Raw genomic sequence first — 452,500 nt, 5'->3', positions numbered from 1 at the left:
ACAAAAAATTCAGATACTTAATTTCAGTGCAAAAAAAATTCAGCACAAGAAATTCAACGGCTTTTTTAATTCAGAATCTGATGAGACAGATTTACTTCCATAAGTTCTTCACATCCTGGTTCTCTGTTCAGTTTGCATCAGGGAGGAGTTTAACTGCAAGTATGAACAAGAGGAAACAAGTACAACAAACAAAGCCTGTTAACTTGAACAGAGTGATATCCTTTAAGATCAGTGGTAGAGAACATACAGTATGCAAAATCATAGGTATTGTTAATAATCTAAACAGAGGTAGTACATGAACAGGTTAAGGTGCTTTACATTTTTATTTTCACTCAAGTAAGCCCTCACTGTTTGCAACCACACAGCTCTTTGTGTTTCTACTGCCAAAGAATGAGCTCTTGGCCACGAAAACTGGTTCCAGAGTAACACCAACACTCTATGACATAAAACCAAGAACAGCTTATGTCAGGAGCTGAAAGTGGGATTACTGGGACCAGTAAAACCTGAAGAATACCACTTAAAAAACAAAACAAAAGATAGAGCAAGAGAACGGTGTTGTCTTAATTCAAACAAGTAAAAAAATGGAGCTTCAGTATGGATGTACAGAGAAGCAGCAGTTGTCCACGGAGGAGACAAACCGTCTCCTTGAACTATAACATCACATCAGTCAGGAACAGACTTGACAAGATAAGTCTGTCCTCACCATGATTCCATAAGCACTGACCACCTGGTCATGTTGAGAGTTGGCAAGACGTGCTGGCTGTCTCACTGGCTGCTAGCTCACTGCTGTTGGAAGCATTTAGTGGGACTACCCATCCTTCAAAACATCAGAGGAAACGTTTGAGTAGACTCCGTCTTGATAAAGTTTACATCTTGCTGAAAAAATACATTCCATGACGCCATTAGCTGTAGTATTTCAAAATGTGTAACTTATGCTAACCAGCTTACAGTTTGTCCAGGACTGGAGATGCTAGGATGCTGACAGACAGACGGACGGACAGATGGACAGGCAAACAGACAGACAGAACCTTACATGTCCACTGGCAGGGACTGAATGTTGGCACCAAGAAAGCCTGAGATGAAATATTTCTATAAATTTTTTTTGTCATTATATCCTCATTTGTTTTATTTGGACCATCTAAGTCACAGGTGTCAAACATGTGGCCCGGGGGCCAAATCCGGCAATATATATATATATATATATATATATATATATATATATATATATATATATATATATATATATATATATATATATATATATATATATATATATATATATGTATCAGGTTTATCCTGTGTCTCCCTTTTTTCTTCTGCTGTTCGTACCAGCTCCTCACATTGGTGTGGCTCTGTTGTCTGCCCACAGATGCCTATCCTAAAACTGAGATGATCTATACTTGGACCAAAGGGCCTCAGCATTCAGTGGAGGTCCCTCCTGAGTCCTCCAGCCTCGTTCAGTATGACCTCATCGGCCAGACGGTCTCCAGTGAAACCATCAAATCCATCACAGGTAAGCCTGTTGGTTCCTCCAGCTCTTTGGAGTTGCATTAAACAGAAGTGGCATTAACGGTCATGGAGTGGAATAATTAGGTGCACACTTTGCTATTCCTCTTAAAGTGAGTAAAGTGAAATAATACCTCATCTCTTAAAACAAAATAAAACAGAGTTCAAAAATGAACTTTTTGTACCTACATTATATATTCATGAATTACAAGACATCTTACAGCTGCAAGCAGCTATGATTGGGCCCTCATACCTTTACGTGTGCTGGGTTAGGCTGCAAGGTTATTATCGTTAATGAAAACTAACGAAATGACGAAAATTAGAATTGTAAAAACATTTTCGTTAACTGAAATAAATAAAAACTGCAATTAAAAGAAAAAAATGATAACTAACTGAAACTGTATTGTGTGCTTACAAAACTAACTAAAACGGATAAAAATTATGGATAAAATTCCCTTAGTTTTTGTCTTTGTCAATGTCAGATTGATATGAAATCAATTTATTTCCCTCAAGCAATTTTAGCTGCTGGCACCATATGATATTTAACGGTCCGTCACTCCTCATCACTTGTGGTTTACAGTCGTCTTTTCATCCCACTCTACCTGGAAACATGGAGACTAAAGATGGGAGAAAGCAGCAGAGTCCTGTCTGGGATTTATTTGAATACAACGGAGAGGAAGAGAAAAGATATAAGAAAACTAAAACTAAACTAAAACTAAGCATTTAGAAAATAACAAAAACTGATAAAAACTAATAAAAACTAGCAAACCAGCTCTAAAAACTAATCAAAACTAACTGAAATTGAGGACAAAAAGTCAAAACTAAATAAAACTGAAGTATAATGAAAAATCCAAAACTATTATAACCTTACTTGGCTGCATTTACAGAAACATGTAGATATCTAAAGGCTGATCATGTGAATGACTGTAAGACAATATTAACACAAAACTGTGTTCATACCTGGATTTCTCCTGAGTACGAGAAACATAGGAAAGACCTGACAATGAGGAATCAAGTTACAAAAGCTTCTCTGTCCATGGAAAAGGTCCGAATTCACTGAACCATCACAGCAATAATGCTGCAGAAAATGGTACAATTTTATCTAATGATGACAATGGCCAAATTTCAATTTTGTGGTGCTCATGATTCATTCTCAAGGAGAAATAAAATGTTGGAGCTACAATAGCACAAAAAGTGTTTAAAGTTCAAAGTGACTTCCTGTTGGATTTAAGGCATGGGCGTAAGAGGCTTTTCTGTGCATCTGGGCCTGATACATGTGCTTACCAAATTTGGTAAATCTATGTGACACCTCATCTGGGGCTTAGTTTTTGAAATTTCATATGTGGAGTCATCTCTGTGACAGTGGCATTTTCCATGTTGATACAGAAAAACAGTTTATGTCAACGTTTTGATTACTTTTATGGGGCCCACAGTTGGTTACGGCGCCCCTGACTATATATGTCTTAAGTTGAAGAGTTTCAGATGGTCCTGCAGTTCACAGAAATTCGGAAGGATCCAGGAGAGGGTTTTGGCAGCAGAAAGTTTGAATGGGTAAAACAGATGAGTACAACCTAAATGAAAATGTGACGTGTCTAAAGCTGTATTAACTGAAATCTGTCAGCCAGTGACTTAAAACACTTTTGTTAATCAAACTAATTCATTTCTGTCGATCCTCCAGGTGAATATGTGGTGATGACGGTCTACTTCCACTTGAAACGTAAAATGGGCTACTTCATGATCCAGACGTATATCCCCTGCATAATGACAGTAATCCTCTCCCAAGTGTCCTTCTGGATAAATAAAGAATCGGTCCCAGCACGCACAGTTTTCGGTATGTAGCCCTCACATCTCTCATCCTGGAAAGTCTTTTCTGCTCCTTGTTTATTTATTTATTCAACGCTTGGATGCCAACAGAGCAATAAGAGCTCCACTCTCCACAGCAGGATGAAGTTACAGTGTATGTGTTTATGTAAAATTTGGAGAAATACGTTGTTTTTTTTCTTTCGCTATTAATGCACATCCATCGCTATGTTGAAGTGTAAAATTGGTCTGAAATGCGCAAAAAGAACTGTTGACAGTATTTTTATTCATCTTCTAAGAAGTGCTAGTTGAAGCCAAGTGTGAAACAGTAAATCTGGTTCTTCCAACATTTTTTCTGGCTCATATCATGAAGTAGAAACTGTTGGATGATAAAATACTCTTAAAATGAGCCAAACTTCTACAGTTGCTTTCAGTGTTTGGCCTGTGACCCACTTGTGCTCTTGCTCCCCTCGTATACAAAAGTTTGAGTGTCTGTCTGAAAATAATCAGATGAATGTCTGTTACTTCAGATGCAGGACACAGACAGTCAGGCTTTGTTGTATTAAAGGTCATCTCACTTGTGATGTCATTTGTCCGCAACATTTTTGCTGATGGAAAGTCATTCAGTGATAATGGCATTGTTACATGTCCTTAATAGAGGGTATGCACGTGACGTCAGTGCTAGCGGAAGTCACCGCGGTTCTGCCCACTGAGTGTCAGAAAGAGGGAGATGAGTGAAAGCGTTGGCTTCTATCCTGTCTAAACTGAAGAACAATATTGAATAAAAAATGGGGCAGAGCTGTTGTGTGATTGATTGTATGAACAGGTTCTTAAAGCAGTGGGAGCTATCGTTTTACAGACACCGAAAGACAAAGAAAAGAGAAGGAGATGGATCCACAAATCCAGGAAACCAAACCTAGATCTGTGGATCCTGTTTGGTGTCAGCTAACATTCATTTCTGCTGGATTTTTGGGTCCAATCAGACCTGAAATGACCTATTGTTTTGGCTAACGTTCCTTCTTAGTGCAGCTCTTGGTTTCATGATCAGATCTTTCCTGGTTTTTGTCTTCATTTTGTGATTCTGAACCTTGTGCTCCTACATGATTAGTAAACTAACTGAAACTGAGGACAACCTAGTTTTTCAAATACGGGGGAACTGGAGAATAAAGCTACGATGGAGTATTAGGGCCACATAAGAACATAAAAACACTTGTCACTACGAGTATAAAGTCATAAAATATCAATATAAAACCTGTAATTTTATGAGAATAAAGTCGAATACAAAAAGAATCACAATGTTATGAGAATAAAGTCGTCGTTATAAAAAAAAACCTCATAGTTTAACAAAAATGTCATTCGTTTATGAGATTAAAGTCGTCATATTCCGACAATAAAGCCATAATATTACAAGAATAATGTTGTAATTTAAAAACAGGTGGTATAAATCTGCTAATTTCCCAGAATGCAGTGGTGCCCTGCTGGTCCACAGCAGTAGTATTTGTGTTGGATAAAGGACTGGATCTGAACTAGACTCAGTAAATCTGCTCAGTCCCAGTAGATCATGCATATATTCACTGGGGTCAGTCCACGCTGGACTGGAAATGACCTTTGGATCAGCTGGTTCTGGGCCCTAGTTTTGGAGCCTTTGGATCAGCTGGTTCTGGGCCCTAGTTTTGGAGCCTTTGGATCAGCTGGTTCTGGGCCCTAGTTTTGGAGCCTTTGGATCAGCTGGTTCTGGGCCCTAGTTTTGGAGCCTTTGGATCAGCTGGTTCTGGGCCCTAGTTTTGGAGCCTTTGGATCAGCTGGTTCTGGTCCTAGTTTTGGACCCTGGTTGTCAGTCCTGATGAAACCATGTATATTTGTTTCAGGTCCAAATAGCGCTGATCCCCTCCCCCCTGGATCAGGTCTGGATCCTCCATGTGTGTCCACATGTCAGTGTTCATGGACCACTTGTTCTTTGGTAGCTCGTACAGATCCATGTCCAGTCCAACTGTCCTTCATTTAATTTCAGATTTCACATTTTCCCTTTTCTCTGGCTGTGTTTACTGCTATACTCCGTCATGTTGAGCAGGTTGGTTTAAGACACTCAGTCTGACTGAGAGGGGCGTGGCCTGGGGGGGAAGTGACGTATGTGCATACCCTCTATTTGAAAGTAGGTCTCATAGATAACATTTTGAGGATCAGTTACAAGCAGTGGTGTTTTTGGTGCCCTACACTTTGTCTTGTGCACCTTGTTAATCACAGAACAGTGACTTAAGGTTTCAGGTTTCAGGTTGCAAACATCCGGGGCTTAAAAAACAAATTTATGATGGGAGGTTTGTGTGACTAGTTCGTAACATGTGGTGGTGGTGGTGGTGGGGTTCCGTGACATACCTTACTTCGTAACACCGGGGGGAGGAGGTTGGGGGGTGTATGTACGATGGGAGGCTTCTGTGACACTAACCGCTTTAATAATAATGATAATGGATTAGATCTATATAATGTTTTTCAAGGCACCCAAAGCACTTTACATTACTGGTCCATTATTCATTCACTCTCACATTCACACTCTGGTGGTGGGAAACTGTGTTTGTAGCCACAGCTGCCCTGGGGAAGACTGGCGGAAGCGTGGCTGCCAATTTGTGGCAAACGGCCCCTCCGACCACCATCAAACATTCATAGGCATTCATACACCAGTGTGAGTGACACTGGAGGCAAGGAGGGTGAAGTGTCTTATACTCAAGGACACAACGGCACATGACTGGGACAGAGCGGGATTTGAACCCTTCGGCTATTGGACAACCTGCTCTACCTGCCTACCTCCAGAGCCATGGCTGCCCTTTTAGGATGATGGAGATCAGTTACAGTACCAAGGCTGTTATCGTTAACAAAATGATGAAAACTAGAGTTGTAAAAACATTTTTGTTAACTGAAATAAATAAAAACTATAATTAAAAGAAAAAAAACATAACTAACTGAAACTGTATTGTGTGCTTACAAAACTAACCAAAACGTATAAAAATTATGGATAAAATTCCCTTAGTTTTCATCTTTGTCAATGTCAGACTGATACGAAATCGATTAATTTCCCTCAAGCAATTTTAGCTGCTGGCACCATATGATATTTCACGGTCCGTCACTTCTCGTCACTTGTTATTTAGTCGTCTTCTGGTCCCCACTCTAACTGGAAACAAGGAGACTAAAGTTGGGAGAAAGCAGCAGAGTCCTGTCTGGGATTTATGTGAATTTGATGGTGAAGAAGATAAAAGATACGACAAAACTAAAATTAATACTAAAACTAAACTAAAACTAAGCATTTAGAAAAAAATTTAAACTAATAAAAACTAGTAAACCTGCTCTAAAGACGAATTAAACCTAACTGAATTAGAGAAAAAAAAAGTCAAAACTGAATAAAACTAAACTATAATGAAAAATCCAAAACTATTGTAACCTTGTACAGTCCATCACAGTCTCCAAAACACCATAAAATTCACCAGTAGCACCAGAAAGTCACTAGTCGCTCGTCGCTCTCTCTCTCTCTCGCTCTCTCTCTCCCTCTCTCATTTCACTCAGCACTCACAGGCTGTACAGATGTATGGCTGCAGGCACCAGTGATGAAGGGGACATTATTTACTCATATGCTTATTTGGTGTTCTCAGAGATCCAGGGCTACGGCCAGAACATCTGGGGCTCAAGCCCCGAATGCCCGGGTCTAACAATGACCATGCATGAAGTGACAGTGACAATGACAGATGACAGATGAAGTAAGTGGGTAATCATTGTAATCATTGCACCAGGTCAGAGTTGATTCCTGATGTGTATAAATAGGAGGATAGAAACAAGGGATATATCTGAAAACAAAATTATTCCAACTTTATGAGAAACAGTGTTTATAACTTCTTTATATCAAAGCCCTAAAATGTAACATTTATAGATTAAAACCCTTTAAAATGACTGGTTAAAATGAACAGAAATCTGTCATTTCAGTCAATGTTTGTGGCCAGTTTTGTGTGGGCTCCACTTGGTGAAACATGCCTCTGAGCCAGAATGTTTGGTAATATAATGTTAATAGCTAACTTAATGTTGGATAAGTCGACTCACCAAATGTTAAAAAGCACAAAATGTAACATGTATGAATGACTGTGTTCTTATCTAAAGCTTGTCTAGGGCTGGTTGTTTCTTAATGTAATTCCAAAGCTGACAGTGACTAATGTTGCACACTGTTGCTGCATTGTTGTTGCATTTTCATGGACATTTTAACCTGAGTATATCTCTGCTATCATAGACATAAACAACCAAGACAGTCAGGGGAGGGAGGAGCTTATTTTTCAGTGTATCTTTCAATTCATTCACAGATAAAGTTATTAATACATGCGCTGCAAGAATTAAACCATATAATGCAAATAAATGTATCATGTTATTAAACTATATCATTTGTTACTGTTACTGAATCTTTAATTGTTAATAATGGATTATTAATAGGAATGGGAATTGAACGATTCTTGTTCTATTATTGATAGCACTTATCGATTCGATTACCTATCGATTCACTTCTTGGTTGTCATTAGGGAATATACCATAGTACAAATGGCTTTGTTGGCATTAACTCTTTAATGTCTAATATGCACTAACATTTTGCATTGACTCAGAAATGGTTATGGAAGGGTTAGTTAAAGGAGTACAGGAGCTACCTGCTGCAGCTGCAGAACCTCATCTTCATCTTAAATGTAAGTTCATTCATAAAGGATAGTGAATGCAGGCTGACACGGTGAAATGGCGCTAACGTTCACAGTATTGATAGAACCCAGAGGAGTTCAATGTCACCACCACCTTTGCTAAGCAGAGAATCAAAGCCGTCACATTTATGCAGTTTAATTCAACGCTGTGTGGTTAAATGTTTCTATATGTCGGAGGTATTTCCCCTCTTTATCGTAGTGCAGTGTTTTTCAACCTTAGGGTCGGGACCGCACATGGGGTCGCCTGGAATTCAAATGAGGTCGCCTGAAATTTCTAGTAATTGATTAGAAAAAAGAAACAAAAAGCAAACAAAAAAATTCACTAATAAATAACATATGATGAGTTGACAGAGACAATCCCAGTCTATAACAGGCAAACTATGAGTGTGAAACTGCAGCACTGTGGTTCTGTTTATCTGTCAAATGTTCATTGTGGTCAGTTTCAGATGCTGCAGCTCTTTCATAATTCATAGTTTCAGTTCTTGTTTGTTCAGTATTAATTGTCCTCCTTGTAAATCACAGCTGGACTGACTGGACAGATCCTGACCAAGGAAAATCCCATTCTCACTTTGTGCAGTAATCTACACCTGGATTTACTGCCTCTGTCCACAATAATATACATTATATAGACTAAATGTCATCCAAAATTAATGTTTATTTGTAACATAGTATAGCAAACTATTACATAATCAAAAACAAATTCATTTTAACAAAAAAATGTCTCCGTTTTACATGTCTGGGGTCACCAGAAATTTGTGATGTTAAAATGGGGTCACGAGCCAAAAAGTTTGGAAACCACCGTCGTAATGGAAGCTCTGCAACTGTTGCAAATGGCCCTAGTGTCGTCTTTACTGGTGAAATACAACATACTAGAGTGCCTCTGAACCAAAATACAGAAAATACAGAAGTGACGCTTTTGACATGATGATGTGGTAGATGAGGATGTCTACAAGAAGTGGCGCTTAATTCCCATCTATAATCATTAATAAACATAAATATAACAGCAGCTTTTCAATTCACACATTTAACAATGTGCATTGCTGCAGGGCTTTTCTGTTGTTTGTGTTGAAGCTTGTGTTGTACCAGGAGTTGGTTGTTCACTGATGTTTGCTAACATGTATGAGCCAGTGGTGGATAGTGTTGTACAGTGAGCCTACAAGTACATACTGATTTACTGCATAAGTATTTAGGAGCAAATTCCTATGTTCTTCAGCGAATGAAAAGAAGGAAAACTAAATCTAATCCAACAAATCAGTGAAATTTTTTTGTTTTTACTAAATATTCAACCTCTGTTCAGTTTAGTCTCCACCAAACAGTCTGGTAACAGCGGCGGTGGAGGATCCTCTGCAGCGTTCGTCACTGAAGAACTGGGGAGAAAATGACCTTTACACAGAAATCAGCGTACAAGCTGTAGTCATATATGTATAAGACTGAAACATTAGTGGTAGTAAAGTGTGAAAACCACGGTGGCCCAGACGTGCAACAGCCCAAAAAATTATCCACTATAAGAAAAAAAAGAGAACAGCCCAAAAAAATATCCACTTTAAGAAAAAAGGGAACAGCCCAAAAAAATTATCCACTATAAGAAAAAAAGAGACAACAGCCCAAAAAAATTATCCACTATATATTTGTAGAATAACTTTATTTCTAGCGCACCAACCTCCACTTCTGGTGGGTTACTTCATTAGCATTAGCCGCATTAGCTGAAGGCCTTAAAAATTTTCAGCCTCTGCTTTTATTTTTGTGGTGGCCTTAATTTTAAAGCAAGCGACCTTTTGGGTAAACAGCACCCCCGTCACTGAAAAGGTGGATGATGTGGATAATTTTTTGGGCTGTTCTCTTTTTTTTCTTATAGTGGATAATTTTTTGGGCTGTTCTCTTTTTTTTCTTATAGTGGATAATTTTTTGGGCTGTTCTCTTTTTTTTCTTATAGTGGATAATTTTTTGGGGCTGTTCTCTTTTTTTTTCTTATAGTGGATAATTTTTTTGGGCTGTTCTCTTTTTTTTCGTATAGTGGATAATTTTTGGGGCTGTTCTCTTTTTTTTCTTATAGTGGATAATTTTTTTGGGAGTTGCACCTCTGGGCCACCACAGGAAACAGTGGTTACATGAATAATTTGAACATATTTCCTTTGTGTTAACTACTTACATATGGCTGGCAGCAAACAGTTTTCAGTCAAACAGTAACAGCCGACTAAATCGTATGACATACTGGTAACTGGTCTGAGGTCACGGTTCAGCTGGTGGTGACACAAACTCCTGTACTGATTCAGTCCGTTTGCTGGTGTGTATGGCTGAGCACAAACATAATGGAAGCCTGTGCGGTGCAGCAGGACCGGCTCTCCTGCGGTGCCTGGTGCATCCCACAGTCCAGTCCAACCAACACCCCCACCTCCACCTGTCTGGTGTGACAGCGGCGTCACAGCAGCACAACTATTGTTGTGTCCCTTGAGCCTCTGAGGCAGCAGATTTATGCTGTTATCTGTGTTTGGATTTTTTTTCTCCCCTGCAGCCACAAACTGTTCTGACTTCCTGCCCCAGTGACTCAACCACAGCATCTTATTTATGAGTGTGGAAGAGGCAGATTGTCAGGAGCACAAACAGAGGTGTAGAGAGGATTACAGTTGGAGTTCCTTGGCATCAGACAGAGGGGTCAAAAGCACACTTTGAAAGAGCTGTTACTATATATGTCTGGTACCTCTGATAGCAGGAAGTTGGACTACAAATGGTAGAAGAGATCATCTGGGATCCACTGAGGAATTCATGGAATAGACAGCGGATCATGTGGCATTTTAAAGCAGTTCTCTTGTCCTCTATTGTGTTCGTTTACACTTGTCATCAAACACATCTTCCTTTTTCTTAGAAGAGGGAGATGAAATTTAAATGCAGGCCCTTTTTTTCATCTCAGTTTTACAGGCATTTGGGACCAAAGGATGGACAGATTAAAATAAAGACTGAAAGCAGCAGGAAAGTCAAGTTAGCTGACTGATCAACTGTCAACTCTGTGGTTTCTGGGTCTGAAGGATTTAAAGATGGACTGGAATTTGTGGAGGACAGGAGGCCATTGATTTGATCTGATGAGCAAATTCCTATTATTGTAGAAGTTCATTAAATCTTTGCTCTGGAGGGTAGCAGGAATACTAGACTCATATGCACTGTGGTTCGGTGTCAGTCTGGATCCAGAACTGAACAGGAACCTGTGATTGTTCTTATTTTCCTCTATTAATGATGAATTATAATAATAATGCTCTAGCTGAAAAAGTGCCTTCCTGTATTTATTTAGATCACAGGTGTCAAACATGCGGCTCGGGGGCCAAAACCGGCCCACCAAAGGTTCCAATCTGGCCCGCCGGATGAATTTCCAAAGTGCAGAAGATATTAACAGTCAAGGGTGTCAGACTGGAAAATAATAACATAATAACCTAGAAATAATGACTCCAAATTTTCTTCTTGGTTTAATGTGAAAAGAAAAAAAAATGACATCATGCCTATAAATAATGGCAACATCATTTTTTTTTTCTCTTTGATTTACCGTAAAGAACATTAAATTCTGATATTCTTTAATAATAAAATGTCAATAACCTGAACTAATGCGAACAACCTGAAATGTCTAAAGAAAAATAAGTGCAATTTTAACAATATTCTGCCTTTTTTGTGCCTTGGTAGATCTGATCTGTAATGCACATGTACAAATCATAAGTTGAGGCAGAATATTGATAAAATTTTTCTTATTATTATTTGTTCTTATTTTTCTTCAGAAATTTCTGTTTTTTCAGGTTATTCACATCTTCTTTGGGCAGTTTGTAAAATGTAAATGTTATCATAATTTAATGTTATTTTTTGCATATAAAAAATTTGGAGTTGTCATTATTTATAGGTTATTATGTTATTATTTTTACTGGTTCGGCCCACTGGAGATCAAATTGGGCTGAATGTGGAACCTGAAAGAACATGTGTTTGAGAGCCCTGGTTTAGACTGTCCTGCCAGGCTGAATGGTGTTCTATCAGTTTAGTAGAACGCCAGTTTCTCTCAAGTCTTCAGGTGTGGCGAGTTTGAGAACTGAACTGGGGAGCACACTTCCCTTGTTTTCTAATCTTATTTTTTAGTGGAGCGATTAGATCTAAGGTTTTTTGCAGAGTCTGCTGTATTATCAACAAACTCATCAACTTAAGATGAACTAAAATTGACTGAGTTGGGGAAAAGTCATGTGCTGTTGTGCTGTGTCACTCACACTGGTGTGTGGATGTGTATGAATGTTTGGTGGTGGTCAGAGAGGCTGTTGGTGTGGATTGACACCCACGTTACCCAGTGTGCCCCGGGGCAGCTGTGGTTCTTCACCAGTGTGTGAATATGAGAGTGAATGAATAATGGATTCACTGTACGCTCTTTGAATTCAGACAGAAGAATAGTGCTATATAAATCCAATCTATTGTTATTATTATTACTGGAAAACAAAGAAACAAAAGAATAGGACATTGACAGGACAGTACCGTAAAAAAAAATGTCAAGTTGTCAAGTTGTGTGTGCATTTGTATGCGACTGCCTCCATCCCACAAGCCCATCACTCATTTAAAAAACACACAACACTACACGTACCCAAAGCAAGGTTACAATAGTTTTGGATTTTTCATTCTAGTTTAGTTTTATTTAGTTTTGACTTTTTTTCTAATTCAGTTAGTTTTGATTAGTTTTTAGAGCAGGTTTGCTAGTTTTTATTAGTTTTTGCTATTTTTTAAATGCTTGGTTTTAGTTTAGTTTTAGTTTAGTTTTTTTTTTTATATCTTTTCTCTTCTTCACCATCGAATTCAAATAAATCCCAGACAGGACTCTGCTGCTTTCTCCCATCTTTAGTCTCCATGTTTCCAGGTAAAGTGGGGACAAAAAGACGACTCTAAACGACAAGTGATGAGAAGTGACGGACCATTAAGTATCATATGGCGCCAGCAGCTAAAATTGCTTGAGGGAAATAAATCGATTACGTACCAATCCAGCACTTACAAAGACGAAACCTAAGGGAATTTTATCCAGAATTTTTATACGTTTTAGTTAGTTTTGTAAGCACACAATACAGTTTCAGATAGTTATCGTTTTTTTCTTTTAATTATAGTTTTTATTTATTTCAATTAATGAAAATTTTTTACAATTCTAGTTTTTGTCATTTCATTAGTTTTCGTTAACCATAACAACTTTGATCCAAAGCCTGCTTAAGAAGATATACACTGTAAAAAAAAAAAAAAACTGTAAAAAAAAAGGGTATTATTTCAGCAGCAGGGGTGCCAAAAAATACTGTAAAATAATGGAAAATAATCATGTCATAAAAATACAGCCATTTTCAATAATTAAAATACAGTTTTTTGCCCTAGCTTTACATGAGATTTTGCATTTTTTTGACGTTTTAATGTTTAATAAGGAATGTTTTCATGTATTAAAACAATCAAATTACCTATAAATATATATATATATATGTATATAAATAATTTTCAATCAGACTCAGTTGTCCAATCCACTGATAAAAACTGTATTTGGACAGTTTATCAGTGCTTATACATGTTATACATTCACAAAAATACATTTATTCAACATTTTTGTTGTGAAACCTCCTGTAATTACACAAGATATTTGTCAATTAACAAACAAGTCTGGTTAAACTGACAGAACAAATATTTCTTTTACGGTTAATTGTCAGTAATTTTATCTGGTTTTATTTATTTATTTATTTATTTATGTTTACAGTATTGAACTTTAAATTAACAGTTTAATCTCATAAATAGAAAAGAAATATTTGTAAAATTATGATACATTTGCAAATGTATTTTAACTGTATTTTTCTGTGAAAAAAAGAAAAAAATTATTTTAAAAAATGGAAATTTTTTGGTTATTCAGTTACAGTTTGTTCACATTATTTTCCATTTGACATGTAAAATCAGTCTGTTTTTGTCATTTCATTGATATTTTCCTGTATCTTAAAAATACAGGAAAAATCTGTAAAATAAACAGTGATAATTCTGTTAAATTACAGATTTTTTTTTTTTTACAGTGTAACACATACGATGAATAGTTTAGACCAGCGACACCAAAAACCAGCTTTGTTATATATGCTCTCTCAGTATATCCACCTACTATTTCACTTTGTGCTTATGTTGGGTGCAGCTTTATATCAGAGGTTAATATCCTCCGTCTGTGGCCTCGAGCTGCACTTCACCTATCAATGTCATCGGGCTGCCTTTGATTGACAGGTAATTATATGACGGTCACATCCGAGCACAAGGGGATGAATTTATGTTGGGCAAGGACTCTGCAGCACAGATTGTTCCAGATCTGCAACATGAAGGGGATTTTCTCCAAATCACATTATTGCTATTGATTAATAATACCAAGGACGAGCAATGAGCTGCAGGCTTATGCTGTAACCTTGTGTTATTGTAGGAGCTGCACATGACCTTGGGCGTGTGCCAGATGGGTATTTGTTTTATTTTCATTTGTACCTCTTAGTAACACTGAAGGAGGAGGATGTGACATTTAGCACAGCGATGAGGTCATCCAGCTTTTATATAAACACTGTACATAGCCTTTACTTTCCCTCAACTGGTATCTAGGAATCCACTGCTCAAGAGTTTAGCAACATGTTTTGTAGGTGAATTGTTGGCACACTCTCTTTGATACGCATCATAATTCACTTACACGGGCAGTTTTTGGAGGCAGAGCTTTTGTAAAGGCTGAAATAATCCTGCTGGTTGAGCTCAAGCCCAATAGATGGAACCGATGTTTTTTCCTCCTGAACTATGACGGAATTTCAGCGATAAAGGACAAAGAAGAAGAAGATTACTATAAATAAAATCATCATCATCAATCATCATTTATCATCATTTATTTATTCATTCCAATCTAAATGATTGGAAAGGAGCAGGATGAAGAAAACTTCTAATACCTGCCCCTTTCTTCAAACATCTGCTTCCATCAGATATGTTGTCGTTACAGTTATTACAGTAAACAGTTTACATGATAGTCAATGCAAATAAAGCAAATCCAACATCCATAAGTTAAATGATTTCATTCCATGCTTTTGTAAAGCTTCTCTATTCTTTCCTTATACAACCTCTTAAACTGAAAAATATTTCTACAGCTCTTCTCTTCCATCGCCAAAGAATTCCACATTCTGACACCCACAACACAAATACACATTTCCTTTACATTAGTTCGAACCCTTTGCTGTTTCAAATTAAACCTGCTTCTGTGTTCTTCATCCTGTGACACTAAAACAAATGATCTCTGCAAATTTGCAGCAAAAGTCCGTTTCTCACTCTAAACACGATCAGCAATGTCTTTAATTCAGCGAACTCTGTAAACTGAAACAATCCTGATTTACTAAACAACTCATTTGTATGTTCTCTGAAATTAACATTACACATGATTCTTCTTGCTCTTTTTTGTCATAAAAACAATGGCTTGGTGTTCCTCATATGTGTTGCCCCACACTTCAATACAAGAACTCAAATATGGCAGAATAAGTGAACAGCATCACATTCTCATTGCTTTATAATCCAACACATATTTTGCTTTACTCAATACAGAAATATTTTTAGACACTTTTTTTTTTTTACATAAGAAATATGTGACTTCCATGTTAATTTATTGTCCACTATCACACCCAAAAAATGAATTTCTGAAACCTTCTCGATCGTAACACCATTAATAGACAATGAAACATGTTCTTTTTTACTGTTTGTGAACACCATAAACTTAGTTTTATTCCAATTCACAGATAATGCTTTTAAGATGATTAACTCAAGAGTTCAGTGTGTAAGATTTGCATTTGCACTGTGCCGACATGAAGTTGGTGTTGGGAGCCCGTGATTTTTTTGACGTCGTCTTCTGTGTTAGCAGCTGATTTTTTTAACATTATGCAGTGTGACAAACAGCCGTGTGTCACTTAAGTACCAAATACAGACACCTTGGTTCACTTAAGCACTTTAACTTGCACGTGTAGTTTACAGCACAGCACTTTAAACAAACATATTGGCACAAACAGAGTAATTGCACACAATTGGTTTTTAAAGTAGTTTATTGATTTTAATGTCTTTCCTTTTCAGTTTTTACATCCAGTGGTACTTGTATTTTAACTGATTGATTGCTTGGCCCTGGAGAAAAGGAGACACAAATTAGACACAAAAAGATAAAGTGCAATGTAAATGTGCAGTATTTAAGTTTAGTTTGTTTAGTGTCTGTGGGAGTGGATTTTCAAGTGTTTTTAGTGAATGGTGTTTTAGTGTTTGTGCTTACCCTGTCCTTGTGTCCAGGTCCGTCAGCAAAAAGAGTCCCAGTGTGAACAACAGCCTTAAGAAGGTTCCAGCCTGGACCAAGCCAGGGAAATGTGTGGGGGAGTCTGGAGATGTATTTTATTGGTTTATGGGTTTTTATTTAACTTTGGTGTTTAGATTTAGAGTTTTAGATATTTAGCTTGGGTTTTAGATAGGTTATGGTTGTGGGTTTTAGTTATGGAGGTTTTAGATTAGTTTTAGCAATTTATGTTGATTTGTAACTTCTCTATGGAGTTGTAGTGGTTTTAGCCAGTTAAGTTGAACAATATAAAAGGCGCCCATTTTCATCAGTTGTGGTTCGACTGCTGGAGAAGACACTGCAGCTCCATCCTCTGCATGCACTTGAACTTTTTTTGGCATTTGCACTTTTTTTTTAGCCTTTGCACTTTCAGCACTTGCACTTTGTGTGAGATAGATATTATTGAAAATATTTTTAAAAATTGTGGACCACACCATCTCCTGCCTCTGCCTCATCTCCTTCCTCATTTCATGGACCTCCACCCGCTAAACGGCCAACCAACGTCACATGCAGTAACGTGCATCCTTAGCTAACACCGACAATCACTTGTGTGCTTATATAAAGTTTATTTTAAAGTCTTCATCTTCTGGAGGCTGTTTGTTGATGTTACCCAACTCCATTACTAAGCTAATAACTTGGCTTAGCAACGTGATAACAGCCAGTTTCAGAACAAATCCTATGACACTCACTCCTGGCTTCTTCTATACCCCCCTTCTACTCTGCCAACAGTGTGCAAACCTTAGATAATATGAACTCAGAAAGGAGCTCAGCTAATGTTGACAAATCAGTGGGTCTCAGAGCAAAACAGACTCCAACATAAACATCACATTAGCATAAAAGTATGCATGACCAGCAGTGCAATATGTACACCCATGTGTAAAGTCACATGCATCTGTTTGTTTGGTTGAAGATTGTATTGGAGTCACTTGGAGATGTTGATCTTTTAAAATATCAGCTAACTGCATTTATAAACTAATATTAACAAGTGTTGCACTCAATTACCACTGAATCAAAGAAATTCAGTGAAGAACTCAGGAGAGAGAATGAGGAACAACTGAAACAATAATTTTAACTGAGATTATTTAGCTTCCCAAATTACATTTGACTGAGTTTCAGTGAAAAAGGACAAAGAAAATGGAATGCAATAGTGATACAATGTGTTAAACATGCGGCCTGGGGGCCAAATCAGGCCCGCCAAAGGTTCCATTCCGGCCCTGCAGGATGAAAGTGCAAAAATGAACCTGAACAGTCCAGGTTGTAAAAATCCTTTTGGTTCAGGTTCCACATACAGACCAATGTGATCTACAGTCAAAATAACAACACAATAACCCATAAATAATGACAATGACAAATTTTCTTTGTGAAAAATTATGTGGAAAAAATTTAAGTGAAAAAATAACATTACACTGGGAAAATATTTACATCTACAAACCTATTCTTTCACAATAAAATACAAATAAATACATAAATAAAAACAAAGATGAACAACCTGAAATGGGCAGTTTGAACAATATTCTGCCTGTTACTAAATGTCTGGTGCATTTATGGATCCACTGTGATCTGGAGTTGTGTTCATAATAAGAGATGGAATATTGGAGAAACCGTTCAAATTTTAGTTCCAAACTCCAAAATTTGAACAATATTCTGCCTGTTACCAAATGTTTATGGAACATTGTGTGTAAATGTACATGTATAAATAATAAGTCGAGGCATAATATTGTTAAAATTGCACTAATTTTTCAAATGAAATTTCTGTTTTTTCAGGTTATTCACAAATTTTTTGTAAAATGTAAATATTTTCATAATTTAATTGGGGGGGGGGGGGGGTGTACTAAAACAAAAAGAAAAACTTGGATTTGTCATTATTTATATTATGTATAGTCATTATTTTACTGGTCTGGCCCGCTTGAGATCAAATTGAGCTAAATATGGAACTGAACCAAAATGAGTTTGACAGCCCTGCAATAGAGACACAGCAATCCAGTCATTACCATTTAATTTAGACAAAGCTCCTTATTTTCCCCTTAAATTCAGTCTAATCACATGATTTCTCCCAGCCATAGTGGACAGTTATTTAAACTCTAAGCTGCCTTTTAGTACATGTCTGCATCACCAGAAAGAGCCACATTCATTTAGTCCTTCATCCATCTAGATTCAGTTAATTAAATATCCTGACGGGGAACAACATAACATACATGGGTTATTGAGTGCTGTGCAGATGAGCTTCATCACCATTTATTTGGAAATGGCTTTTTTTTCTCTTTTTTTTTTTGGGGTGTTTCATTTAATGCCTTTTTCTAAATATTTCATTCGCATCTTCATTTAATGTGGTCCATTTAGCCAAGAAATGATGACTGACCCTTAATTGCTTCAGTTACTACGTTTACATGCACAAAATATTCAGTTTTTTTGCTGTTACTCCAAAAGAGAAATACAATGTTCCAACCAAGCCGTTTATATGGTTGATGAATATTATTATTCCATTAACAGTTAGCTCAGAATAATGATGATATCCTTTATCATGTTGAAATATGGAACTGTGGAAGTGTTGGAGCTGCTTCTGCGTCAACTCCATCAAACGTACAATGGCCAAAAAATGTCATTGTACAATTAAGGCAGTGTTTTTCAACCTTGGGGTCGGGAGCCCACGTGGGGTCACCTGGAATTTCTAGTAACTGATAAAAATAAAAAATATATAGTGAGTTGAGAGAGACAATCCCAATACATAAAAGACATGACAAACTGTGGTTGTGAAACTGCAGCACTGTGGTTCTGTTTATCTGTCAAATATTCACTGTGGTCAGTTTCAGATGCTGCAGCTCTTTCATAATTCATAGTTTCAGTTCTTGTTTGTTCAGTATTAATTGTCCTCCTTGTAAATCACAGCTGGACTGACTGGACAGATCCTGACCAAGGAAAATCCCATTCTCCCTTTGTGCAGTAATCTACACCTGGATTTACTGCCTCTGTCCACAATAATATAAGTTATATAGACTAAATGTTTAATAAAATTAACATTTATTTGTAACATAGTACAGCAAACTATTACATGATCAAAAACTAATTAATTTTAGCAAAAACATTTGTGATTTAAGGTCTGATTGGACCCAAAAATTCAGCATAAATGAATGATGAATGAATGAATGAATGAATGAATGTTTATTTCAGTTAAATACAAAATACAAAACACATACATATTAAAAAAAACAACAAAACAAAACACCTACATATTAAAAACAAACAAACAAACATAAAATTAACACATTTTGTAACTGAAAAAGGAAGAAGCTGAAGCCGGAGGCTTATTTCTGCTTCTCCTATTTACATCCTTAGTCCATGTCCACACCTTAAATTGCAGCAGATAAATACTTAAACTTAAATTATACTACATTCAGTGTAATAAGTTATTTTGTAATCATATTACTTTCATAGCCCTTCATAATTTGACCAATTAAATTCTTTTTGAAACTCAACAGTGAGCTACACAATTTCACTTCATCCTTCAGTTCGTTCCATAGCTTGACACCAATAACTGAAACACTGTGATATTTAACGTTTGTTCTTACTTTACATTTTTCAAACACAAACATCCCTCTTAAATTATAATGTCCTTCTCTTAACTTAAAAATTTTCTGAATACAAAAAGGAAGGTTTTTACTTTTAACGCGAAACATAAATTCCATTGTTTTTAAATATACAATGCCAAGAAATTTTAGTAAACCAGATTCTACAAAAAGTGGATTACTTGATTGGAGATAACCAGCTTTGTTTATGACTCTAATAGCTTTTTTTTGGAGTTTAATTATTGGGTCTAAATTAGTTTTATACACATTGCCCCATATTTCCACACAGTATGACATATATGGCATTACAAGTGAACAGTACAACATATGCAAACATTTTTTGCTTAACAAGTCTCGAGTTTTATGAAGAATCGCAACAACTTTGGACATTTTGTGTTTGATATATTCTATTTGTGGTTTGTGGTAAATGAATGTTAGCTGACACCAAACAGGATCCACAGATCTAGGTTTGGTTTCCTGGATTTGTGGATCCATCTCCTTCTCTTTTCTTTGTCTTTCGGTGTCTGTAAATCGATAGCTCCCACTGCTTTAAGAACCTGTTCATACAATCAGTCTCACAACAGCTCTGCCCCATTTTGTATTAAATATTGTTCTTCAGTTTAGACAGTATTGAAGCCAACGCTGTCACTCATCTCCCTCTTTCTGCCACTCAGTGGGCGGAACCGTGGTGATGTCACGTGCATACCCTCTATTTTAACTCCTTACCTGTCTCTTTTTTGTAAATAGTTTTTCCTGTGCTTGGTGAGAACAAATAAAGAACACTATGCTCTGCACCTGGACATGTTGCCTCAGCTCTGCTCTGTTCCTCTGTGCCGCTGAGCAATAGGCCTACCGACGACAGCGTCATACTCTGAATAATAGCATAACAACAGTGTGCATGTGTATGTAATTACAGTCTGAGGTGTTGTTCTGTTTTTTTTAACCCTTGCAGGCATCACCACTGTTCTGACCATGACAACGCTCAGCATCAGTGCTCGCCACTCCCTTCCTAAGGTCTCCTACGCCACAGCCATGGACTGGTTCATTGCTGTGTGCTTTGCCTTTGTTTTCTCTGCCCTCATCGAGTTTGCTGCTGTTAACTACTTTACCAACACGGAGACTGAGCGGGCCAAGAAGAAGCCGGCCAAATGTCCCCCGGTGCCCCAGAGCACACCTGTCAAGGTCAAGGACACAGAGGAAGTGCTGCAGGTGATTTCTGTCTCCCTCAACACGGTCGCAGAAAACAATGTGATAGCACTTAACTTGAAGGAGCACTTACACAGCAAGACCCTCATTATGTGATTATTGTATGTAGCCTTTAACCGAGTCCTTTAAGTGGTCCTGCCTGAGGATTGTCAGCCAAGCTACTGCTCCTGAGAAAGAATCTGAAATAATTAAAAGTAAAAAACAGTGACCCCACACACACACACACACACACACACACACACACACACACGTACACACACACACAAATGAGTACACAGTCTGCTTGTGTTTGAATTAACAAAACATATTTAGGTTTTAGCACACTGGATCTTTTGGAAACATTCTGTATATTGTTCTCCCAGACTCCACAGCCCAGAAGTGGGTCAGTTTGTTTGGCCATTATTTATTTCAGTCATTGTTTTAAGGCCATGAGCCAAGGCTCTAATAGTTTTGGATTTTTCATTATAGTTTAGTTTTATTTAGTTTTGACTTTTTTTTTTTCCCTCAAATTCAGTTAGTTTTAATTTGTTTTTGGAGCAGGTTTGCTAGTTTTTATTAGCTTTTGTTATTTTCTAAATGCTTAGTTTTCGTTTAGTTTCAGTTTTTTTTATATTTTTTATCTTCCTCACCGTTGTATTCAAATAAATCCCAGACAGGACTCCCAACTTTAGTCTCCATGTTTCCAGGTAGAGTGGGGACCAGAAGACGACTGGAAACCACAAGTGAACACAAGTGACGGACCCTTAAATATCATATGGTGCCAGCAGCTAAAATTGCTAGAGTGAAATAAATTGATTTCGTATCAATCTGACACTGACAAAGACAAAAATGAAGGGAATTTTATCCATAATTTTTATATGTTTTAATTAGTTTTGTAAGCACACAATACAGTTTCAGTTAGTTATCGTTTTTGCTTTTAATTGTAGTTTTTATTTATTTTAGTTAATGAAAATGTTTTTACAATTCTAGTTTTCATCATTTCGTTAGTTTTCATTAATGATAATAACCTTGCCATGAGCAGAACCTTGAGTAACAGATTTATATGTTTAAGTTGCACACTGCAGACTAGTATTTGCCCAGCTGTTACCATTAAAATACAGAACAAATAATTCAGGTATTTTCCACCCAACTGAAAAGGTGACACTTCACTGATTATTAACTGGCATAAAAGAGTAGAGTTGGGCATTGTGGAATGATATGAGGGTTGTTAATCAGTATTTATTCATATGTATACTGTTTACATGTAAGAAAGGTGGTACATAATCTCACTGGGACTCAGGTCTAAGCAGTCAACAGTGGAAGAACCAGTATGCTTGGTTGGTGTAAGTGCTTTCAGTTGACAATTCACAAGGGGTTAAATTTATTTATTTAACTCAAATCCAAAGATTAGAGCAAGTTTACATAGTTTCAAATTTCAGTCCTCAGGGATACATTTAAGTAACGAACACATAAAATTAAGGTTCAAGGTTACTTTATTTATATCCATGGGTAGATTTGTTTTGCAGGCATAGTGATTGCTGTTGGCATTACAACAAAACATACGTATGTGTATACACTGAACCTGTTCAGCAGGTACTTGATTGAGTTTCAAGACAAAAAAGTGCTCGGTGTTCCACCATTCAACAGTATAGCAGCATGGATAAGTAAAAGAATAAAATAAATAAACTAGAAAAGCACTCAGAGAGCGCAGACCTCTGCCAAGGCAGATCAGCCCCCCCATCACCACCAAAATGTAATCATTTGTTCCTTGTGCCAGTATCAACATTTCCTGAAAATTTCATCCAAATCCATCCATAACTTTTTTAGTTATCTTGCTAACTAACCAACAAACAAACCCTGGCAAAAACATAACCTCCTTGGCAGAGGTAATAAGATTAAAAAAAAAAATAATAATAATAATAATAAGATGCAATAAAACATAATAAAAAACCTCAAGAAGATAAAAACAGCCTCTGGGATAAAAAACCAGGATAAGAACATAAAAATTTAAAATTAGAAGTCACAATAATAATAAATAGAGCAAAGAAATAGGATAAATAACTAAAATAATTTAATTAATAAAACAATGCATTTGATCAGAGTATGCATACAATTGCTGATAAGGCTCATGTCATTTCTTTTCCGTGTCCTAAATACTGTTTCAGCTCCTGGTCACAGGAGCAGAGCTTCATTTCCTGCTCAGATGTGTCCATCCCCTGGATGGAGCTGTGTTGGCATAAACCTTATTTACCTTCCTCTGAAGGGAACAGCACACATAAAGAGCTGACAAATGACAAAAGTCTGAATATGTGAAGCGCCTCATAAAACACTAACTCCAGGGCTGTCAAACTCATTTTAGTTCAGGGGCCACATACAGCCTGGTATGACCTAAAGTGGGCCGGACCAGTAAAATAATATAAATAATAGGATAATCATAACTTTTGAGGGAAAAAATTTTAATTCCGTAATGAAAATGTTTACATCTATGAATTGTACTCGAATATAACATGAACAAATATTGAACAACCTGAAAATTCTTTAGTAAAATAAGTGCAATGTTAAGAATATTACACCTTTGTTTATCATTTATACATGTACATCACAACTTCACAGTGGATCCACAAATACACAAAATGTTAAATAACAAGGAGAATATTATTAAAATTCCACATACTTTTCTTAAGACATTTTAGATATTCACATTTTCTGTAAAAGGCTAGTCTGTAAATGTAAATATTCTTGTGTAATGTAACTTTTTTTTTTTACATAGAAACAAAGAGAAAAAATTACAGTTTTCATTATTTATAGGTTATTATGATAATATTTTACTGGTCTGATCATTTTTAGATTGAAATGACCTAAAATGATTTTAATATCCTTTATTGTTAATATCTTCAGTGTAATTTTTGCATTTCACAAATTCATCCCAAGGGCCGGATTGAACCATTTGGCGGGCCAGATTTGGCCCCCGGGCCGCATGTTTGACACCTGTGGCTTATTCTGTTCCAGGGGAATTCATCAAGCTCTAGTTTAGCAGATATGGTGGGGGCTTTTTGTCATTTGTTTAACAGCTGTAACTTTACTTATCAGCATCATCTGCCTCCTCTGCTCTTTATCAGCACATGGAAAGTGACAGACACAAATCTGCAGGTAAATTATTAATTAAGAAAAGTGTTTAGTTACAAGTGGGCCAAAGCTGCTACTTTTTATGTGTGACTGTGATCTATTTTTATTCAAGATCCAGGGCTGTTATATGTCTAGTGTTTCCTCAATATCATATTTGAAGTCATATGACTTTTACATTAGCCTAGGTTGACATATGTCTTAATCCCGCACTGTCAGGAGTCATTCTGAATAGAAACATGGAAGAACACTGTGGTGAAGGTAGTCAGTGGTGTGACCATGAACGTGTTTGGGGCGACACTTAACACTGTAAAAGCAAAAGTTGAGGGGGGACATTGTATTGTGCTTGAAAGTGTATTGAAAGAATGGAAAAACTGGGCTTGCACTTCAATTCATCAATGTATAAATTAATGTAAAATTACTGACTTCCATTTGACCATATTGATATTGTACAAATTTATAAATAAATAGATAGATAGATAGATAGATAGATAGATAGATAGATAGATAGATAGATAGATAGATAGATAGATAGATAGATAGATAGAGCATAGTTTTGGATTTTTCATTATAGTTTAATTTTAGTTAGTTTTGGCTTTTTTTTCTCTATTCAGTTAGTTATGATTGGTTTTTAGAGCAGGTTTGCTAGGTTTTTATTAGTTTTTGTTATTTTCTGAATGCTTAGTTTTAGTTTAGCTTTAGTTTAGTTTTTTTTTTTTTTTTTTTTTAATCTTTTCTCTTCTTCTCCATCGTATTCAAATAAATCCCAGACAGGACTCTGCTGCTTTCTCCCAACTTTAGTCTCCATGTTTCCAGGTAGAGTGGGGACCAGAAGACGACTGGAAACCACAAGTGAACACAAGTGACGGACCCTTAAATATCATATGGTGCCACTAGCTAAAATTGCTTGAGGGAAATAAATCAATTTCATATCAATCCGACATTGACAAAGATGAAAACGAGGGGAATTTTATCCATAATTTTTAAACATTTAGTTAGTTTTATAAGCACACAATACCATTTCAGTTAGTTATCATTTTCTTTCTTTTAATTATAGTTTTTATTTATTTCAGTTAACGAAAATGTTTTTACAATTCTAGTTTTCGTAATTTCATTAACAATAATAACCTTGGTCTACACCCCTATAAATTTATAACTGAAGTAATAAAAAGTAATAAATATGTGTGTTTTAGGTCATTTCACATAGAGAGTAAAAGTAAAAAAAAAAACAACAACCGTCCCAGAAGGTTCGTTCTACAAGCTGAAAGAAATCCCTTTGACATATGATTGAATCGGTCTTCAAGAACATGCCATGCAAGTCTTTTAGAGCTTTTAAACAGACATGATAAAGGTATCAATCACCGTTCATTTGATGGGTTTCGTCAGTGTTTCTCAACCTTTTTTGGCTCGTGACCCCTTTTTAACATCACAAATTTCTGGCGACCCCAGACATTCAAAAAAGACATTTTTTTGCTAAAATTAATTTGTTTTTGAACATGTAATAGTTTGCTGTAATATGTTGCAAATAAACATTAATTTTAGAGGACATTTAGTCTATATAATGTATATTATTGTGGACAGAGGAAGTAAATCCAGGTGTAGATTACTGCACAAAGGGAGAATTTGATTTTCCTTGGTCAGGATATGTCCAGTCAGTCCAGCTGTGATTTACAAGGAGGACAATTAATACTGAACAAACAAGAACTGAAACTATGAATTATGAAAGAGCTGCAGCATCTGAAACTGACCACAATGAACATGTGACAGATAAACAGAACCACAGTGCTGCAGTTTCAGCTTCACAGTTTGTCATGTCTTTTATGGATTGGGACTGTCTCTGTCAACTCACCATATATTTTTTATTAGTAAGTTGTTGTTTTTTTTTAATCAATTACTAGAAATTTCAAGCGACCTCATTTCAATTCCAGGTGACCCCATGTGGAGTCCCGACCCCAAGGTTGAAAAACACTGGGTTAGGTTATATTTATGGTGCTTTCACAGAAAAGTGAAAGCTCCAAAAAGAGAGTGTTTTTATCGTTTACAAGATCCAATATGTTCCTTTAATAAGATCAGATAAAACACATGGGCCTTATGTTAACTGATCTCTGAGGCTGACATAACCCAGCAATACATATGACAGTTTTACACTAACTACTTTAAGTTGCCCCCTCCGGTCCAAATCCCAGTGTGGTGTAATCATGCCTGAATGCAGTATAGTGACAACAGCACTTCACTGGATTAGCAGGTTGCCAAGGCAACGCAGCCTGGGTACATCTGTATAGGTTTCAGAACGGCTCTGGCACTCGGGTAAAAAAATTAATACTCTTTTCCTTGAGAGTGGGTACTGTAGCGTACTCCTGGGCTCGGCAGGAGGGTCAGGGGGTGTTCCAGCTCCAGAGACGCCATAAAATAAAGTAAAAACAAACAAACAAACAAAAACTATACGCACACACACTCCCTGCACTTGGGGCGCAATAACACTGGGTCTTTTCAGTTTGAAGGGGGTGGATTACTCCTGCAAATGCCTCAGTACCAGCATCGTACTCACCCCGCTTGAAAACATCAACTCTCAAAGGATAAGCTCCTTTGACGCTACACTGCATTACCGCCCCAATGCACTGCTACCTACTTACTGTCTTAAGCTTGTGTGAAATGAGTGAAATCCTTGGTAAGTGACATCTGTATTGCACACACTCCAGATGAAGGCCATCTGTGTCGGAAGGGGATGTAATCAGATCAATATGACGAGGTTTATCTTTCATAGCCTGCGTTTCAAAAGGCTACAGCTAGTCGGACTTACCTTGAATAGAATAGAATAGAATAGAATAGAATAGAATAGAATAGAATAGAATAGAATAGAATAGAATAGAATAGACCAGTGTTTTTCAACCTTGGGGTCGGGACCCCACGTGGTGTCGCCTGAAATTCAAATGGGGTCACCTGAAATTTCTAGTAATTGATGAAAATAAAAAATAAAATAAAAATTAGCTACTAATAAGAAATATATCTTGAAATGAGAGAGACAATCCCAATCCATAAAAGACATGACAAACTCTGAAACTGAAACTGCAGCACTGTGGTTCTGTTTATCTGTCAAATGTTCATTGTGGTCAGTTTCAGATGCTGCAGCTCTTTCATAATTCATAGTTTGAGTTCTTGTTTGTTCAGTAATAATTGTCAGCCTTGTAAATCCAAGATGGACTGACTGTACATATCCTGACCAAGGAAAATAAATTCTCCCTTTGTGCAGTAATCTACACCTGGATTTACTGCCTCCATCCATAATAATATACATTATATAGACTAAATGTTGACTGAAATTAACATTTATTTGTAACATAATATAACAAACTATTACATGATCAAAAACTAATTAATTTTATCAAAAAAATGTCTCCGTTTTGAATGTCTAGAGTCACCAGAAATTTGTGATGTTAAAATGGGGTCACAAGCCAAAAAACGTTGGAAACTGCTGGAAACTGCTGGAATAGACTTTATTTGCCATTTGTACAGATACATAGCAGTATAGGAACAGTGGAATTCTTGTGCATTTCCCTGAGTCACGGAGTTAGAAAAAGATTAAGATATGAATAAAAAACAGAAACAAACAAGACTCAGATCGCAGACCTCCACCAAGACTGATCCCCCCCCCGATCACCACCAAAATTTAGTAATTTCTTCCTTGTGCCAGTATCAACATTTCCTGAAAATTTCATGAAAATCCATCCATAACTTTTTGAGTTATCTTGCTAACAAACAAACACGCAAACACGCACACACGCACACACGCACACAAACACACAAAGCAAAGTGATCACAATACCTCCTGGCGGAGGTAAACATAAACACAGCTAAAATATATAAAAACAGTTATTATAGAGAAAAGCACAAATACACATTTGTAAAATAGAGTACTGATCAGGAAAAAAAAAGTAATAATAATAATGATAAGAGTACTGAGAGGTAAAAACAAGTTATTGCACATTTGAATTAAAAGTACTAGAACGTAGAGCAGGTGGAACCATGTTAAATCAAAACACCCAAAAATCCTCCAAATTCTCATATTGTTAGTCATATTGTTTTCTGTACGATGTAAACTCTAAATCACCTACAGTTAAAGAAAGCAGCTAAACCATGTCTGTAACTTCTGTTCATGAAAGAGAAGGTACTGACTTTCATCGGTCAACTGGACTAAACGTCATCAGACATTTTAACAGTATCTTTTACTGAAGTAATAGAGTTACTTAAATATCAGATAACAGCATTTGAGGCTAGTATTAGTATTGATCTGTGACAAACACAATCTGATAAAAACTATAAATCACTACTACTGAGTTAACAAATAACCACAAAACTAAAACACAAAAGTGATCTCAGTGTCAAGATGATTATCATTAACGAAAACTAACGAAATGACAAAAACTAGAATCGAAAAAGAAATCTTGTTAACTGAAATAAACAAAAACTATAATTGAAAGAAAAAAACAATAACTAACTGAAACTGTATTGGTTGTTTACAAAACTAACTAAAACGTATAAAAATTATGGATAAAATTCCCCTCGTTTTCGTCTTTGTCAATGTCGGATTGATACGAAAGGAATTTATTTCACTCTAGCAATTTTAGCTGGAGGCACCATACGACACTGGACAGTCCGGATGGAAACATGGAGACTAAAGTTGGGAGGAAGCAGAGTCCTGTCTGGGATTTATCTGAATATGACGGCGAAGAAGATAAAAGATACGACAAAACTAAAATTAATACTAAAACTAAACTAAAAGTAAGCATTTAGAAAAATAAAGAAAACTAATAAAGATGAGCAAACCTGCTCTAAAAACGAATTGAAACTAACTGAATTAGAGGGAAAAAAAAGTCAAAACTAAATAAAACTAAACTAGAATGAAAAATCCCAAACTCTTAAAACCTTGGTCAGTGTGTCTGTCTGTTATGTATAGACAGTAAAGCACTCCTTTGAGCTAAATGTTAATACCTGATAACATTCTCACAATGAAAGCGCTTGATGTTTTGGGTATGGAATGGTTTGTTTCCAGCGTGACTTTAGAGGTCAGTTGTATAAATTCTTTAAAATAATGAATACGATTGTTTGTCTGGTAAAATCTCTGTCTGTTAATGTTGGTGAATGTGAACCAGAGGATGAGCTCATAATGCATTTCAAGCTGAAAGTACAGTAAATGCACACTTAAATCCGAATCTTTTCTCAACAATGTATGATCCTTTTTGTCCTACTGACTGCTATTTGGGTTTTTTAGTTTTGGCATGCGAGCATTTAGCTGTTATCACTCAAAATCCATTTCATCTAAAGCCTGCTACATACTCTGTGGGAACACAAGATTTTCTGCTCGCTCCCAGAGCTGCAGAATTATCTTCTAATGCGGTGTGTCAGAACTAGTGTGTAATAGGTCAGGTATGCAAAGTGGGTGTGGTTAATGCGGAAAAGCCCCCCCCCCACCACAAGTTTGGCTCATGAAGAATGAAATGTCCTGGATGGAACAAACTTTATTCTTGTTCTTGCCACAGTGAGGAAACTAGCAAATTTCTCTATGGAGGGTCTGCACATACGTCACTTCCCCCCAGGCCACGCCCCTCTAAGTCAGACTGAGTGTCTTAAACCAACCTGCTCAACATGACGGTGTCACCAGCTCAAATTGCTGGAGCGAAATAAATCAAGTTGATATCATTCCGACATTGACAAAGACGAAAACGAAGGGAATTTTATCCATAATTTTTATACGTTTTAGTTAGTTTTCTAAGCTCACAATACAGTTTCAGTTAGTTATCATTTTTTTCTTTTAATTAGAGTTTTTATTTATTTCAGTTAACGAAAATGTTTTTTCAATTTTAGCTTTCATCATTTCGTTCATTTTTGTCAGTGATAATAACCTTGATTTGAATATGACGGCGAAGAAGAGAAAAGATATAAAAAAAACTAAAACTAAACTAAAACTAAGCATATAGAAAATAACAAAAACTAATAAAAACTAGCAAACCTGCTCTAAAAACTAATTAAAACTAACTGAATTAGAGAAAAAAAAAGTCAAAACTAAATAAAACTAAACTAGAATGAAAAATCCAAAACTATTTGAACGTTGTACTGTATCAGTTCAATATTTCCGTTCATAAACCGCCTCTTTTGTCTTCACAGCAAAACCCAGATTCGAACGGCAACTTGAGGAAGCGGATGAATTACATTACCCACCAAGACGTAGGCGCTCACCAGAGGGCCCAGTCCACCACCAACATTTCAGGAGTGGGAAGGTCGAGACCGCTGCGACCATTCGCCGGCGGAGCCAACGGCAGCTCGTCCACGCTCTCTCGTTCCAGCCCCAAGTCCGAGAGCCTGCTGAGCGTGGCCTCGTCCTCGGCCCAGCTGGTGAAGAGTACGCCTCAGGCCGCTGCCTCCACACCGGACGTGATGGCGGCGACGCCGTGCAAGCAGAACGCCAGCTCCTCCTCGTCTCTGCAGCATCTGCTAGGGCCAAAGCTGGAGCACATCCAGATGATGGGCAATAAACTGGAGATAAAGCAGACCCCGTGCTCGCAGCCCACCACTGCTGGGATGGGTGGAACCAGCAAAATAGACAAGTACGCACGGATCCTGTTCCCAGTTTCCTTTGGGGCTTTTAATATGGTCTACTGGGTAGTTTACCTATCAAAGGACACCATGGTGGCTAAAGGTGGCTAAAATCTGATTGCAAAAAATGCAGAAGAATCATTTTCTTTGATTGATGGATGGAAATAAGGATTATGGGTATTTGCAAACAGTAACAGGAAACTGCGGTTCTTGCCAAACTTTTGACAAAATGTGCTTGCCGAGCAAATCCACAACCTGGAGAAGACATTCAGAATGTGTTTATTTTTTCCTTCTTAGGGTCCTCGTACAGCAAGCATGGGAACAAATCAACCAAATTAGAAATATCTGACTCAACATAAGAAAGAACACCTGCACAATACGGAATATGCTACTGTCCTCTTTTTATCACGCTACGTTGGACTGTAAAAGGTCTTCATCGGCTTCAACTGCCTGCTGATCCCTTTTGGCCTGCAGTCGAGATGAAACATGGGATTTTTTTCATTTTCCTATTTTTGTACCCTGCACTTGGTGAGATGTTTGGATGTGTGTACCACAGTCCTAAACAAACTGCATTACTGCTATGTAAATACATATCGTAAATATATATATTTATTAGGAAAACTGATTTATATTTCATGATTACAGTGTACTAACAATTGAATTCTTGTTGCTATGGTACCTGTGCAAGCAGGCAAGACAATGCCAAGGTAAATGATCATCAAGTACTAAAAGATTCTGGTGGTATTCACTTATTTTAATAACCTCTTTACAGTCACCAGGTTGAGATGTATCTAAGGGTTAGGATAAGGGTTACACCTGAGCTAAGCTAACTCATGCAGTTTAGACTGTGTTTTAGCCACATGCTAAACACGGAATGTAGATTTTATCTTTCAAATTACGTCGAATCCAGGTATTTTGTGCTTACAGTTCCTCTATTAGCCCTAATCCTAAACCTAGGGGTTAGGGCTGTGTATTGGCAAGAATCTGGTGATATGATACAAATCACAATACTAGGATCACGATATGATATATCATGATACTGTTAAAATGGCAGTTTTTTGTTTGTTTCTTTTTTTAAATGATTATTTCCTGGAAAAATTGAATTACACCAGAAGTATGCACAAATACTAAACACATTTTTATTTTATCATAACAGGATCTAATGTTATATCACAAAATGTTCCTGTGTTCAAACTGAAATTCTGTCTTACAGACATCACAGTTTAAGATCCTGTTCAAATGTTCAGATTCTATTAGTTCAGAACTTAGACCCCTTGCCTCACCGTACCCTACGGTGTTGGAAAGGTTCTCCCTAGAGCCAGTGTCTGCATGGAAGTGACCCACTTTCTCTCTAGACAGAAAGAACTCATTCTAATTTAATTAATACAAAATGATTCACAATAAACATAGACATAGGAGTACATCATTATGAATAGGGCTGTGTATCAGAAAGAATCTGGCGATTTGATACAAATCACAATACTAGGATCATGATACGATATATCACAATATATCACGATATATCACGATATTGTTAAAAAAGGCATTTTTTTTGTTTGTTTCTTTTTTTAAATGATTATTTCCTGGAAGAATTGAATTACACCAGAAATCTGCACAAATACTAAACACATTTTTATTTGATCACAACAGGATCTAATGTTATATCGCAAAATGTTCCTGTGTTCAAACTGAAATTCTGTTTTACAGACATCACAGTTTAAGATCCTGTTCAAATGTTCAGATTCTATTAGTTCAGAACTTAGACCCCTTGCCTCACCGTACCCTACGGTGTTGGAAAGGTTCTCCCTAGATCCAGCGTTTGCATGGAAGTGACCCACTTTCTACACACAGGAGTACATCATTATGAACAGGGATGTGTATTGGCAAGAATCTTCCGATATGATACAAATCACAATACTAGGATCACGATACGATATATCACGATATATCACGGTGTATCATGATACTGTTAAAAAGGGAATTTTTTTGTTTCTTTCTTTTTTTAAAGGATTATTTCTTTGAAGAATTGAATTATGCCAGAAATCTGCACAAATACTAAACACTTTTTTATTTGATCAGAACAGGATCTAATGCTATATCACAAAATGTTCCTGTGTTCAAACTGAAATTCTGTTTTACAGACATTACAGTTTAAGATCCTGTTCAAATGTTCATATTTTATTAGTTCAGAACTAACATCAGAACAGTATTTTAGTTCAATCCCAACAAATGAACTAACATTATTTAATAAAAGAGTGTTAAAGAATAATAAATAAAATATAAACAATAAAGAAAACCAAAAAACCAAAAATGAACCTCCGCCATATCTGCATTTGAATAAATACTTCAAAATATCGATAGAGTACTGTTTAATATCGATACCGTATTGTGAAATGAAATATCGCGATATACTGCAAGCCGATATTTTCTAACAGCCCTAGTTTGGGTCAGGGCTAACAGCCGGTGTTCAAAGCACAATAAGGCTTACTGGCAGATCCACAAGAATCACAGCAAATACTGGTTTGGTTTACAGTCCAACTCCTCACACCAGCAGGCTGAGTGGAGCTTTCTGCCTGTCTTGCACAGACCCTAGACTTGTAAAATGTGTTTCTTATACAAGATGATTAAGAAGTTTGAACCAATCTGGAAATACTGGAATACTGAAGATGAAATGTGAGGATGAGTCGTGCATAATGTAGTAAGGACAAGTTATTCATTCATTCTTGTAACAGTAGGATTTCAGCTCCTTCCTGCTATGAAGGACTAACCAACTAGTAGACAAAGACTGTGCAAATGATTCAAATACAGTCAGTGAATAGATACCAAGGCATTTGCCAGTAGATCACCAGTCACAAGTGTCTGCTCCTGGAGGGTTCTGTTGGGTTTCTGTAAATTGGCTTAGAGTCTGGTTTTGACCAACTCTATATGTAAAGTGTCATGAGATAACTTTTGTCATGATTTGGCGCTACATAAATAAAATTTGATTTGATTTGATTTGATCACTGAAGCAATACGGTGAGTAATGTTGAGGTAGCAGTTTGATTTGGGATATTTTGGACATTTGAAAATCTGAAGTTAAAAGTCATCCAAGGAAGAGACACATCCACCCTTTTATACTGTATCTATGAGATTAAATGTATTTAAGCTCCTGCTCTTAGTATATACATAATATTTAATTATGTTTTGTGCCATCAGAATTTTTCTTTATCCTCCAATAAAAACATTGCCATCATGGTGGAGTTACAGTTACAGAAATGTGCAAAATTGACTTTGCACAAAATATGATACACTCGACTAAATTCTCTTCCGCATTGTCGTGATCAATGTGTTTTTCCACCGGAGCACTAAATCATCCCATTACATCACTTAAAAGAGTATCATCGTTAACGAAAACTAACAAAATGACGAAAACTAGAAATTAAAAAACATTTTTCGTTAACTGAAATAAATAAAAACTATAATTAAAAGAAAAAAATGATAACTAACTGAAACTGTATTGTGTGCTTACAAAACTAACTAATGCCGCGTTTCCACTATGTGGAATCAGCTGGACTGGACTGGACTGGACTCTGGTACCAGGTCCTATTCCTGGAGACCATTTCCATTACAGGATACTACCGACTTTACAGTACCTGGACGTCATAGCGATGGGGCGTGTTACTTCCGTGTCGTCTGCTCAGAGAGTCGCTGATAAACTTGCTCGTTGCGTGTTGTCTCGTCAAGTTCATGCTGAATTTTTTTTTTTTTTTTTTTTTAATGGGCTCAGCTGGCTGACAGGCAGCTGTCTGTACCGATAAGGCAGCAGCCGACACCAACTGTACTCCCAGTCATCATTGCCCATTTTTCTGACACCTTTGCTTGTGTATCCTCTTTTATTTGGACATTTTACCAGGGAGTATCTCACACTACTTTTTTTTTTTTTTTTTTCTACTTGTCTTGTCCAGCGTCCTAACAGCAGAATGGTAGTCTGGTTCTTCCTGGTGCTGAACAAATTTGCTTTGCCAAGGGTAACTTCATAAAGTATATGAAGCCCCCTTGGATATTCTACTGTGTTTATTATGAGTTTTGTTGAATTGCTCATGCTGAATTTTTACGTCTGAACCTCCTCGACAAACCATGGTGTAGTTTTACAGGCTGTCATCATGTGGATTAACCTACTGCTATATTTACTGTCAACTTCTGCATCTGTTTTTTGTAAAACGGTGGGTCACAGAGACGACTCTCTGACCAGTCAGTGGTCTGCAGTGTGTACACATCACGTTTTAGTATCTGGTCCCCAGTCCTGGAACCTCGGCAGAGGGGATACCAAAAAAGTAGTACCGGGTACCAGATTCCAGGTCCTTTTTTGTAATGGAAAAGGCAGAGTCGAGTCAAGTTGAGTCGAGCCAGTACCACATAGTGGAAACGCAGCATAAAATATATAAAAATTTTGGATAAAATTCCCTTCGTTTTCGTCTTTGTCAGTGTCGGATTGATATGAAATCGATTTATTTCACTTGAGCAATTTTATCTGGTGGCACCACACGGTACGTCATGGTCCATCACTTGTGTTCACTTGTGGTTTCCAGTCGTCTTCTGGTCCCCACTCTACCTGGAAACATGGAGACTAAATTTGGGGGAAAGCCGCAGAGTCCTGTCTGGGATTCATTTGAATTCGATGGCAAGGAAGAGCAAAGTTATAAAAAAAACCTAAAACTAATACTAGAACTAAACTAAAATTAAGCATTTAGAAAAAAATGAAAACTAATTAAAACTATCAAACCTGCTCTAAAAACTAATTAAAACTAACTGAATTAGAGGGGAAAAAAGTCAAAACTAAATAAAACTAAACTATAATGAAAAATCCAAAAGTATTCTATCCTTGATCACTTACTGTATTCACTTAATGCAAAACTACTCATCACCATCACTCTCAGTCTTTTCAGTTATGTTTGCAGAGGTGAAGTTGTCTCATAAAGCAAAGTGTAAAGAGGTCTGAACTGAAAGCCATCAATAAAATTGCACATTTTGTAAATAATTGCACTCAACAGATGTATTTTTTATGTAGAAGTCATCTGTAATGATAGATTCAGGGTATGATGAATGCGTCAGGGTGGAATACTCTTGGAAATGCTGACATGTTAAAAGTGCATTGTGTGAGATTTAGAAGCATCTAGTGGTCAAGTTACAGACTGCAGAAGGGATTATCCTTTGCTGTGGGAGAAGCTATGGTGGCAGCTAAAAATGTAAACATCAGGAAAGGCCACCAGTAAAAACCATTAGCTGTGTTCCTTAAAATTTAACGAACAAATGAGAAGAAGTAGAGCGTTCTGTCGCTGTCTTACATCTAAAATGTATCAGTCATGGAGGAGACAGAGGAATAACCATTGTTTCTGTCATATTTTTACATTTAATGGGAAGCAGTGGATTAGTTAAACGTTCACTACATCACAGTTTAGTCATTAAAGCAGGGCTCGCAAACTCATTTTCTTTCAGAGGCCACATTCAGCCTGATTTGATCTCCAGTGGGCCGGACCAGGAAAATAACAGCATAATAATGTATAAATAACGACAACTTTAAATTTCTGTCTTTGTTTTAGTGCAAACAAAATCCATTAAATTATGAAAATACTTCCTTTTATAAACTATCCAAACAAAAAACATGTGAATAGCCTAAAAAAAATTAGATTTCTTAAGAAAAATAAGTGCAATTTTAACAATATTATACCTCAACTTACCATTTCTACATGTGCATTATGGATCAGATCTACAAAGACACTGTTTGATCCATCAGTCTCGATGATGACCTTAACTTCAGTTTTTGTGGGTCCTGGAGTGGGTTATCAGCCCTATTTTTGCCCTGAAGTATCTGCCACAAAGACACTAAACACTGAGGAACAGGCAGAAAAGAGTTCAAATTGGGCTGAATTTTCTTTAGACATTTCAGGTTGTTCATATTTATTCAGGTTATTCACATTTTATTGTTACAGGATAGTTTGTAAATGTAAATATTTTCAAAATTTAATGTTATTTTTTTCTCTAAAACAAAGACACACATTTGAAGTTGTCGTTGTTTATAGGCATAGTGTAATATTTTTTTCACATCAAACCGAGAAGAAAATCTGGAGTCATTCTTTTTTGTAGGTTATTCTGCTGTTATTACGTTACTGTAGATCAGGGCTCTCAAACTCATTTTCTTTCAGGGGCCACATTCAGCCTGATTTGATCTACGGTGGGCTGGACCAGTAAAATAATAGCATGATAACCTTCTGCAAATTTGTGTCTTTGTTTAAGTGCAAAAAACTCCCATGAAATTATGAAAATACGTAGGAGTTTGCAGATTGTAAAGGTTCTGTCACGTGCTGCCTTCAGTATAACATGAAAAGGGCACCACTGGATCAGTTTTATTTCTGAAATATAAGTGATCAGACAAATCTTTGTGTCAAATGAAATTCTGCAGTGGACATAACAATAAAATGTGAATAACATGAACAAATATGAACAACCTGAAATGTCTAAAGAAAATAAAGCACAATATGAACTATTTTCTGCCTGTTCCTCAGTGTTTAGTGTCTTTGTAGATCTGATCCATAATGCACATGTTGAAATGATAAGTTGAGGCAGAATATTGTTAATATTGTGCTTATTTTTCTTAAGAAATTTAGTTTTTTCAGGTTATTCACATCTTTTTTGTTTGAATAGTTTACAAAAGTAAGTATTTTCATAATTTAATGGGGTTTTTTTGCACTAAAACAAAGACAAAAATTTGGAGTTGCCATTATTTATAGGTTATTATGCCATTATTTTACTGGTTCGGCCCACTGCAGATCAAATTGGGCTGAATGTGGAACCTGAAAGAAAATGAGTTTGAGAGCCCTGCTGTAGATCTTATTGGTCTGTATGTGGAACCTGAACAAAAATGAGTTCCACAGCCTTGACTGTGGAATTTTTGCACTTAGTAAACTCATCCCACGGGCTGGATTGGAACCTTTTGGCGGGACACATTTGGCCCCTGGGCCGCATATTTGAGACCCCTGCATTAAAGGTTTTGTTCATCTTCCACAAAATGCATCAGCGCTAGTTGACAAAGGCAATCAAGTAAAATGTGTTTGATAAATTCATTAAGTTTTTCACCCATGTTGCACAGACACAGATGTACTGAATGGAAGTAGATCTGAAACTGCTGCTCAGAACTGAACTGACCAGGACACTTGCAGAACGTCAGTCCACATTAAGAGCCTTGGACACAGCGAAGCCAATGGTCAGATATCTGAAAAAGTGCAACACCGCTGCTGTCCACACGCACTGGCATCCCCAGACTTCCACTGAAGATTTTAAACAGTTGATTTATTTTTGTGTTTTCAGGAGTCATTCTGGTCTCATTTGTTTTATCTATTAATCTGGATTTTGTAAAAAAAAAAAAAAAAAATTACTTTTTATTTTGTAACTTATCACCTGATTGTCTGCTGTGTTGGCTTTGATTGGCAGGTGTGAATGACAGCTAGCCTATGAAGTTGGACTTTCTGAGCTTCTGTTTATTGAATAAAACATATTTTATTCCCGACAGACAGCGTTACTGTAGTTGTTCTTATTACTCTAACAAGACCATCCCTTTATTTTATGGAAATGCTTCATGAAGTTTATTGCTCACATGTTATCTCTTGCTCTTCCTCAGCTCCAGCCTTTTGTCCAAATGTGGTCAACTTTGCTATTTTGCTACAATACCAAAAGTGGCCACTAGGGGAATTAGCAACAACTTTCAGTCACAGCAGCATATACGGCAGGGCTCTCAAACTCATTTTCTTCCAGGTTCCACGTTCAGCCCAATTTGATCTGCAGTGGGCCAGACCAGGAAAATAATAACAGAATAACATATAAATAATGACAACTCCAAATTTTTGTCTTAGTTTTAGTGCAAAAAAACCCCCTTTAAATTATGAAAATACTTACTTTTATAAACTACCCCCCCCCAAAAAAAACCCCTGAAAAAATAAAAATTTAAATTTAAATTTCAAAAAGTAAGAAAATTTAGTGTAATTTTAACAATATTCTGCCTCAACTTATCATTTCTCCATGTGCATTATGGATCAGATCTACAAAGACACTAAACACTGAGGAACAGGCAGAAAAGAGTTCAAATTGTGCTTCTTTTTCTTTAGACATTTCAGGTTGTTCATATTTGTTTAGGTTATTCACATTTTATTGTTACAGGATAGTTTGAAAATGTAAATATTTCCATAATTTAATGTTATTTTTGCACTAAAACAAAGACAAAAAAATTGAAGTTTGTATTATTTATAGGCATAATGTAATATTATTTTTCTCACATCTAAGCAAGAAAAAAAATCTGGAGTCATTATTTTCTGTCAGTTCTTCTGCTGTTATTATTTGACTGTAGATCAGATTGGTCTGTATGTGGAACCACAACTAAAAGGAGTTCCACAGCCTTGACTGTGGAATTTTTGCACTTTGCAAATTCATCCCACGGGCCGGATTGGAACCTTTGGCGGGCCGCATTTGGCCCCCGGGACGCCTGATATGTAGTTATTTTATTATAACCAAGCGGCAAAGACCTCCATTTTCAAAAAGACGCTGGTGCAGAGGTGTCTTAAAGATGTAATACAGATGACAGCCACTGGAGTTGGCTCCAAAAACCAAAAGCCAGTATTTCTTCTCCAGCACTCATTCCACTCTCATTTGTTCTGGTACATTTTTAGATTTTTGCTCTATAAATAAGATCTCAGGTCCAGTCAAAGGCTTTTTCTGGGCTTTGATTGACAAATCTACATCAGCTCACTCAGTCAGTCAGATTTTTGGGGTTTCAATTTATTTAATAAAACTTTTTTTTTTTTTTGTCCAGACACCTCCATTGTAGTTGGGGTTAACAGATTCCATTAGCAAGACCTTAAGATGATTTTATCACACAGTTCTTGATGACCTTCACCAGTTCAAAAAGTCAGTGAGCTAATGTTTAGCATTAGCTCAGCCTTAACCCAGCTGCAGATTGTACAGTCCTGCCCCTTTGTCCAAATATTGTCATTTCTGGCTCCAAAAAGCCAACATATCAACAGACAAATCACAAAGTACTTTGTTCAAAATGCAAGAAAAAAGTAACCACCGGGTTATTTATGTCAAGTGGCCTCTGTCCACTAATTACACACAGTTGATAGTTAAAGGTTACATCATATTCTAAGGCAGGGCTGTCAAACTCATTTTAGTTCAGTTCCACATTCAGCTAAATTTGATCTGCAGTGGGCCGAACCAGTAAAATAATAACAGAATAATAAAGAAATAATGTCAACTCCAAAATTTTCTCATGTTTTAGAGCGAAAAAAGTAAAATTAAACAATGAAAATGTTTACATCTACAAACTATCCTTTCAAACAATGTGAATAACATGAACAAACTGAAAAAAATAAGTGAAAGTTTAACAATATTATGCTTCAGTTTATCATTTACACATGTACATTATAACTTACAGATCACAGTGGATCTACAAATACAAAAAAAAAAACAAACATTTAATAACAGGCAGAATATTGTTCAAATTGTACTTCTCTTAAAACATTTCAGGTTGTTCATATTTGTTCAGGTTATTCACATTTTTGGTGAAATTATACTTTGTTTTAGTGTAAATACATGAAAATATTTACATTTACAAAAAGAGAAATTTGGAGTTGTAAGTATTTCTAGATTACTGTGATAGTATTTGACTGGTCTGACCCATTTGAAAGTGAATTGGTCTGAATGTGGAACCTGAACTAAAATGTTTGTTGATATCTTCGGCGTAATTTTTGCATTTCATAACTTCAGCCCAAGGGCCGGACTGGACCCTTTGATGGCCTGGATTTGGCCCCCAGGTCACATGTTTGACACCTGTGTTCTAAGGCAATGAAAAAGAAACAGTTCTTAATTTCAAGGGATGATACAGTAATATTATATTCCTTTTATGTAAATAGATCAGTGGTGGCTGCTTGTCTTTCAGACAGGGAAAGCTCATTGTTGGCTTACATCAAAAAAAATTGTCAAGTTATTTAACCCTTTCATGCGTAGTGGTCACTCCAGTGGACAGCTATTCTACAGCTGTTTTCTTGTATATTCATGGGTTTAGTTGTTTTAGTTCCATATCAGCCAACACAGTGGACACTTATGCATCATCTCATAAACTGCAATTCATACCATTACTGTAAGTTTGCTGTTCTTGATTGGTTCTTGAGTGGAAATCAGTTGTTAATTGTTATTTTTTGCATATTATCTCCATGAAATGAGTAATAACTAGTATTAGAATATGTTAAAATGTGAGAAAACATCAGATTAGCTGCATTAAACATGGTTTCATTTCACTGTTTTCATATCACTTTAAGATATTGGGTTTTAAATACATGTTTCTGTGCTTCAAGAATAAAATTCATGGTGTAGCTGAGTGGACATTTTTGTAAATCTACGAAAAAAAACCCTCAATCTCATTGTTTTTTTCATGGCTAAGGAGGAATAAAAACACTCAAAAAAACAAAAACAAACAACCCCCCCTCAGCTAAGGTTCTCATAATTCATGCATGAAAGGGTTAAACATAAATTCGGCCCTCCGTTCCATTAGCACTGTCTGCCATCATGTGCACCTTGCTAGATAGCTAGTTCACTCCGACCTAGCCAACAGTATGATTGATTTAACGATCTACAACACCATATTAAACTCGAACAAGAAATGATTAAATTATGGAACTGAAACAAGAAAACGTTGAAATTATGTTAAATTGAAACAAGGAAGTCCAATGAGTGTGTTTTATTTACAGTGCAAGAAATGAACAAGTAACTTGGTAGTGGTTCCTCTGATTTCACAGCAGAATGTGTGACGGTATTAAACTGAACTGTGTCAGTGAAGGAGCAGATCTGAAAACAGCTGTCAATCAAACAGGATTCAGCATTTCGACCGATCCTCCAATCAGCATGTGGAAGCTCACCGTCCAGTCCAGCTGAGCTCCGCCCACAGCTCCATTCACCCCAAGAGAGGCCAAGCGTCCGGGGGCGGGACAACATCGTGGCATTTATCCAATTAGCGTCCAGTTTAGAGTCGATGAAAAAACCAGTTCCACTCAGTCCCATTGAAGTGCATGGACGCTGAGCGTCTACGACAAATGCACTGAGCAGAGATGGAATGAGAAAACACAGACACAGGAATGGAGGAGAAGTGAACAACATCCAGTCCACTGATCTGGGCTCAAACTGATTCTGAACACACTTGTCTGTGAGATGAACGTGTTCTAACACATTTGGAGTCAATGAAATGTCAACACAACTGAACAGATTTGAGCATTTAATTGGAGTCATTTTAGGGGAAGCTGAGCTTCCACTGCAGTCTGACAGAAAACACCTCTGAAATAGACCCCCTGATATTAACCATTGCACCTTAAAAACACGTGTTTTTCCAACATATACTCTCCTCATGCTTCCATTCAAATCATACATGACTAACATGGCCTCATTTTCTTCTGTGTTATCCACTGGAGACCGTTTGTGAAAGCTGTGGGTTAATGTTGGTGGATGAGCTTTGGCTTTTCTGTGCAGCTCCACAGAGAGATGGCATGGAGATATAAGGTGTGTTGGAATTCCTGATGTAGCAGGTGCCTCGTTTCTTGCTCTAACAGCCGTATCATCAGTGTAGTCATGCTTGTTGGCCCTCTTCGATCAGTTAGTCCAACAGGAGTTATGATGCTGCCACAGCGGTGAGAAAACACACAGACTGATGGACAGACCAGGACGCCCGGCACCGCTCACCTCTCCTGAACGCACTCATGTGTGAAATGGATTTTGCTGTTACTACCTCCCTGTTGGTCTGTGTCTCAGTCTCCCTAACAATGTACAAAATACATCTTATTAAAAAAAAGGAATAATAAGGACACCAGTGTACTAATAAAGGTCTTGTCAACCACAGAGTGATGGTTAGTGTTTCTGCGCTGCTGCCGCTGCTGCTGCTTTTTCCGGTCCTAAATGTGTGCTTGACTGATGGATCTGCCAATGCCAAGTTGTGGGTTTTCTTTTCTTCTGTTATTTTTGTGTCACATGTTGTCTCTAGTGACTGACAGTCTGTTAAAGATGCTCCACACATTCACAAAGCAACTCCATCAAGCTCTCAGTTAATGATTGTCTTTTCAGCTTCTATTTAAATGGTTCAAGAGAATCAAAATAGCTCTTTCAAAAACCCAAAGAGCTCTGATTGCTTGGTAAAAATGGGCCACTCTTCATAGATTTGGAACACTATTAACGTCAATGTTGGTTTGCTGCTCCCTCTAGTGGCCAAATTGATTCTTTTCATTTTCTTTTATTTTGAAAAATGCTTCATTACAGCTGAATACAACACTGCTGCTTATGGCTACTCACATGATTTATTTCACCTGGTGATGTGTTTTTTTATTGTTTTTATTTTCTTGAAACAGAATGATTTAATAGTTACTGTCCTCAAGTACTTCTTATGGACAAAACTGCTGCAATGGCAACACTTACATGTATTTAATATGTATTTATGTTTTTCATCCTGTTTAAATTCTCTGTTTTCTGCAAATACAGCACAGTTCTCTCTGTGCTGTCTTCATAAAGAGTTCATGGACACAAAAGTGGATGCAATGTAAAGATATTCTGACTGACCTTGTTCTTACTGTTGGAAAATAGATCAGTTCACCTGAAAATAGACTTGGGTATTTTTATATACGGTGGCAGCGGAGCATTTAAAAAATCCTGAAAACCAGTGCATTAAGAAACAGACGCACAAAAATATATTGTCACAGGCTTTACACTATGTGTGTGTGTATATATATATATATATATATATATATATATATATATATATATATATATATATATATATATATATATATATACACACAATTACTAAGTGTGGTTATATTGTTATATGTACTATCTACAAATGGTGGAAGATTACATTACAAAACAATATGTCTACATTGTTTTAGGACAATAATGAAAGCTGCAGGTAGTGAAGACCCACTACTGAGGCAGGGCACAATCAGTGCTTTTTATTATTTAAATGTCTTATCAGGCGCTGCTAAAAAAATATCCACTTTGTTTACACGATGTGATGCTTAAATACATCCCGTAATTACAAGTCACACTGTTGTCATTGCATCACCTACTGACCAAACTAAAGTTGAACTGAAGTTACTCAGGAGTTCAGCTACTTGAAATGGCAAAACTGCGGTGAAAATTGTGTATTAAAAGAATAATTATGAACTGTTTGATGTAAGTACGTTCAGATGAAAGCCCAGATGGGGGCGTAGTTTGTAAAATTTTATTATGTTATTTATTATTTTACTATGTGTGTATCTCATACATTCAATGAGACTTAGACAAAAACACTGGCTTAGTTTGGACTATGGACTATGACAGTACCAAATACTGAGTAAATTAAGACGTAAGACATTAATTTTTGCTTTTACACAGTTGGATTCTCTGATCAGGTCTAATAATGTTCAAAGAGGTGCACCAGATTTCCATTAGTCCATCTAGACCAGGGGTCTCAAACATGCGTCCTAGGAGCCAAATGCATCCCACCAAAGGTTCCAATCCGGCCCGTGGGATGAATTTACAAAGTGCAAAAATTCCACAGTCCAGGCTGTGGAACTCATTTTAGTTCAGGTTCCACATACAGACCAATATGATCTATGGTCAAATAACAACAGCAGAAGAACCCACATAAAGAATCACTCCATATTTTCTTCTCAGTTTGATGTGAAAAAAATAATATTACACTATGGCTATAAATAATGACAACTTCAAATTTTTGTCTTTGTTTTAGTGCAAAAAATAACATTAAATTACGAAAATACTGACATTTACAAATTATCCTGTAACAATAAAATATGAATAACCTGAACAAATATGAACAACCTGACATGTCTAAAGAAAATTAAGCACAGTTTGAACTATTTTCTGCCTGTTCGTCAGTGTTTAGTGTCTTTGTAGATCTGATCCATAATGCACATGGAGAAATGATAAGTTGAGGCAGAATATTGTTAAAACTGCACTTATTTTTCTACAGAAATTTCATTGTTTTTCAGGTTTTACATCTTTTTTTGTTTGGATAGTTTATAAAAATAACTATTTTCATAATTTAATGGGGGGTTTTTTGTACTAAAACAAAGACAAAAATTTGGAGTTGTCATTACTGATAGGTTATTATGCTATTATTTTACTGGTCCGGTCCACTGGAGATTAAATGGGGCTGAATGTGGCCCCTGAAAGTAAATGACTTTGAGACCCCTGATCTAGACTTTGATTCTTTCAACAACAAAAAAAAAAAAAAGAAAAAAGAAAAACCAAACAAATAAGAAAACCAAACAAAAACGAACCAAACTAAAAGCAAAAACATGTCTTAGTGCAGTGCTCAGTGTTTTGACACTGACAGAAACTCCTGTAGCCTCATAAAAGTAACAGTTAGGAGCCAACAGTAAAGACTATGAACCAAAGTTTGGTTTTGATAAATTATATACCACTACACATCACTTACTGACAAATTCAAGTAAATGCAATTATCAAAGATTTATAAATAGCTTATATATTTTATATAGTAAAAGTATTAGATTTAACTTTGAAAGTGCCTCAGTTTTTCCTCAGGTTTGTGTTTTTGTTCACAAAATAAATATTCAAACAGAAAAATTACCTGAGGACAAATGACTGGAGCCTGTTCGAAGCCAAGCCTTCTGCGCCACCTAGCGGTTATATGGAGTAATGCATCCCATCCTATCCTTTAACCCTTTCATGCATAGTGGTCACTACAGTAGACAGCTATTCTCCAGCTGTTCCCTTGTATATTCATGGATTTTGTTGTTTCAGTTCCATACCAGCCAACACAGTGGACGCCTATGCATCATCCCATACACTGCAATTCATACCATTACGGTAACTTTGCTGTTCTTGAAAAATCGGATCTGCAGTAGCATGTTTGAGTGTAAATCAATTGCTTGTTATTGTTAATAGACTGTAATTAACCACTTTTCTTCAACAAAATGTTTTTTTTTTTTTTGCATATTATCTCCATAAAGTGAGTAATAACTAATATTAGATTATGTTAAAATATGACAAAACATCAGATTAGCAGCGTTAAAAAAAAATATTTCATCCTTTCCACACAGTGTATCAGTAAATACATGTTTCTTTGCTTCAAAAATTAAATGCATGATGTCCAGCTGAGTGGACATTTTTGCAACTCCATGAAAAATAGATTCATAAAAAAAAATTCAATTCCATTGTTTTTTTTATGCCTAAAGAGGAGTAAAAACACTCAGGAAAAATATCTTGATTAGGGTCAAAAAACGGTATTCAAAATCTCTCTGAAGGGACATTTTAGAGACAATTTGATCCACATTTTTACTTTTAAATTAATTTTTGCTTTAGTTGGACTATAAGGGATTATCCAAAACAAGGAGCTACTTTATATTGAAATAAATGTTGAAATGGTATCAATTCAAGTTTGCTCTCTGGCAGGACATTACTGCGCTTTGACCCATTAAGGTTCTCATAATTCATGCATGAAAGGGTTAAAACACACAAACAGACTCTGGTGTCTGCTAGGCTGACATAAGGAGCATCCCTAAATACTCCAAACAGAGCAGGACACTCATTATGACAGTCCTACCAAAGTGTTCTTTCCCTTTAGATATTGTTTTCTTTGTAGTATTTTTAAAGGCGATAAAATACTGTGACCAAGAATGAAAGAAAGAATGAATGAAATGAAAAACCACAACATACCAGCAGAGGTGAATGTTTTAGATGAGTCCACAGCTCGGCTCTACAAGTAGGACCCCACCTTAAAAGTTACGTTTAAAACACAAAATCGCAAGAATGTTTTAACAGAATGTCACAAAAGGTGGCACGAACATTTCTGTAACGTCCTTGACACACAAAATGGTGGACTCAAAAGCACGACTCACCGAAAACTGAAGATTTTAACCAAAGTATTTTAATATTGAAAAAGTGATTACACAAAAGGCGCTCCCGAGGAGGATATATCAAACTACTCAAAAGAATCTCTATGATTGAGGGGGGGGCTTAATATCAAATACCACATTAGCCCTGATTTTCTGATGCAACAGGATGTTCTAAGCAGTCCTGTGTAATTTTTTTGAAATTTTTGTCCAAACCCCCCCCCCACCCCAAAAATTACTTTTTTAACTCTGAAAATCCATGTTTTTCACAACTTTCACAGCTTCTCCACTCTTTTGTCCAGTGCAATGTATAAATATGTTCATAATGGGCCATTTAATGATCTTGTCAGTGTCCTATTGTATCGTAAGAGTACTTTGTACTATGAACAGTCTAATGTCAAGGTCATGTTGTAGGTTAAAGGTCACTAAAATGCCTAGTTTTTTCAAAAATTCATCCCATTCCGACATTTGATCACATATGTCCTACGTTCTCTTCCCTCTGGTTTCCTGGTGGGATCCCCCAAGGCCTTTGGTCCTTTCAGAGCCACATTAGAGACAGAATAGTGCAACACATATATTCCATTTGAATTTGCCGCCATTAGTGTGGCAGGAAACACTAGCACACATTTAGGAGGGAATCACCAACACTTCATTCATTCATTCATTTTCTGACCCCACTTTATCCTCACTAGGGTCATGGGGGTCTCTTGGAGCCTATCCCAGCTACTTAGGGGTGAAGGCAGGGTACACCCTGGACATGTGACCAGTTCATCTCAGGGCTGAACATATAGAGACAAACAATCACTGTCACATTCACACCTATGGGCAATTTAGATTAACCAATTAACCTATCAGTGCATGTGTTTGGATGGTGGGAGGAGCCAGAGTACCCAGAGAGAACCCACACAGACACGAGGAGAACATACAAACTCCACACAGAAAGGTCCCACCCCCATCGACTGGTGTTGGAATGGAACCCAGGACCTTCTGTCTGTGAGGCACCAGGTCTATCCACTGCACCACTGTGTCGCCCACAACGGGACATATTCATGTAAATGTCAAAGTCATGTGAAACTACCGTTAGTTCTTTTTGACATGTCTGTATGGAGAATACATGAGTAAACAGTTGTGTTGAATGTGTCTTATTGAATGGAAGTTGTTTGTGGTCAGTAGATGTGTTCTGAGGAGAGAACCTGAGCCCAACATTTGGAAGAACCCACATTAACAGCTGAATTCCATCAAATATGCATTTGGACCATTTGGGTGACCTTTGACCTATAATTGGACCTTGACTCCACACCTTTTGCAGTGCAAAGCACTCTGAAGACATGACATGTCTCACAAAAAAACATTGAAGGGCCCAGCATGAGCAGATTGCTGCATTATACTTTATCAAAAGTGAAGAAGGTTTGAAGGTTGCCAAAAACCCCATGTTTTTAGGGTTGAAAAAGTAATTTTCAGGGTGGTGGTGGTGGTGGTGGTGGGGGGGTTGGGTTTGATTTGAAATTTTTCCACATTTTTGTATACCCCAAGACACAGGAGCATTAGAAAATCTGGGCTAAAGTTGAATCTGAAAATTTTCCTGAAATAACCCCCCCCCACTATGATAAACAAAAACCCTCACAGAAAAACTGAAGCAAAAACTGACAAACATGAAAAAACCTGGTTTGGACGTTTGACATGAACATGCTGACAGAATACGACGAACTGGCACAAGACAAAGGGAGACAGGACCATAGGGGAACACAGGTGACACCAGTCAGGGGTGGGGCTAACAATCACAGTGGCGGGAATATACACAAAGGGAGGAAGTCAGGATCTGAAACGAGAGGGAGGAGATGTGTACGAAATAAAGCAGGAAGTGCAAGACAGGACCAAATGTGAACGACTAACTGAACATAAAGTGACAAATCAAACAAGGACAACACACTGAAAACCAAAGACAAGACATGAAACAGTACACATGACTAACACACCTGACAAGACATGACAGTTTCCCAATGTCCTCAGGTACAAGGATGAACTGACGTGATTCTGGTGACTAAAGGTTCATTCATTCATTCATTCATTCATTCATTTATTTCGTTCATGGATGTGCATTTCATCAGCAGACATTCAATAATCATCAGGTGAACAAACATGTACACACCCATGATCGAAAAGGAGCAGGATGAAGAAAATCTTATATGTCCTGCCCCCTTCTGAACAGTAATAGCCTAAATGGTAACTGATACACAACTAGCCCAAAATCTGAATATTATAGTGAACTAAATTATCAAAAATAACTGTTATGGTTCATGGGTTCCATTCAACTCACAGCCAAAACTATCTCTGATTCCATGAGCAAACGTAAAATGCTAAAACCATACCCCAGTACTGGATGTATATGACTAAAGGAGTGTGATGCAGAAGACCGTATGCAACGTACAGGTTTCCACTCAACACTGTGTGCATTTTGTGTCCCTGTTATGTTCCTGTGACAGACTCTGAGTTGTTTTTCAGCGTGGCAGTGCGGCGTACAGACAAGGTGCCCACGGTTTAGGTCTGTTTGTACACAAGCTCAGCAGTTAAATTTAGCCGTGGATAAAGAGGGAATTATTGTCGAAACTCTGGAGCCGAACATGGCAGATGCAATATGACTGGCAAAACACACAGGACTGTCGAACTGCACTCTGTTTAGTTTCCTTGGTAACCTGGAGGGGGGGTGGAGGGGTGGTGGGGGGGATTAGCAACAGTGAGTGCAGAAAACTCCTGCTACATAAATAGCATTGCAGAGGCCATGAAACTGACCTTTTAATTTTTATAAGCTGTGATTCATCTATTGAGTTATATAAGACACAAGAGGAGGCCAAAATAGGATGCAGAGGTATAGTCTAAACACTTTGTAGCAGTGAGATCATGTGCCTGTCTATAACATGAACCCTGTTTGAACTTTGGTTTGTCTCCATCTGTGGTGCCAGAGGTGTTAGTGCGCTGCACCTGCCAGTCAAACACCGAAGTGCCGCCAGCCTTTGGATTTCTTTGTATGAATCTGGAGTTTCTGTTGGTGATGCTTTTGGTCATTTTTGTCTATTCTGTGGCATTTTAACAATCCATGTTACAAATGACAGAGGGAGCATATAAACCAGTGTTTTTCAACCTTGGGGTCGGGACCCCACGTGGGGTCACCTGGAATTCAAATGGGGTCACCTGAAATTTCTAGTAATTGATAAAAATAAAATCTTATTAATAAAAAAATATATGTTAAGTTGACGGAGACAATCCCAATCCATAAAAGACAAACTGTGAAGCTGAAACTGCAGCACTGTGGTTCTGTTTATCTGTCAAATGTTCATTGTGGTCAGTTTCAGATGCTGCAGCTCTTTCATAATTCATAGTTTGAGTTCTTGTTTGTTCAGTATTAATTGTCAGCCTTATAAATCACAGCTGGACTGACTGGACAGATCCTGACCAAGGAAAATCCAATTCTCACTTTGTGTAGTAATCTACACCTGGATTTACTGCCTCCGTCCACAATAATATACCTTATATAGACTAAATGTCCTCTAAAATTAACGCTTATTTGCAACATAGTATAGCAAACTATTACAAGATCAAAACAAATTAATTTTAGCAACAAAAAAAAAAGTCTCAGTTTTGAATGTCTGGGGTCGCAAGAAATTTGTGATGTTAAAATGGGGTCAGGAGAGAAAAAAGGTTTGTGAACATGTGCACATGTCACAAATGGAATCATGTATAAGGTATATACAATAATCTAGGCTGATTTACGTAGCTAGAGTAATTGCATTATTTTCCCTATTAAAATCATTAAACAGTCTAAAATGTCATTCCATTTGTGATAAAAGTGTGCAGACACCCTGAGGGTTATCAGAACTAGAGGACATTTTTACAGTTTATTATAATTTAATTTAGAATTCGAAGAAGATCAGTTCATGGGAAATGACTTCTTAGCAAGTGGCATTTACCATTTAAACCCCTCTGGCATCTTCACAGATACACCTCTCACACACTTACACCCATACATCACCACTTTAGGACTTTATTCAGGTGTTCTTTTTTGTTGCACTCCTGTTTTGATGCACTTAAACAAGCAAGAAATTTGAAGCTCTTGCCACTTTTACTACCCCAGTCCTTAAGAACTATTATCATAGTTTTATTTTTTTTTTTCTTACCTTAAACTAAAACTTTGAGGGTTTAGAAACAGTAATAAATGTCACACTGACATGCCAATTGGAGAGACTTTTAAAGAATTTCATTATGGATTTCTCAATGTCTTTAAGATACTTTCACTGATCACCTGAAGAAACTCTGGTCCATTCTTCAGCATCACTGTGCAAGCAGAGAGAATAAAACAGCAATACTACACAATAGAGGGTCTGTACGTGACGTCAGCGCTAGTGGAAGTCACCACAGTTCCGCCCACTGAGTGGCAGAAAGAGGGAGATGAGCGACAGCGTTGGCTTCAATCCTGTCTAAACTGAAGAACAATATTTAATAAAAAAATGGGGCAGAGCTGTTGTGAGATTGATTGTATGAACAGGTTCTTAAAGCAGTGGGAGCTATCGTTTTACAGACACCGAAAGACAAAGAAAAGAGAAGGAGATGGATCCACAAATCCAGGAAACCAAACCTAGATCTGTGGATCCTGTTTGGTGTCAGCTAACATTCATTTATGCTGAATTTTTGGGTCCAATCAGACCTGAAATGACCTGTTGTTTTGGCTAACGTTCCTTAGTGCAGCTCTTGGTTTCATGATCAGATCTTTCATGGTTTTTGTCTTCATTTTGTGATTCTGAACCTTGTGCTCCTACATGATTAGTAAACTAACTGAAACTGAGGCTAACCTAGTTTTACAAATACGGGGGAACTGGCGAATAAAGCTACGATGGAGTATTAGGGCCACATAAGAACATAAAAACACTTGTCACTACGAGTATAAAGTCATAAAATATTGATATAAAACCTGTAATTTTATGAGAATAAAGTCGAATACAAAAAGAATCACAATGTTATGAGAATAAAGTCGTAGTTATTAAAAAAACCTCATAATTTAATAAAAATGTCATTCGTTTATGAGATTAAAGTCGTCATATTCCGACAATAAAGCCATAATATTACAAGAATAATGTTGTAATTTAAAAACAGGTGGTATAAATCTGCTAATTTCCCAGAATGCAGTGGTGCCCTGCTGGTCCACAGCAGTAGTATCTGTGTTGGATAAAGGACTGGATCTGAACTAGACTCAGTAAATCTGCTCAGTCCCAGTAGATCATGCATATATTCACTGGGGTCAGTCCACGGTCTACTGGAAATGACCTTTGGATCAGCTGGTTCTGGGCCCTAGTTTTGGACCCTTTGGATCAGCTGGTTCTGGGCCCTAGTTTTGGACCCTTTGGATCAGCTGGTTCTGGACCCTAGTTTTGGACCCTTTGGATCAGCTGGTTCTGGGCCCTAGTTTTGGACCCTGGTTGTCAGTCCTGATGAAACCATGTATATTTGTTTCAGGTCCAAATAGCGCTGATCCCCTCCCCCCTGGATCCGGTCTGGATCCTCCATGTGTGTCCACATGTCAGTGTTCATGGACCACTTGTTCTTTGGTAGCTCGTACAGATCCATGTCCAGTCCACCTGTCCTTCATTTAATTTCCTATTTCCCATTTTCCCTTTTCTCTGGCTGTGTTTACTGCTATACTCCGTCATGTTGAGCAGGTTGGTTTAAGACACTCAGTCTGACTTAGAGGGGCGTGGCCTGGGGGGGAAGTGACGTATGTGCATACACTCTATACAGAAGCACTGGAATATTCCAAAATTCAGTGTTGTGAAGAACTTACTTTTGGTCTATACTGACACCCCTGCTAAAAACAATATAGAAAAATATACAAGACGATACATCATGTGAAAATATCAAAATTATTTAGAATTTGCTAATAATTCAGCCTAAACTAATATTTAGTTAGGGGCTAACAAAGGCTAACAAAGGCACTTTGGTTTACATCCCACCAGTTTGAGTCTTTTGCCGTTACTTTACTCTTTTCCGATGACCTTTCTTTTAAAATATTCATATTAGGCTTGATAAGCTGTATTTAGGTCACTCTGAAAGCAGCACAGCATTGACCTATTGCTTGTTTAAGTCAATTTTCTATCACAAAAGATGACTTTGAAGACTAATAAAGCTGTGTGAATGCAGTGATTAATGTCCAGCACAGAGAACAGTGTCAGCTCATTCCATACAGTAGCTGTGAGTGTGTGCAGTTTTGGAAGATTTTCGAGGGTGACCTATCACTTTAAGAGTGTCAGAGCCCCTCGACGGGCTCCTCATCTTTTTTCTCTCACAACATCTTTCTTCTGCCATGCATGGCTTGTTGCCGAGGTAACAGGCCTGAGAGTGGTTTAGCGTTTCCAGTTTTGCCTGGTGAATCAACTCATGCTGACATGCAACTGACAACAACACGCTGAATGACTGGCTCAGGTATTTTCCCCTTAAAATGTCAGAGGAGTCAACAACCACCTGGTGATGGTCCTCTGTGGGAAACGTAACAAATGATGCACCACACTTCATATTGTGTTTGGCTGCTCTACCTGATGATGAGCAGCACACACCTTTGTTATCAAAGCCCAGCATTAACCCTGATGGTGATTTCACTGACACTTTTCTCATCTCACACTGAACATGTTTGTATGTGGAACACTACTTTATTCCTCCAACAGAGGGCAGTATGAGTGTGAGTGTGTATATGTGTGTTTGTGTGAGTGTGTGCATGGACAATTTGGCACGCATGTGAGTCATTGCCCACTTGACTAACAAGCATTATTCTATTCTATTCTATTCTATTCTATTCTATTCTATTCTCTCTTTTTTAAATTTTCTTTTGTACTACTACTCCACTGTAAGACTGGACAAGTTGAGCTTACTTAAAAAATTTGAGTAAACCGGTTGTCTTAAAAAATGTAAGTAATGAGTAATGAAAACTTGAGTGTATTAAACTTAAATGTTTGATTTGAATGGGATTGCTATTTTAAATACAACAAACTAAATACCATGTTAATTTAACTCAGAATTTGTTGCAATGTCAGTTGCTTTGTATAATCATTAGACTTAATATCATCAGTTCATTGTACAAATTTTCATGTTGATTCAAATTAAACCTTCTGCAATATAAATTACTCAGTGAAATTAATCAGTTTAATATATTGTAGCGTAGATGGAAGTTAGGCAGGAAGATAGCTCAGTGTAATTTGCCAGTACAGGAAGTGCTTTGAATTTGGCAAGGCATAAAGATTCACATTAAATAAAAATAATCAGAGATGAACAGTAAAGCCATAGTTCTTCCTCTGGCTCTGACTCATGATGCAGCTCTACAAAAATACAAAAACAAACACAAAAAGGCCAATAAACACTGACAAACACACATTAACTCCAAATTAACTCTAACTCTATCTCTAACTCTGCTCAGTCAGAGCCGCCCTAACCCCACCCCCAAATAAAGTGTCCAGGGTAACCTCACTTATTTCTTTGAATAGGATGGTGAGGAAGATAAAATATATGAAAAAACTGAATCTAATACTAAAACTAAACTAAACTAAACTAAACTAAACTAAACTAAACTAAACTAAACTAAACTAAAACTAAGCATTCAGAAAAAACAACAACTAATAAAAACTAACAAACCCGCTCTAAAAGCTAATTAAAACTAACTGAATTAGGAAAAAAAAGCAAAACTAAATAAAACTAAACTATAATTAAAAATCCAAAACTACTATAACCTTGATCTGAGGTTCAACTACTGGTCAAACTCTCCTTTCCAGTACTGAGGCACAGGCCTTCCCAGGGAGGTGGAGGAGTGTCATCCCCCTGTAGTTGGAACACACCCTCCCACCACCCCCATCGGCCAACCCAGTGGTGCTGTCCCTGTCCTCCACACAGCGTTGAAGAGGTGTGTCAGCCAAGAAAGCCCAACAGCATCCAGAGTTTTAAGGAAGGAAGGATGGACTTCATCCACCCCCAGGGCCCGGCCACCAAGGAGGTGGAGACCTCAGCCCAGGTGATGTCCCCCGTCCCCGGAGTCCCAGGTGTGCTTCTGCCACAGAAGGCATTGCGGCAGGCTTTAGCAGATCCTCCTTCCACCGTCGGATGATGGGCCCAGCTGAGGTTAGGAGAACTCCACCTCCACTGTAAACAGTGTCTGTGGAGACCAGCCCCCCCACCCACCTGAGTCACCAGACAGTTTAGCAGAACTTCTGAGGTCGACCAAAAGTCAGGCTTCATGGCCACATCGAACTGTGAGTGTTTTTCCTTTAACTGTCAACTAGTTTTGTAAACCTTGGGATTAAGTCATCAAATTTCTTAAAGGCCTCCACCCTACTATTCTATTCTATTCTATTCTATTCTATTCTATTCTATTCTATTCTATTCGATTCTATTCGATTCTATTTTGTTCTATTCCATTCTATTCTATTCTATTTTGTTCTATTCTATTCTATTCTATTCTATTTTGTTCTATTCTATTCTATTCTGTTTTGTTCTATTCTATTCTATTCTATTCTGTTTTGCTCTATTCTATTCTATTCTATTCTATTCTATTCTATTCTATTCTATTCTATTCTATTCCATTCTATTCTATTCTATTCTATTCTATTCTATTCTATTCTATTCTGTTTTGCTCTATTCTATTCTATTCTATTCTATTTTGTTCTATTCCATTCTATTCTATTCTATTTTGTTCTATTCTATTCTATTCTATTCTGTTTTGCTCTATTCTATTCTATTCTATTCTATTCTATTCCATTCTATTCTATTCTATTCTATTCTATTCTATGAAGTGACCACATCATACCTGAGCTCCGCCCCCTCACTCTTAAACCCATCTGTCAGTTGTTGTCTGTGAACCTGCCTCTGCTTCTGTCTTTGGTTTTTGTGTCTTTTCCACTAAAAACAAAACCAAACAAACCAACAGAGGGTTCATAGATGGCTGGAGGCCACCAGCAAAAGGACAGATTAGAGCTGCTCAGCCTCGCATTAATCATCCTAATGATGAGTTCCTTTGCATATGTGGACGTGACTCCAATCCCAGTGCCATCCACATCCACCAGTGGACTGGACCTGCTTCACACTGAGGCCTCTACCTCCTGATCAGGTCCAAATGTGGATGACAGCTGGAAATGGGTGAAATGACTGTTCTAATGAAACAAGCCGGACATCTTTTCTACCTTCTTCTACGTGGACTTGATCAATATGCATTGTCACTCATAGCGCCCAACTGGGACACACTCTGGCCATGCAGGAGGATGAGTGTGATGCAACAACCCGCAATAAACAATGTGCTGTAAGAGTGTGTAACCCAGAGGCTAGCAGCCAGAGAGCAGCCCAGTTTAGAGAAAAAAGGAACACCAGCACCAACACAAAATCACACTTCAACGGACTCACAAGACGTCAAAATAGCATTTTGTTTGTGTTGTCTTTGATGGCCTTGCCTTTGCCTCAGCATTTTTTCTTCTTCTTCTTCTTTTTGCATGTTGGACCTGGTGACAGACCTGAGGGTCATGGTTATAGAGACGACCTACACTGTAAAAAAAAGCAAAAAAACCCAAAACAAAACATAAAAAAACGGTTTTATTCCAGCAGCAGGGGGGCTGAAAAAATGCTGTTAAATAACGGAAAATAACCATCTCATAAAAATACGGTAATTTTCCATAATTAAAATGCAGTTTTTTGCCCTAACTTTACATGAGATTTTGCATATTTTTTTTTTACATTTTAATGTTTAATAAAGAATATTTTCATGTATTAAAACAATCAAATTACCTATAAATATATATATAAATAATTTTCAGTCAGACTCAGTTTTCCAGTCCACTGATAAAAACTGTATTTGGACAGTTTATCAGCACTTATACATGTTATACATTACAAAAATACATTTATTCAACATTTTTGTTGTGAAACCTCCTGTAATTACACAAGATATTTGTCAATTAACAAACAAGTCTGGTTCAACTGACAGAACAAATACTTCTGTTACCGTTAATTATCAGTAATTTTATCTTGTTTTATTATTTTCTTTTACAGTATTACACTTTAAATTAACAGTTTAATCTCATGAACAGAAAATAAATATTTGGGAGATTATGATACATTTGCAAATCTATTTTAACTGTATTTTTCTGTGAAAAAAGAAAAAATTTCTTTTAAAAAAATGGAAATTTTATGGTTATTCACAGTTACAGTTTTTTCAAGTTATTTTACATTTGACATGTAAAATCAGTCTGTTTTTGTCATTTCATTGATATTTTCCCGTATCTTAAAAATACAGGAAAAATCTGTAAAATAAACAGTGAAAATTCTGTTAAATCACAGATTTTTTTTTCCAGTGGACCTCATTGATCACTTGTCACTGCTGTGGAATACAGCAGGGATCAGTGGAGCAGTGGAGCCTGAAGTCAAGCAAAAGGAAAGAGGAGGCAGGAACTTGGCTTGATAATGGACTGACCCAGTGGTTTCCAACCTTTTTTGGCTCGTGTAACAAGAATTGGATACCAAATTATTTATTAATTGAGTGTTGATTTATTGATTAATTTAATTATAGATTTATAACCAAACTTAAACTTAAATCAACTCAAAACAATAATTTGGAAATCTTGCATAGGTTGATAGTTCGTGGACTGCACAGTGAACCCATGTGTGACTAATAGTACACAAAGCACAACTGAGGCAATGGATTTATATACATATAAATACTTTATTAACTAAACTAAGACACACAAATAACATAAAGACAAGAGACAAATACAACAAAAGGAGCAGGAGATTATGGACAGGAGAATATGTAAATTAAGTTGGCAGATAGCTATATTCAAGAGATTATAATGTTAGTGAGGTTACGTTGAGGTAAACCTACTTAACTTGGAATAACACCAACTCAGATAAATCAGGAGCAAGTTTTCTTACAAGTTGTTGTGGTGCGGATGCAGCAATTGGCACGGCCTTGACGGCGGATGGATGAAGTCTTCTGACGTAGTTCGAAGCAGGAACAGGCTGTGAAGCGACGTGCTTGCGCTGGAGGCCTGAAGGTCTGAAGCTCTGAAGTTCTGAAGTTCTGCTGGCTGGAGGAGGTTCACAGCTGGCTCTGGCGGCTGGTTCTGGAAAGCTCGCCAGGAGAAGATGGAACAGCTCTGAGAGCCAAGGAGATGGTCAAGACTCCTTGGAGAAAGCTCTTTGCTCTTAGGTGAGAGCACAGAAGAGGTGGAGAAAGCTCTTCTCTGTGAGAGCCTGGGAGAGGTGGAAAAGACTCCCGAGATGGAAAAGACTCCCGAGATGGAAAAGACTCCCTGCTTAGGTGAGAGCAGCGAGGGTGGAAAAAGCTCTTTGGAGAGCTTAGAGGATAGAACAGCTCTGGAGAAAAGTTGGTTTCATTCACTTTTATAGTTTGTCCAAAAACCAGCTTGCCACGCCTTCCTCGTGCATATAGATGAGTTATCGATGCCTTGGGGCGTTGCCTTCTTTGTCTGTTTTCGGCGGGAAAACGCCTCCTTTTGCCGGTCATTAACATATTTCAGAGTATCATCTCTCTCTCCCCCCCTTAGGAGAGGGAGAGAGGACCTCATGCAGACTTGTAAGAAAACTTCTCCCAACCTTAAATAAGATCCTGAAATAAGATCCTCTTAAACTTTGTACATCACCTGTAACCTCACTTAAGCATCAGTAAAATAATAGCATGATTATTCAGACATGCTATAAGCGGTGATACTCTTACTTTCACATAATTCACCGTGAACATGATCAGGACACACACATATGTGAAACCACAGGTCAGGCAAATGGCTTAAGTATTACATGCATAAAAGAGTTAACGTGCTGAGTTAATCAACATTAACACATAATGTAATACATTATTAACATGGCACATATAGGGATTTTATCATTCAGTCCTTTGTCCGTTTCTGGGTTCATCTTCACCTCTGGATAAGCAAGAATAATGGGACACAGATGTTGAGAGGCAAAAGGTCAGCTTAGTGTCAAAACCGAGTCCATTAGGCTCATTCTTTAAGATCATCTGTCTTTGTAAATGTCATTTGCAAAGGATGTCCCAGTACTGACCTGGTGACGGACCAATCAGCATGGTTGTTCAGGAATTTGGTTTGACACGGAGAGGAAGATAATATAATTTATACTTCTGTTTTTGAGTCTGTTCACTCACTCCACCGTCATCCGGCTACACTCGTGACCCCATTTTAACATCATAAATTTCAGGCGACCCCAGACATTTAAAATGGAGACATTTTTTTTGGCTAAAGTTAATTTGTTTTTGATCGTGTAATAGTTTGCTCTAATATGTTGCAAATAAACATTAATTTTAGGCAACATTTAGGCTATATATTGTAATTTTTTATTAGTAAGTTGTAATTTTTTATCAATTACTTGAATTTCAGACGACCCCATTTGAATTCCAGGTGACCCCACGTGGGGTCCCGAACCCCAGGTTGAAAAACACTGGACTGACCCCTGAGTTCCACCGCTCTGCTTTGATCTGTCCATGTGTAAATGTGAATGTTGAGTATGTGGGGCGACTGGTCACCAGGTTTTCTCAGTGCTGTGCTTCCTCTTTTTAACACTGTAAACACGTACAGCTGACATAAACTAATACCACATGAACATATGCTTTCATTTGGTTCTTTGACATCCTTTGCCTTAAGTTGCTTTACAACTGAATCTTTATTTAAACATTTGTAAACACAAGGAACTCATGAACTTTCAGATATTTACTGTATATACACTGTGTGTATATATGTATATATATATATATATATATATATATGTGTGTGTGTGTGTGTGTGTGTGTGTGTGTGTGTGTGTGTGTATATACATACACACACATATACACACATATATGTATATATACATATAAACATATACATATATATATATTATTATATTATATTATATTATATTATATTATATTATATGTGCAGTAGTCTATGTACACAATGTAACACATGTAGCACTACACTCTATATGTAAAGTATCATGAGCTAATTTTTGTTATCATTAGAATGCATTAGAGACACAAAGTATTCAAAAACAATCTGAATATGGATCTAACGACATGGTCTTGCAACAAACAAATCTGAACTACAAACATTGTCTTTGGTTTTGTGGAAAACTCAGGAAAACACTGTTGTCACACTTAGGCCTATATCGAACTGGTGTTTGTAGATACATTTTGTTGTGATTTAGTGATTTATTCTGAACATGCAATGAAATTTAACATATATGCAAACTAGCAAAACATACATAATGATACAAATATCAAGATTCATAACAATCTTAGACAGAAGAACAGCACGATTGTTCCATTTACATTTACCCAAAAATGGGTGAGAAGAAGTGCAACTGGTTTAATCCCACCCCCTCTCCCTAAAATATTATCAATAATATATATGTCCCTCTTCCTTTTATATTACTCTTATATATCTATTCACACACACACACACACACACACACACACACACACACACACTCATTCATCCATATACACAACATACAAGTACACATATAATCTTTTCTTAGTTGTGCATTGGACTGCATTTACTGTGTTGGACATGTGTCGGCCTCTAGTGAATTGTTCCAGTGTTTTTCTTGATCGATTGTCAAGTATTCAACATGCACATGCACACGCATATTTTCAAGTATGAACTACTAGTAGGCCTACTACAACGTAGAACAAACTTATTCTACTACTACATCCAAGCCTCACACTGTAAAAAAAAAAATCTGTAGTTTAACAGAATTTTCAGTGTTTATTTTACAGATTTTTCCTGTATTTTTAAGATACAGGAAAATATCAGTGAAATTACAAAAAGACTGTGTTTTTACATGTCAAACGTAAAATAACATGAAAAAACTGTAACTGTGAATAACCATAAAATTTAACTTTTTTAAAAGATTTTTTTTCTTTTTTCACAGAAAAATACAGTTAAAATACATTTGCAAATGTATTGTAATTTCCCAAATATTTCTTCTCTATTTATGAAATTAAACTGTTAACTTAAAGTTTAATACTGTAAAAAAAAAAAAAGAAAAAAAAAAAAAGATAAAATTACTGACAATTAACTGTAACAGAAGTATTTGTTCTTTAAGTTTAACAAGACTTGTTTGTTAATTGACAAATATCTTGTGTAATTACAGGAGGTTTCACAACAAAAATGTTGAATAAATGTATTTTTGTGAATGTAGAACATGTATAAGCACTGATAAACTGTCCAAATACAGTTTTTATCAGTGGATTGGACAACTGAGTCTGACTGAAAATTATATATATATATATATATATATATATATATATATACATACACACATATAGATAGATAGATAGATAGATAGATAGATAGATAGATAGATAGATAGATAGATAGATAGATAGATAGATAGATAGATAGATAGATATAGATAATTTGATTGTTTTAATACATGTACAGGGTGTGGAAGTAAAATGTACAATATTTTGAGGCAGGGATTGAAAGACAGTGTTTGACCAATTAGTTTATTGAAAGTCATGAGAATTTATTTGCCACAAGAAAATGTCCATAATAGAAAATGTTTTTATTCTATGTGTCCTCCTTCTTTCTCAATAACTGCCTTCACACGCTTCCTGAAACTTGCACAAGTGTTCCTCAAATATTGGGGTGACAACTTCTCCCATTCTTCTTTAATAGTATCTTCCAGACTTTCTGGTAATAGTTTTGCTCATAGTCATTCTCTTCTTTCCATTATAAACAGTCTTTATGGACACTCCAACTATTTTTGAAATCTCCTTTTGTGTGACGAGTGCATTCAGCAAATCACACACTCTTTGACGTTTGCTTTCCTGATTACTCATATGGGCAAAAGTTTCTGAAAAGGTATGGATAATAGTGTTAGGTATGATTATGACATCAGTATATGTTTGGTTTCAAAACAACTGACGTAGTGTCTGCTGAGAAAAAACAACTAAATGTTCATTGTACATTTTGCTTCCCCACCCTGTATACACTGCCTTTTCTGCTACATTTTTGATTTATTTACAAGGCAACAAAATGTTCTCCTAAGGAACTATAAATTCATATATTCACAGTTTTTATTTATTTATAAAGTGAATATTACTTTATTCACATTTTTTTCTGACTTGAAAATAAAAGAACAAAGGAAAACACAGTTTTTACCTTTTTTGCGTTTACACTGTTACATGCTATAATGATGTAACACAGTGTGGACGTTTAAAAAAAATATGTCGCCTTCTTTGAGACATCTGACAGAATATATTGTAATTACATTTAAGAGCATGTATTCTGTATTCTTTGACTGAGCATATTTTAAAAAGAAGAAGAGCACACTGCATGTAGATTATTTCATGAAGGCAAATGTGCGTCTCCAGATTGGTGCACTGTCCTCTTGTAGCAGTCACACAGAGAACACTTAGTAACATGTTAGAAACACTTGGTCTAATAAAAGGGCTTTCCTTCTGTCTGCCTATGCAGCACTAAAAGGAACAGGTTCCATTTGGATGACTAGTACAAATCTAGTGTCTGTTTTTACATAATGGGCTTTCATGGACTTATTTTCCATGGGTTTGTGATCAGAGGAGCCACAGAGACAAAGACTTCCAGCGCTGTAAACACTACAATAGATGTTTGAAAAGGTTGGCTATTTCTAACTCAGCGTGCAGTCCTGGCAACGGCAAAGTGTCAAGAGGGCCATCCATTCTCTATCTCCTACACATACAAACAAAACATTTAGTCTTTCATTTTGTGGTACCGCACCTTAATTCTCATTACTGACCATTTAAAGTTTTGAAACAGTTTTGTCTGCTGTGACCTGATGATACAGTAAATGAACCAGACCAACCGTTCACTGAACCGACAAGCATAGTAGGATAAAAGGATCCTAATTTACAAAGAGATCACATATGGGCAATTGTTTGACTTTTTTTTTTTAATTCAGTGTGCCAATTTAGTGTAATCTGGTGGTAAAGTGACAGATTTCAATCACATGAGTACCCCACAGCTCATCCTCTTCCACAGATGGAAGCTAAAACATAAGAACATTGTTTTCTGAAAGCCCTTAATACTGCAGAGGAAAAAGTGCAAAAATATGACACAACATGCAACCAAGGCTGAAATTCAAATTAAATGGATATATATGTAGAGGGTCTGCATGTGATGTCACCATAGCCAAAGTCACTACGGTTCTGCCCACTGAGTGTCAGACAGAGGGAGATGAGCGACAGCGTTGGCTTCAGTACTGTCTAAACTGAAGAACAATATTGAATAAAAAATGGGGCAGAGCTGTTGTGTGATTGATTGTATGAACAGGTTCTTAAAGCAGTGGGAGCTATCGTTTTACAGACACCGAAAGACAAAGAAAAGAGAAGGAGATGGATCCACAAATCCAGGAAACCAAACCTAGATCTGTGGATCCTGTTTGGTGTCAGCTAACATTCATTTATGCTGAATTTTTGGGTCCAATCAGACCTGAAATGACCTATTGTTTTGGCTAACGTTCCTTCTTAGTGCAGCTCTTGGTTTCATGATCAGATCTTTCCTGGTTTTTGTCTTCATTTTGTGATTCTGAACCTTGTGCTCCTACATGATTAGTAAACTAACTGAAACTGAGGCTAACCTAGTTTTACAAATACGGAGGAACTGGAGAATAAAGCTACGACGGAGTATTAGGGCCACATAAGAACATAAAAACACTTGTCACTACGAGTATAAAGTCAGAAAAGATCGATATAAAACCTGTAATTTTATGAGAATAAAGTTGAATACAAAAAGAATCACAATGGTATGAGAATAAAGTCATAGATATAAAAAAAACTCATAATTTAACAAAAATGTCATTCGTTTATGAGATTGAAGTCGTCTGACAATAAAGCCATAAAATTACTAGAATAATGTCGTAATTTAAAAACAGGTGGAAAAATCTGCTAATTTCCCAGAATGCAGTGGTACCCTGCTGGTCCACAGCAGTAGTATCTGTGCTGGATAAAGGACTGGATCTGAACTAGACTCAGTAAATCTGCTCAGTCCCAGTAGATCATGCATATATTCACTGGGGTCAGTCCACGGTCTACTGGAAATGACCTTTGGATCAGCTGGTTCTGGGCCCTAGTTTTGGACCCTTTGGATCAGCTGGTTCTGGGCCCTAGTTTTGGACCCTTTGGATCAGCTGGTTCTGGGCCCTAGTTTTGGAGCCTTTGGATCAGCTGGTTCTGGTCCTAGTTTTGGACCCTGGTTGTCAGTCCTGATGAAACCATGTATATTAGTTTCAGGTCCAAATAGCGCTGATCCCCTCCCCCCTGGATCAGGTCTGGATCCTCCATGTGTGTCCACATGTCAGTGTTCATGGACCACTTGTTCTTTGGTAGCTCGTACAGATCCATGTCCAGTCCAACTGTCCTTCATGTAATTTCAGATTTCCCATGTTCCCTTTGCTCTGGCTGTGTTTACTGCTATACTCCGTCATGTTGAGCAGGTTGGTTTAAGACACTCAGTCTGACTTAGAGGGGCGTGGCCTGGGGGGGAAGTGACGTATGTGCAGACCCTCTATACCCTCTTCTAAATCCCCCTCATGTGCACCATTCAGTCGTATCTGCAGCTAAATTGCTCTTGTTTTCTCCCAGGATGGTGAAGCCATGACCCACCTTAATAATTCTGAGATAAGTTTTAAGGTGGTTTCCAAATGAGTCACTGTTTTAAACTCCTGACCATATGACTGCACATTTACTGAAGAGATTTTGTCATCAATAGTTCAACTATGTGAGTAGGTTAACTTTATGAAAGGCTTAGGGGAGAGCTACATTTTAAAAAACATAAAGTAAGAACAACAATGAAAAGTAAGTGCATAACAAGCTGTGGAGTGACTTTGTGGAACAATCTAGAACAGGAGATAAAGGAAAGTACAAAAAAAAAATATTTAAAACGAAGTATAAAGAATTGTTTCTAAACAGGTATATGGAACATGAAGGATAAAAATGGAATTGTCTCAAATACTAGTTGTGGTTCATGGAATTAAGAGAGAGTAATCTGAATTCCAGAGATTTTCATATGTGTGAGTGGGTTAAAGTGAGGACAAATGTGAAGTCTAGATGGACTGGGACTGTGGGTGTGAAATTATGGGATGGACCTTATGATGCATTTAAGTTATTCACTACTTTGGTGAAGTTTAAAAAAAAAAAAAAAAGTGCCTTAAGCATAAAATTACTCAGAAATGTTGAATTGAGATTGTAGATATGTTTTTTGTTGTTGATTTTTTTTTTTTTAATTATTATTATGGTGTGAATGCTCGATGCTGTACACATTTAAGTTGATGTATGTAGTGTATTAGGTGAGAAGGATAGGCAAAAAAAATGAGCTTTTCCTTCTAGCCTATTCCTTTTTTGTTTTTTATGTTTATTACAATTAATGGACTGAGCACAATGATTGATGTAAAACCAAAAGTAAATTCTTTCATTCATTCTAACGCTATGAAAGGCTAACGTTATGAAAGGCTAACGTTATGAAAGGCTAACGTTATGAAAGGCTAACGTTATGTTTGCCTCATATTGAATCCATTTCCATTCATGCAGCTGCTTGTGTGTCCAGTAAAACCTACAAACTGCTCCTGATCAAGTCATGATCATTTTATAATAGAGAGCAAATACTACTAACAGATTTTTGGGTAAACTAAATAGAGTAGTCTTACATGTCACTGTTTCTGAGACGGTGTTCTTCTGGACTTAAAAAAAAAAAAAAAAAAGTAAAAAAATTGGAGTATTGCCACTTCTCCAAGGACCACTGCACCACTGTCTGTCTGTACATTAAAGGGGGGGTCGGTACAGCACCTGTAAGTGGGCTGTGGTGGGCCGGTCTGGACCAAAAAGTCCAGGGCTGAATTTTGGTCCAGGTCCAGACCTGTTAAAAAGCAGCAGATTCGGACTCAGTGGAAGTGGATCTTCTGCCGCTGTAGATACAAACAGCTGTGGGGTCTTATTTTCAGGTCATTACACACTAGTATAAATGCTTTTAAATACAGGCTAATTCATGAGTCCAGTGAGGAGCTTCAGTGCTCATGCTCTAAGTCAGGGCTCTCAAACATGCGTCCAAATGCGGCCCGCCAAAGGTTCCGATCCGACCCCTGGGATGAATTTACAAAGTGCAAAAATTCTACAGATTCATTTTAGTTCAGGTTCCACATACAGACCAATATGATCTAAAGTACACTGTAAAAAAATCTGTAATTTAAGAGAATTTTCACTGTTTATTTTACAGATTTTTCCTGTATTTTTAAGATACGGGAAAATACCAATGAAATGACAAAAACAGACTGTGATTTTACATGTCAAATGTCAAATAACACGAAAAAACTGGAACTGTGAATGACCATAAAATTTCCATTTTTTAAAAGAAATGTTTTATTTTTTCACAGAAAAATGCAGTTAAAATACATTTGCAAATGTATTGTAATTTCCCAAATATTTCTTTTCTATTTATGAGATTAAACTGTTCATTTAAAGTTTAATACTGGAAAAAAAAAAAAAAAAAAAAACTAGATAAAATTACTGACAATTAACGGTAACAGAAGTATTTGTTCTGTCAGTTGAACCAGACTTGTTTGTTAATTGACAAATATCTTGTGTAATTACAGGAGGTTTCACAACAAAAATGTTGAATAAATGTGTTTTTGTGAATGTAGAACATTTATAAGCACTGATAAACTGTCCAGTTTTTATCAGTGGATTGGACAACTTATTGAAAATTATTTATATATATATTTATAGGTAATTTGGTAGTTTTAATACATGTAAATATTCTTTATTAAACATTAAAAAGTAAAAAAAAAAAATCTCATGTAAAGTTAGGGCAAAAGACTGTATTTTAATTATGGAAAATTACCGTATTTTTATGAGATGGTTATTTTCTGTTATTTTACAGTATGTTTTTTTGGCACCCCTGCTGCTAGAATAATACTGTTTTTTTTTTACAGGGTTTTTTTAATTACAGTGTAAAATAACCTACTAAAAATAATGACTCATATTTTCTTCTGGGTTTGATGTGAAAAAAAGTTACATTATGTCTATAAATAATGACAACTTCAAATTTTTGTCTTTGTTTTAGTGAAAAACAATAACATTAAATTATGAAAATATTTACAAACTATCCTGTAACAATAAAATGTGAATAACCTGAACAAATATGAACAACGTGAAATGTCTAAAGAAATTCAGCCCAGTTTGAACTCTTTTCTTCCTGTTCCTCAGTGTTTAGTGTCTTTGTAGATCTGATCCAGAATGCACATGGACTAATGAGAAGTTGAGGCCGAATATTTTTAATGTTGCACTTATTTTTCTTAAGAAATTTCAGTTTTTTCAGGTTATTCACATCTTTTTGGTTTGGATAATTTATAAACGTAAGTATTTTCATAATTTAATGGGAGTTTTTTTGCACTAAAACAGACAAACATTTGCTTTTGTCATTATTTATAGCTTATTATTTGACTGGTCTGGCCACTGCAGATCCAACTGGGCTGAACATGGCCCCTGAACCAAAATGAGTTTGACACCTCTGCTCTAAGTACTGAGTTGAGGAATCTAAATAATAAATGTACTCTGTGATTGGCCACATTTTTTTTTAGTGTCAAGCTGAGAATTAAAGGCAAGTTCAGAGTCTCCCACAAATCTGTCAAACACCTCCTAATGGAACCCAGACGATCACTTTCCAAACCATTGCCTTTCCATAAATCAATACGTCACCTTGGATTATTGACTGCACCTTCATGATAATGATGAGCGCATTTGCACGCGCTGCAGCGGAAAGAAGGAGCTCTGTGAATACCAAGCTGCCTCTAGGACCCAGTGACCCCCCCCCCCCCCTCTTCTTCTTCTTCCTCTTCCTCAGCCTTTGTAGTTTTTCTGTGGAGATGAGGGAGACTGAGATGTGCTTCTTGCTTATCACGATTCACATCGAGCTCGTACGGAGCTGAGGAGGATGCAGAGCACAGCAGCACGGTAGAGCCGCGCTCCGCTCCACTACTGCGCCTCTCCAGTTGCGTTTTTTTTTTTTTATTATCTCATTTCTACCCGCTCTTCCATTTTTTCCTCATTTTCGTTATTATACGTTCCATTTTTTTTAATTTAATTTTTTTTTTTTTATTTGAAGGGGGACACATGATGAATCGAGTGCATTTCTCCTAGCTGCTGCGACCATGATTTTTGGTCAATGCTCGCATCTTTGTTCTCATGACAGACTTGCGCTCGTTCAGTGTAATCCAACCAAAAGGAAAGAGCGGTGAATCGCCTTTAACTTTGTTGCATCTTCGACGATTCCAGCTGCAGCAGGTAGCCTACTTTCTCCACTTGAGGTGAGTGGGATTTTTATTTATTTATTTATTTATTTATTTATTTATTTATTTATTTATTATTATTTTTTTCCTTCTGTCATATAGACAAAGGGTAGATTTATTTTCCCTCCTTATTAACGTGGATGCTTGAGCAGCGTGGGAGAACAGAGCAGCTCCATCTCTCATTCCAATCCATCTAATATTATTATTATTTGATGACATGTTTTTTTTTTCATGGATGCTTCAGATCGGTGCATTCAATTATTGGCTCGGTTTTAGTATTTTTTTTGGGAGCACAAACGTTCAGTGAGTGGAGGCGTGGGACGTGTCACTGAATACTAATTACTGTCAGTGTTGTTTTTCCTGCTCTTCTTCTTCGCCTTCATTTGTGTTTTTTATTTATTTATTTATTTATTTATTTTATGCCCCAGTTCTGTGCTTCCTAAAGGGGGATCCCCCAGAATGACTGATGTGATGCTCTAATGTGTGCAGTAGGTCACATGCATGAACTGAAGCCTCTTGCATGTCAGCTGTGTTCTCATGAGCCTCCGTTGGTGTGTAGGTGTTAAAGCAGCCATGTGGAGCAGGGACAGCGCGTCTTTAATTCTCATCTTCCTGGCGCTCACAGATCTGGGGAAAATCAGGTGAGTCTCTTTTTTTTGACTTGGAGGAGCGATTATATGAGCTGTCTGTCCGGGGGGGGGGGGGGGGGGGGGGGGATGGAAGGAAATCTGTCTCATCAGATTTTGAATGATAAAAGCTATTGAATTTCTAGCACTGATTTTTTTTTTTTTTTTGCACTGAAATTAAGAATTGGAATGTTTTTTTGCACTGAAATTAAGTATCTGATTTTTTTTTTTACACTAAAATGAAGTATCTGAATTTTTTTTGCACTGAGATTAACTAGCTGAATTTTTTTATTTTTTTTTTGCACTGGAGTTAAGTATCTGATTTTTTTTTTGCACTAAAACTAAGTAGCTGAATTTTTTTTTGCACTGAAATTAAGTATCTGATTTTTTTTTTTTTTTTTTGTACTGAAATTAAGTATCGGATTTTTTTGGCACTGAGAGTAAGTATCAGAATTTTTTTTTTTTTTTTTTTTTTTGCACTGAAATTAAGTAGCAACATTTTTTTTGCACTGAAATTAAGTATCTGATTTTTTTTTTTTTTTTGCACCGGAATTAAATATCTGATTTTTTTTTTTTATGCACTGAAATTAAGTATCTGATTTTTTTTTTTTTTTGCACTGAAATTAAATATCAGAATTTTTTTTGCACTGAAATTAAGTATCTGATTTTTTTTTTTTTTGCACCGAAATTAAATATCTGATTTGTTTTTTGTTTTTTTTGTACTGAAATTAAGTATCTGATTTTTTTTTTTTTTTTTGCACTGAAATTAAATATCAGAATTTTTTTTGCACTGAAATTAAGTATCTGATTTTTTTGCACTGAAATTAAGTATCTGATTTTTTTTTTTTTTTTTTTTTTTTGCACTGAAATTAAGTATCTGATTTTTTTTTTTTTTGCACTGAAATTAAGTATCTGAATATTTTTTTGCACTGGAATTAATTATCTGAATTTTTTTTGCACTGGAATTAAGTATCTGAATATTTTTTTTGCACTGAAATTAAGTATCTAAAATTTTTTGGTGCTGAAATTAAGTATCTGAATTTTTTTTTTTTTTTTTTTGCACTGAAATTAAGTATCTGAATATTTTTATTGCACTGGAATTAATTATCTGATTATTTTTTTTTGCACTGGAATTAAGAATCTGATTTTTTTTTTTTTTGCACTGAAATTAAGTATCTGAATTTTTTTTGCACTGGAATTAAATATCACAATTTTTTTGTCTCTGAATTCAACTATGTTCATAAATTTAGAATAAAAAAAAATTCAGATACAAAAAATTTCAGATCACACATCCGTGCTGAGTGTCTTCCTGCATTGGTGTCACATGACCAACCTAACATAACTTAATTGGCTGGCTGTTGGTTCGCCTTGAGATAGAATCAGTTGCTTATCCTTGGTGACCCGGATGTGTGATCAGAATTTTTTGTGTCTGAACTTTTTGCGTCTGAATTTTTTGCTTCAGAATTTTTTGTATCTGAATTTTTTTAATTCTAAATTTACAAATGTAGTTGAATTGACATAAAAATTCAGATACTTAATTTCAGTGCAAAAAAACATCAGTGCTAGAAATTCAATGGCTCTTTATAATTCAGAATCTGATGAGACAGATTTACTTCCATAAGGGAGGGTTCCCTATCTTACCATGTCTTATTATTATTACATTTATTTTATTATAAACAATTATATAATTTTCTGGCTACCCTAGACCAGTGTTTTTCAAACTGGGGTCGGGACCCCACGTGGGGTCGCCTGAAATTTCTAGTAATTGATAAAAATAAAAAATTAAAACTTACTTATAAAAAATTTATGGTGAGTTTACAGAGACGATCTCAGTCTATAACAGACCAACTGTGAAGCTGAAACTGCAGCACTGTGGTTCTGTTTATCTGTCAAATGTTCACTGTGGTCAGTTTCAGATGCTGCAGCTCTTTCATAATTCATAGTTTCAGTTCTTGTTTGTTCAGTATTAATTATCAGCCTTGAAAATCCCAGCTGGACTGACTGGACATATCCTGACCAAGGAAAATCACATTCTCACTTTGTGCAGTAATCTACACCTGGATTTACTGCCTCCGACCATGACAATAGAATAGAATAGAATAGAATAGAATAGAATAGAATAGAATGTCTTTATTGTCATTGTACAGGTACAACGAAATTAAAAAGTGCAATCGTCCTAGGTGCCATAAAAAAGTATAAATAATGTATATAAAAGAGTATACAAACTAAAATGTAAAAGAAAAACACTGATGGCATAAATATCTAAAAAAAAAAAAAAAAAAAGCATAAAAAAGAGTGTTACTAGAAGAATAAAGGACACATAATATACATTATATAGACTAAATGTCCTCTAAAATTAATGTTTATTTACAACAGTATAGTAAACATGAACAAAAACAAACAAATTTTAGCCAAAAAGAAAAGAAAAAAAAAGCCTCCATTTTGAATGTCTAGGGTCTCCAGAAATTTATGATGTTAAAATGGGGTCACAAGACAAAAAAGGTTGGAAACCACTGCGTTAACAGCAGCGGGAAAAATTATTAGACCATCAAAAGTCATCAGAAACAATGGTTCTGTAATCCAGTCCTAACTCCTGTGTGTGTCATGTGACTAAAACAGACAGAAAAGAAAACATGGAATGTCTGAAAGCACTGTTTTTGTCAGTACAATGACTGAGATACTGATGGAAGAACTGAAGGGATTTTGGTTTTTATCAAGAAAACATGTTAAATGGATAAATATCAGCTCTGAAATTAAACTACTATGAGCTGTTTTTGTTGGTATCATTATATTTGTCCAAACAAACGGACCTTTAGTTGGACCAGGCATTAAAATGAACAAGAAACTGAAGAAAACAAGGGATGGTCCAATCATTTTTTCTGTGACCGTATGTCGTCCCTTTGATTCACTGCAGCCCTATCACATGAGAGAGACAATCACCATACATAAATTGTGATAATAAAATAATCATTGTGGTCAGTTTCAGATGCTGCAGCTCTTTCATAATTCATAGTTTCTGTTCTTGTTTGTTCAGTATTAATTGTCCTCCTTGTAAATCACAGCTGGACTGACTGGACAGATCCTGACCAAGGAAAATCAAATTCTCCCTTTGTGCAGTAATCTACACCTGGATTTACTGCCTCCGACCATAATAATTACATTATATAGACTAAACCTCCTCTAAAATTAATGTTTATTTGCAACATAGTATAGCAAACTATTACATGATCAAAAACAAATAAATTTTCGCAAAAAAAAAAAAAAAAAAGTCTCTGTTTTGAATGTCTGGAGTCGCCAGAAATTTGGGACGTTAAAGTGGGGTCATGAGCCAAAAAAGGTTGGAAACCACTGGTCTAAAGATTCAAAATGGAGACTTGTTTTTTTTGCTAAAATTAATGTTTTTGTTCATGTAATACACTGTAAAAAAAAAAAAAAAAATCTATAATTTAACGGAATTTTCAATGTTTATTTAACAGATTTTTCCTGTATTTTTAAGATACAGGAAAATATTAATGAAATGACAAAAACAGACTGTGATTTTACATGTAATGTAAAGTAACATGAAAAAAACTGGAACTGTGAATAGCCATAAAATTTCCATTTGTTTAAAAGAATTTTTTTTTTTTTTTTATTTTCACAGAAAAATACAGTTAAAATACATTTGCAGTAATTCAGTGTCCACATTTTGGAAAAGGTCATGTGATAGGGCTGCAGTGAATCAAAGGGACGACATACGGTCACAGAAAAAATGATTGGACCATCCCTTGTTTTCTTCAGTTTCTTGTTCATTTTAATGCCTGGTCCAACTAAAGGTCCGTTTGTTTGGACAAATATAATGATACCAACAAAAACAGCTCATAGTAGTTTAATTTCAGAGCTGATATTTATCCATTTAACATGTTTTCTTGATAAAAACCAAAATCCCTTCAGTTCTTCCATCAGTATCTCAGTCATTGTACTGACAAAAACAGTGCTTTCAGACATTCCATGTTTTCTTTTCTGTCTGTTTTAGTCACATGACACACACAGGAGTTAGGACTGGATTACAGAACCATTGTTTCTGATGACTTTTGATGGTCTAATAATTTTTCCCGCTGCTGTTAACACAGTGGTTTCCAACCTTTTTTGTCTTGTGACCCCATTTTAACATCATGAATTTCTGGCGACCCTAGACATTCAAAATGGAGGCTTTTTTTTTTTTTTTTTTTGTTCATGTAATACACTGTAAAAAAAAATCTGTAATTTAACAGGATTTTCACTGCATATTTTACAGATTTTTCCTGTATTTGTAAGATACAGGAAAATATCAATGAAATGACAAAAACAGACTGATTTTACATGTCAAATGTAAAATAACATGAAAAAACTGGAACTGTGAATAACCGTAAAATTTCCATTTTTTAAAAAGAATTTTGTTTCTTTTTTCACAGAAAAATACAGTTAAAATACATTCGCAAATGCATTGTAATTTCACAAATATTTCTTTTCTATTTATGAGATTAAACTGTTAATTTAAAGTTTAATACTGAAAAAGCAAAAAAAAACAAAAACGAGATAAAATTACTGACAATTAACCGTAACAGAAGTATTTGTTCTGTCAGTTGAACCAGACTTGTTTGTTAATTGACAAATATCTTGTGTAATTACAGGAGGTTTCACAACAAAAATGTTGAATAAATGTATTTTTGTGAATGTATAACATGTATAAGCACTGATAAACTGTCCAAATACAGTTTTTATCAGTGGATTGGACAACTGAGTCTCACTGAAAATTATATATATATATATATATATATGTGTGTGTGTGTGTGTGTGTGTGTGTATATGTATTTGTGGGTAGTTTAATTGTTTGAATACATGAAAATATTCTTTATTAAACGTTAAAAAGTCCCAAAAACATGTGCAAAATCTCATGTAAAGTTAGGGCAAAAAACTGTATTTTAATTATGAAACATTACTGTATTTTTATAAGATGGTTATTTTCTGTTATTTTACAGTATTTTTTTGGCACCCCTGCTGCCGAAATATTACCGTTTTTTATTTTACAAGTTTTTTTTGTACAGTGAACTAATAGCCAACTCATTCCTACTTTTTTTCCTTTGTGATTTGTACTGTATATCCAGCATATCAATGTCACGATGATGACTAAAATTGACCAATTAATTAATTAGAGTTTTACTAAAGCATTCAATCATTTTAGGCACTAGGTTGAACCACAGGCACATTTTGTGCTGGTTTGATCATATATTTTATTTTGTCCAGATGGAAGTTAATGAATGTTTTCCACAGCAGACATGTGGCCTGTGTCAATGGAGTCCAAGAAGGGATGTGAGGGGGTAAAAAAAAAAAAATCAATGGTAGCAAGGGAAGAAATATCAAAGAGACACAGTGAGGGGGAATATTTTAGTTCCAGGTCAGATGAGCAACAGCAATGGAGCGCACACATGCACGAGAGCGCCTCATAGAATTAGATTTTCAGCTTTGGCTCAAATTTAAAGCCTTTAACTCAGTGCTCGGAAAATGGCACATGAGCCATATCTTTAAAGAATCCTCTCTTTGCAGAACTACCTTTTCATGTAGAAACCACCGTTAAAATCCCCATCCACCATTTAAAGCGTGGGCTCTCCTGCTGTGAATATAGTCACTAGCATCTTGGTTAAAAAAAACAAAAAACACACTCTACCTGCAAAATAACTGTCAACAGGGACAACAGACATCACATCAGCAGTAATTCAGTGTCCACATTTTGGAAAAGGTCATGTGATAGGGCTGCAGTGAATCAAAGGGACGACATACGGTCACGGAAAAAATGATTGGACCATCCCTTGTTTTCTTCAGTTTCTTGTTCATTTTAATGCCTGGTCCAACTAAAGGTCCGTTTGTTTGGACAAATATAATGAAAACAACAAAAACAGCTCATAGTAGTTTAATTTCAGAGCTGATATTTATCCATTTAACATGTTTTCTTGATAAAAACCAAAATCCCTTCAGTTCTTCCATCAGTATCTCTGTCATTGTACTGACAAAAACAGTGCTTTCAGACATTCCATGTTTTCTTTTCTGTCTGTTTTAGTCACATGACACACACAGGAGTTAGGACTGGATTGCATAACCATTGTTTCTGATGACTTTTGATGGTCTAATAATTTTTTCCGCTGCTGTTAACGCAGTGGTTTCCAACCTTTTTTGTCTTGTGACCCCATTTTAACATCACAAATTTCTGGCGACCCTAGACATTCAAAATGGAGGCTTTTTTTTTTTTTTTTTGCTGAAATTTATTTGTTTTTGTTTATGTAATAGTTTGAGGTACAACAGCCCAAAAAATTATCCACTATTCATTTTTTAAATAACTTGATTTTTAGCGCACTGACCTCCACTTCCGGTGGAGGTCCTTAGCATTAGCCACATTAGCTGAAGGTCTTAAAAATTTTCAGCCTATGCTTTTATTTCTCTGATGGCCTTAATTTTAAAGCAAGAGACCTTTTGGGTAAACAGCGCCACGTTAATTGAAAAGGTGGATGATGTTTTGTTTTTTTTTTCTTATAGTGGATAATGTTTTAGGCTGTTCTCTTTTTTTCTAATAGTGGATAATGTTTTAGGCTGTTCTCTTTTTTTCTAATAGTGGATAATGTTTTAGGCTGTTCTCTTTTTTTCTTATAGTGGATAATTTTTTGGCCTGTTCTTTTTTCATATAGTGGATACTTTTTTGGACTGCTATCTTTTGTTCTTATAGTGGATAATTTTTTGGACTGCTCTCTTTTTTTCTTATAGTGGATAATTTTTTGGGCTGTTGCACCTCTGGGCCACTGCAGTTTGCTATAGTGTTGCAAATAAACATTAATTTTAGAGGACATTTAGTCTATATAATGTATATTATGTGTCTTTTATACTTTTAGTAACACTCTTTTTTTTATGCAGCTTTTTTTATTTGTTTGTTTTTTTTAAAATATTTTTGCCATCAGGGTTTTTCTGTTATATTTTAGTTTTTTATACTCTTTTATATGCATTATTTAGACTTTTTTATGGCATCTAGGACGATTGCACTTTTTAAAATTTCGTTGTACCTGTACAATGACAATAAAGACATTCTATTCTATTCTATTCTATTCTATTCTATTCTATTCTATTCTATTCTATTCTATTCTATTCTACTGTCATGGTCGGAGGCAGTAAATCCAGGTGTAGATTACTGCACAAAGGGAGAATGTGATTTTCCTTGGTCAGGATCTGTCCAGTCAGTCCAGCTGTCATTTACAAGGAGGACAATTAATACTGAACAAACAAGAACTGAAACTATGAATTATGAAAGAGCTGCAGCATCTGAAACTGACCACAATGAACATTTGACAGATAAACAGAACCACAGTGCTGCAGTTTCACACTCACAGTTGGTCTGTTATAGACTGGGATTGTTTCTGTCAACTCACCATATATTTTTATTAGTAAGTTTTTTTTTTTTGTTTGTTTGTTTTTTTTTTTTTTTTTTAATTTTTATCCATTACTAGAAATTTCAGGCGAACCCATTTGAATTCCAGGTGACCCCACATGGGGTCCCGACCCCAAGGTTGAAAAACAGTGGTGTAGTAACACACAGGGAACGTGGATGGCATCGTTTCTAGACTTCTCCGTTTCTGTCCCATTATAACTCCTGGGGACTTTACAAAAACAGGGTCTGCAGCATTTCAAGAAGACCTCAAATGTCAGAATACTGAGGATGCTAGGTGGAAATGGTGCAGAGTGTAACCATTATAATACAAAATGCACAACTTCAATTGAACATTCTGCTCAAAAGATTACATATTCTTTATTATTTATAACCGTTTAAATTAAATATCTTGTCAATAGTTTCCACATCAGGTCAGTTGTCCTACACCTTGTACTGCATATATTTAGAGGGCTTAGCCTTATTTCTTCAAGACTTTGTTTTTTGATGGTAAATTTTCTTTCCTAGCCAATGTTAGCAATAAATTGAACTAATAATAATAGATAACAAGCAGAAAATATAGGAACTGCAGAAGATACCTTCTCCACAGTGACGTATCCACAGTTATTTTAACCCCGTTAGCTAAATTTGGATACAGTTAAGATATGTGCTCTTCATTGGTATTCTTAGTTTTCCTTCCATTGCTTTCCCTCAAAAGTTCTTGCACCATGTCTCTGTTTTTGCTTTTTTTTCTTACTTTATCAATATCATGAATTCACATCTCCATATCTGCAGTTTGGAAGTATGCATTAGCATTCTGATTCTTATAGCAGGCTGCACGGTGAATTTAAAATATATGTGAGATTTTTTTTATCTCTGGTATTCTGTAAAATGTATATAACATTGTTTTTATACTTTAGAGAATGTAGCAGCGCATACCAAGTCGTTTTGTCTCGTTACCTTGCTGCCCTCTGGATTGAACCAGTCAGGTAGCACTGTCAGGCTGATGCTAACGTGAAACTATACAAATTAGCTTGTGAAATTAATAGGTGATGAATCTGAAAATAAATGTCATTTATTGTTTGTTGACTAAGTATTCTCTTTATATTTTTAAGGAAAGGAAATATTGAAGGTGTTTAAAAGTGTGATTTAACCTTCTAAGACCCAGGAAAGTTCAAGTTTAGGCTGTTTTGGCTTTTTGTTTTAATTAAATAATGGCCTGTTTTGAAAACATCATGACGCAACAGTTTTTTTCAGATGCATTTTTAAAAATTTTAATAGAACGTCCTTTGGGGTGGACAGTTCATATATATATATATATATTAGTGCTGGGCAGTGATTAAATTTTTAAATCGCAATTAATTGCATGGATTTTGGGGGGGGGGGGGGGGGGGGGGGTTGCCGGCATCAACAGCATGTTTTGCTTTTCAGTGATATTTCAGACTGGAAGTACTCCGGTGATAAAAATAATTCCACATGTCAGTGCTTCCAAACACCTGTGTCCTCCCCCCCCCCACCATCTGAAGACATTTAAAATGAAAATGTCCATGGAACAGACCGCTACTTTTACACATGTTTATGTCCACACGTTTATTTCCGCTTGTGAATGATTGACAGGAGTCTTAGTTCCACTAATCAGTACTAATACTAATAAGCCCAATAATATGTGATGTTCAGTTGTTCAAAGCAAGCAAAGGGGGCCCTCTAGTGGTCGGAATAAGTTCCACTAACGTATGTTTTGTCCTTTCAGTGTTACCGTAGTCAGTTCAGACATAAGAAAGAACTAACAGAAACGTTTCTTTCACTCTGTTTGTATGGCCTGTGAGTATTTTATGTTCAGTTGTTTTAAGAATGAATAGGATAAAATATATATAGGCTGGCATATTATACCTAAACACAACCAATGAATTTACATAAACTTAGCATGAGCCTGCATAAAGAATTAGCAACCCATCTGCGACTGCTAGCATAAACGAATTGGCTTAAACATGTTAATAACACATTGTAATAAACACATCCAAAATGACGTCATAAACATGTTTCTAACAGCACGTTTACATGTGAAATTATTTAGCAAACAACAGAATGATTGATGCATACAGGCGTTGAACTGCAGGAGTTACACAAAGTTTGATTCAGCATTACTCGGAAAAAAAAAAAATAAATAAATAAATAAAAAATATATATATATATGTCCTGCAATGAACTGGCGACTTGTCCAGGGTGTACCCCGCCTTCGCCCCTATGTAGATGGGATAGGCTCCAAGCGACCCCCATGATCCTGGTGAGGATGAAGTGGGTTCAGAAAATGAATGAATGAATATATATGTATGTATATATATGTATATATATATATATATATATATATATATATATATATATATATATAGAGAGAGAGAGAGAGAGAGAGAGAGAGAGAGAGAGAGAGAGAGAGAGAGAGAGAGAGAGAGAGAGAGAGCTGTGAAACTTTTGTCCAAACGTGGACAGAAAACTCGTAGCTGGGTCTTAGGAGGTTAAAATGTGATAAAGTTGGGAAAATTTCCCCCACGCCATCAGACAACACTAAACCAAGTACATGGGAGTACTAACTAAATAAGGAGTATTCAGAGGAATGTGATCAAACAAGGAAATACTCAGATGTAGAAAATAATCAGTTGTGGTATTGTCGTATTATTGTGAACATTCCTTGTGTTGAAGTAAGATCTGCCTTTCACTTGAGGCTGTAACTCCAAAGCTGTCAACAGTAACTGATGGCACATATTCCAATGCAGCTGTCATAAATAATGAGAATTTCATGTGTTTGTTTTCAGCCATCAGTTGACAAAATGTTTGTGGAAGAAGGGTATACTGTAGACGGTGGCTTTGATGCTAACCCTAACTCTTAATGTGTTAACTGATCAATCTAAAACAGGGCTGTCACACTCATTTTAGTTCAGTTCCACATTCAGCCCAATATGATCTTCAGTGGGTCGGACCAATAAAATAATAACAGTGAAAAAAGTTAAATTATATTATGATAATGTTTACATCTACAAAGTTTCCTTAAAAATCTGAATAACATGAACAATTTGAATTGTCTTAAGAAAAACAAGTGCAATTTTAACAATATTCTGCCTTGGTTTATCAGTTTATCATTTACACATGAGCGTTACAATCGCACACAACATTTAGTAACAGGCAGAAAATTGGTAAAATTAAATTTACTTTTCTTAACACATTTCCATTTGTTCATATTTGTTTAAGGTTATTCACATTTTCTATGAAAGTATAGTTTAGTAATGTAAACATTTTCATGTATTTTACTTTTTTACACCAAAAAAAACAAAAACAAAGAGAGAATTTGGGGTTGTTGTAATTTATAGGTTATAATGATAATATTTTACTGGTTCTGACCCACTTGAAATCTAATTGGACTGTATGTGTCTGTATGTGGAACCTGAATTTTAATGATTTTGACACCATTGATTTCCATTTCACAAATTCATTCCGTGGCCAGACTGGACCCTTTGGTGGGGCGGCTTTGGTCCCCGGGTCGCATGTTTGACACCTGTGACCTAAAACATCTGTAGATGTGAATGTGAGATTGAATGGTTTTCTGGATATGTTCATTTGTAATGAACTGGTGACATGTCCAGGGTGTACCCCATCTTCACCCAGTGGTATCTGGGATAGACTCCGGCACCCCGACAACCCTCACAAGGATTAAGCAGTTTGGAAAATGAATGAATGAATGAATAACATTATTGTTCCTATCCACTGTTAGCGGGCTAATCGTAACAATAAACCAGCAAATTAATTAATAAACAAATGGTTCCAGGCACAACAAACCCCGCCCCTCACAGGTATTGTAGCTTATTTTGCTATGGATCCTGCTGATGTCATCATGTCTATGCATGTGCTGATGTCATATCAATTGCTTCTATACGTGTGCGAAGTTTGAAGTAAATTTAAACAAAATTGGCAAAGTTGGCATTTGCTGATTTGATTTTTGTCTCCAAGTAAAACAATGAAAAGTAGTTGGTTACTCGGTTATGGATATGAAATTTAACATTAAGATGGTAAAAAAAAAAAAAATTGGCTAAAAATGTCAATGGTTTGGATGTGTTTTTTTCACCCTACAACTATGAAAATACTAAATACGGTAATTCCTGTGTAGTTTATAAAATCCACACATATTGGTGCCTTAAGGTAATTAGAGGAATGTGGTCCAAATAGAAAATAACCAGATACGGGAAATAATTAATGGTAGGCTAGGCTATATTCATTAGCATCCCTTTCTTAAAGTAAAATACGCTTTTAACCTGAGGCTGTTGCAACAAAGCTGTCAACAGCAGTGATTATGTTGGGCTTTAATGTAGGGCCTCATCTGAATGTATTTACCATGAATCTGCAGCTTTGATTACATTTGCATACTCAGTTGTGTTTTGGCTCCAAGATCAGATGGCTCACAAACGCTGGGGCTTGAACTGGGTCATCCATGTGGCTGAAAAACAATGTTTGTACGTTTGGGCATATATAGAATCTATGCCAGAAAAATAACAACCCCTTTTTCCATAAATCAGGCTTGTGAAGGAAACAGAATTGTGAGTCTAAATTCAATTAATATGTAGTAAAACCCTAGTAGTGAGTCATATTGTGGTTGTGTTTGAATCTCCCAGGTCAGTGAGTGCTGATGCTTCCGATGCCAACATCAACATCACCCAGTTCACGTTGATCCTGGACAGACTTTTGGATGGATATGACAACCGTCTACGGCCTGGTCTTGGAGGTAAGGAAGAAATTCAAGCTACTTCAAAGACAACATGTTGTCTTTACATCAGGGGTCTCAAACATGCGGCCCGTGGGATGAATTTGCAAAGTGCAAAAATTCCACAGATTCATTTTAGTTCAGGTTCCACATACAGACCAATATGATCTCCAGTAAAATATCCTACAAAAAATAATGACTCCATATTTTCTCCTGGGTTTGATATGAAAAAAAAAAAATTACATAATGTCTGTAAATAATGACAACTTCAAATTTTTGTCTTTGTTTTAGAACAAAAACTAACATTAAATTATGAAAATATTTACATTTACAAACTATTCTGTAACAATAAAATGTGAATAACCTGAACAAATATGAACAACCTGAAATGTCTAAAGAAGATTAAGCACAATTTTAACTCTTTTCTGCCTGTTCCTCAGTGTTTAGTGTCTTTGTAGATTCAGTCCATAATGCACATGGAGAAATGATAAGTTGAGGCAGAATATTTTTAATGTTGCACTTATATTTCATAAGAAATTTCATTTTTTTCAGGTTGTTAATATCTTTTTTGTTTGGATAGTTTATAAATGTAAGCAGGGATGTGACGATTTTCGGTATAATGATAAACAACAGTAAAATTGTAGACGGTTAGTATTCCCGTTTAAATTCTTTTAAACGATTACTGCACGTTTAAGGGGAAAAACCCCTATGTAAAGATATGCTTTTATGTCAAATATTTGAGTATAGTTTTAATTTATTACACTTTAGATTTTATATACCTAATATTTGGAACCAATATTCACTTTTAAAGTCTTTGAAATGGTTCATTAAGCATCTGTGTGTTATTTATGCAATAAATTAGATACATTTTTCAAATTGGATTTTATATTTTTTTGTGTGTTTTTGTCCTTTTATGTTGATGTAGTCGGTTAAAGTGAAAAAATAATAGACAGATGATATAAATGAAGTTGTGCTGAAAAAACAGATCCCAAACATGGGTATAGTAAACATTTGTTTCTATAGTATATAAAGGCAAAATCAAAAGTACTGAAAAACGGCCAAAATAGGCTCAGACCACTAAGGGTTAATATTTGAATGTTTCTGCCACAGAAGGTACATTGTGCCAATTATTTTATTTATTTATTTTTTAAATACAACTTGGTTAAATTATTTCAGTGTGTGTATAAGCACTTTTTGAACATTTTGAGCACAATTTCAATAATACCGTGATAATAATGATAACGGTGATCATTTTGGTCACAATAACCACAATATGAAATTTTCATATTGTTACATCCCTAAATGTAAGTATTTTCATAATTTAATGTTTTTTTTTTTACTTTAAAACAAAGACAAAAATTTGGAGTTGTCATTATTTATAGGTTCTTATGCTATCATTTTACTGGTCCGACCCACTGGAGATCAAATCAGGTTGAATGTGGCCCCTGAAAGAAAATGAGTTTAAGAGCCCTGCTTTACATGGATATCTGTTTAATATCTGAGCAATTTAGATTATATATTACTTCTCAATTTTTGCATTGTGCTTCCATTTATGATCAAATAGTGAGTTTCCTTTTTTTTCTAAACAGTTGACGGCTCATTTAGAGTGAGAACACTTCATTTAACATCCACTCTTGTAGTACTGATAACCTTTGGCGGCAATCCCCTCAAGAATAAACTGACAAACACACTCTGTGCACAAAACATTTAGGTTATATAACACTCCACTTCCTGGAAAGTGACAGCAGCCAAAATTGCCACATTTAACCCGACAGAGGGCTATGTTCTCCCTTGAGATTTTTCTGCAAAATGCTGGCTGAGTCTGTCAGATATTCACAAGAAAAGTTGTAATTACATGTAATGACACTACATTTATGATTTATATGCCGCTTCAAGTTGTGCTGTATTGATATAATGGTTTGACTGTAGGGATATGATTTACTCAAGTGATGTCAAATAACATGAAATGTATTGTTATTTTATTTGTATTTTGTTTGTGTGTATTCGGGCTAAAATGTTTAAAGGAATAGTCTAAGCAAACCTGGTCAAAGTTCCAACTGAAACTATTACTGACTGTTGTTCATTGAGTTCCAGTGCACAAGATAAAAGCAGATGTATATTGTAGATGATGTCGTGAAGTAGTGTAGGAGTTGCTGCTCATGAAAATTTGTCAGAACTGACTTAGGCCTTGTCCACACAGAGATGAAAATGATCTATTTCTTTTTTTTCTTTGAAAAATTGTTGTTTGGTTCAGAGAAGCTGGTTTGTTTTTCACTGAAACACTTGTTTTTACTGCTGTTCATACTTTACTGCAGTAAAACGTCTCCAAACCAAAGTGGTCCTATTTAGTGTGACCTTCCTTTTACACTTAACATGTCTGTAATCCTTTTGTTCACATTCAGATTTTTGATTCCAGTTTCATTCAACACATGCCAGATGTTTCCAACAGTTTTTGCTGCTTCTTGTCATGGGGTCAGAGGTCACACTAAATACTAGGCCTGTAACGGTACATGTACCGAACCGAACCGTTTCGGTACACACCTGTTCGGTTCAGTACACAGCTGTACTGAAACGGCACAGTATGTTGAGAAAAAGAAAAAGGAACAAAAGACATCGTTCGATGCGGAACTTTAAATCCGCGCAAGTTTCACACGGACATATTGAAGGAGTGCACATTGACCCAAAATATGAAATAGCAGCTGATATAAGGTTAAAAAAACCCAAAAAACAAAAAAACAAATGTGATGTGAACCTGGAAGGAAGAGACTGAAGACCCTCCACCATCAGTCCAGTCCAGTTTGGATCAGTTCAGGTTCAGGTGAAAGACAACAACCAGGAAAGAGACGTTAATAAGACGGACGTTGTTTGGCCCCTAGGAACTACGGTAGTTCTAAAACACTGACACTAGCTCTCTCTCTCTCTCTCTCTCTCTCTCTCTCTCTCACGCACACTGTATAACAGAGGAATAGAACCCGTAGTTGGACGTTGAAACTCTATAAAGTTCCAATTTCGTTTCACGCCAGCGTTAGTTCCGTTAGTTATGGACCCCCCACCCCCCTGGCTCTGACGGAAAAAAAAATCCCGCTGACAAATCGCACCCTGCATGCGCATGCGCACGTGCACAAAGTGGCCTAAACAGTTTGTTCTCTGTCCTAAAATAAATAATTTGGTTAATTTTTTGTTGTCGAAGTTGCTCTTCAGTTTGTTTCAACAGAATACCATACTGTGATTAGATTTTTCTTGTTTGTTCAAAACTACCTGTCAGGGAAAAGTGCAATACTAATGTTTAACATACATTTTGTAATATTAATAATTTATTTTATTTTCTATTTGATTTATAGCAGCAGAATTATGTTCCTGTTTTTCTATATTCCAATTTTTCAAAAAATTGGGGGAAAATTTTTCAAAAATTCAGAAATGTATTAAAACCATTTTGAGGGGTTTTCTTTCTTCCCGTACCGAACCGAAAAAAAACAAGCCGTGGCTTTCAAAACCGAAAACGTACCGAACCGAAAATTTTGTGTACCGTTACAGCCCTACTAAATACTGACTTTAACCTTTAGAACCCATTTAGTTCTGTTTGTGTGTCTTCTAAGGCTGTGCACACATTTCCTGTATTTTCTTGTTGCATTAGAAGAAAAAAGACTGAGAAATAAATATGTGTGTTCATTTCAATGCTGCAAAAACAACTAATCTAAAGGCCGCCTAAACCGTTTGCACAGTAGTGTGTAGCATACCCTCCTAAATGAAGGATGACATTTTACTGGTGATTTTCAGATTTAATGGCACTAAATCCTTAAGTCAACCATAAGAGCTAAAGAACACACAAATAAAAAATGTGTAATTACAAAGCACTTACATTTCACATTAGCAAAATAACTATGAGGATTAGCTTGACTGAAACCTAACAATAAACGTTAGCTTAGCTCGCTAGCGTAAATGACAAATTAATAAATCAGTGAGAGACACAAAATATTCAGTAACATCTCTACATTTAACACAAACGTAGCTTGTGCCTCTTACAATACAAAACAATGAATTGACTCTGTGTCGAACCTTCTTTGCCGTTTTTTTTTAACCGTTTTTTTCTCCTTCTTATGTTAAGATAGAAAGTTACTCTTCAAAATAAAAGTCTGCTACGTCCAAACCGGAAGTTACCCATTACGTAGCCAAATTAAAAACAATACGCCAAGACACAATTATAGAAGTGAATTTAGCAGTTATACTTAGGGTTATTTACAAGTAGTGTTTATAGATATGAGAAATAACTAACAAATGCCAGGAAAATACACCTGACGTTACTCAGATAAAAACCAGACAAGATAATGTAGAATAGCCACAGGTAATAATGTAGAATTATTAATAAAGGGGAAACAATGCAATTGACAGGTAACACAAAAAAAACAGGTGTTACAATGAATACAAAATATTTGACTCTTTTATTTAAATTTGCGGTAAAGTAAGTGCTCAGGGTCTAGTCTTTCATAGATGTTTTAATGCAGACAATGTGGGAACTGTATAGAGGGTCTGCACATACGTCACTTCCCCCCCAGGCCACGCCCCTCTAAGTCAGACTGAGTGTCTTAAACCAACCTGCTCAACATGACGGAGTATAGCAGTAAACACAGCCAGAGAAAAGGAACATGTGAAATAGGAAATTAAATGAAGGACAGTTGGACTGGACATGGATCTGTACGAGCTACCAAAGAACAAGTGGTCCATGAACACTGACATGTGGACACACATGGAGGATCCAGACCTGATCCAGGGTGGAGGGGATCAGCGCTATTTGGACCTGAAACTAATATACATGGTTTCATCAGGACTGACAACCAGGGTCCAAAACTAGGACCCAGAACCAGCTGATCCAAAGGCTCCAAAACTAGGGCCCAGAACCAGCTGATCCAAAGGGTCCAAAACTAGGGCCCAGAACCAGCTGATCCAAAGGCTCCAAAACTAGGGCCCAGAACCAGCTGATCCAAAGGCTCCAAAACTAGGGCCCAGAACCAGCTGATCCAAAGGGTCCAAAACTAGGGCCCAGAACCAGCTGATCCAAAGGCTCCAAAACTAGGGCCCAGAACCAGCTGATCCAAAGGCTCCAAAACTAGGGCCCAGAACCAGCTGATCCAAAGGCTCCAAAACTAGGGCCCAGAACCAGCTGATCCAAAGGTCATTTCCAGTAGACCGTGGACTGACCCCAGTGAATATATGCATGATCTACTGGGACTGAGCAGATTTACTGAGTCTAGTTCAGATCCAGTCCTTTATCCAACACAGATACTACTGCTGTGGACCAGCAGGGCACCACTGCATTCTGGGAAATTAGCAGATTTACATCACCTGTTTTTAAATTATGACATTATTCTTGTAATATTATGGCTTTATTGTCACAATATGACGACTTTAATCTCATAAACGAATGACATTTTTGTTAAAGTTTTTTTAAAGTGTTTTTCTTTTCTTCTGTGGTCCTAATTCTCCGTCGTAGCTTTATTCTCCAGTTCCCCCGTATTTGTAAAACTAGGTTAGCCTCAGTTTCAGTTAGTTTACTAATCATGTAGGAGCACAAGGTTCAGAATCACAAAATGAAGACAAAAATCAGGAAAGATCTGATCATGAAAACAAGAGCTGCACTAAGAAGTAACACTAGCCCAAACAATACTTAATTTAAGGTCTGATTGGACCCAAAAATTCAGCATAAATGAATGTTAGCTGACACCAAACAGGATCCACAGATCTAGGTTTGGTTTCCTGGATTTGTGGATCCATCTCCTTCTCTTTTCTTTGTCTTTCAGTGTCTGTAAAACGATAGCTCCCACTGCTTTAAGAACCTGAAAATACAATCAATCTCACAACAGCTCTTCTCCATATTTTTTTATTCGGTATTGTTCTTCAGTTTAGACAGGATTGAAGCCAACGCTGTCACTCATCTCCCTCTTTCTGCCACTCAGTGGGCAGAACCGTAGTGACTTCCACCAGTGGTGACGTCATGTGCAGACCCTCTATTATAGCTTTAAAACACCAATAATAAAATCTCTAATGTTAGTCTGTTATATTTAATCATATCTGTTACTATGAAAAATAATCAGACCCATACTGGTGTGTGTCCTGGTGATTTAGTGTGTTTCGTTGAATTCCCTCTCTGTCATTATTGCCACTATATAGCAATAAGCCACCACTCTACTTTAAATGGATGTTAAATTTTGTGGTATATCCCGAGGCCACTCCACCGGCTGTGCAGCCTGGACGTTTTAAAAGTGTCTCTGAAGAAAAAAAAAAAGTACCAAACTGTCAAGTGCACTGGCCGTCCTTGAACCTCCTTCTCCAGCCCCAAATGGCAGTACAGCTTCATGCTTCATTTGTGCATTCCGGTCACTGAAGTTACAGCACTATAGTGTCTAGGGCTGTGTATCAGCAAGAATCTAGCAATACAATACAAATCACAACACTAGGATCACGATACGTTATATCACGATATATCATGATACTGTTAAAAAGGCAAATTTTAGTTTGTTTCTTTTCTTTTTAATGATTATTTCCTTGAAGAATTGAATTACACCAGAAATCTGCACAAATACTAAGCACATTTTTATTTGATCACAACAGGATCTAATGTTATATCACAAAATGTTCCTGTGTTCAAACTGAAATTATATTTTACAGACATGACAGTTTAAGATCCTGTTCAAATGTTCAGATTCTATTAGTTCAGAACTAACATCAGAACATTATTTCTGTACAATCCCAACAAAGGAAATAACATTATTTAATAAAAGAGTGTTAAATAATAATAAATAAAATATAAATAAAAAAACAAAATGAACCTCCACAATGTCTGCATTTGAATAAATACCTAAAAATATCGATACAGCAATTTTTAATGTCGATACAGTATTGTGAAATGAAATATCACGATATATTGCAGAACCAATATTTTCTTACACCCCTGGTAGTGTCTGCTCCAACCACATTAAATATATTAATAGGATTTTTCTTTTTAATACATTTAAAAAGGGGTTTTTACTGTGGATCGAAGAGGGCCCATAAATGTAATGACTAAGGTTCTAATAGTTTTGGATTTTTCATTCTAGTTTAATTTTATTTAGTTTTGACATGTTTTTTTCTCTAATTCAGTTAGTTTTAATTCATTTTTAGAGCAGTTTGGTAGTTTTTATTAGTTTTCTTTTTTTTTTTTTTTTTCTAAATGCTTAGTTTTAGTTTAGTTTTACAATTAATTTTAGCTTTGTCGTCTCTTTTCTCTTCTCTGTCGTATTCAAATAAATCCCAGACAGGACTCTGCTGCTTTCTCCCAACTTTAGTCTCCATGTTTCCAGGTAGAGTGGGGACCAGAAGACGAATGGAAACCACAAGTGACGGACCAAAAAGTGTCATACGGTGCCGCTAGATAAAATTGCTAGAGCAAAATAAATTGATTTTGTATCAATCTGACATTGACAAAGACAAAAAGAAAGGGAATTTTATCCATAATTTTTATCCATTTTAGTTAGTTTTATTAGCACACAATACAGTTTCAGTTAGTTATCGTTTTTTTCTTTTAATTACAGTTTTTATTTATTTCATTTAACGGAAATGTTTTTACAATTCTAGTTTTCGTCATTTCGTTAGTTTTCGTTAACAATAATAACCTTGACCTCCACAATATCTGCATTTGAAAAAGTACCTAAAAATATCGATACAGTATTGTGAAATGAAATATTGCGATGTATTGCAGAACCGATATTTTCTTATACCCTTAGTAGTGTCTGTTCCAACCACATTAAATATATTAATAGGATTTTTCTTTTTGATACATTTAAAAAGGGGTTTTACTGCGAGTCGAAGAGGGCCCATAAATGTAATGACCTGAGTATTTTCCACCTTGAAGGCAGAAAAAGCAGAGCGCCTCCTGAGGTCCATGTTGAGTAGCCTGGCGCTGTGCTTCGTCCCCTCCCTCAACCCTCACTTCTCCCATCAGCCTCAGTGTTTGCCATCTCATTTCCAGCTGGCCCCTCACCCCAAAGCTGAGCTCCTCCCTCAGGATTTGGTGCCATTTGAAATTCAAATTCCTGGGGCCATCAGCCGAGACCGGAGCTGCCATATGGGATATAGAGACCTCCTTTAGCTTGGCAGCGCTCAGCATGCACAACTGGACCTCCAGTGACAGCGCTGCTAGTGATTTTTACTATCATAATCTCACATGAAGGTCAGGCGAATCCTTCTTAAAAAGCCTCTTTTTTGTCAGTTTAGAAATAAATAAATGTCAAAGTATATTCCTGAAATTTCCTCTAATGTTACATATTCTCTCATTAAAACACTACGAATATAAATCATTGCATCTTGCCAAAACATCAGCCGTACCAATCCTCAGATAGACTGTTTTCAGTTTTCACTCGCTCAAAGTCCAGTTCATTCGTGAAAATTTCTGAAAGTAAAAAAAACTGCATTGTTTTGTAAATGAAAAATGTCACTACCAAATAATTCTTTATGAAATTATTAGACATAAGTGCAAAACAACCGGCTCTATAATGTAGAAAGATGAGGTAATGTATTAAAGTTTTCTTTACACTGATGTATACCCAACATGTGTCAATTAAATCAAATAAAATAGACACAAGTGCTATTAAAGATAAATGTTAAATGTAGGCTTTTTGTAAAGGTGACATGAGCAGGAGCCCAAAACTGCAGGGAGTTTCTTTGTTTTAAATTCAGGTTTTTTATTTGAACATTTTCAGAGATATTTGATCATACAAATAAACAAGTTAACAAAATACCTGATACTGACCTAGTAACAGAAAGAAAGAAAGAAAGAAAGAAAGAAAGAAAGAAAGAAAGAAAGAAAGAAAGAAAGAAAGAAAGCATAATTACTCAGTTAAAAGCACAAAGAAAATGACATCATCCAATGACTGTTGAAGAAAAACAAGCTCAGACATCAGATATACCATGTGATGTATGATATGATGTAATAGGATACAGTGACGTCTGCTCTTCTGCTGGATTTGAACTGGTACAGATATTTAATCATGTAAGAAAACAAAGAAAAAGTAAAAATCACAGTCTAGTGTCAGCCTCCATCTGAAAAATATATAGAAATGCTCAGTTCAAAGTTGAATTACATAGTTTTATAAATTAAAAAAATGTTGTTCATGAAAATTTTTAGAGGTAAATAAAACCAAATATTGTGTAAAAGATGCGATGTGATGCGATGCGATGTGATGAGATGCGATGCGATGCGATGTGATGAGATGAGATATGACATGCGATGAGATGACATGAGATGAGATGCGATGAGATGAAATGAGATGACATGTGATGTGATGAGATGAGATGCGATGAAATGAGATGACATGTGATGTGATGAGATGATATGCAATGAGATGAAATGACATGACATGCGATCCGATGAGAAGAGATGACATGCGATGAGAAGAGATACGATGCGGTGCGATGCAATGAGATGACATGCAATGAGATGAAATTAGATGACATGAGATGCGATACCATGAGATGCGACGTGACGAGATGCAATGCGATTAGATGCAATGAGATATGTAACGATTCTTTGTGAAAAAGCTCGGACATAAGAGCACAGAAACCATCTTCTTAGTCTCAGTGTGTTCAGGACAGACCAAGGAGACGTGCAGTTGGCAGGAAAACATTTAAATTTTAAAAAAGAACATGAATGACATGCTTTTATCCACAGTGTCTTCCAGTAGCACATACATTTTTATCAGACTGGGGAGCAGTGGGAGTCAAACCCCCACCGCTCCGTGCGTGCTCTCGTCCCCTCCCCATTAACGTACACTGGGCTGCACCGCAGCGCCGGACTCCCTCTGCAATGGAAAAAAAAAATGACATCAAATGTAATTTTCCACATTGTACACACGTTAGATCTGTATGTCTCATCTGTGGTAAAAACATGCTAACGCTTCACTGGGCTTTTGTTTGTAACGCATTTGTAATGGCAGAAAAAGAGCCTCATCACAGCTGCACCAGTGTGTTCAATCATACATACAGTAGAGAAAGGGCCGTTGGAGTCAGTCCCTTTGACAGTTTTCACGGTTCAGATCGCATGTCACCGCAAAATATAAGGCTGACTCTTCTGCTGTAGATGTGTACATACTTTCTGTGTATGGATCATCAAACATTCAGTCATTTATTTATAGCCTCATTACACATTACATACCACATATACCTACAAAGAACATTACATCTATCAAGGAAGTCGGACTGAATTTACTAGTATTCCTTCCCTAAGTGTCTTTTTTTTTTTTTTTATTATTAACATGTTTTTTTAAAAGTGCTTCCAGCTGTTAAAGGTACAGCGTAAGATTACAGGGAACTTTATTGCAGAAATGGAATATAGTATTCATAACTGAAATAAATGAAATATCGCGTTATTTCATTTCATAATACTGTATCGATATTAAAAAGTACTGTACCGATATTTTTAGGTATTTATTCAAATGCAGATATTGTGGAGGTTCATTTTTCTTTTTTGTTTATATTTTATTTATTATTATTTTACACTCTTTTATTAAATAATGTTATTTCCTTTTTTGGGATTGAACTAAAATGATGTTATTATGTATGAACACTTGAACAGGAGCTGAAACTGTAATGTCTGTAAAACAGAATTTCAGTTTGAACACAGGAACATTTTGTGATATAACATTAGATCCTGTTGTGATCAAATAATAACGTGTTTAGTATTTGTGCAGATTTCTGGTGTAATTCAATTCTTCAAGGAAATAATCATTAAAAAGAAAAGAAACAAAAAAATTGCCTTTTTACCAGTATCATGATATATCGTGATATATCGTATTGTGATCCTAGTATTGCGATCTGTAGCATATCGCCAGATTCTTGCCAATACACAGCCCTATTTATAATGATGTACTCCTATGTGTATTTTTATTGTGAATCATTTTGTATTGATTACATTACAATGAGCTGTTTCTGTCTAAAACAGATAGTGGGTCACTTCCATGCAGACACTGGCTCTAGGGGGAACCTTTCCAACACCGTAGGGTACGGTGAGGCAAAGGGTCTGCTACTTCATTGATAAACTGAAATACAAGCCGTTAATATTACAAGGCACAGACTTTAAACTGGGATCTGAATCAACCCCTCTTCAAATGGAGATATTCATGCCTTTTATCCATGCGATCACATGCACAACAATTTGTCTTCATCTGGGCGCTAACTGTTCACATTCTGGCCTTTTTACACTGTGGTGCTGGAGGATTTCTATAGAAGGCACCAAGGCTATGTATAGTTATGGATTTTTCATTATAGTATACTTTTAGTTAGTTTTGACTTTTTTTTTTCTCTAATTCAGTTAGTTTTAATTCATTTTTAGAGCAGGTTTGCTAGTTTTTATTAGTTTTCATTTTATGGTAAATGCTTAGTTTTAATTTTATTCTAGTATTAGTTTTAGTTTTTTCATAACTTTTCCCTTCTTCACCATGGTATTCACATAAATCCCGTACACGACTCTGCTGCTTTCTATCAACTTTAGTCTCCATGTTTCCAGGTAGAGTGGGGACCAGAAGACGACTGGAAACCACAAGTGAACACAAGTGACGGACCGTTAAATATCATATGGCGCCAGCAGCTAAAATTGCTCGAGGGAAATAAATTGATTTCATATCAATCTGACATTGACAAAGACGAAAAGGAAGGGAATTTTATCCATAATTTTTATCCGTTTTATTTTTGTAAGCACACGATACAGTTTCAGTTTGTTATCATTTTTTCTTTTAATTATAGTTTTTATTTATTTCAGTTAACGAAAATGTTTTTTCAATTCTAGTTTTCGTCATTTCGTTAGTTTTCGTTAACGATAATAACTTTGGAAGGCGCATGAGAAAAATACAGTCTATAGAGGCATGATACCAGTGACAGACCGTGCATTTGGTACCTGGGCCTTCAGTGGGGAATTATAGAAGCCATCAATACTATACAAAAAAATACAAAATAACAAGGCATGGCATTACAGAGACAGACATTTGGCGTATTGAGTGTGAATCCCATTATTACTAACTCTGTAAACCCAGTTAAGACAATGCCAAACCTCTACATTACAACCACAACTGGACCATGGACATCATCTGGAGCAGTTCACAATCACTATTTATCTAACAACATTACATTTCTGACCCCAGACATGACCAACTGAAGCAACCTCAGATCATAACACTTCCCCCAGCAAGTTCTTTTTAAATGTATTTTACTTTTTGTCACAGTACAAAGAGATATTTGCCTCTATTCATCATACATACTATAGCTCAGGTACTTCTTCTAAGAAAAAGTCCCTGGTCCACAGCCTGTTCTTTCGCTGTCAAAACAATGACATAAAGGTCTGAGATTAGACATTGGCTGTGGAACCATCTGTGGAAAAATGGGTAAATGAAAAACACTAGCAGTATTTTTGATATTCCACCAGGGTGCTACTGATTATTCAGCACAACAGTTGAGTCATTTTAGCCCAGCTGCTTGCTCTAGCTCTCTGATAACAATATAATAATTCAGTAATCCTCATACTACCCCTACAGGTCATGTTCATGGTATGTCTTGTGTCCTGTTGTGCTAATTTTGGAGGATGTGCAGAACTGACGCTCCAGATGGAAGCAGTACATGCGAGGCAGCCGTCACGTGCATCCGATGGCGGGGTGACAAGCAAACATGTCTCTGTGCTTAAAGAAAGAGGGTTGACTCAAATGAAACATATTGTACATTTCAGTAGAGATTGCCTTGTTTTTCCGACAAAATGCTCTGATCATTTGGAATACTAAATTAATTGTATTGTACTAATGTTTTGCTAAGCTTTGGGGCTGCTCTACATTCAGGAGCACTCTGCTGTGTCTTGTTAGAGTGAAGAGGCAATGTGAGTTGAAACGTTTTTCATCTTCCACTGATAATCAAACGATAAAGATGGAAAAGATGAATCTAGGGCAGAGGTTTTCGAGATGAACCCACATGTCCCCCGGGGCAACTAGAAGGTTTGAGGGGGAAAAAAAAGAAGCACAACTGTAATCATCGCCACAATGAATGAATTACTTGTGTGGGTTTCAGATGCACACATTGTTCCTGTGTTTATTTTTAGCAAACACAGACTCACCGCAGCTATTTGGTGGCTCCATACGAGTAATGCTTTTAGAAGTAAACACTGTGGACTAAGTAGCAAATGTAACAAGGAAATCCTGCTTTCATTTTCCACGCTTGCCTGTTTTATGTGAAATACAGAAGTGTTTGATAGTGCAGCGACATGACTTCACTGAAATGAACTCAGGTTACACAGAGAGAATTTCTAAAGGCACAATCGCTCCCACATCATCATTAATGCGAGTGCGAGGCAGCTCTCTTCTGTTCACATTCACACTTCTGCTACTAATTTGTTTTCCACTCATGTCTTGTCTTCTAACTATGACTTTGTGTTCACAGCTACAATGTGCATTATGTTCTAGGATTAAAGCTGTGCAGAGCAAGAATTTGAGGCTGAAAATCTAATGGGTTTTTTGTCTTGTTGTCTCTCACTAGTATGAAGCACAACCTATCAAAGTCAGCCCACACTCATCCATGCACTCCTTACTGTGCCGATAGATCAGGGCTCCCAAACTCATTTTCTTTCAGGGGCCACATTCAGCCCAATTTGTTCTCCAGTGGGCCGGACCAGTAAAATAATAGCATAATAACCTATAAATAACCTATAAGAAAAAGAGTGTTTTATGTGACAAACCCAAACCCTGAGTCAGCAGGTGAGTGAGCTCTCATGGAGATCTGTCACTCAGTCAGTTATGGCAGATGTTTAAACTTCTCTTTGACCTGGAATCTAATTAACATAGGGTCTTAATTAAATGAATGAGACTGGAATGAGTCCTGGAAAAAAAGAACTGACTCACTATTTTTTAGAAAGAATCTCAATGTAAATCTATGGAAGCCAATGCTTTTTAGAGCCAACCCCAGTGGTCATCAGCGGAATTACAACTTTAAAATCCTTGTGTAGTAAGTACAATACCGAGGCCAGGGCCCTCAAACTCATTTTCCTTCAGGGGCCACATTCATTTGATCTGCAGTGGGCCAGACCAGTAAAATAAAAGCATAATAACCTATAAATAATGACAACTGCAAATTTTTGTCTTTATTTTAGTGCTAAAACCCGCATTAAATTATGAAAATACTTTTATAAACTGTTCAAACAAAAAAGATGTGGATAACCTGAAAAAACTGAAATTTCTTAAGAAAAATAAGTGCAATTTTAACAATATTCTGCCTCAACTTATCATTTCTACATGTGCATTATGGATCGGCTCTAAAGACACTTAACACTTACTAACAGGCAGAAAATAGTTCAAATTGTGCTTAATTTTCTTTAGACATTTCAGGTTGTTCATATTTGTTCAGGTTATTCACATTTTATTGTTACAGGATAGTTTGTAAATGTAAATATTTTCATAATTTAATGTTATTTTTTGCACTAAAACAAAGACAAAAATTTTAAGTTTTCATTTCTTATAGGCATAATGTAATATCATTTTTTTTCACATCAAACCGAGAAGAAAATCTGCAGTCATTCTTTTTTGTCGGTTCTTCTGCTGTTGTTATTTGACTGTAGATCAGATTGGTCTGGATGTGGAACCTGAACTAAAATGAGTTCCACAGCCTGGACTGTGGAGTTTTTGCACTTTGCAAATTCATCCCATGGGCTGGATTGGAACCTTTGGTGGGACACATTTGGCCCCCGGGACGCATGTTTGAGACCCCTGCTATAGATGAAGCTGTTCAGCTATAACAGAGGATCTTTGGACCTGCACCACTCAAACAGGATCAAAAGTGTTGGTCATAATGACAAACAAGAATGTACATTTAAGATTTATCACAGGTGATATAAATGAATAAATAAGTATAGTTGTTTGAACTTATGTTCTGTGTTCAGTTTATCAAACTACAACCTATGTTTTCACACAGGTGGTGATTTCACAATAATTGACTGATAACTGATAATTGCTAATTACTGATAAATAATTATCAGAAAATTAGGATTTTTTTTTAAGAGAATAAAGAAAGGTCTTTGTTCAAAAGTGGTCTTGGGGTAGGGTTGTGCATATTTTAGATGATTTTTTCATTTAAAATATCTTTTGTAATCTTGCAACAGATGGATCTAAAAGTGAAACTAAATACTAATGTATGATTACAAGTAGGGATGGGAATCGAGAACCGGTTCTTTTTGAGAATCGGATCCCAGTAGCTCGATTCCTTGGAATCGTTTGCCTGCCGTCTTAATAATTCTGCTTATTGATTCCACCTTTGTTGCGCATGCGCGATGACGTCACACGTGCGCTGCATTGTTTTGGTCAGAATGTAGCCAACATGGCGTTGAGGCAGAAACGGTCTAAAAACACGACACCAGGTCCAAACAGACCACAGCAGGTCCAAACAGACCACACCAGGTCTAAACAGACCACACCAGGTCTAAACAGACCACACCAGGTCCAAACAGACCACAGCAGGTCCAAACAGACCACACCAGGTCCAAACAGACCACACCAGGTCTAAACAGACCACACCAGGTCTAAACAGACCACAGCAGGTCTAAACAGACCACAGCAGGTCCAAACAGACCACACCAGGTCCAAACAGACCACACCAGGTCTAAACAGACCACACCAGGTCCAAACAGACCACACCAGGTCTAAACAGACCACACCAGGTCCAAACAGACCACAGCAGGTCCAAACAGACCACACCAGGTCCAAACAGACCACACCAGGTCCAAACAGACCACAGCAGGTCCACTAAAACACTGTCAAAGCTTCCATTTCTTCTAAAGGGTGGAATCCCTCCAGTCTGTTCAAACATTTGTCCAGAGCATGGGATTCATTTGATTCACTACTTAGCGGCGCTTGTGAATCTAGCGGCAGAGTGAACACCAGGCCGTCATCCAGGCCCAGTTCCAGTTCCGGTGTGGGCAACAAACGTCGTACCCCCTCAAATACAAGTTTCTGAAGGTAGGGGAAAGGAAATGAGGTGCACAACAACAGGAGATGGGCCGAGTCGAACCGGTTCCACATTGTGGAAATGCGGAAATAGAGGAATTAGTAAAGAGTCTTTAGTTTCACTTTCAGTGTACGCCCCCCCACCCCCAAACCGGTCATCTGTTATTATTATTTGTACATACTGTATATGTTATATTTTCTGTTCAGATGGAAATATAAAAGACAGTTGATGCAAACACACCTGTTTATACTCTTTTATTCCCTCACCCAATGAGAATCAATAAGAGAATCGATAAGGAATCGGATCGATAAGCAAAATTGATAATGGAATCAGAATCATTAAATTCTTATAGATTCCCATCCCTAATTACAGGGTGTGTAAAACACCTTTATGAACCCAGACCCTTATGGGACTTCCACTCACAGTGCCATTCTTAAACAGAAGTATCCCAGTAGTATTTTAGAACAAGGTCATGCTGCTTCTTTGTGATTAGCCTTGTAATAGTTTTGTAGAACTCAGCGTTGGTCTAGACTCTATAGTTTTACTTGGTCTTGTCTTACTATTGGACAAAGAGGACTTGAGGTTTCTGCTGCAGACTGAACAAGACCACAACTGAGGAGATATCACTAAACTCCTATTATTTTTGGTTTGTTTGTTTCTTTGTTAGTTAGCACTTTAGCAGCAAAAATATTGGTTGAATTCAGAACTAATTGGGTTTATAGATTACCAGTGACCCAGAATAGATGTAATTACATTTTGGGAAAGGTAGGTCAAAGGTCACATTTTTAATGATTTTTAAAAAAAAATCTTCTCATTTACTTATAAAGGGGAAAATATGTGCGAGGGGTGTGGTTTGTTGTGCCTGGCACCATTTGTTTGATCATGTCTTTACTTGAAGAAAAGCTTTTATTTCTGACATTTTATCAGCTCTTGCTTTCCCTCTTATTTACACTTCATTTAAAGACATTTTATGATTATTAGTTATATCAGTAGTTCCCAACCTTTTTTCTCTCCTGACCCCATTTTAACATCACAAATTTCTGGCGACCCCAGACATTCAAAACGGAGACTTTTTTTTTTTTTTTTTGCTAAAATTAATTTGGTTTTGATCATGTAATAGTTTGCTACACTATGTTACAAATAAAGGTTAATTTTAGAAGACAGTTAGTCAATATAATGTATATTATTGTGGACAGAGGCAGTAAATCCAGGTGTAGATTACTGCACAAAGGGAAAATTTTATTTTCCTTGGTCAGGATATGTACAGTCAGTCCAGCTGTGATTAAGGCTGACAATTAATACTGAACAAACAAGAACTGAAACTATGAATTTTGAAAGAGCTGCAGCATCTGAAACTGACCACAATGAACATTTGACAGATAAACAGAACCACAGTGCTGCAGTTTCAGCTTCACAGTTTGTCTGTTATGGACCGGGATTGTCTCTCTCAACTCCCCATATATTTTTTATTAGTAAGTTTTTTATTTTATCAATTCTTAGAAATTTCAGGTGACCCTATTTGAATTCCAGACGACCCCACATGGGGTCCCGACCCCAAGGTTGAAAAACACTGAGCTATATACTGGATGCAGGCTACATATGTGTACAGTTTCAGTTGCACCTATTTTCCACATAGATACACAAGCTACTTAGTTTGGTTTGCATACTGTGTATTGATGGGTGTTATTGTAGAGGAGATGATTTGGTTTTTGGACATGTGGGGAAAAACTGATGGACCTAAATGACATTTTTGTTCATGGTAAACATTGAAGAGCCTGGTAAACCATATAAAACTCATGTGCTAAACTAAAGTTCCATCACCATTAGCAAAAGTCACCTCATAAATAGGGGCGTAAGAAAATATTGGTTCTGCAATATATTGTGATATTTCATCTCAAGATACTGTGTCGATACTAAAAAGTACTGTATCGATATTTTTAGGTATTTATTCAAATGCAGATATGGTGAGGTTCATTTTGTTTTTTGGTTTTCTTTATTGTTTATATCTTATTTATTATTATTTATCACTGTTTTAGTAAAAAATGGTTATTTTGATGCATCCTAAAAGCACTTTTTACTGTCTGAGAGGCAGATGTTAGTTCCTTTACTGGGATTGCACAAAAATAATATTACGATGTTAGTTCTGAACAAATAGAAAATGAACATTTGAACAGGATCTTAAACTGTAATGTCTGTAAAACAGAATTTAAGTTTGAACACAGGAACATTTTATGATAAAGCATTAGATCCTGTTGCGATCAAATATAAATGTGTTCAGTATTTGTGCAGATTTCTGGTGTAATTTAATTCTTCCAGGAAATAATCTTTTAAAAAAGAAACAAAACCAATAAAAAATTCAGTTTTTAACAGTATCATGATATATCGTGATATATCGTATCGTGATCCTAGTATTTTGATTTGTGTCGTATTGCCAGATTCTTGCCCATACACAGCCCTACTCATAAACCCCACATGTGACCATAGTCATATCGTATCGTTTCGTGTCATTCTACTTAATATTTAGGAAACTGGTCGGTCTTCATCCATGGCCATCTTGGTCTTGACTTGGTCTTGGTTTTTATGTGTTCCTGACTCCAACACTATTCAAAGAGAGTTCACAGAGGTGATCATCTCCCTTCCTGCAGCTTCAATCATTTCTTGGATTAACGCTTTACTACAGAGCATATCTGTTGTTAAAAATTCGCTCATTTATTGCTGTATTTATTGTTTGTGTGGGAGTGTTCAGGAGTCAGGGGTTGGGAGGTGGCAGTTTTACAAATGGCTGTTTTAAGTGCGTTTGTTTTTCCATTGTGATCAAGATAATAAAAGGAAAGTGTGCTTTACGGAGATGACTACTTCCTGGGCTCATATCACTCCCCTGCCTCTCTGATCCGTCCCGTAGCACCACACTGGGATTTTTTGGCTTGATGGTCTTCATGTGTGTCCAAACTGGCAGGAGTTAAGTTGACATTTGGGTAGTTGCTCAGTGGGACACGCAGTCCCCTAACACAGACAGGTTTCATCGGACCAATTAAAGCATGGTTCAGCAGGCCCATCTGCAGCACATGATTCAGATTAGATGAAAAGCACATGTTCATGACTGCTGCTGCTGCTACTGCTGCTGAAAAAATGAACTTTAGGTATTGTCCTTGGTCCTATAAATAAGTGTCCTAACATCCTCTGGCATTAAATGCACTCTGGATATTTTTAAATAGTAAACATGTATTTTTCCCCAAGGGCTGTGCTTTTCTAGGTTTGTTACTGCAAGGATGCATCATTTGGACAAATTTACTTACTTTAGCTTCACTCACGCAATGCAACAACTTCTATCTATCTGTCCGTCTGTCCGCCCGTCCGTCTATCTATCTATCTATCTATCTATCTATCTATCTATCTATCTATCTATCTATCTATCTATCTAGCTCGCTAGCTAGCTAGCGAGCTAGATAGATCGGACATAAGAACCGATCGTTCTTCCTCCGGTGCTGTTTTTATGCAAGGATGATTGCTTTGTCCCCATGTTTTGCTGTGATAGATAAGCTATCTATCTATCACAGCAAAACATGGGGACAAAGCAATCATCCTTGCATAAAAACAGCACCGGAGGAAGAACGATCGGTGAAAAGATCATCATAAAAAAAAAAAGAAAGATAAAATGAAAAATATGAAAGATGACAGATAGAAAAAACATACACAACAATAACAAAAAAACAAAAAAAAAAAACACACCATCCAATGAAAACATCAGCGACACAGAGGAAATTACATAGGATCAGTGGTGGAGGAAGTACTGAAGCTAAATTAAAGGATCATATTTTGCTTTTTTAAATGGAATTCTTCCTTTTCCAACATTTCCCTGTGCTCTCCATAAACTGTAAATGCTCTACTTGGGTCTGAATTCTTCATTCATTCAACTCCACAGGTCCATCTTTAACCTTATGTTTGAGTAATGATACGAGAAAGGTCGTTTTGAGCGCTGGCCCTTTAAATGCACATGACCCCGCCCCCTCCAGGTTGTCGGCTGTGCTGCTCTGTCCCGTTCAACCAACAACTGAACATTTGAGGTAATGGGCTCCAAGTCTGGACATATTTTCAGTCTGGACTTTAACCACTGCTGCTGACAAACAATTATGGAGAAATACTGGAGAAATGTTGGTCTGAAGTCTGGACCTGATATGAGCAAATGCGGAGACGGAACTAGTTATAGACGGAACTAATTAAGAAAATAAGAAATCAACTCGATTTTTGCTGGAATAAATATAAAGATAGTTTTGCAGTAGCTGGAGGGTCCAAATTCAAACTGTATGAACTATTAGGGTCCAAATACACAAATAAATGAACCACAGACTAAGAAAAGTGGGTTTAGATAAATATGAACCCTTTAAGTAAAAGTACAAATATCCTGCAAAATATATACTCAAGTAAAAGTAGAAGTACTACATCAATAATCGTACTTAAGTAAAAGTACTAAGTAGCCTGCTTACTTATAAACTTACAAATTTAATAAAGTATTTTTAAAGGTGCCGAATGTAGGATTGTGGCCCAAACTGGTACTGCAATCACATTCCAAGAACTGTAGAGCCTGGTATCCCCCGCTCCTCCCCCCAGACTAGGGGCTGACAGATCCAGCATGAGCGTCTACTACCAGCATTTCCACTAATCCTGTCCAGCACACCACAAATTTTATACAAAAGAATCATCACCAGACTTTTTCAGTCTAATATATGATAGAACAGACAAACGTCCTGAACACTCTCATGAAAGTTTACACAGATTCAGGAGAAAGAGAAAAGGAAATGAGCCGCAAGTTTACCTTTGACTTTTGCAAAGTACAAGCGGCACAGATCGCTACCATCCCCCCCCGCACCCCATAGTACTATAAGAAACTGACTACCCCCCCCCCCCCCCGCCCCCCCCCCGGCCGAAACACGGACACCCCCCCCCCTTCGGATTACACACCACTACATGCAGAGGTCACTTCCACAGAAAACACTGAACTACAAGGAGATACCATGGACAGAGACAAGTCCTGCACCAGTACCAGGTCTGTTCACCAGTCCTGCACCAGTACCAGGTCTGTTCACCAGTCCTGCACCGGTACCAGGTCTGTTCACCAGTCCTACACTGGTACCAGGTCTGTTCACCAGTCCTGGACCGGTACCTGGTCTGTTCACCAGTCCTACACTGGTACCAGGTCTGTTCACCAGTCCTGGACCGGTACCTGGTCTGTTCACCAGTCCTGCACTGGTACCTGGTCTGTTCACCAGTCCTGCACCGGTACCTGGTCTGTTCACCAGTCCTGGACCGGTACCTGGTCTGTTCACCAGTCCCGGACCAGCAGTCTCTTCACCAGGACCAGGAGAAGAGACCACAGCCCGGCCCTGGGAGAAGACACCGATGGCCTGGGACTGGGTGCAGACGGTGGTCCCGGCTCTCAGTGGTTCTTACGGTGGTCAGTCTAAGGCAGAGCCGGCGTCGGTCTTCAAATTCTTCTCCTCTTTCATCCGTCTCCATGTTTCTAAATCATCTCCTCCAGATCCTTGTTTTGTTTCTTACTTTGTTACGACATATTTGGGAATAATCAGAGTCCTTTTCGGTTTCTTCAGGTCAGACATTTGTGCTCCTAAATGTTCAGCTGCAGCTCAGTGGAACTGCCAACCTGGATGAACAAAGGGACTGACTCTGTGATTGGCAGACAGGTGATGGGCGGAGCCTCAGACCAAAACACACAATGACATCATAACCATCATTTGGGGGCTGACACTGAGCTTTAAAATGTGAATATTCTGTCTGGACTCCTACTGTCACTGAGATCAGGCTTTAAATGAACAGGATTCCTTCATGTCTGTGACAGTCAGGGCCATTTTAGAATGACTGAGAACAGAATTCCAAAGGCACAGTAGCAGATCCTTCACTGACCAAACATGATCAGATTAGCACGGTGATAACATTTGATTCCACTTAATATGAGTGAGTGGGGCTTTCTGTGGTGTGTCCACCAGTGTGTCTGTTCATTTCCTGAATATTGAAGGTTACTGATCATAGATTGCACAATAATTTTGGCCCCAGTAATAAACTGCATAGTTTTGTGTTTGTTACCAAGAAGAGATGTTTATTTGGGTGAGATATCACAGAGGACAGTTGTCTTTAGATAAATCAGTCTCATCTCATCATCTCACCTTTGAGCACCAGTGTTTTCAATCAGCTGGAGTCACAAACAGCCCGAGTTTACTTTCATAAATGCACCCCTCTCATCTGTCTTCCTAAATAGATTAGATTAATGATCCTGAACCCTGACACTTCCTGTTGATTTACATTACCTTGTAAATAATAAAGCATGTCCATAGCATCATAAAATGTCTTAGTGGTTGTTATAGGCATGTGTATAGTGGCCTGCCTTTCTTCCTTGCGTGAGAGCACTTTACTTTGGAGTAATGATCTCTTCAGACTGAATGTGAGCTGTTGTTTGCGGTGCAGTATAGAGTGAGTGTGTGAGTAAAACCTGAAAGCTTTTTGAATTGACCGAGCATGAGAGATGGAGCTTCAGTAATTATTGAAAGAGACAGAGTGTAGAGAAAGCAAATGGACCTGATGCAGCGGCGCTGATGCAGTAGCACATTATCACTCCAAAAGGAAACATACGAGCCATTGCACTTCCTATTTGTCACATCAGTGTGAACATTTAGGACAAATTGTATACGCTTAAAATATAGCCTATGTGTGGCTGCAGCCCAGGAGCTTACACAAGTCACATCCAGGTGGGCTGAGTTTATAGGTTACGCTCCAGCATTCACTGTGATACACTCTGACGCATACAAATGGAACAATTCAATAAGTCCTTTCACGTGCCATTAAAAGGTGTTTCATTCTACGACCATGACAAGACCTGTTTTAGATATTTTGTTGACTTGTGTATTTACATTAAATCCAATGTTTCCAGTGGTGTTCATTCTCAGAGAGATCTGTCATTTTTTCCACTTTGGTTGCCTGTCGCTGGTGTCATGTCCTATTTACTAAGTGAGCATTAACATTTAACATTCTTTATTTCACAACAAAATAGCATTACATGAATAGATGCTATATTTATTTTTCCTATCTGATATTTGCAGTGGCCCAGAGGTGCCACAGCAAAAGAAATTATCCATATAAGGCAAAAAAAGAGAGAACATCCCAAAAAAAAAAAAAAAAATCCAATATAAGAAAAAAAAGAACAGTTCAAAAAAAGTATTCACTATAAGAAAAAAAGAGAACAGCCTACAAAATTACCATCTATACAAACTACAGTATATTAATGGAAATATTTTTAAAATAACTTTATTTTTAGCACACCGACCTCCACTTCTGGTGGGTTACTTTGTTAGCATTAGCCACATTAGCTGAGGGCCTTAAAAATTTTAAGCCTATGCTTTTATTTTTTCTGGTGGCCTTAATTTTAAAGCAAGAGACCTTTTGGGTAAACAACGCCCCCTTAACTGAAAAGGTGGATTTTTTTTTTTCTTATAGTGGATAATTTTTTGGGGCTGTTCTCTTTTTTTTCTTATAATGGATAATTTTTTGGGCTGTTCTTTTTTTTCTTATAGTGGATAATTTTTTGGGCTGTTCTTTTTTTTTTTCTTATAATGGATAATTTTTTGGGCTGTTCTTTTTTTTCTTATAGTGGATTATTTTTTGGGCTGTTCTTTTTTTTCTTATAGTCGATAATTTTTTGGGCTGTTCTTTTTTTTTTCTTATAGTGGATAATTTTTTGGGCTGTTCTTTTTTTTTCTTATAGTGGATAATTTTTTGGGCTGTTCTCTTTTTTTTCTTACAGTGGAAAATTTTTTGGGCTGTTCTCTTTTTTTCTTACAGTGGATAATTTTTTGGGCTGTTCTCTTTTTTTTCTTATAGTGGATACTTTTTTGGGCTGTTCTCTTTTTTTTCTTATAGTGGATACTTTTTTGGGCTGTTCTCTTTTTTTTCTTATAGTGGATACTTTTTTGGGCTGTTGCACCTCTGGGCCACCATAGATATTGTTTAAATTGCAATAAATATTGCCATAATTAAAAACAAAACAAAAAAACCCCCAACATTTTCTTCAAACATAATATTGTTTACACTGTCATCTTAAATTCTTACAAAAGATCTGAAAAATCTGCCGTTGACAGGTTGGGTCCAAAAGGCTTGGCAGACTTAGCAAAGAATCAATTAGATGCGTGGTCCACAGACAGCTGTAGAACTCTATCCTGTTTCCTTTTTTTATCTGGTTCATTTCAGTTAAAGAGAAAACAAACCCCACATACCTTAGTTTTTGTAGGACAATGGGGAAAAAAAAGTTTTCACCATCCCATTTCCTGTCACAAAGTCCACAAGAAAGATTTTGCTGAAAACTGTAGAAAATATTGTCCACTCCAGTGTCTCGGAGTTGTTTTTGTGTTGTCTGAAGCTCCTCATTTTCTGTTTTCTCTCCTCTTTTGTGTCCAGACAGGGTAACTGAGGTGAAGACGAACATCTATGTCACCAGCTTTGGACCAGTTTCAGACACCGATATGGTAAGAACAGACGCTGGACACTTATTCACTGTGCTTCATCCACATCTGGTTGTATTAACACTATCAGAAAACAACACTCCTTCAGATGGTGGCTTTTTCCTCACTGTTCTTTGTAGACAAAAGAAAACATGCTTCTTTCCCTTTATATTTCATTCCATTATGGCAGGGCTGTCAAACTCATTTTGGTTCAGTTCCATATTTAGCCCAATTTGATCTCAAGCAGGCCAGACCAGTAAAATAATGACTTAATAACCTACAAATAATGACAAATCCAAGTTTTTCTTTCTGTTTTAGTACAAAAAACCCTCAATTAAATTATGAAAATATTTACATTTTACAAAAAAAGAAGTGAATAACCTGAAAAAAACTGAAATTTCATTTGAAAATTAGTGCAATTGGAATAATTTTATGCCTCAACTTATTAAACATGTACATTTACACACAATGTTACATCAGCATTTGGTAACAGGCAGAATATTGTTCAAATTTTGGAATTTGGAACTAAAATTTGAACAATTTCTACAATATTCCGTCTCTTATTATTAACACAACTCCAGATCACAGTGGATCCATAAATGCACAAAACATTTAGTAACAGGCAGAATATTGTTCAAATTGCACATTTCAGGTTGTTCATCTTTGTTGTTATTTATGTATTTATTTGCATTTTATTGTGAAAGAATAGTTTTGTAAATGTAAATATTGCCACAGTGTAATGGGGGTTTTTTTTCACTTAGATTTTTTCCACATAATTTTTCACAAAAAATTTGTGTTTGTCGTTATTTCTGGGTTATTGTGTTGTTCTTTTTACTGTAGATCACACTGGTCTGTATGTGGAACCTGAACCAAAAGGATTTGGACAACCTGGACTGTCCAGGTTCATTTTTGCACTTTCATCCTGCAGGCTTGAATGGACCCTTTGGCGGGCCAGATTTGGCCCCCGGGCCGCATGTTTGACACCTGTGCATTATGGCATTCCGCCTCACTCTTTCCTCGACTCTGAAGTGAAACAAGTATTCCAGTCTGCAGCGCATGTCTATTCATCTGACAATTTTTCATCTTATAAATTATTGAAAGTCCTCTTGTTATTCCAGTCACTCTGTTGTTTATGCAGCGCTCTCCTGTTTGTCTCTGAAACATGCACCCACCTTCACATCATATGATCAGGGTCCTTCCTCTTGTGGCAGACCAATTTTCCAAGTAATTGATCTATTGATTTAACACTTACAAGTTCAATGCATTGACCTCTGAATGATTTGTAAAGTAGAAGCTGCTCATTTGAACATAAATCATTAGTGAAGGTCTCGGATAAAGAAAGAATACACTGTAAAAAAAAAAAAAAAAGTAAAAAAGGGTAATATTCCGGCAGCTGGGGTGCCGAAAAAATACTGTTAAATAATGGAAAATAACCATCTCATAAAAATACGGTAATTTTCCATAATTAAAATATAGTTTTTGCCCTAACTTTACATGAGATTTTGCATTTTTTTTTACTTTTTAATGTTTAATAAAAAATATTTTCATGTATTAAAACAATCAAATTACCTATAAATATATGTATAAATAATTTTCAATGAGACTAAGTTGTACAATCCACTGATAAAAACTGTATTTGGACAGTTTATCAGGGCTTATACATGTTATACATTCACAAAAATACATTTATTCAACATTTTCATTGTGAAACAACACAAGATATTTGTCAATTACAAACAAGTCTTGTTAAACTTCCAGAACAAATAATTCTTTTACAGTTAATTGTCAGTAATTTTATCTTGTTTTATTATTGTTTTTACAGTATTAAGCTTTAAATTAGCAGTTTAATCTCATAAATAGAAAAGAAATATTTGTGAAATTATGATACATTTGCAAATGTATTTCAACTGTATTTTTCTGTGAAAAAAGAAAACATTTCTTTTAAAAATTTTTACATTTTTTGGTTATTCAGTTGCAGTTTTTTCATGTTATTTTACATTTGATGCGTAAAATCACCGTCTATTTTTGTCATTTCATTGATATTTTCCTGTATCTTAAAAACACAGGAAAAATCTGTAAAATAAACAGTAAAAAATCTGTTAAATTACAGTTTTTTTTTTTACAGTGTAGCCTGCATGAAAATAGTCTTGCGATAGAAATCCTGGGGTGGATCAGTATGCACATATGATTTGCTAAGTGGCCTGAGGGCAGTCTGTCCACTAAATGTCAGCCAACTTGCTCCTAATGTTCCTTTTTTTTCACTCAAATTATTTTATAAAACAAATAGATGTACAAAGAAACACACAGCTGTCAGGGCTGAAAGCATAACCTCCTTCAGTTTCACTGGCAGGCCGTCAGTGAAGCCTGTAGCTATGGCCTTTAGAGTATTACTCAGAGGTACACAACATGTCTAAACTGTAAATTAAAGAGGTGACAAGGAAATAAATCAGCACACGGTACCATGAGGATAAATGGAAGGCTCATAAAAAAAGCCTGAAATATTCCCTTACTTTGATTGATTTATCCACATAAAGCATTTCAGCTGATTGTTGAAGTGCTGCTTCATATGATTTATAGGATGAGCACTCACACAATCAAACAATATGTAGACAGAAAGGAAGAAGGAAAAGACGACGTACAAGTCATACATAATTCAGCTCACAGTCTCATTCTGTTTGGCTACATTATGTAAATGTGGGTTGTGTTCACATGCTTTATGCTTTAAAGATAACTCTGATTGTAGCATCTGTGCTTTTGTTGGAATCTTGCCTCCTTCCCTTACAATAAATGCACATGCAGTCATTTTTCTTTTCAGGTTTACGGCAAAGATAAAAAGCTTGACATTGAAGCTAATGTGAAAGTGTACTGCTCGATACTGGCGACTGTTGAATCTGTTTCAGAAAACATCATCTTCTCTCTACAAAGTCCCAGTCCATTTTTTTTGTTGTTTTAGTTATTCATTTCCTTTGGACCTTTACAGCAAGGTTATTATCGTTAATGAAATCTAACGAAATGACGAAAACTAGAATTGAAAAAACATTTTCGTTAACTGAAATAAATAAAAACTATAACAAGAAAAGCACTCGGAGAGCGCAGACCTCCGCCAAGACAGGTCTGTGTGTGTCCCCGATCACCACCAAAATTTAATCATTTCTTCCTTGTGCCAGTATCAACATTTCCTGAAAATTTCCTGAAAATCCATCCATAACTTTTTGAGTTATCTTGCTAACAAACAAACACGCACGCAAACACACAAAGCAAAGCGATCACAATACCTCCTGGCCGAGGTAATTAAAAGAGAAAAACCATAACTAACTGAAACTGTATTGTGTGTTTACAAAACTAACTAAAACGGATACAAATTATGGATAAAATTCCCTTCGTTTTTGTCTTTGTCAATGTCAGATTGATACGAAAGCATTTATTTGGCTCTAGCAATTTTAGCTGGCGGCACCATATGGTACTTCATGGTCCGTCACTTGTGTTCACATGTGGTTTCCAGTCGTCTTCTGGTCCCCACTCTACCTGGAAACATGGAGACTAAAGTTGGGAGAAAGCAGCAGAGTCCTGTCTGGGATTTATTTGAATACGACGACAGAGAAGAAGAGAAAAGAGACGACTAAACTAAAACAAGTGTTCAGAGAACGCAAACCTCCACCAAGCACCCTGAACAGTGTGCATGTGTGGATCGACTATTTCTTTTTAAATTCAACAGTTTCCAGGTTGTTCCATTCAGCAGAAAAAGTTGAAGCTTGGTACCAGTCATGTGTCTGTCCAATTATATTCAATTCACATCAATATTAGTTGAATTCTAATTTTAAATGTGTGCTAAATGGGATTTTCAATGTTAAATGTAAATGTCCACAGAGTCCACATTCCACAGTGGATGTGGACAATTTTGTGCCACATACAAGATATTGTTCTAAGCTACAGGTGGATCAAATTGGAGGCTAATCAGAGTTGTTTTGAATGTTTTATGAATTTTGGAAAATTGCTCAATGATGACAGATGGAAAATTGTAGATGTTGTGACCTTGCTGTGACCTTGAACTTTGGCCTACTGGGACCAAAATGTAATGTATGGTTGGTTCCAGGGCCTAGGCCTATCTGTGGGGAAGATTTGGGAAAGATGGTTGGAATAGTTTTCCTGTAAAGTTGCTAACAAACAAACAAAGAAACAAACACACAAAGCAAAGTGATCATAATACCCCCTGGCGGAGGTAATTAATACTAAAACTAAACTAAAACTAAGCATTTAGGAAAAAAAGGAAAACTAATAAAAACTAGCAAACCTACTTTAAAAACTAATTAAATTAAAACTAACTGAATTAGACAAAAAAAGTCAAAACTAAATAAAACTAAACTATAATGAAAAATCCAAAACCATTAGAACCTTGATCAGCACATGGGAATCTGAAAATGACATGTTGTACCTTTAACCCTGATGAGAGTGGTGTTAGCCTCAGTGGACAGTCTGTGTCCAGGATCTGAATGTCAGAGGCTTTTCAGCCGTGACAAGAAAAAACAATGTGTGTAGGAATCTATCTGTGTTCTCTCCATCTCACCGTTTTGTTTGTGAATCTCACACACTCACACGTTCACAGATTTCACAGTGCAGTGCTTCCTGCCTTAAATCCTTTCTTTCGTGTGTGTGTGTGTGTGGTTTTTTTGTTTTTTGTTTTTTTTTTAACAACAGAGGATTGTAGGTCAAGGGGTTGTCTTGGCCTCAGAGCCATTTTAGCAAAACACCAGATCACATCACAGATGAACACAGAGCTCAGGCCTCACCTTGACTGAGCTTTGACAAATAAAGAAAACAATACAGTGCAAAGTTTTTAAAGTGGCAGATGAAGTCAGTTTGGAGATGTTTTCTGTGGGTTTCAGTATAAGACAACAGTGGTTGAAATAAGCCTGTCATTTTTTTCAGCAGAAATGGCAGCCATTTACATAAAAGGTGACGCTGAGATATAAAAACACATATGTGATAGTGTTGTTATGATGTGGCGCTGTATTAATAAAATCAGATGGATGGATGGATGGATGGATGGATGGATGGATGCAGTGGATAGCGCTGTCACCTCACAGACAGAGGGTCCTGGGTTTGAGTCCAACACCAGGATCACCAGAAACCTCTCAATGGGGTGAGAGGCTGGTGAACTACTCAAGACAAATCCTCAGTACAAACAACTGGTCAATAAGTCACATGATGTGTTTTAGTCTTCATGGGATGTATGAATATTTTTGTTGAACATTCTGTAGTTGATTCAGAAGCATGATGTGTTAGAACTAGAGCCTGACTGATGTGGGATTTTTGGGGCCGATGTCGGTACCGATAGTGGGGGCTAAAAAAAGCCGACATCCAATATTGGTCGATAACCGACATATTGGCTGATATATGAAATTAGAACACTGATCTACACAGGATATAATAATCTTATATTAGATAATTGTGGACAGGTGGATAAACAGTTGCATAAATCTTTGTTTATCTCACAAATATAATTGACACAACTTTCAAATTCAAACTATGCGATCACAAAAATAATTACAGCAAAAAATCTGACTGAGCACACAGTTCTGTTTTCACTCACAAATGTGGATGCGTCTGCCTCACGACACTACAACTGCCCATGTGGACTAAGGACTAAACTGAGCATGTGCAGAGTGAATCAGGTGAGTCCTAAGTTGTTCCTGATTGGAGCAACAGCAAGAGTTACAACTGACCCATGTTACAACTGTCCCCAGTCTCCCCTACACTAGTAACACCCAGGTGTACCTGCAGAATGAAACTGTGAGGGAGGCAGGAAGTGCACGGACATGGGTGTGTGTGTGTGGGGGGGGTGAATACTTCATAAGACGGGGGGTCCATGATTTTGGGATGGGGGGGGGGGGGGGGATTAGCAGTTTATCCTTGTCAGAGCGCCGGGGGGGTGGGGGGGGTGATTATGGGATTGTGTATGTGGGGGTGATAGCGTCTAGTGATGTGACGATCACGAACAAATCAAATCTTTTGAACGGCTCTTTGAAATAAACGATGAGAACCGAGTCTTTGTAAAGTGCTGTTCTTTTTTTTTTTTTTTTTTTTTTTTTAAGGAGGGAGTGTTCGATTGCCTGTCAATTTAGCGTCACTGGGGAGGGATTGGGCTGGAGGCGAATGTTCAAGCAGAAAAGAAAGATGCAATGATAAATCACTTTTGTGTTTTGTGCATTTTTTCTGTATGTTTACCAACACACTGTTCTTGTTCTGAGAATGTCACTACAGTTCAGGTATTTCAGTAACTGCAGTGGTTAATCACTGTTGTGTTTTGTGCAATTTTTTCTGTATGTTTACACACATTTATTGCTCTTGTTTTGAGGAGAATAAAATGTTATTTCATAAGAAAATGTTTTATTTTCTTCTTCAGTTTTATTCTACAGACTAGTCCACATAATGTACTGTGATATTTTTGGTCCAGTTCCACCATTTGTCTAATGTCACCTCTCATGTCATGGATTTAACCCACACATTTGAACTAACTATTCTTTTGAACGGTGAGATAATATTTACTGCTGCGCCAATTAAACACCTTTAAAATGTAATGTCAGTCATCACATGTAGCCTATTTAGTCATTAAAACATTGGTGTTTCAAAAGAATGCAAAAAAACATAAAAGAGCCAGTCTGTTGAACGACTCTTTTCAGTGAACGACTCCTGATTGAACGACTCCCTTCAAAGAACCTAAAGTCCCATCACTAATGGCATCATTGTCCGAGCAGGAGTGAAAGTCAAACTAACTCCCTTTACTGTTCCTCTAACTCTCCAGGCAACACACACACACACACACACACATACAGACACACACACATACAGACACACACACACACACACACAGGAGCAGCGAGCGACAGAATCTCCGCGCAGCAAAAAGTTAATACATCGGCTACATATTGGCCGATGTTGATTAATCGGTGATACGCTATAATCGATGTCGATGTCGATTAATCGGTTGGGCTCTAGTTAAAACCATGCTTTGTGTTTGTTTGATAAGTTTTGTATGTGGAAGTTGATCTGTTTTAGTGAAGTGTGCGGTGTTTATCAGTCATATATTCTTTTATTTGTTACGTTTTGGCAGGAAATGAGCTCCATACTCAGGAGACAAAAGCGGTGCAGTTTCAATCTCCAACTCATTTCTGTCCTCTGCCCTCAGGAGTACACCATAGACGTTTTCTTCCGGCAAAGCTGGAAGGACGAGAGATTGACATTTCACGGACCAATGAATATTTTGCCTCTTAACAACCTGATGGCCAGTAAAATCTGGACTCCGGACACCTTCTTCCACAATGGGAAAAAGTCTGTGGCTCATAACATGACCATGCCTAACAAGCTGTTGAGGATCAAAGATGATGGGACGCTGCTGTACACCATGAGGTAATTCACCTGCAGGAGGTCTGATCCGCTGACATGGATTCTCCTAGTTTTAAAATGAGACTGTCCACTGGGGGCAGACTCCCATCTGTGGAAATGTTGACTTAAAGCACTCTTTTGTCCCCACGCAGTTCAAGAAATTCACTTTGAATGATACATCAAGTTTTTGTTGTAGTGCAGGGGTGTCAAACTCATTTTAGTTCAGTTCCACATTCAGCTAAATTTGATCTGAAGTGGGCCGGACCAGTAAAAAAAATAACATAATTATATATAAATAATGTCAACTTCAAACTTTTCTCTATGTTTTAGAGCAAAAAAAGTACATTTGCATTATGAAAAGGTTTACATTTACAAACTATCTTTTCAAAAGATATGAATAACATGAACGAACTGAAAAAAATAAGTGTAATTTTAACAATATTATGCCTCAGTTTATCATTCACAAATGTGCACTGTAAAAAAAAATCTGTAATTGAACAGAATTTTAACTGTTTATTTCATAGATTTTTCCTTTATTTTTAAGATATAGGAAAATATCAATGAAATTAAAAAAAAAACAGACTGTGATTTTACATGTCAAATGTAAAATCACGTTAAAAAAACTGTAACTGTGAATAACCATAAAATTTCCATTTTTTAAAAGAAATTTTTTCTTTTTTCACAGAAAAACACAGTTAAAATACATTTGCAAATGTATCATAGATTCACAAATATTTCTTTTCTATTTATGAGATTATACTGTTAATTTAAAGTTTAATACTGTAAAAAAATAAACAAATAAATAATAATAATAAAAGAAGATAAAATTACTGACAATTAACCGTAAAAGAATTATTTGTTCTGTCAGTTTAACAGGACTTGTTTGTTAATTGACAAATATCTTGTGTAATTACAGGAGGTTTCACAACAAAAATGTTGAATAAATGTATTTTTGTGAATGTATAACATGTATAAGCACTGATAAACTGTCCAAATACTGTTTTTGTCAGTGGATTGGACAACTGAGTCTGACTGAAAATTATTTATATATATATATATATATATGTATAGGTAATTTGATTGTTTTAATACATGTAAATATTCTTTGTGAAACATTAAAAAGTCAAAAAATATACAAAATCTCTTGTAAAGTTAGGGCAAAAAACTGTATTTTAATTATGGGAAATTACCGTATTTTTATGATGGTTATTTTCCATTATTTAACAGTATTTTTTTGGCACCCCTGCTGCCGGAATAATACTGGGTTTTTTTCTGTTTTTTTTTTTTTTTTTTTTTTTACAGTGTACATTATAACTTACAGATCTCAGAGTGGATCTGGAACAGGCCGAATCTTGTTAAAATTACACTGAGTTCTCTTAAGACATTTCTGGTTGTTCATATTTGTTCAGGTTATTCACATTTTTTGTGAAATTATACTTTGTTTTAGAGTAAATACATGAAAATGTTAACATTTACAAAGAGAAAAAATTGGAGTTGTCATTATTTCTGTTATTATGAAAGTATTTGACTGGTCCTGCCCACTGGAGATTGAATTGGTCTGAATGTGGAACCTGAACTAAAAGGATTGTTAATATCTTAGTGTAATTTTTGCATTTCACAAATTCATCCCAAGGGAGGGCCAGATTTGGCCCCCGGGCCGCATGTTTGACACCTGTGTTGTAGTGGTTAATAACATAATATGATGCAAAAAGTGCAGTTTCTGATCTCAAACCCTAGTTCTTTGATGTCTGTAGCACCATGTTTACTTTGCTCTGCTGATTACAGTCCAGATAAATTATTTTTTGTTTCAAGGCATTACAGATGGGGAAGAGTCTTGAATAGTGCATGAAGCTTGTGGTGTTTTTCTTTTTCTTTTGTCTTTTTTTTTTTTTTTTTGGTCTTTATTTATTTATTTTGAGACTGTGCCTAATCTGTGCTGTTAATTTTTCATGCATTTGCAAAGTCTCCTTAATTTTCTGTGAATTGGATGCAGGTTAACTGTGCATGCAGAGTGCCCAATGCATCTGGAGGATTTCCCCATGGACTTTCATTCCTGTCCACTAAAATTTGGCAGCTGTGAGTAACTCTGATGATGATAGCCCCTGAAGAGAACTTTACGAAAAACGCTGTTTTATTTCATTTTATTTGAATATTTATTTATTTATTTATTTTGACTGGTTCTTTGACAAGAGACAAGTCTAAGAACCGAGTGAAAACTGGAATGCATGGCTCCGTTTTTTGGCAGTAGCCCCACAAATGAGAACAAAATATGCCACAGCAGTTAAACAGATATAGAACAAGGGACAGATGACTATTCACTGGGAAATATGGGGAAAATGACTCGAAATTCATCCAAATATTTTATTTTGTGAATTGAAATCTGCTTTAATGACTATTATTGCCATGGCTTCTTTACATTTGGATGAACAAGTTTTGCTTTAAACTGCTTTTATGACAGAAAAAACACGAGATTATGTATCAGTGCATCAGTACATGGTGGATCATGTCTGAAATGCCTTGACTTAAATGCTTTCAAAGGCCTGTTTACTTTGAGGTCTGTGGTTTATAGTCTTTAACTTTTGTGCTAATCAGTCGTTACATTGTTGCAAAAAATACTGTAAAACAAAATCCTTGTAACAATGAGCAGAAAAGAAAAATTCTTAAAATGTATCAAGGGGAAAATCAGTTTTTCTATTTCATCATGCATCCTTAGGCTCAGAGAGGCTTTCAAATATCATATTCAATGTATGCTGCGACTGATTGAAAAGGGCAAATGTCACTGTGCATCGATTGCTTGCTGTCGTTTTTACAAATTACATCTTCAACCACTGAGAATGTTTTTTTTCTTTTTCTGTCTCCGCTCTGCAGCATTCAATTTTTTTCTAGAAACTCAGCATCAAACACAGAATTGTGAATTGTTTTCATTTGAGTCACTGAAATAATTTCTCAAAAATCATCAATAGCTGCAGCTGCCCTAGATTTATCACCCATGGGTTTATCCTCTTGTCTTTTTTTAGATGCCTACACCATTTCTGAAGTGACTTACGCTTGGACTCGAAACGCCTCTGACTCTGTGGTGGTAGAAGGAGAAAGCTCCCGTCTGAACCAGTATGATCTGCTCGGGCAAACGGTCGGACAGGAGACCATTAAATCCAGCACAGGTAAGTAATTAAATGAGCTCAAGTCTGTAAGAGTTTACATTTCTACCAGGAGTCCTTTACATGTGAAGAAATCTGATTATATTAGGAAAAGGCAATGATGTGCTTTGTGGGCGGAGCCTTCCTAGTGGCATAAAGTGGCAGTGAAGTTGATATTGTTGTGGAACCAAGGCTAAGCTTTGCATGTGCTCATCAAATGTATTGAGCCCATTTACATGACCATGAAAATACAATAACTGATTGTAACCGATTGTACAGATAATTGTAATAATTGGATGTGATGCGTTTACATGCACTCCTGAAATGCGATCATTGAAAAACCCTGGCTTAGACGCAAGGTTACTGTCGTTAACGAAAACTAACAAAATGATGAAAACTAGAATTGAAAAGACATTTTCGTTAACTAAAATAAATAAAAACTATAATTAAAAGGAAAAAAAAGATAACTAACTGAAACTGTATTGTGTGTTTACAGAACTAACAAAAACATGTGAAAATTATGGATAAAATTCCCTTAGTTTTTGCTTTTGTAAATGTCGGATTGATATGAAATCAATTTATTTCCCTCGACCAATTTTAGCTGCTGGCACCATATGGAACTTCACAGTCCGTCACTTCTCGTCACTTGTGGTTTCCAGTCGTCTTCTGGTCCCCACTCTACCTGGAAACATGGAGACTAAAGTTGGGAGAAAGCAGCAGAGTCCTGTCTGGGATTTATTTGAATACGACGACAGAGAAGAAGAGAAAAGATATAAACTAAAACTAAACTAAAACTAAGCATTTAGAAAATAACAAAAATAAAAACTAGCAAACCTGCTCTAAAAACTAATTAAAACTAACTGAATTAGAGAAAGAAAAGTCAAAACTAAATAAAACTAAACTATAATGAAAAATCCAAAACTATTAGAACCTTGGATCCCAGTGCACAAATCTCACTTCAAGCCGATATTTATCAGCATATTTATCTATATCACTTGGAATAAAATGTCGTTCTGTAGTTTTAAGGCTGCAGGTAACTCCTGTGGTTTAAACATCAACGTACAAACTGAATGTATTTCTAGAGCTGTGGTTCCCATATGACTCTGACGAGCAGAAGAAGTGACAGAGGAAATGCAACATGCAGGGATCTCCAACTGTAAGTGTGATGTGCACTTCAGATCAAGGTTCTCATAGTTTTGGATTTTTCATTATAGTTTAGTTTTATTTAGTTTTGACTTTTTTTTTCTCTAATTCACTCAGTTTTAATTCATTTTTAGAGCAGGTTTGCTAGTTTTTATTAGTTTTCATTTTTTTTCTAAATGCTTAGTTTTAGTTTAGTTTTAGTTTTTTTTGTATCTTTTCTCTTCTTCTCTGTTGTATTCAGATAAATCCCAGACAGGACTCTGTTGCTTTCTCCCAACTTTAGTCTCCATGTTTCCAGGTAGAGTGGGGACCAGAAGACGACTGGAAACCACAAGTGACGGACCGTTAAATATCATGTGGTGCCAGCAAGATAAAACTGCTCGAGCAAAATAAATTGATTTCGTATCAATCCGACATTGACAAAGATGAAAACAAAGGGAATTTTATCCATAATTTTATACGTTTTAGTTAGTTCTGTAAGCACACAATACAGTTTCAGTTAGTTATCGTTTTTTTCTTTTAATTATAGTTTTTATTTATTTCAGTTCTAGTTTTCGTCATTTCGTTAGTTTTCATTAACGATAATAACCTTGCTTCAGATTGGTCTATGGCACCCATTCCATCCATGGTCAAATGCGGACACATAACAGCCCTTTTACCACTGCATCAACTGACAACAAAAACCCCAGGAGCCTAAATATCTTTAATATATCCAACAGTTTGAGTGTGAACAGCTAAGTGAACATTTTTGTGCTTGTTTGGGTGGATGAACTCGTGTACCTCCTACATGTAACAGGAGGCGGCTGTGACTTGCTGAGAAACACTTGCTAAGTTTTGTCTTCTTGTTACTCACTTTATTTGGCTGGAAAAAAAAAAAAAAAGAAGCAGAGAATGGTTTGTTCTGGCTTCCTCTGCATGACAATGCAAGAACAAAACAAGGATTTGGCATTCATGAACCTTCTCTACTTTGTTCTGTATTTTGTTAATCTGCATTTAGCGTAGCCCAGAGACACAGAGGCAGCATGACAGGTGAGCTGAGGCTGCAACAAGGTTTTCCACTTTATCGGAGAGCCCTTTGGGGGTCAAAGTTGGGCTGGCATTCAGAACGAGTCTCTTTTTTTTCAGTGGATTTTGAAGGGATGCTGATATAAAAAAAAAAAATAAAAAAAAAAACAGACACTGGACATAAGGGGGAACATCTGCCTGTTGTAGCTGTCAAAAACACTAAAAGAGGAGCTTTGGGGGAAAGGCAGAGCCGCTGTGTTCTTCAGTGATTTAAGTGTCTTTTGTTAGTGCGCTAAGACACAGAAATGTCCCACAGAAGTGCAGTGATGCATAAAATGACAAAGAAAATGTATGTTCTGGCTGTCAGAAAGGGAATAACTAGATGTGCATTGAAAATTAGGACTTTCACTCAAATGCGGCTTCAGCAAACATTAGCAAGTGAAGCCAGCAGTGACGAGCTCTGCCGATGACAGGATAATTAAGTCCACTTCATTCCAGAGGTCTAGAAACATTCCAGAAACTCAAGACGGAAAAGATGATTTCATGTGAGGGTCTTTCTTTTAAGGGTCATCACTTAAGATTTTGGATTGCAGAGAAAACGTGTGCACCTTTGTGTTGAGCTCATCATTTACTGACATTACCTGAAAGTGTTTCGAACATGACAGTAACAAGCGTTGGAGTTGAGCCCCTACACAGAAACCAGTGGACAGGCTGTTCGCATGAACACAGGTCATTGAAACAGTTAAAAGATTAGAAAGGGAGTCAGCAAACATCAAAAATGGCTGCATCATCTAAGAACATAAGCATGCACAACTTGGACATAATGACCCTGGTGGTATCTTAAAGCAGGGCTGTCAAACTCATTTTTTAGTTCAGTTCCACATTCAGCTAAATTTGATCCGCAGCGGGCCGGAGCAGTAAAATAATAACATATTAATATATAAATATTGTCAACTCCAAACTTTTCTCTGTTTTAGAGCGAAAAAAAAGTACATTTACATTATGAAAAGGTTTACATCTATGAACTATCCTTTCAAAAGATGTGAATAACATGAACAAACTGAAAAATTAAGCATAATTTTAACAATATTCTGCTTCAGTTTATCATTTCCACATGTACATTATAACTTACAGATCACAGTTGATCTACAAACACACAAAACATTTAATAACAGACAGAATATTGTTAAAATTGTACTTACTTCTCTTAAGACATTTCAGATTGTTCATATTTGTTCAGGTTATTCACATTTTTTGCGAAATTATGCTTTTAGTGTAAATACATGAAAATATTTACATTTACAGAGAGAAAAAATTGGAATTCTCATTATTTCTATGTTATTATGATAGTATTTGACTGGTCCTGCCCACTTGATAGTGAATTGGTCTGAATGTGGAACCTGAACTAAAATGATTGTTAATATCTTCAGTGTAATTTTTGCATTTCACTAATTCATCCCATGGGCCAGACTGGACCCTTTGGTGGGCCGGATTTGGCCCCCGGGCCACATGTTTGACACCTGTGTCTTAAAGGGTCAGTATGTAAGTTTTAGTGGTATAAAACAATTACTTAGGTTTTTAAAATGTTAGTTTCTCTGACTGGAGCTACTTGCAGTCAGCTTACTAGCTAACATTAGCAGCCATTAGCTTCCCACCTGATTTAAGTGTTAGAGCACAGGTGTCAAACATGTGGCCCAGGACCCAGAACCGGCCCCCCAAAGGCTCCAATCCGGCCCACAGGATGAATTTGCAAAGTGCAAGTAAGGGCATCAAACTCAAAAATAATATCATAATAACCCATAAATAATGACAACGCCAATTTTTTTCTCTTTGATTTGGTGCATTTGGTGCAACATAGAATTATGAAAATGTTTACATTTATAAACTATCCTTTAACAATAAAATGTGAATAACCTGAACAAATATGAACAACCTGAAATGTCTAAAGAAAATTGGGTATAATTTTAACAATATCCTGCCTGTTACTAAATGTTTGTGCCTTTGTAGTTCTGATCTGTAATGCATATGTAGAAATGATAAGTCAAGGCATAATATTGATAAAATTGTACTTATATTTCTTAACAAATTCCATTTTTTTCAGGTTATTCACATCCTTTTTGTTTGGATAGTTTGTAAATGTCAATACTGGCATAATTGAATGCTATTTTTGCACTAAAACAATTTGGAGTTGTCATTATTTATTGGCTATCATACTACTGTTTTACTGGTCCGGCCCACTTTAGATTAAATTGGGCTGAATGTGGCCCCTGAAAGAAAATGAGTTTGACAGCCCTGTGTTAGAGCATATCTGTGGAAAAACTTTAATAATAATAAAACAAATAAAATAAAATTGGGGAAAAAAACCCAAAGTAAGTAGTGGTAAAACTATAGATGACATTATTTTATTTCAATAGGTGAAAAAAGGTGGAAACTTCTCATATTAAAGCAAATGATGATAGTTACTAATCTTATAGTAGTTAATTCATCAGGTCTTCTCTGTGATTCTGGGGAATCCTCTAAATACAGAGGAAGATTCTAATGCTAGATGTAATGCACAGAAAACGCTGCAGTAACAAATTTAACGGCTACATTGTCTCCGAGCTTTGCCTACTGTCAGGGGCCTGTACAGAAATAGAAACATGCTCTATCCAAGACAATCAGTTGTCAAGTTTTATTTATTTATAAAACACTTCCAACAAGCATATTGTTCACAAAGTGAATACAGAAAACAAAGAACACGACTACATGGAAAAAGAGGCTATAGTATAAAAAGAAGGAGATAATGAGGACTAAAAATAGAACAATTCATGCAAACACACTAACACGGTTGCCAAGAAATGGGGCCAGAACTTGAGTGTGAATATACAAGTCTGTAAGTGTTTGTTTGTGAGGATGAGAAGAATGAGCAACACTACTACTGTCCTGGATGGAGACACTACACAGCTACAAATCAAAAAGCAGTTGTAAACTGGAGTGAATACATTGAATTTGAGCCTGAACTTAAACACACAGACGCTGACTTTCTTCTGCTGAAGGCTGGCAGCTGGTTTTCTTCACATGCATCAAGTGACGAGGAAACTGACGCTGAGTGACTCCAGATTATATGATGGCTGAAAGCTGCTGGGAAGCATTTCACTGATCAAGACCTTGTAGCACTTTGGAACTGGGACAAGTGTTTACATTTACAACAAGCCACTACAGAGTGACTTCATCTTCCTGCACAACATGAGTTCTAGTGCAGGGCTCTCAAACATGCGGCCCAGGGGCCAAATGCAGCCCACCAAAGGTTCCAATCTGGCCCGTTGGGTGAATTTGCAAAGTGCAAAAATTCCACAGTCAAGGCTGTGGAACTCATTTTAGTTCAGGTTCCACATACAGACCAATCTGATCTACAGTCAAATAATAACAGCAGAAGAACCGACAAAAAAGAATGTCTCCATATTTTCTTCTTGGTTTGATGTGAGAAAAAAAAAAAATTACACTATGCCTATAAATAATGACAACTTTTTGTCAAAATTTTTGTCTTTGTTTTAGTGCAAAAAAATAACATTAAATTATAAAAATATTTACATTTACAAACTATCCTGTAACAATAATATGTGAATGACCTGAACAAATATGAACAACCTGAAATGTCTAAAGAAAATTAAGCACAATTTGAACAATTTTCTGCTGTTACTAAGGGTTTGGTGTCTTTGTAGATTCAGTCCATAATGCACATGTAGAAATGATAAGCTGAGGCAGAATATTTACCTCCTCCAGGAGGTATTGGGATCACTTTGCTTTGTGTGTTTGTTTGTTTGTGAGCAACTTTACAGGAAAACTATTCCAACCATCTTTGCCAAATCTTCCCCACAGATAGGCCTAGGCCCTGGGACCAACCCATTACATTTTGGTCCCAGTAGGACAAAGTTCAAGGTCACAGCAAGGTCACAACATCTACAATTTTCCTATCTGTCATCATTGAGCAATTTTGGAAAATTCATCAAAAATTCAAAATGACTCTGATCAGCCTCCAGTTTGATCCACCTGTAGCTTAGAACAATATCTTGTATCTGACACAAAATTGTCCACATCCACTGTGGAATGTGGACTCTGTGGACATTTACACTTAACACTGAAAATCCCATTTACCACACATTTTTCATTAGAACTCAACAAATATTGATTGGAATTGAATATAATTTGACATACACATGACTGGTACCAAGCTTCAACTTTGTACGAAATATCATTCTGCTCCATTTCTCTTCTTGTACGCTCTGTTGACTTTTGTTATTTTTTATGCACCATTTTCAAAAAACCATAAAAAATGCAATTTGTGAAATATCATCTTCTCTTAAAATTAAAATTTGAATAAATAAATAAATAAATAAATAAAAACTACAGACCCCCTGTGCTGAAGACCTATAGTTCAAATCTTTTAATTCAATCAAACTATAACTATAAAAATTGAAAACCTATAAAAATGTATTACCATGTTTGACAGCAATTTTTCTGCTGTATGGAAGAACCTTGAAACTGTTTAATTTAAAAAGAAATAGTCGATCCACACATGCACACTGTTCGGGGTGCTTGGCGGAGGTTTGCATTCTCTGAACACTTGTTTTAATATTGCACTTATTTTTCTTAAGAAATTTCCGTTTTTTCAGGTTATTCATATCTTTTTTGTTTGGATAGTTTATAAAAGTAAGTATTTTCATAATTTAATGGGAGTCTTTTTTGCACTAAAACAAAGACAAAAATTTGGAGTTGTCATTATTTATAGGTTCTTATGTTATTATTTGACTGGTCTGGCCCAGTTGAGATCAAATGTGGAACCTGAAAGGAAATGAGTTTGAGAGCCCTGTTTTACACTTATTACATATTTCTGCTTGAGAAACACATAAAACATTAATCAATTAATTGTTTAATTCTGACACACATAATCATGTCACATAGGCAGAGACTTGGAAATATAAATTGATTTTGTAATAATATTCCTCTCTGTGGTTCCCTGCTGTGGCAGTATGGCCGAGCAGCATAATGTGTAGGATAAATAACATGCAGGGAGCGCTGCAAATAATCCCCCAGAGGTTGTTCTGAAATAAACACCCTCCAGAGCAGAACCGACGCAGGTGGAAGCCGGATGTGGAGCGGAGCAGCAGTAACAGCAGTAGACACATGTCAGCGTTCGGTGAATGTACCGCTGAACATGAATATGATGGCCTTTAAATTGGCCACCAATTTTCCTCCGGTGCAGCGGGACGCAGCAGCTGTAGATGTGGTCAGCTGACAGAGTAGAGAACTACACCTGAGAGTTTGATGTACAGCTGAAGCCCAGAAGACCTCAAAGTATCCTGACAGATAAACAGAGGACGATAGCATTCACTGTTACCATGGTTACATGAGAAGCAGATTTTAGAGCACTTATCTAGATCTTATCAAAGCAGAAGTCATACAACACTTAACAAGTAACCTTAAAACTAAAAAACAAAACCAGGGGAAACGGTGTTTAAAACTAGGGCTGTGTATTGGCAAGAATCTGGCGATACAATACAAATCACAATACTAGGATCACAATATGATATATCACAATATATCATGATACTGTTAAAAAGGTGATTTTTTGTTTGTTTCTTTTTTTTAATGATTATTTCCTGGAAGAATTGAATTACACCAGAAACATCCACAAATACTAAACACATTTTTATTTGATCTGAACAGGATCTAATGTTATCACAAAATGTTCCTGTGTTTAAACTTAAATTCTGTTTTACAGACATTCCAGTTTCAGATCCTGTTCAAATGTTCAGATTCTATTAGTTCAGAACTAACATCAGAACAGTATTTTTGTGCAATCACAACAAAGGAACAAACATTATTTAATAAAAGAATGTTAAATAATAATAAATAAATACAAATAATAAAGAAAAACAAAACAAAAAAACAAAAATGAACCTCCGCCATATCTGCATTTGAATAAATACCTAAAAATATCGATACAGTACTTTTTAATATTGATACAGTATTGTGAAAGGAAATATTGCGATATATTGCAGAACCAATATTTTCTAACACCCCTACTTAAGACGAGTATAACCCAGTCAAAGGGGCCAAAGCCTTTCAGAAGGGCTGATGGGGCTGTAAGGTGATTCAAAGGATAGGGGGCAAGAAAACATATTAATCTGCTGCTATATTTGCTTGAATATGTTTATCTAGGAATACTTGTTTGTGTTTTCTCTTGGGGACACAACCGTTTTATTTCTGACAGATTTTGTTTTTGTTTTTTTTTTTAGCAAAAAACAGTTCTCCAGGTAGAAATGCTCTTGCTCATGAAACTCACGAAAGTTTATTTGTTTTATTTTTGATATATTCTATTTATTTATTTATTTATTTCGAACATGCAAAGAAACAAAATAAAACAAAGCGAAGCAAATTAAGACAAAAACAAAATAACATTTAAATGAACAGAATCTATCTTCAAGCACATACATGTCTGAATTTTGCAAAAGGAGTAGGAAGAAGTCTACACTTATTTAATCCAACCCCTCAGTGCTTTTAAACCTTCATCATTAACTAAATACAACAATCAAACAACACATTTTTCCTCATTTTAGCATCAAACCACAACAAATACATCATGCAGTAACTGAATTATACACAACAATATGTTCATGTCAGTGCAGTCATACAAACAGACTCAACAGTTCAACAGTTTTCTTCAATAATTACAGCAGATTTATCAATACATAAACAAACAGGCCTCATTGTCATTATTAAATACTGTGCCTCTCAAAAATCAATTCTTTATATCTTTTTTTAAACTGAATTATGTTCAATATTTGTTTTATCTCCCCCACAATTTGTTCCACAGTTTTACTCCACAGATGGTGATACAGAAACTTTTTAATGTAATGCGTACTTTAAAATTTTGAGTTTGAAAATCACTTCAATTCAGCCACATTTTCAGAGCCAGAGATTTAAATAATTGTAATATTTATCCTGTCACATTTGGCTTGGGGAATGACAGTGTAAGTATTAATACTACAGTAGTTTAAAAAAAAAAAAAAGTACGGTCTGTAAATCATCACTAAACTTAATCAGGATGATTTATTTCCACCTACTGTTTGTTGGTCAAGTGAAAGCAGGTGTTACAACAGTAAAGATGAAAAGAATATAAAGTACATACAATTCTCTGTCACTAAGAGACAGTGCTGATCTAATTTTAGGAGCAACTTAGTTCAGATAATCAGCAGTATCGCTGTCGCTGCATGACAATAACAGGGATGATATTATTGGAAAAAAGAGGTAGGTGTAATGAACTGAAGACAGCATTAATGAATAACTGTCTAAATGGTGCATGCAGATGGTCTGCTGCATAATTGATGAATGCGTTTTTCAACCTTCCAAAGTGACAGTTTTTCAGTATAATGAAGTATGCAAATGAGTTTCCAATGACTTTTAAACATGCTATTGAAAATGGTCAGCATTTCACCAATCCAGTGGTCTAACTGTCATTAAAAAAAAAAAAAAAAAAATCATACGTGAGAAAAATACTAGGGCTTGGTTTAAAGTTCAGTATATAAGGTTTGAGTGCACATGGGAAGTTTGTTTTGCTGGAAGCCGTTTCTTTGTTAAAATTTGCCAAGTACATTTCAAAAATAACAGTAGCAAAACAGTTGCACAATGTTGCTGATGCAGAAGAGTCGTACGGTGCCAACAGCTAAAACTGCTGAAGTGAAATAAATCTATTTCACTATTTCAATCATATTTATTTAATATTTCATGAAAACAAAGGGAATTTTATCCATAATTTTTATACGTTTTAGTTAGTTTTATAAGTACACAATACAGTTTCAGTTAGTTATCGTTTTTTTCTTTTAATTATACTTTTTATTTCAGTTAAAAATGTTTTTTCAATTCTAGTTTTCGTCATTTCGTTAGTTGTCCTTAACGATAATAACCTTGGTTGAAACCACTGATTTTTAGAAACAATAAAGGGGATCAGAATAAATATGAAATAATGGTATTATGGTTGTGTGTATATATAAAAAGTAAATTGCATTTGAAGACCGAGAAAGAGTTTGTAGCAGAAGTGACACCGGGCTTGTTGCCTCCAAACTTAAACTGTAAAATGGAGGAGGGAGTGGGTGGTTTGCCGAGCATTTGTGTTGAGTTGGATGTTTCCTTTATGTGTCTTACCATGTAGCCCTTGTTTTCTCACGAGATGCTCCAGTTTCCAGTCTTTGAACATGTATTACTGAAGGACTTTCAAGGTGGTGTTGGTGAATGTGTGGAATATGACACAAACCACTGAAATGTCGACCAGTTTTACAAATGGCAGCCAGTAGAAACAGCATAAAAGGGTGGATACGTTCCATGTTGTGACTTATTCCAGGCGGTTTTTTGAGACCGTTAGTCACGACTTCAAACCACGACTCACGACTTTGTAACGTTCCAAGCAAGTCCCGCCAAACTGCCTGAGTGCAAGGAATTGTGGGACCGTATGTTACGCTCATTTACAATCATTTCTATCGCTAAAGGTGTTTGTTCTTTACTTATTTGAGGGAAACACAGGAGGGAAAATGCTGCATAAGGCAGTGTTGTTCAACCTTGGGGTTGCCTGGAATTCAAATGAGCTCGTCTGAAATTTCTAGTAATTGATAAAAATAAAACAATAAAAACTTACAAATTAAAAAAATATGGTAAGTTGACAGAGACAGTCGATAAAAGAAACTGTGAGTGTGAAACTGCAGCACTGTGGTTCTGTTTATCTGTCAAATGTTCATTGTGGTCAGTTTCAGATGCTGCAGCTCTTTCATAATTCATAGTTTCAGTTCTTGTTTGTTCAGTATTAATTGTCCTCCTTGTAAATCACAGCTGGACTGACTGGACAGATCCTGACCAAGGAAAATCACATTCTCCCTTTGTGCAGTAATCTACACCTGGATTTACTGCCTCTGTCCATAATAATAGAATAGAATAGAATAGAATAGAATAGAATAGAATAGAATAGAATAGAATAGAATAGAATAGAAAGTCTTTATTGTCATTGTACAGGTACAACGAAATTAAAAAAGTGCAATCGTCCTAGGTGCCATAAAAAAAGTATAAATAATGTATATAAAAGAGTATACAAACTCAAATATAAAAGAAAAACCCTGACGGCATAAATATCTAAAAAAAAAAAAAAAAAAAAAAAAAAAAAGCAGCATAAAAAAAGAGTGTTACTAGAAGTATAAAAGACACATAATATACATTATATAGACGGAATGTCCCCTAAAATTAATGTTTATTTGCAACAGTATAGCAAACATGAACAAAAACAAATAAATTTTAGTAAAAAAAAAAAAGCCTCCATTTTGAATGTCTAGAGTCGCCAGAAATTTGTGATGTTAAAATGGGGTCACAAGACAAAAAAGGTTGGAAACCACTGGCATAAGGCAAGAGACGCTGTTCTACCTTTTATGTTATGTTATTGGTATGTTTGGAATCATATTTGGTCTTATTTTATTCTTGCACTCATCGGACTGAAAACGAGCTAACGCTAGAGCAGCTGCTGCTTATGCAGAACATTTACAGATAAATAATATCAGAGCAAAACCTTGTTTTAATAAACCATCTGTATAAACACCACATCCATGAGGGCTGCCATTGCTACGTGACGTCAGAACTCGGAACTGGGAGAACATCGATCTAGTACGAGTTCACAGGTGGGAAGTCGCAGGTTTGGCTGACATTCCAGTGCATTTTCACCGGTAGAAGGTTGGAAAAACAAGAGTAACGGGTGGACTGGAACGCAGCATTAGAACACGCATTCTTGTCTACATGCAGGAAATACACCCACCACAGAAAACAGAGATGTTACCGTAAAACTGCACCAAGTGCTTCACTTGTACTCCCTATAGGTATCAATTTCCACTGTGGAACATTTCCCGTGGGGACTGTATTTCATTATCAAGGGAATCCCTGCTTCGCTTTCATTGAGCAAGAATATCCTTTCATGCACTAAATGTTCCTATCTAGGTTAAGTGGTATATGAAGGCTTGGTAGGAGGCAGAATGCCTGCCAGTGACTATTCCTGTTGTTTAACTAGTCATTCCACATTATCTGATTGGCTGACTTTAAATTAATCATTCATTGCTAGTGTGTCAGTGTTTGGTGTAGCGTACTTGCAAACTAGGTCATTTGGCACCAATGAGTGTGCTCTCAGGCTTCACAGAGATGGACATCTTGCATAAGGCTGTAAACATATCAGCACACTGTTACAGAAAATTTTCCCTGTTCAGCCATACATTTATTTGTCATGTTCAGCTTGTTACTTCGCTTGTTACCTACTATGAATACTGGGTTTTGTGAATCTCACTTACGTCATTCACCCGTGTTTATGTAACAGCGTACATGCAAAACCCTCTGAACCAAACACAGGCTGATACAGTCAGAGCATCTTCGCTGGGTTGTGCAGATCTATGGAAGTAAATCTGTCTCATCAGATTTTGAATTATAAAAGCCACTGAATTTCTCGCAATGAATTTTTTTTGCACTGAAATTAAATATCTGAATTTTTTGTCTCTGAATTCAAGTATGTTCATAAATTTAGAATTTAAAAAAATTCAGATGCAAAAAATTTCAGATCACACATCCATGCTGACCATCTTCCTGCATCCGCGTCACATGACCAACCTAAAGTAACTCGACTGGCTGGCTGTCGGTTCGACTTGAGATAGAATCGATTGCTTATCCTTGGTGTCCCGGATGTGTGATCGGAATTTTTTGCTTCTGAATTTATTGCATCTGAATTTTTTGCTTCTGAATTTTTTGCATTGAATTTTTACCTCCACCAGGAGGTATTGTGATCACTTTGCTTTGTGTGTTTGTGTGCATGCATGTTTGTTTGTTTGTTAGCAAGATAACTCAAAAAGTTATGGACGGATTTTCATGAAATTTTCAGGAAATGTTGATTCTGGCACAAGGAAGAAATGATTTAATTTTGGTGGTGATGGGTGGGGATGGGGGCAGGTCTGTCTTGGCGGAGGTCTGCGCTCTCCGAGTGCTTTTCTTGTTTGCTTCTGAATTTTTTGCATCTGAATTTTTTACTTCTGAGTTTTTTGCATCTGAATTTTTTTTATTCTAAATTTATGAACATAGTTAAATTGAGAGACAAAAAATTCAGTGCAAAAAAAAGAATAAGATACTTAATTTCAGTGCAAAAAAAATCAGTACTAGAAATTCAATGGTTTCTATAATTCAAAATCTGATGAGACAGATTTACTTCCATACAGATCTCAACAATCTGCAGGCACTGAACAATTCACTCCACATGAATAAGGCAGACATTCAGGATATCACTATGATACCAGGTGTACCAGTTAGAAACAATACTCAAAATGGTTAATTATTACAAAAGTGTACTTTCATTTTCACTTTGCTGAACCTAATGATCAACTTTTCTTATTTGAGGATTAATTTACAAAAATTCAGCTACATTATCAAAACTAATTCAGATTCCTGGTTTTGTTTTAGAGCTCTTGAATGTTGTTGACCAACTGTTCTGACTAGCTCCCATTTCCTATAGCTCCTGTAATGTCCATGTGTTCTGAAAAACCACACTACGCTGTCAACGAGGGAATGACAAGTACAAAGCAATGGCAAGTCATGTCAGTGTTTTATGTAAATACATGAATTAACAGAGACCATGAAATGCAATACATGAGATAAACTAATGTAGTTGGATATGCTGACAGTCTAGGTCAGGGGTCTCAAACATGCGGCCCGGGGGCCAAATGCGGCCCACCAATGGTTCCAATATGGCCCAAGGGATGAATTTGCAAAGTGCAAAAATTCCATAGACTCATTTTAGTTCAGGTTCCACATACAGACCAATACGATCTCAAGTAAAATATCCTACAAAAAATAATGACTCCATATTTTCTTCTGGGTTTGATGTGAAAAAACAGTGGCGGATGCTTGTCTTTCAGAGAGGGGAAGCTCATGTCGGCTTACATCAAAAAAATTGTCAAGTTAGTTAAACATAAATTCAGCCCTCTGTTCCTTATTAGCTTACCGGCCGACAGGCCGTAAGCTATTGTCGTCATGCGGCGTCTGTCGTCGTCTGTCGTCCGTTACAAAAATTTCAATCATCTTCTCTGAAACTACAATTCAGATTGACTTCAAACTTGGTATACAGCTTCTTTATGATGATATCAGAGAAAGTTAGTGAAATTATTTGGCTCTGGATCTGATTCTGGATTTGGTGCCACTTTGAAACATTTCCCCATTATCAGAGATAGGAAGTGGATGGATGCAGTAACTCACTAAATATAAATGATATCCAGTGTAAATGTCTCCAGTCCAGCCCTGATGGGGAGATGACCAAAACATAATGTCCACATGCTGATCAGGATCTTCTTCTGGATCTGGGAACTTACGGAAACTTTAACATGGGCTCTTATGGGGAAAACATTTCAATCGTCTTCTTCTCCCAAACTCCAGTTCTGATTGACTTCAGACTTGGTATACAGCTTCTGTATGATGATGTCAACACAAGGGATTGAAATTATTTGGATCTGGATCTGATTCTGGATTTGGTGCCACTTTGAAAAATTTTCCCATTATAACAGATAGGAAGTGGATTGATCCAATAAATCAGTATCAATGATATCAAGTTGGAATTTGAATTTTTTACAGATCTGATTGGAATATGACCAAAACATGGACTATTTGTGTAATAGAATAAATACACAGAACTGGGTGAGAATAAATGGCATCTGGATACATTTCCCAAACCTTTTAATTTGGCCGGTAAACTACAGGGCCATTGGTCCAATTTTAAATGGTCAGTGACCTTATCGTACCAAGTAGGCGTCTTTTCCAGGGACTTCATAGCAAGTTCACTCCGACCTAGCCAACAGTATGATTGATTTAACTGTCTACAAAACAATATTAAACTGGAACAAGAAATGATTAAATTATGGAACTGAAACAAGAAAACATTGAAATTATGTTAAATTGAAACAAGGAAGTCCAATGAGTGTGTTTTATTTACAGTGCAAGAAATGAACAAGTAACTTGGTAGTGGTTTCTGTGATTTCACAGCAGAATGTGTGACGGTCTTAAACTGAACTGTGTCAGTGAAGGAGCAGATCTGAAAACAGCTGTCAATCAAATGGGATTCAACCTTTCGACCGATCCTCCAATCAGCACGTGGAAGCTCAGCATCCAGTCCAGCTGAGCTCCGCCCACAGCTCCATTCACCCCCAGAGATGCTGAGCGTCTGGGGGCGGGACAACATCGTGGCATTTATCCAATTACCGTCCAGTTTAGAGTCGATGAAAAACCAGTTCCACTCAGTCCCATTGAAGTGCATGGACGCTGAGCGTCTACGGACAAATGCACTGAGCAGAGATGGAGGAGAAAACAGAGACACGGGAATGGAGGAGAAGTGAACAACATCCAGTCTGATGATTTGGAATAAAACTGATTCTGAACCAACTGGTCTGAGAGGAACATGTTCAAACACATTTGAAGTCAATGAAATGTCAACACAACTGAACAGATTTGAGCATTTAATCTGAGTAATTTTAGGGGAAGCTGAGCTTCCACTGCAGCCTGACAGAAAACACCTCTGTGAAAAAAATACTACATTATGTCTATAAATAATAACAACTTCAAATTTTTGTCTTTGTTTTAAGTACAAAAAATAAAATTAAATTATGAAAATATTTACATTTACAAACTATCCTGTAACAATAAAATGTGAATAACCTGAACAAATATGAACAACCTGAAATGTCTAAAGAAAATTATGCACAGTTTGAACTCTTTTCTGCCTGTTCCTCAGTGTTTAGTGTCTTTGTAGATCTGATCCATAATGCACATGGAGAAATAATAAGTTGAGGCAGAATATGTTTAATATTGCACTTATTTTTCTTAAGAAATTTCAGTTTTTTCAGGTTATTCACATCTTTTTTGTTTGGATAGTTTATAAACATAAGTATTTTCATAATTTAATGGAGGTTTTTTGCACTAAAACAAAGACAAAAGTTTTCAGTTGTCATTATTTCTAGGTTATTCTGTTATTATTTTACTGGTCTGGCCCACGGCAGATCAAATGGGGCTGAATGTGGAAGAAGATGAGTTTGAGAGCCCTGGTCGAGATGCTTCTTTTTCTTTCAGCTCTCGCCATTCTGCAAATGTTCGACCAAGGCAGACTCTGGTCTCACTCACTCACTCACTCACTCCCTCACTCACTCACTCACTCCCTCACTCACTCACTCACTCCCTCACTCACTCACTCACTCACTCACTCACTCACTCACTCACTCACTCCCTCACTCACTCACTCACTCACTCCCTCACTCACTCACTCACTCACTCACTCACTCACTCCCTCACTCCCTCACTCACTCACTCATTCTCTCCCTCCCTCATGGCTGGCCTGTGTTCATATCTAGCCTGGTACCTGGCTGGGGTGGGGGGTGGGGGGGGTTGTTACGTTCTACCGTAAACCGTGCCGTTTATCTAGGCCACCAGGACGGAGGCAGAGAACTGGTGAGTGGCATATTCGGCCCTAGAGACCCTAGTGGGAAGGGAGGGGGCTGCCAGTGTCCCCCTAACAAGACATTTAACCATCACAATTACTTCGAAGCTGTTTAATTAAGGTAAAAATCGTACATAGTTCCGCTTTAAGCAATTACAAGTGGCATCCAGGGACCTGTTTCACAAAAAAGGTTTAGCGACAACTCTGAATTTGTTTGTTATTCAGAATATGCGGCCATTTACCAGCCAATGGGACGAGTATTCTTACATCAGCGGCATTTCAATTATCACATTTATCCACATAGTTTTAAATCAAACTGATTGGAATACCTAAAATATTATTTTCAAACATAATGTAGATGAATATACGGATGAAAGGACAAATCTTATTGAGATGAGTGGATGCATCTAATAAAGATAGAATCGTGTTGCATCATGGGACCTCCCATGAATGTCACCACTGAATGACCTCATTCAGTGGTGTTCAGAGGTTTGATCTATGCTACTAAATATTTTGGATTTTGGTAACAGCTTAATGAAAGAGTAATACAACATGGTTTTAATTGCCTGATAATGGAGTCTTTTAGATAACTAGTACTTAGGTAGTTACTTTTCTAGTCCACTCTGAGGACACCAAGGTTCTAATAGTTTTGGATTTTTCATTGTAGTTTAGTTTTATTTAGTTTTGACTTTTTTTCCTCTAATTCAGTTAGTTTGAATTCGTTTTTAGAGCAGGTTTGCTAGTTTTTATTAGTTTTCCTTTTTTTCTAAATGCTTAGTTTTAGTTTAGTTTTAGTATTAATTACCTCCGCCAGGAGGTATTATGATCACTTTGCTTTGTGTGTTTGTTTGTTTGTTAGCAACTTTACGGGAAAACTATTCCAACCATCTTTCCCAAATCGTCCCCACAGATAGGCCTAGGCCCTGGGACCAACCCATTAAATTCTGGGCCAAGTAGGCCAAAGTTCAAGGTCACAGCAAGGTCACAACATCTACAATTTTCCTATCTCTCATCATTGAGCAATTTTCGAAAATTCATAAAAAATTCAGAACGACTCTGATTAGCCTCCAATTTGATCCACCTGTAGCTTAGAACAATATCTTGTATCTGGCACAAAATTGTCCACATCCACTGTGGAATGTGGACTCTGTGGACATTTACATTTAACACTGAAAATCCCATTTACCACACATTTAAAATTAGAACTCAACAAATATTGATGTGAATTGAATATAATTGGACAGACACATGACTGGTACCAAGCTTCACCTTTTTCTGCTGAATGGAACAACCTGGAAACTGTTGAATTTAAAAAGAAATAGTCGATCCACACATGCACACCGTTCAGGGTGCTTAGCAGAGGTTTGCGTTCTCTGAACACTTGTTTTAGTTTAGTCGTCTCTTTTCTCTTCTTCTCTGTCGTCGTATTCAAATAAATCCCAGACAGGACTCTGCTGCTTTCTCCCAACTTTAGTCTCCATGTTTCCAGGTAGAGTGGGGACCAGGAGACGACTGGAAACCAGAAGTGATGAGAAGTGACAGACCATGTAGTACCGTATGGTGCTGCTAACTAAAATTGCAAGAGCAAAATAAATTGCTTTCTTATCAATCTGATGTTGACAAGGATGAAAACGAAGGGAATTTTATCCATCATTTTTATATATTTTAGTTAGTTTTATAAACACACAATACATTTTCGGTTGTCATTTTTTCTTGTAATAATAGTTTTTATTTATTTCAGTTAACGAAAATGTTTTTTCAATTCTAGTTTTCGTCATTTCGTTAGTTTTCGTTAACAATAATAACCTTGTCCGCGCTTCTAAATATTTTGGATTTTGATGAACAGCTTAATGAAAGAGTAACACAACATGGTTTTAATTACCTGATAATGGAGTCTTTTAGATAACTAGTATTTAGGTAGTTACTATACTAGTCCAGTCTGAGGACCGACACCCTGGCAGTAGTGGGTACAAACACCAAATGAAGCTTCTTTTGCAAAGCCTGTCGTCTGGTAAGAGTGTATGCCCTCTGTGTGCCAGTTTACAGCGTGCCCTGTAGGAGGGAAGTCCTCCTGTGGTGTTAGCAGGCAACACTGTGTCGCACATCTGTAGAAAACATGACACGATTATCATCTTCATGTGATAATTACTGTCTTTCCTCTCAGTGAAGCGATCACAGGCTTCTCTAGAGAAGATTCAGACGTATCCAGTGGATTCCTTTGCTTGTACATCCTCCTCCCTCCCCCATCCACAACACAGGCACAGGGGCTGGCATGCAAATGAAATTACACAAGATACAGAGCACCATAGGGTACTGAGAGTGTTCAGTTCCTACACAGTACATTCCATTGCTTTAGTGTGTGTGTGTGTGTGTGTTTGCATGTGTTTGTGTGTTTGATATCATGGAGAGAATTAGTCGTCACATAACTGCTAGAAACAGCAGAATACAACTCCAGTGCAATAAAAAAAAAGAGAATAAAACATCTTTTGGGATTAGTCCTTGGAAGTGACACCCCCTCCCCCCTTCCCCCTCCCCCCTTCCCACTGCTGAAAAGGACTTTCCCCTTGCCAAGTGGCAGTGTGTATCAAGGCCTTCATTTCAGAATTGCAGCAAATGAGCTATGTTTCTCTGTTCTGTTGCCATGGGTAACGCATCTTTTTTTTCTTCTCATGTCTAATCTTGGCTTCTCTTTGAGATATCTTCCATTTGGAAGGCCTGCCTGCTACTGCAGCACTGGCAGACTTTCACCGCCTTGTCAGCTATTGGGCTGATTTGGTCTTTGACTACAAAATCATAAGTCTACTTTTCTATATATGTAAAGAATATTATATCAAATATGTGCTTTTAACAGCAGATGCGTGCTTTCTAATCTATGTCTAAGGCTGCTTTAGCTGCATTCTCTTAGACTTTCTTATAAATTAATATATCCTTCTGATGTGAAGTGTATATGTACAAATTAACGTGGTAGAGAGAAATCATGTACTGATCAAGGTTATTATCATTAATGAAAACTAACGAAATGACGAAAACTAGAACGGTAAAAACATTTTCGTTAACTGAAATAAATAAAAACTATAATTAAAAGAAAAAAATAATAATTAACTGAAACTGTATTGTGTGCTTACAAAACTAACTAAAACAGATAAAAATTATGGATACGGATTTAGTGTGATGCCTGAGACCCACAGACAAACAGAGTCCACTTCCCTTTTATAATATATACAAAATATACCAATATTGGGGAAAAACAGCCACTCAAGTGTTTCAGGTCTGAAAATCAAAACAGAACTGGGAAATATTTGAAATGATATGAAATGATCCCAGCAAGGTTATTATCGTTAACAAAAAGTAATGAAATGATGAAAACTAGAATTGTAAAAACATTTTCATTAACTGAAATAAATTAAAACTAGAATTAAAAGAAAAAAACAATAACTAACTGAAACTGTATTGTGTATTTATAAAACTAACTAAAACATATACAAATTATGGATAAAATTCCCTTTGTTTTCATCTTTGTCAATGTTGGATTGATATGAAATCGATCTATTTCCCTCAAGCAATTTTCTCTGCTGGCACCATATGATATTTAACGGTCCGTCACTTGTGGTTTCCAGTCGTCTTCTGGTCCCCACTCTACCTGGAAACATGGAGACTAAAGTTGGGAGAAAGCAGCAGAGTCCTGTCTGGGATTGATTTGAAAAAGAAGATAAAAGATATTAAAAAAAAAATAAAATAAAACTAAACTAAACATTTAGAAAAAAATTAAAACTAATAAAAACTAGCAAACCTGCTCTAAGGACTAATTAAAACTAACTGAATTAGAGAAAAAAAAGTCAAAACTAAATAAAACTAAACTAGAATGAAAAATCCAAAACTATTACAACCTTGGTTCAGTGTTTTTCAACCTTAGGGTCCTGACCCCACATGGGGTCGCCTGAAATTCAAATGGGGTCGCCTGAAATTTCTAGTTATTGATTAAAAAAAACACAAAAAACGTACTAATTAAAAATATATGTTAAGATGACAGAGACAATCCCACCAATATCCACCAATTTGAACTGGTCTATAAACAGCTGGTCTGGTCCCAGTACAGACTCAGAGGGTCCTAATACTTTTGGTACATTCATATTCTGTCTTGTGTGAGTTTGTTTGTTCCTTGTTTTTTGAGTGTTTGTTGATTGTTATGTTTTGTCCGATTGCTGTTGTTGTTTACTTTGTCTTATTGTTTACTTTATTGTGTATTCATCTGTGTTGCCTTCGAGGACTTATGTATGTATGTACTTATTTGTTTATTTACTTTTCTGGTTTGTCAGCATGGGTGTGTATGTCTGTGTATGTGAGGATGATCAGTGAGGTTAATTACTTACACAAGATTTAAGGGACTTGACTTTTCATATACTCTGCTGATAGGAAGTTAAAGGATAGACTGTTGTGTGGAGAAGGGGTGGGATTAAATAAGTTTTACTTCCTCCCACTCCTTTTCGAATGTGCCAATGAAGTCATGTATATGTATTAGGGATGTAATGATATGACAATTTCATATCATGGTTATTGTGACCAAAATTATCACAGTTATCATTATTATCACAATATTGTTGAAATGGTGCTCAGAATGTTCAAAAAGTACTGATACACACACTGAAATAATTTAATAAAGTTGTATTAAAAATAAATAAATAAATAAAATAAAATAAAATAAATAATTGGCACAATGTCCCTTCTGTTGCAGAAACATTCAAATATTAACCCTTAATGGTCTGAGCCTATTTTGGCTGTTTTTCAGTCCTTTTGATTTTGCCTTTGTATACTATAGAAACAGGGCGACACGGTGGTGCAGTGGTTAGCACTGGTGCCTCACAGACAGAAGGTCCTGGGTTCCATTCCAACACCAGTCGACGGGGGGTGGGACCTTTCTGTGTGGAGTTTGCATGTTCTCCTCATGTCTGCGTGGGTTCTCTCCGGGTACTCTGGCTCCTCCCACCATCCAAACACATGCACTGATAGGTTAATCGGTTCATCTAAATTGCCCATAGGTGTGAATGTGACAGTGATTGTTTGTCTCTATATGTTCAGCCCTGCGATGAACTGGTGAAATGTCCAGGGTGTACCCCGCCTTCACCCCTATGTAGCTGGGATAGGCTCCAAGAGACCCCCGTGACCCTAGTGAGGATAAAGTGGGTTCAGAAAATGAATGAATGAATGAATGAATACTATATAAACAAATGTTTACTATACCCATGTTTGGCATCTTTTTTTTTTCTGCACAACTTCATCTATATCATCTGTCTATTATTTTTTCACTTTAATCTACTATATCAACATAAAAGGACAAAAAACACAAAAAAAAAATATAAAATCCGATTTGAAAAATGTATATAATTTATTGCATAAATAACACACAGATCCTTAACAAACCTTTTCAAAGACTTTAAAAGTGAATATTGGTTCCAAATATTAGGTATAGAAAATTAAAATTGTAATAAATTAAAACTATACTCAAATATTTGACATAAAAGCAGATCTTTACATAGGTGTTTTCTCCGGAAAAGTGTGGTAATCAAACACAGTTATCATGATAATTAGAATTTGAACGGTAATACTAACTGTTTGCAATTTTCCCGCAGTTTATCGTTGCACCGGTAATCGTTACATCCCTAATGTGTATAAGTTTTGTGTTTGTTTCTTTTTTTGTTCTCTTCCATGACTACTCAACACCTGTTTTATTTTTAAGGACTAAGTAAGATTACTTTGTCTTGTTGCATATTAGAGATAAACTAAACTAAAAAAAAAAAAAAATAATAATAATAAATCCCAATCCATAAAAGACAAACTGTGAGTGTGAAACTGCAGCACTGTGGTTCTGTTTATCTGTCAAATGTTCATTGTGGTCAGTTTCAGATGCTGCAGCTCTTTCATAATTCATAGTTTCAGTTCTTGTTTGTTCAGTATTAATTGTCCTCCTTGTAAATGACAGCTGGACTGACTGGACAGATCCTGACCAAGGAAAATCACATTCTCCCTTTGTGCAGTAATCTACACCTGGATTTACTGATTTAATTTGAGCTAAGGTGTATGCTCATATGCTTACATGAAGTCTGTGTTGTGTTTGGAACTACTTTTCTTGATATTAACTGTTTCTATTTCTAAACTAATGCGGGAAGAAAAAAAATTGGGAAGAAGCTTGATGATTTTCATGGAAAAAAGTAAAACCATAGAAATCAGCTGTTATCAGGAAAGAGACGCAGTGATTTGCATAGAAACTGAGTTAGCTAACATCACAAAATAACGGATATTTAAGAACATGTTTTGTTTTTTTTTTCTTGTTAAAACAACAGTATCATCTGCACTTTTTTTAATGAGTGAAGATGACCGAAGGACACAGCAGGGAGAATGAAAAGAACTACTGAGCAAGGTTGTAATAGTTTTGGATTTTTCATAATAGTTCAGTTTTATTTAGTTTTAAGTTTTTTTTCTCTAATTCAGTTAGTTTTACTTAGTTTTTAGAGCAGGTTTGCTTCGTTTTAGTTTAGTTTTAGTTTTTTCATATCTTTTCTCTTCCTCACTGTCATATTCAAAGTAATCCCATACAGGACTCTGCTGCTTTCTCCCAACTTTAGTCTCCAATTCTAAACGACAAGTGACCAGAAGTGACGGATCGTAAAGTGGTGTATGGTGCCAAAAGCTCAAATTGCTTGAGTGAAATAAATTGATTTCGTATCAATCCGACTTTGACAAAGATGAAAACGAAGGGAATTTTATCTCTAATTTTTATACGTTATAGTTAGTTTTGTAAACACACAATACAGTTTCAGTTAGTTATTGTTTTTTCTTTTAATTCTAGTTTTTATTTATTTCAGTTAACGAAAATGTTTTTTCAAGTCTAGTTTTCGTCATGTCATTAGTTTTCGTCAACGATGATAACCTTGCTACTGAGTTCAAAATTGATGAAAGATCAGCTGGTCAAAAAGAAAAGAAAGAGTCTTTACATCAGGGGTCTCAAACATGCGTCCTGGCTGAAGGTTCCAATCCGGCCCCTGGGATGAATCTGCAAAGTGCAAAAATTCCACAGTCAAGGCTGTGGAACTCACTTTCCACATACAGACCCATTTGATCTCGAGTAAAATAATATCCTACAAAAACTAATGACTCCATATTTTCTTCTTGGTTTGATGTGAAAAAAATAATATTACATTATGTCTATAAATAATGACAACTTAAATGTTTTTTCTTTGTTTTAGTGCAAAAAATAACATTAAATTATGAAAATATTTACATTTACAAACTATCCTGTAACAATAAAATGTGAATAATCTGAACAAATATGAACAACCTGTAATGTCTAAAGAAAATTAAGCACAATTTGAACTCTTTTCTGCCTGTTCCTCAGTGTTTAGTGTCTGTAGATCTGGCCCATAATGCACATGGAGAAATGATAAGTTGAGGCAGAATATTGTTAAAATTGCATTTATTTTTCTTAAGAAATGTACATTTTTTCAGGTTATTCACATCTTTTTTGTTTGGATAGTTTATAAAAGTAAGTATTTTCAGAATTTAATGGGGTTGTTTTGCACTAAAACAAAGACAAAAATTTGGAGTTGTCATTATTTCCAGGTTATTCTGCTATTATTTTACTGGTCCGGCCCACTGCAGATTGAATTGGGCTGAATGTGGAACCTGAAAGAACAGGAGTTTGAGAGCCCTGCTTTACATGGCTGATCATTATAGATATGTCATCAGATCCCACTGGTTTGCTTATTGGAAATCACTGGTGCTTTAAACCTATTCTTATTCTTGCCTCCTCAGGTGAATACACTGTGATGACAGCTCATTTCCATCTGAAGAGGAAGATTGGCTACTTTGTCATCCAGACGTACCTCCCCTGCATCATGACAGTCATTCTCTCCCAAGTGTCTTTCTGGCTCAACAGAGAATCAGTTCCAGCCAGGACTGTATTTGGTGAGTCTGCCATCGTCTGCTTCAGTCACTGACCACATCCTATTACTTATCTGCCTTGTCCTTTGTCTCATTATTATCCATTCTATTAACGAACTAATGTTTCGATTATAAAAATGCATATTATCATAGATGACTCACACTGTAAAAAAAACAAAACAAAAAAAAAGGTAATATTCCAGCAGCAGGGGTGCCGAAAAAATACTGGAAAATAACGGAAAATAACCATCTCATAAAAATACAGTAATTTTCCATAATTAAAATGCAGTTTTTTGCCCTAACTTTACATGAGATTTTGGTGTTTTTTTGTTTTTTTTTTTTTAACTTTTTAATGTTTAATAAAGAATATTTTCATGTATTAAAACAATCAAATTACCTATAAATACAGGGGTTGGACAAAATAATGGAAACACCTTAAAAAATCAACAAAATATAATTTAATATGGTGTAGGTCTGCCTTTTGCAGCAATTACAGCCTCAGTTCTCCGAGGTATTGATTCATACAACTTGTGAATTGTTTCCAAAGGAATTTGAAGCCATTCTTCAGTTAGAATACCCTCCAACTCTTTTAGAGACGATGGCGGTGGAAATCAACGTCTTACTTGAATCTCTAAAACTGACCATAAATGCTCAATAATGTTGAGGTCTGGGGACTGTGCCGGCCATACGAGATGCTCAACTTCATTAGAATGTTCCTCATGCCATTCTTTAACAATTCTAGCTGTATGGATTGGGGCATTATCATCTTGAGGTGAAGGTGTTTCCATTATTTTGTCCAACCCCTGTATATATATAAATAATTTTCAATGAGACTCAGTTGTCCAATCCACTGATAAAAACTGTATTTGGACAGTTTATCAGTGCTTATACATGTTATACATTCACAAAAACACATTTATTCAACATTTTTGTTGTGAAACCCCCTGTAATTACACAAGATATTTGTCAATTAACAAACAAGTCTTGTTAAACTTACAGAACAAATACTTCTTTTACAATTAATTGTCAGTAATTTTATCTCATTTTATTATTTTATACAGTATTAAACTTTAAATTAACAGTTTAATCTCATAAATAGGAAAGAAATATTTGTGAAATTATGATACATTTGCAAATATATTTTAACTGTATTTTTCTGTGAAAAAGAAAACAATTCTTTAAAAAAATTTAAATTTTTTGGTTATTCACAGTTACAGTTTTTTCGTGTTATTTTACATTTGACATGTAAAATCACAGTCTAATTTTGTCATTTCATTGATATTTTCCTGTATCTTAAAAATACAGGAAAAAAAACAGTGAAAATTCTGTTAAATTACAGATTTTTTTTTTACAGTGCAGTTCCTTCAGCTAACCTACAAAAAGTTGTGGCCTTTGCATCTTTACTTGCTAGGCGTACCATTGTCTTCAAATGGAAAGACTCATCACCTCCAACACACCATCAATGGATCAGAGACATCATGCTTAACATAACGTTAGAAAAAATGAGGTGCACCCTAAATAACTATATCAATAAATTTGACAAAATATGGGAGCCTCTTTTACACTATGTGAATATGTGGCCTGGCCTGGAACTTAAAAACATTTTAGGTGTTTATATTGTTATTGACCTGTTTTGTTTATTTATTTATTTTCTTCCCTCCTTTAACAGTACCAGAATGCACTGTCTTGACTGTCTTTATGCGTGTCTTGTTTGAATTGGCTTTTTTTTTTTCCTTTTTTTTTTTTTCTTTTTTCCTTGGGTTCTGTTTGTTTATCATGTCCAGTGTAAATCTCTATATCATGCATACATTACTTGAAATTATAAATGTTATACTTGTGAAATGAAAAGTTCTATAAATGTTAAAAAGTTCTATAAATAAAGTTAAAAAAAAAAAAAAAATATGCATACTATCAAACTCCTGTAAGTTCCCAGTTGTACAAATGGAACTTTAGTCCGTTGTTAGGAATGTTGGAGCTCAACACCAACACTGAGTGGTGACTTTTAACCTCTGTCAGTCTCACTTCTGTCAGTAATGTCATGGTGATGAGCTGCCAGTTGGTATTCATGGTGAGCAGAAGAGAAAAACAAGATAAAATTAGAAGAGCCTTCACTGATTTTTTTTTTTTTAGTCCAGATGGTCAAGTCACTACAAGACTTGTCTGTAAGAAGAACTGACTAATTGTTGTGAAGGATGAAACTCTTTTCCTGGTAACTGTCTTAACAGCGGAGACAACAGGCTTTAAAGGAGCCAGAATGTTTGCTGGAAGCCTGACCTATCAAGTTAAATCCAGCTAATCATGTTAACCGTCTGCAAAATTCTTTTCTACACCGTAAGAATGCTCATCACAACAAATCAAAACCAGCTAACATGTAGCTGACTAGGTAGTCACTAAACAGTTAACCACCAAGTATCTTCAGTCTTAAAGGAAACATGCAGCTTACAGACATGCAGAAGTGTCAAACTGCAGTAGAACTGGCAAGAACCAGAGCAGACCACTAAAGGCTGAGTAGGAGGGTTTCACATGGTAGTGTCAATCAATCAATCAATCAATCAATCAATCAATCAATCAATCAATCAATCAATCAATCAATCAATCAATCAATCAATCAATCAGTTTTATTTATATAGTGCCAAATCATAACAAAAGTTATCTCATGACACTTTACATATAGAATTGGTCGAAACCAGACTCTAAGCCAATTCACAGAAACCCAACAGAATCCTCCAGGAGCAGACAGTAGTAACTGGTGACAGCGGCGAGGAAAAACTTCCTTTTAACAGAAACCTCGAGCAGATACTGTGCAATAAGTTTTTGGCCGCCTTTAGATTAGTGGTTTTTGCAGCGTTCCAATGAACATACATATTTATTTCTTAGTCTCTTTTCTTCATATACAACAAGAAAATGCAGGAAGTATGTCACAGAAACACACAAAAAACAGAACTAAATGGGTTCTAAAGGTTAAAGTCAGTATTTAGTGTGACCCCTGACCCCATGACAAGAAGCAGCAAAAACCATGAGAAACATCTGACATGTGTTGAATGAAACTGGAATAAAAAATCTGAACGTGAATGCCAAAAATGTCATATTGTCTGAACAAAAGGATTAAAGACACGTTATGTGTAAAAGGAAGGTCACACTACATATGACCACTTTGGTTTAGAGATGCTGGTTTTTCACTGAAATGTTTGTTTTTTACTGCTGTACATACTTTACTGTAGTATGTAGGGATGTAACCATATGAAAATTTCATATCGTGGTTATTGTGACCAAAATTATCACGGTTATCATTATTATCACGGTACTGTTGAAACTGTGCTCAAAATGTTCAAAAAGTACTAATACACACTGAAATAATTTAACCAAGTTGTATTTTGAAAAATAAATAAATAAATAAAATAAAATAAAATAATTGGCATGATGTACTTTCTGTTGCAGAAACATTCAAATATTAACCCTTAGTGGTCTGAGCCTATTTTGTCTGTTTTTCAGTCCTTTTGATTTTGCCTTTATATACTGTATAAACAAATGTTTACTATACCCATGTTTGGGATCTTTTCTTTCAGCACAACTTCATTTATATCAACTGCCTATTATTTTTTCACTTTAACCTACTATAAAACATGAAAGGCCAGAAAACACACAAAAAATATATAAAATCCAATTTGAAAAATGTATATAATTTATTGCATAAATAACACACAGATGCTTAACGAACCTTTTCAAAGACTTTAAAAGTGAATATTGGTTCCAAATATTAGGTATAGAAAATCTAAATTGTAATAAATTAAAACTATACTCAAATATTTGACATAAAAGCAGATCTTTACATAGGCGTTTTCTCTGGAAAAGTGCGGTAATCAAACACAGTTATCATGATAATTACAATTTAACAGTAATACTAACCATTGGCAATTTTACCACAGTTTATCATTATACCGGTAACTGTTACATCCCTAGTAGTATGTAGTATATATTAGCTTTTTAGCAACAAAGAACACCAACAGCATTATTATTTTTATGTTATATATGTGGCATATGTAGGATTATACATACATATATATATATAATCCTACAGAAGTTTCCATACATACATTTTCTATATTACTTTCTCAACAGCTCCATATTCTATAAAACCCCTTCTCTCCTCTCTGTACGTATGTTTCAAGGTGTGACCACGGTTCTCACAATGACAACACTGAGTATAAGTGCCCGGAACTCCCTTCCCAAGGTGGCCTATGCCACAGCCATGGACTGGTTCATCGCTGTCTGCTACGCCTTCGTCTTCTCCGCTTTGATTGAGTTTGCCACCGTCAATTACTTCACAAAGCGCGGCTGGGCTTGGGATGGAAAGAGTGTTGTGAATGACAAGGTAAAAAAGGAAAACACACAGCTTGGTTTTCAAAGACAGTTAATTAGCAGTTCTAGCAGATAAGAGAGGGGGTTATAAAAACAGTTTTTTCAGGGTATTTTTGAAGGTTTGACAATGTCATTGCCCAAATTAACCCTCCACTACATCAGTAAAAAGAAAATGCAGTTACAATAACCTGCAGTTCTAACATGGTAGAACTGGTACGTTGTTTGTCTACATGGAAACTAAAATGCTGCTGTCTCTTGGCTATCCACTGGTAAAATAAAATGCTTCAAAATGAAACTTTTACTCTTCTGGGTAGTCGGACCCTGTATCACACTATGGATGTTTAGCATGTTGTCCCAGATGAGTGGACTGTTGGTGTGAAACCACCATGGGACCACTGTGTAGCATTCAGGTTCAGAAAGGAGATGGACTTGAAATCAGAAAATGTCTCCAACTGGGATCATGTAGAGCAGGGCTGTCAAACTCATTTTAGCTCAGTTCCACATTCAGCTCAATTTGATCTGAAGTGGGCCCAACCAGTAAAATAATAACAGAATAATATAGAAATAATGTCAAATCCAAACTTTTCTCTGTTTTAGAGTGAAAAAAGTCAATTTACAACAACACCTATGAAAAGGTTTACATCTACAAACTATCCTTTCAAAAGATGTGAATAACGTGAACAAACTGAAAAAATAAGTGTAATTTTAACAATATTCTGCCTCAGTTTATCATTTACACATGTACATTATAACTTTTCAATCACAGTGGATCTACAAACACACAAAACATTTAATAACAGGCAGAATATTGTTCAAATTGTACGTACTTCTCTGAAGACATTTCAGGTTGGTCATATTTGTTCAGGTTATTCACATTTTTTTGCAAAATTATACTTTGTTTCAGTGTAAATACATGAAAATATTTACATTTACAAAGAGAAAAATTTGGAATTCTCATTATTTATACGTTACTTTGATAGTATTTTACTGGTCCGACCCACTTGAGATTGAATTGGTCTGAATATGGAACCTGAACTAAAAGGATTGTTAATATCTTTGTGTAATTTTTGCATTTCACTGCAAACTGCTGACATACTCGGCCTTCGTCGGCCTTAACCTGACATCACAGAATGTGTTTGATCCTTTATCAAACCTGCCCATTGCCACAGCTCCTCTCATTTCCATTTATTTTTAATTCATGTGGTGACAAGTCTAAGGCTGCCTTTGTACTTTTAGGCTTTAATATTGTTGATCTTTCAACAGAAAAAAGAGAGGGCATCTGTTGTCAAGAAGAATAATGCCTATGCTGTAGCGGTGGCCAACTACGCACCCAACATCACCAAGGACTCCAGCACACTTCCAACCATTGCCAAAGGCGGTGCTTCCGATCCCAACAAGCCCAAAGCAGATGGAAAAGCCCCAGACAGCAAGAAGACATTCAACAGCGTTAGCAAAATTGACAGAATGTCAAGGATTTTGTTTCCAGTTCTCTTTGGCACCTTTAACCTTGTCTACTGGGCCACCTACCTTAACAGAGAACCAGTTATAAAGGATATGGTTCCCTCGAATTAGAGGCTTTTCACGGGCTCTGGTCTGGGGACTAACAGACGACCAAATACCTCCAGCAACTGTGTACACACACCTTTTCAGAGTTGAAGTCCTGGATTGCAGTTTGACCCTCTGTCTCCGCCTGTTTTCTACACCGTCTGCAGCACTTTTGAAAAGCCTGGCTTTTGTAAATGTGTATGTATATTTATATTCATGGTTTCATGGTGACATATTGTGTGATTTCTTCCAACTAGAGTGCATATTTCTTTTAACCTATGTATGCTTCCAGTTTTACTGTATGTGGCCACTGTACATACAAATCAAATGATCAAATTTACTCAGAGTGAACATAAACATGAACGTTTATTACATTTTAGTTAAGGTTACTTCTAAATGTGTTGAATTTTTGCTGGTAATGCCACTTTGCTGATATTACAGTATCTATTTTTTCTGTTTTGAGTGGAAGGGACTGATTCTATCACATTTCTTTCTTTCTGTCTTTGCCAACTAAGAGTGATCGGACTCTTTTTTTTTCTGTCCAAGCCAATGCAAAAACACACTTGTATAATATTGTTAACAGTGTAGGAGTTGTTTTATTATCTGTGTCTAAAGGTATGGGGCTGCAATCATAAGTCAACTTTTAGAGTTTTTCAGCACTATTAGAGGACACTGTGGAGCAGATGAAAATACTACATATCTGACCTACACTGACCTATTGTTGTTTTGTAAAGGTTTTTTTTGTCTTTTTTTGGAATACATATTAGAGTATAAGACACATGTTTACACACTCACTCCAACACTGCCACTTTATTTTCAACTCTGTTTTTGTCTCCACCTGCTTGTGATGAAAAATATCAGGTTAATTGGTTATTATTTAGTTTCTATCATAATGTCTGTTGGTGTTGCATGAGTAGCACCGTACACTTTTTTTACATGTTTCTGCTAAATTTATAGTCCTGCTGATGGATTCTACATTAATAAGCAGGAATTGCACTGAAAAGGCAAAAATAAACCCGTGAACTGTTGAGCAGGGCAGCAGTGTCTTTTCTAACAGTGACAAAGGAATGACAGCAAAGAAAAAGGAACATAAAATGAATTGCTTCTGGATTGGACACTGATACTATGAAGTCCAGTTCAAGCCAGAGGTTTGCACCAGGTTTAGCTGTAACTGTAACTGTAACTGAACTATTACTGCAGTGATCTGCTGCTTCAGACCAATACAATCAAACACCATCAGACAGTGAATTCTTTGAATAGTATACTCTTGCATTTTGTAACTTGATATTGTTTTTTGCATCTTCGAATATGACTGAGGACAGCGATGGTGAGGGTTTTCTTTTACTACAGCTTCATTTCTGGTATAGACGGAACAGAGTTCTCATATATGTCTGAAGCGGTTCTGTTGTTAAGTTGGTTCTGTTGGTGTCGCCTCTAATATGCAAAGAAAATATAGGATTTACCAAGGAAGCAGCTGACAGTACTGTTGCACTTGAACGTAACACACACTATAGCAGGGCTGTCAAACTCATTTTAGTTCAGTTCCACATTCAGCTCAATTTGATCTGAAATGGGCCAAACCAATAAAATAATAACATAATAATGTATAAATAATGTCAAATCCAAACTTTTACCTGTGTTTTAGAGCGAAAAAAGTTAATTTACATTATGAAAAGGTTTACATCTATGAACTATCCTTTCAAAAGATGTGAATAACATGAACAAACTGAAAAAATAAGTGTAATTTTAACAATATTCTGCCTCAGTTTATCATTTACACGTTTGTTATAACTTATACATCACAGTGGATCTAAAAACACATAAACCATTTAATAACAGGCAGAATATTGTTCAAATTGTACCTATTTCTCTTAAGACATGTCAGGTTGTTCATATTTGTTCAGGTTATTCACATTTTTTTGCGAAATTATGCTTTGTTTTAGCGTAAATACCTGAAAATATTTACATTTACAAAGAGAAAAATTTGGAGTTGTCATTATTTCTATGTTATTATGATAGTATTTTACTGGTCCTGCCCACTGGAGACTGAATTGGTCTGAATGTGGAACCTGAACTAAAAGGATCGTTAATATCTTAGTGTAATTTTTGCACTTTCATCCCAAGGTAGCCAGACTGGACCCTTTGGCGGGCCGGATTTGGCCCCCGGGCCTCATGTTTGATACCTGCGCACTATAGTATGACATCCTTAAACCAGCCACTGGATAGTTCACACCACTGTGACCTTGAACTGTAGCTTTCAAAACTGGCTTTGTCTCATCAGAAATCTTAGGTCACATCTGAGCTTTAAGGTGGAAGCCTAAAAAAAAAAAGCTACATACTACTTGCTGTCAAGATGCAAAGAAATAATGAAAAAAAAAATACAATACGTAAGTGATATAAATAAAAATAAGCAGAACTGCCCCTGAGTTATACATTATTATTTTGGTTTTTGGATTCTATTTTTTCAACATGGGACCAAAAAAACCCAAAAAACAATCAGCAAAAAGAAGCTAAGAGCTACATCCGTGGCCAGACTTGGTTATTATAGGTGACCAGTCCAAAGAATGAGCAAAGTAAAGGATCGGAAAATAAAGACTGAGTACAACTGCGTCTGGGTTTTAAATTGATCAGATCTAGGGCTGTGCATTGGCAAGAATCTGGTGATACAATACAAATCACAATACTAGGGTCATGATACGATATATCATGATATATCATGATATATGTTAAAAAGGCAATTTTTTTGTTTGTTTCTTTTTTTAAAAAAAATGATTATTTCCTGGAAGAATTGAATTACACCAGAAATCTGCACAAATACTAAACAAGTTTTTATTTGATCCCAACAGGAGCTAATGTTATATCACAAAATGTTCCTGTGTTCAAACTGAAATGATGTTTTACAGACATTACAGTTTCAGATCCTGTTCAAATGTTCAGATTCTATTAGTTCAGAACTAACATCAGAACAGGATTTTAGTTCAATTCCAACAAAGGAACTAACATTATTTAATAAAAGACTGTTAAATAATAATAAATAAAATATCAACAAAAATCAACCTCCACAAAATCTGCATTTGAAGAAAATACCTAAAAATATTGATATAGTACTTTTTTAATATCGATACAGTATTGTGAAATGAGATATTGTGATATATTGCAGTACTGGTATTTTCTTACCCCCCTAATAAGATTGAACAGATACTTAAAAGGTGAAGCCCAACAACAAAATCAGTGAACTAAAAGAAGCTAACAGCTCAGTGGCACACCAGAGCTGGTTATTATGGGTGACAAAGGTAGAGATTACTGTACAAAGAAATAAGGTAATAAAATAAAATAAAAAAAAAACATGTAGAAATGTGAGAATTTTTCATGTATAAAAGTAAACCTGTGAAGGCAGAACCCAGATATGTAAATAGTGAGCTAACATGGATACATGGAGCTGCATACTTGGTTATACATGACAAATCCAGGGACCAATGTACAGAATAAATAGAATTTCTAACTAGAAAAAGATATAAAATCACTTTGTATTGGCTTATTGTCACTGAATTTGGTGCTAATTCTGGAGGTTAGTGTTGATTTGTTTGGTTTAGATTAGACACATGACCATTTCTAACCTCTTGTTCTCTCTTCTTTCTATTAATTTCACATCTATCAAATGTAATATTTTCTCCTTAGATGAAATAAATAGGATTGTAAACATGATTTTTTTGTGTAGTGATTTTGAATTTGTATAAATCATTGGAGTCAGTGAATTTTGGTCGTCTCATTGCTCGGTCGGACTTTGTGGACTTTTATCTCGGCCAAAGCCATACGTAGTGCCTGCTGTTTGTAATCCCACTCAATTCAGGAACAAAAACCTACAGGGAATGCCGATGAATTTAGTTGAAGTTTTGGATAGAATTCATTTTGGGTTGATACCTGAAAACTTCAATGTAAAAACTAAATAATGCAACTTTTTGCTTACAGAAGACACCAAAACAAAGGACAAGATACTGCTTAATTATAAAATATACTGAAACAGGTCTGACAGTTCTCAGTATCTCCTTTGTTTTTCACCGGTGTAGTTTGATGAACTCTTAAGTAAATGTCGCCTGTTATCAAATTTGCTGAAATTACGTTTCACCCAAAAGGCTAATGAGTTGTACCGCTGTTTTCTGCAGGACATAGCGTCCGTCCGTTCCAGTGTCTGTCACGGTGCATTGAGACAAACCCCGGTCAGCCCCATATCGGTAGCCACATGTTGTACTCTGCTGTGTTCTTTTTGACATGGTTTTCTTCACATCAGTATTTATTTGATTGTTCAATCAAACTTTGCATGATGATAAAAATCCAGCATTGTTTTGTTTTGTTATTTTTTTAAAATTGATTTATTTTTTAGAAATTCTGCTTTTGAATATACACATTTTGAATATGATTTTTTTTCCTCTAACATCCTACTAGAGTCTTAAACATTCCAGATAAAATGATTGTTCACGAGGTGGATGCTTGATTCAGTGCACAGTTTCTAATAAAACATATCATTCCAGTCTTTATATCTAGCGTCTGTGCCATGTTTTGTTTTTTTTTTTGGAAGAGGAGGAGGAGGAGAGGAAATCTAAAAATAGTTATGGCTGGCTCGTCCCATTAAGCTGCAACTTAACAGTTTATTGCAGCTCAGTAAGATCACGGGACTGTGAGTGAGGAGCAGGAGAGGATGCTTCCAGTGCTTCTACACTGTTAAAAAAAAAAAAAAAAAAAAGGTAATATTCCGGCACCTGGGGCACCAAAAAAATACTGTAAAATAATGAAAAATAACCATCTCATAAAAATACAGTAATTTTCCATAATTAAAGCACAGTTTTTTGCCCAAACTTTACATGAGATTTTGCTTTTTTTATGTTTAATAAAGAATATTTACATGTATTAAAACAATTAAATTATATATATATATATATATATATATATATATATATATATATATATATATATATATATATATATATATATATATATATATATATATATACGTATATATGTGTGTATATATATGTATATATATATATATATATATATATATATATATATATATATATATATATATATATATATATATTTTTTTTTTTTTTTTTTTTTTTTTTTTTTTTCAATGAGACTCAGTTGTCCAATCCACTGATAAAAACTGTATTTGGACAGTTTATCAGTGCTTAAACATGTTATACATTCACAACAATACATTCATTCAAGATTTTTGTTGTGAAACCTCCTGTAATTACACAAGATATTTGTCAATTAACAAACAAGTCTTATTAAACTTACAGAACAAATACTTCTTTCATGGTTAATTGTCAGTAATTTTATCTCATTTTATTATTTTATACAGTATTAAACTTTAAATTAACAGTTTAATCTCATAAATAGAAAAGAAATGTTTTTGAAATTAATTTTGAAAACATATTTTAACTGTATTTTTCTGTGAAAAAAATAAAACATTTCTTTTAAAAATTGGAAATTTTTGGGTTATTCACAGTTACAGTTTTTTCATATTATTTTCCATTTGACATGGAAAATCACAGTCTATTGTTGTAATTTCATAGATATTTTCCTGTATCTTAAAATTACAGGAAAAATCTGTAAAATAAACAGTGAAAATTCTGTTAAATTACAGATTTTTTTACAGTGTAGCCTGCCACAGACGATCATGAACGTAAAGCAAAAACCACAAAAAAAAAAAAAAAAGAAATAATTAAAAAAAAAAAAAAAAGAAGAAGCTGTGGCACTGAGCTGGAATGGAAAGCTCAGTGGAGTCGTTTTTTCCTCGGCCTGTTCTCTCCATCGGCCTCATCTTTTCTGAGCTCCACATCTGACCCTGTTCATCCACTCAAATAGTCGGGGCTGACAGGAATCAATACTGATGAATGTGAGCTATCTAATAGGCATGATAACAAGAGCTGCTTATAAACACGTCTTTAGAACTGAGCATCTTATACAATCTTTCTAAAATGTCAAGATGGAAGATGCGCAAAATAGTTTTTCCACATTTCTACACAGATAGTGGACAAAGTCTAGAGTAAGAGTATACAGTGATGCTTGAAGCTATGGGCAAATTGATTAGTTGCAGTAACACAATGGAAACCCCTGAACACTCCTGTCAGATTACCTTGGGAACAGCTGCCCCCCCGCCCCCCCCCGAAAGACAGATGTGGGATGAATTCATTGATTCATCTGGAGACTGGGCTCCTTTAAAAGTGCAGTGTGTGGGATTTAGAGGGATCTGTTAGTGGAAAAGGAACATAATATTCAGGATGTTTTCATTAGTGGATCCTCACCTGAAAATTAGAATTTTTTCCCAATCGTAGAATGATCTTATAGCTACACTGTAAAAACAAACCTTTGGAATCTACTCAATAAAAGTGAGGTAACAATTTGCACTCATTTTGGTTGAGTAGATTTTACCCCATATTTGGAGTAAAATGTGATTAAATTTAACAGCTATAGCACACTAAAGGAAATGAGGTAAAATCCACCTTCATATCCCAATAGATTACACAACAAATTACTCATAAAAAGTGAGTAATATTTAGTGATGTGACATTCACGAATGAATCGAATCTTTTGAATGACTCTTTGAAATGAATGATGGGAACTGAGTCTTTGTAAAGAGCTGTTCATTTTTTTTTTTTTTAAGGAGGGAGTGTTCGAGTGCCTGTTAATTTAGCATCACTGGGGAGGCGTTGGGCAGGAAGAGGATGTTCCAGCAGAAAAAAAAGAGTGCACTGCGCTTGTCTCATGGCAAGAAGTTAGCAAAAAAGCAACAGTTTGAAGCGTGAGGTGAGCATTGAAAAGTGTGAGAGTGATAGAGTGAGCACCTGTGAGTAATGAGCCAAAGAAAAAGGAGGAGTATTTGGATGCACTTTTCAGAAAGAAAAGATGGACATGACACTTGAGAATGTCACTACAGTTCAGGTATTTCAGTAACTGCAGTGGTTAATCACTGTTGCGTTTTGTGCAGTTTTTTCTGTATGTTTACGCACATTTATTGTTCTTGTTTTGAGAGGAATAAAATGTTATTTCATAAGAAAATGTTTTCTTTTCTTCTTCATTTTTAGGCTACAGACTAGTCCACATAATGTACCGTGATGTTTTTGGTCCAATTCCATCATTTGTCTAATGTCACCTCTCATGTCATGGATTTAACCCACACATTTGAACTAACTATTCTTTTTTACGGTAAGATACTGCCAATTAAACACCTTTAAAATGTAATGTCAATCATCACATGTAGCCTATTTAGTCATTAAAACATTGGTGTTTCAAAAGAATGCAAAAAAACATAACAGAGCCAGTCTTTTGAACAACTCTTTTCAGTGAACGACTCCTGATTGAACGACTCCCTTCAAAGAGCCAAAAGTCCCATCACTAGTAATATTAACTCTGAATTGTTAATAGGAAATTGTTCATGTACTTATTTTCGGGCTGGGTGTATCAATCTAATTATCAAATGTATTGATACTAAGGTGTATATTGATATCAGGTCAATACTAGCGTGATGACATTGATACTTCTGAAGTAGTTTCTCTTTTACACACCAATAAATTACTCTTTTACATTCATCACATAACCTAAATCCTAGGAAGAATGTGAAAAATGGAAGGTGAGAACTCTACTTCCTCTTCCTTCTGTTTTTTTTTTTTTTTTTTTTTTTTACCCATGCCTGTAAGAATCACCATTACAGATAATAATGAAACAAAGGAGTAACTTAGCTCATGGTGCAAGAATATGCAACTCAACAGAAATATTCATTCAACAACAACAACAAACCCTAATAAAAACAGTCAAACACACCATAACTGTGCCATATATAAAAAGAACAACACTTCTTATCACCTCAAAACACTGTAAAACACATAAAAACTGTCCCAACTAGTTTGTCCCAATGCATGCTGGGAAACTCCCCCCAGCTGCTCCTCTAACCCATCACAATATTATGGGGTAGATTTTATTCTATTATTTTAAGTAGCAATTGTTACTGTTAACAAATAGACCGAATTGAACCAGTCCTAATAGATTTCACTGGCTAAATATTACTGTTGATTAAAATGTAACGGATTTCCATAGTTTGTATTTACCAACCCCCAAAATCCTTTTTTTTTTTTTTTTTTTTTTACAGTGTACTGAGGGTGTGAGTCCATCATGTTGCACTTCAGTGTTTCTACAGTAGCCCAGAATGGACAAACCAGTCACTGTTACAGGAGAATAACATACATGTTTTTTAACATACATGTTCATGTTAAAGTCACTGTACAGGACATCCTTCATCAGGGGTTGTCCAAATTTAAAGCATATGGAAACACACGCGCGCACCCCCCCCACCCCCCCACCCCCCATTGCCTCTGTTGTAGGGGTAAAGGTATTCTTACATTATCCAGTCATAAAAAAATAGTACACTGATTAAATGAATAAATTCACCAAAAAAGAAAAGGTTTAACAGTATAGTATGTTTTATGTTACTGCTACTTTTTATTGGATGAGAAAATAAAATAAAAAATAATCAATATTTCTACACTGGAATGCTATAATTTCATAAAAAACAAAACAAAACATAAAATATTCTGGAAATATAATGAAGTAAATATAAGTTGCCTGCATATAGAGAGCACAAATATGTTTTTGTGACTCTATCTATCTATCTATCTATCTATCTATCTATCTATCTATCTATCTATCTATCTATCTATCTATCTATCTATCTATCTATCTATCTATCTATCTATCTATCTATCTATCTATCTATCTATCTATCTATCTATCTATCTATCTATCTATCTATCTATCTATCTATCTATCTTACTTTCCTGCCAAAATAACTTCTTATCCTGTAATCGTTGCTGGTCTTTGATGTACATGCTAAGAAGGGACCAAATCAGTGATATTCAGTGGGTTTGATTGGATGTTCTATTTATATCTTTGGTTTTCTCTGCCTTAATATACTATATGAATATATGAACTCTGAGCTTTTATGATCATCGACATGATAGAAATAAATGGTAGACATAAATGTAGGAAAAGACCTGATTATTTTCACTGAAAAATGTAAATGACAGAGCCTAATATCATAATAAATTGTGATAAATCACTCAGGAAAGATTAAATAATGAGAAAATTAACTCACATAGAAATAGCCTTGGGTCTTTAGAGGTTTTATAAATCTGCCCTTTGTGAAGGTATCTATTAAGATAAGGTGACAAACATTAACTGGTGAAATGTGCCATATACCTGGAGGAAACCTGGGTGGTACCCCAAACAAACACTAACCCAGTGGTTCCACACTTTTTTGTCTCTTGACCCCATTTTAACATCACAAATTTTTGCGACCCCAGACGTTCAAAACAGAGACTTTTTTTTTTTTTTTTGGCTAAAATTAATTTGTTTTTGATCATGTAATAGTTTGCTATACTATGTTGGAAATAAATATTAATTTTGGATGACATTTAGTCTATATAATGTATATTATTGTGGACAGAGGCAGTAAATCCAGGTGTAGATTACTGCACAAAGGGAGAACTGGATTTTCCTTGGTCAGGATCTGTCCAGTCAGTCCAGCTGTGATTTACAAGGAGGACAATTAATACTGAACAAACAAGAACTGAAACTATGAATTATGAAAGAGCTGCAGCATCTGAAACTGACCACAGTGAACATTTGACAGATAAACAGAACCACAGTGCTGCAGTTTCACACTCACAGTTTGTCATGTCTGTTATGGGGTGGGATTGTCTCTGTCAGATCACCATATATTTTTTATTACTATGTTTTTGATTTTTTTTTTTTTTATCAGTTACCATATTTTCTGGACCACAGAGTGCACCTGAATGTAAGCCGAACCCACCAAATTTTAAAAGAAAAAAATATTTGTACATTTATCATTATTATTATTATTATTATTATTATTATTATTATTATTATTATTATTATAAGCCGCAGGTGTCCATGTTGTAACATGAGATATTTACACAGAAAGATGGTAAACAGACAGATTATTTAAATATTTATTTCCATACCTTGACTGCTTTTTTCCAAACAGTGCCTGTAACACGGCTAGGGGTGTTAGAAAATATCAGTTCTGCAATATATCACAATATTTAATTTCACAATACAGTATCGATATTAAAAAGTACTGTATCAATATTTTCAGGTATTTATTCAAATTCCGATTTGGCAGAGGTTCATTTCTGTTTTTTGTTTTTCTTTATTGTTTATATCTTATTTATTATTATTTAACACTGTTTTATTAAATAATGTTTATTTGAATCATCCTAAAAGCACTTTTTAATGTCTGAGAGGCAGATGGTAGTTCCTTTGTTGGGATTGTACAAAAATACTGTTCTGATGTTAGTTCTGAACTAATAGAATCTGAACATTTGAACAGGATCTGAAACTGGAATGTCTGTAAAACAGAATTTAAGTTTGAACACAGGAACATTTTACAATAAAACATTGGATCCTGTTCTGATCAAATAAAAATGTGTTTGGTATTTGTGCAGATTTCTGGTGTAATTCAATTCTTCCAGGAAATAATCATTTTAAAAAAGAAACAAACAAAAAATTGTCTTTTTAACAGTATCATGATGTACCGTGATAGAGTGTATCGTGATCCTAGTATTGTGATTTGTATCATATCGCCAGATTCTTGCCGATACACAACCCCTAAACACGTCAGTAAAACGGCAGGAACAGGCTGGTTCAAAAACCCGGAACAGTCATTGATCTGTATCTTCATCTTCCTTCTGCTCATTAAACCACTGCAGTCGTCTTCTTCAGTGTCGGAGTTGAACATCCTCAGAAAGGCTCCGTCTCACCCCTTCTACGTCTCTCTTCCATTGTCTCTCATTGTCTCCTCCGTGCTGCAGCTCTATTTCCTTCTTTACAAACACATCGATCGGTTTGAACTTCAAAGCTGCATCATATGCATTTCTTTGTGTGTTTTCCATGATCAGGGTTTGTGCATGACACGCAAAATGATTGTTCAAAGTTCAGCTTAAAACTTCTCTTCATCACCTCTTCCACTTGTCTGTCTCGCTTTTGCACTTCCTGCTAGAGCGCCCCCTGGAGGCCATTAGCCCGTAAAAATCTATACTCGAACCGCATCGTTGTATAAGCTGCAGGGTTCAAAGCGTGAGAAAAAAGCAGCAGCTTATAGTCCGGAAAGTACGGTACTAGAAATTTTAGGTGACCACATTTGAATTCCAGGCGACCTCATGTGGGGTCCTGACCCAAAGGTTGAAAAACACTGCACTAACCTGAAGCAAACTCTTGGAAAATGCCACAGTTTTTTCACATAGAATGGAGGACTTCATAAACGACAACATGAAGGTAGAGCAGGGCTGTCAAACTCATTTTAGTTCAGTTCCACATTCAGCTAAGTATGATCTGCAGTGGGCCGAACCAGTAAAATAATAACATAATAATATATAAATAAAGTCAACTCCAAACTTTTCTCTATGTTTTAGAGCGAAAAAAGTAAATTTACATTATGAAAAGGTTTGCCTCTACAAACTATCCTTTCAAAAGATGTGAATAACATGAACAAACTGAAAAAAAAGTGTAATTTTAACAATATTCTGCCTCAGTTTATCATTTACATGTACGTTATAACTTATGGATCACAGTGGATCTACAAACACACAAAACATTTAGTAACAGACAGAAAATTGCTAAAACTGAACTTACTTCTCTTCAGACATTTCAGGTTGTTCATATTTGTTCAGGTTATTCACATTTTTTGCAAAATTATACTTTGTTTCAATGTAAATACATGAAAATATTTACATTTACATAGAGAAAAATTTGGAGTTGTCATTATTTCTATGTTATTATGATAATATTTTACTGGTCCTGCCCACTGGAGATTGAATTGGTCTGAATGCGGAACCTGAACTAAAAGGATTGTTCATATCTTCGTGTAATTTTTGCACTTTCATCCCAAGGGCCGGACTGGACCCTTTGGTGGGCTGGATTTGGCCCCCGGGCCGCATGTTTGACACCTGTGAGGTAGAGGAAAGAAGACCTGGAATCATACCAGTGTGATGGCAAACGTTGGTTAGATTGTGCCAGACTACATCCTATGAACTGAAATAGTCATGTGATACACGTCATCAGTACCAAACAGGCTGCCACCTGGACACACACTTGTTCGACATGAACGTGAGCTAGTGTTGAAAGAGGTGAAAATCATTACAACTCTGAACATGATGGAGCAGGGACATCTGTTATAAGAACAATTTTATTTTGTTCTTTTAAAACCTTGCTTCTAAAGTCTTTCTGTGGGTCTGAGCGTTCTGCACTGCACTAGAGGAGGTACGGGTACCACTGGCACTGCACATACTTACAGTAGTGCTACTAGTAGTTAGAGCCTGGACCCAGATCAATCCTGATGTAAATGACTGCTTTGGATCTGATTAGGGATGTAACGATATGAAAATTTCATATCACGGTTATTGTGACCAAAATTATCACGGTTGTCATTATTATCACGGCGTTATTGAAATCGTGCTCAAAATGTCCAAAAAGTACTGATACACACACTGAAATAATTTAACCAAGTTGTATTTTGGAAAAAATAAAATAAAACAAATAAAAAAAAATAATAATAATAATAGCCACAATGCACTTTCTCTTGGCAGAAACATTCAAATATTAACCCTTAGTGGTCTGAGCCTATTTTGTCCGTTTTTCAGTCCTTTTGATTTTGCCTTTACATACTATATAAACAAATGTTTACTATACCCATGTTTGGGATCTGTTTTTTCAGCACAACTTCATTTATATCATCTGCCTATTATTTTTTTTCACTTTAACCTACTATATCAACATAAAAGGTCTGAAAACACAAAAAAAATTTATAAAATCCGATTTGAAAATGTATACACTTTATTGCATAAATAACACACAGATGCTTAACGAACCGTTCCAAAGAATTTAAAAGTGAATATTGGTTCCAAATATTTGTAATAAATTAAAACTATACTCAAATATTTGACATAAAAGCAGATCTTTACATAGGGTTTTTTTCCCCTACAAGTGCAGTAATCAAACACGGTTATCATAATTAGAATTTAAATAGTAATACTAACCATCTGCAATTTTACCGCAGTTTATTGTTATATCGATAATCGTTACATCCCTAGATCTGATTGTTAAAATATATATATATATATATATATATATATACACACACACAGAGAGAGAGAGAGAGAGAGAGAGAAAATTAATCTAAAAATATGGTCTAGATAATGTCAGCAACCTTTACTTCTCACACAATGAAAACATGTGCTTCTAAATTAAATTAGAATGATTCTGTCCTTTTACTGATTTACTTTTTGATGCAGCTGAGCCCAGTGTTAATAATCTTGGCTGTCACACACATGGAAATGTCCTCATGCCAGAGATGTAGTGACTACTATTTCTATTACATTTATCTCTGTATTTTTAGACGGGACACACACACACACGCACACACACACACACACACACACACACACACACACACACACACACACACACACACACACACACACACACACACACAGATGCTCAGCTTTGTAACTCAAATGTACAGATTATTATTGCATGACAGGCAAGAACTGTGGCTAATAGAGGCTTGGTTGCACAAAGACGAGAAGCAGCGATCTATTCTTGTGCGAGAGGCAGCTTGGTCGTCATAGCAACTGATATCCATTTTTATCATTCATTTGACAGGCTGGCAAGGCGGGACTTCCGGTTGTATAAATTTTACAAAGATGAAAATGTAACAAGATAGTTATTCCTCTTTGACGCGTTCTATCATAAATTTGTTAGATTAGGTATTTATTGGACTCATTATATGTGTATCCAGCATTAAACTGACTGAATAATGTATACACTGTCACTCCAGTGTTACATTTTAAGCAAGGATTTGCATATTTCAATATTTCAGAATTTCATACAACAAACAACATTAATAAAGTGACCCGCGTTACATTTCGCAGTGTATCCTACATTACCGCCTGTATGACACCTCTTCAAGGATGCTCATTTATACAGATGTACGATTGTCTGTGTAGCATTAACAAAAAATAAGTTATTACTCATGGTAGATCTCTGTCGTTTGTTCCTCGCTTCGATAAAAACTCAACATCATTTCCCAGAATTCATAGCTAGTGACGCGTCAGTCAAAATGTCAGCGCCCTTGAAACTCATCCTTCGTGTTATTGTGGTGTTTAATTAACGGAATTTTGACCATTTTGATAGTTGAATATAGTTCTGTAACAAGACGAATATGAAAGTACAATATGTGCTTCTGCGCTACAGCCAAGGTGACATGTTGTTGACGTAGCTAATGCTAGCTAACGATAGTTTATTCGTGTGGTGAGGTTGGTAGCATAACGACATGTCGCTGTCTCTGGTCAAACGGTGTTGTCAAACAGCTCTTTTAAGACATTTCAAAATGTACAGAAGGAAACTACACAGTTGCACTCTGACATATACTGTGTTCAGACACCAGTGGATGAAGAGGATGCCATTCTCCAGCAACTTCAACATGTTCAGTTCAAAGTCTGACAAGGTAACCAAACATGTCCCACACTTCCTTCCAGCTAGTGTCAACTGGAATTACACTGAAGTAGAATATATGAACTGTATTATCCATAGCTCCACGGAAAGCTGCGGCCCTGAAGCGGTGTCATTCGCTTTACTTAACCCTTTATTGGGCAAGTGACTAGTTTTGGTCATTTTCACATACATTACAAGACAGTGACAGCAACAGTTCCAGTGAGGACAGTGAGTCCCCAATCTCAGGTTCACTGTGGTCTCCAGGGTCTGTAAGGTCCACCTCTGAGGTCCACTGTGGTTTCTAGGCTCTGTAAGGTTCACCTGTGAGGTCCAATGTGGTCTCCAGGGTCTGTAAGGTCCACCTCTGAGGTCCAATGTGGTCTCCAGAGTCTGTAAGGTCCACATCTGAGGTCCACTGTGGTTTCTAGGCTCTGTAAGGTCCACCTGTGAGGTCCAATGTGGTCTCCAGAGTCTGTAAGGTCCACCTGTGCATGAACAGTGAGTGGACCTGCTTGGTTCGGTTCCATGAAGTAATGGAACTAATGTAAGGAATGATGTTCAAAGGGATCATGTGGATGTGGGCAGGGGACTGGATCAGTACACATGGGGGTCTAATGTTATCAAATACATGTTCTAATGTTCTAAAAGTGATGTACTTTTCAACTTGCATGTGTTTTTCTTGTATTTTTTATATATACTTCTTAGTTGGTTTTTTTTGGCCACTTACAGGTAAGCAACCAAATATGGTAACTTCATTGACCTTGATTTTCTACATAACAATACAAAAGTTTTTTAAAAATTCACAAAAGTAATAAAGTCTTGTTATGTCCTCCAATAACACACAAAGGTTGATATATTAAATGCCAGAGTATTTCTACGAGTGCCCTTTAAAGGGTTAATTACTGTTAATAGTTGGTGATGTCTGTCTACCTCACCTCATATAAAGCAACTTTTATTGTGTGATCTTATTGTTCTTTCTGTTTCTGAAGGACACTGTTGACTTGTCCAAGTTTCCTGCGGACAGAATCCGAAATTTTTGCATCATTGCTCATATTGACCATGGAAAAAGCACTTTGGCAGACAGACTGTTGGAAATGACAGGTATGTTTGTTCATATTAGTGCCATGTCTGTGATGATTAAAAACAAGAAAAACTCAGTAGCATTGCATAAAATATGACATTTGAGACTGCAGAGCAGGTGTGAATAAGGCGTCTTTTTTGTGATTGAACAGAACCTGAGACTCTGGTGACTGCTAGAATTGGTCCCAGTTGGGTCCAAAAAGCTCTGGCTCCCGTAGAAATTCTTTGAACTTCTCTCTAAAAATACAAAATCAACAGTTTTCATCCAGGATTCATTCTGGTTGCATCTATTTTATATGGAACCTTTTATAAGTGACCTGGTGATCCAAGTATAATTTTGGTCTAATAAGTTCTCTGGTTAAATCATAGTTTTAATGCCTGCCATGATGGACAGTTTTGGTTTATTTAATAGATTCCATTAAAAAGAGTGTAAAATAACCCTGGTACAGAGTGCTTAAGCCAGTGTTTTTCAACTTTTGGGTTGGGATACCGCATGGGGTCACCTGAAATTTCTAGTAATTGATAAAAAATAAAAACTTACTAATAAGAAATATATGTTGAGTTGACAGAGACAATCCCAATAATCCATAAAAGACATGACAAACTGTGAAGCTGAAACTGAAGCGCTGTGGTTCTGTTTGTCTGTCAAATGTTCATTGTGGTCAGTTTCAGATGCTGCAGCTCTTTCATAATTCATAGTTTGAGTTCTTGTTTGTTCAGTATTAATTGTCCTCCTTGTAAATCCAAGCTGGACTGACTGTACATATCCTGACCAAGGAAAATAAAATTCTCCCTTTGTGCAGTAATCTACACCTGGCTTTTCTGCCTCTGTCCATAATAATATGCATTATATAGACTAAATGTCCTCTAAAATTAATGTTTATTTGCATCATAGTATAGCAAACTATTACATGATCAAAAACAAATTTTAGCCAAAAAAAAAAGTCTCAGTTTTGAATGTCTGGGGTCACCAGAAATTTGTGATGTTAAAATGGGGTCACGAGTCCAAAAAGTTTGGGAACCACTGGCTTAAGCGCTTTAGCATGAGCTCATCTTTGATCCTGTAGTTCTGTCCCTCGCCAACATTGCAAAATTGAAAACAACTGGTTTCAGAACAGCAGTTCAGAAACGCATGGGTGATGACATGGATCCTCTGTCCAGTAGTTACACTGTTCACTGTCCTTCCCCTTTTTCATGACATGAATTGTTGCTGTTTTGAGAAACGTTGCTGTCACGTTGTGAAATGGGTTTAATGAAATGTTTGTTTTGTACTACAAAATGCTGTAGTGTTTTGTGAGACATCAATTTCCTGAAACGTTGTCAATATTTCTGTATATTGGTTCCTAAATTCAGTATGTTTCCCTTAGGTGAGGTGTTACTAATGGCTGTTTTTGACAGGTGCCATAGCAAAGACTGACAAGAATAAACAGGTGCTGGATAAGCTGCAGGTGGAGCGGGAGAGAGGGATCACAGTGAAGGCCCAGACGGCTTCGTTGTTTTACAGCCATGAGGGACAGCAGTACCTCCTGAACCTCATCGACACACCGGTAAGAGCTCACTTTCAATCCGTTGTGTCTGCATCTGTACAGGAAAACACAGCACTGCATCCTCATCTGTCTGTGGTTCAGACTCACTACATATACAGTATGTCTGCCTCATGTCCTTCATGTTCGTGATCGTGGTGTCATTCTGTCCTTCTCTCCAGGGTCATGTGGACTTTAATTATGAGGTGTCTCGGTCCCTTGCTGCATGCCAGGGCGTCCTGTTAATTGTAGATGCCAATCAGGTAACAAGCTTTTGCTACCTTGTTGTGTGTGTTACTGTCAGTGTTGAGAGTTGTGTAATCATCACCATGTTCCTCTCATCTGAAGGGGATTCAAGCGCAGACTGTGGCCAACTTCTACCTGGCGTTTGAGGCTCAGCTCCCTATCATCCCTGTCATCAACAAGGTGAGAAGACATTTGGTGCCAGATTTACTAACATTTTCACCACTGTCACCAAGTGTTTACTCCTGGAGGATTCTGTTTGGTTTCTGTAAATTGGCTTGAGAGTCTAGTACAACCCAAAGCTATTATCGTTAATGAAAACTAATGAAATGACGAACACTAGGATTGAAAAAACATTTTCGTTAACTGAAATAAATAAAATAAAAACTATAATTAATAGAAAAAACGATAACTAACTGAAACTGTATTGTGTGTTTACAAAACTAACTAGAACGTATAAAAATTATGGATAAAATTCCCTTCGTTTTCGTCTTTGTCAATGTTGGATTGATACAAAATCGATTTATTTCGCTCGAGCAATTTTAGCTGGTGCCACTATTCGGCACTTCATGGTCTGACACTTCTCATCACTTGTGGTTTAGAGTTGTCTTCTCGTCCTATCTCTACCTGGAAACATGAAGACTAAAGTTGGGAGAAAGCAGCAGAGTCCTGTCTGGGATTTATTTGAATACGACAGTGAGAAAGATAAAAGATATGAAAAAACTACAACTAAAGCTAAGCATTTAGAAAAAACAAAAACTAATAAAAACTAGCAAACCTGCTCTAAAAACTAATTAATACTAAATGAATTAGAGAAAAAAAAGTCGAAACTAAATAAAAGTAACCTATAATGAAAAATCCAAAACTATTACAACCTTGGTGCGACCAGCTCTGTATGTAGAATAGAATCTTTATTTTGTCAGTAGTAGTTTGTCACACATGTAAACATGCACCACACACCAAAATTTGTCTTCTGCCTTTAACCCATCACTAGATCATGCATCACACACACACTGCATGCTAGGAGCATTGGGCACGCCATGTCAGGTGCCCAGGGAGGAAATGGGTGGGTTAAGTGCCTTGCTCAAGGGCACATCAGCCAACAGTCTCCACCAGTTCAGGGATTCAAACCAACGACCCTTCAGCCACAAGCCGGCTCTCCAGCCATAAAGGTCACAGCTGCCCCTGTAAAGGGTCATGAGATAATTTTTGTTATGATTGGTGCTATATACGTAAAATGTGATTGACTCATTGACTGATTGATTTCCACCTGTGCAGGACTGTGTTTGGCGCTAACAAACTACTGATGAGAATTTCCAAAGTGATGCAGGACAAAATTGGCCCTGGAAAGGCATGGACACAGTTACTTTTACACCTGACCTAAATGCATGTGTATTTGTTGGAGTTCCCATCTCAAAATACAAATTTTGGGGAGGAGAGAATTTAAATGAGTCATGCAACGGGATTTTCTAAGGCAGGGGTGTCAAACTCATTTTAGTTCAGTTCCACATTCAGCTAAATTTGATCTGCAGTGGGCCGAACCAGTAAAATAATAACAGAATAATATAGAAATAATGTCAACTCCAAAATTTTCTCTATGTTTTAGAAGAAGTAAAATTAAACAATGAAAATGTTTACATCTACAAACTATCCTTTCAAACAATGTGAATAACATGAACAAACTGAAAAAATAAGTGTAATTTTAACAATATTATGCTTCAGTTTATCATTTTCACATGTTCATTATAACTTACAGATCACAGCGGGTCTACAAATACAAAAAAAAAAACATTTAATAACAGGCAGAATATTGTTCAAATTGTACTTCTCTTAGAACATTTCAGGTTGTTCATATTTGTTCAGGTTATTCACATTTTTGGTGAAATTATACTTTGTTTTAGTGTAAATACATGAAAATATTTACATTTACAAAAAGAGAAATTTGGAGTTGTGAGTATTTCTAGATTATTGTGATAGTATTTGACTAGTCTGACCCACTTGAAAGTGAATTGGTCTGAATGTGGAACCTGAACTAAAATGTTTGTTGATATCTTCGGTGAAATTTTTGCATTTCATAACTTCATCCCAAGGGCCGGACTGGACCCTTTGATGGGCTGGATTTGGCCCCCAGGTCACATGTTTGACACCTGTGTTCTAAGGCTTGAAACCCACTTGTGCCCGATATGACCGTAACAGTTAAGTACAGAGAAGTGCTGCAGAGAACAGAGAACAGGTCGTAGAGGAGACAGAATGGTCTCTACTCGTCTTAATTGACTTGGAAGGCCTCTGTCCATAGTTTCACCTGAGTGTTTGGTGAGGTAATTATTGGATGTGCGCTTATTAGAGGGTGCACTGACAGAAAGTTACCAAATCACCAGGATCAACAAGTCAAGGAGAGGTTTTACTTTCACATAAAGTCATGAGGTTTTGTGGCAAAAAACTCAAGTGAAATGTGGAAAAATTATAAAATACTCAGAAAATCATAAATAATCATACATTCATATGTGTGTGTGTGTGTATATATATATATATATATTCAGACAAATGTTAAAAAATTAAAATAAAATACTCTGACTTTATTATCATATTTTTTGTCAAAACACTTTATTGTGTAAATATTTTTTCTCTAAATATTATCACTTCATTTGCAGATTATTTAGCATTTTTAAAATCTCTAAATATAATTAAAGTGTTCTCATGATGACTTTCTTTCCCCAAACATCTACTTTATTCTTATAAATTTTTGACTTTATTTTTATATTCTCAGTGGTGTTCACCAGTAGGGGTGTATATTGGCAAGAATCTGGTGATACGATGCAAATCACAATTCTAGGATCACAATACGATATGTCACGATATATCATGATATTGTTAAAAAGTCATTTTTTTGTTTGAATCTTTGTTTTTTAAATGATTATTTAAACACATTTTTATTTGATCACAGCAGGATCTAATGCCATATCACAAAATGTTCCTGTGTTCAAACTTAAATTCTGTTTTACAGACATTACAGTTTAAGATCCTGTTCAAATGTTCATATTCTTTTAGTTCAGAACGAACATCAGAACAGGATTTTAGTTCAATCCCAACAAAGGAACTAACATTATTTAATAAAAGAGTGTCAAACTATAATAAATAAAATATAAACAAAAAAGGAAAACAAAAAACTAAAATGAACCTCCATAATATCTGCATTTGAATAAATACCTAAAAATATCGATACAGTACTTTTTAATATCGATACAGTACTGTGAAATGAAATATTGCGATATATTGAAGAACCAATATTTTCTTACACCCTTATTCACCAGCTGCTCCATAAGTAGCAACTTCATAAAAATAAGCTATTATAGATTTTGAGCCCCTGTACAGTTATATACTACTGATCGTCATACAGCAGTCAGTACTTTTCCTCCTTATTGTTGTTTTGGGTTTTATATGTATATGCTGACGCCACTCAAACACCTCAAATGATGACACTGTCTTCACTAAATGTTTCTTGTAGCTGTTGATTTCTTTTGTCACAGTATGGTGTTATTCATTTGTCTTCAGAGGAATAAAACTTATCTTTAAAGTCATTAAATCTATGCTTCCAAATATTCATTTCCTGTATAATGTCACTCGCTGTGTCCCTCAGATTGACTTGAAAAATGCAGACCCAGACAGAGTGGAGGCACAGATTGAAACGGTGTTCGATATCCCAACTGAAGAGTGTATTCGGGTGAGTTTTTGGAAGCTGCTTTATGTTTCAAAACAGCTCTGTGTTTTTGAGGTGTGTATTTTTCTGATACCAAATTATTTTCAGATTTCAGCTAAACTTGGTACAAATGTTGAAAAGGTCCTCCAGGCGGTTGTGGACAGAATTCCACCGTAAGAAACCTGAGTTTTATTGATCACATTTATCTGTTGGATAAAAACAAAAGCACTGAGCCTGTTTACATTCGCACTAATAGTCTGAACATTTTTTTTTTTTTTTTAGAGTTTACAGATTATTCAAATGATCATCTAAACAGCCTAATCTGATCTGTTTTATTGGATAACAGCAGTAATCTGATTATTATGAGAAATCAGGTTAACACACCTGGATTTCTCCTCAATACTCCCAATGTCTTCCTGCATGTATACAAGTTAATCTGGTTTATTCCATGCTTTGACATCTGCACATGTAAAAACAATTAAAATTGTGGTCAAATGTGAGCAGGTGACAATAAGAGGAAGTGCATGTAAACACATCAGATCTGATTATTACCTGATTATTCCAATGATCTGATTACTAACAGTTCTGGGATTTTCACGGTCGTGTAAACAGGCTCAGTGATGCTTTTCTCTGTGCTTCTGTACTTGTTTCTCTTTTTTCTTTTCTTTTTTTTTTCAGGCCAGTGATGAGCACCGACAGCCCTTTTAAAGCCCTCGTCTTTGACTCCAATTTCGACCATTACAGAGGAGTTGTGGCCAACATCGCAGTGTTCGGAGGTCAGGTCAGGAAGGGAGACAAGATCGTGTCGGCTCATCTCGGGAAAACCTACGAGGTCAACGAGCTTGGGCTTCTCCGGCCAGACGAGTACCCGACACAAAGACTGTACGTTTCATCACACAAGAGCCAACATCAGGCCTGTGTCATGTGACCACAACCTTTGTATTACCACCAGACATTTCATACCAGATAACGTCATGTAGCAGATGAATCTGGTCAGCTAGGACTGGGGATGTAACCATGTGAAAATTTCATATCACAGTTATTGTGACCAAAATTATCACGGTTATCATTGTTATCGCAGTATTGTTGAAATGTGCTCAAAATGTTCACAAAGTATTTATACACAACCTGAAATAATTTGAAAAAAAAAAACAAAAACAAAAACAAAAAACAACAAAACACCCCAAATAAAATAATAGGAACAATGTACTTTCTGTTGCAGAAACCTTCAAATATTAACATGTAAACATCAAACATACAAATGTGCATTGAAGATATGTATTTATGTGTATTTTTGCACATCTTTTGTCTACTTTAGTATGTTTTTAGTGTATTTTTGCATATTTTTTGTATGCTTCAGTAGATTTTTAGCGTATTTTTGCATATTTTTTGTATGCTTCAGTAGATTTTTAGTGTATTTTTGCATATTTTTTGTATACTTTAGTGTATTTTTGCATATTTTTTGTATACTTTAATATATTTTTAGTGTATTTTTGCATATTTTTTGCATACTTTAATATATTTTTAGTGTATTTTTGCATATTTTTAGTATACTTTAGCATGTTTTTAGCATATTTTTGCATATTTACCTCCGCCAAGGAGGTTATGTTTTTGCCAGGGTTTGTTTGTTTGTCTGTTTGTTTGTTTGTTTGTTTGTTTGTCTGTCCATTAGTGTGCAACATAACTCAAAAAGTTATGGACAGATTTGGATGAAATTTTCAGGGTTTGTTGGAAATGGGATAAGGAAGAAATGATTAAATTTTGGTGGTGATCGGGGGTGGGGGGTCCACGGGGGGGCCCATTTCCAACAAACCCTGAAAATTTCATCAAAATCTGTCCATAACTTTTTGAGTTATGTTGCACACTAACGGACAGACAAACAGACAGACAAACAAACAAACAAACCCTGGCAAAAACATAACCTCCTTGGTTTGGGGGGGCCCACGGGGGGGGGCCACTGATCAGCCTTGGCGGAGGTCTGCGCTCTCTGAGTGCTTCTAGTTTTGTTATATGTTAGTATGTTTTTAGTGTATTTTTGCATATTTTTTTGTATACTTTAGTGTGTTTTTGCATATTTTTAGTATACTTTAGTATGTTTTTAGTGTATTTTTGCATATTTTTTGAAATATTAGGGTATTTTTGCTTATTTTCTATATACTTTAGTATGTTTTTAGTGCATTTTTACCTATTTTTTGTATACTTTAGTATATTTTTGCTTATTTTTAGTATACTTTAGTATGTTTTTAGTGTATTTTTGCATAATTTTGTATATTTTACTGTATTTTTGCATATTTTTAGTGTACTTTAGTATATTTCTAGTGTTTTTTTGCATATTTTTGTATACTTTAGTGTATTTCTAGTGCTTTTTTTGCATGTTTTTGTATACTTTAGTGTATTTTTAGTGTAAAGGTGTGAGAAACATTTGTATTTGTCATTATTTCTAGTTTATTCTGTTCTTATTTGACTGATTCTGATCCACTTTAGCTCATACTGGTCTAAATGTGGAACCTGAATGAACTTGAGTCTAAAACAGTGAATTCCAAACATACAAATGTGCATTAAAGATGGTACCTTATAGCCATTGTTCGCCCATTTTCCACATCAACTTTGTGTTGAAAGTGCAGTAATCAAACACGGTTATCATGATAATTACAATTTAAACGATAATACTAACCTGTTGGGAATTTTGCCACGGTTTATCGTTATACCGGTAATCGTTACATCCCTGGTTAGGACTCTCAATAACCATTATTTTCATCTTTTTTTTGTTAATGAATCGATTAGTTGTTTGCTCTGTACAATACTCTACAAAGATATTTAGTTTACTAGAAAATATTCACTTTTATGAGGCTTGAATCAGACAATTTGACAGTGAATCAATAAATTATAATTAAATGCTTTGCGTATAAGAAGTTCCTAATAGTATATTTAGATTATACACAATGAATGTAAGATATATATTAATATTTGATTATTTTTCTTTTTTTAAATATTACAACAATTTTTATATAGACGTGACAAAAATGCTAATATATTAAAAATATAAAAACACAAAACCTCTTTAATAGTAAAGTTATTTGATTGTTAGCAGTGCACAAAGTTAAATATAGGACTAACTAATATTTGTTGATGTTATTCACATTGTTTGAAAGGGTAGTTTGTGGATGTAAACATTTTCATTGTTTAACATTACTTTTTCTAATACACAGAGAAACGTTTGGAGTTGACATTATTTTTTATATTATTATGTTATTATTTTACTGGTTCAGCCCACTTCAGATCAAATTTAGCTGAATGTGGCCCCTGAAGTAAAATGAGTTTGACACCCCTGCTCTAAAGAGATAAAGACTGATAAAAATGTACAATGTAGAGAAGGTTGGCTACACATTGAAATGTATTTCAGTTTAATCTATAAAATGTTATAAATCTGTGCTGATTCTAAACCTTTTTGGACCTTTTTGTTCAGGAGAAAAGATTAGCATCAAAACACCCAGATGGGTTGAAAATGAAAGGAGCGGTTTGTAGATTTAGTCTATGTTTGTATTACTCAGTGTGTTTGTTTTATATCAGGGGTCTCAAACATGTGGCCCGAGGGCCGATGTTTTTGCAAAGTTAAAAATTCCACAGTCTTGAATTGAATGAAGCAAAAAAAAAAAAAAAAAATTGCTTGAATTAAGGAAAAAATGTTGAATTAAGCAAAAAAAAAAAAAAAAAAAAATCTTCAATTAAGTAAAAAAAAATCTTCAATTAAGACAAAAAAAAAATCTTGAATTAAGCAAAAAAAAAAACCCTTAAATTTAGCAAAAAAAATCTTGAATTAACAACTTCAATTTTTTTCCTTTGTTTTAGTGCAAAAAAATAGCATTAAAATCTGAAAATATTTACATTTACAAACTATCCTATAATAATAAAATGTCAATAATCTTCACAAATATAAACAACCTGAAATGTCTAAAGAAAATTTAGCACAATTTGAACTCTTTTCTGCCTGTTCCTCAGTGTTTAGTGTCTGTAGATCTGATCCATAATGCACATGGACAAATGATAAGTGGAGGCAGAATATTGTTAAATTGGCACTAATTTTTCTTAAGAAATTTCATTTTTTTCAGGTTATTCACATCTTTTTTGTTTGGATAGTTTCTAAAAGTAAGTATTTTCATAATATAATGTTTTTTTTTCTTTACACTAAAACAAAGACAAAAATTTAGAGTTGTAATTATTTATATGTTATTATGTTGTTATTTTACTGGTCCAGCCCACTTCAGATCAAATCGAGGTGAATGTGGCCCCTGACAGAAAATGAGTTTGAGACCCCTGTTCTATATATTCTGTGTGTTTTCCTGCACATTTCATGGCACAATAAGCCCGGATCCCGTGTGGTCTGTGTGCAGTGTAGTCGTGTATCCACATACAAACTGGGATTGTTCCTGATTTGTCCAACTGTCAGCAGAGATTATTGTAGGATCAGTGTGACTCTGTGAGATGCTCTGTGATGCAGGTTTGCAGGCCAAGTGGGCTACATCATCGCGGGGATGAAGGATGTGAAGGAGGCGCAGATCGGTGACACACTCCACCTCCAGGAGCAGCCGGTGGAGCCTCTTCCAGGGTTTAAACCTGCCAAAGCCATGGTGTTTGCTGGTAAGAGCCATTGCCATCTGTTATGTGCGAGTTTTTGTATTTTAAGTAAAAGGACGTGTGCAAAAAAGAACGGCTTGGAAATGGAAAGGTTGTTCCTCCACACACTGTGGCGGTAAATTGGCTTTAGATCTTCACTTATCACTGGACATGTCATCAGACATAAAAGCACAGTTGTGCACGCTGTGTTTCCCAGGCTAACTCTTACATAATCACAGTCAGGACTTTCTACAGAAATGAAAAGAAGCCCTTTCTCTTTTTTTTTTTTTTCTCACATTTGTCCTCAGGCATGTATCCAGTGGACCAGTCCGAATACATAGGCCTTCGCAGCGCCATTGAGAGGCTGACCCTGAATGACTCGAGCGTCAGTGTGCAGAGAGACAGCAGTCTGGCCCTGGGAGCCGGATGGAGGTGAGGCTGGATTCAAGTAAAAAAGGACTGCAGTCTCAAAAGAAAACCAAGATTACATCCATTACATGCATAATTCATACAGGCCTGCATGAAATGAGGCGGATCTGTCGTGTGTGTGTAGGCCTGTAACAGATATTACATAACCACCGTATTGCAAGTATTTCACATAATCATAAACTACTTCAGTGGAGTATTTTCAGGTCAAGACAAATCGTTGTCTTTTTTTTCTCCTCTGGGCCAAAGTTTACATCAGGGCTCTCAAACTCATTTTCTTTCAGGTTCCACTTTCAGCCCAGTTTGATCTCCAGTGGGCCGAAGCTGTAAAATAATAGCATAATAACCTATAATGACAACTCCAAATTTTTGTCTTTAAGTGCAAAAAAAACCCCATTAAATTATGAAAATACTTCCTTTTATAAACTGTCCAAACAAAAAAGATGTGAACCTGAAAAAAATGAAATTTCTTAAGAAAAATAAGTGCAGTTTTAACAATATTATAGCTCAACTTACTATTTCTACATGTGCATTATGGATCAGATCTACAAAGACACTGTTGTTGGTCCATCAGTCTCAATGACGACCTTGACTTCAGTTTTTGTGGGTCCTGGAGTGGGTTATCAGCCCTATTTTTGCCCTGAAGTATCTGCCACAAAGACACTACACACTGAGGAACAGGCAGAAAGTTAAACTTGTGCTTAATTTTCTTTAGACATTTCAGGTTGTTCATATTTTGTTCAGATTATTTGCATTTTATTGTTACAGGATAGTTTGTAAATGTAAATATTTTCATAATTTAACGTTATTTTTTTGCACTAAAACAAAGACAACAATTTAAAGTTGTCATTATTTGTAGCCATAGTGTACTTTTTTCACATCAAACTGAGAAGAAAATATGGGGTCATTAGTTTTTGTAGGTTTTTATGCTGTTATTATTTGACTGTAGATCATATTGATCTGTATGTGGAACCTGAACTAAAATGAGTTCCACAGCCTTGACTGTGGAATTTTTGCTCTTTGTAAATTCATCCCACTGGCCGCATTGGAACCTTTGGTGGACCCCATTTGGCCCCCGGGCCCCTGTTTGAGACCCCTGGTTTACATCGTCCTGAATGACCATATGTGTCCAGATAGTAGGATCATTTTGAACAGTCACTTCTAACACTGAAAAGTTATATCACCTCCACAGAACACATTCATCAGCTGACAGACACGTGAAGCAAGTTATTCACCATAAGACAAACACATGACCTGAAAAGGCCGAAATTCACAATAGAAGCAGAATGTGCTGTTTGCATGGCATTCACCATATTTAGAAAACTCTCATCTTTGTCTCCATCATCTCTGGAAATAATAATTCAAGTTTTCTGTGACTGTAAACATACTTTTCAGCTTGTTATGTATTTTCTGTCATTTTCATGTTCTTGTGTCCTTTATGTCATGTTTGTGTGGTTTTGCTTTTTGTTGTATTCATCTTGATGAGTCTTAGGTTGTTTTTTCTAGTTGTGTCTTTTCTATCTTTTTTTGTCTTGTGCGAGTAAAACCTCTTTTGCATTTCAGGTAAACATGTACATATTCTTCCAGTTATTGTCTATTTTTAATTAGGGAAATTAATTCACATTTGAGCTTTATTGTTATGTATTTTATTTTGACAATTGAAGATTAAGTACAAACAGCGCTGTGAAGTTTAGGCGAGACAATTTTACATAACAGTGATAATCATCCAACCTCACCTGTATGAAAGCAGTTGGATGAAAGACACAGAAATGACATTCTGTCATTATTTTTTATTTATTATTTACTTTTTTATAATTTTATTTGTGGATTTTCAACAGCATAACATGGATGCATCATACAATCTGTACATTTCTACTGTCTTTTTAAACACACGTCCCCACCCCCAACTTAAATATAAACATAAACAGGTAAATATATATCTACCAAAAGATATCAGGATTATGAACAGGAGGCATAAAGCCGTCATACAAAGTCTAGATGTGAAAACATGGCAAAAGCAAAAATAAATACATAAAATAAGATTGGATAGATAATAATTATATATATATATATTAAAAAAAAAAAAACAAAAACAAAAAAAGGACAGATAAAATATGTACCATACCTACAGTTGTCCAGGTGATGAGTGGTGATTTGGTGTTAAAGTCATGATATATTGCTTATTCTATAAGTTTCTGTGAATTTTAGAAGAGGCTGCCATGCTTTATAGAATTTTGCAGTTGATCCAGCTAACGTACATCTCATCTCCTCCATATGTAAAAACCTCACAATGTCTGCAATCCACTGATCGTGTGTGGGAGGGGATTCCTGTTTCCACCTCAAAAGTATAAGACGTGGCGCAAGTAGAGAAGCAAATGCAATAGCATTTGAATAACATTTAGAAATATGAATGTTTGGGGGAATTACTCCAAAAAGTGCCGTCAGGGCCGAAGGTGGAAAGTTAATGTCGTATATTTTTGAAAATGTAGTAAATATAGATGTCCAATAGTTATGAAGATTAGGACATGTCCAAAAAGTGTGGAGAAGTGAACCAGTATCTGCTTTGCTGTGTCATTATTTTGAACATGTTTGTTCTGTAAGTGCATAATTAAATAAATTTAGCTATAAATTTCACCATCTCTTTAAGGTACATCAAGAATTCACAGGACATATCACAGCACTGTATCAACAACACACATAAATACATCTGAATTAAATTACTTTTGAAAGTGAAACTCAGTATTTAGTTTGACCTCAGTTCTGATCACAAACAGAAACCCAAACTGTAAGAAAAACAGATTCATACTGTCTGTGCAAGAGTTGAAGAATGTGTAAGAAGTGCAAAGTCAAATGCATTCCTACAGTCCTTTAAACCAGATAAAACAACCAACAATGGTGGCCTAAGACATTTACACAGTGTCTGTATTGGTGACACGTCTTTCCTGAATCCAAAATAATTCCATGTTTAATTGATATAATACATATAATTAATAATTCCGTGCTGTTGTTTTTCACCATGAGGTTTTTGTCAATTACATTTTCTTCATTCTTCCCTTGTTCATCTGGAATCGTGTGAGCTCGTGATAAAAGGATTCCTTTTTTATTTTGTAAGAACGTACATCCCTGGTGGGGGAGGAGCCTGAGTTACTACTATTTGCTGATGGACCACGTAATGCAATAGTGAATTAATGCTGACTTCTGCTAACAGACTGGATATTCTCATTGTATTGTAACATAGGGGTTTTAGGGAATTGACTCACTTTTGGAAAATGCACAAAAATGCATCCTGTCTTACTGGATGTCACATCATAGTGTCTGATTAAATGAACAGTCTCGCTTGTTGCTGAATTTGCAGTTAGTGACTGATTTAATGAAAGTATAAAAGTGATCTTGAATAGAGGTCAGCTTTGTTGACTTCTTTCCAAACAGGCTTTTTCTAATGAAATGTCAGAATATCAGTTCCAAACCTGAGTGGACCTGTTCTGTCCTCCTGCAGGCTTGGCTTCCTGGGTCTTCTACATATGGAGGTGTTCAATCAGAGGCTGGAGCAGGAATACAACGCCTCCGTTATAGTAACAGCCCCCACAGTGCCCTACAAGGCTGTTCTGTCTTCAGCCAAACTCATCAAGGTAAAAGCTCAGATTTAATCTGTTCTTTCAGAATAAATGACTGAAGAGCAGAACAGGCCTAAACAGTTCTGAAAAGCATTTTAAAAGCTTCTGGTTTTTTTTTGTTTTTTTTTCATCTTGCAGGAACATGGTTGTGAAGAGATTACCATTGTGAACCCGGCCCAGTTCCCAGACAGATCGGTAGTTTCAGAATATTTGGAGCCCATGGTGCTGGGAACCATTCTCGCTCCAGACATTTATACTGGCAAGATTATGAGTCTGTGCTCGGTAAGACTTAATTTTCTGTTGGATGGAAGTGAGGCACTGTTGTAACTGAAATTATTACTTTTTTTTTTTTTCTTTTTTTCTTTTTTTTTATAATTCAAGTTTTTACTGGACTTTTATCTTGGTACATGACAATCATATAATGTTGCTTAGTGTTAACAAACAGGGCTTTTATACATAAATGAAAAGTATCAAAAATGCTACAAAGCGTGGAAGTTCTTAAAAAGAAAAAATAGGTTAAATAAATAAATGAATAAATAAATACTAGAGGGAAGTAGTTCAGCTGTCATCCTGCTGACTGGCAGTCACAGTTATGGAAGACCAGAATGGCTCCCAAACTGGTGCTGTGATCCCATCCCTACTGTTACACTTATGAAGTACACACACATATGATGCGGTCTTTATCATCATGTTTACCCATTCTTGAAATTACTCTTCTTTTTCTTTATTGAATTTCATGTTTTAGGGGATAAACTTCAAAAAAGTCAGAAGAGATACAAAATATTTTCTTTCTCAGGCATGGTTATGGCAGAATGACTCAAATAAGTGAGAGAGAGGAGGTCCCCAGGTTTCACCTAGAGCACAGGTGGCAAACATGCGGTCCGGGGGCCAAATCTGGCCCGCCAAAAGTTCCATTCTGGCCCTGCAGGATGAAAGTGAACCTGAACAGTCCAGGTTGTCCAAATCCTTTTGGTTCAGGTTCCACATACAGACCAATGTGACCTCAAGTAAAAATAACAACACAATAACCCATAAATAATGACGATGACAAATTTTCTTTGTGAAAAATTATGTGGAAAAAATTTAAGTGAAAAAAAACATTACACTGTGAAAACATGTACATTTACAAAACTATTCTTTCACAATAAAATGCAAATAAATACACGAATAAAAATAAAGATGAACAACCCGAAATGTGCAATTTGAACAATTTTCTGCCTGTTACTAAATATTTTATGCATTTATGGATCCACTGTGATCTGGAGTTGTGTTTATAGTAAGAGATGTAATATTGTAGAAATTGTTCAAATTTTAGTTCCAAATTCCAAAATTTTAACAATATTCTGCCTGTTACCAAATGTTTATGGAACATTGTGTGTAATTTGCATGTATAAATAATCAGTTGAGGCATAATATTGTTAAAATTGCACTAATTTTTCAAATGAAATTTCTGTTTTTTCAGGTTATTCACATCTTTTTTGTAAAATGTAAATATTTTCATTATTTAATTGGGGGTTTTTTGTACTAAAACAAAAAGAAAAACTTGGATTTGTCATTATTTATAGGTTGTTAAGTCATTATTTTATTGGTCTGGCCCACTGCAGATCAAATTGGGCTAAATATGGAACTGAACCAAAATGAGTTTGACAGCCCTGACCTAGAGCTTGGATTTCCATGCTCACATAATGGACAAAGTGACACTTTTTTTACCTCAACATCCAAGAGGCCAGGCTTCCATTAGGGTTTGGGTCAATGTAAAAAAAAAAAAAAAAAAAAAAAAAAAAAAAGTCAAACCCCTCTGATATGACTCCAAACAGTTGGATGATGTTCCACATGATGTTACAGCAGAAGAAAAGAAATGGGACAACCAAAACCCATGAGTGAGAGTGTTGCATCCCTAGTCCACTTGGTGGCAGTATTGCACATCTAAGTTGGTTTGACAACTGTCTTTGAATACTAAATAATGTGAAGAAGAGGCAGGAGCAAAGCAGCATCATCCTCTGTGCTGTGGGAGGTTAAAGCAGCGCTATGATTAAGACTTTTTAACTGTTTCCTTTACATGTCTACAGTTTTCTAGTTAATTGATTTCACCAGCTTCAAATCAGCTGTGTTACCATAACAGTGCAGTATTAGCCTCTCATGTCTCCTCTCCTCATTCTAGTAAACAAACACAACATGTACCTTATACATCTTACCCTCCCTCTGCTGAAGTGGGATTGTTTGTGTTGCCAGCGTTGGCACCAAGGTTATAATAGTTTTGGATTTTTCATTATAGTTTAGTTTTATTTAGTTTTGACTTTTTTTTTTCTCTAATTCAGTTAGTTTTGATTAGTTTTGATTAGTTTTTGTTATTTTCTAAATGCTTAGTTTTAGTTTAGTTTTAGTTTTTTTTTAAATATATTTTCTCTTCTTCTCTGTTGTATTCAAATAAATCCCAGACAGGACTCTGCAGCTTTCTCCCAACTTTAGTCTCCATGTTTTCAGGTAGAGTGGGGATGAAAAGATGACTCTAAACGACAAGTGACAAGAAGTGACGGACCCTTAAATATCATATGGTGCCAGCAGCTAAAATTGCTTGAGGGAAATAAATCAATTTCATATCAATCCGACATTGACAAAGAAAAACTAAGGGAATTTTATCCATAATTTTTATACATTTTAGTTAGTTTTGTGAGCACACAATACAGTTTCAGTTAGTTATCATTTTTTTTTCTTTTAATTATAGTTTTTATTTATTTCAGTTAACGAAAATGTTTTTACAATTCTAGTTTTCATCATTTCATTAGTTTCCGTTAACAATGATAACCTCGGTCGGCACAGCAGTAAATCACTCAGTTTTTCAGACATTAGCAACTCTGTTAGTTTATTTATAACCATATGGAATAGAATAGAATAGAATAGAATAGAATAGAATAGAATAGAATAGAATAGAGTAGACTTTATTTGCCGTTTCCACAGATACATCATAGTATGGGTACATTGGAATTCTTGGTGTGTTTCCCTGAGTCACGGAATCAAAGAAAAAGACATGAACAAAAACAGAAACAAAACATAAACCCATCTAAAACATATAAAAACAGTTGTTGCACAGGCAGACACAAATACACACTTGTAAAATAGAGTACTGTGTCAGAAAATAAACAAATAAATAAAAATACTGGGAGGTAAAAACAAGTCATTGCACACTTGTTTAAAGTACTGGGAGGTAGAACAGGTAATATACATCACTGGCTCATTGCTGATAGGAAATAATGTGGATTTAGTTGCTGACCTTGTATCACCACCATCAGGTTACACTTAATTTGTCCCATTTTGTCATCATGACTCATGTTGGTTCAGTCGGTTTGAATAAATCATACACACGTTAGAATCCCTCAACTGTGGCACGTTTCACTGCACAAATGTGTGAATGCTTCTGATTTAAATGTGTTTCCTCTGCACCACATAGGATTTAGTTTCACTTAACATTGTTTGCTAGAATAGAATAGAATAGAATAGAACAGACTTTATTTGCCATTTGCACAGATACATAGCGGTATAGGTACATCTAAATTCTTGTGCGTTTCCCTGAGTCACAGAGTTAGAAAAAGATGACAAAAAAGACAAATACAAAACATAAACACAGCTAAAACATATAAAAAAACAGTTATTGCACAGACAAGCACAAATACACATTTGTAAAATAGAGTATTATAAAAAAAAAGTAATAATAATAAGTGTTCAGAGAAGGCAAACCTCCGCCAAGCATCCTGAACGGTGTGCATGTGTGGATCGACTATTCCTTTTTAAATTACACAGTTTCCAGGTTGTTCCATACAGCAGAAAAAGTTGAAGTTAACAGTCATGTGTCTGTCAAATTATATTCAATTCCAATCGATATTTGTTGAGTTATACTGAAAAATGTGTGGTAAATGGGATTTTCAGTGTTAAATGTAAATGTCCACAGAGTCCACATTCCACACTGGATGTGGACAATTTTGTGCCAGATACAAGATATTGTTCTGAGCTACAGGTGGATCCAATTGGAGGCTAATCGGAGTCGTTTTGAATTTTTTATGAATTTTGGAAAATTGCTCAATGATGAGAGATAGAAAAATTGTAGATGTTGTGACCTTGCTGTGACCTTGAACTTTGGCCTACTTGGCCCAAAATGTAATGGGTTGGTCCCAGGGCCTAGGCCTATCTGTGGGGAAGATTTGGTAACAATGGTTGGAATAGTTTTCCTGTAAAGTTGCTAACAAGCAAACAAACAAACACACAAAGCAAAGTGATCACAATACCTCCTGGCAGAGGTAATTAGAGTACTGAGAGGTAATAAGTTATTGCACATTTGAATTAAAAGTACTGGGACGTAGAGCAGGTTATTGCACATTCAACTAGAAGCACTCGGAGAGCGCAGACCTCCGCCAAGGCTGATCAGTGGCCCCCCCCCGTGGGCCCCCCCACGCCAAGGAGGTTATGTTTTTGCCAGGGTTTGTTTGTCTGTCTGTCTGTTTGTTTGTCTGTCCGTTAGTGTGCAACATAACTCAAAAAGTTATGGACAGATTTTGATGAAATTTTCTGGTCTGCGCCCCCCCGTGGGCCCCCCCACCCCCGATCACCACCAAAATTTAATCATTTCTTCCTTATCCCATTTCCAACAAACCCTGAAAATTTCATCCAAATCTGTCCATAACTTTTTGAGTTATGTTGCACACTAATGGACAGACAAACAAACAGACAAACAAACCCTGGCAAAAACATAACCTCCTTGGCGGAGGTAATTAAAATACTGCTACATGACAAGCATGTACAGTACTGTGCATAAGTCTTAGGCCAACATTTGTTTTGTTGGTTTATGATGACCACACACACGTACGTATTTTTCAGTTTCTGTATTAAGATCCAATCTGGATACATATGAAGTATGTACAGCATTAAAAACAAAAGTTTCAGTGAAAAAACAGCTTCTGTAAACAAAAGTGGTAGTTTTTAGTGTGACCTCCCTTTACACTTAACATGTCTTTGACCTTTTTGTTCAAACAATCTGAGATTTAATGTATTTATGTTCTAATGTTTTATACCTGATTTCATTCAACATGTGTCTAATGTTTCTGATTGTTTTTGCTGCTTCTTATCATGGGGTCAGGGGTCACCATAAATACTGACTTTAACCTTTAGAACACATTTAGTTCTGGTTTTTTGTGTGTCTTTTAAGGCTGTGCACATATTTACTGTATTTTCTTGTTGTATCTGAAGAAAAGAGACTGAGAAATAATCCTGTCTGCTCATTTCAATGCTGCAGAAACAACAAAGCTGAAGGTGGTCTAAGACTTCTGCACAGTACTGTAACTTTTGCAGTTTCTCTCAAGTTTCAAAGTCTTCAGAGGTTTCTAATCATGAGGTTTTTTAGTTTCTTTATCTTATTTCTGTATTTATTTCATGTATTAACTTTATCCCTGCCTGTGACACATATTTACATGTGAGCCTGACATTTATTGTTGGTGTTTTTACAGAGTTGCCGAGCCGTCCAGAAGAACATGGTGTACATAGATGACCAGCGTGTTATGATGAAGTATCTCTTCCCTTTAAATGAAATTGTTGTTGATTTCTATGATCTCCTTAAATCCATATCCTCCGGGTATGCCAGGTAAGGATATGATCATGTCCGAAATGTATAAATGGGGTAAATTGTCCCTTTTTAGTCAAAGAACTGGCTCTTGGTTCAGAAATCTGGTTGGAGAGCAGCACTAAAACAAAAATATAAACCAGCACCACTGATACTTTGTTTTTAAGGCAGAAACCTAGAATCCCTTATGTCAGGGGCTGTTTCTGGGTTTATGTCTGCCTATCTTGACCAGTAAAACATTGCATAATAAACCAGCAAATAGTCGAGTAAAACATACAGACCACCATTGAAAAAAAAAACCCAAAAAACTACTAACATTTAATCTGCCTAAAGAAACACTTAAGTTACAGGGATTTCAGTAAATAATCACCTTACCATGTTTAATTCATTCACTGATGAATTCACTGTGTTCTGCAGAATTCACACAGACACAGGGAGAGCGTGCAGTAAAGCAGATGGAAGAAAAAATCATGAAATGTCATATTTCACCAGTTTCCAAATCATTTTCCACTTTTTGAGATTTAACTTGTGTTCTTTTATAACACAGGTGTCAAACATGCGGTCCAGGTGCCAAATTCGGCCCGCTAAAGGATCCAATCTGGCCCGTAGGATGAATTTGTGAAATGCAAAAATTCCACTAAGATATGAACAATCCTTTTAGTTCAGGTTCCACATTCAGACCAATTCAATCTCAAGTGGGCAGGACCAGTAAAATACTACCATAATAACATATAAATAGTGACAATTCCACATTTTTCTCTTTGTAAATGTCAATATTTTCATGTATTTACACTAAAACAAAGATTAATTTCGCAAAAAATGTGAATAACCTGAACAAATATGAACAACCTGAAAGGTCTTAAGAGAAGTAAGTACAATTTTAACAAGATTCTGTTATTAAATGTTTTGCATGTTTGTAGATCCACTGTGATCTGTAAGTTATAATGTACATGTGTAAATGATAAACTGACGCAGAATATTGTTAAAATTACACTTTTCAGTTTGTTCATGTTATTCACATCTTTTGAAAGGATAGTTTGTAGATGTAAATCTTTTCATGATGTAAATTTACTTTTCTTCACTCTAAAACAGAAAAGTTTGGAGTTGACATTATTTCTATATTATTCTGTTATTATTTTACTGGTTCGGCCCACTTCAGATCAAATTGAGCTGAATGTGGAACTGAACTAAAATGAGTTTGACAGCCCTGTTTTATAACATCATTACATTCTGTTGTAATTGACTGAAAAATGTTCAGACTGGAATCATGAACACATTGATTTGTTGCAGTAACCGATTGAAGCAACCAATGCTGTGTGTATATGTACGTGGCTCCTCTGATAGCTCATATTTATCAGCTAGTGGGAGTGGCTTGTGGGACCACACATCTCCAAAACTGTCAGAGCAAATCTTCAAGTAGAATCACTGTTGATGTTAAATTGAACACAGATTTGAAGTTCTACCAATATTACTGCTAAAAAAAACCATAATCCCACATTCTTTCAGCAGCAGCAGCAGCAGTATTTTGAAATGTGTACCTTAAAGCTAACATGTGATGGGGCACTATGGCGGATTGTAAACTGATTTTCACTGTCTGTAACCTCTTCTTCCTCAGCTTTGACTATGAGAATTCAGGCTACCAGACTGCTGATCTCATAAAGATGGATATACTTCTGAATGGACGACCGGTGGAAGAGCTCACCACAATAGTTCACAGGTATACACTCAGTAAGGCTAGGGTCCAATTAGGGATGTAACCATATGAAAATTTCATATCACGGTTTTTGTGACCAAAATTATCACGGTTATCATTATTATTGCGGTATTGTTGAAATTGTGCTCAAAATGTTCAAAAAGTGCTAATACACACACTGAAATAATTTAACCAAGTGGTATTTTGAAAAATAAATAAATAAATAAAATAATTGGCACAATGCACTTTCTGTTGCGGAAACATTCAAATATTACCCCTTAGTGGTCTGAGCCTATTTTTCAGTCCTTTAGATTTTGCTTTTATATACTATATAAACAAATGTTTACTATACCCATGTTTGGGATCTGGTTTTTTTTCAGCACAACTTCATCTATCTCATTTGCCTATTATTTTTTCACTTTAACCTACTATATCAACATAAAAGGACAGAGAACACACAAAAAAATAAAATCCAATTTGAAAAATGTATCTAATTTATTGCATAAATAATACACAGATGTTTAACTCTTTCGGTGCCAGACAGTTAAGGGGCTAATAAGCCTTAAAAGTGCCACAGAATTTGGCCATTCTTCAGTATTCCGCGTCGTTTTTATAATCGAAGTCTGAATCGTCATCAGAACTCATTTTCTAGCAGATGGGACTGTTTTGACAGATCGCTGTGTTTACGATATTACTACAAAATGGCCATCTAATTTGCATATGATTTCATTCATAAATTCATTCATAAAATTTCCCAAGCAGAAAACGAAACGCGAGCTCTTCCTTGGTCAAAAACCGCTCGGTAACATCCGACCGATTGCTACTTAGATTCAAAACGCACCGGACGCAGCCGATTCATTATTGATCGTAATTTGCAAGAAGATTTGAAAGAACGTCATCGAAATGTGAGAAAGAAATGGGGCTGGATGGTTTGTTTGTACACAAATATGGCGTGTTCTCCAAAGCCGATCTGATCGGCCCGTGGCACTTTTAAGGTTGTATTCGTAAAGCCGATTTAATCGGCCCATGGCACTGAAAGAGTTAATGAACTGTTTCAAAGATTTTATAAGTGAATATTGGCTCCAAATAATAGGTATATAAAATCTAAATTGTAATAAATTAAAACTATACTCACCTATTTGACATAAAAGCAGATCTTGACATAGGGTTTTTTCCCCCTAAACGTGCGGTAATCAAACACGGTTATCATGATAATTAGCATTTAAACGCTAATACTAACCGTCTGCAATTTTACCGCGGTGTATCGTTATACCGGTAATCGTTACATCCCTAGATCCAATATGTGTATATATATATATAGGTAGGTAGTAAGTCAGTCTTTCCATGGAGGACATTTCCTCTGGTAGCCACTGATCCTCATGGGGTGCATCCGTTTGGAGCCAGTTCCTTGTAATGGCCTTTTTGGAAGTGATTATAAGAATTTTAAAAAGGTATTTGTCTTCTTTGTCTAATACATTTCCATTTAGCAGTCCCAGCTAAAGGAATTTGGGGTCCTTAGGAATTGTGAAGGTCATAATACCCTCAATTATTTCAAAAAGCCTTTCCCAGAAAGACTTCAATTTTATACAAGTCTAGAAAATGTGACAGTGATTAGCAATTGCGTGCCCACACTGTCTCCAGCAATATTGTTCATGCCCTTTGACTTTAGTAGTGATATGTGGTGGAATAAAGAATCGGATCAGGCTTTTCCACCCAAATTTCCTCCATCTTTTAGAGCTGGTAGATGTTTGTTGTGTGTTGCACATGGTATACCACTCACTCTCAGACAAGACAATACCCAGCTCTTCCTCCCATTTAGATTTAATATATAATGTGTTGTTTCCATTTAATGTCTGCAGCCCTTTATATAATTTAGAAACAGTTGTACTTGGCAGACCTTTGTAGGCATCTCTAAGTCAGCCCCACTACTTGAAATGCCTTTTCATATTTCTGTATTGTAAAAATGTCGTACTTGTAGACATCGATACAAATCTATATTTTCTAGATTGAATTCTGTTTTTATCTTTTCGAGACTTAAAAATATTTCCCTCTACAAACAGGCATACCACTGTTAAACCTTTTTCATTCCACCTTAGAAAAACAGGATCAGTTACACCTGGTGCAAAGGAGGGCCAAATCAAAATTTTTATATCATTCTCCAAATTGTATTTTTTGGCAACTTTATTTCAAATTAGTAATGGATTGTGCACAATATCGTTTTCCTTATTTCCATGACTGGACATTTTTTCTCCTAATTGTGTTTGGGGGGGGGGGGGGGGACCCATATTTAACACTATTTAGGATCCAATATTTAAGCCTTTCATACATGACATGCACATTTGTGGACACATAGTTTAAGCTCACTTTCCAAAGGGTTAGAAAGGCAATATTCTCCAAACCACATGGGGGCAGTCTCTATAGACCCTAAGCAATACAATGAAAAAGGTACCATCCTAGTTTTAGAATTTGGACTGCTCTGTGATCTCATAAAGTTAACCTCCTAAGACCCAGCTATGGGTTTTCTGCCCATGTGTGTGGACAAGAGTTTCACAGCTTTATATATACACAAAAACAAAAAAACAAAAAAAAAAAAAATGGTCCACCGCAAAGGACATTCTATAATTTAAAAAAAAAAAAGTATCTGAAAAAACTGTTGCATCATGATGTTTCCGTGATGTTTAAATAAAGAAAAGCCAAAACTTGTACTTTCCTTGTACTTGTTCCTTGTACTTTCCTCAGGAGATAAAATATCTTCGTAATAAAACCATATTAAAAACATAAATAACATAAAAATAAAAATGCATTTCAACTTTAGCCTAATTTTGAGTTATAAAATCAATCTGAAAAAAATCTACACTTTTTTTTTGATAATTAATGCATGAAAGGGTTAAAGTGAAAAGACTGTTTCTCAGACATCGTTCCACTGGTGTTGTCTAAAAAGATCTCCTTATTATATTTTCTATGGTTGAATTATTCCTGCTGCCAGACAAAACAATTGGCAGGTTTTTTATGAGTTTACATAATTTCAAGGTTATATGGTCATTTATTACTTAGGTAATTCCTCTGAGCCCACAGAGCATGAAATGTATTCCACCTTAAAAATGGCCTCTTGGCAGTCAGCGGTAACATTATCTTACAGTGACTTTACACATCGGACAAGGACGACAGAGGAACTCACAGTCCAAAAAATGATGACGCTGGGCAGACTTGTGTTTAATGTACTCATCAAAGCCAGTCCGGGCCATGGTAATGGAAGGGCGCCTCACTTCAGCGGCTTTAGCAGCTCCCCATTTATGCTGGAGGCCTCGGGGTGGGGTGGGGGGGCTCTTCATGAAGGGGAACATGCCAATCACAGAGCAGCTTTTACACCAGTGAAATGTTTTATAGTCTGTGACAGGAGCTCAGTGACACGAGGACGTCCAGCCAAACAGAGAAGGTGATGACAGCACATGTGTCCGTCTGCATATGATAGGCTGCTGATCACATGACCTTTATGCATTGAAGCACCGTCCAGGCTTTATACTTTGTTTTAAAATGGTAGGTAATTCAGACATTACTAACTATTTAGTGCAGGGGTGTCAAACATGCGGCCCGGGGGCCAAATGCAGCCGGCCAAAGGTTCCAATCCGACCCGTGGGATGAATTTGCAAAGTGCAAAAATTCCACAGATTCATTTTAGTTCAGGTTCCACATACAGGCCAATATGATCTACAGTCAAATATCCTACAAAAAATAATGACTCCATATTTTCTTCTGGGTTTGGTGTGAAAAAAAATATTACATTATGTCTATAAATAATGACAACTTCAAATTTTTGTCTTTGTTTTAGTGCAAAAAATAACATTAAATTATGAAAATATTTACATTTACAAACTATCCTGTAACAATAAAATGTGAATAACCTGAACAAATATGAACAACCTGAAATGTCTAAAGAAAATTCAGCACAATTTGAACTCTTTTCTTCCTGTTCCTCAGTGTTTAATGTCTTTGCAGATCTGATCCATAATGCACATGGACTAATGATAAGTTGAGGCAGAATATTTTTAATATTGCACTTATTTTTCTTAAGAAATTTCATTTTTTTTCAGGTTATTCATATCTTTTTTGTTTGGATGGTTTATAAATGTAAGTATTTTCATAATTTAATGAGAGTTTTTTGCACTAAAACAAAGCCAAAAATTTGGAGTTGTCATTATTTACAGGTTCTTATGCTATTATTTTACTGGTCCGGCCCACTGGAGATCAAATCGGGCTGAATGTGGAACCTGGAAGAGGATGAGTTTGAGAGCCCTGATTTAGTGCATCAGTTAGGGTTAAAGGTGTGGGAGACTTTTGTGACCAATTTTTCATCAGATCTGTCAAACCTCAGTCATATCCTCAGTATCATGAATCTGTCAGTCTGTCTGTCATTACTCACCTGAATCTCTTGCATTACAGTGAACAGTTTCTTAGTTCCATCCACCAGAAACAAACCATATGTTTACAGACAGAGCCAGTAGGTAACTCGGGCATCTTCGGAATTTTGTCGTGATGTGCATTGTGGGAAACGCTGCTTTGCGCTGCTGTCTGACAGCCGCAGCTGCGAAAGACATGACATGGAAATGGCAGGAGCTCCCTTCCCTCTGTGCATATCCCTCCAGCCGTTTCCGCGTCGTGTTTCATCCATATAATATCATATGCTGGTGCTGCCTTCGCTTCCTACAATGCACATCACGACAAAATTCCTCAGATGCCTGAGTTCCCTCCCAGCTCTGGATGTAAACACATGGTTTGTTTCTGGTGGATGGAACTAAGAAACTGTTCACTGTGATGTAAGAGATTCAGGTGAGTAATGAGAGACAGACGGACAGGTTCATGATACTGAGGATATGACTGAGGTTTGACAGATCTGATGAAAAACTGGTCACAAAAGTCTCCCACATCTTTAAAACAACCACAGTGGACCAAAGTTCTGTACAGAAGAATGAAAGCACAATACAAATTGATAAAAGCATTAAAAACATTAAAATCAAATCAAATTGTAGCGCATTGAAATTTAAAGCAAAAACTATTTACATGGTAATAGGATTTGGACAGTTATAAGTTCATAATTATAAATTCATATTTCATTGTAGAGGTTAAAACATTATTCATATATATATACACAACTGAGTAATTAATTTTTTTTTTCTAAAACTGTACCTATGTAATAACATGGTTATGTTCCTTTAAGAGCGAGACACAAAAGACTCATGGGTAGTACAGTCAGTGCATTGTTGTGTAGTCGCGCAGAAACTTAAGAAAATGCTTGATGTGAAACGAACTGAGGACAGTAATAAAAGTTGCCCAAAACGAAGATGAACGTGAGTCTGGTCGTTCATTTCAAGGGTGCAACAAAAACAAGTTAAAATATTAAAACAGAAACAAAAAGTCAACATTGCACGAGTGTTAAAAGGCCAAGGAGAACAGGTGGGTTTTAAGAAGAGATTTCAAAACAGACAAGTCAGCTCTGCAGAGGTTTGGTCCACAGTCTGGGACCAGCAGCAGCAAAGGCCCCACCTCCTCGTAGCCTGCACGTTGTTCTGGGCACCATCAAAAGCAGCTGATCAGCTGATCTGAGAGAGCGAGTGGAAGTGTACAGGGTGGAGAAGCAAAATTTACACTGAACATTTAGTTGTTTTTTCTCAGCAGACACTACGTCAGTTGTTTTGAACCCAAACATATACTGATGTCATAATCATACCTAACACTATTATCCATACCTTTTCAGAAACTTTTGCCCATATGAGTAATCAGGAAAGCAAACGTCAAAGAGTGTGTGATTTGCTGAATGCACTCGTCACACCAAAGGAGATTTCAAAAATAGTTGGAGTGTCCATAAAGACTGTTTATAATGGAAAGAAGAGAATGACTATGAGCAAAACTATGACCAGAAAGTCTGGAAGATACTATTAAAGAAGAATGGGAGAAGTTGTCACCCCAATATTTGAGGAACACTTGCACAAGTTTCAGGAAGCGTGTGAAGGCAGTTATTGAGAAAGAAGGAGGACACATAGAATAAAAACATTTTCTATTATGGACATTTTCTTGTGGCAAATAAATTCTCATGACTTTCAATAAACTAATTGGTCATACACTGTCTTTCAATCCCTGCCTCAAAATATTGTACATTTTGCTTCCCCACCCTGTATGTGTGAAGGAGCTCAGAGGTAGGACGGTGCAAGACCATGGAGGGATTTAAAAACAAAAGTATTTTAAAATGGAGTCTAAAACGGACAGGCAGCCAATGGGGCGACGCTAAAACCGGAGAAATGTGCACAAATTGAAGAGTGCCAGTTAAAAGATGCGCAGCGGCATTTTGCACTCTTTGAAGACAATGGAAGACCCACTAATCCCCTTTGTGCACTGAAACACAGTCTAGTCTTTACACTTTATATCAAAATGGTACTTAATTCAGACATTAGTAACTATTTAGTGCATCAGTTAGGGTTAAAGAACTTGTTGCATCTGGCACATATTAATCACTGCAGTAATAATCCAATGGAAGGATCTGCTGTTTGCTGCCTTAAAGGGCTCATATTTGTCTAAACCCACTTTTCTTAGTCTGTGCTTCATTTCTTTGTGTATTTGGACCCTAATAGTTCATACAGTTTGAACTTGAACCCTCCAGCTGCTGCAAAACTATCTTTATATTCATTTGGGCAAAAATCCAGTGGATTTCTACAACCTGTTTGAATTCCTTCTTCATTAGTTCTGTCTATAACTAGTTCCGTCTCCACATTTGTTCATATCAGGTCCAGACTTCAGACCAACATTTCTCCAGTTTTTTTCCATAATTGTCTGTTGTCATCAGCAGTTGGAGTCCAGACTGAAAATATGTCCAAACTTGGAGCCCATTACCTCAAATGTTCAGTTGTCTGTTGAACGGGACAGAGCAGCACAGCCGACAACCTGGAGGGGGCGGGGCCTGAAGTGGCTCATGTGCATTTAAAGGGCCAGCGCTCCAAACTACCTTTGTGGTGTCATTACTCAGAAACAGAGTTGAAGATGGACCTGTGGAGTTGAATGAATGAAGAATTCAGACCCAAGCAGAGCATTTACAGTTTATGGAGAGCACAGGGAAATGTGGGAAAAGGAAGAATTCCATTTAAAAAAAAAAAAAAAAAAAAGCTAAAAATCACTTGTGGAAGTAAATCTGTCTCATCAGATTTTGAATTATAAAAGCCATTGAATTTCTAGCACTGACATTTTTTTGCACTGAAATTGTCTGAATTTTTTGTCTCTGAATTCACCTATGTTCATAAATTTAGAATAAAAAAAAAATTCAGATGTAAAAAATTCAGATCACACATCCGCGCTGACCGTCTTCTTGCATCGATGTCACATGACCAACCTAACGTAACTCAACTGGCTGGCTGTCAGTTCGACTTGAGATAGAATCGATTGCTTTTCTTTGGTGTCCTGGATGTGTGATCTGAATTTTTTGCACCTGAATTTTTTTTTTATTCTAAATTTATGAACATCGTTAAATTGAGAGACAAAAAATTCAGATACTTAATTTCAGTGCTTGAAATTCAGTGGCTTTTATAATTCAAAATCTGATGAGACAGATTTACTTCCATAACCACTTCTTCAAATCCAGTGGGGGAATTTTTTTGGTCAACCCATACATTTGGAATTTGCCAGGTTAATCTAAAAGGTTTGCGCTTGTTTTCTTCTTGGTTTCTCTCAGTAAAGTTGTGTTGTTGTCACCACAGTTTGCTCAGTGTCGTTTCGTTGTGCCTTCCTCAGGCAGCGTGCATACAACACAGGGAAAGCCATGTGTGAGCGCCTCAAAGACTCCATACCCAGGCAGATGTTCGAGATTGCCGTTCAGGCTGCTATTGGAAGTAAAGTCATTGCAAGAGAAACGTAAGTTCTGCTTTAGACGGAATGCTTTGGGAATGGGATGTGTCCAAGGTGTAAGACTTATGTTCCATAATGTGTGTCTTTCAGGATAAAGGCATACAGGAAAAACGTTCTCGCAAAATGTGTAAGTAGATGATTTTTCAACAGAGGTGAATAGAAGAATGTGCCACAAATGTCAAGAATTCTTTGTTTTTTGTCTCTTGGCAGTATGGAGGTGACATAACCCGGAAGATGAAGCTGTTAAAGAAACAGGCAGAGGGCAAAAAGAAGATGAGACGAATTGGAAATATAGATGTTCCCAAAGATGTTTTTATCAGTGTTCTAAAGAGGAAAGACAAGTAAATAGTATTAGGACGTAGTTATTAACACTGTTATTATTGTATTCAACTGGCCTTTGGTATTCAAAGACTAGTTTTACCTGATCTGCCTCTGAATAAATGAAATCATTGTTGTTTTCTCAAATGTGTCCTTACTTTGTGTGTGTTTGACATTTAACAGAATGTAAAGATCGACTGTTTGCTGAAGCATTTAATTCCATAGATTTTTCATCGTCAGTGACTTTATTGACACACAGTTTTTACCAATGAGTTCAGTACCTGAATTTCCAGCTTTTTGATGATCATTTTATTTACAGACAGACCTGTGATGCATGTGAGATTGGTTCATCTCAGTTTTATCTTTACATCAGCTCGATGTTCTGCTGATATAGGATGTGTGTAGTGCAAAAATATAAATGAAGAACACGACAAGTTAAGTCACAGATTTAATATCTGGCAGATAATTTAAATGTGTGGGAGACTTTCGTGACCAGTTTTTCATCAAATCTGTCAGACCTCAGTCATATCCTCAGTATCATGAACCTGTCTGTCTGTCTGTCATTACTCAGGTGAATCTCTTGCATTACAATGAACAATTTCTTAGTTCCATCCACCACAAACAAAACGTGTGTTTTCATCCAGGACTCATTCTAGTTGCATCTATTTTATATGGAACCTTTTATAAGTGATCTGTTGGTCCAAGTATAATTTTGTTCTAATGAGTTCTCTGGTGAAATCGTAGTTTTGATGCCTGCCGTGATGGATAGTTTTGGTTCATTTAATAGATTCCACTAAAAAGAGTGTAAAATAACCCTGTTACAGAGTGCTTAAGCCAGTGTTTTTCAACCTTGGGGTTGGGATACCACACGGGGTCACCTGAAATTTCTAGTAATTGATAAAAAAAATAAAAACTTACTAATAAGAAATATATGTTGAGTTGACAGACAATCCCAATACATAACAGACATGACAAACTGAAGCTGAAACTGCAGCACTGTGGTTCTGTTTCTGTGTCAAATGTTCACTGTGGTCAGTTTCAGATGCTGCAGCTCTTTCATAATTCATAGTTTCAGTTCTTGTTTTTTCAGTATTAATTGTCCTCCTTGTAAATCACAGCTGGACTGACTGGACATATCCTGACCAAGGAAAATCTGATTCTCCCTTTGTGCAGTAATCTACACCTGGATTTACTGCCTCCGTCCACAATAATGTACATTATATAGACTAAATGTCGTCTAAAATTAATGTTTATTTGCAAAAACAAATTAATTTTAGCAAAAAAAAAAAAAAAAAAAGTCTCAGTTTTGAATGTCTAGGGTCGCCAGAAATTTGTGATTTTAAAATGGGGACACGAACCAAAAAAGGTTGGAAACCACTGCTGTAAAGTCTGGAACTGAGGACACCAGTTGATGGACTTTTGGCAGAGGAGTGTTGTCCCAGTTCTGGTTTTCAGATGGTGGGCTGCAGGCTGGCCAGTTCAGGACCAGGACTGTTCTACTATGAGTCTGTGCAGGCATGTCTGTGTGTAACATTCACACCTCATATACTCAGAGAGGTGGCTATAAAGTCAAGTATTTCAGATAATTCTGTTAGTTTTCAAGCAGTAAAATGAGTTCAGAGCAGACTTTTCTCCATCCTGATCCACAATAAACAGTAAATCCACATCTTAAAGCTGATATTCAAGATTTTTTTCATCACCTTTTTCATTCATGATGAGTTTGCATCATTTAATGCATTTCACTAAATGAAAGTTAAAAACCACATTCAGGTGGTTTGACTGGAGGAAGCCCTACTGACCTCAGGGTTTTCCTTAGTTTGGTCAAGGCTTTTTATCATCATTATTAGACTCAGACCAATGCATTTTTACATTTGTATGATTAAGATCCTTAGAGGCTTATAACTTAGTAGCTTTATAATTCAATGTGTTTGAAATGAATGTAGAAATAAGTGACATAGATTGAACATAGCTGATGGTTAGACTTCATACAGTGATAAACTAAAGTCCACTTCTGTTCATGTATGTAAAAGGCTGTTAATGGTTTTCAAAATCATACAGGCGTCTTTGAAATCCTTGATCCCTGAAATGTCATTTTAAAAAGTTGGTAACACTTTACAATAAGGGTCCCTTAATTAGCGTTAGTTAGTGCATCATTAAGCATTAATTAACTGTTTAATAATATATTATCAATCATTATTATGTATTATTTAGCATTAGCTAACATATTAGTTAATGTATTAATAAGCCATTAATGTTTACTACTCAAAGTTAGTTAATTATAAAGCATTAATAAAAGCTGAATAATGTAATTAGTTATCACTATGTATGCACTACTCAGCATTAATTAACACATTGTTTATATATTCGTAAGCCGTTAATAATGTCTCTAGTAATCATTTACTAACGGGGTTTAGAAGGAGGCTAACTGTCTGCTTAGTAGGGGCTGTGTATTGGCAAAAATCTGGCGATACGATACAAATCCCAAATCTAGGATCACGATACGATATATCACAATATATCATGATACTGTTAAAAAGGCAAATTTTTGTTTGTTTCTTTTTTAAAAATGATTATTTCCTGGAAGAATTGAATTACAGCAGAAATATACGCAAATACTAAACACATTTTTATTTGATCACAACAGGATCTAATGTTATGTCACAAAATGTTCCTGTGTTTAAACTTAAATTCAGTTTTACAGACATTCCAGTTTCAGATCCTGTTCAAATGTTCAGATTCTATTAGTTCACAACTAACATCAGAACAGTATTTGAGTTCAATCCCAACAAAGGAACTACCATCTGCCTCTCAGACATTAAAAAGTGCTTTTAGGATGCTGCAAATAACCATTGTTTAATAAAACAGTGTTAAATGATAATAAATAAGATACAAACAATAAAGAAAACAAAAACCAAACATGAACCTCCGCCATAGCTGCATTTGAATAAATACCTAAAAATATCAATACGGTACTTTTTAATATTGATACAGTATTGTGAAATGAAATATCGCAATATATTGCAGAACCGATATTTTCTAACAGCCCTACCGCTAAGACAGATCAGATGAACATGTGATCATGACAGATCAGATGAACATGTGATCATGACAGATCAGATGAACATGTTTGCTCAGAATGTTCCTCTGTGTGAGTTGAGATGTTCTGTTAATCTGTTTTAAGGTGTTTTAAATAAAATGTGTAAAAGGCCTTATATGTGATTGTTTCAACTACATTTCAACTAATAATGGTGAAGTAATGCTTATTTACCACTGTTATGTGTTTCCTAAGGGATACATGTTGACACTTTATAAAGGTCCAGATAGTGTTCACTACTGGTTACCTGTGGTTCATTTATGCTAATGAGCCATGCATTTATTAAAGGTTAGGTCAGGTTATTAAAGTTCAGCTCTGCTTCTGCTCATGCCCAGTCTCCTGGTTCTTCTTACCCACACACCAGCTCCCTGTGCTCCCATGACTGACCAGCCCGGCACCAGTACCAACAACAGCGATGGCACCGGTACCAATGATCGCAACTGGTACCAGCAATAGCACTGGGAACACAGTGGCAGACAGTTGGCCTTCCCAACCCCATTAGTAAATGATTACTGGAGACATTATTAACGACTTACGAATATATAAACTATGTGTTAATTAATGCTGAGTAGTGCATACATAGTGATAACTAATTAGATTATTCAACTTTTATTAATGCTTTATAATTTAACAAACTCTGAGTAGTAAACATTAATGGCTTATTAATACATTAACTAATATGTTACTGTTAGGTAAAACATAATAATGATTGATAATTTATTATTGAACAGTTAATTAATGCTTAATGCTGCACTAACTAACATTAATTAAGGGACCCTTATTGTAAAATGTTACCAAAAAGTTCACACATTTATGTGTAAAAACACACCAGATTACAAACAGCTTATTATCTATAATATGTATTATTTATCTATTTTATCTGTCTCTTTAAGTTAATTCTGAGCCCTAGAATCTACCAAGAGAGAAACAAAAATGTAATACAAATAGCATATTTACACTATAAATGCTGAATGTGTGAAAATCCATCCAAGCCAGTCCTTTATTCACTGATTCCAGTAGATGGCAGCAGCAGCTCAAAGACAACACAAGCCATTCCATGTGCAGATGTACATACAGAAGAGTTATTAACCCTTAAAGACCCAAACATCTACCCAAACCATCTACTGATGTAAACTGTTTAATACCTGTTGAGCCACTAATCCTATCAATACATGGAAATAATTGGTGTAAAATGCAGTTTGTCATCTTTTCATGGTCAATCAATCAATCAAATTGTATTTATACAGTGCCACATCATAACAAAAGTTACCTCATGACACTTAACATGTAGAACTGGTCATCAGATATGACCCATTTTGATGTTCAGAGGCTCTGTAGTGAATGTGAAAACACCGTTATCTTCTACAACATTGATTCCCCAGTCAAACCCATGGAGTTGGATCAATAACAGTGGATGGACACACTGCGTTTATGTTCAGTTAATCAGAGATTTACTGAAAAAGTCACTTTTTCCTCAGTTTTCTCTATTTTTAAACAAATAATTCTCAACTTTAGTCTGAGCTTTTATGAATATCTATGTGATCAAGAAATTAAATGTAGGAAAATACATGATTTTCACAGAAAAAAAAGAACACAAAATACAAAAGATAATATTACAATAAATGGTGGTAAATCACTCAAACACAGTTAAATATAGAGAAACATTCAGTGAGGCATTATGGGTTATTGATTCCTGATTCACCTGCTCTATGATATGTTGAAAAAGTCGTATCAAAATGTATCCATTGTAGTTTTGCTTGTATCAATGCATCCTTGTGTACTTTAGACTGAGGTTGTACTTAGCAACACTTTACAGCATCCAAAGGAAAAATGAGCAGATACTTGACGTTTTTCTTTCTTACTGTATCTCAGTACAATTGTGAACTCTCAGAAATGATGTCATCTCCAGAACCAATGTAAAACTTAAGGTATACATAAAAATAATCATGTTAATTTGTCTTCTTTGAGTCAGGAACAATCTAAGTAACTCATCTAAATGGCAGTAGCTAAGGTTTTAAATGTGTTTATAATAATCCAAACAGGGGGGCATCTGTTATAGCAGGGCTTTAGGCAAATAATAATATGTACAATTCAGTTTTTGAGGAGATGTTCAGGTTGTACTAATTAAGAATATCCTACTTGTTAGCCTACCTACCTTTTAAACTTTATGGCAGATACCTTAGACCAGGGGTGTCAAACTCAGATCCTCGAGGGCCGGTATCCTGCATGTTTTAGATGTTTCCCTCTTCCAGCACACCTGACGGTCATTATCAGGCTTCTGCAGAGCTGGATGATAGGCTTATCATTTGAATCAGGTGTGTTGGAAGAGGGAAACATCTAAAACATGCAGGATACCGACCCTCGAGGAACTGAGGTTGACACCCCTGCCTTAGACTGTGAGTGGATAAAACATTTTATATTAAATCACACGCAACACTAAATATTTAATAACATGTAGATCCATACCAGGTGATACCTTCCCTATAAATAAAATCAATCAGTAAACATAATCAAATGTGAATTTAAGCATTACCTGCTACAGTTAGTAGGTACCTGCATAACCTGGATATGCTACACTTTACTATTTGTCTGTCTGTTTTTATGTTGCATCTTGTATCATGTTTTTTCTTCCTATTGTTCATGGTACAACAGTTAAATCTGTCTGTGGACCAAGAAGCAGTGATTTTTTTCCCCCCTCAAATAATGACTGTTAATTGTTTATAGTATAATTTCCCCCGTAAATAAGTAATTCTTGTTCCTGTGCATCCTTCTCTGTGTTTCTCTCCCCGAAGCGTATGTGGCACAAAAAGCGTATTGCTTATGTTTGACCTAATATACTACCCGTAGTTCAGGCTCTCAATGCGGAAGCCGCTTACACGGTGTTGCCGTTTCTTAAAGCTAACTGTCATTAGTATTTTTATTTCTTAGTAACTGCGGTCATAAATATATTTCATAAAGTCAGTTATGATGTATGCTGACCTTCGACTTTATAAATAATGTTTGACACATGCTCTCATGTGAAACAGAACATTATGAAAACATTTCTGTCTTGTATATTTAGGTAAACAATGTAGGAAGCACCGCTAGCTTAGCAGCTCGTCTCTCTAACATCTCTGTTTTAAACTAACAAAATGAAAGTGCGCTCGTCTGTGCTCGCCTCATTTATTTTGATTTTTGAAGTGATTGGCGTTGCCCTCTTCCTCCGGGGCTTCTTTCCCGTACCTGTCAAGTCTTCTCTCTCCTCCAAGAGCAAACTGTCCGACCTGCCAGCGGAGCCGGTGACAGGTGAGTCCCTGCCCGGCATCACCTGCTGCCGTGGATCCGCTCCTAAACTCAGAACCCAAGCATGACAACTAGGGCTGTGTATTGGCAAGAATCTGGCGATATGATACAAATCACAATACTAGGATCACGATATATCATATCACGATATATCGCGATACTGTTAAAAAGGCAATTTTTTGTTTGTTTCTTTTTTTAAAAAAATGATTATCTCCTTGAAGAATTGAATTACACCAGAAATCTGCACAAATATTAAACACATTTTTATTTGATCACAACAGGATCTAATGCTATATCACAAAATGTTCCTCTGTTAAAAGTTGAATTCTATTTTACAGACATTACAGTTTTAGATCCTGTTCAAATGTTCAGATTCTTTTAGTTCAGAACTAACATCAGAACATTATTTTTGTACAACCCCAAGAAAGGAACTAACCTTATTTAATAAATGAGTGTTAAATAATAATGAATAAAATATAAACAAAAATCAACCTCCATAATATCTGCATTTGAATAAATACCTAAAAATATCAATATAGTACTTTTTAATATCAGTACAATATTGTGAAATGAAATATCGCGATATATTGCAGAACCGATATATTCTAACACCCCTAATTACAACTGAGGCCATGTGTGTTTACTTTACAGGGAGGGCTCCCAATGGCTCTCGGCTCCCCCAGCCCCTGTTTAAAAGGGTGGTCATCATGTTAGTGGACGCCCTGAGGGAGGACTTCGTGTTCGGACCCAGTGGTCGCATATTTATGCCTTACACCAGACATGTGGTGGAGAGAGGCTCCTCACACAGCTTTGTGGCCAAAGCCAGACCTCCAACTGTCACCATGCCCAGAATAAAGGTAAGAGGAGCCCGTATGGACGGACACAACACACACAGAACACACACTGAATGAATGAATGAATGAATGAATGAATATTTATTAATATTTATTTCAGTTATGTACAAAACACATACATATAAAAAACTAACAAGCAAACATAGAATTAACACAATTGGTAACTGAAAAAGGAAGAAGCTGAAGCCAGAGGTTTATTTCTGCTTCTCCTACTCCATCCTTACTCCAACTCCACACCTGAAGTTGCAGCAGATTAAACATTAACACAAATTAGTCTACATTCAGTTTCTTAAGTCACTTTGAAATCATATTATCATATTAATATTAAAAATAAATAGATAAATAAATAAAATGGGGGAAAAAAACCCTATATATTAACAGTTAATTCGGATCAGTTTTTTGTTTTTTTTTTATTATTGATTTTTAAGTAAGTTATTCTCAAGATTTTTTTTCCAAAATAAACTCCAAATGACTGTCAGAGGATGTATTAGCTAGGCCTTTACATCCAAAATGATGATGTATCTCCATCATTCTATTTTATCTATTCAATCCACAGTTGTATTCTATGACCTAAAACACAAAAGATGCTCATTTCTTTCCACGTCAGCAGTCCTACATCTCTACCTGCTGTCGTGTTTCTCGGGTGTAATATAATTCAGGAATGGTGATGTTTTACAAAATTCACTGATAGACAGAAATTTCTCATAATTTTTAGATTGACTTGTGCTTTCATCCCTCCAAAAACTTGATGAAGTCCAGTATACAATGATTTGGTTTGGTTGTGACGTGTTTGGTTGTCCTATATTGCACTTATTTAGCGGTTCAAAGATGGCCACCGTCGTTTGATCAAAGACAGCCTGGGACAATATTCCAACAAGGTCATAAATTTAGTTTGACGGTCTCACAGTGTGAAGCTGCTACGACCTACATCTATTTAACAACCAATAGGAAGTCAGTGTGAAATGGCACGTTGATCAATATGAAAGGTGTGTTTTTGTAGCTAAAACTGCTAAACTCTAGATTTCTTTGCAGAATTGTCATCCCAGATCACCTTCCTTTCTAACATCATGTCTGGGTCCACACTCTGCCCCCTGGACTTTAGGTTTTTTTCTGTTGCCATAAATACAACTATTATAACAGGGGAGTTATTAAGTTATCACCATTGTTTAGTGTTCACCGATGACTTTTAATTCTTGCATCTGTACTTGTGGTATTGCCTGAGATTCAGTAGGTTTTATCATCACAGTCTGCATACGTGTTGGGTCTGGCTGCAACATCCCTGTGAACTAGGGTTGGGAACCTTAGTGGTAAGGCCGATAGAACATGCATCTCAATACAACATCTCTGATCCAATATATTAAAGATACATGTGTGGCATCTTGTGATGTGATATGATACAATTCACACCCAAATCATGATACAGAGCAGTTAAGCACATTCTGATTCAACACATTCATTGTGGTAAAAAAAAAAAAAAAAAAAAAAAAAAAAAAAAAATATATATATATATATATATATATATATATATATATATATATATATATATATATATACAGTGCAAGTCAATGAGCTTGATTATTTATTTGTCAATTAAGACCATGACTTTTCACAACGTGGCTTTTGTGCAATTTCAGAATACGTGCCTCACATAAGGTCAAATAAAGAGTAAGACTTTTAAATGCAAGTAAAAATCTATTTTTATTGAATTGATCAAATTTTATCGGTACAAACATTCAGTAACTGATGCATCTCGATATCATTCCAAACTTTTCATTCACTCGCAGCTTCTCTACCAGTGCATTCAGATCGTGGACATGCAAGTCAGCGTATTGATACGTATCAGATAATCTTCCCATTCCTATTGTAAACGTATAAGACTGCTGTAGTAGTTACTGTAACGCTGGTCCTATGACGATGTGTTTAGCTCTGTTCTGTCTGTGCAGCCCTTCCTGTATCTGTCAGACAGTATCATCCTGCGAAGGCTTGAATAGGAGTTGGAGAGTCTGTTTTCTTTGTTATTTTACTTTTACTGAGTTGCTCCCTGCAGTGGGCCATGCATTCACATCAGTGTTAGGTCTGACCAGTCAAAGTTGTTCATCAGTTCCAGTTGAAGTCACAGGTTTATGTTCACAGCGTCTGTGCAGATGTGTCAAGTCTTAAAACATACAGTTTTTGACTTGAGGCAGAATAAGTGACTAAATATTTCCCATGACAATGACCATTTACATTTGCACATACAATAGCTACATGTGAGTCGAATTCGTATTTGGTGGGTAATCTCTAAGTGTGTTCCCCCAGACTGAAGGTTTGCACCAAAAACTACTGGATTTGAAACTTTCTGAGGCTGTACTGTGCTTTTGCATCATTTGCAGACACACTGATTCTTTCCTGCTAATGTCTGTGACTTATATCTGATATTTTCACTCTGTTCATATTATTTTGTCTTATGTCTTTCAAGTTACTTTTATCTTGTTACAATGCCCATGTCTTATTGCAGTGTTTTTCAACCTCGGGGTCAGGACCTCACGTGGGGCCGCCTGGAATTCAAATGGGGCCACCTGAAAGTTCTAGTAATTGATAAAAATAATTTAAAAAAACTTAATAAAAAAAAAATATAGGATGAGTTGAGACAATCCCAATCCATAAAAGACATGACAAACTGTGAGTGTGAAACTGCAGCACTGTGGTTCTGTTTATCTGTCAAATGTTCATTGTGGTCAGTTTCAGATGCTGCAGCTCTTTCATAATTCATAGTTTGAGTTCTTGTTTGTTCAGTATTAATTGTCCTTGTAAATCACAGCTGGACTGACTGTACATATACTGACCAAGGAAAATAAAATTCTCACTTTGTGCAGTAATCTACACCTGGCTTTACTGCCATAATAATATACATTATATGGACTAAATATTGTCTAAAATTAATGTTTATTTGTCACATAGTGTAGCAAACTATTACATGATCGAATACAAATTAATTTTAGCAAAAAAAAAAAAAAGTCTCCGTTTTGAATGTCTGGGGTCACCAGAAATTTGGGACGTTAAGCCAAAAAAGGTTGGGAACCACTGTCTTATTGCATCTTTTTTTGATATTTCCTTTTTGTTGTGACATTTTTGTCTCATGTCCTGCATGTCCTTTTGGTTTACAAATTTTTAAGTAATTTTACAGTCGACTGATAGTGGATTCTTACAGGTCAATACAATAACAATAGTTTGAAGCTGGAAAAGCTGACAGTAAATATCATTCCACCCTTTTCGTTAAAAATTTAGACACTGAAAACACTTGAAATGGACTCACTTTATTAGAAACCATAAAACTGATGTAAGTCAAAATGAGGAATTGCCAAAATGAGGAATTAAGCATCAAACTTATCTTAAGAAATCTATCTATGGAGGATTGATATTGTGAATTAATTATCCTTTTGTTGTCAGCATGTTTGTCTGTCTGTGACACATCATTTTTTTTTTTTTTTTGCACATTTTCTTTATTTCAGTTTGATATGGCTGTTTCACATGAGAGCACCCAAAACATTTTTTTTTTTTACATTGATACACTTTGTACACACAGGCACATACAAAAAAACATCCACGTATAGATAATAAAGAGGGAGAAAGTAAAGGTAAAAAAAAGAAGAAGGAGGTCACATAAAGGGGAAATGAAGGCAGTCACTGAGCATCAAATTGTCTTTGTATTATAGCTATGGATCACCCACTCATGTATGGATATAGCCGACCTCCACTTACTCTAGGGGTAATGGAATGTGGGCTTGGACATAATCCAGAAAAGCTCCCCATAAACTATTATAATTTTCAACTGATCCTTTAAGAGAATATCTAATTTTCTCAAGTTGGAGAAAGTATAGTGCATCTTTGACCCAGTGTATAAATGATGGGGTTTGCGGTCCTTCCATCTGACCAAAATCAGGCGCCTTGCAAGGAGTGTAAGGAATGCAATACAATTAGACTCCGCCTTATTTATGTTTATGTTTACGCATTTGGCAGACGCTTTTTTCCAAAGCGACTTACAGGGGAAAACCAATTAATTATTGGTTTATTTGGTTTATTTAGGCCGAAGTGGTCAAATGCCACAACAAACAGCCCAATCGGTGCTTATGGTGAGATTGGCTTTCCCAGGAAGCCTGAGATTATGTTAAATATGGATGACCAATAATAATCTGACTTTGGGCGTGACCAGAGCACATGTGTGTGTGTGAGACGCTGAGTTGTATTGACATCTGGCACATGATGGATCTACATCAGGAGACTGTTTGGATCGTCTGAGTTTAGTCCAATGTATACGGTGTAGAATCTTGAATTGAACCACCCGTGTCTTGCACAAATTGATGATTTGTGTACCCTGTTCAAAGCAAACTCTTCAAACTCTGAAACAGATGTCTGTGACTCATTTTATATTCTGAAATGGGTGACCTTGACCTTTTTTTGTGACCTACTTTTCCAAGGTCAAATGTCTGAAATATAACCATAATGATAATTGCAATCTGTGATTGAATGGATATGGAAAAATAAGATGGTTCTTAATGTATCAAAAACAATCAGTATTACATTTGGCTCAACTCATACTCTACATCATCAACCTGAATTGAATCTCTTCATAAATAAAATATCTGTGAAACAAGTTCAAGAAACAAATTTACTGGGAGTTATATTAGATAACAAATAGTCTTGGACTAAACAGATTGTTAATATGACAGCCAAGATGGAAATGCTGTTTCTGTGGTAAAAAGGTGTGCAGCTTTTATGTCACCTAGTTGAACTAAACTGGTGATTGAATCCTTACTACTGTCAGTCTGGGATTACTGTCCAGTAGTCTGGTCAAATACAACACAAGAAAATATTAGAAAGTCTCAAACTGCACAAAATAGAGCCACTCGCACTGCACTGCAGTGCAGCTACAGAACAAATGTTTTTGTGATGCAGAACCACTGGAACTGGCTCTCTGTTAAAAAAAGATTACTTTATTCATTACTGGTTTTCTTTAGCTATTCAACCAGGCAGGCAACCAGAGGTAATTTTACATGACCCAAATCAAGAACAAATGCAATGAAAAGAATGATAATATACAGAACTATGCAAGAATGGAACAAACTGTACAAGAAAAGTGTAAAATGAAATTTAAGAAATCAGTCAAGAAACATCTATTGACCATAAATGATTGATACCTGGGTTAACTGAATATATGTACTGTACCTACTATACTGCTGCTGACCTAAAGGAGCTGTCGTGTCTGTGTTTTTGTCTGTTGTTTATTTTTTTTGTATGTTATGTAGAATGTGAAAATTGTTTTGTATGATTATATTGCATGTTATTCGCATTGACTAGTTGTAAAGATTATTGTAAGGACCCCAGGAAGAATAGGTGTAGATATGGTACAGCTAATGGGGATCCTAAAGAAAGAAAGAAAGAAATGCTAGTGCTCCACTGTGTGACCCAGCGGTCTATCCAGCGGTTAGGTGTGGACCTGAAATGGTTTTAACCTGTCTTAGTCGATTTTAACTTGTGTCTTAACATGGTGGTGAGTGATACAGCGATGTGTTTTATTGGAATACTTTCATTTTTTGTTGTTAATACTTTCTTTTGTGACAATGCTACGTGACACACCAGGAAGAGTGACTCTTAGCTGAGAGTTCCTTCTGTCCTTTCGGATTTTAACAGCCGGTGTGATACCTGTCAGTATCCCTTGGAAGCTGTATAAGTTCGCATATGTCTGTGCAGGTGGTTTGTGGAAGCTCCTCAGTATGGAATTTTTCCTTTGCACAGTCTACACTCTGCTCTTGAACCATCTATTAGAGCCTGACCGATATGGGATTTTTGGGGCTGATGCCTATACCGATTTTGGGGGCTCAAAAAAGCCAATATCCAACATATTGGCCAATAACCGATATATTGGTCGATATATGAACACTGATCTACACAGGATATAATAATCTTATATTAGATAATTGTGGACAGGTGGATTAACAGTTGCATAAATCTTTGTTTATCTGACAAAGATAATTTATACAACTTTCAAATGATCACAAAAATAATTAGAGCAAAAAATATGACTGACCACACAATTATGTTTTCACTCACAAATTTTGATGTGTCTGCCTCACGGCACTACAACTTCCCATGTGGACTAAGGACTAAACTGAGCATGTGCAGAGTGAATTAGGTGAGTCCTAAGTTGTTCCTGATTGGAGCAAGTGCAAGAGTTACAACTGACCTGTGTTACAACTGTCCCCGGTCTCCCCTACACTATTAACACCCAGGTGTACCTGCAGAATGAAACTGTGAGGTAGACAGGAAGTGCACGGACATGGGTGTGTGTGTGGGGTGAATACTTCATAAGATGATGGGGGGTCCATGATTTTCGGGGGGGGTTTAGCGGTTCATCCACGTCAGAGCACGCGGTAGTGGTCCGTGATTGTCGCTGGTGGTGGTGGGGGGTGATAGCGTCATTGTCTGAGCACGAGTGAAAGTGAAACTAACTCGCTTTACTATTTGTCTGACTCTCCGTGTCGCACACACACACAGGAGCAGCGAGCAACAGAATCTCCGCGCAGCAAAAAAGTTAATATATGGCCACATCGGGTACATATTGGCCGATGTTGATTAATTGGTGAAACGCTATAATTGGCCCGATTAATTGGCCGGCCAGTTAATCGGTCGGGTTCTACTGTCTATGAAATTAAAATGCATCCAAATTTTACCTCTTTTTCTTTTACTCATTTTCCTGTCCTTTGCAGTGTGTAATCTGTTACAAACTTCTCTCGCTCTAACTCGTCTCCCTCACTCCTGTTCGTGTGCTCACTGTGCTGTGTGTCTGTGACCCCTCCCCCTTCTGTGCAGGTGGATACACAAATGTGTGTCAATGACGTGCTGCTTTAACAGAAAAAAGACGAGGAAAAACAACAGAACTGATGACAGTTACCATTGAAACTGCTCACATGGACTAAATCTGGGACTGAACTTTATACTTCATTTTAATGTGCAAAATAGATCAACATACTGGATAGGAATAGACATAAAGGATGGCTGTAGGGGAGGCTGGTGGCTGTATAACAGTGGTTCCCAACCTTTTTTTGGTTTGTGACCCCATTTTAACGTCACAAATTTCTGGCGACCCCAGACATTCAAAATGGAGACATTTTTTTGGCTAAAATTAATTTGTTTTTGATCATGTACTAGTTTGCTTTACTATGTTGCAAATAAATGTTAATTTTAGGCCACATTTAGGCTATATAATGTTAATTTTTATTAGTAAGTTTAAATTTTTTATCAATTACTAGAAATTTCAAGCGACCCCATTTGAATTCCAGGTGACCCCACGTGGGGTCCCGACCCCAAGGTTGAAAAACACTGCCGTATAATATTCTGTTACAGGACCACTGGATTCTTTTAAAGATCTGAGATAAGTTTGGAAATAGGTGATTTTTTCCATTGCCTAACATATGTAGGTAAAATTCATGAAAATCAACTCATTCCAAGTTCTAACTATATCTCTGCCTGATTTTTGGGCCAAGGGGGTCTTCCTATGCTCTGGTTATCTTATGGGTGTTCAGTATTTCCACTTTATACACCCAAAACCTTTATGGAGATAGTTGTAGATACAGTCCGATAGTTCTTGATGTTGTGTTTGGTTGAATGAGCTGGTTTGTTGGAGGTTTGTGTTCTCAGAGTGCTGCTGCCACGTAGCAGAAACAGATGCACAGTTACTCATACATTTCTAAGCCTGGTCCAACATCACTGTTGCAGGGGCGTGTGGTTCATTCACTTCAGTATGACAGAACATTACCTTTACATGCATGTCTGGTCACCAGTCATGGCTAATCAGACTTGACCTCCTGCTTTCTGCTGGAGCCATCTGCGTCATGTTTGGGCAGAGCCGCAGCCTCCAGACCTGATCCAGGTCAGTCTACAGTAGGACTGCACGATATTGGAAAAAACTGACATCGTGATTCTTTTTAACCCTGCGATATATATTGCAATATGAAAAAATACTGAGGAGTATATAATCGCTGTGTGGTGCCTAGGGATGTAACGATTACCGGTATAATGATAAACCGTGGTAAAATTGCAGATGGTTAGTATTACCGTTTAAATTCTAATTATCATGACAACCATGTTTGATTACTGCACTTTTAGGGGAAAAAACCCTATGTAAAGCTATGATTTTATGTCAAATATTTGAGTATAGTTATAATTTATTATAATTTTTATTTGATATACCTAATATATGGAACCAGTATTCACTTTTAAAGTCTTTGAAAAGGTTTGTTAAGCATCTTTGTGTTATTTATGCAATAAATTTTTCAAATCAGTTTTTGTATTTTTTTGTGTGTTTTCTGGCCTTTTATGTTGATATAGTAGGTTAAAGTGAAAAAATAATAGGCAGATGATATAGATGAAGTTGTGCCTGAAAACAAAGATACCAAACATGGGTATAGTAAACATTTGTTTATATAGTATATAAAGGCAAAATTAAAAGTACTGAAAAACGGCCAAAATAGGCTCAGACCACTAAGTGTTAATATTTGAATGTTTCTGCCAAGAGAAAGTACATTGTGCCAATTATTTTATTTATTTTTTTGTTTTTAAATACAACTTGGTTGAATTATTTCAGTGTGTGTATTAGTACTTTTTGATAATTTTGAGCACAATTTCAATAATACCACGATAATAATGATTACCGTGATAATTTTGGTCACAATAGCTGTGATATGAAATTTTCATATTGATCCATCCCTACGCACACGTACATCGCAATGACAACGCTCAAACGATATATTGTTCAGCTCTAGTCTACAGGTTGTGGTCAGTGTCTGGTCAAAGGGTGCATTCCTACTCGGTAGATTTCAAAGTGGCAGCTGAAACTGTCTGAAAAGTTTTATGATCATTATGTTTCCGGGCCCAGGAAATAGAAGAGGTGTGATGGTTAGAGCCGTGCCTTTCCTGTGAGCTCTGAGCTAAAATGTTGAAACAGGTGCTAAATTTTGAGCCTGCAGCTGAAAATAGAATTACATGACAGAAATGTGAAAAAGTGTGAAAACATGGTGAGTTGTCATATTCAGATGATGCGTGAAGTTGATGAGAGTATTTTGGGAACAGAGCCAGGAGGGATTACAGTCATGTCATAAGTGTCTCACTAAGACTGTGGACACACTGAGACATGTGGCGAAGACGATGACTCTCCAGTGAAGAGAGCAGCTCGGTGCTGTCCATGTGGGTGCTCAAGGTGTCAGTTAATGGGTGTCAGAGGGCACAGTGAGAAAAAAACACAACTGTTCTGACTTGACAGTGACAGTCAAGCTGTTGTACAGGAAGAAGAAGATGAGGGCTTCATCTGAACAGAAGCCTCCTCATTTGTGGCTGAATGTGGTCAGATGTTGAGGTGGAGAAAGTGTCCACTCAGCTGTTTTTAGGTCAGAGAGGTGGACAAGAGCGTCGAGTGATACAGAGTGGACCAGATGAGGGACAGGAAAGGAATCATTCCAGGTTATCAGAGCACAGCGGTGTGGGAGGTGGATTCAGTCTCTTACCTTTAGATTAACTTAACCCTGTTCATAAGTTAAACAACCAAAGATTATAGACTGTTGACCCTTACATCATATCAAGGTTATAATAGCTTTGGATTTTTCAGTATAGTTTAGTTTTATTTAGTTTTTACTAGAGCCCGACCGATATGGGATTTTTGGGGCTGATGCCGATACCGATATTGGGGGCTAAAAAAAGCAGATATCCAATATATTGGCCGATATTGGCTGATAACCGATATATTGGCCAATATATGAAATAAGAACACTGATCTACACAGGATATTATATTATCCTGATCTTATATTAAATAATTATGGACAGGTGGATAAACAGTTGCATAAATCTTTGTTTATCTCACAAATATAATTGACACAACTTTCAAATTCAAACAATGCAATCACAAAAATAATTAGAGCAAAAAATATGACTGACCACACAATTATGTTTTCACTCACAAATTTTGATGTGTCTGCCTCACAGCACTACAACTTCTTATGTGGACTAAGGACTAAACTGAGCATGTGCAGAGTGATTTAGGTGAGTCCTAAGTTGTTCCTGATTGGAGCAACTGCAAGAGTTACAACTGACCTGTGTTACAAGTGTCCCCGGTCTCCCCTATACCATTAACCCCCAGGCGTGCCTGCAGAATGAAACTGTGAGGTAGACAGGAAGTGCACGGACGTTGGTGTGTGTGTGGGGGGGTGAATACTTAATAAGACGGGGGTGGGTTAGTGGTCCATCCTCGTCAGAGCACACGGTAGCAGTCCATGATTCTCGCCAGGGTGGGGGGTCAGAGCGGGGTGGGGGGTGGGGGGGAGATAAGCAGTCCATCCTTGTCAGAGTGCACGGGGGGGGGGGGGGGGGGGGGGGGGTTGTAGCTGTAGTATCAGCCCCAGTATCTGTGTCCCTATTGCCCACTATATGTAACTGTAAAACCAACAGGATGTATGTACAGAAGTCCTTTTTTCCCCTCAAATTTTCTAAAATGTTAAGATACAAGACAGTGGAAAGAACTGGCTTCAAATCTTCATATTTAAGTACCTCTAATAACGAAGAAAGGAATTTGCCCTTTTGCTGTTGCCATGCTGGTCTCTGGAGCCACTAATGGGTATTTTGACAAAATGGCAACGCTGAGGGGGTGTGAGGGGTTATGGTTTCATGACCTGGCTCAGAGGAAGGACAACAAGGAGGAGACCGCACAAGACTCTGTAAAGTATACACACATTTATTTAAAAAACTAAATTAAATGAGCAAGTCAGTTCATCAGTAGTGAGTGTAGGGTGCAAAGACCAAAGCCAAACCAACAGCCCAGAAAGGACAGACCGCTTGCCTCCACAGGCCCCTCTAGATATATGCCACGTTTCCACTACATGGAACCGGCTCGACTCGGCTCGACTCGACTCAGCTCGGGTACAGGGCTCAAAATTAACTTTTTGACCTAGGAGCACTATGCTCCTAACCCTAAAAAGTTAGGAGCACAGGCTAAAATCTAGGCGCACCACTATTATATAAAAAATTTGGAGAACAAGCAAAACTCTTGGCCATACCAAGTAATATTCCTATATGTATTTAAGCAATGTTAACAACCTAGAATAAAGTATTTGAATAGAGTATGAAAGAAAAAGCTTACATTGACACAGGTGCAAAACAATTGTCAATGTGTGGTATATACTTTAGTTGGTTCTTGGAGAAGAAAGACGAATCACACCATTATTTGCAACAACCAACTTTTTTATTTCATGGCCTAAAGGCCCTTAGGGGCCATTTACACGGCGTCGGCTTCAGTCGACTCCGGGAAGATTTCATCGCGGATTAGCCTTCTGTTAACATGGAAACGGTGCCTAGAGTGCCTGAATCCGGAAACTTTTGCTACCAGGGTCCAGGGTGGAATGTTATCGATACGCTCCGCATTCCAGCTCCGTGTTAACGCGAGTCGGAGCGTTCCGGGGTAAAATATGACGTCACCGCATGCGCGCGCAGCCTAGAACCGCCAGTTAACCCACTCCGGGCCAGTTGGTGGCGGTAATGCGCATCCAAGCTGGTTTGCCAGCCTCTATGACACAATAAAGCTGCAGAAAAAGAAGGAACAACCACAACAACAATGGCCGGTTTCAGAACAACATTCGTGATGCTAACTGTGCTCAGCTCGTCTGTCCAGACAAAGAAGTCCTGCGTCTTTGTACGACCACTCGCCATTGTTGTTTGTAAATAGTGTTGTCCGCCTCCTCCTCTTCTTCTTCTCCTCATTTAAAGGCTGTCTAAACCGGAAATTAATTGTGCGCAGGCGCCTGTTTTACCACCACTGTTTCACTACAGCTCTACATCGCCAGCTACTGGTCTGGCATGGCCACTACAGCGTATTCAGCCGTCCTCGCGGACTCATGTTAACGCAGATCGTTATCATAGCGGCGTCGTCTTAACGCGGAATGATTTTATAACGCAAAGGAGAAATCTTTGCGGAGTGTTGCCGTGTAAACGTACCCTAGTCACTGTGGTCTACACCACGCCTGAAGTCAAGTCTCCTTGACCTGGTGCCCCTTAGTCACTGTGGTCTACACCACGCCTGAAGTCAGGAGATTGTTTCAAACGTCGGTGGAGTTATTTGATCCCTTTGTTTATGCCGCCTGCGCACGCGAGGGGGCGGGGACTAGATTTTCCGCTTCAGTCAGCGGGGCGTGGAGCTTGTTTATTTTCAGCTGACGAGTTACTTCTGCAGCCATTATTCTAGGCACATGTATTAATTTTCGCTCATTTTTTTATTGGCGCACCGTGCGATCGTAATCTCAAAAACAGTCGCACTACCGAAATTCTCAGGCGCATGCGACCGTAATTCAGTCGCAGTCACGAGCCCTGGGGTACCAGATACTGTTCCTGGAGACCATTTCCATTACAGGATACTACCGACTTTACAGTACCTGGACGTCATAGCCAAGGGAGTAGGTTTGATTCTGACATTGGTGTGGACACAAAAGTGCTCCAGGCAGCACTCCGGAAAGTTGATGTTTTTTTGCATTTGCAATCATAATTTCACATCATGTCGAGCTGATCAAACAAACAAACAAATTAGTCAGAAAAAAACATTCAGTAATTGACAAGTTTGTAATGCATATCTGAATATCTAAGGACAATACAAGAATTTAATGCATTCTGCAAAGTTATTCTAATGACTAACATATGCATTATTATTTAACCTCACCTGTGAATTTTCAGCCTCTCCTCCTCTACCTCCTCCTACTTCTCCTCCTCTACCTCCTCCTTCTTCTCCTCCTCTACCTTCTCCTCCTTCTCCTCTTCCTCCTCCCTCCTCTCTACTGTCTGTCTCTTGAAAAAAATAAGTTGATGCATGACATATGAACAGATTCTGGATACAGTGATCATAGAGTTTGATGGTACAGTTATTGCCTGAGCAAAAAAGGCTTTTACTTTCAATTATTACATGTAATTTATTCCCCAAAAATATGGATAAAATAACATCTAGAATCACATTTAGAATCTGAGGTTTTACTGTATTTTCCCCACAAATTTTCTTTGTGTGTTTTTTAAACAGTTGCTCTTTCATAGAAATACATTAAAATAACAAGTAAAGTAACTTTTAAAAAGTGTGTCTGTTTATCATTAAAGTGTCTTTTATTCAATATTTGTATTGAGCCTCTACAGTTCTATACCCTTGAACTAACTCATGCTTTGACTCCTAAAGAAGTGTCTTCTGACCAGTTTTTTTTTCTTTGACATCCTTTACATTCTAATTACCGAGCACACACACGGGCGCACATGCAAACAGACGCATGTACAAATGTAAATGTAAATGACACCACTGATCTTCAAATCCGTCTAGCTGACGCAACCTAGGCAGAACAAATGCCAAACATATTGAAAACTTACGTTAGCAAGGACTTCTAGCAGAGACCGGCTGTTAACCCTTTGTGTGCCAAAATCATTGACTAAACACTACGGACAGTGGTTGGACTGATAGGGACAACAGAGTAGTGGCTGGATAATGGTAGGGACGGGTCCTTAGTGTTCCTACGCAATTCTACGCCCCTGGTCATAGTGATACGGTGCGTTACTTCCGTGTCGTCTGCTCAGAGAGTCACTGATAAACTCGCTCGTTGCGTGTTGTCTCGTCAAACTCATGCTGAATTTTTATGTCGGCCACCAAAGACTGAATCTCCTGACTGAATGGTGTAGTTTTACAGGCTGTCATCATGTGGATTAACCTGCCACTACATTTACTGTCAACTTCTGCATCTGTTTTTTTATAAAACGGCGAGTCACAGAGACAACTCTCTAATCAATCAGTGGTCTTCAGTGTTTACACGTCACGCTTTAGTATCTGTTCCCCAGTCTTGGAACCTCAGTGGAGGTGGTACCAAAAAACTAGTACCGGGTACCAGATTCCAGGTCCTTTTTCGTAATGGAAACGCAAAAAGGCCAAGTCGAGTTGAGTCGAGTTGAACCGAGCTGGTACCACGTACTGGAAACGCGGCAATAGTGAAGCCTTCGTAGTAACTCAGGTGTGAGCAAATCTTCTTGATAGCACCACACCCTCAGATCTCAGCAACAACTGAAACAGGGCATGGACTTGAGGCTGGAGGCCTTCAAAATACGTTAACACTAAATGCTAGATTTACTGACATGATAAAAACATCTTCAAACATTTATGAAAGAAAGCCATTATTGGTATAACTTAACCACAACTGATGTCTGTCAGGAAAAGAAACATGTTTTATTCAAAAAAGAGAAACTCTGACAGAAAGTGACGGTCAAGCTGTTGTACAGACAGAAGTATAGGCTATCCACAACACTAAGGGCCTGATTTACTAAGATTACTAATATTGGGTGCAAATTTGCTTGCTTGCGCTAAAAAAATGTGCGTGCTATTGATTTGCATGTTGTGGGTGATCAACTAGGATGGCCTGCGCAAATGACAACAGATGCAAAGCCTCAGAGACCACCCTATTTAAATGAGGATTTTGCATGTGCTACTGGCTGTTGTCATTGAGACAATACGATGGAAAAACTGCTCTGGGATACACCAGCACTAATGGGAACAGTGTCTGGAATGATCCAGATGCAAAGAAATGTACCTTTGGAGGAGTTTAGTCATGGAAGGTATTGCATGACTCCTCCTGTGACTGGACCCAAATCATCCCCTCATTAATCTAGAATCTAAAATCTAAAATGGCGTTGCTGGGTAGGTGATACGTCTCAATTATTTTTTCCTGTCATTCCAAAAATGTTGACGCGATCAGAACAGATTGGTTCTGTGCATTGCCTTTGGTTGGACCTATGATGCCTCCTTGCCATAACAACTGCAGCCAGTTTAAAGTGAAGCTGTTCCAGTTTAAACCTGCCTTTCAGACGTGATAAATATAGACAAAAAAATCAGCCACCGCAACCAGTTTTAGGTTTGGTAAATCACATTCCGCTAAATAAATATTTGCATCTACTCCTCCCAATAATTTTTTAAGTTTTGGCAGAAATGCCCATTTTGTGTATTCATCAAGGCAAACACGCTAAATGGGTTGGGTGAGCTATTTTACCCATTTGAGAGTGTCGTGTAAAATTTACTGCTGCTGGTGGGAGACATCTTTGGTCCCTTTGACGCTCTTCCACACTGTACTCTGGAATGTTGAATTTATGTCTCTGTCCTCCCTAATCTATGTAGTGGAGCTTCGTCAAGTAAATGTACACAGAGTCAAGTCAAAATCGGAGATCAAGCAGAATTGGAGCAGCATAAAGTGTTTAATCATGCATAAAGTAAACACTGAGTTGATATCTGCAGAAACAACTGACTTTTCGCTCTGGGAGACCACTTTTATATCGTCAAAAGTAGGTTGGGTTTAGCTACAAACCATACCCATTTTTTTTTATCATATTTTGAACATTAATCTAGTCAGGTCAGAAACCCCCCTTTTAAGCTTGTCTCTGATAGAGTAAGGTCTTTTTGGTGTCTGTCAGGATTGGTCAAAACATAGACATATGCAACTAATTCCCAGTATTAGTTTATCATATATTAATGTGTAACTTTTTCCCGGAAAATGTAAATTATTTCCCAGAATGTCCAAAATTTCCACTCGTGTACTTCTTTTGTATACCACGTTTTCTGAAATTTTCCATGAGCTCACATGTTCTTTCTGCCTGCCCCGTTTTGTAACTTTCCATAAATTCACATGTTCTTTCGATGGCTACACGTGTTCATTCTTTTGTGGGTCTCCCAGGAAAAAAAGTCAACTTCTGTGGTACAATCTACATATTACACTAAGAATATCTCCTGGCATGCAAATCAATACAGGTTAAATACCTTTGAATACAAATTGAATACTTTTGATTAAAATACTGATTTTTGACACCACAAGAGACACAACGCTCGGGGCGTCCTGTTAGCAAATAAGCTTCAACGTGTTTTTGCATGCACAGTCAAGTTTGCACACGCTTTTACACGAGCAAACCTTTAGTAAATTAGGCCCTAAATCTTTCATTAGTTCTTTTGAAGTTCCTTGTCGTAGAGTGGATGTGATTTCATTGACAATACTGTCAGCTGATGTCATCATGTCTATGCGTGTGCTGATGTCAGCATATTAGTTGCCTCTATATATGTGCCAAGTTTGAAGTAAATTGAAACAAAATTTATGTTTTATAGACATTTGAAATTTTGGTCATTATAAGTAAATGGGAGGTAAAAAAAAAAAAAACATTTGAAAAATTTTAACATTGACCTACTTTTCCCAAAATGTAACCACATCTATTTTGGGTCACTGGCAATTCAACCCAATTTGGTATGAATTCAACCAACAGTTTTGCTGCTACAGACATTTGAAATTTTGCCCATTTGAAGTAAATAGGAGAAAAAAAAAAGATTAAAAAACTGCATAAAAAAATTTGAACTTTGACCTACTGTTCCCAAAATGTAACCACATCTATTTTGGGACACTGGCAATCTATAAACCCAATTTGGTATGAATTAATCAGTAGTTTTGCTGCTTAAGTGTTAACAAACAAACAAACCAAACCAATAGCTCTTGCCTCCCGTTCAGGGGGGCGGGGTCATAAATACAAACATTTACAAGGCTATTAACATGCATAAAAATAAGAATTTACTCCACAGAATGGAGAGGTTGCATTTTTCAATTTTAATTTGATGTATTTGTCAGAGCTAGTTTGACATGTACATGAGTATCAACCTCCCCTCAAACCTCCAACGTTCTTTTTTTTTAATCTCATATGTAGTGAAATAAATGAAGTGATGCACAGACTACTGTGTCTCTGTTGCCACTATATCTGACAGAGGCTGTCGAAGCTGCCTGAAGGAATATTGGTGAAGCAGTCCATGTTTCCTGACAGACTGACAGACACTCACTTCTTCTTTCCCTTCTGTGCTGCTCTGTCATAGATGGTCTGCCTGTGAGGGATGACGGAATCCATATCCACTGCCCTGCAATATGTGCTGATATTTATTTATTCACATACTATTGAATGGGTGCAGCTCAGAACAGCTGAACTCCACAAACTCATCCACAAGTTTAGATTTCAGTACTAGTGGCATTTTGTTCCTCATGAAGGCTGATGACATCAGGGGCTGATTTGATGGAGGTAGATGCACTTGTGGGTCTGTCACATGAATGGTTTATAATACAGTCATTAGGGGTGTAAGAAAATATCCGCTCTGCAACAAATCGTGATATTTAATTTCACAATACTGTATCGATATTAAAACGTACTGTATCGATATTTTTAGGTATTTATTCAAATGCAGATATTGTGGAGGTTCATTTTTGTTTTTTAGCTTTTCTTTATTGTTTTTATTTTATTTATTATTATTTAACACTCTTTCATTCAATAATGTTAGTTCCTTCATTGGGATTGAACTAAAATAATGGTCTAATGTTGGTTGTGAACTAATAGAATATGAACATTTGAACAGGATCTTAAACTGTAATGTCTGTAAGTTTTAATACAGCAAAATTGTGTGATATAGCATTAGATCCTGTTGTGATCAAATAAAAATGTGTTTAGTATTTGTGCATATTTCTGGTGTAATTCAATTCTTCAAGGAAATAATCATTTAAAAAAAAGATACAAACAAATGAAAAATTGCCTTTTTAACAGTATCATGATATATTGTGAGATATCGTATCGTGATCCTAGTATTGTGATTTGTATCGTATTGCCAGAGTTTTGCCAATACACAGCCCTAACAGTCATACAAGTTGACAGCCGGGGCAGAAGAACATTCAGACCATCTGGTGTGTGAGGATGTGGACTAGTCAGTTCACCTTAACAAAAGTTTTTTGGTTTCCGACCACATTTTTTCCTCAAAGACAATGGTTCCCCATTATCCTTCCAGTTTTTAAGAATGCGTTGGACAGTTCTTAACCCAGTTTTATTAGTTTCTGTAATCTCCTTAGATGTTTCTCTGTTTGATGCATGCCAATGATTTGAGCCTTCCCAAACAGACTAGCGTCTCTTTCCACTACCACGGGGTGTGTCTTTGACATGGTTGTTTAAGAAATGAGAATGTACTCGTCGCATCAGTTGGGGTTAAATAAGCTGTTGCCAGCTGAAAAATAATGGCCCACGCAGTAATTATCTAATAGGAGGCTCATACCTATTTGCTTAGTTAAATCCAAGTGGTGACTTTTTTTTTTTTTTCCCAGGCAGTGTGTATTTCTTTTTCCAAAGTGCCTCTTTTGGCTCAGTGTCCCCAAACATATCACCAGACAACAGAGGTTATGTCTATTTATTTATACATTTTAAATTTATACATTTTAAATCTTAATTACTTTCTAAATCCTTGTGATTCTGGACCTCTTTAAATTATGGTCTTTTGTGAGAATGTTATTATTATATTATTGCACAGGCTGATATTTTAATGATATTTTGATAAAGTGTTTTGATATATATATTTAGATATATATACCTAAATATATATACCTAAAGCTAGCTAGCTAGATATCTTTTGATATTTTTTTACTTGCTACTTTTCCTATGGGATTAATAAAGTATTCTTAATCTGAATGAATTTCAGCTGTGATTACAGTGGAAACTAGAAAATAACTCGGAGAGCGCAGACCTCTGCCAAGGCAGATGAGTGCCCCCCCGATCACCACCAAAATTTAATCATTTGTTCCTTGTGCCAGTATCATTTCCTGAAAATTTTATCCAAATCTGTCTATAACTTTTTGAGTTATCTTGCACATGGACAGACAGACAGACAGACAAACCAATGCCGGCAAAACATAACCTCCTTGGCTCCTAGTAACTATGCAGCCCTGCAACAAACAATCATTTAAAATTTGCATGAATTGTATTTCATCATGAAAGTACAGCACAGAAATAACTACAGAAGTGTAAACTCATTATTTTGAGATTTTCAGTTTTTTTATGTGCAATTTGTTCAGACAACATTTGCTGCCTTTCGTGTGTAGAGTTTGTGTACTTAAATGCACCGTCAAGCTCTTGTCCCTGTGCATTTCCAACTCCAGCATACACCGTCAGGACAGAGGCAGTATGTCTGCAGATGGACATAGACTGGAGGTGCCTGCTTATTGGCTTCACTTTGGAGATGTGGTCCATGCCCCTTTCTGTGACCTTTTCTGGGTTATGATCTTGAGAACGGCTGGCTTAGCCTGCTCATAGTGTTTCTCTAAGTTATTTCTAACTTAGTCTCAACTCTGCTTTGAAACTTTTTGGCCTGACCTGTTTGAACCCACACTGTTTTCACATGAGCTTACCTGACCCTCCCCGACTTATAGGTCAAAGTTCAGAATTGACGGGTCGTAGGTCAACCTGTGCATCATTAGTAGTCACTGCTCTGTAGTCTCCAGTAATGTCCCAAGCACAGCACAATCTTATTTGTTATGTGTCACAAGAAATAGCAATACTCAATGAGTTTCTGTCTAAAAGTGTCTCACTTTAACCACATTTTCAGAAAATCTGCCAAACTGAATTACACTTTCTTTATTTGATTTGACAGACATCTTGAAAGCATTACAACAAAGTTTTCTGATCGTTATCCTTTAAGTTGACACCCAAGATGTTTTATAGCAGGGGTGTCAAACTCATTTTCGTTCAGGGGCCACGTACAGCCCAATCTGATCTCAACTGGGCCAGACCAGTAAAATAACAGTGAAAAAAGTTAAATTACATAATATATACATAAAATATTTACATCTACAAAGTAACCTTTCAAAATAAAATACAAATAACATGAACAACCATGAACAGCATTAACAATAATAAGTGCAGTTTTAACAATATTGTGTCTCAGTTTGTCATTTAAACATGTGCACTACAACAAACATCACAGAGGAATCTACAAATACATAAAACATTGTAACAGGTATAATATCATTCAAATTGCACTTATTCCTCTTAAGACATTTTGTGTTGTTCATATTTGTTCAGACTTACATTTTTTTGTGAAAGAATAGTTTGTAAATGTAAACATTTTTATGTAATTTAACTTTTTGACATAAAGAAAAATGTGCATTTGTTATTATGATAGTATTTTACTAGTCTGGGGCTCGTTTCTGCACTAGTTCATTAAATCGTTAAGCCCAGCGCAACGCAAAATGCGTCTAGAAAAAAAAATCCCACGGAGCCAGGTGGGGTGAGTAGGGAGGTGGCTCCAGCACAATGATGTTCTTCTGGTCCAGGAACTGTCGGACGCTCAGGCCATTGTGGGCAGGTGCGTTGCCATGGTGAAGCAGCCACGAGTTGTCCTGCCACAACTCTCACGTCTTCTCGCACACTGAATGAAGGAAACGCCGCAGGATCTCTTTGTAGACGTGCTGGTTGATCATCTGTACCTGTGGTGAGAATTCTCAGTGGACAATGCCCCTCACATTGAAGAATGCGATCAACAGGACTGACTTTGGACTTGGACTGTCTTGCTTTCTTCAGCCTTGGCGACATCGGACTCTTCCACCAAAAGCTCTGGTGTTTGGTCTCCGGGTTGTACTCGTAGATCCATGGCTTATCACAGGTGATGACTATGGGTGTAAGAAAGTATCAGTTCTGCAGTGTATCCTTATAGTTCATTTCACAATACTGTATCGATATTTTTTAGGTATTTATTCAAATGCAGATATTGTGTTGGTTCATTTTTGGGTTTTTTTGTTTTTCTTTTTTATTTATTTTTATTTAACACTCTTTTCTTATTCAGTAATGTTATTTCCTTTGTTGGGATTGAACTAAAATGTTCTGATGTTAGTTCTGAACTAATAGAATATGAACATTTGAACTGTAATGTCTGTAAAACATTTAAGTTTTAACACAGGAACATTTTGTGATATAGCATTAGATCCTGTTGCGATCAAATAAAAATGTGTTTAGTGTTTGTGCATATTTCTGGTGTAATTTAATTCTTCAAGGAAATAATCATAAAAAAGAATTAAGAAACAAGTGAAAAAATTGCCTTTTTAACAGTATTGTGGTATATCGTGATATATCGTATCGTGATCCTAGTATTGTGATTTGTACCGTATCACTAGATTCTTGCCAATACACACCCCTAGTGATGACTCTCCCTAGCAAGTCTGGTTCAGTTTCAAGACGCTCGAGGATTTCCTGACACACTCGTATGTGTCGATCCGTCTGGTCATCGTTCAGCAGTTATAAAAGCATGTGGAAAAAAGTTCAGTGGCTGCAGAGAGCTGAGATCACAGTTATAGACTCCAGGGCAATTACTTTGGAAGGGAAAACTTGTAGTTTGTTGTTTGGATTTGAAATATATGTTCTGTGACACCAGTCTCGGAACTTTTCTGACAGGCCTCACAGTTATCAGTCTCCTTAATCACTGACTATTGTCAAAAATATACTGGTCAACCCCTAGTTTATATATCGGCTAAAATTTACTTAGGGGATAAAATGAGTGGCCATTTTTGTCAAAAGAAAAGTTGTAAGAAATGCATAGAACTGTGTTGAAATAATGCTAATCCATCTGTGCACAGACTACTGATATTATTTAACAGTGGAAGCTATATTTTCAGAAATATTGGATTTTGAAAAGCACATGTATATGAAAACTTTTGCTGGTGGACGGACATGACATTACCCATGATGCTCTGGTCAGTACCAGTACTTTATTAGGAATAAACTTATATACTTACTATTGCTAATTCTTCTCTTCTTCATAAATGTTAGTATTGTGGATCTAAAACAATCCCAGCTGACACAAAAACACTAAATGTGTCAGTGGATGTGGATGTGACATGGTTGTTGTGGATCCCATCATACTGATGCTCTGCAGCCATGTCAGTGTTTACACTAATGATCCCTGTGCAAAAACTAGGAGCACTATTATTTATTGGATAGTTTATCATCAGACTAAAGAGGAAATAACAATATAGAATTGTTATTTCTTTATAAAAATGCTCATTATTAGAAAACTGTTGATTTCAAAAGTGACGTGTGACATTCTTCATGTATGTATTGGCGTAACATAAGCAGGATGGATCAGCACCATACTCCAGATTGAACCTGTAAAAATAGAACATCTGATATGTAGGATAGAATCTGGTAAGAAAATTGGGGAATCTAAAAGAATAGAATATTTGTTTTTCAGGTAAATTCAGTTAAAATATAACTTGGCCATTTGTGACATGAAAATATAGCATGAATTGTGATGAAATTGGACATTTTTGAGCTGAAAACATAGTTCATATGAGCATCAACATGTTGAACAGAACTGAAATCCTGTCCATTTGAACAACTGTCATTTACCAACACAAAGTTCCTTTGGGGATTCACTTAGATTGATTTCTTGTCCACAAAGACAGAAATAAGATTTCTAAGCAAGTTTTAGCCGATTTTATATATATATATATCTATATATATATATATATATATATATATATATATATATATATATGATGTTTACTTGAGAGCTTTGAAATGACTTAGCCTTGGAAGTATAGAAGGAGCAATGAAGTGTGGTGCTCTGAAGAGCTGCTGTTATTGGTCCTGAAATGGAGTAGGTCAGTGATGATGTGGAGGAGGAGGGATCAGGAGCGCTGAGCTGAGCTGGATTGATGTGGACATGCAGGGAGACAGATGTTCCCCCATAATCCCATGGTTTAGAGGAGGAGGCCTGAGGGGAGCCTGGGCACACAGTGCTGGGTGTGAAACCCCCTCCAAGGATTTAACGGCAGTGTTAAAGAAAAGGGCATAACTCTGTGGAGGAGGTCGGCGGCTCGAATCCTGGCTCCGACTGTCCACATGTTGAAGTGTCCTTGGGCAAGACACTGAACACATCTGTGTGTGTGAATGGGTGAATGTGAGGAATTGCAAAGTGCTTTGGGCACCATTAAGGTGTAGAAAATGCACTATATAAGTTCAGTCCATTTACCATTTAAAACCTCTGATTCAGGAGTTACAAAGGGGGTACTGCTCTTCCTGTTCTAATGTGTGTTTAATTTACAGTAGGGAGCAATCCATATGGAAGTAAATCTGTCTCATCACATTTTGAATTATAAAAGCCATTGAATTTCTTGCGCTAAATTTTTTTGCACTGAAATTAAGTATCTACATTTTTTGTCTCTGAATTCAACTATGTTCATAAATTTAGAATAAAAAAATAAAAAAAAAAGAATTCAGATGCAAGAAATTCAGACGCAAAAAACTCAGATCACACATCCAGGACACCAAGGATAAGCAATCTCAAGTCGAACCGACAGCCAGCCAATCAAGTTATGTTAGGTTGGTCATGTGACACCGATGCAGGAAGATGGTCAGCACGGATGTGTGATCTGAATTTTTTGCATCTGAATTTTCTGTATCTGATTTTTTTTATTCTAAATTTATGAACATAGTTGAATTCAGAGACAAAAAATTCAGATACTTAATTTCAGTGCAAAAAAAATTCAAATATTTAATTGCAATGCAAAAAAATTCAGTGCTAGAAATTCAATAGCTTTTATAATTCAAAATCTAATGAGACAGATTTACTTCCATAAATCCAACCCAGAGCCTGGTGTCAATCCTTACATAACTGCATAGCAGAAATATCAATCTATCAAATCAAATTATATTGATATAGCGTCACATTATAACAAAAGTTTTCTCATGACACTTTACATTTATAGACACCAACAGAATCTTCCAGGACCAAACACTTGGTGAAATGGAAAGGAAAAACGTCCTTTTCACAGGCAGGAACCTGGAGCAGACCCCAGCTCTTGGAGGATGGTTGTCTGCCTAAATATATGACTGTTCTGTGTACTGATCCAGTCTCCTGTTTCTATGAATTATTATTCTTTAATAATGCCTAAAGTAGGGCTGGGACAGAACGGTAAAGTTGTAAATGGTAAAATGTTGAAAAAAAAATGGTAAAATGCTAAATGTTGTCACCATTAAAACTTTCATATCATTAATAATTACCAAAATAAGTGTCTAATTATAACATCTATTAAGCTTAAAGGCTGATTGTTGGTTCTGAATGAAAGTTGTCGTAGACAGATGATTGTTTGTGGTTTTAAATTGTTCTTTATCCTCAGAAGCTGACAGCTACTTGTCAACAGCAGAACATTTCAGAAATTTAGAAGTGGAGCGTTCCAAACTATCATATGGTAAAATGTGTGCCTGAGTCAAACAAGAAACACTGAAACATTTTAGAAGGATTTTAGCTGAGACTGAACAAGAGAAACCACAAGGACAAAACAAATGTGTAACATTATATGTGTAAAAGTCCTCGTCCAACATTAGTTTAGTTGGTTTTGGGCAGTTCTAATGTGCACACATATGCATGTGTCAGTGTCTGTATTAGATCTAATCTGGATATATGGAAAGTATGTTCAGCAAGAAAAACAACAGTTTCAGTTTCTCCAAATTAAAGAGGTAATATTTAGTGGGACATCCCTTTGCATTTGACGTCTTTAACCCTTTTGTTCAGACAACATGAGATTTATGGTATGACTTTTCTGGTCTGCCTTGGTAGAGGTCTGCGCTCTTCGAGTGCTTTTCTAGTTTATATTTTGCATCATTGTGATCCTTAACATCAAGAACGATCTCAACTTCAGTGAACAAGAGTCAAAGATTACACACACACACACACACACACACACACACACACACACACATACACACACATACATACATACATCAGATATTTATGCAGATCAGTCACCACAAATATGATTTAAAAGACAAACCAGACAGTAACAAGATGGCACTGGATTACAGAGAAAATACATCATGATGGTTCAAATTCTGTTGCTGCTATTATGTTACAAATCTTATTAAACATTATAAATATTATTAAATTCTATAAATATTATAGATAAATACAACTATTTTGCACTTTGGAGAAAACTTTTTTTTTTTTTATTGGAAGTTTGAATGGTCTAATAGTGTTCACATTATGTTAATACAGGGGTGTCAAACTCATTTTAGTTCAGGGGCCACATTCAACTCAATTTGATCTGAAGTGAGGTGAACCAGTAAAATAATAACATAACAATATATAAATAATGTCTACTCCAAACTTTTCTCTGTTTTAGAGTGAAAAAAGTAAATTTACATTATGAAAAGGTTCACATCTACAAACTATCCTTTCAAAAGATGTGAATAACATGAACAAACTGAAAAAATAAGTGTAATTTTAACAATATTCTGCTTCAGTTTATCACTTACACATGTACGTTATAAGTTACAGATCACAGTGGATCTACAAACACATAAAACATTTAATAACAGACAGAAAATTGCTAAAATTGTACTTACTTCTTTTAAGACATTTCAGGTTATTCATATTTGTTCAGGTTATTCACATTTTTTATACTTTGTTATAATTATACTTTGTTTTAGTGTAAATACATGAAAATATTTACATTTACAAAGAAAAATTTGGAATTGTCATTATTTCTATGTTATTATGATAGTATTTTACTGGTCCTGCCCACTGGAGACTGAATTGGTCTGAATGTGGAACCTGAACTAAAAGGATTGTTAAAATCTTTGTGTAATTTTTGCATTTCACTAATTCATCCCAAGGGCCAGACTGGACCCTTTGGCGGGCCGGATTTGGCCCCCGGGCCGCATGTTTGGCAACTGTGTGTTAATATAACATGAGGTTCAGCTGTCTTTGGACACAAACAAAGAAAAGAAATGACCTGCTTTTGACTTTTATATCTTGGCTTTTATACTTAGAAGACATTTCAGAGTCATGACTTTAACTATTACTACAGTAAAGATGTTCAGTCAGTATTTCTGCTACTCTGTACTGGTGTAAAGAATGTCCAGTCTCAGCTTTGACATGAACCACTGGTATTGTCTCTTTAGTTCCACACACAACATTAAGGTTGTCATGTTTACGGTTGTGCTCTGGTCATGCACCAGTAGGGGGCAGTACCGATCAGCCATCATTGACTTCCTGCTATCACTGCAATGCACCCAATTAACTGCTATGACACAGCCAACTAACCTAAATCCTAATTGTTGAATGGCACAGCCGTTAATTTAAAACACACATTAGAACTGGTGTCCCCTCTGTATCTCCTCCCACAGCCTCCCATGCACATATAATGAAGTCTTATCCAGATCCACAGCTGTTTTTTTGTACTATCTCTGCTTGTTTCTTATCGTAGTATTGTTTTTTTATTAGGAGGCAGACAGCTGGAAACACTACCCCAGAGTCTGCTCACAAAACAGAATGGCTCTAATTTAGTTATGCAGGGATTTCAACAATGAATGTAGTTTATCATCACAGTAGCAATGACAGCTAACTGTGGGTGTCTCAAAAGGCTAAAAGCAACCTGAGTAGTTTACAGAATTAGTTCACTGTAAAACCTCCACTGTGTATTATTCGGTCATAAGGCCTGAGGAGATCTTCAGCCAAATGGTCGAAAGTCTTTGAAAAGTACCGAGAAGGAAAGCTGTTGAAACGCACTTGAAGTAACAGCTCTTTCCGTTGGGATTTTGGCACCTTTACAAGTTCCCTACAGTGTGCCAGAGTGTCTCCATACCCCACTGATATTGTATTTGACATTTAAGCAGGAGCACATTGTGAGCTGAGGCACGTACTGGCTCAGTAATTAGTACATTGATGACTCACTGATACCATTTGGGCAGCATCTCAGTGTTTTATCGCATCTGGACACATTTTTGGATTTTGAAACTTTGTCAATGGATTTCTGTTCAGCATGCTTCAGACTGACCTTTTTCAGTCCGAGGAGCATTATCAGAGTGAAGCTTTTGGAGCACAGGTGTCAAACATGGGGCCCGGGGGCCAAATCTGGCCCGCAGGATGAAAGTGCAAAACTGAACCTGAATAGTCCAGGTTGTCCAAATCATTTTGGTTCAGGTTCCACATACAGACCAATGGGATCTACAGTCAAAATAACAACACAATAACCCATACATAATGACAATGACAAATTTTCTTTGTGAAAAAGTATGTGGAAAAAATGTAAGTGAAAAAAATAACATTACACTGTGAAAATATTTACATTTACAAAACTATTCTTTCACAATAAAACGCATGAATATATAAATAAAAACAAAGATGAACCACCCGAAATGTGCAATTTGAACAATATTCTGCCTGTTACTAAATGTTTACATTTATGGATCCACTGTGATCTGGAGTTGTGTTAATAATAAGAGATGTAATATTGTGGAAATTGTTCAAATTTTAGTTCCAAACTCCAAAATTTGAACAATATTCTGCCTGTTACCAAATGTTTATGTAACATTGTGTGTAATGTACATGTATAAATAATAAGTCGAGGCCTATAATCGTTAAAATTGCACTAATTTTTCAAATGAAATTTCATTTTTTTTCAGGTTATTCACATCTTTTTTGTAAAATGTAAATATTTTCATGATTTAATTGGGTTTTTTTTGTACTAAAACAAAAAGAAAAACTTGGATTTGTCATTATTTATAGGTTTTTAAGTCATTATTTTACTGGTCTGGCCGGCTTGAGATCAAATTGGGCTAAATATGGAACTGAACCAAAACGAGTTTGACAGCCCTGTTTTGGAGTGTGTTTATTGTGTGGATATAACAGAGATGTATCCCACATGGGCCGAAGGACCTGTTTTCATCAAAACCATCGGTTTTATTATTGTATCTCTATAAATAGAGTGAGGACCTCTGTGCAACTGAACAGGCAGTAGGAGAATACTGCTTTCAAAGCAGAACCATCCATCTCCTCCTGAAACAGGCATCTGCACTGAAGAAAGGAGCAAAACAATTACAAGGAGGAAAGTGCTAAATAATTAAGCTGTGGAGCAGAGCTCATAAGATGGGGCTCCATATTACTGCTTTGGTTCGGAGTTGGATTGTGTTTTTTGTTGTTGTTTTTTTTTTTTTTTTTTTTTCAGGAGAATCCGTGGAGAAAAATGAAAGTTGCCCGACTGTTTGTGTGAGCTTTTTAAACATCATGCACAAACCAGAGTAGCAGAGTGTATCGAACACTAATTATCACACAGGTCTTTGGTATTTTTGTAACAGTGTTGTTGGCTGATTATATTATCTTCACACCGCTCCTCTTTGTAGTGTCGTCGTCTTCGTTAGCAAGTTCTTCAAACGTCTTCTATGATGAAACCACTTGTTGGATTCATTTAAAATTTTATACGTATCTTCCTTGGGACAATGTCTACAAAGTTTGTTCACAGTTTTGAGAAATTTAGATTTTTGGGTTTTTGAATTATTAGACATTTGCCTTTACTTATAATGGTCCAGATTTGAATGGGTTATAACATGGAAATGCTTTGAGGCTTCAGTGTAGTTACTATTGAGCATTGATAGGAACTTATATATGGACTTTAATTTAATGAGCTGAGTTTTCCTCCGGTAAAAGTACCACCCACTTCTATTGGGTGATTGATTTCCTGCATCCAGACCACAGGACTCCAACGTAGCAGCAGAACCTGACAACCTCGCCTGTTATTGATTCTTGATAGAACATTCTGGTGAGATCCATGGACATTGATCCTGTTTTTCTCACTAGCAGTTTGGTAAGGTTTAGGCAGGAAAAGTATTTGATTCGCTGGAGGAAAACCAAAAAAGTACTTGGATGAGTGTACATGGATCATGACTTAAAATACACTTTTTAACAATGGCACAACAGAGGCCTCTGCCAGAAAACTCTGAAAAGAAACCTGTCCCATGTGTGGTAGTAACATGGGGAGCAGATTTATCTTGACTTTTTATGACTATCAATCACCCATCAAACAACTGAAAATAGGAAGAGTCTGATACTTTTGTAATCCACCAGGGGGTGATCAAGATGGTTTGGCTTTACAGATCATGATTTGGGTTCAGATTTAAGGATGAGCACATGCTCATGGGAAATTTGCGTAAGAGTCGGTTTAGTACTGGGAGTTAGGGGTGTAAGAAAATATCAGTTCTGCAATATATCGCAATATTTTATTTCACAATACTGTATCGATATTAAAAAGTACTGTATTGATATTTTTAGGTATTTATTGAAATGTAGATATTGTGGAGGTTCATTTCTGTTGTTTTGTTTTTCTTTTTGTTTATATTTTATTTATTATTATTTAACACCCTTTTATTAAATAATTTTAGTTCCTTTGTTGGGATTGAACTAAATTAATGTTCTGATGTTCGTTCTGAACTAATAGAATCTGAACATTTGAACAGGATCTTAAACTGTTATGTCTGTAAAACGTCATTTCAGTTTGAACACAAGAACATTCGGTGATATAACATTAGATCCTGTTCTGATCAAATAAAAATGTGTTTAGTATTTGTGCAGATTTTTGGTGTAATTCAATTCTTCAAGGAAATAATCATTTAAAAAAAAGAAACAAACAAAAAATTACCTTTTTAACAGTGTCATGATATATCGTGATATATGGTATCATGATCCTAGTATTGTGATTTGTATCATATTGCCAGATTCTTGCCAATACACAGCCCTTCTGGGAGTTGGTCATATTTTGACAGTAGGTTACTCCCATCACTTCTAACTGAATGAGTGTCTGAGTTTTCTACATCCATGGTGAGTGCTTTGTCCAACCAAACACAACACTAATGAATACAGAGACGGGATCGTGCAGTGATAGAATGAATGGCTGTGTGTGTTTGTTTCCGTAATTATTTATTTACTATTGTGGGTAACACTTTATAATAAGTACACACTATGAAGCATTAGTTAAGCATTAACAAATACTGAATTCATTATTTATAAAGCATATTTCTGACATGAATACTCATTAGTATATGGTTTATAAGCACAGTTATTAATGTTTTACTAATCATTCATAATCATAATCATTCATCATTCAATCATGCAGTTTGTTTGATAATCCCATGTGCCATGTCTTTCCTTTGTTAGAATAACTTAGACTTTTGTGAGTTTTTAGGCATTGCCAACCTTCAAATCTCATTTGTAAATGCATGATATGGCATAGATCGTCCACACTGTAGATGAGCTCACACCACATACTTAATTAATGAGTAGTAAATGCTTTATAACTTCCTTAAATAATGAATTCCTGTATTAATAACTGTTTATAGGACATCTATCGGAAAATAAATGTGTGAGTTAGTATAAAATACCCACTAACATATTGGCTAACCATTAGGACATGTCTGAATAGTGTATGTGTGAGCATAAATGCACATCAGAACTGGTTTGTAAGTGATGCAATACTAAATGTTTAAATGCTGAATCCATAATTTATAAACTATGAAAATACAATCATTAAGCACATTGTAGATGAGCTTATTAATGATAAGTAAAACCCTTATAACTGTGCTTATAAACTATATATTAATGAGTAATCATGTCAGAAATATGCTTTATAAATGATGAATTCAGTATTTGTTAATGCTTAACTAATGCTTCATAATGTGTACTTATAATAAAGTGTTGCCCTGTTGTGGTGTTTGTGTCTGTTTGTGTCTTTCATTGTACATGTTTCATGTTACAATGACAATAAAGACTATTCTATTCTATTCTATTCTATTCTACAGTCAAACTGAGTTACCTAGATCCAAACAGACAAAGGGGTTGTATGAGCACAAATAAATGAACTTTCAAGTATACACAGCAGTGTTTGAGTAAGTGATGTAAAAGATGACTTTGAATGTGCAGCCCAGTTCCCAGTGCAGGTTTCTCCAACACCTGGGTCCTTACACAATAAAGGCTGGCCACTCCTGTTTCTGTAATGTCCCAGAGGATATTAGGCTGTGCTTCAAGCAGCTCATAGCCGGGTTTAAAAAACACTGTTTCCTGCCAGATTCTGCAGTCTCATGTCTCCTTCAGTGCATGAAGACAAGGCCTTTGTACCCCCCCCCCCCCCCCCCCCCCCAATCCCACTCACCCCCTTGACGATGCAACAGGCTCTGTCCTGGCTTCCAAAACAGCTCGTTTTCTCTTGTCAGTCAGACAGAGCAGACAGAGGCCAGTGTTGTTTTATTCTAGCATCCATGATGAAATCGGCCGAAACTGCTCTTTAGAAATATCACCAACCTGATTCAGATTACAGTTTGCAAATGTGCAGCAATGAAGGCCATGTGGGAATCAATTTGTCTTCCAATGCTGGAGCAATGTAGTGACTCATCTTGTTAAAAGGGAATAGATATGTTTGATACTGCCAATTTAAAATGATAGACTAACAGTTTTTTTGTTTTTTTTTTTGTACATACAGTAACAGTAGCACAAGTCTTAATTAGGTGGATAAATCTGATGAAAGTGTAGGTTGTAGAAGACCATTAAAAGTCAATTATTGTTCACAGGACAATGACAGAAACATATCTCTCCCCAGGCTCTTACCACTGGCAGTATCCCAGGCTTCATTGATGTGGTAATGAACCTAAATTCTCCTGCACTGCTGGAAGACAACCTCATTTGGCAGGCCAAGACGGCAGGCAAGAGGATCGTCTTCTACGGAGATGACACCTGGGTGCGGCTGTTCCCCAAACACTTCATGGAGTACGACGGCACCACTTCCTTCTTCGTATCCGATTACACCGAGGTACGAGTCATGTAGTGTGAACGGTATGAGCAATGGGTATTTGTACTGACGTCAAGAATGGATCAGAGAGGTTATTATCGTTAACAAAAACTAACGAAATGACGAAAACTAGAATTGAAAAAACATTTTCGTTAACTGAAATAAATAAAAACTATAATTAAAAGAAAAAAAACATAACAAATTGAAACTGTATTGTGTTCTTACGAAACTAACTAAAATGTATAAAAATTATGGATAAATTTCCCTTCATTTGTGTCTTTGCCAATGTCGGATTGATACAAAAGAGATTTATTTTGCTCTAGCACTTTTAGCTAGCAGCACCATACGACACTTGACGGTCCGTCACTTGTGGTCTCCAGTCGTCTTCTGGTCCCCACTCTACCTGGAAACATGGAGACTAAAGTTGGGAGAAAGCAGCAGAGTCCTGTCTGGGATTTATTTGAATACGACGGAGAAGAAGAGAAAAGATATAAGAAAACTAAAATTAATACTAAAACTAAACTAAAACTAAGCTTTTAGAAAAAAATGAAAACTAATGAAAACTAGCAAACCTGCTCAAAAAATGAATTAAAACTAACTGATTTAGAGAAAAAAAAGTCCAAACTAAATAAAACTAAACTATAATGAAAAATCCCAAACTATTATAACCATCATTTGATCCTTCTATATCTGTAAATAAACAATATTTATGTATTTATTTTTTCAGATTTTAACATTAGGTAAATAAATGCTTCAATATTTAAAGCCATTAAAAACAGCTTTAAACTCCTGGAACAGACGGGAGAGGTTTTTGTTTGGTGTATTTTTTTTGGCATTTTATCAATAGCAGAAATGCAATAAATAACTCCCTATTATCGTCTTCATTCATATTTTAAGACAACATAAAACATATCCACCTACAACTTAAGAAAATGAAAGACTTTTTGGTCTCATTGTGTTGATTTCAGTGGGCAGGTTTTGAGCTCATCATGTCTCAAAGCCTTGTTCTGAATCAATAGTGTTGGATTTTTCATTATAGTTTAGTTTTATTTAGTTTTGACTTTTTTTTCTCTATTTCAGTTAGTTTTAATTTGTTTTTAGAGCAGGTTTGCTAGTTTTCATTTTTTTCTAAAAGCATAGTCGTAGTTTAGTTTTAGTATTAATTTTAGTTTTGTCCTATCCTTTCTCTTTTTCTCCGTCGTATTCAAATAAATCCCAGACAGGACTCTGCTGCTTTCTCCCAAATTTAGTCTCCATGTTTCCAGGTAGAGTGGGGACCAGAAGACGACTGGAAACCACAAGTGAACACAAGTTACGGACCTTGAAGTACCGTATGGTGCTGCCAGCTAAAATTGCCAGAGCGAAATAAATCAATTTCGTATCAATCCAACATTGGCAAAGATGAAAACGAAGGGAATTTTATCCATAATTTTTATACGTTTTAGTTAGTTTTGTAAACACACAATACAGTTTCAGTTAGTTATTGTTTTTTCTTTTAATTATAGTTTTTATTTATTTCAGTTAATGAAAATGTTTTTTTCAATTCTAGTTTTTGTCATTTCGTTAGTTTTCTGTAACGATAATAACCTTGTTCTGAACTAGGTTTAATGCAGATCATATTGAGTGAAATTGTCCTAATACTGTTCAATGTGCATCTGTGATTCAGTTGAAGCAAGTGTTACATGTATGTATGGAAGTGGCTGAGTTGCTGTCTGAAGTCACCTGATCATCCAGGGAGGCACAGAGCTGAGATCATCAATTAGTTCCGTATGCCAAATGCACTGTGGGACTGGATGCAATCTGTTCTTGTTAATACTGGAATATTGGCAGAGCTGATTTGAAAGCCTCTCTACCTGCAACGTTGGAAAATCTGTAAATATCTGCCAAAATGTATTAACCTGATGATAATGAGACAATCACCATGTGCTATCACAGCTTTACTTAAAGCTTAGGACAGATCAGTCCTAATTTGCACAAAGAGACGTTTTGTGAATAGTAACAAAGAAAAAGGATGATCAGTTGAGCTCTGCACCAAAAGTTTCAGGTTGATGTCAGAGATTTACTCAAGGCTGAAAGAAAATGTTAAAGTTTCCACAGCATCAGACTAAAGTAAGTCTGTTAAGGGAATGAGGTCTGCCTTACACCGAGGAAATCTGTGGCTATGATTACAATTTCACTGCATCGAAATGACCTATTCATGTAGACCTCCAAACAGCGAATAATGTCTGTCGCCAGAATAAAGAAATAAAATAGATATTGAACATTTTAATTAAGAAAAAAGTACATTATAAATACCCAACGTGAACAGAACATTAAAAAAGTAGAATTTTCACACCACATTTGTATGCCTCTGCAAAGTGTCCATTTACATTCCAATCTGTACAGACTTGTCTAATTTAAAAGTAATTGAAGTTTTTTCTTGTGCTTTCAGAGGTCTTAGATGCGGTCTGGGGTCTGATTTGAAATTATTTGAAGTCAAGAATTTGACATTTTTCCCCCATTTTATTTCCACATCCACATCCTTAACATACAGTATTTATGAAAGAAAGTGCACAGCAGTTATCGTGGTAATAGTCAAAAGTCAACTGTCACAGTTAGTGCCTTTTTTTAGTTTGACACTTTCCACATTCACAGTTATCTGAACTTGGTTTAGGTAGCACCAGGCAGGGAAACTCCTCTAAAAAATCTATTGAAGACACTGACACTTCCAGTGAGAAAGAGAGGAGTTTGATATTGAATAATGGGCATTAAAATGTTTTTAAAAAATGGTATAAACATTTAAATGAATTTTATTTGGTTTAGGTAGCAAATCCAAAAATATTGTATAATTGTTTAATATGAAAATGTTGACAGGAAGTAACTGAATTTTCACAAAATGGATTCTGGTGCAGATCTGGCAATAGGCAGAAGTGTGTTTGGCAAGATCCTTGTGACCTTTGATCCTGTGCCCCAAAATTCTAATCATGACCACTGGATCACCGAATCAGACCCTCAGATATCAGATAAGAGGCGTTAAAATATCTGGAGACCAACTTAAATAACTGAGTGGTTTTAAATGACCATTATCATGTCCTGTTCATGTAAAAGTGGATTTTTTTTTTTTTTTTTTTTTTTTGGGGGGGGGGTGTTTTTTACTATATGTTTATCACACGTGTTTATTTTTTGATGAAAAGAGGATCCATAGCTCAGTACTGAAGGGAGAATATACTCAGATGAAATGTTCAGAATAGTGGAAAAGCAGCGTTTGAATGTATGTGTCGTCTCTTGTTTAGGTTGACAACAACGTGACCCGTCACCTCGACAGCACCTTGAAGCGGGACGACTGGGACATCTTAATCCTTCACTACTTAGGCCTGGACCACATCGGTCACATCAGTGGGCCACACAGTTCCCTGATCCAGCCCAAACTGTTGGAGATGGATGACATATTGAAGAAAATCCACGGCGCTCTTATTTCCAAGGTAAAGTGACATTTTTTTAAACCGATGACAAAAACCTTTTGAATGAAAAACTCTTTTAATATACCATAAAATTAACCCTTGACAAATTTTAGATTTCTATCTTGTGCTGTTTTAAAACATGAAAGCTTTTGCCTTTAAACAAAATGTAGAAGATTACCTTGAAAACTGACTCAGGCTACGTTTAGACGGTAACGGTCTGAACCCAAAATGCAAAAGTGGCATCGCATTCTCACTTTTTATTCCGCGTTCCGCTGTGTTTTAGGAGGAAAATCTGTATGCAGACAGACACGCAAAAGTGTGTGAAATGTCCTACTTATGGATGTAGTATGTACACCAGGTGGCATCAGCACCACCCAGACCAAGCGCCTGCGTAGAACCAAACTACTTCTCTTCCTGTTCTCTCCTTGTGCGAATACAATCACAAAACAGGAAACAGAACATGGCGAAGCAACACACAAAAAGCTGGCAGTCTGGACAGACGGGCTGAACAGCTAGGGCAACTAGAAGGTCCGTCACAGGGAAATAATCCGACATGTTGTTGTTTTCCTGTACTGGCGCGTGCCTGTGATGTAAACTCTACGTGACGAGTAGGGGTGTGTATTGGCAAGAATTTGGCGGTACGATTCAAATCACAATACTAGGATCACGACACTATGTATCACTGTTAAAAAGGCAATTTTTGTTTGGTTTTGTTTTGTTTTTTTTTAAAAGATTATTTCCTGGAAAAATGTAATTACACCAGAAATATCCACAAATACTAAACACATTTTTATTGGGTCAGAACAGGATCTAATGTTATTTCACAAAATTTTCCTGTGTTAAGACTTAAATCATATTTTACAGACATTACAGTTTAAGATCCTGTTCAAATGTTCATATTCAATTAGTTCAGAACTAACATAACATTATTTTTGTGCAATCCCAACAAAGGAACTATCATTATTTAATAAGAGTTTTAAATAATAATAAATACAATATAAACAAAACAACAAAAATGAACCTCCACAATATCTGCATGTGAATAAATACCTAAAAAATATTGATACTGTACTTTTTAATATCGATATAGTATTGTGAAAGGAAATATCGTGATATATTTCAGAACCGATATTTTCTTACACCCCTAGCGACGAGAAAATGCATTTTTGCGTTTTCAGACCTTTAGACGGTGATGTGTGGAGTGTGGAATGTTTTTCAGATTTCCACTCTGGGAGGTGGTTTCACTTTTTTGCGTTTTCAACCCCCAAAATGCTGTTGTCGTCTAAACAAAAGGCACATCAGATAAAACATTTTGTCGTTTTCACCTGAGAGCGTTGTTGTGTAAACTGGGCCTTATGCGATGTATGCTTTATTAGTTTCCATTCGAGCCACTGACTCCTTTTAGTTACAATGATATAGAGCAGTGGTTCCCAACTTTGGAACCTACTCTGCTTGTGTCCAAGAAAATCTCGAAAAACCTGACGTGTATTTCATCACCAATAATGTGAACACAACATTTTTTATGTTTTGTCTGATGGACTTGACTTCATTTGTAAATATACATCCAATCCTCACATTCATGAAAAAGTTGAAGCAGCAACAAATGAGGTGTTGTAGGTGTAGGATGTACCTCAAAAAAAGGCAGGTAGGATTTGCATGGTGAGGAGGAAAATGTGACAGATGCTGGACTGACCTGATGCAGTCCACTTTGGTCCCCAACAGAGAACGTCTAGACCAGGGCTTTCAAACTCATTTTCTTTCAGGGGCCACATTCAGCTCGATTTAATCTCCAGTGGGCTGGACCAGTAAAATAATAGCATAATAACCGCTAAATAATGACAACTCCAAATTTTTGTCTTTGTTTTTAGTGCAAAAAAGCCCAATTAAATTATGAAAATACTTACTTTTATAAACTATCCAAAAAAAATGTGAATAACCTGAAAAAAAATGAAATTTAAATTTAAAAAATTAAGAAAATTTAGTGCAGTTTTAACAATATTCTGCCTCAACTTATTATTTCTACATGTGCATTGTGGATCAGATCTACAAAGACACTAAACACTTAGTAACGGGCAGAAAATAATAATAATGGATTAGATTCATATAGTGCTTTTTCGGGCACTCAAAGCGCTTTACATTATTGACCCATTATTCATTCGCTCTCACATTCTCCCTCTGGTGGTGGTAAACTACATATGTAGCCACAGTTGCCCTGGGGCAGACTGACAGAAGCATGGCTGCCACTTCACGCCAACGCCCTCCGACCACCACCAAACATTCATACGCATTCATACACCAAGGACACAACGGACTGACTAGGACAGAGTGGGATTCGAACTGCCAACCCTTCGGTTACTGGCCGACTCGCTCTACCATCTGAGCCATGAGCCAGTAGTTCAAATTGTGCTTAATTTTCTTTAGACATTTCAGGTTGTTCATATTTGTTCAGGTTATTCACATTTTATTGTTACACGACAGTTAGTTAATGTAAATATTTCCATAATTTTATGTTATTTTTTGCACTAAAATAAAGACAAAAATTTGAAGATGTCATTATTTATAGACATAATGTGATATTATTTTTTTCCACATCAAACCGAGAAGAAAACATGAAGTCATTATTTTTTGTAGGTTATTATGGTATTATTTTACTCCATCATCATATTGGTCTGTATGTGGAACATGAACTAAAATGAGTTCCACAGCCTTGACTGTGGAAGTTTTGCACTTTGCAAATTCATCCCATGGGCCAGATTGGAACCTTTGGTGGGCCGCATTTGACTCCCAGGCCGCATGTTTGAGACCCCTGGTGTAGACCATCTGAAACACTAACTGTGACAATGAAGACCAAGTACTGTTGCATATTGTAAGACAGGAAAATGTGACTAGTGTTTACTTCTAGATATTGTCAGTATTGTAATAATGTAGATCCATAATTATGCAGAATTGCAGTTTCTAGTCAGATAATTCCAACAGAAAGTCATCACACATAGATTGAACTTTTAGAACCAAGAGAAACCAAGTCAAAAAAAAGTTCATTTGGTTGTAACTCCAAAGATTCGGCTAGTGGATTCTACCTCAGAAGATAGTGGTGTGATCTTTTGGTCAGATCACCCTGTCCTACAGGATGCTGACGGCCAAAATGCTAAACTAAAGGCTTCAAAACGGCATTTGGCATCGAAGTGAATAACTTCCAAACTGTAATGTCATTTTCTCAAAAGCATCATTATCCACTTTCCCTCTCTGTTTGTGATTGATGCTATGTCAGTTAGAGCTCTGAATTTAGAGACCCGCAATGCATTTTGGATGTAGACGTAAACTTCAAATGAAATATATGCTGATTGTCTTGTTCATCTTCATTTGTTAAAGCAGGAGCAGCAGCAGTGAAGTACTTGGGGAAGTGCTGTGCTGAACTGTCTGTTACTGCCTCCCAGTATTTAGAGATTCTGGCTCAACTCCTAATTTCCTAATTCACGTTGGAATTAAACTGATGTGTTCCTGTGCTGCCACTTCATTCACCTGTTGCTTATCAACATAGGTTTCATTTATATTCAGATTAATTAAGTTCTTTTAACAGTGTATTTATATAAATCACAAGTGTCAAACATGCGGCCCGGGGGCCAAATCCAGCCCGCCAAAGGGTCTAATCCGGCCCGCGGGATGAATTTGTGAAATGCAAAAATTACACTGAAGATATTAACAATCAATGGTGTCAAAATCATTTGAATTCAGGTTCCACATACAGACACATTCAGTCCAATCAGATTTTAAGTGGGTCAGAACCAGTAAAATATTATCATAATAACCTATAAATAATAACAACCCCAAATTCTCTCTTTGTTTTTTAGGTGTAAAAAAGTAAAATTACATGAAAATGTTTACATTACCAAACTATACTTTTACAAAAAACATGAATAACCTGAACAAATATGAACAAACAGAAATGTCTTAAGAAAAGTAAATACAATTTTACCAATATTCTGTCTGTTACCAAATGTTTTGTGCAATTGTAATGCACATGTGTAAATAATTAACTGATAAACTGAGGCAGAATATTTTTAAAATTGCATTTGTTTTTCTTAAGACAATTCAAGTTGTTCATGTTATTCAGATTTTTAAGGAAACTTTGTAGATGTAAACCTGATCATAATAGAATTTCACTTTTTCACTGTTATTTTACTGGTCCAACCCACTTGAGATCAAATTGGGGTGAATGTGGAACTGAACTACAATGAGTTTGACACCCTTGATATATATGTTTAGTATAACAGTATATTTTTTCATGATTAAATGTTCTGAGATTTGTGGTCTGTGCCATGATCTTGTAAATTACAAATGTTTCTCATGAGATAAGGTTAATATAGTCATGAGACATTATCTAACTTTGGCAGTTTTTTGAATGGTCATTTAATTACACAGCTCATTTGTTTCATTTTGCAGCTATGTATTATCATGTTATCAGTGGCAGCAGGACATAGATTTAATAAACTGTTAAGATTTTTTTTTCTTATCTTTAATTTAGTCTGTGATCAGTGTTCAGGTCTTGTGGCCTTGTTGTCTCTACATCAGGGGTGTCAAACACGCAGCCCGTGGGCCAAATCTGGCCCGCCAAAGGGTCCAATCCGGCCCATGGGATGAAAGTGCAAGAATTACACAGAAGATAGTAAGAGCCAAAGGTTGTCCAAATCATTTTAGTTCAGGTTCCACCTACAGACCAATGTGATCCCAAGTAAAATAATAACATAATAACCCATAAATAATGGCAACTACAAATTTACTTCTTGAAAAATTACACAAAAAAAATGTCAGCATGTGAAAAAAATAACATTACACCATAAAAATATTTACAAACTATCTTATAAGAATAAAATGCAAATAAATGCATAAATAAAAGCAAATATGAACAACCTGAAATGTGCAATTTTAACAACATTTTGTTTTAGTTAGTTTTGTAAGCACACGATACAGTTTGAGTTAGTTGTCGTTTTTTTCTTTTAATTACAGTTTTTATTTATTTCAGTTAAGGAAAATGTTTTTACAATTCTAGTTTTCGTCATTTCGTTAGTTTTTGTTAACGCTGATAACCTTGGTCGTGACTTACAGGCTCAAAAAATGGCCTGGAACGCAGCATAAATGTGGCCCCTGAACCACAACAAGTTTGACCCCCCTGCTCTACATGGTCTGACAGCTGGACATGCATACTGTCTTTTACACTGTGTATGTGTTGCTAATGGTCATTGCTTTGCTGTCATTCATCTGTGTAGCTGGTATTTAGATGGTTCAGTCCTGTCTACACAAGCCTACAATCGACCTCCTGTTTCTCATCTCTGAAATGGACGAGAACAGACACATTCAGGCAAATGATTCCTCTTTGCAAAAGAAGAGGCCTGTTTTCCATATTGTTGATGCAATATTTCACCAGTCTTGTTAATTCCTTCTGGTTAAATCATCTCTCTCCTGGTTGGTGGTGACATCTGTGAGCTGTGGGTAAATTGCAGCGTCCTCTGCTCTCCCAATGAGCTGTTTTGACTGAGATGCGTTTGAAAGTCTTGCTTTATTCACATTAGTTAAAGCTGTGACTCTTTTTTTTCCATAGCAGCAGTGTGACCTAAATATAGATACAGCTCAGCTCAGGTCCCAAAGGATATCTCAGAAGCTTCCACAAAAACAACGATATCTTCTGTGATCAGCATATGCTCTTAGCACGTGGGGGGTAAATCTCGTCATTTCCAGCTTGTTTGATTGCACATAAGTGAGCTGGCTTGTGTTTCTTCGCTGCATCCTTAAGTGCTCAAAGAGAAATGATGGCTCCTGCCACAGCACAAGAGAGGAGAAAAGCAGGGTTCCATTCAGACAGCAGCTCTCCCTGTTCCCTTTGTAATGTGAGGCGAGGAGCCCATTTCAGTGAGCTCATATTAGGGCATAGGCACGCTGTAGCTGCAGAGCTGACCCACGCAACAATCTCCAGGAAAATATTATTGGAAAGCAGGACCTCATGGTTGTAGGGATGTAACGATCACCGGTGTAACAGTAAACCGTGGTAAAATTGCCAACGGTTAGTATTACCGTTTAAATTCTAAATATCATGATAACCGTGTTTGATTACCACACTTTTCCGGAGAGGACACCTATGTAAAGATCTGCTTTTATGTCAAATATTTGAGTATAGTTTTAATTTATTACAATTTTGATTTTATATACCTAATATGTGGAACCAATATTCACTTTTAAAGTCTTTGAAAAGGTTCGTTGAGCATCTGTGTGTTATTTATGCAATAAATTATATAAATTTTTCAAATCGGATTTTATATATTTTTTTGTGTTTTCTGTCTTTTTATGTTTTATAGTAGGTTAAAATGAAAAAATAATAGGCAGATGATATAAATGAAGTTGTGCTGAAAAAAAAGACACCAAACATGGCTATAGTAAACATTTGTTTATATAGTATATAAAGGCAAAATCAAAAGGACTGAAAAATGGCCAAAATAGGCTCAGACCACTAAGGGTTAATATTTGAATGTTTCTGCAACAGAAAGTGCATTGTGCCAATTATTTTATTTGGTAATTTTTGTTTGTTTTTTTTTTTTCAAAATACAACTTGGTTAAATTATTTCAGTGTGTGTATAAGTGTTTTTTGAACATTTTGAGCACAATTTCAATAATACTGTGATAATAATAATAACCGTGATAATTTTGGTCACAATCACTGTGATATGAAAATTTCATATCCCTACATGGTTGTAAAGATCTTTGCTGGAACTTTGTGTTAATGGAGAGCATGTGGCCTTAATCTTCGTAACAGATTTGAAGGTTGGGCTGCTGCTTTTGCCATTTCTTTTTTTTTTTATACTTTATTTTTTAACAGATTTTACATTGTTTAACAAACACACAATAAAATTAAAAAAATAGGACCAATGGCCCTGTAGCTTACCGGCTAAATTAAAAGCTTTGGGAAATGTATCCAGATGCCATTTATTATCACCCAGTTCTGTGTATTTATTCTATTACAGAAATAGCCCATGTTTTGCTCATATTCCAATCAGATCTGTAAAAAAATTTAAATTCCAACTTGATATCATTGATACTTACTGATTTATTGGATCAATCCACTTCCTATCTCTTGTAATGGGGACATTTTTCAAAGTTCCGCCAAATCCAGAATCAGATTCGGATGAAATAATTTCAATACCTTGTGTTGACATCATCATACAGAAGCTGTATACCAAGTTTGAAGTCAATCAGAACTGGAGAAGAAGACGATTGAAATTTTTTTCCCCATAAGAGCCCATGTTAAATTTTCCATAAGTTCCCAGATCCAGAAGAAGATCCTGATCAGCATGTGGACGTGATGTTTTGGTCATCTCCCCATCAGGGCTGGACTGTAGAAATTTACACTGGATATCATTTATATTTACTGAGTTATTGCATCGATCCACTTCCTATCTCTTATAATGGGGAAATTGTTCAAAGTCGCACCAAATCCAGAATCAGATCCGGATCCAAATAATTTCACTAACTTCATACTCATCAACTCATCATAAAGAAGCTGTATACCAAGTTTGAAGTCAATCAGAATTGTAGTTTCAGAGAAGAAGGTGATTGAAATTTTTGTAACAGACGACGACAACAATGCCAAACGCCGCATGACGACAATAGCTTACGGCCTATCGGCTGGTAAGCTAATAAGAAGTAAAGACATACAAAACAAGAGACATCAACAAGCACAGATGGGGCAGTATCAAAACTTAAAATACAGCAATGAAGAAGTGGGTCAATGGGTCACAATGTTATCCCATCATGATACAAGGGTTGAGTTAGTTTGGGTATTCTTCTGTTTCAGTCCATGTCAGATCAGTCACATATATTCTCATGTTGCATCAGATCATGTCCCATAAACCTGCTGATATAATTACATCCATCATGTTCATAAACATTTGTGCACATTTTCCTGGAATGCATATTTACACATGTTGATAGTAAAACACACAGAATGTTGACATATATGTGTGTTTCTCATGAGAAAAACAAGGTGTTGTTCTGTTGGGGCGTCACATCTTCTGGGATAGATGCCCATTTTAGCCAATAATTAGTACATTTGTCCAAATTATGATTCACGGAGAAAGTTAGTTTTTCCATATTGTGTATTTCTTCAATAATTCCAATCCATTCCTTCTTTGTTGGGGGTTCTTTGCTCAGCCATTTTCTTGTTATGGCTTTTTTACAGGCTGCCAGCATTATATTAATCAGGTATTTGTCTCTAGAATTGACTGTGGGTGGTAGATTTCCAAGATAAACTGTGCAGAAATCATGTTTAATCTCAAACTGCTTTCGCCATTTGATCGTCCAAACTTCATAAACTTGACCCGCGGAGCAGGTGTGTGAAATGAGCTATGTTTTTCAAAAGGGAGATAAATGGAATAGGCAGTCTTTGTAGCAAATGTTTGGAATGAAATATATCTTTCATTTTTCCCGTTACTGTGCTGTCACACTACAAAGCCTCGTATATAACCTATTTACAATTTACCAAATCAAATGGTGTGATAGAGCAGGGAAAAGGCATCATTTACCTGGTGTTTTATAGGCCTTCTTACAAATAACATAAACTGATCTGATTCAGCACAGCACCTTGGGTATTGAGTTAAAAAAAAAGTCTTATGAAGTGTGAAAAATTGTCCCTGAAGAAGCCCACGCTGCGCTTTCATCCTGCAGAACAGGAGTAAACTCTGACTTATCCGTAAACAGATCAGAGGCACACTCAGCATTGGCCTCAGTGATGTTTAGTACTGGTTTTGAGGTGTCCCTTGTGTCCAGAACCATTTATAACCGGCAGCCCAAAGGTAAAATCTAGGACAGGGGGTTTGGGTTTGTGTGCTGAGTATGTAGCAAATAGAATGGGTCAGCTCAGCACAATGGCACAGTTTGACTGAGGCTGCACACTGCAGTATTTTTAATGTTGAACTCTAAAAGTATCAAAGGAATATGTTCATCCAGAAGAAGCATTTCAAAATGGCATTCACCAATAGGGGTGTAAGAAAATATCGGTTCTGCAATTTAGTGCGATATTTTATGTCACAATATTGTATAAATATTAAAAAGTACTGTATTGATATTCTTAGGTATTTATTCAAATGCAGATATTATGGAGGTTCATTGTTTTTTTTATTTATTTATTTATTTATATTTTATTTTATTATTTAACACTCTTTTACTAAATAATGTTAGTTTCTATGTTGGGATTGCACAAAAATGCTGTTCTGATGTTAGTTCTGAACTAATAGAATGTGAACATTTGAACAGGAACTTAAACTGTAATGTCTGTAAAACAGAATTTCAGTTTGAACACAGGAACATTTTATGATATAGCATTAGATCCTGTTGTGATCAAATAAAAATGTGTTTAGTATTTGTGCATATTGCTGGTGTAAATCCATTCCTCCAGGAAATAATCTTTTAAAAAAGAAACAAAACCAATAAAAAATTGCCTTTTTAACTTTTTGTATCGTGATATATCGTGATATATCGTATCACAATCCTAGTATTGTGTTTTGTATCGTATCGCCAGATTCTTGCCAATACACAGCCCTATTCACCAGTGGCAGTAGCAGATATTTATTTTGTGTAATAAAGGTCTGATGTATAGGCTGTATGTAAACATGGACACCACAACACCTGTCTGATTGACCAAATGGGCATCAGGTGGGTGTCGCACAAATTTTAATCCGTGACAAGTTACTCTAGCTGTTAATGACTCATTTTTATATCATCAACTGTTTTATTGAAACAAACCATTCACAAAGATGACAGTTTAAACAAATCAGTCTCAATAAAGCTACATAAATAATCTGAAATCAGTTTGGGGACAAGGTTATTATCGTTAACGAAAACTAACGAAATGACAAAAACTAGAATTGTAAAAACATTTTCGTTAACTGAAATAAATAAAAACTATAATTAAAAGAAAAAAAAAACATAACTAACTGAAACTGTATTGTGTGTTTACAAAACTAACTAAAACGGATTAAAGTTATGGATAAATTCCTTTCGTTTTCGTTAATGTTGGATTGATACAAAATCGATTTATTTCGCTCTAGCAATTTTAGCTGCTGGCACCATACGACACTTGATGGTCCGTCACTTCACGTCACTTGTGGTTTCCAGTCGTCTTCTGGTCCCCACTCTACCTGGAAACATGGAGACTAAAGTTGGGAGAAAACAGCAGAGTCCTGTCTGGGATTTATTTGAATACAACGGAGAAGAAGAGAAAAGATACGACAAAACTAAAATTAAACTAAAACTAAGCATTTAGAAAATAACGAAAACTAATCAAAAACTAGCAAACCTGCTCAAAAAATGAATTAAAACTAACTGAATTAGAGACAAAAAGTCTAAACTAAATAAAACTAAACTATAATGAAAAATCCAAACTATCATAACCTTGTTTTGGGATGGATGTGCACTTTAGTCCCATAGAATCATATGGAGGCAGTTGTTGGTGGGAAGACGGTTTTGCTTCACTTTTAGTGGACTATTATGGAGTCCATTTTGTGTACATTCTATTCTATTATCTGATGATGCATTGATGATGGTCCAGTTGAGTATTCTACCAAATCATTGTTGCCTGAATCTTCAGTGGCGCATGTTGTATCCTGAACTAAGAGTCTCTAAAGATGGGTGTGTGCAGATACTAAGTAGGGGTGTAAGAAAATATCAGTTCTGCAATATATCGCGATATTTCATTTCACAATACTGTATTGATATTAAAAAGTACTGTATTGATATTTTTAGCTATTTATTCAAATGCAGATATTGTGGAGGTTTATTTTAGGTTGTTTTTTTTTTTTCTTTATATTTTCTTTATTATTATTTAACACTCTTTTATTAAATACTGGTTATTTCAATAATCCTAAAAGCACTTTTTACTGTCTGAGAGGCAGATGTTAGTTCCTTTGTTGGGAAAAAAAAATACTGTTCTGATGTTAGTTCTGAACTAATAGAATATGAACATTTGAACTGTATCTTAAACTGTAACGTCTGTAAAACAGAATTTAACTTTGAACACAGGAACATTTTGTAATATAGCACTAGATCCTGTTCTGATCAAATAAAAATGTGCTTAATATTTGTGCAGAATTGTGGTGTAATTCAATTCTTCCAGGAAATTATCATTTAAAAAAATATACAAACAAAAAATTGCCTTTTTAACAGTGTCATGATATATCGTGATATATTGTATCGTGATCCTAGTATTGTGATTTGTATCATATTGCCAGATTCTTGACAATACACAGCCCTAATACTAAATGACAAGTTAATTTAAATCTTTAAATTACCCATTTACTTTGAGACCACTTGAACCAAAATGTGGCGAAAGGTAATTATGTAATTTTTTTCCCAGTGATGCCAAAAAACTAGCAAATACTGCAGCTTTAAGTCAGGTTTACTGATGTCAACATTGACTTGAGAACAAAACATGGAAAAAAAACTGATATTTTAACCTTAACTATCAGCCTGATTTTCTGGACCAATGCAAACCATATGTTGTGTATTGTGTATATTGTGATGTCAACTACTGGTTTCTGAAGCCAATAATTTGTGATTACACTGCTGCCATATTAGCTTTCTGAAGCTGGTAGTGAACATATTTGCACAAATGGGGCAGTGCTGCAGGATCTTAAGAGGGCTAACCACTAGCTTACTGACTGAGTAAAACAACCAACTTGGTCAAGCACTGCATAACATCAAGTCATTTTATGGTCTTGTTGTGAATTATTAACCACAACTGCAGCAGAGCTGTCAAGGAAAAATGCATTGAATCTGACGAAACAAATTCCACAAGGTGGACTCTGCAGGCGAATGAGCTGTCATGCTAACCTGTCAATCAAAGCTCAACAAGGCAGACATCTAAGCCTTCGATTTGCAATTTGAGAAATAATTAAAACAGGAAAAATCTAAAGATGAAAGCACCAGATTGCTTATTAAATTAGGGGGGTGTTAATATCAAATACCACATTAGCCCTGATTTTCTGATGCAACAAGATGTTCTAAGCACTCCTGTGTAATTTTTTTGAAATTTTCGTCCAAATACCCCACCCCCACCCTGAAAGTTACTTAACTCTGAAAATCCATGTTTTTCGCAACTTTCACAGCTTCTCCACTCTTTTGTCCAGTGCAGTGTATAAATATGTTCATGATGGGCCATTTAATGAATTTGTAAGTGCCATGTTGTATCGTAAGAGTACTTTGTACTATGAACAGTCTAATGTCAAGGTCATGTTGGAGGTTAAAGGTCACTAAAATGCCTAGTTTTTTCAAAAAATCATACCGTTCCGACATTTGATCAAATATGTCCTACGTTTTCTTCCCTCTGGTTTCCTGGTGGGATCCCCCAAGGCCTTTGGTCCTTTCAGGGCCACATTAGAGACAAAATATTGTAACATGTACATTCCATTTGAATTTGCCGCCATTAGTGTGGCAGGAAACACTAGCACACATTTTGGCGGGAATCACAAACACTTCATTCATTCATTTGTTTTGTGACCCCGCTTTATCCTCACTAGGGTCACGGGGGTCGCTTGGAGCCTATTCCAGCTACTTACGGGAGAAGGCGGGGTTCACCCTGGACATGTGACCAGTTCATCTCAGGGCTGAACATATAGAGACAAACAATCACTGTCACATTCACACCTATTAACCTATCAGTGCATGTCTTTGGATGGTGGGAGGAGCCAGAGTACCTGGAGAGAACCCACGCAGACACGGGGAGAACATGCAAACTCCACACAGAAAGGTCCCACCCTCATGGACTGGTGTTGGAAACCTTCTTGCTGTGAGGCACCAGTGCTATCCGCTGCACCGCCCATCACTAACACTACATTACAATCCATTGTCATGGAGCTACAAGTATTGCAACAGGACATATTCATGTAAATGTCAAAGTCATGTGAAACTACCGTTAGTTCTTTTTGGCATGTCTGTATGGAGAATACGTTGAGTAAATAGTTGTGTTGAATGTCTCTTATTGAATGGAAGTTGTCTGTGGTCTGTAGATGTGTTCTGAGGAGAGAACCTGAGCCCAACATTTGGAAGAACCCACATTAACAGCTTAATACCATGAAATATGCATTTGGACCATTTGGGTGACCTTTGACCTATAATTGGACCTTGACATTACACCTTTTGTAGTGCAAAGCACTCTGAAGACATGACATGTCTCTCAAAAAAACATTGAAGGGCCCAGCATGAGCAGATTGCTTCATTGTACTTTATCAAAAGTGAAGAAGGTTTGAAAGTTGCCAAAACCCCCACGTTTTCAGGGTTGAAAAAGTATTTTTTTATTTATTTTTTTTGGGGGGGGGTGGGGGGGGGGCCTTGATTAGAAATTTTTGGACATTTTTGTATTCCCAAGACATTGGAGCATCAGAAAATCTGGGCTAAAGCTGAATCTGAAAATTTTCCTGAAATAACATCCCCCCCAAATTAAATGGTCCAAATCAAAAGGATAAGCTTGAATGGAGTCCGGAAAAAAATATTGACCAAGTAGTTGAAGAGAGAAGTCAGTGCAAGTCTATGGGAGCCAGGGCTTTTTGGATCCAACCCCAGTGGCCATCAGTGGTATTACAACTTTAATATCCTTATGCGATGGCTTCAGTTTTTGAACCTCGGTGCGACCCCACATTTTATCCAACTAGAGGCCAGATTTACTGACAGTTCTGCAAGAGCAAACACCCTTTGATGTTAAAACCTACTGTTGAGATTTACTCAAGTTAGGGGTAGGGGTGTAAGAAAATATCGGTTCTGCAATATTTCATTTCACAATACTGTATCGATTAGGGATGCAAATTATCGATTAATTCATTAATCGTTAGTTGGTTGCCCTTATCGATCGATTAACGATTAATTGATAAGTGGCGATTTTCCTGAGAACCTGAATTTCTTTTTCAAGACGGTCTAGAAGAATAAAAGCTAAATATTGATTATACACTTCATGAAAAAACCAGGTCATATTCCTTACTGATCGATTTATTGAACCATTGGATACAGTCAGTGTTTCCTGTGGAATTCATCTGTTGATGTGGCGGTCTGTAATGGGGGGGTGCATGTGCGTGCATTTTGCCGGGGGAGAGGGGGATGTAGTACTCGCACGCGTGCAGTACGGCCAGGGGATGCGTGTGTGTTGGTTGGTAACCGTGCGCATGTGTGCATCACTTTCCGTCCTACTTGTAATACTATGGGGGTACGGTGTAGTCCGTGCCCCCGCAGAAGTGAAAGTGAAACTTTTCACTGACTGTAGACTACACCAACCTCCAGGGAAAATGCTCCGATACCGACCCCACATTTGTGTGTGTATTTATTCAGGGGTGCACCGCTCCCATAAACAGACAGGCTGGTCTGTGCTTGGTCCACCATGTTCATACAGACATTCTAACTCATCAACGCCATGATCCGGTTCAATGAGCGCCTATCCCAGCCGCAGCGTCGCAAAAAAACCAGCAGCCTTTGGACAGGTGTGGACGGGCGGAAAAGGGCAATTAACCGACAATTAATAATTTAGCAAATTCTTATCGACAATTAATCGTTAGCCGATTAATTGTTTACATCCCTAGTATCGATATTAAAAGCTACTGTATTGATATTTTTAAGTATTTATTCAAATGCAGATATTGTGGAGGTTCATTTTTGTTTTTTCTTTGTCTTTTTGTTTTTATTTTATTTATTATTATTTAACACTCTTTTGTTACATAATGTTAGTTCCTTTGTCGGGATTGAACTCAATACTGTTCTGATGTTAGTTCTGAACTAATAGAATATTAACATTTGAACAGGATCTGAAACTGGAATGTCTGTAAAACAGAATTTCAGTTTGAACACAGGAACATTTTGTGATATAGCATTAGATCCTGTTGTGATCAAATAAAAATGTGTTTAGTATTTGTACATATTTCTGGTGTAATTCAGTTCTTCAAGGAAATAATTATTTTAAAAAAAGAAACAAACAGAAAATTGCCTTTTTAACAGTATCATGATATATTGTGATATATCGTATTGTGATCCTAGTATTGTGATTTGTATCGTATCGCTAGATTCTTGCCAATACATAGCCCTAGTTAGGGGTGGATGGGGGTGGTCCTGGAGTCACTGTCATGAACAGAGAATACACTGTAAGACTGACAGATATCTCCATTGAAGGTAATTTATTTGGTAGGGATGCACCAACTCTGAAATTACAGGCTGCTGCCATTGTTTAAAATAACGTGTTCGTTTTGTTTTGTTTTTTTCATTTTTACTATATTTTTGTGAAACTGAGGTAGGATTTAGTTTTGTTTTGTTAACATCTGTACTCATGTATTTAACTCAGCGTCCCACTGCCTTTTATTCCAAAGGCATTCTTGCTGAAATCCAAGTCAGTGGCAGTTTTTCACGAGTTGAAACGGAATTACTGACAGAAGAAACAAAGCCTGATCAAAGTCTGTCATCACAACAAACCATTCATCCTGTGTTTGTTTGCCGTTGTAACTGTATTCTTTTAAAGACAGGAGGAAAAGTGTGCCAGGATGACTTCCTTTTCAAAAGTAATTATTTAATACCTTCCTATTTTGCAGCTGCATGCCTCCCCACAGGACAGGAACCCCCACCGACATATGAAAAGTACCTGAAGTAATCTGTTACCCCTGCATTAATCAGTTCATGTTCAGTTTTTACCTCCGCCAGGAGGTATTTTGATCACTTTGCTTTGTGTGTTTGTTTGTTAGCAACTTTACGGGAAAACTCTTCCACCCATCTTTCCCAAATCTTCCCCACAGATAGGCCTAGGCCCTGGGACCAACCCATTACATTTTGGGCCAAGTAGGCCAAAGTTCAAGGTCACAGCAAGGTCACAACATCTACAATTTTCCTATCTCTCATCATTGAGCAATTTTCGAAAATTCATAAAAAATTCAAAACGACTCTGATTAGCCTCCAATTTGATCCACCTGTAGCTTAGAACAATATCTTGTACCTGGCACAAAATTGTCCACATCCAGTGTGGAATGTGGACTCTGTGGACATTTACATTTAACACTGAAAATCCCATTTACCACACATTTTTCATTATAACTCAACAATTGGAATTGAATATAATTTGACATACACATGACTGGTACCAAGCTTCAACTTTGTACGAAATATCGTTCCACTCCATTTCTCTTCTGTTACACTCTGTTGACTTTTGTTATTTTTCATGCACCATTTTCAAAAAATCATAAAAAATGCAATTCGTGAAATATCATTATGAAATTTGTTTTGCACATCCATAGTTTAAAAAGAAAGTCGATCCACACATGCACACCGTTCGGGGTGCTTGGCGAAGGTTTGTGTTCTCTGAACACTTTTTTTTTTTTTTTTTTTCAAAGTTTTGGTTTCATCACTGCTGCAGCCACTGAAGCATTCAGGGCCAAACTTGAATGAGTCACATGTGAGAGTTGTCAGGTTTGCTCTTCCAGATCAGCCCATGCCGTACAGTAGGAGTCCATTAACCCTGGTGTTTCCTTCTTTCTCTCAGGAGGCTGAAGGATCCTTGCCCTACCTGCTGGTGTTGTGTGGAGACCACGGCATGTCAGAGACCGGCAGCCACGGAGGATCCTCAGAGCCCGAAGTCAATACGCCCCTAGTGCTGATCAGTCCAGCCTTCAGGAGGAAAGGTACACAGCTGAATTAGATAGAACCTTCTGATGAGGAGGTGGAGGGAGGAAAGGTACACAGCTGAATTAGATAGAACCTTCTGATGAGGAGGTGGAGGGAGGAAAGGTACACAGCTGAATTAGATAGAACCTTCTGATGAGGAGGTGGAGGGAGGAAAGGTACACAGCTGAATTAGATAGAACCTTCTGATGAGGAGGTGGAGGGAGGAAAGGTACACAGCTGAATTAGATAGAACCTTCTGATGAGGAGGTTGAGGGAGGAAAGGTACACAGCTGAATTAGATAGAACCTTCTGATGAGGAGGTGGAGGGCCGCTGGTTTTACCCTCCTGGAAACCACTGTGAATGGAAAGTAAAGCCAGTGTAGAAAGAGACACAAGATGCAGTTCTGTGAACAGGCTGCCTCCAGAAGTGAGTCAGTCTTCATAGACCACATGTTTATCCATCTATCCATCCATCCATCCATCCATCCTCCCCCCCTCCCATCCTTCCATCCATCCTCCCTCCCTCCCATCCTTCCATCCATCCATCCATCCATCCCTCCCTCCCTCCTTCCTCCCTCCCTCCCTCCCTCCCTCCATCCATCCATCCATCCATCCTCCCTCCATCCCTCCATCCATCCTCCCTCCCTCCCTCCCTCTGAACCACGTCCTTCTCCTCAGCGTTCTGTGGTTGCCTCAGTCTGTTCTTTCTACCAACAGTAAACCTGGGGGTACATTGTCACCAGTTCATCACAGGCCTTAACTATACAGAATAACTAATCATGTTTACAGCCTGCTATAGAAAACAGATGTAGGTAACTTACCGTACAGTAAGCATTTGTCTGTATGCTTAACAACATGATTGCTTTCAGTGACTCATGATGTTGTTTGTGTTTGCTTTGTGGGCTTTGATTGACAGCTGACCCGGCTGCTGACTCAGACAACTGAAGCTTCAGTTTATTGAATAATACATTTTTCCTTACAAGGGTCTCTAACGTTGGTTAGAATCTATTTTGAGTCTTTTTTGTGTATTTTTATGTACATATATACCTATATTTTGTGTTTGTACTTATTTAGTTATATCAAATGGTATAATAATGTTCAAATTCATGGAAATGTATTCACGGTAGCAAACAGTTTCATTTAGTCACCTGTCAATGAATAGAATAGAATAGAATAGAATAGAATAGAATAGAATAGAATAGAATAAATGTATTTGTCATATGCACAGAGAACCAGACGGTTACATCGTACAATGAAATTCTTATTTTGCAGGTACCCCTTCGCTGAGCAGCTACAATCTAAGCAAAAAAGCTATAACAATTTAACTTTAAATAAGAAGCCTATATAAATATAACTAAGCATATCTAACAAACTGCAACAAGTCTAAAAAAATATAAAAAAGGGAGTCTAGATAAATAGAAATAAGCAAATCTAAAGAACTAAGCAAACTAACAACTCTAAAGTAGCCTAACTAAATAAAATGGTGCCATGTCCCTCTTTGTCAAGTATAGATTATTAGGTTACTCTAAATTATTCTTGTTAAATTATTAAAGTTATTAACATTAAGTCATTATTTTTAAGTTATTGTTATTATTATAGTTAAGATTATCGTTTAACATTACCTGTAGCTAGAACAAAATAATATGAACAAATATTAGTAAATGTTAAGTGAGTACAAATATAAACTGCTGCATCACAGTATTTCTTAGTTAAATGCTGTGAGTGACAAAGTCCACAGTGTATGTTTTTAGGGCTTTAATTGTGAAAGATAATAATGGAATTGGTTGATTTACTATTAGTTAGTTACTTTTGCTAATAATTTGGTATTACACTAATTTATGTTTGGTCAGTCAGCCTGCTAGTTAGACCATGTAGTCCAAATTAATGTTTTTAAAGATGACATAGTTGACTTTACTGTTTTCAGATACACTGGGATGTGCTCAGTGTTTTCACTTGAGGTTTCACAAAAGTGAGTTGTGTCACAGAAACTTAATCACTTTTTATGTAATGCTTGTATTGGGTCTTTTTGTCAATCCATCAATTTGTCTGTTATTTTGTTCCCAGATTATAACTGGGAAGGCATTGACTTTTTTTTTTCATCAAATTTGCAATAATGTTTGAGACAAATATTCACAGACTCCTTTTTGCAATTTAGCAACATGTGAACCACCTGGGAGCACTAAGATAAATGTAAATGCATTTTGTTGAATAACTCATCAACTGTAAAACACTGACATGTTTTATGTCCACGTCTTCCTCAGCTGGATATAAGCAGTGCTCATGTCTGACGGTGGTTGTAGTGTTTAATCAAGTGTGAGGGGATATGTTTGTGACTTCACATTAGATATTAGAGAGATGTTATGCCACTGTTAGGGGTGTAAGAAAATATCGGTTCCGCAATATATCGGAATATTTCATTTCACAATACTGTATCGATATTAAAAAGTACTGTATCAATATTTTTAGGTATTTATTCAAATACAGATATTGTGGAGGTTCATTTTAGTTTTTTTTTTTTTTTTATGTATTATTATTTAACACTCTTTTATTAAATAATGTTAGTTCCCTTGTTGGGATTGCACAAAAATAATGTCATGATGTTAGTTATGAACTAATAGAATATGAACATTTGAACAGGATCTTGAACTGTAATGTCTGTAAAACATAATTTCACTTTGAACACAGGAACATTTTATGATATAGCATTAATTCCTGTTGTGATCAAATAAAAACGTGTTTAGTATTTGTGCAGATTTCTGCTATAATTCAATTCTTCAAGGAAATAATTATTAAAAAAAAAAAAAGAAACAAACAAAAACTTGCCTTTTTAACAGTATCATGATATATTGTGATATATTGTATTGTGATCCTAGTATTGTGATTTGTATCGTATTGCCAGATTCTTGCCAATTCACAGCGCTAGTCACTGTATCCCAGTCACAATAATACTCTGTCAACTGCCACACTGAAAAACTGCAATTAGTTGAAGTGGTCTGTGTCTTCCGCGCTGGAGGTGATGTAGTTTGTTTAGAACTAAAATGTATGAATCACTGAAGGCTGAACTTGTAGGGCAACGTTTTCTTTCATGCTCGTACTTAACTTTCCATTTATCTTCCTATGTCATCTCCTGCAAATAGAAGCCCCTGAGCAGAACTTTACTTTTTTGTGGTGATGAATGTGCGAACGTGTGATTCTGATAATTGCTTCTTCTCCACAAAGTCTATTTTTGAGACCTTCTTTTACATAGATTTTTTTTTATTTATAGACCCTTCGTGATAATTAATCATTTACAGTTCAGTCGAGTTGTTGCTACTGAATTAATAGGTTTTTTTTTAAATTCATTTATTTATTTATTTATTTTTACCAGCGCTCTGTTGCTCCTCCTGAGCTGCAAACAACTTAAATGTCTTGACTACTTGTTGGAATTTAGGCCTTTGAATGATAAACTTTTACAGATTACTGAAAGAACAAATCACTGCCATTGTCTGCGGGTCTCTTCAGGGAAATAGAACCTGTACCAGCAGAGCTATTTTCTAATTTGTGGTGCTTTCTGTTATGTATCAGGAACACAGGACTCCAGATAAGGATGTTAAAAGCGATGATTTGTAAGATTAAGAAACATTAGTTCCTAAACTCAGTAGATGGGGTTGGCATTTGATCAAAATCTTGTGGTGTTGGAGTCCAATACCAAAGTAGAAAAAAAAACCTCAGAGCTTTTCACTATCAGTATACACTCCACACTTTACTTTGCCTTTGGACAGCCTTGAGCTAATCTCAACTGCAGCCCTGGAGATTTCTACAAAGCCTCCAGACTCCATTGAAGAAAAACAGTACAACAGTACTTTCCAGAACACAGAAGATGTATGTGTCTGCCTTCATCTGTTAGTTTGTTTATATTATTGTGTGTCTTTCTAGGGTTAAAATATTAGTTTGGATCATGTTCACTAGTAATTCTAGAGTTATGTGTGATAAAAGTCAGGTTTTTGCAAAGTTTTTGCAAAGCATTTGTTTTGAGGAAAGTCTACAAGTTGGATATCAGTTATGGTTTGTAGCCGGATCATTATGGGTCATTTCTCCACAGAGGAAGTGTACCAATCAGAGTAATCAGAGATTGCACATACTTATTTTATTGTTTTACATTGTGTTTTGACTTGTGTTGTTTCCATGTAGAGGGTATGCACATACGTCACTTCCCCCCCAGGCCACGCCCCTCTAAATCAGACAGAGTGGCAAAACCAACCTGCTCAACATGACAGAATATAGCAGTAAATACAGCCAGAGCGGGAAAATGTGAAATATGAAATTACATGGACAATTGGACTGGACATGGATCTGTACGAGCTACCAAAGAACAAGTGGTCCATGAACACTGACATGTGGACACAAATGGAGGATCCAGACCTGATCCAGGGTGGAGGGGATCAGCGCTATTTGGACCTGAAACTAATATACATGGTTTCATCATCGCTGACAACCAGGGTCCAAAACTAGGGCCCAGAACCAGCTGATCCAAAGGCTCCAAAACTAGGGCCCAGAACCAGCTAATCCAAAGGCTCCAAAACTAGGGCCCAGAACCAGCTGATCCAAAGGTCATTTCCAGTAGACCGTGGACTGACCCCAGTGAATATATGCATGATCTACTGGGACTGAGGAGATTTACTGAGTCTAGTTCAGATCCAGTCCTTTATCCAACACAGATACTACTGCTGTGGACCAGCAGGGCACCACTGCATTCTGGGAAATTAGGAGATTTAGACCACCTGTTTTTAAATTACAACATTATTCTTGTAATATTATGGCTTATTGTCGGAATATGACGACTTTAATCTCATAAACGAATGACATTTTTGTTAAATTATGAGGTTTTTTTATAACTACAACTTTATTCTCATAACATTGTGATTCTTTTTGTATTCGACTTTATTCTCATAAAATTACAGGTTTTATATTGATATTTTATGACTTTATACTCATAGTGACAAGTGTTTTTTTTTTTCTCTTGTGGTCCTAATACTCCGTCGTAGCTTTATTCTCCAGTTCCCCCGTATTTGAAAAAACTAGGTTGGCCTCAGTTTCAGTTAGTTTACTAATCATGTAGGAGCACAAGGTTCAGAATCACAAAATGAAGACAAAAACCAGGAAAGATCTGACCATGAAACCAAGAGCTGCACTAAGAAGGAACGTTAGCCAAAACAATAGGTCATTTCAGGTCTGATTGGACCCAAAAATTCAGCAGAAATGAATGTTAGCTGACACCAAACAGGATCCACAGATCTAGGTTTGGTTTCCTGGATTTGTGGATTCATCTCCTTCTCTTTTCTTTGTCTTTCGGTGTCTGTAAAATGATAGCTCCCACTGCTTTAAGAACCTGTTCATACAATCAATCTCACAACAGCTCTGCCCCATTTTTTATTAAATATTGTTCTTCAGTTTAGACAGGATTGAAGCGAATGCTGCCACTCAGTGGGTGGAACTGTGGTGACTTCTGCCAGCAGTGACATCATGTGCATACCCTCTATTGTTACATTTGTTGTGTGTGATATTCATTATTGGATACAACATGAGAAAATCTCATCCCATCTGTGTAGATTGAAACTAATAAAACCCCACAGTGCTGCAGAATGACACAAAAATACCTAAAAACTCCACCTAGGTCAAGTATTTGTACTTAGTTCCTCCCTGCCTCTTTAAATGTACAAAAGCAAATAGCGCCTCATTAGCCACTTCATGGAGTCTTCAAAGTGAGATACTAATCTGATTAGTGGAATTCACTTGCAGTATGAGCAGGAGCTGAAGAGCCTATCAAAACTGATCAGTGAAACAACTGATCCTAACACAGATTCTTCTTCTTTATCCTTCTTCCTTATTCTTCTCTTTCTCTGTCTTATTCTCATGCTTCTTAAAATGCTTTATAATCTGCTGTTTATGTCTGAGTTCAAACCATCATCGATGGAGCCTGTATGCTTGTTTACTCTTCCTTCTTTCTTTAGTGAGTCTATGAGGGTTTAGAGGGGACATTTGTTCATTTCAAAAAATGTAGAAATTGGTGTATTTTTCCATAGTCAGTGTTTTACTTACATTAGATCATGGTCCCTGTTGGTTAGGGGTGTAACGGTGCACTTGTATGTACCGAACTGTTTGGGTTCGGGGTAGGGATGCAAATTATCGATTAATCCATTAATCATTAGTTGGTTGACCTTATCGATCGATTAACAATTAATTGATAAGCAACGATTTTCCTGGGAACCTGACTTTCTCTGTCAATAGGGTCGATAAGAATAAAGCTAAATATTGTTTGTATTCTTCATGAAAAAAGCATGTCATATTCCTTAATGACTGATTTATTGAACCATTGGATACAGAACAGACAATGAAATTTATGGAGTAGAACTAAAGAAATTCAACAGAGAAATTCAATCAAATAAATGGATCTGAGGAGGGGCAGTTTTGAAGAAATGGGAGTTTCTGACTTTGCATCACTGACATGATGGAGCGAGATCTCAGTGGAGATTCTCAAATTCTTATCGGCAATTAATTGATAGTCGATTAATTGTTTACATCCCTAGTTTGGGGCCTTCGATATAATACAGAGGTGTACAGAACCAATACACGTAGGCTATGTGAAGATGGCCAACACTGTGGAACCAGACACAAGCAGAACCAATGTGCAGGGTTTGCTCTATATACAGTACATCCAACAGGGCCGAATTCACGGCACCGCTGCAAAAAAACCCAAAATACGACAGCACAGAGTATAACAGAGGCACAGAGGCCGGGTTTAACATTAGAAGCATGTTCAGTTTCACTTTCGGTTTTCGGTTTGTTGCAGCCAGTCCACGGGTTCCTTTATAGCAAAAAGGTTTTTGTTTTTTAACTCAAGTTGGTAAAATCCAGTGAACCTGCTCCTCTTCTGCTTCACCGTGCCTCTGCTGTGGTGTTACAGCGAGGTCACGTTCACAGCACCTCAGGGAATACTGTGAGGCGTTCAAAAACACGCCGTAAAGTACAGTACAGTGTTTGCCATAAATGAACATTGAACATTCAAACATACATATAGAACATGTGGGGTGACTGTTAACTCTTTCGGTGCCAGACAGTTAAGGGGCTAATAAGCCTTAAAAGTGCCACAGAATTTGGCCGTTTTTCAGTATTTCGCGTTGTTTTTATAATCGAAGTCTGAATCGTCATCAGAACTCATTTTCTAGCAGATGGGACTGTTTTGACAGATCGCTGTGTTTACGATATTACTACAAAATGGCCATCTAATTTGCATATGATTTCATTCATAAATTCATTCATAAAATTTCCCAAGCAGAAAACGAAACGCGAGCTCTTCCTTGGTCAAAAACCGCTCGGTAACATCCGACCGATTGCTACTTAGATTCAAAACGCACCGGGCGCAGCCGATTCATTATTGATCGTAATTTGCAAGAAGATTTGAAAGAACGTCATCAAAATGTGAGAAAGAAATGGGGGTGGATGGTTTGTTTGTACACAAATATGGCGTGTTCTCCAAAGCCGATCTGATCGGCCCGTGGCACTGTAAAGGTTATATTCGTAAAGCCGATTTAATCGACCCATGGCATTGAAAGAGTTAATGTACAGATGACTGAACAATATTTAGTATAAATGTCCTGAGTCCCACAGGTAGTTACGGAGCGCCTTTACATATGAAGGCCATGCACAGAAAATACAAAATATCTAATTAGAAATGACAAACTAATAGTGCTCTAACCTATAGACTCATCTGACCCTTACGTTGACATTATAATGCGCTCCTTTAAACGCACTACTTGGTAGCGCCAATCAGTGGCCATCATCATAACTGGTTCTTTTTGAGCATAGTGAGACTGGTGGGTCATTAGAAAGCTCTGCTGCGTGTTGTTTTCATTAGTCCAGGATTCTTCTTGTTGCCAAGGAGGTTTGGACCGGAGTTCATTACTGGGGCCATACCACAGCTTCACTCTCTAATCTGAATGCATTATTTGAGCTTCTTTTCTTACCGCAGACTGGCAGACCATGTTGTCAACATTGCTTGGAGGACCCTGACAGGCAAAGCCACTTAACCCTTAGGGGTCCACGGTCACGGCCCTGTGACTCAATCGCATGACATTTTCAACACGTCGTTGGTCACGTAGACCACTAGGGACAACTGCATTCGAAAGTGCAGACTTGAAACACATTTGATGTTGATAGAGCAAATACAACCGGAGATATGATGGTTTGAACTCAGAGCAAACAAATGTGAGTAAAAGTATGAAAACGGGTGGGGTTACATTTCTTACCATATCTTCATCTTTTTTTGTCCTTTTTCAAAGAATCTGTGGATTCTAATCTGACCCCCACCTGAACTGGATACGGAAACCGGGGGGGGCTATGTAAAGATATGCTTTAATGTTAAATATTTGAGGATAGTTTTCATTTATTACAATTTTGATTTTATAGACCAAAATTTTTGGAGCCAATATTCACTTTTAAAGTCTTTGAAAAGGTTCATTAAGGATCTTTGTGTTATTTATGTGATAAATTATGTACATTTTTTCTATTGGATTTGATCATTTTTGTGTTTTTTGGCCTTTTGTGTTGATATAATAGGTTAAAGTGAAAAAATAATTGGCAGATGAGATAGATGAAGTTGTGCTGAAAAAAACAAACAAACAAACATGGGTATAGTAAACATTTCTGTATATTGTATATAAAGGCAAAATCAGAAGCACTGAAAAATGGCCAAAATAGGCTCAGACCACTAAAGGGTTAAATTAAGCAGCGCATGTTTAAGAATCTACACAATCATTGTTTACCTCAGCGTCTAACTTTGCCCTTTGTCGCGTTCTGTGAGGGACAACTGCAGTCAAAAGTGCAGACTTGAGACACATTTGATGTTGATAGAGCAAATACAACTGGAGATATGATGGTTTGAACTTTGAACTCAGAGCAAACAAACGTGAGTAAAAGTATGAAAATGAGAGAGGGGGGGTTTACATTTCTTACCATGTCTTCGTCATTTTTTGTCCTTTTTCAAAATGGACAAAACTAGAAGAATGGTGAGAATGACCCCCCCCTGAACCGGATGTGAAAAACTGGGAGGACCGGGGGGGGGGACACGACCTTAAATATTTGAGGATAGTTTTCATTTATTACAATTTTGATTTTATATACCTAATATTTGGAGCCAATTTTCACTTTTAAAGTCTTTAAAAAGGTTTGTTAAGGATCTTTGTGTTATTTATGCAGTAAATAATGTAAATTTTTCTATCAGATTTTATCATTTTTGTGTGTTTTTTGGCCTTTTGTGTTGATATAGTAGGTTAAAGTGGAGAAATAATTGGCAGGTGAGATAGATGAAGTCGTGCTGAAAAAAAGATACCAAACATGGGTATAGTAAACATTTCTTTATATTGTATATAAAGGCAAAATCAAAAGTACTGAAAAACGGCCAAAATAGGCTGAGACCACTAAAGGGTTAAATCAGTGATTTTAAACTTTGGGGTCGGGACCCCACGTGGGGTCACCTGGAATTCAAATGGGGTCCCCTGAAATGTCTGGCAATTGATACAAAATTAAAACTTACGGATAAAAATTTACATTATATACCCTAAATACTGCCTAAAATTAATGTTTATTTGCAACATATTATAGCAAACTAGTACATGATCAAAAACCAATTAATTTTACCAAATAAAATGTCTCTGTTTTTAATGTCTGGGGTCACCTGAAATTTCTAATAATTTATAAAAAAAAATTCAAAAATTAAAACTTACTAATAAAAATTTACATTATATAGTCTAAATGTTGTCTAACAGTAACGTTTATTTGCAACATAGTATAACAAACTATTACATGATCAAAAACAAATTAATATTATCCCAAAAAAATGTCTCTGTTTTGAATGTCTGGGGTCACCAGAAATTTGTGATGTTAAAATGGGATCATGAGCCAAAAAAGGTTGGGAACCACTGGGTTAAATTAAGCAGCGCATGTTTAAGGATCTACACATTGTTTACCTCAGTGTCTAACTGTCCCTTTGTTGCGTTCTGTGAGGATCTATGTTGCATTATGTTTCAGTTGAAACCAAGGTGTGTCAGTAAGAGACAATGGAAAAGGTGATCACTTCTAGCCTCCAGACCTTCTGCAACAACGGTGAAACCATACAAGGAACTGATGCAACACTGTTTCGAAACATTTATGGAGAAATTTCAGCCCGCAGACATCAGAGAGATACTAATGAACTGACAAGTATGGCCCATGCTGGATACATGCGTCATACAGAGATCAGTTTAAGCCTACGGTTTTCTTTTTGAAATGCTGTGCTATTAAAACTAGAAAAAAGGTTTCAGACTTCTGTCTATAGCTATAGCTTTGAAAGTAAACTCTCATCAGGTTTTCAGTTTGTCACTATAGAGGAAGAAAGAAATCAGACAATATTCACATTTTAGGAGCTGGAATGAGAATATATTCAGTTTTTTTTTTCCTTGAAAATGTGCTGTAACCAATTATCAAACAAAGTCATAGTTGCTGATTAAGAGCTATATAACAGACAATTAATTTAAGAATCCATTAACAGCTCTCCTTTCAATTTGTAATATAGTTTTATGTTCTTATCTCCTCTAAACCTGGTCTCTAAGCATGTCCTGAGCTAGTGTTGGTCTAGTGTTTCAGGGTTCTGTAATATTTATGACCTTAATTGGAAGAACTCAAGACAAAACATAATTCTAAATCTTTACAAAAATTGTATACTATATTTATCAGACTAAACATGAAAGCAGCACTTAGCGAGGCTGTCATATTTAGAATACAATTTAATATAGAACTACAAAAGCACTTGGAGAGTGCAGACCTCCGCCAAGGCAGATCAGTGCCCCCCCCCCACCTCGATCACCACCAAAATGTAATCATTTGTTCCTTGTGCCAGTATCAACATTTCCTGAAATTTTCTTCCGAATCCGTCCATAACTTTTTGAGTTATCTTGCACACACACAGACAGACAGACAGACAGACAGACAGACAGACAGACAGACAAACCAACGCCAGCAAAAACATAACCTCCTTGGCGGAGGTAATTAAGCACTATTGGAACATATTCAAAGTTAATACTGTACCTTGAGCACAGCTTTCTAATAACCAAATACGGCTCTAAAATGAGGCCAAAGCAGAAGCGTCCTAAAGGTGTAATACCACAGATGGCCACTACATGATGCTCCCAAATGCCCTGGCCCCCACAGACTTGTACTATGCCAGGTTTTTGTTTTTTTTTTTCTCAGGTGTCATTTCCAGTGTTGCATAAAGTGCTGGAAAGTCATACTTGAATAGAAGTACAGGTACCAAAAATGACTCTGGTAGAAGTTCAAGTCACCAACTGAAATACTACTCAAGTTAAAGTCTTTAAGTATCCAGTATTTACTGTATTTAAATATGTCAAGTAATGTATAATTAAATGTACTCAAGTAATAAAAGTAAAAGTACACATAAAAGTTAAGAACAACCAAAGGCATCAGAATTTTGAATATTATAAAGTTTATCCAGGATTTTAAAACAGGGTGAAGTAAAAGATAAACAGTCCACACTGTAAGCCCGGACTTTGTATTTACTAAAATGCTTTGATTACAATGTACATAAATGATTTCAGTTTTATGACATTACTATAAAATGTTAAGTATATTCTACTAATTTGTAGACATAGTCGAAAGTACGAAAAAGTTTAAGTTGAATGGATTTAAATCACTCAGTTTTAGTCCTGACCACACCTTTTTATCTGTGCATTGCATTGTGGGTATTGTTCATGTTGTTGTAAAAGTGTTCTTTTTCTGTGCAGGGGTTCAGTGGGGTTGTGGTGTTAGTGTTCATTTGGACTTAATGTGTGTATGTCAGTGTTTATTGGCCTTTTTGTGTTTGTTTTTGTATTTTTGTACAGCTGCACCATGAGTCAGAGCCAGAGGAAGAACTATGGATTTACTGTTCATCTAAGATTGTTTTAGTACAATGGAAATCTTAATGTCTTGACAAATTAAAAGCACTTCCTGTATTGGTAAATTACATTGAGCTTACTTCCTGCCCAATTTTCATCCACGCTACAATATATTAAGTTGAATAATTATACAAAGCCATTTATATTGCAAAAGATTTTAATTTAAATCAACTTCGAATTGAGTCCAATGAACTGATGATATTAAGTCTAATGTTTATACAAAACAATAGACATTGCAACAAATTTTAAATTAAATTAACTTGGCATTTATTGTGTTGTACTTAAAATAGCAATTCCATTCAAATCAAGCATTTAAGTTTAATACACTCAAGTTTTCATTAAGGCAACGAGATACCTGAGATTTTTTAAGTAAACTCAACTTATCTGGTCTTACAGTCCAAATACTGAAAATGATACCTACATCACACACTTCAAAAACAAGGTTTCAAAATCCTAAACAGGAGGAGGACACTGCTGGGAGTAGAAATGTCCGAATTTTGAAAACTATGAAGCTTGTACGACACCTCAGAACATGGAGCCAGCATTATACTTTGTAAACATGGAATGCAAAGTCTGAACAGTTTCTATAAAACCAACCTGTTTATGGCAGAGCTTCATTCAACTCCTCTTCTCTCATGTTTGTTCCTCTTAACCTCTCTTTTCTCCCTCTCTCCCTAACCTCCTTTCCTCCTTCGCTGCCACCCTTTCACATGACGTGCTGCTGCTTACCAGACTGTTGCTAACTGCTGCTGCTCACATCAGCAGATCACTGACAGGTTGAGTGTGGATGTCGTTTGCACTTGTGCATCACATGATTAGGCCCGATGACAATTCAGACTCCTAACTTTTTTGCAATCACCGGTAATCTCAAAGATGAAAACATCAAATATCCTGTAATTTATTTTATGTAATGAATAAAGATACTGTGAATTAAAAATGTATGGGGGTAGAAGTATGCAACTGAGTATGGAAATGCAGTGAAGTAAAACGGAAAGTAAACAGAATAAAAGATACTAAATAAAGTACAGATTCTCCCAAAAACATACTTGAGTACAGTAGTGAGGTATTACTTTGTTACTAAACAACACTGGTCATTTCAGTCTTATGCGTTTCATTTGGGAGTAGGGATGTAACGATTACCGGTATAATGATAAATCGCGGTACAATTGCAGACGGTTAGTATTACTGTTTAAATTCTAATTATCATGATAACTGTGTTTGATTACCGCATTTTTAGGGGAAAAAACCCTATGTAAAGCTGTGCTTTTATATCAAATATTTGAGTATAGTTTTAATTTATTACAATTTTAATTGTATATACCTAATATTTGGAACCAATATTCACTTTTAAAGTCTTTGAAAAGTTTTGTTAAGCATCTTTGTGTTATTTATGCAATAAATTATATAAATTTTTCAAATCGGATTTTATATATATATATTTTTTTTTGTGTGTGTTTTCTGGCCTTTTGTGTTGATATAGTAGGTTAAAGTGAAAAAAATAATAGACAGCTGATATAGATGAAGTTGTGCTGAAAAAAAAGATCCCAAACATGGGTATAGTAAACATTTGTTTATGTAGTATATAAAGGCAAAATCAGAAGGACTGAAAAACGGACAAAATAGGCTCAGACCACTAAGGGTTAATATTTGAATGTTTCTGCAACAGAAAGTGCATTGTGCCAATTATTTTATTTGTTTTTTTTGTTTTTTTTTATACAACTTGGTTAAGTTATTTCAGTGTGTGTATGAGTACTTTTTGAACATTTTGAGCACAATTTCAATAATACCACGATAATAATGATAACCATGATAACCATGATAATTTTGGTCTCAAGAACCGTGAAATGAAATTTTCATATCGTTACATCCCTATTTGGGAGTAAGTGATCTGGTCCATCTTTAACTTATTCCTCCGTTACTTAGATGTGTAGTGGAATAGCAGAAAAAAATGTACAAAATATTGCCAGTTTTACAGAGGAGAAACTTCTGGCCCTCATAGAAATTATGTATGAGACAAATTTGTGGGACTCATAAGGCGCTGATAAACAGAAATGTTTTTAATTTTTCAAGAATAGATGCTAATTTAGTTATCTTAACGCAATTAAAAGGTCAAAGGTTAACTCGCTTTCTTATCTCACCAAAGAGTTTTGGTCCTTACATTTTACTCACCCTAACGTCCTCACAGCACCTAGCATTAGCACGGTAGGAGCAGTTAGCTGCCATTGAAGAGGCTCGGAAACAACCGCAGGTCTTCATCAATGTGGAGACGACAGCACAGACAGACCACGACGCTGCCCAGTTAGAAGCAAACAACCAAGAATTAGTTCTTCAAACTAGCTAGTGTTTTTGTGTTCTTTGTCCAACCTCAAAAACAAGAATTTGAATTATTTTTCCTCTGTATTTCTGTTGTCAGGACTGTGTAGGATTGTGCGTTAAAATAAGATAAGATAAGATTATCTTGGAACAATTGGAAATTTTGTTGAACAAATTAACACTATATTATGAAAGTGACTCAAATACATATGGGTGCTTCTATAAAACTGGTCCTAAAAACAGGACATGGGGGCTAAAAATTCAAACCAGATGTAGACTAATGTTATGAAGCAGGTTTGGAAGCACTTTGGCTCTGTTTTAAAAATAAATATTTACTGAGATAAAGGGAGAAACCGTTTTTCAGATAAAACACATTTTTATATTATTTGACATTATATTTAATACAAAAATCTGTATGTAACACGGTAAAAAAGACACAAAAATGACATGCTACTATTTTTTTGATTATGTCTTTATTCTGTCACAGGTACATTTTGGGAATTGAATTAATTAAGTAGGGATTAATAAAGTAAATCTGTCTGTCTGTCTGTCTGTCTGTCTGTCTGTCTGTCTGTCTGTCTGTCTATCTATCTATCTATCTATCTATCTATCTATCTATCTATCTAGCTATCTAGCTATCTAGCTATCTATCTAGCTATCTATCTAATATCCAAGGCAGAGTGTTTCACAAAAATGACCGCTGTTGCAAAATCCTTTGCAATTTATGTGTTTAAATGTTCAGGTTCTGTATGTAACACCAGTGGACACGATGGGTTCCACACCAAACCTGGAATGAGACTGAGATTGATGAAAAACCCACATGTGACGTTAGAAAAACCACTAGGATTGACACATTTAACACAGTTTCTTTATTTATAGTCTATAGAAGACCATTTACAGCCATGTGGTCCAGATAAAATGCACTGACCCCTAGGTAGCTTTAATGTCCATATTTGGGTCCTGTTTTGGGCCCCAATATTTTATTAAAAATTCATTAATTATGGGATGACTCTGAGCAAGAGTATAATTTTTTTTGCATTTATCTGAGGTCATCATTAAGTCCATCCTGGGGGAAAATATGTCTAAATTTTGTTTTTATTTTTTGGTCTAAAAAGATGGAAAAATGCCAGATACCAAAATAAACCCAGTTTCATAGAAGAACCCATACTGTAGTCATTTCTGTCTGCATGTCTGTGGTATTTCAGAGTTGTTATTGACAAACATATGCTATCACTTCCTATGGATTGTTTGTCAGTGGAGTGACATGGCAGGTGTGAAAGCTTGACAGCCATAGCAACAGTAACTAAGCGTGGAGGGACTTGAGGGCTTAATTATAGTAGTAGGATTGGATGGAAGTGACGAGTCGTGGTGTTGGTGTTTGAGAGCTAATACTGTAATGTCTCATCATCAGTGTAAGTCATCCTCTGTGAATCAGCATTCAGTGGATGTAACCTTTAAGTGAGTTGTGACACATCTGCTCCGACAGAACGTAAGTCGCTCTGCTCTGCGATGTCCACCCACCGCCACACTTCCAAAACAATACAAAGAATTCCAAGTGTGTTTGCCTCAGTGATTAGAGCAGGGGGTCTGAAACATGCGGCCCGGGGGCCTAATGCAGTCCAACAAAGGTTCGAATTCGGCCCATGGGATGAATTTGTGCAAAAATTCCACAGTCAAGGCTGTGGAACTCATTTCAGTTCCGGTTTCATATACAGACCAATATGATCTACAGTCAAATAATAACATAATAACCTACAAAAAATAATGACTTCATGTTTTCTTTTCGTTTTGATGTGAAAAAAACAAAACAAAACACATAATGCCTATAAATAATGACAACTTAAAATTTTTGTCTTTGTTTTAGTGCAAAAAATAACATTAAATTATGAAAATATTTACATTTACAAACTATCCTGTAACAATAAAATGTGAATAACCTCAGCTAATATGAACAACCTGAAATGTCTAAAGAAAATTAAGCACAATTTGAACTCTTTTCTGCCTGTTCCTCAGTGTTTACTGTCTTTGTAGATCTGATCCATAATGCACATGTAGAAATGATAAGTGGAGGCAGAATATTGTTAAAATTGCACTTATTTTTCATAAGAAATTTCATTTTTTCCAGGTTATTCACATCTTTTTTGTTTGGATAGTTTATGAAAGTATTTGGATAATTATCTCCTCTAGGAGGTATTGTGATCACTTTGCTTTGTGTGTGTGTTTGTTTGTTTGTTAGCAACTTTACGGGAAAACTATTCCAACCATCTTTGCCAAGTTGTACCCACAGATAGGCCTAGGCCCTGGGACCAACCCGTTGAATTTTGGTCCCAGTAGGCCAAAGTTCAAGGTCACAGCAAGGTCACAACATCTACAATTTTCCTATCTCCCATCATTGACCAATTTTCAAAAATTCATAAAAAATTCAGAACGACTCTGATCAGCCTCCAATTTGATCCACCTGTAGCTTAGTACAATATCTTGTATCTGGCACTAAATTGTCCACGTCCACTGTGGAATGTGGACTCTGTGGACATTTACATTTAACATTGAAAATCCCATTTACCACACATTTTTCATTCTAACTCAACAAATATTGATTGGAATTGAATATAATTTGACAGACACATGACTGGTACCAAGCTTCAACTTGTTCTGCTGAATGGAACAACCTGGAAACTGTTGAATTTAAACAGAAATAGTCGATCCACACATGCACACCGTTTGGAGTGCTTGGCGGAGGTTTGTGTTCTCTGACAACTTGTTTAATGGTGTTTTTTTGCACTAAAACAAAGACAAAAATTTGGAGTTGTCATTATTTCTAGGTTGTTATGTTATTATTTTACTGGTCCGGCCCACTGGAGATCAAATCGGGCTGAATGTGGCCCCTGAAAGAAGATGAGTTTGACACCCCTGGATTAGAGTAAGTATAGCTACTGAGACTATGACTTGAACAATTTTAGTCCTTCTTGCCAGCGAACAGATTTGAACAAAAGCCTGATATACTTAGTAGATTTATGGTATTATCGTGAATAGCCATGGGCTTTATATGCCAAAATCGTCTTCTTGTCGCAAATCTGTCTCTATTTCACATAAAAATGGATAATTCCCGGCTAATTTCATTGTGTCCAATTACCAAATTAGCTTCATAGCTCTGGGCTTTTTCCCAGTCTGCAGTCCACAGCCCCCCACTACTTCTTCTCACATGTGACTTGAATTGTTCCAGTACAGACAAAGCCGACTGAAGTTAATTTCTGGATATGTTGTACACCAGCATATTTCCTTATTGCCAGCTGAAAACTTCTCTCAAACACAGTGAGGGAAATGACTCCCACTCAGTTTGTGCTCTTGAACAGGCTCTCCACAGGAAGCTACATGTCAACATAAAATGACATGAAATGAAAAATGATGCTTTCATTTGTTTCTTGTTTGTTTTTTTTTTGCTTCCTATTTTTGTTAATTTGCATGTTCTAACATCCGTCTTCATCCCTGCTGGCATTAAGACTGAAATAATTGAGTTTTGGGGTTTTTTTTTTTGGTAATGCTTCGATGTTCCATGTTTAAATTCAGACTAAAGCTGCATTGTTGATTAAAGATTTTAATCACCCATCTATATTTGATGTGTAAATTATACACACATTAAATGAAATGAGGGGTTTAGTGTCTTATATAGTCAACACATGCCCCAATTTCCTGTGACCGCAGTTTGACAGCCCTGAGGGGAAAGGAGGGGAGGCGAAGAGCTTCTGGAGAGAAGCTTTGTTTAGAATCTGATGTTCCAACAACACAGAATATGGATGTATCCAGTATCTGCAGCAATCACTGACCTCAGAATAGCACAGATCTGTCTTACTGTTATTTCACCGTCAGGACAGAACTTTAGTAAGAAAAAGGAAAGTAATATTCAGATTTTTTTTAAATAGCAGTGGAAATGTTTGAGATGAACTCTTTGGGCCTGATTTACTAAGATCGCAAATAACGGGCGCAAATGTGCTTGCTCACACTAAAAAATGCACGTGCTGTTGATTTGCGTGTCACAGGTGATCAACTGAGATTGCCTGTGCAAATGACAACAGGTGCAAAGTCTTGGAGACCGCCCTATTTAAATGAGGATTTTGTGTACGCTACTGGTTGTCGTCATGGAGACAGTGGGCTGTAAAAACTGTTCTGGGATATGCCAACACTCATAAATATGAAGTTGTTCTTTTTCCACACAGAGGGGTGAATAGGTATTTCTCTGTTGTTGTTTATCAGTGATGAAGTGTATTATTAGTGAAATAAATACCTTCTCTCTTTATGTCGCTCTGTATGGTGAATGAAAACTTTTAAGTCTGTGGGCATGATAAAAAAACAAAAAAAAAAACATCCACTTATATAGCTAGTTCAGGAGTCCAGTCACAACACAATTGACAGCACTGTTTGTGTGTCTGTGTGTGTGTTTGTATGTGTGTGTGTTGTGCAGCGCTAGAACCCGTCTCATTCGGTCTCCCCATCACTCGATTGCGAGTGAGTTGTCTCTCAGGAGCCTGGTCCTGGCCTAATGGTGATGTGCCACTGGTGGAACCAGGCATGGGGGGCAGGCCCATAAAGTGGGGGTCCAAATGTCTCAAATTATTTTTATTTCTCCCTTCATTCCAAAAATGTTGATGCGAGCAGATCAGATTAGTTCTCTGCGTTGCCTTTGGTTGTGCCTATGCGCCTCCTCGCCACAACACCTGCAGCCAGTTTATGGTGAAGCTGTGCCAGTTCAAACCTGCCTTTCAGACGCGCTAAATATAGACGCAAAATCAGCCACCACAGTCAGTTTCAGGTTTGGTAAATCACATTGCACGCGATAAATAAATATTTGCATTTACTCCTCCCAATAAATTTGCGCATTCTGGCAGAAACGCCCATATTGCATATTCATCAAGGCAAACACGCTAAATGGGCTGTGCGAGCTATTTTGACCATTTGAGAGGTGCAAACCTCGGTTCGCCCTGTTAGTGGATAAGCTTCAATGTGTTTTTGCGTGTGCAGTCAAGTTACACGCACAAACCTTTAGTAAATCAGGCCCTTATTGTGTAAAATGAGTAGGGATGCACCGATACCGATACGAGTATTGGCATCGGCTCCGATACTCAGTGTGTGTACTCGCACTCGTACTCGTAAAAGACATCCGATACAAATGCACCGATCCCACTTACGGCCGTTTGACATTCACAGTTCAGTGCAGCAGGTACGAGGAGGAGGAATAATGTGTAGGGAGTGTGAAGAGTGTGGAGGTTGAACCAAATAAATGACGGTGATAAAAGTAACGCTGACTGACAGTAACGTTAAAGACACAGACAGATACGGAGGCAGCGTTCTGTCCGTCCTCTGAATACATTCCATCCATTTAGCAGGTGCTCGCGGATGCGTAAACAGAATGAGAATACCAGCAGTGCGGACTGCCGCCAACAGAAGTGAAAACCAAACTTCTGGCTCATTTCTCTTTTCTCTTCCTGCTGTAGCTAAGCTTTTAAACCTTACCAGTGAAAACGCTGCAATATTAGTATCACATTAGTGTTACCTCTGTTGTCTCCATGTTTGTTATTACTAACTTTCTTCTTCTTCTTCTCAAAAAACTTTACTCTTCTTCATGGTATTTGTCCAGTATGGTTAATTCAGAGCGCCCCCCCCGGTGGATTAATTGAGAAATGCTCATTCCAACACATTAAATGTCAGTAGCAGCACTTTGTTCCAGTCAGACTAATGACAACAACAATAAAGCACATTTACAAAATGAACTAAGAACTGGAATGGGATTATTAAGTACTCATATCGGTACTCAGTATTGGCAAGTACTCAAATGTAAGTACTCGTACTTGTACTCGGTCTGGAAAAAAGTGGTATCAGTGCATCCCTAAAAATGAGTAATCGTTCACAGCCAGAGAAGTTTATTTATGTAGTGTATTTCGTACAAAATGGCAATTCAGTGAGCTTTACATAAATAAAAGGAGGATCCAGAGGGAAAAAAACAAAAGGCAGACAATGAAAATCCTACCATCAGGTTAAAGAAAGAAAACAGGACTTTTTCTTCTGGCCGATATTGGTGAACATGTCTACTTTTATCAGAAACATGTTGCAGATATGTGCCATTGTGCTGTTTCCTGTCACCAGTATATTTCTGTATTTTTAGTCGTTTTATGGCGTTCTCTGAGATTTAAAGAAAGTGAATATAGGTAACAGCAGTCAGCATCAGCTAAGATGCAGAACTTAATATTAACTTGTAAGATAACCAGAGTGTAGATGCAGAGAGGTGAAACTGGTGCTTTTTTGACAGCAGTTTCAGTCCAACCTGGTGGAACTCTGCTGCTTTGTACTGATACTGCCATTGAACAACAATTAGGGTTCACTTCTTCCAAGTCTAAACTGTTTTACAATAATAAATAGGAGACACAGATTAGAGGGAAAAGACCAAACTGTGGTGCTTTAGGAGAACTAGTTTCTGTCCATTATTGCAGGAAAGTGGCTCTGTTTCTGATAGCATTGAAATTACTTTCACTTCTTACAAATCTAAGGTCTGTGAGGTAACAGCAGCAACAATTCACAAGCTAATGCAGGTTACCAGTTCAGTCAGACCACACACCATGGAAGAAAAGATGTGCTTGTCTGACATACTCCAAGTACAGCTCTACTGATACACTGCAGTTTTTTGGTTTGAGGTGTTTTTTCTTATCATTGTAAGTTGTTATAGCAAAATGTACAGAAAACTCAACTGGAGGAATGAATAACTAAACAGTGGTGCTTGAGACTTGAGTTCAGTTCAAAGTGGCACAAACTTTGCTCTGTTACTTAATGATTTTCTTACAGTGAAACATATACCTGTCAGTTATCGTCTAGTTCTTAGGTCTTTTCTTCTCAAAAGACCTGAAACAAAAAATCCTTCATTGTCATCTGAATATTTTTTCAGTGAAAATGAATGACAAAAAGAACAATTCTGCCTAACATTTCAGTTTCAGTGTATGTCTGAAATAATGACCTTTTGTTTAGCCCTATAACCAATATCAGTTTAAGACTTTTTCTTAATGAAAAAGGACATTATTATCTTTCAGACCTTATTTTTTTCTTTAATTCAAGTTTTTATTGAACTTTTCAAAGGTTTGGTACATGGCAAACTTAATATGTTTCTCCATACAAGAACAGGTAGTATATCATTAACAATTAACTCTGGTGGCAGACTCGACATAATCTTTATCTCAAAAACATAAAAGATCAAAAATAAAATAAATAAATAAAAGACAGGCAGCAGATACAAAAGAAAGTGGATACATAAAAATATCAACTAATAATTATCTGTATATACACGCATGCACACACACACACACACACACACACACACACACCTGTACATGCACTCATACATTCATACTTGCAGTCCTATCTACTTATGTAATCCCAAAACGTGTCCCAAAGGGTCACCCCCCCGTCTCTGTCATCACTTAATCTACTGAGCATACATTCATAGGATGCAGTTTCAGTCATTGCACAGATCCATTCTTTCATCTGTGCAGTTTCTGATGTTTTCCAATGTCTTAGAATGACTCGACAAGCTGTTGTTGTACCCACTGAAATTACCCAAAAGTTACATTTGGTTATATTGGGTAACTGAGACTTATCCCCCAGTCAGCAGAGCTCTGGGTTTGAGGAGATTTCTGCTCCAAGCCAATTACTTCAAATATTTAGAATTTGAGTCCAGAAGGGTCTGATTCAAACACATTCCCACATACAATGAAGGAAAGTTCCAGTTTTATCTCTGCATTTCCAACATAAATCATCACCCAATAGTTTCATCCTATACAATCTAGATGGTGTGTAATAGCATCTATGCATTACATTATATTGCGTAAGTTTAACCCTTGCCTCTCTCACATATTTACCACAATCAGCCACAATTATTGCCCACTTATCACTTTCAATCTCTCCACCAAGGTCCGTCTGCCAAATCACCTTTAACTGGTTAGAGTCATTAGAGTCATTGGTGAGAGAAGAATTAGCAATTGTGAAAGGAGAAGTCTTTCACAACAGTCGATATGAAAATGGAGTCCATCATGGAGTTTAAAGTAAATAAAATGTGACTTTATATTGTTTGAATTTGCTCTTCACTACAACAATAGTGATTCAAGCTTTGGGGAGATTTTGAAAGTTTTCCATTTTATGTCTGACACTGCAGGTTTTTCAAGTGGAAAAAAAACCTGCAGCACACACAGAGTGGTGCATTTAAACTTTGCAAAATAAATGAGGTACCTGACGGTAAGCACATTCAGGTTGAACTGCAGCTGAACTCATTGTGTAACAGCAACACAATATAACAAAATAAGACAAAGACAAACATCTGGAAGTCTGTCGTGAATATTTCAGCATCATGTTTTGTATTTATGGCGTCTCCTGCTGTGTGTTTGTACCCTGTCATATCAGTGGGAATGATGAAGCCTGGAGTGGTGGAGCAGGTTGACCTGACTGCGACCCTGGCCCTGGGGCTCGGCCTGCCCATATCTCAGAACAACGTGGGTCATGTCATCCCCGATGTCTTGGAGGAAACCACTCTCCGGGACCAGCTGCGTTTCCTGCATCTCAATGGCCACCAGCTCAGCTGCCTGCTCAAAGACAGCATGGCCAACTACGAGAAAGGTACGTTCCACATGCACCGGTCCAACCTCTGGACTCATTAGTAATCCACAAACCCTGACGGCCGCTCTCATCATTATGCTGTACGGTTCCCAGCCTGGTGATACTATCAGGCACTAGATGCTTTCAATGTGACTACTGCCAAACAGATGAAATGACTGCAATTTAAGAAACAGGGCCTTCCCAAAATGAAAATGCCTACCTCCTTATTTCTCCTGTCAGTCACAGTTACTTGTGTCTGTGTGCCAAATAAGACTGGACAATTAATCAAAATGGTATTAAAATCGCTGTACAGCCAAGAGCAATATCCAAATTGCAGGAGCTTCAATTTTTGATAAAAAATTAAATGTGTCACAACATATTGTAAACGAAGTTAATCTGTAAATCACATTGTATAGATGTAAAGGGACAGGCTGGTTTGGTAAAAGCACAGAGTGAATAAACAGATGGATGCTGAAACTTTCTTTCTTTCTTTCTTTCCTTCTTTCTTTCTTTCTTTCTTTCTTTCTTTCTTTCTTTAGGATCCCCATTCGCTGTACCATAGCTGCAGCTATTCTTCCTGGGGTCCTTACAATAATCTTTACAAATTGTCAATGTGAATAACATACAATATAATCATATAAAACAATTTTCACATTCTACAAAACATACAAAGAAATAAACAACAGACAAAAGTACAGACACAACAGCTCCTTTAGGTCAGCAGCGATATAGTAAACTGTGTAAAAATGAAGCAGCAGTGGGACCAGTGTTACACTTTTATCCAGAGTAGGCTGTAATTGACAATTATTTTGTAAGTCTGTCCATTAATTTAATGTCTTTTTTCAATTAGTCTGTTGATTATATTTTGATTAGTAATTTAATCCTTTTTTTAATCAATCAATACATAATTACTGTAACTTCTGTTATTATTCGTTCCAACTGCCTTTCAAAAATTTCTCATTAAAACTCATTTTATTTTAAAAAATCTTCTGCTTCAATCAGGATTTTTTTCTGCAGTGGAAAGAAAAGGTTTTGTTTTGTTGTTCTGATATTTTGACTTGTAGTTGAAAAATTATCAAAGTTAATCAATAATTATTGATTAGATAATTTAAAATGTGTTTCATTTGTTACATGTAAACTCTTTGTCTCAGATATCTTAGATTCAAATATTTTCTGTGTGATTGTGATATGATTGTATGTTTACAACCACTGATCATCTGGCACAGCTGTATACTGCTGTTTGTTTCTTTGTTGTGTTTACGTATATAAGTGTAGCTGCAGCCAGATAAATCATTATTAGCCTGTGTTATCCTATTTTGAAGGACTGAATTACTGAACCAGATGGACTGACGGCATTTATTCTGTTCTGTCCAATTCAAAAACAGGCGAAAAACTGGACAAATTCAACAGAACTGTTTTAGAAAAGAAACTTAGCTGTTTAGAAGACAAGGGTTTGGATCTGGAGGATAAAATGAAATGCAATATGACTACAGCGTCTGCAATGGTGACGTTGTCCCTCCACTTTAAAGACAAACTACCTGTAATTAAAAAAGATAATGAGCTGAACGGTCCTTGTAACCTCGAAATCAGGGGGAAACTTCAGATGGTTGCTCTTCATTGGTAGTAACAAACTGTTTACTAATCCTTCTATAATGGACCTTCTGTGTCCGACGCGTGTCCGATTGATGTCCCGATGTTGCAGCACGGGAGGGCATACGGGTGCAATGCCACCGTTGCACCACGGGAGGGCACTATTGTACAATGGCACCATGGGTACAATGCTGCTAGTATGTTACATGTACCTTTGTCTTCTTTTTCTCTTTTCCCTCTCTCCCTCTCCTCAGACTTCACCACTCATCCTTACTACATTTATCCGTGATGACAAATTAAAAGCCTCTGAGGAAGTGTGTCATTGTAATTTCAGGACGTTTCATGGTTTTAGGGATGTAACCATTACCAGTATAACGATAAACCCCAATAAAATTCCCAGTGGTTAGAATTACCGTTTAAATTCTAATTATCATGATAACCGTGTTTGACAACTTTGAAATCTCAGAGAGAGAGAGAGAGAGAGAGAGAGAGAGAGAGAGAGAGAGAGAGAGAGGGGAGAGAGACCGCCATTCTATCTATCTGTCTGTCAGTCTGTCTATCTATCTATCTATCTATCTATGGAAAAGAAACTAAAACAACTCAAACTTGATGTGGAAAATGGTCAAACAATGTCCATAAGGTGCCATCTTTAATACACATTTGTATGTTTGTTGTTTACATGGTAATATTTGAATGTTTCTGTCAACAAAGTACATTGTACTGTTTTTTTATTTGTTTGTGCGTTTTTTTTTCAAAATAGAACTTTATTAAATTATTTCAGTGTGTGTATTAGTACTTTTTGAACATTCTGAGCACAATTTCAACAATACCGAGATAATAATGATAACCGTGATAATTTTGGTCACAATAACTGTGATATGAAATTTTCATATCGTTACATCACTACATGGCTTTAATGTTTGTGCAGCTAAAGCAATCTGGGATCTGAGGCAGTCTGTTGTTTGTCTGTCTGTGCGTCTCTATGTCCACTTCTCATGAATGTGATGTCTGTGTAGAATGTGTCCTTAGAGTGGAGGCTGAGCTCACTAGATTGAGATGCCTATAGGTCACTGTGACCTCACAAATCAAGTTTTGTCCATAACTTAAGAATCGACAGTTATTATGTCAGAAATGTCACATAAACATGTAATTGGATAAAATGATGAAGTGATGACATTTTAACTCCAAGAGGTCAAAGGTCAACTTCACTGGGATATCGTAATGTTCTTGTACAGGGGTTGGACAAAATAATGGAAACACCTTCACCTCAAGATGATAATGCCCCAATCCATACAGCTAGAATTGTTAAAGAATGGCATGAGGAACATTCTAATGAAGTTGAGCATCTCGTATGGCCGACACAGTCCCCAGTCCTCAACATTATTGAGCATTTATGGTCAGTTTTAGAGATTCAAGTAAGACGTCGATTTCCACCGCCATCATCTCTAAAAGAGTTGGAGGGTATTCTAACTGAAGAATGGCTTCAAATTCCTTTGGAAACAATTCACAAGTTGTATGAATCAATACCTCGGAGAATTGAGGCTGTAATTGCCGCAAAAGGCGGACCTACACCATATTAAATTATATTTTGTTGATTTTTTTAAGGTGTTTCCATTATTTTGTCCAATCCCTGTATGTCCATTATTCAACACCACACTCCTGTTGGTGTCTGTAAATGAAGACATATTAACAACAGACATTCGTTAATGGTTACTTAATATTTACTAATGTATAAATAAACAGTTTGTTCCTCAAGTCTGTATTAACTAGTGCTAATGGCCTTAGAAAATGACACTCCCCATACACAGCCAGTAGTCAGGTAGTGGTTGGCTGCAGGGATAACCAAAATGAAAAGTAGCACATGCTGAGAATGCTTCACCCTCACTTTAATCAGAGTCACCAGTGCCTTTTGCCTCTGGCTTCATCAGGCACACTCAGTGAACTGTATGCCATTTTTGTGAACTGAGTGAACCAGAAGAATGCAGAGGCAAAATCTGTTGGTCACTCTTGATTAAAGTTGTAGTAAAGTCAGTCAGTGAGCCTGTTTACATCCACACCAATACTCCCATTATTATCTGATTTCTGGAGTTATCAGATTATTATTGATCATGTAAACAGGAAAATCTGATCGGCTTTATCTGATAACGGCAGTTATCTGATTATGAGAAATTGGATTAACACGCCTAGATTTCTTTCCAATACTCCGATGTCTTCACACATATACAGGTTAATCTGATTTCTTTTGTTCTTCTACATCTGCGCATGTGTTAAAAAAAAAACCAAAAACATCTATATAAATGGAAGTTACGCAGTGACAACGTGAGGCTAAGGAAAATGGTAAGCAAACAATGAAATGAAATGAAGGATAGCAGCAACATCCCAGCCAGCATGTCCATGTGGGCTCCAGAAGGGTTCCATTTGGGCTGCATATAAGGGTCCCATGTGGGTTTGTCTGCAGTTTCCATGGTGACCCCACGTGTAAAAACTGCTTGAGCGAAATAAATCGCTTTCGTATCAATCCGACATTGACAAAGATGAAAATGACGGGAATTTTATCCATAATTTTTGTACGTTTTAGTTAGTTTTGTAAACACACAGTACAGTTTCAGTTAGTTATTGTTTTTTTCTTTTAATTATAGTTTTTATTTATTTCAGCGAACGAAAATGTTTTTTCAATTCTAGTTTTCGTCATTTCCTTAGTTTTCGTTTACGATAATAACCTTGGTTCCAGGTATATTCCAGTCACACTGTAGTATATGTGCTTGAAGTGTTGTCACAGTGGAAAACCAGGTTTGTGACATGAATTCGAAACAGGGTTATTAGTTAAAGTCCAGCTCCTCATTATTCATGTCGTGTTGTCGTACATCAAAGTGTATTAACCTGAAAGAGGCTGATTAAGACGAGGGGAGAATCATCTTAAAAGTTCAAAAGATTCCTCGTAGCAGTCCTCAACACACGGATACTTTACACAAATATACTCATTTTGGAAATCTATATAGATTAAAAAAAAGATGTTTAAAAAAAAAAAAAGAAGCAATTTCAACACAGTTTTTTTTTTCTTTTGAGCTAAGAATCTGTAACAGTGCGAAGCTGATTCTACATATTCATCTCCATACAGTTTCTTCTGACTATTTCAGCTCATGGTATGTTTGTAGTTGTTCTCAGAATGAGGTTGAGGAGGAGAAAACAGTCGACAGAATTCAACTGTGTCAAACTCTGTCATGCAATTCCGTATCCACATTTCCTCAGCTCTGTAAGTGTGTGTGTGTGTGTGTGTGTGTGTGTGTGTGGGGGGGGGGTATTTCAGGAAAATTTTCAGATTCAACTTTAGCCCAGATTTTCTAATGCTCCTGTGTCTTGGGAATACAAAAATGTGAAAAAATTTCAAATCAAACCCAACCCACCCACCCCCACCCTGAAAATTACTTTTTCAACCCTGAAAATGTGGGGTTTTTGGCAACTTTCAAACCTTCTCCACTTTTGATAAAGTATAATGCAGCAATCTGCTCATGCTGGGCCCTTCAATGTTTTTTTGTGAGACATCTCATGTCTTCAGAGTGCTTTGCACTGCAAAAGGTGTGGAGTCAAGGTCCAATTATAGGTCAAAGGTCACCCAAATGGTCCAAATGCATATTTGATGGAATTCAGCTGTTAATGTGGGTTCTTCCAAATGTTGGGCTCAGGTTCTCTCCTCAGAACACATCTACTGACCACAAACAACTTCCATTCAATAAGACACATTCAACACAACTATTTACTCATGTATTCTCCATACAGACATGTCAAAAAGAACTAACGGTAGTTTCACATGACTTTGACATTTACATGAATATGTCCCGTTGTGGGCGACACAGTGGTGCAGTGGATAGACCTGGTGCCTCACAGACAGAAGGTCCTGGGTTCCATTCCAACACCAGTTGATGGGGGTGGGACCTTTCTGTGTGGAGTTTGCATGTTCTCCTCGTGTCTGTGTGGGTTCTCTCCAGGTACTCTAGCTCCTCCCACCATCCAAACACATGCACTGATAGGTTAATTGGTTAATCTAAATTGCCCATAGGTGTGAATGTGACAGTGATTGTTTGTCTCTATATGTTCAGCCCTGAGATGAACTGGTCACATGTCCAGGGTGTACCCTGCCTTCACCCCTAAGTAGCTGGGATAGGCTCCAAGCGACCCCCATGACCCTAGTGAGGATAAAGTGGGTTCAGAAAATGAATGAAGTGTTGGTGATTCCCTCCTAAATGTGTGCTAGTGTTTCCTGCCACACTAATGGCAGCAAATTCAAATGGAATATACGTGTTGCACTATTCTGTCTCTAATGTGGCTCTGAAAGGACCAAAGGCCTTGGGGGATCCCACCAGGAAACCAGAGGGAAGAGAACGTAGGACATATGTGATCAAATGTCAGAATGTATGAATTTTTGAAAAAACTAGGCATTTTAGTGACCTTTAACCTCCAACATGACCTTGACATTAGACTGTTCATAGTACAAAGTACTCTTACGATACAATAGGACACTGACAAGATCATTAAATGGCCCATCATGAACATATTTATACATTGCACTGGACAAAAGAGTGGAGAAGCTGTGAAAGTTGTGAAAAACATGGATTTTCAGAGTTAAAAAAGTAATTTTTGGGGTGGGGGGGGGCGTTTGGACAAAAATTTCAAAAAAATTACACAGGAGTGCTTAGAACATCCTGTTGCATCAGAAAATCAGGGCTAATGTGGTATTTGATATTAACACCCCCCCACTATAAGTTGATGACCTTACAGCTGTAAAAGTGCATATGATCAGGTTCAGCGCAGCCTGTGCTCTTGAACATTAATGCGCCTCCTCTTTGTGCTAATGCATTCACGTTATCGTCACAGTGTTACATCTCTGGGTCACTGTGTTTGTCAGGGTCGTCCGTCTCACATCTGTCCCCCTCTATGTCTGCGTCTCTGCTGATGTCCTTCACTTTCACAAACATTCGATACACCAGTGGCACCGATTACCATTTGTAATGTTCGATCAGTCCAGAGTCGTTTATCTTTTCGTTTGAGGCAAGACAGAGGAAGGAGGTGCAGGGAAAACTCTTTGATAAGGAGCTTGTTTTGACATATGGAGTTTAATTTAAGAATTAAGAACTGAAGTCATCTCAGATCTAGATTTGATTTGTTTGTGGATTGATGAGCGGTGTAGTAAGATTCATTAGTACTGTGTGTTTCTTTTACTAATTGGGTCTAGATTATAGTGGAACAATTAATCAAACTGGACAGTCACTCAGGAAGCGTAGGCCTCCCTCCACCAGTGCAGACAATGCACTCTTCATTTTTTACCCCAACATTATTAACCTCCTAAGACCCAGGAAATGTCAGCAAAGTACAGGCTTTTTTTTGTTTTTTATTAAATAAGTGCCTATATTGGAAACATTATGATGCAACAGTTTTTTCAGATGCAGTTTTTTAAATTTTTATGGAATGTCCTTTGTGGTGGACAGTTTTCTTTTTTTTTTTTTCTTTTTTTTTTTTTTTTTTGTGAAAGAAGTTGTGAACGTCTTGTCCACAAATGTGGACAGGAAACCCAGAGCTGGGTCTGAGGAGGTTAAACCACAAACAAACCACATGTTTTTCCTCCTTTTAGTTAGTTGATTCCAGGGCTTAGTTCCACTGTCATTTAACTACCTACCTCACCAGTATTTTAGCATTTTTGTTCTGTGGAGTTGCACAGGTTACTTTTGTTCGTAAACTGAAAAACTAGGTTGGCCTCAATTTCAGTTAGTTTACTAATCATGTAGGAGCACAAGGTTCAGAATCACAAAATGAAGACAAAAAACAGGAAAGATCTGATCATGAAACCAAGAGCTTTACTAAGAAGGAACGTTAGCCAAAACAATAGGTCATTTCAGGTCTGATTAGACCCAAAAATTCAGCATAAATGAATGTTAGCTGACACCAAACAGGATCCACAGATCTAGGTTTGGTTTCCTGGATTTGTGGATCCATCTACTTCTCTTTTCTTTGACTTTCGGTGTCTGTCAAACGAAAGCTCCCACTGCTTTAAGAACCTGTTCATACAGTCAGTCTCACAACAGCTCTTCCCCATTTTTTGTTCAATATTGTTCTTCAGTTTAGACAGGATTGAAGCCAACGCTGTCACTCATCTCCCTCTTTCTGCCACTCAGTGGGTGGAACCGCACAGACTTCCTCTAGCGGTGACGTCACGTGCAGACCCTCTATTAGGAGACTGATCTCCTGCATCCAGACCACAGGACTGGAACATAGAGACAGAACCTGACAACCTCACAAATTCATGTCGTTTTGGATTCTTGATTGGACATTCCGGTGAGATACAGGGACATTGGTCCTATTTTTAAGACTGATTTGGAATGAACGACTTCCTTGAACATTAGGAACTTTGGCAGCACATTGTTTCCCATTCTGTGTCAGCCTCTAGTCTCCATAGTGATAGGATAACATGGAAATTCTTTGAACAGACCTATATTTGGATTCGTCGATTTTCTTTTTTTAAATCTGTCCACTTGGGTAATCATGGAGCTGGTCTGCAGTCAAATGTACCATAAGACTGTGATTGTCAGCGCTGTGAAATTTCACTGGGGATGGTATTTAAAGTAACATGAACGTTGGACACCCTTCAGGGTCAGCTCATATTGGGTGTGAAAGAAGTCACTAAAAAGAAAATATTGAGGACAGTGTTCGCTACTAAAATATGTGTGGTGATGGGAACAAAAAGTACTTCAATCTAAAAAACATTGGGCAGATTTCAGAAGCGCTCGGCTTAAATGTATCACCCATATTGCATATTTATTAAGTCATTAGTTCTTTTGGTGCAATTTCTGTAAAATTCTGAAAACTCATTTTTGTTGTTAAATTGGAACAACCTGTAAAACAGGGGTGTGTATTGACAAGATTGTGGCGATACGATACAAATCACAATACTAGGATCACAGTATGATAATCATGATACTGTTAAAAAGGCAATTTTTTGTTTGTCTCTTTTTCTTAAATGATTATTTCCTTGAAGAATTGAATTACACCAGAAATCTGCACAAATACTAAATACATTTTTATTTGATCACAACAGGATCTAATGCTATATCACAAAATTTTCCTGTTAAAACCTAAATGATGTTTTACAGATATTACAGTTTAAGATCCTGTTCAAATGTTCATATTCCATTAGTTCAGAACGAACATCATAATATTATTATTTGTGTCCCAACAGAGGAACTAACATTATTTAATAAAAGAGTGTTAAATAATAATAAATGAAATATAAACAAAAAACAAAAATGAACCTATGCCATAGCTCATTTGAATAAATACCTGAAAATATCGATACAGTACTTTTTAATATCAATACAGTATTGTGAAATGAAATATTGTGATATATTGCAGAACCGATGTTTTCTTTAACCCCTAGTACAGCATAGGAGTAGGGGTTAGAAAGTCTTTAAATAATATTCTGCACTTGCTCTCTCTCCTCATATCTCTGCGCTGTGTTCTATCTGTCTCCCTTATTTCAATCTTCATATTGTGTTTTTCTTGTGCTTCTAACCTCAGGCGTCTTGGAAGGGCCATTAACCAATCCCTGTACTTTTAGACAGATGAAACATGGCCAGGGCCATCGGTATTGTATGATTCATGCCTGTGGCTTAAGATTCTAATAATTCTACCAACCCCTCTGTCTGGCAAAGCTACAGTCACTATTTATCACTTGTATGCCTATGCTGCTGAGATGGCTGTTGTACAGCAAAATATTGTACTTAGGAAGAGAGTGAGTGTATGTGTGTGTATGTGTGTGTCACTGAAGCGCACCACAAATCTAACCTCCGCATTGCTTTGTCCTTGAACAGACTCCTAAAGCACTGAAGTAGAATGAAAAGAGGCATCATTTCATCAATTTGGAGTTAACGTGTGAATGAGACATACCTTGTCCACAGACGTCGCTTTCTTCAACTCGAGAAATGCTCTGTAGCACAGACACATTAGTGACTAAGGACACAGGAAAAAAGATAATACTAATAAGTAGGGATGTCACGATTTGAAAATTTCATATCACGGTTATTGCGACCAAAATTATTACAGTTATCATTATTATCGCAGTATTATTGAAGTTGTGCTCAAAAGGTTCAAAAAGTACTTATACACACCCTGAAATAATTTAACCAAGTTTCATAAAAAAAAAAAAAAAAAAAAAAAAATCCAAATAAAATAATTGGCACAATGCACTTTCTTTAGGCAGACACAGTCTAGTATTAACCCTTAGTGGTCTGAGCCTAATTTAGCTGTTTTTCAGTACTTTTTATTTTGCCTTTATATACTATATAAAGAAATGTTCACTATACCCATGTTTGGGATCTTTTTTTTTTCAGCACAACTTCATTTATATCATCTGCCTATTATTTTTTTCACTTTAACCTACTATAAAAACATAAAAGGCCAAAAAACACACAAAAAAAAAAAAAAAAATCTGATTTGAAAAATGTATATAATTTATTGCATAAATAACACAAAGATGCTTAATGAACCTTTTCAAAGACTTTAAAAGTGAATATTGGTTCCAAATATTAGGTATAGAAAATTAAAATTGTAATAAATTAAAACTATAGTCAAATATTTGACATAAAAGCAGATCTTTACATAGGCGTTTTCTCCAGAAAAGTGTGGTAATCCAACACAGTTATCATGATAATTAGAATTTAAATGGTAATACTAATTGTTGGCAATTTTATCGCGGTTTATCGTTATACCGGTAATCGTTACATCCCTACTAATAAGTCATATATCACACCAATCAGAGTGATTGATGACATCATAAAAATGGTAACTGAACTATAATTTATGGTCAAACAAACAGGAGCAGGATACTCATGTTTTTAAAACAAAGTCAGAGTGTTTTAGTGCTTTAATATATCAAGCAATAATCAAAAGGTGTATTTAATTCAATAGATTCCGTCTGTGCCTAAAATCCAATTTTTTTAAGTTTACATGCAAAAATGTGGCTAATTTCTGTCACCAGTATATCAAGTACTTAAGGATTTTAATAAGATTTAATAGTAATAATGCTATTTTTTTTCTACTTATAAAATACAAGATTAAAGATTATTAAAGGTTCTGTAAGATTCTGTTTGTAATTTCCATCTGTAAGTGCTTATAAGTTTGTGTTGGAATCTGCTCTGGGAGCTGATTTTTCGTTAACGTTAGCTCAATATCCATTTCTAGGCTAATGCCCTGCAACCATTAAGGTTATTATCATTAATGAAAACTAACGAAATGATGAAAACTAGAATTGAAAAAACACTTTCGTTAACTGAAATAAATAAAAACTATAATTAAAAGAAAAAAATGATAACTAACTGAAACTGTATTGTGTGTTTACAAAACTAACTGAAACGAATAAAAATTATGGATAGAATTCCCTTAGTTTTCGTCTCTGTCAATGTTGGATTGATGCGAAATCGATTTATTTTGCTCTAGCAATTTTAGCTAGCGGCACCATAGCACAATATGACGCTTCATCGTCACTTGTGGTTTCTAGTCATCTTCTGGTCCCCACTCTACCTGGAAACATAGAGACGAAAGTTGAGAGAAAGCAGCAGAGTCCTGTCTGGGATTTATTTGAATACGACGGAGAAGAGGAGAAAATATACGACAAAACTGAAATTAATACTAAAACTAAACTAAAACTAAGCATTTAGAAAAAAATTAAAACTAATAAAAACTAACAAATCTGCTCTAAAAACGAATTAAAATGAACTGAATTAGAGAAAAAAAAAGTCAAAACTAAACAAAACTAAACTATATTGAAAAATCCAAAACTATTCTAACCGTGGCAACCACACAAACACACGTGGACCTTTAAGTTAGTAAACACATTCATTTTGCATGAAATCTACTAATGCTTTCCTTATTAGGGTGGCTGTGGCTCAGTTGGTAGAGCGAGTTGTCCAATGACCCAAGGGTCGGCGGTTCGAATCCTGGCTCCAACTGTCCACATGTCGAAGTGTCCTTGGGCAGCAGTCACCCGCTGGTGTATGAGTGTGTGTGTGTGTGAATGGGTGAATGTGAGGAATTGTGAAGCACTTTGGGCACCATGAAGATGTAGAAAATGCGCAATATAAGTTCAGTCCATTTACCATTTATTAAATAAACACTTGTTTGGAAAGCTAAATGTAGCTCCTGTCTAACCTTCACAAAAATTATCCAAGTTTTTCAATTAACTTCAATTTGTCTCATTTCCCTTCAGTTTTTGCACCTTGGCCGAGGGGTATTGTAATCGTTTTGTCGTCTGTCTGTCTGTCTGTCTGTCTGTCCATTCAACGACATAAAGGCATTATCTGAAGAATGCATTCAGATATTTGCACCAAATTTATCCTGTGGATGCATCTTCTCATGGAGCAGAATATTGAAAATAGTTGTCCTGGACCTACTTTTCCAGGTCCTTGTGCAGTTACAATATCTGAATACTTTCACATATAAATATGGATGTAATAAGTTTTATACCAAGACAATCTAATCTAAATTATAGGGCAGTAACTTTCAACAGAATCTAATAATATATTTGGCTGAGGGGAAGTAAAAGTGTGCAGCACGTTATGTTTGTGACTGTAGAGGGAAGCAGTGGTAAACTTGTTATATTACTTGTTATTTGTTGCTAATATGAACATTAGCTAATGAATATATGGAACTAATGAAATGGAGTATTACATTTTTCCTTATTAAATGAACACATAGTTGGGAGGCTAACTTTAGCTATTGTGTAACTTTAACTGTAGACTTTTAGGTTTTTGAAATAATGGTGTGATAGGACTGTAAAACTGAGGTCTGCCCAAAGGGCAGGGACCTTTACTGGAAAATGAAAACAATGCACAAGTGTTCTCTGAAAAGGGTTGGCTCCTATTAACTTACAGTAAACTCCTTAAAATTACTAATTACTAGTAATGAATTTTTTTTCCCAGGATGGTGTAGTTAATAAAGCCCATTTTTCTCTGACAGCTCCAGTGCAGTTGTTTTAAAAAGGTTCTGTGAACAAGGCTGTTAATGACTGTTTTATGGAGTCAGTAAACCTGTGCTTCATATTAACTCATCACTGGCCCCTCAGGCTCTTGTAGTTTCATCCTTTTTGTCTAAATTTGGTCACCTCTGCCTCCAAAAAGCCAAAATGGTGACAGTCAAATTTCAAATGACTGCATTCAAAATGGCAGCTCAGAAACAATGGGAGACAACTCGAATTCTCAGCCCAGTAGTAATATTTGGTCTGTGGAGTTGTCCCTGTTCATTTTAGCTGCATTTAGTTCTATTTTTTAACATCTTTACAGAGGCAATATTTGCACATAACAAACAAAATCATCAAATCAGCTGACATTAGCTTGGGAGGTAACTGCATCTTGTTGGTGTAATCGTCCAAACTCCTCCTTTTCATTAATGCAGTGGTTCCAACCTTTATTTTCTCATGTCCCCATTTTAACGTCACAAATTTCTGGCGACCCCAGACATTCAAAACGGAGACTTGTTTTTTTTTTTTTGCTAAAATTAATTAGTTTTTGATCATGTAATAGTTTGCTATACTGTGTTGCAAATAAATGTTAATTTTAGAGGATAGTTAATCTATATAATATGTAGTATTCTGGACGGAGGCAGAAAAGCCAGGTGTAGATTATTGCACAAAGACAGAATTTTATTTTCCTTGGATATGTACAGTCAGTCCAGCTTGGATTTACAAGGCCGACAATTAATACTGAACAAACAAGAACTGAAACTATGAGTTACACTGGTCAACAACAAATTTATTGTTTAAGTTTTTTGAGCTGATTTAGGATAATTTTGGTGTGCTGAATCCAAAAATCACATTAATTTTGCTCAATCAGGTCAACTTTCTGAACTATGCTACATATTGACTTTCTAACATTTTTGCTTACATTTATGGGCATTTTCACATCATATGATACAACATTCTTTCATATTTCTTGTAATAAACAAGTTCTGAAGATTTTACTTTTGCCAATTTATGATTAATGGTTTTTTTAATATTACAGGTGAATGAAATGGCTTCGACTAGAAGATCTTGCAAAAATAAGCCTGACGTATTCTGCCACATCTGCGGTGAATACACCATTGTACCTAAAAGGAATCAAGTCACAAGTTTCATAAAGTGTGCTTACCAATCTTATTTTGGTATTAATTATATTTTGTGAGAAGATCAAATTTTTCAAAATCAAATTAGCAAAAAAAAACTGACCTGATTGAGAAAAACAGATGTCATTTTTGGATTTAGCGGTGCAAAATGGTCCTAATTCAGTTGAAAAAACCTAGACAACTTGCAAAAAACATTGTTTTGTAACCCAGTGTTATGAAAGAGCTGCAGCATCTGAAACTGACCACAATGAACATTTGACACATAAACAGAACCACAGTGCTTCAGTTTCAGCTTCAGAGTTTGTCATGTCTGTTATGGATTGGTATTGTCTCTGTCAACTCACCATATATTTTTATTAGTAAGTTTTTATTTTTATCAATTACTAGAAATTTCAGGTGACCCCATTTGAATTCCAGGCGACCCCATGTGGGGTCCCGACCCCAAGGTTGAAAAACACTGCATTAATGGCTTATATTGAGTTTTAACATTCTTTACAAAGCATGTAAATAAACATGTATTTATTCAATGAGATAATGTTTAAACTACTACTTCACCAATGAAACCTTATGTTATATCAAATACACACACACACACACACACACACACACATAAAGGACAGTCAGGTTCTCAGTACAGACAGGATTGTGACACACCTCACTAAATTCAACATTCTCTGGTTGCCACATTTTTATGCCATGAAATAATGTCACACTGATGAAAAACCCTGGAAAATAATGTAGAAACAAAAATGCTTTTAACTGCCTTTCTTTAATGTGAGAAACATTGCTTTGACTTTGAAGGAAGCCTATAAACAAAGGTTGAAGTTACATGAGAGTTCATAAATAAATGCCCTGATGCGTCCAATGGCTGCACAGTAATTGTGTTATAAATAATCGGAGCAAAATTGATGTAAAGCCGCATCAGGCAACCTGTAGGAGTTATAAATGAGAGACTTTAAATGTCCTTCTCATTATGATAAATATAGGCACTTTAAACAGCTAGAACATAGCACTTTACAGCACATTATGAATAAATAGCAGAAGAAGAACCATGATGTCAAATAACTCCCTGATTAATTATCGCTCCCCCACCTCTGCTTTATGTAGATGCAGGCTTTGAACAGTTTCGTGTGGCAGAAAAGGCTCATGGGAACTGGATGAAGCTCTACCTGGAGGGGAACACCTCAGAGGTCCTGACCAACATGGGCAAAAAGGTCTTGAAGCAGTACCTGGAGGCCCTGGCTGCGATGAGCTCAGCCCTGAGCAAACAGCTGGGCAAGTACGACATGTACTCCATGGTGGCAGGCATGATGTTTGTGTTTCAGGTGAGTACGGGACGCACTCATCCATACTATTAGAGCCAAATTAGTATGAAATTAAAAGAGTATAGTCAGGAAGCAAAGATAAATCTAAGTCAGATAAGTTATATTGTATGAAATTGTTTAGGTTTAATGTTTTGTTTGCTCATAAGTGGTCAAATATTCAGAAAGACAGATGAAGAAACATCAAGTAAACCTTTCATCATGGCTGGGAAAAAAAAATTTAACAAGAAAAGTCCTTTACACATTACAATACATGAATGATGAAAACTGACCGTTAGTGTTATATGGTTTTATGTCGTGATGGTTTCCCCCATCATTGTACTGGGGGGGCTGTCACTCTAACACTAATGTTGCTTTCATCTTTTAGTTTAATTTACTATTCAAAATAAATAAAATGAACAAAATAAGCACAAAATTTTCAGTTCAGGGACAACGGGCATGAATCTTTTTGTTCTTGAGTAGTTGCATTATGTACTAAAAAATGCAAAAATCCATCTGGTTTCCTTAACGTTCACTGAAGACGAAAATCAGCCTTTAATCTGAAAAGAAATAATAATTTGACATTCATTGTAATTGTTGAGATTGATTGAAAATGTTTATCATGCTAACGTTTTTGACTATACAGTTAAAGTAAGGGATGTCTTAATTTTCAGCTCCTTCACCTTTTCATACGTTCAGAGCAGTTGCATAACACAAACAATATGGAGTAAACCCCTTTACCTCTATAGTACATGGAAGTGATTAGTTATCATAATCCGAATTAAAACGCATTTGAAGAAATGCTTTTTCATTTTAAGAATATGGCTGCATCATTTGACTCATAAATAAAATTATTAATAAATTATCCAATCTGCATTTTCATTTTCTTATTCAAGACTGCTCATTCTTTAACTTAATTAAAATGAAAAATACATTTGAGATTTAATTTTAAAAATCTGCCCCAGCAAATATTTACCAAAATTCAATTTGAAATCTAAAATTTGAAAATTCAAATGCATTAGCAAAAAAAAAAAAAAAAAAGAATGACTCATTATTTGACTCATAAATAAAATGAGTAATCAATCATCCAGTCTGCATTTTCATTTTGTTATTCAAGACTGCTCATTCTTTAACTTAATTAAAATGAAAAAGAAAAAGACATTTGAGATTTAATTTTAAAAATCTGCCCCAGCAAATTGTTACCAAAATTCAATTTGAAATCGAAAATTCAAATGAAATGAAAAAGCATTCTTGCTAATGCATTTGCTCTCTCCCAACTTTAGTCTCCATGTTTCCAGGTAGAGTGGGGATGAAAAGCTGACTCTAAACCACAAGTGACGAGAAGTGACGGACCATTAAATATCAAATGGTGCCAGCAGCTAAAATTGCTTGAGGGAAATAAATCGATTTTGTATCAATCTGACATTGACAAAGATGGAAATGAAGGGAATTTTATCCATAATTTTTATACGTTTTAGTTAGTTTTGTAAACACACAATACAGTTTCAGTTAGTTATCTTTTTTTTTTTCTTTTAATTATAGTTTTTATTTATTTCAGTTAATGAAAATGTTTTTTTCAATTCTAGTTTTCATCATTTCATTAGATTCCGTTAACGATAATAACCTTGGTTCGTACGACACAAAATCACATCATCATCATTTTGTCACGGAGGCTTCAAGATGCTCTTGTGTTTTGAATGGCAGCCGTACTGACTTCATAAGACGTACATAAGAAACTACTGCTCCCCCCACGGATGTCTGCGAACTCCAGAACTCGGATGAAGCGATTGTTCGTAAGAAGCTTTGTGACTGAGGCTTTATCTGCGAATCTGCTGAGTGAAATGTTGTAATATCCTGCAGCCAACGAGCAACCAGAGGAACCTGTGTACCACATGTTGAAGTTAACATAATAAACCAATTTCATTTTTTTCTGTGAAGCAATGACGGAAATGTTCCAAAGGATACAAATCGACAGAGAAAAAGGACAAACTAAAAGAATGAGTTCTGTCACCATTAGGGAATTGATAAGAATTAGTGATTCCGATTCCATTATTGATTTTGCTTATCGATCCGATTCCTTATCGATTCTCATTGGGTAAGGGAATAAAAGAGTACAAACGGGTGTGTTTGCATTAACTGTCTTTTATATTTCCACCTCTGCACAGAAAGTATAACATATACAGTATGTACAAATAAGAAGAACAGATGAAACCGGGCCCAGTTTGGGGGGTGGGGGGGCGTACAGTGAAAGTGGAACTGAAGACTCTTTACTAATTCCTCTATTGCCGCATTTCCACTACGTGGAACCGGTTCGACTCGGCTCATCTCCCGTTGTTGCGCACCTCATTTCCCTTCCCCTACCTTCAGAAACTTGTATTAGAGGAGATACGACATTTGTTGCTTGCACCGGAACCGGAACTGGGCCCAGCGTTCACTCTGCCGCTACATTCACAAGCGCCACTAAGTAGCGTATGAAATACGGGACATTCCTGTAAATGAATCACATGCTGTGGACAAATGTTTGAGCATATTTTAGGGATTCCACCCTTTTGAAGAAATGGAGGCTTTGCAAGTATTACAAGTGGACCTGGTGTGGTCTGTTTGGACCTGGTGTGGTCTGTTTAGACCTGGTGTGGTCTGTTTGGACCTGGTGTGGTCTGTTTGGACCTGGTGTGGTCTGTTTAGACCTGGTGTGGTCTGTTTGGACCTGGTGTGGTCTGTTTGGACCTGGTGTCATCTTTTTAAACCGTTTCTGTGTCAACACCATGTCGGCTACGTTTTGACTAAAACAATGCAGCATACGCGTGACGTCATCGCGCATACGCAACGAAGGCGGGATCAACAAGCAGAATCATTAAGCAGGCAGGCAGACGATTCCAAGGAATTGAGCTACTGGGATCCGGTCCTCAAAAAGAACCGGTTCTCGCTTCCCATCCCTAGTCACCATAAATATGTCAAGTCACTGCCAGCTTTGTGCATTGTCATTTCAACAGGAGGTTGTTCATTAAAGCTTGTGTTCTGTCTGTGTGTGTGTCCTGAAGCTGCTGCTGGTCTTACTGCTAGCGATGCCTGAAGCCCTGAGCGGAGCAGCAGCGGTGGACCTGCCAGTCCTCCCAGCCCTGGCCTCGCTGCCTTTCTACCTCCTGTGCCTGCTGCTCGCCTCAGTGCGTGTCCTGGTGTGCACATCTGCTCAGAGCTCCTGTTACTTGTGCAGCCTCCCCGGGGGTCTTACGTTTGCTGCCATTGCCTTCTCCTCTGCACTGTTTTGTATTATCATCTCTATGGCAACAAGACGCCTCCCATTGGGACCAAAACTTCACGGGAAGGTGAGTGTGGGTACCTAGAATTTTAATCCAATGGCATGTTTTACCTACACTACATAAACACCTGTCACAGTCATTACATAATGACATGCTTTGTCACATATATTTGAGCTTTCCACATTTTTTTCCATAGTCATGATGATAGTCTGTACTGAGCTGTATAAAACCAGCTGGACAAAAGTAACAGAAATGTCATATTTCAGCACTACCTCTGCATCACTTTCTTCTGTTTGAGACTTGTGGGACAGTCTTTTAATGCTGAGCCTTCATCTGTTGTGGTTTAATGGTACCTGTGTGGAGAATTCGTGCCACTGACTCTTTATCTTCAACTTCTGTTGGTGCCTGTCATTATAAGTAAATATTTAACATATTTAGCTGCAAGGGTTAGTTAACAAAAATGGACATCAGTTCCAGACAGTGGATTCAAAATGACTGTCTTAGTGCGTCCAACCTCAGCAGTGATGGTGCGTTCCCAGAGGCCTTGTTTCTGCAGCTCAACAAACTGACCACATTCCAAGAGACAAAGCTTTTTAGCCTTTACCATCAGGAGGTCATGACGGTGGAAAGACCTGACACTAAATGATGCTGAATCCACAGTTTTGCACAGATTTTGGCTTTTAAAGACTGTTGTTAACGTGTTCTTTTATTGGAAGCTCCAGGGATTAGTCTGGATTCAGATCGGTCTCAAAGTTGACAAAATGTATTCAGATCACAAATAAGATGGACACTCAGCACTGAGGACTCAAAGACAATGAGCCCCGAACATTAGATGAAGTGTACATTTATTTTCCCTATGGGCGGGCTCGCCCGTACAAATAGGTTGGTCTTTAACTTAGCGTTATCTAAGAAGATCAAACAGATGTGGGGCCTGAACTCAAAGTAAACTTATGTCAACAATAAGTTTACCCTTATCACCTATGTTTGACAACACTGTGTGTGAATGTGTGTGTTCAGACGTGTATCTAAAGGAAGAACAGAACATACAGTCCTTAACTCTTGTGCAGACAGATGTTTCCTATCTTAACAAGCTTAACCTAGTGATAACATATTTAAACTACAACAGAGTACTACATAAGTCCTGGTCACAAAGAGCTCACTCTTAACATTATTGAAGTAAAACAGATTAAACAAAAGAATCTTATGTTAAAACAATAACTACTCAATACTAAAACAATTTATCCTAAAACTTCAATATCTAAAGTAAAATATATGTCACTGTGATCTTTAACTTTTGATCAGCTAATGAACAGACTGTTTCAGTTTAATGGTTGTTTTCAATACATTACTTACTCAATTTTTTTTTTTGTCTCACTCCCATTTTTTTCTTCATATATATATATATATATATATATATATATATATATATATGTATATATAAAAACAAGAGTTTACATTATATCTCATCAGAAGAATAAAATTGTTTTGCTTGAAAGTGACAACACCTGTACAACTTCTCTGTAAGAATGGTAAAGGTCTGGTGTGTAAGATGTGACTGAATATCTCAGTGTGTCAGACTGTCCAAATGCTGTCCATAGACTCTTAGCAAACACCGAGTCTTGTGCATTTCATTTACAGGTGTTTGTCAGATTTCCTCCTACACGTACATCCAGTAAACTGAAGCACCATCAGGCTGTATTTTGTTAATTGTCTTCCCCACAGTTACCATTTCCATTGTACAGTTTGACCCAATCAGATAAACACCTTACCCATGTTTTCATGTCTCTACACTTCCAGTTCACTACTGTTGCTTTGTTTGTATTTCTTTATTCACAAAAGTGCTGATCCCAGTGACACATTGGGAGCCCTGCCTTCCCTGATCACCTCATTAACAGTCACCAGTTTTACAGTTATAGGACAAAACTCAACATTTAATCACAGCTTCTACGTTGGACTGGAGCCCAGACATGGACTTACATACTTTGTTACAGACGCTACAGTGTAAGCTGTAACCTTTTGTCACCTAAACCATAACGACCACAACAACCCTTAAATCTACAATCATAAGTGGCTCAGGCTGCATGAAAACCCCTGATGTAGCCTCTGTACAGACCTGTAGCTTTAGACATATGACTGTTGTTATTAGGGGAAGTAGGGATGCACTGATCTGATACCAGTATCGGCATCAGCTCTGATACTCAGTGTGTGCACTTGTATTCGTACTCGTAAAAGTAATCCAATACAAATGCACCAATACCACTTATGGCCGTGTGACATTCCCAGTTCAGTGCAGCAGGTACGAGGAGGAGGAATAATGTGTGTGAGTGTGAAGAGTGTGGAGACTGAACCAAATAAATGACGGTGATAAAAGTAACACTGACTGCAAGTAACGTTCCAGACACAGACAGATACAGACGCAGCGTTCTGTCCGTCCTCTGCGTACATTCCATCCGTTTTCCAGGTGCTGGAGGATGAGTACCCAGACAGAGAATACCAGCGGAACTGTGGAGGTAGAGGATCTGTTCAAAGAGCCACTGTGTGAGTTAGAGAAAAACCACTGACACATTTAGGACAACTACCCAGGGCTGGGCCGGTTTCCATCCTACTGATAATACTATGGAGGTACAGAGCGGTGCGGACCGCCGCCAGCGGAAGTGAAAACCAAACTTCTGGCTCATTTCTCTTTTCTCTTCCTGCTGAAGCTTCGCTTTTAAACCTTATCAGAGAAAATGCTGCAACATTAGTATCACATTAGTGTTACCTCTGTCGTCTCCATGTTTGTTATTACTGACTTTCTTCTTTTCATAAAACTTTCCTCTTCTTCGTGGTATTTGTCCAGTATGGTTAATTCAGAGCAGTGCCCCCTGGTGGATTAATTGACAAACGCTCATTCCAACACATTAAATGTCAGTAGCAGCACTTTGTTCCAGTCAGACTAATGACAACGACAATAAAGCACATTTACAAAAGGAACTAACAACTGGAATGGGATTATTAAGGACTCGGTACTATCGGTACTGCACTTTGGTCCACTGCAGTTGTTTTAAAGTGCTTTATAAATAAAGTTGGATTGGATTGGTATTGGCAAGTATTCAAATGTAAGTACTCGTACTCGGTCTGGAAAAAAGTGGTATCGGTGCATCCCTAAGGAGAAGCAGTCAAAGTAGCCAAAGACACCAACTGACTAAAAGGCAGAACCGAAGCTCAAACTGTGCGCTTTGTTTGTGGTTGAAAAATAAACTACTGGCAATGTCAGAGGTCTGTGATCTCTGAGTGCTCTTTTAGATTATTTATGTCAAATCTGGAACATTCAAGCCTTAATTACTCTATAACTTCATTGAGCTGTACAAACTCTGGATGGAAAGCTAACTCACTGAGATAAACTTTTCCATTTTTTCATTTCTTGAAGCAAGAGCAACATAATTCCAACGGCTCCAAATTTATTTCAGAGAGGATCTACTAAATCAACTGAGGGACAAAGGGAGGGTGACACACTCTTCACTACTCCGCCCTCACTTTATGATTTAGCTAAGTTAGCAAAGTCTTTTTTTACTAATGTAGCTTTAAATCACACAAATGTTCCTGCGCTTGGAACTAATGATGAAAGAGAAAGCATCAGTCGATTTTCTTGGAACTCTGAAAACCCTCACACCGTAGTGTGTCCCCTGAAGTGAAGTGTTTCAGCAAGAGCTTTATATTCAATTTTAAGCACAGAATTGTACAGAATATTGTGTGAATCAAGTTAGATAGTGTCTCACCTTGTCATCATTATAGAAAGTTTAGTTTAGTCACTGTATTGCAAAAGAAAGGTCAGAGCACTGCGGCAAGAAAAAAAGTTTATATAGTTCAATTTAATTTATTGGTTTAAGATGAAGTTTTATGTTAGTCGGTGCAGCAGTGTGACTCTGCCAACATGAAAACCTTCTGGATAATGACTTGACACTTTGAAGTGCAACCAGAATTCCACATGCATTCAGCTCCATATGTACTTGGACAGTGACACAGTGTTTTGTAATTCTGCCTCTTTACACCATCACAGTGGACTTGAAATGAAACACTCACTAACTTTATGTATCTCACAATGGACAGTTCAGTTTAACAGTCTCCAGTTGCGGCTGAAGAAGTGAATCGTAAATACGAAGGGGATGGGGATTAACTAAAATATTGTAGTCACTATTTAAGTTACTACAAGTCTTTTAAACATAGTCCCTTCATTTTCAGAGGCTCAAAAGTAACTTGACAAGCCAAGATTGATATAAATACTATGAGGATTATTTTTAACACTAAAAAAACCTGCAAGTGCTAAACTCCAGCGAGCTAACTGAACTGGTTAACCTTCCAATTTATATCAACTAAAGAAGAGATATAAAAATGAACGGGAAAGCTGTACCAATTATAAAACCAAAAATGTACTACTTCCATGTGGAATGTTAGGAGGACTTTTTTTTTTTTTTTCCAACCATATCATTCGAAATCTGATCTGTCAATCTATCACTGATATTCCAAAGAAAGGAAATGTGGAGAGGCACTCTGGAACTGTTCAGAAAAACTACAACATTGACTTTCCTCTGAAAAGTGAACTGAGAAAGAGAGAGGTGAGAGAAGTAAAAGCTAAGGTTCTAATAGTTTTGGATTTTTCATTCTAGTTTAGTTACGTCTGCCAGGAGGTATTGTGATCACTTTGCTTTGTGTGCGTGTTTGTTTGTTAGCAAGATAACTCAAAAAGTTATGGACGGATTTTCATGAAACTTTCAGGAAATGTTGATACTGGCACAAGGAAGAAATGATTACATTTTGGTGGTGATCGGGGTGGGGGGGGCAGATCTGTCTTGGCAGAGGTCTGCGCTCTCCGAGTGCTTTTCTTGTTTTGTTTAGTTTTGACTTTTTTTCTCTATTTCAGTTAGTTTTCATTTGTTTTTTAGAGCAGGTTTGCTAGTTTTTATTAGTTTTCATTTTTTTCTAAATGCTTAGTTTTAGTTTAGTTTTAGTTTTGTCGTATCTTTTCTCTTCTTCTCCGTCGTATTCAAATAAATCCCAGACAGGACTCTGCTGCTTTCTCCCAACTTTAGTCTCCATGTTTCCAGGTAGAGTGGGGACCAGAAGACGACTAAACGACAAGTGACAAGAAGTGACGGACCATGAAGTACTGTATGGTGCCGCTAGCTAAAATTGCTAGAGCGAAATAAATCAATTTTGTATCAATCTGACGTTGACAAAGACAAAAACGAAGGGAATTTTATCCATAATTTTTATATGTTTTAGTTTTGTAAGCACACACAATACAGTTTCAGTTAGTGATTGTTTTTTTCATTTAATTACAGTTTTTATTTATTCAGTTAACGAAAATGTTTTTTTTCAATTCTAGTTTTCGTCATTTCGTTAGTTTTCATTAACGATAATCACCTTGGTAAAAGTGCAGTTAATCAGACAGCGGTCATTTTACCCCCCTAATGAAGATTATTAAGTCCAAATACTGCGCCACCATGGCTGATGATCATTTGGAAGTCTGCTTTCAACTGTGTAGTCCCATAAGAGTTCATGCAGTTATGTACTATACACATATTGTATTGCGTGTATGAAATATACTCAGTGTATATGAATCAATACATGTTCAGCAGTATTTAGTTTTAGGTAGATCATTTTGACTCGGTCATTTTAAAAGTAGCTCACTAGCTGAAAATGTGCACCCCAGGTTTAAACCAAAGGCACTGCGCTGAAAAAAAAAAAAGACACTAACATTTGTAACATGTCCACAAAATCATAAAACACTGGACTCTTTATTCCCCTGTCTGTCTGACCATCTGTCTGTTATCTGTTCCTGTTTTCCGTTGTGCTTTTGGACATCACTTATGCTGTATTCCAGAGTCCTGGGAGGTGGAAGTTTCCCACATCCAACTCAGTCAAATGCATTGGAACGCCTGTCCAAGCCAGACGTCCTAGTTACAAAGTGGGACCAGTTTGAAGTACCCTGACCTCACTGCAAACTACAGCGGCACACAATGTGCAAGTTCGCAATGACAAAAAGCTTCACAGTGTACAATTAGCTCATCCGTCATTTCGCCTCTTCCATCTCGTTAGCGCAGTGGTTCCCAGTCTCTTTGGCTCGTGACCCCATTTTAATGTCACAAATTTCTGGCGACCCCAGATATTCAAAATAGAGACTTTTTTTTTTTTGCTAATATTAATTTGTTTTTGATCACGTACTAGTTTGCTATACTATGTTGCAAATAAACGTTAATTTTAGACTCATTTAGAGCCGGATCTGTCAAAGGTTTGCGTGTATTAAAACGTGTGCACACTCATTGCACACACAAAAAAAATGTACAAACTGATTTACTAACAGTGCGCAATAAGGGTTACATCTTTCAAAGGTGCAAAATAGCGCGTCTGCATCTAGTTAGTACATTTGACCCAATGAATATGCAATTTGGGCCGTTTACACACAGTTTTGCGTGCGCTGGGAGGAGAAAATGTAAATATATTAATTTAGCACACACAAAGTGATTTATCAAACCCAAAAGCAATTTTGCTGAAAGAAACTGCGTCTCTATTTAACACGTCTCTAAAGGAGGTGCAAACGGTTTGGATGCGTAATTGCGCTCACATGGAAGTGGTTAGCAGACACTGAAACGATGAAACGAGATGCAGAGAACACATTTTTCACCCTTGTGTGAACATTTTTGGAGTGACGGAAGAAAAAATAATTGAGACATATGCCACCCCCCCCACACACACACACACACACACACACTGCTGGGGGATCCCACAGCAGTTTTAACAGCGTATTATCTCCAGTAGAACACACAAAACCCTCATTTAAATAGGGCGGTCTCCAAGACTTTGCACCTGTTGGAATTTGCACAAGCAATCTGAGTAAATCACCTGCAAACCGTGATCACACCCCCCATGCAAAATTCTAGATTGCCCACACAAATTACTACACACAAAGTGGGATCTTAGCGGATTCGGCCCTTAGTCTATATAATGTATATTATTCTGGTCGGAGGCAGTAAAGCCAGGTGTAGATTACTGCAGAAAGGGAGAATGTGATTTTCCTTGGTCACAGGATATGTCCAGTCAGTCCAGCTGTGATTTACAAGGAGGACAATTAATACTGAACAAACAAGAACTGAAACTATGAATTATGAAAGAGCTGCAGCATCTGAAACTGACCACAATGAACATTTGACAGATAAACAGAACCACAGTGCTGCAGTTTCACACTCACAGTTTATCATGTCTGTTATGTAATTGGGATTGTCTCTGTCAATTCACCATATATTTTTATATTAGTAAGGTTTTTTTTTTACACTGCGTTAGCGTATATCTGAACACTGTAATGTCAACAGTCCAAATGCCTCTTCAGTAACAAAGCAAATAGCAGCTTAGATGTGCGTTTGTTGTTTACATTCAACATGGATTACCTGGAATACTTTGAGGTGGGATGTAATTAACTCCAACTGAGACATATTCTACCTCCCAGGACTCTGGAATGCAGCATTAGTGTCTAAAGCAGAACTAGACAAGTCTTCCTTTTCTCACTAAAGTATTCAAGTACTTCTCAACTCCTCTGCTTTCAATTAGCAAAGTCAATGAAACCTTTGTAACATCAGTACGAGTTCCACGCTTCTTCAGTCTTTAGTGTTTGTTTAGATCAGGGCTGTCAAACTCGTTTTGGTTCAGTTCCATATTCAGCCCAATTTGATCTCAAGCGGGCCAGACCAGTAAAATAATGACTTAATAAACTATAAATAATGACAAATCCAAGTTTTTCTTTTTGTTTTAGCACAAAAAAAAAACCCCAAGTAAATTATGAAAATATTTACATTTTACAAAAAAGATGTGAATAACCTGAAAAAAAATGAAATTTCCTTTGAAAAATTAGTGCAATTTTAACAATATTATGCCTCGACTTATTATTTATGCATGTACATTACACAGTGTTGCATAAACATTTGGTAACAGGCAGAATATTGTTCAAATTTTGGAGTTTGGAACTAAAATTTGAACAATTTCTACAATATTCCATCTCTTATTATTAACACAACTCCAGATCACGGTGGATCCATAAATGCACAAAACATTTAGTAACAGGCAGAATATTGTTCAAATTGCACATTTCAGGTTGTTCATCTTTGTTTTATTCATGTATTTATTTGCATTTTATTGTGAAAGAATAGTTTTTAAATGTAAATATTTTCACAGTGTAATGATGTTTTTTTCACTGAAATTTTTTCCACTTAATTTTTCACAAAGAAAATTTGTCGTCATTATTTATGGGTTGTTGTGTTATTTTTACTGTAGATCACACTGGTCTGTATGTGGAACCTGAACCAAAATGATTTGGACAACCTGGACTGTTCAGGTTCATTTTTGGACTTTCATCCTGCGGGCTGGAATGGAACCTTTAGTGGGCCGGTTTTGGCCCCTGGGCCGTATGTTTGGCACCTGTGGTTTAGATTGTTCAAAGTGTGAACTCTCTTTACCACTGCGCCTCATTACAATTTATATGTAAAGGTTACAATTTATTTGCCTTCTGGGAACTTTTCAGAAAGTGCTGATAGCTGCAGAAGTCAGAAGACATTCACATAGGCCATTATGCTGGGAGGAAAAAAAGAACCTTCATACTCCACACAGCGGAGCATGAAGAGGAAATATACTGTAGATGATTCTGTGACGTCTTTAAAAGAAGCCTGGAATTGATGTGTTTGAGTCAGACTCCTCAAACCTGGGCTAGAAAACCACTGCAGTCTGACAGAAAGTTGTGGCTCGGCTCATGGAGCTGAACAAAAGGAACCAAATGAAACCATAAATCATAAAAAGTAATATATGCAATCAGACAAAGCCATTCGACTTGAAAATGAGAACGGAATCAAATGCGGAGTATTCTGAAGGCATTACTGTGGGTAGTAAGGGCTGGTCTCTGGGTATAAATTTTAATTAAACAAATAAATGAGCAGCGCTTTGTCTTGGCTGTTCACTGGAGGTGAATGGCAGGAAGTTCTGTGTTCAATCAGGATGAGCATTTCAACTAAAACTGAGTCTTCAGCTGTCACTGGGACCTGCTGGAGTATTCTTTGAATGGGGTCAGTAACGTGTGTGAGTATGTTAGGGGTGTAAGAAAATATCGGTTCTGCAATATATCGCGATATTTCATTTCACAATTCTGTATTAATATTAAACAGTACTGTATCGATATTTTTAGGTATTTATTCAAATGCAGATATTGTGGAGGTTTATTTTTGTTGTTTTGTTTATATTTTATTTATTATTATTTAACACTCTTTTATTAAATAATGTTAGTTCCTTTGTTGGGATTGAACAAAAATAACGTTCTGATATTAGTTCTGAACTAATAGAATATGAACATTTGAACAAGATCTGAAACTGTAATGTCTGTAAAACAGAATTTAAGTTTTAACACAGGAACATTTTGTGATATAGCATTAGATCCTGTTGTGATCAAACAAAAATGTGTTTAGTATTTGTGCAGATTTCTGGAGTAATTCAATTCTTCAAGGAAATAATCATTTAACAAAAAAGAAACAAACAAAAAATCGCTTTTTAACAGTATCATGATATATTGTGGTATATCGTATCTAGGGATGTAACGATTACCGGTATAATGATAAACCGCGGTAAAATTGCAGACGGTTAATATTAGCGTTTAAAGTCTAATTTTCATGATAACTGTGTTTGATTACGGCACTTTTACGGGAAAAACCCTATATAAATCTTTGTTTTTATGTCAAATATTTGAGTATAGTTTTTATTTATTACAATTTTAATTTTATATACCTAATATTTGGAACCAATATTCACTTTTAAAGTCTTTGAAAAGGTTCATTAAGCATCTGTGTGTTATTTATGCAAGAAATTATTTACATTTTTCAAATTGGATTTTATATTTTTTGTGTGTTTTTTGTCCTTTTATGTTGCTATAGTAGGTTAAAGTGAAAAAATAATAGACAGATGATCTAGATGAAGTTGTGCTGAAAAAAAAAGATACCAAACATGGGTATAGTAAACATTTGTTTATATAGTATATAAAGGCAAAATCAAAAGGACTGAAAAACAGACAAAATAGGCTCAGACCACTAAGGGTTAATATTTGAATGTTTCTACAACAGAAGGTACATTGTGCCAATTATTTTATTTGTTTATTTTTTTCAAAATACCACTTGGTTAAATTATTTCAGTGTGTGTATTAGTACTTTTTGAACATTTTGAGCACAATTTCAACAATACCACGATAATAATGATCACCGTCATAATTTTGGTCACAATAACTGTGATATGAAATTTTCCTATCGTTACATCCCTAATTGTATCATGATCCTAGTACGGTGATTTGTATCGTATTGCCAGATTCTTGCCAATACACAGCCCTAGTCTATATTTACTTGGACAACCAAACCAACACAATTATGACAGTGGCCTTGAACTCGGTTAGATGCTACAATTAAAAGTCTATGTTTTAGTAAGAGCTCTCTGACCAAAGAACAAGAACAAAATAACTCCCTGAGAACAGAGAACAGCGAATTGAGGAAAAATACTGCAGATGATTGTGTGACTCAGACTTCTTTAAAAGAAACCTGGAGTTTCTGTTTGAGTCAGACTGCTCAAACCAGGGCTAGAAACGCCAAAGTTGCAGAAAGTGGTCTGACTCGTCACGCATTCAAAGAAAACAAATTAAACCATAAATTATCAAGAGTAATGTAAGTGATAACATAAGCCATTTTAGAGGATTACTGAAGTGTTTGTTCATTTTCTGTATCTGTTTAATCCTCTGGAGCAGGGACGTCCAACTCATTTTAGTTGAGGGGCCACATACAGACCAGTTTAATCTCAAGAGGGCCAGACCAGCAAAACAATAGCATAAAGACTTAATAAAGAATGAAAACTCTAAACATTTCTTTTTGTTTTAGGTCATGATGAACATGTTCATAATTACAAACTATCACAAAAAATGTCAACAACATAAACAACATGAAATTTCTCTAGAACAATATTCTGCCTCAGTTTATCATTTACACATGTACATTACAACTTAGATCACAGTGGATTTAAAAACAAAGCACACAAAACATTTAGTAACAGGCATTGTTCCTAAATGTTAAAATACACTGTTGAAATTAGCCTTATTTTTTCTTGAGAAATTACAGGTTGACTTAACATTTACTTAACAGGCATAATATGGTTGAAATTGCGCTTACTTCTCTTTAGAACACGGCTCTCAAACTTATTTTCTTTCAGGTTCCACATTCAGCCTGATTTGATCTCCAATGGGCCGGACCAGTAAAATAATACATAAGAACCTATAAATAATGACAACTCCAAATGTTTGTCTGTTTTAGTGCAAAAAAAACAACATTAAATTATGAAGCACTTACTTTTATAAACTATCCAAACAAAAAAAATGTAAATAACCTGAAAAAACTGAAATTTCCTAAGAAAAATGAGTTCAATTTTAACAATATTCTGCCTCAACTTTTCATTTCTCCATGTGCATTATGGATCAGATCTACAAAGACACTGAACACTGAGGAACAGGCAGAAAATAGTTACAATTGTGCTTAATTTTCTTTAGACATTTCAGGTTATTCACATTTTATTGTTCCAGGATAGTTTGTAAATGTAAATATTTTCATAATTTCATGTTATTTTTTGCAAAAACATTTTCGTTAACTGAAATAAATAAAAACTATAATTAAAAGAAAAAAACGATAACTAACTGAAACTGTATTGTGTGCTTGCAAAACTAAAAACGTATAAAAATTATGGATAAAATTCCCTTCGTTTCTGTTTATGTAAATGTCGGATTTATATGAAAGCGATTTATTTGGCTCTTGCAAACTCTCAGCACTTCACAGTCCGTCACTTGTGGTTTCCAGTCGTCTTCTGGTCCCCACTCTACCTGGAAACATGGAGACTAAAGTTGGGAGAAAGCAGCAGAGTCCTGTCTGGGATTTATTTGAATACGACGACAGAGAAGAAGAGAAAAGATACGACTAAACTAAAATTAATACTAAAACTAAACTAAAACTAAGCATTTAGAAAATAATGAAAACTAATACAAACTAGCAAACCTGCTCTAAAAACAAATTAAAACTAACTGAATTAGAGAAAAAAAAGTCAAAACTAAATAAAACTAAACTATAATGAAAAATCCCAAACTATTATAACCGTGATGCAGACAAACAACAATTCACTCTCTCATCCATAAAGGGAACTCAGTAAGGCCAAACTTTAGGTACCTGTACCATTTGGAGACAGTTAATCATCAGCTTTACAAAAAGTACAACTGAAATGCTAACGTACACAAACTGACCTGACTGACAGACACCATCTTGTCTCAGTCCTGTGAATGCTTTGTTTGAATATGTCTGTCCAATTTATTCTTTTTTAAGCCGTGATTACCGAGCACCTCCCCACATTAAACAGAACAGAGACAGAGTCCCACACTGACTGAACAGACCAATGTAGCAAAAAAAAGGAACACACTTTTAATATTTTAATTAGGAAAATGAATTCTTGCATCCCCAATAAAAATGGATCCACATCCTGATTTGGGTCATGACACTAACTCTGACAAAAGCAGCTCCAGAATGTTAATGAGAAATACCTAACAGGGTAGTGTCAGCCAGTGAGCTCATACTGCAACACACATGTAACACTCACAGAGGATTTGTTAGCAGGTAGGGATGTAACGATTACCGGTATAATGATAAACTGGGCTAAAATTGCAGACAGTTAAATTTAAATTCTAATTATCATGATAACCGTGTTTGATTACTGCACGTTTAAGGGAAAAAAAGCCCATGCACGCTTTTATGTCAAATATTTGAGTATAGTTTTAATTTTTTACAGTTTTAATTTTCTATACCTAATATTTGGAAGCAATATTCACTTTTAAAGTCTTTGAAAAGGTTCGTTAAGCATCTGTGTGTTATTTATGCAATAAATTATATATATTTTTCAAATCAGATTTTATATTTTTTTGTGTTTTCTGCCCTTTCATGTTGATATAGTAGGTTAAAGTGAAAAAAATAATAAGCAGATGAGATAGATGAAGTTGTGCTGAAAAAAAAAGATCCCAAACATGGGTATAATAAACATTTGTTTATATAGTATATAAAGGTAAAATCAAAAGGACTGAAAATGGCCAAAATAGGCTCAGACCACTAAAGGTTAATATTTGAATGTTTCTACAACAGAAGGTACATTGTGCCAATTATTTTATTTGTTTATTTTTTTCAAAATACCACTTGGTTAAATTATTTCAGTGTGTGTATTAGTACTTTTTGAACATTTTGAGCACAATTTCAACAATACCACGATAATAATGATAACCCCAATAATTTTGGTCACAATAACTGTGATATGAAATTTTCCTATCGTTACATCCCTAATCGTATCATGATCCTAGTATTGTGATTTGTATCGTATTGCCAGATTCTTGCCAATACACAGCCCTAGTCTATATTTACTTGGACAACCAAACCAACACAATTATGACCGTGGCCTTGAACTCGGTTAGATGCTACAATTAAAAGTCTATGTTTTAGTAAGAGCTCTCTGACCAAAGAACAAGAACAAAATAACTCCCTGAGAACAGAGAACAGCGAATTGAGGAAAAATACTGCAGATGATTGTGTGGCTCAGACTTCTTTAACACTTTCAGTGCCATGGGCCGATTAAATCGGCTTTACGAAAACAACCTGTAAAGTGCCACGGGCCGATCAGATTGGCTTTGGAGAACACGCCACATTTGTGTACAAACAAACCATCCACCCCCATTTCTTTCTCACATTTCGATGACGTTCTTTCTGTGTCCCCCTTTTGATGGGTATAGTAAACATTTGTTTCTATAGTATATAAAGGTAAAATCAAAAGGACTGAAAAATGGCCAAAATAGACTCAGACCACTAAGGGTTAATATTTGAATGTCTCTGCAACAGAAGGTACGTTGTACCTATTATTTTATTCATGTATGTATTTATTTTTTAAATACGACTTGGTTAAATTATTTCAGTGTGTGTATTAGTACTTTTTGAACATTTTGAGCACAATTTCAACAATACCACGATAATAATGATCACCGTCATAATTTTGGTCACAATAACCGTGATATGAAATTTTCATATCGTTACATCCCTATTAGCAGGCACTGGTAAACACAGTTAGAAGGAGAGTCACATCAGAAGCAGGACAGAGCAGAACCACAAATCAAAAATGTTGGGATGCTGAGAAAATGATCCATTTTAACAACATTTTAGCTACACATCTCCAATAGCTTCAAACTGGCCCACATGCTCAGCATTGTTCAACCTGTGGACACCGTGGCTGATACTAGACGCACAGACACAGAGGCTCTAAACCACAGGTGTCAAACATGTGGCCTGGGGGCCAACACTGGCCTGCCGAAGGCAACAACAACAACAATCTAAGAAATTTCAGAAAACTCTAAGGAAACTCTCTGGAATGAGCTTCTGAGAGCATGGAATGACTTTGGGGTTGAACCTCTCAGAAAATACATCGACACAATGCCAGAAAGATGCGCTGCTGTGATTGTTGCAGAGGGGGGCCACACTAAATATTAGAGTAAAATGTAAAAAAAAAAAAAAAAAAGGACTGGACTGATAAATATATAGGTGAAATATTCTCAGTACCTTTGCCTTTACCTTTTGCAGTGGCAAAAAAGTGAAATTCAGGCGCTGGGGAAAAAATACACCACCAGTTTCTTAAGATTTGACAAATGTTCTAATATTTTTGCACACCACTGTATGAGTAAAATAGAGTATAACGCCATAATTTTCCAATCTCTCAGACTGTATGAAATCCATCTTTTTTGGCTTTACCTGAAAAGATGTTTACATGGTGACAAGAGACCTAAGTGTGTATGTTTTGCTAACTACATTAGTGGTGACAGGGTGTAAAACAGGCACAATCACTCCAAAGTAAAGACTGGCAGAGATTCAGCAATTTGTGAAAAACTGTGTCAATATTGTGGAACAGTTTTTAAGATGGCAACGGGAAATGGTCTTTAACCTGTTCAGGCCTGCTAACCCATGATTTCCAGGTGATTTTCATCTTAAGTACTGTGGGGAGGGGGTTCAGGTGGAGCTGAAAATGATATGTTTTTTAAGCTCACAGGTGTTACCATTTTTTTAACCCAAATTTATTGAGATAAATGTTTACGAAATATACAGGGTGGGGAAGCAGAATTTACAATGAACATTTAGTTGTTTTTTCTCAGCAGGCACTACGTCAATTGTTTTGAACCCAAACATATACTGATGTCATAATCATACCTAACACTATTATCCATACCTTTTCAGAAACGTTTGCCCATATGAGTAATCAGGAAAGCAAACGTCAAAGAGTGTGTGATTTGCTGAATGCACTCGTCACACCAAAGGAGATTTCAAAAATAGTTGGAGTGTCCATAAAGACTGTTTAGAATGGAAAGAAGAGAATGACTATGAGCAAAACTATTACCAGAAAGTCTGGAAGTGGAGGAAGCAACAAAAAACGTACCAAAGCTTTTATTAAAGCTCTCAAATCCAAAATCCTAAAGGATCCAACCAAATCCATGGGAAAAATGGCAATTGAACTTGAGGTAGACAACAAGACCGTTAGAAATGCAGTAAAATAGGATTTGAAGATTTAAATTCTCATGATTTTCAATAAACTAATTGGTCATACACTGTCTTTCAATCCCTGCCTCAAAATATTGTACATTTTGCTTCCCCACCCTGTACTCCATTCGTTTTGTGGATGTCATTTTCAGCTGAGAAATGGGCGTAGAGCTGAACAGGTTCATGTAAGATTGCAAAGACTTTGAATATCTCACAGTTTACAGTGCATAATTTTTGGGGCTGTACTCATTAACAACTCAAGAAACCACTGTACTCCTCTGCTCTGTCAGCCAAAATCAAAAATAAACTAACATCACTGCCATTCTCCTATGATTTAACTACTAAAAAAGTTGGCCCATCCATGGTTTTTGACAGTTCTAGCATATGAACTCTACATTTTAGACTTTGTAAATCCATAACGCTGTATATTTATGGATATTTAACTCTATAAATACAGTATAATCTGTCCTGTGCAGGTAGTCTCACATAGACACATCCACCCCCACACATTTGTTGTATCAGTACTGAAGAAAGGATTGGCTAAACAATTACATTATTATTCTGAGAAGGGGAAAAAAACCCTCTTCTTTTATATTTCTTTAAAGGTCTAGAGGTAAGGATTTTACAAGGACTAGGAGGACATAATTACTGAAATGCAAAACGATAATGCTAATTAGGTTTTAAATATTTTATAATCACCTGAGAATAAAAAAATTTTTTTTTTTTCTTACCCTAGAATGAAAAGTTTATGCTTATTCTGAACCTTTAAACTGAATCACAAACTTAAATCCCAATCATCTTGGGAGGCCTTCAGCGTCAGCAGCATGTGCACCTTTTCAGGGTGTCAGGGGGAACTTGATTTGTTGGAACATTTGCTTGCAGGGAGGTGAACCCTGGAATTGAAAAGCCTAAATCGGATGAAATATGAGATTTTCAGCCTCCAGTAGCTGCCCTGCCTGCAGTTATTTCATGTAATGAAAGGTAACGAGACTGCAGACCTAAATAATTGTCCATTGGGAGGCTTTTGTTTTTAAGAACTGTATAAAAGTAACATGTACTTAAAGTGGTTTTAGATGGACTAAGGCCCAATTCCAATTCACCCCTTAGCCCTTACCCCTTGGGCTTTACACTCGACACTACCCCTTGTAACGGAGTTGCAAGAGTTAAGGGTTGAAACATTCCCCTATGAAATGGTCCAACCCTTCCAGACCTGTTCCGTCATCATCAGTCATCGATGCCGTTATAAACAGATGAGACAACTTTGTTTCCAACAGAATTCCCCATGTCGTCAGCAGCTGGAACCGTCTCTGTTCCATGGGCTTTGGTCATCTTTTTGTGGCTATCAGCTAGGGATGTAACAATATGAAAATTTCATATCACGGTTACTGTGGCCAAAATGATCACGGTTGTCATTATTATCGTGGTATTGTTGAAATTGTGCTCAAAATGTTCAAAAAGTACTAATACACACACTGAAATAATTTAACCAAGTTGTATTTTGAAAAAAAAAACCAAAACAAAACAAAAAAACAACAATAAATAAATAAATAAATAAATGGCACCATGCACTTTCTCTTGGCAGAGACAGTCAAATATTTACCCTTAGTGGTCTGAGCCTATTTTGGCTGTTTTTCAGTCCTTTTGATTTTGCCTTTATATACTATATAAACAAATGTTTACTATACTCATGTTTCGTATCTTTTTTTCAGCACAGCCTCATTTATATCATCTGCCTTTTATTTTTTTTCATTTTAACCTCCTATATCAACATAAAAGGCCAGAAAACACACAAAAAAAAAAAAAAAAATCCAGTTTGAAAAATGTATCTAATTTATTGCATAAATAACACACAGATGCTTAACGAACCTTTTCAAAGACTTTAAAAGTGAATATTGGTTCAAAATATTAGGTATATAAAATTAAAATTGTAATAAATTAAAACTATACTCAAATATTTGACATAAAAGCAGATCTTTACATAGGCATTTTCTCTGGAAAAGTGCAGTAATCAAACATGGTTATCATGATAATTAGAATTTAAACGGTAATACTAACCATCTGCAATTTTACCGCGGTTTATTGTTATACCGGTAATCATTACATCCCTACTATCAACCACAAACTGCAGAAATGCGATCTATAACACAATGAAACAGCATTAAACAGTCGATCAAACAATCAAGTTGTTTATGAAGAAAATCCCTACATTTGTGTGTTTCTTTCATCACTGCTGCACTTTTCTGCTGTGTTTACCTCCATCTGACCGATTATTCAAACAGAATTATGGGAGAGTTCTCATACCCCTTCGTTTGTGGTGTGGTCCTGAAAAATCTCCTTTTCGAGGGCCAAACAGCCCCTCCCCCTTAGCCCCTCCCCTCCGACTCATCAAGAATCGGGACACCCTTACCCCTTTACGTGAACGTGCAAAACGGAGGGGGAGGGGTAAGGGGGAGGGGCTAAGGGGTGAATTGGGATTGGGCCTAATAGAAGGTATGCACATACGTCACTTCCCCCCCAGGCCACGCCCCTCTAAGTCAGACTGAGTGGCAAAAACCAACCTGCTCAACATGACGGAGTATAGCAGTAAACACAGCCAGAGAAAAGGAACATGTGAAATATGAAATTAAATGAAGGACAGTTGGACTGGACATGGATCTGTACGAGCTACCAAAGAACAAGTGGTCCATGAACACTGACATGTGGACACACATGAAGGATCCAGACCTGATCCAGGGTGGAGGGGATCAGCGCTATTTGGACCTGAAACTAATATACATGGTTTCATCAGGACTGACAACCAGGGTCCAAAACTAGGGCCCAGAACCAGCTGATCCAAAGGGTCCAAAACTAGGGCCCAGAACCAGCTGATCCAAAGGGTCCAAAACTAGGGCCCAGAACCAGCTGATCCAAAGGGTCCAAAACTAGGGCCCAGAACCAGCTGATCCAAAGGGTCCAAAACTAGGGCCCAGAACCAGCTGATCCAAAGGCTCCAAAACTAGGGCCCAGAACCAGCTGATCCAAAGGCTCCAAAACTAGGGCCCAGAACCAGCTGATCCAAAGGGTCCAAAACTAGGGCCCAGAACCAGCTGATCCAAAGGTCATTTCCAGTAGACCGTGGACTGACCCCAGTGAATATATGCATGATCTACTGGGACTGAGCAGATTTACTGAGTCTAGTTCAGATCCAGTACTTTATCCAGCACAGATACTACTGCTGTGGACCAGCAGGGCACCACTGCATTCTGGGAAATAAGCAGATTTTTCCACCTGTTTTTAAATTACGACATTATTCCTGTAATATTTTGGCTTTATTGAATATGACGACTCTAATCTCATAAAACGAATGACATTTTTGTTAAATTATGAGGTTTTTTTTATAACTACGACTTTATTCTCATAACATTGTGATTCTTTATGTATTCGACTTTATTCTCATAAAATTACAGGTTTTATATCGATATTTTATTACTTTATACTCGTAGTGACAAGTGTTTTTATTTTCTCATGTGGTCCTAAAATGCCGTCGTAGCTTTATTCTCCAGTTCCCCCGTATTTGAAGAACTGGATTAGCCTCAGTTTCAGTTAGTTTACTAATCATGTAGGAGCACAAGGTTCACAATCACAAAATGAAGACAAAAACCATGAAAGATCTGATCATGAAACCAAGAGCTGCACTAAGAAGGAACGTTAGCCAAAACAATAGGTCATTTCAGGTCTGATTGGACCCAAAAATTCAGCAGAAATGAATGTTAGCTGACACCAAACAGGATCCACAGATCTAGGTTTGGTTTCCTGGATTTGTGGATCCATCTCCTCCTCTTTTCTTTGTCTTTCGGTGTCTGTAAAATGATAGCTCTGACTGCTTTTCAAACCTGTTCATATAATCAAACTCACAACAGCTCTTCCTCATTTTTTATTCAATATTGTTCTTCAGTTTAGACAGTATTGAAGCCAACGCTGTCACTCATCTCCCTCTTTCTGACACTCAGTGGGCGGAACCGCAGTGACTTCTGCTAGTGGTGACATCACGTGCATACCCTCTATAGTTGGTGTTTTTCTTTTTGGTTATGTAATCTAACCTGTAGGATTGTCTGTCCTCTTTCTCATTAGTGGTAGTGCACAAAAGTGTTCATAATCATAATGTGTTAAACTTTATATGTAATGTCTTCCAAATAAGTTGATTAAGCGTTTACAGCCATGGCCCAATCTTCCAATCTCTGTAATGACCTTCATAAGGAAATATTATTCAACCTTGTGGCCTCTGAATCATAAATGACAAACGTATTGAATCCTGACATTATGCAAGTTGTACCACATATTCCCATCAGTAATGGTGTTTTCTAAAGACTTGTCTGATCAGAACACATCTTCCTTTGTCAATGTGACGTCTTTTGGACTGTTTTCAGCTCCCATCTCATTTACTGAAGTGCTTCATAAACACAGCTCAAGTTTCCATTAAGGAGAAAATATGGATATACTTTCCAGTAAATATCTGAACAGGAGTAAAGGAAGAGCTTAGAAATATTCTAAATTCAGGGACATGGTGGTTATATAATTGAATCACTTGTGTCAGTTTGCATCCAAGTACAGAGCTGTGCCTGGTTTGCTTTGACAAATGACTGCATTATGGGCCATAGCCAAAACTTTTATTTGAGCTATCATGATTAGTTTGTCTGGATTCAGAGTGAGGTAAAAACAACAAAACAACAACAACAAAAAACAGAAGAGTAAACACACATAGTGACTCAGCTCTCAAACAGGAGTGTGAACAGGATTCCAGCTGAATCAATTTTAATCATATAAAGGTATGTACTGTATACTGTTTAATAGGGGTGCAACGGTACAGGTAGACCACGGTCAAGGTTATTATCGTTAATGAAAACTAATGAAATGACGAAAGCTAAAATTGTAAAAACATTTTCGTTAACTGAAATAAATAAAAACTTTAATTAAAAGAAAAAAATGATAACTAACTGAAACTGTATTGTGTGTTTACAAAACAAACTTAAACATATAAAAATTCTGGATAAAATTCCCTTCGTTTTCGTCTTTGTCAACATCGTATTTATATGAAATCAATTTATTTCCCTCAAGCAATGTTAGCTGCTGACACCATATGATATTTAACGGTCCGTCACTTCTCGTCACTTGTCATTTAGAGTCGTCTTCTGGTCCCCACTCTACCTGGAAACATGGAGACTAAAGTTGGGAGGAAGCAGCAGAGTCCTGTCTGGGATTTATTTGAATGCGACGGCAAAGAAGATTAAAGATATAAAAAAACTAAAACTAAGCATTTAGAAAATAACGAAAACTAAAAACTAGCAAACCTGCTCTAAAAACAAATTAAAACCAACTGAATTAAGGAAAAAAGTCAAAACTAAATAAAACTAAACTATAATGAAAAATCCAAAACTATTATAACCTTGGTTCCTATATGTCAGTCCTATGATGACACGTCTGGGGTGAACCCCGCCTTCACCCATAAGTAGCTGGGATAGGCTCCAGCGACCCCCATGACCCTAGTGAGGATAAAGCAGGTTCAGAAAATGAATGAAATAAAAGCATTTATATATTTATCGAGACATTTGTCACGATGGTTTTGTAGCCATGAAAGACCTGAACTTAATGTGTATGTAACTCAGTGTTTTATTATATCTGATGTTTTGGGTTTATTTTACTGTTGTATTCACATGTATGTTGCATTTCAGCAACTTTACAACATGTTAGCGATTCCCTCCAGTGAACAGTCGTGTAAATCTCCCTTCCATGAGGCATAAAAGTCGGAAAAATGTAGTTCTCCCTGTTCAGACTGCGGTCACATTGAAAAAGATCACATCTGTATCTGAATCTGGACCAGAGGCGATTTCTCTCAGACTGCAGTGGAAACTCAGCTTCACTTAAAATGACTCAAATTAAATGGTTAAATTTGTACGGTTGTGTTGACATTTCATTGGCTACAAATGTGTTAGAACACGTTCATCTCACAGACAAGTTCATTCAGAATCAGCTTCATCCCAGATCAGTGGACTGGATGTTGTTCACTTCTCCTCCATTCCCGTGTCTCTGTTTTCTCCTCCATCTCTGCTCAGTGCATTTGTCCGTAGACGCTCAGCGTCCATGCACTTCAATGGGACTGAGTGGAACTGGTTTTTTCATCGACTCTAAACTGGACGGTAATTGGATAAATGCCACGATGTTGTCCCGCCCCCAGACGCTCAGCATCTCTAGGGGTGAATGGAGCTGTGGGCGGAGCTTGGCTGGGCAGGACACTGAGCTTCCACGTGCTGATTGGAGGATCGGTCAAAAGGCCCCTTTGATTGACAGCTTATTTGAGATCTATTCCTTCACTGACACAGTTCAGTTTAATACCGTCACACATTCTGCTTTGAAATCAGAGAAACCACTACCAAGTTACTTGTTCATTTCTTGCACTGTAAATAAAACACACTCATTGTATTTTCTAGTTTCAATTTAACATAATTTTAATATTTTCTTTTTTCACTTACATAATTTAATCATTTCTTGTTTGAGTTTAATATCGTTTTGTACTGACCATTTTCTTAAAAAGGAACGGAGGGCTGAATTTATATTTAAATAACTTGACAATTTTTTTGATGTAAGCTGACAGTGAGTTTCCCCTCTCTGAAAGACGAGCAGCCGCCACTGATCTGGACAACATATGGAAGTGACCGAGATCATAGTTGGAAAGACGTGAGTCCACGTGCTTTTCAGACTTCCGTGTCTAAACAGATGTGAGTGGCGTATGAGTGATCAGATCCGTTTCGGCCCTCTTCTACCTACAGTGTGAACGTCGCCTGAACAATGACAGTGACAAAGTGGTTAGCTAAAGCTGCTCTTTTGATCACATCATAACCCAGTTTCCTCCTTATGATGGTTCTTTCTCCTTATCCTCATCTGTACCAGGTCCCTTTGATGCGGCTGCTTCATCATAATAAGGCTGTGATCTATCATAACTGTATAATATTTTCATCCTCTCTGTTGTCACGATCAGTGCCGCTATTCAAAATTTTTTTTTTCTTACTGGTAAATCTGAGCTAGGGAGGGAGAAGTTTCTTATAGCTGGGGTGATGTGTTTAAGGAAGAATTTATTTTTTGTTTTTTTGGTTGAGTGTAAATGTTTCATGTGAGGAAGCTGGCATGTTCTTTTATAGAGGGGAGGTATAGGTCATTTCCCAGAATGAGGGATCATATGCAGAAAACATACGAGAAAACAACAAATGACTGAAGTATAGCATTTCATTTGTCAGTTTCCTGCACTTATGTTGAAATAATATCAGACGTGTATCAGCTGGCATAGATCCATAGGTCTAATCATGTTCCAGGTATATTTGTTGTGTTGTAGAGGTCTAGGACAGGGTGTTAGATCTACATCCTACATCTATTTTCACTGCATTGAGCTTTAGTTCAGAATGTGATGGATTCATTTTAGGATATAAATATATATTTCCCCTGAGACAACCCAAAGAATGATATTTTCCTCTGTTTTGCAATTGTGTCAGAGATGAACACAATACCATCACTCTGTTTGACTTTTTAAGTACTAGGGATGTAACGATATGAAAATTTCATATCAAGGTTATTGTGACCAAAATTATTGCGGTTATCATTATTATCACGGTGTTATTGAAATTGTGCTCGGAATGTTCAAAAAGTACATATACACACACTGAAATAATTTAAGCAAGTTGAATTTTGAAAAAAAAAAAAAAATAATAATAGGCACAATGCACTTTCTCTTGGCAGAAACATTCAAATATTAACCCTTAGTGGTCTGAGCCTATTTTGGCTGTTTTTCAGATCTTTTGATTTTGCCTTTATATACTATATACAGAAATATTTACTGTACCCATGTTTGGTATCTTTTTTTTTTCAGCACAACTTCATCTGTATCATCTGCCTATTATTTTTTCACTTTAAAGGTGCCGAAGACTTTCATGACTAACTTTTAATCAAATCTGTCAAACCTCAGTCATATCCTCAGTGTCATGAATCTGTCAGTCTGTCTGTCATTACTCACCTGAATCTTTTGCATTTCGGTGAACAGTTTCTTAGTGCCATCCACCAGAAACAAACCATGTGTTTACAAACAGAGCCGGGAGGGAACTTGGGCATCTGAGGAATTTTGTCGCGACGTGCATTGTGGGAAACGGAGGTCTGCGCCACCACCTGGCAGCGGCAGCTGCTAAAGACACGATGTAGAAACGACAGGAGCTCCCTTCCTCTCTATGCATATTCCTCCAGCCGTTTCAGACGTTTCCGCATGTTTGTTTCATCCATATAATATCATATGGTCACGTTGCCGCTGCAGGTGGCTGCGTGAACCTCCATTTCCCACAATGCACGTCGCAACAAAATTCCTCAGATGCCAGAGTTCCCTCCTGACTCTGTAAACACACGGTTTGTTTCTGGTGGATGGCACTAAGAAACTGTTCACCGAAAGGCAAGAGATTCAGGTGAGTAATGACAGACAGACTGACAGATTCATGATACTGAGGATATGACTGAGGATGGACAGATTTGATTAAAAGTTGGTCACGAAAGTCTCCCACACCTTTAAATTACTGTATCAACATAAAAGGCCAGAAAACACACAAAAAAATATAAAATCCGATTTGAAAAATGTGTATAATTTATTGCATAAATAACTCAAAGATGCTTAACGAAACTTTTCAAAGACTTTAAAAGTGAATATTGGTTCCAAATATTAGGTATAGAAAATCAAAGTTGTAATGAATTAAAACTATACTCAAATATTTGACATAAAAGCACAGCTTTACATAGAGTTTTTCCCCTAAACCTGCAGTAATCAAACACAGTTATCATGATAATTAGAATTTAAATGGTAATACTAACCATCTGCAATTTTACCATGGTTTATCATTATACCGGTAATCATTACATCCCTATTAAGTACTAAAAAACAGCACTTCACAAAGAGAACTGCTACTTCTACGTACAAAGTCTATATAGTGCATTTCATCAACTGTGGCACTTGAATTATATAAATGCTTCCGAATATAAAGGGCAAAGAAAACAAGCAATTACAATAAGATGATTCAAATTAAATGGTTCAATAAGACACAGAAGTGGCTGAGATCATCGGGGAGGTTGTTCCGAATAGCACACTGCAGCATATTTTCAGAAGAACAATGGGCTCTTTTAAAGCCTAGTCCTCTATTGCCTTTCTTTGGTGAGAAAAGACTGTCAGAGAAATCCACCCGGCTCCACAGTGGATTAACTCACCTCAGGCTCCAGCAGTAACTCCAAGGCAACACATTTCTCACCTGACTCTGACATGCAAGGAAGTAGTTACGGTAGCATGCTGTGAAATGCTAATGTACACTGTCAACACACGGTAGTTACTAAAGATTGAACACAGCAGGACCTTGTTAAGAGTAGTACAGTGGAGTCCTTCTCATTTGGATATAGCCATCAGCATTTTTCTGTCCGTCCATCTATCATCATTAAGATTCCAGAGCAGAACTGGAAAAGAATTCTATAATGTTTCAACAAACTTGCTACATCTCACCAGATATGTGTTGGAGTGGATCCTTTTGGTCCTTAGTCTGTCGTCCGTCCATGTCGTTCCAGCCACCACTCGTCCAGCTACCATCATGGTTTCATTTCGGAGGCAGAACATACAAAACCAGTCAGTGTTTGTCTGGAGATATTTCTTGACTCCTTTGCTGTTAATGGGTAAACTCAAATATCACACCTTCACTCCTTAGATCATATGCACCACAATGCAAAAAATTCAGAAGTAAAAAAATTCAAATGCAAAAAATTCAGAAGCAACAACTTCAGATGCAAAAAATTCAGAAGCAAAAAAATTCAGATGCAAAAAATTCAGAAGCAAAAAAATTCAGATGCAAAAACTTCAGAAGCAAAAAATTCAGAAGCAAAAAAAATTCAGATGCAAAAAATTCAGAAGCAAAAAATTCAGACGCAAGAAATTTAGATCACACATCCGGGACACCAAGGATAAGCAATCGATTCTATCTCAAGTCGAACCAACAGCCAGCCAATCAAGTTACGTTAGGTTGGTCATGTGATGCCAATGCAGAAAGACAGTCAGTACAGATGCGTGATCTGAATTTTTTGCATCTGAATTTTTAGCATCTGAATTTTTTTTTATTCTAAATTTATGAATATAGTTGAATTCAGACACAAAAAATTCAGATACATAATTTCAGTGCCAAAAAAATTTGGTGCTAGAAATTCAGTGGCTTTTATAATTCAAAATCTGATGAGACAGATTCGCTTCCATAGATTTTCCTCATGTATGAAACTGAATGCAGCCTTATACCTGTATATTCTATATTTGCCACAGTTGAGCAGTATTTTTTTCCTTTTTCTCTTGAACAGACTGAAGTGCAGGATGTTTACTGCCACCACATGTTGAACTAGAAGCACTCAGAGAGCGCAGACCTCCGCCAAGGCTGATCAGTGGCCCCCCCCGTGGGCCCCCCCCCACGCCAAGGAGGTTATGTTTTTGCCAGGGTTTGTTTGTTTGTTTGTCTGTCTGTTTGTCTGTCCGTTAGTGTGCAACATAACTCAAAAGGTTATGGACAGATTTTGATGAAATTTACAGGGTTTGTTGGAAATGGGCCCCCCCGTGGGCCCCCCCACCCCCGATCACCAAAATTTAATCATTTCCTCCTTATCCAATTTCCAACAAACCCTGAAAATTTCATCAAAATCTGTCCATAAGTTTTTGAGTTATGTTGCACACTAACGGACAGACAAACAAACAAACAAACAAACAAACCCTGGCAAAAACATAACCTCCTTGGCGAAGGTAATAAAGTGAACAGGGATTTGTGGGCATGTCCTGCAGTTTTCTGACAAAAAGTACATTTATCAGAGCCAGGCGCCAGGGTGGAGTCATACTCTAGCCTGAAGGTGTTGGACGCACAGGCTTGAGGTTAGCATGGGCATGTCTGCTGTTTCGTAGTCTAAAATTATTGCTGCATAACTAAATTCTTGGCTGAATGAAATTTTAACTTGGCTTGTGTTACATTACATTAGTGTACAGTTATTGTTGAACAAAGTACATTATGGTGTATTCTGACTGATGGACTCACCTTGACTTTACTGGACTTGGCTTGGTTTTGGTACCAAAACATCCACATCCATATGGGGATGGTAACCCCCCCCCCCCAGCCTCCTACAACCAGGGTCATCATCATGACTCAGCGTAAGCATATTGTAACGTCATCTTAAAGGTGTGGGAGACTTTCATGACCAATTTTTCATCAAATCTGTTAAACCCCAGTCAGAGCCGAAGTATCACAAATCTGTAAATCTTTCTGTCATTACTCACCTGAATATTGAAAATTTGAAGTGCCATCCACCATAAACAGACCATGTGTTTACATCCAGAGCAAGTAGGTCACTCGGGCATCTTCGGAATTTTCTTGCAACATGCATTGTGGGAAACGGAGGCTCGCACCACCTGACAGTGGCAGCGGCAGCACGACCATATGACATTTTATGGATGAAACAAACGCGCAGGAACGGCTGAAACACGGAAATGGCTGGAGGAATATGTATAGAGGGAGGGGAGCTCCTGCCGTTTCCACCTCGTGTCTTTAGCAGCTGCCGCTGTCAGGCAACGGCGCGAACCGGCATTTCCCACAATGCACGTTGTGACAAAATTCCAAAGATGCCCGAGTTCCCTCCTGGCTCTGGATGTAAACACACGGTTTGTTTCTGGTGGATGGCACTCCAAAATTGTTCACTGTAATGCAAGAGATTCAGGTGAGTAATGACAGAAAGACTTACAGAATCGTGATACTGAGGATATGACTGAGGTTTGACAGATTTGATGAAAAATTGGTCACGAAAGTCTCCCACACCTTTAGGCATAACGCTTCAGCTTTCGCCACTCCTCTATCAACTAACAATGATTCCATCCAAGTAACTATTGCACTTATTTCCCACAAGTCACATGTCTTTTGAACATTCTGACATTAAAATCAGATTTCTTCGACTCACTGATGAGGAGAAAATTTACTTCACTTGAGGCTTGTCTTTGTTTATCAGCAAACTCTTGCAAGATCGTACAACACAAATCTCATCTGATGAACTTAAACACAAGCAGGGAAATACAATGAGTAAGAAGAAAAGCACTCGGAGAGCGCAGGCCTCCGCCACAACAGATCTGGCCCCCCCCCAATCACCACCAAAATTTAATCCTTTCTTCCTTGTGCCAGTATCAACATTTCCTGAAATTTTCAGGAAAATCCATCCATAACTTTTTGAGTTATCTTGCTAACAAACACGCAAACACACAAAGCAAAGCGATCACAATACCTCCTGGCGGAGGTTAATAATTCTGACAAAATAATGTTTGTCACCATTAAAAGAGGTCTTATTAGTGTATTATTGTATTCAGACTCATCCACAGCCTTTCACCCCCTCTGACCATGCCCATTTAGGAGACAGGAAGTCAACCTTTCATATCATTGATGCATACAGTGCACCGTCTTTGTAATAGAGGATCTTCACTACTACTACTGTGTCACATTTATGTGAAATAAAATAAGAGTGCATGCACTGTAGGTACCTGGCTATTTAAAAATGTTCCCCAGTGCAATATGATGATGATGATGATGATGATGATGCACATACATAATGACATAGCAATGGTTCTGTTGTCGTCATGGTTTTACGTCATTTTTTATTATGTCATAGGCCCAATTTTTTTTTTTTAATTTGGCAAAGTTGGCACTAAAAATAGCACCTAATAGTACCTGTTATTATGTGAGGAAGATATTTAAATTTATTTATTTATTTATTTATTTCCAGAGTAAAACTGTCAATTTCAAAATTCAAAAGCAAATTTATGAATAAAGCAGCAACTTCTTGACCAGCAAAGTGAAACAGTGAAAGGGCACAATGACACTTCCTTGAATGGCCACTTAAGGGTTAAAATATTCAATTTACAGACTAGTTCAAAAAGTAATTTGTATATATATTTTCCCATAGGGGTACTTCTTTGTAGGTGCCATCAGGGTGATGCAGTGTTGGGTTCTGTCGCCTTCCTCCCACCATCCAAAGACACGTACCTTAAAGGGTTAAGTGGCCATTCTAAATCACCTGTAGGTTTGAATATGAGACTGAATGGTTGTTTGTAAGTATATTTCAGCCGTGCAATGAACTGTCAACATGTTTAGGGTGTATTCTGCCTTCGCTGGGATAGGCTCCAGCACCTCCGTGACCCTCCAGAGAATGAAGCAGATTGAAAAATCAATGAACAATTAAGGGAAAGGCTGCTTTGAATGACAGGAGGCAGTTGATTGACAGGTCATTCTACTTCTGTGTGGGACTGTTCCTGGAATAGAATAATTATTTTTCAGACAGGTTTGTCAAAAATGTTTTGAGATATCACAATTTTTTTTCTGAAGTTTACTGATAATTAAAATATATTGATTGCAACGAACTGGAGACACGTTTAGCCCAATGCCCATTGGTGCCTGGGACAGGCTCCAACAACCCTTTGACCGTCCAGAAGATCATATGGTCCAGAAAACAAATGAATACAAATATCTAGATTAGCATTATTTAATACCTGTACCTAATATTTATAATAATCTGTTATTGCATTTTATGGTCTGTCAGGCTGCTAATTAGGCCAGCCAGTGCTAAATAACATGTTTACAGATTGTGCAAGTGGACATGAATGTTATCAAACACGATTCTATGGATTAACATGCATTTATTAGTTGAACTAACGTGGTGATGTTTAACATGGGTTAATTAGCAGCCTGCTTGTTGTTTTCAGTAAGTTAGCAGTAGCATTAGCTTCATGATGTCACCTTTCATGCTTCCCAAGCTCCATCCTCTCATGCAAATAGGGACACATCTATGTCCAAAAAAACAAGATGGTGATGGTCAAGCTGTCCAGGATTCAAAACGGTAGTCCACAAACCAATGGATAGCCACTGAGTCCACTTTAGCTGTCCAGTCTGTGTTACATTACATTGAGAAATGATCGGACTCTAAGTTTCCTTTCACCCTTCTTGTTTTCCTTAGTCTCCGCTGAAGAGCAGCAGCAGTGAGTGGTCACTGTCAGAGCTGGACGTTCTGCTGCTTGCTGGCACCATTGGTCACACCCTCAGCTTGGCCTCCAGTAGCTTCGTAGAGGAAGAGCACCAAATTTGGTACTTTCTGCTCAACACCCTCTGCCTCGCAGTTTTCCAGGATGTCTGCCGCAAGTACTTCAGAGAGCAGAGGAGGTCTGGGGATGATGACGAGCCCATCCTCCCTTCCAAAGCCTCTCATCCCTCTGCCCACCCCAAGGCAGAGATTTGTTCTGAGAAATGGCTAGCATTAGCCACACCTCCCTTCACTTTGGTGTGTTGCCGCCTGCTACGCTCCCTCAACCAGACAGGTGTGCAGTGGGCTCATCTTCCTGATGTAGGACACTGGCTGAACAGGTTAGTTGTTCTAATTTTCTAAAATTGTACTGTGTGCTGAAGGCACATCATAAAACCCACACATATTCAATATGATTATTTAATTGTAGAACTCTAAAATGACCAAGCATCGATAAATAAAGCCCAAGGGAAGACAACAGCTTCTCTCTAGAAATTAGATCAACTAGAAACTTTTTTCGTTTAGTCGATAAGGCCTCGTTTGTGTTATTTGACCGCTGTTGTTCATGTACTGGTGGTCTTTTTGTAAAAGACTGATAAATACCAGAGGGCCTTAAAGTCTTCTGTGTGGCTGATGATTGACAAGTGTGATTGACAGCTCACTCAGTTGCCTATTTAGACTTTATGAGCTTCCCTTTAATAACTAAAAATGACTGATAGCTCTAGTGTAGTTGTAGTTAAACTCATAAGACCGTTGAAGGATTTTGTTGCAGTGTATCTCATAAAGTTTATTGTCACACGGTAATTACAACATCCAGCCTAAATACATACGTAGTTCATTTCTTTAGCTAATAGAGAGCTGAAGTCCTGCCCCTTCCAGTTGTGCCTTATGGGACCGTATTTTTTGAAAAAACATTGTATTCCAATCATTGGCAAGACACAATTATTCTTTTATCCTGTTTGAATTATGCCATCATGTACACATATGGAATTTCTTAGTTTAAAATATACTTTTACAAGCCAAGAATGTCACAGTGAAATACTATATGCTCAGGTAACAGCTGTTTTCATGCTAGTGGCGTGTTTTATGTGAAATGAGAGATGCAGTCCTATGAGCTGTTTCCAAACAGAACTCAATGTTACTTTACAATCTTTACAACAAACTTCTACTTTCTGTTCTGGTAAAATAATATTTAAATAGACACATATTGGGTAAATCAGAAGGGGTGGGTAATCACCTCTCTAAGAATTGCCTTATCTCGTCTGTTAACTAGCCTTCTAATTAGCTAATTAGGCCAGATAGCCTACCAGGTACTGTGTTTATCCATTACTTTTTCACTAACTTAATACTAGCTTGTCCAAATGCCATAACTTCTGGCTCCAAGTAGCCCACAAACCACTGGTTAATATCACAGTTGTTAATGTTGTTTTTAAAATTTGAGAAATGAATGAAAATGTGTTAAAAATCCTGCAGTGAAAGAACAACAAATTACACGTAGAGCTACAGATTTCAGAATTGTAAAGTATACAAATATAAAGAATATGGGATGTGTGATGCGTACAGATGAACTGTACTTGAACTAACTGTATAGAGGGTATGCACATATGTCACTTCCCCCCCAGGCCACGCCCCTCTAAGTCAGACTGAGTGTCTTAAACCAACCTGCTCAACATGACGGAGTATAGCAGTAAACACAGCCAGAGAAAAGGGAAAATGTGAAATATGAAATTAAATGAAGGACAGTTGGACTGGACATGGATCTGTACGAGCTACCAAAGAACAAGTGGTCCATGAACACTGACATGTGGACACACATGGAGGATCCAGACCTGATCCAGGGGGGAGGGGGTCAGTGCTATTTGGACCTGAAACTAATATACATGGTTTCATCAGGACTGACAACCAGGGTCCAAAACTAGGACCAGAACCAGCTGATCCAAAGGCTCCAAAACTAGGGCCCAGAACCAGCTGATCCAAAGGTCATTTCCAGTAGACCGTGGACTGACCCCAGTGAATATATGCATGATCTACTGGGACTGAGGAGATTTACTGAGTCTAGTTCAGATCCAGTCCTTTATCCAACACAGATACTACTGCTGTGGACCAGCAGGGCACCACTGGATTCTGGGAAATTAGCAGATTTAGACCACCTGTTTTTAAATTATGACATTATTCTAGTAATATTATGGCTTTATTGTCGGAATATGGCGACTTTAATCTCATAAACGAATGACATTTTTGTTAAATTATAAGGTTTTTTTTTAGAACTACGACTTTATTCTCATAACATTGTGATTCTTTTTGTATTCGACTTTATTCTCATAAAATTACAGGTTTTATATCAACATTTTATGACTTTATACTCGTAGTGACAAGTGTTTTTATTTTCTTCTGTGGTCCTAATACTCCGTCGTAGCTTTATTCTCCAGTTCCCCCGTATTTGTAAAACTAGGTTGGCCTCAGTTTCAGTTAGTTTACTAATCATGTAGGAGCACAAGGTTCAGAATCACAAAATGAAGACAAAAACCATGAAAGATCTGATCATGAAACCAAGAGCTGCACTAAGAAGGAACGTTAGCCAAAACAATAGGTCATTTCAGGTCTGATTGGACCCAAAAATTCAGCAGAAATGAATGTTAGCTGACACCAAACAGGATCCACAGATCTAGGTTTGGTTTCCTGGATTTGTGGATCCATCTTCTTCTCTTTTCTTTGTCTTTCGGTGTCTGTAAAACGATAGCTCCCACTGCTTTAAGAACCTGTTCATACAATCAATCTCACAACAGCTCTGCCCCATTTTTTTATTAAATATTGTTCTTCAGTTTAGACAGGATTGAAGCCAACGCTGCTATTCATCTCCCTCTTTCTGCCATTCAGTGGGCGGAACCGCGGTGACTTCAGCTAACGGTGACGTCACGTGCAGACCCTCTATAGCTGGTCTGAAGCTCCAACAGAGAGCCGAGATCAGACAAAAACAGGAGGAAGGTCACTGAGGAGAGGTTCACAATGAAGCTCATTGGTAGGAAATATTCATCAAACTTATCTGGTTTTGATGCTGTTATGCAGAGTCCTGATTGGGTAAAACTTGCAGCAGGTTGTGTTTTATACCTGCTGATAATAAACTGATATAGGATGGATTCGTAGTCTTCAGATCATTGTTATTAAATAAATCCAAATTCTTTCCATTGCTTTTGTATTTGCGTCATACCTCAGTATAGAAAGAACAAAGAAACAACTGTCACACATCCTAAATATCTGAAGTTACTTTTTTCTCATCACAAATATTCCTTAGGTCAGATATAAAGGCTTGGTGGACTGCGTTTGGCCCATGGGCCGCCGTTTGGTGATGACCGCCTTTGGCTTTTTTCCCTCAGTCAGATGTGCTGAAGCTAAAACAAATATCCTTACATTTGAGAAGTTGTAGTGATAAATTCACCTTTTTTTCCTCTTTAAAGGCTTTGCTGCTTTAATTCCCAGCATGGCTCCGCCCACGTCAGCCTGAACACAGTTCTGATTAGAGACAACACCTCTGTGAACCTTTCACAGCATCTTTAGGAATCCTAAGAAGTTCCCAGGGGAAAGACACGTTGCCATATGAATAACAAAAAGAAGCAACTGTTTTCCTCTTTGCTTCTTTGCTTGAGCTGTCGGTACCTACATAATAAATATTTGTCTGAAAAGCAGTACTGTTATATTCTGTTGAATACATTGATAAAACACCCTTTTCTTGTCTTTTTCTTCTCTTGTTCCTGGAGGCAAACTTTACCTTTCATCCTCGCTGCTTGTAAAGCAACACAAACACTGTCAATACTGTTGTGTTTGTGGGCTGTAATGAACATTGGGCTGGTTGCAGAGGGTAGGACTATTAATCTTGTGTTATTGTGCAGTATATTTCCTTTTTTTTGACTCATAGGAACATGTAGGTAATAGCATTTTTTCATTTTCATTTTATTTATTTATTTTGACAGGGATAATGCACAATATACATTAACCTTTAAAAGGAGAGATGCAGTGTGCCAGGTTCTAGCACTAGTGCTAATCAAGGTTTTTGTCGTTAACGAAAACTAATGAAATGATGAAAACTAGAATTGTAAAAACATTTTCGTTAACTGAAATGAATAAAAACTATAATTAAAAGAAAAAACAATAACTAACTGAAACTGTATTGTGTGTTTACAAAACTAACTAAAACGTCTAAAAATTATGGATAAAATTCCCTTAGTTTTCGTCTTTGTCAACGTCGGATTGATATAAAATTGATTTATTTCCCTCAAGCAATTTTAGCTGCTGGCACCATATGATATTTAACGGTCCGTCACGTGTGGTTTCCAGTCGTCTTCTGGTCCCCACTCTACCTGGAAACATGGAGACTAAAGTTGAGAGAAAGCAGCAGAGTCCTGTCTGGGATTTATTTGAATACGACGGAGAAGAAGAGAAAAGATATAAAGAAACTAAAACTAAACTAAAAGTAAGCATTTAGAAAATAACAAAAACTAATAAAAACTAGCAAACCTGCTCTTAAAACTAATTAAAACTAACTGAATTAGAGAAAAAACAGTCAAAACTAAATAAAACTAAACTATAACGAAAAATCCAAAACTATTTTAACCTTGGTGCTAATTTCCACCTGTAGTCCCTGGGCAGGCTGATGTTATCATTAAGAAAAAAAAAAAAGACATTAATAAAAATTAAAACATTAAAAAGCAATAAAAAATGCATATTTATAACTCTATCTGTATATCATTAAAAAACAGACATTAATAAAAACTAAAACATTAAAAAACAGTAAAAAATGCATATTTTTAACTCCATCTGTATAAAATATTCATTCACATCCAAGCATTCACTCTTATTCATCTCACTGCAGTCTGTCACACACACTCTAAACAGGTTTACATCACATTACATTATGTCTGCAGGTTTGGTTTGACAGTAGCTGTCTTTTCACCATGCGAGAGAATGTGTGATAGTTTGTAATTTTTCGTCGTTCTGTTGGTCATGTGTTCCGCTGTCGCATGGCCACACATGAGAACGCTGAATTTGCAAATGCTGTTTTGTGTCTTGGAATCCTGCACCCGCTGCATGCTCTTCATCAAGTAGTTCGAGATGTTTTTCCAGAACTCAAAGAAATACATTTGTATACATGATTACATACATGCAAACTTTACCTTTCATCCTCGCTGCTAGTAAAGCAACACAAACACTGTCAATACTGTTGTGTTTGTGGGCTGTAATGAACATTGGGCTGGTTGCAGAGCGTAGGACTATTAATCTTGTGTTATTGTGCAGTATATATATATGTGTATATATATATATATATATATATATATATTTTTTTTTTTTTTTTTTTGTAGACTCATAGGAACGTGTAGGTAATAGCGCACTACATCACATCATTTACAGCCGAGGTTGAAGGGAAGTAAACTTGAGGTTTTAGTGCATTAAAGTGAGCTGTTTTCACAGTATAAATACCAGAGTTCAGCAGGCACAGGGGGATTAATTCATTATAAAGAGGCAGAGATTCCAATTTGTCCAGATAATATGGCCTCAGTAGACTAAAGTACAGTACCATGACAAGATGTCTCCACCTACACATGCAGGCAAAGAATTGGATCAATGTAACAACTTCATTCCTATTCTGCAAAGAATATTGAAAGCTGCTATGGGAAATGAAGAAAACTGCTGCACTGACCAAGGCCATGCTGCTTGAATTCAATTAATGGCAAAATACATCATTACAGAGATTGAAAGTAACATATAAGGATCTCCCTGATATTGAAATATTTGTGGGTATGTTTTTCGGCTTCAGAAACTTGACAGCTCTTTTCACTTAGATATTTTCCAGAAGGGAAAATCTCTCAGTCTGTAGAAAGAAGATAGATTTTGTGTCTTTTTCAAAGGCATTAATATTCCATCAACACCAGCGGGCTCAGGGATTGTAGTTTGTTCTTTAACATGCACCACATTGTGGAATAGAGATGTGGATTCTGACCTTTTCCCTGTCCAGCACTGCCCCCCCACCACCCCCCACCCCCCCACCCACCTGCATTGCCTGTTGCTTGGATAATGAGATGTAGCCAGCATTACACATCATCTTGTCTCCGTGCAGCAAAACTATGGAAGTAAATCTGTGTCATTAGATTTTGAATTATAAAAGCCATTGAATTTCTAGCGCTGATTTTTTTTTTGCACTGAAATTAAGTATCTGAATTTTTTTTTTTTTTTGCACTGAAATTATGTGAATTTTTTTTTGCGCTGAAATTAAGTATCTGAATTTTTTTTGCACTGAAATTAAGTGTCTGAATTTTTTTTTTTTTTGCACTGAAATTATGTGATTTTTTTTTTTTTTGCGCTGAAATTAAGTATCTGAATTTTTTCTTGTACTGACATCAAGTATCTGAAATTTTTTTTTGCACTGAAATTAAGTATCTGAATTTTTTCTTGTACTGAAATTAAGTATCTGAAATTTTCTTTTGCACTGAAATTAAGTATTGGAATTCTTTTTGCACTAAATTTAAGTATCTACCTTTTTTTGTACTGAAATTAAGTATCTGGATTTTTTTTGCACTGAAATTAAGTATCTGAATTTTTTTTGCACTGAAATTAAGTGTCTGAATTTTTTTTTTTTTTTGCACTGAAATTATGTGATTTTTTTTTTTTTGCGCTGAAATTAAGTATCTGAATTTTTTCTTGTACTGACATCAAGTATCTGAAATTTTTTTTTGCACTGAAATTAAGTATCTGAATTTTTTCTTGTACTGAAATTAAGTATCTGAAATTTTCTTTTGCACTGAAATTAAGTATTGGAATTCTTTTTGCACTAAATTTAAGTATCTACCTTTTTTTGTACTGAAATTAAGCATCTGGATTTTTTTTGTACTGAAATTAAGTATCTGGATTTTTTTTGCACTGAAATTAAGTATCTGAATTTTTTTGCACTAAATTTAAGTATCTGAATTTTTTTTTGCACTGAAATTAAATTAATTTTTTTGCTCTAAATTTAAGTACCTGAATTTTTTTTTTTTGCGCTGAAATTATCTGAATTTTTTTTTGCACTAAATTTAAGTATCTGAATTTTCTTTTGCACTGAAATTAAGTATCTGAATTTGTTTCTGCACTGGAATTAAGTATCTGAATTTTTTGCTCTAAATTTAAGTATCTGAATTTTTTTTGCACTGAAATTAGTTATCTGAATTGTTTGTCTCTGAATTCAACTTTGTTCATAAATTTAGAATTAAAAAATTCAGATACTTAAATTTAGAGCAAAAAAATTCAGATACTTAATTTCAGGGCAAAAAAAAAAATCAGTGCTAGGCATTCAGTGGCTTTTATAATTCAAAATCTAATGCCACAGATTTACTTCCATACAACACGTCTGCTGTCTCATCCTTCTATCCGCTGAGTACAAGCCCTCTGTTCAGGTCGATACTTCCTTTGAGGACTTACTTCCTGTCTGAGCACAGTGCGTTGTAATTTTAAAGGTGTCTACACTTACATCTTATAAAACTTTCTAAACTTTAAACTGTAGCCAGAGGATATTACTGAGAGTGAACCAAAATGCTCTCTGTTTCTCAGTCACTTGTCGATTTCGAGGCTTTATTTTTTCAAGAATATGCATGTATATCTACTTTTTTATTTTAAAAAGTGTCTGTGTGTCTTTTTCTAGCTCTGAACACAAGACGGTCCTGTCTCTGCTGGCTGCTTTCTGTCTCGTTCTCATCTACGTCCTGGTCCAAAGACGGTGCTCATGGGTGTCCAAGATCGCCCTGGCCCTTGGACTTTTGGGTGTCTATAGCTACCGGGCGGCTGTCGGGAACGTCTTGTTCCCTTGGCAACACTCCGGACAGAACATGTCCAAGTAAGTTTTTGTTTAAAACCTGTGGCCGTGGTTTTAAAACGACTTTGTCCATAATTCTCATGAAACCCTAAGAGAACATTTGCTGAGGGTTAGGCTTAGACTAATTGCAAAAGAACTGCTAAGACAAAAAGTATGGAAGTAAATCTGTGTCATTAGATTTTGAATTATAAAAGCCATTGAATGTCTAGCACTAAATTTTTTTTTGCACTGAAATTAAGTATCTGAATTTTTTTGCACCTGAATTTTCGCATCAGATTTTTTTTAATTCTAAATTTATGAACAAAGTTTAATTCAGAGACAAACAATTCAGATACTTAATTTCAGTGCAAAAAAAAATCAGATACATAGATTTATTGCAAAAAAAAATCCGATACTAAATTTCAGTGCAAAAAAAAAAAATTAGATATTTAATTTCAGTGCAAAAAAATCAGATATTTAATTTCAGTGCAAAGAAAAATTCAGATACTTAATTTCCATGCAAAAAAATTCAGATGCTTACATTTAGTGCAGAAAAAAAAATCAGATACTAAATTTCAGTGTAAAAAAAAAAAATCAGACACTAAATTTCAGTGTAAAAAAAAAAAAAAAATCAGATATTTAATTTCAGTGCAAAAAAAATCAGATATTTAATTTCAGTGCAAAAAAAAAATTCAGATACTTAATTTCAGTGCAACAAACAAAAAATCAGCACTGGAAATTCCATGGCTTTTATAATTCAAAATCTAATGACACAGATTTACTTCCATAAAAAGGCATTTATTAGACTTAATGTGAAAGGGAACCATCTTTTTCATGGAACCCTAGAGTTATGTTTAAGGTTTTGTTAGAGATGTGAAAGACCAAAATGCATGTCATAACTTATTTGGAACGGGAACATTATGTGCTTTTTACCAGCCAATGTGCATCACTTCAGACTTAGCTCAAACGTAACTCTAACCCTTAAATGGGTCACCACCGACCTGCTGGATGGGAAGCCGCAGTGCAGGAGGGTATGTGTGGTTGTGTAGGCCTCATTTGCGACATAAGGTTCAAAGGGAGTTTTCTTTGCAGTTTGTACAATAGAAAATGCTAGTAGACATTATGTCTGTACTTTTAACATGCATCATTATAAGTGGATGATTATTGTATACACTAAATGAGGTTTATTAAGCTATCGGTAGTGGTGATTTCTGGAGGTACAGTATTTCTTGTTCTTATCTTGACAAGTCTTTTTTGTTGAGACTGAGATATTCCTGATGCCCCTGGCTTATAGCTACAAGGAACCCAGATATTTTTTTATTATTTGCTATTTAAGTTATGTTTCGAACATTATGACATGAACGCAGCACCGGTCTAATTGTTGCCTCTAGCAGCTTCTCTATGCAGTTTCACAACAATGAAAAGAAACTCTAGGCACGCTAGCGACTCGTTTGCTTTTACCCCACAACACAGGGAGGTCATATGGCCACACAAAGCCAATGCACTTATTACAGGCAGTTTTAGTCACACGTGCATTCATTGTCTGTTATTTTTCATTAACAGAATATGATTAAAAAACGCAAAAAGAATCTCACACCCAAACTGAACACTAGGGGGAAAGCAGCTTGAATAGTGAAAGAAAATTACTGGAAAAGCTGAAAATGATACGGTCCCAGGCTTATTGATCCATATCAGCAGTTGAACTGGGATTACTACATCTGATTGTCAGAAGCAGCAGAAGATTCTGTTGGCGTCCATTTCCAGGGTCAGTAGGGTAAAGCTATGGGTACAGTAGCTATCGTCCCTGACCCTCTAGAGCAGGGGTATCAAATATGCGGCCCGGGGGCCAAAACCGGCCCCCCAAAAGGATCCAGTTCAGCGCGCGGGATGAATTAGTGAAACACAAAAATTACACTGAAGATATTAACATTCAAGGATGTCAAAATAATTTCAGGTCAATTCCATCTTAAGTGGGTCAGACCAGTAAAATACTATCATAATAAACTATAACACGACACAGCGGTGCAGTGGTTAGCACTGGTGCCTCACAGACAGAAGGTCCTGGGTTCCATTCCAACACCAGTCGATGGGGGTGGGACCTTTTCTGTGTGGAGTTTGCATGTTCTCCCCGTGTCTGTGTGGGTTCTATCCAGGTACTCCGGCTCCTCCCACCATCCAAACACATGCACTGATAGGTTAATCGGTTAATCTAAATTGCCCATAGGTGTGAATGTGAGAGTGATTGTTTGTCTCTATATGTTCAGCCCTGAGATGAACTGGTGAAATGTCCAGGGTGAACCCCGCCTTCGCCTGTAAGTAGCTGGGATAGGCTCCAAGTGACCCCCATGACCCCCGTGAGGATAAAGCAGGTTCAGAAAATGAATGAATGAATGAATGAATGAACTATAAATAATGAAAACTACAAATTTTTCTCTTTGTTTTAGTGTAAAAAAACAAAAAAAGTTAAATCACACAAAAATGCTAACATTTACATACTAGCCTTTTACAAAAAATGTGCAAAACTTGAACAAATATGAATGTTTATGCATTTTGCAGACGCTTTTTCCAAAGCGACTTACAGGGGAAAACCAATCAAATCACTCAATCAATCAAATTTTATTTATATAACGCCAGATCACAACAAAAAAGTTATCTCATGACACTTTACATATATAGAGTTGGTCAACACCAGACTCTAAGCCAATTTACAGAAACCCAACAGAATCTATCTAAATATGAACAACCTGAAATGTCTTAAGAGAATTAAGAGTAATTGTACCAATATTCTGTCTGTTATTAAATGTTTTGTGTATTTTGTAGATCCACTGTAAGTTGTAATGAACATGTGAAAATGAGAAGCTGAGCCCAAATAATGGCATAAATTGTTAAAATTGCACTTTTTTCTTAATAAATTTCACTTTGGTCATGATTGTTCAAGTTTTTCCATATTTTTTTAAAGGATAGTTTGTAGATGGTAAAATTTGATAATAAAATTTTACTTTTTTCACTCCAGAACATAGAAATCAGACACACAAATTTTGGAATTGATATTATTTATGTATTGTTATGTTATTATTTTAATGATCTGGCCCACTGCAGGTCATATTGGGCTGTATGTGGCCCCTGCACTAACATGAGTTTGACCCCCCTGCTCTAGAGGGTTAAACTGTTCAGAAAATGATTGAAGATCAACACAGTCTGAGATGTTAAAGCAGGTACATCGTGCAGATGGTAATTGCTTGTGTATGTATTTTTATACTGCTTCATCAAAATGTAATATTTTTAATGAGATAATAACAGCAGTATTAGCATATATTTCATCGTAATTTGCAAATAATGAGCCAGTCATCTACGTAATAAAACATCTTCATCAAACAAAGAGCGTTGCCCCTCGTGATCAAATCAAGCCCTAACTGGCTTAGTATTATTTCTCAAATAGAATCAATGACTGATAATTAGTGACAGCTGGTGGTGAGGTTGCACATTGTACCACTGTAACCCTTCACTCATGTGAGCTGCTAAAAACGCTGATGGCCTTTATTAGTGTCATTCTGGCCTTTTTATTTTACCAATCACAACGGTGGTTCCACGCTCAGACATAGTTGGTGAAAGCAGCATATTTTACCACAGGATTCCACCTACATCAGGGGTCTCAAACATGCGGCTGGGGGCCAAATGCGTCCCACTAAAGGTTCCGATCCAGCCCCTGAGATGAATTTGCAAAGTGCAACAATTCCACAGTCAAGGCTGTGGAACTCATTTTAGTTCAGGTTCCAAATACAGACCAATCTGATCTACAGTCAAATAATAACAGCAGAAGAACCGACAAAAAAGAATGACTGCAGATTTTCTTCTCGGTTTGATGTGAAAAAAATATTACACTATGCCTATAAATAATGACAACTTCAAATTTTTGTCTTTGTTTTAGTGCACAAAATAACATAAAATTATGAAAATACTTAAATTTACAAACTATCCTGTAACAATATGCAAATAACCTGAACAAATATGAACAACATGAAATGTCTAAAGAAAATTAAGCACAATTTTAACAATTTTCTGCCTGTTCCTCAGTGTTTAGTGTCTTTGTGGCAGATACTTCAGGGCAAAAACAAGGCTGATAACCCACTCCAGGACCCACAAAAACTGAAGTCAAGATCGTCATCGAGACTGATGGACCAACAACAGTGTCTCTGTAGATTCGATCCATAATGCACATGTAGAAATGATAAGTTGGGGCATAATATTGTTAAAATTGCACTTATTTCTCTTGAGAAATTTCAGTTTTTTCAGGTTATTCACATCTGTTTTGTTTGGATAGTTTATAAAAGGAAGTATTTTCATAATTTAATTGGGTTTTTTTTTGCACTAAAACAAAGACAAAAATTTGGAGTTGTCGGTGTTTTTAGGTTATTCTATTATTATTTTCCTGGTCTGGCCCACTGCAGATCAAATTGGGCTGAATGTGGAACCTGAAAGAAAATGAGTTTGAGAGCCCTGATCTACATTCAAATAACAGAGGAAGTCTTTTTGGAGCTCCTTGGGAAACTTTGTAATACAGTAAAGGTGGGAAAGGTGACACACAACTCATTCTACAGTAACGAAAGCACAACAGTTATTTCATGGAATGATTAGACAGTAATGAAAACATAATTATGGATATTGTATTACATTTGTGTTTTAGGATTGTCCTAAATCTTACACAACAGGCCTTTAATGCATCATGACACTAATCAACTATTCACTACTAGGGCTGTAAGAAAATATCGGTTCTGGAATATATTGCGATATTTCATTTCACTTTACTGTATCGATATTAAAAAGTACAGTATCGATATTTAAGGTATTTATTCAAATGCAGATATTGTGGAGGTTCATTTTTGTAAGTTTGTTTTTATTTTTTGTTTATATTTTACTTATTATTTAACACTCTTTTATTAAATACTGTTCATTCTTTTGTTGGGATTGCACAAAAATACTGTTCTGATGTTAGTTTTGAACTAATAGAATATGAACATTTGAACAGGATCTGAAACTGTAATGTCTGTAAAACAGAATTTCAGTTTGAACACAGGAACATTTTGTGATATAGCATTAGATCCTGTTCTGATCAAATAAAAATGTGTTTAGTATTTGTGCATATTTCTGGTGTAATTCAATTCTTCAATGAAATAATCATTAAAAAAAAAGAAACAAACAAAAAATTGCCTTTTTAACGGTATAATGATATATCATGATATATCGTATCGTTGTCCTAATATTGTGATTTGTATCGTATCGCCAGATTCTTGCCGATACACAGCCCTATTCACTACAGTGTTTGCATGAGACAAGACAAGATGGTTTCATGTGAGTAAATTGCTAACTGCTGTATATATCTCTTGAGGACATTACAGAGACATATTTGGCAAAATGTCAGAACTGTAACCTCTTCACAGTAATGATAATATTATGTAATTTTTTTTAATGTTTCAAAGTAGGTATCTATATTAAAAAGATTAAATACTATTTTATTAATTGCTCCTTTAATGGTAATGATAAATTACTGCAGAGCCTTTTTTATTGCTTTACATTTACTTACAGTAAATCTCCAGAACATTGAGTTCTAAAAAAAAAATGTCTGACAGTGTCCTAAATTAAACAAATTACTCTGAAAGGATGGCGACGGCTGATTAAAATTGGCAGCCGCTAAGAATTTCAGTAGTATTGACAAGCCTTTGCTCCTCCGACATAAGTCTGTGGCAGAATGTCAACCCCCACCCACTCCTCTGCATCTGATGAAAACTAAGTCACATAGTTACCACACACAAGCCAGCTAATTACACAACTCAGAGAATAGAACGGTAATGCAGGTCTGGGCTGAACAGTGGGGAGAGTAATGCTGCAAATTTGCTTTTCATTTAGCTTGAAAATGAGGTTTTACTGCCTTCATGACTAGAATTAATCGTAGACTGTTGACTGCTGAGAGATAAAAAAAAAAAAAAAACAACCTGCCAGTAGGTGGAGGGATTGGAAATGTCTAGAACACAGGTGTCAAACATGCGGCCCGGGGGCCAAATCCAGCCCACCAAAGGGTCCAGTCTGGCCCCTGGGATGAATTTGTGAAATGCAAAAATTACACTAAGATATTAACAATCCTTTTAGTTCAGGTTCCACATTCAGACCAATTCAATCTCAAATGGCTCAAACTGGTAAAATACTATCATAATAACATAGAAATAATGACAACTCCAATTTGTTCTCATTTTAAGTGTAAATATTTTCATGCATTTACACTAAAACAAAATATAATTTCACAAAAAATGTTAATAACCTGAACAAATATGAACAACCTGAAATGTCTAAAGAGAAGTCAGTGTAATTTGAACACTATTCTGCCTGTAATTACATGTTTTGTATGTTTGTAGATCCACTGTGATCTGTAAGTTCTAATGTACATGTGTAAATGATAAACTGAGGCAGAATATTGTTTAAATTACACTTATTTTTTCAGTTTTTTCATGTTATTCACATTGTCTGAAAAGATAGTTTATAGACGTGAACCTTCTCATAATGTAATTTGACTCTTTTCGCTCTAAAACATAGAGAAAAGTTTGGGGTTGACATTATTTATACATTATTATATTTTTATTTTACTGGTTCGGCCCACTTCAGATCAAATTTAGCTGAAAGTGGAACTGAACTAAAATGAGTTTGACACCCCTGGTTTAGAAACTCCAGTGGGAGTTTCAAGATGCTCAGTTGGGTTCAGAGAGTGGGTCCTGAAAGCGCAGTAGGTGACAGAACAGAACGGCTCCAACTGTTTTTAGCTCCTTTCTGAAGAACGGTCATTTGGAAAGAAGATCTGTTTTAACAGCAATGTACAAGAAAAGAATAGATTTAAGACAGTGGGTCTGTGGCTCTAGATTATTTATATCACCTATAGAAGCCAATTTGTATTGTCCGGGGATTTTTGTCTTTTTTTTTTTTTTAACAAAGTACTTTCTGTCTGTCTGTGCACAGTGGTACATTTATTTGCACAACAATAATCATCAGCTCAAATGTTGGTATTATGACAGTCCTACACAGAACTCACTGCTTTTAAGCGCTTCAACAACATTAAAAAACAACAATATTCATTCATGCTTTTCTGAATAGCTTCATTCTTCAGGAGGACGCTGGAGTCAGTGCCAGCTACCATCAGGTGATAGCCAGGTCCATCCTGGATGTTACTGCAGAATAACAGCCATATGAACAGCAAATTGAATTTTCCTTTGAAGGTAGTGGTGAGGTTTTTCTTGTATGTTGCCAGGAAGTCAATTATTTCTTTGGTTGTACATTATTTGTTAGGTCTTCATCTGTAGGTTGAAACGTATCTGCAGAACTCAGTGATGGAAATATAAGATACAAGGCCTTCAGGATTCTAAAACATTTAACCAGCGACAGTACTGTTGACTGATCAACACTGCTTTATGGTCTTCTTCTCCTTCTTCTTCATCTTGTTATCCTTATCCTTCTTCTTCTTCTTCTCCTTCTTCTTCTTCTCCTTCTCCTCCTTTTTCTTCTTCTTCTCCTTCTTCTTCTTCTCCTTCTTTTTCTTCTCCTTTTTCTTCTCCTCCTTCTTCTCCTTCATCATCATCATCTTCTCCTTCTCCTCCTTCTTCTTCATCATCATCTTCTTCTTCTCCTTCTTCTTCTTCTTCTTCATCATCATCTCCTTCTTCTTCTTCTTCTTCTTCTTCTTCTCCTTCTTTTTCTTCTCCTTTTTCTTCTCCTTCTTCTTCTTCTCCTCCTTCTTCTTCTCCTTCTTCTCCTTCATCATCATTATCTTCTCCTTCTCCTTCTTCTTCATCATCATCTTCTTCTTCTTCTTCTCCTTCTTCTTCTTCTTCTTCATCATCATCTCCTTCTTCTTCTTCTTCTTCTTCATCATCTTCTTCTCCTTCTTCTTCTTCTTCTTCTCCTTCTTCTTCTTCTTCTTCATCATCTTCTTCTCCTTCTTCTTCTCCTTCTTCTTCTTCTTCTTCATCATCTTCTTCTTCTTCTTCTTCTTCCTCCTCTTCAGAGTCTTTTCTGGACATTGTGCCTTCTCTTAAACTCTCTTGGACACATTCCTCCTCATTCTATATATATCTAATCCTTCAGCTCAGTCCATATGTAATAGCCTTGGATAGCATTGTCTAAAAAGTGAAAAAACGGACAGCCTTGCAGCTCCTAAGTGTGGTCATTTTTCATTGTGCAGACTGTAGCTTGTCACTGAGTTATCTGCTACTAACCCCCTGTCAGAAAATAATGAGTGTGCGTGCGGGGCTGCATACGGTTCCCCTGTCTAGTTTTCCTGACCTCCCTTCATCTAGCGCCGATACCTGGCCTCCCCTCACCTTTCCTGTTCTCCTTGGCAGTCTCAGCCGTTCGCTCAGCTAATTAAAAGCTCAACTTCTGACCCTCAGCCGCTCACACACACCTGATGGTATGTGTGTGTGAGCGGCTGAGGGTCAGAAGCAGAAGCAGGGACCCTGGCCTCTTGTGACGAACTGTATGATTGACAAGCTCCTTCAGGTTTTCCTTCACACCTCCACGTTGCAGCCGTCGTTACAGTGCTCCATCTCAGATTTAGTTTGGCTTTCGCCCACATTCTGGATTCTTGGCCACTGCTCTTTATAACTAATACAAACTTTGGTCTTGGGCCTGTAGGACGCTCACGGCAGTCTGTCTCAGGTGTTGCATTGTAATGTACAGCAAGAGTCATGAAACTTTTGGGGTTAGGCACCCCTTTCCACTGAAGAACACTTTCCAAGGGCCTGCTCATAATACTAAACCATACCAACTTTATTTATAATGCACTTTAAGAACTTTACAGCTGGCCAAAGTGCTGTACACAAAACATAAAACAAAGGATTAAATAAGTAAACAAGTAAGTAAAAACCGTGATAACACAGGGTGCAAAGCGGGCTAAGAACACCAAAATACAACTATCATAAAAACAAAGATAAATTAAAATCTGATAAAAACAGCATAAAAAATATATTAAAAAAAAAAGAAACATGTCACTCATTGATTAAAAGCCAATGAGAAAAAATGCATTTTTAGACGTGATTTAAAGACAGGCAGAGACTGAGCCTGTCTAACATCTAAGGACAACTGGTTCCACAGCTTTGGGGCAACAACAGAAAAGGCACGGCCCCCACCAAGCTTCTGCTTTGTTTTTGGAACCACAAGCTGCAGCTGATCTGCTGACCTGAGAGCACGAGGGTGGGGGGGGCGTAGGGGTGGATCAGGTCAGACAGGTAGGAGGGGGCAAGGCCAAATAGAAGAATTTTAAAATCAAGTCTAAAACCCACTGGCAACCAATGAAGTGAAGCTAAAACTGGTGAGATATGTTCATGTTTCCGTGTCCCTGTTAAAAGCCGAGCTGCAGCATTTTGGACCAGCTGCAGTCATAATCACAGTAACCTTATGCTTGCTACCATTTGTTCTCTCAGAATCTGCTAAAATAATCCAAACTCAAGATCGGTAACGTTGTTTAGTATTGTAATGACAAATTGGCTGGTGATAAATTAACTAACCCTGTAGTTTCACTAAATTGCCAGCAGTTAATTTGAGGCTGGCTAACAACTAGCTGGGGCTTTGTGTCATTGGTCAGATGGTGTGACTAAATGACCCATGTGTCCAAAGCTCTACGTCACAGGTGTCAAACATGCGGCCCGGGGGCCAAAACCGGCCCACCAAACGTTCCAATCCGGCCCACAGGATGAATTTGCAAAGTGCAAGTTAGGGCATCAAACTCAAAAATAATATTATAATAATCAATAAATAATGACAACACCAATTGTTTCTCTTTGATTTCGAGCAAAAAACATTAAATTATGAAAATGTTTACATTTACAAACTATCCTTCAACAATAAAATGTGAATAACCTGAACAAATATGAACAACCTGAAATGTCTAAAGAAAATTAAGCACAAGTTTAACATTATTCTGCCTGTTATTAAATGTTTTGTGCCTTTCTAGATCTGATCTGTGATGCATATGTAGAAATGTTAAGTCGAGGCAGAATATTGATAAAACTGTACTTATATTTCTTAACAAATTTCATTTTTTCAGGTTATTCACATCTTTTTTGTTTGGATAGTTTGTAAATGTAAATATTGGTATAATTGAATGTCATTTTTTGCACTAAAACAATTTGGAGTTGTTATTATTTATTGGCTATCATGCTAGTATTTTACTGGTCTGGCCCACTTCAGATTAAATTGGGCTGAATGTGGCCCCCGGAAGAAAATGAGTTTGACACCCCTGCTCTACGTGATTGGTCAAATGCTGACATCCTGAGTGGGAAAACATGGTGCATGTATTTGTTGCATTTGTTATTTTCACACTACTCTTACTTTTAAAGAGCATCAGTTGATTCAAATTGCATTATGCTTGAACGTTACAACAAGTGTGCTTTTCAAATAATTGATCTTAAAAGAGCAAGACAAAGACAAAAGCAAGACTGGTCCGAAGAAACCCAGACCTAAGGACTGATCTACAGCTGGCTGTCAATAAGGGCTTTAAAACAATGAACAAGGTTTTATAACCAATCAGTGCAGAAGATGGATGGATGGATGGATGGATGGATGGATGGATGGATGGATGGATGGATGGATGGATGGATAGATGGATGGATAGATAGATAGATAGATAGATAGATAGATAGATAGATAGATAGATAGATAGATAGATAGATAGATAGATAGATAGATAGATAGATAGATAGATAGATAGATAGATAGATAGATAGATAGATAGATAGATAGATAGAGTGTAGCATCAACATGGCACACAACACAATAGTAAACACTATACCAAGGTTATTATCTTAAATGAAAACTAACGAAATGACGAAAACTAGAATTGTAAAAACATTTTCGTTAACTGAAATGCATAAAAACTATAATTAACTCTTTCAGTGCCATGGGCCGATTAAATCGGCTTTACGAATACAACCTTTACAGTGCCACGGGCCGATCAGATCGGCTTTGGAGAACACGCCATATTTGTGTACAAACAAACCATCCAGCCCCATTTCTTTCTCACATTTCGATGACGTTCTTTCAAATCTTCTTGCAAATTATGATCAATAATGAATCAGCTGCGTCCGGTGCGTTTTGAATCTAAGTAGCAATCGGTCGGATGTTACCGAGCGGTTTTTGACCAAGGAAGAGCTCGCGTTTCGTTTTCCGCTTGGGAAATTTTATGAACGAATTTATGAATGAAATCATATGCAAATTAGATGGCCATTTTGTAGTAATATCGTAAACACAGCGATCTGTCAAAACAGTCCCATCTGCTAGAAAATGAGTTCTGATGACGATTCAGACTTCGATTATAAAAACGACGCAAAATACTGAAAAACGGCCAAATTCTGTCGCACTTTTAAGGCTTATTAGCCCCTTAACTGTCTGGCACCGAAAGAGTTAAAAGAAAAAAATGATAATTAACTGAAACTGTATTGTGTGTTTACAAAACTAAAATGTATAAAAATTATGGATAAAATTCCCTTTGTTTTTGTCTTTCTCAGTGTCGGATTGATTTGAGATCGATTTATTTCCCTCAAGCAATTTTAGCTGCTGACACCATATGATATTTAACAGTCCGTCACTTCTCATCCCTTGTCATTTAGAGTCATCTTCTCGTGCTGACTCTACCTGGAAACATGGAGACTAAAGTTGGGAGAAAGGGAGTCCTGTACGGGATTTATTTGAATACGACGGTGAAGAAGATAAAAGATATAAAAAAAAAAAAACTAAAACTAAACTAAAACTAAGCATTTAGAAAATAACAAAAGCTAATAAAAACTAGCAAACCTGCTCTAAAAACTAATTAAAACTAACTGAATTAGAGAATAAAAAGTCAAAACTAAATAAAACTAAACTATAATAAAAAATCCAAAACTATTAGAACCTTGCACGATACATGATAGATTACAAATATAAAAAAGATCTGGGTGGAACCTGGATAATGACAGTAATGTGCCAAAATAAAACTGTGAAGTGCAGAAGAAGCTGTAATATTCAGAATGAGAAGGTGCAAAATGACATTTACGTGCAAATGGATTTATGACCACAGACGTCAGACTGAGGTGAGTTATCGTAGAGTGAAATAGAACGTGACAGAAAAGATTTCCAGTATCTGTCTGTTTGACGGTGAATCTGTACTGGTCTGTCGGAGTCAAAGGGGGTGCTCCACAGACTGTCCAGAGGGTGGTGGAGAGGGTTCTCATCATTGTTCATGATGGATGTGTCCTCCTCTCCACCACTGTCTCAAAATTGTCCAGTTTGAGACCTAATACAGAACTGGCCTTCCTGATGATTCTATCCAGTCTGATGGTGTCGCTGGTTCTGATACTGATGATCCAACAAACAGCAGCAAAGAAGATGGAACCAACCACAGCAGACTGGTAAAAGATCTACAACATCTGTCCACAACAGACTGGTAAAAGATCTAAAACATCTGTCCACAACAGACTGGTAAAAGATCTAAAACATCTGTCCACAACAGACTGGTAAAAGATCTAAAACATCTGTCCACAACAGACTGGTAAAAGATCTAAAACATCTGTCCACAACAGACTGGTAAAAGATCTACAACATCTGTCCACAGCAGACTGGTAAAAGATCTAAAACATCTGTCCACAACAGACTGGTAAAAGATCTAAAACATCTGTCCACAACAGACTGGTAAAAGATCTAAAACATCTGTCCACAACAGACTGGTAAAAGATCTAAAACATCTGTCCACAGCAGACTGGTAAAAGATCTACAACATCTGTCCACAACAGACTGGTAAAAGATCTAAAACATCTGTCCACAGCAGACTGGTAAAAGATCTACAACATCTGTCCACAGCAGACTGGTAAAAGATCTACAACATCTGGTTGCATATGTTGAAGGATCTCAGCTTCCTCAGAAAACAGAGTCCACTCATCCCCTTCCAAGGTTCTAATAGTTTTGGATTTTTCATTCTAGTTTAGTTTTGACTTTTTTTCTCTGATTCAGTTAGTTTTAATTAGTTTTTAGAGCAGGTTTGCTAGTTTTAATTAGTTTTTGTTATTTTCTAAATGCTTAGTTTTAGTTTTCTTATATCTTTTCTCTTCTTCTCTGTCGTCGTATTCAAATAAATCCCAGACAGGACTCTGATGCTTTCTCCCAACTTTAGTCTCCATGTTTCCAGGTAGAGTGGGGACCAGAAGACGACTGGAAACCACAAGTGACCAGAAGACCGTTAAATATCATATGGTGCCAGCAGCTAAAATTGCTTGAGGGAAATAAATCGATTTCATATGAATCCGAAAACAAAGGGAATTTTATCCATAATTTTTATACGTTTTAGTTTTGTTAGTACACAATACAGTTTCAGTTAGTTATCATTTTTTCTTTTAATTATAGTTTTTATTTATTTCAGTTAATGAAAATGTTTTTACAATTCTAGTTTTCATCATTTCATTAGTTTTCGTTCAAGATAATAACCTTGTCCCCTTCTTGTTCACAGCATCGGTGTTAGATTTCCAGTCCAATCTGTTCATGATCACTACCCCCAGGTTCTTATAGTCCTCCACCTCCTCCACAGCCCCCCCTCCATCCATAGTGGCTGTGATGGGAAAAACTGCTTATGTTGTCTTTATATATCCTTACTAATAAAATGTCGGCTTAGCTTGATGGGCTCCTCAGGTTCCTAATCTCCCAATTGCTGTTCTGAATACTTCCTAAAACTCCAAAATTCTCCCTTCTGCTTAATTCGTCTGATATTTTTGATACCTGAAGAAGATCTGAAAAAGTTTCAGTGCTGTTGCTGCACTTCTTTCTGAGGTTATGATTTTTTAATATGCATTAAATAGTCAGATTTCTTTCAGTGTCAGCTATTTGTTTGCTACAGGAACATTTTGCCCCAGTAACAAAGTCTCACAGCTGTAGATGCCATATCAAAGGAGCAGTCATCGTCAGAAGCTGCACCAAAAGGCAAGAATCGGCAAAAAAAACAGGCCTGCTTGTATCCTTTAGGTCGCTTCATGGATTATTTCCAAACGGCACTGCTGTTCTCTTTGTCAAACAAAACCAGTCGGAGGCTCTGCACCTGCCGTCTTTAATGAACTAACGTCAAAACAAAACTGGAGCAGGCGAGGACTGACAAGTGACAAGACGACAATAGTGCTGTGACGCTATGAGTGAGTGACAGGAGGTGGGGTTTGACAGCTCTGCGGCGGTGCGTTCGTGTGTATCAGCTCACTGTAGGAAAGATGAGATGGAGAGGAAGAGCAGCTGAAGTGATAATGCACTTTTATGATTATTCACAAGTCTTCTGTTTTGAAAAATCTATATGTAATCTATATGAGCTGTGTATTGGCAAGAATCTGGCGATACAATACAAATCACAGTACTAGGATCACAATACGATATGTCACGATACTGTTCATATGGCAATGTTTTTTGTTTTGTTTCTTTTTTTAAAAGATTATTTTCTGGAAAAACTAATAGTGCAGCATTTGGATAAATAATATTTTAACATGCGGCTTTACCAGTACAAAGAAACACACAAATAAATAAATAGATAATGTTTTACAGACATTACAGTTTCAGATCCTGCTTAAATGTTCGTATTCTATTGCGAAAAGAATACATAGTGTTCAGTCCCTGAATCATCCAACACCAGAACATTATTTTTGTGCATTCCCAATAAAAAATAAATAAACAATTACCTCTTTCAGACAGTAAAAAATGCTTTTAGGATGCTTGAATTATCCATCATTTAACAAAACAGCGTTATCAATTTTAAAAAAACTACATTTATGACCTACAATATCACAATAGTACTTTTAAAGTATACAAACAACAGAACAAAAAACCCATGTGAATATAGAAATAAGAGCTTGAAAAACTAAAACAAAAATGAACCTCCACCATGTCTGCATTTGAATGAATACCTAAAAATATCGATACAGTACTTTTTAATGTTGATACAGTATCGTGAAGTGAAATATTGTGATATATTGTGATACCGATATATTCTTACACCCCTGATGTTGAACAGGACTACACCACAGTTTGATTATTTATAGTAGATTATTTTGCGGATGTGATGCATACCCCCCACTATGCGGAACACTGAACAAAAACAGCACAAACACGTTACAAAATTTCTTCATGTTTATTATTTTACAGCATATCGGATGTGTTAAAAATAAAATGTATCTACAGACTGGCCAAAAAAGGCCCCGCCTACATTTAACTCAGATCCTTCCATTGGATCATATCTGTAGTAATTTAGTTTATTTAAAAATCAGAATCCCTCCCTTACTAGGCAGAGTATCAGTGAGCAGGAGGAGCAAAGTGTTGTGCAGCGGGGGGGGTGGGGGTATTAGTAAGCTCCACTTACTTTTTCACTTGTTAGTACAAGATCTTGGCCAAAAATGAATACAGCTATGGATGGGAATAAATTGTGTGACATTTTTTGTGGCATTATCCAAGCTTTGTGGGGCATAAACAGCGCTGCAGTGAGTGTGTCGTATAAGTAGGGATGTAACCGTATGAAAATTTCATATCACTGTTATTGTGACCAAAATAAGCACGGTTATCATTATTATCACGGTATTGTTGAAATTGTGCTCAAAATGTTCAAAAAGTACTAATACACACTGAAAGAATTTAACCAGGTTGTATTTAAAAAACAAACAAACAAACAAACAAATAAAATAATTGGCACAATGTACCTTCTGTTGCAGAAACATTCAAATATTAACCCTTAGTGGTCTGAGCCTATTTTGGCTGTTTTTCAGTCCTTTTGATTTTACATTTATATACTATATAAACAAATGTTTACTATACCCATGTTTGGGATCTGTTTTTTACAGCACAACTTCATCTATCTCATCTGTCTATTATTTTTTTCACTTTAACCTACTATATCAACATAAAAGGCCAGAAAACACAAAAAATATATAAAATCCAATTTGGAAAATGTATATAATTTGTTGCATAAATAACACAAAGATACTTAACGAACCTTTTCAAAGACTTTAAAAGCGAATATTGGTTCCGAATATTAGGTATAGAAAATTAAAATTGTAATAAATTAAAACTATACTCAAATTTTTGACACAAAAACATATCTTTACATAGGTGTTTTCTCCGGAAAAGTTATCATGATAATTAGAATTTAAACAGTAATATTAACCATCTGCAATTTTACCGCAGTTTATCATTATACCGGTAATCGTTACATCCCTACGTATAATCAAAGCTAAAGGCAGTCCCATGAAATATTACATGCAGGACTTTTTTGACCAGACTGTGTATATTATTTGGTAAAATAGTTAAGGAATCGAAACATTTTTTTCCTCTCTGGTTGTTTCGCACAGTTTCTTGTGAATGTAGAAAGGAATGACTTTGTATAATGACCCTTTTTAAAGTCTCCTCTTCCTGAGTTACTCTTTTGGCTTGTTTTATCAGAGTAACACCCTGTGACAACTCTCTGGTTCCCCTCTCGCCTTCCCTTTGTGCCAACTGCCTAATTGCGCTGCTGCATCTTTCAGAATGGCTAATGGGATTGAGAACAGCAACACTGCTCACTCTAAACGCTTCAAATAGTTACTTGGATTGATTTCACTCTGGATACAGTTTGTCTCTCTCTCTCTCTCTCTCTCTCTCTCTGTCTCTCGACCATCCTCCAGGAGTCTGGGTCTGCTCGAGGTTTCTTCTTCCCCAAGTTTTTCCTCGCCACAATCACACTAAGTGTTTGCTCCTGGAGGATTACATTAAATTCTTTAAATAGGCTTTAGTGACTAATTGGCAGACTGAATTTAATTTTATATTTGAATTAATATTTTTGTCAATATTTAATTATATATGTAGTTTTCTAAGTTTATTTAATTGGTTATCATAACATTCGTTGCTTACATAAAGATGCAAATATCCACCTTTAATTAAAACCATCCACTTATCTAAACTGTTTAATACCTGTTGATCCACTAATCCTATCAATACATAGAATTAATTAACAGATTAAAAACGGCACAGACGAAAGACTTTGACAGGTACTCCAAGCACCTCACTGATTATGATTGAAATAGACGATAAATAAATAGAGGCGAAAAAGCAGACTAAAATAAGTAAAAGCTATTAAATATCATTAAAAATGACAATATATAAAACCTGTAAAAACATCTTTATATAATGATACAATTTATTACAAAAGACAATAGATAAATAAATGATAAATAAGTTAAGACCAGGTTGAAATATGCCAGAAATCAAGAATTAAAACTCTCTCTCTCTCTCTCTCTCTCTCTCTCTCTCTCTCTCTCTCTCACCCACCCCTCCCTCCCTATAACATTGTCAGAAATGAACCTAAAAATAGATGAGCTGTCAACTGACAAGGCATGCCGCTTTGAAAATCCTGTTTGCATTATTTTATTGCGGCCCGTACTGAGGAATCTATCACTTTCAGCGATCCATAATCTGTCCAACAAAAACACAAACATACTGTACATAACAGACTAAGGAAATCCCATTTTCTGAACAAGTGTTTCGATGTAAAGTAGCTGAACATCAAAGCATCGGGCCGAGGGCCAAAGCCCACCCGAGCCTGTGCAGACGACAGCCAAAACTTTGTTACTGTCCTCCTTCATTTATGACACATTTTCCTCTATCAAACACAAAACAACCAAAATCTAGCGTTTCACAATATTTATGTTTGTGCATTTGTGGGTTTTTTGCGTCTCACACCTGCACAAAACATGACCCATTTTATTGCATACCTGCTTTATCTAGAAAGGGGGGCTGTTTGTGCAGGTTCCCAATTTAAAAATATTCATGCATACCCGATCACGCTTAAAAATGGAAATGTATTCAAACTCGTCTCAAAACACCTGTGAAACTCTGCCACACACACACACACACACACACACACACTGCCGCACATAGGCAACACACAAAAATACAGTTTCACTTTTATTACCCAAGAGATAAAGTGTTTTATAACCCTGTTTCAAAGATAGATCTGTGTTGGTGCAATATATCAGTGGTAACATTTAGCAAATGATTATCCTCCTGCGACTTCAAAGCATTGTTCATAAAAGGGCCTCTGTCTGTACTTCATTGTTTTTTTGGAAATAATGCCACCGATTCTGAGAAAGATCTATTTTTGTCCTCCATAAAGCTGAAGAAAAGGAAGATATTTAACTGTACAGAATGTGGCCACATACCACAACAAAGCAGCTATTGATCTGGAGACTTGTTGTGTAATTAAATGTCTAGTCTGTAACCACTGGCTTAAAGTCTGCCAGTTTAGTCCCTGTGGCATTTTGATTTTTGCGACTTTGACTTTGTGCTCAACTTCATCCGACAGAGAGATGAAGATGAAGATGGAGGGGGGGGGTTGGCCCCCGTCATCCTCAGGCTCCTACCTCCCCTGGCGCTGAATTACTGGTTTTGGCTGATTTACTGTAAGCGTTAGCCCGATGCAGGTGATTGATGAAGGGAATATATGAAACATGTTGAGGAGGGATTGGACAGCAGTCTTACCTTTCTCACTGACTTGCTGAAACACCCAGTGCTTGTTTCCAAGGTAACATGAAATCCAAGCTGCTCCTCTGTACTGCAGCTTGACAAGCTATTATCTTCTGTCCAGTGTTTTGCTACTATTAGCATTACCAAAATGCAGCAAAAAATCGTCTGGTTGATTCAAATGGTCTTTTCCTCTTGAAGCACTCCAGAGGATTCCCTGAGAATTGGCCATAGGAAAACTTGCTTTAAAATTGGAAGGTTTTCAAGCTTGAGGGCATTCAGGAACTGCAGACACCAAGTGATGAAGTGTTTCAGATGAATTTTGTATAGGGCTGCAGCTATCGAATATTTTAGTATTCGAGTATTCTACTGAAAATTCCTTTGATTAATCGAGTAATCGGATAAAACTTATTTTTGCTAGGTTAAAGAGCAATTATAAATACACAAGAGGAAATAAGATATTTCACTTTATAAAGAAAGACCGTTTGGTTTCCTTTTTTTTTTTTGGTAATTAACAGTTTTATTTCTTACATTCATATTGTGCATACAAAATAAAACATATTTTTTTGACTAGAAATATTTCCAGAGGCAATTGCAAATACAAATAAAAATAAATAAAATTTATTCACTTTCAACTTAGTATTTCTTGTAAGTATCAAAAATATAAGGCATTAATAATTTTTTCCAAAAAAAAGGCATAACCATTGCCTTTTTGATGTGCAGCTGAACTTTGACAGCTGTAAGTTTCAGAATTTACAGTTTAGACAAAACAGGAATGTGTTGTGGCAGAAAAGAGGCAAGAACTTTTGAACGGGAACTGTGAACGAGTCCATGCATGAACAGTTTGACACATTTCTGCTATGTTCAGGAGAATCAAGGCAATGCCCCCCCCCCCCCCACACACCTTATCTGTCTGTCTCATAACCTATAACACACACACACACGTACACACACACACACACGCGTGTCCAGTTAATTGATGATTCGCTTCATTTTTGCAGTACTAGTTGGATTTTGCCAAAATGAAGCCATGACAAGGTAAGAGAAAACTTTCACCAACCTGTGCACCATTTCGTCCGTGCTTTTGGGAAATTATCCGTGCAGATCTCTGCTTGTCACAATCGTAATAAACTATCCACACATTCGACAGTTCCATTATGAACACAAACCTAGCCCTCCGCAGGGCTAACGTTATGTTAGTAAGGTACATTAACGTTAATCTCATGGATTTGCGCTGCGTTAATTTTATTTTTATCTGGGGTCCTCCGCTCCATTCTGGGGGTCTTATGAGAAGATGCTCCGTCACAGATGTGCGGTTGTGGTCTGGAAGGGCCGTGTTACAACAGACACATGTCACAGTGTTCGCCTGCTGTTCAGTCTGAAATGCTTCCACACTTTTCACATTTTCTGTCTTTTTTACTGTGTTTTTTTGTCTTTCGTCATCATTGTTGTATTCACTCGCCTCTTCCATCTCCCTGCTGCTTCATCCGAACACTTCCACATCCTCCGTCATCGTCCTTTGCGTGCGTGACATAAGTGTGTTGTGACACATTAAATAGTTTGTGCAAAATGCTGTGCTTTGAGCCTTACAATTAAATAAGTGATTCCTCGAGGCAAAGAAAATTCCTCGATCATTTTTTGTAATCAAGGTACTCAAATTACTCGAGGAATCATTTCACCCCTAATTTTGTGTCATTCTTCCTGCAGTCTTCCTGTCTTTAGATATGGAACAGTACAGGGTCTTCCATCTAACATTTCGTGTTTCGGATACTCTTCACATTCTCTACGGGGGTCAGTGGGGGCTGTGTCGGGCCAGTCCAACATGAGTACCCTTTTCATCCTCAGTCCTTGATTGTGCATCACAGAAGTGACAGTGACCTTTGACCCCAGGACATGACATAGTCTAGCCTCTGGTCCTGTTGCCGGTAAGAGTCTGGATGGTCCATTTCATCTCTAGTTGAGCACACAGCATCCAATTATTCCAGAAAAGATGTTCATCTTTCCATCTGGTCCATCCCAGATGTCTTTGAGTCAAGAGAAATCCATACGACCTGAGGACACGGTGAACTTAAAGCTTCCTTTGGCTCAGTACAGTTTGAACCAGTGTTTAGGTTAGATGAATGATGGTTCCTGGTGCAGTGTCATCATGGTGTTGGCTTGAACCCTTGGCCTTTAGGCACTGAAATACATTTAATTCCCTGATTTTTTATTGTTTTTTCTGTTCGGCACCACAGAAGGTGAAATTCAAATCCCTTCCTGTTTATGTTCGAGGCACACTTTTAAACATTTCAATAATTTCCCCATAGATTTTTCTCCCACAGTTCATCTTTTTTGCTCTGACAAATGGTTTTATATTTACAAATGAAATGAAGTCAACTGGACAGAACAAGAAATGTCCTTAAACTTCAATATCAGTGCTTCCTATTTTATTAAGCATTTTTCTTACTGTTCCTTTTTTCTTTTTATTTTGGGTTGTAAGTACAGGCAGAGCTGTTGATGGTGATTTGCAAAATTTTTTGAGTGACAGTGGCCACAAGTGTTTTCCATTAATTTCCTCCACTCTGGCAAGCTGCCATACTCTAATATGTCTCATAATGAACTCAAAACATTGTGACAAGCAAACACCATTAACCTCTTAGATTGCCGGGTCACTGGCAACCTATTTAAGGCTTAGGGTTAGGGGTAGAGCAGGCGTCTGTAACCTCTACAAACTATGGAGGCATTTTTGGCCAGAAAGAGAACAAGTATCTGCCTGGAGCCATAAAAACATTCTGGCTTTTAAATCCAGGTACCACAGCTGTTTAGTCCAAATTAGGCCAGATCAGCTTTACTAATGATGAAAAAGGACATCATTCATATTAGGGATGTAAAAAGACAAAAAAAAAAACTTACTAAAGTGGCAAGGTTTCACTGTAAAAGGATCAGTGTTATTCCAGTGCAAACTTTGGTGCTGCTGATGGATATAGACCCCAGGTGAGCCTCTAAATAAGACCCTCTTTCCTCCTCATTTCAGTTTAACCCCTTGAACACTGGTTTCAGATGTTTGTGGTGCAAGATTTTATCAGTTTGAGAAAGAACAGACTGTACCACACAACTTAAAAAGTGGATTGGGAACAGTTAATGCAGTGTTTTTAACCTTGGGGTCGGGACCCCACGTAGGGTCGGCTGGAATTCAAATGGGATCGCCTGAAATTTGTGGTAATTGATTTTTTTTTTTTTTTTTAATTAAAACTTACTAATAAAAATGTACATTATATAACCTAAATGTCGTGTAAAATTAACGTTTATTTGAAACATAGCAAACTATTACATGATCAAAAACCAATCAATTTTAACAAAAAAAAAGTCTCTGTTTTGAATGTCTGGGGTTTCCAGAAATTTGTGATGTTAAAATGAGGTCATGAGTCAAAAAAGGTTGGGAACCACTGGCCTAAAGCAATGATAGCTACATGTTACAAAATAAGAGTTTATTTCCTCGTGAGTTTTGACGAAGCCACGGGGGGGCACTGGAGATGGGAGGAGCCGCAGGATGTAAATTACATATGAGCAACATTTCAGCTCGTTTTGTTGTGTTATGTTATGTTGTCATGCTGTTTTAGCCACATACTACACAGGAACTGGATGTTCCCTTTCAAATTAAGACAGGCGCATTCATTCTGGTCCGCTTTTTTACTAAGACTAACACTTAATGTGTTCCAGCTAAAACAGGGGTCTGCAACCTTTATTATCAGTCGGAGCCATTTTGCCCCCTCTTCTGCCAAAAAAATAGTCTGGAGCCACAAAAAATAACAGAGCTTATAAACTTTGAAAAGTTTTAATCTTTTTTTTACATTTTATCTGTGACAACCACTGAATACAACAAACAGAAGTGCAGTGTGGAATGGATTCTGCAATATGATTACTGTACTTTCCAGGCTATAAGGCGCACCTGACTATAAGCCACAGGTGTCCACGCTGTAACATGAGATATTTACACAGAAAGATGGTAAACAGACAGATTATTTAAATATTTATTTCCATCCCTTCACTGTTTTTTTCCAAACAGTGTCTGTAACACAGCTGTAAAACGGCAGGAACAGGCTGGTTCAAAAACCCAGAACAGTCATTGATCTGTATCTCCATCTTCCTTCTGCTCATTAAACCACTGCAGTCGTCTTCTTCAGTGTCAGAGTTGAACATCCTCAAAGGCTCCGTCACACTCCTTCTACGTCTCTCCTCCGTTGTTGCTCAATGGCACCTCAGTGCTGCAGCTCTATTTCCTTCTTTACAGACACATCCATTGCTTTTAACTCCAAAGCTGCATCATATGCATTTCTTCGTGTGTTTTCCATGATGAGGGTTTGTGCAAAATGACTGTTCAAAGTTCAGCTTAAAACTTCTCCTCTTCCACCTGTCTGTCTTGCTTTTGCGCTTCCTGCTAGAGCGCCCCCTGGAGGACGTTAGCCTGTAAAAAATCTATACTTGAGCTGCATCGCTGTATAAGCCGCAGGGTTCAAAGCGAGAAAAAAGTAGCGGCTTATAGTCCGGAAAATACAGTACTCCAAAAGTACACAGTGAAAGTATTTCATAGTATTTGTGCTAATAGTATATTAAGTACTAATACCAAAAATACCAAATTCATGAGGTACTTTTTGGAAATCATAATTTTATTCATCATTGAATTTAGTCTTAAAGCCTATTTCAGACAAAAAAAACCACTTTTGTAGCTTGGAAGGGAATCTGTTTGCAATTTTGTTCTGTAACAGCATCTGGGATGTTTTTATTGAATGACAATTAATAAATCTGAATCTGAAAACACACTCCAACACAAGCTTCACCACAACACAAACAAATGCTCCAAGTACAGTTGAAGCTTTTTTTTTTTTTTTCTTATTTTAAGAAAATACAGTTTCATATAGAGAATATTTAGGTACCATGTGATGTGGTTTAGCAGCTTTTTTCAGATGCTTTAATTATTTGTCACTGAAAACAGCTGGAAAAGCTCAGCTGTATATGGCCAATCTTTTTTTGTTTCCAACAGTCCTGCAGTGCATTTTGCCACAATTTATATAAATATACTGTATATATGCTGCAAATGCACAGTTTAATAATTACAGCTGAGGGACACAGCATGTGTTGGTGATGACGCAAAACGATGATTCATGAGGGTTTGAAATCAGTGTTGACTGCCACTTAGAGTAAAAGCTTTAGAGTTTTTACTTGACTGGTGACAAGAGCAAAGAGAAAACCTCTATTTCAGAAAATCTATCAAATACCCTGACAGTAGTAAATGTGTGTGTGTGCCTGTAGGCTGCGATCTACCTGTCACAGCTAGAGGAAGATTGACAGATTCTGGGCCTTTAAAGAAATATTAAAGTGTTTAGTAGCCTATCAAACTATTCCATAGAGTTCCTGTGTGTGTGTGTGTGTGTGTGTGTGTGCGTGTGCGTGTGTGTGTGTGTGTGTGTGTGTGTGTGTGTGTGTGCGTGTGCGTGTGTGTGTGTCCTGAATGCTTATAACAGATCAAATAATCTTTGATCCTGCTGATTAATGAATAGATTCAGGCTACAGTATTAGTGCTTCAGTTCATGTTTAATTAGCTGCCTTGTTTTTTGAATCTGAGTTACTCTTTCCAGGAAGGCCAGGTAATCTCAAATCCAAAAGTAATCTCAGCTAAAATAACACAATGTACTTTTCCCATTGTTCTTTCTGATAAATTTGCTGTGCAGGAGGACGCTGCTGAACACTATTATCGCAGCTCCTTTGGCCTCTGCTTCCTTCCGTATGGTTCTGGAGGAAGACAAACTTGTGACCTTGTTGGTGTTTTGTTTGTTTGTTGGTTTGTCTGATTCATCCCACCTTTCGAGTATTCCCAGTAGTTTTAACCAACTACAGCCTACGGAGGTAAACGGACGCCTGTTATCTACACCCTCCTAAAGCTGAAGGACCATTACATATAAGAGGAGGTCTGATAGAATTGTTTTTCAGTCCTAATGACTTTTACAATTTCTTTAGCTGCTGATTGGAAGTAAAGGTTTGTGCCAAGCAGAGATACAAGATGTTCTACATACCGACACCAAACACACAGACTCACACAACTTCAGAAGCAAATGCAAACAGAGGATCATTTACCTGTATTATGTATGCCATGGTTAGAGTTTCATGTTTTTTCTCTCAGGTGTTGTTCAGACTGCAGGTAAATCCAATTTATTTCTTAAGTTACATCTTACAACAGACAACAACAGTTCCAGCGGGCTGAGCCTACTGTTATCAGAGTCAGAATCAGCTTTATTGGCCAACTATGTGAACACATACAAGGAATTTGGCTTCGGTTTTTACAATACTCACGACATACAGTTCCGGCATGAACCCAGAACAACATATGGACCTAGACACAATATAAACAAACAGTCCACTGGAGACGCACACAACAAGGGGTTGAGATTTACAGTGGATTTACAATGTGATATGTACAGAGTTCATGTTGGAGTTTTGATACAGTGAGTGGATGTGTGGGTCCGGTCCATTAAAAATATATGTTTATGTATATATTATTTACAGTGGGTTTTATATTGTAATTAGGGATGTAATGATATGAAAATTTCATGTCACAGTTATTGTGACCAAAATTATCACGTTATCATTATTATTGTGGTATTGTTGAAATTGTGCTCAAAATGTTCAGAAAGTACTGATACACACACTGAAATAATTTAACCAAGTTGTATTGTGAAAAAAAACAAAACAAAACAAATAAATTAATTGGCACAATGTACGTTCTGTTGCAGAAACATTCAAATATTAACCCTTAGTGGTCTGAGCCTATTTTGGCCGTTTTTCAGTCCTTTTGATTTTGCCTTCATATACTATATAAACAAATGTTTACTATAGCCATGTTTGGGATCTGTTTTTTCAGCACAACTTCGTCTAGATCATCTGCCTATTATTTTTTTTTCACTGTAACCTCCTATATCGACACAAAATAACAAAAAACACACAAAAAATATAAAATCCGATTTGAAAAATGTATATAATTTATTGCATAAAAAACACAAAGATGCTTAACAAACCTTTTCAAAGACTTGAAAAGTGAATATTGGTTCCAAAGATGAGGTATATATAATTAAAATTGTAATAAATTAAAATTATACTCAAAAATTTGACATAAAATCAAAGCTTTACGTGGGTTTTTTTCCCTAAAAGTGCAGTAATCAAACATGGTTATCATGATAATTAGAATTTAAACAGTAATACTAACCATCTGCAATTTTGCCGCGGTTTATCATTATATCGGTAATCATTACATCCCTAATTGTAATATGTACAGAAAGTGCAAATTGAAGTATTTATACAGTGAGTGGATATGTACAGGATACAGTCTGTAAAAAATGTATGTTTATACATATATATATATACATATATATATATATATATATATATATATATATATATATATATATATATATATATGTGTGTGTGTGTGTGTGTGTATGTATGTATGTATGTATATATATATATATATATATATATATATATATATATATATATATATATATAAAATTGTTAGTGCAAATACAGTTTTTTTTACATAGTACAATGTGGTCAGTTTTATGAAGAGTGCAAATTAGTCAGTGTTGTTATCTGTGGACAGATTGGATTCATGCGGCTGGACGTCCTTCTGCCTGTCCACATGGGGTTACTGTAGGGATACACTGATGGAACTTTTTCAGTTCCCATACTGATTCCAACCTTTTGGTATCAGCTGAAACCAACTACCAATCACATACTTGTGTTTAATTAATAAGTAATATGCTTCACTGTGTGGAATAGACTAGCATTATTTTGTGTAAAAGCAATGACAGTATGCCCTCATTAATATAGCTGTATTTAATATGTTCTACATCGACAATCTTTAAGCAGCGTTTGACTTTCATCACAAATCTTTTTCCAGATGTGTCCAACCTTAGTCCAAGGTTATTATCGTTAACGAAAACTAACGAAATGACAAAAACTAGAATTGAAAAAACATTTTTGTTAACTGAAATAAATAAAAACTATAATTAAATGAAAAAAAATGATAACTAACTGAAACTGTATTGTGTGCTCACAAAACTAAGTAAAACGGATGAAAATTATGGACAAAATTCCCTTTGTTTTCATCTTTGTCAATGACGGATTGATACGAAAGCAATTTATTTCACTCAAGTAATTTTAGCTAGTGGCACCATACGGAACTTCATGATCCGACATTTGTGTTCACTAGTGGTTTCCAGTCGTCTTCTGGTCCCCACTCTACCTGGCAACATGGAGACTAAAGCAGCAGAGTCCTGTCTGGGATTTGTTTGAATACGACAACAGAGAAGAAGAGAAAAGGGACGACAAAACTAAAATTAATACTAAAACTAAACTAAAACTAAGCATTTAGAAAAAAATGAAAACTCATAAAAACTATCAAACCTGCTCTAAAAACGAATGAAAACTAACTGAATTAGAGAAAAAAAAGTTAAAACTAAGTAAAACGAAACTACATTGAAAAATCCCAAACTATTAGAAGCTTGCCCCAGTCAGATCCTAATTGTCTCTTCTCCATTCGTCTGTCTGTGCTTCTGCACCTGAACCACTTCCCTCACGGTGAACACCTTCGTAGATGACTCCATCATAAACACAGTCCACTTGTTTACAGAACAAACCCAAATGTCACTTGGGCCTTTTTTGGAAATTTTGTCACAAAGTGCATTGTGGGAATGGGAATTCCACACAGTTACAGTTTGTCTGTCTGTTGGTTCGAAATTTGGGTAATGCAAAATCTCCAAAGCCTCTCAAATTGTGAGTACTCTCCCGAATTGTGAAGTTTTTTTTGTATATTACTTGGTAATAATTTGTTGAATGCTGTTGGATAATTTTACACTTATGAAACCGTTTCATTTTTTCCACAGTGTATGTCCTCCGACACGTTTTGTCTATGAAATGAGAAGCTACTCACTGCATCAGTTAGGGCTGAAGAATGTGTTCCATCTAAAACATATGAATCCCTTTAATAATTATGTAATGGAAGGCTCCTACTGTATCTATTTGCTGAGTTCAATCCAGGTGGAGACGTTTGTTTTTGCTCTGGTTGTGTATTTTGTCACGTGGCTCAACTTAAAGCAGCAGTTGTCAAAATTCAAATTCATGAGGCAAGTCAGTTTGATTGATGAAATAATAAGGTTTTACATCACTTCAGAGCAGGACCGGCTGTGATTTACAGTCTATGATTATCTTTGGATGCTTAATTAATGTGCTGTCATATAGTGTTTTTTTTAGGGTGCCTGTTGTCATCAGGCTGGGGACTACAGCAGGATACCAGCCATGTTGCCTAAAGCTGCCCCTGTTTACTGTTACGGATACAGTTATTAGGGCTGTAAGAAAATATCGGTTTTGCAATATGTCGCGATATTTAATTTCACAGTACTGTATCGATATTAAAAAGTACTGTATCCATATTTTTAGGTATTTATTCAAATGCGGATATTGTGGAGGTTCTTTTTTGTTTTTGTTTTTTGTTTATATTTTATTTATTATTATTTAACACTGTTTTATTAAATAATGTTAGTTCCTTTGTCAGGATTGCACAAAATAATGTTATGATGTTAGTTCTGAACTAATAGAATCTGAACATTTGAGCAGGATCTTAAACTGTAATGTCTGTAAAACAGAATTTCAGTTTCAACACAGGAAAATTTTGTGATATAACATTAGATCCTGTTGTGATCAAATAAAAATGTGTTTAGTATTTGTGCAGATTTCTGGTGTAATTCAATTCTTAAAGGAAATAATCATTTAAGAAAAGAAACAAACAAAAAATTGCCTTTTTAACAGTATCATGATATATCGTATTGTGATCCTAGTATTGTGAATTGTATCGTATCGCCAGATTCTTGTCAATACACAGCCCTAACAGTTAATTAATTGGGATTGTCCACGTTACAGTTAATTAGTAAACTAAACAAAACTATATGCAAATGTCATATAAAACAGAAATGTCAGCACTAACTACTAAAGGTTCAGAGTAAAAGCAGCCCCGACAAAAGACAAAATTAGAAATGGAGAAAGGGTGATCATGGAAAGCACAGTTCAGCTTAAAGGGTTTTTTTGACTGCAGTATAGAAATACTCCATAGCTGATGATTAGGCAATAGAGGGTATGCACGTGACATCACCGCCCACTGAGTGTCAGAAAGAGGGAGATGAGTGACAGCGTTGGCTTCAGTACTGTCTAAACTGAAGAACAATATTTAGTAAAAAATGGGCAAGAGCTGTTGTACGATTAATTGTATGAACAGGTTCTTAAAGCAGTGGGAGCTATCGTTTTACAGACACCGAAAGACAAAGAAAAGAGAAGGAGATGGATCCACAAATCCAGGAAACCAAACCTAGATCTGTGGATCCTGTTTGGTGTCAGCTAACATTCATTTCTGCTGAATTTTTGGGTCCAATCAGACCTGAAATGACCTATTGTTTTGGCTAACGTTCCTTCTTAGTGCAGCTCTTGGTTTCATGATCAGATCTTTCCTGGTTTTTGTCTTCATTTTGTGATTCTGAACCTTGTGCTCCTACATGATTAGTAAACTAACTGAAACTGAGGCTAACCTAGTTTTACAAATACGGAGGAACTGGAGAATAAAGCTACGATGGAGTATTAGGACCACAGAAGAAAATAAAAACACTTGTCATCACGAGTATAAAGCCATAAAGTATTGATATAAAACCTGTAATTTTATGATAATAAAGTCAAATACAAAAAGAATCACAATGTTATGAGAATAAAGTTGTAGTTCAAAAAAACCCCTCATAATTTAACAAAAATGTCATTCGTTTATGAGATTAAAGTCGTCATATTCCAACAATAAAGCCATAAAATTACAAGAATAATGTCATAATTTAAAAACAGGTGGTGTAAATCTGCTGATTTCCCAGAATGCAGTGGTGCCCTGCTGGTCCACAGCAGTAGTATCTGTGTTGGATAAAGGACTGGATCTGAACTAGACTCAGTAAATCTGCTCAGTCCCAGTAGATCATGCATATATTCACTGGGGTCAGTCCACGGTCTACTGGAAATGACCTTTGGATCAGCTGGTTCTGGGCCCTAGTTTTGGAGCCTTTGGATCAGCTGGTTCTGGGCCCTAGTTTTGGAGCCTTTGGATCAGCTGGTTCTGGGCCCTAGTTTTGGAGCCTTTGGATCAGCTGGTTCTGGGCCCTAGTTTTGGACCCTTTGGATCAGCTGGTTCTGGGCCCTAGTTTTGGAGCCTTTGGATCAGCTGGTTCTGGGCCCTAGTTTTGGAGCCTGGTTGTCAGTCCTGATGAAACCATGTATATTAGTTTCAGGTCCAAATAGCGCTGATCCCCTCCCCCCTGGATCAGGTCTGGATCCTCCATGTGTGTCCACATGTCAGTGTTCATGGACCACTTGTTCTTTGGTAGCTCGTACAGATCCATGTCCAGTCCAACTGTCCTTCATTTAATTTCCTATTTCACATTTTCCCTTTTCTCTGGCTGTGTTTACTGTTATACTCCGTCATGTTGAGCAGGTTGGTTTAAGACACTCAGTCTGATTTAGAGGGGCGTGGCCTGGGAGGGGCGGGAGTGACGTATGTGCATACCCTCTATATATACAGTATATATATTAGTTCAAATAACAGCTGTAGAAGGTGTGACACAGTTTCATTTTCAGCTCAGACTGCAGACAGTGCTCTGTGACCCAGTATAATTGCAGTTCATTTGAAGTACCTGCAGTACCAGTAGCAGGTTCACAGCCTCTGTTCCTCAGACCAGGAGTACGCTGAAGAGACACTGAAGCTTTTGCTTTGAAATGTCGATGCAAACGTTACTGTTGGACAAAATGTTTATTGTTTAGAAAGTAAGACATTTTTATGGCTCTCTTGTAAATGTGTTGGTGTTTTCTTCCCCTCTGCTTCCTCGCTGTTGTAAAAACACTCCAGCTCTTTGTACGGTACAGCGCCGGTTGTTAAGCACAAACATGTAGGACGGAAAGATTAGATTGTAATTCTCTCATTTTTCCGCCCTGCGCACTAGTTAACAAGTGAGCCCGCCAGCGCAAAGCCATCACTGTTGTCGCATAAAATCAAATCCAGCCTAGGATTTTCTCCTTTTCTTTTGCATAAAATAATGATGAATACAATCTCTGCCATATTGTTAGGAGACTTGTGAATAATAAAGCGCGCTGTATGGATCCGTGGTACTGTGCTCCCTTCTTCTGTTGGAACAGGTTTCCATAAAACACACTGATTAATAATACATGTCCAATACTTGCTCAACTCCTTCAGGGTCAGCTATTATCCTGTAGTACTTTTGCAGCTCTGACTACACCCTGCTGCAAAAAAGAAAAGTCCCTCGATGCTGTAGAGGTCTTCAAGAGTAAAGATGCTTGTTTTAAGTGTAAGCAGGATACCTTTAAGAAGAATAAACAGTGTTAGAGCTCTGATTTGAAGAGTACTGACATTAAAGTAATTAGATAGATAGATAGATAGATAGATAGATAGATAGATAGATAGATAGATAGATAGATAGATAGATAGATAGATAGATAGATAGATAGATAGATAGATAGATAGATAGATAGATAGATAGATAGATAGATAGATAGATAGAACGATGGATGGATGGATGGATGGATGGATGGATGGATGGATGGATGGATGGATGGATGGATAGATAGATAGATAGATAGATAGATAGATAGATAGATAGATAGATAGATAGATAGATAGATAGATAGATAGATAGATAGATAGAAAGAACGATAGAAAGAACGATAGGTAGAACGATAGGTAGAACAATAGAACGATTTTTTACTTAAAATACCGTTCACACCCTGATTACAGCCAATTAAAGAAATGCTCTAACACAAAAATGTAAAAAATGTAGCCACCCCTGCAATGGACAGGACTGAAAAAACACCATCCAATCATTTTAACCGACCCATCGAAATGATTGAATGGTGATATGTCTGTCAAACTCATCTGACATTCGTCCCTCCCCCCTCTGCGAGTACATTCCGGTGCTCTGGAGGCGTGGCTTCAGGGGGAAGTCTGAAGAAAGGGGTTTGGACTTTTGAATTGTGTATTTTCCAAATGTATATTGCTCCAGCCATTTTTTCCTGGATCTTCTACCCTACCTTTAAGCAGGAACTCAAACAGGTTGTAGAAATCCACTGGATTTTTCCCAAATGAATCTAAAGGTAGTTTTGCAGCAGCTGGAGGGTTCAAATTCAAACTATGAACTATTAGGGTCCAAATACACAAAGAAATGAACCACAGACTAATAGAAGTGGGTTTAGGTAAATATGAGCCCTTTAAAAGATCTGTCTCCTGCTACTGCCGCGGTGGGCACCAGGTGAATAAATACAAAGCAGCACTTAACGACACGGTTAAACTCTGTGTTTGCTGAAAATGTAATCGAGAGCTTCAGGCAATATCTCTTCTAAAATTACCACTTAATGCTCTTTTTTTCCCCTCTTCATACATCACAAAATAGAATAAAAACATTTACAGCGGCCATTTTCCCTCCCACTCTTTTATCTGGTTTTGTTTTATTCAAGCCATATTACTTAATGTATGTTTTAGACTAATATTAACAAATATAATTTGGTTAAAGAGAGTTAAGGCTAAAAGTTCATTTGGGCTCGCCTGAGCATTTGCTGAATGCTTGAAATGGAAATTAGACCAAATGTAATTGCCTTAATAATCGAAAGCGCTTTTCCTTTAAAGCTCCAATTTGGGACTTTTTGGGCATATAAATAATTGATACATGAAAAGAGGATTATGTTGAGTAAGGCTTAAAGATGGAAAAGAGCCTCATGGGAACTTGTGTTGGATTCAGATATGAGGCAGTTCTGAGACCCAGACTATTGTATACGCAGGACACACTGAAGTTAGATATCACTAAATATAGTATATCTTGAATGCTAAATCGTTTAATAGTTGAATGGTTTTATGGTTTCTTACATGGTGCTGTGGCTATATTTGTCCATGTAAGGTTATGACTGAACTGAGGTTATGTACAGTACTTATTCAGAGTTAGGACATTGTCCATGTTCATTTTGAAGAAGCTCACAGGAGAACTGGCATGGAAAGAAAGCATTCAACCACAAAACTGGTACTTCAATAAATTAAAAAAACATCTACCTAAAACGGATATTCATCAGTTTAAGTGTGCACCGTTTTTAGAATATTTGTACCGTTTTGCCTTTGGACCAACATCAGACAGAGATAGGTTACTTTATTCTAATTACTGGACAGAGGAACCATGGCTCCTGTTACCTTCTGAAGTGGAATTTTGAAGTCAGTACTTTGTAATTTGGTTGTTACCATGTTGGCTTTTTGAAGCCAGAAGTAACCATATTTGGACAGAAGGGGCAGATCTAAAGGAATCAGAGGTCAGCTAATGCTAAGTTCTGTCCTTTTCAGAAAAACAGTAAACATCATCAAACACTAACAGTCATTTTACAGTCTGTTTAGTGGAACGTATGCAGGGGGCGATTTGTTGTGGGGGATGGTGGGGGGTCAACCCACCCCTCTGGTTTTTACATCCCTATATCTGCTGAATGAAACTCAGCAGATATAGGGAAAATCCAGGTGTAGATTACTGCACAGAGGAGGAATTGGATATTCCTTGGTCAGGATATGTACAGTCAGTCCAGCTGTGATTTACAAGGCTGACAATTAATACTGAACAAACAAACAAGTAACTCAAACTATGAATTATGAAAGCGCTGCAGCATCTGAAACTGACCACAATGAACATTTGACAGATAAACAGAACCACAGTGCTGCAGTTTCAGCTTCACAGTTTGTCGTGTCTTTTATGGATTGGGATAGTCTCTGTCAACTCACCATATATTTTTATTAGTAAGTTGTCATTTTTACCAATTACTAGAAATTTCAGGCGACCCCATTTGAATTCCAGGCGACCCTATGTTGGGTCCCGACCCCAAGGTTGAAAAACACTGACTTACACTACCAGTCAAAAGTTTTAGAACGCCCCAATTTTTCCAGTTTTGTATTGAAATTCAAGCAGTTCCAGTCCAATGAACAGCTTGAAATGGTACAAAGGTAAGTGGTGAACTGCCAGAGGTTAAATAAAAAAAAAAAGGTAAGGTTAAACAAAACTGAAAAATAATGTACATTTCAGAATTATACAAAAAGGCAAACAAGAAATGGGTTAACAACTTAAAGCAGTTTTGCAGCAATGGAGGTTGATCAAGCCTCGGAAGTTGGTGCTACCAATTCCTCCAGGTGTCCCAACATTTGTGAATTCATTCAACCCCCTGTGTCTGCAGAAAAGTAGTGTTGAACACACTTTGGTACCATACCGTTGGGAGCATTATTTGAACAGTATTGGACTGCAGACAGTAGTGTGTTACTATAAAAATGGAAAAGAGGAAAAGACAATTAACGATAGAAGAGAGACAGAGCATCAGAACACCGAAAAATGTACGTCTGTCCTCCAAAGAAATGTCCAAAAAAGTCCAGGTGCCAGTAAGTCCAGTTTCCTTCACCATCCAAAGGCACTCAGAAACTGGACTGGAAATGCTGACAGGAAGAGGTCTGGCAGAGCCAAAGACACAACAGAATCAGAAGACAAGTTTATGAGAGGAGACTCACAGGACAACAGCTGAAAGCACAGTGAAGATAGTGGTCGTAGTAAGCAAGTCTGAGTTTCACCTGTGAACAGAAGACTTCATCGTAGGTTTGATGGGTTGAGTTACAGCAGAAAGCCATAGCTGAGACTTCAGAATAAGAAAAAGAGGCCTGGGCCTTGACACACCACCAGTGGACTACTGAAGACTGGAAGAAGGTGTTATGGACTGATCAAACCTGCAGCTGGAAGTCTACTGTTCACAGTGTAAATTCAGACTTGCTTACTACAACCACTATTGAGGTTTTGCACATGTCACATGATCACGTGGTTTTCTGTTTACAGCGCCATATTGGCAGGCAAGCTTTCCTTGGATCGTACAATTGCCCATTGTTGGTAATATTTCTCTTTCTCCTGTGTAGATCTACAATAACATAAAGCTTTAAGCAGTGTAACCATGGTAACCACATGTGTTGCAGTTGGTTGCAATAGATGAGTTTCATGTGACGTATGCATACATTAAGTCTTGGAGGAGGAAGTCACACCCAGTTCGTAGCGTGTTAAACGATGGACCTGCTAAACTCCTGTGTGCCGATTATTCCTTAGCTTTCACCAGTATCAGTTCTGCATACAGACCGCTGGGTTCCATTAGTGGCAGCGGTGGTTCGGTTCTGCTGACGGCTGTTTATAGTTATTACCTCAGTTAGCGTAGCTTCTCAGTATAGTTAGCCTGCATGTATGTTGTGCTTAGCGGCGTGGAAAAAAAGAATAGTCATCATGTGGTACGGTGATGCAGACCCCTTTAACCCTACAGGAGGACTTCCCCTGGACTATCACCTGTACAGACAGAGTGACTGTGGATCTACCTGCTCCCTTTGAGTTTCCTCAGCTGGGTGAAGCAGATGGAAGTGGCAGTCGGAGCTACGGCGGGCGACAGCGCTGAGTTCAGCTGGAGCTGGTGACAGTACTGCCCACCTGTCTGTGCCAGTCTGCTGTTCTACTATGGGACAGCCTTCCACATGCACTCCAGTCAAATTATGCAGCCGTGAAAGAGAAGATGGGATGGGCTTTTGGACACAGACAGTTAATGGACCGTTTTAGAGCTAACATATCGGCTCGTTTACGAGTTCCGGGGCAGAGCCTGCAGGTGTACGGCTGATGTGAGCCGGCTGGAGCTGGAACTACTGTTTTTGCCTCTGAGTTGCGTGTGCATCACTGTTGTCAGTAAACATGTAAACTCATCTACGGTGCCTTTATCACAAGCAGACATACTCGCAAATAACAAAACACGCAAACACCAGTCCAAAGAAAAACACGATATAAAGCAACAGTTCTGACTTTCTGGATCTAGATAGCGTGCCTACCAGTATGTAAACAACAATCACATGACCAGTGATGTCAGCTGCAAGTCCTGAATTGAGCTGTGCTTGAAGCTGTTGTCCTGTGAGTCTCCTGTCACTCCAGCTGTTGACTCTCAGGAGTGAATTACACCAGAAATCTGCACAAATACTAAACGCATTTTTATTTGATTAGAACGGGATCTAATGCTATATCAAAAATTCAAACTTAAATTATGTTTTACGACATTACAGTTTAAGATCCTGTTCAAATGTTCATATTCTATTAGTTCATTTTTGTTCAATCCCAACAAAGGAACTAACATTATTGAATAAAAAAAGTGTTAAATAATAATAAATAAAATATAAACAAAAAAGAAAAACAAAAAAACAGAAATGTGCCTCCACAATATCTGCATTTGAGTAAATACCTAAAAATATTGATACAGTATTTTTTAATATCGATACAGTATTGTGAAATGAAATATTGTGATATATTGCAGAACCGATATTTTCTTACACCCCTACAGCACGCTGGTCATAAGCATGAAATAAACAGACGATATAAATGCATCACGTGGGAGTTGATTTCACAGTAATGACTGGATCACTGGACATTATCCCTTATTTCTATGAGGTGATGGAGGTGATACGAGCCTTTCTAAATATCATCAGTGCAGAAAGCAGCGCAGACAGTGTGATGTGTGTGTGCGACAGCCTGTTTTCCTCAGGCAGTTCATTCTGTCTGCCCGTCTCTGACTTTTAATTATTAATGTTACACTGACACACTACACGCTGAATGAAAGAAGGGTTATGAGTTGCAGAAATATACAGAATCCTGTCTAACAAGGGGCTGGCATATGAAATTAATTAAAGCAGTGAACTTTGAAAGTCAGTTATAATAAAGGGTCGGACTCAAATATGCAGAAACCACTGTTGTTATGGACTTGGTGACATTGGCTCGGTTTGGTATCCGAAATGTCTAGTTCCAAAGTTTTCTCTAATTCAAGGTAATGGGTTTAACTTCAAATCTGATATACAAGAAAAACACAAGTCATTCAATATCTGTAGTCCATTAATAATTAGATTTTCTGTGTTTGTGCTTAGATTCCCATTTATCATCAGCCTATCTGTGTTTATTTAAGTGTGCAGTGTGTGGGCAGGTACAGGAAAACTGCCAGAATTATCATCCCACAGTCAGTTTCCACAATTACTTAAATATCAAATGAGGGTTTTTTGTGCAGAAAAATCAATAGTGGTATCCTGCAAATGCAAAACTGACATGGTATATGTAATCTTCCTGTTTCAGAGGCACAGTGGAGGCGCGCTTTGTATACGTTTTCGTTCTGGGAATCCTCTTCACGGGAACCAAGGACCTGCTGCGATCCCAGATCATCACAGCAGATGCAAAGTTGAAGAGCAGGGGATTATGGGAGATCTACAGCGGCTTGGTGTTGCTGGTTTCCCTGTTGTTTCGAGCTCACAACCTGCCGGTTCTGTGCGGCTGCCTGTTGATCCAGACGCTCATGGCTCAGTTCATCTGGAAAAAACTCCACTACGATGCTGCGCAGACCACCATCATGCACTACTGGTTCGGTCAGGCCTTCTTTTACTTTCAGGTAAGGAACAACAACGGTGATTGTAAATTTCATTTTAGCACTGATTAGGGATGTAACGATATGAAAATTTTAATATCACAGTTATTGTGACCAAAATTATCACGGTTATCATTATTATCGCGGTATTATTGAACTTGTGCTCAAAATGTTCAAAAAGTACTGATACACACACTGAAATAATTTAACCAAGTTGTATTTAAAAAAAAAATAATAATAAAATAAGATAATAGGCACAGTGCACTTTCTCTTGGCAGAAACGTTCAAATATTAACCCTTAGTGGTCTGAGCCTATTTTGTCCATTTTTCAGTCCTTTTGATTTTGCCGTTATATACTATATAAACAAATGTTTACTATAGCCATGTTTGGGATCTGTTTTTTCAGCACAACTTCATCTGTATCATCTGCCTATTATTTTTTTCACTTTCACCTACTATATCAACACAAAAGGCCAGAAAACACAAAAACAATATAAAATCTGATTTGAAAAATGTATATAATTTATTGCATAAATAACACAAAGGTACTTAACGAACCTTTCCAAAGCCTTTAAAAGTGAATATTGGTTCCAAATATTAGGTATATAAAACTAAAATTGTAGGAAATTAAAACTATACTCAAATATTTGACATAAAAGTATATCTTTACATAGGCGTTTTTTCCCCTAAAAGTGCGGTAATCAAACACGGTTATCATGAGAATTAGAATTTAAATGGTAATACTAACTGTCTGCAATTTTACCGCAGTTTATTGTTATACCGATAATCGTTACATCCCTGGCATTGATTAATCCACTGTGTGGTGAAAAGCAGTCAAACTTAAACTGAGATTGTAATGGATGATTGACAGGAGGCTCAGCCAGGCTCAGCCAATTATTTTATTCGGACTGAATAAAATGATTGGTCAGACTTTTATCAGAAATATATGAGAATTAAACATTTTTGAGTTTCAAAACCTGGTGGATTTCTTTTACATTTTAGTTTGACACACGCTTAGTAGAACCATTGTAAGATGACAAAAGAAAAGTGTAAAAATGCCACATCATACGGTATAGCTTTAAGATGACAAAAGAATAAGCCGTCCCACATCTGATACCGGTTCCTCTGAATGTGACGTTTCACTGGCGCTGCTCCTCCTGTCATGGACCACAGTCTTCTGTCTAGGATGTGAATGGATAGGACTCAAATGCACGTGCTGAAGGGAAAAAACAGATGTATTAATAGAAACAACAACCAAGGGGAACAAACAGAAGAACCCGACTGCAGCAGTCTGAGTCTGATGAATGAAGGATGGAGATAAAGTCCAGGAGTCAGGTGGACCGGACTCCACAGACATGTCTGCACGAAGCTCAGTTTTTATAACTGCAGGACTCTGTATACATGTACTCTGATTCTGATTCTGATATGGGCAAACACATGTGGGTCACCATGGAAACTGTGGACAAACCCACATGGGACCCTTATTTGCAGCCCAACTGGAACCCTTCTGGGGCCCACATGGACATGCTGGCTGGGCTGTAGGTTTGATTATAACACACATTCATCGTTTTGATAACCGTATGTAATCACATCCTAAACCTGACCAACTGAACCAACCCCAGATCATAACACTGCCCCCACAGGCTTGGACTGTAAGCACTAGGCATGATGGGTAATCACTTCATTCGCCTCCATCCATTACTCTGGAATCTCCGTCAGTCTGGACTCATCAGACCACATGACCTTTAACATTAAACACAGTCCATTCTTTATGCTTTCTATCAAACTGATGGATGTTTAAGAAATGAGCAGCTACTCACAGCGTCAGTTAAAGGGTTAAAGAACTGAAACATTTATCAGTGCACTAATTATCTAATTATCCAGTGGAAGAATCTGAACTATTGGCTGAGTTAAACGCAGGTGGCAACTTTTTTGTTCTTTTTTTTTGGCCAAGCTGTGTGTTTCACTCCCACTGCACAATTAAATATAATTTAGAATATAATAAATAACATAATGATTTGATTGAACACATTAAGATTCAATGCCATAACAGGCAAAGCAAAATAATATGATGCTGTGTGATTCAACATGGTACAGATAATTACTTCTACAATTTGCTGTCCGATGTGCTTAATTAGATTGCAAATCATACATTACCTATAGAGTACGTCAATTAACTTACATCTGTTTCTGTCTCGACAAGCGCAGATTGAAAACACAGCCACTGCACAAGCATTGTGAGAGACTTCCATTTCATTTCTCCTAAAAAATACTAAGTCATATTTTCTGGGACTCATTCTGGTCCCATGGCTTTATTTGGACCCTCTAATAAGTGTCCTGGTGTCTAATGGGTTCATAGAAGGCTCTCACTGACAACTTGCCTGCTGAGTTAGACTTTCTCAGCTTGTGTTTTTTTAATTGAACTTATTTTTTTCCTGACACATAAGTCGGCTGTAGTCGTGGGTTTTAAGCTGTACTAACAAGACCAACAGATATTTCATGAGGTTTTACCATTTTACTGTTGGTGGGTGATGGCCATAAGATCAACCAGGGGCTTCACAACACCAGTCCACAGATCCACAGGTGGCATCACAGTGGATTGTTTTGTAACTCTGTTAAATCAAAAAGTCTGTTTGTCCAGTCATATATTGTAATTTTAGTTTCCTTAGAAGTAATGCGAAATATTGTCTCATTCTCGTGAACCCAGTGTTGTGTATCGTCTTGTCTCATGAGCAGAGTGTATCGTCACACCCCTACATAAAACAGATTTTACCGACGCAAAGTTGTTACAAATGGTTTATGTCGATGTCAGCCCATATTGTACATATTCTTTTTTTTTATTCTGGACATACATCTAGAAGTCAGGCACTGATCTGTAGTCCCAACCATTATATGTCATTATAAATGATGCAGCCACAGCCTACAAATCACAGTCTACTCATCGTTTTTAAATTATTTCAGTAAGAATGAAATCTAAGCGCTGAAGGTGTGACCAACTGTGACTTAAAATAATCACAATGTGACTGAAATGAAGTTCATATCATGTAAATGAGTATCAGAGTCTGTAGCAGATTCAAAGTAAATGAGGCAGGTTTGATCCATGGTATTTTGTCTACCGTTTTGGATGCAGTGTACTCCTCCACCATATATAAAGCTGTAAATGATGCAGACTGCAACACTGGCTGACATCTTCCGTCAGTGCGACGAATGCTGGAACTGCAATTTATAGACTCCGATCCACATGCACCAGTACGCTGCCATAAATATGTGCACTTGTTCACCCAATCTGTGGCTGAGAATAATCTCCTATAAGAGTGCTAGTTTTTTTTGCTCGGTGAAAACGACAGCTCTTTTAGGAAATTACTGGGGCTGTCTAAATAAAAAGACAAAAAAAAAAGTGCATTGAAGACGTTCGTCAGGCCTTGAGGACACTAAATTCCTTTTTCGTATGACACCCAGACTGTAAACATGAGTTCGTCTAATGGAAAAGAAGACCCTCAGGGCACTTTGTTAAGTAAAACTGAACCTTTTTTAACCCATAAAGACCCAAACAGCCACCGACAACCAAAACCACCCACTGATCTAAAATGGTTAATAACTGCTGAACCTCCAATCCTATCAGCACATGTAAATAATCGGTGTAAAATACAGTTCTTCATCTTTTCATGGTCATCAGATATGACCCATTTGGACGTTCAGAGGTTCCATAGTTACCATGATGGAAACATAGTCATCTTCTACAACATTGATTCACCAGTAAAACCCATGGAGTTGGATCAGTGACAGTGGATGGACACACTGGGTTCATGTTCAGATAATGAGAGATTTTGATGAAAAAGTCACTTTTTCTTCAGTTTTCTCTGTTTCTGATGTAACAACCTTCAACTTTAATCTGAGTTTTTATGAACACCTACATCACAGGTGTCAAACATGCGGCCCGGGGGCCAAATCTGGCCTGCCAAAGGGTCCAATCTGGCCCATAGGATGAATTTGTGAAATGCAAAAATTACACTGAAGATATTAACAATCAAGGATGTCAAAATGATTTTAATTCAGATTCCACATACAGACCAATTAGATCTCAAGTAGGTCAGACCAGTAAAATACTATCATATTAAACCTATAAATAATGAAAACAGCCAATTTTTTCTTTGTTTTAGTGTAAAAGAAGTAAAATTACATGAAAATGTTCATATTAACAAACTATTCTTTTACAAAAAAAATGTGAATAACCTGAAATGTCTTAAGATAAGTAAATGCAATTTTACCAATATTCCGCCTGTAATTAAATGTTTTGTGTATTTTTAATTGTAATGTAAGTTGTAATGCACATGTGTAAAGGATAAACTAATAATCTGAGGCATAATATTGTTAAAATTGCACTTGTTATTCTTAAGACATTTCCAGTTGTTCATGTTATTCAGATTTTTAAACATTATCATAATTTAATTTGACTTTTTTCACTGTTATTTTTTTACTGGTCCGGCCCACTTGAGATCATATTGGGCTGAATGTGGAACTGAACTAAAATGAGTTTGACACCCCTGATCTACATGATCTGTTAATTAAATGTAAGAAAATACCAGATGTTCACTGAAAAAAAGCAAAATACAGAGGATAATATTATAATAAATTGTGATAAATCACATAAGAAAAGTTAAAGATAGAGGAAAAAAAATATTTTTTTTACTGCCATAAAAGTAGCACTGGGTCTTAATGGGTTAAATCTCGAACATTCTGTTAATTGTCACCTTTGTATCAAGGTTATTATCGTTAACGAAAACTAACGAAATGACAAAAACTAGAATTGTAAAAACATTTTCATTAAGTGAAATAAATAAAAACTATAATTAAAAGAAAAAACGATAACTAACAAACTGTATTGTGTGTTTACAAAACTAACTAGAATGTATAAAAATTTTGGATGAAATTCCCTTCGTTTTCGTCTTTGTCAATATCGGATTGATATGAAATCGATTTATTTCTCTCAAGTAATGTTAGCTGGTGGCACCATACGACACGTCATGGTCTGTCACTTGTCGTCACTTGTCATTTAGTCGTCTTCTGGTCCGCACTCTACCTGGAAACATGGAGACTAAAGTTGGGAGAAAGCAGCAGAGTCCTGTCTGGGATTTATTTGAATACGACGACAGAAGAAGAGAAAAGAAACGACAAAACTAAAACTAAACTAAAACTAAGCATTTAGAAAAAAATGAAAACTAAAAAAAAACTATCAAACCTGCTCTAAAAACAAATTAAATCAAACTGAATTAGAGAAAAAAAGTCAAAACTAAATAAAACTAAACTATAATGAATAACCCAAAACTATTAGAACCTTGCTTTGTATCCAGTTTAAAAAGGTAAAAGTGAAGCCTGATGTTATTTGTACGGTTCAAAAAGAAAGCCAACATCCGCCATCCCAGCAAAGGTTAACACAGGGGCTGACAACAGAGTAAACAAGGGTTCCCCATTTGGATTAAAAGACATATTTGATTTAACACTGAGAGAGTGGAGCAACATTTAGGGAAGCAGCTGTCAGTGAGGAAGTGCAGAATCCTGGAATGGGTGCACTTCTGGAAAACCGAGTGGATGTGTGGTGGAGCAGCTGTCCAGGACAACTGGACCAGCGCTTCCTGCTGATTAGGGATGGAAACAATTAATCGACTATCAGTTAATTGTCGATAAGAATTTGCCCGATTAAATTACAATAATTGTCGGTTTATTACCCTTTTCCACAGCGGTGTTTGTGGTGTCGACAGTAGGGGGCGCCACTGCCCAAACTAGGCTTCAGCACTGAGGTTGAATATCAGGGGTGAGTCAACCTGTCCACACCTGTCCACCTGTCCACACCTGTCCACCTGTCCACACCTGTCCACCTGTCCAGACCTGTTCACCTTTCCATACCTGTCCACACCTGTCCACCTATCCACACCTGTCCACACCTGTCCACCCGTCCATACCTGTCCACTCCTGTCCACACCTGTCCACCTGTCCACACCTGTCCACCTGTCCACACCTGTTTACCTTTCCATACTTGTTCACTCCTGTCCACACCTGTCCACCTGTTCACACCTGTCCACACCTGTCCACCTGTCCATACCTGTTCACCTTTCCATACCTGTCCACTCCTGTCCACCTGTCCACACCTGTCCGCACCTGTCCGCACCTGTCCACACCTGTCCACCTGTCCACACCTGTCCATACCTGTCCACTCCTGTCCACCTGTCCACACCTGTCCGCACCTGTCCGCACCTGTCCACACCTGTCCACCTGTCCACACCTGTCCATACCTGTCCACTCCTGTCCACCTGTCCACACCTGTCCGCACCTGTCCGCACCTGTCCACACCTGTCCACCTGTCCACACCTGTCCATACCTGTTCACACCTGTCCGCACCTGTCCACACCTGTCCACCTGTCCACACCTGTCCATACCTGTTCACACCTGTCCGCACCTGTCCACACCTGTCCACCTGTCCGCACCTGTCCACACCTGTCCACCTGTCCACACCTGTCCATACCTGTTCACACCTGTCCGCACCTGTCCACACCTGTCCACCTGTCCACACCTGTCCATACCTGTTCACACCTGTCCGCACCTGTCCACACCTGTCCACCTGTCCACACCTGTCCATACCTGTTCACACCTGTCCGCACCTGTCCACACCTGTCCACCTGTCCACACCTGTCCACCTGTCTACACCTGTCCACCTGTCCATACCTGTTCACCTTTCCATACCTGTCCACTCCTGTCCACCTGTCCATACCTGTCCTAACCCTAATCCTAACCCTCAATTTTTTTTACCTTTTATTCTTATTGAAAGAGAAATTCAGGTTCACAGGAAAATCACCGTTAATCAATTAATTGTTAAACGATCGACAAGGCCACCAACTAATGATGAATTAATTAATGGATCATTTGCATCCCTACTGGTGCTACATTTTTAGGCTATGATCCTTAAAGGCACATGTGAGCACTTGCTTTAGTATTTAACCTACGCCTACACCCAGACAGATATTTGCTTAGAGAATGCATTTTAGTCAACAGAGTTTCCACTTCACTAACAGTTTAATAAGTGCATTCACCGTGGGGTCATTAATAGTGCGATGATGGGCTGGGGAATAGACAGCCACCAGACGATTTTCAGCCTAATCGCCCAGGCATGTAATTACAGACCTTTGAGTAACGACGTCCTCAACGAAGCCGCGACCATAATGGATCCGTACAGTGACATATGTGATTTAAAGTTTGGGGTTTTTGAGACTGTTGTCAAGCAGAGCATATCCAAATGATGTTGAACTGATGTTGATCAGTTTGCAGAGTTCCACTTGAAGGCTACAGACTAATCAGATGCTGCCTTTAATGGAACTATTGTATCTATTCTTTGCAGAGTGTCCTTGCTTTTTTGGCAGTCAGACACTAAAGTGCAAGAGGATCATGGGAAACATTTCAAATAACATCAGCTGTAGATGCCGGTACCGTCACAAAAGTATGACAAGATGAATTAAGTGTCTCACAGGAGAGGATTTTTTTTATTTTCTATTTTAAACATCTACATCTTAGTCACTGTGATGCCACCCTTTGACTTGAGAAATATAGTGTTGGAGAATAACTGCACATTTTATATGTCACAAAGCTAGTGTGATTCAGGTACAATTTTTTTATTTTTTATTTTTTTAATGTAAGTTAAGGTTACTGAGAAGAAATCTTTGATTAGACTACAGTTACTAATAATTTGCACTTTAAAAAATGCAAAAAAATTGCACTTTAAAACCGGTCAAATGTATTGTTTGTTTTAATTTATTGTTATTACACTGTAAAATCCAATTAGTTATCATTAGAAAAAGCATGCAAACCAATTGTACTTAAAAAAAACAAGTAAAGAGAACTAAGTATTTTAAGTTGTATTAACTAGTGCTTCCTTCGTAGAGTACACTTATAAATGAGTTTGAGCAACTAAAACAATCAAATAGAGTGTACTTGATAACTTACCTTAGGGTGTATTCACACCTGAAAAGTCCTTTGGTCCACTTATTTGATTTGGATCAAATGCGGACTTAGTTTTTTCATTTGGGTCAGATCACATTCTCATTGCACTTTTTGCTAGTGGACCACAATGCGTGAACAGAAGCACACATGTGACGAACTGAGCTGCACTGGACAGAAAAGTCGGGGGTGAGGTGAACCAGAGACAGCCGGTGTTGATGAAAATAGACGTGGTGCTCCTACCTACAGTTATCATTTTCGGAATATAAATTGTATTTTTACAGACACAAATTTACGAAAATAATGTTAACACTCAAGAAAAGCTCAGTCGGAGCCAGTTTCATAATACGGGCATCTGACCAAATGTCAATGACACATTCAACCTCCTCGTTGCTCCACGTCTGTCCACAGCTCATGGCTGCTGCTGTTCGCTCTGACCACCCGTAAACCTCGGCTACTTCCAGCGGCTACGGTGGCTCGTCGAGCACAAAAAGGTGCAAGATTCCTTGGTTTGGTTCGGTTCGAGGTCGGTTATATTCACACCAGAAGTGAACCGGCCCAGAGTGCGTTTGGAAGTGGACCGAGACCACTTCTTCTAGGTGGTCTTGGTCTGCTTGTTTGGTTCGAATCAGAGTTCGCATGTTTGTATTCACACCTAAAAAAAAGTCGGGACTTTCTGGGGAAACGAACTCTGGTCCGTTTTAAACAGACCAAACATGGTAGGTGTAAATACCCCCTTAGATGTACTCTCGACTTAGTAAAGACTACTCTGTCTTTAGTCCCTTTAACACACTTACCTCAGTCAGACGAATTTAGCATTTCTAAGTTACATTTACTTGAACAGCAATCTGACTTACTTGCTAAAACCATGCAAACCGATTGCCTTGAAAAAAAGCAAGTAAGTGTTACTTCAGCAACCTAAGTACTGAAATATGCATACAGGAATGAAAACAGGTTCCATTCTCCTAAAACATTTTTATTATTATTTTTATTTTATTTTTCTATTTTTATATCAACTTTTTTTTTAAAGATTGACATTCACGATCACAGGTTTAATACTGTAATATCAAGAATACTGTAAACACAGCTTTTTAAAATTGTAATAAGTAACTTTTTTTTTTTTTAGACCATCCACGGTGGTAGAACCAACATGCTTTTAAAACCTGTATTCTTTCATGGCGTGTGCTGCTGACCTCTTGGGCAGGTCACCCTTATAAAACAAATCCTGATCTCAGTGGAACTCTATCTGGTTAAATAAAGGTTTAATAAAACAAATTTCAAACAAATTATAATCCAAATGTTGGTTATAAGGGGTTACATGTGACTATATTATTTTCTGGTTAGAAGTACATATATAAAGAAATAAACCAATGTGGATAGCAGTTTTTGGCCAAGAAAGGCTTTGAGGGCTGAAATGTTGGGTTGAAGTTAATGTTTTAGGAACATTTCACGATTAAAAAGTGTCATGGCCTGGATCGAAGCCATAGCAACAGAGGACCAAACACACCAAGAACAATTAACCAAATTTGGTTGTAAATTTCCAAAATCAGAAATAATACTGCAAATCAACAAAAGGTATGAGTGATCGGAGGGAAAGGAGGAAAGTTGTGTTTTTTTCCGTCTAGTTCTTAAGGTCTACACCAACTCATTCAAACAATGCACTATTCTCAAACACAAGCATCTGGTCAGGTCTTCTCAGTAGTGTACCAATAAACAAACAAACCATGAACCACAGCTGCAAACAATGCTCTCATAAACTCTGAACCAAAACCACAGCTTCAATTTGTCTTCCCGGACGAGCCCCCGCTTTGTCATGGTCTGGCTCAGGGCCATAACAACAGACGACCAAACACGTCAAGAGTGATTAGTTTAATGTTATTGTAAATAAATAAAATCAGAAATAATTAATAATTGCAAATTAACTACAGGTGTGAGTGATTCATCTGTATTATCAGTGTGAATGGGAGGTGTTGCATGACTCTGTGTAGAATATGTGTGAAAGGAAGACAACCACAGCTAATCACCATACCTGGATACCATACAAATGAGCAGAGAGAGAGAGAGAGAGAGAGAGAGAGAGAGAGAGAGAGGCTTTATAGTCACACCCAAGGGAGTACGTTTGATTCTGACATTGGTGGGGACATAAAAGTGCTCCAAGGCAGCACTCCGGAAAGTTGATCTTTTTTTTTGCATTTGCGATCATAATTTCACGTCATGTCGAGCTGATCAAACAAACAAACCATCATAGTCAGAAAAAAAATTCAGTAATTGACAAGTTTATAATCCATATCTGAATATCTAAAGACAATACAAGAATTTAATGCATTCTGCAAAGTTATTCTAATGATTAACATATGCATTATTATTGAACCTCACCTGGGAATTTACAGCCTCTGCTCCTCTTCCTCCTCCTTCTTCTCCTCCTCTACCTCCTCCTTCTTCTTCTCCTCTACCTCCTCCTTCTCCTCTATCTCCTCCTTCTTCTCCTCTACCTCTTCCTTCTTCTCCTCCTCTACCTCCTCCTTCTCCTCTTCCTCCTTCTCCTCCTCTACCTCCTCCTTCTTCTCCTCTTCCTCCTTCTCCTCCTCTACCTCCTCCTCCTTCTCCTCCTCTATCTCCTCCTTCTTCTCCTCCTCTACCTCCTCCTCCTTCTTCTTCTCTATCTCCTCCTTCTTCTCCTCCTCTATCTCCTCCTCTATCTCCTTCTTCTTCTCCTCCTCTACCTCCTTCTTCTCCTCCTCTTCCTCCTCCTTCTTCTCCTCCTCTACCTCCTCCTCCTTCTCCTCCTCTTCCTCCTCCTCCTTCTCCTCCTCTACCTCCTCCCTCCTCTCTACTGTCTGTCACTTGACATAAATATGTTGATTCATGACATATGAACAGATAAAGGACACAGTGATCATACAGTTTGATGGTACAGTTACTGCCTAATCTAAAAAGGTTTTTGCTTTCAATTATTACATGTAATTTATTCCCCAAAAATATGAATAAAATCACATCTAGAATCACATTTAGAATCTGAGGTTTTATTGTATTTTCCCCACAAATTTTCTTGATGTGTGTTTTTTAAACAGTTGCTCTTCCATAGAAATGCATTAAAATAATAAGTAATAAGTAAAAATAAGTAACTTTTAAAAAGTGTGTCTGTTTGGCATTAAATAATGTCTTTTATTCAATATCTGTGTTGAACCTCTACAGTTCTAGACCCTTAAACTAACTTACACTTTGACTCCTAAAGAAGTGTCTTCTGACCAGTTTTCTTTTCTTTGACATCCTTTACATCCTAATTAGCGAGCCAAACAAACGAAATGACACAAACTAGAATAGTAAAAACATTTTTGTTCACTGAAATAAATAAAAACTATAATTAAATGAAAAAAACCATAACTAACTGGAAATGTATTGTGTGTTTACAAAACTAACTAAAACGGATAAAAATTATGGACAAAATTCCCTTCGTTTTTATCTTTGTCAACGTCTGATTGATATGAAATTGATTTATTTCCCTCGAGCCATTTTATCTGCTGGCACCATATGATATTTAACAGTCTGTCACTTGTGTTCACTTGTGGTTTCCAGTCGTCTTCTGGTCCCCACTCTACCTGGAAACATGGAGACTAAAGTTGGGAGAAAGCAGCAGAGTCCTGTCTGGGATTTATTTGAATACAATGGTGAAAAAGACAAAAGATGTAAAAAAAAAAAAAAAAAAAACTAAAACTAACCTGAAACTATGCATTTAGAAAATAACGAAAACTAATAAAAACTAGCAAACCTGCTCTAAAAACGAATGAAAACTAACTGAATTAGAGAAAAAAAAGTCAAAACTAAATAAAACTAAACTAGAATGAAAAATCCAAAACTATTAGAACCTTGTATCAAATCTTCCACAGTCCAATAGCAGGAGGAAAGTGAGCTTTCAAAGGTAGAGGTCCAAGCTTATATTAGCTCTAAAATCTGTGCTTTAACCCTGACCGCATCACAGTTAGGGTTAAAGCGCACATACTGTGAACACCATTACTGCAGATAAAGCATCTGAGACCAGACTCTTGGAAACAGGGTTATCTGTTTTTTTAATGGGAGTCAATGAGTCAGGATATTTTGTAGGTAGTGCCTAGATGGAGTGTGTGGGGGGGCATGGCTCAGGCAGTCGAGTGGGTCATCCAATACAAGGTTATTATCGTTAACAAAAACTAACGAAATGACGAAAACTAGAATTGAAAAAATATTTTCGTTAACTGAAATAAAAACTGTAATTAAAAGAAAAAATTATAACTAACTGAAACTGTATTGTGTGTTTACAAAACTAGCTTCTTTGTGCGTCATAATAAGCGTTTGTGTGAAACACAACAGTGGAACCAATGTTTAACAGCAGAGAAATGAAGGAAACAAAGCTTTGATTCAGGAGAATTGTGGTTGGATGATTTTTTTTTTTATCACTTTGAGTCAATTAATTGTATTAATTATTATTATTATTATTATTATTATTATTATTATTGTTGTTATTATTATTATTATTATTATTATTATTATTATTATTATTATTATTATTATTATTATATAGTGTCCATCATCTAGTTCTGCATTTTAACACAGTTCCACAAGACTTTGATTTCAAACTGTCACGTTGCCCATTCGTCTATGTTTCAGTATCTTCATTTCAGGTCATGGACAGGTCACATTAATTCCATTTATCTCCAAAATCCTAAAATGTCCTGAAGTGTATCTGCATCTGCCCTAAAACCAGATGGACAGTACATCAGCAGGAAGGTATTGGTGAACAAGTGTGATCAAACGTTCACTGTTACCGTCCTTCTGTAGAAAATATTGCTCATCACATTGATGTTTTCAGAGCTCAGATGCATTTTTTGATACACTTCACACTGTAATGACAGCTATAAAACTGCCATATGTACGCTAGCCTTCACCACGCTTACTCATTTTCGCTTTCTGTTGGATGAAAATGTTGCCAGCTGTTCACTCTGGGCCTGTGTGTTCAGAGATGTGCACACAGAGGGGAAAATAAATCTGAGCTTAATGTGCTGCTGCTTATGGATCATCATCACTTTCAGAGCGAACAAAGAAGTCTGGTCCCTGATTCCTGCACATTCCGTCCTCTGTCCGTGTTTACGTGTAACAGCTTATATAACCTTATGTATGGAATTGTCACCTTTTAAGCAAAATAGGTCAAATTTGTCCAAGTAACACAGTATACCCAAAATTCAATTGAAATCATGGTGCAGAACATGTAAGCTGGCATGACTGGGTTTCTCTGAGGTACTGCTCAGCATGTCGAATAAATCTAAAGGCTGCGTCTCACAAGGACACAGGTGATTTTAATAATCTGAATATGCTGCCCACAAATCTCATTAAGCACCTGCACTGCTAAAGTCTCAATACAGATGACTTTGCCTGTTTTTTTATTTCAATTTGATTTAATTATGTGAAGGTTTTTTGTAGACGCTAAGCTAAAAGTTTCCTCTAGACATGTGATTATTATTGCTGTGTTTGTTATTGTTGACTTCATATATTTGAGCGTAATAGTGCTGTTTCTGCTTTGCTTTTCTTTTCTTTCTTTTCTTAAGTTTACTTATTGTTGTTTAAGCAAAGTTCAAATTCCTCATGGGAATAAATGCAACATTTTATATTTGAGGCTTTAAGATTGGATTACATCGACATGACAAAATTGTCTGAAGCTCAAGATGAAATTGTGACCAACAGGAGGAAAATAAAATGGGATATTTTTAGGTCTTATTCAAGACAGAGTGTAATTGTACTCAACTTAACCCTATAATGCCAAATGTATCATATGTGATACATGAGTTTTGAAGCCCTCTACATGATCAGGGTGATGTTTTTTTTATTGTTTTTTTTTTTTAAAAACTTGATGTATACAATTAGATACATGCAATACACAGATAATCCACCAGGGGGGAGGAGTTCATTCACCAGAGGCCTTTCCAGTGACACTGCAAGACTGTCGTTAATGAGGAAGGAGGAAGAACTTTGACAATTTAGAAAAGGAATTAACAATTTGTTAGACATGTTTGCATTATATTATGTTTCTTTTTGTTTTGTTTTTTGTTCGAAAATAATATTTGAGCATTGGGACCTGACATATCAAATATGATACAAAATTGAAACACATACATGGAAATTGATATTTGAAAAAAAATTTTTGGGTTGTTCAGAAGGACCAACAAAGGCTCCAGGTTCAAAGAACTGGAATTTTCTGTCAATGATTTAATGGTTCATGTTTTAAAGGGTTAAATAAGGCTGTGTGTCTGTTACTAGGAGATAAGACACACATTTGTCCTTGGAAGATGCTTTCACTGTAATTATACACCATTATGGTATGTTTTAATAACACTGTCATAAACACTTTATATTTTATGACATTTATAAGACCTTATGTGAGACTTGTTAACATTTTAATGACATTATATTAAGAAAGTCTTGAGTTTCCTATGATTATGTAGAATTGCATAACAAAAACATTTAACTTATGTATTTTGTTTTTTTATCATTTGTTTTTGAGGGATTTTGCCTCATTTTCAGAGCTTTTCAGAGCGTGGTTTCTGCTGAAGTGTCTTCTGGAAGTCCCTGAACTCCTTCTGTCTCACGTCTACATGTGGACATTCAGACTCAGCCTCTCTGACTTTGCAGCTGTTTTCTGAGTCATGCAGTGGGTGGAGAACAGGAGAAAATTAGGCTTTAAGCTCCAGAATGATGGGAAGAGCTACCCTGCTGGAATCTAAAGAAGCCCGCTCCTTCCCCAAAAAAATAAAAAAGCCCATTCTGTTGTGTTTTATTTGATCTGAATTATTTTAATCATTTTCCAGGAAATCACCAGCTATCTGTAATATGTTTGGTCTCAGTTGGGTCAGACACTGTACAGTAGGGCTGCACAAATAATCGTTCAAAGATCGCGATCTCGATTCACACATGTACGCGATCTCATTTCTACCCACAGACGATTCTGCAACATTTTATTTCACGGCTGCATTACAAACAAATCCCCTTGAATGCAGAACTGCCGCCACCTCTTTCCTCAACCAATGGTAAAGTGTCTTCACAACAGGTGACCTGCTGCTGTCGGCTGCAGTTGAGTGAAGAAAGAGCGAATTAAAAGCAGAGGAATGTCTGCGGTAAAGAGAGTGAAATGGATGAAATCCCCAGTGGTAGTGGTGCGTCACCCACCTGAACTTGTGCCCAATGAAGGTTTGCATCCGGTGGTGTTAATCTCATGTCGGTCTTCTGTTCTGTCGTCCAGATCCAAGTGTCTTTTCACTTTCACTTCCCTGACTTCTGCACCGTTCTTCTTCTTCTCCTTTTCTTTTCTTCACTGGTGAGGATAACTCGGCCTTTGACCAAGAATCAAGTCTCGCCCTCTCCACAAATTTTATATTAAAAATAGAAAAGCACTCAGAGAGCGCAGACCTCCGCCAAGGCAGATCAGTGCCACCCCCCCCCCCCGATCACCACCAAAATTTAATCATTTGTTCCTTGTGCCAGTATCAACATTTCCTGAAATTTTCATCCAAATCCGTCCATAACTTTTTGAGTTATCTTGCACATGGACAGACAGACAGACAAACAAACGCCAGCAAAAACAGAACCTCCTTGGCGGAGGTAAATATTCCATTGTGCCGGCTGGAAAGTTTCTTTGCGCTGCAAACTTTCACAGATCAGCTGATGTCACTTAGCACCTGGGACCATAAGTGCAGCGTTTCTGCTGCCACACCAAACATTTCATACAAAAAAAAAAAAAAACATCACTGTCGCATTAAACTTATTATACAAATGTATAATATATAATAGTCTAGGACAAACGTCCTGCCCCCTCAAATGAAAGTTTACAAAGCTTCAGGAGGTAGAGAAAAGATAAACGAGCATAAAGTTTCACTTTCATTTCTGCAGGGGTGGAGGGGCACGGACTGCACCGCCCCGTACCCCCATAGTATTATAAGTAGGACGCATCCCCCAGCCGAACTGTACGCATGCGGCCGAGTAACCCCCCCCCCACCGACCGAAACGCACTCGCATGCGCGCCCCCCCCCCCCCCCCCCCCCCCCCCCCCCCCGTCTAATTAAACACCACCACACCAAGGATCAATACCACAGGAAACACTGCATAAGTGACCGGGCTACTTGCAGAGTGATATGGAAGATGCAAATCGGAGATAAAAGAACCCATTTTCTTTGACAAGGGTGCAATAAACATTTTGTGAAAAAAATCGTGCCAGAGAATCGTGATCTTAATTCTAAGCAAAAAAAAATCGTGATTCACATTTTTACCAGAATCGTGCAGCTCTACTATACAGCATAATACATCCAGTAAAAAATACATTTAAATGCTTATTAGAAATACTAAACTGCACATACACCATTATTTGTAACAAAAAATGAATAAATAAATAAAAGTGTGTCCGTCCACACACGAACACACAAACAGGAGTCCAGTTCCAGCCACAGCTGTGTGAGCTGTTCTGGTCTGGGACTGGAAAACACAAACAGCTGAGCCACTGGGAAGGTGCCACAAGCTCAGAGTAATGATGATAAAGCAAAAGGACCAGTTGTGTAAGAAAGTGCTTACAAAGCTTCCCCCAGATATCTTTGTGTACTCACTTTTGTCTGTGTACAGGCTAAGTTATTGTGGTGGCCTCTGCGATACTAAAATAAGATTCTTGTTGTGCTCCCGCAGGGCAACTCCAACAACATCGCCACTATTGACATTTCGGTGGGCTTCATCGGGCTGGAGAGTTACATCGAAGCCCCTGCCATCTTTCTCACAGCGCTCAGCACTTATGCCGGGCCCCTGCTCTGGGCCTGTCACCTGGTCTGCTACCTCAGCTCCGACACAGACAGGTTGGTGTGTCATCCTGCTGTGTGTGTGCCGTGTGTGTAATTAAAGAAATGGGTCACAGGCAGCGGGTTCGTTTTCACTGTGTCCAAAAGTATACGCTGGAGTTTCCATCGCTGCTTTGACTTCAGGGAAAGGGGGGGAGAGGTGCACAGGAGGATTCTGTTAATCGACCGTGAAAACATACAGACTCGTTCGCAGGGTGTCAAAGATGCGTGAAAACGGCTTAACCTGCGTATCACCTCAGCTGGAGAGGGGCCAGTAGGCAGCTCAGTGTACGGGCTCCAATACAGCCAAAAACTACAGCTCCCAGGCAGCATGAGGCACCTGCTTCAACACTGAGAGCTGGCAAAAGTACAGCTGAAGACAGACGTTTACGTACAATACTGTGCAAAAGTCTTAAACCACCTATCGCACAGGTGTCAAACATGCGGCCCGGGGGCCAAAACCGGCCCGCCAAAGGTTCCAATCCGGCCCGCAGGATGAATTTGCAAACTGCAAGTAAGGGCATCAAACTCAAAAATAATATCATAATAACCTAGAAATAATGACAACACCCATTTTTTCTCTTTGATTTAGCACAAAAAACATTAAATTATGAAAATATTTATATTTACGAACTATCCTTTAACAATAAAATGTGAATAACCTGAACAAATATGAACAACCTGAAATGTCTAAGGAAAATTAAGTGGAATTTTAACAATATCTTTCTTCAATATCTGTCTTTGTAGATCTGATCTGTAATGCATATGTATAAATGATAAGTCGAGGCATAATATTGATAAAATTGTACTTATATTTCTTAACAGATTCCATTTTTTTCAGGTTATTCACATCCTTTTTGTTTGAATAGGTTGTAAATGTCAATATTGGCATAAGTGAATGTTATTTTTTGCACTAAAACAATTTGGGGTTGTCATTATTTATTGCCTATCATACTATTATTTTACTGGTCCGGCCCACTTCAGATTAAATTGGGCTGAATGTGGCCCCCGGAAGAAAATGAGTTTGACACCCCTGATGTAGATGACTGTGTTTCCACGGTAACTACGGAGCCTCTGAACGTCCAAATGGGTCATATCTGATGACCATGAAAAGATGAAGAACTGTATCTATTTACATGGACTGATAGGATTAGTACGGAAGCGTATTGCATTCACACAAAAAAATTAAATTTGGCTCTGTTTTTCCGAATTAACAAGATAATTATTTCGTAATTATGAGAAAAATTAAGTTAAAAAAAAATTTGGCAGATCCATAAAACCCGCACCACACGATTCCGGAGCAGTTTTTACCCCACAGCCATAACTACACTGAACAAAGAACTCAACCACTAAAGCATAGACATTTCTTAATTGCACTATTTTATACATAGCACCGTATACACTGGCACTGACAGGATGTGTGTGTGACATACTGCTGTGTGATAAAGGAGGTGGATGTGTGAGGGAATGAATGTATGGATGTTGATATGTGAGTGATGCATATTTTGTTTTTTTATTTTGTTTTTATTATATATTTTATAAATATTACTATTTATTACTATTATTATTTTATGAGTCCGTATCCTGATAGTGCACCTGAATTTCATTGTACATTCTGTATATTGACAATAAAGTATCTTATCTTATCTTACTGTTTTCTGAAAAAAGTTAAATTCAGCTCTGTTCTTCTGAATTAACAAGATAATTATCTCATAGAAAAAGAGCCAAATTTAAATTTTTTCAGGAAACAGTATCTCGTTAATTCAAAAAAACAGCCAAAATTTGTTTTTAAACTTATTTTTTCTTGTAATTGTGAGATAATTATCTCATTGATTCAGAAAAACAGAGCCGAATTCTATTTTTTGTGCGAATGCAATACGCTTCCGTAGATTAGTGGATCGACAGGTGTTAAACAGTTTAGATCAGTAGATATTTTAGGTCAACAGTGGATGTTGGGGTCTTAATGGGTTAATGCAATACATCTCATATTGTCTGAACAAAAGGTTAAAGACATGTTAAGTACAAATGGGGGACCCACTAAATACTACCTGTTTGGTTTATAGAAGCTGTTTTTTCCTGAAACATTAGTTTTTTTGCGGCTGTACATTCTTCACATATATCAGATTGGATCTAATACACACTGACAGATGCACTGGTGTGGTTCTAGGACAGTTACATCCAGTGAGACTGAAGTCAGTTCTTCACAATTCTAAACATTTCAGAATAGATTCACTCTGTTGCTTTACTTACCCCTACTACTTCATTTTGGTCATGTGGCATTTCAGAGTAATAAGAGACAGAATTTTTATTCCACATTTTTGATCATATTTTGGGCTGTAGATGTATTGTCAGTACGCTGGTGCATGGTTATTATCGCTAACGACAACTAACGAAATGATGAAAACTAGAATTGATAAAACATTTTCATTAACTGAAGTAAATCAAAACTACAGTATAATTAAAAGAAAAAGCGACAACTAAGTGAAACTGTATTGTGTGTTTACAAAACGAACTAAAACATGTAAAAATTCTGGATAAAATTCCCTTCGTTTATGTCTTTGTCAATGTCGGATTGATATGAAATCGATTTATTTTGCTCAGTTCGTCACTTGCTGTCACTTTGGTTTCCAGTCGTCTTCTCGTCCTCACTCTACCTGGTAACATGGAGACTAAAGTTGGGAGAAAGCAGCATAAGCATAGTCCTGTCTGGGATTTATGTAAAGACGACGGCGAGGAAGAGAAAAGATATGAAAAAACTAAAACTAAGGATTTAGAAAAAAAAACATAAACTAATAAAAACTAATACAACTGCTCTAAAAACAAATTAAAACTAATTGAATTAAAGAAAAAAACAAGTCAAAACTAAATAAAACTAAACTATAATGAAAAATCCAAAGCTATTATAACCTTGCACTGATGGCAGTTAAAAAGCTTCAGTTATTTTATTTCTAAAATTTCTTTCTTTGTCATAAAAAGGGAAATATATAAGAAAAGCAAAATAAACCGATCTGAAGATAATATCCCAATAGAACTCTCAGTCATTTCAAACATTAGTATTAGCTCAGAATTTCACAATTGCTGTAAGATTTTCTCTAAGGCTGTAGCCACTTTTTTTAATTAAAGGTTTTAATTTAGTTAATGCACAGGCCTGTTAGAAATTAGACTGCGAGCGTATATGGCCATGCATGATTTATATTCTTAATAATGTTTGATCCCACATTTGAATGGGATGTGATTAACATTTTAGTAGTAGAGAATGTCTGTGATTAAAAAGAGCTGCTCTTAAGTTTTTGGTCCTGCTTTCCACGGGGACAGAATGATGACAATGAACAAGTCCTCAGATCTCACCTGGGGGGCCCGGGCTGAATTAAAACCCATTTATCCACTGAAGGTCATCATCAAAAAATATGTCGGTGGCGTTGGCAACGTTCACTGCAGCTCAGTTATCGCCGTGGTGATGAATGAGATGTTCATCAACATTTTACCAGAAAACCTTTGTAAAAGTTCACATTTGTATGTGTGGAGAGTCAGTCAGGACTCATGCTCCCAGAAGATTTTAACCTCCTCAGACCCAGCTCTGGGTTTTCTGTCCACATTTGTGGACAAGAGTTTCACAACTTTATACAAAAAAAAAGAAAAGAAAGCTGTCCACCACAAAGGACATGCCAGAAAAATTTTACAAACTGCATCTGAAAAAACTGTTGCATCATGATGTTTCCAATATAGGCATTTATTGAATAAAAAACAAAAAAAGCTGGTACTTTGCTGACATTTCCTGGGTCTTAGGTAGGGTTGTGTATTGGCAAGAATCTGGCAATACGATACAAATCCCAATACTAGGATCACGATACCATATATCGCGATATATCACGATACTGTTAAAAAGGCAATTTTTTGTTTGTTTCTTTTTTTTTTTAATGATTATTTCCTTGAAGAATTGAATTACACCAGAAATATGTACAAATACTAAACACATTTTTTTGGATCCCAACAGGATCTAATGTTATATCACCAAATGTTCCTGTGTTCAAACTGAAATTCTGTTTTACAGACATTACAGTTTCAGATCCTGTTCAAATGTCAGATTCTATTAGTTCAGAACGAACATCAGAACATTACTTTTGTGCAATCCCAACAAAGGAACTAACATTATTTAATAAAAGAGTGTTAAATAATAATAATAATAATAATAATAATAATAATAATAATAATAATAATAATAATAATAAAATAAATAAATAGATTATATGATAAAATATAAACAAAAAAGGAAAAAAAAAAAAAAAAGAACCTCTCCCATATCTGCATTTGAGTAAATACCTAAAAAATATCGATACAGTACTTTTTAATATTGATACAGTGTTGTGAAATGAAGTATCGCAATATATTGCAGAACCAATGTTTTCTTCCACCCCTGGTCTTTGGAGGTTAAAGACTCTTTCTGGGTAAACCTTTCATTTTAAAACAGAGATTAACAAGTGATAAAGTAAACAGAGCTTACTAATACTAATACCCCTGCCCGATCCCTTTGCCCCTCCTACTCACTGATACCCCACCTACACCAGAGATTAAGTTTGAGTCTTAACATTCAATCAGTTTAAAAGCTTTTCAAAAATTTGTTAAAAAAAAAAAAAAAATGCAAAAAGTGATTGACAGGCACATGTATAGAGCATGTGTACGTAAAGAACTGGGTGAATAGTGTCTGAGAAATGGGATGGACAAAAATCTCAGATAGAAGGATGGAATTCCTGGTATATCTACAGTCAGTAAAAAAAATTATTAGACCATCAAAAGTCATCACAAGCAATAGTTATGTAATCCAGTCCTAACTCCTGTGTGTGTCATGTGACTAAAACAGACAGAAAAGAAAACATGGAATGTCTAAAAGCACTGTTTTTGTCAGTGCAATGACAGAGATACTGATGGAAGAACTGAAGGGATTTGGGATTTTATCGAGAAAATATGTTAAATGGATAAATATCAGCTCTGAAATTAAACTTCTATAAGATATTTTTGTTGTTATCATTATATTTGTCCAAACAAATGGACCTTTAGTTGGACCTTTAGCACTGCTTCACCCTCTGCGGTTGGACCAAGGGCAGAGTGGACAGTGACTGGGGTCTCATCTCATTTTACACAGTGGTAAAAGCACACAGGTCCCTTCATGGTTCCATGGTTTACATGCAAACTGTTGTAAGTATTTCTGCAATTCAGTGGATAAACACCTTTGACATAATGCCTGAACTGTTATTTATTCATTCATTTATTCATACTCTGATGAAAATATTGATGACAGTGTTCGGTAATGTCTGATTTTTTTTTTTCATTATTATTATTATTTCAAATTATACATTTACATAAACATATACTTATACATAAGGAACCACACAGACACTATATATATATATATATATATATATATATATATATATATATATATATATATATATATATATATATATATATATATATACACACACACACACATATATACACATATATATACACATATACATATATATATACACATATACATATATATACATATATATATATATATATATATATATATATATATATATATATATATATATAAAAAACAAATTATACTACAAACCTACAAACCTATTAAACCCCAAAAAAGTTAAAAAAAAAATAAAAAAAAAAAAGTAAAAAAAAAACAATAACAAAAAAAAACAAAACAAGATAAATAATGTTATCAACTCCCCCTTACAATAAAAAGGAAAATTTTTATAAAGAAATATATGCTATATAGGCTTCTTCTCACTCCTTTTCGAATATGACTTTTTTTTTTCTTTTCATTTTGCGTGTATCATTATTTTATGCTTCCTTGAATTTTCATTTCTATATTATGTTATTATGTAGTGCAAAGAAGTCAGTTGGTGGCAAACAGGAAGCTTGTATCATTTCCATATTCGAAATATATATATATGTATGTACATATATATATATATATATATATATATATATATATATATATATGACAACTAGCTTCTTTAAGGTGAGTATTGGGCTGATTTTCCATGAGCTGTAAACCAGCTCTATTTCAACCTGCACAAGCACAGTCTGTTTGAAAACTGTCATTATGGGATAGCCATGTGACTGAAAGTGTTCTTCAGTTTTTGGTAGAAGGCTGCCTTGGTCTTTTTTTCCGTTTACTTTGTTATCCCTGGTTGAACTTCTGAGCGCTCCAGATTTTATTTTTTTCTGAATTCATCTAGAAAGGTGGAGGGTTCAGAACAGGGGCGTAGAATTGCATAGGGACGCGAGGGACCCGTCCTACCAATATCCATCCACTACTGTGTTGTCCCTATCAATACAACCACTGTCCGTAGTGTTTAGTCAGTGATTATGGCACAGTCGGTCTCTGCTAGAAGTCCCGCCTCTAACGTAATTATCACTCTCTGATTGGCTCTTTGGTTTTGCTAACGTACATGTGATTGGCCGTCCCCGCTGTCACTCCATCTGCTTGTGAAAGGAACCTGCTAGTTGGACCGCTAACGCAAGTTGTCGGCATGTTTGGCATTTGTTCTGTCTGAGTCACATCAGCTGAGCAGATTTGAATATCAGAGGTGTCATTTACATGTACATTTGGACATGTGTTTGTTTGCGCCCATGCGTGTGCACCCGGTAATTAGGATGTAAAGGATGTCAAAGAAGAGAAAACTGGTCAGAAGACACTTCTACAGGAGTCAAAGTCTAAGTTAGTTCAAGGGTCTAGAACTGTAGAGGCTCAGCACAGATACTGAATAAAAGACACTATTTAATACCAAACAGACACACTTTTAAAAGTTATTTTTACTTATTATTTTCATGTATTTCTATGGAAGAGAGCAACTGTTTAAAAAACACAAATAAAGAAAATTTGTGGGAAAAATACAGTAAAACTTCAGATTCTAAATGTGATTCTAGATGTAATTTTATCCATATTTTTAGGGAATAAATTACATGTAATAATTGAAAGTAAAATCCTTTTTTAGCTTAGGCAGTAACTGTACCATCAAACTGTATGATCACTGTGTCCTTAATCTGTTCATATGTCATGAATCAACATATTTACGTCAGATGACAGAGTAGAGAGGAGGGAGGAGGTAGAGGAGGAGAAGGAGGAGGAGGTAGAGGAGGAGAAGAAGGAGGAGAAGAAGGAGGAGGTAGAGGAGGAGAAGGAGGAGAAGGAGGAGGAGGTAGAGGAGGAGAAGAAGGAGGAGAAGAAGGAGGAGGTAGAGGAGGAGAAGAAGGAGGAGAAGGAGGAGGAGGTAGAGGAGGAGGAGAAGAAGGAGGAGGAAGAGGAGGAGAAGAAGGAGGAGGAAGAGGAGGAGAAGAAGGAGGAGAGGTAGAGGAGGAGGAAGAGGAGGAGAAGAAGGAGGAGGTAGAGGAGGAGAAGAAGGAGGAGGTAGAGGAGGAGAAGAAGGAGGAGGAAGAGGAGGAGAAGAAGGAGGAGGTAGAGGAGGAGAAGAAGGAGGAGGTAGAGGAGGAGAAGAAGGAGGAGGAAGAGGAGGAGAAGAAGGAGGAGGAAGAGGAGGAGAAGAAGGAGGAGGTAGAGGAGGAGAAGAAGGAGGAGGTAGAGGAGGAGAAGAAGGAGGAGGTAGAGGAGGAGAAGAAGGAGGAGGAAGAGGAGGAGAGAAGGAGGAGGTAGAGGAGGAGAGGCTGGAAATTCACAGTTGATTTCAAATAATGGATTTATTAGTCATGAGAAGAATGTAGAATGCATTAAATTCTTGTATTGTCTGTAGATATTCAGACATGCATCATCAACATGTCAGTTACTGAATTGTTTTGCTGACTATGATTGTTTGCTTGTTTGATCAGCTCTACGTGACGTGAAATAATGAAAATGCGAAAAAACATCAACTTTCCGGAGTGCTGCCTCGGAGCACTTTTGTGTCCACACCAGTGTCAGAATCAAACCTACTCCCTTGGTTCAGAATGAAAACTAAAACCACACTGATGCTTGGAGGTTTACTGTAACAGGTCAGATGAAAGTGTAACACAGCTGTCATTCTCCTGTCCCCTCCCATTTGAAAGGTTGCTTATTTAGGCGTTTAGCGTCCCTCTTCCTACGATCACATGACAGGAAATGACCTTTGGGGATCCTGACCCGATCCTGCACGGAGAAGGGTTTAGATCAGGGAGTGGCCAGCACCACGGTAACCAGTCCCCCTCAGATTCCTGTTGAAAAACTGTGATTACTGCCTGAAATGTTACTCCTAAGAAAACTAAATCAGACACTGCTCCTGTATCGATCTGGTTCAGTCATGAATCTAAACTGCAGTAAATTGCATTTAGCCTGACAGCACCATTGATCTGCCCTCAGATGCTGATTATGGAAGGTGTTGGTGGTGCTTTCACTGTGGTTTTACCCTCTGTAGCCCAAATCATCTACATCAGGGGTGTCAAACTCATTTTAGTTTAGGGGCCACATACAGCCCAATATGATGTCAAGTGGGGACGGACCAGTAAAATATTAACAGTGAAAAAACTACAATTAAATTATGATGCTGTTTACATCTACAAAAATCTGAATAACATGAACAACTGGAAACATCTTCAGAAAAACAAGTGCACTATTTTTTTTGTTTTTATACAAACAAATTATACAACAAACCTATTTAACCCCCAAAATAATAAGAAAAAACCCCAAAAACAAACCAAAAAAAAAAAAAAAAAAACACAACAAAAAGAACAAGATAAATAATGTTATCAACTCCTCTTTACAATACTCAGGGCTGATTCAGAGTTAATATAATGTAAACTAACAACACATTTCCCCATCAAGAGGACATAGGAGACAGCAGGACACTCTTGTTGACAGTAGAGAAAAAAGGATTCCATTGTTGAGAAAACAAATTAATTTGTCCATGAACGGAAAACTTAATTTTTTCCAGCTTTAAAAAGAAAAGTAAAACAAGTGCAATTTTAACAATATTACACCTCAGATTATTAGTTTATCCTTTACACATGTGCATTACAATTTACATTACAATTAAAAATGCATAAATGTTTTGTGCATTTTTAATTGTTGCATTTTGCAAATTGCATTTACTTATCTTAAGACATTTCAGGTTATTCACATTTTTTGTAAAAGAATGGTTTGTTAATATAAACATTTTCATGTAATTTTACTTTTTTTACACTAAAAGAAAGAGAAAATTTGCTGTTTTCATTATTTATAGGTTTAATAAGATAGTATTTTACTGGTCTGACCCACTTGAGATCTAATTGGTCTGTGTGTGGAATCTGAGTTAAAATCATTTTAAAGTCCTTGATTGTTAATATCTTCAGTGTAATTTTTGCATTTCACAAATTCATCTTACAGGCCGGACTGGACCCTTTGGCAGGCCACATTTAACCCCCGGGCCGCATGTTTGACACCTGTGATCTAAATATTGTTTGGTCTGTACCTGACAGTGCTGCAACACACACTCCTGTACAGACACTAAAGGGGCCCTGCTCCACTTTAGTGATGCCCCTGAAGCTCGTATCATATCGAACTCAGCTTGTAAACATAACACACTGCATTTAAGTGTGGGATAGCGGACCGTTTTTCTTTTTGTCACTATTCATAGGAGGATGCTTCCCACGTAAACTCCACCTGTAATGTGTAAGGTTGTTATTGTTAAGGAAAGCTAACGAAATGACGAAAACTAGAATTGAAAAAACATTTTCGTTAACTGAAATAAATAAAAACTATAATTAAAAGGAAAAAAAAGGATAACTAACTGAAACTGTATTGTGTGCTTACAATCCAACTAAAATGTATAAGAAATATGGATAAATTTCCATTCATTTTTGTCTTTGTCAACGTCGGATTGATATGAAATCAATTTATTTCGCTCAAGCAGTTTTATCTGGCAGCACCATACGGTACTTCACAGTCCGTCACTTCTGGTCACTTGTGGTTTAGAGTTGTCTTCTGGTCCCCACTTTACCTGGAAACATGGAGACTAAAGCAGCAGAGTCCTGTCTGGGATTTATTTGAATGTGATGGTGAGGAACATAAAAGAAATGAAAAAACTTATGGAAGTAAATCTGTCTCATCAGATTTTGAATTATAAAAGCTACTGAATTTCTAGCACTGAATTTTTTTTTTTGCACTGAAATTAAGTATCTGAAATTTTTGTCTCTGAATTCAACTATTTTCTTAAATTTAGAATAAAAAAAAATTCAGAAGCAAAAAATTCAAAAGCAAAAAATTCGGAAGCAAAAAATCAGTTGCAAAAAATTTAGAACTACAAAATTCAGACGCAAAAAATTCAGAAGGAAAAAAAATCAAGCAAAAAATTCAGATGCAAAAAAATTCTGAAGCAAAAAATTCAGATCACACAATCGCACTGACTGTCTTCCTGCATCGGTGTCACTTGACCAACCTAACGTAACTTGATTGGCTGTCGGTTTGACTTGAGATAGAATCGATTGCTTATCCTTGGTGTCCTGGATGTGTAATTGGAATTTTTTGCGTCTCAGTTTTTTGCTTCTGAATTTTTTGCATCTGAATTTTTTTTTTATTCTAAATTTATGAACAAAGTTAAATTGAGAGACAAAAAAATGCTGATACTTAATTTCAGTGCAAAAAAATTCAGTGTTACAAATTCAGTAGCTTTTATAATTCAAAATGTGATGAGACAGATTTACTTCCATAAAAACTAAAACTAAGCATTTAGAAAAAATAAAAACTAATAAAAACTAGCAAACCTGCTCTAAAAACGAATTAAAACTAACTGAATTAGATCAAAAAAGTCAAAACTAAATAAAACTAAACTATAATGAAAAATCCAAAACTATTAGAACCTTGGTAATGTGCACTTAGAGACACTTGACAAATGAAACTCAGATCTACTGTAGTCTGAAAGTCATTTAGAATTCACTGCAGCATCAGCAGCTCCAACACAAGGTAAGTGCTGGAAATGGACTTTGATCAATAGCTCCTCAACAGTTCTCCACTGACACTGTCAAACCGTCAACCATCATAATTTGAACAAGAGATTTTCTGTAGTTGTTTACAGTCTTTAAAACAGGTAAACAACATCATCACTTGCATCATGAACACAGTCACAAGTTTTTTGATGAGTTGTGTCTTCAGGTTTTCCCGACTGTCTGCAAATATTTATTTGGACTGTCACTGACTCATAAAGATTATTGTTTCAGATTTTCTGTCCATCCCATTCTTTTATGCATAGTATCTCAGAAAACACCATCCTAGAACTTCATCTAATTTGTCTCAAGTGTCGTTTACCTTCTAGAATGTGGTGGTTAGAGACAAAAGCAGCGTCCAAAATTCCATTGCAACATGCTGATTATTAGGTTAAAACTATATGAAAGATTTTTAAGTAGGTCTGTGACTGTCATATGAAATCAGAAGTATGTGAATTCTGATTCTGTTCACACCGTTGATGTTTTGACCTGACATTTTGAAGGCAGGTTGAGTCTATGGGAGATGATGGGTGTTTTTGAAGCCAGTACGTAGTGGCCTCAACAGTATTACACTTCAACAGACTGTTCATTTGGCTTTGTTTTGGAAGTCAAAACACAGACAAGACAGGATTTTGGCTGTCATAAGTATGTAAAGAATTCTGAGAAGGTTTCATATTAATGTGTAATGGGGTTAAAAAATATAAATATAGATATATAAACTTTAAAACCAACTGTACTATATCACTACAGAAAGAGCACACCCTCTGTGTCTCTCTCATCTCATCAGTCAACCCTACATAGCAGCAAGAACTTTCCATAGAAAAATGAAGAAGTCTGGATAATTATTAAAACCACTCAAAAACTGTCACATCTCAGAAAGTAATGAAGTTGCGCAATAGCCACATTTATATTCAACTGTCATTGACACTATAGCCCTAAATGCATTATTTTTTAAGTTATTTGTGAAAAACAGATTTTTCTGCTTTGGCATTATGGACAGCACTAGGACATGACTTAAAAGGCTTAGTGGACCCGGTAGAGATTATGCAATCGAGCTAATTCCACAGATTTTCTTGTAATTGGTATTGTCATATTTTAAAACTGAGTACAAGTTGAATTTCCAACATTGGGGCAAGTGATGCACCCTAATATAATATAATATGCACATATATATATATATATATATATATATATATATATATATATATATACAGAGAGAGAGAGAGAGAGAGAGAGAGAGAGATACCTGGGTTTAACTCAGATCCTTCCGTTGGATTTATATGTTTCATATCTGTAACCCGTTCTTTAAGCCAAACTAATGCAGTAGTTTCTCATTTCTGAAACTATCATCAGTTTGATAGAGAACACAAAGACTGGACTGTGTTTCACTGGATAAAGGTCATGTGGTCCAGACTGACCCTGTTCCACAGTGATGGACACATCAGGATGAGAAGAGATCCAGATGAAGTGATTACCCATCATGCCTAGTTCCTACAGTACAAGCCTGTGGGGGCAGTGTGATGGTCTGGGGGTTACTGTCAGGTCTAGGGTCACAACATTATGTGCCCAGAAAAATTATCTAAATAAACACTGTACACTGTATAAGCTTATTGAAGTAGTGCTTTGAAGAAAGTGTGATGTAATTAGAGCTAAAGGTGGTCCAACCAAACAGGAGAGTGTAGATATTTTGAAGGGGGGGGCAGCTGTGCACAGACATGTATGTAAACTGCAAAATTGTGATTCTAGTCTAACACATTAAATATGACCTAATATACTTGGAAAAACTGAAAAATATCAATAAACAAATAAATGACTCAATAAATGAAGAGTCACCTCATTCATCAGTGTTAGGTGCTTTTTCTGACTGTTTAGCCCCCCCTTTGCAGTTGCACATGAATGTTTTAGTAGTTCCTTTTAGTCGGAACACATACGTAAACAGACAGCCGTCAGCTGAAGAGCTCCCACTGTAGAGGCTGTCAGCTTTTATTTTACAACCTGGGTGTTATTTTATGGAGATTAGAGACAGGCCCGTGAAGGTAAACAACATCAGTAATCAAAACAGTCGTGTTTGGTCGTATTTCCTCTATCATTTACCTGACATTTAGTGCAAGAAACAAACTGTACTGTTCTATCCCTGAGAGCTCACACAGGTACTGTGAGCTCCAGCGTTGACCTTGTGTTCTTACTGTAGGACTGTGTTTGACTGCACCCCCACCGCTCAGGGAAGGAGGAAATATAATGGAGGTTTCACTTGGGCTCTTCCCCTATGTGTTTTCTTCCAAATAAGTAGTTCAGGTAATTAAGTTCAACTGGTGATTTGTTTTATACTGTGAAACAAACTGAATAAAAAATACCTCATTTTAAATGAAACTTAGATTCATTTAGCTTTGAAGGAATAATATGACATTATGGAGGCTGCAGTTTTGTTTTTCAGAGTGGGTGAGGGTTTGGTGAGGAGGCTGTTGAGAAGACAATGTCCAAGTATGTCTGTGATTTGAGGAAAAAAAGGCCTGTTATCCTTAAGTGAAGTGGACACAGCACAGATGAAGCCTTAGTTACTCAGTTCAGTAGTAGTTCTGTACTGGGTTTCATCCACTAAAATATAAAATATGGTCCAATTTGAACAGAGTTTTTAATATTTTATATGCCCTTAACATTTTCGTCAGATGAAAAACTGCACACTATGAATAAAAACTTTTAAGTAATTTTAGACACAAGACAGATGTTTTGTTTGCTAACACCTGCATGCTAAGCTAGCTAGCATTGGTCTGCATCTCACCCTGGAGTTTTTATTGATCAAATTACTGTGTGAATGTAGCTATCAAATGCACTTTTGTAGTCATTTTAATCTGGTTTTGTCAAATTTTGCTTCAACACATGGACTGTGAACATGATTTCTTGTTTATGTACAGATAAATATGAGACCAAAGCCCTAGAGCGGGGCAGAAACAGGACACTTGGCTGTAGTCGTTTATTTCAGTGCACAGTTTTGTGTGTCCTCATTGTTGTGCTGTAGTGTGTGAACGGCAGTGTGTTAACCAGCCCTCTGATTGAATTTCCACCTCCAAACTGGACCCGTTCCCATTTCTCCTACTTGAGCAGCGTGCCTTCTCTTATGTTGGGAAAAGGTTTGAAGTTCCTCCCCCTCAGCTGGGACTCCTGCCTGTTTGAATGAACACCGATCCTGTGCTCATTCACGCATGTCGTTCACTGCGTCAGAGGGGGTTTGGGTTTGTTTATTTCAAAACTAGGAGATGTAGTCGGAATCTATACATGTGCGCGTCTTTGTGCATCTTTGTGTGTGTGTGTTTGGTTTTACATCATCAGCTCCTAATCTCTCTGCTGCACCCCCCCCCCCCATCATGCAGGTTTTTAAAGTCATTAACTTCTTTATCAGAATTTGCCAGCAATCCGTATTATTGAGAGGAGATAATTGGATCAGACTGTTCTCCTGGGAACATGGGCAAGGTAGAAACTCCAAAATGTGAAAATGTGGCCTTGGCTCTGACTCATCAGTAAATTTGCAGCTTTATTGATTGAATGGCATCACATATCTTTGAGAAAAACATAAAGCAAGTTAGGGTGACCTTGGTTCACTCAGAAATGTGTACGTTGATACAAGGGATGTAATGATATGAAAATTTCACATCACTGTTATTGTGACCAAAATTATCACGGGTATCATTATTATCGTGGTATTGTTGCACTTGTGCTCAAATTGTTCAAAAAGTACTAATACACACACTGAAATAATTTAACCAAGTTGTATTTTGAAAAAATAAAATGACAGCACAATGTAGTTTCTTTTGGCAGAAACTTTCAAATATTACCATGTAAGCACCAAACATACAAATGTGCATTAAAGATGGAACCTTATGGACACTGATTAACCATTTTCCAGATCAAGTTTGAGTTGTTTTAGTTTATTTTTTATAGATAGATAGATAGATAGATAGAACGATAGATAGATAGAACGATAGAACGATAGATAGATAGATAGATAGATAGAACGATAGATAGATAGATAGATAGATAGATAGATAGATAGATAGATAGATAGATAGATAGATAGATAGATAGATAGATAGATAGATAGATAGATAGATAGATAGATAGATAGAACGATAGATAGAACGATAGATAGATAGATAGATAGATAGATAGATAGATAGATAGATAGATAGATAGATAGATAGATAGATAGATAGATAGATAGATAGATAGATAGATAGAACGATAGATAGAACGATAGATAGATAGAACGATAGATAGATAGAACGATAGAACGATAGATAGAACGATAGATAGAACGATAGAACGATAGAACGATAGAACGATAGAACGATAGATAGATAGATAGATAGATAGATAGATAGATAGATAGATAGATAGATAGATAGATAGATAGATAGATAGAACGATAGAACGATAGATAGATAGATAGATAGATAGATAGATAGATAGATAGATAGATAGATAGATAGATAGATAGATAGATAGATAGATAGAACGATAGATAGATAGAACGATAGATAGAACGATAGATAGAACGATAGAACGATAGAACGATAGATAGATAGAACGATAGAACGATAGATAGATAGAACGATAGATAGAACGATAGATAGAACGATAGATAGATAGATAGATAGATAGATAGATAGATAGATAGATAGATAGATAGATAGATAGATAGATAGATAGATAGATAGATAGATAGATAGATAGATAGATAGATAGAAGTGCGGTAATCAAACATGCTTATCATGATAATTAGAATTTAAACGTTCATACAAACTGTTGGGACTTTCACCAGTTTGTCATTCCAGCAGTCATGGTTCCATCCCTGGTCGTTCCTCGACAGGAGGTGGTTTTCTCGGCTCAGACTGGTGTATTTGCTGCAGTGCGTCCCCTCTGCTCTAATGAATCCTCTTCCTTGTTTGCAGGAGCCCCGTCGCGGTGGGCCACGGCTGCTACTGTTTGGCCCTGCTGAGGTCGGTGCCAGCTGCAGCCTACATCGTGCTGGTGACTGTTCTGCGCTACCACCTCTTCATATGGAGCGTCTTTTCACCCAAATTACTCTACGAGTCCATGCACCTGCTGCTGACGGCGGGAGTCTGTCTGTTCTTTAATACCATGGAGCAAAGCCACAGTTCAAGCTAATCTGAGGAAGACCAGAGTTAAAAGGTTAGATACTTGACACTGTAAGAAAAGTGTGGAGCTGATTTAGGATCATAAGTTTTGTATATGAAAATATAAAATTTGAAACTGAAAATTTAAGTTTTGATCTTGAAGTTTGAAAAATACAACAATGTATTCAAATTAAAAATAAGTGTATGAAAAGTTTTTTTCAGGTTAAATATATTTTTGATTCCCTTCGGTAATTATTTTGAATAAATTTTTTATTTTCATTTTTCACTGTCATATATATTTTAATATTTGAGGTTTTATTATTTTTTTTAGTTGCATGTTTTATCGTTTCAGGTTCAGCTCTTATTTTTTACGGTTTTAAATCTTATTCCACCATCAGGGCCAAAAGTTGAACAAGCGAAAAAAAAGAGATTTGAAAACGAAAAAAAAGAGATCTGAAAGTGAAAAAAGATTTGAAAGCAAAAAAAGATCTGAAAGTGAAAAAATAAGATTTGAAACCATAAAAAATAAGATCGGAATCTGAAAAGATAAAACATGCAACTGAAAAAAAAAAAAAAAAAAAAATCAAATATTAAAATATATATGAAAGTGAAAAATGAAAATAAATAATTTATTCAAAATAATTACCAAAGTGAATCAAAATTATATTTAACCTGAAAAAAACTTTTCATACACTTATTTTTAATTTGAATACATTGTTGTATTTTTCAAAATTCAAGATCAAAACTTAAATTTTTTGTTTCAAATTTTATATTTTCATATATAAAACTTACGACCCTAAACCGGCTCCATAGTTCCCTGGTTGAGACTGATGCACGTGTGAGCAGCTGATACAGAGTCCATCCTCTGTACGTTTGGTTTGCAAAAATAAATTCCAAATGTGCTTGTATTTTTTTTTTTTTTTTGAGCAGCCTGTTTAAATGCTTTGTTTTTGCGAGCAGAAAAATGTGTGTGGATGAATGAAAAGGAAATATGTGAAGGAAATTTTTAGATGCTGTAAATTACCTCAGGGATGAATGTTGGGCCGAGCTGTGTTGAATCTTTAGCGTTAATGTCTCTTTTTCCAAAAATACGTTTTTCGCTCATCGGCCAGTGGCAGGTAAAACAAAACATTAGGCCAAAAATGGTTTTACTGGCCAGTAATTTGCATTTGTTTGTCTAAAATACAGGTGTCAAACATGCGGCCTGGGGGCCAAAACCGGCCCGCCAAAGGTTCTAATCCAGCCCACGGGATGAATTTGCAAAGTGCAGAAGATATTAACAGTCAAGGGCATCAAACTGGAAAATAATAGCATAATAACCTAGAAATAATGACTCCAAATTTTCTTCTTGGTTAAATGTGAAAAAAATCATATGACATCATGCCTCTAAATAATGGCAGCACCAATTTTTTTCTCTTTGATTTATTGCAAAAAACGTTAAATTCTGATATCCTTTAACAATAAAACGTCAATAACCTGAACAACCTGAAATGTCTAAAGAAAAATAAGTGCAATTTTAACAATATTCTGCCTGTTTTGTGTCTTGGTAGATCTGATCTGTAATGCACATGTACAAATCATAAGTTGAGGCAGAATATTGATCACGTTTTTCTTATTATTATTTCTTATTTTTCTTCAGAAATTTCTTTTTTTTTTTCAGGTTATTCACATCTTTTTTGTTTGGAAAGTTTGTAAAATGTTAATGTTTTCATAATTTAATGTTATTTTTTGCATATAAAAAATTTGGAGTTGGCTATTATGTTATTATTTTACTGGTATTATTTATAGGTTATTATGCTATTATTTTACTGGTATTATTTATAGGTTATTATGCTATTATTTGACTGGTATTATTTATAGGTTATTATGCTATTATTTTACTGGTATTATTTATAGGTTATTATGCTATTATTTTACTGGTATTATTTATAGGTTATTATGCTATTATTTGACTGGTATTATTTATAGGTTATTATGCTATTATTTGACTGGTCCGGCCCACTGAAGATCAAATTGGGCTAAATGTGGAACCTGAAAGAAAATGAGTTTGACACCCCTGGTCTAAAAAATACCTGAAGTCGTTGCAAATTCATCTTAAATGGGCAAATCAAATTAAAAATCTGTCTCCTCTTGTCCATGTTTTGGGCGTAATTTGAAATCCAAGATGTTGCATTAGTATGTGTTAGGAGTTCAGCTAAAATTGTCCAGTTCAGTAATGAATGCGCTGGGTCTGCAGTCTGATTTCTGTTAGCTTAAAGTTACATCTGTGTCAGCCTGTCATTCAGGTAGTTTCTGCTGGGATTTAATCTTTCTATTTATCTTAATTTTCCACTGACTCATAGAATATATTTCATCTCAGCTGGTGGCCAGTGACACCATTTCATTTCCCTCCAAACTCCAAAAAATATCCACATTTGGAGCTTTTGGATATTTTGGACCCTTGTTTAACGTCATAGCCACATGCTGCTGTCATGGTTAGTACTGTAAAGGCGTGGATGCAGTTCTTTTTACAGTTGGCCTTATTGCATATGTATTTAAGAGTTCTTTTCTCATTCCCCAAAATTTGGGAGGAATATAAATTTAAATAAACCACATATTTGCACCATTATTTCATGCAGGAAAAAGCATTTCTGAACCCATTTTGTCTGTCCCCTATTGTTTTTCATTTGTTTTTATATTATTATTATTTTTCTCCCACCGCCAATTTAAACTGGAATTTGCCCCCCTAAACGTACTCAAAAACTCACCAAATTTGGCACACGTCACATAAATTTGATAAAATGTAAAAATTAACCACATAGGTGCCAAAATGAGCTCTCTAGCGCCCCATAGAGCCACAAAAACGGCCCTAGCGGCCAGTAGGAAAATCGCAGATACACGAAACCAACGCCAAAAGTTTTGTTTCATCAAGCCCGACAAATCATACGTTGACACCTCTGAGCTAACTCCAACAGAAAGTTTGCAATTTGCCTTTACAAATAAACCACATATTTGCATCATTATTAATGCAGGAAAAAACATTTCTGAACCCATTTTGTGTGTAATAATTATGTGAGGAGGAGGCACCTCTGAGCCCACAGCATGTGGTGGAAGTGACAGAATCTTCTTAACTGGTGTTCATTCATATGGAGTGGCACCAGAAGTGTTTCAGGTGTGTCAGAACTTATTGATTTCCAATGTGAGGTTCAAGGTCTAACAACTGGGGGCTCTAACTGTAGAACACAGGTGTCAAACATGCGGCCCGGGGGCTAAATCTGGCCCCCCGCCAAAAGTTCTATTCCGGCCCTGCAGGATGAAAGTGCAAAAATGAACCTGAATAGTCCAGGTTGTCCAGATCCTTTGGGTTCAGGTTCCACATACAGACCAATGTGATCTACAGTCAAAAGAACAACACAATAACCCATAAATAATGACGACAAATTTTCTTTGTGAAAAATTATGTGGAAAAAATTTAAGCAAAAAAAAAAAACATTACACTGTGAAAATATTTACATTTACAAAACAATTCTTTCACAATAAAATGCAAATAAATACATAAAAAAACAAAGATGAAGAACCCGAAATGTGCAATTTGAACAATATTCTGCCTGTTACTAAATGTTTGGTGTATTTATGGACCCACTGTGATCTGTAGTCGTGTTAATAATAACAGATGGAATATTGTAGAAATTGTTCAAATTTTAGTTCCAAACTCCAAAATTTGAACAATATTCTGCCTGTTCCCAAATGTTTAGGGAACACTGTGTGTAAATGTACATGTATAGATAATAAGTTGAGGCATAATATTGTTAAAATTACACTAATTTTTCATATGAAATTTCTGTTTTTTCAGGTTATTCACATCTTTTTTGTAAAATGTAAATATTTTCATAATTTAATTGGGGGTTTTTTGTACTAAAACAAAAAGAAAAACTTGGATTTGTCTTTATATATAGGTTATTAAGTCATTATTTTACTGGTCTGGCCCGCTGCAGATCAAATTGGGCTAAATCTGGAACTGAACCAAAATGAGTTTGACAGCCCTGCTGTAGAACCTGTAGTCCTGCCTGTCCAGGTCTGTCTGCATCTCTGTCTTTGTACAAAGGACCGGTACCTTCCACTATCATTCTAGAATAAAGGCCGAAGTTTTCTGAGATGTTGGACCACTTTTTTTTTTTTTTTTTTTAAACCAATTCTCTTTATCTTGGGTAATACCAAGTGCAGGACTCAGTATATTTGTAAAGTCGTCTCTGAAGGGAAGTGGGTTTGGTGGAACATGTGCATGAGAAAGCATGTTGTGATTGAAGTGACTGATTCCCAACTAAACCGCACATAAAAAGACATATTTATCAAACGTGATGTTCAGAGTCTAGTTACAGCTCGGAGGTTGTTTGTTGCTTCAGGTAGAGAGAGGCACTTCCAAAGTAACAGCAGGAATGAGAGTGACAGTCCAGACACTGGACCAAATATTCACCCTTATTCAGGACCAGTCCATCCACACTGTAAAAAATCCCCCCATAAAAAATAGTAATATTCTGGCAGCAGAGGTGCCGAAAAACTGTTGTAAAATAATGGAAAATAACCATCTCATAAAAATACGGAAATTTTCCATAATTAAAATACAGTTTTTTGCCCTAACTTTACATGAGAGTTTGCTCCTCCTAACTGTGACGGCGGTCTTTGACAGAAGTCCGTGTCATGACCACGGACCTTAAACCTGTGATGGACCCACAGTAGTGACACCAACGTAAGCCATGGTTTCACACGGATCCACCGGTTCAAATAGAACTGCATGTGGATCACTCATCTTACACTGTCCCACACCCATCCGTACTGTACCGTCTTCTTCTAATCCTGGTCAAGGTTATTATTGTTAACGAAACTAACGAAATGACGAAGCCTAGAATTGTAAAAACATTTTCATTAACTGAAATAAATAAAAACTATATTTAAAAGAAAAAAACGATAACTAACTGAAACTGTTTTGTGTGCTTATAAAACTAACTAAAACATATAAAAATTATGGATAAAATTCCCTTACTTTTCATCTTTGTCAGTGTCGGATTGATATGAAAGCGATTTAATTCGCTCTAGCGATTGTAGCTAGCGGCACCATACGGTACTTGTTGGTCCGTCACTTGTGTTCACTTGTGGTTTCCAGTCCCCACTCTACCTGGAAACATGGAGACTAAAGCAGCAGAGTCCTGTCTGGGATTTATTTGAATATGACGGAGAAGAAGAGAAAATATATTTTTAAAAAAACTAAAATTAATACTAAATTTAAGCTAAAACTAAGCCTTTAGAAAAAAATAGGACCAATGGCCCTGTAGCTTACCGGCACTTCCCATCTCTTATAATGGGGAAATTTTTCGTAGTCGCACCAAATCCAGAATCGGATCCGGATCCAAATAATTTCACTAACTTTTGTTGACATCATCATAAAGAAGCTGTATACCAAGTTTGAAGTCAATCGGAATTGTACGAGAAGAAGACAATTGAAAGTTTTGTAACGGACAACACACGACGCCGGAGGCCGCATGACGACAATAGCTTACAGCCTATTGGCTGGTAAGCTAAAAATGAAAACTAATAACAACTAGCAAACCTGCTCTAAAAACTAATTAAAACTAAGTGAATTAGAGGAAACAAAGTCAAAACTAGGGCTGTGTATTGGCAAGAATCTGGCAATATGATACAAATCACAATACTAGGATCACGATACGATATGTCATGATATATCATGATACTGTTAAAAAGGCAATTTTTTGTTTGTTTCTTTTTTTTAAGTGATTATTTCCTGGAAGAATTGAATTACACCAGAAATATGCACAAATACTAAACACATTTTTATTTGATCACAACAGGATCTAATGTTCTATCACAAAATGTTCCTGTGTTCAAACTGAAATTCTGTTTTACAGACGTTACAGTTTCAGATCCTGTTCAAATGTTCATATTCTATTAGTTCTGAACTAACATCAGAACAGTATTTTTGTGCAATCCCAACAAAGGAACTAACATTATTTAATAAAAGAGTGTTAAATAATAATAAGTAAAATATAAACAAAAACAAAAATGGACCTCCACAATATCTGCATTTGAATAAATACCTACAAATATTGATACAGTACTTTTTAATATCAATACAGTATTGTAAAATTAAATATCGTGATATATTGCAGAACCAATATTTTCTTACACCTCTATGCAAAACTAAATAAAACTAAACTATAAAAAATCCAAAACCTATAACCTTGGTCTAAACCAGGGTTTATGATTATCACATTTCTGAAGTGCATGTAAACATGTCAGATCTGATGATTACAGTTTTCTGATTCCTAACAGTATTTAGACTGTTACAGTCATATGTAAACAGGCTCAGTGACTCCTCGCTGCTGCCTTTAGTTCATGTAAATCATTTAGTGTTTGTTCCCCATTGACTGAAAAAAGAAAATACCACCATGTATTTATTCTAAGTCATTTTCTGGGTCTTATTATCAAGCTGTAACTGAGTTTTAGTTAATTTAGTCGACTCTTTAGTACTTTTGGCACAAGCGGCAGTGACAGCTCCAGATCCACAGCCCATTAAAACACCAGACTCACTTTGTTTCTGTCTACACTCGACCTGCATTTTTTTTTTTTTCTTTTTTTTCAGTTTATCTCTTTGAGGATTTAGCGGCTGCTGTGTTGGCCACAGAATCAGTCTGAGGCAGCGAGTGGGAAATATTTAGAGGAACTGGCATGTGTGCACACAGAGGGATGAGTGATCAGCTGGGTGTTAAATCAGTTCCATTTCATGTATATTTTTTCCACACTACATTTTCACTTAATCCAACTGAAGGAGAGTGAGAAAGCAGATGCTAAAAACCACAAACCCTGAGCTCAGTGAAAGAAACAGTCGTCATTTACCTACTACTACGGTGGCCCAGAGGTGCAACAGGCCAAAAAATGATCCACTATAAGAAAAAAAAGACAACAGCCCAAAAAATTATCCACTATAAGAAAAAAAGACATCAGCCCAAAAAATGATCCACTATAAGAAAAAAAGACAACAGCCCAAAAAATTTTGGGCTGTTCTCTTTTTTTTCTTATAGTGGATCATTTTTTGGGCTGATGTCTTTTTTTTTTCTTACAGGGATAATTTTTTGGGCTGTTGCACCTCTGGGCCACCACATTCTGCACATCTTAAGTGGGGTGAAAATCATTTAGTTCTGCTAGATTTTTTTTTTTATGTATTTTTTTTTCATTTCCCACATTTTTTTCTTTGAGTAAGAAAGGTAGAGAGAAATGTAAAATATTTTCTGTTGGCAAAGCTTACAGTTCTGCTTGGAAAAAAAAAAATAGAGTTTGACTTATTTATCTGGCTGCATCCCCCAGAAGATACGTAATACGAGGAAATTGCAAGTTGTGTGAGTGTTCCAACTTAGTTCCTTGGGTTTGGCTGAGCGGACCACCAGAACAGAACACAGCTGGCAGCTCTAGCCTGGCCGTCGTCCAAAGCAATAGAAGGAAGGAGCCGGAGGAGCAGACACGGTGTTTCTGTGCAGGTACTTATGGAGCTCACTGTATTATTAGACTGTCTCACTGACTGTTTGGACTCACTCTACAACACAGGTGTCAAACATGCGGCCCGGGGGCCAAATCCGGCCCCCCAAAAGAGTCCAATCCGGCCCACGGGATGAATTTGTGAAATGCAAAAATTACACTGAAGATGTAAACAGTCAAGGATGTTAAAATCATTTTAGGTCATTTCAGTCTAAAGTGGATCAGAACCAGTAAAATACTCTCATAATAACCAACAAATAATGAAAACTATAAATTTGTCTCTTTGTTTTAGGGTAAAAATAAGTAAAATTACACAAAAATATTTACATTTACAGACTAGCCTTTAACAAAAAATGTGAATATCTGAAATGTCTTAAGAGAAGTATGTGGAGCTTTAATAATATTCTGCCTGTTATTAGATGTTTTGTGTATTTGTAGATCCACTGTGATCTCTAAGTTGTGATTCGCATGTATAAATGATAAACGAAGGCGTAATATTCTTAACATTGCACTTATTTTACTAATGAATTTTCAGGTTGTTCAGATTTGTTCATGTTATGTTCAAGTACAATTTGTAGATGTAAACGTTTTCATTTCGGAATTTACTTTTTTCACTCCAAAGTTCTTATCCTATTATTTATACTAGCAGCATTGTACCCGTGGTGCCATTGTACGATAGCATGAGAGGCTAAAATCGCCCAGAATACCTCACAACATTTGAATACGGACAAAAAATTGTGCCTAGTAGATAGTCAGGTAAAGTTTCTATTCATTTGGCAAGTTTGGTGGCGATCGGGCCCGTGAAGGCGGAGGAAAACCTGTACAAACGCCCTCCTGGGCTGCAACATCGGGACATCGATCGGACGGACACAGAACGTGCATTATATAGTCGGATTATTTTACTGGTCCGGTCCACTTTAGATCATATTCAGCTGAATGTGGCCCTTGAACTAAAATGAGTTTGACACCCTGCTCTAGAACCCAGGTGTCAAACATGTGGACCGGGGGCCAAATCCGGCCCCCCAGAAGGGTTCAGTCTGGCCCGCTGGATGAATTTGTGAAATACAAAAATTACATTGAAGTTGTCAACAATCATTGGTGTCAAAATCATTTTAATTCAGGTTCCACATACAGACACATACAGTCCAATTAGATTTCAAGTGGGTCAAATGAGAAAAATATTATCAGAATAACGTATAAATAATGACAACCCCAAATTTTCTGTTTGTTTTTAGTGTAAAAAAGTATTTAATTACATGAAAATGTTTACATTACCAAAATATACTTTTACAAAAAATGTGAATAACCTGAACAAATGAAAATGTCAAGTAAAGTAAAGTAAATCTAGACTTGTCCTGCCAAAAAGTGCTTTTATGTGGAATATTAATGCGATTTAATGAACCTGGTTGTGGTTGAACACTGAGCCTGTTTTCATGGCCATAAAAATCTAATAACTGTTAGTAATCTGATAATTGTAATAATCAGATCTGATGCGTTTACATGCACTTCAGAAATGCGATAATCATAAACTCTGGTTTAGACACTCCAGTCCATTAATGGGATTTCTTTCGGCGTTCGTACGTAAACTTCCTGCTGTTGTCTTTGACTCAAATTTGAATTTGTAACTTCCATTTTGTACAGTTTTAATTGTTTTGACACATGTTCAGATGTGAAAAACAAAAATAAATCCGATTAAACTATATACATGGAGGAAGACATCAGTGTATTGGGGACAAATCCAGGTGTGTTAATCCTATTTTTCATAATCAGATTACTAGATTACTGCTGTAATCTGATCAAACAGATCAGATTAGACTGTTTACATCACAGGTGTCAAACATGCGGCCCAGGGGCCAAATCCGGCCCTCCAAAGGGTCCAGTCCGGCCCTAGGGATGAATTTGTGAAATGCAAAAATTACACTGAAGATATGAACAATCCTTTTAGTTCAGGTTCCACATTCAGACCAATTCAATCTCAGGTGGGCAGGACCAGTAAAATACTATCATAGTAACATATAAATAATGACAACTCCATATTTCTTTCTTTGTAAATATAAATATTTTCATGTATTTACACTAAAACAAAGTATCATTTCACCAAAAATGTGAATAACCTGAACAAATATGAACAACCTGAAATGTTTTAAGAGAAGTAAGTACAATTTGAACAATATTCAGTCTGTTACTAAATGTTTTGTGTGTTTGTAGATCCACTGTGATCTGTATGTTATAATGTACATGTGTAAATGATAAACTGAGGCAGAATATTGTTAAAATTACACTTATTTTTTCAGTTTGTTCATGTTATTCACATGTTTTGAATGGATAGTTACCTCCGCCAAGGAGGTTATGTTTTTGCCAGCGTTGGTTTGTCTCTGCCTGCCTGCCTGTCTGTCTGTCTGTCTGTCTGTCTGTCTGCCTGTCTGTCTGTCTGTCTGTCTGTCTGCCTGCCTGTCTGTCTGTCTGCCTGCCTGTCTGTATGCAACATAACTCAGAAAGTTATGGACTGATGTGCCTTGGCGGAGGTCTGTGCTCTCTGAGTGCTTTTCTAGTTTGTAGATGTAAACCTTTTTAAAATGTAAATGTACTTTTTTCACTCTAACACAGAACAGTTTGGAGTTGACATTATTTCTATATTATTCTGTTATTATTTTACTGCTCCGGCCCACTGCAGATCAAATTTAGCTGAATGTGGAACTGAACTAAAATGAGTTTGACAGCCCTGCTTCACTTGAATAATGTGATAACTCCAGAAATCAGATGATTGTTTTATCGTCCAGCCTCGAATGGAAATGGGCCGTGACCCCTTCTTTGTGGTTGTTGTTTTTTTCCTGAAGAAAATGTCCATGCCCCCATCTGTGGACACTTCCCCTTTATGCAGTCCAGTCTCCACAACCACAACCTTTCACTGCCAGAATAATAATAGAAGAATAAAGATCTCAACCACAGCCGTCAACAGGGTTTCAGCCACAGAGGGTTTACCCTCATGACGCTTCAAACCTGCTTCAAACCTTTAAACATTTCATCACTTGAGCGTAGAATATGTATCCTCCCATATCCGTCGTGCTGGACTTGTTTTTATTGCAGCAGCAGATTCCACAGTGGTGGGGGGGGGCTCAGAGTGGTGTTTGTGGTGTGATTCTGTGCAGTTATGGCGTGTGTGATGTCAGTGAACAGCTGTAACTACTTCAAAGCTGCCTCACTGATTAGAGCATCATTACCCTTTGAGGTTTGTCCAGAAAAAAAGCAGTAAAAGATTTAGAGCTAAAACTACAATGTGAAACTTCTCACCTCCAGGCACAGAAGCAAATGTTAAGTTCCCACCCCAACACTTGTCACTCACCTTGATGAGCTGTCTGCCTCCGAACAGCATCTGGCCCAAGGCTAAGATCACTGACATCCCCCCCATGTGCCACAGGCGGCGCAGAGGCAGGCATTACTAAACCCAGAAAGCAAAGTTAAAAAAAAAAAAAAAAAAAAAGCAGAAGCAGCTGCGTTGATGATGCTCACTGTTTTCAAAGTGCACTGTAAAAAAAACAACAACTGTAATTTAACAGAATTTTCACTCTTTATTTGACAGATTTTTCCTGTATTTTTAAGATACAGGAAAATATCAATGAAATGACAAAAATTGACTGATTTTACATGTCAAATGTAAAATAACATGAAAAAACTGTAACTGTGAATAACCATAAAATTTCCATTTTTTAAAAGAATTTTTTTCTTTTTCCACAGAAAAATACAGTTAAAATACATTTGCAAATGTATCATAATTTCATAAATATTTCTTTTCTATTTATGAGATTAAACTGTTAATTTAAAGTTTAATACTGTAAAAAATTAACAATAATAAAATGAGATAAAATTACTGACAATTAACCGTAAAAGAAGTATTTGTTCTGTAAGTTTAATAAGACTTCTTTGTTAATTGACAAATATCTTGTGTAATTACAGGAGGTTTCACAACAAAAATGTTGAATAAATGCATTTTTGTGAATGTATAACATGTATAAGCACTGATAAACTGTCCAAATACAGTTTTTATCAGTGGATTGGACAACTGAGTCTCATTGAAAATTATTTTATATATATATATATATATATATATATATATATATATAGGTAATTTGATTGTTTTAATACATGTAAATATTCTTTATTAAACATTAAAAAGTAAAAAAAAAAAAAAAAAAAAAAAAAGCAAAACCTCATGTAAAGTTAGGGCAAAAAACTGTATTTTAATTATGGAAAATGACCGTATTTTTATGAGATGGTTATTTTCTGTTTTTTAACAGTATTATTTCGGCACCCCAGCTGCTGGAATATTACAGTTTTTTCACGTTTTTTTTTTTTGTTTTTTTTGTTTTTTTTTACAGTGTAATTTTGCCTGATGTGAGGCAAGCTGCGATCTTTGTTCGGAGTCGCCTTTCAGCCTCTGCTCCGACAGGGACGGCACAAAATCTGAATACACACAGCAGAGTCAATAGTCTCTTTTCTATCGGACATCTGCACAAAACTTTACCGATATTTACTAAATGTCGAAAAAACAGAAGTGCATATTGTCAGTTTTTCCATTCAGTCACAAATGCGATGATTTGTTTATTTATTATCGCAAGATGTGACCAGATGTCATTCCATATCAGAGATCACAGATCAGCTGACGTCACATAGCAACCGGGACCATAAGTGACCGGACTACTTGCGGAGTGATATGAAAGATGCGAATCAGAGGTAAAACGCAGCAGTGCACTTTGTGAAAAGAAAAAAATCGTGCCAGAGAATCGTGATCTCAGTTCCAACCGAAAAAATCATGATTCACGTTTTTGCCAAAATCGTACAGCCCTAGTCCAAATTATCCCAAAAACAGATGTACTAGTAGTAGTAAATATGGACTACTTTTTTCTTTTATGACTGAAGGTCTTCATCTGTGGACTCATTGCAGAGGAAGCCTTCACATACCAGTCGGTTTTTACTGCACATCCCAATAACGACAAACGTCACCGTTTTCTTTTATGTACTTCTGTACATGCACTGACAGTTAACCTTTACATATTTTTTTACCAACTAATCCTAAAGAGCTTCTCACAGAGTCACCACTTTAAGGTAAAACATAGTCAGGATTTTTTGGCTCCAGACTCTTTTTTTTTTTTTTTTTTTGCTCAAAAACGTCTCTGTATGTGGGTACTTCTATGAAACTGGTCCTAAAAACAGAACAGAGGGGCTAGAAATTCAAACCAGATGTAGACGAATGTTATGAAGGAAGTTTGGAAGCACTTTGGGTCTATTTTAAAAATAAATATTTACTGAGATAGAAGACAAACTATTTTTCAGATAAAACACTTTTATTTTATTTTACTTTATATTTAATACAAAAATCCACATGTAACACGGTCAAAAGGACACGGAAAATTACACGCTACTGTGTTTTTGAGTATCTTTTTAGTCTCTCACAGGTGTATTTTGGGAATTAAACTAATTACGCAAGGCAGAGTGCTTCACAAAAATGACCGCTGTTGCAAAATCATTCGCAATTTATATGCGTTTAAATATTCAGGTTCTGCATGTAACACCAGTGGACACTATGGGTTCCACACCAAACCTGGAATGAGACTGAGATTGATGAAAACCCCACGTGTGGATTAGAAAAACTACTAGGATCAACACATTTAACACAGTGTTAAATTATTTAGAGTCTATAGAAGAGCATTTACACACATTTTCACATCTAATGCACTGACACCTAGGGAGATTTAATGTTCATATTTGGGTCCTATTTTTGGATCCAATATTTGATTAAAAATTCATTAATTGTGGGATGGATCAGAGCAGGAGGATAATTTTTTGTGCATTTATCTGAGGTCATCATTAGGTCCATCCTGGGGGGAATCTGTCTACATGTACTTTTTATTATTGGGTCTAAAAAGATGGAAAAGTGTCAGATACTAAAATAAACCCAGTTTCATAGAAGTGCACAGATAGTAAAGGTTGTCAACCCATGCTCTAGTTTCTGTGTTTAACATGTGGCTGAATCATAACCTAAACTACACCGGCCCAGACCGGCTCTAATGTAACCCCAACCCTTAAATGTGTCACCAAGGGTATTATCGTTAATGAAAACTAATGAAATGACCAAAACTAGAATTGAAAAAACATTTTCATTAACTGAAATAAATAAAATTAAAAGAAGACTGAAACTGTATTGCGTGCTTACAAAATTAACAAAAACGTATAAAAATTACGGATAAAATTTCCTTTGTTTTCGTTTTTGTCAATGTCGGACTGATATGAAATTGATTTATTTCGCTCAAGCAATTTTAGCTGCTGGCACCATACGACACTTGACGATCGGTCACTTGTGTTCACTTGTGGTTTCCAGTCGTCTTCTGGTCCCCACTCTACCTGGAAACATGGAGACTAAAGTTGGGAGAAAGCAGCAGAGTCCTGTCTGGGATTTATTTGAATACGACGACAGAGAAGAAGAGAAAAGATTTTAAAAAAAACTAAAGCTAATACTAAAACTAAACTAAAACTAAGCATTTAGAAAAAAAAATTTAAACTAATGAAAACTAGCAAACCTGCTCTAAAAACGAATTAAAACTAACTGAATTAGAGAAAAAAGTTCAAACTAACTAAAACTAAACTAGAATGAAAAATCCAAAACTATTAGAACCTTATGTGTCACCCATGACAGGGTGGATGGTCACAGGTTTTAAAAATGTCTTCAACATAAGTCAGATGATACAATGACTAAAACTGAAGCGCAGTCTTTAGAGAAGTTTAAATATTTCATTAGTTCCTTTCTCTCCAAACCTGATGGTTCGTCTGAAAAAACCTGTCTGCACCGGTGCAAGAAAAACACCCAGAGCTGTTCCTTCCAAATCTGATGGGACATCACTTTTCTGTGTTGATTCATTCTTCTGTATCCAAACACTCACCGGCCCATGAAATGGATCAGAATAATTGCAGTGTCCGTACGGCTGAAAGCCTCTCATTGCGCTGGTGCTATACTTCTATTACATGAAAGCTTTTCCACTCTTTGTATCTCCAGCAGAAGAAGTGGCTCACAGTGATAGGTCGTTTATGTTTACAGTACATTTATGTAGTTACACGCGGACCTGGGAACCAAATTCAGGCTTCGGCTTCCCGAAACGCTGGGGTTTGAATGGTTGTGTTCCTTTCTGAATGTTTTACCAAACCCAAATACTGCATCTGGCTCAAAGAAAAGCTGTGAAACTAGCTTAGAGTGTTTTTTCTCAGAGGTACAGGAGACTACGGAGCCCCTCAAGTACCAAAAAGGGTTTCTTTAACTGTAGGTTTTCCAATAAAACCTTCCACCGGAGCTTATGGCTGACTCGTGTTGTTAAAAGTGTCCGCCACAAAGTTCCTCTTCTCAAATGTATTGAACAAAAATACGAAAAATAAAAAGTACATACATAAAAGAATCCACTGCATAAGTTTTCTGTCCAAACACGGCAAAAATACATACGAACTTATCCACGAAAGTCCAACACGGTCAGAAAAACCGTGAGCTCCTCTGGGCTCTAATGCCGCGTACCCCACCCCCCACCCCCCACCCCCATAAGCTCCACGCAACTTCTGGAAGCTACAGGCTCTTCTGTCCATCCTTAGTAACCTGCCCGTACATCGACACCAAACAACCAAAACACCAGGACTGTGCAAATAATAATGCAAATTTTAAAACAAAATCATGCAACACCTTTTCAAATGCATTCAAATTATAAAATTACCAATCACCAATCAATAACAGAACTGAAATTGTCATCAATTACACAACCATGCATACGGCACCTATATTAACATTTGTCTGAAAACAGTTATCTTGGTTATGCAAGATAATTTGTTGGAATGCGATAATTATCTTTTATGGGCAAAATTATTACAAATGGAGTAAATGAACATCAATAAACACAGTAAATGCTGTTCATGAACTATTTGTTCTCAAAAGCTAATTATTTAATTCACTTCCAATGATAATACTTCTTTATTCATGATGATAACTTGACTGTACAATTTAATTATCTTACAAATTAATATATACAATCACTTTTTCAGACTATAGGTGCTTTTTCCTCTCTTTTTGTTTTATTTTGTCTATATTTAAATCTATCTGAATGTTTTTTCCTCCTTTTATTTTTATTATTTTTTTTAAGTTTGTCTATTCCACAGGTGGGTGTTTCCCTTTGTTGTATGTGTTCAACATCAGTCACCAAAATGAAATGTTCTTTCTCCTTATTTTTCAAGTCTCTATTTTTTAAATACCGTTTCAGGTGTTTTTTTGTCGTTGTTGTGTTTGGGGTTTGTTTAGGTTCTTGTTTTTTTGGGTTTTTTTTTTTTTTTTTACCAAATCATTTTAACCAAAACTGATTTCTGCAATATTTATGTAAAACCTGAAATAAATAAGTTACCATACCGAACTATGACTCAGAGTGATTTGTCTCTCCTGGTTTAGATTGAACCCTCACATTTTTACCTCCTCCGGGAGGTATTGTGATCGCTTTGCTTTGTGTGTGTGTTTGTGTGTTTGTGTGTTTGTTTGTTTGTTTGTTTGTTTGTTTGTTTGCAACTTTACAGGGAAACTATTCCACCCATCTTTCCCAAATCTTCCCCACAGATAGGCCTAGGCCCTGGGACCAACCCATTACATTTTGGGCCAAGTACACTACCAGGCAAAAGTTTGGACTCACCTGGTTTTTCTTTATTTTTATGACTATTTTCATTGTAGATTCTCACTGAAGGCATCAAAACTATGAATGAACACATATGGAATTATGTGGTTTAAAAAGCTGTGACAAAACTCAAAGCATGTTTTATATTTTAGATTCTTCAAAATAGCCACATTTTGCTTTTATTACTGCTTTGTGCATTCTTGGCATTCTCTCGATGAGCTTCATGAGGTAATCACCTGAAATGTTTTCCAAAAGTCTGGAAGGAGTTCCAAATGATGCTGAGCTCTTGTTGGCCATCTGTGGTCCATCTCATGTCATTTAAATAAGAAGGTGAGTCCAAACTTTTGCCTGGTAGTGTAGGCCAAAGTTGAAGGTCACAGCAAGGTCACAACATCTACAGTTTTCCATCTGTCATCATTGAGCAATTTTTGAAAATTCATAAAAAATTCAAATGACTCTGATTAGCCTCCAGTTGGATCCACCTGTAGCTTAGAACAATATGTTGCATCTGGAACTAAATTGTCCACATCCACTGTGGAATGTGGACTCTGTGGACATTTACATTTAACACTGAAAATCCCATTTACCACACATTTAAAATTAGAACTCAACAAATATTGATGTGAATTGAATATAATTGGACAGACACATGACTGGTACCAAGCTTCAACTGTTTCTGCTGAATGGAACAAACTGGAAACTGTTGAATTTAAAAAGAAATAGTCGATCCACACATGCACACTGTTCGGGGTGTTTGGCGGAGGTTTGCGTTCTCTGAACACTTGTTACAAATGGAGTAAATGAACATCAATAAACACAGTAAATGCTGTTCATAAACTATTTGTTCTCAAAAGCTAATTATTTAATAATTCACTTCCAATGATAATACTTCTGTATTTATGATGATAACTTGACTGTACAATATAATTATCTTATAAATTAATATATACAATCACTTTTTCAGACTATAGGTGCTTTTTCCTCTGTTTTTGTTTTATTTTGTCTATATTTAAATCTGTCTGAATGTTTTTTCCTCCTTTTATTTATTTTTTTTTTTTTAAGTTTGTCTATTCCATAGGTGGGTGTTTCCCTTTGTTGTATGTGTTCAACATCAGTCACCAAAATGAAATGTGCTTTCTCCTTATTTTTCAAGTCTGTATTTTTTAAATGCCATTTCAGGTGGGGGTTTTTTGTTGTTGTGTGTGGGGTTTTTTTAGGTTCTTGGGTTTGTTTGTTTTTTTACCAAATCATTTTAACCAAAACTGATTTCTGTAATATTTATGTAAAACCTGAAATAAATAAGTTACCATACCGAACTATGACTCAGAGTGATTTGTCTCTCCTGGTTTAGGTTGAACCCTCACATTTTTCAGAGAGTTCCTGCTCAGCCTCAGTGTGGTGTTAGCGATTAGCTGCCCATTAAACAGTCCTGGGGCTCCTCGCAGCCCGGTGGAGGCCATCTGTCTTAATGCCTAGCCTGCTCTGGAGGATGGATGACATATGATGCACCTTCACTAGACTTTCTCATACCCAAGTTTCCTACTGACTTAGCAAAATTGGACAAGAAAACCATCTGTGGAAGTGCACCTTGCATGTCTTTACGTAGTAGTAGGTGGATGATAATTTAGTAATCATCGTCCTCTCTGCTGAATCCACCCACTAAATAATTACTGTATGCCTTCAGGGGATCAGCTTCATTGGCGTCATTAAAAGAACCACACATTCACACTGCGCTCATTTTGAAGAGTGGGAGTCTTTCATAAAAGTGTGATGCACTGAGATATTTTACTACCCCTGACATCAGTAATGTGAGGAACACAACACTGAAATCAATTCTTCTTTGGTGTGGACAGCAGACATCTGCCAGCTTTAACAGACTGCAGTGTCTCATATTCCAGGATTTAACTCACTTTTACAACTGCAGGTTATTTTTTATTTAGTCTTACAGTCCGTTTTTGATTCCAGTTTAATTTCACTTAATCTTCCAAGTACAATAACAGTTTGTTTATTTGTATTTTGAGGAATTAACTAGTGTCAATTGATTGTGTTCTTTTTTTTAAATTATTATTTAACATTCAATTAACCAGGAAAAACACATCCCATTGAGATTAAGAACCTCTTTTTCAAGGGAGTCTGACCAAGAGGCAGCATGAAATACAACACACAGTTACAACTAGGGATGGGAATCAGAACCGGTTCTTTTTGAGAACTGGATCCCAGTAGCTTGATTCCTTGGAATCGTTTGCCTGCTTAACGATTCTGTTTATCGATTCTGCCTTCGTTGCGCATGCGCAATGACGTCATGTGTACGCTGCATTGTTTTGTTCAGAACATAGACAACATGGTGTTGAGGCAGAAACGGTCTAAACAGACCACACCAGGTCCAACCACACCACACCAGGTCCAACCAGACCACACCAGGTCTAAACAGACCACACCAGGTCCAACCAGACCACACCAGGTCTAAACAGACCACACCAGGTCCAACCAGACCACACCAGGTCCAACCAGACCACACCAGGTCCAAACAGACCACACCAGGTCTAAACAGACCACACCAGGTCCAAATAGACCACACCAGGTCCAAACAGACCACACCAGGTCCAACCACACCACACCAGGTCTAAACAGACCACACCAGGTCCAACCAGACCACACCAGGTCTAAACAGACCACACCAGGTCCAACCAGACCACACCAGGTCTAAACAGACCACACCAGGTCCAACCAGACCACACCAGGTCCAACCAGACCACACCAGGTCCAAACAGACCACACCAGGTCCAACCACACCACACCAGGTCTAAACAGACCACACCAGGTCTAAACAGACCACACCAGGTCCAAACAGACCACACCAGGTCTAAACAGACCGCACCAGGTCTAAACAGACCACACCAGGTCTAAACAGACCACACCAGGTCCAAACAGACCACACCAGGTCTAAACAGACCACACCAGGTCCAAACAGACCACACCAGGTCTAAACAGACCACACCAGGTCCAAACAGACCACACCAGGTCTAAACAGACCACACCAGGTCCAACCACACCACACCAGGTCCAAACAGACCACACCAGGTCCAACCACACCACACCAGGTCCAACCACACCACACCAGGTCCAAACAGACCACACCAGGTCCAACCACACCACACCAGGTCTAAACAGACCACACCAGGTCCAACCACACCACACCAGGTCCAACCAGACCACACCAGGTCCAAACAGACCACACCAGGTCTAAACAGACCACACCAGGTCCAAATAGACCACACCAGGTCCAACCAGACCACACCAGGTCCAAACAGACCACACCAGGTCCAAACAGACCACACCAGGTCCAACCAGACCACACCAGGTCCAAACAGACCACACCAGGTCCAACCAGACCACACCAGGTCCAACCAGACCACACCAGGTCTAAACAGACCACTCCAGGTCCAAACAGACCACACCAGGTCCAACCAGACCACACCAGGTCCAACCAGACCACACCAGGTCTAAACAGACCACACCAGGTCCAACCAGACCACACCAGGTCCAAACAGACCACACCAGGTCTAAACAGACCACACCAGGTCCAACCAGACCACACCAGGTCCAAACAGACCACACCAGGTCCAAACAGACCACTCCAGGTCCAACCAGACCACACCAGGTCCAACCAGACCACACCAGGTCCAAACAGACCACACCAGGTCCAACCAGACCACACCAGGTCCAAACAGACCACACCAGGTCCAACCAGACAACACCAGGTCTAAACAGACCACTCCAGGTCCAAACAGACCACACCAGGTCCAAACAGACCACACCAGGTCCAACCAGACCCCACCAGGTCTAAACAGACCACACCAGGTCCAAACAGACCACACCAGGTCCAAACAGACCACACCAGGTCCAACCAGACCACACCAGGTCCAAACAGACCACACCAGGTCCAACCAGACCACACCAGGTCCAAACAGACCACACCAGGTCTAAACAGACCACACCAGGTCCAACCAGACCACACCAGGTCCAAACAGACCACACCAGGTCTAAACAGACCACACCAGGTCTAAACAGACCACACCAGGTCCAAACAGACCACACCAGGTCCAAACAGACCACACCAGGTCTAAACAGACCACACCAGGTCCAAACAGACCACTCCAGGTCCAACCAGACCACACCAGGTCCAACCAGACCACACCAGGTCCAAACAGACCACACCAGGTCCAACCAGACCACACCAGGTCCAAACAGACCACACCAGGTCCAACCAGACCACACCAGGTCTAAACAGACCACTCCAGGTCCAAACAGACCACACCAGGTCCAACCAGACCACACCAGGTCCAAACAGACCACACCAGGTCCAACCAGACCACACCAGGTCTAAACAGACCACACCAGGTCCAAACAGACCACACCAGGTCCAAACAGACCACACCAGGTCTAAACAGACCACACCAGGTCTAAACAGACCACACCAGGTCCAAACAGACCACACCAGGTCCAAACAGACCACACCAGGTCCAACCAGACCACACCAGGTCCAACCAGACCACACCAGGTCCAAACAGACCACACCAGGTCCAAACAGACCACACCAGGTCCAAACAGACCACACCAGGTCCAAACAGACCACAGCAGGTCCAAACAGACCACACCAGGTCCACTGGAACACTGTCAAAGCTTCCATTTCTTCTAAAGGGTGGAATCCCTCCAGTCTGTTCAAACATTTGTCCACAGCATGTGACTCGTTTGATTCACTACTTAGCAACGCTTGTGAATCTAGCGGCAGAGTGAACACCAGGCCGTCATCCGGGCCCAGTTCTGGTTCCGGTGCGGGCAACAAACGTCGTACCCCCTCAAATACAAGTTTCTGAAGGTAGGGGAAAGGAAATGAGGTGCACAACAACGGGAGACGGACAGAGTCGAACCGGTTCCACGTATTAGAAATGTGGCAATAGAGGAATTAATAAAGAGTTTTTAGTTTCACTTTCACTGCACCCCCCACCCCCCCGAACCAGGCCGGGCGTCATCTGTTATTATTATTTATACATACTGTATATGTTATATTTTCTGTGCAGAGATGGAAATATAAAAGACAGTTAATGCAAACACACCCGTCTGTACTCTTTTATTCCCTCACCCAATGAAAATCAATAAGAGAATCGATAAGGAACTGATCGATAAGCAAAATTGATAATGTTAAATTTGTAATTCGTTAAATTCTTATCGATTCCCATCCCTAGTTACAACATACACAATTTTACAGGACAAGTTGATTCTAGTGTTAATTTTAGTTTTTCAGGTATTAATGAGGAATGCCTTGATTTATAGAAGCTGAAAAAGGTTGGATGAAAGAGCACATGACATCAAATATGATTTTATAAAACTGCTGTTTCTGAAGGCTCCCATTATGCGCAGACATTTGAATGTTGTCCACCATGGACCACTGACGCTGGGGCATAATAATCGTGAACTACATTCATTCATTGTAGTTGACATTCTTTCTTTAATTTTTTACGTACTGTGCCCTTTTGAAGTTTGTCCCAGACCAAATCATTTTCCTCTCCTCCTTCAGCCATTGCCAGCATCAAAAAATTCTTCCTTAAATGTGTTAATAGTTCAATTCAGTTCAATTAAATGAGCTTTATTGGCATGAATCAAGACAGAATATTGCTAAAGCTGTATTAAATGAGTTTAGCTCTGACCATCCAGTCAGACGAAAGATGAATGCTGATGACACTGGGAGGGGCCAGCTAACTGGAATCTGATTGGTTAAAGAAACAGACCTGATGCTACATGAGCCTTCACCACTCATTGTGAAGGCCCAGGGCAGATTAGGTTAACCCTGGCAACACACACAGACTGAAATCTGATTGGACCAAATAATTTCCATCCACGTACTGGAAGCAGAGCAGCCGAGAGAAATACTAAGAAATGAAGAGAATAGTCTATTGGAATAAATTAATACAATTTCATGGAACAAGTATTAGCATTGAGATTGTAAATGTAAGTCAGTGTTTCTGATTATATTTACACCAGCAGAGAAGGCCTAGCTGGACCTGACGAAACACTGAAAACCATAGCTTAAAAAAGCACTCACCACCAGCAGTTCAGTTATCCAGTTTCTAATGAAGTCAAACATACTGGAGTTAATTTCCTAAAGTAGGCGACTGACAAGCTGAGATCAGCTGATTCATTAACTACCTTGTCCTTTCTTTGAAACTGCAATCCAGTTGACTTCTAGTAAGCAAGGTTATTATCGTTAATGAAAACTAACGAAATGACAAAAACTAGAATTGAAAAAACATTTTCGTTAACTGAAATAAATAAAAACCAAAAAGAAAAAACTATAACTAACTGAAACTGTATTGTGTGCTTACAAAACTAACTAAAACACATACAAATTATGGATAAAATTCCCTTAGTTTTTGTCTTTGTCACCGTCAGCTTGATAAGAAATCAATTTATTTAGCTCGAGCTATTTTAGCTAGCGGCACCATACGATGCTTCACGGTCCGACACTTCTCTTCCCACTCTACCTGGAAACATGGAGACTAAAGCTGGGAGAAAGTTCTGCATGGGATTTCTTTGAATATGACAGCGAGGAAAATAAAAGATATGAAAAAACTAAAACTAATACTAAAACTAAGCATTAAAAAAAAAAAAAAAAAAAAAAAACAAACTAATAACAACTAGCAAACCTGCTCTAAAAATGAATTAAAACTAACAGAACTGGAGAAAAAAAAGTCATAACTAAATAAAACTAAACTATAATCAAAAAGCCCAAACTATTATAACCTCGCAAGTAAGTAGTGTTGGACAGAGTCACTGCGGTTAAAAACAAAAAACAGGCGAAATAATGAAGAACAAGTTTAAATGTGTGAAAACTGGGTCCAGGTTTTCATGGGTGTGGAAAGGCAAGACAGTCCTGGAAGGTCACCATTTTGAAAAGGCTGAGGATGGAAGCTATGTGTATGGAGTCTGTGTTTTGTTTGGAGCTGTGTTAGTGTTTGCTAGCTTCATTTCTAAGCTAACATTAGCTGGTGTTGTCCACGGTTGCCACGGTAGTGGAACAGAAGAGATGTAGACACATGTGACAGAGATGGAGTCAGCTAATACCAACACAGTTCACACAAAGACATGCATTCAAACCCCTGCAGAACCAGAACCAAAAACCTCCTGTCCCCCATACCCTCCAGGACCATGAGGGGAACATTTCACTGGATGCTTCCTCTTCCTGTCTGGGTCTCTCAGGTCTGGGATGAATCTCACTACGTTCATCCACACAAGTTTATTTTTCTACAGAGGCTGTGGTCCCCTGAGCCCAGGTCTGGGCCCCCACAGCCTCAGGGTGTATTCACCCCTGAAAAGTCCTTTGGTCCGCTTATTTGATTTGGATTGAATGTGGACTTTCTTTTTTTCATTTGGGTCGGATCGCATTCTCATTACATTTTTTGCTAATGGACCACAATGCGTGAACAGAAGCACGCATGTGATGAGCTGCGCTGGCATTGGACAGAAAAGTCGGGGGCGGGGTCAATCAGAGACGGCCGGTGTTGATGAAAATAGACGTGGTGCTCCTACATACAGTTATCATTTTCGGAATATAAATTGTATTTTTACAGACACAAATTTACGAATATAATGTTAACACTCAAGAAAAGCTCATTCGGAGCCAGTTTCGTAATCTGGGCATCTGACCAAATGTCAACGGCACATTCAGTGTCCTCATTGCTCCACGTCTGTCCACAGCTCATGGCTGCTGCTGTTCGCTCTGACCACCTGAGAACCTCGACTACTTCCAGCGGCTACGGTGGCTCGTCAAGCACAAAAAGGCACAAGATTCCTTGGTTTGTTTCGGCTCGAGGTCGGTTAGACCAGTCGGTTCACCAGAAGTGAACTGGCTCAGAGTCCATTTGGAAGCAGACCCGCTTGTTTGATTCGAATCAGAGTTCGCATGTTTGTATTCACACCTGTTACGACCCATAGGTGGGTCAGGGTGTCAATCAGTGGGTGTGTCATTCTATCTGTGCGTGAGTGGTTAACATGTCGCAGGTGCAGAGCCAGCGCCCACGCACAGATTGGACCAGCCAGCCGGAGGCGGACCTATAAAGATGAAGGAGCTGGGCCGGTCCAGGGTCGCCGCTCCTCCACTCCCAACCCCATCTTCATTCTGCCGTTTGTTCCTGGTTGCAGCAGCAGGGGTGGGCTGCCGTTGTCTTTTGCCTTGTTTTTTCCTGTTTTGGTAATGGAGGTTAGACTTTGTATTTTGGTTTGCGGCCATGGCTCAGGTGGTAGAGCGGGTCATCCAATAACCGAAGGGTTGGCGGTTCGAATCCCACTCTGTCCTAGTCAGTCCGTTGTGTCCTTGGGCAAGACACTTTACCCTCCTTGCCTCCAGTGCCACTCACACTGGTGTATGAATGTTTGGTGGTGGTGGGAGGGGCCATAGGCGTGAATTGGCAGCCACGCCTCTGTCAGTCTGCCCCAGGGCAGCTGTGGATACAGATGTAGTTCACCACCACCAGAGGGAGAATGTGAGAGCGAATGAATAATGGATCAATAATGTAAAGCGCTTTGGGTGTCTAGAAAAGTGCTATAAAAATCCAATCCATTATTTTTATTATTTCTTTTGCAGGTCAGCTTCGTTTCTTGGATCAGTAAAGTCATGTTTGTTTTTTTGGCCTGAGCCCACCCTGAAGTCCCAGCTGCCGTTTTGTTCACTTTTCATTACCTGTCTTATCCACTATGCAAATAAATAATTTATTTGTTAACATGCACAACCTGCGTCCGGGATTTTCTCTGTGGCTTGGGGGTGAGGAAAGGGGTCCACTCATTTCATGCTATGCCCTAGTGTCCCCTAGCCAGGGGCTTAAAAAAAGTCCAGACTTTCTGGGGAAACGAACTCTGGTCCGTTTTAAATGGACCAAACGAAGTAGGTGTGAATCCACCCTAACAGAGCCAAAAGAGCGCTCTACCCCCCCCCACCACAGAGGGTTTTGGGTTTCCATCCCACATCGGCGCTGATGACCCTCTGGCATCACCAGCTGACTCTTAAGAGCTGCCCATTCGGACTCTTGGAGGCCTGGGATGTTCTTTTCCATGATTCTGGGAATATTTTGGGCCTTTTCAGCATGTGTTTGGTGCTGATTCATATGTGGTCCACACTTCACTTTCATGTGAAATTCAGACTTATAATGTCTGGCTGTTCTACAAAAACTACAGAGCTAATTACAGGAGCAGAGCAGCTGGAGAGCTAAATTGAAGTCGTGCCTTTTTGTTGGTGCTTCCCTGTGAAAGCGACCTTACCTCAGCTGCACCACTCGGCTCCGCTCGCCTCTTTTTTGATGCTCCAGGAGTTGTCTGCTAAGTGGCAGATGGCAGCGAGCCAAAGAGGTTATTGCAAGTTTGGAGCTGGCGCCGTCTGAAAACAGCCACTGCAGGAGCTATTGATTGACGGCCGGCTCCCAGTGTGTGGCTGCACACTCTGCCAGGGTTCCCCCTCCACTGCTTCTCTGCCACACTTTCACTTCCAACCAACTGAGAGCAATCCAGCTCACTAAAACTTGTTAAGAAGCCTGGGGGGGGGGGGGGGGGGGGGGGGGGGGGGGCTTGCTGTTTGCACAAAATAGGTGCTTGCTTGACTTCACAGAGCGGTGGAGAATCTGCTGGTTAACCCTTCACAGACTGTGTTTGGATAGAGAATATGTGATTGACATGAAGATCTGTTTGTCTGTTGATACCATGGGTAAAAACTGAGGATGATTCTGACCTGAAAAACTGAAAACTTGACAGCTTTTACTCCACAGTAAATGCCAGGGCATTTTCTGCTTCTATAATGACTCCGCAGTCAGAATAATACAGCAGCGGGGAAGTTTTAGTTCCAAAATGTGGTACTCAGCAATTCCATTAACGGCAGGATTTTGCCGATATTAAGAAGCAGATGAACAAACCATCCAGGAGTTCGATATAATGTCAAATACCTTGCTGGTAAATAGTGCTCATTAATTGGCAACTGAATGGAACAAAGAGACATCTGGTGCAGAGTTTGGTTTGTACTGTGCACAAAAGATAATTAAATAGCAACAGCGAAGGAAAACACTCATTAGGAATGGATTCAGCAGAACACCCTGTGAGCTCAGTCGATGCTAATCCACAAATCCAGCTGCAGGGTGGTGTCGGTGGAGCCCAAGTCAACCATTAAAGGGCTGCTAAGTCATCTATGGCAAAGCAAATGTGTTCAGCACAAGGTACAGACCACCATTCTGCTGTTCTGATGCTGGACAAGACAAGTAAAAAAAAAAGTCATCTATGACCCTTATCAGTCTCTCATAGGCCGTTTCCCAGCCTGACCCTTCTGACAGGAATACCAGAGACTGTAGAGGGGGCTTTAAAGGATGGGAGGTTGCCAAAATTAGATTCACAAATGTTAAATGAAAACATAAAAACACACATGTTAGAATCTGAAAAGACTACAAAGGCTACAGAGTGCTGCAGAAATTAGTCTTAAAGCGTAGTTTGGAATTATCGAGTTTGGAATTAGTGTTGGAGTTTGTGTTGTGCTGGGAGCTGGTCCTTTACTGATATTAACTAAATCAGGGGTCTCAAACATGTGGCCCGGGGGCCAAAGGTTCCAATCCGGCCCCTGGAATGAATTTGCAAAGTGCAAAAATTCCACAGATTCATTTTCGTTCAGGTTCCACATACAGACCAATATGATCTACAGTCAAATATCCTACAAAAAATAATGACTCCATATTTTCTTCTTGGTTTGATGTGAAAAAACTATTACATTATGTCTATAAATAATGACAACTTCAAATTTTTGTCTTTGTTTTAGTGCAAAAAATAACATTAAATTATGAAAATATTTACATTTACAAACTATCCTGTAACAATAAAATGTGAATAACCTGAACAAATGTGAACAACCTGAAATGTCTAAAGAAAATTAAGCACAGTTTGAACTATTTTCTGCCTGTTCTTAAGTGTTTAGTGTCTTTGTAGATCTGATCCATAATGCACATGTAGAAATGATAAGTTGTTAATATTGTTAAAATTGCACTCATTTTTCTTAAGAAATTTCCGTTTTTTCAGGTTATTCACATTTTTTTTTGTTTGGATAGTTTATAAAAGTAAGTATTTTCATAATTTAATGGGGGTTTTCTGCACTAAAACAAAGACAAAAATTTGGAGTTGTCATTATTTATAGGTTATTCTGTTATTATTTTACTGGTCCGGCCCACTGCAGATCAAATCACACTGAATGTGGAACCTGAAAGAAAATGAGTTTGAGAGCCCTGAGTAAACTGAAGGTGGACCACCAGAACACTTAACAGAGTCTCCAAATAACATGAAAGAACATCAGTGTAAGTCTGTGAAAGCCAAGGCCTGTTTGGAGCCAACGCATGGTCCCAACTCATCCTCATTTTTTCTGCCATCAGAGCATCAATATTTTATGAATGAAACAACATTTCCGATAAATGTAAAAGCAGTGATGACTCATCAACAGTTACCTTAACTTTTGTTTTACTGAAGGACATACAGGACTTAGTCAGACTGTGTCATTTGTGGCCGGAAATAAGCTGATGACAGCATGAAACCAAGATAATGAAAGCACACCAGGAAACAGATTATTTGTGGAGGAGTAGATAAAAGATAAGACTAATGGATGTTAGTTTTTGCCTATAAAGATTTAGAGTCAAACCCAGGATGTGGTTCTCAGGTGTTTTTTAGGAAGGGTTCCCAAGAAAAGTGGATGAGAATCATTGAGTTTAGTGACCAGCAGGGGTGTTCAAAAATATCGGTTCTCCAATATATCGCAATATTTCATGTCACGATACTGTATCGATATTAAAAAGTACTGTATCGATATTTTTAGGTATTTATTCAAATGCATATATGGCAGAGATTCATTTTTGTTTTTTGTTTTTCTTTTTTGTTCATATTTTATTTATTATTTTTTAACACTGTTTTATTAAATATTGCATCCTAAAAGCACTTTTTACCGTATGAGAGGCAGATGGTAGTTTCTTTGTTGGGACAAAAATAATATTGTGATGTTAGTTGTGAACTAATAGAATCTGAACATTTGAACAGGATCTTAAACTGTAATGTCTGTAAAACATAATTTCAGTTTGAACACAGGAACATTTTATGATATAACATTAGATCCTGTTGTGATCAAATAAAAATGTGTTCAGTATTTGTGCAGATTTTGGGTGTAATTCAGTTCTACAAGGAAATAATCATTTAAAAAACAAACAAACAAAAAGTTGCCTTTTTAACACTATCATGATATATTGTGATATATCATAATCCTAGTATTGTGATTTGTATTGTATCGCCAGATTCTTGCCGATACACAGCCCTAGTGACCAGAGGTACCCAGAGAGAGAACTTTTCTTTCTACATGTTTTGAATTATAGATGCTGTGACTGCACACCAAGTTGTATTTTCCTGCTGGTGTGGAGAGTTGGCTTCGAAACAAACTGTTGGATGGAAAATCTGCCGACAGCTGGAAACCTCAGCTCCCTGCAAAGTGATCGTTGAACCGCTGGTACCGATCAGTAACTTTATCATCCTCCTGCAGCATCAGTCTGTGCACTGAAGCTGAAACAGTGGGTCTGTAACTGTTCACACTACAAGTCCACATACAGTATTGGCTTTTGGAAGCTTTCAACTATATTGCATCAGTCTGAGCTTGTTCCGTCATTATTGAGTTGAACCTCAGCAAGTTGTACAATTTCATCTCATTTCATTATTTGCAAAGGTGTGTGACTGCGTTTGCATCGACAATAGTTTGATATTGCGGAAAGACATAAAAGAAAATTCTATTAGATGAACTATTAAAAAGAAACACTCCAGGCTGATGTTACAGCTGAAACCAGAGGATGCTTTAGGGCAGTGTTTTTCAGTTTCAGGGTCGGGACCCCACGTGGGGTCACCTGGAATACAGGGTATGCACGTCACCGTGGTTCCGCCCACTGAGTGTCAGAAAGAGGGAGATGAGTGGCAGCGTTGGCTTCAATAACTGTCTAAACTGAAGAACAATATTGAATCAACAATGGGGCAGAGCTGTTGTGAGATTAATTGTATGAACAGGTTCTTAAAGCAGTGGGAGCTATCGTTTTACAGACACCGAAAGACAAAGAAAAGAGAAGGAGATGGATCCACAAATCCAGGAAACCAAACCTAGATCTGTGGATCCTGTTTGGTGTCAGCTAACATTCATTTCTGCTGGATTTTTGGGTCCAATCAGACCTGAAATGACCTATTGTTTTGGCTAACGTTCCTTCTTAGTGCAGCTCTTGGTTTCATGATCAGATCTTTCATGGTTTTTGTCTTCATTTTGTGATTCTGAACCTTGTGCTCCTACATGATTAGTAAACTAACTGAAACTGAGGCTAACCTAGTTTTTCAAATACGGGGAACTGGAGAATAAAGCTACGACGGAGTATTAGGACCACAGAAGAAAAGAAAAACACTTGTCACTACGAGTATAAAGTCATAAAATATCGATATAAAACCTGTAATTTTATGAGAATAAAGTTGAATACAAAAGAATCACAATGTTATGAGAATAAAGTCGTAGTTATAAAAAAAACTCATAATTTAACAAAAATGTCATTCGTTTATGAGATTAAAGTCGTCATATTCCGACAATAAAGCCATAATATTACAAGAATAATGTTGTAATTTAAAAACAGGTGGTCTAAATCTGCTAATTTCCCAGAATGCAGTGGTGCCCTGCTGGTCCACAGCAGTAGTATCTGTGTTGGATAAAGGACTGGATCTGAACTAGACTCAGTAAATCTGCTCAGTCCCAGTAGATCATGCATATATTCACTGGGGTCAGTCCACGCTCTACTGGAAATGACCTTTGGATCAGCTGGTTCTGGGCCCTAGTTTTGGAGCCTTTGGATCAGCTGGTTCTGGGCCCTAGTTTGGAGCCTTTGGATCAGCTGGTTCTGGGCCCTAGTTTTGGAGCCTTTGGATCAGCTGGTTCTGGTCCTAGTTTTGGACCCTGGTTGTCAGTCCTGATGAAACCATGTATATTTGTTTCAGGTCCAAATAGCGCTGATCCCCTCCCCCCTGGATCAGGTCTGGATCCTCCATGTGTGTCCACATGTCAGTGTTCATGGACCACTTGTTCTTTGGTAGCTCGTACAGATCCATGTCCAGTCCAACTGTCCTTCATGTAATTTCCTATTTCACATGTTCCTTTTCTCTGGCTGTGTTTACTGCTATACTCCGTCATGTTGAGCAGGTTGGTTTAAGACACTCAGTCTGACTTAGAGGGGCGTGGCCTGGGGGGGAAGTGACGTATGTGCATACCTTCTATTCAGATGGTTTTGCCTGAAATTTCTAGTAATTGATAAAAATAAAAACTTACAATAAAAAATATATGGTGAGTTGACAGAGACAATCTCAATTCATAAAAGAAATGACAAACTGTGAAGCTGAAACTGAAACACTGTGGTTCTGTTCATCTGTCAAATGTTCATTGTGGTCGGTTTCAGATGCTGCAGCTCTTTCATAATTCATAGTTTGAGTTCTTGTTTTTTCTGCCTCCATCCATCATAATATACATTATATAGTCTAAATGTCGTCTAAAATTAATGTTTATTTACAACATAGTATAGAAAACTATTACATGTTCAAAAACAAATTAATTTTAGCAAAAAAAAAAAAAAAGTCTCTGTTTTGAATGTTTGGGGTCGCCAAAAATTTGTGATGTTAAAATGGGGTCATGAGCCAAAAAAGGTTGGGGACCACTGCTTTAGGGAAAACGTTTTTAACCTGGGAGTTAGCTTTAGCTTTCAGTCCAACATGGCAGAAATGGAACTGTTCTGACAGACACTAATGTTACCACAGATCTCACCTCATTAATGTCATTTGTGTCACAGTAGAAAAACAGTAAAGGCTACACAGTTTAGGGCAGTGGTCCCCAACCTTTTTTGGGTCGTGACCCCATTTTAACGTCACAAATTTCTTTCAACCCCAGACATTCAAAATTGAGACTTTTTTTTTTTTTAAGCTAAAATTAATTTGTTTTTGATCGTGTAATAGTTTGCTCTTCTATGTTGTAAATAAACATTAATTTTAGACAACATTTGGACTATATAATGTAAATTTTTATTAGTAAGTTTTAATTTTTAAATTGTTTTTTATCAATTAGAAATTTCAGGCGACCCCAAGGTTGAAAAACAGTGCATTAACTGCTCCCAGTCCCCTTTTTAAGTTGTTCGGTACAGTCTGTTCTTTCTCAAACTGATAAAATCTTGTGCCACAAACATCTTAAACCAGTGTACACATCTGAATGAAGGGGTTAACCCAGTGGTTTCCAACCTTTTTTGGCTCGTGACCCCATTTTAACATCACAAATTTCTGGTGACCCCAGACATTTTATTTGCTAAAGTTAATTTGTTTTTCATCGTGTAATAGTTTGCTATAATATGTTGCAAATAAACGTTAATTTTAGGCAACATTTAGGCTATATATTCTAATTTTTTATTAGTAAGTTTTAATTTTTTACATTTTTTATCAATTACTAGAAATTTCAGGCGACCCCATTTGAATTCCAGGTGACCCCACATGGGGTCCTGACCCCAAGGTTGATAAACACTGATTTAAGAGGAAAAAGTTGCCTTTAAAGAATTGCCCTTTCCAGTCCAAAATGGCTGAAAGTTTTGTAGCTCTGTTGCTACACATTTCTGATTAGTTTTTTTCCTTACCCCTCATTGTCATAAGTTCACAAAAATGCAAAACAAAGGTGAAGTAACACCTGATGTCTCTGTGAAACTCCATAGTGTTACAAGAATCACAGTTTGTTTTTTGTTTTTTTTTGTAGTCATGATGTTAGCATCACCGGAACAAAGTGGAAAAAGTACGTTACTGGATTATTCCAGAAAATAAGCGTCATGGTAAACAAGTTATGATGCATGTTTTGTTCAATAAGGCAGTCCTCACAAATGGAACTTGTTTATAACCTGGTAGTTTGTTGTTTTGGCAAAACTGAAATGCTAACATCAGGCCAGAAACAAACACTTGCATGACTTAGGTGTCACCAATTCTGAGTTTCCAGCTTGAAGTTTCATTTCACACAGTTTTCCATTATCTTTTACAGCAGGGGTGTCAAACTCATTTTAGTCCAGTTCCACATTCAGCCTAATATGATCTAAAGTGGGCTGGAACAGTAAAATGATATAAATAATAGGAGAAGAACTTTTGAGTGAAAAAAGTAAATTCCATATGAAAACATTTACATCTATGAATTGTACTTGAACATAACATGAACAAATACGAACCTGAAAATTTGTTAGTAAAATAAGTGCAATGTTAACAATATTAGGCCTTAGTTTATCATTTATACTTGCAAATCACAACTTAGAGATCAAAGTGGATCTACAAATACACAAAACATTAAATAACAAGCAGAATATTATTGAAATTCCACATACTTCTCTTAAGACATTCCAGATATTTACATTTTTTGTTAAAGGCTAGTCTGTAAATGTAAACATTTTTGCGTAATTTTCCTTTTTTTTTTTTACACTAAAACAAAGAGACAAATTTACAGTTTTCGTTATTTGTTGGTTATTATGATAGTATTTTACTGGTTCTGATCCACTTTAGACTGAAATGACCTAAAATGATTTTAACATCCTTGATTGTTAACATCTTCAGTGTCATTTTTGCATTTCACAAATTCATCCCGTGGGCCGGATTGAACCCTTTGGTGGGCCGGATTTGGTCCCCTGGCCACATGTTTGACACCTGTGTTTTTACAGAAATCTCTCCTCTCAGTTGGATCTTGTCTAATATTAATACAACACATTGTACATATGCTGCACACAGCAAACGCCTTTTTTAACATGTGTCATGGTCACAAATAGGGCTGTTAGAAAATATCAGTTCTGCAATATATCGCGATATTTAATTTCACAATACTGTATCAACATTAAAAAGTACTGTATCGATATTTTTAGGTATTTATTCAAATGCAGATATGGCGGAGGTTTATTTTTGTTTTTTGTTTTTCTTTATTGTTTATACCTTATTTATTATTATTTAATACTGTTTTATTAAGTAACAGTTATTTGAAGCATCCTAAAAGCACTTTTTACTGTCTGAGAGGCAGATGGGAGTTCCTTTGTTGGGGTTGCACAAAAATAATGTTCTGATGTTAGTTCTGAACTAATAGAATATGAATGAATTCAATTCTTCCAGAGAATAATCATTTTTAAAAAGAAACAAACAAAAAATGGCCTTTTTAACTGTATCATGACATATTGTAATTAGGGATGTAACAATACGAAAATTTCATATCATGGTTATTGTAACCAAAATTATCATGGTTATCATTATTATCACAATATTGTTGAAATTGTGCTCAAAATGTTCAAAAGTAGTAATACGCACGCTGAAATAATTTCACCAAGTTCTATTTGAAAATAAATAGATAAATAAATAAAAGTAAAGTAATTGGCGCAATGTACAGGGGTTGGACAAAATAATGGAAACACCTTCACCTCAAGATGATAATGCCCCAATCCATACAGCTAGAATTGTTCAAGAATGGCATGAGGAACATTCTAATGAAGTTGAGCATCTCGTATGGCCGGCACAGTCCCCAGACCTCAACATTATTGAGCATTTATGGTCAGTTTTAGAGATTCAAGTAAGACGTCGATTTCCACCGCCATCGTCTCTAAAAGAGTTGGAGGGTATTCTAACTGAAGAATGGCTTCAAATTCCTTTGGAAACAATTCACAAGTTGTATGAATCAATACCTCGGAGAATTGAGGCTGTAATTGCTGCAAAAGGCGGACCTACACCATATTAAATTATATTTTGTTGATTTTTTAAGGTGTTTCCATTATTTTGTCCAACCCCTGTACCTTCTGTTGCAAAAACATTCAAATATTAACCCTTAGTGGCCTGAGCCTATTTTGTCCATTTTTCAGTCCTTTTGATTTTGCCTTTCTATACTATATAAACAAATGTTTACTATACCCATGTTTGGGATCTGTTTTTCAGCACAACTTCATCTATATCATCTGTCTATTATTTTTTTCATTTTAATCTACTACATCAACATAAAAGAACAAAAAACACACAGAGAACTATAAAATCCAATTTGAAAAATGTATCTAATTTATTGCATAAATAACACACAGATGCTTAACGAACCTTTTCAAAGACTTTAAAAGTGAATATTGGTTCCAAATATTAGGTAAATTAAAATTGTAATAAATTAAATCTATACTCAAATATCTGACATAAAAGCAAAGCTTTACATGGTTTTTTTCCCCCAAAAGTGCGGTAATCAAACACGGTTATCATGAGAATTAGAATTTAAATTGTAATACTAACTGTCTGCAGTTTTACCACGGTTTATCATTATACCGGTAATCGTTACATCCCTAATCGTGATATATCATATCGTGATCCTAGTGTTGTGATTTGTATCATATCACCAGATTCTTGCCAATACACAGCCCTAGTCACAAGTGGGTATTTATTTACCTGTAGATGTGAGTGTGTCTGGGGCTTGTGTTTGCCACAGACTTTTTTTCAGGCATTGACTGGAAGATGAGATAAGTGGAAGTGCAAAATGCAAACTCATTTCAGGGTTGTAAGACTCATTTGTGCAGCGCTGTGTTTGTAGTACGCCACGGTTCAGTGCTCATGTAAAATGTAGTTCGCAGCTCCAGTGTGTTCGTACTACTAGATGTTGTTGTCACACATCTCTTCAGACTCCAGACTCTTCTACAGCGTACATATGTAGTCCTGCTGCTCACTGTGCCAGAAGCCCCAGCACTATTTCTGTCGGTGTGGAACTCTACTTTGATGTTTTGTTCATCGTGCATTCAGTCATAATGAAAGCACAAAACCAGTGTCGCTACTAGAGAAGGCAAACGTGACATTAAAAAAGAACTTTTAAAGTTCTTCCAAAAGATTACGGGGAAAAAAATCAGGCTTTTGAGAAGTTGGCACAAGTAACTCTAATGGCTCGGAAGCACACACATACGTAATGAAGCACATTTTTTGTCAGGAAAGGCCCGGTGTTGGCTTTTAAAAGCCATTGGAGCTTTTCCAGACACAACTGGCCCTGGCAGCCGCACACAGACAAATGGATATGTGTCTAATGAAAGGCTTTTAGGGGATATTGATTTTTTTCCATAAGTATGGCTGGCAGTTTTGTCCTTGACATACATTTGGACAAATATGCAGATGAAGGAAAAAGTTATGCAAGATATAACTTTTTTTTATGGCTTTGCTGTTCTCTCTGCAGCAGTTATTATTTTCTCTCCAAGTGGCACTATAACATTTAAAAAGTTATTACACATGTTAATGAGCTAATTATCAAGCCCAGTATCAAGTTGCGCCAAAGACTTTGTTTGATCTCAGTTCCCTTCCTCGGGGCTCCGAGCTCAGCCTCAGCTGTACGCTCCTGTCCACGCACCGACATCATTCACCCAGATATCTGCAGAGTAATCACTCGTGCAGAAAGCCTCTCTTCTATTCCTCAGAGTGAGGAACTTGGAGATGCAAGTCAGCAGTTTGGACTTAGTGTGACCAGGACCTGGGGCTGTCATTACACTAATGCAGCACCACCATCCAACAAAGGATGAAAAAAAACACAAACACAGAGACCGCAGAAGACGCACATCTTACCATAATAGACTGCCCTACATTAAACCCCACAAGTCTGTGCTTTTTTTCAAATATACAGTTACTCATTATTATATCTGTGAAGCACTCAGACTGTTTCTACATGATGCAGGGGAAACCATGAGCTACCTCTGAGTGCACACTTCACACAAGCATGGAGGAAATGATACAGTCAGATTAAGGTTCTAATAGTTTTGGATTTTTCATTATAGTTTAATTTTATTTAGTTTTGACTGTTTGTTCTCTAATTCAGTTCATTTTAATTCATTTTTAGAGCAGGTTTGCTGGTTTTTGTTAGTTTTCATTATTTTCTAAATGCTTAGCTTAGTTTTAGTATTAATTTTAGTTTTGTCGTATCTTTTTTCTTCTTCTCTGTCGTCATATTCAAATAAATCCCAGACAGGACTCTGCTGCTTTCTCCCAACTTTAGTCTCCATGTTTCCAGGTAGAGTGGGGACCAGAAGACGACTGGAAACCACAAGTGAACACAAGTGACGGACCCTTAAATATCATATTTAGCTAAAATTGCTCGAGGGAAATGAATCGATTTCATATTAATCCGATGTTGACAAAGACAAAAACGAAGGGAATTTTATCCATGATTTTTATACATTTTAGTTAGTTTTGTAAACACACAATGCAGTTTCAGTTAGTTATCATTTTTTTCTTTTAATTATAGTTTTTATTTATTTCAGTTAACGAAAATGTTTTTACAATTCTAGTTTGTGTCATTTCGTTAGTTTTCATTAACGATAATAACCTTGAGTCAGATATAGAGTCCACATTAGTGCACAGGTGTCAAACATGCGGCCCGGGGGCCAAATCCGGCCCACCAAAGGGTCCAGTCCGGTCCTTGGGATGAATTTGTGAAATGCAAAAATTATACCGAAGATATTAACAATCCTTTTAGTTCAGGTTCCACATTCAGACCAATTCAATCTCCAGTGGGTCAGACCAGTCAAATACTTTCATAATAACATATAAATAATGGCAATTCCAAATTTTCTCTTCATAAACGTAAAAATTTTCATGTATTTACACCAAAACAAAGTATAATTTCGCAGAAAATGTGAATAACCTGAACAAATGTGAACAACCTGAAATGTTTTATGAGAAGTAAGTACAATTTGAACAATATTCTGTCTGTTATTAAATAGTTTGTGTATTTGTAGATCCACTGTAAGATCTGTAAGTTATAATGAACATGTGTAAATGATAAACTGAGGAAGAATATTGTTAAAATTACACTTATTTTTTGAGTTTGTTCATGTTATTCACATCTTTAAAAGGATAGTTTGTAGATGTAAACATTTTCATTGTGTCATTTTACTTATTCTAATACATGGAGAAAAGTTTGGAGTTGACATTATTTCTATATTATTCTGTTATTATTTTACTGGTTCGGCCCACTGCAGATCAAATTTAGCTGAATGTGGAACTGAACTAAAATGAGTTTGACAGCCCTGCTCTACACTGAAAGGAGCACCAACGGGACTACCTGAAATGTCTTAAGAGAAATAAGTGTAATTTTAACAATATTCTTCCTGTTACTGAATGTTTGGTGTATTTGTAGATCCACTGTGATCTGTACGTTATAATGTACATGTGTAAATGATAAACTGAGACATAATATTGTTAAAATTACACTTATTTTTTCCAGTTTGTTCATGTTATTCACATCTTTTGAAAGAACAGTTTGTAGATGTAAACCTTTTCATAATGTAAATTTACTTTTTTTGCTCTTAAACATAGAGAAAAGTTTGGAGTTGACTTTATTTATTTATTATTATGTTATTATTTTACTGGTCCGGCCCACTTCAGATCAAATTTAGCTGAATGTGACACCCTGCATCAGTGGGGAAAACCCCAGCTCTAATGTGAGGAACGTAAATATTTAAAGCTGTGTTTGTAGACAGAGGACTGTCACCAGCCCATTTAAAGCTAAGATCAGTAGAGAAGTGCGGTCTGACAGCTGCTGCCAACAGGGCCACTGAGCAAGGCACTTGACCGTGCAGCAGTCTACTGCAGTCTAATGTCCGTGATCAGTGGGAGACCCTGGCCACAGCCACGGCTCTGTGGGAATCTGTGAACTTAGGAATGGGACTGTGGCCTTCAGCCCCTGATAAATACAGCAAGATTTATTATTTAATCCAACAATTTGTTTCCAGTGAACAGGCAGGTGACATTTGTTAATGACCACAGGGCACGGACACATTTGTCATGAAAGCAAATGTGTTCTAAAGTGTTCCCATAGGGCTGAGTTGGAGACTATTAATCTTTCTTTTAGTTGTTAGGGTGAGTGCACGTTGTCAAGTAATTACATGTGATGGAGCTGATATTTAAGACCAACAGTGTGATGAAACATGTTGGATGAAGTGCACTGTAAGCCTGGACTTTGTATTTACTAAAATACTTTAATTACAATGTTCTTAAATGATTTCAGTTTTATTATATTACTATAAAATGTTCAGTATATTCTACTAATTTGTAGACACAGTCGAAAGTATGAAAAAGTTTCAGCTGAATGGATTTAAATCACTAAGTCATGACCACACCTTTTTATCTCTACATTGCATTGTGGGTATTGTTCATGTTGTTGAAAATGTGTTCTTTTTCTGTGCAGGGGTTCAGCGGGGTTGTGGTGTTAGTGTTAATTTGGATTTAATGTATGTTTGGCAATGTTTATTGGCCTTTTTGTGTTTGTTTTTGTGTTTTTGTAGAGCTGCACCATGAGTCAGAGCCAGAGGAAGAACTATGGATTTACTGTTCATCTAAGCTAGTGTTAGTACAATGTGAAACTTCATGCTCTACCAAATAAAAAGCTCTGTCTCCACTGTCTAATTACACTGAGCTGACTTTGTCTTTACTTCCAACCACACTACAACTCATTAAGTTGAAAAATTATACAAAGGAGTTAATGTTGCAAAAGATGTTAATTTGAATTAACTTGGAATTGAGTCCAATGAACTGATGATATTAACTCTAACGATTATACAAAGTAATTGACATCGTGTATGTAATGTAGGATGTTATATGACCAGGCTAATATGTTAGCAAGAAAATTCTCAATGTGTACAGAAAATGTCAAGAAGAATCTCTTCAGATTATATTGTGCTCCTCTTTATACTGCCCCTTTGTGGGCCGGGTTTCAAAAGGCTAGCTTACAGAAGCTCAAAGTTGCATAGAATGATTCCATGAGAATACTGTTTAAAAAACCTCGGTGGACTAGTGCAAGTGAGTTATTCTGCGATGCAGGAGTGAACACTTTTCAGGCTCTTATGAGAAACTTAATGTAAAGATTAATCTGTCGATTGAACGATTCTCAGAATTCCATCATTAGACTTTTGACAAATCCCAGTCATAGTTCGGTGCGATGCCAGTCATCCCTGTGGCGACACTGGTACAGTTGTCTTTTATAATATTGATGATGTTTTGTCTGTATTTTTAACCTGTGTTTTAAATTCATTCTGTTTGTTGCTTGTTTGTTTGTTTGTTTGTTTTTAAATGGACTCCCAAGTCTGCAAATAAAGATGATGATGATGATGATGATGATGATGATGATGATGATTGCAACAAATTTTAAGTTAAATGAACATGGCTTTTCATGTGTTGTACTTAAAATAGCAATTCCATTGAAATCAAGTATTTAAGTTTAATACACTCAAGTTCTCAGTCATTACTTACATTTTTTTAGGCAGCAAGTTACCTCAGATTTTAAGTAAAGTTAAAAAATCTTTGTTTTTGAAAGGGTCTTGTTGGCCTCGTTGTGTTGCTTTTTTCTTTCTGTTCTGTCAGTGCTGATGCACAGCCACAGCGGGGGGTGGGGGGCTTTTCCAGAGGCCGTGCCATCAGCTTTCCTTGGATACCCCCTCCATAAAACCTTTAGACACACAGCTCCTGTAAAACCTACTTTGTTCTGTGGTAGGATGGTGAGTTAAGCTTTGGGTATGACTGTCCTTTTTAACTTCATTTTCTTGGTTTATTATATAGGGACCATGCACATTTATGAACATTGCTGTATAAAAAAATTCACCTATGTAAAAATGCCAGAATTAGTAAAAATAACTACTTTTCATCTGCAGTCCCTGGAAGAACAAGGAAGGAGAACAGGGGATTTTTTTTGTTTGTTTGGGGTTTTTTTACCTTATCCTGTTTTCGGTTCCAAAGCCCAGCATAAGTGGAATGAGAGTGGAAAGAATCATCACTCAGTTTGAATAGAATAAGAGGAGGATTATTATACAGAGCCAGTAAACAAGTGCTTAAAGTTTTTTCAGTTTTTTTGTCTGTCAAAGTGCCCCTGGAGAGACATTTGGTCACCGATGCTCATTTAAGGACTTTAATGTGAAGAAGACGACTCATTTCAGTTTAATTCAGTTTGAGTGACTGAATCTGCCAGCGTTTTCCTGTCACTGCTTTAGCCATTTAGTAGAATTATTAACAGTGAGGTTGAAGAGCTTTTAACTGGTCTGGTCTGGTCTGGTCTGGTCTGGTCTGGGAGGAAAAACATGAGGAGGACCCGTGCTGAGAGCTGACGTGGTTATTTGTGTGGTGGAGTTAACGAATGATTTCAAGTCACATGGAGTAGAACGATATGTGAAGCAGAGACGCACAGCTGGACTCTTTTTTAAAGGGATAAACAGAAGAGCTCAGGATCCCCTTCAGAGTGGACCATATGTGGACAGACTGGTTCAGGAAAAAAACAACTTCTTTTTGCATAATATCCCTCCTGCTACTTCTGATGCCACTGACAGCGCGTTCAGGCGTCTAAGTGTCCCTCAGCTGCCTCATATAAACCACACTTGAATAATGGAAGGGATGTGAATGGAGCACAACTGTTGACCATGGTCCTTAAAACATGTGGCCCGGGGGCCAAGTCCGGCCCGCCAAAGGGTCCGGTCCGGCCCATGGGATGAAGTTGTGAAATGTAAAAATTACACTAAGATATAACAATCCTTTTAGTTCAGGTTCCACATTTAGACCAATTCAATCTCAAGTGGGTTGGATCAGTAAAATACTATCATAACAATCTATAAATACTCACAACTCCAAATTTCTTTCCCTGTAAATGTAAATATTTTCATATATTTACACTAAAACAAAACATAATTTCACAAAAAATGTGATTAACCTTAACAAATATGAACAACCTAAAATGTTTGAGCCTCCTAAGACTCAGGAAATGTCAGCAAACTACAAACTCTTTTTGTTTTTTATTCAATAAGTGCCTATATTGGAAACATTATGATGCAACAGTTTTTTCAGATGCAGTTTTTAAAATGTTTATGGAATGTCCTTTGTGGTGGACAGTTTTGTTTTTTGTTTTTTTGTATAAAGTTGTGAAACTCTTGTCCACAAATGTGGACAGAAAACCCATAGCTGGGTCTGAGGAGGTTAAGAGAAATAAGTACAATTTTAACAATATTCCACCTGATATTAAATGTTTGGTGTATTTGTAGACCTGCGGTGATCTGTAAGTTAAAATGAACACGTGAAAATGATCAACAGAAGCATAATATTGTTAAAATTACACTTATTTTTTGAGTTTGTTCATGTTATTCACATTGTTTGAAAGGATAGTTTGTAGATGTAAACATTTTCATTGTTTAATTTTACTTATTCTAATACGTAGAGAAAATTTTGGAGTTGACATTATTTATGTTATTATTTTACTGGTCCGGCCCACTTCAGATCAAATTTAGCTGAATGTGGAACTGAACTAAAATGAGTTTGACAGCCCTGTTCTAAACTGAAAGGAGCACCAACAGGGACTACAAATCTGTACTGGCAGCAGCTTCAAGTCAGGTTAAATACACTTTTTATTCACAGGTAAAAATGTTTAACAGCAAACATTCAAAACACAGACTCTGCTTTAGTTATACTAGCAAGCTGTTGCGTTTCTGGGCCTTCCTGCTCTGTCTGGACCTGGGGTCTCACTTTGATCCACATCAGTCTGACTGATGAGGGACAATAAGACACCAGGCACATGGCAGAAAATATTAGGGGTGTAAGAAAATATCGGTCATACAATATATCGCGATATTTCATTTCACAATACTGTATCGATATTAAAAAGTACTGTATCGATATTTTTAGGTATTTATTCCAATGCAGATTTTGTGGAGGTTCATTTTTGTTTTGATTTTATTTATTATTATTTAACACTATTTTATTAAATGATGTTAGTTCCTTTGTTGGGATTACACAAAAATACTGTTCTGATGTTAGTTCTGAACTAATAAAATATGAACATTTGAACAGGATCTGAAACTGTAAAGTCTGTAAAATACAACTTAAGTTTGAACACAGGAACATTTTGTGATATAGCACAGGTGTCAAACATGTGGCCCGGGGTCCAAATCCGGCCCGTCAAAGGGTCCAATCCAGCCCTTGGGATGAATTTGTGAAATGCAAACATTACACTGAAGATATTAACAATCAGTGGTGTCAAAATCATTTTAATTCAGGTTCCACATACAGACACATACAGTCCAATCAGATTTCTAGTGGGTCAGAACCAGTAAAATAGAATCAGAATAATCTATAAATAATGACAACCCCACATTTTCTCTTGGTTTATTTGGTGTAAAAATGTAAAATTACATGAAAATGTTTGCATTACCAAACTATACTTTTACAAAAAATGGGAATAACCTGAACAAATGGAAATGTCTTAAGAAAAGTAAATGCAATTTGACCAATATTCTGCCTGTTACTAAATGTTTTGTGCGATTGTAATGCACATGTGTAAATGATAAACTGATAAACCAAGGCAGAATATTGTTAAAATTACACTTGTTTTTCTTAAGACAATTCAAGTTGTTCATGCTATTCAGATTGTTAAGGTACTTTGTAGATGTAAACCTGATCATAATGTAATTTGACTTTTTTCACTGTTATTATTTTACTGGTCCGACCCACTGGAGATCAAATTGGGCTGAATGTGGAACTGAACTAAAGTGAGTTTGACAGCCCTGTGATACAACATTAGATCCTGTTGTGATCAAATACAAATCTGTTTAGTACTTGTGTATATTTCTGGTGTAATTCAGTTCTTCAAGGAAATAAACATTTTTAAAAAGAAACAAACAAAAGTTGTCTTTTTAACAGTATTGTGATATATCGTGATATATCGTATCGTGATCCTAGTTTTGTGACTTTTATCGTATTGTCAGATTCTTGCCAATACACAGCCCTTTTTCTGAGTGAACCAAGACCACCCTAATTTGCTTTATGTTTTTTTCTCAAATAGATGTGATGTCAGTCAATCAATAAAGCTGCAAGTTTACTGATGAGTCAGAGCCAAGGCCACATTTTCATGTTTTGGAGTTTCTACCTTGCCCATGTACCCAGGAGAACAGTCTGATCCAATGATCTCCTCTCAATAATACGGATTGCTTCCAAATTCTGATGAAGAAGTTTTAACAGTATTGCGATATATCGTGATATATTGTATCGTGATCCTAGTTTTGTGACTCTTGCCAATACACACCCATAGAAACTATCCCACTGACCAGGACTGTTACTGTCCTCTGCTGCTGCTGCTACTGTCCTCCTATGGAACAGGCTGCTTTTTGCCAGGGAGGGTGTTGTTGTTGGAGGATTTTTAAATGGGGGGGGGGGGGGGGGACTTAAGCACAAAGTCAGTGATTGTCAGAGCAGAAGAGGGGAGGGGGGGGGGCTGCTCCAGAGCGGCTATGTGTTGCATGCCTCAGCGGGGAAGATGTCCTCGTATGCGGGCGGCAGTTCACTGGGGAGGGGGTAAGAGAAGGGGAAGCAGTGGTTGAGCTCCGGGTCCGAGGGGGAGTACCCCGGCAGCTCGATGGACGGGTGTCCCCCGCGTTGCACTTCTGCGCCTGTCTCATCCAACACGTTAAAAACCCCAAGGTTGATGTAAGACACCGGCTGGAAATCCGCCAATAAGGAGCAGTCCCGCTCCTCACTGAGGATGATGGCCCCCCTCTCTCTCCTCCTCCCCCCCCTCCTCATCCTCTGACACTGTCTACTCCGTGAAAACTGCTCCGTTTTGTACCTTTTGATGACCACCAGGTTGATGAGCCCCAGGACGCACTCCAGGGTGCACAGGACCGTGGACATGACCAGAGTGCGCTGGTAATCCCTCAGCTGTTCGCACGCAGGGTTCACAATCATCACCGTGGAGTGGAAGCAGTAGTGGGAATATTTCCTGTCCACCAGGGCAGCCGTGTCCCCGTCCACCACCGCGCCGGAGAAGGCAGTGAGGACCCCCAACAAGAAGACCACAACCCCCAGGAGAAAGAAATTCCTGCAGCCGGGTTTGTCCGCGCAGCAGAGGAGCGCGGACCCCAGCAGGACCTGGCCGACCCCCACCAGCAGACCCGAATAGAAAGCCCCGGCCGCGGCTCCGAGGTGGAAATGCCCTTTCACCGTAGATCCCAGAGACACGCATCTGAATCCAACCGCAACTTGGCTGAGGGCGCACACGAAGAGGAGGGAGCCGGACAGCACGGTGCACAGTCCTTTCCCACTCAACTTCATTATATTCCACCTCTGCCGCTGAACAGCCCTCTGCTTCTCCCCCCTTCTTCATCCTCCTTCGTCCTCTCCTTCGTTCTCACATGTGGACATTTCTCTATAGCCGGTTGTCTCTCTCCTCTCCCGGTTCCCGGTTCTCACAGCGGCCGGTCCTCGCCGCGGTGGCGTCTCTCTCGCATCCCGGATGAATAATTATTTCATGTGTTCCTGTTTCTGTCTCTGATCAATAATCCAAACCCAAAGTGGTGATGAAGACTGGAGCCCGCATCACCTAACCGCCCATCATCTTCATCATCCTCATCAGCATCAGCACCAGTGGACTCACACTCCACTGACACTTTCCTCACTCAAACTTTGTCCTCCTCTGCTCCTCCTCTTCCTCCTCCTCCTCCTCCTCCTCAGCTCAGTCTCATCTGCAGTCCGCCGAGTCTCCGGCTTGAATGGCGTGTGGTGCTTTTGTGGCACGAGGAGGAGGAGGAGGAGGAGGAGGAGGAGGAGGAGGAGGAGGCTCTTACATCCTCAGACATCCTGCGTGGACCAATGACCGGTGACCCACGGGGCCGTTAAATCCGCGCACACTCCCCTGAAAGTGTTTCATACGTAGGTAGAGGCTTTAAGCATGGGCTGTCCAACTCATTTTACTTCAGTTCCACATTCAGCCCAGTATGACCTGAAGTGGGCCGAACCAGTAAAATAATAACAGAATAAACTATAAATAATGACAACTCCAAATTTTTGTCTATGTTTTAGTGCAAAAAAAACATTAAATTATGAAAATACTTACTTAAATAATAGGATAATAATAACTTTTAATCGAAAACATTAAAATTCCGTAATGAAAATGTTTACATCTATGAATTGTACTCGAACATAACATGAACAAATATTGAACAACCTGAAAATTCCTTAGTAAAGTAAGTGCAATGTTAACAATATTAGGCCTTAGTTTATCATTTATACATGTGAATCACAACTTACACATCACAGTGGATCTACAAATACACAAAACATTAAATAACAGGGAGAATATTATTAAAATTCCACATACTTCTATTAAGACATTTCAGATATTCACATTTTTTGGAAAAAGCTAGTCTGTAAATGTAAATACTCTTGTGTAATTTTGCTTTTTTTTTTTTTTTTTACACAAAAACAAAGAGAAAATTTTACAGTTTTCGTTATTTATAGGTTATCATGATAGTATTTTACTGGTCTGATCATTTTTAGATTGAAATGACCTAAAATTATTTTAACATCCTTGATTGTTAGTATCTTCAGGGTAATTTTTGCATTTCACAAATTCATCCCAAAGGCCGGATTGAACCATTTGGCGGGCCAGATTTGGCCCCCGGGCTGCATGTTTGACACCTGTGCTTTAAAGCATGGGCTGTCAAACTCATTTTGGTTCAGTTCCATATTTAGCCCAGTTTGATCTCAAGGCCAGACCAGTAAAATAATGACTTAACCCATAAATAATGACAAATTCAAGTTTTTCCTAGTGCAATTTTTACAATATTATGCCTCAACTGATTATTTATACATGTACATTACACATAACAGGCAGAATATTGTTACATTTTTGGAGTTTGGAATTAAAATTTGAACAATTTCTACAATATTCCATCTCTTATTATTAACACAACTCCAGATCACAGTGGATCCATAAATGCACAAAACATTTAGTAACAGGCAGAATATTGTTCAAACTGCACATTTCAGGTTGTTCATCTTTGTTTTTATTTATGTATTTATTTGCATTTTATTGTGAAAGAATAGTTTTGTAAATGTAAATATTTTCACAGTGTAATGTTATTTTTTTTTCACTTAAATTTTTTTCCACATAATTTTACACAAAGAAAATTTGTCATTGTCATTATTTATGGGTTATTGTGTTGTTATTTTTACTGTAGATCACACTGGTCTGTATGTGGAACCTGAACCAAAAGGATTTGGACAGCCTGGACTGTTCAGGTTCATTTTTGCACTTTCATCCTGCAGGGCCGGAATGGAACTTTTGGTGGGTCAGATTTGACCCCCGGGCCGCATGTTTGACACCTGTGTTTTAAAGCATGGGGTGTCAAACTCATTTTAGTTCAGGCGCCACATTCAGCCCTTATGGTGGAAAATTTTTTGGGCTGTTGCACTTCTGGGCCACCGTAGAAACACGTTTGTCACGGTAATAATTATCCAATGGAAGGATCTGAATTATTAGTTAAATGCAGGGGGAGACTTTTTGTCCAGGCTGTGTAATATTATATGATAATGTTATGATTTATGTTGTACTTTACTTAGTAGTGTGACTAACATGTACTGTACATACTGAACTGATTATGTATTTGATGTCTTTTATACTCATTTTTTGTGTATTGTCTACTGCTCTACTTAATTGAATCTTTGTTTCCAGCTGTTTCCTTCTGAATGTATTCTTCCAGTCTGTTTTTTTGTGACTGCTGGTTCGGATTAGTTGTAAATGTATTGAGCATCATCCTTTCATTTTATGATCATTTCTTACAGCGCACAAACAGTCAAACAGCTGACAGACTCGTTTTCACTGACGGGGTTTCGCTGTGATCTGGTTGTTTGTCCACGTGAAAACCAGAGGAGCGAGCGCTGTCCGTGGTGCTGAAACATCCAACCCACGGCAGATGGCAGCGGCCTGGACTCCTCAACATGTTTTTCCTCTCAGCCAACAGCAGAAAGCCTGATGCTCAAAGAGGCGCTCATGAGGACTGGTGAGTCTAGACTTTTTATTTTTTGGAGCATTAATCAAATTGGAGGACAACGTGCACATTTTCACACCAGCAGCTCCAGATCCAAGTGCTGCTACATGTGTCCGAGGTGAACCCAGAGCTGGGTGACACTGCCCTCTGGTTTTATGGATCCTGGGAGTGGAATGAGCAATGAAATACCATCACACTGCAGACACTGCCTGTTTTCAAAGAACTGTACTCTGCCATGAAACAAACATGTCACCACTTATGTGAGTGTTGAACTGGGTATGGTACGGCTGGCACTAGGTTTTTATTTTTGTTTGTTTTTTATGTGTTTGTATGTGTTTGATTTGTTGCTCTTATTATAAATAATTTGCTACTGCCAACTTTTTTTTATTCTTTATTTTTCACAATTTTTCAAATTTCTTTTCCAAACATAATGTACAAAACAGCTGGTTCACACATAAATTCACCAGATTAGACAGAGCAGTGAACCAACATGTAAACAGAAAGAGGAGGAAGTAAGGAAAATGAACAACGAAAAAGGGGAACCTCGTTTGTGTACAGGTACACACACACACGCACACACAAACAAACAAACACACACACATGCACACATACACAAACACACACATACACACACACACATACAAACACACACACACAAACAAACACAAACATGCGCACACACACACAAAAACACACACACAAACACACACAAATACAGACAAACACACACATACACACACACAAACACACACATGCATGCATACACTGACACACCACCACACACAAACTCAAACACACACACAAACACGCATGCATAAACATACACACATGCATGCACACACGCACGCACGCACACACACACACACACGCACACACACAAACACATACATGCACGCATACACACACAAGCACACACACAAACAAGCACACACAAACACACACACACACAAACACATACACATGCATGCACACGCAGACACACAAACACACACACACATAAACACTCACACACACACACACACACACACACACAAACACACGAGTACACACACATGCACGCACACACACAAACACACACACAGACTCAAACACACACATGTATACACACAAACACACACATGCACACACATGCAAACACAAACTCACACACATGCACACACAAACACATACACACATACATACATGTGCACATACACACACACATACATGTGCACACACACACACACATACACACACACACACACACACACACCTGTTGCTGCCATCTTGGCTGCTCTTCTGTGCAGAACAGGTCTTTGTCGGTACAGTCTGAACTGTGACGTGTGTTCGTTGCTTCTAAATGTTCAGTAATAAAAGACACTGACAGACGAATCACATATTCAACAGTTTCACTGCTCAGTGGAGATCTTCTTAGTCCCAGTAGAAATGGAAAAGGACACAGTGCATGAGTCATCTGAAGTCAATGCTGCAGTCGAATGTTCAGTGCACGAAGCTGACACAGCCCACAGTGGAAAAGTGAAGGTTTGAGTGTGAACGTCGGCTGTGAGTCCAGAGCCTACTCATCCCATCCTTTTCTTAAACAGAGGAGATTTCAGAGGAACGCAGAGCGTATTTTTGTCCCATAGTTGATCTGGCCTTGGCTTTAGGTTCAAAGAAGGGGAATTAGACTGGGTCAGAAGAACCAGAGGTACCACATAAAAAAGGAAGACTAAATGAATCCCAAACTTAAGAGGCGACCATCTGAGGAAAGTTCAAGGGTATGTAAAATGATGTGGGCCGCTGTGTAAATGTTGGATTTTCAGCCATTTCCATTTCATTTAACTGGAATTGGAAAAACTCTCAGAGGATGAGCACAAGTTTTGACTTAATGAAGTGAACGTCAGACGAGTGCAGGTGAGAGAAGTCCATCCATTCATCACAGTGAGAACCTTCACTGACTGTACGAGCACAGCGGAGCGACAGGTGTAGACCAGAGGAGGTCTGAGGAGGTCTGAGGAGGCCTGAGGGGGTCTGAGGAGGTCTGAGGAGGTCTGAGGAGGCCTGAGGGGGTCTGAGGAGGTCTGAGGAGGTCTGAGGAGGACTGAGGAAGTCTGAGGGGGGTCTGAGGAGGTCTGAGGAGGCCTGAAGAGGTCTGAGGAGGTCCGAGGAGGCCTGAAGAGGTCTGAGGAGGTCTGAGGAGATCTGAGGAGGACTGAGGAGGTCTGAGGAGGTCTGAGGGGGTCTGAGGAGGTCATGTGTGCGTGTGTGCGTGCGTGTTTGTTTGTTTGTTTGTTTGTTTGTTTGTTTGTTAGCAAGATAACTCAAAAGTTATGGGCGGATTTTCAGGAAATTTTCAGGAAATGTTGATACTGGCACAAGGAAGAAATGATTAAATTTTGGTGGTGATCAGGGGTGGGGTCAGTGATCTGCCTTGGCAGAGGTCTGTGCTCTCCGAGTGCTGTTCTTGTTCATTATAGTTTAGTTTTAATTCGTTTTAGAGCAGGTTTGCTAGTTTTTATTAGTTTTCTTTTTTTTTTTCTAAATGCTTAGTTTTAGTTTTAGTTTAGGTTTAGTATTAATTTTAGTTTTGTCGTATCTTTTCTCTTCTTCTCTGTCGTCGTATTCAAATAAATCCCAGACAGGACTCTGCTGCTTTAGTCTCCATGTTTCCAGGTAGAGTGGGGACCAGAAGATGACCGGAAACAACATGTGACGAGAAGTGACGGACCATGAAGTGCTGCTATGGTGCCGCTAGCTAAAATTGCTGGAGCAAAATAAATCGATTTCGTATTCATATTGGCAAAGACGAACAAATTTTATCCATAATTTTTTATACATTTTAGTTAGTTTTGTAAACACACTTTCCAGTTTTAGTTAGTTATTGTTTTTTTCTTTTAATTATAGTTTCTATTTATTTCAGTTAACAAAAATTTTTTTTCAATTCAAATTTTCGTCATTTTGTTAGTTTTCATTAACAATAATAACCTTGGTTTACAGTGCTGTGAATGATGATCTACTGATTGATTGACTGATTGATTGATTGATTGGCAGTTCCTCTTGCTGTCACCAAGGTTATAATAGTTTGGGATTTTTCATCATAGTTTAGTTTTATTTAGTTTTGACTTTTTTTTCTCTAACTCAGTTAGTTTTAAAGCTGCAGTATGTAGGAATTCTGTTCTCAGTAATTATAAAATTGCCTTGACTGTCACCAGACATTAAGGAATCATGTTCATTTCAAATACTGATCTCACTGACAGTAGTAGTCCAGCCAGAATATGTGCATTTGAAAAGCTCAGTGTCAGCCCTGAAATGATGTTTATGTTTACATTGTGTGTTTTGGTCTGAGGCTCCGCCCATCACCTGTCTGCCAATCACAGAGTCAGTACCTTTGTTCATCCAGGTTGCCAGTTCACTGAGCTGCAGCTGAACATTTCTGATCACGAATGTCTGACGTTATTAAACCTAAAAGGACTCTGATTATTCCCAAATACATCGTGACAAAGTGAGAAACAAAACAAGGAGATGTATAGGAGATGATTTTGAAACATGGAGACGGCTGAAAGCAGAGAACAATTTGAAGACCGACGCCGGCTCTGCCTTAGTCTGACCACCGGTAAGAGCCGCTGAGAGCCGGGGTCGCGGCCTCTTCATCCGGTCCCTTTTCCCAGGGCCGGGCAGCAGTCTCTTCTCCTGGCCCCGGTGAAGAGACTGCCGGTCCGGGACTGGTGAACAGACCAGGTACCGCTGTAGGACTTGTCTGTTGCCATGGTAGCTCCTTGTAGTTCAGTGTTTTCTGTGGAAGTGACCTGTTCATTTAGCGGTGTGTAATCTGAACGGGGGGTTCGGTCCGTGGTTCGGTCGGGGGGGGTCGGTAGTCCAGTGTCCGTGGTTCGATGGGTGGGTGGGGGTCTGTGGTTTGGTGTGTGTGTGTGTCGGGGGTTGGTAGTCCGGAAGGGGGGGGGGGTTTGGTAGTCTGGTGTCCGTGGTTCGGTGTGTGTGTGTGTGTGTGTGTGGGGGGGGGGTTAGAGCGATCATGCGGCTTGTAGTAAAAGTGAAACCTAAGGCTCATTTCCCTTTTCCCTTTCTCCTGAATCTTTGCAAACTTTCATTTGAGTGTGCAGGACGTTTGTTCTGGCCTGTTATATATTAGACTGATGTAGAATAAATCTGGTGGTGTTTTTTTTTGTATGAAATTTATGGTGTGGTGGCAAGGATTAGAGGAAACGCTAGTAGTGGATGCTCATGCGGGATCTGGCAACCCCTAGCCTGTGGGGAGGAGGAGAGGATACCACGTTCTACAGTATTTTGAATGTGATTGCAGTACCAGTTTTGGCCACAATCCTACATACTGCAGCTTTAATTAGTTTTTAGAGCAGGTTTGCTAGTTTTTGTTAGTTTCCTTTTTTTTCTAAATGCTTAGTTTTAGTTTAGGTTTAGTATTAATTTTAGTTTTGTCATCTCTTTTCTCTTCTTCTCTGTCATCGTATTCGCATAAATCCCAGACAGGACTCTGCTGCTTTAGTCTGCATGTTTCCAGGTAGAGTGGGGACCAGAAGACGAGTGGAAACGACATGTGACGAGAAGTGACGAACCGTGAAGTGCTGTATGGTGCCGCTAGCTAAAATTGCTCAGGTGAAATAAATCACTTTCATATCAATTCAACATTGACAAAGACAAAAATTAAGGGAATTTTATCCATATTTTTTTATACATTTTAGTTAGTTTTATAAGCACACAACAGTTTCAGTTAGTTGTCATTATTTTTTGTTTTAATTATAGTTTTTATTCATTTCAGTTAACGAAAATGTTTTTATGATTCTAGTTTTCGTCACTTTGTTAGTTTTCATTAACGATAATAACCTTGGTTTACAGTGCTGTGAATGATGAGTTGATGATCTGCTGATTGATTGATTGGCAGTCCCTCTTGCTGGTTTATGTCCCACTGTGGGCGTGTCCTCTGGCAGTTCTGTGTCCCACTGTGGGCGTGTCCTTTGGCAGCTCTGCGTCCCACTGTGGGCGTGTCCTTTGGCAGCTCTGCGTCCCACTGTGGGCGTGTCCTTTGGCAGCTCTGCATCCCACTGTGGGCGTGTCCTTTGGCAGTAGGGCGTGTCCTTTGGGAGTTCTGTGTCCCACTGTGGGCGTGTCCTTTGGCAGTTCTGTGTCCCACTGTGGGCGTGTCCTTTGGCAGCTCTGCGTCCCACTGTGGGCGTGTCCTTTGGCAGTAGGGCGTGTCCTTTGGGAGTTCTGTGTCCCACTGTGGGCGTGTCCTTTGGCAGTTCTGTGTCCCACTGTGGGCGTGTCCTTTGGCAGCTCTGCGTCCCACTGTGGGCGTGTCCTTTGGCAGCTCTGCGTCCCACTGTGGGCGTGTCCTTTGGCAGCTCTGTGTATGTCGTCCCCATCAGGATGGTTCCGGGTCACCTCACATCTCCACTGGTGAAAAACCCACAGCTCTGAGTCCGCCCTCCTGCTGCAGTATGGTGTGATGTCCATGCGCTGTTGAGCAGCAGATAGATTCAGAGCAGATTTCACATTTGTTGTTCCATAATGTGGGTGTTGTGAAAGCCTTTAGAGACTGGAACTGTGATTAAGAGCTATACAAATAAACTTGGACTGTGGGCCAGCTCAGAAAACGGCTTCAGTGAAGTCACAGTGGGAGCAGTGGCACGTACACAGCTCGCATCTTCATTTCTCACAGAAGCGACTGAATTCAATTGTCTGACAAATTTGATGAAGCAGAGGAAGGAAGGCCCCGCTCTGCTTTATAACACAGACCATTTCCCTGGCGTAGTCCCAGAGCACGGAGACGCTGGACGGGAAAGTAATTCCATTCCTAATAGGTACCATGACCCCAAACACCAGCCAGAGGTGGACCACCGAGGAAAACTGTCCACTCATGTGCCATAAAAATGCACCGATGTGGAGACTTTCTGGGAATCAGTATGTTGTCTTTATTTGGTGACAGAACACAGACCGCTCATGTTGTGGAAAGATCAGTGTGTGTAAGTGTGTGTAAGTGTGTGTGAGTGTGTGTAAGTGTGAGTGTGTAAGTGTGTGAGTGTGTGACAGGTTATTATTGTTAACAAAAACTAACGAAAAGACAAAAACTACAATTGAAAAAACCAGCACCGGTCAACAATGATTTTAACCCCTCGTCCAACTTCTGTCCAAAGGTGT

At 36.9% G+C, this 452,500-nt stretch overlaps 5 protein-coding genes and 3 long non-coding RNA genes across 9 annotated transcripts in view; 6 read left to right on the top strand and 2 right to left on the bottom strand.

Moving 5' to 3' along the window:
- Positions 1–31,781, top strand: part of gabra4 (gamma-aminobutyric acid type A receptor subunit alpha4) — a 58,446-nt gene extending 26,665 nt beyond the window's left edge. Inside the window, exons 6-9 of the mRNA XM_030146188.1 lie at positions 1,370–1,513; positions 3,185–3,337; positions 20,875–21,131; positions 30,393–31,781. Coding sequence (XP_030002048.1) covers positions 1,370–1,513; positions 3,185–3,337; positions 20,875–21,131; positions 30,393–30,932 — 1,094 coding nt within the window. The 3' untranslated portion in view covers positions 30,933–31,781. The remainder of the gene's footprint in view (positions 1–1,369; positions 1,514–3,184; positions 3,338–20,874; positions 21,132–30,392) is intronic.
- A 36,062-nt stretch (positions 31,782–67,843) lies between these two features.
- On the top strand, positions 67,844–147,630 carry gabra2b (gamma-aminobutyric acid type A receptor subunit alpha2b). Its single transcript, XM_030145652.1, has 10 exons — positions 67,844–68,107; positions 68,649–68,730; positions 80,797–80,906; positions 105,342–105,409; positions 112,572–112,792; positions 114,762–114,844; positions 115,786–115,929; positions 140,381–140,533; positions 144,679–144,881; positions 146,132–147,630. Exons 2-10 carry the CDS (start codon positions 68,663–68,665, stop codon positions 146,438–146,440), a joined length of 1,359 nt encoding a protein of 452 aa, XP_030001512.1. The 5' UTR covers positions 67,844–68,107; positions 68,649–68,662; the 3' UTR covers positions 146,441–147,630.
- Positions 84,448–92,203, top strand: LOC115427194 (uncharacterized). Its single transcript, XR_003936449.1, has 3 exons — positions 84,448–84,611; positions 85,106–85,116; positions 92,192–92,203. It is a non-coding gene; the product is annotated as an uncharacterized LOC115427194 (long non-coding RNA).
- Positions 147,161–148,738, bottom strand: LOC115427193 (uncharacterized). Its single transcript, XR_003936448.1, has 2 exons — positions 148,605–148,738; positions 147,161–147,932 (listed from the first exon to the last, which is right to left on the bottom strand). It is a non-coding gene; the product is annotated as an uncharacterized LOC115427193 (long non-coding RNA).
- Positions 148,739–160,607: 11,869 nt separating this feature from the next.
- guf1 (GTP binding elongation factor GUF1) lies at positions 160,608–191,831 on the top strand. Its single transcript, XM_030146138.1, has 17 exons — positions 160,608–160,994; positions 161,971–162,082; positions 163,460–163,608; positions 163,767–163,847; positions 163,933–164,010; positions 167,465–167,548; positions 167,633–167,697; positions 168,203–168,406; positions 172,023–172,162; positions 172,447–172,570; positions 176,061–176,193; positions 176,317–176,460; positions 181,674–181,807; positions 183,402–183,503; positions 191,253–191,372; positions 191,457–191,493; positions 191,577–191,831. Exons 1-17 carry the CDS (start codon positions 160,821–160,823, stop codon positions 191,709–191,711), a joined length of 2,016 nt encoding a protein of 671 aa, XP_030001998.1. The 5' UTR covers positions 160,608–160,820; the 3' UTR covers positions 191,712–191,831.
- A 5,803-nt stretch (positions 191,832–197,634) lies between these two features.
- pigg (phosphatidylinositol glycan anchor biosynthesis class G (EMM blood group)) lies at positions 197,635–400,058 on the top strand. 2 transcript variants are annotated; one of them, XM_030145924.1, is made up of 14 exons: positions 197,635–198,063; positions 198,712–198,917; positions 230,194–230,403; positions 233,655–233,843; positions 250,363–250,501; positions 273,200–273,412; positions 288,230–288,447; positions 291,465–291,749; positions 321,383–321,786; positions 329,112–329,303; positions 366,044–366,353; positions 383,013–383,176; positions 399,037–399,301; positions 400,037–400,058. In XM_030145924.1, the coding sequence occupies exons 1-13, from the start codon at positions 197,910–197,912 to the stop codon at positions 399,251–399,253; spliced, it is 2,901 nt and encodes a 966-aa protein (XP_030001784.1). In that variant the 5' UTR covers positions 197,635–197,909; the 3' UTR covers positions 399,254–399,301; positions 400,037–400,058. The 2 variants fall into 2 exon arrangements, with proteins under 2 accessions (XP_030001784.1, XP_030001785.1); XM_030145925.1 differs by lacking the exon at positions 400,037–400,058 and having other exon boundaries at positions 399,037–399,670.
- Positions 400,059–409,421: 9,363 nt separating this feature from the next.
- LOC115427246 (uncharacterized) lies at positions 409,422–412,943 on the top strand. Its single transcript, XR_003936459.1, has 3 exons — positions 409,422–410,266; positions 411,123–411,923; positions 412,722–412,943. It is a non-coding gene; the product is annotated as an uncharacterized LOC115427246 (long non-coding RNA).
- A 29,364-nt stretch (positions 412,944–442,307) lies between these two features.
- tmem271 (transmembrane protein 271) lies at positions 442,308–444,067 on the bottom strand. The gene has a single exon (XM_030145781.1). The coding sequence runs from the start codon at positions 443,628–443,630 to the stop codon at positions 442,809–442,811; it is 822 nt and encodes a 273-aa protein (XP_030001641.1). The 5' UTR covers positions 443,631–444,067; the 3' UTR covers positions 442,308–442,808.
- Positions 444,068–452,500: the final 8,433 nt, after the last annotated feature.

The sequence above is a fragment of the Sphaeramia orbicularis genome, chromosome 10 (genome assembly GCF_902148855.1).
Source record: "Sphaeramia orbicularis chromosome 10, fSphaOr1.1, whole genome shotgun sequence".
Taxonomy (NCBI): Eukaryota; Metazoa; Chordata; class Actinopteri; order Kurtiformes; family Apogonidae; genus Sphaeramia; species Sphaeramia orbicularis.
Note: the sequence above shows the minus strand (reverse complement) of the source record. Positions and strands in the feature narration are given on the sequence as shown.

Coding starts and splice junctions, on each gene's coding strand:
- gabra2b (XM_030145652.1), top strand. CDS start 68,663: ATGTGGAGCAGGGACAGCGCGTCTTTAATTCTCATCTTCCTGGCGCTC. Junction 68,731..80,796: donor ACAGATCTGGGGAAAATCAG/GTGAGTCTCTTT, acceptor TGAATCTCCCAG/GTCAGTGAGTGCTGATGCTT. Junction 140,534..144,678: donor TCCAGCCAGGACTGTATTTG/GTGAGTCTGCCA, acceptor GTATGTTTCAAG/GTGTGACCACGGTTCTCACA.
- guf1 (XM_030146138.1), top strand. CDS start 160,821: ATGTCGCTGTCTCTGGTCAAACGGTGTTGTCAAACAGCTCTTTTAAGA. Junction 167,698..168,202: donor GTTGTGGACAGAATTCCACC/GTAAGAAACCTG, acceptor TTTTTTTTTCAG/GCCAGTGATGAGCACCGACA. Junction 176,194..176,316: donor CTTCAGCCAAACTCATCAAG/GTAAAAGCTCAG, acceptor TTCATCTTGCAG/GAACATGGTTGTGAAGAGAT.
- pigg (XM_030145924.1), top strand. CDS start 197,910: ATGAAAGTGCGCTCGTCTGTGCTCGCCTCATTTATTTTGATTTTTGAA. Junction 198,918..230,193: donor TCACCATGCCCAGAATAAAG/GTAAGAGGAGCC, acceptor ATCTCTCCCCAG/GCTCTTACCACTGGCAGTAT. Junction 291,750..321,382: donor GACCAAAACTTCACGGGAAG/GTGAGTGTGGGT, acceptor TGTTTTCCTTAG/TCTCCGCTGAAGAGCAGCAG.
- tmem271 (XM_030145781.1), bottom strand. CDS start 443,630: ATGAAGTTGAGTGGGAAAGGACTGTGCACCGTGCTGTCCGGCTCCCTC.